Below are 485,487 nucleotides of genomic sequence, written 5' to 3'. Positions count from 1 at the left end.
GATTCAGATAGTTATAGCGAAAGACAGCCGAGAACCAGTCAAAAATATTTTTTCAATAAACCCTTCTCATCAACTACTAATAAGGAAAATATTTGTAAAGAGTTAGCTCTGTTAGTTCAATCTGCTTTAACGGGGTATAATGTCTGTATATTTATTGCTTTTGGTAAAACATATACTACCTCTATTTATCATCTATTGAAATAGAAGTCATGATACCTAGAACAGTATATATTGTTCAATGTATACATATATTATTTACTAATCACAATGTAAAACAATGTCTTTTTTAAAAAATGAAGGAATTTCAATTACTTGATTGGGAATATCGAATAGAAGATAAGCCAATTTTATTAGATATACAATGAGCACATTGTTGATTTGCTTAAATCTCAAATCAGAATGACTAATAATAAGGAACACAATTCGTACATCAGCAATCTCACAGAGGAAATTAACATTCCTGAAGAATTGCATAAATTCCTTTTGACAGTACCATGCAATAGAACAGTTACAGATATTCAGTTGAATAAACGGTACATACACACGCTAGTGCGCGTGAATATAAAAATACAATAGACTTAGAAATAAATGGAAAATTTAATTTTTTAGAAAATTTTTTAGAAAATTTAAATTTAAATTGCATTTAGTAACGAAAATAGCACTTATAAGAACGAATCATTCAAAAGAAGAGAATTCGTTAGGAAACCTAAATTTAACCGACTTAGTGGAAAACATTTCATGCAGCAACTCAAAATTCACTCATTTATTAATGCAGTCTTTAGGTGGCAATTCAAAAATTTTTATGTTATTGAACATATTTTCTTTAGATGAATATTATAACAAAACATTGGATTCATTGAGATTTGCTAGTAAAGTAAACCATTGCAGATCAGACAGTGCAAAGGAACGCGATTAGTGTTACAAAGCACAGCATAAAGTTTAAAAAAATAGTATTTTTATTATACGTCAAGATTTCAGTGTCATACCTTTTTATCATTATTTTATTCTTTTATAAATCGTACCAAAAACTGTGAATAGTTTAATATAAAATATATCCGCGTAATATTATCATATTGCACATATTCGTTCAGTTTTATTTCAATTTTCAAATTTTCAAGGATATTTTATATAATAAAAAAGTAATGCTTTTGAACTATGATCATATTCATTAGAAAAAATCTCTGCTGAAATTTGGACAAACCTCCTTCGGATCGACAAAACGAAACCGTATGCCCTTTTTTTAAATTGCGTTTTTTGCTAGCAATCGTTACATTATGTAAAAAAATAAGAAAAAATTGGTCTATATACTGCTGAACATAAATATTAGTATATCTATTTGTTATACGTATTAGATAATTATAACAAATTTTACTTTATTTAATGTCTTTTGTTACAATATATGATACAAATGGAATAATAGATGTATAATAAAATAACTAGAAAATAAAAGCAATGAAAAGCATGTAATTTTATTAAATATCAATAAGTGCCCTATACTTGCAATATTTACAATTCATGGGATTCGATGTGGGCCATTAAAACCCTGGCCACAGACGAGATCATTTTTTAGCGCGACCCTAAATACCAATCGCAAGGTATGAGCTAAACGGACGAAAAGAACAACACATCACTTCTCACGTTGCTTAATCGAAGCTAGTTTTCAAAAACACTATAAAGAGGACTGAGAATTGTAACTATCAGTCCATTAATCTAGACTGTTTCAATTGGATTAATCTGATTTTTACTTCTATATCTAAATTAACTTTTATTTTTTAAGTTTCTTGTATACCGTGATCTGTTCGTCGTTGAACAAGTGGTTAGTAGTACCTCGATAATTTGTCATTGTCCCTTTCGCTCGCTTATCTGGTATGCCCTGATTGGTATTTGCAGTCGCGCCATGGCACGATCTCATCTGTGGCCAGGATACAAAGGCTCAAGCCAATCGAGCGTCATCCTATGAATTACATATCTGAATAGCAAATTTTGTAAAGTTTAAGTTTACTTTTATAAAAATGTATATATGTCGGTGCTTTTTTCTGTACTCATGGAAAGGCTTTTAACCATGTTCGAATTGTATTAAAGAGTAATGAGTATTCCTTATTTTTTGCATTAAATAGTAACAAATGACACGAAAGATGACGGCAGATAAAAATATAAATGCATTTCAAAAATTTTGTAATAACTTTAACGGGACATTCAACGAGAGCCTTTAAAAGGCATTTCAAATGCAAATATAAAAAGTCCCAGAGTCGAAACTGAAGGCGTAGATACAGAATATTGAGGATATTTAAGCCCCGGCATGGACAAGCAACTTTTTAACGCTGCGTTCTCGCTCGTCATATGTCTTTCCTTGTTTTTTGCCAGTTAAAAGCAACTAGAACAGACATATGATGCAGCGTCAAGAGGCTACTCGTCTACACCGAACCTAAATGAATAGTAAATTCTCCGTGAACAATCTGGATCGTTTAAATCATTATAAGTGAAATTTCATTTTTTAATATCTTCGAAGGTAAAGAATGTTGGCAATCTGGTTCTATTCCCTAGTATGTAAAAAAGTAAGCACTAATGGACCTCTGGAGTCAACGGGAATTTCATGTAAATTGATTTGTTCCAGCACAGCAAGACCTAGGTTACTTACGATGTTAATATTTTCAGAAGTAAATTTTTATTCTTTTGATATTTTCTTAATATTTGGGAAGATTTTAGAGATTCGCCGGTCTCTGATCGGGTCCTGTAATATAAATAAAATCGTCCATATTCAAAACAGATATCCAAAAATCATCGAAATCGATGAGGTTGCCCTCTATCTGTACATTTACCATAACTTTTGCAATAAATATGGATAATATTGTTGATATGATTTATTGATTTTTATTTATCTTATAGAAATTACTAGATGTATAATACAGATAATTACTCTATGTGATAAATATAAATATAAAAATATCTGATTCTTCCTGCGTTATTGTTCCATTCATCTAAATTCAGGTTCCAAAAATTTTTGAAGCCGTCGCAAATTTTCTATATTTATATATTGTAAAAATATTTGTTTTTAAATAAGTTTCCATCTCCTTGCACTTTCTTCTGAATGTTTATTTTTGCTAATTAATCCATTAAACATTTAATTGAAGAAACTATTATATATTAAAGTAGTGGCTTTGATAAGTATATCAGAATTCTAAAAATTTTTTGAAAGCTGAGAACGGTAAAATTAGTCGTGGACATAAACGACCAACGTTGCCCACGGAAGGTACAGAAGATATGTCATGGTTAGTTGAGCACTTCAATTAGGCAATGTATATAGGCTTTCGACAGAAAGCAGCGTCGTAAACCCATTGTAGAGGGTATAAAGGAAGTAAGTGTAAAGAGGATCGTAACGTGATTTTAAAATGTTGATGCAAAAACGACCTTGATCTTGATATCAAGATCAAATTTTTTATTGCGAAAAAGTTCTAGCCATCACGAAGGACAAATATTTCAAAGTCACAAATGACATTCTTTCGTGGAAGAAAAATGTTAAAGTTACAATGGCTTTATTCACAACATCCTTATATTCTCCAATCAGATGTAAAATAAAGTAGCATCTATTGATACAGCTTAATAGCCCAAATCTATCATTATATATTGCATATCTTCCTCTTCTAGTTTCTTTTTTCTTTGTATTTTCTTTTCTCGGTATTTGAACAATCTTGAACTCGCATTTCATATTTCAGTCAAGTTTTTTACCAAAATTACGTATAATTCTTCACTTTGATAATAATAACTCTTTGGCTCCCTCTCCACCAATAATTATTCTATAGGTATTCGTAATCGTAACTGAAACACAATGAAATAGCACAAATTTTTATTTTTGATCATTATAAAATTGTAAGTTTTCTCTCTCGTATGATTGAATCGGCGATCTGTTCTATGTAAGTTCATTTGTAAATATGTATGAGGTAGAGCGATAATTAACCTGTTCCTTGTTATGAATGCGGCGCCAATTTGATCTTTGATATGGATTTAAATGTCGCAATATTAATTCTTGATCATCAAATTGTTAACTAAGTCGTTGAAAATCGTATTGTCGCGGAATCTTTTCTGTACACAAAAGTCTTCTATTATTCCTACATTCTTATATGTGTCTCTCTAATTTCTCTTACTAAATGTAAAATGTAGATATGAACACAAATGTAAGATATGAATATATAAATATAAATATATAAATATAAATATATCGTGAATAAAACCAGTTTAAGAATCATTAAAACTTTTTTACGAGAGAAGAGGTCATTGTGACATTTGAAACATTTGTTTTTCGTGATGAGTAGAATTCTTTCATAATAAAAAATTTTTATCTTGAATTTCAAGATCAAGGTCGTTTTTGCACTAACTCTTTTTTTTATAAATCTCTACCAATTTGAAGGTATAGAATCATACTATGATTCTCTTGACACTTATTTTATTTACACCTTGTATGTATATATGTCGATTTGATCTCCTTAGGATTCCTTTGACAATCCCTCCTATGCAATTCAATAACTTTGTTGCTAATAGGCTGATACATCAATTTATTATTGAACTACCCTAACTTCCTCAACTTCCAGCAAATTTTTTGTAAGTCTATATTACTATTATGTTTTTTCTTTGGTATAACGTACATATTTGAATCTTCTGTATTTGTAACCTCAAAAAAAGACTTGTAGGTTAACTTCCACGCATACGAAATTTTTCTTCCTTGGAAAATGAAACGAAACGTGTCGAATCATTCCCATCGTGATGAAAAGTTGAGATTATCACGCAATGGAAACTACGAGGCTGGTCTACGAAGAACAGAAGAAGAACGATTACGGCGTAGGCGCGAATGGATGATAGAACAACAAAGGCTACGAGAACATGAAAAGTTGAAGGAGAAGAAGATTTTAGAATATGAAATACGTCGTGCTATTGAGAAAGGTTTACCACTGCCCAGAGGAAGATTTTCACATCACAGCCGCAGTAAGAGTAAAAGCAAATCCACGGAAAATCGACATAGAACTGTTACATCAAATACATCTAATACATCTATATTATCTAAAAAGTAAGTATGACTAATTTAAGACACTTCATTTTAGACAATTAAACGATATTGTTTAAGAATAAATCAAAATTACTTTTAAAGCAAATGTTTAGAGGATATATTATAGCATATACATATAAAATATAAGCTTTTTTGCAGATTATAATAGCAATATTAGGTACATATTTATGTGATGTTGAAAGATATAATTTAGTCTTTAATTTATGAAAAGAAAATTAATGTTTAATGAAGTGAATTCTTTTGCATTATAGATTAGAACCATCAGATGGTACAACACCTTTATTTAAAGGACCAGAAGGCACACAGGTTAGCGCTGCAGAACTACGAAGAATTAAAGTAGATATTCACAGGAATGTACCAGGCAAAGCGACAACTGATGATCTCCAACGAGATATTATCAATCCTGAAGATGTTCTGGTCAAAAGAAGAGAGGGTAAAATGTTGTTTTTTTCTCTAATTACCTAAGAAATTTCAGTCATCCAATGAAGAAATACTAAAGGAGTATATGAATTCAAGTTTCTGCAGATTCTGTGCTTTATAAGGTAAAGTTGAAAACCATACGTTACATCTTTTTCTTTTTCTTCCATATGATTGAAATTTAATTAAACATAGCAAGCTTTTTACTTTACTAAATTCATCAGCTGAAGAATAATGGCATTATATAAAAGTTTCTACAGACATGAAGATGATAGTTATCGTATTATCTTTTACGACATTCAACAATTTATATAATTTTAAAGTTAATATGTAATGTGTTTTTGAATTACTAAGGACGAAGAAAATAGGAGAAGGGATCGAAACCTATATTTAAATGAGGAGAAATAAAAAGTACAACAGTCAAAAACTGTAGAAATTGTGGAATGTGATACAGTCGTTGCTATAAATAATGAAAATTTAGGTTTGTTAATTATTTAAAATTTTAACTTTCTGCCATTGATTTTGTTTAAATTGACAAAATGATCTTTCTGCTTATCATTAATATTTTTCATTGCAAAATATATTGCAACTTGATACAGTATACAATTAGTTATAATCAAATATATTTAAAAAAGATAATAGTCAAACTATGCAGGTATACATCAACAAAGTAAAGGACCAAAAGGTACATTAGTTTGTGCCGTAAAACTACGAAGAATCAAATGGTTATTGGCAGAAATGTGTCAAGAAAAGTGATAATTAATAATCTCCAACAAGGTATTATGTATCTAGAAGATGTAGCAGTCAGAAGAGGAAGGGGTAAAATGTTTTTTTTTCTACAATTATCTAACAACTTTCAGTCATCCAATGAAGAAATACTTAATATATGAATGAATATATGAATTCAACTTGAAAGATAATCCTTTTGGAATTTTTCGAAAATCATAATTTATAAGTTCAAGTTCCAGTGGATTGTATGCTTTTTAATGTAAAATTGAAAACCATATGTTATATTTTTTCCTGTTTTTTCTAATGTGATTAAAATTTGATTAAGAATAGCAAAATTTTCACTTTATTAAATTCATCAGCTGAAGAATGATGACATTATGTGGAAGTTTCTACAGACATGAAGATAATAGATTTATCATCATATTGTTTCCTAGAGCATTCAACACAATTTACACAACGCTGAAGTCAATAATGTGTTTTTGATTCACCAAGGATGAAGAAAATTTGGAATACAACGTTGGATTTGAATATTTGGGTATTAAACATATGTATGTGCAATATGTAAGCACAATATCTTTTATCTTGAGTGTTCTAAGAGTGCTTTTATTTCTTTTTGCTATTTTATATTTTCTTTTTCTGTTATGGAGTTTGCACAAAAAATAATTTTTTTAATTATTATATGACAGTAATTTTTTGTAAAAATATACTTTAAATTCTTGCTCCATTTTGTGCATCTGCCATATACTTTGCTATATGCTTGCATGTTTAAAAGCACGAAAGTTTAATTAGAACACCTACTATGGCGAGGTGTCAAATGTATTTTTAATTCAACAGTGGAAGAAGGAACATTAGTCTTGAAGATCAGGAACTTTTCGATTGAAAATTCATCACCAAAAGTTACAATTCTACAATTGAAAAATCAAAATTATATTCAATAATAACTACTTAAGATTAACTATTACATCTGAAAATTCTATAATGAAACAAAAATATTTTTTGCTGAATCTATTTGAATTCATTGGCTTCTTCTTAGATAAATAGACAATTTTATTTCTGCTTCATAGCCATGAAATAGGATTTGGTTTACAAATTTTATAAACATTTAATATTGCACATATTAGGAAATACTATGCAAACAACTGTAAACTAAAAAAATAATTAGTTTTGAAATGTTTAAGTAAAGATTGAGATTTACTTTTTTGATTGCAAAATGTAATATGTTACTGTTAAGGTATAGAGAGGATTTGGAAAAATAAAAAGTTTAAAATTTATTTACAAATTATTCAGCTCTACATGTATGTTACTCTCTGAAGGACTCGACAACATACTCGCTTGCTTATTTGTTTTCTTCTGATCGCTTTTAATAGCTTCTAACCGCTTTTAATCGCTTTTGATTGCTTTTGTCTCAATTGAGATCTGGATGTCCTCTGACGCTCATATACACTCTCACACATACAGTATAAATGTACCATCTATTTAACACGCCTCCTTACATTTATATGTATACTTAATCATATTTACATGCTTGTCGAATAAATTAACAGAAAATTTAAAACTTATTCTTACTTAAACTTATTAAAACATAGTTCGATTATTTTTGAATGGTAGGTTATGCATTTTACTTTCTATACACATCTTACATTTCAAAAATTCCCTTTCAAATTCATTCGATATACCTGTCACTAGCTGCTTTTTACCCAAAATATTCAAGTATCTGAAATTGACATGTCCTAGCATCCTATGCCATCTTTCCTTTTGACTTATACTGTTACGTTCGGCACTGTTTGCTAAGTGCTCCTTCCCTTTCAATATACTTTTCATTTTATATGTCCCCTTCTCTTTGAACGCTACAGCTGTAAGTTTATTGTTCTCATTTATTACTTTTGCAATATTTCCTTTTGAAATAACCGTATTCTTATTATCTGTTAGTTTACCTGAATTGATCAAATTTGCGGACATTTCTTTCGCGTAAAATACTTTATTTATATTTATTTTATTTTGTTTTCCAAATACTTCAAAGTAGCTTATAACGATTCCAACTTTTGTTGCTTTTACCGGTCTATTCTCGCTTAAATATATATTTACTGGTTTTCTAAGGTCGATACATTTATCAAAATAATTTACGTTATTAATTATGTGATCGGTACAACCACTATCTAATAGCCAAATTATTTCATTATTACTTAGTTCGTTCATCTCGCTGCTGTGTGCTGCGTGCGTCCTTGCCATTGTCACGTAAAATTGATACTTGGGTTGTAAGAGAAAAGAAAGTTGAGCTACTAAAGCTGAGTAACCCAACTATTAATTTTCTTTTAATTTAACTTTATTATAATTTTAGCACTTACAATAATAGAATAACACTGAACCGGAGAAAGGGGGTTGTACGAGAACAGCGACTAGAACAAGAACTCCCCGAGCTGGGTGAAGCCTCGGCTTATATACGTTTTGGTTTTAGGATGTTGAGGAGGCTCGGTGTAGGTTGTGATGTGGAAAAGTATCCGAAGGGCGGGGGTTGATATCCTATCTCTGATGTGGACTAAGGTGCGTCACAGCCTTGGTATAAGCTATGATGATAAGGTGGTAATGTGTCCAAAGGATTCCGAAGCTCGGGGGTTGATGTCTTATCTCTGATGTAGGTTGAGATGTGATTGATGTCACATCATCCATGTGCCTGCTCCTGAGTTGCCCTGCTCGCTCGTGCCCGTTGCTGATTTACGATGGAAGTTTCCACGTCCCCTGCTCGTATAGCCTCTGTTTTCTCTTCCTCTGCCGCGACCACGTGTTGACCCATGCCGACAACTGTTACTGCTTCCCGCTTGCTTCTTCTCGCAAAGTGTCCTACTTTTCCACATTTGAAGCATTCTCCTTTTTTTGCAGCGAAAGCGTTAGTTTTCATTTCTCCTTGATCAAATTTATTTTTCTTCTCCGCTATTTCTATTTTATTCTTCACATACGCTTCCGTTTGATCCTCTTCTTTCAATGTATTTATTAGATACCCTATGTAGCTATACTCTTCGGGTAACGTATTTAGCATGTAATTCAGCTTTTTCTTTTCTTTCACTTGTGCGCCCGCACTTTTTAATTCATTTATTAGTTTTTCAAAATCACTAAAGAACGATGCTGAATCAATGTACTTATCAAGCCTCATCTTCTTCAATCTCCTTCTGCACACGATCTGTAGTGCTGTAGACTCTTTCAAGTACATCTCGTCGAACTTTTTCATTATTGCATACGCTGTTCGTTCTTCACTAATAAATTCTAGTTGTCTATTCGTGATGGCACTGTAAATTACGTTTATTGCCTTCAGATCCTTTTTATCCCAGTCTGCATTATCTGTTTCAGTCTTCACTCTGGTTATAACGGTATCGCATTCTTCATATCTCAGAAACATCATAATTCTTTTCTCCCATACACCGTAATCCTCACTATCAAATACCATAAAATATCATAATTTCCGATCTCTCCATTTTGATTGATTTCTTATCCCTTTTCAAGCGTTTCTACGTGGTCGTAGTATTTCTATATCCTTTGAACATTTCTTCCTTTACTGAGATTCACTCAAACCAACTCGCAAAACTACTAACCACGCTCTGCTACCATGTTAAGGTATAGAGAGGATTTGGAGAAATAAAAAGTGTAAAAGTTATTTACAAATTATTCAGCTCTACATGTACGTTAGTCTCTAAAGGACTCGACAACCTACTCGCTTTCTTGTTTGTTTTCTTTTGATCGCTTCTAATAACTTCTAATCGCTTTTAATAACTCCTAACCGTTTTTCATCGCTTTTGATTATGTTTGCAGCTGAGACCTGGACGTCCTTCGATACTCAAATGTACTCTCACACGTGCAGTATAAATGTACCATCTATTTAACAGTTATACATATATCAATTAAGTGGAAGATCTTTTAATCATCATGGAAGATATGAAGCATCTCGGAAGATATCACCATAGGATTGTAATTTTGTTAAACATAAATTAGTCCAATTTTTCAAAGCTTTTTTAAAAGAAAATTCTTATTTTTTAACTAAAGTTTTAATAGAAAAAAGTTGAGGCTTTTGAAATATATAAAGTCTAAAGAAATTATTAATTCTTAGTAATTATTACTAATAAAAAATATATAATATTAAATATTAATTATTAAATCGTATATATAATAAAATCTATTCAGAATAACATAAAGTAAAGATTGCATTTCGTAACTTAATGTTTCTTATAATTATGGATTTGTGTATATAAAATTGTTTTTGTGATTTCTGGCACTGAAGAAAATTGTAAGCCATTTACGTTCATTTGTACATTTAATCTGAAGAATGACTTGTACACAAAAACGTTATATATATTTGTATAATAAGCAGTCAATTAATGTGATTTATATTTTTAATAACAAATATATATATACATTTTTCACATAATTGACATATGTAATACTAATACAGAAGTAGTAATATAAAATAAGAGAATGATATTTCTATCTTTTTTATAGCATGTTTACCATTTCATTCGCTTCATACATCTATTATAAAATGTCCTGGCTTACAATCGTTCAGAGGTAGTCAGTTTATTTACATATCAACCTTAAGATTTCTAAGGTCTGTCACAACTGCTAATACTGCTTAATTGTTTCTTTCATGTGCAAGTACGTTGGATGTTTTATTTATAAATAAATTTATTTAACCATAGGAGAAGGATCGAAACCTATATTTGAAAGAGAAGAAATAAAAGGTACAACAGTCAAAACAGATGAAATTGAGGAACGTCGTACAGTTGTTGTTTTAAATAATGAAAATTTAGGTTTGTTTATTATTTGAAATCTTTTACCATTATTTTAACTAGATAAGATACTTCTCTTCATAGTTGATATTTTCTATATACACTAAAATTTTATTTTTCTTTTGAAAAATAACATGTTTAATTTCCAGAAAGCAAGTCGAAAATGAATAAAAAATATACTACTTCTTCAAGAAATCGAAGCCCCAGCCCTCGACATAGATCATCCCGCCATGCCAGGTTTGTGTATTGGTTATTAGATGAACACGATATTTTCTCTTTTTTTATATAATCTTTCCTATTTCGTACCACTTTTCCATACAATTTCATATTATCATGTTGATCGCCACGTCACCCATATCTATGTGGGGCCCCCGTAAGTATGGGTGACATTCTTCTTGTTCGAGTTAATTAAATATAGGATATTATATATAGGATATACAACATAGAATATTAAAAACACATTATACCATACTTTTTATTAATTTATATTCTGGATAAAATATTATATTATGCTATATCACATGGTATTTGTTAAAACATCCCAAACACATTTGGGGTGATTTTGGGCACTTCGAACAATATGTTGTAGTTTTTTAAATGTTTTTTCTCGCTTCTTCGCGTGTGACAGTTTGCCTCTTCTTCTCGTAACATAGGGTGCACATCATTCTTATAGGTTTGCCCTCCTGATTCTTACAAATCTCCAAATGGTGGAACACCTTCGTTTTCTTCTGATGGTTGTCCGGCACATCGGACCATTCGGAAACGAGAATTTTCTGAAATTTTCTTATCTGTATTGTTTCGTTTGTGCTTGTTTGGTACACAATATGAGCATTTACTATAGTTGTTCCTAAGAGTAAATGTAGTCCTAATTTCCAATACCACTTGATGCTTTTCCGTATCGTACTGGCATATGAGACCATCTGGTCACTTCTGTCGATACCAGTTTTTCCATTATTGTAGAGTAGTAACTCTCCTCACTTTCAAATATATTTTCACGCTGTCTACTGAACATTTTGAGGATGAAAAAATCACTGATGTACGTCTCGCAAGAAGTATGCTTCTCGACTAAATGAAAGATCTGGGATATCTGCCATGAAATCTCTCGGAATACTCCAGCCGCAAAGCGTACCGACGGTCGGATTTGGGCTCCGCAGGAACTTAACCGAATTACGCTGGGCGACCAACGTGTTAAACATGGATATGATAATATTTTTCATTTTTCTTTCTTTTTTTTATAAAAGTATTGTTATACAGTGGATAAATAATTAATAATTATTTGATTATCTAAAATTTTTATATAAGATTATGTAAAATTTTATATATAATATTACAAACATTATATATGTCGGAGACGAGAGAACACCGAAGCCTCTGGAATTTTGGATAATCCCGCAGCATTGCAATCTAGATTTACGACAGCTGTAATTAAACGATTGTAGTTGTTCAATCCGATTGTAATTGTTCGAGATTAGTGATAATGAGCTTGGGCTCGAGGCGACAGCCAGTCGCCGAACGTAGCCGCGGTCACGGGATGAACGCTTTGTCTAACAAAGGTATGGAGTAATTCTATAGCTCTCCTTAAAAGAAATATTCGTGGTGACACGCGACAGTAAACATTCCAACGGTTTCTGTCCCGTGGCTCGCCACACGCAGACCCTATTCTTCGAGCAAGATGATTGCCAAATGTCGATGCGTCTCCGCAGTACATGTTCAGCTAGGATTTAGTTATAAATCTTAGGATTTAGTTGACTAAAGTCCTTCAAACAAACAGTCTTTGTCCCAGCTACGGGAAAATAGGAGAGACCTATTTTTCAACGAACGGCGTCTCCCACTAGCAACTTTCCCTCGAGGACGGCTAGCATCTTTTTCTAACCACCGATATGAAGATTGACCAATTAGCAGCAACGCCAAATTCCCTCACCTTCTGAACGAAGGCTATCCTCGACGAATCCGATGATCTCGTGTCCTCAGACACACCCCATATAGTTTTCCTCTGTGGCATCATCGGGACGGGAAATTCATTCTCTCTCGCGATCTCATTGACGAAAAGAGTAACCCCTTACGACCAGTGAATATTACGCGTCCGACTTAGATTTTGTGAGCACGTTCATCTATCATCCCGTCGACCGCGGATTCGTTGTTGAACCTAGGATCATTGTCATTGATTTCTCGAGTGTCTAATTACCACGGTTACTTGTCCAGTTCTATGATAATCGTATTTGCATTAGTCGAAGTCTTCTCTATTGCATAGCGACCCTGATTCTACTGTAAACCCGACATATATATTATATTATTATAATATTAACAAATTTAAATTAGTGCGTGATAACATAACATTTATAAACATTATTAAAATATTTACTTTCATAATGAACATGTTTTGCTGTAATATATATTCATTATCTTAACGTAACATAACTTAATTCTAAATACAATTGTGCTATTTGATTTCTATTTTAGGTATGTGTTTTGTGTTACTACATTCTCATTTGTTCCAGCTTACGCTTCTTTTTTTTTTATGTGTGAGAAGTGGAAAGTGCTAACTCGCTAAAAACCCCTCTTCCTTCATCTTCAGTAGATGAAAATATACCTATTTATATATCTTGGCATGGTTATTTCAAGGGAGCTATCTGTAAGCGTATGCTTGGTTATGTAACTATCAATGTTTATGGTTTTCTTTCTAATTTGATCATATACGCTTCTTTTTGTTTCCTCACGAAAAATGCAAAAATATAATGGTACACTTTTTATCATAGAATAGAGTGAATTAGAGCTAGGTACATAACAAGTATTCACTATATACTATAGACAACACTGGTATTCAAATTCATACTTACATTTTGCAGATATTATTCTCATATACTGTAATTAAAATTTCTTATAAATAATCAGTTATAAATAATCATTTTCATGCTAATGAATGCAAAATAATTATATCTTTATAAGTGCAATAACCACAAAAATTTTAATTTATTAAAAATTATTTCTAGTAAATATTAATTTGTAATGTAAATTTTTTGGTTAGTATGCTAATATAAATGTAATTTATTACTAGTATTTTTGGCATGTGCCAACATTAGTGTACCATATTCGATTTTTAAATGGTTTTTGTTCAGGTAATGTATTGTGGATATAATAATTAATAACAGTTATTAGAAGGTAAGCAATTGAAATCCTAAAAGTAAGTTTAATGTTTATGTATACCAATCATTTGTTTTATTTGTTATTTTTTATAATATTGCACAAATTTGTTTATTTTTTATATTTGTGTTTAATATTGGTCTGAGAATTATTCCACTTGCTTTTGCGTGCTTTTCCCTAATTTATAATGAAACTTAACAACTAATAATTTATAATAACTAAACAACTACTTATTGCATGTACTTGAATAATAAAGTAAAAAGCTAATGCTTTAAATACCTAAAAAAGATATTTCCTATTGATATCTATATAGAAATAAGAATTATAGTGATCTTTATTTATTATATAAATTTATTTACTGTGACTAAAACAGAAAACTGTAACTATTTAATTAGAGCTTAATGTAGTAATGCGATACAACTAAGGCAACTAAATTTGTTTAACTATTCAACTTACAACTTACACCTAACGACTCGACAACTCATAAGTAACGAGTAACCCGCAGCTAGTTGTAGCTTACTCGTAACTGCAACTAGTGGCAACTCAGTCGTAACTCCAATTACAACTATTGACCACTGATCAGTCTCTCCATCAAGACGTCCTTTTTATATCAGTTTTCGATACTCCTACAACGTACACGTGTTTTACAACCCAACGTGTTAATGACCCAAGTTGATCACGTACATTTTTTTCAATTACCCATTGTCTTAAAGGGTCACGGGCATATAGCCCACCGAATTTCCCATCCTTCTCGGTCCGTCAGCACTTTCGCTTTCTATCTGTAGTTCATCGGGATTTTTACAATGGTTTTTCTACGATACTGCATCTATGAATGCAAAATAGTATTATGCATTTAAATAATAATGATAATTTAATGTAATGTACGATTATCCATCAATATTTACTATTATTATTTTTTTGGTACACCCCATATTCAAATACTAAATATCGAATATTAATTATAATACAAAACCAAATGTTTAGAAATTAGGCTTTTGATATTTAAATATTCTTTTTTAGGTATGAGGATTCAAAATATGATAACAGGGACAGTTATAGAAGTGATAGGTACAAATTATTTCTTATAATCTTATATATTTTTGTTTAATACCTTTAACATATTTAATACGTTTATTATTCAGTTTTTCTACATTTTTGTATAATTTACTTAGAGGAAGAAATCACAGTAGAGGTAGAAGTAGAGAGTATAAAGAAACAGTCAGACGACATAGTCAATTAAACACTGCAGAGGAAGAGCATCTGCGTGAAAGAAAAGGTCATAGGGATCATTCACGTTCAAGGGAACGAGAACAAAGAGCATGGGTCAGAGATTCTCATCATAGGTATATAATAGGCATGTGAAATATATGTTTTTGGAAAACTACATTTTACAAATATTATTAAAACAATAGGTCATCTAAAGATGAAAGATCTTATCGAGAAAGATCAAGAGAACGGTCCCGAGAAAGAAGAGAAAGAGATAGGTCTAGAGAACATAGGATACCTCCATCGCATTATATCGAGCAGATTCCTGTTCCTGTTTATTATGGAGTAAGTATTCAAATTGTACACGGAATATAATTCTATCGATATTAAATTTCATTGGTCATTAGGATTTTCCTCCGAGACCAATAATGGTTGGACCCTTGGTTCCAATTCGAGGTCAGGTACCACCTTTAGGAGGAACTAGACATATGATTGGTCCATTAAGACCATTTCCACCACGATTTATTCCGCCAGATATGTATAGATTACGTCCGCCTCTAAATCCTAGTATGTATATTCATTAATTCATAATGACGTGCATGAAGAGTTACTGTTTTAATTATTTGTGTTTTATATAGGATTTAGGCCAATGTATTAGTAGACTGGACGAGGAACGAAGAGAGAATGGTCAGTCCCAGGGCCACCTCTCTTTCGGTAAGTGCGACCGGGGACCAATTAAAAGCGTTGGAGGGGGGTGGTGTCGATAGGACATTTGAGGAGACAAGAGTTTACCCACACTCTGGGAGAAGAGGCGTTAGAATAACCGATTCTCGTAAGAAGATAGGGCAGGCTGAGGAGAGAATGACGTCGTGGAAGGTAGAGCCTGGACGCAGAAGAGATCGGGAGGCGGAGGGAAGGGTCGTCCGCTGACAAGGGAAGAGGACCAATAATCGGACTTCGAGATGTGAGAAGGCTGATGAAGAGTCTCGAAATATTAACTCTTAATATGGATAGGATGGTAAGAAGAGTTACAGCATTGAGCAAGGGGGATTCCACGCTTAAGAAATTAAGCTGTGAGAGCGCGCAGGAGATCAAAAAACTGAGGGAGTGGATCGACTCCAACGCAGAAACGGATGGTGAACAGTAGAACGGTCGCGACGCAGATGACTCCAACGGAATTGAAAAATTTAGACCCGATAGCTACAAGGGAAGAACTAAATCCAGGATATAGCAACGGGATTAAGCATTAAGCAGGAGCAATGTATACAGGTAAAGTCCTTAAGGATGACGCCATGGGAAACGCAGCAGGCCGTAAGTGGAGCTGCCGGCGAGCACCGTACTCAAAGACAGGCGGATTAGAATTAAAACAGGATTGACAATAGCGACGGCTAGGATTCTGCCCAACATAGTGAGATGTTATAAATGTCACATGTTGGGATATAATCAACGAATCCCGACGGTAATCGAGATGAACGTCGAGGGATACCTTCTGACGACGAGACAGGAAGTAAGATACCTTGGGGTCCAGCTGGATTGCAGAAGGAGCAATGACGCTGAACATGCGCTTTTCCACTGCCCAGGATACGTGAGAGGACGGAACTAGAAAATTACGTCGGTACACCACTAACAACGGAGAATTTAATGGTGAAGAAGGAAGACGACTTGGCAAGGTTTGAGGCCTTGTGCAGAAAAATTATGCTAGCAAGAATGACGCAGGAGAAATTCGAAGAGAGGAGGAGAACTAGAGAAACAAGAAGAAGAAATGGGATTCAAGTATGAGGGAGCGGTGCGTAGTTAAGCCCAACCCTAAAGTAACGCCGTAAGTTGGTTTCGAGGTCGATGCTTGCACAGAAGAAGAGAGGAGAGAGGAGGGATTCTTAGATGGCAACGCCATCGGCCGAGTCCCACATAGTTCAGTCTGGGTATGCATAACAGCATTTCTCCCTCCTCGATTAAAAAAAAAAGACCAATGTATTAATGAAAGGTGTATGATGAATAGAGAATTAATGTTTTATTGCACAATACGTGAACGTACAGTACTTGCCGCGCCATCTATTAGACATTGTACAAAGATTAAACATTCTTCAAGATATCGTAGCGAAGTAGATTATGTTTAATTCAAGATACTGTTATGAATATATGAGATATACAAGTGTTATATATTTTTTTAATCACTATATTATATTATATGAATCTTTTATGATCTAAATTAGGAACTGTATGAATTCGTTCATTCAAACGCTATAACATATAAAACTTGATGCTTGATGGGTTTTACGATCTCGATACATTGTAAACACTATTACACTATTTATACAATCGCTTTTTAAGCTAAAGATCATAAAGACAAAGAATACTTATTTTTAATCATTGATTTCTCGAACATCGATTAGTATGTAATATTTATGTATTTTTAAATATATTTAATATTTTAATATAGTTTCTGAAATCTTATTAAAATGTTTTATGTTTGATGTATTTGTATGTGAAACTTGCTCATTATTAGGTGGTAATAATATTGTGTACAAATTGTATTAATTGAGAATAAATTGTGAATTATTAAATTTAAGTAATATGTTTATAAAGTTTGATGTTATTTTTAGTATTGAATATATATTATTATTTATAGTATATCAAATATTACGTCTAGTATTTCAAGGAGATTCTTTGGCGCAGTGGATTGGTTTCTTTAGTTTTTCTTTAATTTTTTTTTACGTTTTTCTTTACGTTTTCTTTATTTTTAGCATTTATAATAATAGCAAAATTTACTTAGGCAATGGACTTTACGTAAATCTGATATATCTTAATAAAATTTTAATAATATTACAAACTTTGTATTTTATAAATAAGTGTTTGCGGTGGATACGAGGTATTAACACTTTAATGGTCGGTGTATTTGTCCCTAAACAAATGTCAGTGGCTAGCGATTTTCGAAAAGTTGTCTATTTCCTTGATTCACATCCTCTAAATCAGAATTACATTCTGAAGAACTATTCTTTACTAAATCACTAATTTGGCACATATGTCGAACTGACAAGCAGATAAAGCATCTACACGAAACTCAGGGAAAAGTTCTTTTTTACTGAAAAATTCATGATGCTTTATTTTTTAAATGACGTAAGTCTGTGGACAACTAAAGCGTTATTATTGTTCTGGAGGCGTTGTAACATGATCACTCGAAGTATCCTAAAACTTGTGCATTCCTTATTGGTCTGTTCTCAGTTTACGAGTTGTATCTTATTTAAGTCTTATGCTTTTTCTCCTTTATAGGTAGATTTTTGTTTTTTCACAACGTATCTTTTCGTGGCAACATTAGCTTTGAACGATTGAACGAAAAAAGTGAAACATTACATTTCGTATATTTTTCAAAGTTACTTATATTTCAGTATAGTTGATTGTTATTGTTGTGCGGCTTATTATAATTATTTTAGTTTGCTCTATTCATAATTTAGCTTAAATCATATAATTTATTTACAGTACATATCAGTATATAATAGTTAAGCAAGTTGATTTCGATGATGTTTTAATACATAATGAGCGGCATGATTTCGAACAATTTTTCCTATACATACGTAAAATTCAACAGAACTTTTGTAGTAAAAATACAGGACATATATTCTGAAGTTAAAGACATCAAGGCAGGGACACCGCAAGGAAGCGGGTCTTCGGACCAATATTATATACACTATACACGGCCAACATATCAATAACTACCAACAGGAAAACACTGACATTCGCGGACGATGTACTAGTCAAGCAACTAATCCAGAAACAGCAGTTACAAGAGTATATCACAAAAATAGAAAAATGGTTGTAAGATAAAAAGAAACATTACGAAACATTACATTACGAAAACAGAAACTACCAAATATCCAATTGAATGGCACGCACATACTACAAACAAAGCAAGTTAAATACCTAGGACTCCACTTAGACTCATAACTTACATGGAAGGATCATATTAAATCAATAATAGACAAAGTACGGATAAAAAGAAGACAGATGTACTGTAATGTAATTCTAAACTCAGCGTAGAAAATAAACTAAAAATTTACAAAAGATCATAAAACAAATAGACAAACTGTAAGATGGTATCCCGCTGGGGATAGCTATCCGCGTATTATATAGTAATAAAGAGTTAGAAAAATTTACCAAATGTCCAGCTGGACAAATTGTAAGGCACAAATTAAAAAAAAAAAATGTAAAGCTGTCAGTACCACTACGATGAATTCTGCTCATAGTTGTGCGTCTGTGGTAACATATGCGTCAGTATTGATTGCCACTGATATTTGGTTTATAAACGAAAGTCGGAGAAGCTTAAGGTCCCATGCGCAACATGCATATGTAAGACTGTGAGGAATGTCTATTATAACTCAGTTAAAATGTATTGGGTTTGGCTTTGAGGCAGTATTTTCAAATCCGGCCGTCTCATGGCGACTGGTCACAGGTTTAGGTGTTTAGGTAATAAACAACAACATAATTCGTTATTATTTTACTGTCAGCTGAAAAGCGCGAGCGGCTAGAACTGCTGGAAAGTTTGCTTCGATGTGGTAGTTTTCTTGAATTCGCGTTACGTGTCTTACGGAGATTATTAAATAATCACGCGTGATTGCTGTGATATAAACAATCGGATTTTGTTGATACATATATAAGAATGTTATCTGCTTCCACTTCATCACAAGCTATAAGGAAATAAATCTTTTTCCCTTTTTTAATGGACAAGGTTACCCAACCAGAAATGTACCCAATAGCGTGTTTAGAAAATTCACTACTATTCGGCTATTGCGCCTATGCAAAATTTAAAAATTCACTAATTTCATCAAGATTATAATTTTCTTTTGGATGGTCAATAAAGACTTATTGACCATTTTTCAGCTACTAATGACTTGTGTATTATATTGTAAATGGTTAAGTTGTACCGATTTATATTTGCACGCTTTTTTCTTGATTTGGCTAACGAGACGTTTAACATTTTAATATTATCTATTGGCATTACATTTCCCGTATTGATAAAAATTTTATGTCGTGCCAACAATCGTTTATATGCAACAAACAAACTGAGTAGTTGTAGTATATTACCCACTTCTATCTCTTATCGTGCCAAAGGTAATTGTAAGTAGTCTTGGCTCATTTTATATGTGAGGAGGTTCATTTTTTATTTCGATGGTTTTACGTACAAATCAAAAGTCGACAAAGCCTATTTTCAGACTGGAAAGAAATATAGGCGCCCTATTCTTTTCATTAATGCTTGCTAAATATTTTTGCTAAAGTTGCTTGATAAAATTCTTTAAGTAATCTAGAACGTCAAATATCTTCATTATCGCGTTTTAACGGGCTTTTTAAACATGTCCCTCAGGAAATCGAATATGGAATCAGCGCACTGCAAGAAATGTGTAGTTGCCTCGCAGTCTTTAAATTCTGGAAGACGGAGAGCTTTCCAGCAAAATTTGCCTGAGTTGAGAGTTTCGGCATATAGATCGCCATTTTTTAATGCAAACGGTTGTCCAGGCGAAAACTCCCACTCTCTTGCAGCAATGCTAGAGTTCTTAGATATTTTGTTCTTCCCTGCATCAACGCAACTAAGTATTCTCCACAAGTTTTATTCTCTACAAAAAAGTATTAAAGTACTTGGACCGAAACATGATTGGTTTAGAAGATATTGTAACTTTAATCTTGTAAATACAGTTTTGTTATGTTTATGTATTTCTTGTTTTTCATACGGTAAGTTTTATAAGGTCACAGTTAAAATATCTTTCAAGCTAATCATTTTTCGACTTTCAGTATCTTAGTTTTTGTAAAGAATTAACAAATACGTGGTGCGGGGTATAAAAAATGTATATATTACATTTAGAGAAATTACATTAGCGCTGAAATCTCTTTAAATAAGGATGCAGAAAAGAATCGAAACATTTCATCATGTTTCTCCCATAGACTATAACGCTAAACATACGTAATGGGGCAGCAGAATTATCACAGTAAGAGGCAAAAATCTTTTGAAATACATAAATACCAAGAGACTTAATTAAGTCTCATTACCTCAGTATAAACGAACCCACTTACTGGCCCACTGACACTAACAAACTACCTGATTTCTCAGATTTTTTTATAACTAAAAACATCTCTCCAAAATATGTCTAAATCAACTCCTCTGTGGAACTCTCTTCAGATCATTCACCCGTTATAGTAACAATTAACTCAACAATTATTGAAAATCAACCTAATGACTTTATTCATAATCAACTCACAAACTGGCAGTTCTTTAGGGAAATCTTCAATCATTCAATATCAGCCTTAATATCCATAACAACAGATGAAGATATAGAAGCAGCCACGGAATATTTAAACACCAGCATAATAAACGCGATCCGTTCTTCCACTCCTACTAAGAATTTTGTTAATAAACATGAATACCACCATTAAATAATAAAAAAAATCGTAGAAAAACGCAGACATGTAAAAGTATGGCAAAGTCATAGAACACCTGACGACAAGCGTAAGCTAAATAATTCAACGAGAAAATTAACTAAAATCCTTAAAAATGATAAAAACGACTGTTTTCAAAAATATTTAGCTAACCTGTCTCTCACAGCTGACTCCAATTACTCACTATGGAAGGCATCCAGGAAACTCACTCGTCGTCCGCAAATAATCCCTCCAATTCACTGTCCGCAAGGTGGATGAGTGCGTAGCCCTATACAAAAAGCCAACTTGTTTGCAAGTCACCTAACTAATGTCTTCAAACCGTATTCCTTCACTATTGCCGCCGAAATAACGGAATACTTGCACTCATCCTTCCAGATATCTCCTCCTATTGAGCCTTTCTCATCTCTGGAAGTTAAAGAATTAATCCGTCGTCTAAATCCCAGGAAAGCATCGGGGCATGATTTGATAAGTAATAAAGTTATTAAGGAGCTTCCCATAAAAGGAATTGCACTCATCACTTTTATTTTTAATGCAATTCTTCGCCTTGAATACTATCCTAAGTCTTGGAAAATATCATTAATTACTCTTATTCCTAAACCTGGAAAACCAATACACGAAACTAGCTCTTATCGCCCAATTAGCCTTCTACCTACTTTGTCCAAACTATTTGAGAAAATGCTAACGAAATAACTCCTTCCACTCTTAGAGGATTTGAAAACAACGCCAGATCATCAATTCGCTTTTCGGAAGCAACATTCTAAATAGAGCAAATTCATCGTTTAACTCACAAAATCAGCCAAGATTTAGAAAGGAAAAAATATTGCTCTGCAGTATTTCTGGACATTCAGCAGGCGTTCGACAAAGTGTGGCATGAAGGACTTTTGTTCAAACTAAAGAAAATCCTACCACACATCTACTATTCCATTTTAAAATCATATCTAACCAATAGGCTGTTCATGATCAAATACTTAAACACTATAACCGCAACATTTCCAATATAAACTGGCATACCCCAAGGCAGTGTCCTCGGACCTCTGCTGTTCACCATCTACACTGCCGATTTACCAACTTTAGCAGAGATAACCACAGTGACATTTGCTGATGATACAGCTTTATTAGCATCGCACTCAGACCCGACAGTAGCCTCCTCAACTCACCAGGGAGGTCTTGATAATATGGAAAAGTGGTTCCACAAATGGCGCTTCAAAATAAATGAATATAAATCCAGTTATATAACCTGCACGCTGCGAAAACAATCTTGCCCACGGGTGACCATAAATAATATTCCAATTCCAAACAAAGATTCAGTCAGATATCTGGGCATGATTTTGGTCAGAAGAATGACATGGAAACGACACATCGTAGATAAATTCAAGCAACTTAAATTAAAATTAAAAAAATTCTAATGGCTCATTGACAGACGTTTCTACTTAAGCGTGCAAAGTAAAATAATGCTGTATAAAGCCATATTAAAACCTGTTTGGACCTATGGGATCCAACCATGGGGGAGTAATTCCAACATAGAAATTCTTCAACGATTCAAATCAAAAACACTAAGATGCTTAATAGATGCACCTTGGTATGTTACCAATGAAACAATACATCGTGACCTTAAGATACCTACAGTTAAAGAAGAAATATCCAAAATCAGTAATAGATATAACATAAGAATTAACAACCACCAAAACCCACTAGTTACTCAATTACTTGACACGACGGATCAGATCCGCAGGCTAAAAAGACATTACCCTCTAGATTTAAACATTAGATTCAGCTAGAACCAAACATACGATAATCGTTTATTATTCATGTTATAGTACCATGCCAGAATAATTTACTTATAATTCTCAATGAGAATTGATTGTAAACTACTCCAAATAAAAAAAAAGTGTTTCTCCCATGAAGTTCAATAACTTTTATCTGAAATATTTTTCGTAATTCTGATATTTACAGAAATAATCACGTGTGCAGCAAGGAGCATACTGTATTTAAAAATCTCTCCATATCCAGTCGTCTTTCTCATCGAGCGGAACGACAAATGAAAGCGGAATTATTTAATTTGTACTTTACAATTTGTCCAGCTGGACATTCGGTAAATTCTTTTAGCATAAGTCCATCCTGTAGTAAAATTATTTGGAGCCAGTGCTATATGAAACTCATTAGGAAGAACTGTGAGAAAACTGTTGTTTCCAAAAATCAATTAATTGCGAAAATCCGATATTACGATACAAATCGAATAAAATAGCGAGTGTTATGGGTGCTACACGATACGTCGATATTGAAGAGAAAGCCAAATATAAACCAGCCGCCTCTCTTGTACACAAGTCCCCGGCGCGGTAGAACGGAACGCATCAACACGTATAAGAAACGCATAAACCGTGGTCGATATGTGGTCGCAGCGGGCATTTTGCAAATGGATGCAAAACAAAAAATAGAAAAGAAATGAAAGAACCCGAGCAGCGTAAACGCGAGCAGAAATAGAACGATCGCGGATAAAAGCGGCTGTGGATCATATGAAACCGCAAATTATAAATCCAAGCAGTCGATTAGTAAATGACGGTAGGGTGAGGAAGCACAACGGAATTTTGCTTGGCGGAGAAGATAACAACGATGATCGACCTAAGGGTATGTGTCAGAGGCTCAGAAACAATAATAGAGTAGACAAAACATCCTGCATGCCACAGCCATCGAAACAATAACCAGATACTAACAGGATGGCCGCGTTTGATAAACACACGACCATAACCCCTCCAGAGATACCAAACCTTAGTATAAGAACCCTCCCAAATCAGTACTCAACACCTTTTTGTTATAACACTCCAACCTAACCTCACACGTGGCTAGGCCCGCTCAAGAGGTCGCATGCCGCCACAATCATACTTCTCGGAAAACCCATACAACCACTCCAGACCTCCGTTAGGCAAAACGCTTATCTCGTGACCGTGGCTACGTTCGGCGACCAATTGTCACCTCGAACCCAATCTCGCTATCACAAATTTTAAACAATTACAGCTATAATAAAATCTAGGCTAAAGTACTAGAGGATGTTCCCAAAATTTCCAAGGAAAGCTTCGGCTTTCCTTTCATCTCCGACATATATATACATAATTAGCTAGTAGATATATGGTTTTTTACATTATTGAAATACAAAATACTGTTACAGAATCAGTAACATAAAATGAAAGATAATAATATTTCTATCTCTCTTATAACATGTTTACCATTTCATTCACTTCATACATCTGTGGCGGATCGGTATCAACAGGACGCCGACAGGTCGAGGCATCAACGCGGCGCAACATCTCCCGGGCGATCCGCGGGTACCAACCGCCAACACCAGAGGGCTACGACGACAACGAGTCTGTCTATCTCGCTAGCGGTCGAATATACGAGCGAATGATACAAATACCGCACCTAGCGAGACTCCCTCTACGTCTAAGGCCTTACCGAGCATAGCCTTACTGACGAGTCCACCGGTAGTCCCGGGACGAAACGCAACCTCTCTTTTCATCTGGCAGCGACAACCTCCGCCACACATCTATTATAAAATATCTTGTCTTGCAATTGTTCAGAGGTAGTCACTTTATTTACATTTCAATCTTAAGATCTCTAAGGTCAGCTGTTAATACTGTTTAATTGCTTCTTTTTATATGCATCTACTTCTTTTTTATACGTAGGGAAATCCTCATGGACACTCCCCCCTCTCTTCTGGGAAGTGGCGGGGTAGTGTCGGACTTTACTGACTAAAACCCCACAATGGACCGCCTGACGCTCAGCTGGAATGACCCAAGACCTCTTTCGAATTATTGCCGGAACACTCCTGCGTCTTCTCCTATTTGCGGGAGTCGTTCCTTAGTTAGTTCGAGCATTGGGAGGGACCACCCCTCTCAACGACATCTCCTAGACCGTCATGCAAGTCTGAGGAGATCCAGATCTTCCTCGGCGTGTCGGCCCTATGACCACCTAGGACAGCGTAGAACTGTCCTTCTGCGCGGAACCCTGCAAGAGTGGGATGTTCTCATCCTCTCTCGCTCTGTTCGTTCCTTTACGAGCATTACGCCTTCGCAATATGAGCGGATTGCGAAGAACTCTTGTTGCCCCCCGCCCCCAGCATCACTTTCACAACTGACGAGGGGTCTAATCTCTCGCCAATCGCTAGCCGTAGAATACGACGTGGGGCCTCCACGACGGACAAAATTCCAACGTGTGCTGGGCCGTGTCCTCGCACACATCGCAATGGTGACAGGTGTTCGTCACCTCTCTCCCGATTTTCTGCAGGTATTCCCCGAATACTCCATGTCCTGTGAGCACCTGCGCCATCCGAAAGGACAGCGGAAGGCCTCTGTAGTCCTTCCAAGCCTCCCATTTGTCAGAACCGATCTAACGGCCCGGTGGCCACGGACCTGGTCTTCGACGAGTAGGTCGGAGCGTCACCGCTGCCACACTTCTCGTCTAGCTTCCCCCCGAACGTCTCGGGCCGCCTGCTCGGCGGGGAGAGAGCCCCTACCTGAGCTCAGGCCCCTCCGGTTTTCGTACACTCGTCGAAGCGCCAAGGCCTAGAGCTCGAACGGAAGAGACGCCGCCAGGACAGTCACCGACGCATATGATATCGTCCGGTATCCCCTTACGATCCCAATGGCGGTCATCCTATGAAGCCTCCTCAGCAAGTGTAGACTGCGACGACTTGTCATCAGATCTCCTGCCCAAACCGGAGCCCCATACAGAACCCGAGAACGGACGACTTCCTCATATAGTCGGCGCACTCCGACTTCTGCCCCACCGATATTCGGCAGCAAGCCACAAAAAGCGTTGGCTGCCGTCGTCACTTTGGGAACCAGGAGCTTGCAGTGCGGTCCGAACGTCCATTGTTGATGGTGAGGCCCAAATATTTCATCTGAAACCCTTGCTCAACCTCCTCCCCGCTTATGTCCAAACACAGGTCAGGCGGAGGAGTCCCCCTACGTTGGTAGTCGTAAAACCATATGGCTTCCGACTTGGCTGGGGATATCTCAGGTCCATCCTGCGTATAACCCGTATCATACAGGCGGCGGCAAGCTCTCCGTAGCGCAGCGTCTCGTGCCATCAGCATCTCCCAGTCAAGACCAACGTGTCATCCGCGTAACACACCATGCATGAATCTGGGGGCATAGAACAGTAAAGCACCGCGTTGTAGCCGATGATTCATAGAATCGGTTCCAAAACCGAACCCTGCGGAACCTAGCGCTCAACGGGCCACCGCTCTTCTCCATCCTTGCCAGTGTAGCCGACCCATCTGTCGCTCAGGTAGGCCCGTATGACACGAATAACGTAGGGAGGCACCTCGAAAAATTCAAGGGCCTCCAATATCCCGTCCCAGGGTATGGTGTTGAATGCATTGACTATATCTAAAGAGGCTACCAGCGCTACCCCACCCCGAGAAACCATGGCCCGTGACATCTCCCGCACCCGGTTCACAGCATCTACCGTCGAGCGATCGTGCCAACCGGGTACTCGCCCTGACATGTGGGCCTTCAGACGGGCAGCAATGACTCTTTCGACGAGCTTGCCCACTTCATCCAGTAGGCACACCGGATGATACGCGGACGGCGAGTCCGTCGGTCGCCCCTCCTTCCGAAGCAGGACCAGCCTCGCCATGCGCCATATCGGAGGGTAGACTACCTCCCTCAGACACCGTGTAAATAGGTGACATAGCCTGGGGGCCATGACTGCCATCGTCTCAGCCCATATCCGTCCTGGGATTCCGTCCGGGTCCTGCGCCACGTCGCGAGAGGCTATCCTGCTCGCCGCATCCAACATCTCCTCCTCCGCAATCCCTAGTTCCTCCCTCAACTCCATTGTCCAAGTCGAGGAAGTGCGCGGCTGCCCCGGGCTGTCCTCCTGTGGTGGGAACAGTATGCGAATGACCTCCTCCAGCAATGCTAGATTCATATCTGCCGTCAGCGGTGGGGCCCTTGGCCGCAGTTTCTTCATCACCATCCTGTACGGCCGCCCCCATGGGTCGGATTCGACTGACTGGCCGAGGTCCATCCAGGATCGGGCTTTAGCGATCTTGATCCTCCGCTGTAAGATGCGTCGCGTCCCTCTATATGCCTTGTAGCAGAGGGAGATCTCTTCCTCGTCATGAAGCCGCCGACGACGGAATCTCTGGAACCACCTGCGGACCCGAATGCACCTCGCCCGTAGCACTGCGGTCTCTGGGATCCACCCTGTACACAGTCCCATTCTGTCTAGTACCAGGCACGGAGCGCGGCATCGACGCATCACATGCCGCGTTCATGTCTCAGCGAAGATACTCCGCCTCCTCGTCCACGCTTGTCTCCTCTGTACGGGCGTCCCAGTTTCAGCCGCGGCAATGCCTGCTGGTCAAGCCTCTGTTAAGTAAGAGTAGCCGAGGCCTGCACCCTAGTCTGACAGCACCCGGCCACAAGTATCCGTCCTTGTGTTCCCCCATTGCAAGGAGTGAGCATTAAAGTCTCCCAGGACGAGGACCTAACGTGAAAGGTATCGTTTCACGCAATCACCAACCCCGTCCAAGAACTCCGCAAACGCAACCAGGCCACTGTTCGGGGAGACATATACGCCCACCACCTACTCGATAGCGGCATACCCCTTGCCCTGCTCGAGCGGGATCCCTGCGACGGGCGTGTCCGATGCTGACGTCCATGTCATAGCGACCAAACCATCCAGGTCTCCGACCTAGTTAGGAGTGTCTAATATACGATCTCGGCTACCACTGCCAGGGCTACCCTGCTCTCCCTTATCATCTGGAAAAGCAGGTCTTGTGCCCGTTTCGATCGCCTGAAGTTGGTCTGGAGCAGCCATACGAATCTACTTTACCAAGTCCATATTCATGGCCTCCCGCCGGCCATCTGCCACACTCGTTATTCTTTCCTCTCCCTGCGGTAGGTCTCTCACATTGTCACCCTGCATCCTGTCCGCAGGCTCCCGAATTCGACTCGTCCTTTTAGTTTTCGGCGAAACGCATGCGGCCCCTCCCATTCTATGGGTGGTGGGCGCACCGAGCGACTCACAGAGCCTGATAACCGGTGCCTCCGCACCTGTAGCATACCTGCCCCCGGTCTACCATAGATTCGCAGGTCGCTCTCACATGTCCCAGCTCTATAGCATTGTAAGGTCATCTTCAGGATGGCTTTGACCCTTGCCATTGTCCAGCCCTTTATATGCATCTACTCTAGATTTTCTATTTATAAATAAATTTATTTAACCATAGGGGGAGATTCAAACCTATATTTGAAAGAGAAGAAGTAAAATGTGCATCAGTTACAACAGAAAAAATTGTAGGACATCATACAATTGTTGCAATAAATAATGAAAATTTAGATGATTTGTTTAATATTAAAAATTTTTATTTTTTGTCGTCATTTTGTTTATAAATTATAAAGATGATCTTTTTTCTCGAAAGTGTCATTCATATTGTGAAAAAACAACATGTCCAATTTCTAGAAAGCAAGCGAATTCGAAAATGAATAAAAAATATACTACTTCTTCTAGAAGTCGAAGTCACAATCCTCGACATAGATCATTCCATCATCCAGACTTGTGTTTGGTTATCAGACATATATTGGTTAATACAGCATATTTTCTTTTTTTATAAATATGATCCTTTCTTTTTATTTTTAAGTATTGCGGTTAAACTTCGATTTATTAGAAATAAAATTATTGCCTTCTTTTATTGCTATTTAATAATTTTCAGTGCATAGAATAAAAATGCAAGTCTTAATTTAGGAATTCAGCTGTTTAAAAGTTATGCGTATGTAAAGCTAAGCATTTTTATCATATTTGACAGCTTGCTTTGATGCCATATTGCTTCCACACAAACGAACATTGAATGTTTCTCGTTTGAAGATATACTGCCTCCAAATTATCTCAATTATCAATTTCATGACATCGATTTTGTTTTTGCGACAAAACAGTGTCACAAAAATCGGACCTTTTTTCGGTCGTTAATTTGCTTTTATTTTTCGAGCATGGATATCGTCGCTGGCTGTAATTAAAGTATTGACGCGTAATATACATGGCCTTTAGCGAAAATTAATATATTAACATAGCCGGTTGCCTTACGGTCCCTGGAATTTTATAACTATTGCCAACCTAATTCAGTACTCGTAATTTCCATACTGTGATTTACTGTTTTATGACTACGTCTTTCGCAACAAGTTTACCATAACTGTTATTAGGCTAAAAGACAAATCATCTAAAAAAACATTTGACTAGAGAAAAAATATCTTCTTTAATTTGACTTATCCCGCCTAAGTGGCTGCCATCCACGTGTATTTATTATAGTCAGCGATTGCATTCATTGGACGAATCGTGGATAAAAGCCAACATGGCGTCAAAATAAATTGTCAAATACGATAAAAACCCTCAACTTTACATATGCATAACTTTGAAACCTCTGAATTTCTAAAGTTAATACTTGCATTTTTTGATTCTATACGTTGAAAACTATAGTAATTAGATTGCAATAAAAAAAAGGCAATAATTTTATTTTTATTAAACCGAAATTTAGCCGGTATTGCTATATAGTGGCCGCAAAATAAAGATAGATACAAAATTTGTACAACATTATGTTTATTATAGCATTTGTATACTAATTAACTTCAAGTATGTTAAGTATCATATCACTTGGCAGTACTTTAATGACGATAAAAACTTAGCACTTGATAATTATCTATTATATATTCATATGATTATTTATATTTAATTATTTATTTATATAAAATTACAGACATAACCTATACATGTACATATAAATAAATTTACCATTTGGTAAAATACAAAATGGATTCTAAATTATAATATTGTGTATTAAAACATTAAATACCAAATATTAATTGTAACATATAAACAAATATTTAAAAACTAGATTTTCTTAAGTATTCTTTTATTCAAAACATGATGACAGGAATAGTTACACAAATAATAGGTACAAATTATTTGTTACAGTCTTGTGTATTTGTTTAATATATTTATTTTTCAGTTTTATTAAATTGTTGTATAATTTATTTAGGGAAAGAGATTTCACTGAAGATAGAAGTAAACAGAATAAAGAAAAAGTTAGGTGACGCAGTCAATAACACAGTGCAAAGGAAGAGCATTTGCGAGAAAGGAAAGATCATTGGGTCATTCACATTTAAGAGAGTAAGGGTAAAGAGCATGGACCAGAGAGTCTAATCACATGTATATAACAAGACATGTGGAATGTCATGTTTCTTAAAAATTAAATGTTTCAGATACTATTGATACAACAGGTCATTCACAGGTGAAAGTCTGTATTGAGAAAGATTGAAAGAACAGTCCTAAAAAAGAAAAGAAAGAGATATGTCTAAAAAACAGAGGGTATCTTCATCATATTATATCAACCAGATTCCTGTTCCTGTTTATTATTAAGTATTCAAGTTATATGTGGAATATAACTTTTCTGACATTAAATTTTGTTCGTCATTAGCATTTTCTTCCTATAATTGGTTGGATTTCTCCTTGATTTCAATTAGAATGCAGATTTTGGAGAAACTAGGCATATGATGGGTCCATTAAGACCATTTTCACCACAATTTATTTTGCCAAATATGTATAGATTATGTCCACTTCCAAGTCCTAGTATGTATATTCATTGATTCATAACGATGTGCATGAAGAGCTACTGTGTTTATTATTTATGTTTTATATAGGATTTAGGCCAATATATTAATGGAAGATGTATGATGAATGGAGAATTAATGTTTTATTGTACAATACATGAACGTATAGTATTTGCTGCATCAAATATTAGACATTGTACAAAGATTAAACATTCTTCCAGATATCATAGTGAAGTAGATAATGTTTAATTCAAGATACTGTTATGAATATATGAGGTATACAAGTATTATATATTTTTTTAATCACTATATTATATTATAAGAATCTTCTATGATCGAAATTAGGAATTGTATGAATTTGTTCATTCAAACGCTATAACATATAAAACTTGATGCTTGATGGGTTTTACGATCTCGATACATTGTAAACACTATTAAACTATTTATACAATCGCTTTTTAAGCTAAAGATCATAAAGACAAAGAATACTTATTTTTAATCATTGATTTCTTGAACATCGATTAGTATATAATATTTATGTATTTTTAAATATATTTAATATTTTAATATAGTTTCTGAAATCTTATTAAAATGTTTTATGTTTGATGTATTTGTATGTGAAACTCGCACATATATTTTTTATTGATTTATTTTTGCTCCTATACAAATTGTATTAATTGATAATGAATTGTGAATTATCAAATTTAAGAAATATGTTTATGTGGTTCGATGTTATTTTTAATAATAATATAAAAATATATATAATTCATTGTATATCATACCTTATATCTATATATTTCAAAGAGGTTTTTTAGTATAGCAAATTAGTTAGTATTCTTAGTATTTGTCTCCTTTATTTTTAGCATTTAGGTAACAGACTTTAGGTAAATCTGATAGACTTTAATAAAATATTAAAAACTTTTTATTTTATAAATTAATTTTTGTTATAACACGAAGCTGATTAAGAAGCCTATTAAAAATCTTTCTTTTTGAATTATACTAATGACTAGATTACGGATATTTAATCATTTATGATAATTATAAATGCATAAGTTACAGAATACAGGTGATTTGCAAAAATATATAAAGTAAATTCACTTTTGTTATAAGATTTAAAAGATAAAATCAGTCTTTATTTAAGTTTATTTATAAATTATTTAAGTTTATTTATAAGTTTAAGTTTATTTATAAGTTATTTATAAGTTATTTAAGTTTATAAGTTATAATCAGTCTTTATTTATTTGTTTAATTGCCTTAGCAGTGTACTAATCATGTACTAAAATTATAAAAGTTTGTACCAAAAACGCAATTTTTTTTTTAAGAGAACACCGTTTATTTATATTGAATTTAATTTTGTTAACACAAAAATTCGACAAAATTAAAAACTTCGAAATCGCAAGTTCAAATTGAGAATATTTAAAGACATATCTGACAAGTTTCTGTTACTAATTTAATCATTCCTCATTCCTTTTTAGAGTTACTTAAAGTTATGTAGATTATAGAATATGTAGATATTTTAATTTAAATAAATACTTACAAATTAAAAAATATATAATAACCTCAATTAATGCTTTTTTGTGTTTCTCATTTGAGGATTCTGACCCCTTACCATATTCATGTCACATGCGACATTATCGATACCGATATAGTAGAGGCACAGACGTAGTAAATGGTAGAGATTTGAATCTTCAAATTGAAACGTTGTCACTGTTGTCAGTCAACCATCAACCATCGGTTCGTACGGTTTGTAAAAGTATGCATCGTTTTCTCTATCGCGGAAGTATTCGAAAATTTAGTGCCAACGAATTGTGAAACTTTACAGGAATCAATAGGTTGTATAAATTATAGAATAGATTCAAGTTTACATGATTCACTTACCATAAAGATTTCATATGTGTTTCAATGTTTCAATTCGATATCTCGATTGTGCGGTCTTAAGTTTTAGTTATTATTTATACATTTCTTTCTAAGAATGTGCTACTAAATTAGTTTTTAGCTTATTTTTCATTGATTGATCTATACAGAAACACAAAATATTAAGTCGTACAAAATATGGAAAATATATCGATACAGCATATGATGTTTTTTTACATAACATTTTATTGAACTTTCAATAATAAATATTTCAAATAAAATTGAGCTCCTCAGTAACACTTAAATATTTTTTAATTGTACGCTTCGTTCTTTCTTCTGAATATATACTTCTGCAACTTTTTTTATTTCTTCAATGACACGATTAACGTCTTTAATTGTAAGCATTTTTTCTGATACGTTGTAATTCAGTCTATACCTGTGTCTACTATTGAATGTGTTATTCAAGATAAAGTGTTATAATTGTCTTTTGATTATTCAAAGATATGTATTATTTTACGAAGCTGCGCACTATTTGTTTAAGTTGTTATGTAAAAATTGATTAACATTAACATTATAAGATTATGAATAACTATTAATTTTACGAATTTTATTTTATAAATTGTATTTTTGTGACATTAAAAAAATGTATTATTAAGGTATCATCAAATTGTGGAAAAACAAGATTGTGTTAACATTTTGCAATTAATCATTCATTGTATATTATTATATTGTGTCATAAAGATGTTAGAGAATTTCAAAACCATTTAAACAGCATTTGTCACGAAAGAAAGAATCTAAACGAAGTTATGATACATATACAGTTACGTATATAATATGTACGAAGCAGATTGTTGCATTCAAGTGCTACTTTTGTTCCGCTTTATCGTCGAATCTACTAATGTTATCGATTACAATGTACATGGGTTATTGTTTACTTGAGAAACGTTTCATCTTACCTTTCGTTTTAAAATTTCCTCTCTACTTTTTTATTTTTGTTTATTGTTTTCTTTAATTCTACGAATTAAAAGACCAATTTCTTGGACAGTAATAGTTTCGCGAAAGTCAAATTCATTTATCACTATGATTAATCACGATTGTCATTAAACACACAGTTAATGCTATACGTATTTACAAACGATAAATCTACTTGTAAATTACATGATTTATTATGATATAAATGCTCGCAAGGATACATTTGTAGTTCCAAATATCCCATCACTGCACTGTTTTTAAATTGATCTATTTATCGAGAAGAAATTAATTTTTTTGCATTTGTGTTATTCGATGGTTCAGTTTTACATTTTCATTGGATGAAGAAAGAAAAGTATTCTGTTATTTGAACTGATATACCTTCCGTTCAAAAAATCATTTATTATTCTTTACACAAGCTATTACATTTTAATCAAGATACTATAAATGTAAATTAGATAACTTGCCGAATAAGATTGTTCGAATAGATTTCTCTCTCTCTCTTTCTCTCAAGGGTAATATCGATCATGGCTTCATTCATTATCGATGTGATACGTATGTTGGTTGATATTGTAATGACACTTTTTGATATTTTATTTAAAAGGAAAGCAATTAATAATGTAAGCCTACTCTGGGACTGACCTTGCGTTACTATTCATAATACATATGCATATATACGTATCTACATGCATATATTAAAGCGTCGGGGTATTTCAATAGAGTGTGCCTTTAAAACATTTTCAGAAATTTCTTTATCATATATAATCCATTTTAGATGAATGCTTGTAATTTAATAAGTTTCTGTATAATTTAAATATGTATCTGGCAAGCTAAGGTCACTGTTATTAATCAAAGAATAGATTGCTTATTGCAACATGTATAATCAAATAAAAATCGTTGATGTACATTCATTATTTATCACAAATTATACATTTGATATCTAATATTTAGTTTGAAACCGTATATATGTTAATTTCGTTTCTGTTAAAGGATTGAAGCATTCTGTCATTCAAAGTTCGTTGCGTGTTTTCGAAATTATGGAGAACAGAATGACGGAATTTGAGGAAAACGTGTCCTTCGATATCGATGACCCGGACTTTGCACCGACGAATCCTCCTACTATTCCTCATAATGTTCTTCACAGCGTACAATTCACCGATATTACATTCGGCGTTAATAAATGTGAGTACATTCGCCTTTGGTTCTAGTTACTCTAGAATACTCTAGACTCTAAATCAATATATACGTCATAAAAAGCATAACCGAATAAAGAGACGAATATCTTTAGAAGAGATTTACACGGAGAGATTTGGGACGGAAAATGAAATTTTGAAATGATATTTTCTTTTCTTTTAAAATTTCATATTTTATTTATTTTTTGCATTAAACACGACGCTACTTAAGTAGGAAATGAGTATTCGTGACTTTCTTTAGTTTCGTTCTCGATGTTTGTTCAGTATTAATATGTATAATACGAATCTTTCAATCTCTCTTGCGAATAAACACTTTATTTGCCATTGTAACCAAATTTTTTTACTACAACAAATACAATAAAATATTTGGAGACAAAATTGTGTACAGTAATTGCTATTTTTGTTTTTCTTCATACGACTTCTTTTTCATTGTATTTACATATTTTTTATTGATTTTCAAAAATATATTTTGATAAATCCTATTCGTTATCTTCTATTAATGATAAGTAATTTTTTTTATTGTTCTATCAAACTTATTATCTTGTTGAAATGTGTATGGATGTATATACTTCGTCGAAGCTCTTCAATTCGCATGGTTTCCAGAATATCTGATAAAATCGCATACACTTGCGTACTAAATTGCACGATTACGCACGCACGATCACGTGCCGATTCTAAGGTATCGTTGTTGCCGCTGGACAATGCGGATACTCTATAATGGAGCGCAACATTTTTTGCGAAAATTCCAGCGTATCCTATGACCGGTGTTTAATGTCATCAGTGAAACAATAGCGCGAAACAATCGATGACTATTGCAATGCACTATCGAATACGTTACCATTACGTCTGATCTTAATTGGAAACATATAAGTTACGAATAATAACGTGACGTTAATGGTTTGTATGCAATCAATGTATAAAAACATTTCGGAAAAAAACTGAACAGACTGTTTCTTACGTATACGTATAATTTATATGATAATTTTAGATGTTTTGAAGATTTATAATGACAGAGTGAATGACGTACTTGCAGGTCGAGGTACAACCATCGAATTTAATATTAATATTTTGTTTACATCTTCTGGTATTTGCTGACTTTGTAGAATGATTCAAATGAATCGGGGTAGAATAAAATGTAATCACTAGAGTGTCAGAGTATGCAAATAAATTATATGAAATATGAAAACGCAATCTTAATAATTCGAAACTGGTTTCACCAATAATTAAATTTCCTGTCCGCTTCCAATTAAGTCACATTTCATTAAAATCGGTCCCTCTATTGAATCACTTAATCCGTTACACTAAAGCGCTACACGTGGAATGACGCGGTTATCTCGGTCTCTATCGCTCTATTATTATATTAGACGCGAAGCATGCATAGTTCGCGAGACGGGAACTCGATCTACGGACAAAATTGGATCCACGTGGATATCAGCTTTCTTCCTGAGAAATCAACCTCGAGTCGGTGCGGTTGTGCGGACAGCCGATTTTAGTTCGCGTCTGGCGCGCGTGCACTATTCATTTACTTAGATAATGATGCTCCTTTGTTCAACTAGCAGACAGGATCTTGTTGCACTATGCAATAACAGATACTTGTTGCATTCGAATATATGACTTTGCTCTTTTTTTATTGATTTATTTTGTTGAATTTAGAAAAAAAGTAAATCTAATCGTAGTTATTTATTTTTTAGTTGCAAAAGTATGTAAAGTATCCAGAATATAGTATTTATGATATTTAATGAGTGAAAATTATTGCATAAATTTTGTTTCTCTGTAGTTGTGTTCATGAAAATTTTCATAAATATTTGCAGATTATTAATCACATTATTATTATGGTTTGTTAATGTAAAGCTACATTCATTTATATATGTACTTTTTGTTCGTTATTAATTAGATTTTTTCATTTCATTTACTTTTTAGCGAGGCTAAATAATGACAATTCTATGACATTTTCATATTGAATTAATTAACCTTTTGTTTATATACTAATTTCGAAAAGTCGTTATATGTATTCTATCATTTGAATATTCGCGGCGCATTTTGCATTTTCTTATTAACTGTTATTCACATAGTAGCGCCCTTCATTATCAACAATTTTGTTCCCTATATTTCTAGCTAGGTGGAGCTCAAATAAATATCCATAAAATAAAATCAAATTACTGATGAACTCTTTCATTTTTATCTAAATCTTTCATTAAATTTATTGATTTATTTTGTTTTTTATACTACTTGTTTGAATCGTAAATTAAATTATATTTTCAAAATGCTACATGACACATATATCTTGAATAGAAAACTAAAATGCAAATCTTGCTTAAAACAAACAAAAAATTAATTTGCACATTTATGTTAATTATCAGATGAGTTCTTTTACTTTAACAAGTGTGCATATGTATGTCGCTAAATTATTCAAACTCGTTCCAGATCAACTTCATCAGTTATTTTAATTTCTTTTATTGATAAATCCGTAACAGTTTCGAAATTTTCCGCGATCAGAGGTCAGCAAGTTCATCAAGACCCCCTGCGTATAATAACACGAACTTTGAATGAAACTAGATTGGAACGAAAGCTCAGTCTACCCTCTTATGACAATAGTTTCTTTCTGATGTGAATTATTCACAATTGCCATTTATATTTAAATATAAATTATATTAAATATAAAATTTATATATAAAGGAAGATAGTTCAACTATCAACCTTGTTCAACCTTTTAAGGGTTATTGTCCTCTTTATACATTTTCCAGAGAAAATTACATTTTCATCGCATTCATTTTATACAATTGTATTCATAACAACAAACAATCTATTAAAAAATATACTAAGTAAATATTAACTCTTGAATTAAATTGTATTATCATAACATATTGCATAATTTTATAAATTTTTAATGTCGTTGCAAGGTACTCGTGATTTTCTAAAATTGCAATATCATTACTATATTTGTTTTCATTTTGACCATGCATATTTTGGACGAGAAAGTTGATAACTTTGCAAGTGTTATAAATAATTCAATGCTATCTCATTACTTTTTGATTGATTTTATGGTTCCGACATGTAAGAATAAGTTATTTCTTCTTTCATGTTTTAAGTTCATGTTTAATTCGATTACATCAAATTAATGGAGCGTTGGAACCAGAAACAAAGTATCGACATCAGTATCGACAAAGTATCCTAGAATGGTTAAAAATGATGTAGCTAAAACTATTTCATTCAAAGATCTGTGTGAATGCGTATGCGAACTCATCACATATGCATTTATTGACGAGCGTGAACATTCGGCGTTTCGTTTGATCGATCGTGTTTTATTAGTGACCGGTCTTCACCTCCCCTTTGTATTAAATTGAAATTAGCACGCACATTTATATGAAAATGGGTCATTTCCTTAAACGAAGGAAGTGAGCAAGTTGTATAACCTTTCCTCTGTCGAGGGTCACAACCTGAATGGTATTCGGCATACATTGGACGTATTCACGTGATTGACACGTGCTACTTCTTAAGTGAACTGATTTAGTTTTGGTCACAATAGATCAGCTCTCGAACTTCAAAGGCGCTTTTAATCATTTTCGACACGGCTGTCAGCCATGTTTGTCGTGACAAGATATTTCTGTGGACAATTTATGTTAAAATTCAATTAAGTATACGTTATTAAAAAAAAATAACAAGTATTTATATATAAGTATTATAATATAAGTATAATAAGTAATATAAGTAATATAAGTAATATAATAATATAAGTATAATAAGTATATTATATACAAGTAAATAATAAGTATTTATTAAATAAATTTTAAATCTGAATTAATAATATCTAAACTAAGGTAATATATCATTTTATGCGGCGTATCATGTTATGTCTATATAACTTTTAAAACAGTTTAATTTTAGTTCTTATAAATATCACAGTACATATGGATATTGTAGCTTTTATATTAAAAATCCTTTATGGTCTTGGTATCATTTAATTTTCTTTATATTATATTCTATCTGTTATAAAATTATGGTGTCTTTTTCGTAATGCTTGCTCATTAAACAATTTTTTGTTCACCACCGCAAGTAAAATCGATTTGTATCTGTAAATGCAAATAATTACACAGATATCGGTGCATCAGCATTAGACGATGTTGCTTTTGTTATAGGACATTATTATAGTGATTTAAAAAGTTGAAGGATTTATAAGTTTGTATTACTTACAAAAATAGATTAAACTTGTTTGGTTAACATAAGTGTGCAAATCAATCGCAACGAAGATAAAAGAAGATAAAACGAGCTTGTGTTTCAAATCAGATTCGCGCTCCAGGTTCCTCTAAAAATAGCTTTTCGCTTGCTTTATTGAATCTTATAATTTTCCTGGCACAGTAACCGTTTAACCATCATATTTAGGGAAGACAATCGGTTGTCATTTCGCACCTCCGTTGTACTTTTTACATAAAACATTTATGAGCTCATATTTATACACAACATTTCTCTTATTTTCACTCATAGAGTTTCGTTTTTGCTTGTTTCGTTTTTTCGAAAAGTCACTTTTGTTCATTTCCTAGAGGATGAACAACAGGATACCCTCGAAAAATCGATGGCAAAACATTATTCGAGACAAAGTGCAATAACAGCATGTATTAAGAACACAAAAGTGGTACGTATGCTTCGGTCTGTTTAAAGTAGAGCTTCGTTGTGCTTCCATATACAGACATTAATAACACGCCAATAAATTAAATTTATATTTAGCTACTAAACGGCTGTCGTGGTTATAAATAGACAAAACCGTCGGCTTATTTTCAGTTTGCCAAACTAATTATGTAGGTTATAACGAAGAGAGAGGCACAAAGTTGTTAAATCTTGTTCGAAAAGACCAATTCCTTCTTGCACTTTCGTTAAATATATTCTTTGCACAAAATCACAATTAAATACTCTTACAATTATTTTTATAAAGACCTATACGTCTAGAACCTTAATCATATTTTGTGATTTTTATATACTTACTTCTCCTCTCGCTTCTTCTCACCATCGAAAATAACGCGTTGATCGAGTATTCTCAATCGAATAAATTATCATAAACAATTGCATTGACGTCAGAGATGGTACCAAGCACAGTTCACTGAACTGAATTTTCACTATGCGCCGTAAATCGTAATACCGTGTCGCGACGGAATCTACCTTACGAAATCTCGATTCTCGTTAGCATTGCCTCCGCGTTTTCTTTTCTTTTGTGACCAAATAGGGGGGTTTAAATATAATTTTTAACTGCGGTGTACGTATGTTTATTAACCCAAGTTACTTAAAACGAAGTATCGGTCACTCTTGAATTCCCTAAACACGAATATTGCCTTAAAGGATACACACATCTGATGTCGTTCGATCTCGGAACAACACATCGATCGCATCTAGAACTCGTTACCCGGATGTGACGTTGTTTTCCGTGTGGCTGACGAGAGGTGAAGCCAAGTTGTACTTAAACATCTCGTTTAGGAAAAGAGAAGAGTGAAAGAGGTTCGATGTTTCTTGGAACTTAGAATCGTTCGTTATCGACCTTCGATAGAAGCTCTTTTTACTGTTTTTGCTGATTCAAATTTGAATTCTGTGTAATTTGGGCTGGAGATTGTTTCTTGATGGTTTAATCGATTCATTGAATACAGCTCGATAGAAAACGCAAAGTTTGCGTGGAAGAGGGTAATTTTAGTTGGAATGGGATGATCGAAGCTTTCTTCTCGCCGCAGGAAACTGTGAAAGTTACATTAAAAACTTTTCTTTTGATGTTTGTAAACATTGTGGTTGAGAAATAGAAAACAGTTGAATATAAATTTACACAAAAATCTCAACGCGGTTTTTATTATATTATCGCTTTTACTTTCAACACGTTGAATTTTGTATTATGTAGTTTTTGATTTGGTATCTTTATCTTCGAAACATTTATTTTTTACGAGTATAAAATTTGATGATTCCTTCGTTCGCTGATTAGTGGAGTGTGGATGTTTATGTATTTATAGGAATTTTGAATATTCAACTCATCATTAGCTTCTACATATTACAGTTTAGTAATATTCAAATAGAAAAATTTTTTGCACTGTTCATCTTTCTGTAGAAAGCCGATTAAAATTGCAAATATCGGGGCTACTTTCCATTTATGATCTACATGTTTTATTATTATTATTCGCTAATTAGAATTGCATTTAATTATCACTTAGCTATGCAGAATCTGATTCAAATAAGGTATGAATATTTTTCTGCTCGATCGAATAACTATCTCGTAGTGGCTTTGCTAATGTCAACAAGGATCACCATTGATCCATTATTGATTTAAGTTCCAACACAAATGTAGTTATGTTGTTATATACGATGTTAAAGGAAATTTGAATAACTATATAATTGCATTATTCGACGAAGCATAGAATTAATCGTGATATCCTATCAATAAAAAATTTATCTACTTTTTTGCGAGATATTAGTGAATCAAAGAGAATAGAACGTAATAACATACTATACTTTACTTGAAATTCCGAAAATTGCATTGCTAAATAATTCTAATAAAATAAATAACTGTGTAATTAGATATATGTGACTATATCTTTTTCTTATTGTTAATTAATCAGACATTTTTTCGATTGATTAATATAATTTTGGTTGCACGTGGTGTACCAGTTCAATGCAGTTTCATTCAGATAATGTCATAAGAGATATTCCGACAGACAGTTCGAATGAGCGACGATAAAATATGGTCTCACATGATTCCATAGTCCAGACAAACTTTTATTGTTCGTACATTGTTCGATGCATATTGTAGGAGAATATTGAAAGTAATTGAGCGTATAATGTATCAGAATGAACGAATAATTAGTCACATGTTACGTGTATTAGGAAAAATAGAAAAACATACTAATACCAAAAATGTACGCCTAAGTACATACCTCTACATATTTTCCGCAAAATAACAACATACACACGTATACATGTACCGTATACATGTACGATTCGTACTCATATCGTGTACGTAACTACCAGTAGCGCGTATCTCTCGATATCTGTTAATTAGAATAGCGAAAATCTTTAATTGCCCCGTACGTTATTGCGGCAATATTTCGATCTAATTGGCTCTACTGGCGTGTCGAGTGAATTTAATCAGAAGTCGCGATACTTTCGAGGCGATCGTGAAAGGAGGGCGAAACAACACGTTCCCATCGAGTTATCAAGCCATCTTGTTCTTCGACCTGGTTGATTCTGAAAGGACCGTGAAACCTTTTTACGACTGTCACATCGCGACCGTCAAGACGCTTCTCGCGCAGACAAGTCCGCGTGATCGCAACGTGTTCGTGAAATAATCGACTGACTCACGTGATTCTTGCACGATCTCTCGTTTCTTTCCTTTTGCAGCGATAAATATTGCCGCGTTTCACAGAACTACGTCGGAGAATCCTGTTGGCAGAATTATTAAATCTTGAGTTCGAAATTGTAATTGTATCGGATGTATGTTTGAGCACGTGCTTGTCATATAGAGAAAGTAGGCATATCGCATATTAGTCACTTTATTTAAATATAATAATACATTTTATATATTAATCTTTTAAATTACAATTTTAAAGTACTCTTCCTTCAGATCGTCCCAGTTTCACAACGAAATTAATTCTTTATAATTCTAACGCTGAAGCGGTTAGTGACATTACTCAAATATTCCTCTATTCCATTTTCTAATGGTTAACAAAGTCTTTTTCATCTTGTGACAATCGACAACATTCTATTATCTCATCGAATTGGCATTAAGTATATTTCAAGAATATTTTTTCTCGATTTTATAAAAAATTCAATAAATTCTTTGCAATATTGTTCGAGATATTTTGAGGTTATCTGTAGCGTAGATTGATTTTCTTACAGTTTCTTTAATAAAGTTAAAAATTTAAAAATTTTGGCTATGTTATTTAAAATCTTTCCTTGAAGAAAAATTTATTACTCACCTTACGTTTTCCGAGTAAAAGTAATGTAAAATATGTAATTGTATGTAAATATGTAATGTAATATCGGTAATTTCGGTGTCTAAGGCGCCATATAGTATAATGTGAATTCGCCGTTATGTCCCTTTTCGAACTGTTTGTAGCGTGCGCGTGTACCAAATATCAACAGCCAAGAAATTTCTTTCTAGAGGGAGGATCTCGGACATTTGTGAGGAATCTGACTCGAGTTTCAGGGTATTTTATTTTTAAGGGATATTATGGCGCTAGAAATACCTCAAAGAGGTAGGCGGAAGTTGGAGCGTTTCGTTTTGCTCCATGGTTTGCCGCAATAATAGAAATTTGTATGAGAAAATTGGTTTCTTCTTTCTCCTCGAATGATTGAGTTTTCTCAAGAAAAACACATTCTAGCATCGTTGACAAGAGAATCGATGATTTACACCCGCCCCTTTCTTCCCCTTTTTCCCTTTCTATTCCCCTTTCCTCAACTCTTCGTTGCTCATCGAAATTCTCCGTTGACTTTTTGTAATTCGTACAAATCCGTCGAGTTATCTGGGATCAGGCTCGTGGCTAGCTCGTGTCGACGTTCATTGGCAACTGAACATCGAACGAACGTTTTCTGTTTACACCGTATCATTGCTGAAGGCAATAATTGTTTATAATGTACCGACTTTTTGATAACAGAGTACGATGAATGTATTGATAATTTTATAAGAAACTACCGTGGGTAACTATTACTAACTTATCTAGATTGCACGTGAAAGTAAGGGAAACTTAGGACGACGGTAATGGAAAATTAAATGAAAAATATTGTGGTTTATGTAATTATATAGGGTGATTTTAGAAAATGCTCTAGTTTTGGCTTTTATTTTTATACTAAGACGAAGTAAAAGTTATCAGAAGGAGATATTATTTTTCGAATATTGTGCTGATCTTGCGCATAACGTCCGATATAAGCACGATTATTTTTTTAATTATTGTATTTATCATTAGGAGAAATGTTTCACGTAGAACGTAATTTGCTTCAAGGGGAACATTTTATAATTGATACAAATTTTGCCTATCCAGAGAAGTTTGATCGATATTTTAGAGTGATTTTCATTTTTTTTACGAAACTTTTTAATTCTACATTCAGTCAATTGCGAGACATTTTCATAGACCTGAACATATTGATGTTCAAAAAACATTTAATAATCGTCCAATGTCAGCTTCATTTTTATTTGTATACACAGTAGAGTACGCTAAAAATAATTAAAAAATAATATCAAATTTATTTATTTTATTTTATTTACCATCTCTTTAATTCTTATTCTACTTGCTCAAACACAACCGAACCTGTTTCCTATTAAAAATTCCAATTGTTTCTATTATTCGTTCTCAGATTTTCTTACGTCAGTTAGACGTTAACCAGGAGAAATCGAAGCGAATTGCGAACTATGTATCGCAAAGAAGTTTAATTTTGGATAACCTACTATCTTTCGGCGATTCGCCATTGCCAATTTGTATATTAGAGAGATGAAGAAGAGTATGACGAAATTCCGTCGAAGCGCCACGATTCGTGCGCCACGATAACACGATTTTTCTTTAAAGATAGGTCAAATGATGGTATTAGCCCAAAAGTGGAAATTTCCATCTGTCGCGAATCGATCGCCTCAGGGGCTTAGACCTCTTAACCTTCATACGATTGACCTCACCGTAAAGCGATTTTAGTCACGACGCTGCCTCACGGGCTTCCGCAACGATTTCTTTCTGTTTACTTCCGTTTCGCTTGTTGACACCGTACTAGACGTGTCTCGTCGTTTTATGACCATCAGTTTTCTAGGAAGAAAAGACTGGATTGTTGCGCATTAGGGGAACGTGTATAGATAACCAGTCCTCTCGTCGTTCACTTTATACAAAAAATATTAATACAGTAGAAGTATCTGTGTCTTATATAAAAAATAAATAACTTTTTACACATTATTTACACATTATTTCAGAATGAATACGAAATATCTTATCGGTATTAAAGAAAAATGTTGTATGACTGAAATGAAAACGAAAATTGGTATTAATGAAATAAGTAGATTGATCGGTCCCATAGAATCTACAGTTCATTGTTCACGAGATTATGTTAAAGCCTAGGTTTTATAAGTTAATTACTATATGAATATACGCAGTTGTTGCGACTTTTCAACTAGGTGACGATCAGTCAGGTTGCAACAGATCGTTTGATATCGCGAACCGTGAACACTATTAATGCTCAAGGTGAAGGTAGATTAAAGTTCCCGAGTAATGTTATGTATAACTGATTTATTTGCACTTTTTAGTATACACGAACAGAATCGTTAGCAAGTTAAGATGCGGAATAATGTTATGTTTAGTTAATTTATTTGCACTGTTTAGTATAACACGAAGAGTCTGACACTCTGATGAAGACTGTTTTAAAACTTCCTCAAGAAGCTTCGCCTGATCCTTATAAATACTAACTCTCCGTTCCCGGGTTTTCCTTCTTACCATGGTTTTTGTGGCATGGGAATTTATTCCTTCCAATCTTGTAATTGTGTACGCTCGTGGGCGCATATCCTTTGGTGTTGCTAATTGATACTGGATGTTTACTTTAGAGCGGACCCGTCGGACATTTAGGGTGTTAATTACCCTCTTGATCCGTATTGTAAGGTTTACAATTTGGCGGGTAGGAAATTTCGGACTTTGTCAAGAAAGGCAGAGATGTGCTGTCTGAGTCATCAACGGACGATCACTCCAAATCCCGAACGATAGTATCGAAAGAGATTTTCATCGAAGTATGCATGTACAAAGTACGAATAGATACTGCCTTGTGTACGTATTTTGCTGCTACAATTTTTTTTTCCTTATTGAAAACTACTAACCCCGATCCATTTTTTACTAACTACTGAATCGGTTTTAATGAAATGTCGATGAAGTATTTCATTATTAGTGTTGTTGAATAGTGTCATGATATAATCCTGATTTCCGGGAATTTCACTATCAGCATAGAAAAGCTTTTCCTCATCTAAACTAAACTATTAAACTCTGTTAATTGGATAGTGGAAACAAAAAGAAGCTTTTTTTTTACTTTATTGTCAAGCATAAATGTAATTATCGATGCATTATAAACCTAATATGTACTTTGTACCACTTCCTGCTGACAAGCATATGCTTACTTGAATTCTTCTTTTTACGCGTTGTTTGCTATGCAAATTTCTCTTCCGTCTCGTTGAACCATTAGCGTCATGAACCATGACACTGAAACACGCGTTTTTTTATGACGTGCGGTAAAATTAACACAAAAACACAAGGATGTTCGATACGTATTTGCAGTCTTACCCAGTTAAAAACAATTTGTACGAAACGAATGTATCACACATCTTAATAAAACGTGACCAAATAATAATCTCAAGAATGACGATAGGATATGAAAAAATCAATCATCATCTCTTCAAGAGAAAAATTAACATCGGAACACTATATTTAATTTTTTCATTCTTTTGTGTCGCTACTAACCCATACAAGTGATTAATGTAATTATAAATATCGCAAGTATGCATATATACACATGTATATAGTATCAATCTGATTGTATTGCATTTGATCGTATACTTTCGATACACTAATTACGGAATTACTCGGAGATAATTCTAGAGCGGTAATATTAAAATAACCCAGATAAACGATATAAAATAGATTTGTATGAAACTCATCGACGAAAGATGTAATTAAGCGTAGATCATACGAGTTTAGCAGAGTCGTCGGATGTAATGCCATCTTATCAAAAAGAACGGCGTAATAGCGTGTAGATCCATACATACATCGTGTCCCCGGTTATGTCATAGAACGCGAATCGCATTCTTTTACACGCGAGGTCGAAGGGAAATTCATTGGATTAAAATTTCAAGGTTAGATAGATATTCCACAGGGTTAATAATGAATTTCTGGCTATCTCATTATAGAAAACGGGGGGATAAGCTGAGTTGGAAATTCTAGAACCTTTTTAAATTCGACGTAGGTAACGAATTTTAGTTTCATTTGAGCTTAACGACATTCTGGGCTTTGTCACGAGTATGCTTTCTAATTCGTAATCAAAATTTCTTAATCTTTTAATTAATTAAATAAAAAGAAGATTAATATAAATATTTTATTCTCAATTTTATTCTCCCATTTGAGTTATCAGTAGAAAATCCTGTAACTACAATTTTATAGACAAATAACAAATATATGGAAAATTAGAATACATATTTTTACATTAAATTTTGCACATATGCTTTATGTTATATAGCAGAATAATTTCCAACCTTGTTTTTTATTCAGAAACAAAAGAAAATTTTCCTATTTTAAAATCCAATTGGTTAATGGACTTGAATGTGCTGAAACATACACATGACAGACAAGTTTCCCCTTGCTTTAGTTCTACGACTGTTCGTGTAACACGTAATTATTCTCAATTGCGACTACTCATGAATTGCACGTAATTCCAAAGGAACGCGATAATAAAAAGGGGCGCCAGATAAAATAGCCTAATGATATCTCAACCAACTCACTCTTTTGTCATTGAAACCATTTACAATATTAATAAATTCTTGTACAGATATTTAGCAAACGAATGGGAATTTTCGTAGCATTAATTTTTAAATATCGATATTTATACTGAAATAAATTATATTGAATTTTATTATGATACGATCATCGACAATGCACAGTGGTCTTATTTTTATGATGACCTCATAATAAAAATATTTATTAACACCAATATATCACATATATGTTAATGACAAAAAACGATATTATTTTTTGAAATATAGCTGATATGATATAAAGCATAGTTTTCTAAAATATGAAATCAAATTTCTTATTAAACGATAAATAGACATTGAACTGTGTCTATGCTATCAATTTATTTTTCGACAATTTCATTAATGCATATGTAGTAACTGTAACCCTAGTAATATGTAAACGTAAAAGTACAAAATTCACGATATTTGTGATGAAATCATGCTGGGAATACTAATTAGAATTCGTATGTTCATGAGATGGAAGTTAAAAACAAAAAAGCTTTATTAAAAAAGTGAACGTTCTGCTGTTAACTTGCAAATCAAGAACAAAAAAAGAACTAGAATATTAGAAAATCATATTAGAAAATCCTGTTGAAAAACAGGAAATAGAAAGAAGAGAGAAAACGAGAGATACACAATTCATTGTAGCATAGGGATAGTAATAGGGATAGTCTTCCTTTGTAAACAAATGAAAAAAGTGCATCGACACCGCGTATATCGCATTTCTGCGTTTGTCCGTGCTTATTGTAGTCGCTTGTTAATCCAATAATCTTTAATTGAGTTAACCGAGTTCTGGCTGGACAGGAAAATCGTTTCAAGGTTCTGTCTTATTGGCTCGATCACAGATAACTTAGACCCATTGCGTCGTATAAAAAAATGATACAACATACAAATGCGAACAGCAAACTATACGATTGCCAACTAGGTAATCACTCTTCGTGTCTCCTTTCACCACTCGACTTCCATTACGAAAGACGTATAATCGGTAGATGAAATATAGTGACGTCGTAAAAATTGCTCAATAGCTAAAGCTAATATGTAGACGATGTTTATGTTTTATTCATATTATATATATTCATAAATGAATGCATACAATATGTAAAAATACAGCATAATGTAATACAGTGGAGTCTCAGTTATACGAGTCTCGTTTAACCGAAGTTCCGTATTATCCGAGATGCTTTCAACTTTATCACAACTTCATCTTTTCCGAAATTTTAACACAAATAGTACGGAAGTGTAATTAGTCAGGCATTGTGAAAGAACTTAAACTTTCGACCGATTGAATACTTAATTAAACCTAAATACATGTACAGCATTGCACTATTAGAAGTTTTTTATGATTTTATTATATGTTTTATGAACACTGATAGACCTTTCCGTATTATTCGAGTTTTCAACTATCCGAGATAGACCCCGTTCTATTGTATCTTAACTAAACTTAACTTAACTTAACTTAACTAAAAGTTATATGAATTTTATTCAGAACTTTAAATCATTGCAACCAAGGTGTTGAGGTTTATCTCGGAATAGAATAGAAAAGACTGCCTGGATGAATATATAATAAAAATATATTTAAGTGTAAGTATAAGTACAATGTACGCTCCAAATCCGCACGCTGGTAGCGTTACTTTACAATAGAGCTCCGAAGTCATAGGCCTAATTACGTAAACTGGCCCGTCTATACCCCATCTGTGCATGGCATGTTCATAGAAAAGGGTATGAGATTGAGAAACCGTTCCTATTGATTTAGTGTTAAACAATACTCAATTGATTCGAGGATTAAGAAAAGGAAACACTAGAGAAGATGTAATTTTTCTAGAAGTGAGAATCGCTTCAACACTAGGAGACAGGGGTAAAGCATAAATTCCTTGAACTGCAGTTTTCGTGACGTTCCAGCAACATTATAAATCAATGCGACGAGATCCATTGTCCATTGGAAAATATTCCACTAGCTCTTTCTGTCTATTCTCGTCACAGATCGATGGCAAGGTATTACATGTAACGCATCTGCTGGCCGAAGAATTATACATGTCACAAAATACGGTAACTCGACATCGAAACAAGTTAAAGGTATAATCGAATAAACTTTCCAGAGATGTTTCTAACCATCTGTAAAGCTAACCATCTGTAAACTGTTCCATGCCTTTTTAAATTCAATGTTTGGACACTGCCGACCGTTCCAATGTAATTATTTGGTCTATCGCTTAATCAGGAATGGGGTTTTCTTTACATTTTTTGAAAAACATTACTTCTTATCTTATTTAGATCATCATATTTTTGTATTTAATTTTTCACATTCATCTATAATATCAGTTCATAATACTCGTAGCGCTTCTACGCAATCGTATATTTCGTGAGATTGATAGGAAATCATTTCTCAGCTGACTGCTGATGTCTGTACATTTAAAATATGTTAAAATATTGGAATATAAAATATGTGGAATCTGAAGATATAGAAATCCAAGAGAAACGAATCCTGTTTTTGAAAACATCTTCCAACTTAAATGCGTCAAAAGTACTTGAGGTTATACGTGGCAATACGTTCGCATATTGTCGTATACCATTTACATAAAATTAGTGGCTTTTATACAACTAGATATAGGTTATGTGTTATAATATTTAATTATACAAAAATAACGGTTATCCTTCATTCTTAATTCTTCTATCTTTTCCCACGCCCACGCTGCTTGTCCACTGAATCGAAGAATATCTTCCTTGCCTGATAGGACGTTTATCTCTACTATTATCATGGGTCATTGGTGACCCTTGTTTCGCATAACGTGTCAATCTCTCTTATATAAGATGAATTATTTAACTCGCACACTTGAATAATTTTTAAATCATGCGTTAGCTAAAACTTTATTGTTACATACCAAAGCTGCATGATTTTGAAAGGCATCATAACATTTAGCTATAAAGTATGTATTCTCTTCGTATGACAAGACATTTCAATAGTTCGTAGGTCAACTTTGTTTTTTATATAGCATATTGATCGTTTCTTTTTTATGGCAAAATTAAAAAATGAAGCAAAAGGATTTCGAATAAAAATGTATCGTTAATCAAACTCCATAATTAACGACATATTTTGTTCGCTTGTTAAACGCTTGCGTCACTAATAATGAATTTTTACCTTGATGATCTGAATCGATACTCTGCGCGCTAGACTTCTAGTTCCAATAAGTAAAATTTAGATAAATGGAGATCTATTCTTCATGGAATGGAGAACGATTCTCGGCATTGGCCCAGTTTTCCGTTTTCGTGCTCGTTCATATAAATCTTCGTTCGATCCTTGTGCATCAGTTTGTAAGGACTCACTGTAAAATGCATTCCATTTGTTGATTGTGAAGAAAGCCTTCGCGAAGTTTCAATGATCCGCGAGGATCTGATGCAGTTCACGCATTCGTTGCGAAATTAATGGTCGTAACCTTGTATCGGGATCTCCGTCTTTGTCGTTCCCTCCGGAAGGAGGCTTAAGGAGGGAGAAGTTGGAAGTTGGTGGACGTCCTTCGAGGGTCGTGCACTCGGTCGATGGTCCTGCCTCCACGTAGAAATAAGTTTCTCTCTGTTATATACATGTATAGTTTCTTCCAAGTTCTTGTTCCTTATAGAATCTATGTTTATTTCGCATTTTTTATTTGATTCTTGAATAGTTGGGTGATTTGATCCTAAAGTTAGTTTTACTTAATTTGAGTATAGCGATCTTCTTTCTGTTTGAACAATATACTTTTTTCCTTCTAACATTTGTTTCTAATTAATAAAGTAATTTTTTACCATTAAAATATATTATTATTTGATAATTTTTAACTACAAGCACCACCGTGTACAATTTTTGTATACATTACTGCAACATAATTACTTGAACATAATAGCTTGAATTAAACTGTTAATTATATCTAACAAAATATCCTTTTCGTTTTATTTAATACACTTTATTCTACTTATATACATATCTTCTTCAGTTCAACACCATTCGTGGAAAATTTTAAAACTTTTCTGTCTCGTTGTAAATGTATATTTTTCATTCGAAAAATACGATTTAAAAGTTCGCAGCACTTCTTTCTTATATCCGGATATTAAACCCTGAACAAAGGTACTACGAAATTTTCGAAGAAATATCACTTATCTGATTTTCGCTGAAACACTAAGTGTACGCAGTAATATCTCGTATTGTGTTTATTCATATAAATTCCGAGAATCGCACTCCCCCGCGACCTTGTAGTCACGGTAAATATTACATACCAAAAGAGCAAAAATCTTTGTGAAATTTCGTAGTAATACGTAGATTTTCGAAAAGTTAATAGGTTCTTGGTTTTTTAAGTTTCTACGGTAATTTTTCCCTTACTCCAACGTTAATATGATAGAAAGGTTGGCCAAGAAACTGCAAAACGTTGATGAGAATAGTCGTTTACATTATTTTACATTTAAGAATACTAGGTTGAACATCAGAAACGTAAATCTGAAAATATAAAAATAACAAGAAAAAGAATAACAATGGTCAGGATGATCACTTCCTGAATTTTAGCGTTAAAAGATAAGATAGTGTTACGGAACTTAGTTTTTACTGATCTTCCAGCTTTACGTCTCTTTTCATCTCCACGCGATTTAAATAAAGATATCCCTCCATTCTTATTATCTCCATGTTATTAAAAATGCTTCTGGTATCTTCTATCAACTAATCAACTTTCTCTACATTTTCCTCGTACAGTATCGCAATATTTTACTGCTTATTATTCATTCTGTACCGGTAAGTTTATAAAATTTCCATAAATAACACGCTCATCGACGTTGTTTTCGCACACTATGATAATGCCAGGGAATAACGTAATATAGACGGAAATTTAAATTATCGTTCCTTATTCTTACAACTACATTATCCTTTAGTAATCTCGCGATCGATGCTCTGCGGATTAATTTCACGGCCATATGTTCGTTTCCCGCAAGTAAGAACAGGTTCTAATCTTTGGAACCTTTCCAAGAACTTCCTTTTCTTCGTCTCTTTTTTGTTGCTCACTCAACATCTTCTGCTTTGGCGGGCCTTGGCTCCTCCGTTGCCATGGATGTAGCCCTATTTATTTACTTCTTGTTTTCTTCGACGGAATGCTTCTGCTGCACACCAGTGCTCTCTGTAAAATCCTTGCTTTTTCCTTCGCTTTGATCTTCCTCTCTCCAAGCCTACCATCTTCATTCTGGTTCGGTTTTTTCTAACGACATATTTGCATGTTTAAAAGCGACCACGCGTGCATTTAGATTTCTTTCTTAAATCTAGAAAGGTCTTTTTCGACTCGGCGGAATATTCCAGATTACGCAACCTTACAGTAACTCGTATTAGTCCTTGGATATTTTGAATATTTTCGTGATACGAAATTTGAACATTAATTAGTTTACCGTTCTTTATCTAAGAAGATATATATGAAATAAATAGTAACTACAAAAAGTATTTGCACTGCTATTCCATAGAAAATCCTTTCAAAAAATTTCAGTTATAATTTGTTGTATTACAATTTTTATTTTTCTTTGAAGAAATCTTTCTATCAAATATTATATAATATACGGTACATCATCAGATATTCCATTATGATGTACCGTAATTTAGGCAACTAATGCAGAGAAGGAGCAATAGTGAAATTCATTCGTTGTCGTCCTGCACCATCCGCGGACTATTCTACTTCGTCTTCTTTTTTTTATCTCTTGGAAAATTTTTAGCGATACGTGAGAATAAATTCAAATCCCGTCAAAAAAATGAAAAGGAAAAACGCACATTCCTATTGACTAACCTTATCTTTGTTTTTGGCGTCCCTGTGCGTTGCTGCATTTTCTGGTTTCTTCACCGTCGCATCAGCTCTCTGACTCTGCGTTACGAATGTGCTTCTGAGGTTGTTGGCTGCACCATGGAATGCAGGCGGGAAGACTCGTAAAACCACCATCCACTTATATTTCAGGCTGCAGTTCCGAATGGTCCCGGTGGCCGATCTACGTAAAATTTGAGGGGCGAGGGTGGACTCCAAATATAAAATTTTAGCTTGAGGTATTCATTTATATAACGTATAACATATAAGCGGCAATCGACCTTATTTCTCGAGCTATATGCAAAAATATCCCACTGCTCGCCTTAGTTTTTAAGCTAGGTTAGGTTAATGTTAGTAGTAGTACATATTAATTTGGCCGCCGCGCTGCGGTGTGAGGTGGCCGACCAGCATTTGATTGCGTAATTACTAGAGTAGTTAAACAGAGTATAAAACATCTTTTGGGCGACCAAAGTTACAATAATCTATTTTAAGTGAAACACCCTGTACATACCGATGCCGATGTCGTTGTTTTATCATCGATTATTCAACAATCAATGACAACAACTACTGCAGCGAAGGATTAAAGGCTGTTTATTAATATCTCGGAAATTAATATATACCCGAAGCTAAAAATTTATATTTGGGATACTACCCTCTTTCTTGCTTTCGCATTCATCGGTCATCGGGACTATTCGGAACTTTATCTATATCTCCTCCCTATTTTCTTCCTACACATCACAGAATTTCCTTGCAGATTTCTTGCTTGTAAGTTTATACTCCATGACCATTTATGCGTGTATTCGAGCTGGTTTTTGACACTTCCCCCAACTTTAATTCAGGTAATATTATCCGTGAAATCGTTTTGTCGCGTATTTCTTCTTTCTCTTGTCTGTTGTTTGATTTGAAGTCTCTGAAAATATTTGTACAATATTGCAATATTGCGTTGTTCAATTAGGCTGCAAGTAAAAATTTTTTAATATGTAAAGATATTCATCAGGTATTATTTAAACAAGATATATCAAAACTAATTATTTAGATTTCAGATGATATAGTATCTTATTTAGATACAAATGTCACGTTGAAATAATTATGCGTTAGTTGATTTGAGTAAGTAAGTACATTTTTCTCGAATTATTTTCCTTAATATTTTGTACTGTCTAGTTGTATCATGTGTAATTAAATTAGAAATCTTATGGTAAAATCGCGACAAAGTGAAGACGGAAACAAAGATTTATCAAGAGGAACTTGACGATGCCCGATTCGAGATGAATCTAATGATAAGCGAATGATAATGGTTCACGTACCCACGACCTAAATCCCTTTCATTCCGATATAATTTATTGAGCCGTCCCCCTGATAAGACTTTCTTATCGATCACAATACAAAGCGATATCTCGATATGTGTACGTTGGAACGATAACGGTAATGGAAATTTTTCAGCCGCGTTACGCCTCCGCTTTGGTACCACATGAGATTTTCTATTCTTCTTGTCTCGAAATATCATATCAAGAGTTATAGTCAACCTTTTGTTACGTCATGAGAAACAACGAAAATTCTGAAACAAAAATATTAATTCCTGAAACGCAATGATTAGATTACGAAAAGACATTCGACTCGTAAAAGATTCGTTTTGAAGCAGAAAACAGAAGTAAATCGTAACTTTGCTATGCCACGTATTTTGCCAGGGAATACTAATATACAATTTATTGAATGACGTTAAAACATCAGAGAGTCAGATGTATAATATGTATGTAATATGTAATTTCTAACAGTAGCCATCAGTTCATCAACATTCTGAGAGAAATTCTCTTGTTTCATATTCGTTTGGCCATATACGTGCGTTTTTCTGTTTTGCAAGATAAGTGACCGTTTTGGAGACTTGTTCGACTTGTATCTTTAACTTCAAACAGTAAGAATGATTATGATTATAAATTGCTATAGAAATGAAAAAAATACAACAGAATGATTGTATTCTCGACCAATCGCGGGGAGACGCGATCACAAGGAAACACGTCAATGGGAGTCGTAAATTCCTGTTACGATTATAATAATCGACGCCGCGAATAGATCGATCCCCTGATTTCCGTTAAGATAATTAATTAAATAATTCCGTTAAGGTTAAGATAATAAGTAGATGGTTGAGGTGGTATAACGCTGTGATTAACAGGGTTATAAAATTTATATTTCCAACACTTAAGAGTTACACTGAGGCGTATGTATAAGTTGAGTAAGTGATTGATTTAAGGATAGAAGCCCGGTAATGACATGTTGACTATTCTAACAATGAAGAAAGTGAAGTTCGTTTTTATGTGATTACGGGGGAAAGCTCGGGGTGGGTGTGTCTTTTGAACTAAGGACATGGGTTCGTTGTTCACACTTTTCGTTAGGACAGTGAGGGTAACGATCCGCGATGCCCATTGATTATAGCCAATTGTTTTTTCGACCATTCGCGGAGAGACACGATCGCGAGAGAGCACGTCAACGGGAGTCATAAATTCCCGTTACGATTAGATAATCGACGCCCCGACGAAATGATCGATCCCCTGATTTCTGTTACGATAATAAGGGTGGTTCAATTGAGGTTACACTGAATTAACAGGTATAAATTAATATTTATTCCAACAACTTTGTAAAGAAGATAATTACACTGATACGTATGTATAAATTAAGTAAGTGATTGATTTAAGGATAGGAGGCCGGTAATGACACGTTGACTATTCTAACGATGAAGAATAAGTAAGTTAAAGTGAGGATGCTGTGTTGGAGGAAAGCTAGTGATGGGTGTGTCTAACGCAAGAGACCATCGGATTTGTTGATAACAATTTTGGTTAGGAAAGTGAAGGCAGTAGACATTGCTTCTGATTGGATAAAAGAAGGTTGGTGGACTAGGAAGGGTCTTAGTCGCCCTCTATAGAAAGATGCTAGTGTGAAGTGTCATACGTGAGAAAAACTAACTCCCGTGTCTTCCCGTAGTAAACAATAAGCTTTAGAAACGATTCAGTAAAGAGATGTTTGTTCGGTCTGAAGGACCTTAGCTGGCAAATTCCTGAGATTCATGATGGGTCCTTAAGATTATTGAGGATACGCAGTAAGGATGAGCGGACATCCGGTTCCCATCTTGCCCGTGGTGTGTGGCCTGGTCTAGGTAGAGTATCGCCCGACGTAACACCAATATTAAGAAGTAAAGATTGGAGGAGGAAGCCTACCGACGTGGCTCGGGGGTGACTTGTGCATGGGAAAACCCGACTTTTCCGTTAGACACTCATCCGCTTTTTCCGTAATTTGTAAGAACGTGCAATAGACCTAAAGACTGTTTTAAATACCAGTTATAAACCGCAAATACTTGCAAGATTAAAGGTTTCTGCAAGCTAATAAGATTCGCTTTTTGGTGGGACCTTAGGTTTATCAAGGGTCTGTCGAATGGGGCTTGGGCTTTGACGGTCAGATACTGAAGGACGTAGCACGGACCATTTCACGTGACGTAACAATGATTTTATTCTAATTTAATACTAAAAGAATATCGGAGGTTTATACAGAACACGAAAAAATTGCCTTACAACTTGCCCCAATTGCCTAAAAATTTTTTTACAAGTTTTCTTCTTTTTTTCTCATACTCTAGAAACATTATTTGAATGATTTGTGAGCTAATGTAACATATTGTGCCTTCGCATAATATTCGTTTAAGCCATGGTTGATTCACTGCAACAGAAGGCACTTCAATTAAAACCAGTGTAAACTTGTTATAATGGAAACAGACGCAGAATCATGTAATTCAACATTATAAACTCACAAATTATACATTACCAGGCATACATTTCTATAAGGTAATTTGTAGCGAAGTGTAAATTGTTATTTAGATCCTACCACACGTATCCTAAAATATATTTTATATTTTAAAAGTTTATTTTGTTGTGGTGTAAAAGATGAAAAAAAATAAACGATAATATATAAAAATGAGCGGTTCTAGAATTGAAAAGTTTTTTATTTTTCTTGTTGTTTATCAAATTGAGTATTCGCAACAATATTTCCTCCAGATATGGTTATATTTTAATAAAACTATCATCACACGCATTACACGAAATGCATTGCAACGGCGATTGCAGCGGCAACAAAATGTTAACAATAAATTGTTATTAATATAACAATAAATTTTTATAATAAAATAACTATTAAAAATAAAAATCTACCGATAATGTTTGGCCATCAAACTGGCTGGGTTTACAATTATCCTCCTTTACGCACGGTTCCATCGAATTACATCAGTTTAAATTATTACCCTCGATATCCCTGTAAGCAAGCACATTCCTAAGCAAGTATGCTAATCGGCCAATTATCTTGTAAGAACGATTTTTTGTCTGTCGACTATCGATTTCCATTTTTCTTCTTGCAAGTTACTTCCCAAAATGACAGATATTGTTTGTATCATAATTTAGTCTTATGCTATCGTCTTTTAGGATAGGGGATAATATACAGTACATAATATATCTGCGATATAGGGGTTACTGTTAATCCTCCGTAGATAAATATATCTATCATCTATTAGGTATATGTTAAAAAGTATAAAACGTAGATTATTAAAGAAATTTATTAATATGAGCAATGTTACAGAAATTAAAGAAACAAACTTAAAATCTAAGAGATGAAATTATTAAGATTAGAACGCAATTCTATTTATTTTTAAATCAGTTTTCAGTTTCTTAATATAGCCCATGCCATTTAGGTTATCGGCAATATGTACCAGAAACAAAATTTTTCATTACGCGAATAAATTCCATCCTTCGATTCCATGTTTCCACTAGATAACCATAAAAAGGAAAAGGAGTCAAGAATTCAGCACTATTGAATGGAAGAAACAAGTTACATTTTTAAAACTGCGTTTCTATTTATCTTCTATTTGGCTTCAAATACTTGTTTCTTTCTTGCACCTTGTCAGTTTTTTTGATTTATTAGAAAAATGAGATACGAAGGGAAGACTAATCACATTTAATAGGAAAAGTAGGTGAATTAATTTCATAGTAACCATCGATACAGTTTCTCAATAACTCTCAATGTCATGTTAATGAATCGATAAGTAAAGAAACAATAATAAAACGTGTTGGAATCAATTCCATGCCCGTTTCACGCATTAACTCCTTATGAAAAACCGTTAACCTTGTTCCAGCGACAAGTACAAATACTCAGGGACAACTCATTTCTCGTACGACTTTGATGAATCATAATCATCGCGCGAATTTACCTGCAAATAGGCTAAAAAAATAGGTTACGTAAAATTGCTAATGTTTTGAAAGATAGTTGTATTGCGAAACGGTCGATTTTATGAACTTTATAAGCGTGTAAAGTAGTTGTGTTTACCGTGCTTTCACGAAACTGGCTTCTCTTTCGGTTGGAATTGTTTGGTCACGACTATTATCGTCTTGTCTGACAGATAAAAGAAAGAAAAAATGTTAATGGCAATAATGCAATCAACTATTAAGCTACAGATCGATATCACTATTGGTATTTAATATTATTTTTGTTATCTAAATTAAGAAGAATTGAATTACAGTTAACTTAATGATAATTAATAACACAAATATTTAGTAAATCCCATATTTGTGTTTTTAAAACAATCTCCAATAATCAGGTTTTTCTTTTTATTACAATACTATAATAATATAACCCATAATAATAAAACATTATTTTATAAATTGCTATATTCTTTGTATAACGCAATAATTAAAAAAGCTACTAATATAGCAAATTGATTTTACTGCACACATATAAAAAGAATTATGTACCTATAGGTGATGCAGTGAAGTGCAAATAAAATAGTGCATAAGGTATTGGTTAAAAACTTTAAAACTTTCTGTTCAAATATTGTTAGATTCACAGGAAATTTTGTCTCTTCCCTTCTTTAAACTAAATGCATCGTGCGACATTGATTTCATGCATATAAAAGTGTGAACCAACTTTAGAAGTGCAGTCTACAGATTTTCATCAGGTTAACATCGTGAACGCTGACGTCACACAATTAATCGGTTTTCAATTTTCACGGTGTTTCAAGCAAAAAGCTTGTGCACGTGCGTCGTGCTTTCGCAATTAATTTTTTTTGCGTCATGGTGCAGTGAGAACACGCCATTGATGTTGTAAAAACGGTCACAGGTAAACTTTCTTCTTCTCCTGTAAGTTTTCTCCTCCCTTCATCGAGGTCCATTCTCCGTTTATTTTTTCTTCATTCATCATCGATGTCTTTAATGAAATTTTATTTCTGTAAAAGATAGGTGCGAGATGAAGAGATATCGCTGTTGTGTTGTTAACGACGCATAGAGTTATTTGTTAAATTTAAAACCATACAGGGTGTTACAAAATAATATTGAACAGGGAATAGGTGTTTAATCAAATTTAAACAATTGATAAGCAGTCCTTAATGATAATTTTAAATTGTAAAACGCAAGTGTTTTCACAAACTCATTACAGGAATACTCGATATAAGTTACTTTTATAATCATAGTAGAAATAACTATAAACAGTATAATCGTATTATTTAGCAGATTTCTGCAATCATCACAAGGAAGTTTTTATCAAGTTGCGATAATTTGTAGCGATTCAATCGCCAATAATTTTTGTGAGTGGTTAGTTCTGTAATTTCTAGAACAACGTTGGTCATTCTTCTCCTCAGGTCCTCGAGCGATTGGTTCAAGACCTGGCCTAATCGATTAACGTCACTGGGAGGCAATTCGACATCTTGAAGACTGGCTCGAACCGGCTTCACTTAAGAACGGCGTTAAGAACACAGATCACGCGATATTTCGTCCGTATGCACGTGCAGTCAACAATCGTTTGCGACACTGTTTAATGAGGTAACCACGGAACCAGGAGAACATTCCTCCGAAGAATGGACCGCGACTTCGTGTTTACGATATTGATTGCGCGACGTTAGTACGGCCTGAGTTTTATTTAGATGTCGGGTTCTCATTATGATTAGGGCGTAAAGCGAATCTTCATTTGAATTACACATTGTTGTTACGCAATAGAGAAGACATTGATTGGTGCAAATATGATTATTAGTACGAGTGTGAATATTCTAGAATTGACAAGTAATCGTGGTGATTAGACACTAATGACAATGGTCTCAGGGCCAAAAACGAATCCGCGGTCAATGGGATAATAAATGTACTTTCTTCCAAAGTCCAAGTTGCACTTGATTTACTTGTCTACGATACAAGTATTACTAAACTAGCTCTTTGTTAAAACGTAAAATATTCACCGAGCGTACAGACACTAAGTAACTCGCTAATACGACCTCACGAGAGAATGACTTTCCGTCGCGATGATGCTGTAAAGGAAAACTATGATGGGATATGTCTGAAGACACGAGATCATCGGATTCGTGGAGAGATGCCTTTGTTCGGAAAGTGAGGGAAATTGACGTTGTTCATGATTTCTCCTATTTTCCCATAATTGGGACAAAGACTGCTTGTCCGTTTGAAGGACCTTAATTAACAAAATCCTAAGATTTATAACGGATCCTCAGGCTAGCTGAACTTGTACTGTGTAGATGCATCGATATCTAGTAATCATCTTGCCCGAAGGAATCGTTGGAATGTTTACTGTCGAGTATCTCTACAAATATTTCTTTTAATGAGAGCTATATTATTACTCCATACCTTTGTTAGACAAAGCGTTCGTCCCGTGATCGCGGCTACGTTCGGCGACTAATTGTCGCCTTGAGCCCAAGCTCATTGTCACAAATATCAAATAAATACAATTGGGTAGAATGACGGCGATTATTTAATTACGGCTATAAAATTTAAATTACAATTTTACGGATTTTCCCGAAGTTCCAAAGCGAATGCTCCGGTGTCCTTTCATCTCCGACATGGTTGGTAACTGGTGGTACAAGCGGAAAGGGGGTGATTCTACGCGAAAAAAGAAGTCGAAAATTCTCGAAAATTATAGAAATTCTCAACGCGAGAATTGATTGTAATTTTAATAAATAATAAAAAAAAGAAAATATAGAATAAAAATTTTTTTTTTAATTTTTTTAATTTTTCCATCGAGATAACGATCTACAGTAAGATCCGTTATAACGAGACGTGATAAAGTCACGCGTACCGAGCGAAAGTTCAAAGTCGATTTTCTCGAAAACAAAGCCTCAAACTAAAAATTTTTATTCTATATTTTCGACTTCTTTTTTCGCGTAGAATCATCCCCTTTCTGTTTGTACCACCAGTTACCAACCACCCCGTATATATTTTGAGATCTGTTGAGACAGCATAGATGATTTTAGTTGTAATTTATTCGTGGTATGGGTGTGACACGCTAAAATTGTGCGACACAATCTGAAAAAGAATCGAATTCATAAGTTTTTTTTACATTTTTCTTTTCAACATTTTTCTTTTTTCCTCCGAATTTAAAAAAAAATTTATTGGGTACATTTCTTTTCATATATTCGAATGCAACAAGAATTTTATCTTTGAGCATTTCTCTATTCGTATTCTTCACGTGGTACACGAGAGATTGGAAATGTTTCCATAAATATTCCATCCATTGCTATTACGTTTGTAAGTTCCCCCCCCCTCTTGTATAATATCCTTAATTACTCTTTATTAATTTAAACTAAATTGAGTAATGTGAGTTTCTTCTGCATTTTCCTGAGAGAAAAACGTAAGTATGGCGCTATAATACTTAGGAAAATATATTTTTTGACTGTTACAACAAATTTCTGTCGCATGATGAAATTTGTTTTAATCTGATGTTTCTATTTATATTCAGGCTAAGTATTACATAAGCGTGGACGTAGTAATTTATGAAGTAATTCATATTGATTTGTTAAATTTTATATACCTATATTTTTATATACTTATATTTGTAATTTGAAACATGATATTTACTGTTCGACGCGATAAAGAGTAAAAAGTAAGCATAATTTAATGATATCGATAATTTAATGAGTACAACAAAACAGAGAATTCAATTGCCAACAGATACTTTAGGATACTAGAACAAAATTCAAAGCAAGCTTTATCAATTGTACAGTATTTTAACATTTTATGTAAGAATTAAAAATAGTATAATGGGAAGAAAAACAAATTTTAGTTCTACATTGAGTAATATGAAACATATTTGTTTTTCAAATTCATCTTATTCCGAATTTTTAAAACATGTTGAATTAATTCATATTTTCATTAAATATACACGTTCTTGCTCATATCTGTGCATATATTAACGCTTATTCAATACATGGCTTAATAATGTTCGATTTCGAAAGTGACAGTATCTTGTTAGTAAGTTAATAAACCTAGCACAAAAGTACAAGTGTTCGCGTCACAAGTCACGAGACTATCTCCATCCACATGATATTATCACACGTTAATACGAATCGTGAATAATTACATCAAGTTATCTTGCTTAAATTTATTTGCATTCTATGCTTGAGTAGCAAGCATGTGATATTTGCGTTAGAGTTACGCAGGCCCTGGTGCATATGTAAGTCTGTCGAATAAGTTGTTCACCGAGAACTCGTGGAAATGCCAGTGCTTTCTACGAGTCGGTTTTAAAAGATTTACAACCGACGAAAATTAAGGAATATATTCCATTTCTTGTCTACAATTAGTTTATTTTTTACTTATTATCTAAATTTTTTTTTAGGAAAAAGAAGATTTCAAACCATTCTAACTTTTCAGAATGAATTCAGAATTCTTATTTGTCTTGCCATTGTCCATGTTTGTAGCATCGTATGTTTACTATTTGATATTTTGAGATCTAATTTAAAGTAAGACAGAAAACCATGCCCCGAATGCAATATCGGATCCTGAAATTACGTGCACTCGAACATTTTTATGTGTCAGGCAAACTTTCAGAATCCCATCCGACCAGACCACAGCCTCAGGTATCCGCACATCCCTACTATTTTCATATTAACGCATATCACAATAATTTTATATTTCGAACATTCAAATAATGAAACGTTCGAATAGTGGAACGTATAGCAAATGGACAGTAGATGCTCGGATATTGAAAGTTCTATGTTTATTTTCCTTAGTTTTATATTTACATATCTAATTAAATCATTTCTCACTCTGATCATCATGAAATTATTCAACAAACCCCGCGTGTTACTCAATCCTAAGTCGTTACACAAAGGTTTATCAATTGTCACAAGAATCTCGGTGTGTACATAGATTTTTCAACACGCAACTCTCACGTCATGCCCGTTAGTTTTATGGCACAATATGCGATTTCCGTGTGTCGTACGTAATTCATACGTACTACTGTTGAATTATCGAGAATAATTCGATACTGACGTCAGCAGCGCGTTTGCATTAAAAATTCCGAGGCTGCGTGATTCCTGGTTCGAACGATGTTGTTTAAACAATTGCTCGCCGTGAACGATAACGATAACGCGATCGACGCGACTGATTAACAACGTGTAAACTAATTATTCCTCGGAGAAATAAGGAAGCAGGTGTTGGCTGCGCTCGAAAATTGTGTTATTTTTGATATTATGATGAAACGATGACAGTTGCTTCGTACGCGTAGCATATCGTGTCAAACAGTGGAAAACACGTTTGTTATTGAAAATATTTCCTCTATTTAATCTGTTATATCAAGCGAATTTTTATGCACTGTCAATTCAAAATTTTTATTTGATAATTCTTACGATTGATCATAAGATCATCAATTCTTAATTTTTAATTTGTTCGTTTAACAACTAAATACTAAGGCTCTTCTCCTTGTTTTATCAAACATCCCAAGTATCTTAGAAACCTATCTTTCACTCACGTAAAAGATATCGAATAATATCTGATCTCTATCGTGTACGATTCACACCATAATGTTATTACTCTATTTAACTTTTAATTTTTACTATATTCGCGTTCACTTTGCCACAATTGCGAAACAAAAATAGCTTGCATCGCTAACTTCATTCACCTGATAGGACACAAAAGGAGACCAGTCATTGATAACGATTAAAACGTAACTATAGTATCATTAATAACGTGACTATGTTGACGATTTCTTGGAATATTCCCGGATTGCAACAACGCGACGTACCACTATTGGTAATCATTCGTTCATAAAAATCGATGCAAAATGCGGGTATTTATTAAACATTAAGGATAATTGCGTCGTCTTTATCGCAAACGAGCATAAACGATCGCCGTTAGCTGTGTATCTGTGACTGTTGCGTTATTCTTGAAATTTACATAAGTCAGTAACCTAGAGTTAGCGTGACGCAAGTGTTTTCCAAACATTTATAATTAAGTGTTCGAGTACGCGGTCGAATTATTTATTATTATTATCATTGTTATTATTATATTGTAGCCCGCTCTGGTACAGAGCATACACATTACGAAAAAACAAATTTATTTACTTAATTTTGCTATTGCACACCATTGATGTTATTCTATTATTTCTAGACAATTTCGTTGTAAATAGATTTATTTGTTTCTTTGTACATTTCCGTTGCATAACAAAATAAGATTCTTTTTCTGGATAAAATAAAGTGATTTCATTAGATCAAACACAATAATTTATTTGAACGAATGTTATGATATGGTGATATGATGATATGATGAAAGATTTTGACAGTTTTGCAAATGTTATTCTTCATACTCAAATGATATTTACGTTTGTTCATCAATTTAGACTTGTGCGTTGATTATTTAAATCTTATAAATTATTAAATTATTATCAGTGCAATAGTAGATTAATTTTCTTTGTGCACAATAGAATAACTCTCTCTCTCTTCCTCTCTCTCTCTCTCTCTCTCCACAATGATCATTTTACATATAAAGTAAATTCCATTATTCCAATGGAATAGGATAGACATTTCTTATACAATATAAAGTAGATTTAACACATTAAGCATGAATTTTTTTTCGTATTAACACATCTTTGCATGTCGTAGAAATAAATTTTAACTAATAGATAGTTCTGTAAAACGATGAGATTAATTGATGGAAATTTTAATGGAGCTGCTTATTTCGAAAGTGTTTGTATGTGTGTGTTCATTAAGTAATAGCGATATCAAGTGTAAATAAAAAATGGAAAATTAATCTGGCAAACAAATGTATTGGAAAATTCAAATAAACCATTTGATATGCGGTTATAAAAAGCTTTCGAACCAACACAATCTCTTGAAAACTCAAACTGACCAAAGCCTAACAGAGCAGTGAAACTGACTACTCAAACAGAAACAGCAGCACCGTGAGATTCAACTGGCGTCGGCGAAATCACACGTGGGCGTGATTTGGCAGCCATCATCAGCGTCGGTTGCGTCGGATTAAACCGGAGCGGCGCTTCATCCAATTAGGAAGCAAGATACAATTTTTCCGCGCTCTTCTCTCAACTAATCTGTAACTCGTGGATTCATATCTGTCAAAAGCGACACGTGCTAGCTAAGATATCGTACAGTCGTCTGATTCCACGTGTGCAAGATTTTTCTGGTGACCTTCAATCCTACAATCTCCGAAATGCGTGTGTGCTACGCAAATTGCTTATATACATGCGTCTGTTTTTTTACATCGAACTACCCCACTGTGTGACTAAATCATAATCACGGATACGTCCAGACGTCAAGAGATGTTTCAAACCACCTACAAGTCAGTCGAGGGTTGTCGAACGACGTTATTAGAAAGGTGAAATCTCTCAGGATAGCGCGTGATTGGATGCACGATTGGGTCGACGCGACGCAACAAGGAAACTTCTAACCTTTGCAGGACGTTTGTACGCATGGAATCTGTGCTGACGTGTACACGTAGGTGAAAAAGTCACGAATGCCAAAAACATCGACGACGAAAGCTCATTCATCCCTATGCTATTCCTAACCTAGACCTAAAAAATATATTTCACACGAATGGTTGGGGGCAACGCCAGCTACGAGTAAATACTAAAAATGTTACAGTTGGATCGTGAAAAGACGTAGATATCTATAAGTCAAAGCATAGACATGCAGAAAAGTGTATATACGTTTCAAGACTATTTTAGGGAAATCTGAATAAGAATACGATCTAATCGTTTGAAAGGGATTCTTAAAATATAGAGTTATTTTAGTGTAAGAGACTTCGTTTTCAATCCATTAAGGATAAAGAATGAAATAATGTGTATAAGTTGCATAAACGCAACATTATTGGAAAACAAGAAAGTACTTCATATACAATATATATATATATACGAAACTCTTTCCTAAGATAAGCATTTTACTAAAAGCAGTCCCATATGTCAATTATGTTAAATAAAGCATTAAAATCGGCATTATAAATTGTCATTATGCTTATTTATACCGTATCAATTCAATCTTTCTCACTTACATTCTACAAAGTGAACAGACCCACGTTGATCGAAAACGCCCACGATTTCCTTGGAATTGTTCATACATGCTAGATCCATGTAACTTTTGGCTTATGCATTTTTTTTATCAACCAACGCGAGAATGCATACACACCAAGACTTTCATTACATCCGATTACTCTAATATGATTCGGCATTCTTTGAATGATTCATGCATAAATCATAATGGCGTGGTCTCTCTTAAACAGTGTATAAATAAATCTTGTGTTTATTTTTAATATTTAAGTTCAACTGCTTGTATCATCCGGCTTCTTATATAGTCATTGTATTCTAACCAAATACAGATTTGTCTCATTTTCTAATATTATAACTTATGACAAATATTTTACTTTGAGTATTTTTGCATATAATTTTTGCATATTATGCACATTTTGTATATCTTTACACATTTAGATTTCCCATAAATGTATAATTATTGTTGATAAACTGCAACTGGATGATCGATATTCTTTACTAGAGGAGTTCGTAGAGGAGAGAGATTAAACGATTTTTATTTATATTGTAGTTTATATTATCGTATGTTCGTAACAATGTTTTCATCAAAACTGATGAGAATAAATTAAGAATCTTGAATTTAATAAAAATACACGTTTCTCGTAATACTAATTTAGCAAATCGAAAAGAAAAACAAAAATTGGGATCCGACATTTTAGGCTGAATGGAAAATGTCTCAAGATGTCAGTATTCGTAGTGGAAATAGTGCAGTTAATATAAATATAAGTAATTTCAATCTTTGTAACGAGCACGTGTGTACGAATGATTCGTGCGAAAAGGGGGAATTTATTCTTTTCTTTGACCTTTTAAATGCAGAGAACATGAAGATTATAGAAAGTCGATATAGATAACCAATAATGTAACGCTGAACTGAGAATCTCTGTCGCGTCTAATCTGCAAAGGTGGCTCAACGTACGCTCGCTTATAAATGCAACACCGAGGGCGGTGACATTTTAACGTTAAAGATAAACCTACGTTTCTCTTCTTCTCCACACAATTTGAAAGGGTGTATAAACACGTGACAAACGCCTTTCGTTCTCTAGAGTTCTTGCATCCAGCTGTATTCGGGATCTGTCGGTATTCGGTTGCATACTTCTGCTCTATACAGCTAAACCTACGCAAAATTGGAAATTCAGAATGCACAAAAAGATGATATTGTAAAACTCTAATAGTATAAAATATAATGTATTTTTAAATGAAATTTTAAAACTTTGTTTACGGAATGCGAAGATCAGTATTTTTACGCTATCTGCATGGACATTGGGTATTGGGCCTCTAGAATTCATCAGAGATAAGATTCGTTATCGTACTAACTGTTCATAATTTATTTATTAACATGTGCCCGTACACGCCGGCGCCACGCGCAGAGAATCGCTGCCCCTCTGTTGCTCGTCACAGCAAGCTTAAGCAGACACATATATATACATACACATAGTTGCATTATTGTTAGTTGCGCAGATGGGGGTTTCTGCCTCGGCTTTCCTCTCTCCCCTCTATTTCGCCGTCCAGCGATTGCCACGCTGCCCAACCCACACCGCAGTTATAAAAGGTCCCTGCGCGACCGTGGGTATCTTCAGTCAGACTTGAAACTTGACGTCGTGACGGTTTATTTTCTTCGCTAACTAGCTTCAATCTTTTAACTAAATTCGTAACCGTCTGTTTTCGTCGAGCTTCGATATTTTATATTTCTGACCATTGTATCGCATCAAAGTTCGAGAATCAAGTGAAAGACAGTGCGAATACCGTTATACTTCGTCTGCCGTCCAGTTTTCTCTGCGAAATGTAAGTTATACAGATTCTACACGTTACCATGCGTACGCTAATCCGCATTACAAGTGTCGCAGATCGCGTTGCAATTGTGTTAGAAAAACAGTGTGCATGAAAATCTGTGTGTAAGAAAGTTCGGACTGATGTTCGATGCGATGAAACACGAATGTCGAAACAAAGTGTGATGCGGCGTTTATAATAAAGTTCTTTGGTCTTCGCTTTCTTTGTGTTGGAAGATCGCACTCGACCATGCTTTCACCATGCCTTCCTTTTAAGAAAGCACGACAAGCAGCAAGATTTTCTTTTCACGTCGAACGTGTTCGTGATGTTCGTTTGCACAGAAAGTGGCAGAGTTTCGCTTTGAAAAGTAAGAATGTAATAAAAAGGGTGGTTTCACCGCGGAGAGGGGAGGCAGAAGCGACACATGCAAAGAAAGCGAAGAAAAGAACGTAGCGTGGGAATCAATACTCTGGACGTTGAGCTGCGTGACTAACTTCAGATTGGTTCTTCTGTCTAACGCCCAACAGTCGTGTATCGACGAAAGTTTTAACCGTTTCGTGTCGGCAATCTAACTACTATTGCCATACAAACTTTTTCAAATGCTATAATAGCAAAGATTCATCATCGAAATATCGGGATTTTGATATTTATAGTTATCGAAAAGAAAAGAAAAACGTATTAGTTCTTTAACGATTTTCGATTATAACGTTGGTACCGTTCCGAGAGTTTGAAATGTTTGCGTTGCGTGTTTCGGTCGACGAACGGACACTCGGGTGAGTGGTTAATTTTGCGAAGAATTGTCGATGGACGATGAACGAGGTCATACCTCCATGTTACTTAGTTCGTTTGTTTGTGCAAAGGCTCGCTGGAAACCCGTTACACCAGTGACGGCGAATTCCAGAGGTGGAATTTTAATTTCTCAATCCTGTTAACGCTTCGTTACATTCCTGACCATTTCGTTCATACAAAGTCGTTTCATACATTTCGTTGGCTGTTTTAAAAACGTAAAATGCGGTAATACAAGGAGGGCTAACTTTGCGTTTGGCAGTATTGTTCTTATTCTTTTAAAAAAAATTTCTAGTAAAATTTTCCGGGTTATTACAAGTCATATTTTTGATTTACTGAACATAGGGACAATTAAATTCGTGGTTCAAATTTATATATGTAGTTCAAAGTGACTTTTACTCATTATTTCTCATAAAATCTGCTCTACCTGGAATTTCACGAAGATCACATTGTCCGGTTTTCCTATCGTAAAATATCTTAAAATACAATTAAGTTTTCTGTTTTCACTTTAATAAATATTTGCAAAGGCTGTAACTTACATTTTTCTTATATTAATTCCTTGTTGGGAGCCATGATGTTTGTAATATGATCTCTTTTACCAGGGAAAATTTTGATTCCGTTACCGTATTTAGTGTTTAATTGAAGAAGGAAACTGTATCTTTCTATCTCTTTGTGCACTGCTCGAATATTATGCAACCGAAGGGTCCTTGCAATGTTGCCACTTTGCAACAATTCAAACGTTGCAATTATATAAAGTCAATGTAGTTTCAATTATTTTCTTGTCACGCGATCAACGTGGACACAACGTGTTTCATTTCACATAATTATTATCTGTATATAGCTATCCGTTCATCATCTGTTCTCATGATTACGAAAGTTTGATTGGTTAACTTATTCATTGTTAACAAACCATTTTAATTCAATGATCTTTGTATAATATAACATATATTTAGATACATGTTAAAGACTATTACATTAATATTTTTCCATTGATTAAACACGCGACATATGCAATCGATAAACAAAACTTTTTTGCCATGTTCTGTTTTCAAACAGAAAATCGTAAAATGAAGATATATCAATTAAACTTCGTGTATAAACATGTATTTCCGTTCTGTATATCGTAGTTGAAACGACCTGATTCCGCATTCGCTCCGTAGCCACGCATCCGCGTGGGAGTTTAGCCACAGTAGTCGACGAGGTCGATCGATATCTCGAATTCAGTCTCCCTCCCCTTGCATCCCGAGAGACAGTCACGACCTCGAGGGTTGTTGGCCTCGTTTCAACCCCTCGCCGGAACGCGAACGTGTAAGGTGTCTGGAGACAAGTGCTGTTCTAAATAAAACATCAATTAATGACAATAGGAGATAATGGCTTTTCCTCAATTAATTATGAATAATTTCACAAAAGCTGACGAATATTCACAAAATTGATGCTACGTCTCTTATAATTTGATAAATTTTGTTTACGTTTCATTCGATAGAGATAAAAAAGGCATATTTAGTATCGATACAGTACATCTATATTGTAATGATGCAAAATTGTGTAATCGTAAGATAAAGTCAATGAGAAAAGATTTGATCGAAGAGCAATTATTTCAATAATTTTTAATAATTGTTTTAATTAACTATTTTTTGTAGAATTATCAGGAAATACGCAAAAGAAAATAATTCTGACGACTTTGAAGTGTAGAAAGATCAAAACTAAACGGGAGATTCAAGTCAACATTTAACAAAGAATTTTGTTCGTTAAAAAATATTCAATAAGCAACTATACAACTATCGATTTGATGAATTTTATTTAAATAATGAGAGAATAAAATAAATTATTCTAAAGTAAATTAAACCAATAAAAATAAAGAAAAATTCCTTATATTGTTGCTCGACAGATCTTATCTTCGTTAGTTCGAGCGTTATTTCGAATGGAATCGTCTTGAGTCACTATATACACAGCCACGGATAACGAGGGTGAAAAGCCCTTCACGACTCACGCACTTAGGTTAGCCCTTTTCGCACTTGTGAAAGAAGTGAAGAACAGCAGCATACCACGTAAAACATACATCCGCTTCCGCCTCTGACGTACATGCATACTATGGGGTACGTGTTTCCTTCAAACAACGTAGGAGAAAGAAATATGAAGAATGAACGAAAGAACATTTTCGAAATGAAACAAATAAAACGTGAGAATGTGTAAAACGAGAAAAGCTTTTTATCCTTTTTGTTGAAATGAATAATCATGAGCATTATGCACCAAAACATTATGCATAACATTATAATATGTTAGAAAATTTAATTTAGCAGTTTGATGTTTTAATTACATAAAATAGCACAAAGGGTTAAACAGAATTGGCTTCGTACTCGAGGACGCATTCGAGTTCGAACGTAGCCAACGACCTCAGACTACTTTGGTAGCCGCATAGTATCCATACTGCCATTACTTGCACACCTCTTTCTTAAGGCTCTTCTATTCTGGTCTACCGATAGAATAAAAATACATGATCACATGGAATGGTGCCTCGGCTACATCTCGGGATACCTGGCAGCAGTTCGCAAACCCTGTTTTCCTCTAACATAACTCTAAAATAATGGCCTGAAAGAGGTGAAAGCAAAAACTAATCTTAGAGGCTCGTCACGTGAAAAGAGTAAAAGGCGGCAAAGTGGTTGGATTTTCATTCACGGCGATGTTTTAACTCATTTCGTCAGCCTGCCACCGTGACTTTTCGAAGTTTCCCTATGTCGAATAATCGAGAATTTATGGAAACCGCGTTGGGGTGCGTGGGTCACGCACGTGAAGTTTCCAAATCGTTTTAGATATTTATGTAAAGTTTTCCTAGAAATTTTAAGATAATCCTCTGCAATTTTTGCCAAGATACACGTACATATTAATATCTCTAGAACTGTATTTTAAACGTACGTTTTTAAGAACTTTTTCCATTGTTGTAACGATTGAAACTTCGTAAATATTTGCAATTTACTTATAGTCAACGTATAAAATGAATTTATGAAGAATTAAAAATCTCAAACGTAACGTCCGTACCCAAAGAAGTTGTATTTAATGCGTCATGATATTGTTGTAACAAAATACGTCATAAATAATTCGATTACATACTACGTCATTACTTTATCGCGTAACCGTTCGGTTCACGGGTATATTCCCTACTACGTCATATTTACGTTTCATTGGAAATTTAAGCCACGACGGAATTTTCTGCATGAAAGTACTTTGATCCAACACCACGTATCGAAAATAGGACCTTCAATATTCGAATTTTAATGAAGAAACCATTTGTATAAGTCACACGTATAAATTATATTTATTTATAGTAATTATCTTATATGTATTATGAAAAAACAATAATATCGGTGTTACTACTAATAGATATAACATCCTTTTATTTAACAATTATTTTTCTTAATAGCAGAGTTAAACACATGTTTTTGACTGATACACGTGAAAGTTTTTCATAATAAAACTCAAACAGTACGCATATGCCACGTGTGACGTGGTATTTTGCACAATCGAAAGGTTCAATTTGTAATTGTGAAATAGGTATCGTATAACGAAACGGATAATTAATTTTGAAACGACTTGTAATGACTTTCATTCAGATGTAAATACGTGTTTCCCGCGTGTGGTAAAAGTATTCATGACCAAGACAGTGAAATAATCATGTAATGAAGTCAACGTTTTATTTCGAGCGAGTTTTGAGTTGGACTTAAGAGTATTACCAAAGTAAAATATGTCAGAAATGATTATTTAAAGGGAAATCATCGGTTTTATTTTAGTGGCATCAAATAAGTTACCAATTTTCTTACCTTGCTTTTCTTTTCTAAGAATAAATCAAGGCACATGCGTGGCTGTTTGATAATGAAATCCACCACGCATTGTCAGTGTGTCAATGATAAAATCCTTGGCATTCCCTCATGACCTTGTATCCATACTGCGATCTTATTTTAGAATTATTGCCGTTATAAAGTCCTTCCTACATTGATTTTTTATCGCATAATATAACGACTTTTAACATGGTACATTCTGAAGCAAAGACAGAATGGCACAAAATATATCAAATTATTCTTTAAAGTATTTTAAATTTTCTTTACATTATTTTGACTTCTATTGTACCACCAAAATTATTCTCACGTTGCTATTTATTCATATATGCATATACTTAATTTCTCTATAGTTTTAAATTTTAGTTTCGTAAACCGTCAACATATCCTATACCGTATGCGATACCTTCACTGCTCTATTGACAAAGAAATTGTTTCCGTGTAAGGAAATATAGCTGTAAAACAAATTACATAATCTATTACGTCGTGGAAACTCGGATTGGTCAAAATAAAGGATTCAGAGCGTGTACTGCGATCGTTTGGCTTTCTTTTCTCACGGGGAAAGTAAAAGTGGCTATTTCGTGCCAAGGTGAAAGATCGACGGTGAAACTTATCGTGGATGTCCTTCGCAATTCGCGTTCGTGTGTTCCACATACTATATTCGTTCGTCAACTTGAAGACCTTTCCTTTCCTATCAACGGATTTCCAGCGAGCCTTGTTTACATATTGTGGAATTCTCTCGGGGATTCTTTTCTTTCACGTCCTTGATTACTCCCTTGAGTACATGCCAATTAATGCGGGTTCTCTTTCTATTGCAGTTGTAACGCATCAAAATAACAACATGTCTGTAACCACATCCGTGCAACCAGCTACTGAGAGTCTTTCTCGCCACGGGTGAGTTGCTTTACGATATTTTGTTCATCGTATTTTATGATAAACAGAATTGGGCAAAGTGTAGGAGAGACAAATATGTTTATATGCAATTCATTTATTTAGACAGAACAATTGCTGATAAGTTGAAAAAAATGGGGAATATAAGGTTTTTGTATTTGTTCGTCTGGTTCTAAATCTTTTCTAATTTAAGTTACGCATCGCGATATCGTAACCCATAGAAGCGGAAACCGATATTTTTAAAACGAATTTCTTTGTGGTCTCGTTTATTCAATCGATCTATTTTTTACCATTGTCAATTTTTTCGTGAATCAGCCATAGCGAAGCAACCAATAATGCTTCTGATTTCCACCGAATGATATGTGCCTATACAATACACATGCAGTTTAAATATATTCACATAATTCTTCCCTTATAAATATTTTTAACATCAATCTGTCGTTTTTGAATGAAACTACATACCTTTATCGATGTTAATTTATTGGGTATATATATATATCACGGTGCACTCGAAAATATTTGTGAAATATAAATTTGAATAATAATCTATTTATTCAAGGTTGAATATAAATACACAACGTATTTGAGGCATATGAATATATTTTTGCTTATTGAAAGCTTTTTCTTTTCTCGTAGTGATTTGAAAATAAAGGAAAGAGTTTATTCTTAACAAGTACCTCAGATATAATTATAGGGAATACGTAAGTTTATCAAGGCGAAATTCCTATGTGATAATATGATCGCTGTAAGAGGTATAGGATATTTACTATATCATAATGTAATTCACTATTAAAAAGAAAGTGAAATTCGTACAACTTCGAACAAGAAACATTTGTTGTGTCATAACTTCAGGACAAATTCGAAAAATGTCATTCGTGCTATACAAAACCGACAGGGATGACAATACCATATACAACTTCGTTTTACGTTTTTCACACGTATCTTCATAACTTTTTATAAATATGAATTTAATACAAATTTGAATATTCTACTAAATATCATATGCAAAATTTGTTTGTATTCTTAATATCTCAAAAAAAAGTAGCCAAAATGTATCTAAACCGAACATGCTGTATTTACACATACATTGCTACGTTAAAAACAGTAGAATCAGTAAGAGAATCGGTTTACGGAATTATTGTTGTTAGCGGTATGTTATTCGTAGAAATCGCGTCTCTCTCTGTCTCTCTCTGTCTCTCTCTCGTTTTTGCATAATGCGACGGCGTGCCCACGACATCTGTACCTGTTACGCTACTGTACTAGGAAACCACGAAGGACAACTTTAGCAAAGGAAATTGTCGGATCACTCGTAATAGACGCTAGATTTGAACCGATACTATTGTTCTACTGCGTTTTATTTCGAGGCTAGTAAAGTATTGCATAGTTTCGTACAAATCATTGTCGCAGTTTATCGTTTGGATGTCTAGAAGTAAAATATATTTTCTGACATTTAGCTTTCGTGCATGCCTTACGATAAGCTGCGGTAAACGTAAAAAGTCACGTGTGCTATGCATTGTTTTGTTATTTCTGAACGGTTTGAACAATCTTATGTCTGATTCTATAAAGATCTAATTCTTTTGTTCTCTATAACGGACTTTGCAAATTTAGTTATTTATCGTTTTGTTATATTGATCTTCTACCGTCGTGTAAATTTAATATCAAGGGATAGATTAGGTTCAGAAAATGAGACGTGGGAGGATTATATGCAACGACAGTTTGTAGAAGAAAGTAAGGAACCAAATTGAAAACTTTGTTACCAATAGTATCAGGAAACCTTGACTGGGTTATCTGGACAAGAAGAAGATCAAAATCAGTCCTCTATTGAAAAACATTTTATCGTGGGATTCCTATGAATGTTGATACAGATTATTTATATTAAGCAAGGAAAAATACTAGCAACTTATAAATATACCAGAAAATTTATGAATGTTAAAAGTGTTTCAAAGTAGAATTTTAAATGTTTAGGAAAAATTGATCGAACAGCGTGTCGATAAAATGAATGGTATTTTCTCTTCTCCTCTTTCTTTTTTATATTTACCATTTTTCTAAATTTTTTAATTTATTTTCATGTCCAAATTGCTGATTCAAATGCATGCTGTAGGAATTTCGAAAGACCGTTATTGACGGATTATTCGAGTATACGGAGTATACAGGGAGAGAAACCTCGACCGACATTCGGATCCGGATCTGATTTGCTTGTGAGACACGACTACTTTTTCAAGCAGCAATTAAATTATTTGGGTCGAATGTGAATTCTTTATGTTTTGGATCTCGCGTTGAAAATATGAATATTTTGGTGGGATTTCGATGATAGATTAAATAATGCCAAACGAAATGTAATTGGCAAACTGTTTTCCGAAAACATTTCAAAAGGTAGTAAGGTAAAGTAAATTAAAAGAAATGATATCTGCGCGTAAATGTTCCAACTCAAGAATTCTCTAACCAAGCACTCGGTTGCAACGTCCTTATAAATTCAATTTAAAATTTGTTAAGGTTACTACTATAACTATTTTAACTCATGACATTAAACGCTTTAACTTAACTTCGTGCATTGTTTTGTTCAGAAGTTCATAAGACTTGTATCCACATGGTATATACCATAAAGTACTTCACAGTGTATTACTTAGTTTCGTCGCAATTAATTAATACTTGGCGCCAGCCGGAAATTCTCGAAATTGCTGCGCAAGAGAGAGAGGGAGAGAGAGAGAGAGAGAGAGAGAGACGTTTGATCCATCAGCCTACACAGCCACGTTGATTCCCGTTTAACGAGTGAGCTGCATATGGAAGTTCGTTTCACGTTTTTGTACACTGTTCAAAGAACAGTCGATGATACGAGATGATTTTGTTTGTGTTGGTCTCTCTGAACGCAATAGCCTCGAAAGAAAAGTGAACAGAACGAAGTTTGCAGCGTAAGTCAATAGATTAATCTGACGTCTTAGATCGTCGCGCCAGTGCAAGGAAGATAAGAAAAAAAAATTTACGAGAAACCCCCGTCGATACATTAGCGTAATATTCAAGTTAATGAAGATATTTCATGATTGGGATGGAATCAAATGACTACATTTCCATAATTGCTTTGTATGTAAATTAACAAAAATTTGTTAGCCTAAGTACGTTTGAAATGTATACGTGATAAATTAAAATCTAATTTCGGTAGGAAAAATCTGAATCAGAACATTATAGCACAAAAATTATTATTGCTAAACGTAAATTAAGAAAGTAATAATTTCTAAATTATAGAACGTTTGTATCTCGTACATTTTTATCTTATATTCTTATCAATTCATCTTATTGATTATACTGGTTTATATTTACACGATTAGTGCCGTAAAATGACTACATATCTATTGTTTTAAGATTCGTATAAGTTGATAAAAAGATAAATGGTTCACACATTTTATAAAGAACATAAGAAAAAAATAATATTTGATCTTAACATACATTTTATTCTTTATATTTTACTGCATTTAAAAACGTATGAATATTTTTAGCATAAACCTTAGGTATACCAAAAACAATAATTTAAGTTTTTATTACATAGTTACTCTTTTTATTAAATGATAACGGGTATTTACATCATTTTCAAAATTAATTAAATTCATTTATTCTTGATCAACCATAATTTCATGCGAGTGACTCTTATACGTCACTTGACGCCAGAAACATGACCTATATTCAAACGAGTCATCCCAATATTGCAACCAATCTTTGCATAAAATGCAAACAACTGTTTTCTAGTTTTATCCAGTTCTCATCTTATTTTCTTCTCCTGGATTCCTTGAAAGATTCTGAAGTGTTAGAGCCCATATGAGTTCGTAGTAGAAAAGAAAAACAGTAGAGCTCGATTTACCGATTCCGAGATTTGCACGTCATTCTTTCTCATATGCGCATAAACTTACACGAACGTTTATTACGCGCTCGTCCACGTTACTATCACGTGAAAGGAACGTTTTTCTTCCTTATTTCCATGCTGCATATGTTAACATACATATATATATGCATCCATACTTAGTGAATTATCCTTCTTCCTACTTCTTTCCTGTTCCACCAATTTTCCATTTTCTCGAATGTTCAGAATTATCACATGATCATGATTTAGGTAGACGAACACTCAAAACACGATAAGCAGGATGGAAGATTTCAGCTGATACTTTTGTTCAATCGCCTACTGATCGATATATGAACCAATTTTCGTTATCTATTAATTCATTCTTTTTCTTTTACTAAATTGGATGATTAATTGTTTGAGTCCCAGGGATCTTTAAAATAACAGGGTCGAAGAAACCCGAACAGCGCGATAGCGCTTGTCTTAATCGATTGCGTAGAGAAACAAACGGCGCAATAGCGCTCGTCATATTTCTTATTTTTATGAAATACATCTATATTATTATATATGCGTACTATTAGTTTATAAATATTTCAAGTTTTGTTCAATAAAAATTATTGAGAAAAAGTCGTCCGTAACGTTCAATTGTACTGGGACTTTTCGACACAAAATCTAAACAGCGCGATCGCGCTGCTTGCGACTCAAACGGTTAAAGAACACTGTTCACAGAATCCTGTGAACAAGTTTGTACTTTAATTGACAAAATGTTAAGTGTAAAATCTTGCGAAGAAAAATTGAATTAGCCTTTATTTGGTATCCTAGTTTATAATTAATTGCTATATTCATTATAAGTAGTGGTCATATATTTCAACTGACAGCCAGAAAGGCAAACACTTTCGAACGAGGCTTATGTAAAGTATGCCGATTATCGATTGACGTGAGTAGTGAACATCCTAACGGTCGGTAAAAACTTGCAAGAAAAAATAACTTTAACGTGACACCTTCCAGGTTTAACGTACGAATATCTTCAAGGACAGCCTTTCGATCTAGTTGAATCATATTTGACAGTCTATTTTAGTTTAAAAAATCTGATTTGCCTATGGTCGTTTAATAAATTGTGCCATGTTGTAAATTCCGTGTATTTTTCAATAGGAAGAATATGGTATTGAAAATGCTTTTAACAGAAAAGATTTCCTTCTGCATATACTGTCTATTTTTCCTATTTAATAGTGCAAAAATTGGTTGAAATTCTTTCCTTCGTTATGTAAAGCCGTTTATTGGTACCAGGATAAAAGAGTGATTATATAATTGTGATTATCTAACTTATTTCGTGCGGATTGTTTAAAAGCGTAATTAAAATATAAAAATGGTCTGAAAGGAAATTACATATTTGAAAAAAGCAATAAACGTTCGATCATTTTGATAACTATATTTATAATAAATATAATAGCTATAGTTTAGATTAAATGAAGTATATACACATTAATAAGGAAACTGATGCACTCCATATTAAAGATCTGCATTTATTTTGTTTCTTTAGAAGCAATATCTCCTTATCCTGCCATAGTTCATGCGGGAGCGTCGACGATGGCCTCCAAGGATCTCATCCTCAGTATCAAGACACGATCCTTACTATTGAGGAACTTCGTGCTCAACTGAACTCCTGCTTCACGTAAGTTTCCATTCCGTTCTAAATTACAAATTTGTTGTGCAGAGTTGCATATTTAAACTAATTCTGCTCCAATTATAATTAATAAATAAGAAATAAGAAATTTTCGTTAAAAAAAATTATTTTCTTCTTTATTTTTATTATTTTTCTCGTTATATGCACGTTATAACAGAGTAATTAAAAAAAGTCTCGTCAAACTCCATCAGGACAGATTGATGTAGAGATAATTTAGAAGTTTTTATGAAATACAAATTAACTCAAAACTTTTTCATATCTACATTTGATGATAAATTTTCATCTAAAATTTAAGATTTCATTATAAAACTGTGATAGATTGAATTACTCAGAAATAGATTTTAATAGTAAATACTTCTCCATCATCAAAACTTGAAGCATAAGGATGTTCTAAATTTCTAAAGAATAGGTATTTCCAAAATACATTAAAATACAAAAATTTAAAGATATAAAAGGCAAACTGCTTTGTATCCAACTTAGATATATTGAAATTTTAGAAATCAAAATTTAATCCATAATTCATTAAAAGATACACTAAAAATACACTAAAATTGTAGGTTGCGTCAAGCGCACATGTCGACAATAGCACGAAAATGGTGTATGAAATTTGATAGTTACTTATCTGTTACGTCAAAAGTAATATATACAGTCGCACTGCACGTCTCCATGTTAAACGAGAGAAATTGATAAATGTTGTAGTTAGCTCAAGAGTAGAAGCTATCAGAAATAATGCACCTGACTGGGTTCTTCTTCGTATAATTTTTAATACAAGCTAGGAATTACACACTCTCGTTAGGCTATTGACTTCTGTAATCGTCTTAAAATCATTCTGTATGCGCTATTTCTGTTGTTTCGCTTGACGATCAAGTATTGAGAGTGACTAAGACCGCGCTTTATATGTACATTAACATATGCTTGTATGTATTAGCGCGAACAGCAAGGATCCTGAGAACGGTTTGTAATTGGCTAAGCAAAGTTGAACTCTTGTCTTGACGTCGAGTCGATAATAATAGGTCGGTAATAGAATCCGACATGATCCGGAGTCGCGATGATTAAATATGTTTTAGACGTTGGTCGCGTATTAGACGCATCAAATGCTATGAAGAAATCCGATTTAAACTCCGTCATTCTTGAAATCCATTGTTCCAATCTGATTATTACGTCACTGGTACTTTGGTGTGAATGATTCGAAATGATTGATTTGGTTGAAAATCTTGCTGCGACCTTGTAAAATTCTAGAAATTTTTCAATTTTATTGTCGTTTTTTTAAACTTTATTATTTTTAAAGATGTACCTGTCCTAAAAATTAGATATTCCTTAAAAAAATATATACAATCTTTTTAAATTTCACGTATATTCAAAGTGTCGTACATTTACCTTAAACGCATAATAAATATTAGGTTGTCCCAAAAGTTTCTTCTGTTTTATAAGGAAATACACACACAACATTTTTTATTTTATATTATTTTATCGAATTCTGTATGATTCATTTTGTTGCAATAGAACAAAAAATGTTGTGCATCTATTATTTCCTTATAAAACGAAAGAAACTTCTGGGACAATTTAATATCTAGTTTATGTACATTTAGAAATATATATGTAACTTACGTATCCTTATACGTACGTACTCAAGAGCTTGCGCGATGCAGTGCACTGAGATTGAACTTAAGACATTTTCATAACCTATTGGATTTACAATTACTTCCACCTTATGATTTTATAATTATAGAAATAAGATATCAAGAGACTATATTATCCAGTCGAGTTACTTTTTTTGATTAACAGAAAGAGGACAAGCAGATTATTTCTATTTTATGATATTATATTTTTCCACGTTATAGATACCAAAGAAATTGATCCTTCTTTCGTAAGTCTAAAGCATCATAAACTCTTTCATCAAAGACGTTTTTTATTTATAGATGTGGGGTTTCGTGGAGCGAAGAACATGTCTCTCTGGACTGCAGCGAATGCGGTGGCTATTCCCTTCAGCGGCCGTGTCCACTCTGTGACGGACGTTGTCGCACCTCGTGGAAACGCGACCTTACTATGGTATATATCTATTTCTTCTCTTAACTATAATATACCTTATAAACGCCGTAAAATGAGGACTCATTAGCGCAGAAATAAGAAATGCAAATCTGCTTTTAGAAAAATAAATAAACTTATTTTTAATCCAAGCACAATGAAATTAATGACAATTATATGCAATTTGTCATCAGCTTCAAAACTATATGCATATTTAATAATGTTAGGTGTGTCCCGACAAAGAATTAAAATAGAAAAAAGCAAAATATAGAATATTATAGAATAATAAAATCAATTTTTATGTTTTAATCAGATGTTCAATATTAGCTGTAAGACGAGTAGTTGTACTCTTATCGATTTTGCGCATGACATCTATAACAGCCTCGTGTTACCATGAAGGTCATATTAACGACTGCCTTGTTCGCGATAAGTTCTAAATGTTAGTTATACGAAGCAGTCGATAAATGCTGAGCTTAAGCAATAAAGCTTTTTTAGCCTCTTTTTTAATCAATAAATGAAGATCAAGAAATTGCATATAAGAATATAACGAAGAATGAACATGATGTAAATAGCTACATAAATAAAGAATATACAAAATTTTATAATAAATATATAATTTTCAGTACAAAAAATGAGTTTCTAAAGAAATAGATATTTTAAAAATAGAAGAACTGTGATATTTTTTATCAGGAAGTATACAGGTTCTATAAATTATATTGTAACTTTCTATGAACAATTAGGACTAATGAAATTGCAATTGATATCGGTATATTAAAAATGGCGTAACTGTCTGTCGTAAAAAGAATTATATAGGTATATATAGTTATAATTTATAACATATAGCTATAATTTATTATAATATATAGCTATAATTCGAAAAATACCATGCATGCAACGACGTAGCACATTTGTCTTTCTGCGACCAAGTAAAATGTTCATTTATTATAGATCATTATAGTATAATAAAATGATTGAATCAAGAATATAGAAAAATAAATTTTTTATTTTACAGTCGCACGCCAGTGGTAAAGCAAGATGGATTGGTGAATGTGGATTAAGTTGCGGTCCTTCCATCGAGGAGCCATTGGTGCCCGCGTTGGAAAAACTACGAGCCACATCGTGAACGATGTTCAGCAGCAAATGCATAGAAAGACGTCGTCGTGTACCGTCAACCATGCACAAGACTTAATCCATCACCATTCATATAGCGTCACCCCACCACCATTGTGCGAGTCGGAAATGTGTGAATGTGGATTTTGGATGTATAAATGATACATTATGTTCCTGAGGAGCGAGAACGGAACGGACAACATCGAACAATGAAACCCGTTCTTCTTCCATGGCTTCATGTTTGATGATGCATTACCATGAATGGTCGATTAGCGAAGAATCTTCTGAGAGCTTAAGCAAAGATCACCATCTTCATCGTCATCGTGAATTCAAGAGACATTTGGGTTTAAAAAGGCGAAGAACTACTGCGTGGAATTTTCGCTGCTGACGATTGCTTCTTGATAGATCAAGAAATATGATACAATACCACGTTCGATCTCTTTGTATTACTAGAAATTTTGAATCGCATTTCATTGGGAATATGTATTAGCCGCTGAAACTTTAATTGAATTAATAGTTAAAATGATTTCGCCTCTCAGAAACAATTGACCGACAAATTGATACAGCTGTGTGCTTTTAGAAGAATTAATCAGGGCTGTAATTACATTTCGTTGATAGCGGTCGGTTAGCGGATATCCTCGTTAATCGATAAATATTGGTGCAACGTTGTTTGAATTCAGTACATAAGTTTTTATATATCCTTCACTACAATGAAATGCTGCTATATTTTGGCAAAAGTAGCGAGAAAATACTTATCCAAAATGGTAGTAGAGCGTGAATATGTAGTTCCAAAATGCGCGCGCATGCGTGTGTATCACGGTTTTACGAATCTGCAATAAGTATTTTCACGCTTAGTTTGTGACGAAAAATTACACTTTAGACTTTTCTTTATTAGCTACTGTAAATTTGGTCTCGAAAACACAACTTTCGAGGTTTAAGTACCATTTTACGAGATTATAAAGCAAAATGAATTTCTGTTATTAGATCAATTTGTAAAAAGATAGTATCTTGGATCAGTGTAGTTTAAAAGATATGAAACGAGAAGATTAATATCTGAAAGAATGGCATATGTATTTATTATTAGATTTACGGAATCAAAATTAGGAGTTAAATTTTAATTGAAAGCTGGGTAAACTATATCTTTTTCGAAAACAACATACATTATATTCAAATAATTGCTTGATAATTAAGAGGAACTTGCAATATAACGCGCAAGAAGAGTTTAACTAAAATTTGAAGACGTATTAACTTCAGACAAAATTAATTAACCGAATGCATAACCTCACATCAATCTAACATCATAGACCTATACCATTAAATTATAAATGGAAGCTTTCTATTGTATACGATGGAAATACGTACAGAGTGGCAAAAGATTGATTTCATAGAGACATAGAAACTTCGGTATATTATACTAAATATAATACGTCTTCATTTGCGATTGCACTCTTAAATGTTGGTGCTAAGTGCCAAGAAACACAAAAATTAACCTAAGAAGCAGAACTGCGAAAAAATCAATCAATATAGAAAGCTAGTAAACGTGAATTAAACTTCTTTTTATGAGTTAAAAATATACCGCGTTTCCAATGGAAAAATTTCCAACTTTAAATAACCATATGTACAACAATTTTATTGTAAAATACGATTTTAGATTTGTCAAGTTAAAAGTAGCTAAATCATACGTCACTCTCTACTATTTTCCACGTAATAATATGTTTCTACTCCGTTTTAGCTAAATAATGTATAATTATATGAAAAAAACGATCAAAGAGAAGCATTTATGTTGGTGCCAATAATTTTATTGAATTTATACCATTTCATTCATTTCTTAAACCGTTCACCGAAATGTTTTTAATATTAGTTTTCGTGAAATAATTGTATAATTTATGCACGATTCATTTCTGAACATATCTGTATATTTCTTGACAGTGTAATATTTCGTATGTGAGAACATGTTCATCAAGTCCATGCTCATTTATATTAAACTATAACTCGTGAACATTTTCTGAAGTATTAGCCTAGCTGCAGGCTTTAGTTTAATGCTTTAGAAAAAACGTTTGGTAGCAATTTTTATTTAATCAATAAAATTCTTATTTATGACCAAAACATTAAAATTATTATTATGGGTTTAATAAACGATATTCGTCAAAAAAAGTTGGTGTTATTTATAAACACAAAATAACAATAAATAACACAAGACATATATATACAACACAATAATCATACATATGAAAAGTAAAATTTTACATATACAAGACACGCATAATTTACGCAGCAGAATAATTTTTAATCAAAATAATATAGTGAATAAAAAGGAGTATGCAAAGGTTTCTCTTTTATTGACAATTTTATGTACATTTTTATTATGCTGTGTAGCATATCCACTCATGTTGAATTATATCAAAGTACATTATTCTGTTTATGCACTTTCTTATTTCAAGATTACTTATTTGTATATTTCATGAAATATATAGTACGATAAAAATAATACACTACTGTAATAGCCAAAGTAGAAACAGATTGATCATCAAAGAAGATACAAACCATACTATATATTGAATGCTGAAATAAGTACTGAAATAAGCACTCCAAACTAGAAACACGGACAAAATTGTGCTATATCAGAAAAGAATGAATTTTACTATCAAATATCAAATACTGGGAAGTTTTGATCACAAACGCATTAAGTCTAGTTGTTACTCTTTAATTAAGACTGTTACTATATTGATCTGTGAACTTTAAGTATATAGCCGCATTGAAAGTGGCATACTTTTGCTGTACAATTTTTAGAGAAGATTAACTCATAAATTATCGTACAAAATATCTCCATTATATAGCTCTTAATATTATTGGGTACAATTTGCAAAACTGTTCGGTAGAAAAAGACATTATTCCGACTGAGAATTACACAAAGAGACAAATACTGAAAAGACTGCATATAGAGGTAAGGGCAACGTTGCTCCTTAAAAAATCTGTGCGTGAAATTATTTGCTGCCTAAATCACGCTAAAATATTTTACTATTTAGTTTACATAAACGCAGCACTGATTTGCTAAGAGATCGGTCAAACTCTTCTTTGAAATAATAAAGAGAATCTCAGCACCATTATCCTACAAGGACAACTAAACTTGCTTGCAACGCGTGCAAGTATTGACAAGAATTACACTTTGGTGTACGACATGGTTCACGTGCAGTAATAAATAAAGTTGCTGCATTGTAATGATAGGATATTGGTAACTTCTTCTTGTCGATCGTTCCGTCCTGTACAAAAATTAAACAATTGTACGGACAATTTTACAATACATGACCATGAACAAATTTCATTAAAAGACTAGGACAGGCTAAAATTATATTTAAAATTAAAATATAATTAAAATTATATTACTTCGAACAGAATTCTAGTAGGAACGAATTGCAGGTGGAACCGTCGCACATTCTTGTTTATCTAGAGTATTATCTATGACTGGTCTGAACTCAATAGATACCTGAAAAATTTAGTTTAATTTAGTAAGCTATTCAAAAAGAAAGTGAATATAATTCGTATATAATTCGATATTTACTTCGCCTGTTCGGGGGTTGATTTTTGTAAGTGTGTGTTTTCGCCAATGTTGATCCAGTGATTTGGGCTCCTGGTTCCCTATCGGTTTACTATAATCGTATTCATCGATTCTATCTCTAAAATCTTCACGTGCATGAGCCCCGCGACTTTCTTTCCTATTTTCCGCAGCTACTATTGTTTGCATAGCATTGATCATTAAGTTTTGTAATTCAAGAGACTCTACAAGATCAGAATTCCAGATCATAGATTTGTCCGACACCTTCAGATCGCTCAACTTGTTGTATAAAGCAGACATCTTCTGACAGCCTAATAGAATTAAAAAATATTTTAGCTTTAAATCGCTATTTACAATATTTCTACAACAATTCTAAATTAAATTTTCAATTGAATTTCTACCTTCTTGTAATGTTTCAGCTGTTCTGAACACGGCTGCATGGGTTTGCATAGTTTTCTGCATGCTTAATCTCAATTCTGCCGTAGAAATACTGCCATTTGCATTTCTAACCCAATCCAAATTTGCTACACTTTCTTCTCCAGCATTCTAAAATATATATTAATCACAATAATCGGTTTTTGCATTATACTAATCGATAATCATTGCAAAAACATGTTACTAACAGGTTTCAGAGGACCAATGGCTTCTCCTGGCTTATTTTCCGCTGCGATTGTTTTAGCACAAGCACGACCAAACACAACTAAATCTAATAATGAATTTGCACCAAGACGATTGGCACCATGAACAGATGCGCAAGCTGCTTCTCCACAGGCATATAGTCCAGGCACAACTGTATCCTCGTCATTTTTTCTTGTTAGAACCTGACCTCTGTAGTTTGTAGGTATTCCTCCTATATAATTAAATTTTTAATAGTATGAAATTGTTATCTAATAGGCTTACATTACTTTTAACATTTAATAATGTATCTTCCTTTTAGGATCGAAATTTTAAAAAAAACTGGGTACATACCCATATTATAGTGTACCGTAGGTATAACAGGAATAGGTTCTCTTGTTACATCAACTCCAGCAAATATCATTGCTGTTTCTGAAATACCAGGTAGCCTGGCTGCTAACTGTTCAGGAGGTAAATGATGGAGTTGCAAATAGATATGATCTTTCTCTGGACCAACGCCTCTAAATAAAATTAAGTCATATTGATAAATAAACCATCGTTAATCTCATATAACTCTTTTATAAGCTATCAAAAAATTATGCAGTTAGTGTATCTAAATTTTTAGCGATGAAATAAAATAAATCAATATAAATAAATATAAATTTTATGTTTATAATAAACTTTGACTAAAATCTAGTTTTTATCTATTTTTATCACAAGGATTTTTAAGATTGTATGATTACTTAGTAGAGAAATTACTTAAATGTTTAATATAAACAGTAATAAATCGTATAATGATATTCAGTGCAGATAGTAAAAGAATTTTCCATTTATTTCGCCTCAAAGAAATTATGTATTTCCACTTTTTGTATAATTTCAGAATAATCTATATATGTATGTGTATATTTATACGACTTACCTGCCTTCCCGGATTTCTATAGTCATAGACCTAGATACAACGTCCCTAGAGGCTAAATCTTTCGCGACTGGAGCATAACGTTCCATAAACCTTTCACCTTCACTATTAACGAGATAGCCTCCTTCACCGCGACTGCCTTCTGTAATGAGGCAACCAGCTCCATATATTCCTAAAATAAGAAATAATGTTATAAATATATCATAAACGAATGTAGAAATCAAATCAATGTTTACACATTATTTTGTACCAGTAGGATGGAATTGCACGAATTCCAAGTCCTGATTTGGCAAATTGGCTCTAGATATCATTGCAGTGCCATCACCAGTGCATGTATGAGCAGATGTGCAAGAAAAATATGCACGACCATAGCCTCCAGTTGCTAGTACCGTGTTTTTAGCATGAAAACGATGGAGTGTACCATCCTCCAAAGAAAGAGCAATCACACCTCTGCACTCTCCATCCTCCATTAGTAAATCCAGGGCGAAGTATTCGACAAAATAGTTGCACTCATAGCTTAATGATTGACCATATAATGTATGAAGTAGAGAATGACCTGTTCTGTCTGCTACGCAGCAACATCTGTGAGCTTGACCACCTTTCCCAAATTTCAGGGATTGTCCACCAAAAGCACGTTGATATATTTTGCCTAAAATAAGAATGATTATTTCAGAAAAATTTTTATTTTAATACTGCATATACATAATAAGGTCGCCTTTTTGTGATTAATAATTCTGATTATTCTATAAATTTATGGAATATTTTATCTATAAATTTATCTTTTATCATTACAAATATCACTTTGAAATTGAAACTATACAACAAATAAGCATATTCACATTACTAGTAAGAGTACAACAATACCTAGGTATCAGCTGAAAATGACATAATGAGGTCATAAATTGAGACATTTAAGGGGAGATAAGGAGCTCGAATTGTGGGTGACCCTTGTTCAGGGCTGTATAATAACAATTCAGAATTATTTCTTCCTTTCAAGTAGGTATGTTGGCGGTAGAGAATTCTCTGGCAACCCTCGTCACTGGATGCATACGGCCCTGAGTGCGGCTAGATCAATCGATATCACCGTTTAATGTTTTACGTTTTAATTTACGACCACACTATATCGCTTCCAACTATGATACATGGCAACCGTAAAATGTGATTTGTTATTTTTAAATGTCAATTATAAATTCTTATCAATACTGTTTTTGATAGTTATAAATTTTGGTAGTAATAATACCTACGTCTTCAGAATAACAGGTTCGTGAGTAAACAATGCTTAGGTATTATTATAAACATTGAAAAATTATGAATTATATGGATTTCAACTATGGATAAAAATATAAAACAGAAGCAAAATTATAATGGATGTGCTGAAAAGAATCGCAAAGACGAAGAGTATAAAACAGATAACCAGATTCAAAAAATAAAAGAATCTGAATCAAATTATAGACTGAAGTCAAATAAGTAATTTGTACACTTTTAGATATTTTTATGACTGATTTGTTATAAATTGATTAATTAATTATCATTATATAAACAATTACTGTCTATATTTAATATTTGTATAGTTCAAATCAAAGAACCCATTCTCGTTCTCGCTCACCATGTAAGAATTCTAAACAATGGATAAGTTCAAATGCTTTCATAAATTTTGTTCAGGACTTCAGACAAGTAATTAAGCATATAAAAAATCTATTTTTGCTTATCAATAAAAAAAAATTACATTTACAGAATCTTACTGGTGTCAGAAGTACAAAAGTATTCCAGATAGCTGGTGAAAGATGGAAAAAAATGCCTTTTGAAGAAAAACAACCATATATAAAGGCAGCTATGAATATTAAAAATAAAAAGCAAAATCAACAAAAGATTGAAAACATAAATAATGTCGTTAATACAAATACAGAACAACCAAAGAATGAAGATACACAAAAACAAGAAAAAACTGGCAAGAGAGAAAGAAAGAAAAAGGTTAATACTTTATTTGATTAAATTAACTAAAACCTTTTATCTCTTAGACATTATGAATAGTATAGGTCTTTAATTATAGGAACCAAAAAAATCTATTAAGAGTAAAAGTAATACTGAATCAGATAATGAATCGATCTCTTCTGGTACAACAGCCACAAATACAAGTGAAGATATGTCGGATATGAGTTCATAAATACAATACAATCAGTTATATAAATGTGATGGTATTTATAACCAATTGATGTTTTGATAACTTTTCTCATTGTGTAACTTATTATTAAGAAGACTCAAATTTTTCATATATAATAAAATTTTTCATTTGTATTAAAATATATTTATGATCCGTGCAAAATTTAAAATGATACATTTACTTTTTATATAAAACATACAATGCTGCCTATATTTTATAAACAATATTACCATCTGAAGTTCGACTGAAAGGCATGCCACAATTCTCCAATTCAATGACTGCCTTTGGTGCTTCACGTGTCATATAATGAATAGCATCCTGATCACCCAACCAGTCAGATCCCTTAACTGTGTCATACATGTGCCACTGCCAGTTATCTTCCTCCATATTACCCAAAGCAGCATTGATACCTCCTTGAGCAGCAACAGTATGTGACCTTGTAGGAAATAGTTTAGTAATGACTGCTGTCTTGAATCCTTCAGCGACCAAGCCATAAGCTGCACGCAATCCTGCTCCACCAGCACCCACAACAACAGCATCATAAGTATGATCTACTAATGGATAATGCTTAGAAACATTGTCTGAGATTTTTGCAGCCTTGCCATCTGGGGTATAATGAAGTTTGCGATTTGTAATGACCAGTAATCCAAATTTGTTCTGAAATAACATGAAAGCATGATAAAAAGATTGGTTAGGATAAATAGATATCACATGTGATAATTATACAAAATCATGACTGAATCTTATATCTATAGTGTCTGTACATAGCAAGTGTATGTATGCATAGACTTATACATATATATAGCATAATCACATTGCATTAATATTCTATTTATAAAACACGAAGTAGTTTTAGAAACTGAATTGAAAAAAGTAAGGTGACACTGTTTAAATCGTTACAAAACGCAATTCGATTTAATAAATGATTTAACCGTACTTTAATACGTAACATGTCACTCGTGATATACTGATTTTTAATGGCATTGCAACATCAACGATATCTGACCGAAGATTTAATCTCGAGTAATATTTTTCGTAATAAGACTACATTTTGACAAATGTTTTTAAAGATACATAAAAATAAACCTAATTTACAATAATTTTTAAAAATTTGTTGTGATAACAATAGTTTGTTAGTATTGCGATAGAAATATAATAATGATATGTAAAATTATGTAATTAATTAAGACGCGTGATTGTCCTGTATCATAAACAAGGTTAATTGCGTTTCGTGCAATTTTATCGAAATGTACTGAAATATATTAATGGGCTATTATTTATTGAATGTATCATATAAATGATTAAAAAGTTGTTATATACCGGAATGTAATTATCCTTATCGAATTGAAAATGTTTTCACAATGAGGCCATAGAATAGAACTATGTATTACTCGATGAACATCATTTACCATATGGAGACTAAGAGAAATGATATGTTGGCGATAAGTTTTTTGTCCTATACTAGATATACTGTATTTAAATTTCAATTTTATACACTTTTAATCATACTAAAGTCGTGTTGAAAAAATGGCTAGTGGTTATAAAATCGAATATTTAATACGAAACAAATTAATAGAATGAAAACCAAGTAATTATCTAAAACAGATTTATTACGCTTTTATTTCCGATTAATATAGTATGATGAATATAAAAAAAGAAATTCGAAGATGGTAAAGTTAATGAATTAACATATGAAATGATATTTAAAGAGTGTAATTTCGCGCTAATGTCAGTTTCCCGTGCCGGTAGTTTATCCGCAATTATAATTAAACTTCTAAAATAAGATACAGCAATTTTTTTCATTGTCACGTATTTAAGGTCAACATTAAAGTGAAGAATAGACAAAAAAATATTTGTTTAGTGAAGATAACGGAAATTAGAATCGTTGTTATCTACTTTGCAGTGAAAATCATGATTATTGAGTAGGCCGGCTATTGTGGGGTGGCGCGTACGAAATGAAAGAAGTGCGGTAAGAAAAGACATTCGACGTTAGAATTGTCTGCTAAACGTTCTCCTGTCTAGCCTGAATTTATTCAAATCACTATTACTTTAATCAGCGTGTTTCCAGTATTTATTTATTCATGACTTTTAGACAATTTTAAAAAACTGATGTTTATAACGAAAAATATTTTGCGAGAGAATCGATGCAGGTATTCGTTAAGACATGTTAGTAAACTTACGTAATTGATCAACGCCGAGTATTATATAGCAGGTATATCATTGTTAGATTAAAAATTACATAACTTAACGAAAATCGGCTTACCAACGTCGTTGTGGGAGGATTTCTCGCCAGTAAAGACGATAGCTTCAAAAGACCGCTCATCTCGGTATAATGTCACTTGCTCAGGTGAAAATGTTATTATTAACAATAACACGCGCACCTCTTTATCGAATGCGCGATTCGGATTCACCGTGCAAATGCTAATATTTGTTAACTTCACTCCCGCACTTCTCGCACGGCGACGTGAAGTGTACAAGTCGGTTGAGTACCGACTACTGGCGGAAGCTTCCTGACGAATATCAGTGCTGCCAATCCTATCGTCACGAGATAACCTCGTTTGTGAGGTGCTCGCTAATTTTTTGCTTCAATCTCATTGTTTTTCATTCATACACTTTGTCTGTTTTTAGCATTTTTAAAGTATAATTGTTTTAATATTAATCCTTCGTCCTTCGAAATTTCGAAGTTAACGTCACAAATAATAGTTAACCGTAGGCGGGAAAATTAAACGATACCGCGAAAGAAATCAAGCGGTTCTCATTTCACTTTACATACGATGGGGTGTTAACGGTATTTTGAATTATGTAGCTATACGAGTGCGTGGGTTCTAAAGGGAAAGTAACTCGATATAATCTGTGTAATGTACATCATTTACCTGTGCTCTAAGGAATGAATATTAAACTAAAAAATCTAAATAATTCAAACTCTATCGATAAATCATTACAAGTAGGCATCGATATAAATTAAAAATGCTAGTGAGAGTTACAGAACTTTAACAATAGGGAGGTAAATTTATTCATATTTGTATATAGTCGTTTTTTTAAATTTAAATTTGGCCATTCATTGCTTGGTGAAATATCGATCATACCAAGTTGGTTTCAAAATTAACACGTGTACTACGATGTTTCAGAAAACTTCAGAATCTATGATTGTTTGTGTTTCGAATTCCACAGCTATTGATTTCGCAAAAATTCTCACGCTTTATGAGGTTGTTAACACAGCTGCTAACGGTGCCTATGCTTAACCGAACTTTATTTCCTGTAGTACGGGGAGAAAGAAAAAAAAATGAGAAAGATTTGTCGTACTCCGGGGTTAGCGGTATGGCGCACGTTTCGTTTCCCTATTGGTTGATTCTTTGTAGGCTCGTCTCTATATACATAGGTAAATCTTATATCGTATGGTGGGGTGTCACATGGTGTCACACATACAGGTACCTTAGTCAGATGTTACTAATACAATAGCTGATCAAGTGTTGGTAAGTGTAGGAATGTAGGAGTACGGTTTACGAAACAAATTAGCTTGCACTGATTCATATATAGCTAGTGTAAGTATTCATTGTTCATGTTTAAATATATACGAGTTCTACAGATACGATCTATTTGTTAAATTTTTTAAATTTTCAATAGAAAACCTTATTATATAAATATGTTAAACATATAAAATGTTGTGTGTACGTGTAATAAAAAATGAATACTTTCTTTTATATTATTTTACTTTATTATTACATCTTATATCCGATACAATCAAACAATAAAATTATTTGATATGTTTTCGACTAAACTTTTGCATGCAGATAAGCTTTGTCCTTCGTTGTTTCTGATCAGTTATATTCTAGTTTTTCTAATTGTTCCGAACATTTTATCTTATATTTATTTATGAAAAAATAAGAATTTTAAACAACATACACTTTAGATTCATTGAACATTGTTTTCTAAATTCAGAGTCATTTGTATCGAACACAGCTTTTTATTTTGTAAATAGTCAAGAAATAAAACGTAATTACTTCCAGAACAAATCTGAAAAATATAATTTAAGGAGATGTTCTTTGAATATTAAATTCTGAATGAAAAATAGAATACATCGATTTAAGTAGCTATCCTTCACTCTGTTATTTACTTATCAAATAATCATCATCCGATTTTACGAATATCGATGTGAAATAATTTCTCTTTGCGAAAATATTCGAGGGCAACGGTAGCTAATTTTTAATCGTGTTACAATGTCCGATAGTGGTCGTAAACAGTGCGAAGAATGGCTTTCACTCTGCAGGATAAGTGATACGTTTCGTTAATTGACTATGTAAAATAAGGTGACAGACAGGTCCGTGCCTCCGGTTGGAATTAATTACAGTAATCGATTCGACACAGTGGACGAAAGTTGTATAAACAACAAAATTTGCAGGTTCGTTGTTTTAGCGGTTTCAAGATAGAAACATGGCTCATATCTGTATTATCAATCATGTCAATACAAAGAATGTTGATAATATTAGTAATATTATTAGCCATGTTAATTTAGAAAAAAAGAAAAAATCAGGCGAAAAAGGTGAAAGGGAAGAATCGTAATGGGATTTAATGATCGTATTAATATACTCGAATCGATGGAGGAACATGTCGGGCTTCTGTTTCGTCCAGTGTCGTGTCGATGACAGGACGATAAGAAATGCTGATCTGTAAAGGTGGAAATATTTCTGATATTTCAACTGATAAAAAGAATACACAATTAGAATACACATATTATTATTAAAGAATACACATATTATATAATCTCGCAAGTTTAAATATAATTGGCGATAAAGTTTCAAAATTCGGTTCAAATGCAGCTACACTTTTATATTTCATTTTTAATTTAGAAATAAAATTTCGAACATTTATTATTTAATTTTATTTAATCATGATCGAAAAATCATTGCGCCCCCGCTATAATATAATAATAAAAATATAATATTAATAATAAATCAATAATATAAAGTAAAAATGTTGACTATAAAAAGCTAAAGTTATCAATAAACAAAATAATTCTGTCGGAAAAAGTATACCATCGAGGCGCTTACATGCATTGATATGCCGTGAAATAAGTGATAAAGGAAAATAGGAAATCCCGATAACTTACCGATCCATCTGGTCGGGACCATGTGAGTGTGTGTTTGCGCCAATGCTCAGCATATGATCGTTTCTTCTGACCTTCAAGCGGTTTCGAGTAGTCGTATTCATCGATTCGTTCCTGCAAATATAATTTTCGTTCGATTTCGTCGTGAATATTAGCCAGCTGCAGATCGAATTAGATATTAGATTAAACAAAGATATAAATACTTTGAAATCATCCCGAGCATGAGACCCTCGAGACTCTTTTCTGTTTTCGGCCGCGTAAACGATGTGCATACAAACCAACATCATGTTTTGTAATTCTATGGCTTCTACCAGCTCTGTGTTCCAGATTAAAGATTGATCTTGAACCTAAAACAATTCGAACATGTTATAAGTTTCAATTCTTTCTAATTCTTAACACGTATTAATCATCAGAAAATTTCTTTTATTCCTGATATATATTAATTTATGTCTAGTAAATTTTGTTCTTTAATTTATTCCAAAAATACAGTTCAACTTATAATTTTGAGGGTCGAAAATTGATCCCATTTATCGTTGAAAACACTCAGCCATTAACACTTAACCATTGCTACGTTCGTAATGCATAATGCCTTATCTGTTCCTGACTCCTACTTACATCGTATCGAACACAAACCAAACCTATTCTTATTTTATATTTTCGATATAATGTCTTAATTAATTATTTATGAGGCTGTGTTTACACAACTCTATGTAGCAGATCGGCGAAGCTGCTTCGCACTATTTGTATATAGTTTAATATTTTGTTCTTTCTTCTGTTCATGTCGACATCGTCTGATGAGAAAAACTTGGGACAGTATATCGTATGACAGATAAAACAGATTAAATGTCGAAAAGATGAAGACCTTATAACTCAATCTTACATAAATGCATCATTTCGATCAATTCACCTACACATATATCCGGCAAGTCGCAGGTAAAGAGTCGCGTCATCTCACGACATCCTCGTTGTAATACATCGCAGGTTCTGAACACCGAGCAATACTTGTGCATAGTTTGCTGCATCTCTTCTCGCAGCTCGGCGATAGGAATACAACCTTTTGCATAACGAGTCGCGTCAAAGCGGCAAATAGACTCCTCGCCAACAATCTGTACACATACGTAAGTATGCAATTGAGTATAGTTATAAGAGACAAAATAACAATAGGATCTTAATAATAGCCGGTATTTTGTTTCATTATTTGATTCGAAGCTTCAATTGCGTTTGAGTTTTATTATTGAAAGATGAATGAGAGATTATAAATAAAAATTGGTTAAACCTGTCAGGATAAATGATTTTAATATAAACGTATATCGTTGCTATTTCAAACTTTTCAGTGACAACATTGAATATTAATGTTTAATTCAGATAGAGAATTATTATGTACGTAAAGACGTCACATACACGTAAATGAGAATAGCTGTGTATAACTAACAGAGGAAAAATCACAATAGGATATTAATAATAGACAGCATCTTACGTTCGATTGTTCAACTTGAATCCTCGATTCGAGTTTCACTATTCAGAGTCGAATGTTTTTATTGCAGGATGATAAATGAGAGGTTATGAATGAAAGTTAATTGAATTAAAATGTCCTAATGTGTTCTTTGTGTATTTAATATACAACTTGAAGATTCACAGTCGAATAATTTGAGATATTTCTGATCAGAATAAATAATTTTATTTATTTAATAGAATGAAATAAAAATATACAATATATATGTCACAAAATTAAAAAAAATTTTTGATATTTTAAATGTCATTGCTATTTCACAATTTATTGTAAATCCTTCTTAATATTCTGTCGTTAAAACATAATATACTAATAATATACTTCTAGTATAATTCTAATTGGACATTGAATTTCATTGCTTCATACGGTGAACGATGTATGTATAGGTTGTCGGTGAGACTACAAAATAAAATAAGATTACAAAGAAGAGCAGATTTAATTTCTCTTTTACCTCTAAAAGTAATAAATTATAATTGGAGTAATCTTTAGTACTTTATGTTTAAAAATTAATTATTATTACATAAACCAATCATCTGTGAAATATTTATGTTATTAGTGTTTCACTTTTGTCTGAGACAATAGATCTTAAAATCGAAGCATTTACGTATTTAACTAAGTTTACCGATGAGTATTTCATATACAGAGTGGATGTATTATAATACAGATAGCCATAGCATATTGTAGAATTTTTGTAAGTATCTTCTTCAATTATGGAAGCATAAATGGGTCCCACTAAAAAACTATGTGAATTTATAATACGCGAAGAAACATAATTTTGAGTTCCACAACTCATTAAGTATTCCGTGCCACGTATAACGAACCATCGAAAATAAATTGTGCACTTACGGATGGTAAGTCCTCGTGACGTTCTCCAGGCCTGGTCATGCAGTCGATTTGATCGGAGATTGCCTTGCCAAAAACGACTAACTCCAGAAGGCTATTGGCGCCTAACCGATTGGCCCCATGGACAGACACGCACGCGGTTTCACCTGCTGCCCAGAGTCCTTCGATCACGCTATCTTCCTCGTTTTCTCGCGTCAGAACCTTGGGCAGAGTTACCAACCAGTGATTCATGCTTCGTGCGTAGTTGGTTTAGCGAAGGGCGTTCTAACTACTCACCTGTGCTCGCCAGTTCGTGGGTATGCCGCCCATATTGTAGTGCACTGTGGGAATGATAGGTATCGGTTCTTTTTCTACATTCACGCCGCTGAAGACCCAGGCTAAGTGCGAAATTCCTGGTAGTCGCGTGCGTATTGTTTCTGTTGGCAAGTGATGTAGTTGCAAAAATACATGGTCTTTCTTCGGACCTACACCTCTGGAATGGAATAAATTTCATGGAAGTCACAAGGATGCAGTAGTTTCGTGCTAATAGAAGGAGATGATCTTTATGTGTTTAATTTTGCGACTTAGGTTCGTTTGGATAAATTAGGAGTAACTTTCATAGGATCGTTATTAAAGCACAAATGTGGAAAGTATAAATTGTATATATTGATATAAGTTATTTATATATTTATATAATATTATATAACTTATATCAAAGATATAATTATATAAATAAATAAAATAAATAAATAAATAAATATATGTATATAGACTTATATGTAAATTATGTCTACGTATGTTTCTTAAGATATTTAGATATATGAATATCATTGGATTTCTTACAAATCATCTTACATAATAAATATAAAGAGTGTTACAATTTCTTATCAAGAAAACTTGAGGTTAACTCAGAGATTACAAGTTTATTTCGCACTTATGATGTAATGAAACTTTTCCATCTTTTTCCATCTATGACCTGAAAATTATTTCATGTGCTAGTATATAAATATTATATAAATAGATAATTTAATGTACCTACAGAGTATTAGATAATTTAATATGTCTACAGTAGTAAGTCTTCTTTCTCGTTCAATAGTTTTACCAAAGGTCAATATAGAAATCTCTTTTAAATTCTGATAAATGAGAGGGAAGATATAAGAAAATAGACATAACGGGACCGGGTAAAAACAAATCTGTTTTCATAAAGTAACGGCGCCGGAGAGCACCGAAGAGTATGGTATGTTTCGTTATACGGTAGAACTCCATTTATCTTGACCAGCTCACCAAAAGTATATTTGTGAAAAATTAAGTTCATTTTAATATTCCAAAAGTTAAAACCTAAGATATAAGCGATAAAAGTCGGGGTAGTATTTCACATTATAATTGAATTTGACATTGCGTATTTCTATTAAATGTATCGTAATTATTGCATATTAAATTATTTTCTTTTATTCGTACAATCTTGAGACTTTTCACTTGTAGTATGTATTACTTTAAACATTTCACCTATAGCTAGAGTTTATATTAGGTCGTCCGGAAAGTTTCTTTCGTTTTATAAGGAAATAATGCATTTTCGTTTTATATTATTTTATCGAATTACGTATGATCCATTTTTTTATCAAAATAAAGATCACAACGTTCGACAGATTAAGTTTCATGTTTGTATAAAGATACGTTGTTGTAAAGGACGTGTCTGTAAAAGAAAGACACTTTTCGGACAACCTAATATAATCGGGGTTCACTGATTTTCCCCACTACCAGTGAATTCCAAGTAATAGGAGTTCACGCCCAGATAAAAGTTTAATTCCTAAGTTTAATCATAAGTTAATGTGTAATAAGTAAAATTCAAATAAATGGAGTTTTATTGTCGATTATGGCCGCGAAAGTGTTAAATATATTCATAGAATTTCCTATATGCTTACCTTCCTTCGAATATTTCCATTGTTATTGCTCTGGATACGATATCGCGAGAAGCGAGGTCTTTCGCGTTCGGCGCGTATCGTTCCATGAAGAATTCTCCTTCGGAATTGAGTAGCTTCCCGCCTTCTCCACGGCTACCTTCTGTTATCAAAATGCCGCTGCCGTATATTCCTGGCGGAAAAATCGACTGGTTAAACGGGGAAAGCTTTTGCCCTTGCGGATTCTCTTTTCCTTTTTGCTACGCAAATACCGGTTGGATGAAACTGGATGAACTCCATATCTTCAAGGGGCAATCCTGCTCTGGAGGCCATCGCCATACCATCTCCGGTGCATACATGTGCCGCGGTGCAGGACAGGTAACATCTTCCTGCTCCTCCTGTAGCTAATACCTGGAAAAGGTGTCAGCTTGTTTATCGGCTCGATATTTAATGCTCATGTTTAACGACCCGTCGCGCCGTTCCCTGGCTTCGTAGGATAATATGGTAACATGATGCTAAGGATACCGTGTCTGAAATTTTTCAAAAGCAAAAACCACGATGAAATGTGGCATGCATGGGACTTATACATATATTTAGTAAACAATTTGCAAAGTGTTTTCTTTCTTCGTTCCTTTTACTTATTTTGTCAAAAAATATAATTTCAATGCATACGATGTTATAAAATTAAAAGAACCGCTTTGTACATCGTCATGCAGCAAATATTTTAATTCTATTAATCAAAGATCAATGTTTACTGTATGATGAGCCCTGAAGCGATGCAGAAGTCCGGTTTCTAGTTCCCATGCTAAAACTCCCTTGCAGCATCGTCCGAACATAAGAAGATCGAGGGCAAAGTACTCGACGTAATAATGGACGTCGTAACGGAGGCTCTGCCCATATAAAGTGTGTAGTATTGCGTGACCGGTTCTATCCGCGGCGGCACAAGTTCTGTGAGCTTGACCACCTTTTCCAAACTTTAACGATTGTCCACCAAATGCACGTTGATAGATTTTTCCATCGTCCGTACGGCTAAAGGGACAACCTAAAATACGTAAATTTTGATACTGCTAATAGTTTAAAAATAAGACTTTGAAATTTCATATAATTGGTTAATTTTAATTCATTTTATTCATTTAATTAATTTTAATTTAATAAATTGGTAAATTTAATTCTCAAATATGAGAGACTTTTAAATATGATTCACTTATGTTAACTTTTTTTATTTTATTCCTCATTTATCTTACTTCATCAAAAAAGCTATATTTGGTACTTAAAAAATTACCATAATTTTCGAGTTCATAAACTGCTCGAGGTGCTTCTCTTGTTAGGAAATGTATCGCATCCTGATCTCCTAGCCAGTCAGACCCTTTAACGGTATCATACATATGGTAAAGCCAATTATCCTCCTTCTCATCAATAGCGGCATTTACTCCACCTTGAGCGGCGACAGTGTGAGATCTTGTAGGAAATAATTTTGTGACCACTGCCACGCGGTAACCCTTACTCCCTGTTCAATAAAAGCACGAAAACAAGATCGTTGAGAATTGATAATTAAAGAATAATGAATTTTCTAACTTTACGTGGTAGGTTAATGGCAGATAATAAACATAATAAATAATAAATTCGTTAAACTAATATGTACAATGTTTAACACGTTCAAACTGGTGTGATCCACTGGTGGGCCGTAACCAGCGCTTCTATTTGGCGGCGTGGATCACCGGTGGGTCACACCATATTTTTATCATCGCGCGGCATTTACGTTTCCAATTTTAATTTATAAAAATGTTATTTAACGAAAATATAAATATTATTGGAGAAGGTGCGTACGAAAAATTATGTCGGCTCAAACGTGTTACGTAAACAAACTTCTTGGGTTCGAAATAGAAATTTTATAAAATGGCTAACTATTTAATATGATCTGACTGACCGGCGGATCACGCCGCGTGATGGTAAAGCAAAGGTGTGACGCACCGGTGACCCGCGCTGCCAGATGGAAGTGCAGATTGTAGCCCACCGGTGAATTACACCAGTCAAATCTCGTTTACATGATTTATGAATTAAAAAATAGTTCATATTTTCAATTTTCATTTCAAGTTGACTATAGAATTATGCAATACATGTGCAACAAAATGCATAATTACTTTTTTAACCTGACTTAAAAGATAATAGCTTTTTTTACTGTAGATTATCAGATGGGTAATATATTATTTTAATTTAATTCTCGAGTTATATGGAACGTGTTTGTAATTAAATTACCTAAGCCAAAAGCCGCTCTCAACCCTGCACCACCCGCGCCCACGATCACAACATCGTAACAATGATCTATTAGGGGATAATCCTGCAAACAGTATTTGAAACATTAAAATGTCAATTATTCGTGGACATAGATTTTGAAAACGACAAATAACAAATTTTATTAGAAAATCTTTACGTTACTATTTTCCGTTCCACATTTGGCTTTTTCACCTGGACTGACATTTACGTGAAAATATCTACTAGTTTTTCTGTTCAAGTATTGAGATTGTGAACCAAACCGCTACAAAAAACCGAAACATAAAAATCAAGGCACTTTAAAAAATTAGTTTTCTAATAATTGTTACTGCTTACAAAAAATCGTGGCAAACAGTTCACAGATCGTAACATTATTTCTTGAAGTTTGTGTGCAGCATGAAGTATAATTACACATAAACAAGCTGCTATGTTTGTTCGTCATTTGATAAAAGAAGCAAAATATTTAATCATGACTATTTTCAGAATGTAAAACTCATAGATAGGTACAATACCAGATCTTGTACAAGCATAACTTTATTGCACTTGCAAAAATACAGTTCAAAACATAGATAATTTGTTATATTATTATTAGGACAATGTACATTTAGTTTGGTATGGATTTCTCTGTTAATATTTATGTTCATATATTTTGGTAGATTCTTTTTTAAATGTTCTTTTTCCTGTTTCAATGCTCTTTGAGTACGGATGATAACGACGAATCACTCTTAGTAGGATATTGGCGCTATTTCGGCAGATGTGTAACAACTACTCTCGTTTTTTTCATTTTTCCTTTCTATGAAGAAAGTTTTTCGACTTATTAAAGTTAAGTTTTTAGACTTATTAAAAGCGCTGCCCGTGCGTTTCGCTACCCACCCGTAATTTATTAATCTTAGTAACGATTAATCGTTGTTATTTAGGCGCGAAATTGTACCAGCAATTGAACTATTACTAATAAATACTCTTAAACTTACGCTACAATTATTTCGTTACACACATATATAAAATACATTATTTGAATAAATGTATGATTTATTTTTGTCCGCCTTGATTCGTTGTGCTCACTCTTATATAAAAAGTTCATAAAAAAATTACTAGGAGGTAAATTCAGGGAGAAGGTGGAAGAAGGCGGTTTTCGATATATCGCTTACTTACAAACGTAAAGTTGAAGAGTAAAAAGCAAAAACGATTAATGAGTATCAAACAACGAACAAGATAACCCAAAGTACAAAGAACAAAGTACATAATTGTTATACTATAAAATTATAATTTTCGTTCTGTCATGTACTTGCAGTTCAACAAAAAACAAATGCAAAGTTTCCTTTTAATAATGCGTATAAATGCTCGTCCATTTTTTTTATATGAAACAACAAAAATCATAATTTCACATATTTGTTACAAAGAATATAATCTGCGACGAAGCAATTGTATTATATGTAACTTTCATTTTATATTCTTATTTCATTTTCATACATATACGCGCGAATGTTTGAAATAGAACAAGTTCGAGTTTTACAATCGCAGCACGTTAAATCCAAATTAATTGACCTTTTAAAATCTAATTCTCGTGTTAACTAAGATAATAATGGCGAGTCCTTTAAGTTGATATTACTCGATGACAGAGATGCAATTACTGCCCAACAATTCTGCAATTATTTATATTCGGATCTATTTTCTGCAACTTATTTTCGTTTTTCTTGTGTGTTCGTTAATACTTGAAAATTTAACGTTTCTAGATTTTTTTCTGCAAATTTCACAATGACCGAAAACCAGTAACTAGAGCACATAAATATATAGGTCTAACCCTAAACTGCAAGAATAAAAAATCTTCTTTTCTCTAATGGTTTCACGAATATTTAAGATAGTTCTTCTTTCAATTCCTTTGTGCCGATACTTTATCCTTCGTGCTTCGAGTACCTGCTTATTACGATTGTTTATATATACGTTTGAATCGGTTTTTCGTCTGCAATTTTAAACTATACTTTCTTATAGACTATAGTCCCTTTCGTTTAAAAAGCTTTTGCAATCGATTCGAGGCTAGAACAATTTACTCAGAGTCGATTCCTTGTGCTTCAAAGTTGTTTTTATCGGTCGATCAGCCGAGTGCTTCAAAGCACGAGTCTTTTGATACCGCATTCGCAACAAAACTTGGCAGTTTCCGGGAATTTGAAACCACATCGGTGACAATATTTGGACATCTTGCATTTGGTCATGTTCGTGACTCCATCGCTGTCTTGACGATTGTTCCTCAACAAATCCTCGTCGAAGCATCCGACCACATCGTTAGTGCTGCGTCCATGATGCGAATATTTGCGATTTAAACTAGGAGGAAGAAATTGAATGGGGGTTTAGGCATGCAGGAGATTACATGGTACCGACGAAAATTACGGCAAATTACGGCAAATTACACACATAATCCAAAATATACTCTAGAATGTAATCTATCGTTCGTGTAAAAATTGACTTGAAAATATTTAGAGCTTTGAAATGTATTATCGTAATGCAGAGCAATCTTTATCGAAGCGGATAATTGTTAAGTAAAAAATATGCATACCTATAATATAAACCGATTTGAGTAATAACATCGATTGAAATATGAGTATGAACGAAGAACTAGGAGTCAAATATTTTAAATATCTCTAAAGAGACGCGGAATATACGTATACAAAATTGTACCGTATAGGACATACATATACGCGCGCGCGCGTGTATGTGTCATGTAGTAGAATAATAAGATAAGAATTTTCACTAATATTTTATACATACTATATCACTAAACAATCGCATATTAACCTGCTATAAGCGGAATCGGCGCTCATTTTATTGTAATCTTGTCTTTTGTAGCTCTCGGGCGAAGATAGTTCCTCATCGCTAATCTGTCCATTGCGTTGTCTGCCGTGAACAGGGCTAGATACGGATAAGGAATCACTTTTCATGAAGGATTTCAAGGAGGGGAAGGAACTATTTTCATTCTCGAACGAGGTCATCAATTCGTCGAACACAGAATTCGATCGTTTGATGTCCACATCCGAAGATATTATGGAGCTAAGGCTCAAATTACTGCTAGAAAGGTTCGTATAATTATTATTCCTGCTATTTAGACTGTTATTCGATGACTTGTAGGTATCGCTATTTTTATGAAACGATCTTTTTTCATGAGAATTATTCGAATTTTTTCGGTCCGGGGTAGTTTTAGATGCGGAGGACGACCGAACGGAAACGGAGCGATTAACGTTAGGCCGAATAACTTTTGTTGAGACTTTGTCAAGAATTTTATGAACTCTTTCCGAGTTACCAGCAAAACTTCTACTACCACAATTTGTAGCGTCGATTACTTCACCGCCTAAAGCTTTCGATTTATCGATAATTATTCGCCTACCTAACTCTCTAATGGGAGATTTCTTTTCTAGCTTCGTTTTACAAATCGAACCTTTGAATTCCTTGTTCTCTTTGAGATCTTTGAGAAAAGCTTCTTGTGATAACGAGTTAGTCTCGGTGGAATCGCTCGAGAAATCTGACACGAGATCGTCGAATTCCGATGGAGGAGCTATCAAGGACGATCGTTTTTCAGGACTCGAAAGAGATGGCTGGCAAGGATATTTGACGAAAGCCGAGGAATGAGAAAGAGGAAAAGAGGAATCTTGGTTTTGTTCAATCGGCTGACTGTCCGTCACGGATTGTTCGCTGGTGTCCGACAGCAGGTCATTCATCTGCTGCTCTGCTAGTAAGAAAGGATCGTAATCCCTGCCGCTGAAAGCACAATTAGCGGTTCAATGTCATCCCTATTGCGCTAGGAGACGTTTCTTTCGGGAACATATAGTTTTTTAAATTATTAATAGTTTTGTGATTGATGCATTGATTATCCAAATTGAAATATTAATATAATTTCGCAGGAAAATTTATGATACAGAAAATAATGAAATTTACATATAGAGCTTACATAAAACTACGTATTAAGATTTCAAAAAGTTATCCGTCGATTTTCATAGATAGACGTCTTCGTAAGTAATTAAAAAATGTGTAAATAAATAAAATAAAAAATTTGAGAAATCATAATCTATAGTCCACCTATAGTCAATAATAAGTTTAAATTCAATTCGTATACCAATAATATTAAGTAAAACATTACATAACATAAATTTATTTACAATGTTCGTATCGAAGTATATAACAGAACTATAACCATTCTTTTTAATATATATTTAGGAATTTTAAGATTATTTTTTGTAATGTATTTTATAGAACTCTACCAATACGTAAGATTAAAATGTTCAAGAAAACATTTACTGTACGAAAGATCTCAAAAAAGAAAGATGTCTTACGTAGTAGAATCAATGCAGAGTGAGTAATATAAAATCTTATTTCATAGAGGATATCGCGTATACGTACGTAAATATATACACGGAATAAATTGAAAATAGCTGCTTGAAATGTAGTAAATGTGCCATGATAAAATTTAAAACGAAGATATTAGCAGTAAACGGAAATTCATCGAAAAATCTGTCCCATGCTTACATTGATCTGTAGTGTATCGAATTTTTCAGATTTCCTATTTTAGAAAGCAATCAACGAATGCCAAGGTCGATAATGCGCCTGTGGAACGATAACGATATGTACACAAAATATCAGAGAAGCATTTCAGCCTGGGATAAACATGCAAAGCATGTTCTTTAACCAATTTTCGAAGTAAATCTTCGTATAATGTGATGATAGTTAAACTCGTGTGGAGTCACACATGCGATACAATATACATTAAAGAACGTGCCAAAATTAAATTTGCGATTCGAACAATTAACGATATCATAATAAGAATTGGCTTGAAGCTGTCGTTTCGACAAAATGAGCTAACTTGATGACAATTCTGCGAGAAGTGAGAAATTTGTCTTGACAATGTTTGTTTAGCCTGCTGGGACTTACGTTCTACCGCTAAGTACGAGATTAAAATCCGGTCTCCTGCGCACATAATTGCTCCATACGGGACGTAATGGCAGTTTTATATTCCTATAATATTGTACGTGCATTACGAAATCTAAATACAGTATAAAATTGATGTTTTCATTTCGTAACGGTGAATGAAAATTGATATTTTCAATTTGTAATAAATTACGTTACAAATGACAACATCGATAGCATATTATTAAATTGTTTATCTAGGAAATATAGATTTAGATAACATTTCCAATTCAACTTCATATTTATTTTAAAGTAAATTTATAAAATTACTTTACTAGGAGCGAAATTGATTACTATCGTCGTATTATAAAGATTTGTTCTATAAAGAACTAATAAATATCCTGAAAAATAATCTAACAAGCCTATTCCTACCTGTGACATATCAAGGAAGAGTTACTGGGAACAGATGGGAGAATGCGAAATTTTGGATTTCTCTTAAGAAACCTGCTCGCCTCCTGATGCGGTGGATCGAGATTGATCAATCTATTCTTCGAAGCTTTCGATGCCTTCTCCCAATACGTTTGATTATCGATTTTCTCCTTTTCGTTGCAGTTTTTTTTCATTATCATATGGCTTTTAATCTCCGGCAATATTCTAAATTTGATACTTCTATTTCTTGTACCAATTTCCTCAATCGTTTCCACTTCAACAGATTCGACTTGCTTCACATCCGTGAGATCTACTGCATCGACGGATGATGCTAAACTATCGCTGCTTTCATTCAAAATACTCATATTTTCTACCTCGATCGTTTTCGGTCGATGTGGTTTCAAGGCCGATCGATTTATTAACGAGTCATGCAATCGAACTCGTTGACTTAATTTGAAGCAAGATTCTGACAAAACTATCGATCGTAAACTGCGGGAATTCTGCTTGGTTCTATCGTTTTTGTCAGTGACAGATTTGAAGTTACTTATATTATCTTGTACACGACGTTCGATGCTGTTATCACTATCGCAATCGAAATCTTTGACCGAGCAATTTTTGTAGACTTCTTGCACTTCTTCGCTTATGCCATCTTTTTTCACGGCAGATTTCTCGGATATATTTGACGTATTCTTTGAATTATTATTATCTTCAATAACAGTATATTCTCTCTTATAACAACAATCATCTTTTTTCGGGTTTACACCGAAATGATTCGCTAAAGATTCAGTTAGATTGCAATTATAATTACTTTCGCTAAACTTTCTTTTACTTTGTGCTTCCGAAGACTCTTCCATAAGATTATTTGCTAGAACATTCGTATTTAACAATGTATCGCAAACTTGACTCTCAGAATGTAAGGAATTTTCATTAATATTAACAGATGCTTCGCCAACATTGTTCTCACATTTGAAATTTAGGGAAACTTCCGCCGGACAGTTACAAATATTTATTTGATTCGCAACTTCTTTTTTGTGCACTTCTGGAAATTCTATTTGCTCTTCTTTCTGCACTGGCGATGTAACGTTCAAGAAGCTTTCTCCTTTCTTTTTTAACAAGGAACACGTATCTCTTAACAAAACTTTTCTCTCTCTTTGTACTATCGGAGACGAAATTGTTGAGGAACCTTCTATATTCTTATTACATTCGTTATGTCTATTGTTAGAGGGACTAACTGCAAAATTAATCTTTTCCGATTCACCAATCTTACCACGAGACGAATGCCTGGAGTTTAAAGAATTTGAATGTCTGCTTTCAACCCGATATAACATCTCAGATCCTGTTTGCGTGTCAATTTCCACTTTCCATTCAGAATTTTCTGGTAGTAGGCATAATTCTTTCTTAAAATTTTCGTAATCCTCGCATTTGAATTCCGAATAATTCTCAATGTTCCTAAATGGTGTGCTTGATCTAGTTGGTTGTAACATAACGTCTGTATCAAATGGATTAGTTTCCATTTCTATCCAATTTGTTTCAGAATTATGAAACGCATCGTTATTAATATTCTCATTTCTCGTAGAATATTCACATTGACTTTGTACCGATTGAATCGAATTTTTTGTATCAATATCAAGTTCATCATTATCATTGTCGGCAGTTTTAATATATTTTCGTTTACTCCATTCATTATTTTGTTGATCATTATGTAACATTAATTGAGTTACCTCTTGATTTGCTTCCTGCATATTACTATTAGCAATTTTTTTATTTTTTTCGGGTTCACTTATCTTGCAGATGTCTGCAAATTGTCCATAGGAAATTGAAGACGGCAAATTTTCTTCAAGTAAAGGCAGTATGTTTCCTTTTATATTTCCTTCTATCGCGCCAACGCTTTCATTTGCATGTATAGTTTGTAAATTTTTGCGATCTAATAGTCCTGTTCCTTTTATTATAGGTACATTGGTATTCAATGCATGAATATCGCTATTTTCACACAAATTTTTTTGTGAATGCATAACTTTGAAATTATTACAAGAATTCTCCGCATTATCTTCAAAATTACCTTGTGCAAAAGAATCAGCAGAAGTGGTCGGTTTTAGTTGCTTCTTCTCTAAAATTCTATCCCTCGATGATTTAAAACTTTCAGAAGGCGATATTGCATCTGAGGTTTCAAAATAAAAATTATCTTCTTGAGATCGCATTTTATTTATCATTCTTTCGTCTTTTATTACGGAATGCTTCGACACATTTGTTTTAAGAGTTCCCAGTTTTAAATCCCTACAAGAATTTCTAGAATCGCTTGTTGTGTTCGCTTCTTCAGAGACAACGGAATTAATCGAAGAAGTATAAATGTGACTCATTTTATCCAAATCTCCTAAACAGAATTCCACACGAGGACTATGTCTTACTGGTTTCCATTTTTTACTCCTCGTAATATGCATGTCATCAGTTTTATCACTCATTAGCGAATCTTTAAACGAATACGTTTGATTCAACGTTGTTGACGTAGTCGACCGATTCGTGTTTTCCACATTCATACTTAATGCAAATTCGACATTTTCCATTTGCTTTTCGTTCAAAGATAAATCCTTAATGCTTTCTTTCACATCTTTCGCTTGATTTGTTTCCACAAGCTGTTTCCACGTTATCAACTGATTTTCTCTATATATGATGCATGACTTCACAGTGACACCCATAATGTCGTCGTTAATCGAAATATCGTTTAATGTTGGATTGCCTTGACTTCTAGCTGAAACGATGTTCGCTTTCAATGATCTAGCAGAATGTAATAGTTGATGCTTCTCGTCTTGTTTAGTTCTCTGGCTCGTGGTTTTATCTTGTCTCACTATTCCTTGCGTCTTTTTCGATTGTTTGCTGTACGATCTTGGCAAGGGGACGCTGTTGCACTCTTCGAAACTTTCTTTCTTATGTTTTAAGGGCGGAACAGGGAGGTGAGAGGTTCTTTTAACAGGGGAAGCAGGTCGAAAGGTAACCGGTCCGGCCTCGTCTTCCAGTGGTCTGAGGATGAGGAAACAGGATCAAGGATGTGTGCCTGACATCAGGAGAAGGTCATCAGGCTTTATCAATATCTGATGCATGCTGTCGCTTAAATATTTCTGACTAAAAACAACCTTGTCCCTTTTCCTTCTCCTCATGCACGCTACTAACATGTACTTAAATTAAGCTCCACGTATGTATTTCCTAAGACGCACATTGATTGTGGTTATGTATATTCAAAGGCAACATACCTATTTATACGATCTATCAATCGTGACTTCATCGGAACCGTAGGGCTGGAGGACTCTCTCGTTTGACTAAGACGTCTGCTGTAATTGTAAAAGTAATTAAAAATTAGAGTATATGTATGTATAGATATTTGAGAAGTTCGTGTTATTAAAAAAGTGAAGTTTTGATTTCTGAAAGATGTCATTGAATTTATAAGGCGAAAGATAGTTAAAGGGTAGATTTTATCACCGAAGTTATATGTACTCCGGTCACATGAACCAATTTATGATAGGGTAACTTCGTTTATGATAGGTTCGAGGCTCAAATAAATGAATTTCAGTCGTATGCCAAAAAGTATTCGCTTTTTCCTGGAAAAAGTCAAGCAACTTACACGACAGTCGATTTCTGTTTAACGGGGTTGTCTTTGGTCTTGTTGCAACTCGGTGCTGATGCGCTCTCTTTGGCTTTATTATTAGCTGCCAGTGTCGGCAACGTTTTGTTGCCGGAACTCAGGGTGATCGCTGAGCCTGTAGAATACTTCTCGCGGGTTGCTTGTCGACGACTCTTCAACACTGGAGCCCGATATTTCATCCTTGCTTCAAGACGTTCCTTGGCGATGTTCGTCGCAGGGCTGACCGGCGCTCGTGTAATTCTTTCCTTGCACCAGGCCACGTGTCTGTCGTATGCCTTGACACCAAAATGCCGGTTACAGGTAGGACACATGCCCTGTTCGTTAGCGCGTGTTGGTGCATTTGATATGATCGTTGTGCCACACTGTTTCTGCATCGTAGAATCTGCCTAAAAATATATTGCAGCACCGTATAAAGTCCTACGATATGCAAATACATTTTATATATTCAAATTTACAGCTTATATATCTTATATAATAATTATTACTACACAGCAATAGATACACAGATGAAAATTCAATCAGCAATAATTATATTACGATTTATCAACAAAGCAGCAAAGCAGATATAAGCAAACTATAATTTTATAAAGCACTTCGCGAAGAGAATTCATTGCATGCACGAACGCACTTGTATCATTCGTGATGCATCTGGGTTAATTCTACCTGCAATTCTCACCTCCCCCTGCCTGCCTCACTAGTTACCTTCTCATCTCAATTCAACCGTGCAATCTTATATTACCCAATTATTCCGTTTACATATTATGTATAAATTTGTCTCTCGAATCGAAGTCATAAATATATAAAATTATTTGTAACAATTGTGCCAATTATTTTTACTGATCGTTCCGTTTCATTAGGTTAATTACGAAATAGTTATTTACTAATTTAATAATTATTTCCTTTTAAAAACACAAGTAACAATTTTTCTTAAACATACGATACGTTTTACATAATACATAAATGTATGTATTTCAAGCTAATTTACTTATCTGATTTTAAAATTAAATTTAAAGCCTCTGACTTTTATTAATCTTGAGATTGAGTATACACCTGTAAAATTTGATTGGTTTACGTTAATATATCAGAGGATTCAAGACTTACGATCTCGTTGCGTGCTGCGCGGATAGCCCGCAGAAAATCATCATGCGTTTGTTTCCAAGTGGATTTGGTATTGGAGAATTTATCATCCAGTGAACGTCGTTTCTTCTCTTGCTTGGGCAGAAACTCTGCCAACTCGGTGCCCTGGATCCTCTGTTTGGCTGAGTCGAAGGGCTTCCTCTTCTTGTTCGCGGATCGCTCGCAAATCTTCGAGTGCTTGTCCAACGACTGCGGCATAAAGGTCCGTGCGCAGATCGCGCACGGCAGAAGGATGGGCGGCACATCTGTGTCCATTTACCAAGAATTAATTGGCTGCTGTGATCCTCCTGTTCGACAGGCACACGAGATGCGTCCGTATATCGAGCAGAATGAATCAGAACGATCGAAACGCGTCAGCCAGCATTAGTGAGCCGATATCAATGTATCTTCAACAGTTCAGCCTGATAATATTCTCATCTCTTTCAATCGAGGAATCCATGATTTCTGACTCAGACTGCGATAAATGGAAGTCATTCGAACGTGCACACATGAACGCGTCGAGAGATTAGTAATTTTAGTATTAATCGTTAAGTTAGAGCTTAAGTGAAGTCACTGAAATCTTACAAATTACAATGTTATTTTTAGCTTTAACGATTAAAGCTTTTTTAAAGATTTATTTATATTTACAAGCTTCAAATAAGGATTTATTTGAAAATCAGCAACGCCGTATCACAATTAATTCTAACTCAGTTAATATCACTCTGTACCAAAGGTCAATTCGTCAAACTTAAAGTCTCCGAAATTATTGTCCAAACTATTCGCTTCTCATAACTGATAATGTCCAAACTAATCACTTCAATACCCAGAGTTGCGACGAAACTATTAAGGCAAAAGACAGAAACACGTAGAGATCAAGCGCATGTAAAAGTATCGATTCGATATCGAGCAAGATCGAATTCCATGAATCGATAGGTAATTGACGATCGAACAGATCGATCGTTTGCAGTGCACGCGTAGATAGCAGCCACCTGTGTGGTTCTTCTTTTGAACGACGTACACGACAACAAAGACGAGGTGGAGGTGGATGAGGACGAGGTGTCGCCCTCGCAAGAACTACTCGCCCACGAACGATCAAGCTTCCTTTTTTGGCGTACCGAGTTACCGTTTGAGCATTATGAGTCTTGTGTTGCGCTATGGACGAGAGCTGCAACATGCTGCTCTCAGCGCGGCGATTCCTTCCTTCCCCGCTTTTTCGATGACTTCCATGAACACGTTAAATACCGTCCAACGTTTGCCTTTTCGAAGTGTCACCTTCACGGATGAATTCATAATCCTGCCGACGCGTTATTCATCGATGATTAGCGACAGATGGGTTTCGTTCTCTTTATGCGGATCACTGCGATTTTTTTACATTGTACACCGATGATAGATAGATTTATGAGCGTATTTTTCTAAATCTGAGTTTCAGGAGCCTGTTCCTTCGAGCAAGGAGCTCGATAAATTCCTAAATCGAGAAGATTTAAAAGGGCAATTTTATTCGCAATCATCGTCGATAAATCTAATAAAGTATCCTTTCACGTGTTTATTGCATCAGGAAAGATATTTCTATTATTTGATTTTAAAATTACTAAGAATTCCAGACATTCACATTGTTACTTCAGGAAGAAATTATGTCATCTTTCACTTGCAGATCACGTAACTAACAGTAAGACGTAGAGTAACGAGCGAGCCATAAAATACAAGATAACAATATTGGCATTCTCTTTCATTACCAACCGAGGAGATCCAATGAATTCCGCGTTATTTATAACACTATTTCCAGGAACATTCGATCCTATCGTTTGTGATATAAGCATCGAGAGGCAAGGATTATAATAAATTGCAAAAAACAAAAGAGATTACATAAACATGAAGAAATTAATATTAACTTCAACATATTCTAACTGGAATATCCTTTGTTTAACTAAACTATAAAAAAACCTTTGATTGCAACGTTCACCACATGAAATATGAACAAAGAAAAGAAACGATATTAACAATATTCAATAGAATCAATAAAAACGTAATTTAAAGTTAACAGAATCAAATTTGACTGTTAAGTTGTTAATTAGAAATGACACAATGATTAGACCAGAGTAATCAAAGGCGAACGAAAAGCACTCACGAAAATTTGAGAGAATCTCCACTTTTCATCACATAAATCTCACCTGATTCACGGGATTGTTCGACTTGGACTATTTCTGTTAAGTTGATAAGTTGCTCTATCGTCGAACAGTGATCATAGGGCGGCCCTTGGTCCGCCCCTGCGATAGCTCCTCTCGAAACACAGCACAACATTGAAGAGCATGGAGACGCACCGACTGAGTCTTTCCATCGGCACGAGGCTGTTCTTGTACGCAACGTGTATCCGTGATCTCGTTCTCTTCTCTTGTTAAATGGAGTTTATTTTAGGTGTCACTGCGAGAGAGTCAGGAACGTTTGCTCCTTCCTTTTAATAGCGATAGGATTGATACTTTCACTCTCACTTTACTCTCTCATTCTCACTCTATCAAGAAAATTAGTTCAGGTCAATTTCTAGATAACTTCTAGTTCTAAATTTTTTAATGTAGTAAGAGATAAGGACATATATGTGCATACGTATACGTTGTGTGCACTTATTTTCTCTTGAATTCAAATGTAATATTAAAAAATGCAAATATAATGCCTCCATATGTGGAAATTACCTTTTTTAAGCCTTTTAAAATATTTTCTAATATTATCTTAAGTATATTTCGAGCAAGTCAAAATATTAAAAAGAATTTAAAATAATATGAAATAAATAATTATAGAGGACAATCTTTTTTGGACTTAATAAATTCGTCTCTGAGGAGTTAAATAATTTTATGAAGTATCAAATACGACGCTTCGAATAAAGTGTAAATGTGATTTTAGATACACGATGCCTCTTTGTCACCTAAGCCGTCACGACAGATTGTTTTGAAACATATAGCGAATATCTATTCATTATGCAAGACGTATTATGTGGACCTTTTCCATTTCCATTAAAACCTACGAATAAGTTATGTATATATATATATATTTTTTTTTTTTCTTTTCTTTTTTATACTTAATCCCACTCTATTATATGAAAGCACTAATGATCTTTTAAGAACAAAATTCAAAGAGTAACAATGTAATTGGCATTAAGTTGCCGACGAAATCTTAAAAAGTTTCGAATGTGAAATTGCATTCATATTGTCGATAAAAGTTCAGCAACGTATGCAATCACTGCCTAGAGTTTACTTGCAAAGAAGTAGCGGTTACGCACAAGTTCATGTTCTTAATTCATTTTACGGGTTTCAATTCCGGTAAATATTGTGACCATGTAACATGGATCACTCTTAAATATAATGATTTAATATATCGATGTCATATATGTATACACGTAGATTTAATCAATACTGTTAGGAGTACATTAAAAACACATACAAGTCCATATATGTATACATTGGAATGAGTATTGATGTAAGAAACATTTCAATAATTGAATAACTTGAACAATTTATGTACGTTCAAACAATTAATTATATACGTATCTGATTCGGAGAATAATAACAATGATAATCATTACTTATCTAACAAATCCAAATTATTTCTATAATAATGACAAATGCAACTAAAAGCATTTCGAAGGTTAAAGCAAAATTTTCTTTTGATAGAAATAGCAATAGAATTATTTTCAAAATTTCAAATAAATTTTAAAATAAGATTTCAAGTAACCCAAAAATTAAAAATTCAAATTTTCATGTAAATTATTAAATAAAACCCAATGAATTAAACAATTTGCAGTAATTTTAATGAAAATAACTAGCAGATATATACAGTAATAAACATTATAGCAGTATTTCATGTCTATCATTTGTGACATAAATATCACATACGTTACGTTCGATCGCAATTGTATCAAGATTGTATGTCGATTATTCATTCGCCAGGCATCAATCCGATTTTGTGTAAAATTCAAAATATGACCTCACCTTTTGCCACTATTTTTCATTCGAAAGGAATCGATCTATTCGATCAAAGATCAGAGATCAATGCTAGCTCCTTTCTTTTCCGTTTATACGTATGTACATCCGAATACCTTCGCGTTCGCGTGGTTCTTGTATACATATATTATTAGAAAACGGCTCCGGCTACGAAACTGGAACCGGACGGAAGTATAACACGAAGAAAAACTCACGCGGCAATCGCTGGGATCTCTCGACGCGTTATTTGTATCAGGCGATTTGCCATGACTTCGTAAATACTAACAGAGACTGTTTGACATATGCAAACTTACCCTCAACCTCCGCCATGTTAGTTGATAGGGGAAACAATGATTGCCATGGTAACCGATGACAGATTCTCTGACAGTTGGAGAGTTCAGAGGTTTGATGAAATTATTATTGGATTGCATATAACATTGCTCCCCACTTCATCTGATTATTGATTTATCTGTTATCTAAATTTTATATATTACATTCTGTAAGATTATTGAATAAAAACTTTTTGTTTGTTTGATTTATTTTTGTAGAAATTTTATCGAGTTCTTTTATCCAGTTAATTTAATTTATCCAGTGTTCAAGTCTTAACAATATTTTTCTTATTATTATTATATATACGACTATTTTTTACTTTAAGAAATTCCTTTATAACGCTATTTATGCAGATATTTAATTAATTTGTATGATCTGTCCCCTATGTCTATAAAGTATGAGTTATGGACAAGGATTGCAACAATTTGCAACAATTATGTTATAACCAAAATTAAAGAAGTTACAGTGTAAGAATTAATAAAAATAAAAAAAAAAAAAGAATTCTGTTATCGATAATGGTCGCCAGTAGAGAACTTTGATTATTTATAATGGTTTTTGTACCCAAAACATTTAAAAGTATAGTTATTTGTAACAAAAACACTATTTAATGTACCGAATAATTGGTTAATGTACAAATGTAACCAAAATATTTTTTAAAAAATTTCTTTAAGATTTAGTTTGTTCATTATATTACATTTAAGCAAATATTGTGTTGTCAATGACTTTTTATACAAAACTTAGAAATATCTGTTACTTTTGATTCTAGTTATACTTGTTATTGTTCTGTAGTTCTGTATAAACTGATATAAATGATCATATTATTCACATTTATTTATGTATTAAAGAGAAAATAATTTTTTTCCAGTTGATTACTATTTAATATTTTATATTAATATAAAGAATGGCTTGCTATTTGTAAAATTGAGGATCGTCATTATCATTACTTTAGCCAAATCATGATTTACAATCAGTATATGTCACAAGTTACATTTGCTTTCGAAAAAGTAACAGAATTAATACTATTATTTTACAAAGAAATTAATATAAAAGGAATCAACCTAAAATGTTAAGATTTATAAAGAAAGATATTTTTATTTATTTTCAGGTATTTCATTTTCAAAATAAATTATATATATGTATAAGTACATATTACGTAAAGTATGTGTTACCGTACGTAATGAAGGTTATATAACCTAATTCTAATAAATTATTTTCCATTTGCAATTTTATTGATAAAGATTTTAGTTATGTGTACGTTTTGGAACATATATATTAATATAACACAATTAAAGATAATGTCCAAAATTTTGGTTCCAAATAGATACAAATATATATATGTAGAGGCATTGATACCTATGAAGATTTACGGGATTACACGATTAGAATCTAGCGAGAATTGTGAAATTGCTTCAAATTGTTCCTTCTATTGTATGTATATGGATATTGCAGGTGGGAAGATCTAGTACGAGGACTTTTTCTATAAATAGAATGTTGTTTTCAGAAGAAAAATATCTAGAAATCAAGGAAGATAATGGAGTAAGAATATATTACATCTGCAAAGATAGTACCAATAAATTTCCTATTTCCCATAGATATTAATTTTAAATCTACAGTAAAAAATATATTATTAACTATTAACATATTAATTTAATTATCATTTACTAACTATCAATAATATTATAAATATACTATTAAACTATCTTTTCCTTTTTTTACAATTAGGTAAAGACATTGATATTAAATCATCCAGAATCTCGCAATTCTTTATCTTTGAAAATGTTAAAGTCTTTATTAATAAACATAAAAAAGGATGAAGATAGTAAAAATCTTCGATCCATAGTTATTAAATCTGGATTGGAAAGAGTATTTTCTGCTGGACACAACTTAAAAGAATTGGTTTGTAGATGGATCATGAAATACTAGTAGTAGAAGTCTTTTTAATGTAAGAATTTACATTCATTGTAGAGAAATGATTGGCTTGCATTGTTTAGACTGGTAACAATGAGAAACTTCACAAGGAAATCTTTGAAACATGCTCAGAGTTGATGCGAACAATTACTCAAAGTCCTGTTCCTATAATTGTTGCTGTAGATGGTATAGCAACTGCAGCTGGTTGTCAATTGGTTACTGCATGTGATATTGCTATTTGCACTGAACAAAGTTCATTTGCTACACCAGGGTATATACATTCTGTATACTAGATATAAATTTAGATATAAATACAAATTTACTTTTACGTATAAATGTGTTATACATATTCCTTAATGAATTCTTACAGTTTAAATAATACTTATTTACCACTAAATTTTAGAGCCAATCTTGGAATATTTTGTTCTACACCAGGTATTCCCTTAGTTCGAAATGTACCCAAGAAGATGGCAATGTACATGCTATTTACAGGTTTTAGCATTACTGGCAAAGAAGCATACGAAGCAGGACTTGTGAGTAAAGTTGTACAAAATGATAAATTTGGTAAGTTGAAATTTCATTTAACAGAATAATTAATTGAAATGCTACTAACTCTAGAATATTTTATCTTGTGTCCTATTTAGAAGAAGAAATTGAAAAGATTACTACATCTATAAATATGAAAAGCCGTTCTATTATTCATGTTGGAAAAACATTTTTGTATGAACAATTGGATCTTGATATGTCAACTGCATATTTCTTAGGAACTGAAAAGATGATTAATAGTTTAAAAATGAAAGATGCTCAAGAAGGAATCAAAAGTTTCATTGAAAAGCGAAAACCTATTTGGAGTCATGATTATGAGAAAAATTAATATGGATTGGTGTATATATATATATGAAATATCTAATATAAATTCCTAATAATGGAAAAATTTTTATTATTTTTGTAGAAAATGTTATAAATATGATTACTTCTATTGTATTTCTATATTAAACCATCTGACATAATAAAATTTATTATGTTCTTTGTTAGTTTTTCACAGTTAATTATTAAAATTATGTTATTGTAATTAACTTAACTTTCTCCCACCGAAGAATTGGTTCTCCTTGTTGGAACTATTCAAAAGTGTCGTTTTTATAGCGATAAGATGAAGAACGAAACAAAAGGAATTTTTAACCTTACATGACAGTAAAATTCGCTTACAATGTATCATCGATTTATGTTCAAATTTAAAACAAATTTCATGCAAAAATTCATGTAAAAAATACGTGAATATAACTATTCAAATATATTTAAATAGATTTTTATATACTACAAAATATTTCTGCTTTCAAAATTGCACTAGAAATTTTGGATGGATGAAAAACCAGACTTATTTTATTGAGATATAAATGAACCTTTTATGAAAGAGATTTGTTTTTAACATTTTACAAATCTATGTCAGAAACTGAAATATTTAATTTTCTTCCATTTTCGTTATCAATTGCATAAGTCTTCTTCCTTTTAAGATTAAAAGTTTACATAATAACAGTATAAACTATACAAAATAAATCTAGAAATTGTAAAGATTATAGTGGGATCTCTCTATTTCAGTAATACACATGTAGATTACATATCACAGAATAAAAGTGCGTACTTTAAATACGAGAGGTCTTTGTAAAGATAAGAAAGTCGTGGTGGTCGGCGGCGTCATCAATCTCGAAGAACGCTGATATCTCGACTACTCGTTACAAAAATGCTTTTTTCCCGTGTTCATTTCCCATTTTGTCTCTCGTTAAATCTGTCTCTCCCCACTTGTTTGCGAGGCACGTTCATAAATCGAAACCAATATTGTTATATGAAGTTAGTACGACGTTGGGTCCTAACAAAGTTAGAGCGTCGAATGTTTTGTTTGCAAAATAATAGAAAGTGCGTTCGTTTTCATTGTATATATATCTTTTCTTTTCTTTTCTCTTCTTTTTACAAAAACTTTCTAATTAGTCGATGATTGTTTTGAGAAATTCTCGTCGAGACTGTATGAAGTTTAAAACATTGAAACAAGGTCGAGAGTTCCTGTGGGTCAAGGAATTTCAACATTTCAAAATCAAGATCCGTGAAGAAAGTGCAACAACGAGAAGTGTTAAAAGGAGTTTAGCGGATTTGCTTTTCGAAATTTGCAAAGGTTCGTTTTTTTTATATACTTAGTATTATTTTTTAGTGGTGTTGCGATAATTATCCCCAGAAAAGATTAGTAACATCATTTCTGATTAAGAACTAAAAATAGTACTGAATATTATAAGTGGTTTTTTTGCATTCTTTCTTTTATTGTAGATTGCGAGAGAATGGCCGCTATTCCGCAGGGTGCATTTGCAGCGTGCAAAGTCCGCCGCAATTTAGAACGCAATGCTATGATAACATCACCAATAGAGGAGAGGGAAAAAGTGGGTAAAGAAAACACATTCAATATGAGACCCCCTTCGGAAGGTACATATCAAATCCATGAAGTATCAATCATATATTATATTTTAGGTTGCTATGAAAATAACGAATTAAATAATGAATTTAGAATGTTATTAGAATAGTATTTTACGAGAAAGAATATTTTTGTCTTTTCATAGAATCACATTGCCATATATTGTGTTTTTATATACACATATTATATACATATATTAATTAATTTCGACGAAATATTTATAGGCCGAGAGCTTACACCGCTAAAATATAACAGCAAATTAATGAACAGCATCTGGGGACTTTATAACCGTTATTCGGTACATAATTTCAAGAAAAACAATTCTAATGATGGGGTGTTTGGTAAGTTCGCGGCGATTTGGGAGACTATTTCTCACAGCCATGCATATGCCGCGAACTCGGTAATTACAACTGCAGTTGCCAACAATAACTCTCAAATTATGCAAAAGAGATGAACAGTATCTGATGATTTGACGATCTGATATGTGTAATATCGATTGTTAATTCAACTGTAATAATTAAAGGAAATTTAAATACTATATATGACTTACGATTATAGAGAATTGCAACAGTATTGCATATTCTTTTTACAACATTTTTAATTGTACGTAGATAAATAAAATATTTTTCCTGGCAACTATGGTGCAATTTATCAAATTTTAATTTGGTACATAATGGTAAAGATTTCTACATGTAATTTTAAAAAGACTGTTGTAATATTTTGTCTAACTGTTAAAATATAGTGATATATGATAAATACAAAGTAAATAAAATATAGATTTTTATAAAAAATAGAAATATATCTATATATAGATTTTGTATATTATTACTTAAATATTATATTGTTTGTATATATAGATTTTATATATTATTACTTAAATATTATATTGTTTTGTATTGTTATCTAATAAATTGCAACACAAACGCGTATGAAACTATATCCTAGTTACAATTAATGTAATGAAGATTTACATATAATTTTACTTATAATTTTGAAACATTAGAATTTAAATAAAGTATAATCCCATCAATAAAAATAAATAACTACGAATACTTCCTTTAATTAAAAGGAACATTGTGATTAGAAAAACTATATGAAGAAAGGGTCAAATCGGAAGTATGTTCCACACAAACGACACTCTTCTCAAAATTATTCAACCAGTTATTTCGATTACATTCCTGTGTTGTTTGACGTATTATATAAGTTCTTGGTTTTCTACGTTCTGAAAATTCCTCGATGTTACTGGAATTATTAGAAATATTAATATCTAACTCCAATGAAAGTAACGAAGACGATAACTCTGGTTCTGTAACAGGCAGTAGATTTTCGAACATGTTTTTTATAGATAAGTTATTTTTTATTTTTTTTATATTTTTTTCGATGGGAAAATTTTGTCCACCCGTGTTTTCACCATTCAATTGGGTAAAATTGTTTCCTTTCTTTCTACACGAACATTGTTCAGAACGATTTTTCTTCAAATTTGGATAATTCTTCGTATTATTGACTTCTCGACGTATCGTAAACGTACGCTCATTCGAATTTCTTATAATTCTTTTTTCAATCACAGCATTCTTTATTTTAGAAAAGCAAAGATTAGGTCGTTTAGAATAAAAATTAAAATTTTTGGACTTTCGTCCCAGTTTTGCTATTCTTGTTTGCGTACATTTTGTTGCAGATTGCTTGTTATTACCATTTGACAAAACTACTTTTGTATTTTCTGGACAATTTTTTAAAGTATACGAATCTGAAAAAATATTCACATTGGATCCAGAGGAAAATATTGAGTTTTCAACTTGGAAATCTAATTCACAACTTATTTCGGAACAATGTGGAACAAGAGTTGTATTTTGTTTTGGAAATATTATTTTATTATATTGTTCATTTCCATGTTTTGTGAATAATGATCCGTGATAGTTTGTATTTTCAGTGTCCATAGATGCTGATGGACGTTTCGTTATATAGTGCCGACTTCCGATATTCTCGTTCGTTTGGTTGCCTTGACTTTTCAAATATTTAATCCTAGCTGGTATTTGTAACATATTTTCTTTTTTTCGGGTACGAATGATGCAGTTTAAAAACGTAGGTAATACAGGGTCCATATTCGTACAGGGATAATAAGACTGGTAACAAGATATATAGAATAAAATTGTAATTTTATAAAAAATAAAAATCATTTATACATAAAAACTACATTAATCTGCAAACTTTCAAGAAATAATGACTTTCGTAGTAATAGTGATGTACATATACGTAACTAAACATGAATTCTCTTTACTTTTAACATTTAATAACAAAAACAAATAGCATAAACTAATTGGTAAATATTTCAATATACACATGTTGTAAATAATATACCTCTCGAATTTTATCACGTTTTTGTCTTTTTCTCAATGTGTATATGTTTGTTACTTTCTTCATATATCTTCTTAATTTATGTAAAATATTAATTTCGCTACTCCTATTTCGTTTGAAATCATTTGCATGTGGAAGATCCTCTTCGTTTCGCAAGTAAGTATTTCTTAATGCATTAATTTCAGCACGTAACTCATCCAAATTACTGGCAAGTATTTTCATTTGATCGATCATTTGACCCATTCTTCGTTGATCGCGATAACATGCCGCCATACTGATTATAACTAAGCTCGGCTGTTTAAAGTACATATGTAATTTCTAAAGATCAATATAATCTTCATGTATATATCACGTATATCATTATCATGATTTACTGCAAAAATTGAAGGATCCTTAATGATGAAGAAGAAGATATATATAATAGAGTTTTTCCACCATAATTGAATATTAACATAAAGATATATTGAGTTGCATTTTTAAATGGGAACATCAGGTAGTATTGACGTTATCGTTATAAAATATAACCAAGACAGGAAACAAGAATTTGCTGACGCATACATACTGAATAAGAAAGAAAAATTGACTACCGGAAGGTTCAGACGTGCTGGAAAGCAATTAAAGGATTATGAGCTCGTATTAAATATCGTTTATTTGATTCGTCGTATGAGTCCTAGATACTTACATTAATTGTCAGTCGGTGTCGTATATCATAGTGGATCGATTATCGACGCGTGAAGTTTGGTTCAATACAAAATGAAAAAAAAAAGATGGTAGGGGGAAAGACAAAAAATGCTTCCACCTTCTCATATAAATCGACACGTAATACTATACTCGTATTTGATTTTATATGTACAATTGTTTGTTTTTTTTCTCCTATCTACAACATTGGCTTCTGTTTTAAAATAATTAATATTTTCTGAGGAACAGGACACGACCCTGGCTTTCCTGTATCCTATCCCTCAAAAGCATCTATATCATGACAGCTACCGCGTTAAGATGCAAATGTAACAAGAAAAAAAGGTAAAAATGATTAAAGTTTTCGCGCGTTACATGTACATCTAATTCCGTTTTCAACCGCAAAAAGATCAAATTGGTGGATTCCTGTTCCGTAATTCGTTGTCCGTAAATTGTATCATATTTTTCCCTAAATTCGAGCTGTAAAATGGCATCGTCATCGTACTTCAATAAATTAACCGTACAAAAAGGACTGTTGCATTTTATGTGATTATCACAATATGATTCGTAGTGGTTTCACCCATTCTATATTTATACATACATACATACATATATACATATATATATATATATGTATGTATGCATACTTTGTTTTTGTTTTGTTTTGCAAAGGCATGCACACGGACATTTCTGGAATGCTGTTGTCGATCGAATATTTTCATTTCGTATTTCGTTCACCCGTCAATTAAACGAATCGTAGGGTGAACCGTGTGTATTCTTTTGCTCTAGTAAGTTTCTAAAATCGAGGTAATCGGGTTGCGCGTTACGTCGTCCACGAATCTCATTTGAACAATACCTTGTTAGCGAGTCCCCGGACAAGAAGCAAAAACCGATGACTATTTAATTATAATTTTCATGTCTATGGTTTCTAAACGTTTTAGAAGTTCTAGTTTCCATTGCTATATTTACGAAAAGTTCTTAATCGATTGACGCAGACTGATAAATTAATAATAAACAGTAACAAGGTTTGCCGATTTTAAATAATATATCATTAGACTGCGGATGTTCATGCATAGAAAACTTAGATATGTACGTAAAAACGTGTAAAATATATATAATACGTAAAAATATACAAAATGTCCAATGTAAAGAACTCTTTATATAACACTTAGAATATTTAAGAGATACATTTAGAAGAAGTCTCTTTAGTTGTGTTCATAACATCCGCAGTCCATGAGGATGAATACATATTTCGATTTCGATTCTTCCCTTTGTTTTATAATACTGATAACCATTAATGAAAGAAAACGAAGTCGCTAACGAGTCTTAAAAGAATAACCGTGTCACTTCTTGCCGGAAGATGCATCTTACACAAGCTAACAATCGTTCCTCCAGCATTCGTCGTGCGCATCCAGCACATCGACGATTCTTTTAATACTTAACAACTAACATGTAATCTAACACGTCTAACGACGTTATAAATAACATAGAAGATGAAATATCAAGAGAGAAAGAAGAAGTAGAAGTGACTAATTGGATCTCTGGCTGTCGACTGATCGCTAATAGTAACAGACTAGTAAACCGTCTTCTTCCCTTACAATGGCTCTTGTCTGTTCATTTCTTGGTCCCTCTTCCTCTTCCGTTTTGTTTTTGTGGCACAGCCTTGTTCCTCCTGCTCCGTTCATCGATCACGTCCCTCCTTTCCGATCTTCTTTACGCGGACGAAAACGATCAACAATTTTTGTGCAACGACATTAACCAAAATTAAAGGAGGACACAGATCTGAAAAGGACGTGCGTTCTGATCCTGGAGGGGATCTCTCACCCGAATTCGTCTCATCTATCACCCACTTAAAAATGTTGGGTAACGTCTTCCATCTCTTCGTCCTGAGCTCGTTTTCGTGTCCCGGTCATCGGCTTGTTTCAGAACGAAACTCTTCGAATACTTTCGGGCGTGGATGTGCACAGATGTCGTGTGCTTTCCATGGATTAGCTCAGTTTAATCGGCCGTAGTACGGTCTGTCGGGAATTCGGGGAGGAATATTGGGTACAGGACGCCTATAACACAGACAGTGATTAAGTACTCGGTGCTTCTCACCAAAGTGTTTGAGACGCGACGATTGATTATTACTTTAAACAAGTAAAGCGGTGATGAACGTCGCGCGAACACGAAACATAATTTTGCCCTTCGAATGCGAAGATAATCGTATAATTTGTGAAAAATACTGTGCATTTCTTTTTAAATAAAATTTATTGAATTCTATAGTTTTCATATATTCTTAAATTGTATGTAAAATCAAAAATTTATTTGTATTGTAAGTGCTTGTCACATTTCATTTTTCTCGAAAAATCGAAGACATATTGTCTAACAAAATGATATTTTCTACTCTTTAAATATATTTTAATTCGCATTTGGAGAGACTGAGTAAAGCTATGCAATGACCAATTAAATTTACTTCACCTTAGAAATTATATACGTAACAAATCCAAGTGAATAAATCTAATTGGGCTTTGCTAATATTTACTTTATTAAGCTATGATATGAGAATGAGAGTATTTTATATGAGATAGAATATATTTTCCGTTATAAAATTGGGGTTAAGAGAAGTAATAATAATTGTCGAATATATAACAGAGAGTAAAGTGCAACAGACATATCGTCTCCTCCAATATGAATGTATGTACTTGTAAATAATAACGACAAAAATACACTACGAATTTGTTCTGTAAAGCGCACAAAGAAAGAAAGTACTTATAATAATAAACGAAAAAATGACGTCATTAAATACAACATGGGATGATGATCTGCAAAAAACAAAAAGGAAAAAAAAAGAAAAAATCCAATTGCACATGCTCAAGCAGTAGCAAAAACGCATGCAGAAATGAATGTATAAAAAGGACGTTCATTCTACAATTTTTCGCAACCGTTTTTACATTTACATACCTTTACACATTTTCAATGAAATCTTAACTTTAATTGCATCTTTTCAAACGTCCTTTGGATACAGATAAATACAATTGAATTGATTCGTATGTAAAATACTTCACGAGGTAAGATCCTGGATGCTTTTATGGGAAAAAATATTAAAAAGGTGGCAGACATTGGACAGTGATTTGATTACAAAAGAAGAGAAAGAAAACAAAAAATAACGCAGAACGCGAATACGCATCTCAGCGTGCGGGAACAATCAGGACAATCTCGCACATACTCTATTAAAAATATTACTTGTTATTTGCACGCAACGGTATATGGAATTAAGCGAGAATCAGAGAAGAATTAATGGAACATGTAAAAAACGTGGTCAACACATTAAACACAAGTGTTACAACACGATAAGAACACTATCCAGCCGCAGTAATCGAACGTTAATCTCATTGGATACTAATTTCCCCAGCGGAAATGCGTTTCCGGTCATCAGATAATAACACACGCTTCTCTCCCAATTTTCATTTTTGCACATATATGAATATATCTATATGTACGTACGTATGTATATATGTAGATATACATTTTGAATTTATAACATGTTATTTTTTTCTATATATACAATTATATTGCAGTAAAACGGTGTATGGAAATATCACGCGACCATCGCGCGATATTACAATATAGTGAATCGTGTAAGGTGCACAATCCACATAGAATAATTTGCTAAGTAACCCCCCTTGTCAATGTTCTCCTTGTTTTGAATTTACGAAATATTTTTTACAACAAATGTTCGCGGATGAATATCGGTGATCGAGTTCAACGAACAATCGCTTTCTCTTGTAGTGAGATGTAGAAAAAGATCATTTCTATCAAAAATCAGGGGTATAACAGGTATAAAAATTATGAAAAATTTACTAATGTAATTAAAAACTAGCAGTAAGCTCTATTGACATCTTCAGAAACGTTGAATACTTGTTTTTAATTTTTCGAATCATTTTTATCAAGGATCGATCCATTGATAACACGTGGGTTACTTAGAGATCTGTTGTCTACGATTCGTTCCGACGTCCATCTAAATTTTAACCACGTGAAAATAACGTCGGCGACGAATCCAGCCACGAATAGTATTTCCATCGATTTTTATTAATTACATATTCGTCTTTATCGCTCATTTACCATCATTCACTTCCATCGTTCGCACGTTCTTGTTACGTGAGATTGTATACGTTTACGCTTGGCCCGCGATATACAATAGAATCACGTTTATTACTCGATGATCCGTCTTACGCAAAGTAACCTTTTTAACTAGAATTTCTCTGCATTTAAGGCTTTTCGATGGAAGCATGTAACAATATAATCTGTCGCGTGAATAGGATGCGTGTTGCAGTCATGAAATCTCATTCATCGATCTGCTCTCTTCTGTTTTTCCTGCGCGATTTATTCTCTTCTCTTCCTCTCTCTGGAACGTGGGACGATCTGAACGTACTTATGTCAGCATAGGATGGTATTAAACAATCGAAATATACACGGTAAAGAAATAGTATTTTTAATTCAGATAAATGAATACTATACGTTTGAACCGAGCATTATATAATTATTAGGTAAAAAATTTGCACCTAATTTTGAAAAGTATTCAATTAATTTTATCGTAGATACGTTCAGGATCGCCTTTCGATTGGACGATTAAATGCTAAAGTGCGGCAACAATATTTGTATTTTATGTTCACAAAGGAGCTTATGATTTCTTTGCTTTTTTTGCATCCATAATCGGTCTCTAAATAGAGTAATCGCTAAACACGGTTAACGCTATTTTCATTGGATCTAGTCACAAAAGCCGAGCTTATTTTCAAAGATCTCATTTTAGGCCCAATACCCAAAATATGTATTTATCATAGATCGTACAACATGAAGTAAAAGTTAAAATGTACGGAGATTTCTCCTTTTTTCTTCTTTGGAAACAAAGCAATCGATTAATTGTTAATTGACGGTACGAACGTAAAGACGCATCAAGTAGGAAACCGTGAAGATTCTTTCCTTCACGATTCGCTGATGGCAACTTCACTTGTCGTTTTTCGTTGTAATACTTGAAATAAAGATTCCACCCAATCGAATATTGCCATTAGTAATCAAAATTTGTACGAATCACAAATTAAATGTCAATGTAAAAATCTTTTTCATCTAATTTTCACAAATAGTTTCAACGTACACGTATATTGGTACCAAAGGCCAAAAACGCATATTCGACGAATTAGACAAAAATTTTTGTAGTTGCAAAGGTACAAGAAGTGATGTAAAAAACTTGAAATATAATCTCGAAGGGTGGAACCGCAGAATACTGTTGATGAACATATAAGAACCTGCACGTACTGAAGAACAATTTTTCTTTTCACGTTTCTACTACTTGATATACCCAGTGTTATTGAAATGCAACGCCACGCACTTACGAGGCTTGTACATCTACTTGTATCTCTATCATCTTTTTAATACTCATAAGACTTGTGTCTAAAGGAACCATGCTAAAGTATGTAACTTTAGGAAAATAAAAATTCACGATCTATCGAGCAAGAAATCTGACACGCTACTGAAACGAATAACGTTATCTTTCTTATCCTGTACAATATACAATATAATGATATCGTTAATAATAACAATAATTATAATAATTATAATTATAATTGTATTCACAATTTGTGAATCGTAATCACAATCACTTCGGTAGTTTCAATGTATGATCTACTTAATTCTGGAATTACGGTGCATAAAATGATCAATAGACATATGTATATATGTATATGTATGTATATATATATATATATAAAACAACATAATATATATATACACACACACACACATATATATATATATATATCTGTACAATAACATTACAATAATACCACTTGTGATTGTTCGCTTTTCCGAGTTTCCTGTTCTTTTTGTGTATGTCTGTGTCTATCTTCCCGTAATTCTTTTCATTTCCTTGATAGAGAACAACGTACACGGTACAATTCAATCTATTAGTACTCAGCGAATAATCTAAATTACGGATTAAAGGTTGTGTCCAGTATCAACAGGCGTTAGATAATTCGATTTGCGAATGCGATGTGCTTTCACTCAGACTGTAAGTTTGATCCTCATCTAATCTTGTTTTCCAAAAGCCATTTTCTTTAACGCAAAATATCAATTTATATGTGTAGACATTATCTTTGGAAAAGAGAAGGTGGCGGCTCTTACGTAAATTTGACGTAAATAAATACATCTCTATATGTATGGTGGAACGACATCAATGAATATTATTAGGCCCTTTTAACACTGAAACGAACGAGTTAACAATGGATTTCATTCAATTTAGAATTGTACATCATCGAGATTGCCTCTTCTTTGATTCGATCGATCAGAACAAACACGAAAGATATAGTGACGCGGCAAATGCGAATCATTGTCCTCAACGCTCTTTCATAGTTACTATTTGCCCAAGATAAACCTTCGATATTTTGCTCTAATGGAAAGTAATACATATTCTCTTTTCTTCTTCCCTTCCTTTGTTTTTCTTTTTTCATAGTGGCACTTCGATCATTGTCCTCGATACTTCACGCGTCACTGGTAACAGACTTAATCCTTCTCTTTGCATGGTATCGTTCTTGCAATGACGAATAATTTGCTCATAAAAAAATGTTTATACATACATGTATGCAATATGTAAAAGTCACGTTGAAGTGGGACAAAGTTTACTCTAAGTCGAGTAATTATAACGCAAAATGTGATAGCGTTGTCGGTAAATGCGTCGAAACTTCTTAACAATTAATTACGATAATATTGATAACGAAACTTCTATTATTTATAACAAGTAAAAAAGTAAAAGATAAATTCGTGAAAATAATATATGAAATACATATGCCATTTTTGTAAAAAGCTAATATAATTTTTAATTTAAACATTTCTCTAGTAAACGATTCTGCAGCTATTTAAGAGTTAAGTATCATCAAATGTTTCATCTGTTTACCAATAAGTTTCCTTTTTGTATAATCTTATTCAAAAGTTTATACATAAATATTCCGAATATAGTACAGAGAGGAGCATTCTTGATCATCAAACATGTGTACTACATAAATCTGAAAGCACATCGCGCCCCGTGGATTTAATTACAAGAATGTAGTAGAATACATCATATTCCCTTTCCTTATATATGTACATGTATAATTGATTTAATTTGCTAAACACGGTCGAGGAGCATAAGAAACAACAAATACCTTTTCCAAATATAACGCAGCTCCTGAACGCATGCTGAATGATATACATTCATTATACATTATAACGACATACGATTAGTATTGTATTGTATATATATAATATATATTTATTATTCTCATTCGGTATCGTTAGTATTAATCTTCTTTTATTAAGACTATTCAGAGGGAGGGAGAGAGTTCGCGACTCAGGATTTTCATGCAAAATCCTTGAAGCACTCTACGCTATATCACATCCTATGTCTGAGCACATTTTTTTTTCATTAATACTTCATTAGGGATTAGCTATGTATGTATATATGTATAACTCTATATGACAGTTTTAATATTAATGGCTAAGAATGGAATAAAGTGTGGTGACATCTAAAGAGGTAGAGAAACAGTGTGTAATGTGTATCTGTGTGTGTATATATGTGACTGTGTTTGAGTCACGCAATTAATAATTACAGATACTAAAACTTATTTGTAACGCAGTTGTCGCCGATTAGAAATCGATCGAACAGATGCGATAAAACGAACATTCAATAATAATTGTCGACAACTTTTGCCCAACAGCATGACATTTTTTATTTTATTTTATGAAGATTCAGGGAATGAATTTTGACATCGCAATCGGAATCGGACTTTCGCCTAATCGAAACTACCTTTGATCACATCGTAGGGTTCTGGTAGACTTTCCAGGATATAGAGTCACTGGAGATATAAATATATCGGTCTAAAAAATTGAACTCCTTTCTTTAAATATCTCTAAGCAAGAAGATATGTATGTACAAGTATTCAATACTTGATATCAGCATCCAAAGCGAAACAGCAATAAATTATATGTTATATCAGGTCTTACAGCTTTTTATGCTTTCTGGGATTACACAATACACGTCATCATCCTACAGTTCATGAAAGAATATTTATTTCCTTTTAACAATAAACTACTTTACGAACAACATACATATGGAATGTAACGAAGCGAATTACATGTCTTACAAATATACAGAGGTATTCCCTTACACACGTATATTTTTTTCTATAGCGTGTGCACAGGGATGTTCACTCTCTTTTCTTTCAATATGTATATATAATGTCTATATCTCGCACACGTATGTATGTCGAATAACGATATATAACGTTGAAGGCAACATCATCGCTATTAATCCAATTTTTCGGATCATGCAAGAGAGAGAGAGAGAGAGAGAGAGAGAGAAAGAGAGAGCGAGGGAGATAAAAAAAAACATAGCTGGTTATAATTCGCAAAAATTGGTTATCGAAACACACTATCGGAAAACAGTGAGACATCAAATTAGTGTTCATTCTCAACCCTGAACAGTCTACCAATCTAGCGCAACTTAAATAAGATTGCCCATAATAATTCATTATCGTGGTTAAAAGAGCAAGATATCTCGCATATAAAAAAAGAGTTATGAGGCAGCAAGAGTATTTACTTGATCTTGAATGCTTCCATCAGCTCGTTCACGGCGGCATTAGCAGCGGCCTGCGTCGCAGCTTGCGTCACCCTCTGCTGAAGACCACCCCCACGACTAAACATACACCACGGACACTAAGCTTTTACTACAAATCTTATTTGTTTTCAATGCCTTATCAATAGTATGCTACTATATAAAGAGAGAATTCGACTAATATATGGTCATTTAAATTAATATCTGCATGATGCACTACATTTTAGACTGACATCGTGCATCCTCGAATGTCCTAAGAAGTATGTGTAATCTCTCGCGTGGTTCTACTAAGCGACAGACGCGGGAATTCGATAACGAGTAGTAGAGCGTTGACGATCAACTGCTTGATATTCGTTCAATAGAAAGAATGTTTTCAATGCAGGCACCGACACATTCATCCCCCATAATGACAAAATAGTTGACAATATTAAAATCAATTTTTCTCGCTTTTTCTGTGATTTTACCAATTGAATCAACGATGGCAAGAAAGCAGTAATATTAAGAGAGTTTCAGAAGCTGCCAAATGCAAATGCAACACGTTATGGCAAAACTTATTCCGTATATATTCATGTATCACATTCTCTCATACAGGTTTTTACATCGATTGAAATATCGCTCTGCGAATCGATTGAAAATGTATTTCATTTACGCGACAATTAAAATGTCATGCTGTTAGTAAAGCGAATGAATACTTATCCACCACCTGTGATAAGAACTCAAGATCATTTATTTTACAACGTTCTTAGTTGTATATACAGATATAATTTACAATTTCATTCAACTAATTTACAATGAAACAAATGTCATTCTACCTCATTTTTCTTTGTTCGTCGCGAATGAATCGTGATCTATTTATACATACTTTTTGTCATTAGTACCGATTAAATATATCGTAGACACTTAGATTGTTAATTAGAGGTGTGCAATTTTGTAACATTACATCGGCATTGTATAAATTTGTTTAGGATGATTACAAAAAGCGAGCAGCATATTTCTATAATATTTGTTAAATAATATGAAAACGACGAAACAATACGGATAATAATTCCTCGCTCGTTCTTACGAAGTAATTGGACCATGAAATAATTTGATATATTACTGATATAATGCGTAATACGTATAAGATAAATCGCCCGTCAAAGTTCTTGGAAGCTCTTTTTAATCTCTAACTAATACAAATATTCACAAGTTTATTAATTTTTATACAACTTACACACCCCTAATTAACAATAATAATTCATAATACTTGCAGACAAAACATATAGCATTAGGAAATTGTATCTCGTGTAAAATATACACTGACTAGATGCAATTGATATATGTATATATGTATATTAATTAGTAGTGAATAGGCGAGTTAGTGCGATGACTTATTGTCGGCGCCTGCAATAGAAAGTGAAGTTAGCACCAAAGCCCCAATTAGACAAAGCTATGGAGGACAAGCAACTGCAAATTTCTCTTTAAAACATTTCGTGACGTTTAAGAAAAAAAAGGACCTCTACTTTGTAATTAAGACACAAGACTACCTCAACACAAACTAACAGAACATTGTGCAAAATTTGTGAGAAACTCGACAATCGAAAGATACTCGATAGTACAGAGTGTTCCAAACGTTTTGTCTCTTTAAATTCTCTGTACTACTTCACAAGGTACAATTCCGTTAAATTGGATGAAAATTATATTAAATTCTTAGTACTTACGATGGTATAAGAGGAGGAGGTAGGCCAGGTGTGGCACGGGCTGGCGGAGGTCCACCAGGTCCAGGTCGGTTAGGAATAGCCGGTGCTGGTCGACCACCAGACGGAACCGGAGGTGGAGCTCGAGAACTAGAAAGAGGTGGTGGCTGTGTCACTCCGCGTCTTGGCCCACCAGGAGATGGTGGTGATAACCTGTAACACATAAAATGAACAATAGCTATTATATTTATTGCTCCTATGTAGAAAGCAAAAGATAAAAATAAGAGAACACGAAATATTCATGGTGTGTAGGGCATTAAAAAAAAGTTATATAGCCTCTTTTCTGTATGGTTTGTTAACTTATCACAGTTGAAATTTGCAATCAAGAGACGAATGAAATATAAATTTTCACTGATTTATTAAAGACTTTTCTATACATTGAACAGCTTATTTTCCATAAAGGCTGTATATTTATTATACTGTCGTAATTGAGATTAGAACACACAATCTTTTCTTATTTATAATTTACACTGTACTACAATTTAATATTAAAAACATTTTTAAATGCTTTCACTCTAACAGGTATTCAAATATATGTAATTTATGTGCAAATAAAAATATCATAGGAGATTCTTTCTAATTTTATGCAAAACATAAGAAACGTATAAACGATAAAATAATTTTTCAAAGTAAATATCGGTGGACCTACATACTTGAAATAAAACTACAAAGCAGAGAAATAAGTGTACATTTGAAAAAAGAGAACAAATTTTAGTTAGTATAATAAATGTACATAGTAACTCTTACCCAAGACTGTTTCAATGGTGTTCAAGTGTATGAGGCAAAAGCAGGCAGTACAAGATTGAAAGATAATAAATTAGTTAAATGCATAAGCGACAATGAAAATAATAACATAATTGTTACCTTGGATTTTCCCCAGATGCTAGCCAATCATTTTTCACAGGTGGTGGTACTGGAGTAGATACTGTCGCCATCGAAACATCTCCAATAATACGAAGTGCCTCCTTACATGCATGATACATGCGTAGCATTTCCTCTCGTTTTTGTGCTTCTTCGGGTGATTCTTCCATCATTGAAGCCTGTAATTCACGTCCACATACTTTTTTCTAAATTTGAAGTATACAATAAATTTGGCAGAAAAGACTAGAATACTGTAAGTATTTAGTGTATGTAAAGATTTTACAAAAAATTGTTGTTAATGGAAAAAAATAAAAAGTATTCCTTGAAATATTATTTCATTAGGAAATAAACAGTAAAATTTTAAATAATAAGCTTAGGAGAACATTGGAAATTTATTTGTGGATATAAAATTACAATATACTAAATTCATATGTATTTTACCTGATCACCACTTGCATATAGATGTGCCAGTAACTCTCCATTAATGAAATCCTTTGCATTGTTTATAATCAAATGCATAATTGTCTTTGGAACCAAATCACGAGTTGTTTTTGTGACAATTTTCATGTACGAATCCACCAGATTTCTAATGGTCTCCACTTGACGTTCAAGTTGAGGATCCATTGATGATTGAGCTTCCGATCCACCCTATAAATATGGAAATAATAAATTTCCTGCATTCTTTGTTGAAATGATGAAGTTAAAAGCAATACTTCAGATAACGTCACATACATAGTTAACATAAATAAAAACAAAAAATAATACATCATTTCAATAATTAATAAAGTGTTATTGATCTTGTGCTCAAATGGAAACTTTGCTTGCAGGGAAACATAAAGTATTTTTACAAACAATTCATACATGTTTTAATCGTATTCATTATCAGCAAAAAAGCAAAGCTAAGTGTAGTGGTATTTCATATCCATGTAAGTGTTGTGTGTTCTGTATAACTACAAAATTTCTACATTGTACGAACCTCATATCCTTCCTTTAGTTAATTAGAAGCAAAAAATGTAATAACTATTGTGAATGTAATATTGGAATCTAATTAATTTCTGAATAATATAAAACATATGCAAATTGCGCAATTCATACTTGTATTAAAAAGAAACGCTATTAAATTAAATATATTTTCAAAAGATGCAAAGAATCAATTTTTCTCAATATAATTATTGTATTTAATATAAAATGAAAGTTTATGAACATTGCGATGTTAAAATAGAACTTTAGTCATAAAATCTAATAAATAATTGAAATATTTTTAGAATGTGATATTTAACAATAGTCTTAAGAATAATTTACTATAATAATTTAAAATATTTCCAAACTAATGCATCACATCACCACACAGTTAAAAATATAAAATTCAAACAAAATATTTTAATTACATTTCTCGTACTAACTCACCCGCTGTATATCCTAAAATAAACCAAAATAATCTTTTCTAATAAACATAACAGAATATATTCCAATATAATAATAAATAATTCTTCCTTTAATCAAAACAAATAATTAAATAACTAATTTATAAATAAGAATTACATAATATATCAATATACTTTTATCGAAGTTGCGTTACAATCGGTGCGCACGAGTGACATACGTCATTTTTGCAATTGCGTTTCAGCAATATATATAAATTTATATAAATAAATTTACACGTGATACAATTTGTCATCTTGTTTGTATCTAAAAAAATAAACGCGAGTAGTGATTAGACGAATGGCACTCGAGTGTCCCAGGCCTAACATATTTGTTATAACATATAACATATTTGTTATATTTTCCACCATACAATATACTTAATTGTGTACATATATGAAAGAATATAAACAGCATAATTATATAATAAGAAACATACCTCTCCTTCACCATTTGCTTGCTCTGTTGATTTTTCGGGATATACACCAGCCCTGAGGAAAGAAGCTTTCCATGAATCAACATCATCTTGAGTTTCACAGCTCAGTTCAAGCTGTTTGTAATCCTTATAAACATTTCTGCCTTCTGGATTAAATAAAGCAAACAAATGACGTCGGGACATGAACCCTTGTTCCAAGTCACGCAATTTCAATCCATCTAAAGGTAGCATATACTTCTTCTCACGTTCCTAAGCAAGGAAATAATACATAAAACTTACATAATTAACGTGTTATTAACTACATTATAGCAAAAAAATACCTACTTCTTCATCTTTGAACCAAGAAATACTCTCTGACGTTAGGACAAACCAATAATCTCTTGAACCACCTTTCATTATACCGAGATTGTGGATACACATGTATCCTTTGCGTATTACTTGATTTCCTAATGTATGACGACCAGATTTAACAGCATTTTCTGAGGACTGTTGAGCACTGTAACATAACGTATAATTTATAATGAAATGTTAATAAAAAAATACGTTTGAGTACCCATGTACAAAATTCATTGTAATAAATTGCCACAAAAATTTGTTAGTTTACTGTGTAAAAAATCTAGCAGAATAAGACCTAGCAATAATTTTTGTATTAACGTACACAAACGTTTATATTCAAATTTAATCTTACATCGTAAAATATAAGTAATATATTAAATATAAGTAATTAATTTAATTTCTCAAAATATCTGTGTTTATAATACAAAATATTGAAAATGAGACATGATCACAAAATGACAATATAGAGAGGATAATTACATGGCTTCTATATCTTTGATTTATAACTAATTAATAATGAAATCTTTATGTGTTAAACAAAAATTTACCTTTTACATTGTTTTTAGTTACATATAAGAATTATAACAACAGCCACAACAACTCCATGCACATACTCTTTCATACAGCTTTAAATGTTGCAGTTGAATATTTTTGAATATGCAGTCAAACATTATTTGTAACATATAAATACACACAATATTATTTCTACTTAATTAACATTGTAATATCTTTGCAGATCATAACACATGGAAAATTGCAGAAGCAAATATTACATATATTGTGAAATCATGTGAAAAATGATGGAACTAAAATCTAATGCTGCTGTATGAAATATACGATTTGGAGTATTCATGAATGACTGTGGCAATGAATAATCTATTTAACTATATAGTTGAATTGTGCAACTATGTACAAAATATTCAGATCAAATTCTTAAAATTGTGATAGATTATGGCTGTATTCTACAATATATAAAACTAGATAAAAAAATATAGCCAATGAAAACTTAATAATAGCTTACTCATAATGGCATACAATGTTTCATGATGGTTAAGTTTATTTCTTTGTTTTCACAAACCACTCCCATTTTTTGTATATGAATAATTAAAAATGATATTTCAAGTGCTATTCTTATGATCTATAAAGTGTATACATGTACATATATGTATGAATAGTATTAACCTTTTATGATGTTATACACTAAACTAGTAATGAAATACTGAATAATAAAAACACATAAAATTTTATTTCATTCAAAAGAAAAAGACTTTAAAGTACACTAGAAAAATATAGTTTTCAATCTTTTGCTATATGGGAAATGAGTTCAATATTGCTTTTTAAGGATTCCGTTCTTTGTTATAAAACTGAAAGCTAGAAAAAGTTAAATAAAAAATAAGCATAACAAATTAAGAGCGTGATAATAGAAAAGGAAGAAAAATGTAGTGTAAATTTTTGTTCCAATGTACTTTATAATTCTTACCTTGCATTATGGCTACTGGCTGCCGCGCTGCCGATATAATTAAATAATTTTTTTAATTGTGAAATATAAAGTATTAATGAATGGAAAGAAATGTCACGAAATGTGTATATGCCATGTAGTTCAAGGAAAGACATACGTTCGTTAATGCAATAAGTATAAAAAAGGTGAAAAATATGTATACCAGTTGATATTCATAGATAATTTTTTATATTAAGTATGCCTTGCCTTTTAATGACATAAAAAATTGTACAGTAATTACAGTATTCTTATTCCCTAATTCAATTATTGCAAACTATATAATATAAAGGAAACCTATTATGTAAATTTTTCTATAATTTACATAATATGATTTAAAAAGTTAAAAACGGAAATAGAATGTTATTATTGAATATGAAACAAAAATTAAACTGAAATTGCTAATCATTTTAATATTTCTAATATTTTTTCTTTTTTAAACCCGTTTCTCGCGATATATTTGAGAACTACAATCTTTAAGATGTTAAAGTGTCAAATAAGCAAAATATAAAAATGAATAAAATTCATGTTTGCTATACAGAAAGAGAGAATTAAAATATTAAAAGTATGCGTATTGCAAAGAGAAAAAATTTAAGTGAGATATAATTTAATATGACAATATATATGACACAATGGGTCATATAGATGTACATGAAATAGAGAAAATAACAATAAATTCTACTATTTATTAATGATACTAAAAATGTGTGCCTTAGCTTTAAAGAACAAAGTAAACTAAGAATCGCTATTTTAAAGCTTGCAATGTGAACTGATTTTGGCATAGCATGCATTGATTATAAAATATACCGTATAAGTTTGATTGTGAAAGTCATATGAATATAGTCGAATGTATATTAAATGTCTTATGCTAAATATATTTCGAAATGTAAATTATTTTGAGTCATATTAGTTCAGGAACACACGGTATAAAATATATGTATTATATACATTGATATGTATTTTATATAGAATAAAATACAAATCAATATATATAATTCCTAATTTGCAAAAAAAAAGGTTGCAAGCAAACTAATATAACTAACAGTATATGTAATTGGTGAATTTTCTTATCATCTTTTCCTTTATTTCATAAAAAGCTTAAGTTATAACCATAATGAAACTAATGAAACTAGTTTTTACAAGTATTATATTAGTAAAGCACATTGTCATTATGTGAATTATATTATGTGTTGAATTTACATTAGTCATGCAAGATAGATAGAATTCATTACTGCAAATTCGAGTTTCTCAAAAGTATTAATTAAGCATGTACAGTAATCAGAAATAAAACATATTATTATGTGATTCATTGTTAAAGATATAAAGAAATGTTCAAGACATACACTTAATGATTTCATAAGGTTTGTAAGATTTATAAAAAAAACTTAAATTTGTCTATCATGTTTATCATGAATTGATGATTCAAGCATTTTATGGTGTATAGGTAAAAAAAAATTCATATATCAAAAATCTACATGATATAAAATGCATGATGCAAAATTTATTCAATATTAAAAATATAGATTATTATTATTATCATCATTATAAAGAAAGAGGAATTAGCAAAAATTATATTTATTCAAAGATAATATTTAATATTTGTTATGAAAATATTTGTATGTCTTTAATAATAAAAAACATAATTTATGTTATATTTCTAATTGATAATACTGTACAAGTTTAGAAAATTATTTTATTATGTTACGTTAAAATGTTCTATATAAACATGAATAATTTAATAGTAATAAAAATATTTATTATTATATTTATATTAAAATATTTATTTAGGAAATATTTTTAATATTTTGAAGATTTATTATTTAAGCATAGTGTAGTGAATTTTGTAGATATGTATAAGTACACTAAAATCTATAACTGCAGTTATGAATATAATAATAAGAGCAACATATAGCGCTAGATGTGCGATTATCAAAAATTAAATTCTTCTATCATATTATTTACTCTTTTGATTTGGCTGAGTAGCTACAAAAACACATAACAAAATGTAGGTAACTTACTTGGCAAAACCAATAAAATCTTCATGATTTGTGTTCATATATGCAAGTTCACAATCAACCAAAAGTATTAACTGTTCCTTGCACAATTGTTCTCGTTGTCTAACATAAGTGGTTATAATACGTTCCGTTTCTTCTCGCAGTCTAGGATAACGTGACATCTACCATGTAAAATAAAAATTATATTAAAAATATGTTATCGAAAGAGAACAAACCTTACAAATTTAATAAACTGTACCTACCCTGTCAGTACAAATGCGTACAACATTACTGAGTTCTTGTACAACTAAATCCACGCACTTCAGACTAGGTTCTTTGAGTCTATTTATTTGTTTTTTGACTATTGCCTCAAAGGCCATATCAGGAGTAAACAAACCTACCCTGATACCTATGACATTATACTATTGTTAATAATTTATTTTTGAAGTCACTTACTTATCTCAATATATACATGTAATGAAATTACAGTGATAAACTATTAAAACTGAAATAATCATTTACCATGAATATTCCTAATAGCAAAAGCAATTTCTCTTCTCAGTTCTTTTTCATCAAATTCCATTTTAACTATTTCAAATGGAAAACGTTCATGGAATAATCTGTTTATTTTAGCACCTCCACTGAGCTCATTTGTATTGATTTGTGCAGATCCTGAACCTTCTATAGTTCTTTCAAAATCTGACTGAAGCTGTTGTATCATCCTTAAAAATGTTTTTCTTTCAATCAATATAAAAACAAGCACTAAACCTCAACATTAGTTGTATGGGCAGAGAGTCATGATATTTAGTATTGCAAAGCCAAATAAATTCTACATAATTCATTAATACATCAAAATGTTTAATTTTAATGAAAATTTGTTGTTATTTTTCACTTTCTAGTTGGTTATACAAAGATGTATTAAAATTTTCATGCAAATGATACACACGGATGAAAAAAAAGTGTGATACCTACAGAAACATTTGAATTGATCTGAAAAATAAGAATAAAGGCTCTAAAATATCAACACCCTCCACCCATAATGCATTTTAAGGAAAGGAAAAGAGTTTATATAAGTAATACTTATGAATCTATTATAGAATAATATGTTTTATACATTATTTGTTATATATGTATCATTATTTTTTCATTAAGTTTATTTTATTTTCTAATATTATAAAAGTTACCAAAATTAAAGAAATTATAAATTCACATATAATAGCCTGTATGAAGGAAGAAATACTTACTGTAACATAGCTTTAGTTTTTATGGCAGGATCATCAGGTCTGAAATGTTTGTACTGTTCCACATCCTTTTCTAGTGCAAGCAACTGTTTTTGTAATCTGTCTCTTAATGCTGGTAAAGTATCCCTGATATGATTTGTTAATTGTTGATTTAAAACGCGTTGCAAATATGGTGTCCCTAACCTATCTGCCAAGTGTCGATAAGATGGGTGGCTAAATGTGTACAAAAAGAAATATTTTAGACATTCTGTTAAAAAATTGATTCATGGAATTATTCTTTATGATTGATCTATACCTCAAGAAAAATTTCCTCTCTGCTGCTAGAGCATTTTTTATATCTTTTCGACCTTCTATGTCTTTTTGACTTCTGTTAACGACACCTATATAACCACGTCTTAGGGGTAATAATTTATTTTCCAAAATATCTCTTGCATCAGTACCATCATCCATAAGATCTAATTTTGTAATAACGCCAATTGTACGAACACCTTAAACAATTTACAATGTAAATAATTCTCTGTATGTATTTGTTAACATTTATATAATATAATATATATATATATATATATATATATATATAATACATAATAATATATCTGTTAAGTTTAAAATATTTAAAAACATGTACCTTGAGGATCTACTTCTTTAGCAAGTTTAAGGGCATCACTATTTGCCAAATCAGTATTTGCTGGTGTTACTGCCAATATGAGACAATTTTCTCTTTTGATAAACTGAAAGATCATAGCTTTAATTTGAGACTCTATATCTACTGGTTGATCTCCAATTGGTACTTTCGTGAGGCCAGGCAAATCAATCAATGTCAAATTTAGAACTAATAATAATAAATATATTAATGAAATTATTAACATAAATCAACATATAATAAAAGACTGTATTTACCATTAGGTGAATATACTCTTAAATTTATTGGTATATTAGAAATACCCTTGTTACTGCCTGTAACTCTGTCTGTTTCTGCTTCGATTTCCTTCCGTACTTCATCAAAATCCACAAATTTTTTACCCTTACAATGCAAGAATTCGGCATTTTCTACAATAGAGAAATAATTTACTTGCTAATATGTAAAGTTTTCTAAGTAATATCTTACTGAAACAGTTTTCATTGCTTCACTTTATACTGAAAGTGATAATATTCTTGATTTCCTGCTTATCAAAAGCTCATTGTTACAGGAAATATGATAATTTTACGGACAACAATTACAGATAAATAGTACTAAATTTTATAAGAAATACCAAGCCATTAAAACTTGTATTAATTTTGTATTTAGTATATCTCAAAAGAAAATAATGAACAATGTATAAACAATTTAAAATATATAATAAAATAAACTGTTATTATATAATTTGACATAGTGTAATTTAAAGGTTTTATGTAATATTAAAACTCTTGAAAGCAATTATAATTTATAATGTATGTCAAACTTTTTTTTTCATTCATAATATAACAAATTTTATAATCTATTTATCTATGATGACTCACCAGTTGTACTATTAATCAGTTGCAAGATAAGTGGTCGTCTGGTTACAATACCAGATCCTCTAGGTAAGAAGTCCCTGAAAACAAAAAAATATTGTTCTTATCTAATAATTAATATAATAATAATATTGTAATTATCTCATAAAATTAGGGATATACTAGGATATGTCAAAGTATATATATAATATATTTAAATATAATAATATTCACTTTTTAAAGATTAAAACTTGAAAGATAAAAGAAAAATGTTAGAAATTAACATATCTTATAACTATTATACCTTTATATTTAGCAACATTTATGTTTTTTCTTAATTGAATAAGTTAAATGTGGTTACTGATACCATTCTAATAATGATTCTTTCAAAGCAAAATTATGCATAAGATACTTATGAAATTGATGCACTAAACAAATTTGCTAACATTTTTATCACATTAATATACATATTCATAGTTCCCGGAGAAAGCTAAGTTAATAAAATATAACATTAAGCGGTCTAGATCGAGAACAATTAAATTAATAATTTTCCTAGTTACACATGTATACTTTGAGTAATTTATCAGAAGGTTAAATATTATAGCAACGGGGAAAATAACCATTTGACAGGTCGCTGTGTAGGCGGCCTCAAATCATAAAGATATAGTTAATTTTGATGTCACGATCGATAGATTAAAATAGTTAACCTAAAGGGGCATAGAAAAGAGGAATAGTCGAATTTATATAACTAATGATAAATATTAGAATTAAAATGTGACGTAGTTCGCCACGCCTTTTAAACCAAACGTTCGATTATTCTTCTAATTCTTAAAACATATCAGAAAGTATTACACGCTGAATGAAATGAAAAACGCTAAAATGACAGGACATGAGATACTTACTTTCCAACAAAATTTTCAAGAACTGAACTTTTTCCTGCACTTTGACCACCTACCACTGCGATCTGTGGTAGATCAAGTTGCATATGCACTCCGAGTTGAGTGAATGCATCCTGGAGCTTGTTCACGATTGGAATTAATTGTTCCATACCCGTATTTCCTGCCATTTTGTTGAGGCTATTTTCTTACTAGCCCAAGACCACTATCGTTTTCAGTTTTACGGCTGTGTCCTGTGGTCGACACCGAGCTGCCACCACTTCCACGCACAACCGTCGAAGGTAGCTGCCAGAAACGATCTTATCCGTTTTCGTGAAACACGCACTATCAAAATGGCCGATTTCACGAAGGCACGTTGTTATACATTGAATTTCACCGCATTTTTCCAAAACTCGCGATCGCGCACGGACAACGAACTAGAGATGTCAGCCAACTGGCCTACTGTGAGGAACTCATTCCACGAACATCCACAGTCACTGTATTCACATAAATGAGATCCAACGTACGAACTCAAGAAACGTAACGTTTCAATCGATAATCGAAGCGTGCGCACAGGCGTTTTCGTTGTGACCCACTTTTCGTTGCAAGATAAAATCCATATCGTCCTCCTGCTGCTGACCTTTTTCCACGTCCCACACTGATTTGCTATCGAAGGAACCTGAAATTATACCTTTTGTCCTTTTCTGATCCAGTCATGATAAATTATCATTTTCTTCCTGAATCTAGCTATTCATTTAAAATATTGCGCGGTAAATACTTTTATTGGCGAGGAACATTTATAACCATTAAGAAAATAGACGGTGGCCAATAGGAATACTAGATTCTATTACATATATTGCAAAATCGATAATCAAATATTTAATCCATAAATATTCATTTCAAAAGGTCCAATAATTATATACAGTTATATGTAATATTAAAACTTTTTAATAGATTGTGTCATATTATCATTGTAATTATTAATTGAAGGCAATAATATATATCATAATTATTAATTTCTGATTATTAGCATTGCGCTGATGCATTGGCTAATTATTTTATGTAATTGTATAAAAAACATTTAAACAAAATCCATTTTTTATTCTGTTAAAATGTATACTTTCAATATTACTGATTATAGTTATTTTTCTGCAAATGTAATTTCATCAAATGTTTCATGACTAATACAATGTTCAGATAGTATATAATTTTGGAAAACATTGGAATTATATAAATTTAAATTTTCTACTGAGTAGTTTTGAGTTTGCGTAGTAAAATTATCAAATAGTCTTCCAAACTTTTTATTAAGCGTACAAGAGAAAAACTAAAATTACTAGGATTTAAATGACATTATTGGAAGATATATCATATATTCCTAAAAGTAACATCTACTTTAAAATCATTAAGTAGCAACTACATATATTGTGATATGACACGATTGTATATATTGGCATTATTAATAACGAGTAGAAAGATATTTCGATATATTTTTATTAAAATGGTTTCAGTTTCAAATATATTTTCTGTTTACAGTACGAAAATTTAGGACCAATAATATGAAAGGATTGAACAGAATGAAAATTGGTCTTTTTTAATCTTACTTCACAGTAGGTTAATTAATTTTGTGTTTAGCACGATGAAAAATAGTCATTTTTTGTTAAATAGAATGTCTAAAGTCTTATGAGTAAAATAAATAAAGATCGAAAGTTTAATTGAAATTAATCCGCTAAAACAATTCTTAAAAATATATAAATTAACTACAAATTCAGTGCACACATATGTAAGTGAGGGCGCGATCAGTATTTTTCTGCGATACGAGTCCAAAATGTCAGACATCGATAAATGGATGGAACTTGCAAAAGAGTGCAAGTATCTTCCTGAAAATGACCTTAAGGTAAATAATATGTGAAAGATATTAATAATAATACTACCAATTATGTTATATTTTGTTAACATATATAACAAGACCTTAAACATACACTCATAGGTTACTTGAATCTCCTATATGTCTCTTAACAATAAAATTAATTTTGTTCAGAAACTTTGTGACATGGTATGTGACATATTATTAGAGGAATCTAATATTCAACCAGTATCTACTCCGGTAACAGTATGTGGAGATATTCACGGCCAGGTAAACTTTACAGTTTTATTCTAACCTCAACATGATATCGATATCTTCAGAGATAACGATAACTATTTCAACGATAAAGGTATGATTCTTTTATATAAATCGGTTTTTATAATTGTTTATTTTCTTTTAGTTTTACGATCTAGAAGAATTATTTCGTAATGGAGGCGCTGTGCCAGAAACAAATTATATATTTATGGGAGATTTTGTAGATAGAGGGTATTATAGCGTAGAAACATTTACTCGCCTACTTACACTTAAAGCTAAATGGTCTGATAGAATAACATTACTTCGAGGAAATCACGAATCCAGACAAATCACTCATGTCTATGGTTTTTATGGTTAGTATATATTATGTTATAAAAATGTGATGTATTTATTGTAATATAACATTTAAAAGATTATTTGATAGTAACTCATTACTCTGCATGTTTGATAATTATGATAATTAGATCTATTATATTCTATGCAGATGAATGTCAAAACAAATATGGCAATGCGAATGCATGGAAATACTGTTGTAAGGTGTTCGACTTACTTGCAGTTGCTGCCGTTAGTATTTGTAAATAATAAATAAATTTAATATTGTGTTATGATGTTTAATAAAAACGTGGATATTTTTATTTAGTTAATTGATGAACAAGTACTTTGTGTACATGGTGGGTTGTCTCCAGCCATTAAGACATTAGATCAAATTAGAACGATTGAAAGAAATCAAGAAATTCCGCATAAAGGTATTTTTACTGTTTTTTAATATGTTACGTTATATTATACTTGAATACATTTCGATTTCTGTTTTAGGTGCTTTTTGTGATTTGGTTTGGTCCGATCCAGAAGATGTTGAATCATGGACTATTAGTCCACGTGGAGCAGGTTGGTTATTTGGAAGTAAAGTAACATATGAATTTATGGAAATCAACGATCTTAAACTTATTTGTAGAGCTCATCAATTGGTTCATGAAGGTATATATTGTTACACAAATTATACGTATTTATTTATGCGTAAAATGCACACAAAAGAATTTTATGATTATATTTCATATATTTCTGTCTTATTTACAGGTTATAGGTACATGTTTAATGATAAGCTTGTAACAGTATGGTCAGCTCCAAATTATTGTTATCGTTGTGGTAACGTAGCTAGTATTTTACAGTTTACAACTGTCGATCAAAGAAACCCAGTGCTATTTCAGGCAGTGCCTGATTCTGAAAGAGTAATTCCACCTTTAACTATTACACCATACTTTTTGTGATCTAATCTAGTGTTCCATTTGTTTGGATGCAGAAAGGTGGTATCTGCGTCTAGACGTTACGGAATTACATGACTGTTTCTTCATGTTGACGGATACAGGCTGATACTTTGACGGAGCATCAAATTTTGAAGTATTATTTAGAATTTTAATTAAAAAAATTTTGTTTATGTTTTTATACTTAAATGTTATTTGGAGAACAGGATTGTCGTGTGATTACTTATTCAAGGAATGATTTTACACAGTTTTTAGGAAATTTATCCATTTTTGTATATTAAGAAATTAACTTTTATATATAATTGCGCCTGCCATTGCATCAGCCTGATTCTCCTAGTTTGAAAAATGTTTCGCATTGAAATGTGAACACTATGGTCTAGACGCTTTTGCTGTCTACTGTGGACATTCTAGAGCATTCGTATCTCAGAGCAGTATTGTGAATGTACCGTTCTAAAGGCTAAGAGCTTTAAAATAAGTTATGAACACAAACAACAGCAGGTTCAGTAATGTATGAATGAATAAATGAGAAACCATTTAAACATTCCGAAGTGGGAGAGTCTCTGAGTATAGTGAATGCTTCATTGATATTATGATCGTTGTGCGTAGAATTCAGGTTTATTAAAGCGTGAGCATATATACTACTGTTAAGGTCTTCCTGAGTATGTAATTGATCTGTTTCTGATTTAGACATTGTGTACGCTGTGTGCAATTCTTTTTATTCTAGATGCGCAATCAGTGTTCTTAGCAACATAAAGTCGGCTGTTCTGCCGAGGTACAAATAGTATGTAGCAGTAGCCAAAGATTTCCTGCCCAGGTAAGGAAATTGAGTAGAAAAATTGTATTATATAATAGAAGTTTTCTTATTATTTTTATGCACATGACAATTTTATATTTCATTCTCTTTTTTCCTTTTACGGGATCAAAATACTATTTGAGAAATATCTTAAAAAGTACTGAAATTTTTTCATAATATCGGCCTTTTTAACTATGTTCTACTTTTATGTGTACAGAGCAATAGTTTGAATATTATTATATTCTCAGAATCTTTGTACAGTTTTCACATTATATGCCAAATCGCTGTCGTACTGAATAATTATAATAGCTAGACTGTCATAAGTTTATTAATGTAGGGAGCAACTTTTAAGAACCAAGACCCTTAGCAATGTGCCTCTAAATTAATAAGCGTTTGTGTAATATAATGATACGATATTGATACATAATCAATGGAACGCACCGGCCATTGCGTATCATAAGCCTGAATTCTGACCATCGATTTACTAGCTCATGATATTCCCTAACCGATCACAGACCCGACAATTATGGCATTGGCATTGGCACTGGTTGTCAAGTTGAAACTACTCTATTTTGAGTTTTGTGATATAGTTCAAGCGAGGCATGTGAAAATTGCATCGATGTTTGTAACGATTTTCCATGTCAGATCGTTTGAAAATGTTTTGAAGACTTGTTATTTCAAAAAAAAAATGAAAAAAAAAAATAAAAATAGTCAACTTTTGAACAGTGCCTTCAGAACTATAACACGACGGTCTACTAGAAGTAAATACTTTCTACTGACGGATAATCATAGACGAACTAGGACGGATCATATAAATAACAGAGAGCTTAACAAAGGCGTGTGTAAGGAATTCTCTTCACTTTTTTATATTCCAGAAAATATCATTAACAATTACTTTATCATATTTCGATCTTTATTATTATCTCGTGAGATATTTCGGCGTCCAATTCGATGATTGCTTTACACGATACTTTTTACATTTTACAATATTATCGATAAAAAATACGATTTATATATATATATATATATATAATATATCCAGATTGTTACAATATGCAATTATACGATTTTACATTAATCACTGCTTTGTATTTACATTATTGATATTATATTAGATAGATCATTACACAAGGCAAGACACGGAGTTTACGTTACAAACTCGATCTGTCGGTTTTGCAGCCTCTATTATTATCGTAAAACGGTGGTGATGCGTGAGAATGCCTACGTAGTACGGGGATATCCTAGGAATCATAAAAGTATTAGCTTCTGTGTCTATTTAGGTATTCACAGCAGTCACCTTTGAAATGCCTCTGTCTGTGATCGCTTTAATCTTATCGAAGTGTCCAAGCGCTTGCGGCGATTTACATCGGTAAGCTCACAGGAATAAAGACAATGACATTAAATAATGAGACTACTTTAGCTTAATAAACGTTTTGTGCAGGAGCTTGAACACTGCGCATAATTCTTAAAGATCTCACAGGTAGACAACATTTTAACGATCATGTACCTTGAAAGTATAGATTTTGTTATGTTAATGTAATGAAACGTCTGTAATAAAAATGCGCAAAAATTGCAACTGACATTATCAATAATACTCCCGTTATTATTGTGATAAGTAAAGTACAAATATATACATATAACACGCATACACATATACGTATACATACATATATATACCGTGAAATGATAAAGGGAGAAACTATCGTATGTAGGTATGGGTATAGAATAATAAAGATATCACCAAATTTGTTCATCTTTAATTAGTTTATTTACTTGTAATAATATTATTTTCATCGTATATATAATAATTCTATTTATTCCTTACTATTTATATATAATAATATAGTGTATTTATGTTCATTATGTATAATATATTATCTACATTTATATAATCCCTATGAAAGGCATCTCCAAACAGACTTCAGATTTACTTTTTTTTTTAAAATATCTTATTTATTCATAAAAATACAGGGGGTTTACGCGTCACCTGTGAAGTCTAGCCTGTTTTGCCCAGAACCGATAGCTTCCGATTTATTGGTCGGATGAACATCATTATATTATATCTTACAATACTTAATCCTTGCGGTAACAATGAATTTATTCTTATGATTATCAACTTCATCTATATACACATCTTTATGAAAACAAATGTGATAATTTTTTTGCCCGACTATAAATCTGCAAGCGCGTCCGTGTTATACTTCTCGTTGTACTTCGTCGTATTTCGTGTATAATCGCATGATTAATAATCATCATTTATCATTTGTTACTCAGTAAAATGATAACAGATTGAACGAATTTTAGAGCTCATTGCACGAAGGACGCAATGTAGTAAAAAAATGCAACGAATAAGCTAAGTTGGTATTTAATGAAATTGTTTGCTAACGGTAAAAAATAAAATATGTAAATTTTTGTATTAAACTTATTATACAAACATATTCTCTTTTACATCGACTAGAGTATTTAATTAAGTATTTGATTTTGACAAAAGATTATATGTAGATTTTCAGTCTGTTTAATTATGCATTATTCTTTAAGTATTTGCTTTTAAAAAGAAAAATTCCAACTACACATATAAATTCTATATTTGAGACAATAAGTAAAGTTCTTACCAAATTGTTAAATTGCATATTATAATAAAATGTCGATGTGCAACTATTTTGAACAATTCGTGCAAAAAATTGTAAAATGTAATGTGCATATAAAATACAAGAAATGCGTGAATGATATTTGAATCATTCCTAATAAAATAATATTCATTAAAAAAATACATTCATGCGCGATATAAAGCTCGAAATCGTTATCAAATCAGGTGTAAAAATTCGAAAAATGCTAGATGGAGCAATTTCGCGAATGTTTACGTTCATCAACGAGAAATTGTATTTCGCGCGCGAAAGTTGGTAAAAAAATGATTAGCAGCAGTATAGCATCCGGTTCCTGGCAAAGCAGCAATTCACACGGTGCCCAAATCTCAGTTACAAAAGGAATAGTCGAAGGTAAACGAGATGATAAAAATGTACTTCCTAAACGTAGGTAGAAATTGGTAACTTTGACTCACTCATTGAAAAAGTATTTCCTCTTGCCAGTCTGGCATTCGTGTTTTCTTTTTGCCCGTCGTTTTTGGGTTAACGTTTGCATTTCGCGCTTCTTTGCTTATACCGTGACAAGCAGCATACTTCAGTGTTAACCAATCCGTTCGAAGTAATGGTGCAGGTTTGAAAGTTTCGTCGTTTTAACAAGAAAATAACAAACTGACATTTTTAGGAGATCCAGAGATCAGTAAATTGAGGGCCAAGGGAAATATTTCGGTGAATGAAATATATAAGAACGTCTTAATCTGACAATATAAATATGAACGTTGTTTCAATATCACATCAATGCTTAACGATTTTGATGCCGTGGTTTGTAGCTCAAATGTACATTGTACATAGGCAAATTGTATCAGATGTTATATATATTTCCTCATACATATATATAGCAATATATATATAATGTAATTATCATATATATATATTACATTATATATATATGGGACAATATATGTAACATCTGAAAGAATTTGCCTATGACGATAATATATCGTAATATATATATTTATATATATATATTAGGGCGATGAATTATGATGATAATATATATTAATAATATATATATATATATATATATATATATATATATATATATTAGCGTCATGATTCATCGCCCCAAAAGAAATACAAGTTTTTATTACCATCCCGACATTTGTGAACAGAGCATAGACAACTCGGCAAAACTCGGTGTCGTATACATATCCTGCATAGCATAATTTTAATCAGGCTCAATCGTACGGCTGGCACAGGATTAGAAACGCTGTTGCACCGCTTGACACTATATAAGAGCAGGTATAACACGGAATTATACAAAGAGACAGGACTAGTACTTTCAACGTAGTTATTATTAAACCTTTCGTACAATATGTACAAAGTTAAACCCACAAACGAGAGGCATATGTATTTTTTATATTTTTAAATTTCATCTTTTTTTCTTTTACTTTTGCTCAATAGACTCTCACTCGCACTTAAATATTAAAGGTTGGGCATGATAATACTCGCGGGTAGTATAATGCCCTAAGTCTTGCTGATCCAACGTATAGCTCTCCCGTAAGCAGCTGCTGTACTCCCAGACATCGGTGCACATTTCTTTTTATACAATATACATATTTATATTTATATTTATATTCATATTTATATTTATATTTATAATTTATATTTATATTTATATTTATATTTATATACTTATATTTATATTTATATACTTATATTTATATTTATATACTTATATATAATGTAATATAATAGACAGTCCAACTCGGTGCTTTTTTCTCTTAACGCGGCGTTCTTTTTTCCTCGCCGTTCTTTAACATCTGTTTCGATGCTGTATGTACATGCTAACAATAAATAGGAGGCGACAAGAAAAGAGTTCTCCGCGGGAAGTACATTATCTTTACTAGCTAACGGGAATAAAAAAAGGAAACAGAATTGGTTGATGGGCAGGGTTATAGGAACATAAGGGTGAACAGTCGCGGTTTGGTGGATCAACTCGAGGGAACGGGCAGGGAAGAGGAAGGAACGAGGAGCGTAAAAAATGTCTACGAAGGTAGGAGACAAAAGAAAGAGAGCAAAAGGAACAAATGTATCGGTCTAAATGCTAACACGATTGCTTCCTTTCTTCGTATTGCACTATACTAAACGGTAACTTCAAAGTAAATTTTCGCGTGTAAACGTGAGGAAATTACGAGCGATTTATGTTTTCGAAGAAAAAGTAAAAGAAAAAAGAAATACGCGTTAGCCAATATCATGTCAAATATTCTCTTAACGTAATTTAGCGAGCTTGTTTTCTTTTTCTCTTCGTTCTTCTATCTTGCTTGTTTTTTTTCTTTCTATTACTCGCGGTTGCGACCTTATCGACCGTCCAATTGAACACAGAACAAGTGTACGATGATGTCCGGGGAATACAGGAACCGTTACCCCCAGTTCCTTAACCGCAAATAATATACATTGTTTACCGTATGAAGTATCCCATCATTAGTTAAGTCTTATAGTATGGACAAGTATCCCTAGGCTAGTAGGCCCAAGGTCTGTGTGTATAGTTCTCGTGTTGATTTTTTTTTTCGTACATGCGCTCGCGATCACGAGTCCGGCGAAATTGTCTCAAGATGTGGAAAAGGCATCAAGGTTGACGAAAGTAGAGAAAGTTCCCCGCGAAAGCTTCGGTGGAATTTGCTTTGAGCAGAATATTCGCTTTGTAATTTGTAGTGTAGGAAAATAAGAGGAAGAGAAAATTAAGGATCAGGGAATGAAGATAAATGCAACACGACCGAAGGCATCCAAAGACACGACAACGGACCTTCGGGATCAAAGAAAGGGGAATTCGATTTCATCGTACTCGTGATCGTGCGCGTAGCGGTAATTAGCGCGTGTTTACAATAACTTCTATGGAGGCAAGATGAAACAATCACGTTGTGATAGAACATGCGCTAATTAATCATTACATGCGTATACAAGGAGCATTATTCATCATTTTTTCTTTTTCTTTTCCAAGACACGAACAAGACGTTTCGACTGGCGTCAGCCACCGGTTTGTTTCCTACCGTTATTTCCATTTTCTACAACTGGTTTTGCTATCTTAAATAATTGAGCCAATCTGAAGAACCAGGTATTTCTGAGTCACAAGGAAACCGAATATCACACGTGTCCGCGACACATAAATATGTATTATACATATATATATGCATATGTATATCTACATTTGCCAAAGTGGGGAACAATTTTCCATAAATCCGATAAAAGCTCACGCGAGAAGAAAAAGGTATACTCGAACTTTTATTACTCTATTACCTTTTTTTGTTTGCTACGAATATAAGCTTCCTCGTAATAAAGAAATACCAAGTCTTTTGCTAGTCACATTTTCCATTCGTTTATGCATTTTACCTTCTCTTTTTCTCCTTTTTCTTTCTTGTATATAATACTATGAAATTATCGCAGTCATTTTAACGAGGAATTATAAAAAACAATCTTTTGTCACGAATCAATGGGGAACGCTTGGTAACAAGAAACGAAGCGCGCGCGCTCACGCGCACAGGTTCGAACGATCAGATCCTTGCAAGGATTTTCAATAGAAAAAATATCACTTCGATATACGGCAGGCTACGAATTCATTAGAACTATATAAAAAACGTTTAAAAAGTTTGTCTTACGTATCGAAAATCAGTATCAGTTCGAAGAACATCCGTTACAAAAATTTTGCAAAATATTTGCAAGTCATCGAATCGAACTTTATTTAAAAGTCGTCGAGAATCTCGCGGAAGCGTCTCGTTTGTGAGAAGAATTTCGTCTACGCGACACTTCCCTCTTTTCGTAAGCTCTAGAATCGCGTGATCTCGTGATCCGAGAAAAGTGGAGGATCGGATCGTTCGAAGGACGAGTCAAAAATCGACCGGTGAATGATGCATAATATTACACGCGTAAAGATTTACGTCGATGACGATAAAATGTAAATTAACAAAACTGTGAATATATATATATGTATATATGTATATATAATATAGTCTTCTGTGTTGCGCGCTTGGACCATGATTCGGAGCGGTGAATGACGACAAGAACGACAATAACAACGAGGACGATTTACGAGTCAATAAGTCTGTAGTCTAGAGTCTAGCCAGATTTCCATCCAAATGTGTTCAACGTCGGGAATATTTTCCTTCGTATAATTGAAGGGTACCATTGAGTAGACGTCAAATTGGTCTCTGCATCACTTTATGCAAATAACATCAGTTTTTCTGTTTTTCGATTCAACAGTTACGAAAAAATCGTCATCGTTTTTACAAACATCCATTCAGCCAGTCCTTCTAGTAATGACGACGGCCGTGTTTCCTGTATCTTCTCTTAATTAGAATGATAATTGAAATATCACACTTACGTCTGCAACGTCGTTTAGTTTAAGGGTAGGATCACATGGATACATAGACGAGAGTATTTAAGTATTTATAGGCGTTTAGAGTTATTTTGTTATCGAGAATGCGTACTCGTTTGGCTGTGATATTGTAATTATTATGCTCGCGTGTAAAGATACATAGATACGCGGCGATCGATTCGTTCACTGATCGATTGTTTTGCGTTTGTGCTGTTGCTGGTGACTTGTCGTCGATTATCATCATCACCATTATCATCGTCATCATCATCATCGTTATTGTTATGATCACCATTATCATCAACATCGGTCGATTGATCTTTCGGTTGTTTTAATGGTAGTCTGCTATTTAGTTTGATAGTGGTGGAGAGTAATAGTAACAGTAGCAGTAGTAGTAGCAGCAATAGTAGTAGGTGGTAGTAGGTGGCCTACAGTGAGCGTACGTAACGAGAGTTTTATTATCGATCGGATTATGCAACGTGAACACACAATGACGTAGTTGCGCGGTACTGCGTACAGAAATATATTATTATAGTCTTTCAGTTTCGATAAAAAAGTTCAGTTCCCTCCTCGATTGATTTCCCATCTCGAGGTGGCGCGCTTCCTCACTCTCCCTCTCTTTCTCTCCCGCTCTTTCGCTCTCTTTCGAACTCATTTTATTCTTTCATTAATTTGCTTTTTTATTTCTTATCTAAAACACTCTCTCTCTCTCCTCCTCCGTATCCTTTGCGTCTCTTTTTTTTCAAATCTTCTCGTTTTTCTGTAGTTTTTGTTCTTTCTTGTTTTTTTCCTTCTAACGCTTTTGTCTGTTTTATCACGCTTTTCGCAGGTTCCTCGTTCTCTTCTCGACTTTCTTCGTTTTGTACAACGCAACGAACACACAGATTTATATTATTTATATTATTTATATATATACTTTTTTTATATAATTATTATACACACGCAAACAAAGCCTTTCCCTTTTCCCTTTTCCTATAAGTCTCTCCCGTTTGCTTTTGTTTGTTTGTTCGATTCTATTTTCATATATATACATATATACATACAATATAATCTTTCGCGTGTATATATATGTATATATTTATATGTATAGTATGTATATAGGTATTCAGCTTCGTTTATCGTCAGTTTGTTTTTTATTTACTATCTTTGAATTGTTGAGTTCAATAGGAAAGGAACGTAGAACATTTTACTCTCAAGTAGAAGAGCTGCCGCTGATTGTACCTGGAATGCAGGAAGAAAACAGGATCGACTTAGATTGTAGGTACTGTTTTAACTCGTCTCTCACGAAAACATTTATAAATACGGTCGTACTATCATGGATACTCTATTGCTTGAATCTTTCTCTACCATCGATCATAAAAATTGTGCATATTTTCATATTTCTATTTATTTACTTCTTTTATCTACTTTATTCTATTTTTTTTTGTTCTTCTGTACTTTACGCTACACACCCATCTGGTCAAGTGAAAATCTAAACGATTCTAGGGGAAATTTTTTTATGGCTGACTTACTTCGGGCAATCTGACGAGAAGATCATGAAATCGATTCGGCTGTTGAGGCGCGCTGTGTTCGACAAAACTCCGTAGACAGCTCATGTACCGTTCTTGTAGATGTTCTAATTCCATAGTACCTCCACGTGCTAAGAGAGGACAAATACAAGAGAAATAATCGTGAACATGTGCTGATAGCAATTTATATAGGGTGATGAAAACAAAGGTTCAGAAGTCTAAGGATGGATAGATTTACTAAAAGTAAGGAAAGTTTTCGAAAGATTCTCAAAGATTGTATATTCACTTTTCGATTCGTTTGTTAAGATTTTCTTTCTTCATTTGTTGAGCACTATTATATTTTTATCTTTGAAGTCCTGAATTTTATTTTTCACTATAATTATAACTATTCGATCGTTAGTAAATTTTAATTCCTTCAGTAATTCGCGATGTCTTTCTAAAATTTATTCGACGATTATCAATCCTTCCTTGAGTATCATTTTGCTTTCAAATTTGTTGAGAATATATCAAGTAATATAAAGAATATAAATATATCGTTACTTATGTTCAGATGGTTGGTAAATGTATTCCGTATGGAGAATGCAGGTACTTTTCTTTCGATTTGAAACTGTTCGAATAATTACGAGCTGTACTCTATACATATGGCATGTAAAGCAAATGAAAAATATGCAAAAATTAGCATCCTATACCGGTGTTTACACGCAAACTTACATTTTGCTTCGCCAATTGCAGCATTAGCAAAAAGGATGCATTTCTTTATATCTTAATAAAATCTTTATATCTTTATATCTCGATAAAATAAAAAAGAAAAGAAGAAAAGAAAAAACAGGCATGTACGGTATTTGTGCATTTTTAAATGATTTATCTGATGAGAATACTTACCTTGCGAGAGCATGGTGATTACTTTCAGGCAGACGTATTCTTCCATTCGTAATCTCACCCTCCTGAACATTAATGTGACGTATGTAATTTTTTCCACCATGAGCCCTACGTCTTGCTGTAATTGGTCCATGGTTATCGGTCGGCCCATCATGTTCGTTAGGCACGTTTGCAACGTATACATGTTGTTTGAAACCTGTGCACGAATACATTTATTTAATCTAATTCAAACGATACACGTTTGATTAATACAGTGTCACAATTCCTTTTTATATTTTTCAAAGTAGAAAGTTTCTTCGTTTCTCAAATAAATCTTCCTATGATCTCCTCGTGTTTAAATATAGAAAGTACTGCTTGAATTCACGAATGTCCGTACAGAACCATATCTGTCTGGCTAAGATTTATGCAACCAATTACGATTCTATTAAGGATCGTATTTATCCGATACTATTTGCAATAAAAAGCGTACTCTACATTACTCTTTGAACAGAAATGCCCGACCCGTGGGCTACAGGTGTGTACTATCGGTTCACGTCATGAAATAAATCTGCTGTACTGTATTCGTTGGTTAAAGTGAAAGTTCTTTATCTGTGGATCTCTGCTAAATCGAGGAGTAGTAGATTTAAATGCAACGAAGGATAGAAAAGTAATTACTTCTTGCATAAAATCCGCTCCCATCACGTCGCTTCCGACGTTGGAGAACTTGTGCTGACCATGTATCGCTTGATAAGCGGAAGTGGTCAGCACCAGGATCTCATGCCACTTGTGGGTGAGCAACGTCGTGTGAACTTCGACCGGTAGCTCAAGGTAAAACGGTAACCTTTTGGTCCACTGCACCAACTTGTACACTATGCTGTCCCCTATCTGACACAGCTTGTCGCTTAAGTTTGATTTATGGTCCAGTAGCTCGTCCAAGTTCTGCAATATAAAAAAGGAGGTACACGCGCGAACAGAGACACACCGTTTGTGTTGAAATTTTATTCGTTCGAATAGGAAAAGTATAGAACCCTAGAGAATGTGCAGCACGAATGGTAATGGAACAGTTTAAAAACTATGAAGTAGATAAACGCACCCTTAACGTGGCAATGTCTTGGAACTCGTCGCAATCTATTAGAGACTGGATCATAGCAACGGTTGCATCGAAAGGAAAAGACCGATCCCTCGAACTGCTTACTGTGTTGTCTAACCTCTGCCTTAAGTGTACCACCTTAAACACAAAGAATTTTTCTCTTAAACTATTTGAATTTGTTAAAATTTATCGTTTCTGAGTGTTATACTGCTACTAACTCCGGCATGACGATTTATGGGAGGATTAAGGAATATAGGATTATCTAGGACTTATCACATAACTTGAAAACTAATTATATATGTACAAATCTGAAGATTATTAGATAGATGAAATTTAAAAAATACGATAATTTTCAATTTCTTAATGCAGTTTGTTAATCATTTATTTCGATGCTCGTACAAAAGATGCTAACGTTTAAAGCACTCTCGTATAAAAATTACAATTATTTTTACGCTGATTGCAAGAAATATATTTGTTACTGCGAGAAATTGAGCGAATGACTTAAAATTTTAGCAACTCCAATCATTAATGGATTGTTAATTGAACTAACGGCAAAAGATAATATAAAAAACCAAAAACAGATTTAGATATGAAATGTGCCGCTTTTGTATTGAATTTTTCAATTCCATATACATATGTATGTACTATCTTACATCGTACACATACTTTATTCCGAGCGTATCGGTTGGAACCAGTGGAAATAAAGTTGCTGAATATTCCGATATATCCAGTGTCGAGATGGCAGGATCTACGATGGTCGCACTTTGATAATTTCAATCTGTCAGTGGACGAATCGTGGGGTCGTGCTTTCTACGTAAATCTGATCTGGCCTTTCATTGACCTTTCGATTCTCGAGATCGGTATTTCTGAAGTATATACGGTTAGGGAGAGCAGTCTGAGGTCCCCGGTGACACTTTCGGAGAAAGCTGCGATCCCCGTTTTTGCTCGGCTTTATCTTTAAGTTACGTGCATATTGACGAACGTCACGCAGCCGTGGGACACGCGTTCTCGTTGCTGACGGCGATCTCGCGGCGGAGATGGAGGGACGAAGGTGTTGGAGGAGGAAGAGAAGGAGGTAGGGTGAGGTCAGTGTCCCTTGTGCAGACTTTCACGAGTTACGAAACCGGCGCGCGGCGGAGAACTGCCCGTCCTTGGCACCGGCTGTCGCTGATTTTCTATTGTCCCTACCTCCGAGTCGTCGTCATCTTGATGCGATGTCGATAACGACTGACGCCTCTCCTTCGATGTATACATATTATATACGCGCAATCCTTACCAAACATCGTGAATTCCGTTTTTTATTCGTTTCGCGACTATTTCGCAATCGCGCGTTAGCGATCTGACACGATCAAATAATTCTATCATTTGTTTATAGGTAAGTTTTGTGAAGTTGCGAGACTAATCAACTGTAACTGGTGATATTAAGGTGGGATCCTGTTGCAATTAAGGAACATGAATATTCGTCCGTTGACCATTTCAAAGAAGATATCCACCGTATCGCACAAATGATCATGACAGTATGTAGTGGCAATTTTCTAGGACGGTGAATTCATCCTTCTTACAAATTCTACTTCTCGCAATCAGAAGCTTCTAGAAAAAGCTCTGGTAAACTCCATGGACAATATCGTTCTCGCACTGTCGCATTTCTTGGCAAAGATCTGGAATCTTGTTTCTGGAGAAACACGTTAATCCGAATCTTTATGCATCTCGAAACTCTCCATTCTTCCAACGCGGGAGGAGAACTTTTGAAATTCATGAGAATCCATACGCTGCATCGTGGCGAGTGTGCAACGATTCGCCTGGAGATGGAAAGTGACCTCCTTAATCGTATTCCATCCACAAGGCAATATTTATCCGGTTCGGGAGTCATCGATTTCACTTTTGGCAATGGCCTCTACCGGACTTACTGTTCCCGGTAATTCTTCTCGTTGTTTGCATACCTCACCTGGTCTGTAAACGTAACACAGCGTCATTCGAATATTCTCGATAGTTGATTGCGCACCAAGCTACGTTACGTATGTATGTATTATACTCTTGTCGCATAAATGGTCCCCGACAACGTTCGTCAACGCGTGAGCTTTCACGCGACGAATTAAAACGATCTGATTATCACGGTTCGTTTCGATGCTGTATATTACGCGAACGGCACAGAATATTGATAAGCATCCACGATCCACCGTTACAATCGCGTCATTTCAATGAAGTTCGATCATTACTGACCAACGATGAGTCGCGCAGTTCTACTTCGAACGAGCGTTCATCATCTAGAGGATTAATTTCGGTTGCGAAGGTTTAGCTCGTCGAACCACGCGAAATGGTTGGTGCAGCTCGAACCTCTAATAGGAAACACTTTCACGACGTAAAAGATAGTACTATGTTTAGACGAGCACGAAAAGGCATGTGAGACGGCGACGACCAACCAAGTACTCGGCTTGCTGGTATCTATCGGCTTTCGTAATGTGGGAAACCTTGAGGCTTGCGCAAGCAAAGTCGTAAGAAAGTGAAATTGCAATATGGAGTTCATTCATTTCAGGATCGTTCTCGAAAATGGTCGAAATCCGTCGAAATCCGTCGAATTGATTAATTTTTCCCACTTACTTGTTCCTCTGCTTATTTTATTATTCGTGCTTTCCAGCGTTCTTTTTTACATTTTTTCATATCTTTTATCGTTAACTTGACGTATCGAGATGTCAGCTCTTGATTATTTCATATGTTTAAGGTTTCTTAACCAGATACATTTTTATAAGATTGATCATTTTTAATCAATTCCCGACAATTTCAAAGATCAGGAAAATAGAATGATCGTCACGCAAACGTAAAACATGCAACATAATCTATATTTTTTAGCGTTTCTTTGTAACTTGTTACTATTTTCTCAATTTTTTCTTCGAAACAGCAAAACACTATTTCAATTTCTCGCAATAATAAATATATTTCTTTGCGTAAAATTGATCAATTGATCGGAAAATGGACACACCTCACGTATATTATACACCGATTTCTGGGTTTTTGTATTATTAACTAGCTCACTTGTTCTAACGTCTTCCCATTACCTTTTAGACTGTATCATATAGTCTTGTAAACAGAAAAATTGTAAATGGCGCATATCGTACCTATTTAATTTCCTTTGAAAATTTGTTACAAGATTGTTAATGGTTTTTTTCGATCATTGAAATATGGTGAAAGCGAAGAGGAACAAATATTTAACCATACTATTCGCGATAATTCTGTAATCGTTCACATATTTATTTCCTGTATGACTTCAGCCTCAATCCAGGAGCCGTGTAGTCATTGCGCAGAATTCATCGACTGACTAACGTTCCTCAAATGATTGTTTTAAACGCGCACATAGCCGCCTCCTCGCGATCTCGAAACCAAAGTTACTGATGCCGTAACCTAGCCAATACCATTTTTGCGCGATCTCGTGATTCATTCCTGGATTCATTTCTGGAGGAAAGGTCGCGAGGATTTGAAATTTCACCGTTGTTTCCGATATGTGGAAGATCGAGTTGATCCGATTAATACGATATCATCGTGTTTTCCTGGTGTTTAATCGCGTTGAAACCGATCGAGAACGTGCTGAATTGGATGAAAGAAATCCCCATGAGCGAGAAAGATCGCGTTGGCGCATGTGATCCGATCGCGTGCAGCTGCTTCGAAAGTGAAAGTGAAGATACCTTCAGGACGTTCTCATCAACGGTGCATTCTCTCGACGAAGATCAACTTTTGTCGACCCGTGCTCGATTTCTAACGAGCCGTCTCGAATAAATCATTCGAAATCGTGTTACGGTTGCACGGACGACGTTGATCTATACGCGTTCGCGGAGTGTTCGTTAAGACGCGAACAGAGGAAAAAACATTTCACACGTATATGTTGGTTGGTTTGTTAGATAATCGATCTAATGGAGAGCTGATAGAGAAATCCCATGGAATCTTTCTTAGACGTTATACCTAGCGCGCTTCCATGAGTTATCATGCAGAAAGATCGCGTGGAATCGAATACGTTGCGTCACGTTGCTTACGAAGAGATGTTCAAAGGAACCGGGAAAGAAGTGGAAGTTACCGTGCTGGATGGACGCTTAACCTTTTTCGCTGCCTTCCTGTTGTTAACAAAATTTCTCAGCTTTGGTGAAAACACGAGAGAGTGAAAAAGAAGAACATTATGCTTATGTATTAATCAATATTTCTCAATATTTTTCAATTTCATAAGATTAATGGATAACTTTTAAGTTGAATTTTACGACAGAGCTTTTCTTAAAACATTAATAGCCTTCTGATTTATTAAAACGAGAACAGTTGGGTCATAAAAATTCAAATATTACAGTAGAGAATTCTGTTTTCTCGTGCTTTCGCTCATTGTTGCCGATTTAATCCTACCGTATCTAGAGTCTACAAAACATTATCTGCCAATGGAATGTCGTTCATGCGTCATTGGACAAGATAGCTACTACATATCTCTTCGCTAGATCGTGAGGACCTTCGTTTAAAAGTTAGGGATTATAGTAAAAAATCAAGGCAGAAGAAGAACGGTGTAAAAGTGCAGAACATGACGTGAACTCACTTCGGAGGGGTTGGTGAGCGCTGTCTTCAGGATCGTCCCATTAACAAGGTGTCCCGAATGCGCGGGGTGACTTGAGTGACTGGTGGTAGATTGCGAGTTGAGCGGGTCGCCCGACGAAATCTTGTGATGATGAAGAAAACCACCAGCTAGCTGGACATGTTGCTGTTGGCTGTGGTGAGCGACTGCGGCTACAGCCATGTGTTTGTCAAGCATCGTCGAACCCATGGTGCTTTTGCTACCACCAAGGGATCCCGACCCGTTAACACCGCCAACATTACCGCCGCTACTTATGCCACCCATGCTTCCGCCCACTCCACTTGTTTTGTTACTTTTCTTGTGCTTTTTGTACTTCACCTATGGAAGGAAAGAGGGCGGAATAAAATTAATCATTTACCTTGGGAAACAATACAACGATCGACATGTAGTTGTTGAGTGCGTGAATATATCTTAGATTAAGGATCAGTTTCTCATTCTTGTATTCACATGTACATTGTCAACAAAAAGTTAGGGAGCATTAGTGTTTTTAAAAACTTTTCGTATGCTTTTCGCTCTTGAAAAGATAATTTTATTGAATAATATTTTAATTATTTGATATCTTTATTTTATGGTGTTAATAATTATCGAAGATATCAAGTTAATACTAACCTTGTAAAGGTTATATACAGCACCAGAATTTCTTCCTCCAGGCATTCGATCTTCTCGAACGGCCTGAAGGACCATACCCTGTTCAATGCACTTTTTGAAACGACAGTACTGACACCTGTTTCTTTGGGCCTTCGTAATTTCGCAACCACCTTCTGCCACGCACGTGTACACTCGCCTATTTTGTACAGTTCTTTTGAAGAAACCCTTACACCTGCACACACATAATTTCATGCTCTTTCACATTGCACATTCATAAGAAGATTTCATAAGAACTTTCCAGAGATTTCAGCATAAGAACTTATGTTCACTATAACAAAGTATTGTTATCCGTGGTTCAGTACATTGTAAACGAATTAGACGATAGAAATCTGCTCTATTTTCAAGATGTAGATTATATCGTGATTATCTCCAGTGAAACATTATGTACAACTTCATAAAACAAGGCTGACATTACAGTATTGAATTCATTTTTGGCGATACAGGTTCGTTTATTTCAAATCTTTTTACGTAGCTTATTATTGAAAATAAATACTTGTCCTGTTCCAAACAGTCATATTCTTTTTTGAAACACGGATCTTTTAGTTAGCGTGAAGTGTAGAGCAGACAGAGTGGAAGGCATTTTACAATTAGTCATCAAGAATTTTCTATCCAACGAATAAAGTTTCAAAGTTTTCCTTGCTCCTCAGGGGAGGATCTCGATTCTAGAAACCGATTAAAGATTCATACTTGGAGAATTATAGCTACACTGGGATGCGCAGAGAAATTGGTCGTCGACTTTTCTCAACTAATTTGTCGGATTTGTCGGATATGGCGATAGACATTGAGTGCACAGGCATGAAAGCAAGTAACGATACCCTGTACTACCTTAGGGATTAATCAACCGCGTTGCAGGATATATTAGAATGGGTAGTACCTTGAAGCCTTGAGGTGCACTTGAAGAGACCGAGTGTCGTCGTATCACGAAAGGGGAAATAATGAAAAACTTGGTGATATAATATCTACAGGAGGATATCTATCTATATACATTATTGAAGCGTAACATGGTAACCTCGCAGATTCTGGAAACAATATATTTCTCTGTTCTCAACGTTGAAACATAGGTAGTATTTAGCACCATCTAAAGGTCAGAGTTCGCCGCGAGGTATCGTGACTAGTGTAGTCTTAACTTTCCGTATATAGCTTCGTTTGATTATCTGTAATTAAGCGGATCGTCCGAATCTTTGACTCGTAACGCGTCGCCGCTATGGCATTCCAGACCAAGCTGTTCGAGATATACAACGGGATCAGTTTTGCAAATAACTAATTTGATTATCACACTTCGACCTCATCGTGCTTGAGTGCATCGCCAGCGATATCTCGAAGAATTTACTCGTTGTTTCTAGTCTCTTTCACGAGACTATCTTTGTTCTCTATTTACGAAATAGCGAAACAAAGATATTTTTGGAACTTTTTGGTATTAATACATGTACAAGTAATACAAGTTGTTCTTAATATTTTTAACAACGAGAGAAGATATATTTGCATTTTAAATTCTGTTTTATAATTTACTGTTCGTTGATGCATTTGACAGATTTTATAAGCAACTTTTTTTTCAATTAATAACTTATTCGAGTTTCCAATAAATTGAACGAGTAAAAGAACTTTATCTCTGTACATCATCTCCACATACTATGAATACAATTCTACTGAATTTGATTTCATTCCTCGTATTTGCAAGTTGCTTTATTTTCCATTAAGATAACCATGTTTAGATAATTGCCACTTGTCAAAAGATTCTCTAAGTCGTAACTAATCAATTTCCATCGATATTTTCAAATCGATTCGAGTTTTCTAAATGATCTCGAAAAAAAACTAACATGTGTCAAGCAAACAAGTATCATCGTCCAGAAACCATTAAACGCTAATTGTCTGCTACGAATAGTTGTTACTCTATTATCTAATGCATCGTTAAAAGAGAGAAGAACGTTACACCACTCACCCTTCACACGTGATGATGCCATAGTGCAAACCAGTAGCCTTGTCCTCGCAAATCATACATATCATAGGTGTTTCGTCTTCCTCGTGTTCTTGAGGTGGCATCGGTGGTGCAGGTGGAGCGACTGATATCGACTGCGATGCCGTCTCGGACTTGACGACTCCTCCGTTTCTCTCCCACGTTTGACCGGACCCGGAAGCCGTCAAGTTGAGCGCTTGCATCTGTTGCGCGGCCGGTAATTGTGTCATATCGCCAGCCCATAACCTCTCCATATTGAGTGGTGGACCGGAAGAATAGGAAACGGAGGATGGTTTGCCCCTGGACTCCTGTCCGAGATTTAAAAGTAGCTGGGCAGCCGACTCTTCCGAGGAGGAACAGGATGCCGCCGCGGCCGTTGCCGTCCACGAAGCCGCTGGCGGTGGTACGGGGTCCAATGGTGGCGCGGACCATATCATCGTCCGAACGCCACCGATTTCACCCATGATCACAGTGGGAGGTGGTCTTGGGGGCGCTGGCGTGGGCCTTTGTGCCGGTGGTTTCATCGTTTCGCCTGAAATAAAATATGTCGTATTACGATTAAAATCTTATTCTGAATTTCTACTCCATCAACTGAGCAAGATTGAATGAGGTGCTACGTTAATAGAACGTGCTTAATGTATTAGACTCGGATTAAATGACAAGTAAGAATATCTATCGTTATGACTGACTTCTGACTTACACGAGGAAGCTGTACTAGTTGCCCCCGTGCTCGTGGAAGTTGCCCCATTCCCGCTACTCCCAGTACTGCTGCTCAAACTTGTACTGCTACTAGTGGATGCAACTGCAGCGTTCTGTCCATAGTTAACAGCGCTACTGATGACCCCGTTCAATAGCCTTTGCGTAGCGAACCCCTGTATACCGTTGTTTTGTGACCAAAATTGATGGTGAGCTAGAAGGTGAGGTGGCACCGAGGGCACTCGGGGTCTCAGCGGTGTTGGCTGTGTTTGCGGTTGCTGTTGTTGAGTAGCGTGTGTCGCGCTCGCGCTAGGACTCATACTCTGGCTAGGGCTGTATTGAGAAGACGGGCTGCTCCGGTGACTAGGTTGACTGGAAGTCTCCGAACGACCACCACCGCCGCTACCACCGCCACCTCCTCCGTCAAAAACCGAGTTATCGGACTCCTCCTTGGTCTGCGCCGACGATAAGTCACCCTTGTCGGGGCTGTCGCTCCTTGAAGTCGCTTCTTGAGGCATGGGAGTCGTGGAGACCGCTTGCATCGGCGAATAAGGCGACAACCTGGTTGGTACGGGTGTACCGGAACGTTGTTGTTGATGCTGTTGCTGTTGTTGTTGCTGTTGTTGCTGCTGTTGCTGGTGATAGTGCTGCTGCTGCTGTTGCTGCTGTTCCTCGACGACTCTGTAGCCCACCATCGAAGTGGCATCAGGGAAGACTGAATCGGGTGACGCACGGTCCGAACAGGTTGTATCACGAGCTTCCAAGCCAGTTGCCGCCCCGCTTCCACGAAGAGGATCTCGCGGTGTCCCCGGACTCGGGATGCCTAGCAGATACTCGCTTTTGACTTTGACCACGGGGCAGCCCGGCGAGCTCGGCATGTTAGCCTCCGGCGACAGGGTCGAGGTGTCTGCCATGCTCTCCCCTGGAGCAGGAAAGTTTATGGGTGAAGGAGCGTCCGCCGGCTGGATCCCGAGCGGCGAGCCTGCTGATCCAAGGGATACCGGGGAGTCTGAGAAATAAGGCGTTGGTCTCACGTTTATACTCGATGGAACATTTGGCACACGTTTACCTTGGGAAGGCCGCGATTACGGACGTGGATGAAGCGTGATTAGTCTTGACACGTGTACGCATGATTATGGACTGCCATTTCGGTCGTGATGATCATGGCGATGATGGCGATGAAGGACGATTTTCTGACCGAAATTTCATTAACGAACGAATTTTACGATCTTTGAACGAATTAACTGGAAACGCATCAATGACGGCGATGCAATTTAAGAAAATCGAAATTGAACATTGAGATTCTTGGATGGAGTTATATTAACGGTAATCGTGCGAAATATTTTGCGATAATGTGAAAAGAAATATTTGCCTGTTAACAGGATGAAAATCGACGATGCTTGGCTATGCAAACTTAATTTGCAAGTGTTCTAAGCGCAAATCGTTGAACGAGAGATTCAGCTCCATCGCTGCAAGTAATCTCTATATCTATCTGATGTTGGCCTAATAGAGATGAACACGTTGCTGCATTCTGTTTTGACACTTCGTAACGTAACGCGTAACGTATTGATCATTACTATTCTTGCATGGTTAAGCAACCGCGTTTCACCGAGCATTAATAACAATTATTGCAGTTAGACGATTCCATCGCTTTCACGCGCGATTCGCACGAGATTATAAAAGTTATGCGAGACGCGGTTCTTCTTTGTTCATTGGTTAAACTATGTGGTTCAACGATCGCGTAACCGTCTCGAACTCCGATGTTTCGCGTTAATAGGTTTGGTTTCTGGTGTTCTAGGAGATATGAAAATGTTATTAATCATCGCGCATAAGCATGCCTGGTGGTCTATTACGAAGATTAATAGCACTTATCACGATAGCCTGCCAATCCGAGGTTTTATAACGTTGACAGACGAGTTTCAAAAGAACCATGTCATAGTTTGTTGCTCGTACCCATCTGTTTAAAAATCAAACCGAACACCTTCAACTTTTATCGTGCTTGCTCTTTCCGATGTCGATGTTTGACATATTAACTGACCGAATTACGGTCGAATGACGGAATTACGGTATTATATTGGCAGAAAAGGAATACCATGCTTTACAATGAAACAAATATTTGTATTTTACTATTGTAGGGGCACATGAGCGTAGTAAAAGTCAAGTTGAAATGGAAAATTCAAATTTGGGAGAGACTCATATTATCGTACCTTTGAATGCTAACGTTGTTTTGGTTTACAAGGTCTAGAGGCCAATGAACTCTGAACAAAATGTTATCGCCGTTTCTTGTAATTTTCAGCCAGAGTTACATAAAAAGGTTAACTTTTTGTGGTATCGTCCGTTGATACAAACGTATAAACGTGCTTCCTAAGACAGAGTATTAGTATCCTTTCTTCGATCGGCATAGGAGTATGGAGTGACCGACGATTACAACCGGCATACACTATCTCAGTACTTCCCATGGCAACTTTGCATTTATTAAAAATTATTAGAATCTAATTTAAATTTTGATAGCAGAATGAATACTACAAAACTATCGATTAACGATGAAAAAAGTAAACTTTTCACATAAAATAATTTCCATTTTAAAACTGCTAATAGATTAAGATTAAGACTAATAGAATAAAAGGTTTCTTTTTGAATATTATATATATATATATATATATATATATATATAATATATATATATAATAATATATAATAAAAACTTTTACTTTCATTCTAATTATATTTGTATTAAAATAGGAAAATGTGGCTATCTTAAAATCAACTTGGATATTCATAAACGGAATGATCAAAATATATCCGTCGTTTTAATTCTATGAGAAACTTAGCGAGAGCAGTAACATTGTGGCATGTAGTACTAGTTTGAAATTGTTCAGTCGTGGAATGGTTTTCCCTTTATACCGTGCCCTAGGGTGCGGGAAGTGTTCGAGATTGCACGTGCAGCTGCAAGGATATTTTGCAGCGAGAGCAATTTACGCGACCAACACGAAAGTGTAATACCCGTTCGGAGTGCTTAGATCGTGAAAAGGATGTGGGGACTACGGTTGTTCGTGTAGGTCAAGGAAGGAATGCAGTTGACAAGGTCGGGTTGTGATTGTAGGTACCTAGGTACTAGTTCTCACAGCTATTAATAGACCGATCAGCGTGAAAATCGGTTCCCGTGGATTATTCATTTACCGCCTTTCATTGTCTTCCTCTCGTTTAGATATCCCCCCTCTCCCTTAGGAACGGTTGGAATCGATTCCTTCCGCCGGTTATTCAATCCTGCTTTCAAACCTTTCGATTCTGATCACGTGTCGCGTAACTGTAGGAGACGACGAGAACTTCATTCATCATCAGCGAATGAGTCGATGATCAACGCGACAATCACAGTGAACAATTAATAATGTCGATGTTACGAAGATGATCGTATGTCTGTCCTTGCATGATTAATACTTAGCGCTCAGAGTACCGACGTGCTATGGTTTGGCGTTATTGTGGGGGCCCATAATGGATCAGTATAAACTCACGTTTGCGTCCTTTATTCTTCTTTGTCATTTAAAACTGTGCTGGTTTACTTATAAGAACTGATATAATTGTAAATATAATTCCGGCTGTAAAAATTGAATTGTCGAAAAATATAAATAAACAACAAAATATTTAGCTAAAATAGTTCGCAGAACTAGTTTTCCACTGCTGTTTGAACAGCGCGGAATAAAAATCATATGAATAAAAAAAGAAGATAGAAACTGAAGTTTGTTTTAGGTATATGTAATAAAATAGAAATTAAGTCTAAATTTGTAATATGAGCGAGAGTATGCTTTTTCCTCGAGGTACAGAATTGAAAACCGACAAAAGAATTTACATAAACTGAACGATCTAACAAAGTTCTTAAGAACGTGGGTTTAAGCTGTTCCAGGCACGAATTTCCGAAACTTAAAATAGTTTGTTTACCGAATATCGATGAACAACGGTTGTTTGAACCGTAGCAGCAGTATCGATGATCTAGCATCGTATACGGGGCCATTATCAGGTGAGATCTGAAGTAACGACGGAAGTCGAAATAATTTTGATAGGGTAACATTGAGAAAGCGTTGTACGGATGATACAAATAGGAATACGATGGAAAATTATTCAACGGTGTTCTTAGCGGTTGAAGTGTTCTTAGATTTATGTTCAATGAGTTCCAGTTCTCCATACGGTGAAGATCAGACGTGAAAAACAAACTATTTTTCAATGTAAAGTCCATTGTTTCGTCATCGTAGATATTCAACTTCTCCATTACGTTTTCTATGTATGTATCGTTGATATTGAACGATTGCTCAAGCTTCGTAGAATGTACATATGTAAGTACTTGTTGCATAGGGTATCACAGTTCTTTGTTAAACTCAATTCTCTTCATCGATTGTCTCCGGTAACTTTGATATCCTTGCACCTCTTCAAAATGATCATGTTTGATTGGTATATGGCCCGTACGTTATTACGGGCTTATTACTTTTAGTATTCTTGTTAAAAAATATCCTTCCATGTTGGCACGTATTATGGATAAATATTAGATTTAATTTTAATGCAAAATTTTTGTGTACTTCGGTTGATACAAAAGCGTGCTATTGATCTCACTTATTTGCTTGTCACGAATAAAAACCTTGTATCAAATTAAATATGTAAATCTTTAATATATATTAAATAGTATATAGATATATTATTTTGATAACAACGATCACGTACTTTTTGAAAGTTTATAAAAAATTATATTTACGTAAGGTTTATGCAAGAAGCAGCTTTCAGTAGAATAGCATATCATGGGTCAGACGCACCGAAAAGCATCGATCCCCTCCTTCATGCGGTACCAGTCGACTAATATCATCGGCTCTAAACTAGAGTTTCAATAAGCATCCAGTAATTGATGTCGCCGTTTGTCTTCTATTCTCTTTATCATATATTTTTCATTTTCAATCATAATGCGAAGCAAAGTACAAAATAATAAATTTAATAAAAAATAGAATCAATACGGAATGAAACAGAACGAAAAGGAATAGGAACAACACGTCGTGTTAACATTATTTAACCAGATCGTAACAAGTTAGCCGCAGCACATTCACGAACATAATGAGAAACTAATCAACTAACGTATCCTATTGTGACGTTAAACACGATCCGATCGATCTTTTATTTCCAGAATACGAAGAAAATATCACTTTCCTCGGTTACTATGTTGAAATACCAAGAGCGATTGGTACTCGTCCAAGTATTTTTCCATATTGTTACATTCATAAAACACTATACCGTTCCGGCCGGCACACGTCACCGTGTAATTGCGTCGCACGTTCCTCCGCATATGACGTTGCTCGCGCGTGGCCCCGGAGCGAAAGATCAATGATTCTCCAAGATGTAGCTCGCTTGGAATACTCGTCCCTCGGAAAACTGGCTCATTCATGTGCCATCTCGCGAACGAACCGTCCGTCTTCGGTAAAGGAAGAAGAAGAACCGTCAACTTTATCGTATGAAACTCGATCCCGCATACGCCCTTCCAAATCGACGTTATTTCTGGCATAACAAAAATCCAGGTTCACCGTCGTTACCATCGATTCGGCTTCCGGCCAACGACAGTCTCTGACCTCTAATCGCCGGTAGATCGAGGGTCATTGGTATCGGTTACATTTGCGAATGATGTTCGAGCAATCAATGCAGCTTAATTAACGCACAGCAGGTCATAGATTTCTTTCACCACAGATAATTAGCTCCTCTGTTTTGTTCGTCCAATGGTTAACTATATTCGTTAGATTTTCGATAGCTTGTGCGTGGAGGGCACGATAGAAAGTGGTTTATCGCGTGCTGGCGCGAGTTCAGACGAAGCCGAACTAGCACCGGTGCACGTCCGGGAAACCGCGTGGGTTGATATTCAACCCTGCAGCACCGCTAGCAACCAGCACCCCCTCCCTTTCTGAACTTACTACCTTCCCTCTTCGCGCTACTCACTACACAGACGCGATCGCGATGCCTCAACTAGCCCCACGGCAACCAGTCCTTCATAACCGACCACTCGAAATCTTGTTTAGGAGACACAATAATAGAGGCGTTTATAGCGTTTCTCTGAAGTCACCGATGACTGAATCTGGTCGAGCATAAAGATTTTCAAGAAAGGGAACTGCGTAAAACATACAATTTTATAGTGACGGACGTTATAGGTGTTAAAGATTGAGAGTGTCAATGATTGGAGGGGGATAAGAAGTTGACACTCTTGGCACGATATTAGAGCAGCTTATTATCTCACGCCTGTCTATCATTTTGTCAAGTTATTAATTTTTTGTCGTTGCTTACTTTAGATGATAGATATCTAGGTACATATCAGGTCAGTCTATAAGCTCATGTGTATTTTTGTCCTATTATTAATGTAACGTAATGTAAATAAAAAATAATGTACTTTATTATTTCTTGCCTTTAGTAGATCCACGAGGGCTTTCTCATTGCATCGTCACGTTTGTCTCCCTTTGCAAATAGTAACGTTTTATCGCCTTTTGTGCAATTTATTATCTCGAGTAACTTCGCGGATTTTACGATTCCCCGATTTGAGATTATTTTATTAAATTAGTCATTTTAGTGGAATCAATTGTATTTGGAAACGAATATGCGCGTATTTCTTCAACGTTCTTCAAACAAAGGATGCATGGTAAAATTATGTAGCTCGACCGATGCACGATGACAATGCGACTACACGCGTAACTAAAATGCGAGTCAACTTTGTTGACACCATTACTTGAATAACTCGCGTTTATATTGTTGCAAAACCACTAGGCAGCATTGGAGGTGATCCAGAAACTTTATTTCGATAAATGTTCGCTGAGTGGAAAGATATAATAAATTCGTAGCGCAGACCACCAGTCTAGGTTCTAGAAGTTTGTACTCTCGTATGTAATGTAATGTAATGATACAGTTACTCGTTTATGGTTTTCAAAGCGGAACAGATGAAGCATGATTGATGTTACACACGCGTTTTATACGACATATGTAGTGTAATGTACGCATGTTATGAAAATCGGAGCAATAAGGGTATCAAATATGGCATTATGGGCGGCAACTAATCATTACAGTTGCGCTGATCACTTTCATGGCTCGTTCTAGGTATTCTCAACAAGAAAAGATTGTTCGCTCGCTAAGCTTTGGTCGGACAATGATATACGATTCCTCTCAAAGACACGATTACGACAGCTGTTGAAATCTCGATACGATATTGTTTTGCTCGTTTTACAATTAACGATTACTGCTCAACAATTAGAGATTTACGAGTGTTCCAACTTCTCTAGTTCTGACAACGTCATTCAGCTCGGTAATCACACGTTTTACCATTGTTGAACGCACAGTTGAATTATACCTTGTCACCCATGTAATTCCCTTCACAAGCAAAGATACCTAGTGCAACGCGCGATAATGCGCCGATAACAATTCAGGAAAACTTGAACTCTCATGATAACGATTTCCTGACAAGGATGAACGATCGCTGAGCGAGATGTGAGTGTTCTATTCTATCGTTCGTCGTGTGACTTATCGATGAAACTATTTGATGCTATATATAATTAAAATGGAACTAAACCGAAGTTTTCGTATATTAATCGTTGAAAAATGAAAGGGGAATGTTACTAAGATTAAGTCGATAAAATATAAAGAGACGTTTTGTGATCCGTCGATGAGGGGTAACATTTTTTACACACGATGTATGTTCGAAATAGACGTCATTAAACGAAAAGGAAAGAGAAAATGATTTCTTACCGTCGCTACTACATCGGGAGTCGACCTTCCTCCTTTTCAACTTGAGGTCTTGAAACAAGCTCATGTTGTCTAGCTCACACGGGCTGCTCGTAAGGGTCATAATTCCTGCAAATAAAACGATAGGAAAAGGATTAGGTTTATCGGTTGATCGTTGGTACACCAGTTTGACACGTATTATCTTGTTATAGTAAATATATAAATGTAATATATGAAGGTAGGTTCAAAGGATCGTAGAAATTAAAGTCGCGATAGATGCCTCGGCCGTGTCTGTCACGAAAAACATCTTCATTAATCATGAACCGTCTAGTCACGTTCCTCTTTCATTATACAGCAGTGATATATAAATGAATGGCACGGTGAAGCTTTCGCGTGGATCAAGTTTCAGCACAGAATTCATGAATAAAGAGCAATTCACACGGCAGTGATTGCTCGGACATTCTACGTATTGTTACGTAAATCATTACATTGTTAAAATATAAAGCGCATTTAGTACATCTTTTACGAACTCTGTTGAAAAGCAGAATGTTGTTTATGTTATTTTTATGTTAAAAATAATACTGGCTAACAAAAGTTGCATATTTAAAAAACTATCTAAAGCTTGAATTTCCAAGCTGTGGTTCGCGATGTCTAAGAGGTTCGTAAAGTGTTTTTCGGAGGATCACGACCAGAATTTATTCTGAAATTAATAATAGCTGTTAAAACTAGCTTCGTTTCGCTACTAAAAATTCCTTTTTATGGATCTACACTGGGGATAGACTCGCCAGTTATTTGACTACTATGAACAAAGGTTGTGAGTCGGAAAATTTTGGGAATGTTGTTTTAAATAAACTTGTATCTGCTTCTGTAAATTTCTATTGATAAAGATACCAAAAACGACGATAAAGGGGTTATGTCACGCGTGACTCATTACTAAAGAGCAACTTTCTCACAAGTCGTTTCACGCTTCTCAATACGAGATTACGGCTTTCCCTTCCTGTGGTTCGTTCGAGAGCGCAGGCTGGTGGGTCCACAACATAAGACGCTTCTTGACTATTAGTGATGGAAACCATCTCGCTTGGCCGAGGATATCGGCTATCGCAAAGAGAACGGATTGAATGTGAAAGTAGATACGTGTGTCGGACGCACGCGTTTGCGATTACGGCGAACACATAGCGTTCGCCATTAACCCCTCTTTAGCCAATAGCATACAATTGGATCGTTGGATGGGAGTATCTTTGAGCGGCACTACACGCAACGATATGATTTGATGCCGATCCATCGTAGAATCGACAAATGAATCATAGAATCGCGATAAGCTTATAAAAATTTCACGAAATCGTATAACTTCAACCAATAATGAACAATAGAAGTTGTAGAGTTTTACTGACAAACGATGTAGGTAAGTATCAGGAAATTAAGCAGTTACTCTTTTGGCGGGAAATGATATAAATTTCATACTGTAAAATTTGCAATAATTTACTTTAGCATAACAATAGTCGACAATCTAAAAAAGAAATCGAATTTTACCTAGTTTGCTCTTGAATAATCTCGAATAATAAGTATTTGAGATCGATATTCAAAATACATATACATATGTATATTTCAGCGTCATCGCTCAGATATCATAGATAAACGAATAAGTTGATGAATAAGTGTCGATTTGTGCACCAGGTCAGTTTAACAATGCTCGTTCACTCGTACAAAGTGTTCTGATAATGATGAATCGCGTCTTATCGTTGTTTGCCTGCTGTTTGTAATTAATGGTCTACAGAGACGAGAGGCAGTTTTACGGTTGTACGCGAGAGAAATGGTCTATGACACACCATGGGTCGTTTTAATAAACGCGATGTTGCGGATAATACGGGCCAATCGTATGCGAACGCTCGATTCATGCAACCACGTTCGCGTGTAGTGCGTTTGGTATGGTTCTGGCGGCCGTTTCGAATCACCTATCGTATAGAGCGATACTGGGTAATTGATGTTGGCCGATATTAACGTTGGCAGGTGATTTTTCTTGGGAAGGGAGAAGGAAAGCATTAATTCATAAAAAAATGTTTAATCTCATTGATGTAGGTACTCGTATTTAGAGCTGCAATCCATTTTTACGAACATCTCTGACATTTGGAATAGGAGATCTGCCAGATAGGAATTAGAAATTAGTGTAAATACGTATACCAACCGAAGATTGCACAACAGTCTTGTTAAAAATTTTTATAACGTTGCTCTAATGACGTCCACTAGACGCAAGTATATCATTTAAGAAATACGTTTATCCTGCATATGTCTTGTCTGTGGAGTCTTGAATTTCCATTTATCTTTAACAGTGTTTATTTCATCTTCAACTTTGTGGAAGTTTAAATTTACAAACATTTGATAACGATCATCCACGCCCCCTGGTTTGCAACCAAGTCAAGTTTTCTACGCTCAGGCTTAAGCAAATAATCGCGTATCGTAAAATCACGGAACAACTTTCTCTCTCATGTCAAGTACTCTTACAGATCGAACAATTTCTCTTACATACGACTGCTCCATGTTAAGCAACAGTCTTTTTCTGTACGATCTTGTCGGAAGTTTTATACAGGGTGGCGTACGCAATTCGAACAAACTGTGTTTTTAAAATAGTTGGACATACGTAAAATGGCACAAAATTAATTCCATACTAAATATAATTCTACAACATTCCATTTTGCCTTATGTTACTCTTTTCCATGTCTAACTACATCTTCCATTTTTAGTTGCATAGATTGCCTGTATTTAAAAATATTTCCCCTTCGCGTTCTGTCTCGTATGTCTACGCGTTTCGCTGCCCACATGATCGATGGGACGATCTATTCGAATTTATTGGAAGAAAACAAAAAGAACGAAACAATTCGATTATGAGCAAACATGCGAAGACGTGCAAGTGCACCTAATTGCGTTTCGCGCGGATAGAGCGGTCCATGTTCAAGAGCGCGGTAATTTAACGCAAACTATCGATTCCCCCATACATTCTATCTTATATTTATCTCTGAAACACCGCTTTCCGTTTCGCAGTATCCAACTCGATTACAAGCAATACACCAAGTATTTCCGATAAACACGACGCCACTCGAACGCGTAGCCGTTGGAGCGTCACGTACTGTGGTTGTGCGCGAGCAAAGGCTAACAGCTCTAGCAGGAAGCTGAGAGAACGAGCCCCTTGGCCGCAATCGAAAATACCAGTAGCATCGGAAAACCAATGGATTCGTCGCGAATCGCTGCAATGTACCAATACCCGGTCAAGTGCAGCATAAGTGTAGCGAAGTTACAGAAACGAGCTAAGTGCCACAGATGTAAACTGTGGAGTAGCTTAAGCTAACTCCAGAGCCACGTGGGCGGGTATATGCGTAGTAGGTTTGTGCGGCACCAGATGGCGTTTACGTGTACCATTACATGGACGAAGCGCATCCACGATCCACGGCCACAGCAACGTTGGTGCGCCTGCGCGCTCACATACGGCAAGCGGCACTAAACGGGTGTGCGTGGTGGTGCAGCGGGGTCCTTGCTCCCTGGCGTATGTGGGTCAGCAGTCTCACACACGCTACTATTCTTGCGTAACCAATGCATGCATACGACCGACAGCTGCCGCCACTGCGGTGTGCACATGCACACACCGAGACGGAAAGTGCAGCCAATGCACTAACCTACGGTCTCTTCTTGCGAGGCCGCTGGCGCGGCGCAGCGATCTTGTTGTGTATACGCGAGAATGTGCATGTGCACGCGCCTCTGTGTCGGGCTCAAAGCCACGCAAGCTCTCGCTATCTCGGCCAAGCTTTTTCGAGGTTCGCGCTTTACCCCGATACTCTTGGTATTTGCTTCATTAAACGTGGCGCTGTCGCAAAGAAGGAGGGCGACCGCTAGGGCTTTTCAGATATATCGTGCCCTTTCTCTTCTTTTTATCTCGGTGCTCTTCGTCGACCGCTTCGCCGAGGCTTTTAATTGAACATCGGAAGTCGCTCGATAATTGGAAAGTTGTGTAACACGTTATTATCACATGTTAGGCGTATTCCTCTGTTGAATGGGATTTTCGCGAGACTTAGAATCGATTGCTCAACTTTGTACGCTTATTCCTGTAACTACATACATTGGACTTAAAGTCGAGCGTGTTATATTTCCTTTATCAAAATATTTAAAAAATGTGTTCGGTTCGGTAATAGTTCTTGACAAAATTGTTTACTTTATATCTTATACATTTATATTTTACTTAAATGTTGCATCTTTTTCAAAATATTATATTTACGTAAGTTGTCAGACATCTTCCTTCTTGTGTTCTTTTTGTTCAGAGTTTATCTTGTTTAAAATGTTTCTCTTTTGATTAGAATATAAAGGATCGTACACAACAATATTTATGCTTGCAACGTTTAGTATACCCATGGTTTAGCAACGCTTATGTAATCGAATGAAAGGTTAGAGATTTTGTTTTACATAACAGGAAAGTAAAAATATTTTTTAATCGATCGCGACTTCGAGGTAATCGCATGTTACATTTTCCTTCGTATCGATATTTTCTCCTGTGTCGTGTAAACCGGTATAATTATTTTCGTAAATCCATTTCCTGGATTTCCGGTCGTAATAGGAACGTAACCGTAACAGGAAGTACCTAAGCTGCATAATCCATCGCGTGATGATTGAATGAAAAGCATTAATATTAAAGAGTAGATTTAAACATTCAAAATCATTCTGTCTACATAAATGTTTCACTGCAAAAGATTTTTTTTCACACCTATAGCCTCTGTTATTTTATTTCTGTTTTTCAATTAACTGTTACTCCGAAACTGATCGTAACAACGGTTTCACCGTAAAGATAAGAATGCCGTCAAACTGTTTTCTATATACAAATAAAAAACCTTAGGATTCTTCTATACCATATTTCTATCCAGTTAACAACATCACGAATCTAGTGAAACAGTGCCGCGTAATTTTATGTACCACGGGTAGATTTTAACGCTATAGGGGCCACTGATGGTGAAAGTGACTCTCCCACGCCATGACATCCTAGATCTACAACTCCCCACTCGAATCTGTCCGACTCTAGGCTCTCTGTTTCTCGTGTTTGGAGGCTCTGCTACTCATTTTTTTCTCGGCTAACTCCCGTTCAAGTATCCTGGCCACGCGATTGGCTCTCGCGTCATGCTACAAGCAAACGAATTCCTGACAATGGTAATGAGTCGCGGATAAAATAATGCCGCTTTGAACGATCAGGAAATCTCTCGGGGCGTGATTTAGGACGTATCGTGGAATTGATTACTTCGTGTGGAAAACACTGCTTTTGCAGAATCAAAATTCTAAAGCTTGTAGGAAGTTCAATGGACAAGATCAACCCATCGCTTAGAATCTTTACTATTATTCGAAGTAATCTGCTCAGAATACAAATAGAATGTCTTTTCTAAAAATCATAGTATTTTCGATGCATCAATGTGCAGGAATATTTATAGAATCGCTTAAGGCTTATACACATATAAAGTAGTCGGTGGTCGACCACAAGAGAAATCGAACGTGTGAAAAGTCGAATGCCAAGCTTTGCGCGTACTTTATCGCCATGTGTAGTACCGTTATTTGAAATAGCGAGTTATCGCTTATCAGGCCAGGTCCTCACGGATGTGAAACCTCGTTTTCAACCGTGTCCACCTTTCAACCGACTTATCGGAGGAAGGAAAACGACGCTGCTAGCGTAACGATACACCCTGCGGGAATACCAATTTAACCTTTAAATCAGTTAGAAAAAAGCGCTATAGTTTTTACACCGATGAAATTTTCTTTCTGAAAACGTATCTCCGTAGAATGTCAAAAAATGAATCCCGGTCTCGCTTCGAAGCAGTTGGATCGAGTCTGCGTTCCTTCCTAGTGGCGCAAAAAGAGGATTCTCGATTGAACTACGTTCACCGAACTTTCTTTTTCACATGGAGAGACGAAGGAAGACAGGAAAGAGAACAAATAGGGACACACGAGGAACTCTGCTTCCTCGTGTGTATTTCGTGTTATCTCAGACAGGTTGGATCGCTCGCGGGACTAAGGAAACGGCATTGTCGTGTAAGAAAGTTCTTCGTACACGTATCACCGACAATAGGTCTGCAATAATGTCCGCCACAAACGTTCTTCCAAAGCATTGTTTCAAAGATTTGTCGTTTATTCATACACTGAGATCCATCGGGGAATGTCCTTCGGCGCTCGTACGACAATGGAGCGACATTATAAATATTCCGTTTTAATTTTTCTTACGAGGGAGAAGAAGGAAAGGGGAAGCGTTGAGGCAGGAGGCACAGGAATCGTGTCTCTCGGATACTCGTGAGTCGGGCAAGCAGTGAGAACGGCCAGTGAGAGTCAGAGCTCCGTACGTTGAACCTCCGCAGTGAAAGTTTCTATTATACCACTGGCCTTACCTTACTTTTCCTACGGCAAGTTCTGCCGTGTTGTGTCATAAGGCGACGAGCGGCGTGGAAACGTCGAAATTCGTTCCATCGTCTCCGTCGTGTTCCATTACTTTCAGACCGAGCCAGAATTTTTACACGTAAGCTAGACTACTAACGATACGGTTCCTCGGAACGTTGTCGAATCGTCGGAAGCAATCCTCGTGATTTAACAATTTTGTTGTTCCGCAGAGAAAACGAGAAGTCTGGTTTCGTTGAACTTTAATCGACGTTCGATCATTTCAGAAGGAAAGAACGATTTACTGCGTGATCAATTTTCGTTTCATATAATTTCATGAGTATTTCTCCGCTCTTCACGCGGAATCAACAAACATGCTACCTTAACGAGATTCTTATGGATCGTTAGATTATTTATGAAGCATAACATGTTCTTCGTTGCTCTTGATCGATTTTTTGAACGTACGAATCGTCGGATCAGCGCATAATTGCTTTTAAACATTGCAACACATTGGCACAACGGTGTTTCGAAACAGCAGGAAGCCCGTAGAAATATTTCGTTCACGAAAAATCCTGATAGCTCGGTGTAAGGCAATACGAGTGAAGTTCACTTGTTACGCCACGACAGTGCAACGAAGTTTACCGATGGAGGCTCGAACTGTTGCAATCTGGAGCAAAAGTCGGTGTTGCGAAGCTACAAAGAACCCCGTGGTTCCAGGTTTCTATCGTTTACGCAATCGATCGTACTAGAACTCTGACTATCGCTTAGGACTTTGCGGTAAGCAAAATATTCTATTCGTAGCTTCCGCTCTCCAATAGCGACAAATTTGAAATCTTTCAAAGAATTTCCAATCGAAAAATTGTAATATGTGGAGATATATAATCAAAGAATCACATATAGAGATATATAACAAATCAAAAAAAGTAATTTAAAATCTTGCAATAATTTTCCAATTTAAAAATTATAAATAAGCTATATAACCCGAGATTAAATCGTGTATTGCCGAGAAAGAGGATCAACTTTGATTTCTACAAACGATTCGTGTTTCGTGTTTCCAATGACGGTCGAGAAGAGAATAAATCTGGCAGCATTCTGTATCGTTGGTATACATATGGTCGGAACTGTGATTCAAAATTAGCGAAACGTACAATTGTGAAATTGCGTTGCAGTGTTATTGACCTGGAGGACGCTGACAAACTGACACCTCGTTGTACCTCGGAAATTAATTCCACAAAACTTCGCCCCACGATTATCATTAGAATCGGTTTATAAAAAAAACCACTAGAAACTTTGTCAAACGATAATTCAATCCTTGTGAATTCCTATCATTCCTCGAAGAACGGATAGTTCTCCGTTAGAACGACAATCGCGTAATTTTAACTATTCGACTATTCGCGTAAATTTAATCAGATTTATCCGTGATATTAATCGATCACTATTTTATTAATTACCATCTTCGTCAGCTTCGAAACGACGTAAAGGTAGTAGTACATCGTTAAACAAAATTTTATACTACCAGTTTAAAATAATAGTCCTACCTATGTGACGACCTTGTAGAACACTCATCTTCGCGCACATGATATGCCACAGTACGAAACGAAGCCTTCTATCGAAGTATGATATCCAACCGTCTTTCACGCTCGTCACTCGTCTCGATATCGTTCGATCATCGATCGTTCGTCCACACGATACTACGTACAGAGTCGCGATTGGGTCACTTCGTCCGCAATTAAACACACGTAACAGTCCTTTCGAGAATCGGATCACGTAAATTCGTTTTTTCCTTCAAAATCCACATATTCATTTTAGTCCAAGTCTCGACAATCGTTGTCCAGAATCGAGATCTCGATGTCACTGCATTCGTCGCAACAACAAGTGTCTAACGGGAAATAGAGTCATCGAGAAACATGGGAAATCGGCGAAGATTTCGGTACGATTCGTTTCTACGATTATTCGACGAGTCGAAGGGGGAACTCACGGCCACGATAAACTTTCCTGAGAGTCCGGAAGAGACGACGAAGCAGTCGCAGCGCGCAGGAGCCCGAAGTGAACGCCTCGCACAGCCCAAAGTTTTTGGGGCAGCCAGTTGTGCGGGCCACGCGATCCACCGAAGTCATGGATCCACGGTGTTGGGTGGTGGTGGCACCAGTGACCTCGATACCAACCGAGGCCCTCCAATCCAAACGCCCAATGCCAAAAACTCGACACGCGTATACGCGAGAACTTTCACTCTCTCAAAGTTCTTCGTGATAGCTGGCTCAAGTGGCGGAGCATCGTAAGATGGGAATAACAAGTCGAAATGATTCTTGAACGTGACCTGTCGAATACACGATCTTTTCTTAAGTTACGCGATTCAAATTAGATAAGTCAGTCCCTAATGGAGTGTTACACGAGAGGTTCGTTTCTTTCTTGGAGCAGAAAAAATTGATGCTACTTTTATCGATTAAAGACTTTCACCGAAGGAGCACTCGATAGTAGAAAGACCAATGAAGGGGAACGAACAATTCGTCGGACAGCTCAAAGTGACGTTCGAAGACGATCGCCGAAGCGAAAAGTCGTACTAGAGATCAAGTAAGAGGAGCCGAGAAAAGAAAGCGATATCGAGACGACCAACCATCGTGCTCGATCGGAAAATTTAATTAGTTCATTGGCGAGAAGCGGATTGTGAAAAATTGCACGAATGACGGTTACAAAATATATCAACGCGGAAGAGTCCGTGTAAATCGTCGACTAACCCCGACGCGTTATATAAACATGCTCGAGCGCATTTAGACGCGCGTATGCTCGAAACGCGGGGGAAAATCAATCTCCAAATAAAGAATCGCAAGAAAGCGATGTTCTTCTCGCGTCAGCTTTTCTTCTTCTTGTGATTTCACTTTCGATCGATACGCGTACGATGTATACCTGATAATTGTGCGTGCGACCAGCGATCGTTGTTGCGCATCTTCGAACTAGAAAGGGCACCATAGGTCGATGATATACAATACCGTCTATAAATATCCGAGCTTTTATGGATTTAGGTATATGATAATAAGATAGAAATTTTATCAAAATATATAAATTAATGACAGATCAATAATTAAAAGTAGCATATACTTACTGTGCTGTTATGAAGTCAACAGACTGTAAATTTGGATTATATGTTAAAAAACTTGACAGTAGTTTTAGTAATTTGTCGATATAATGTTCTAAGTATTACTGTTTGAAATAATGTCAGTTTAAATGAATTCCCTCTACCTGACTCGTAGTTTAGAATTGAAAGAATTGTTTTTAAACAAGACAAAATAATTCTACGAACTTTAAAAATCAGTGTCATCGCATCATCATATACTACTGTATATAGGTAGTTGTAATGATTATAAGGAATAAAGATACCGCATTTCATTTGCGATGTTAGGATTAAATTTCATCCTGTTAAAAGCAAACAAGAATTCAGGTACTTTTGAGCGGTAATGTACTTAGATTGGTCAGTGTTTCATTCGTAACCGATAAGAAAGTAAGGAAAGTCTTTGGATGAAAGTTTCGACGCTGATCTCGTGCGGTGGCCGTTCGATTTCGGGGAAGTAGTCTCTTCTTCTTCTTGTTCATCTTTTACTTCTTCTTTTTCTTCTTCTCCTTCTTCCTCTCCTTAGTCTTCTTTTTCTCTGTGCCAGCGTATTTATTCGACGAAAGTAAAAGTAGCAGAGGACCTTGTGGTAGAACGTCGTCATCGTATATGACATCGAATCCTCTTTCTGCGTCTTCCTTCTCCCCTGGTCCCTCGTTACGGGCGTCCTCGCTGTTTTGGGATACCGGTTTTTGGGCGAAACGATACCATCTTACAGGAAGATTGAACCTGGTGAAAACCGCGTCCTTCGTGGAACAGGGTTATATTACGTCACGCATGTCACGTTATTGCTGTCCGCGTTTCACTGCACACCGCTGATATTTCGTCCCGGGTCGATTTTTTTGCGATATAATCTAGACATGACGCGTATAATCGAAAGCGGCGAGAATCAACGGTCACTACGCCATGGACCAAGAACCTTTTCGATTAGCGCGTCATTATTGTGAATTAACGGATCTGTACACCGACCAAGTTACGCAATAACCACGTGAATGATGAACTTTTACATTTAACTACGGTGTAGTAACTTTGTGCGTAGGAATGTCGGCTAGGTAAACCGGCTTACGATCACGACGAACGTAAAGGAATTTAAATTTCTTACAATATTGCAGTAGACTTTATACGAAGTGAATGGCGCGTAGCAGACTTTATATCGATATCGAACACACTTCTGTGAAGTGCGGCTTTTTTCTGCAGGAATATATTATTACATACTGCTAATCCTTACACGTATCTATACTCTCGCTATCGGGATGCTCATTTACTAACTTTGGAAAGGTTTCGGAAAGGAGATATCGGTAAATGACGAAATTAAATACCCTAGTTTAAAGCTATTGCCTATTCTGCCATTTACTCGATTATTATCCACTAATAACTTCACTATATTATTCACTCTCCTTTCCAAATCTTGCTGCTCTATTTCTTCACCAGTCTAAGATCTTCAACAACTAGCGAACGTCTAATCCGAAAATAACCGTTCTCCGAGTACAATGTTATTTTCCAGGACTCTTCCTCCAGATAAACTACAAATAAACTACACATTTCTCGTGTCTACACGATCCCAGTGCCTATCACCTGTTATGCCCCTTTATCGGTTGCATAACCAGACCTGGTTGATCCATCGTAGTTCGTTCTACCGAAGTCCAGACGAAAAATAGACAGTCCTTCGAAAATGTCGCGTGGTTCGCCTTTCACAAAGAGAAGCGAGACGCGACAGTCGACGAGATTGGCCCATTCGAAAAATCGCGAAGATCGTTCTAAGGTCGGAAACGCGTTGGTAGCAGGATTTTCTCAACTAGTTTTTCTAAGCAGCCTAGACGGATGGTGCTGTTACTGGCCGCGGTCGATGTATTCGTACGTGGCAGTGTGGGCAGTGCTGCAGTCGTTCGTACCAGCACGTTGTGAGCGGTCGGCCATGGCATACTTACTGATGTCAATCACACCGGCAGGCATGCACTGCTTTATTCGTATTGGAATACACGCATGCGTGCGGATACACGCGCAGAAGACGCTTCGCTCGCTATCGAATCTCGTAACCTTTTGCCCCTTAACCCGTGCAATTTCCTCGACCATTGATATCAGGTCGCAGCTGTGCCGACGTGCCGCGCCGCGGTGATCTAAGTCTGAACTTGGGCGACCCTTATACGCAACTTTGTTTCTGGAGCGGACGAAAAATTTAAAAGGGCGCCTCTGGACCGTGACCATCGACCGGCACACGAATAATCGTCAGATAAGTCCCCTCGCCTCGCGATTCCCGTTGCGCGCAAGAAACACCGCGAAACATGGCGTGCTAGTATGCTTGTTATCGTTCACTGACAACGAGAATACTGCGTATCATCAAACGCCGATTGTTCTTTTTTGATCTAGGACGACTGAAATGTGAAGTCACTACCGCATGGATACGATATCATGCCGTTTGTAACATACTTATTTTGTGGTTTATCGTATACATATAATTGAACACGAACCCCGCGTTGTTTTTTTCTTTTTTTATTAATTTTTTCAGATATTCGGGCAAATTATCGATGTAGTAGCAACGAACTATTATTGATCGAAGAATTTCTAAACGAAGATTGCTATAATTCTCTAGGATTGTGAAACGTTCCTTTTCAACCTGATTTTTATAGTCGTTGATTTATAGTCGCACTTTATAGTCGTTATCATTATACATGTATAAATAGCAGGTTAGTTTGTATACTGGTCGCACGTTCCTCAACCGCTTTGTTTCCTGGCAGACCTTATTCCTTCCAGGAGAGTCGGTTAATATCAAGTGCTTAGTCACGTTTCCCACTGATACTTGGCGCCATAATCGCTGCAAGTTGGCAAAACCGTATGTAAACAAGACCGGTACGTTTCAGTAAATAATTACTGAATTAGTCTACTTTCCGTTTTCTTGGATGGAGCCTGTGCTAAATACAGTACGCCACATTACGCTCCTAATAATACGTTGCCTTTTGTATTTGGAAGTCAGTCAAAGAGGAGTTTTGTGCGTTTTTCTCCGTTTCTTAAAAACGCTTGATCACGCTTTGCTAATGTTAAAGATATTTCTCGACGGTCTAAGGGGAATTTCAAGTACTCGCCATGAAGTATTTATATGCTGCAAATTCATGCAACGATTCGTATTTTATTGCTAATTAGATGTATCGATACTCGAACATATATTCTTATTCTCACAGATGTTCATTCATTATCTGGTAAAGAATAATATTCCTTTCTTGTATCAACGTCTCAGTTTGTGTTTGCAGATATCTTGAGTGATATTTCTTAGATCAGTACGTCACGTCGCGCCGTTCTCACTCTCATTCTCACAGAAGCATTAAACGAGTGTCATTGAAAGTCTTTCGTTAATCAACGATCGAGAGTCCGTGATCTTGATGGACTTTCCTTCGATCGAAGACGATCCATCTTGCTCAGTCGTGGCGTGTATCACGAGATATCGGTACGATAACTTCTCGCGAGGTATAACGAGTTTGAAGCTATAAGGCCAACTAACGTCCGTGAGAATCGACCTCAGAATGGTCACAACATTGCGTGTCATCATGTTCATTCTGAAGTGTTGAAGACGATCTTGTTCGAATAATAATTACTTTATAATCTTCTATATCAAGCCTATAAAAATATTTATATAAAAGTTATTAATACTTTCTTTGGTTTTATAACGGTATTCCCTGAAAATTTCACAAACAAATTCAAATTATTTTTCAATATCGAAAATTTGGGAAGAAGGTATAATTAATCTGGATGTCGAAATGAAAGCCCAACTCTGTAATACTTGTAATACAAAAAAAAAAAAAGAAAAACAAAAAAAGAAGAACAAAAAATACACGTATAAGCAACTATACACGTATATCGTACTTGTTCAATGAAAACGATTCATTTATCCAAAAGTGACGAAGGAGGTGTAAGAACATCTTTCGGTCGAATTCTCTCCATATAGGTACATAAGGTACTAGTAGATATAATCTGTGACGCACGAATCAGTGGTTCGAACCTTTTTCGCGGATGACCGTAACTGATATCGGGCCATTCAAAATAAGGACTTGGACCTTCTCGATACCCTGGCGCGTTTCTAATATCTAGTCACGAACGTGCTGTGTCATGCACCTTTCGGGAACGCGTTTCTCTCACGACGAATGGCGTCTAGGTATTCCCATTCGAATACCGGTACTTGCTGACTGCACGTGTCAGGGTCAAATGACATCATTCCGACGCAAGGATCTTCGTGATGGTGTGCCGACGTTTGTGTCGTCGTAATTCATCCCGTCGATCGTTCATGGTTCTGGTAGTGCCGGGATAGCAGTCGACAGAATCGCAAGATCCTCTTTGACTGACCGCCGTTTCGACCAACTATTCTTAATTTTTGTTCGTCTCGATATTTTTTCGACACCATAAAGATCTTTAGTTCTTTATTTTTTCCCAAATACTTATCTACATCATTGACTGCACTTGCTACAGAAACAAATGATCCAGCAAGAGTTTATAATTTGCTAAAGAGACGTTTCACAATTTTCATGGCTGTGGCGAGTTATAGCAGTTTAAGTGGTGTTTTTTAAGTTGATGTAACTGTTCGGTTGTTTGTTTATTGGATAAAAATTCGATTGGAATTCTAGAATTGAAAGACATTAATAAAATCGGAAAATTAGAAACTTGTTTTTTGCAATTGAGAAAAAGGAAGATGGCTGTAAGAAGTGTTTGTATCAAGACGAATTGAATTTACAATAGTAGTAACTATGGCGATTTATGTTACAATATTATAGAAATAATGTTTTCTCTTAACGAGTGATGATTCTGATATTATATGACATATGATGGTAAAATCAATTTTAGTGAAATCTGAAGAGACAAAAACTACTTACAGTTTGAATAAAATCCTACGATGCTTAATTTAATTAATATTGTGATATTAATTAATATAATGATAATATTAATAATAGTGGCAATCAATTAAAAATTATTAATAGTTTACTAGGAATTTCGTAGACGAATCTCTCTTTAACCTTTATTTTATCGTAAAAGTATACATTTTTCACTTTAATTATAAAAGGCACACAAGTATTTCAAAATTCTCGTAGTGTGTTGAGAAATCATTATGGGAAAATACCCTATTGGAGATCAGATTGAGTCTGAAAAGCAAATCTCAGTCATAATTTCCCTCCAGACCTAATAACGTACTCTTTTAATTTATAATTTCTGTAATAGTTTAAATTACTTTCTGTATCCCGACGTTATTTTCGTTCCTATGTCAGATGGTATTATAGTCATCGTAACAGTAACATAGCAAAGTTCGCACTTCTATTTCATTGGTTAATGAGTCCGGTCGACCAATCGTTCGTTAAGTTATTTTTCTTCTATGTGTAAAAGCGACATTACCATAGGCATCGATAATATCGGACATACCAGACAAATGCATTATTCACAAAGTTCATTTTTTTCTTACAATGCATCAATCCTGCGTCAATCGTTTGTTATGAATTGCAACTCTATCTCTCTTTTCTTTGTCGGAAAACTCGAAACCGCGGTAAGTTACTTCGCGAACGTAGTTTCTCGCGACAGGCGGATCGCTTAGGCTTAGATGATGAAACACAGTTGGTGTTCTTCGTAAGCTCATTTTCTCGCAAAAAACGCGTGCAAACGCTCGTTAGTATAAGCTTTTTAACAACGAGCGAAATGGGAGCAGATATAAGATGATTCGTGTTCGAAAAGTAATTTTCATGCTCGAAGGTTAACTTTTCTAACTGTTATCAATCGCGAAACAGAACGTTCGTTTGATGCTAGGTCACGATACTATCCGGCTTCAGCTTGGGTTTTAGCTCGTCGAAGCGATCGTCCAACGACATCGCACCACGTCAGATCGTGATAAAACAGCGTCTGAGATACGAAAGGCATGGCGGAGTTGGCGGATGTAACGCCGCAATTACTGGCCGGTATATTTAGTTTGAGATTGGCATAGGTGGCGAAGAGTCTGCTAGTTGTTATCTATTTTCTACGCACGTGGCCTCTATAGACCGAGATCTAGCCGGTTATAATCGGTGACACACTATGAGAAGACAGAATCGCCTTGGTGACGTTTTCGGGATTAGGTTTCTTTCCAGCCACCCTGACATCAGGTTCTCCGAGATCTGTTAACGGATAAACCCTTTATTCGTTGATCGAGTTAATCTTTCTTCTCATTGTCAGAGAGATTGTTTACGAGTTGACGGTGTTTGAAAACTAGTGACACGCATAGCTAAATCAGTTTTGAGTCGAACATGTTTCGTTTAACGAGATCAACATAATTTAAAAAAACACTTATCTCTATTGATGATGAAAACAGCGGATCGATTAATCTCCTTTACGTAACAAATTGCATTCTCACAAAAATACAAACTCAACCCAGTATCTTGACATGAAAACTTTCGATGTAATGGATAAATAATTTTCGGTAATACAAGTTTCAATTCTTCTTAAATCAGTCTCACTCAAATTCTTCTTTCCTTGTTTAAACTTTGAACGATTATGTAAATTTATATTTTTACGAATATAAATATATAAATATGTCCAGTTTATTGATAATCGATATAACCAATGATCAATATATCGTACTATTCAACAAAATATAATTCATCATAATTATCGATCAGTGACAGACGAATAATTAAACGTAAGAGTTATCGTTGATAATTCAATAGAGAAAAAGGTCATGGTATCGTGTCTGAAAAGTGCGACGGACACTGCTGTCGTTTGCCGCGGATCGTAGTACGCATGATTCGACTATAGTGGAGCAGGCTGGCTGCACGTAACGTGCATTCGTACGGACGTTTGTGTCCGACCTATCTCAAGCTCCGTCATCGAGAGAGGGCGCGCGTCGAATGGCGAGGTTAGGTTAGGTTAGGGACGTCACCAGCTACTGCGCTCATCCGCCAGAATAACTTTAAGCGGGGTTGCACAACTCTAGTTCCCGCCATGTGCCGCGTGCTCCTTACTTAGCGTGTCTTTAACCGCTTTGCATAAATGCGTTGCGCTGCTTATTTTTGGCTTATCGTCTGAAAAGAACGACACCTACTAGAAGCACTAGTACCAGGCTATTACCACGACCTATTAGTCAACATTTTTTGTCCACCGTGAATGCAATTATTTGATTCGATGCACAAGTTAACGCATCGGTTGCCGAATTTTTTTATATATTTTGCTTCATAACAATCTGTAGTAGCATCACTTATTTGGAGCATGTCAAGCTTTAAATTTTTATTCCAACATACTGAAAAATCATTGAAAATTTTACTAATATCATTCTTTATTTTATTTTAGTACTTTTACTAATTCAGCTGTTACAGGATGCTGTTAATAAACGTGTCATTCGATGTGTTATAACTGTAGATATATTAAAGATTGATTATAGCTTAACCAAATATACATCTATTATTAGTCTTCATAGAAACTTTTAATGAATTTTCGCATGTTGTTGAAATATAAAGCTTTCGATCTCAGACAATTTGTCGTAATGGAAAAATTTAGAAGTGAGCAAAGTAGAATCGTCTTTCTGCTAGATTCAACATCTCGGAATGCTCGAGTTCGTGTCATGTATAACGAAAACTTTATTATTTCGCTTTAATCAATGGAAATAGCGTAAGTCGATAAAGCTACGACTAGTTAGCTATATGATAGTAATGTTTATCCCCACTTAGTTGGTCGACTCGTTTAATATCTGTATAAAAAATGACGTTTACGTTTAGTAATTTGTCATACGTCTTTGCTCGTCACCGAGTGAATCTAACCGGAGATGGAAACGTCATCAACTACTGTCTTCGACCGATTAACTTCTGATGCGTTTACACGTGCCAGACTGTGTTAACTTTGGCTTCGTATCGCGCGGATTATCAAGGCAACCGAAGTGGGGCAATTGGATTTCGCGTGAACCGTAGCAGACACGAATTTCGATAGAGTTTCATGTTCGCTTGAGAATTCTGTGACTTTTCTACGCATGATTTTCTCGCGTTCGCATCGAAATATACATTGTATAAAATTCTACTAAACAGTGTCACGATTGGACGCTGAAAAGTATTTCATCGAAGGGCACGGAAAGTCTCGCGTTTATTCGGCTGACGCAATCAGAAAGCTGGTAAATCTTTACGTAATTAGTGGAACAGGTCTGACCACGACGTTCCCGAACTACTAATAAACGATCCGTATGTACGTAGATTTGCCTAACAATCGACTGGTGTATTGCCTCGTCTCACGTATTTATAGATTACAGAGAAACCATTCTGTCCTACCATGAACGAACGATCGCGCAAATTGATCTACGATGATCCTGAGAATAGATAGCGGCCAATTAAACAGAAACAATAGCCTTAGGCAACTTGAACGCGATACTCGTGAATCAATGAAATCGGACGGAAACGATCACTACGTATGTCGACGTTTCGTTTCTTTTAATCTTGAAGCATAACCGTTGCATCAAGAAAAAAAGGCGTTCAGGATTTAACCAGATTATAAATGATCCTGCGTGGTAGTTCTTTCATGAATAAATTTCGATTCAACGTGATTAAGTATCTGGATAATTATGCTCGGAAGAACACCGTATACCTGGAGGTTTCAACTATTCGTACTGCATAAACCTTCCTAGCTTTAATGGTTTCCTCAAGGTTACCAGAATTCATTAAAAAATTATTTTCGTATCTTTAACGCTTGCATCAGCGTCCGCTGTTCTATGGAAGACACGGTGTATTTTATGTTCATCTTCGAAACTGCGCTTCCTGGTCTGACGAACGTATATATGACGTATTTGGGGAGAGGGGATTAGGATCCTTCGATGAAGTTTGCTCAACAGATTCTTACGAATTTTCGGGCGGTCGGCATCTGTCACCTGCCGAACGACCTAGACCTTTCGACTTGATCGAAACCTGTCCGATATTCATTCCTGATTATTATCGTTTCGTTTCTTGCTTCTCCTATTCGTTGACTTCGCTTTCAAGTATCCAGGTACGGATGCCTATTAATTATCATATAACGTAACTAACGACACTTTTCGCGAGGAACAAGTCATTTGGTAAACATCTTTTTTCTATAAATATTTAAAACGAGAAAGTTTAGACAGGGACCAGAAAACCAATTGCTGACTTACATTTTTTCCGTTTAAAACATCCAAAATACGAAAAATGCTGGCAGAGGCGAAGTCTTGTCGAAATCCCTGCCGACGATACCGTCGCGTCGGGACGGTATTACAAAAGATCATCGACCTACCGACGATGTAGATTGTCGATCAGGTATGGAGGAAAGATACGTCGTATTACGTTAGCGTTTATACACCAACTGTTTGAGCGCGCGCACTTCCACTCACGTGTATCTACGTACTTTTGTACATATATCCACACAAAGCCACACATACACGTATACACGGTTCACCAATGTTATTCGCACCTTTCTCTAGCCAAAAATTCGTTTTGCACGATGAACGATGTGTTTCTCATGTTTCGTCCGTTTTCTCAAGTATTTGCACGTGCGCTTGTTCCTCATTCGTTCGTCTCCTGCGATAGAATTCGATCCATCGAGTCGCACGAGGACGAAAGTTCGACGGCGTCAAACTATATCGATGCTCCGGCAATGTTTACCGATCAAGTTGTCGGCGAACATCAGGTCCATGTGTGAGTCGATTCAAATTTATTTACTATCAACTGTCAAGATAGTGACCGTGTGGACGATTCGGTACAAAGTGGCAGGGTAGCAAGTTGAACAGAAATCTCGAGCAAACCAATCGGTTTCAACGTCGATTGGTTTTTAAGTATATATACCTAAGCCTCGCAGTGTCCAAAACAGCGATAGAGCAAAGACTCGCGACCCATTTGCACGTGCGAGCTTGCCCACGAAACTGGGTTATCCTTTGTCCTAACAGAAAACGCTTAGTTTTACATTCCTGCTTTTCCGGTTCCTCCGCGTCCTGACCAATGACGTTTAACCAGCAACGCTGCGTTGATCCATTTATTTCTTCGTTTGTCACGCAAAATCCTTTTTGTGCCTTCGATACAACCAACGTGGACAACGTTGTAGTCTTTTCTTCGAGTTTTCGTCACGTTACTCTCCTTTCAGTCCCGGTTTGATTAAGTATTTCGACGTGATACGATCGGTTCGAATACAACGTCAGTCTATATGTCCAGCGCGCATGATCGTGTAAAAAAGATATGAACATGTATGGAAATAATAAAACAGCGATAGTCTCATAGATCGAACGTGGTATGCAGAGCTCGAAAATAACGGACGTTGATGGATTTTAGATGCTCTATAGACAATCGATTTTCGAGCATCGTTATTGCTCAATAAGCGAATCGTTGAAAATCAATAGAGTTTATCGTCGAGATATGGAATCATGCGCGGCAGTTTGGTAATCCAAAGGATCTGGGCCTGAACACGTTCTTCGTGAAATGCACTAAATGCAGGTAATTCGTAACGCTAAACCGCCAAAAAAAAAAAAGATGATATTTTCTTCTCTGTAACGAGGCTTTGATATTTAGATATCAATTATTTTAATCGAGCCTCATACACAACGAGTCCAATGTAATTCCTTTCCCGCAATTTCTCTTTGACAGACCGTAGGTGGCTAGAAAAAAGGTTCTCGAGCCTGTTCTCTCATTCGATTCGTTTCATACTCGACGAGCCATTCTTCGTTCCGTGGTATGCATTTTCGAAAATAGCTGATCAGGGTCCACCGTGTCGTTGGTCGATCACTACTACACGAAATTCCCCTAGGGTTCGTTGCACCTTGGGTTGTGCGCGAGATGTAAACTTTGGAAGTAGCGCCGCGCGTGTAGTATTTACGTGTAAGCACGGGCCGAGTTTATTCGGGACTGGCGGTAGCCCTGTTCTGTTGCAACAACATTATCAAACAGACTGGTTCTTATCGCGTTGCACGCTACGCGAGCCGCATCACCATTCATACGTCAGTTTTGCACGGAGACGCGCGAAACAGCATCACTCGCATCTCATTCGCGCGCGTGCAACCACTTACGCATACGTGTGTGTGGACCAAAATGGCAGCCATGCAGCAGTTGCATAACGACTTACGCTTTTTTCTCTATCTCTCTATGACCATTACACGGCTCAGTTTCTGTAGGAAGCCGTAATATTTTCTTAATTAAATGGCGCGTGTTCTATCTATACGCGAAGATCGGTAAAGTAGCGCGTGGATTTCGCAGAAAACGATTGATCAACGCGTGACTATGGGGCCACGACTCGTTGCGTTACTCCGTGGAACGTGGACGACGATGATTCGACGAGAACGCGTTTCTAATTGACAACGAGCGTATACACGAAGCAGACGTAAATTCGACGTTGGATAAAGGGACGATAAAAATCGGCGATTAAAGAAACGTCGTTGTCGTGTTGGGGCTGCGGGCATGGATTTATAAACGTGCTTGTTTCCCGCGTTTACCGAAAATGATATTATCGATCAGGCAGTTTCAAGTTGCAATATCGAATCGTTAGAGTAATGTACGAAGAGCGGTGGCTCTTCCAATTTTGGCTGACCTCGTCACGTGATCGGCGGATTTTCCTCCGGGTTACTGGCAGTGTGCGACTCCCGATCGAGCGGCCGATTGTAAAGGTCTCGACACTCTCGAGAGTGATGGCAGTGTTCAGAATGAAAACGAAGTCGATCGATTGGCGGTCGTGCGATCCTTTCCACCAGTCTTCAAGGGTCGCGCCTTTCAAACGGCTGTTGCGGGCTCCTTTGATCGGCGCATGCTCCGCGGATTGGCACACACGGACGAGAGGATGTACGGTGACTTTGGCCGTGACGACAGCAGTAGATTAAGAAAGAGACGGAGAGTGAAAAAAGGGAGAAGAAATAAAATCACAGGCAGTAGGGTAAGGTGTAAGTAATCGCCGATCTGGCGACGATTAGTCGCAATTGGCAGTGTTTTCGAGATCAGACAAACGAGGAAGAGGTTCATCAGTCGTTAAAGTTTCGTTAATCGTTTCGGCGCCACTCGCGTGCTGTAGGCATCCTTCTTGCGACGATTACTGGTAATAGTGAGAAGGAACACTTTCCTTCGAAAATTTCTTCCAACGGAGCACGAGAGAGAAGCACACGCGTGTTCACGTTCGAAATTCGTGAAATCATCGATGCGAATATTTCACACCGGGAAACGAGGAACAGAGAGGTGGCGTGCATAGAACACAGAAGAGAGAGAAAGGGACAGAACGATGGTGCTGAATATTCTTGCTCGATGGCACTTCCGGTTCGAGAGCCCGTGCACTTTCTCCTGAACAGCGCGAATAGCGATCGTTTCCCTGCTAGAAGCTTTCCAGTGATCCTAGTCGATTTCTCGTGCCGCGCATATCCCCGGGTCACGAAGCATCCAATTTGAAATTCGTCCTCTAGTTCTTGCTTGCTCGCTCCTTCGCACGTTCGTCCAAAATACACGGTGACGATCGTCTCGCGATAAACGTCGACAACGACAGAGTGCAAGTCGGTAGTAGCGATCCGTTCCGTTCGATTTGTGGATGAACGGTCCGACAACAAAGAAACTCTAAGTCGATTCAGCGATACGCTGCATCGGAGGGCAATGTCTGACACTGATAATTCTAGAAATTGCAACTAGCGCCACGTTCAACCAACACGTTCTAGAGGAGTTAGCCGGGCTAATCTTTCTCGCGTCGATCACTGTTCGAAACCATCGTGGTGACTGGATAGGCGAACGGAGCTGTCACGACGAGATTGCACTGGAGTCAGAGCGAGGCACACGTAGCAGGTTGTCGTAGGTCACAGAACGGTCTGTTTCGTTCCTTCGAACTGGCACTTCCGGTCGAGGCACGTGGTTCCACGCGTCGAACCGTGCAAACAGAGGGACAGTTCGAGTTTTCGCGCGGGACACTTCCGGATTGTGGCAAAACAACGACGTCCATCACTATCACCATCACAGCCACCACCATCGGCACCACCTCCACCGTTTCTCACGTTCCTTCTTGCCCGAGTTCGTCGTAATACGTACGTGTGTGGCCTACGTACGTACGTCGCGTGTATGCGTGGCCCGTCCCTGTACGCGTGCACGTGTGCGCGCGTGTGCGTGGACGTGTTTCTCTCTCGTCGTACCGAGGTGTAAACCGAGTGTCGAGCTGAGTTGGCTTCGACAAAGTAGGGCGACGACTGGGACAGCGGCCACGGGCACCAGCGCTCACCGACGAGGAACCCGTGCGCCGTGCGGTGGAGGAACTGTGGAAGTGGAAGAGAGAACCCTCCTCGTAAAACGGCAGCGTTGCTGTACTACGTTCTCCAGTAGGGGAACCTCTAATACCGCTGCAACAAGCCTAGCCCGATTGCTTAGCGTTACGCACGCCGCTCGCGGAAAAACTCTATCCGCATGCTATCTACCGAGCACTGCCGTGTTACCAGATCGAAAACTGCCTCGCTTTTCGCTCTTATTCCCGTGTCTCGACTATGCACCTAGTTGCATGACATTTCCTTCGCTCCTTCTTTTCTTTTCTCCTATCTTTCTTTTTTTCATTTCGACACCTCTACTCGGCCGACGAGTTGCACTTTTTCTCAGTGATCGATTTCTACCGTTTCAACTTGCCACGAATTTCATTCTTATCAATTTTCAACATCGAGTCGTTCGTTAAACAGAATTAGTCTCGCAGGCTAAGAAACATGGTAATACGTGGTCAACATTAACACGCGTAGCGTTGTAATTAAGCGAGTAACACGCTTGTCTTATCGTTCGTAAATGAAAACTTTGTTACGTAACCGAACCGCGTTGTTGATAGAAACGTCGTTACTGTGCCGTTACGGCACAAATGGAGGGAAACGCAGAAATGCAAGAGCTGCCTTCGCTCTATTCGCCGAAATTCGCCGCAACTATTAGCGTATCGCAGAATTCCGAGGACACAGCCTCCGTCGATATCTAGATGGAAACACCGATTTTAAGCGCTGAACGTGCGAATTTCACGTGATTGCGTGACACGCGCGTTACGAAATATCGTCGCCACGAACTGGGCTGTTGTCTTAAGTAGAATGCATCGCTGTAAAATTTCTTCGTGGATTTCGACCACAATACCGTTCGAAGATTAAACGTCGTGTCGGTGCATTTTATTCTTTCAATAATGGTTTAGACGAGACATCCGAGTCGGTTGCGGCAACAGATTGATATTTTTAGAAATAAAATCGATCGATCGATTTTCCGCGCCCTGACTTTTGCCGAGTGTTCAAGAAAGTTGTAGCCAATTCTCTATCTTAACGTATCTATTATATTATATCAATCTCTTATATTCTGTACGTTATTTGAGTGCCGAAATATTTACTCCGTTTATTATGTCTGTTTGTATACTTTGTATAAGGAGATTTTAATTAGATTAATCTTATGAATGTAATTACCCCCGACAAAAGAAACGAAGATAATGCATTTATCGATTTTAACATGAGCGCACACATAGAAAGGAAGGACGAACTGTTCAAGATTGGAGACGAAAGCAGACTAAGAAAACAATTTGGAGGGAAGTATTTAGAATGAAAAGAGAAAGCAGCGAGGCATAAACTGCCTACGACTACGAGAACTCTCGTCAGCCTGTATACTGTATACTATGTGTTCTTGTTATTCTTTTACGGTCTAGGCCACGATGTTCGATAACCGAAAAACTTTCACCTTCCGAACCACGTTACACTCGCGAGCCCATGACCAAGGATCGCACCGTGCGTTTTAGCACAGCTGCGACCGAGCTCGATCTCGACGACACAGACTCTCTTGATCTTGATCTTTCGATCAGGTCGTTATATAAAAACGTGTCCAAAATATCTCGAGCAGCAGAGCCAATGAAAAGATTGCAAAAAACATACGCAATCAAAATAGTCATTGTAGTATATCATATTCACGGTAAAATTATCTTTTACGTGTAACAAACGTAGTTCTGTTTGTTACTGCAAATCAATTGGCGATTTTTCCATTTTAATCGTTTATATCAAATATACCTGTTAGATTATCGCAACTAAACGTTCAAATTTAAATCTCTCAATTAAAATTAATAAAAACAGGGGACAATTGATACTGGAATAGTCGATACTGGAAGGTTTATATTCCAAAGGAGAGAACTTCGTCTCAATTCTTGGAAATCAAAGGGAATTCGTTTGAAGCTGTTGGACAATATCGCGACAGGAAGAACAGTGCTGCGAAAAGGAGGAGGCTGAGTGGGGGATCGTTCAGGTGGAAGGCTAACCGGAGCGCTCCTTGGAACAGTGTACGTCACAAAGATCCTCCACGTCGCGTCGCGTCGTTGCCCTGACCTCAAAACTAGCTGACTCTCGCTATCGCCGCTACAATTACGATCTCCCTGCACTCGACTAGAATAAGCTTCTAAACGACGGCAGTCAACTATCCAATTGCCTTTCGATAACCCTACGAAAGAATTTTCCAACATTCAACCGATAATTTCAATATTTTTGGTGGAAACAGCCCTTAGAATATTTCGTGTAATCGATTTTCTAGAAGGAATTTAACAAATTCTGTTGAATATTCATATGCTTCGTTTCTATAAATCTCTTTACGTTCATGTCGTATTATGTTATCTATGCAAACCCGTCACAGTCATAGGTAGAACATCTGGATATTAAGGAGTTTCTCTAAATTCTAGCTTCCAAAAGGCTTGGCTTCTCACTTTCAGCGGGATCGTCAAACAGCCAGCGATTCGCCAGTCGCATACAAGCATCCCATCATAAATTACCACTGGCTGGAGGTTGCGTTCAACATGATGTAAAGCCCAGATGCGAGGAGCGATGCGACGCGACGCTTCCTGTTCCGAACAATATCCCCGTTCTGTCGATCGTTTCAGCGGCAAATTATTCACGTAAGCGACACGTTGTTGAGGGCCCATTAAGGATCACTGGCACGCAGTGTGTTCTCCGTGATTTCTGACTGGGAATATTTAAGGCAGTAGGAACGCTAGATTCACGACGGTCGGTAATCGGCCGCGGTTAATGACCTTTCAGCGTGCAATTGTTCGTAACGAGCAGCTTTCGTCTCATCAGGGTCGAGACTCGTTCGTCATTTCAGCCTGCATATTCGGGTCAACTATTGTTTGTCGCGGTATTAAGCGACCGCTTCACCAACGAACAATCTATTTCCGGTGACGGATAGTCAGGCTCTCTACTCGCTCGTTGCTCTATCGCGCGCGTTTCTAGGAAGCCCCGGTCTGCCGCGCGCCGCGTTCTTTCGTTCTTTCCTTCTTTCCTTCTTTCGTTCCCTCGTTCCTCGGCAAGTGTGTCACTCGTCGCTCCACTATTACCCCGTGCCGGTCCTCGGGAGAAAGCAAAAATTACACGCTCCCGGGAGCGCCTAACGAATTCCTTTTCAACGAAGCGAACGCTATCGTTCGTGGTTTAGAATGTACCTCTGCGCGTCGTGGATTTCGAGCTGTCCGGAGAGAGGATGCATCAGCTTGCGAAACGAAGGTGGACGTTCTAATTAAGTAGCCTCATGAATGGACATTACAGAAGTATTCCTTTCGAGTGACCAAGCTTGAGCTTTTTAATTATTGTTTTCTTACTTTGTAATGTTTCTTTGTATTAATCCATTAAGAAACGTATTAATGGTTCAATTTACATTTTCGACTTCTTCGTATATTTGGGAATATAAAAAGACGGTGGAGATTAAAAACGTGCATGCGGCATGAATAGAGTACACAAGAGGGAGCAATAAAATATTGCACACACCTAGGACAGATATAAATGTCTTGATTTCTTTTTGTCGTGACTTAAAAAGTGATTAACCATTGTCGTTAATAATAAGCGTGCTTGTTTTTTCCCGTAAACAATTAGTCTTGTGGTATTTTCATAGCACGATCATAAGTTATAAAAAGTTAGCGATGTTAGAGAAAGTTAAGAAATTTAATACAAGTTTCTGTGAAGAGTAATAAATACTTTTGTAATAAGAAAAGTGTTTGTTATTTCTTTGGGCCTTAATTTTCTCGAAGATGGAATTTCTTAATCGTCGTTGAATAATATATCATATTACAACATAGAATCGTAAATTAATTAATTGTCGCTATGAAAAATATTAGAAGAAATGCAGAACCGACGCGTTTAAAGTGCACCGCGAAATGCCAAAAATTCCTAAAAAGTCAATAAAATTCTCCTCGTGAAAAATACTAATTTAAGATCGATCATATCCTTCTAAAGACGTCACAATGTTCACGCATTTGCAACAAAAATACCAAAGCATTGAAATTACTAGCCGCAAAATACGCAAACGTACTTCAGCGTGTAAAATGAAATGTGCAAGCTAGAGCATTCGAATCGTTAGAGACGTTAGAAGAATACAAATGGTATGAACGCAAAGTAGTACGCCAAAAAAAAGTTGTAGGCATCGAATACAGTGGAATAAAGTTCCCGAAGAAGACGAACGTTTCCACAAGGATAAATAATACAGCTCATCTGGATTACCGTTTCCCGTTCCGAAGCTTGAGGCTGCTTAACCGTTGAACGTCGTGGGGTACCGCAAGCCCCACTGACTCACAGAACTACTTTCCCTTCTTTCTCGACGAGGTACTACCTACTACATACCTCCGCCGCGCCGCACCGTGAACAGAGCCCCGTTATCCAGCCAGCTCGTCGAGAGTGAAACGTTTGTATACTAACTCTGCCTTCCCACGGAGCAACGCGACTGTTCGTTCAGCCCACGTAAAAATTTCTCTTCGCGTGTAAAATAATTATTAAAATATATCATCCCCTTTTCATACAAAATTCATGCAATAATGGAATTTGATCGAGTCTATGAATTTCACTTTGCTATTTCAGTTCGTTTCAAAATTGCTTGTACATACAGTAAAAGAAGTTGAAAGCAACATTTTCTAAATATTTTAAATTTATGTACCTGATAGAGTACAACCTCATACTTTAATTAAATAATAACAAATCCTCCATCTTTTCTATAGATACTTTTTTTTAAATAAATTATCTAGAGTATTTTTCAAGTACATTATTATAGTGTATCATTTCATAATTTTAATTTTGGTATAAAATTCAACCACTTATCTTTCTTCACCCGAAGAATTTATTACGCGCTAAAGTATACAAAAAATAATTAATATATTCCTTTTCGTAGAAAACTCGTTGAACTCATTGTTAGAGTTACTAAACTTCACTTTATTCGAATAGAGCGCCAAAAAACTAACAAAGGACGTATATAAACAGCATTTTCTATTCATTCTACAATAATTGCAATATTTATTACGTCAAGAATAAATTGTTGCTTTATTAATATCACCGATGGTTAAGTACGAATTACAAATGCTGCACCAAAATAGTTCTATTTAAAACATTCGATTCCATAGTTACCTTTTCTTCAGATAAAGAATCCTAAACTTAATGATCAACTTTTCTAATGTAACATTCTTAAATCTGGAGTAGCTTCTTAATAATATATATATATACAATCTCTTAATAATACTTATTTAAATATATCCAAGTAATAAAAAATTTTAATATAACCAATCAATCAATTTTGTATAAATACCTATATATAAATCTTATATGCTACATACCGGTATTTGATGACAATCAATGAAGATATATGGAACAATTACGAACAATTCAGTATTTCATTTATATTTCGATTTACACGATATTTACACGATTATTAGAAGCCGATGCGTGAATCCGTATTACTTTTTCGTCCCTTATATATTATATAACACACGCACTTGCGGAACTATTACGAGGTACTGAAAGCGCAAAACGATAGTTATAACGCAACGATAACAGGAAAATGAAACTGTCGTACGTGACGGGAAAATGTGTAACGATCGCTACCTGGACACTCGTAATCTTTTCTTCCCGACTCCGGAGTTTGACGATAGGCGTTTTTCAATTAGACAGCACGTGATATTTTAAAGGTTATCACGCGGTATCGTAACTGTGATTGGCATCGAGATCTTTTTCCACACGATACTTTAGGAAATATATGTAATATAATACTTTAAAAAAAGGTCCGTGCATGATCGGAACGTGGTTCCAGTATTCAAACTCGTTCACGCACGGCTCGTACGTTCTGCCCTCTAATTAAAATCGGGCAACCCTCGACTCGATGTAATGACTCTCCGTACAGTCCGTAATGATTCGTATACATAATCAGGGAGATAACTTTCGCGCGTGATAGTACGCTTTAATGAAACTAGAAATCGCATTGATCACTCGTTCGTTTGCACAAACAAAATCAACGGAACTTTGAAAATCAGCGTTGTTTCGTGAAAGAAGGTCGCGATTACCGCATGTTTAAGATTTTGTTATTTGATGCATTGAAACTTAACAACAAGTGCATCTTCGGCGTTTTGTTTAGCAACGAAACAGAGTTAGATTTAATTGATAAAGATTAATTGATTTTGATTTCTCGAAATATGCGAAAATACTAAGAAAAATAGAAAAATTCAATAATAAATTGTTTAGGAACGTAAGGGTATTCATATCGGAGAAATAACGACACGATTGGAAACGTGTACTCAGTAAACCTAGCCTAAGTATTATTTTATTAGTTGGCATAAAAATAACGACAAAATTTTCAAACACAAATAATTCTTTAGTACGATAATTCTTTATTGTCTATCATATGCCGGTTGTCAAAACATTCTTATTAGGTTGCGCTTCTATCACACTTTAAGTTATGCGTTAAAAAGTTTTTTAAATTTATAGTAGGCGTGTCTTTAAAACTCTTTTCTTTCTTAAATTAATATCAAAAGACTTACGCGAGAAACGCACCATAGAAAAGATTCCTCCGTGGAAAAGATAACAGATACAACAGACTCTATACACAAATAACTTCTTTGGTCGGACCATTCAAAGTCCTACACTACTCGCAGAAAAATCTCGTGTTTAATTAAGACAATTACTCTTCCGTGCCAGTGTATACTGCCCGAGTGACCGAACACATTGTAGCGGAATATGAGCGTAGAAAAAGTTCAAGTGGAAACGGAAAATTCAAGTCTAGGAGAGATCCACGTTATTGTGCCTTTGAATACTAACGTTGTTTCAGGTTACAGGGTCTAGAGGTAAAAGAACTTTGAACAGATTGTTATTGCCGTTTCTTGTAACCTTCGGCCAGAGTTACACCACAAGATCAACTTTTTTGATGGTAACGTCCGTTGATATAAATGTATAAACGTACTCCCCATGTCATTGGTATTATTATCCTTTCTTCGATTGCTATAGTAGCATTGAACGAGCGACGATTACAACCGGTATACACTATCTCTGGACTTGTACTTATTTTAATACGTCTGACTATTACGAATTCATTCGCTCATTGCGTTATTAAATACACCTACACGTTATAACCACCTCTACATCCATTTTTCCTTTCAGTGCTATTTGCCAAAGTCAAAGCTTCTCGTCATACAGAATCGGTAGCCCATTAGTGACGAACGACTGTGATTCGTTAGCGTGGATCGTCGATACCAAATCGATTCCCCTCACAGGAAGCACGATGCGCTCTCACTCGTTCTTTTACTCCTATACGTGTACATCGTTTCATCCGCTTATGACCTATTAATCATCGCGGATATAGAGTAGATCCTTGTCTCTGATGTACGTCGTGGGAAAAGGACAGCGTTGTCCGCAGAAACGTAAGATACGTTATATAGCTCGATCTATCGAATAAATGTCTTCGCAAAATAAGAGTAATAATCGTATATGTGATATGTCGATAAATTATTATATAAACTGTGTACCGATTATGAGACACGGAAACTTGGTGACTTGCAGCATGCGTTGAATGTCGTTGACTGTGGATTTGAACGATGGTCAGATAAATCCAGTAGCTAGACTATTATGTAAGATGCTGATTATAAGTATTTGGATACACGGTTGATCTGTAGCATACGTTGTTGCATAAATGCTATTAATAGTTTTTTTCGCGTAAAGTATAGAACTCAAATTCAAATGAAGTAATCTATAATTAAATAACGCAACTTTTTTGTGTTTCGGGTCATCTACGATCAAACGATACCAATTCAGGGTTGAACATTTTTTTATTCTCCTTATTCTTCGTAATTAGTATAAACGGCGAAAAATCTTGTAAACACCTTGCATATAACTACGATAATAACAATTAAATAAGAAAATCGTTGTAAATCCTTCTATCTGTGATTTAATTTACATGGTGTTAAAAACAAACAAGCGTTCAAACAGGTATGGACAATAGTGTACGTCTTTCAGAAATAAATTTGAGAGAAGAAACGGCGAAGACCGGATAAAGGAAACTCGAAGACGTTCCGATCTTATCCAACGGCCAGTACTTACCTCTCTACGAATGGCTGGTCGGACAAGGCGAGACGAACATACGCGCGACGCAGCTCGCGGAATAAGTGGATGCGTGCGGACGAAGGTGCACCAGAGGTTTCACTGCCAGCCAGCAATAGCGTGGGTCGAATGCCGTTGCCATTGTACATTGCGCGGAGAAACGCTCGCTTAGCTTAGCATCGACGCGTTTAGACCTAGCCTAGGAGAGTACGTAATTACGCAGATCGTCGCGGAGTGGAACAGCAAGGGAGAGAGAAATAGACCTCCTCGAAATCGTGTGCCCCGATACTGAGGTTACCGACGCCACGCGTCCCACATACGAGAGCTTTTGAGAAAGCCCGCGAACTCGCTTAGTTAAGCGCAGACTAAGAGACGCAACGGACTAAAGAATTTTTCTGTCGGATAGGAATAGAATCTTGCTGGTAGGAAGTTCGCGACGCGACGCTTCCTTTAAATGGATTTCACTGATATATATTAGAATATCTTATATTAGAAATATTAGAACATTAGAAATTTTGGAAAATCGAAAACAACAAGACATATATATATATAATATATATATATATATTAGGATATATTTATCATTTTATTATTATTTATTAATATATATACATTATTATATAGGATATATATATCCTAATATATATATATATATATTAGGAAACAAAATCCTAAAGTTACTTTTTTTTCGATTCCTAGATATCACGGAGTCTGATGATTTTAAACTTTCGAAAAAAAAGCAATAGGACGACTGACTGAGAATTTTATTTTCCGTAGCGCGAAATGCATTTCGACACGCTTTCGTTTGCTCGGTCATCGGGCGCAAGAAGTGTGAACCGCGAATGCGCCGCGCCCGCATTAGTTTCTTGGAAACACGAATCTACGCTTAACGCAGCACCGCGTCACGTTCCATTTAGGAGGCTGCAGAAGACCTCTTCTCAACGAAGTAGAAAGTATTCCTTCGTTTATTATCGCGTTTTGCTCGGCCACTTCCTCGTTGGTCTGACCTTTCCCTCCGCTTCTACTTTTCTTCGAGGCTCGTGAAAGGAGGGCCTCGAGCAGCGCGATCGCATCTCAAGATCGTTAAGTTCGCCTCCTACTCAAGCCGGCCACGATTCTTCGATTCCTGTCGTGTTGGAATCGATGCGATTCGCTCTAGACTTAGGGACACCGACGAGTACCGGAGAAAGTCGGCTGAATCCACGTCGAAAGATCGACCTTCGACTTTGTTTATTCGCAACTGGCCTCTGTGTTGCGACATGCGAATGCGGGCTAGCGGGTATATCGCCTCTGCTTGGCGTATGTCGCTTACGGATTGCGAATACTATGCGGTGATTTTGTCGAGGAATCGAAAAAAGTGGGAGCTTAACAAATATCAGGTGGTTGCATATGATATAGCCGATTTCACAGACGTGTAAAATCACTCGGTATTCGACAAACGTATCGTCGTATAATATTCATTATATTGGATATCAACGCTAAAATTTCGTAATTTTTAAACGCCGCTACACAATCAGCCACATCATTTCTTATCTGTAATTTCTATCGACGGATCACGTCGAAATTCGTGTAGACCTATCGGATCGATGACTTCGAACAGTCGCAAACGCGCGGTAAAGTTGAACGACCTGTTTAAAACGCGCTTGTTCGAATCGGTTGAACGACCTCAAGGGACGGTCGCGGTTTTATTTTTTAAACAATGGGGAAAGTCTTGCGAAAGCAACGGCGCCGGCTGTAACAGTGTGATCACGTGCGAACGCACCGCTATCAGGGACGTGGTGTTCCTGGAGAATCCTTTCGTTTTCGCTTGTCATCGGTCGCTTTCAAGCTTGTCGCACGAAAATATTTTTAAGCCTTTCACCGGGCCTCTGACTACCTCGAAACCGTATCTCGTTACGAAACGAGTCCTCGACGATACGATCGGCTGGAATTCGGCCGAAGGAAGGTCAAGGGCTGGTGAACAGCAGCTTTCACCAGAAATTCGAGCGCACGAGCGCAGATTTGCTACTCGGATTATCTGAACGAACTTCTAATTAACGATAAATTCATTCAGAACTGGCAAACATTACATGACCGTTTTTATATGCTCCAAAAATTGTCTGTAGCTGTATGCATCTACAATGTTGTTACTGCTACCTTGACCATTATCAGTTATTTTTATAAATATATATTTAATTTATTGTTTATTATATCAGAAATTCGTACTTCCGTCAAATGGTGAACGATATGTTTCAACATAACACACGACCATTAGTGTAATAAGAAACTATATTAATTGAAATATGACGAGTTGTATAGAGAGCAACGACGACTAAAGTAACATAGTATTCAAATATGAAACTTTTCGTTTGGCGTTTTTCCGCCACGTAGTGTCACTTGACGTCCGCAAGCGAGAGGCATAGATTGCCTAGCCTATCGAATACTTGATTTTAGGCCTCGTATTCGACGGCTGTCAACTTTGGAGAATGGGTTAATGAGCAAGAAAATCCGGATGCCCGGACTAACTGGCAGCAACTTCGAAGAGAATGTAACTATCACATGTGCTTCTGTTTGAATGAAATTTATTTTCTAATTAATGAAACTTCTGTCAAGAGGCTGTATATCATAATTGAAGGAAGTAAAATTTAATTGAAAATTTGGATAGAAAGTAGCTTTAATCGGACAATTGTTCAGAAATCCATAACGTACCAAAGTCCGAGACCAATTTTACTAAACACAAAAACATTTAACGTTCAATTAATTGACAACTCGACCATAGTGATACAATATCGCCCGTACGCGATATACGAGCGTGAAAGGATTAACCATCAAATGGTAGCAAGTCGCGACTCGGATCAAACCGTTCCTTCATTCACGCTTATTGTCTGTGACCGTCTGAATGAGACCTGGATGCGTTTCGCGAATCCGTGAGAAACGATTATTTTCACGTTAGTGTTCACGCGATATCGCGGGACTTGTGCACACGTGTACGTAAGATGGTGAACGTGTTGATTCCAATGTGCGGACCGTAGTTCGAGGAATCGATTGCGTAAATGTAGGAAGCGCGGATGCATTCACCTTTTGCGCTCACAGTGTAGCCTTGCCCGAGCAGCGGTTCTCATCATCGTGATTTGTCGTACCGTCGAAAAGCCACAGCCTCGTACGTTCAACGAACGATTCGAAAATTAATTTCCCGGCGAGGTTCGCCCGATTTGGTATATCGAGCTGGAATATCCGCGTTGTTTGCTTTACGAACGAGGTTTTGGAGATGCGAATTTGCAGCTCCTCTTTTTCGCTCGAGATCAGTCCGAAGTTATATCGCAATAGCCTGGAAGCGATTTTCGAACGAGGTCTCGTTTTGTTTGAGATTGCGCGCGAGCGCGATCAGCTAGCACTTTTCACCACGTGTTCCGGAAGCTTTTCATTCTGTACGATGGAATTTACGAATGTGAGTGGTAAATGCTTTATTTGAAAGCAATGCTGTCATATGAATGTCTGTTATCTTTGCTTTAAATAAATGTCTTTTCGTTTTTCATTAGAGCAGATTTATCACTTCGAGTGTTATCGTTGAAATCGACATACTTTTGCTATCGCGGTGCAACGTTTCTAATACCATATTCGCAAAGTATCGTCCTGGATTTTTATACAATTTTTGCAGATCCATTTAGCTTTCTACTTCTGAGGCTGGAGTTGTTTGAAGAAAATTTAAGCCATCGAAAACTATAAAAAGTTCTTTAAAAACCATATTAATATTATATGCCACGTTAAACATTACCTTTTTGAGACATATTTAAAAATTATTTCTTCAATTTCACTATCAATTGTTATTATTATTTTGCAGTCTGTTAACTATTTTTTTATGAAAATATCGTATGGTCGCAGGACCAAATAAACTTGCTTTGAAACCAAAATTTGCGCCAAGATCGTGTTCGATAAAATTCTGCATACATATAATCTCTTGTAATTTCTTTCAAAGAGAACAGTAAAGTTTGATAATAACGAATCGAGTCACTGGACCGATCGGTTCACGCAGAAACTTGAAACAAACAGCGAATTACTGGAACACGATCCGTCGCGGAAGCGATGGCAATCGATTTTCGAAATCGCAACACAATATCGTCAACGGTCGATGGTATTAATTCGCGAACTGGTGTCGGATTAACTATGCACTCTATCCTGGGCCGAATCACAGACTTTCCTGCATCTAGATAGAATTTCTCACGGTGTGATCGCCGCCGATCCGAACGTACTTTTTCAATCACACGGCGTACATAGGCACATCTCGTGCACTATGCTCCTTTAACTTTCTCTTCCCGTCTCCGTTGCTAACCAACGACATACGCCTTCGTCTATGGTAGGTAATAGTCAATCTACCCACCGCTTATGAGTCAACCGATCGTCGATAGTTAGACGACTAGACGATTGTTCGACAATTACGCTTATCGTATTCGAGAAAATTGTATTTGAAAATTTGTCGAGGGCGTGTACTCCGTTCGCTTTAGAATAAAATAAGCAAAGACAAGTGGAAAATGTAAAATAAAAGTTTTTCCTTCTAAGCGGCATCTTCGACGAGATCAAATTCGATCGATTTGATTTTAATTGCTACTATGTCGTGTTTCACGTACGAAAAGTCTCGATTTGAATAGAGAGAAACGCTGAAAGTAACGATGCGCGATTTCACGAAGAGTCACGCGACTCGATTAGGCCTCGGCTGCTATTTTACGTTCAAGTTTGCTTATTGATTGGAATTACCTGCCCCGGTGTACGTTCCGCAAACATACGCGTGCTTACGTAAGCGAGTGAGCTAACTAAATTTCCAGTAATTCCTTTTCCCTCGCGAGGAACCAGCGCGACGACGAGTCTGTTACGTCACGGTCGTCTAGCATTTCCCGAATATACACTCGATATATATTCTTTCGCGATTACTTTTTTTGCGGTGGGAAAAAAGTTTTCCAGCCAGTTTTGGAAGGGACGATGTAACGCGTAAGAGTGAAACTGATAAGAGGAGGACAAGAGCAGGAAAGTTACGAGAAATCGGGAGAAAGGAGCCGCCGTTGTTGGAGTTGAAAGGAGTCTCGTTGGCTTTGCTTATTAGCATAATCGAATGATAATGAGGCAAAAATTGTATACCTTACCCTGGAGCAGGCACGCTATTTCCGTGAGTGTATCTACCTAGCGTAGGACAGCGAAATAGTCGCGGAAAGCTGACGTTCACGCTCGGCGAAACAGGTGGCACTGAAATTTATGCGGTAATTAAGGAATCGAAAGTCGAAAAGCAAGGATTACGATTTTTAAGAGGTACGTCTGGTTAGTGAAATTCGACGACTTTTCGAATGCTTTCACGGTTTACTCGATTTGCTGGATTATTGTACCGTGAAGTCTCGTTTAATGAATCTGTGGAGTAGTCTGTATAAATCGTGTCGTCTTAAATGAGATAGAAGTCGTCGACTTTGATTTATCGATCTATTTTGTTGAGAATGTTAAGAATATTGTGAAAGCAGTACAGAAGTAGGAAGTTAATATTTAACCTTTTCGAGACTAACGGTACGACACAATCCAAGATAACTTTTGGAAACATCGCTACGCAAATTTTTCAATAAACCAACTTCAAAATTGTGAAACGCGAACAACTCTTCTCTCAATATCCTCGTTTCTCTATTCTCAACGATATTTAAACGACAGAAACTATTTATAATGTACTGTAAATCTGCGTTTGCGTTCGCGCGAATTTATCTAAAGGAAAGTATAAAATTAATCCCGGCAATCTTACACGAACAACCTACCGTTCGAGATCCGAACTGATAATTATTCGTTCAGCGCGCAACAAAAGTATTATGTCTCACCTTCGATTCGTACATCTGTATACAAGATCGCTGGCACGCTCCTGCCCTTATCGATGAGTGAATTTTTAAATTCGATGCACCCCCTCGGTCTACGCCACTGTCGATGTTCTCTCTTCGTCGAACCATTCCCCCAGCCCCTCTGAACGAGCAGCACTACCATTCTCCATGTCCTCGGTGTATCACAGAGGGAGGCTTCGCCCCGTTCGGTGGGGACCATCTCAATGACGTCACCGAGCTGGTATGGAGGTGGAAGCGAAGCAGCGATAGAGGGGTATCGGTTGTGTGCAAAGGGTGGAAGGGGATCGTGGGTGGGGAGTTGTCAGTAGGGGTTGCCGGGTAATATCGGGGATGGTGACGGGGTGAATGACCGACCTAGACTCGAAGTCAGGGGTGTGCAATGTATGAAACCATCCGTAATAGCAACCCTCCTTCAAAGCAATCTACAAGGGTAGGCTTTACACCCTCTTTCTTCGTGTTTGTGTTCTTCTCGCTGCCTATGTCCGTTAAACGCGAGATGCTGGCGCATAACTCGTCAGAGTTGAAGTGTTTTAACGAACGGAACAGTATGCCGAAGACACATTTTTCTTTTTATTAACAACGTTCTGTCGTCATTAACTTTATCAACTCTTTCGTTTCTACGATAAATCATTGACGCAAATATTTGCCTATAATTTTTCTACATATCGCGTGACGAATGGACGATTCCTACAAATAATTAGATGTTTAATAGCGTATAAGAAATTTTTTTAAGATAAGATAAATTTGATGTTATTTTATGTGATTAACTTCTGGCGAAATTAATATTTTACTTTGCGATTCTAGATGTTTAACTGCGCAATTGCCATGGAAATTAGTAGGTCCGTTTACGTATTGGTCAATTGGATATCGTGATTCGAGTAATTAATCGTGATTTTCTACGCTAATTATAGTCGAAATAGATAACGATCGTTTGGGGAAAAAAGATGCACAGTTCCAAAATGTTTTTGGATCGATACCTATAATTCTACGTTGAATCGATTAATAAAATAACATCAATCACCTTTAAGTCTTAACTGTTTTCGCCTGGAAGGATCGTGAAGCGATAGAAGAGACAGCTAGTTGATGCGATCTTATCAATCAGTAGACGATCTATTATTTTATTTGTCGTTGCTATTTTATCGCTCGTTTTTCCGTGTATTCGTCGAATACGCACGAATATGCACGAATCGTCGTTACCTCCTCCCGTTTGTTTTACGATATCGCATTCCGTTTACACATTTCGTCATCTACGTACGCTATTCCAGGTTAGAAGTTTATTTATAAACAGACAGGTTAGCTTCTTTATTTAGACGACGGCGACGACGACAACGACGACGACGACGACGACTAAGACTACGCGACAGCGACGGCCACGGGCGTAAACGTTGGCGCTTGGGAAAGTCGAAAATCGCGATTAAACTGAGAGCTTGAAGCCGATCAGTGATCTCGAAATTCAACGAGCTAGTCCCGTGACTATGGTGTTCGAGGTCAGAAGATCATCGATGCAGATCGGTGCTTCTGTGCACCGATGACTTCGTGTCCCAGAAAGATAAAGGCCGTTCCCTGGTCGGTAAACTGACGTGGGTTTAAGCCCGGGGTGAATCGAGTGCACGAATAGGGTAACGCGATCGATAGCTGACCAAAAATAGGATCTGCCGCGGACTCGTAAAAGCTTTATTAGAAAATGCTTTCTCGATGCAGCGCTCTCGTTACATCCAATGAGACGATCGAAACACCGCTATGGAATACGCACACAATGCAGTGTCGTAAATTACCAAGGCTAGTCTAGAGTCGAAGGAAGTCTAAAGTCTATGGTATATAGCGTAGAATTGCTTCGGGTAGGTATATCGCCAAACGATGTCTGTTCAATTTCGATTAAATTGCCTAATTTGAGGCGTAATCTCGATCACTTGCGTTTAAGAAAGATGAACAGGTAGATGCGCGCGTATATTAGAGATGTACACGTAGAATGGTTCGAATTTGGAAAAATACGTAAGAATTAGTAAGAGGAAAAATGAGAGCATGAAATCGTTACTCTTTAGTTAACGCTTTCGCGATATCTTACGATAAATTTCGGTATTCCCACGATATCTTAACGAGTAAAACGAACAAATTTCCGTCAGATTTACTCTAATCGTTATAGGAGCAACTTATAAGTGCAACAAAAACAAGGATGATTACATAACGATCAAATCTACGAGGGATTGTACGTTCGAGAGTCGACATCGACTATCGTCTTGCCTTGACAAGAACGTAGGCTCCCGAGGGCCTCGAGAAAAAGTCAAAAAACGTTGCCAGGAAAAATGTCAGCCCAGGGTCAAACGGTGTTCTGGTCCCCGTGGTATTGGTCGGTTTTGGTTTTAGGTTGTTGCATGCACGAGGGTTAGGTTGGTCGTTCTCTGTGGCGTTGCTGTTACACCACGTGGTTCGTATTGATCCTCTTCGGTGGGCACGGTAAAGGAGAGCAAGCGAAAGAGAAACAGAGAAAGAGCGGCAAACGGGGTGAGAGAGGAGGTCGACCGACGTGTTCTCTCTATCGAAAGCTTCCCTCGTCCGTTCTTCCTCTCTCGCCCACGGTTCCCGATATAGTCACCTCTTTCTGAACCACGTGTAACCCCTATATACCTTTCTCTCTCGTCGAAGAGGGTAGCAGCCTAGTGCCCCTGCCTTTCGGTCGTTCACCCTTCGTACACACTCGATTCCGATTCTCTGTTCTTCTCCCGTTCGTGTCCCTGCCTTCCGCTCCTCTTTTCTGCTTCCGATGCGCGCCCGATCTAAGAACTTCTACAGTCTGTACTTGACCCCACGGGTACACGTCAGGCATTAAGAAGGGGGAAGCGAGATAAAGCAAGTTATGAAAAAGATCCAACTAGTCGGATCATCCGCGTTATTTTTCGTTGAGATAATATCCTTCTCCGATTTGGATCGAGTACTGGTTGAGAGATTGCTTTGGAATGCAAATGTTTCTCTTCAACTTCGTTTCTCAAACCACGGAGAATTTTGTTTGTTGAAAGATTATATACAAAAGGCAAGTGCTCCTAGTTTCTTTAACCCGTTGTAACGTTATGTGACTTAGAAGTTAAATATTCATACGAACCTCTTAGACAGAAGCCAAATTCACCATCTCCATTCTTTATTAATTTACCTATTTTCATATGTTTGTTCGCAAGATATTCGCATAAATGATAGTGAATTTCAACGATCTCTCATACTTACGATCAAATGGCAAATTGGCCGGATGAAAAATTATATGTATGTAGAATTAAGATTCAAATCCAAAAGTATGATACAGGCTTACCTGAAACAACAAAAGAAAATATCTCATGAAACTCTTGGATCGATCTCTTCTCGCAATATGACAATTATGTTGTTTTGTTTCGATCTGTATAGCAACCTCGCCCTCCAAAAAGGTTAAGGTCATCGAAGAACCGTCGGAAAATGTTACGACAGGCAAAGAAACGCGCACGTATACGCACGCATCTTTGCTAAGTGCGTGCATATCGCAAAATAATATCGGCCAGGAAATGATTTTCATCGAATTGTAAGATTTGTTTGTTTAGGATTTGATATCACACCATACAATTATGTAGAGTTTTCCGTTACTTCCATTTCGATATAGTATGTTCAAACTGGACGAGTATTCAAATATTTACATAAATCAATTCAGAAGATTACCAGATTATCGTATTTGTTATCGCTATATTAAATCGAAAGATTTTTTATTGGAATTCCTTTAGTCGTAAAATTAAGGGTTAACAGAGATGAATCGTGAATCGTTTTTCTTTTTCAAAATTTCATTAAAATTTTATCCAAATAATTTAACAAAACATAACGTTTTAAAATAAATAAATGTTAGCCTCGTTTAGTCACGATTGCCAGAACAATTTTCACATTTTTTTCATTTTATAGTACGTGACGTGCACAAAGTGCGACTTTAAACGTTGTGTCGGTATAACCGAAGCATTTCCTGTACGTTTCGTTGTGTTTGGTGTAAGTTTAATCGAGACCTCTAGTTGGGAAAGCTTAAACGCATAGAGAACTTGAAACGTTTCACTATACCTCTATTAGTACTTTTGGCAAGATACGAAGATGCGACGGAATAATAGAAGTACAAGTTGCCTCAAGTTCGAAACAAGTTCACAACCGTCTCCGCACCCATAGTTTAAAAAACGCACGTTTAAAAAACGATCTTTTCGCCTATTTTTCCATTTTATTCCAATTTCGAGAATCTTATAAAACTTGTGAAACTTGTAAATAGAATCTTCATAGATTCTAATTCGTTTTGAATACGGATCTATATAAACTCTGTATCGTGAAGAATATATTGCAATGGGCTTGATAATTCCTGTATCGATTAATCGATGTGCGGTTTTTAGTAAAGCCAGATATCAACGAATCGACCCTAAAGAGCATCCTGATTCATAGTTTACGGACGAAGAAGGGCTTCGATCCCGGCGGGAGAACCGATCAAGGTCATTGATCTTCGAAGGGGATAACTTTTCGCCGTTGCCAAGGCCGTCGTGCTCGATGTGGTTTTAAGTCACTCTATTCTGCAATTTATATTGTACTTTTTATTTAAATACAGCTTATTCTATCTATTCTTAACTATTATCTTATGCTTGGTGACCGATTATATCTACAATTGTTACGTAAATTGTACGAAAATTAATCGTTTCTAATTTCATCTTACTATAATATCATCGAGTAAAGGCTTTAGCTCTGAAAATACAAATTCTATGTAAAAACCATTTAAAATACTATATTACCTATAAATATAATATGATATAATATGATAAATATCGATATAAATAAATAAATATATATATATATACATGATAGGTTCACATAATAATTTGAAATGAATGAATTTAATATCTGATAATTTACATAGGTAGTTACGTTGATTGCGTGAAAATCATTCGAATGATTCTCATTAAGCATCGGAAATTCGCAATTAGGCCACGCCTAGCCTACTTTCGTCGAGTGCGTTCACCTCAACCGGCGGAAGGGTGTATTCGCCCCCACGGAGAGTTTTCCTGGGTCGGCACCTGCGCAGAATACGCGCGTGACCCACGTGGTCGCCACGTGGTCGCCAAAGAAGATCACCCAACGTTGCCAGAGGGTAGCGTTCACTTCGGAAAAAGACAGCCTTCAAGGGGATGAGTATCGACCAAGGGCAAGGGCGAGGGCATGCGTGTATGACACATTCCTTCCAAACTTCGTACAAATATGTTTGAATATACAGCAGCAAATTTTCCACGCTCGCAGAAATACAGAAAAATATGTATGTTTATACACATATTATATACATTTATGTTCGTATACTGAATACCAACATGTATACTGATTTATCATACGACGGCTATTTTTGTCGGCAAATTTTGCAATATGTCTGTTTGAAAATATTTATATTTACCAAAAATAATTATAAAAATATTTTATTCGACAGATCAAATCAGTCATGATCAATTCAACCTAACTCCAATCAAATCAATTTTATTAGCTTTCGCAGGCTAACGTACGTACATAGAAATCGTTAAACTTAACACCATAAAGTTCATGCTTTCGCTTCTTATTGTATATTTTGCAATTCATCGAGACCTAAAGGAGCGTGTACAGCTAAAATACACGCTTGCACGTACGAGGAACCTTGAACGAACCTGAAAAATGATCAATGACCGTAGCCTTTCCTCCCTTCGGAAATTTGGCGAGAAAAATATGACATGGCCCCGTGGCCGGCGGAAACTACGATCGTGCGGCCTGCTACAGAAACGGAAATTGATGTTCCCCTTTCTGCTCGGTTTCCGGCGGCTGTTCGAGCGCACCGTTAAATCGCTGCGGCACCGTTTTGGACAGCCCTGACTATTCGTATCGAGCGGCAATGCCAAGGGCAAGGGCGTCCTTCCCCCACCCTTCCCTACCGCGGCCCTCCACATCCCCGTTTCTCTTCCTCGTTCTCTTCCTCTTCCGTGAAGCACACGCACCGCAAGAGCGTCGGGCCCACGCACAACTGCTTTCCTGAGTTGCGCAGCCGACCGTGGAAATTCGGACTCGATAGACATATAGACCGTCAAGAGTATACTACCGAAGGGATTATTGGTAAATCGCCCATTATTAGTAAAATAACACAAGAATGTTGCGTTAAAAATTATTAAAACATACGAATTGTGTAAAGAATAATAAATGTGCACCTAAGATCTTTCTCTAAGAACTAGACATTTTTAATTTACGACTTTTTTATATGGAAATAAAATCTTTTATCTAAATTTTCTTATAATCACACCGATTTACTATAACATAATACACACAACTAAACAATTCCCCTTATAAAATTGCCATTATAAAAAGTCACAACGTGTCACAAACTTACATACGCATCATCAAGCTTAAAATTCAATCTGAAGCAACTGATTCGGTGCAACATTCCCAGTTCGTCCTAATAAATTACCAAGCGTTCCCGCATATATTCGACGAGTATCCCTTTCTTTTCCGAGTATCCCTCCAAAAGTCTGGATACACGTTGCACAGACATACAAATGTACAAAAGGTGCGAATAGATATCCGCGGACGGGAAAATAACTGGAAGAAGACGAAAAAAGAAAAGGAAATAGCAGAAACAAGCAGAGACAATGAATACACTGGTAGGAAGAAGGTTAGAGGAAGGGGTTAGGGGGAAGGTGAATTTAATCGAGCGCAGCCGGGAGGAAAGGGGAAAGTGTTGAACGACGAAGGCAGTCGAAGGAGGGAGGAACGGAGGAACACTCGCCAGGCGGAGAAAGCTGTGTTCGGCTTCACGGGGTTAACGCACCCGACGTTATACTGTCTTGCGACTAACGATGATGTTTCTACCATTACGTAAACCGAGCGGGCGCAAGACTCGCTTCTCTGTGCGCACGACCGGGATTGGAAAAGCTGTTCCTAGTATCGAGGAGAGAGTTAGCTTTGAGCGAACACCGTGTCTTGCTGCGATTTCGTAGGCGTCGCCGAAAATAGTGACGTTTTTCCTGCGTTATCTCGCTGGAAGCACACCTTCCTTCGTACATCTTTGTTTCTATGGCAAACGGCTGTTCTTTCTACGTGTTTCTTTTCTTTCTTTCCTTATTGTTTTCTGCTCTTTTTCATACCATAGAAATGGCTGCTTTATAGTGTTCCAAAGAGATGGAATGACGTTAAGAGGAGAACAAATGACTTCTATACAGTAGCTTTCAGAGCAATCGAGCGAAGGCCTGGTCTGTTCGATTGGATCGAGGATAGTTAGATAATTACCTCTTTGTTTCGATCAGTAGATCACGTACTTTTGCATACGAACAACTCAGCAGTCATACTTTTCCATTGCTCAACTCTATAAATTGAAAAGTGAGAAAAATGTACAATTTTACAAATTTTTTTTTTAATTTTTTAAATTCACCTCGAATTATTTATTTCGACAACGGTTTATCTCTTCGTAATAAATAAACTTATAAAAATAAATTACTTGTTCTCCAAGAGTGTACGAATTATTTAAGGATAAAGTCCCACTTTATCAAAGCAACAAAGACGAATCAAGCAAAGAAGAATATACAAAGATATAAAAAGAAGAAAAGAAGAGAAAAGAGTAAAGACAAAAAAAAGCTGAAAATTCAATCTGAAGATTTTAACGCGGCATCGTAACAGCATCGAACTTACGCAATGGTTCGAAACGTGCCGCAACGCGAGAAAAGTTTCCCAAAGGCACCTCTCTGTTCCGCGTTGTCGCCTTCTTTCCAGACGTGAATGCACGGTGGTCGCTCCGCCAAAAGCAGGAAGTGTGTCTGAGAACCGCTGCACGAAGAGAAAGTTGCGACCGACATATTTTGCGTTCGCGCAACCATGCGATGTATACGTTAGGCAGCCCATTAGCGTAAAAGACGCGACGCAAAGCGATAACGAGGAAACAAGATGAATAGAGAAGAAAGGGAAAAAGAAGAAACGAATCGGCGACGCTAATAGCTTCATTTGCTCCTGTGCAAAGCAGTTTTCCTATGGCATCGATTAAGATGTTACGATCGGCCACATTCGCGCCATTTACTACAATCGAGTGGGATTTCTTTTTATGTGACCACGCTAGCCACACTAGACGCCTCGAAGGACGTTTCTTTCGGATTTCGTACAAGGGATCGAATAGATTGGGACCGAAGAAAAAATCGTCGTCGATTTCTCTTATCGATCTAGGCCGAGATTCCTGTGAAAATGGAGATTTTATTTTTGTAGACGTTTGGGGTCGTCGCGAATAGCGAGGGAAAGTATATACATTAATCGACTTAGAGATCAAGTTAGAGTATATGCGTGAAATATTCTACTATTGCAATAATAAATCATTTTATCGTAATTATCGATTTTGGAAAGAATCGTTAAATTTCTATTTGACTAACTGTATCATTACGAATAATATATAGCTATCGTCACAATCTCTTCACTTCGATTCTATCAGTAATACATATACATAATCAGCAAAGGAAATCAATAGTTCGATAAAGAAGCATCATTTGAACTTGTACTTTGTTACGATACGCATCTCCAATGTCATGTCGCTATATTTAGAGGGTGAAACAAATCTCTATTTAAATTTTATTTTTTTAGCTATGCCTCTAAAAATATGAATTTGTCTGAACATATGTAAACTAATTCTCTTCCGAGATGAATATAAATCCTTATTTTCCAATTACTCTATAATATATTCAGTGAAGATGGTGAAATTTAATTTTCCTTTTGCTACGATCGGAAAAAAATTCTACATTGAAATGAAAGAAAAATAAAATTAGCAACAAATGCTAGGGTTCACGATGGTTACGTCAGTGCTTAAAGTAAAATATGTTTATTATGTTTCAAGGTTTGCAGTTCGAAGCTGGAAATTTCAGTGGCTAAATTGGAATTCCATTTATTCGAGGAACGTTTCACAGAAATGTCCGAGGAGTCGTGTAAGGTTCGTACATATACTTATTCGACTTGCAAACAGTTCGAAGGCAGGAAGAGGAAACTAGCGATGTATGTTCGTAGCTAGGCGAGCAAAGCGATGCATCGTGACGCATGGCGATCTTTGCAGTCACTTTCGCTTCGATTGACATCCTTTGACAAATAACAAATGTTTCGTATAGAGTGCATGTCGGATATAAATATAAAGACTAATTTTTGCAAATATTCTCGTTGTCATTTGAAAAGTATGTTGTTCAAATTTAATTTTTAACTCGAGTATCCGTATTTTATGAGAAGTGCAATCATTTTTCGGTTAACGAAACATCAATCATGTCGTATTCACCGAATTGCAAGTTTTAGATTGATGTGATATGATAGATAATTTAAAGGTTTTAGACGTTTACAAGATTGGACATTTCATATGTAACTACTTAGTACTACAAATACGAGTAACTTGACAGAAAAATGTGATAACGAGCACAGCTTACGAATAGACGAAATAAAAGAGCGAATAAACAAGACGTAGCCTGCAAACGTGGAAAAGTTATCAAACTCGGGCGAAGGCGAGTAAATCGGTCGATAAGAGCAGGAAATTCGCGATTTCTAGCCGCGCGAGCGCGAACGGTCGTGACGTGCACCGGTAGCGAGTCTGGCTGCCCTCACTTTCGCTGCGCTTCACAGATCGCCATTCTCGTCGCACGACCGTGCGTACCTACATACATGCTGAAACACGTGACGCGCATACGGGGTCGTCATTAAACGCCGTCGAAGAAATAATTCGCTTTGCGCATATATGGAGCACGTGTGTTTTATGTTTTACCACGTGCCGCGTGAGAATATGAAATTCTCGTCTGTAATTAAAAAGTAGGAAAAATCTAATTCTTTCGCACTCCTCCTGTTTTTCATATAACCACAAGTGGTTTGATTTCATCATATCGGTTCTACCAACTTCTATAATATTCTCTGAGAAATCATTTTTCAAGGAGATCTGCAAATTTGGCAAAGTTCGATGCTTCGGGCATTGCTTTATGCAATGGGAACTCCTTGTACCACAACCGGTGACCCATTGTCTCAGTTACGATGAAACCTAGGCTCGTCTTTAAACGTTTCAACTTCTAAGCGACTTCATAGTCCGTTGACAGCCTAAAATCACAATGATGGAAGATGGTTCCGTGTCATTATCAATCGGCGTCGTTAACAAGCGCTGGCCCTGACTCGTTCGCGTGAATTACCGAGTCATGGACTCGATTGCACGGTGCATATCTCGGCGTGCACTCTTATTCGTGCGTTGCATAGCGGCGAATGCAAGTGCAAGGTAGTGCGACGGCTGCTAGCCGGTAGAGGTGAGCGAAAGTTTCTTACGTCACACAACACGCGTGCGAGCGGCACGCACGGTCCCCGGTTGCGTACCTGCCTTTGCTTCCAACAACAGGATATACAGGGTGCATCAAAATGATCGAGCACTTGATGCAATATATAATACGCGGACATATTTCGATTCTGGAATGAAACAAATTTTTTCGTATATTTTTCTACGAAATGAAAATATATTATAGTTATAATATATAAACCATTCAAGATAGAGTATTCGTCTGAATACAAGTACAAGTGGAAGCAGAAGGAACTTCTACAAAGTACCTATGGGTCACCCGATTTTTCCAAAAGTTCAGGTTTATGTTATGTATCATGATTGCAGGAACATGTGTTGAATGCGTCCCTGTATATTTCCACAAATCTCTCAAGAGGTCAATTTATAAACAATTCGCGTGTGAATCTACGAAATACGATAAAAACGGAGATTCCCGGGCATGGCGGTAGCGGAAACGTTGTGAATCGCGCTTAAAATGACCCGTCACGAAGCAACGACCCGGAAGCGATAACCGCGCGCGAGGTCGAAACTACGATCGATAAAGAGGTCGGTCGCACACCAGCTCGTCACTTTTTCAGGGTGGGATCTGTCCGTGTGGACACGGCTAATCGAAAGCAATCTGAGACAACACCGATGCGTTCCTGACATATTGCCATCGCCACACGCCAATGGATTTGACGTATTATTATTTTTCACGCAATAATGCGGAAGCGCGGCTACTATTCGGTTCGTTTGAATATTTCATCTCGTGGCGATTTCGATGCACGACTCTCGTGTTTTTTACAGCTTCAAGCAAAAGTAATCGCCAGTTAGGTAAAATTTGTTTTGCGATCGTGATCAAGGCACATATACACGTATTTATCTATGTATATATCTACCTGTAGTTAAAGTTCGTTTTTAAGAGCGAACTACGAGCTTGATGCGGAGCTGTCGAAGTTTGCTCGCGTGTACGAATAAAATTATGAAATACACTAGTTTTTACGATTGCTGCGATTGTAATAAAAGTGGCTTGTACAGCATTTTTTTACTGAATTCAGTGTCAGTTATCTTTGTCTAATTTTATTTTATCGCTAAGAGCTTAATAGGCTTTTATTATGATTTCGAGATTTCAAACACGATATCATTTGGAACTTGTTTTCAAATCGGAATATCCGGGGCAGTGTTGACATGTAGGATAATACCGGTAATAATAAATTTAAGTTTAATGGTGCGATAAATATTGAAAATTTATTTTCTTCTTACTTCAGTATGAAGATCCACTCTTGATTAAGAATATCAACATTCGTTCAAACAATTATAATCGCACGACACACGCTGTTTCTTTGTGTTTAAAGCCACGAGAGAACAGTTTTTTCAATTTAGAGTTAAAGAATCTGGTAAATTTCAACTGCAACGAATTCAATGAGCCAGAAAATGCGAAGAGGACATCGAGTATAGTTCAATTTTCCGATCGATGTCGATTTTCAAGCGCGTGCAAACTGCTCCCGACCGCGCAGTGGATTCGAAACAGAGTTGTCCCCGTTTCCTCGTTGGCTCCGCGGATTTATTCGAACGAATCAGAGAATCTTTTTACATTTTTTCCTCCTCTTCTATTTTTTAATTCTTTCCATACTTCGGTAGACAAAATTGTAGTCGACTGAAAATTTGCGTGCGACACTAAGCGAGAACATTGCGACATAGCTATATGAATATCATTTAACAGGTATCCGTGATACGTTGCAACAGCCTAGAAGCGGTGCCTAGTTGGAGGGTGAGAAACATCGAACAATGTAATATATACGTCCCTACATCCTTGAAAATGTCGCAATACGTCCATTAAAAGGAACGAGCGAGGAACCAGCAAAACAATTCGCTCTTTTTTCCTTCATAGCCTTTTTTCTCCCTTCCGCTCTTCTCTTCGTCTCCTATCTTTTTCTCTTTTTTGTTTCTCTGTCCGGTTGTACTTCTTTTTTTGTGTCAATGAGCGTTTAGAGCGAAGATTATTCGGTCGTTTGTGATGTACCGGCTGACGTGAAAGTAAACTCTCCGCAGTTCGTTGAACAAAAAAGGAAATTATCGAGAGCAGAATACGCCTTATTCTGTCGTAAAAAGAACGAAGAATACATCGTAATAATTTGTTGCGGAGAGAACAATTCTCTACAGGTGGAACTGTCTGGCATAGCCTATAGATCGCCACAATCGATCGCCGTCGGTTATTGTTGGAATTTTTCGTGATTCGAAGAATTATAGAAGCGTTTTGTCGATTTATTACTATTACTCGTTATCTCGCAAAGGTTTCGGAATTGAAGGAGCATACTAATTCTTCAAACAATTGTGAAATTATGAAAAATCTATCTCCGATAGTACAGCTCCGACAGACAGATCTGACGCTCTAATAAAATGTCACAATCTTGCTACATTTGCTTAGAAGACTGTTTAAAAAGTGGCAAAGTAATTCGATCGGAACCAACCATCTAAGCGTATGATTCACCACGCGACTTTCAAACTCTATTAAACTACCAAAGATTTAAGCTTCGGTCGATCTACGGGCCACCAGTTAAGTACACATATATGGTCATCGCATCTCCACCTGCTTCGTGCTATAGGCCACGAGTCGCGAACAAGCTCCGACCGCCTCGTCTTCAACTTCGCGTTCCGGTGTCGTTTGTCAATCTTGCGAATGAACAAACCAACCAACCTACCGTCCCTGTCCGACTTGAGCATTCTTACAAAGCTCGCGACATCTTTATACCGGTCGGTACGGCGGGCGCGTTGTGAACGCGGCTTAACGAGCATGAGTGTCGTGTTGCAATGGCCTAGAAGCGGTAGCTAGGCGAAGGGTCAAAAACACCGAGCGGCACGTTTCTAGGCCATGCGCTGCTATCTATAAACCCCTACGAGCTTCTTCTGTCCCTCCCTCCCGTTCACTCCCCGCTCTACCCTTCTGTGCTTCACAGTCTCACCGTTCTTCACCTCCTGCTTTCCCGGGTTGCTCGATCCTCTCTAACTACACTCTACATCACACGGAGTTGCACCTATATACACTTCCATACCTAGGTCATCTTCTCTCGCGATATCTGTCTCTTTTTCACTCTTTCCGTCAAGCCCGCGTCGAGTTTCGCTTTCGCCCCGTCCATCTGTAGGCTGAACCATCCGAGGCCATATATAAGTACGTTTCGATCTTCGAGTCGTACAGAAGGAAAGCGCGACCGCGACACGACTCGAAATAGAGGCAGTTGTGCGAAATTTCCAATTCCACGGAACGCCGCGCCGACTAAGATGGTCGATTCGACAGCTGGTGCTGGCTGTCGCTTCAGTGGTGAATTATGAAAAATCTGTCCAGGGAATAATTCGCTTAACAAGTGGGCGAATGGCTGCTTCTGCGGAACCGATCGCCCCATGATGAATGCTTTTACGGCAATTTTTGTTTGTACGCTTGAATTGATCAATATGTAGAAGAATTAAGAGGTATCCAGGAAAGTTGTACGTAACGACATGTAATTCGACAAATTTGTGCTTCCAATAATACGATCATCTTAAATGTCGAGAGAGATACCATCTATGGAAGTATAACTATTTAGAAAGGTAGGAAATGAGCAAGGGCTGTGACGATTAAGGCCCGGAATAGACAACAGATGTGACAAGTGTTTTCACAGTGTTATATTCCCAATATAACAGTATACTGTCGCATGTTAATATATACTGCTTGATTAGAAATATACAGCTGAATATCACAATATTACCAGTGCTACATTTTGACGATATTTTGATCATATCGTTGGTATTAGATCTTGCAATTCTAATAGCACCATTTCACACTAACATGCATTATATCATTAGAAGAATACAGCTGTTAAATCGAACAGTATGTTAGCTTCTCGTGTTTGTAGAGGTAACGGCACGTGTCAAGGCCTTTCAAGAGTCATCAGGTTACCGAATCTGTAGGTTTAGCGGCAAATTCTAGACTCACGGATCTAATGTTTGTAGTTTCAGGTGTCGATAAGCCCGATATTCTTCCAATTAATTGTTAAAAAATACGCACAAGAATCTGACTATGGAGCGAGGAAGGTGATGAACTTTCTGAGAAGAGGACTGACAATGAGTCGAATAGCTCAGCATTCAGTACTCTTTCCCCAGAACGTCGAAAGAGCAAAGCCGTCCAGGCAAAATCTTATAACAGGTATCGCCATTGTTGTGCCGTCGAATTATTCGTCTGTACAGGACTTTAACTTTTCGATCGCAGAAAATTATGAGGGAAAAGATTGTTCGTTAGCGTGTACGATAGAGTAGATGCTAAAATTAGGATTAAAACCTGTTACTTTCACCAAGAGTTGATTACGAGGCACGTATCGATGTGATTGAGAAAATTAACCGAGTAATTGTTTCCAATTTTCGAGCGTGCATGGCGTAAGATGCATCGTGCAAATCAGACGATTTTAACTCGTCGCGAAAGGAGATTTCGTCCGTTTTCGTTATTTACTTCGTAAAGAAAATTCAATATAAAGTTTGAAAGAATAATCGGATATGAAGCATTATTAGCGCGCTGCAAATGCGAAAAAGATGAAACGAAGAAATGGATCTGCAAATTTTGAGGAACGATCTTAACACTTTAATTTTTCTAATGTATTTCTTTTCTTTATTAAGTACAATTCTTGCGCCCTTATTTTCTAAATCAAAATCTTTTTACACATGTAGGAATAAGGATAAAAATTGAAATGTTATTATATTGCCATCAAATTAATATAGGTATTTCACTGTAGAGGCTATTTAAACGTAAAATTCTACTGAAAAATAACTTTTAAATCTATAGTCCATGATTTTTGATTCTACAAATATCCATGATTATATTATATCATAGTCAATTTAGGAGTTTACGCAACCAATAATTAATACTAATAAGTGTAAATAAATGTATTTTATCTCTCAGGGAATGATTTCAATCTTAAGAATTAAAAAAAGAACAAGAAACACGAATTATGTAATATTTTCATGATATTTGCTAGCGATTGACTAAATCGATGAATAATCAACGTACTCGATCTTTTACAGTAGATAACACAATGTTACTAAACTTCTTGCTACTGTTTTCAAAATTCTACATTTCCGCTCTATAAATGTCCCCATCGGAAAAATAATTTTCTTTCTTTTTTTTCCCCCCATATCATACGATGCTAATACTTTTGTGACGACGCTAGATCGCGGAAGTACTTTACAATATTGGGCTAACCACGTATACTACAAAGCACGATTTCGATATCGAACTGGCAATCGGCCGCGAGTAATTTGGCACTTAAACTTGACAATGGCCAGTCGAACGGCTGGACTTGAACGGAGCAAATAATGCGATACACGTATACGCACCATTATCGGTGCTTCTTATGCGGTTATGTTATACAACCGATCCGCATATCTGCGTATGCAGGTTCGCACGAAAGTGCCGCACCGCGGAGACCATCGACCGATCGCTCTCTCTTCTAGTCTTTTGCAGTGGTTCTCATCGCTTTCGCGAGAGTGGATCTCAATATCGTTCATCATAGTTGGACGGGGAGGAAATTTATATGCATATTGTTACGTAATTTGAAATTATTCGCTTCGTCCGTTTGCCTTGACAGCTGAAATTAGTACCTTTTTATTTTTAGGTTTTGTTATATTACTTGGAGAAAGCGCAAATAGTGAAAGGTGCAAAAGTAATGCTCGCGTAAACTATTAATTTTGTGTTTTTCAATTTTAATTAAATTTAATTCTTTCAGGGTAAAATGTTGTTTGCATTAATTCATCGAAACGTTTCTCGTTTCACACTTTATCAAATACTTTATCTGATAATTAAGTCATTAAATAAATAAAATAAAGAATATTTCGTTGGATGTCGCGTGTAACACATGTAACTGATAGTATACCACAATACCGTATCAGAGTCGAACCGTTGACTATTCTACAATATCACTGTAGTAACGATCCATCCGCGATCCAACAAAAACGTTAACTCCTTACGCGATACTTGGCGAACGAGACGCTGTCAGCCCACGTTGCAATATCAATTTCCGTAGCTCACACTACTTGTTAACTGATTAACAACTAGTATTGTAATTATGTATCCGTTGAAACGGATGATGCAAGAATTACAAAACAGTACGTGTTTTGCGCGTTTCTTATAACACGATCGCGTAAAAATGAATCATGATGGAAAATCAATCATTATGTCTTTAACCTCTCCCATTTGAGACTCGAGCATTAAAAAGATCAAATAACCATATTCGTAGTAGAGATCACGGGCATTTTGAACCTGTATTAATATTAATAGGTATGTAGTCGGCGTCCCAAATTTGCACGTTGCTCAAGAGTCTGCTGTATATCAATGAATCATTCTTACTTGGCTGTACTAATTACATCGTTCTGACCTTTTTTAATTGACTTGTAGCGAGCATATCAAAAGTTCGCACAAGTAATAAGGATAATGACTCGAAGTTAATTGAAAAAAAAGTTGGCTACTTCGGTACAGAGTCGACTGCGTCTAGGAATTAAATTTATTTTGCTTTTTCTAAACGTTTGTTATTCCTTCCTGGTGAAAATATGTAAAATATATATACTTTTATGTTATATTGGCTACTCTCAAGAACTTTTTTTATAATGATAAATGGCGTTTATCGTGGCGAGTTTTATCCGTTTGAAAAAAGGTCACCAGGAACTCTGTGTAAATCGGGGGATCGGTGTATTTTGTCAAATATGGTAAATTTATAGGATTCGTTTGTTTTTCCAGTAGAGTGAAAAACTGTAAGCGTTTGTAACATTTTCTTGACACGAGTAAAGAAATCACATTACAGAGAATTAAGGCAAAATTGTAGGAATTTTTTCTTCTTTTTGTTTTGAAAATCAGTCGATCGATTCGTAGTATGTAGAATTCGACTGGAGTGTGTACGCGTCTGCCCTTCTCCATCGCCTTCACTGTCGTTCACGCCACGAACTAACGACTTTCACTTAAACGGCAGACTCACTTCCTGAATGCATAGACCAGTCGCGATTCCACGATCGAACTAGGAAACGGAGAACTGCCAGTTACATAAAGTCGAATCGATCGGTGTCGGGGTTTTTCGATTGCGCAGTTTGAACCCGTACTCTGTTCAAGGACGATCGTAGGCTGTTACCGCGTCAGGTTTGGTATATTCATAAAAGTGAAATTTTGTGGTTTCAAACTGAAATAGAGCAATGACCGACTAGGGTAAAAATTAGGAAATCGAGAAACATCATGTTCAGGTAGAAGCTCGAGAAATTTAATTTCCTATCTTTCGTGCTGATTTTTCAGATGAAGCATCTTGCGAATGATGCGATTTTGTATTTATACGTAATTATGTACGTGTTACATAATTTGTACGTATATACACATAAGTGTGAAAACAATATTTACGGCGAGAAGTCTGCATGCGTCATATTAGTAACATGTATGTCTTTTAAAACTGAATTGAAATATAAATTATCTTCGACCACAAAAATGTATACACAGTCGTCACCATGCTCACAAATTAATCGATTACCGGTCTTTGATCGCCATCATTTTCTTGCAACCATCTTACAGCAAATTAACTTACAATTTGATCGATTTCGGTAATCTCAAAAAAAAAAAAAAAAAAATGTTGGAAACAAAATAATCGCGTTTCGTTTGTAATGCCATGGCACAAAAGATTACACAAGACGGTAATCGAGAAGGAAAGGTAATGCACGGCAATATCGTAGTCCTATTTTGGTAGCGCGCCTCGAGCTCTTTGTGCCATATTTCGTACGGTGCGGTGGCACGATGCGATGATTCAAACGGAATAGAGTAGGCGTAACCCGTAGGAGTGGAGGTGACGAGAGAGCGCGTTGCCTATCTGCTCGGAAGCGAACGAAACCGAGGGTGAAAACACATCGGAAATTATGCAGCCGTGTATCGGCCTGGTTTCCTTCGCTTCCTCTAATTTTACGATTCGGTTGCGGGACAATCAAGAAAACGGGCTATCGTCGTCGGCTGAGAACGCGACTACGTTTCGTTGAAACGATCGTGTCATTTCACTTCCTACTGCGTAACCCAATTAGCCGCTTATTTAATACTGTTCCGACGACCGCAAACCATAGTAATAGAAGCATACAACTAGTGGTTTCGAGAGGAAAGAAGGGTGGAAAATAAAGGCGAAAGCCCGCTACTAGAAAGCCCGCACGGCTCGTATTATCTGTACGAAACGATCGCACTATGCGGGAATAAACTTTGATTGCAATAAACATTTTCTGTTTCCTGATGTGACGAGTAACGAGATCGAAAATGATCCATGACGATTCCAGAAAATTGGCCCAAATTCGATAGAAAAATCTACGTACCAAGCTATGCAGATTATACAAACTTTCCAATAATTTCGATTCAATTGCTATAAACTAAAGCAACAAGGTATACGTTCGCACGCTTCGGAAATCTAACGAAACTGCGTATACGAAATGGCGACAATTGAGAACCACTGTTTGGATCAAATAAATTCCCGTCTGCGTCATTAGGGTAGATGGAGCGATCGAACGGAAGAGGCAAAAACGCGAAGAGGAGGGCGGCGTTATTCAGTAGCCAGAAAACCGATGTTATGGCCGGCAGTCGAGAATCGAGAGAAGAGTAGCTGACGCACGCGGTGGCGGCGGACGTAGGCAAGGCAACAGAAGGTCTCGAGCCGCGAGGTTCAACCTCTCCTATAGGTCACTTCCTCGTGCATAACCCAATTAAACCGATTATTTAACGCTCTGCCCGCGCTCTTTCTCTCTGTCTCCTATCGTGCTTCGCCGCGATCACATTCTCGCTTACTTTCCCACCTACTTTCGAATAAGTCACGACTTCGAAGGTGGTGCGATATTAGATAGACGGGGTAGGCAAGGCCAGAGTGCACGACACCTATTTTTATCAACTATGTAACGATATACGTACATATGTATGTAATAATACATATATGTAATACCATACCTATATTATTGTATACATCGCGTACCTACATGTAACAATGAATGGGCAAAGACAGAAAACTGCGTTATTTTTTATGGCGCCGTCTTTCGTGAATTGTGAAAGTAATCCTAAAGTTTTCCGCGTTAAAAATGCTACAAGTACCATATCGTTCGTCATAGCGTTCACCATACCAACTACACCGTACTTTACCGTACTTCACCATACCGTTCACACGTGCCGCGATCTTTTGGATATCGGCACGCCGGGTTACGCAATCGATTCTTGGCGTGTCTTTGCACCACGCGAGGGGAGGGGGAGGGGGCAATAAATCAAGCCTTCCCGCGAGAAAACCAAGAAGAAAAGACGAGGTGCTAACCGAACCGAGAGCACAAGCTAGCGGTGCAGTAGAAAGGGAGGGGAAAGACACATAAAAGCTGAAGAAAGGGGGACGAGAGGGTAACCCTGGGATCCAGATTACGGCGTTTCGTGTATGCACGGCGAAAGGCTCGCAACGCGAGTGCGCGATGGCCTATTCCCCGTGTCCAGGGTTACCCGCGGTCGTTGTGTCCGAAAACTTTGGCAATAAACTTACGTTCGAGGAAGAAAGAAAAGGAGAGAGAGGGTGGGAGGGAGGGAAAGAGAGAGAGAGAGAAGGGAGCGAGAGAGAGAGAGAGACAGACAGAAAGGAGAAAGAGAAAAAATCGGCGGAACCGATAGAACGACACCGCGATGGAACGGACTGACCGACACTACACTGCTGCCGGGATAGTTTCACTAGTTGCGTAATCCTAATAGATTGTGCTGCTCGTTGCTGCCTGCGACCGACTTACAACTGCGAGACGCCCCTGGATCGTAAAGACACTTCTTTTCTTGGTCTTCTAGGAACATTGTACTTCGCTGAAGCTCGGATGCTTAACAAAATTTAAAAAATCATCTTGTATCGTGTCATTGCTTCTAAGAATACAATTACGCTTTGAAAATAAAAACGGTTTGAAAATAAAACGCAATCGATCGTTAGCACTTTTTCGACTTCTTCTTATCGCACAATTAATTTACAAACAACTGATCCCACAGAACCACCGTGAAAATTAAATAAGGAAGAAATTGCAATCTTTTGAACAGAAGCAGATTAGAAGTGCTCAAAGCGACACGGCTCTGCAAAGTTCTATAATTTTCTCGTTTCGCTTTAACAATTATTTCCGACGTCTCCGTGTTCGGCGCTAGATATGGAAAACGTAAATCGGTCTAAGAAGATTTATTTTTCGTGAACGTTCGCCGCTGGGTAGTTTCACTAGTTGCGTAACCGCAATAGGTTGTCTAACTGCCGTCGCTACTGTCGCTGCGACCAACTTGCAATCGAGACAGCCAAGATCGCTGGCAGTTAATTCGAGAAAGTTGCAACGGGCCGTAGATCCTTGCTCGAGAGAAGAAAAGTAAACTCGCCGCGTGACACCTTCTCCCTTCCTTTTCGCTTCTGCTATTTTTCTTCTTTTTTATACAACTATTTATCGCTTATTGACGGCGGTGCTCATCGCGTTGACGTTAACGTTGACGTTGACATTGGCGCGTTTTAGCGCTAGTTTATCTATACTTTCGAAGAAATCTCATACATGAAATCTTTTGAATCTTTCATGTTCGATACCGATCCTTTCCTTGGCAATGCTATAGTTTGACATTGGCTTAGTAGAACTTTTAATCGCGTATTCGAAAAAGAAAAGGGAATAAATATAAGACAGTCGAATATAAAATGTCGAGGATTAAGAAGCAATAAGTTTCTCGATATCTGTCCCAATCGAAAGTTTATCGATAATTTCCTCGTCTACCTAAATCCTCCGCGTGTTACCTGTAATCCAAATCCTGCGACCAGCTGCGTCCAAACGGTATAACATGGATTTACATTTCAATTTTGCAGAACGATCGAAGAAACGACGAATGGGCAATAATAGCAGGCGAGAGTACTGGTTGATTGATTATCTTGAGCGTTCTTCGTGCATTCGCGATCGACGCGGCGCGACGAGCAACCGATAGTTTCACTAGTTGCATAACGAACAGCCGCGATACACGTTGTCGAACGAACAGATCGTGTTGTAATACGACAAAAACTTCCCATACCATTGCTGTTTAAAGCGTTTAAACGAGCTGAAGCGTTTGATTTGTCCGGGAATCTTGAAGTAACCCCGCGCGATCCGTATAACGAGCACCTTAAAGTTCATTTACCTCTTCCCAAGTTTTCGATTTCTTTACCGACTATCTTCTTATCCTTCCTTTTTCTGTTCTTCTCTTTTGTTTTGTCTTGCTGTGTTGCATTTCCTACCCCCACTGTTACAGAAACGCGTCTAAGTTCTCGCAAAACGAATTTTCGGGAAGAGCAGAGTTTCCGTTTACATTTAGGGGGAAATAAACTTTGCTAAGGTATTTCCTATACCTATGAAATAATATCGATGATTTTTTTCTTCCGAAAAATTGGCGAGATGTTCCCAATATTTTCAATCACTGCGAGATCGTTTCCAGACGATTTCGAATCTATTCGCAATATACTTCTACATATCTCTAATTATTTAAATTACTGTAAATGAGTCGTGATGCTTTATACTCGTATATGTAATTAGAAGTATTTATTGCTTGTTAACGAGAGAAAGAATATTCATGAAACGATGTTTGACTCGCCTTGAAATTTCGAATTCTGTCGCAGTAAATACAAAGTACTAATCAAAGTCTTATTAATCAGTTTAAGCGTTGCATAAATATTAATCAGAATAAGTAGTAAGTAAGATACGCAATAAATTATTGAATCGCGGTGATTTGAAAATGTGAGATGTGGGAGCGCCGGAAAGTTAAGCGATCAATCGATTACACGTTGATGATCAGATTTGAAATTATGTTAAAAAAGATACGGGACATAATAAAGATTTCTTGTCGTGCAGATATCTTTCACGCGTTATTTCCAATGAAAATAACGAAGCTTCGTTCATAAATATTGTACGTCTTTTGCAAGTTACCTAAACAATTTTATCGCGTATGCAGTCCTCTTTGTAATCTTTATCTTCGTAATATACCACTTTATTATATTACCAGTCGATTTTACAGAATTCGTCAAATATACACATCTTCCGTATCGCGTTTTATTTCTATCGATTTTCGTTGAATATTTCACAAATATGGGAAAAATACGTGAAACAAGTCTTGTGCACATATATTGCAACAACATTTATTTCATATATTTGCACAAAAAAATAATAATTCAGTTATCGCTGTCGGTATTGTACTCGACAGGAGGTAACCTATTCTTTTCTCAGCATGTCAACCAAAAACGGTCAGAATGATGTAATAAGCGCTATCAGATAAGAATTCTTGACTCTGATATACAGGTTTGTCCACGAAACTGGAACAAGCCATACTTCTTTTCCAATTGCAATAAGAGAAGAATGTTACGGAGAAAATGTTGACGGTAACAAAAGTATTTTTGTATGTGTATTCTGTTTATACGAATGCATTTTAGGATTGGATTGTTTCTTGTTACAGAAACGATCCCTTTTTCTTTACACAGGTTAAGTTACATCGTCATTAAGCGTGAAAACGTTATTAACATGAAATAATACTTCGTAAAGTACTCATACTTAGAATAAACATCCGTTAATTATAGAATTCTTCCAATGATCATTGTGATCATATATAATTTTCTCGATGTTATGCATGTCTCTAGTAAAAATACTAAATATTGTTTTGTTCAGTTCATATTCAATGATGTTTCTTGTGCTAGCTTTATAATCAATGAATTATTTTTCATCGAAAGATGTTTCACGTGATATAGAAATGTAAAAAATTAATAAGCAATCACTCTATACACCATCTTCGAAGTTTCTCAATAACGAACCGCATCGAATTATTTCTTTCTACTTACAAAGAGTTTACCGACGAACGTGTCGTGCATTGACCACATACACACAGAAACACAAGATGCCTAGATAGAGTGCAAGGAACAATCAGCGATGTTCCGCTGGCTCGTATGGTTGAGAACCTCGGTGACATGGCGGCAACAGCGACGCGGCGGCGGAACGGAGACGGCAACAGGAGCTTGTTATCTCGCTCACGAAGACGCATGTATACGCGACTGAAACGAATGCAGAAGTGCATTGCAAGCGGTACGACCGTGCACGCTTAGTTTGTGCTCGCCGGCTGATAGTGTTGCGCAAACGTCATCGAAAAGTTCATGATACAAAGTCACGTTACGAAAACGGCGAATGACGCGAGCGCCCCGTTATACATCGAGAGCGAGAGCGAGAGCGAGAGCGAGAAGAACGGCGAGGGAGTGCATCGGTGAATGTTAATGCCAATTCGAACACGGCTGTAATAATAATACCGGCGCCATGACGATCGAACGCCAGCTCAACAACCGCTCGTCTACTTTTCCGTTTCTATTCGAAACAATAATCGCCTTCGATCTATCTTTTGGCCTAAAAAGGACGAATTTGATCGATGCATTTGCTCCACGGATACTATACATAATAGAATTATATAATACAGCGCGTATTATAAATCTTGGAAAATTGATTAAAAAGTTGTAAAAAAAAAAGTGACATTTGCATGAACGCGATATTTCTCAATCTGCAAAAGAAGGTACTCGATCAAAGATACTTTTTTCAGAAAATTAATGAATGATAATTTATAACGTTTTTTTATTAACAATTAATCTTATTCAAGTATACAAAGTATTTCAAAGCGTTACAGGCATAATGAAATAACGTAACTACCATGCTATTTTAGCATCGTAAAAAGAGTTGTTTTCTAAAGAAAATTCTCTATGCAAGTAACGCAATCCATGCCCACTTCGAACGCACGTTCCTCGATTTTAGATGTCATTTTTTGTTACAGAGATATCAAATATATCGCATACAGAACAGGATTTTTCAAATTGTCGATATTTCTATTCGTTCGTGTAATTGATTATATTTATGGCATGTACCGATTTCTGTTGATTATTTTATACGTGACTTTATACACTTCAAATTCATATAAATTTATTCCAATGAAATATAATCAAAAATATTGTATAATTCTACTTCGATAAAAATGACCAGAGAAAATAACTTTACGGTTATCGTTCATAGCTGCATTTAGAATGAATGTTGCTTGCAACGATTGATAATTCGATTCCAGAGAAAACTAAGAGGAAAGTTGCTTCATATCTATAAAAGAACACGTCGCGAATGACACGTAATTTTTGCCAAGAATTATCTCAGCAATCATGTTACTGAAATATACGCGAATATAAAAAATATTACGTTCGTTTTATCGAATTGTTGTTTACTTTATACCGCATTCTCACTATTTCGATTTCGTTCAACCAACGATCATCTTGCATTCCCTCTGTACAATATTCTCCATAGTATTCATTTCACTGTGTGATTTGAGCGAACTAGAACATTGCATTCTTGACCGAGCAAAAAAACGTCAAGGATTCTCTTTTGCACGCACACGATGCCTTGTCATGAAAGAGCACATTCTGTGTACATTGAGTCGAGCATATTAGTCCGTGGATTAATGAAAATGAAACTTTCTTACAAATATTGATTTTACATACAAATTATTTTATAACGAGCTTCAACGTCTATAAAAAAAAAAAAAAAAAAAGACAAGAAAAACAAGTAAAGATTAAGTTTAAAGATCGAATTAAAACTTCGGTGTTATTCAATCTTGTTAATCCTTTTGGTACGACGCGACGCTCGTCCGTCACTTGACGGCTGCGAACAAGAGCGATTGCGCGTAGCCGTAGCGTATGTTGACTTCAGTCGACGCGCAACCTCAGCCGTGGGGACGCATTTAGCAGCTATCACTAATACTAATCACTATCACTAATAAATATGACTTTAATAATAAATAATTTATAATAAATATAACTACTAATTGATGCTGATACCGACATATGTATATATATATTTTATATGATTAGAACTAAACCTCGTTACAAATTCTTTTTTCAGCTTTCGTAAATCAGTATTTTCATGGCAACAGTTGCTTCCTTCTCGTCTTATTGTTAAAGCCTGATATTTCACACTTTCTTCATTTATTAGCTCCAATAAATATTCAAAAAGTAGCCAACGTGTTAAACGACAAATAAAATTACCTTAAACTAATTAATATTAGTATAAGAAACAACTCTGTTTAATTTTGTAAAAGAAATTCCTCTCTAGTGCAAGATTAAAATAATCTTCAGAAACAAATAAAATCGCCGAGATATCTGTGACCAAATAAAGAAGAATAAGTTATTTCACAATTTTGTTATGCGTATAAACAAGTGATTTATACTAAAGTTGCTCGATACCATGTTCTTCTATTTTTCCAGACATTTCCTGCATAGTCTACTTGGAAAATTGCGTCAAAAGAAACCAGACAAACGCTTAAATAGTGAGTAACGTTCATATTCAACGTAGAAAATAAATTTTCTCTTACAAAATTGACTTCGACATTTCAAAGCTACAAAGTCCTAAATTCTGAGTTGCAGCATTTGTATAATTTTGAAGTTGGAAAGTATCGCTACTTAATTTGCGAATGTTTTTACGTTTACTTTACGATTACCTTCGAACAAAATTTCAAGTTCAAGAGTGCTGAGTTTTTGCAATTAAGCAGCTAAACGATCTTGAACAGTTGAACGAGCTTAAACAGTTTAAAAAGTTCAGCTAGAATGCTGCAAAATGAGCCCTCCTTTGATAGCCGTTTAAAAATATTCTTCAATTTCGAAAATTGCGAGCCACTTCAAGAAGTTCTAAAAAATTTCGAAAGATCGCGTGCTAATTACACTCTACTTACACTTGTGCATCAATCTCCTATAAAACATACATCTTTTACATTTAAATCGATAGAAATTCTCCGACTCCTAGATAGAAAAATGAATTTGTAATAGTGTTCGTTAGATATCTATATTTTTGTAATATTAAAAAATACAGTAGCAAGTTTTTAACGTTTTAAACGATTCGATTGAATATTTTCGAAAATTAGATGCAAAACTCGATGAATATTTTTGGGTTCTGGATTATACAAGGTACCATTCGCCATTCCTAAAAGCGAAATATGTAAACCTTTCGCCTACATTTCGTTTTATCTCTCACATTTCGTGAATATAACGCGTTTAAAAAAATATTCAACGCCGATAAGAATATCCGTTCGCTATTAGTTAACAACCACAATTTCACAAAAGTTTTGCCGTGATTACAGAAACGCAACCTGTTGGGAACGTTACCGCGTTGTCAGAACGATACTCGTTCGTTCTTTTATGTTTATGTACGTTATGGCTGCGGTCGTATTTCATGCCTCGAATATATACAATAGTAACGGCAAACTATTGTCAAACGTGCAAGAGAAGCAAGGTGCAACACGTTTGGTTAACATGTTTCCTTTTTACTTCGATATATCATTAGAAACATAGAGGTCAGATGTTATCAGAGTTTCACGAAAAACCAAAGTCTTAATTTATACAATGTATTTTTAGATTCACGATAAACAAATGTGCGATTGAAGTATGCTTATGAGAAGTATGAAAACGATTATTAACCTTTCGTATGCAAACACATTTTTCCACGCTCTGACAGTAGAGAAACGGACTCGTTTATATCGAAGTTCAGCTTTTTACTGTTCTAAGCGTTCGGAAACGGTGTAGGAAAATTCCGGAATGCTTATCATTGTTCCTATTTCGTCGTATAGCTATTCATTCGTTCGGGCAACATTCGAAAATTGAACGCGTTGGCAACTTTTTTCGATAAAAATAAAAATTCGTGGAGAAGAAATTTAAGTATAAAATTTCGCTTGCAGAAGATCCGCCAAAAGAAGGTTATTTTTATGCCTTTTAAATAAGGTTATTTTTAAGATCACAAGTTAATGTGTCATTCAGATATGCGTAAGTTTGTCTTTGGCTGAACGATATAAAAGAAAAACTATTGGTGGCCCTTTGATCTTGGCTAAACGACGATAATGCAACAGTAGGGATCCATTATCGTCTCCAAGGTACTGCGTTTTTCGCCGGCCTCCGTTTGCTACTGTACGTACGTTTCTGCATGCCAGTTTCGACCGAGCGATTCACCTCGGTTGGCCTAAATAAACAACCGAGAATACATCGACCCGACAAGCTAGCTGCTACACTTTAGGCGCACGATTCTGCGTTGTTTATACGATGGTCAGAGATGGCTCGATCGTTACGGTAAACCGGAAACCACATCGATGAGAACCGATCGCGCCTTCCGACATCGATAGAAAAGCTATTCGAAGAAGAACTGACGATCAAACGTAACAGGATTCCTACAGTCGTCCTTAGTCCATTTATATCCTTTACCTATATCGTTTACAACTTTTTTGATTAATTATTTTAGTTATTCGTTGTTTCGTCTCGTTCTTTCGCGACCCGTCCTTTTTCTCTTATTATCGTTTCCATCTTATTGTACATTGAAGGATTCTAGATTTGGTAGGAGAGCGAAATCGATAAAAAGTTCGCGTTACAAGTTGTTCTTTGTATCGTAATTATACCTCTCGTATTAAGGACTACGATATGAATACTATTTAGCGTTTCTTCCTTTATTTTCTAGCTAAGTAAATTTACAATGTAGTAAACGATGAAAGTTGATATCATCCGAGTGACAAATGATGTATGTAAGTGCCAAAATGAACAAACACGTGTTTTTTGTTTACACGGAAAATCATCACCGTCGACACTTATCCAGATCGTTTATCACCTCGACGTTTCAATCGTTAACAGTACGTATCATCGAACCTCGTTAAGACTATAATCGTTTTTAGAATCTCAGAAACATTGGACAGCGTACTGAATTTTAAAATTGCTTTCCTGCAAAAATATGAAAGATGCGACTTATCGCGTTCTTCCGATATAGTTCAAATTAAATACCAGTAGCATTTTTTTTAATATTTTGACTTTTGTAGCATACATTTCGACTCATTTGAAAAAATTCGTACGATTTCATGATTAATTGAATAGCGTTCCTTATCAGAGACTGTATTTCGGTCTGGTGGATGCTATAGGACCGCAAGTAACGCGATTCAACCAAGCGTGGTTCGCGTCTTTGCATCGGAAGGTCGGCTGTGCCCTGCACCGCGCGTGACGGAAATATCCCTGGCGATTATGGCGAGAAAGAGATAGCATAAAGGCGCGCGCGCGTTCTTCCAACGCGACGCGGCGTTCGGTTACATAAGCTGGCCCTACTGGTTCGACTCTATCTGCCGCTGGCCTGAGGCGTGCGCTATCTCACCGCCATTTTTCCACCTAGTTTCCGAGGTATCGGCGAATTTTTAAACGACCTACTTCTGTTTATCGCGTCGGAGGCTTAACGCAAACGAGTTGGGCAGCGATTTCGCGGAACGCGAACCAGAGGCAACGCGATGTCTCGCCTCTTGTCATTGAAAGTGCTCAAGATCTAGTGCAGCCCGTGTGGGATTGTTATCGTCGAATATACGCGGGCAGTATACTTGCGTAAGGAAATCTTTCGGTCGTAATGAATGAACAACGGTCTCCGACAATCGGATGAATGAATTCTTTCGAAAATGGAATGATTTCATTGAAAATGAATTACAAAGTAAAGTTAGGATATAAAAAAGCAAGGGAGAAAAATTTCGGCAAATGTTTTAACGATATCGGTAGACTTGACTGTTTCGGTTGAGAGCTATATTATTACGATATATCCATCAGAAAACTGGTACCACTGATTTATCTATTGGCGTTCCGAAGCAGCAAGTCTTCATAGGTGATAAGTCGATATTTTAATCTTTTTACGCCTTTTTACAATTCTGTTTATCTTCGATCGTTTCAAAACTCCATCCAATTGCCTAGTCATGTTACGCTATATAGGAAACTCTATCGCACAATTTTCTTTCCGCCGAAGAGAGCGACTGCCGTTCGGCAGCTTACAAAGCGCTTATCAAACTTCGAAACGGAGTGATTGGGAACGCCATCGAATTGCGAATACTACGATCGCGACTATTGCTGTTCCCTTTTTGTTCTCCGCTGTTTCCATCCGGTGCTCGTGATAGGAAAGAGTAAAGTACATCTTGACTGTGGTCTACAGCCGGGGGAGCAAGTTGCAGCCACGCGAGAAATTCTTATTCTGCGTTCTCCGGCTAAAACGCATCCGAAAAGGATCCGTGTATCAGAGTCCGTTGTGGATGTTCTGTATTCTGTAACCGAGCTCGGTTAACGCGCGCGCATACCGAGGTCGCCGTAACTCTTTGCCTATGAAGCGGCTCTCTTATTTTTCTAGGTGAACGTTTTTTCCTTGCTGGCTGCTCGTTCTCTCGAGATTCAAGGATTCCAAACATCACTTGACCCAGATCTTCGTTAAACTTCGACCGCGCGTCTGGCGTAAACAGACCGGTAGTTGCTAGACGCCTCCTCGTGGCTCCGCGAGCACGACTTCCAGCTTTTCATGGAAGAGAACCTAACCGAAATCTTGACAACTTCCTGACACATTACGTCCGTGAGATTTTTAAAATTATTATTATTATTGTTGTTGTTGTTGTTGTTGTTGTTATTGTTGTTGTTGTTGTTGTTATTTTCTTTTCGTTGTTTTCCTTTTTTATTTGTACCTATTTATTTATTTGTTAACTCAAGCGATATTTCTTTGTGGAAATTACAAATAATTTTGCGCTGCTTTCGAATAATAGAAGAAAAAACGATAGTAATAGATAATAACCGTTTATCCGATTGAAGATAGTTCGCAGTTCAATATGTATTAGCAGTTACCTTATTGGTTATTGGTACCGATACACGATACGCGTATGTATATGGTTAAGGATCGCGCGGTGGTCTCGTTGTACGAAACAGGAGAATAAAAATGCCTAGGTGGATTCCGTTGTCGCTCTAACTACTCGCGTTATTTTCTAGTCGAGGCTCTGCTTTTTACACGGCTGAACGAAGCTGGTTCTATACAGTGCACGAGCAATGACTTTTTTCCTTGCATGAGATTATGAATCACTGCATAATATCCTCTCGACGGCCTTAACCGACAGAAGGAAAACGAAAGGCCGCGAACGCCACGACTTTGTCTATTTATTCTTCCAGTCTATGCGTTTATTTCGTAACGAGCGCAACGAGCTTGAAACCGAAGGGATGGTAAGAATGAAAATTATGAATGAATCAATGAAAAATATAAACAACGTTTTCGTAGCAATTCTTCGTTCTAAGAAAAAAATTATTCGATTCTATCGCTATTAACGTTAGTTAAAATATTCTAATCTTATGTACGTTATATATACGAAAAAATTAACGTTGTATCCTAAATATATTCTATACTTCATATCATTGCAAACATTTGCCATAGAGAAATGTCGAACGAATGAGAAATTCATTCATACCTTGCATACAAAAAGTTCATTGATTACAACAGTATATTTATAAGACCGTACGATCATATAATACGAGACATTCTGACAAGGATATAATAGTAGATGTATCATTTACAGTAATACATATATTTCGCGAAACACGTATTTGCATCAACCGATACTTTCGTAATCCCAAACATTAGCCAAAGTATAAAAAAGATAAGTAAATATTTGTTTTCGACTACGCATGTTTCCTACTATAATGATTTTATTTTTCACGAAAATTGTGACGATGATACTTTACATTTAACGAGAGAAAGAGAAACGAAAATCATTTAGCAAAACGTAAAAGGTCTCCTTGCGTATAAGTATAATAAATGGAATAATAATAATCGTTGTTAATTATTGTCTCCTTAGTAAATGAAATACTGGCGATTCGACCTTATTACATCTAACAACACCGGACAAACATTCCATTGATATCCATCGTATATTATACCGGAACAGCACGAGACCAGTTATTCAACGAATGATAGCTGCAGGCAGATCGAGCTTCGACAAAAACGAAAGCGATCTTGGAGGAGAAATTTCTTGCATGACAGGGAATACAGAGAGAAAAAGAAAGAGAGTGTGCGAAGCATAGAGTTCCCGTCATCCGCATCATCGCGTTTCTCCATCGGGCCACGAAGAGAGGAGAGCCCTCCGTCAATCGGCTCGCAAGTAGAGCGTGCACATCGTGTGTACGAGAACGGACCCTTTTGCGCTGAACCGCGCGCCGCGCCGTGTTGTGCCGCGCCGTTTGGAAAGCGAGGAGGGTTCGATGGCGTGAACTCTACGCTCTGAAGCCTCGAGTTTTGCACTTGTGCACGCTCGCGAGCTGCGAATACGTTGCCCCGTAACCGAGTACCTCTCTTTATCATAGCACAGTGTGTTTCCTTTCTTTTCCCTGTTTTCATGTTATGTCCCCTTTTTATCTTTTATTCAATGCCTCGTTTTCACATAGAAATAGCGCACGAGTTTCGAATATAAAAGAACGCAGGAAACACGATTAAAAGTTGCCGCAAGAAAGGTGTAAGCGTGAAATCTTGACACGTATTTAACATGTATTTAACATAATTGTACAAGATTATAATATGTTATAAAGCACTTGTACGCGCTGAAACGTCGTACAACAGCGATAAAAAAAGTCGAAACATCTGAACTCTAAACCCAATCAGTTCCGCGTATCTTCCTTCTTCCATATCTTAAATCGTTTAGACGATATGGACCGACTTTCGTGAAACGTCCTGTAGGAAGAGACGCCACGCAAGAGATACGTAAACTTACAAAGAGGAATCAAACAGTCAGTTGTTCGTGATAACCCAAACGGAAAGAGCTGATTAAACGGGAAGAGCGATGTTCAAGGAGGAACGTAAACGCGACAAAAGCGAAGCATGTACGAGCGCGCGTTATTACTCGTTATCACGAACTTTTAATGCAACAGTCGACGTGTTTACAAGCGTGGAACGAACGAGCCATGTCAACAAGATAATGCACCGGGTTTCTTCTCTTTTGCACGTCCCACCTATTACATAGATTAATACACGTCGATCGAGCCGCGAATAGAAAAAAAGACCTACCGAACGAGCATGCGTCTAGTTAGCTTGAAAAATAAACGGCTCGCGCGAATAGAGAATGAACGCGAACGCCATACCGCCGCGAACGTTTCTGAAAGCGAAGGAAAATGCATTGCGTAACATAATAAAAACTTCAATAACTTCGTCCTATATTCCGAAGTATGTAATTGGCCTTCCTCTAATATGCACGACACCTTCTTGTCGTAGTGGTAATTCATGCTACCGCGTTACATATTCTTAAAAATCCCGCTCCCCTCGCCGATGGAACGCTATGTTGCGCACGAGCGTTGCGCCAAACATCACGATATCCTTAGTTTTCTCGTCGTCTCGCATCGCGTAGCGCCCAACTCAATCTTTTCTTCCGCTAATATTTTCCAGATTTTTATACTTCGTATATTTGCATATTTCTGACAATCGTCGTTTTTCTTGAATTCTTGGCAAACTGGGCTATAAATAATTTGGATTTTATTTCGAATTACAGTTTTATAAACAGATTTTTTCCTGTATTTGTCTTATATATAGCTCTTTGGGAAGTTCGATTCTATCTATAGTTGTCTAAGCATGGATACTTTAGGCAGATCTTTATATAAATATATCTTTCTTCCCTTCACAAGAGCAGATCGAAAAGTCTCCGGAATGACAATAACTTTATCGCAAGATAAATTCCATCCGATCAGATTCCATATTAAAAACAGAATCATTAGCTGCAGTACTGAATATTTTATAAAAACACGATATATATATATTCAATAAAAGTCGCGTATTAATTAATTAGAAAAACGTCAAAACTAGGACTTCCTAAGGATAATAAGAATTTATTTTCCAAGGCCTTACACAAACAAGGTAATTAATTGATTGAAAACTATTAGTATCATTAATTATTACTATAATTCCAATCCGACGTAACGATAAAACTCCCTATAACCTGCATTCAACGTATCCTTCATATTCGGCTGTCGAGCGTACACTTAAACTTTGTTCCAAGTTCAAGCTCTCCGTACACAACCCCATGATCGAGCGACCTAAATCGAAGGGGCCGTCGTCAGCGTCCCGAAACCAATCGCACGTCGCCCGCTGCTCCATGAGACATTCGTCGGGCAAATTTCGACCTCCAAAACAGACCTTTTTATCGACCTCGAGAAAATCCCTCGTAAACACAGGTCTACAACATGCAATGAAAAATTGTTAAGCTCTCTAAACATCCCTTCTCGCGCCAATCAAATTTTCTGCCCCAGATACACCTATATAAATTTACATTCGTAGACAGATATACTCTCCCATATAGATCTCAAGTCACAGGGATTTTCATCTCAGCTAGAGCGACCGTCTTCCAAAGCATCCCCGGGACACGATTAGGAAAATCAGGGCGACTAGGCGAGCGAATCCATCCCTGAACCTATCCTGACCCGTGGAGAGTTGCATGCGGCAGGCACGCAGACACGCACAGGCTGCGGCTCGATGCACCGAGAACGAGTCGTGTATGTACGTGCAGTCGAGCGGGGCGGGGAAGGGTTGGAGCGTGCGACGGGGCGGAAGGGAGGAGGGTTAGGTGTAGTATCGGTCATTACCTTCGCCGAGTAACTGGGTCAGTCGTCACAGCGCCACGGTTCGCTCACTGGCTGTCCGTTTTCCAGCGTTCTCCCACCCTCTCTCTCTCTCTCTCTCTCTCTCTCTTTCGCGCGCGCGCGCACCTATCTTCTATCTCCGTTCCTTCCTTGTTCGCTTTGTCTCTGTCGATTAGACTGGTTCTCTTCGTTTATTCGCCGTTCCTCTGTCCCTCCGATTTGACAGTATCCCCGCTTCGAAACCTTCCACACGATTCTCGAAGCGGCCACAGGAGGTTAGACCTTGGATTGGAAGCGCGACGCTGCGCTGCGTGGAAAACATCCGCCTTTTTTTCCCGGTTTCGCAGCGGGAGAGACGTCGTTTCACGGCTACTCTCTCGCTTGTTTTTCACTGACAATGAGAACGCAACAGCCATCGTTGTTTCCGATCAGGGTGGATCGAGTTCACGGTGCTACTCGAGGAGCTTGTTCCTGACAGTTGAACGAAGCTGCTCCTACAGGATTATTAACTCCCTTGTTAACCACGAGTATCTATGAAACGATCGGTTGGACAGAGAGCAAATCGTTCCTGCCAAATAGAGCCAACTTGCAAGTGGGATTGTTCGTCCGTTTGACATTTGTTACTTCTGCATTTGGATCATTTTGATCAATTTTGAGAGACATTGTCGGAGATATCGACGACATAGAGGTTATTGAAGCTTTCGATTTTACGTCTTACTCAACACGCTGTGCGTTGCGCGCGTCATTGATGACCTACGACGTTCAAACGGAACTAAACTTTCATCTGGAGGACACGATCCTCGATTTGCTATTAAATCAGAGTCGATAGAATTGTAATAAGTCGTATAAATATACACACGAGGAAAATCTTGCGCTTGCCGTAATTGTATATTTTGATGATACACGTTGTTCAGCACGCAAAGATAGATAAAACTCGTTGATCCACCGCAAATAGCCTGAAACTAAAAGTATCCCCGTATCCGATTCTAAAAATACCCACGATAAATCCTTCCACTATTTTTATCATTTTTCTCCATCGACTTTCAACCGTATCAGCCTTTCCTGCGAACTGAACCATATATTTTCATCGCCGTTTGTTTCTTCGCCACCTCCTCTATCCTTTCTAGCAAGAGAGAGCGGAGAAAAGAAGAAAGCGAAAAGCGAATGCTACCTGTTGGGAGTGGTCACGTGAAACCTTTGGCGCCCATGTGATGCGCATTCGACGAAGCAGAGAAAAGAAAAGAAAAGATGCGATCGAGCTTGCACGCATTTCGTTATGCAAGTATGTATAGATCAAAGGACGCGCCATGTGCACTGACAATTACATGCTACGAACGGAAGAACAGCAGGCCGATGAAGAGAATCGAGATAAAGAGGCGGAAGAGGGGAGAGGTAAGCGGAAAGGTAGGGTGGCATGGATAAATTCAGGATGACATTAGCATTTCGCCCTGCGAATAATGACTATTGAGTGTAATAATTGCAGCGATAAATTACCCTTTCCACGTTGCACCAAGGAGAATTAACACTTTCGCGTGCGCAGCCCACCCGGGGTAAGATATCTTGCGGCATTTTGTCATTCGTACGATCTATTTACTTCGCTAAATATTTTTTGTATTATACAATGTATAATTATGTTCGATTTCCCATACTTGCGATCAAACGTAGTTTTACGCGTAACATTTCCGAGTATAAAGCATCGTCCAGTCTAGTCTGATTATCGAATATCGAGATCAACCAACTTGGAATTGTTTTATCAATGGGTACGTCGATGACATCTATGCTTACCAGTATTACTAGTACTAAGCGAATTGAAAATTTTTCCAATCGTTGCCTTTTTTTGCAAAGAGAACCACAGTTACTACTGTATATAGGTAATGCTATTTCTAATTTCGTCCTTTCAAGGTGCACTACAATTCTAACAAAAACATAGGTAAACATAATTAATTCGAATACGTTATTCTCAAGAGTAATAGTCTTTTATAAAACGATAAAATCAGAGTCATATGATTTTATTCAAATTTTCTTTGTCGCTCGAGATACAATTATGCGACCCCTCGAGGATTTATCTAGACGATATTTCGGTAGACGTTGAAGAAAACGAGGCAACCTCCGCGGCATCTGATAAACACAGTCCACGGAATGATCGTGCCACGAAGACGAAGCTGCTGTCGCACGTGTTGACAGCAACCAGAGGATAGTTTCCAGTAACCTATTCCACGGTACGTTTTTGGGTCACACTCGATCGAAGATAACCGACCAACCAAGCACGTTACGTTTTATCTGCTTGCACCGGCGTATTTGCCACGCGCGGCGGTTTCACGTCGCAGCCATGGACTAGCCTGGCGACTGTTCAAACTTGCCGATCAAGTACGAATGTATCTAGCTCCGATTGACTTTCACCCTGGATACGGTTGCGTTACGTTTTTCGAAAGATCCCTGAACATCATCTGTTAATTGCCTATCCGATAGTTTATTGTTAGAAATATCCATCAACCGTCTGTTTTCAGCGAACCTCAGAGAGGTGCAAACAACTGTTACGTTTCTACAATATGTTGAAAAATATCACAAGCGTGTTACTTTCTTTGCAAAGTGTCATAGATAATCTATAAATGCATGTGTAAGTATGCATGTGTATCTTTCTGATACAGTATCGTTGGTCTCACCCAAACGAACGAAAGTCTGTTCAACCTCTTAAATCAGTTTTCTCGCAACGAAGCGAGCATTCCGGAAGACCCTGGAGACTTCGGGGATCAGTCTCTAGCGGCGAGCGGAAGTCGTCGTTAGTTGATGGCGAATTTAACCGGCGCTTGTTTCGGGGCATAAATATTCGTGGAACGAAGTAAATTACAGTGGCACCGCGGCCACTCGCTCGGATCGTCGTGTACGGTCACGTCGAGACTACGAACGATGCACGATTAACGGATTCGAAGCGTTGCATATCAGTATTATGAGGGGCATTCTGGGGCAAAGGTTGAAGAACGCTGACTCCCCTCAAGCTCCAACCCTCCGCCGAGGTATCCCAGTGCCTACCTCTCTTCCTCCATCCTCCTTCGACTCCCTCGAAATGCCAACTACCTCCCTCTTTCCTTCTCTTCGCTTCACACTGCTTCTCCTCCGTTTCTGTCGTGTTCCACCTCCTGTTCCACCACCTCGTTGCACGCCAACCTCCTCCCATACTCCCCACCCGTACGACCATCAGGCAATGCTCTCTCGGTACTTTCGTCCGACACTCCGACCTACCCCAATATCCCTCCTACCTTGTCTGCCCCTTTTCTCTCTTCCGTTTGACTCACTCTCACTCTCTTCTTCTTTCCCCCTCCGTCATGTGTCTCACTGCTTCTCCACCAGCCCTCCACACTGTTCACGTCCACACGTTTTCCCTCCCTTTCCCTTCACCCACGGATGTATCCGATGAATCTCTCCTTCCGCCTCGTTTTCTTTCTTCTTTACTGACGTTCATCGATGCTCCGTGCGCGCGTAAACTGTTCCGGAGTATGTCGTTCGCTCCCCGTTTTTCAACCGAGTGTTCTCTGTACTCTCTGTTCTTTTAGCTTACTTTCTTGAACGAGTCAAAAAAGAATCCCGTATAACCTAAGTGCCTTCGGTTTATCATTTACAATGGCAACTAGAACGTCAGAAGCTAGGTTCGCGCTGCGCGAAATTCGTATTGCGCGCTTCTAAAACCACTCTATGGATAGGACGAGTTACTGGTTTTAGGAAATTCGATCTGCATATACCGGAGATTTTACCTGGGAAATCACCTGTGAAACGAACAGGACGGCTCGATCCGTGTAAAGGAAAAACAGAAAGGTTTCACAGAGAATTTACAGAAATTTTACATCACAGATACTGTTTCGAAATTGCGAAATGTTAAATAAAGCAACGAGCGCTCTAGAATACGATAGAATAATATCAGTAATTGACGATTAGCGATAGTAAATAGTTAGAAGTTATTATTATTCGAAAACGGTACAAAAAAAAAAATTGAAACGAATTTTGAAATATTATCACCTTTCCGTTGAACGTTACACGGAGCAGCGTGTAGAAAATTAAATTTCAATTCAATCGGCGATAGTGATCGGTAAGGGATCAAGAGATTCACGCGAAGTGTAATCTTCGCATCGATAAATAACCTGTTTATCAACGGTGACGTACGGTTCAGTGGAATTTCGAATCGATAAAACTCGAGAGTACGGCGAGCACACGTAAAAATAGACCGCGACCTACCCTAACTGACTATGGACGCGCTTACCCACCCCCAGAGTTCGAGTCTTTTATCGAAAATCTCTTGGAGGAGCTCTTTCTTTTGCGCTTTCTCTGTCCTTTCGCTACGCGAGTCCTTCCTTCGAATACAACTACCCTTCCCTTCCCTTTATCCTTTCTGTTCCTATATCTCCGCTTCGAATACCAGGACTTTACTTCTTTCACGACTACAGCGAATTTTCTGCGATGGCAAAAGTGTGTCGCGGATTCGTCGAAGCGAGGACGAAACGTATCTCTTTGAACTTTCCACAGGATAAAAACGGGATGTCGTTGATAATTTATGAACGGCAAGTACATTTACAGGTTTAAGGTTAAACCAATTAAATTCGGCAAATTTTTGACGAACGTCTGTTTTCTTCTTCGATCTAACTGATTTCGGTGATCAAGAGACAGGTTAATCCATTACAGATTACACAAATCACTCCATACTATTTTTTACTTTTGCCTATCAATTTGGACACTCGACTTCATCGTGAATATAAATATCGTGGATATCAAAAAGAATCTAAAGGCGTATCATCTCTGTTATCCCTTTGTTTCGTGCATTCTTAATCTTGGTAGTACAATTGATTGAAATTGAAAGCGTACAGATTTATAGATTATCTAAATATCAAAACATACATAATATTGCTAATCTTTCTAATCATAGCGTTTAGATGGCAGGAAGTTTGAAATATTTTCTGGTTGTATAATTTTTAACTCGCGAAACATATACAAGGTACAAAGCATGGTTGTCAAAGAGCTTCCCGGTACGATTGCTGTTTCGTTGATAACGTCGAACGAGATAGTTATATGCGATAAACGCGAGGATCGAAATCGAATAACTCTACCGGGTAATAGAATATTTTGCGGCCTACTTCGATCGGAGCATACGTTCCACAGACATGCATTTTCGGTTGCCTCGTCTTTTCATTCCTTGACAATGTCAATCCTCTTTCATTCCACCTTCTTTCTCTTTCCTCTTCTTCTTTGCCCGCGTTTCACTCGGTACGTCGCGACTTTTAAAGAGTCTTTAGTACGTGAAAATGCATGCGATTCGCTACATGAGAAGCTTCCTCTGATCAAACGAACGCAACGAGAAATAGCAGTCTGAGAATCTGTCGTTGTTTGCGAACCAAGTTCTTCAATTTTCACTTCGCTTTATCATTTTCTGACATAGCGATTTTCGATCCATTTAACGTAATAATTGGAAAAATGTGACAGACGTATTTACACGAAATGGCATTCAGTATTCGTTATATATCTTATTCATATATCACAAGTAAAAGCCTTTATTGGGTTCCTAGTTATAATGCTTCACAAAAATGTAAATTGTTACCGAGCAGCTAATATTTACGCGATTGAAAATTGGTAGTAAAATGTACTTTGCAATAAAAACTTAAATCGTAGTAACGGTAATTTACAAGAAAACTGCAAATTTTATAAAATTTTAGCAGATATAATTTTAACGTGGGCGTATTGCCGTTCCATTCCTATAAGGGAAACTCAAGAAGAGAAAAGAAAAAAAAAAGAAAGAGAAACGAAGACAGTGGAAAAATGTGTACAAACTGCGTGACACAGTCGGGAAACGAGAAAGGCCATTTGAGTAACGAGCCGCGATTTCAGACAATCGCGCGATCGTCGCGCGATGCGCCGAGCCGCCTAGAAAGAGAGAGAATCTGACAAAGCGTCTATTTTTGCGAGCGTAAAAGCCGCTTGTGCGCGCTGCAGCGGCGCTCTGCGTGAAGAGGGTCGCGCCACAATGCATGCTGACCCATATTCGGGTCGTTGCTATTTCAGATCCATCCTTTCCATAGAGGAAGGTCGTCGGACTACGTGGCGAGCGCGGCGGTTATGTAACGCTGGCTTGTTTTTAACGCCCGCCTCGGAAACACGCGATCCACCATCTACAAGTCGAAAAAATCGCGCAAACACGTTTCAAATTGAAATTGCAATTTAGATTCAAAAGAATTATAAATTCTACAAAGTTACGGTACAGTTTCGCTAAACTATTAAAATTAGTGCGGATTCTTTTTTCCTCTATATCTAGCAATGTCGTTCCTAGTTCTCCGGTTGTTAACATCGATTTCCTAACTCGAATTGACTTTAAGTAATATGCTAATTACATATGTCACTACATATTCGCTTGAAATCTGGCTACTTGAATGTAAATGGCTTCCAGTCACTTTGACTCGTGTAAATAGAAATTTGAAGTCAAGTTAATTCGACTCAAATGACTTGACCAACGATAGGTTTGGGAAAAATAAATAAATGTAACAATAACGATCCGTACTACTGGCCGTGAAATCGTTCCTGGACAGCCACGAAACTTTAGATTTAGAAATTTGTACCATACTCGTACATTGTATCGAAATTTCTTTGGTTTCAGATTTCATGGATTGCGAATGATAGTCCGAAGGGTCGAACGAACATGACGAGCGTGGTAAAAGTTTTCTGTTGTTCCCTCTGTTCTTCCTTTTATGATAGCTTTGGTGCACACCTGACGGCAGACGGCGATGAAGCCACTGATCACACGGTGTTAAGTGTCGTGCATCTACGTGACAGAATTTCGATGTGGTCTTTTTCGAAGAGAAATCTGTAAATAGAGCTTTACAGTAACATTTCTTCCGAGAAGCTAACTTCTTATTCCTTGTGATACTATTTACATTCCATGTGCTTTTATAGATAAGAATTAGAATAATTTTGTGATAATACAGAGTTCAAGATGGAGATGGGACGATAAAATAAAGGAATTTTTAAAATGTCACGATTATCTATAGTACAATAGTAAATATGTACATGTCGAAATACCGGTACAATTGATATTACCCGTATTACAAGAAATATCTAATACATATAAATATATCTTTGAAGTTATTCAGCTACACATATGTATATTTATACTCAAGCAATTTTCAAGTAGATATTGTTCACTTCAGTGGTCGGTAAAGTCATTCCATCAAACGATCCTTTAATTGTCCCGAATAGTACAATTACAAAACGATTAGATGGAGTGTTAAATGTCGTAAAGACGAATCTCGTAGTGCACGAGTCTGCTGCAGATGCGTTCAACTATACATACTAATGTACATCCGCATACCGTGATGTAAAAATCACGAAAATTTGTTTAATTCTGGTATGGGAAAAAAGCGATCCTTTCGTAATCCTTTTTTTCAACATTTCAAATATTAGATAATGTTTCAAGGAAATATAAGGACTATACAGGCATTACACTTTCATACAAAACATATTCGCGCGTCAATGAACGTACAACAACGGTTCTTCGTTTCCCTTCGCAGTTTTCGCCTTCCCTCGGTTCACTTTCACCGTCGTGCCAGTCGTATTAGTCGATTCGGCCGCGTAAACGCAGCCGTTGAACGTCGATCGACACCATATCGTGCTTTCGTCGACAATTTCACGGCTCGTCGAACAACCAAGCCGCGCGCTATGCCGATGCATGACTACGATAAGATACGCCCAGTTCTCTCACCTTGAACGCGGGAAACCTTAAAGACCGTAAAGCTCGCTCGACCAGGCTAGGCGGTGTGGAAAAACGTTAAGACGTATATCTTCGAAGACGGCCGATCGGTCGCGGTTAACCCCGGCGACATCCTTCACACTCTTAACCCCGGCATACGAAATGTCGTTTGCCTTTTTACTCGTTAACTATGCATCTGAGGAAAAACTAACCCAGTTACATTTTAATACCTTCGTTACCTGCGCTACTATACCAGCAGATACTTTTTATATTTTAGTTCTATATTGTAGAACCAATTTCTACATACATCGAATATTTTTATACATGGCGTGTTCGTTACTAGTGTATTTATGATGTACGATGTTTGAGTAATGAGAAATGGAAATACAGGATCGGCGAATCCCAAAATACCAACACCAGATAACCACGTTAGTTTGACGTCAGTTTGATTTAGATGTGTATCGATTTACGTGTGTTCGAATTTACTTTAAAACATACTTGTCCTTTGCGAAGTACTCGCTGAAACGAGATACTTACTGATTTCCATTGCTAATGTTCGTAAACCGTGCGATACTCTTCTTTCTTACCTTCGAAACAAAAAAAATGAAGAGAAAAACAAGAGAACGTCTAAACTATCGACGATATGCTTGCAGCAATAATACATTCGCATTTAGTTTTAATTCCTAAAGCTACATACATTACGCATCCTAATCTCATCCAAATCCACCACCAAATCGTCGACACCAGGCCTATCTAAAGAAAGCGATCCTTCGTGATCCCACGTAGGAACAGAAAGTGGAAGTAGGAAGGACAACGTCACCAGCAGGAACGTCGAAGGGAGAAGTTGCGGGGAGAAGAACGATCATTAATCGTTCGACCCTCGCGGGGGTCCAGTGTCGTCGCATCCGCTGCACTTTCTCTCCCGCCGCTGCACCGTTGCACTCACGGTAGGCAGACAGGCAGGCAGGGTGTAGGTTACGTGGCATAAAGCGTCGCCGGGGAATTCCCCACCTGGAATGCACCTCGCCGTCAAATGCACCGTCCAGCCCCACCACGTGGCCACTCACTCGGCCGTCCCCACCTCGAGAGAACACGGTGGTTGCACCTCTCCTCTATGACCCCGCTACCACGCTACCATTTCCCCGTTTTCTCCTATATATCTTCCCCATGCCCCCACCTACTGGGCCGCGAGCGTACGCTCGTATGCGTCATCCCTGCCACCGGTCCGGACCCACCACCAACATCCACCATCTCCATTCGACCTCCACCTCCATCCGACCCGTTGTCACGCGTACGCATGAATCAGGGGGTGGCCGCAGTATTGCGCACGCGCGAAAATAGTAAACACTCCCTAGCTGCGCAATGCGACTCGCGTTGAGGCAGGTCCGGTACATACATACAGTGAGCGACAGCATCAGCAGCGGCTGCTGCTGCCAGCAGCAACAGCGGCGCACCGATTCGATGCTGTTATATACGTGCAAGTTGGATGATGTGTAGGTGTGACTACAGAAAAAAGAGGGTGGGAGAAATATATATATATATATATATATAGAGAGAGAGAGAGAGAGAGAGAAAGAGAGAGTGGGAGGAGGCCGGGGTAGAGAGAAAGGGGTGGATGGGTGGGCAGCTCGATACCGGTCTGGGTTCAATGCACACCGCTCACCCAACCCCGGCTCCTACCTGCTCCCCTCTCGTCCTACTACTCTTTCAACCCCTTCAACTATCCCGCGGATCATGCACTCCTCCGCATCGTTGAGTCTTGTTTCTCCGTTCTCCTGCTCCGGGCCCGGTTACCACGGCCAGTTCGAGGGCTTTCTTTCTTTTTTTATACGCAAACCGTCCTTGCTTATGTCGTCTTCCTTAACCGCTTCCGTCTTGCTTCTTCGACCTTGTCTGACGACGAATTTCGCCAACGAATGGAAAGGAGGCAGTTGAGACAGAGAGTAGTAGATAGAGGGGTAGATGGGTTGGCTGTTCGTTGTGGGAAGATGCTTTCTTTCGAAGAGAAAAGAGGACAGCTTGCGGATGGTCAGGGTACGATAGATAGCTTGGCTTCAGGGGTTGGGATGCTGAGATAGATTCGTGCTTTCTGCAAGTTAGGAGTCGCGGGCAATGGCGAACAGTTGACGATTGGAAACGATGGATTTAAAGAACTCGTTTCTGTATTGTGATAGAAGTTCGAGACAAAACATCGTACGGATGGTTTGTCGAGTAAAAGTACACGTGTACGTAGAGGAGTTATGTTTTAGGAATTTTTCTCGTTGCTACTGTTATACACGTCTGAGTTGTTGTTGTTCGGACGTGTTCTGAAATTGAAACGTTTGTTAAAATTAATCGTAGAAAGCTCTTTACCCACCAAGCAAGGGACCTTTGAATAAAGAAATTGTTCTCAAAATACTCTATAACCCCCCTTCTTCCAACCTCCGAATTTGATTTAAACAAGTTGAAATGCGGAGAACGGTTTGATTGTTCCCAATCATAATCGTCGGTGTGGAACCAAGAAAAACGATCTTTCCGGTGACTAAGAAGTTATACCGCAATTTTTCGCGGAAACGACATGATCCAACAGGGAAGACCATCGAAAGGAAGTACGGGACTGAGAAGAACAACGATTTTCTCTAGCTACGAAAGGTATTACGCATACAGCCTACAGCCGCGTTTTTCAAGCGTTTCGTCTTCGAAGTCTTCCTCGTACTCGCGATCATAAGTTGGAGAGACATAAAAAAAGAAAGAGCGAGTTTGCAATTGCGACAGAAATCCGATAACGTTGCATTTTGACGTTTTGTCGGCTGAAGAGACACACAAGCCATCTATCGGCTCCTAACTCCGTGAAATCTTGTTTCATGACTTTTTATGGAAATAAAGCTGTTTTATGCCCTGCGAATAAGCGAATAGAAAGTAAGTAAGGGTGGCACGAATAACGCGATGCCAAGAAAGCTAAGGGATCGGCGATCGTTGTAATTAGACCGGATGTCGTTGATCTGTCGTTGGAATCCTGTCATACAATATTCACGGGGAAAATAGATGGATTTGAGTTAGAAGCTGTACGAAAGAGAAAATGATTGACTTGCTTTATTTCGATTTAGGAAAATTTCGTGAAAATTTTGGAAATCGATTATAACATGTTCTAAGAAATTCGTGTCAGAAATCGTACGAAACGGAAGGTAATTATGATATCTGCTTCGTTTTAATGTAGAAAAAATTTGTAGAAACCTTATTACTTTTTATAATTGAAAGAACTTTCAATTACAGAGAATTACATCCAGCTCCGTTAACCTTAATCGTAACATAGATCTGCGAAAGCCGCTGTTCCAGGAACATCTTGAAACCTTTTATCCACGATACGTGTTCGTGACTCTCTGCTAGCTTTCCTCCTTGTTCGTATTAAGTTACATGCGATATTAGAATCCTATGAGCGTAGCTACTTGGTTTCGTTATCAATATCTGGTCGGCGAACAATTCAACAGCTCTTCACCTTATCAGTTGACAAAAGCATGTCGGTATTGCGACCTAGCCGCAAGTATTACAGAAGATATGCAGGTTAATGACCCGATCCTATAATGAACTGTCCTCGAAGAATGTTAACAACTTGTTCCACAACTTTATCAGTTTCTTTATAGCGAAACAAAGAAATATAAATTATCTTTGCTAATGTCGGCATTGTTTTCTGCAAGTTTATATATTTGATATATTTAATGACTTCTTACAACTATGTTAAAACGCATAGAGAATAATTCGAAATTTCATTCATGCTCTCTCATCCAATCTCTACTCATCTTTTTCCTGTCACATAGAAAATCATCCTCGACCTTCAAATACATGCCTTTCGTTTTTACGAATTTTGTTAATCCTTCTCGTATGACCATGGCCTACGGACGAACGAATAATTCATCGAAGATAGCGGATTGTTGTGTGGATTGGATCGGTGTTTCGATCACGGCTCGAGCAAACGGTTGAACGCAAAGAAAGAAGAGAAAACTAGCGGCGGAGGTGAGCTCACGAAGGAAGACATCGAAATCGACATGTCCTCCGGGGATACCTTTCCTGGCATCAATCGAGCTTTTCTAACGTAGTCGACTCGACCGCCCTTAGCCACTGTATTTCGATCTCGAGAAACACAGTCGAGAAAAGAGTCGCATAAAAGGAACCGAGAAACGCGAATGACATCGAGAAAGAAGGGACGGAGAAAGAAAATGGTTCGTCAGCGACTTGTGCGTTTTGATGAACAGCCGTATTTGCGATTTTGATCACCCGCTATTGAGTTTCGACCAGGGAAACGAATAAACACTTTTGAGAAATTGACGTCGGTCTGCAGACTCGAATCTTTAACTAGGGACCGTAACCCTGCGGACGCCTTATTTTTCACCGGTTTTCGAAGGTCTTCCTTCTCCTTCTCCTTTGTTTCGACAATTTAAAGCGCGCAATAGGCAGAACTCTTTTGGGTCTATTTCCTTTGTTAGTTCTCGTTTGCTTTATTCAGAGATCATTGAATTGCGAGCCATAGTGATTGGAAAACGTATCCATGAATCATACGCAAGTCAAATTGATCGATTCCACCGACGATAATAATCATTTAAGTTTTCTAATATATTACAATTAAGAAACGTTGAAAAAGTGGACTGCGTGATCACACGCCGTTATTATCAAATAATCATTACCTACTTTTGAAGAAGAAATGATCAAACGTGTCAATTCGCATGTTATAACAATTTTTTAAGAAATTCATCAAACAATAATTTTATGAAACACATTGATATACAACTTATATAATAAAACAAACGTTTTTATTTATAGCGAAACAGTTTTTAGCATTATCTTCGAGTTTGGAGGATACTGAAAATTTCTCTTCAACTTATACAAATACCGTCATATTTTTGAAACTCAAGTAGATTTCAAGTCAATTTTGTGAGATTTCTTTTCGAAATACTAACAAACAAGAAACGTTTCAAATGACAATGATTCTGGAAAACAGACATCACTTACGGTGACGAATGTATAATAAAAATTAAATAAAAATTGCATTTCGTTAATAGCTTCTTTAGCAAGCAAGTTCAGTTGCGTAACAACTCAATTTCACTAAATGCAAAACGGCAACACGTGAAAGCGTAGACTTACAAAGGCTAAACGAACAAAAAGGAAAGAAACTTCGCCTTTTACATGAAACTTTAATATTCTTACGAAGTTGTCCTTTCCAAGTTAAAAGCTTATTATTTCCAAAGATATCGTGAAAAAGTACACGAAAGATATTTTCCAAAGTCATTAACTAAATACGTATCTTTTGTATCTTAGCAAATGAAGGGTAATATTCATTCTAGAAATCCAGAAAGCCTTAATAAGAATACATTTCACTTTTTAATTACAAAGAAGATCTAACCATCGTGGTTATCGTGTATCGACACGTTTCTGCCGAAGTGAAATAATAATCATGAATAAATGGACAAACTTCGTTACACACGCGCAAGTATTATATAAACCACAGTGATGGAATCTTTCCCAGCGCATATATCTACGCCTTCATAGACCAAGAGAATAGATTTTACTTAATGTACATAGACGTCCATAGAGTCGAAAGGGTTAATAAACTACTGTAATGCCTATTGACACAAATCATCGAGAGAAGAGCAGCTTGCCATCAGCACCGCATGCAGCGTTATCTATTCAAGCCCTATTGCGCCGTCTCTACCAGTTCTTTTTCGCGATATCTCGACGGAAAAGCAATTAATCCCTACGATCGGAATAGCTTCTCACCATACCTCGACGACGTAAGGATCCAAAATGCAACGTGCGAGCTTCTCTGTCGGAACTTCAACGACGCAGGCTGCCGAATTAGAACTTTAAGGAGCAACGCATTGTCCCTGGCGGCCGGTAGATCCAACCTCGTTCTGCTTCCGTTCCTTCACCGTCCCCTTCCCGAGAATGCCGACGCGATCGTCGATTCCCTTACTGTGGTCGTCGCGACGGTTGGAAGTCGCAGACTGCGAGGTGGCACTGGTAATGATTAGTCAAATCGGGGTCGAATCACCCTCTCTTTGTCATTCAACGTCAACGAAGAAGATCGCGATGGCAATCGCGCTCGTCGTCGTCATGATCGTTGTCGTGGCTCGTGATTTGCGTACGCGAATTCCAGTGACGGGACGCAAGAATCGATCGCGATTAAAAGTCCTGCACCGATGTAAACAAACTGCAGAGCGCCGAAAGGAACAGAACGAAGAGCGGAGCCGGGAGGGAGGATGGCTCGGAGGCGGAGCGAGAAAGAGGCAGCGAGGGCTGGAGAGAGAAAGAGGACGCGAGAGAATGGGAATCGTTGGTGCGTTACCTCGCGGAGGTCATTGACCGAGGGTGGCGGAGAGAATGGAGGGGTAACGCGCGCGCGCGAGAGAGGGAGGAAGGGAGCGAGAGAGAGAGAGAGAGGGAGGGGGGAGAGAGAGAGGAGGAACCGTAGGTTGGGGGTTTCGAGGATCGAACGAAGAGGAGAAGAGAATGTGAGAGAGCAAAAGACGGGGATGCGAGAGCGAATCGGCTCTGTGTGTTTGTGTGTATATATCGGAGGGGTTCGCGTGCAGTTGCATCGACCGGCGGCTCAGCTGTGCATCTCCACCCCTTCGCCTCCACCCTGCCCGTCGCCAAACCGTTGCTTTTGCAGTTCGTTCTCCTCTGGCCTGGCAGCTCGCCTCTCCCGACCACCTCGCCAACCCTCTGGCCTAGAGGATCGCGCCAGCAAGTTCGCCAGTCCCTCACACCCCTTACGGCCCGGACCTCGCGCAACCACCGAATCGGCGACGCCGTCACGGGGGATGCTGCGCTGTGAACGTGACCCTCAAAACGGTACGCCGTGTACACACCCCGCCCACCAGTGCCGCGCTACTGCCAGAGACACGTATGAACGTGGTCGCCGTTAATGAATCGGGACTATGCTCTCAAGAAGCTTCGTGAACTTCGGCCCTCCCTTAAGACCCCATTGCTCCTGGGTTCAACGAACCCCGACCAACTCCAACTACCAAACGCCTTTCGGTCTCCTGGTGCAACGTATCGCGCAGGCTATCGACTGGTTACTTGCTTGCTTCTTCTTCGTCTGCGTCTTGTTCCTCCTTTTTGCTATTTTCAAATATATTGGCTTCTTTAGCTTTTAGGTTTTCCATACGGGAAATACAGTCGGTGTAAGGAAGCCAATATAGGAATTTTGTTGACAAGGTTATTCGACAAGTATTTTGTACTATATCTGATTTATTATTTACAATTAACGGCTTTGTTCGTTCTTTTTTATTTTGTTTTCATGCACGGATCTAGTGTTACGCTGGATTTCAGTATAGGTTGTGAAAAAAAAAATGATAAATTCCGAGGAAAATTCACATTGTCGATGAAGCACATTTTACATTAAATTCGTTTCAGAATTATACATACCTATACAAAATGAATTATTGTGTAATCTATGTAAAATAAGATGCGACAAATATAATAAATCGTTTTTTAAACGTTTGGTTTGGACACATGATTAAAATGTTGAAGGGAGAAAGGCTTTCTTTGTCTCGATAGATAGAAATCATCGCGAATAAATTGAATTTCAAACCGAGGGAATAGGTTGCCGGCAAAAAACCGCTAAAGAAATTAGTATTCGCAATTAACGTCTGTCCTTTGGTGGTTGCAGACGTTCCTTCTCCATAGATTGCAATCAGCATGTGAAATACACAACAAGTCGATATATCGTGAAAGCATGTGATAATGTTGTAATATTGTTTCGTACAATTAGACGATCGTGTTGCTATATTGACGGCGCAAATGAAACATAATCCATGAGTTTACCATCTCTAAAAATCATATTTGTTAGACTAATCTAGAAGGAGTTAATTAGAGAAAATAATATTCTTTGAATGTTTCTCTTTAAGATAACCAAATATCGAAAAATCAACTCATCTGCATTCCTGACTCAAGTCGTTCGCGAACCATTCGTAGAAGAAAAGAGGAAGGAAAAATATCAATCTGCTGATAAACGAGGGAATAAGTCGATTCACACCGTAAGCGAATTCGCAAAACAGAGCGCAACTTCTGACCCGTAGGTCAGACAATGTCAAAACGACCGACACCTTCTTCTCGTTCCGCGGCACCTTATGCCAGAACGAAAACAGCCGACAGTAGCGGCATTATACAATATACGAGCAGAGTTACATATATTCACGTGTTTGACTGGATGGAGCTACCCCTACAACGAGGGTAATTGCAGGTCGAAAAACTCGAAAAGAGTTCGAAAACTCGGACAATGAACGGTTTCTCCACGAGGGGATTGAATTAAGAAAAATTAAATCTGCCGGAAAATTCCCCTTTACGCGTAATTAATTCAGGACTGATTTGCCTCGGATGACATGCTATCCATTTTCATTTGATATCGAGGTAGTATCGTGATTCTTCAACGTTCAATGAGTAGCCGTTGACAGTGGAACAATGAGGAAATGGTACAAGTGAAGATCTCTATATGTATTGAGAATTACAAATTAGTTCATCTCAGACCTTGCATCCTCACAGTACCAATTTATCAATCGAACTACGAAACTAAGCCACTCTTATTTCTCGTAAAATCCAATCTTCATCCTCGTAGAGTATCGTTTCTCATCTCGACGCTGGCGCAACGGAGACGCGCCGCCTAGAAAACTATACGGCTGGTTCTGTTCAAAAACGCTGATACTTCTTCGTTTTGCCAACATTTAAAAACACTCGTCGACCATCTCCATATCGAAGAAGATGATTTCCAGTTATGGGGCTACGCAGTATCCATGACAACGTGTGCCAGGCTGATGTACACGTTACACTCGGCCCCGAACGATGGGGTAGGTCAACGTACGGTTTGTCGCTTGGCAACCTAACAACCTACCCTGCGACCAACTGCATTCAAGGACTAGACCCTCCTTCTTTTTTTTTTTTTTAATCAGTGCCATTGTTCCGCAGTTCGATTGTCACTCTCCGTTCGAACCGCTCGAGAACACGCCGGAGAAGAGGAAAAAGAGGAAGAAGGGTATGGAAGTTTTGATAGACGCCGAGGGTCAGCGCGTCTTTCGTACTTTCAAAATATGCCTCGATGACGAGCTTATCCGAAAATCGACCCCTTAAAAGCACAACCTATATTCGAGACGACTCGAGTCGTAAGTCGAAACGTAAGTCGACGAATTAACCTCCGGACACCAAAAATTTGAATGTACTTTACCACTTCAAACTCTTCAAGTTGAAGAATTACATGAAAGTAATGCACCAAAAATGATAAACATGCATTAAAGAAGAAGCTTGATCCTAAAAATTGTTCGTTTCAGCTTTATAACAGAGAAAACGCCAAAGTAGTAAGCACAATTTAGTATCTCAATACCTTACAAATTTATCAACGTCAGGAATCATTTATGAATTTAATTAAAAACAAGATTTATTTATAACAATAAAATATAATTTGGAACATTCAAAGGCCTTCGCGTTTTGCATCCTAATCGATAAACACATCTATTTCAAACGACCACTAGCCAAGTGTACAGACGACGTTGAAGGGGTTAAAGGAAGGGTTCGAAGTTCGTTGAGAAATCTGCCGGTCGGTAGGTAGTCGCGTAGGTCGTCTGGTAGGAATTAGGTTAAACTACGAGCAATTATGACAGGATATGATTTAGCCTGGCTTTCTTAACCGTCAATTTCTGCTATGTGCACGCCAACGATTGTCCGCACGCCACTGTGCTACCGGTCAGGGCCGGCCTTTGACACGTATTCCTCGATAGCTCTTACACTATCTCGCGTTCGTAAACGACAGAATAGTTCAGAGTAATTGTTTCATCCGTGACCGTAATCATTTTACTTTGATAGCAATTCAAACGCACGAGATTAAGTCATAATAAGAAAATTTCTATTATTTTTCTTTCTCCAATTTTTGATAAATTTATTGGAATATAGCCAAAATATTGAATAACGAAAATTGCGATAAAGTTAATAACCAGCCAATTTTATGTGAGTGTACAAGTGTAGGTAGGGATACATTCCGTAATTAGTTTGCATGTAGATACGATGGTTCTGAAAGTTGTTTATTAAATACTCAAAAATATTTAAAAGTCAAATCATCTAATGCATTAGAAAGATTTTTTATGAATCTAATTTTCTAATATCTTTCCATTCGTTTGTTAAATTTATACATGCAAAATTGTAAATTTATACAAAAAATTAAATTTCAAGAACTTCTCGTAATGATCGCCGTCAATATTATAGAATTTCTAAGAAACAAAGTGTCAAGACAGAAAAACAAACGATACCAATTTCAACGTATTCCCGCTTCGTTGCAGTAAAACGCTGACTTGATTGCGTACCTGCAGCAATAAGGGAATAAATCATTTTTGATAATCTTTTTTTTCATATCGATCAGACGGTATGATGTTTCTCAGTTTCTCCTCGTTGTCGATATGCAAATTAATTGTACGGAAATCTCACAATAAGCTCACGAAAACCCTACATTGTACAGAAAGCAAGAGAAAGTCTTGCCCATCGGTGAAAAGCACGATAAACCTAGCATTAAAGCACGATGGTTACATCTGTCTTCAGCATCAGTTTGCCCGGCATACATAACTCGTTATCGAGTCGAGGCCGATGTCACGGTGAAAATTGAAATGCAGCCGCTTTCATCCAACGCGACAGGACTTATCTTTTCTCCAGCGTAGTTTTGGCGCGTCGATGAGTTCTATTAATAACGGTGTCTCAAGGAATTTCTGGTTCCACGGTCACACGAATTTTTACACTTCCCGGCATTGTCCCGTTACTAATGACTCGTGACTTTGCGCGAAATTAGAACTCTATTTTTGCACGGATAATATCCGAGACAGTGTGGGTGAAACGAATTCGCCTCGTCTTCGATTCTTCTTCGTAAATTTAACTTGGTCGTTATGTCGGTTGTCTCTCTATTGTTATTGCTGTGCACTGTATTTTTGAAACGCTTTATTGTCTCATTATGTTGTCGTTATGTGGTTGAGTATTATTCTATCACAGAACTTTTGTTTCATAGCGAGCTTAGTCCTCGATATTTTAATTTCGCTGTTTGACATTCGATGAATCTTCCTAAAAGTGACTATAAAGATTAAGGGAAAGGAAATTATTTTAAAGGCAACCACGCACATTATAATATAAAATTTAATATAAAACATATGATTATTATATCTTCGTAATGTATAAAATTATGTTTGATGGGAAACTCGTGTATGTACATCGTTTGAAAATCATGTATATCATTCACTCGACGATAGCCACCTTTATCAATTAAAGGATTGAAAAGGGACGATGGTTTAATCGAATATCGGTCAAACACGGATTTACGTGTTATCGAAAGAACGACACGTCGAAAGGGGTGACGAAAACGTAACGTTTGTGTCGCTTAATCAGATACGAGATAAGAAACTGACACGCGTGTCTCGTAGTTCGAACGGTTTTAGGATTAATTATAGAAAGCGAGCGTCAGTGGCCTCTGCCGTATGAAACTGTCGTGCGCGAGCCAGAGAAAGTCACGTGCGACTGATTAGTACCTAAATGCTCTCATTTCCGTGTCTACGTATACAGGGCAGAGGACTTGAAACCACCGTCACGATTTGATGAAAAAGAGACAGGTTAGATAATTTTAAAGAAAAATATACCTTATGGAAAGAAATGTTTTTAGTGAAAAGACTTTGTAAATTGTTTCTTCAAACATTACTCAAATTTTTTAAGTATCTGTTTCACATACAAATATTGAACTCGTAAACATTCAACTATCACCCTTCTTTGTAGCAATATTTGCTAGTGCATAAAATACGACGAAACAATACGTACCGGAATATTTCATTTGCTTCGGTGTCGATTGGTTCGCATTTCACCAGTGTTAAATTGAGCATCTCTCTCATTTATCGTTTCTCTAATCTATTTCCCATATCTCCAACGAACTTGTGGTTACTAAATGTCAAAATTAACTGGATATCAGCATATATTTCCTTTTCTTCATTCCATTCCGAACACTTTTATCTATTAAGTATTTATTAGGTGGCAAATACTCATAAATTCTAAATAGGTACATATTTGAACGTATTAATTGACTAACAAGACAACAAAAATTAATTACCTATTTAGTAACAGTATGTACCCAGTTAAAAGTGCAGAGCTGGTAAGGTGATTAAGAACAAGAGAGGTATACTTTACTGTATTGTTGGCCGTCACGCGTTGCTATTTTGTCTTATTTATATACGTAATACTTTCGGCCAATAGGAGTGATTATCTTTGCCTACCGTGTTGGATCCGTACAAAATAGCCAATCAGAACCGCATTCCTTACGCCAGTCTTCTTTCCAGTTCCGCGCTATACTTATGTATGCAATTGTTTTAAAACACTTACGACATCAGATTCGACTTATCTCTTATCTCTTTTACTTATCATTGGATTCGTTATGTCCTTTGTAAACGAATTTCTCGTTACTGTTATAAATTGCCAAACAACAAAGAGGAATTGAAACTAGTTAGTGTCTTATATGTAACACAATTGCAATAAGACGTCGATATTCGTCACCCCACTATGATCGTGTCCTCTCGCTAATCGGTACCGCGCAGCATGTAAAGGGAAAATAGTTAATGTCTATTCTCCGATCGGGAAACCGGCGAACGAATCCACGAATTGGCCTGCGTGAGATACGACTTGGAACCATTCCGTACCCGAGAGTCAAGAGCCAATCCCACTATCTTACGGTCGCTTTGTAACCGATCGATCGTCTCTCTCGCCCCTCGCGTCTTAAATCTCTCATCTTTTTTTCCTTCTTTCTCTCAGTCCTATCTCTCTCTCCTCTTCCCTTAGACACCGCTAGACAAGCATGCTTCTCCGTGGCGACCACGCGATTGCGCATGCACACCGCACTAGCGTCAGATTAAATTCGAAACGGTCTGTAAAGCGTTACCGAGACACGTTGTGTTTTGTATAGTTTGGAATACGTGTAGCGCAGAGTACGCCATGGGGTCAACGACCCGTCTACGCTGTGGAACGCACGTACACCGACATACGGACTCGTGTGCACATTGGCACACACCCATGCCGATCCGTGTACGTATACACGGTGAGCCAATATCGCCATGCACCTCCACCAGATGGAGCTGAATCTCTCTCCCTCCCCACTGCTTCTGCGCTAGCTATCTCTGTTGCAGTCACGGTTTGTGGCGCGGTTCTCTCGCTTTGCTCTACGCAAGAATCTAGCCTAGACCGCGTAGTGTGGCGTAGACCATAGAGTGCATGGAAGAAACGATAGACTGGCAAGTACAATATTCGTAACGAATTCTCAAATGGCGATAAGACACGCAACACGTGCACACGTGTGCATCACGATGCAAGTCGTATACATTATCTGTTGTCCATATGTTTCTATGCAGACTTTTCTCAGTTACTAGTGGACCATTTTTGGGCTTTGGGACGACCACAGCTTTTTCGGGTTTCAGGGATGATATCATTTTTACGTGAAAATACTATGAGGTGCACACGTCATCTTGCTGTGAGATGATCAGAGTTTCCTTTCGCTCGATAAAAACTATTTGGAATCCCAAGTCTGTCAAATGGCGTCGTCGGTCTGGGGCGCAGTTAAAGAGCTTTTGAATAGATTTCGTTATGGCATATGACCCTATTACGGACGACGAAATTAAATTAGTTTATAAATACGTACGGCAAATCGATACTTATTAAAACATCTGTAGAAGGTTGTACATTATTTCCTCGGCGTGGAGATATATTCTAAGCTATGTACAGAGAATTCAAGGTAGAACCACGATGCTGCCTTGGGAGGTATGCATTGCACTGTCTGCATATAGCTGGAACTGCGAGACACCTTTGATCTTGCCAAAAAACCGACAATCGGCTCACCCTGAGACAGCCTCGCTGGTTTATCTCGCATTGTCGGTATCGTAGTTTCAGAATTTTGGTGTGATATTGCCAAAATGTTTGCAAAATTTTATTAGAAACCTTGGTCATACTGCCTCAATGAAGCTTTCTACACAGCAAACACAAAAAGTATATTTACATGAAAAAACTGACGTTACGCACAACGGAATAAAAGAAATTGGCAATACGGTAACGTACGACGTACATTTAAAATGCGCAAAAAAGTATGTGATGCGAGAGAATCGCTAGATGTTGTGATGCATTGATTGCATTGATTGCATCGCGGATGTATAGAGAACAATAATTATATTGGTGGTTACGAGATACATACTTCTGAAGATCGTGGCAGGCTGATAAAGAGTCACTATGTATTGTATAAAACCCCCTCAAACGGGCTTCCCCTTTTAACCCTGACAAAAATTATTGGAGTCAAGCGGCTACACAATCGGGCAATTATAAGCATTATTCGAATTGTGCTGCCCTAACCTGACACGGAAACGATTCTTGCATTAACTGGTAAGATCTGGTACATAATATATAATAGTATCAAATATGGAACAATCAAATGCAAAACAAAAGATAACGAACTTGGTTAATTCATTTTCTATCGAATATACGATGACCGTTTAAAACGCATGGGACATAATGCATGTCCCACGACGAACTAACGAATATTACGTGGTATGCGTTCAAATTGACAAGAAATGCTTGACGATGATACATGATCGGTAACGCAATAAATTATTTTTATTGGACATACGATAACACTGATAAAGGGAGATCGGGTAATTCATTCCTTTTTATTGTTACTCGATATAAAATAGCTCTGCTTCAGGATTATACATACGTATATATATTGAGAATTATACATTAGCAGCTTCGCAATGTAACTTTTCACTGTACGCCTACTCTTTGGCATATCTCGACAGTGTCATTATAGATTCGTGTAAGAAACAACCCTTTTGAGCAAACGTCAATGACACGATGAAACGCCATTCCTGTCTACAACTCATTAGAGTGTAAGATTTGCTCTTGTATCGTTGCAGTCCAGGTCCTTGACCTGTCCCAGTCCACCTCGTTGCCTGCCGCGTCCGTCAACACACTCCCTATATATACACGAATTGGCTGGTTCAATCGCCTGTTTCTTTCCCTTGATTCACGTCGATTGATAATATTCAAGAATCAGTTTGGCTATCCAATAGCAACGGTAATTTTCGTTGAAAAGTGATAATGAAGAAAAAAATTCAATTGACACTCGCGAAACCACGTTGCAGCGACGTTACACCGCCTGCACAGCCAAAAAGCGACGAGAATCACCGGAGATGGCCGAACGGCTGTCAGTTGTCGGCGAAAGCCGGCGCACAGCGCACGTGCGAGTAAAACAGTGACAGATAGACGGAAAACGAGGAGGCTAAAGAGAGAACGAGTGAACAAGAAGGTTAGAAACGTGGCGTGCGCAAGTGGGAGCGAGAACGAGGAAGGGCGGTGTAGGAAGAGGGGGGTCTGAGAATCGACTGGACGTCGCGTCGTCGTGCACATTCGTCGCGTTTTCACGGTCAGGCTTTATCGATCGTAGAAGGAGGGCGAAGGAGCGGAAGGAAAGGAGTTTCGGAGTGCATCGAAAGGCCGTTGAACCCGGCCTTTCGGTAGTCGCGGCGTCCATAATGCAACGATTGTTGTACCCACCCGCTCCAGCAGCTGCCGAACTCGTAACGCTCTTTTAACGAGTGCACCAAACCTGACCAAGTGAAATATTTCTGTCTACGTAAGTTAAGAGCCAACTATCATTTCTCTTTTTTTATTTTTTTTTTTTGCCGTTTGTACCGTAGACACGTTGCGTTTTGTTGGCGTAGGTCCGAAATGTCGTGTTCCTTGCTTCCCAGGAACGAAGACTACCGCGTGTTTCGTAACTGACAGGCACAAAGTGAACGTGAAACGTCATCGTGTCACAAGCGTTCCGGTCATTTTCACGCTGGCAACGTGTTTACATGGCGCGAAACTCGAGTCACCCTGACCGCTATTACGAGAAACCTTTCGCGACGATCCTTGTCCGCCGGGGAGAGAAGTATTCGCGTTCCGTTTTATATTTTCACTGGCCGAAATGTTTGTGGGCGCTAAAAATAGTCATAGCCGGAATGGTGAAACAAGTGTACACCGACTCCGCTTACGAAGGACCCAGACACGTCACTATTATTATTACTATTATTATTATTATTATTATTATTATTATTATTATTATTAGGAATTCGGTTTCGACTTGTTCACGCCCTTCGTGGTTTTTCCATGTATCCCTAGAGAGAGCGAAAGGGAGACGAAGCACGGGGTGGTAGAAAGAAGGAACGCGAGAGAGGCGGTGTACCATATACACACTATACACTATATACATGGCTGCGAGCGACAGAGTAAAACGAGTGAGAAAGAGAGACAGAGATAGAGCGAGAAGTCGAGAGAGGCGACGCATGTGCGAGCAACAACGATGTATTTCGGTGCAGCGCTCCATACACCGCGTGGAGGTCAATGCCCGTCCTTACTCCGGCCCAAGGAAGGAGCGGGAGGTTACGGTAGAAGGGATAGAGGGGCTAGAGGTCGGAGAAGGGAGACACAGGGAGCAAGCACTGAGCGGAAAAAATGAACAAACATTCAGAAAGACCAGAAAAGGGATGCATGGAGTGCTCGTGCACTACTCCTCTCTACCCTTTCTTTGCTTCGTGTTAACTTTCATTAATTGACGAGCTAAAATTTATGCTTGATTTGAACGGTCCCGTTTTAAAACGGCGTCGCCCTTTCTCCATTTAGTGTTCGCGTTCAGAAAACAAGTACGATTTAACGTTTGTTATTTACGATTCCTTAAAATATAATCACTAAGTAGATTATTCGTTATTTAGGCAATATATTATATAAGCAATATTCGTTATTTCTATCTTTCGAATATTATTGATCATTTTGTGTAATCACTCGTAGCTTGTGTTTCGTATTTTTCTTTCATTTTCTCCTTGGAACTTCTCCTTTTAAATAAATAAAATTTTCCTACATTTTCCTATCTGTTCCAAATTGCTTCCATGAAAATTATCTCGTTTTATATGAGACAACACGCCTGTTTCGACTTATTTACAACCAAGGTTTGCCTCGATTCATCTTGAACGCACCTCGATAATGATAATATTTATTTAAAAAGCTAACGGTATGTTTAGCAGGCGCGCTACTAATTTCATGTAAACGCGTTTCCGCGTCCCGGCGCTTATCTAGCCGCGTGTCGTTCATTTATTCTCGGTACTGATTATGCAAACTTTTGACACACTGCCAATCGGCCGCGATGATTCACTGGCCACCAAAATTGATCCCATCGAGTCGGAATTCTGTTCGATGCACGCTGCAATTTACGCGGTAGACCTACTCCGTTTTACTAAACTGTTCTACTGTAAACTACTGTTCACAACAATTCCAGTTTAGTATTTCCACAGTTATCTTGAACCGTAACATTATGAATTATGATTTCTTTATCAGGTACTTAATTTTAGGTACTTATTTTTACTTATTCTTCGATACAGACCATTTGTCGCCAAGGGAAGTAAAAGGATCCTGAATTTTTACTTAATTACCGCAACCCAGCAGAGAATTTCAGGGATTCCGATATTTCAGTATCTCCAATTATCGGCAAACTTAGGAAAGTATAATGTACATCATTAAATGAATTTATATTAGATTAATTTTTATAGCATGATATATGTAAATATGTAACATAATACATAATATAATACATACAATACAAAAAATTAGTCGCGTCCTAATGACAATAGGAAATTGGTAATTAACCTCGCGCAACAAATTTTTATTTTACAGCATTTAACTTCAGTATAAAGCACCGAGACTCAAGTTAAAATTCAGACTAAGCTATGCCATGGATATAACCTATCTTTGTTAAATTGCAGCTATGTATAATCTGTGTCACGAATATGGCTCATTGTTAGCGTTGTAAGGTAAGAGATTAACAAGAGGTTGTCGAAAAAGTTTGAAATATTCGATCGATCATTCTGGAAACGATTTTTGTACTATGGCGAAACGTAGTAACTTCTTGCGAGAACGCTCGATCCTTATACCAAGGAGAACGAGGAACACGTAGCAGACTGGCTGCCCGTGCAACATTGATGAGACATTACGACCGATGTCGGTGGGCCGGGATATATGATTGCAGACACACCAAATGTATGTACTCTTACATCGAGTGTAATCGTACATGTGGTGCACTTGTGCGACGTTCCTTGATTTACGAGTGCCAAGACACTTGAATATTGGGGCATACGTTGCCTCTACTGGAGTTCTGTATAAAGTAATTGTGATATTAATGTAGATAATCGTTTAACGATCATTGTTACTTCGGTATATTATTTGTTTAAGTTTATTATTTGTGATGAATTCGGTATATTACCTATTCGTTTTACCTACTTGTATTAACAAAAACTCAGAAGACAAAATATATTTAACACATCATTGGAAGTCTTAAACGGATCTTGCTCAGTCAGAGAATAAGAACTTCTCTTCTGAAAAATTATTTGTTTATCATAATACTCTGTGTTTAAGTTAAACTAACTTGAATAAAGAAAGAAGAAAGAAGGATTTATTAAAATTATTGAAATCGCTTTAATGCCGTTTTTAGTTATCAGGCATATCCATATAGACTCTTCAAAATACGAAATTATTATTGCATTAGAGAGCTTTCTAGCAGTTTGAGAATTATTTCTCTTTGTCCTGGCATTACGCTCATTTGAATTAATGAAAACATGAATTAAACATGAATGCGAGAAAAAATTTATGAAAGTTTAAACGTGCAAAAGTCGATTTAATATTTTAATTCTTCCTTGTTGCTTTTTAATATTATACATAAGAAAATAACTTTTGTTTCATCGTTCGAGGAAAAAAAAGAACTTTTAATTTCACAGTCGGATGATTATCGTTTTCATATTATAAAATGTTACGATATTTTGCGATTTCTCTTAAAAAAAAAAAGAAAAGGATACTTTTATTTTATTAAATTTTAAATTACATTCGACTTCCAAAAACTCAATCAATTAAAAGACCTAGAAATTCATTTCCTATTATATGCTAAATAAGATACGTTACCTCTACGAAACAATCGAAATAAGAAAAGGAACGAAGAATCAAAAAAGTTAATTGCTATCGTTATACATTGTGATACTTCAACATTGCGAGAATTAGATTCAAAATCCATGTGTCTATTAAAAAGAAAAACAGGAAGAAAATAGTATAGTGGATCAAAAAGAAATCAGAAACGATCGAATATTATCGGTAATATCAGTTGGGCGTATGAATGGAAATAGAAATGAACATACTTAAGCAGTTAGTTACACGTATGACATCACGTACACCTATCGACAGTGCTCTCATTTGTCGTCTCCATTAACCTAGTAACATGGTGAATGACCGTATCGTGCAATCTTTCCTACGCTTCCTTTCCATTTGTTTGCTACACGCCAGTCACGTTGTCTTCTGAAGTTAGATTCTTTGTAATTACAAACTTCCTCTATCGCGATCACTGTTTCCATTTCCCAGTGGCAATTCGAAGAACGTTTCAAGCACAGAAGCGCTTTGATAATGAACATTATTTTTGCATCGGCTTGTTATTCGAACGTTTTAATACAATGGTGTTAGACGGTAATGTAACTTGTGTCGGGAATGCTATTTTCTGTGTTATTTGTAATTCTGGAATTCGTTAGTTGCTCGCAACATGTTATTAAATGTTGATTGGGGTGTCGAGAGGAGTAAAATTTGCGATGTAAAAAGATTTCATTTTATTGATTCTAGCTTGAAGTTAACATAATATTAAGGTTGGTGGTACCTGGAATCTGAAATAATTGTTCTAACATTCTTATTATAAGTTACTATAACGCCAATTGATTGACAGGTATTATAATAATCTTAAAGCATAACGTAATTAGATCTTTCACAAGTTAGAGGCAGTGGTAAATCAAGATCCTCCATCGTCAATATTCCACGGGAATTACAACTTCCTGCGGTCCGCCGAACGCCGAACATAATAGTTTACTTGGATCGGTCGGTGAATTTCAAAGTTCCTCCTAAAGCCATCGACGAGCATAGTTACACATATTCATAGTCAGGTTACGTTTATCCGGCAAAGCAAATAGAAGATCGATACGATTACACGCAAATGTTTGAGGAATCGGTATCGGACCGTGGTCATAGCTGACAGACGATAAGCTACTAAATAATTCCGTCCACCATCGTGTACACGTGAAAAAATCGCAGAGTTGACCGCATTATTCTATAAATTGTATAAATTGACTTGGTGAATCGATAATAAACTATTATCCATTTTATATTTCCTATTACTAATACCTAATTTTATCCAAATGCATTACGTGTATCTTGATTTAAAAAGAATTCCCTACTGAAGGTAAAGATCACATTTGACGTTATGTTTATACAAATTTCTTTGTATTAATACGATCCTGAAATGAGAACTGTGGCAGGTAATGACTTGTTTGCCATTGAAAATTGACCTTTCAATCTCAAAAGATTATCTATTATTTAGTCACTCTTTGTCACACTTTTAGACAACACTAAAAACTGAAAAATTTTAAAGTCAGTCCATGTCCCGGTATCTAAAATACGCCTGCGTCTCAGCTATCCGCGACTCTCATCGAAGATTGAGCAAAGTTACCTATGTGGAAAGCCAACCACAAATTCGGAGGAGAAACCAGTCGTTTAAAAAAGAGAAAAGAATTCATACTACGAAGAAGGTTCCTTTCTATATCGTTTCTCTTCTGCCGTTGAGACTATTTTTCGAACTAGTTCCCGGTGGAACCGAGGATTGGGAAGCCTTAGGTGAGAATGAATTATGAAGCCGCACGTACAGAACGAAGAAACATCTGTCCATGGTATCCTCGAATCGTATACACTGTTCTTCGGTGACCACTGTTCGCTTAAGCACACTGCTCTGTGTACTTACATTCTTCATTAGATTTGTCATCGGTCACGAGCTCCTATAGTTGGGCGCGGCATGATTAACGATCCGAGAATTGACTTTGTACTTTCTTCTTATTTACGCACTCGCGCCCATACACACGACCGTGTGGATGAATAAAACGCTTAGATTTATAATTTACGGCGCAGCTCGTTGCGACCTCTTTTTAACAGTAATAGTTTCTCGTTCTTAACGATTCGACAGCCGATTGATATGTTTCTGCGTAGCAGGTTGAATAGGTTAACCCTCGCATGCCGACGTCCAGGCCATCAAAGATCAGATGCTCGAGAACACTTCGGGTCTTCTTACTATAATAAATACCGCAGGTAATTTCAGCTTTCGACTTACATTAAAAGAATTGTCAGTATCCTCAGTAGCTAATAATATTGCAATAATATCGAAAGTAAATTATATAACTTGGTATAAAAATGAACACTAAAGATAAATAAACAAGTACACGATAGTACGTGATTCGAAACTTGCAAAAGCATATCCTAGCAAATTATAATCCGTGAAAAGTGGAACTCGTAGAGAACGTTCAATAACCCGGGTCGGAAAGGCAGAGCGTCGGAAGGAGCGTTTAGAAAGCAATTTCCCGGACAAAGAATCGGCGATTATCCGAGAGTAATCGCGACATGCCGGTAGTCGGTTGACACCAGGAAGCGTGCCGCTAAACTCCCCCGGTTGCGGTGCAATTGCAATCATCTCGCTGCCTAGCCACTTTCACTGCTGACCTACTGTTACGACGCGACGTCCTGGCTCGTCGGTGACGTGACACGGCACCTTCTACACTCTACACTCTACACTCTACACTCTACACGCTACACGCTACACTCTACACTCTACACTCTACACTCTACAAGGTGTCTGCTCGCGCGCGCGCCCGCGCCAGCGCCTATGCACGAGTATAGACGTACGCGCGGCGCACGCACTCATCCTGTGCGTGCGAGAGCGTATGCAATTGCACACTAAGACCTATTCACGATTTGTCCGCGTGCACGCACAACCGTTAAGCAAAGCGAACCAACAGGAGAGAAGATCACAGTACTTCATTTTACGTAACTGATCTTCTTGACGATTGATGAAATTTGAGAAATTTTGAATAATATCCTAATGAACATAGGTCTAAATATCATTAGTTTCAGAGTATTATTACCATTTCTATCCACTCACTATCTGCTCATTATTATATAAAAAAAAGCAAAGTTACACTGATAATGTATTTACTAAAGTAAATCAACATACATGCATACATGTATATAAAGATGAAAATGGAGAGAGTCTGAAAGAGACATCTCGTGGTTTGCTAATCTTCTTTTATACTTTGCCTTCCATGTCACGAATCACGAATGTCATGATCCTCATCGTAGCTGCCAGATCACGAAACATTTTGACAAGGAAGATCGATCCTCTGTTCTGCAATATTCTTTACATAAACATCAGAGACAAGATGGGACAAAGATAGAGATCACCGGTAAATAAATCAATGATTTTCAGAAGAATCGGAGGGATAAAAACATAGATTTCTATCCTATTGCGAAGTGTGTAATAATAGTACTTTTCAATTCCAAAATGGCTGAAACCATACTTTCGACATTTCCTGTTTGCAAATCTTTTAATATCAATTCCGTCCTTGATGTTTTCTTCCAGATTGATTAAAAGAGCAATAAAGATCAACCTCGGTCATTAATAAATAACTCTAATAGCCATATTTTTTTTAATTTGCCTTAACAATAGAGTTATTTATTATTATTATTAGAGTTATTAATAGAGTTATTTGCCTTAACAATAGGTATTTTCTGTAATATTAGTTTGAAATGTTCGTCAATATGAAGTGTCTCATAAAATCTTGTCTCTTAGGACCTTTTTAAATAGAATCTTGACAGGATCGAAGAAAAATTGAGGAAATTAAAATGAAGATACAGAAACGCTCTCCTTGCGGAGAGAGTTATTCGTGAACGATGTATTCGTTCATATGAACTACTTGATACTGCATTCTTGAACATTGGTAGTCCGCTCTGGATCGCATATCCAAACCATGAAAACGCCCCAAGCAATTAGCAGTATCTTCCCGTGGGTTTTTAGGAGAAAGGGAAAGAATAAAATTGCTAATGCCGATACAGGGACCTTCGTGGATCTCTTGGGGCTGGACTGTAAAACGTAATCTGTTGGCATTTTAGTGAACAACCAAACTCTTGCTGTTTTTATTACATTGTTATCTTTTACCTGATAAATCTTTTTTTTGTTCTAGTTTTGCGCTACATGCCCTCGACTAACGTTTTACACACTCGAGCTAGCAGGAAAACGCGGAAGAAGAACGTTGAAGAAGCGGCAGGCCGTTGCCTCGACAGGGCAAGGTGCATGAACCATAGATGGTTACGCAAACCGCAAAGTCGTCATGTATCAGACCATACAGGCAGCTCTCGTTCCTGGTGATACCATGATCGCACGCGCAAAATGCATAACTTATTGTGGGTCCTACGGCGGTGAAAGTTGCCCGAAGTTAACCCGCTAGCAACGATTCATTACGCGTCATGAAAATGCAACAGAACATTTAATATAGCTATCGATGTAACATTGTGTTATCTGCTTCGAACGACGACGTACAATTATCGTCGTGAAAGATCGTGTTGACGTTCTTTCTTTCTGTACACCTTGTAAAGATGGCACGTAACGGGTAATGGTCTTTCCGCTGGTAATTTGCTATATAATTATAAAATTAGGTATCTTAAAGCATTAGCTATTTTTCCTTTCTTCTTCCTTATTATTTCGATATTTCGACAAGATTGGAACATGTTACAAATCACTGACATCTGAATTGACTGATCCTTCCGAGCGATTTTTCTTTCTGTGCATGCTGTTCGTAGCATATGCTTACGCACTTCGTTTAATTTAGTCCTCCAAGCTCATGTATATATTTTAAGAGTTACCTATCTAAATAACAATGCAAAATACAATACGGATTCAGAGAAATTTCGTGCCGTATAAAGAAAAGAAGGAGGTCGCGGTGACTGGCAACGTAGTGTCGTTGCACTTCAGAAGCCCTGCAAAGCTTCCAAGCTCGTAAAGCATCGATGGACGCGTGTAATTTGCGTCGAGGTTTTGGAATTTTTAGAGCACCTTACGCTTGTTTCAATCGAGGAAGAAAGAGTGACTAGTGATTTTCGTCATGCATAAACGTTATGGTATCGCAAACATAATCATATATTTTTAAAAGATTAATCTTTCTGAAAGCGCGTGAAAGTAAATATGATACGGGGCGCGAGTGAAAATGTTTAATCGGATACCATCCAATTGGAATAAAATTCATTGTCTAGAAACAGGCAAGCGAAGCTACCCTCTTATCGCCGCTGCGGTAGGACTATTTTTTTTTTTATTTTTATTTTTAATGGAACAGTCAGCTGACCGCAACAGCGAGGTCTATTGTCAAGTGCCTCTCTCTCTTTCTTTCTCTACCGAGTCTGTTATCCGACAGGAAGGAAAGCGTGGTCGAGATTAAATTCCCTCCATTGGCAAGGTTGTTGCACTACATTCCCGACATTCATAGTCGTTCCATTTAAAGGTTAAGGTTTGCCCAATTTCACGATCAAAGAGAGAGTGAATTAACGCATTCATTGCGTATATCTCGGATCCGAGTCGGACACCAGCTCTGGACAAATTTTATTTGATATACAAATAAAAAGTAACAATTTGAATAAATAATGTTTTTTAGTTTAATCACCAGTTGTAAATAACATAGGAAATAATCTAAAATACTAAATATAAAAAACGCCTCGATCATTTTTTGAACAACCTGAGGCCTGCTTCGGACGAACGGTTTGCGGCAAATCGGCGACGTTGGAAGAACAGAGAAATAAAGTTTTTCTATTTCACAAAGAAGGGATACATATGTATATGCATGTATTGCTTTGTCCTTCCAACCCGCTGTCGCTGCGACGATTTGTCGCAAACCGCTCGTCTGCATCGGGTCTAATACGCCTCGATTATCGCACAGCGACCGAGCTACATGATTGGCAAACCAACGCCAAGCTTTAACTTCCTCGAAACAATGTTCCAATTATTCTCTCTTCGTTCGCAGGAGGAATCGCCCGGCGCGACACGGCAGCTACCACCGAAGCATAAGAGACGCGGTCCCTTTTTCCTTTCAGGTAGGGTCCGTGAGTTTCAGAGCGAAGAGCCCTGACACTCGGCAGAAAGACGGTAACGTTCGGCTCCTTTTTTAAGCCGGTTGCTTTTTCTCGCCATTTGCTTCGGCTTTTAATAACTCCCACGAGTAAAAACGGCCCCTCCAGTGTGACCGCGTGGATACACGAGGTGGATACGTCTGTATGTATAACCACCGCCACCAGTCAATGACCCTGCTTTTAATGCCGAATACTCATTTGCTCCTCGCATCGAGACGAAGCGCAGCCTGTTACCATTGCGATGCTTGCTGCTCATCGCGCGATTCTTTCCCGTGAATTTTCGTACGTATCAACGTGGTTCGATGTTAGACAGCAATAAACGTCTCCGGGATTTGAGACTACAAGTTATTATGAGTTTTAGAGATGAAAACAATATAACAAAGCAATTTGAATGTTCAATGGATATAAGAATTCTTAACTGTCCGTAAAGCGATAAAGCAAGCAAAATCTATTCGCCACGTTTTCCTAAATCCTGTCACGTGTAAAGTCAGGTCGACGATACATAAACACATGATAAGGTTTATAACATAAATATATAGCATGAATTTACAAACAGGAATAAAAATATGAACAAAATGGAAGTTAACATGAGTGCCCAATATGTTAATAGGTTAATATACCTACCATTGTCATTGTCAAACTTCCCGGTAACCATATTTCACGTGCAATACAATTTCCTAATATTCACAAAATCATTTCTAACCTCCTAAAGCCTACATCGTTTACCTGCCAACATCAGCCACGATCACCGATGGTCCCTTTATCACCAAGTTGTCCATGAAATGCACGGTGTCGGTTCGTATCGAACGACCCTACGGAAATTTCCGTTTTCCCCGATCGGTAGCCACGCAGTTGGCCCGCAGTCGGTTCCTCGACTCGTAAATTCTATTACGTCTGATTCAGGCAGCGCGTGCGTTTCGCGTGCGTCGCCGCGCGTTTTCGCGCGTCGAGATTTCGCCCTGTCTCGAGATGCGCGCACGAATACGCGCGGACCAGAGTTGCATTTCGATGTATTTTTATGCCCGAGTCATCGCTCCCACGGTGTAATTTTATCCGGCGTGAGTGATATGCAACGTTCCGCAGTGCGATCGCGGACACGAGAGAACACGTCGATCGAGGAAGAGACGAAAGTGACGAGCGTAACAGCGATTTCTTCAGGCTCGCGAGTTTATACGACGGTTTAGCGTTTCATCGATGGCAAACGTTTAAGTTGGCTCTAGTAGTATGTAATAGTAGATAATACAATACGGCATGCTAGAACCTACATATATAATTAGTATTGGAATTTTGTTTGCTGTAAAACCTCTCCGTTCTGACATACATTAACCTCTGTACATGCTCCACTATAGCGCTGCAACGGCGACCATGAAGAAGGAACGAAGAAGGAATGTATTAACATTTACGTTCATTTAGTTTAATATTTACGCTGTAACATTTAGTAAAAACTAATGCCAGAAATGACATTATCTTACTCTATTCGACTTTGTTATCTCTATAATGATGCAAAAACATGCACGTAATGCCATTTTGCTCTTGTAGATCACATCAGAAGTTTCCAAAATTACATCCGTATATTTAAAATGTCTACGCCTACACATTCTATAATAAGGAAGAAGGAGATAGAGATAACAAATGCCTTATCACGCTGACTGTCTTTCGTTTGTCAAACGATACGAATATTTATCTGTATTTATGACAGATAACTCCTCGTTGGAGAAAGTGTATCAGGGTCAGTGACCTCGTGGTTATATAAGGTTTGAACGTCACCCGTCTCATTCATCGCATCTTTATTATTAATGAAATATAAATCGATATACGTGAACGTTTGCCGCGTAAATAGACCGACAGCGGCGTGGATTTGAAAAGAAAATAGAAATTTACGAATTACAGAAACCCTAAGATCGCAGTGCCTGATGCTTCCTCCAAAAGATCAAACGTCTCATAAAGAAAGTGTAACAGATGAAGAAGAAAATCGCAATTAAAAAATTAATTATATGTACAAGACCAACGAGAAAATATTAACGCTCTATGGTCGATATCGCGAATATTAGTTAATTGGACGAGACTAACATTTTTCCTTCTTCTCCAATATCTTCATAACATTAAGGAAAATTGTTATTTGATATTTATTAACGTTTGTGGCCAAGTTCCGGAGACCGAGTTCGAAGAAACGAATCGCAGGTGACAGACTAGTAGTATACGGCGACCGCACATTTCGAACGGCTAGCACGCTTTTATCCTCCATTTCGAACGGATCCCCCTCTTCTCTCTTTTTTTATTTCGCTTTCCTACGCTCACATAAAACTAATTTAGCTACCGAGACGATGACTGCGAAAAAAGAACTGCCGCGATTGGTTCTCTTCCTGAGCCGAAATTGCGGCGGTAAACCTCGTGTTCTAATGCGGTGAACTTCGCATCGAATTTTTCAACATCACACAGATGACATTCCCGGAGCCGAAATTGACACCAATGAAACAAAGGATAGTTGTATTTTTCGACTGTTTTATTCTTCTGTCTCTTCTCCTTGTAATAGTATATCAATTGTACCTTATAAATACAGTTATTAACTATGAAAACTCAAAGGTTCCTCTTAAATCGCGGTTTTCTATAATTTAGGATCCGTTAGGACTGAATTTTCCATATTTCTTGATCTCCATATTATTTTGCAAGACTGTCAGAAAAAAAGGACAAGAAGAAGAAGTAATTCCTTTCCCTAAACGCCAAACATTGAGAACTTCATAAGTTCAAAACAAAGCTTGCACGGTGGAAAGTTAACGAACTTGGAAAAAACCTGTGCTCCTCGTTAACTATTGCGTCGCCAAACTTCACATCTCAGCCACGTTTCGTGTCGGACATCATATTCGAGTCATTTCGGAGAGTCGTTTTACAGAAAATTATTTCGACGCTGGTGTTAGAACAATTCAAGACCTCGATATTTCCGCCAAAGCCACTTAACGCAGCTCGTTGACTTCATTAATCGTTACATTAAAGCGTGCGACGAAAATAGAAGTCTGAAGAAAAGAGTTTGTCTTCGGCGTTCTATGATCTGGACTTTAGAATCGTCATATGTACTTCAAACGTTACAACAGCGCATGCAAGTAAACTGTCATAAACAACGCTACAATCTTGACTTACTCAATGTTAAACATCGTCTGTTAAACTTAAGTATGTAAACCATCGTCTTTTCGATCCAGATGCGTACCTCGAATTTTTATAAACAAAAGATCATACATATCAACGATTGTTTCATACTTTTCTTAAATTTGGGCAATCCATATGCAAAGGATTAAAAAAATGTAACGACACAAATGATAATTGCCCGATGAAAAGAAAGGAAGAAAGGACCTTCTACTTTGAAGCGAACGATTCTATTGGACGATGCACGTAGAATTCAGACTAGTAAGGTGTCCTCCGACTAGTAAATGCATCGTCCTCGGGGAGAAAGTTTATTGCAGTGGCGGTATTAACTTACACGATCTAGCCAACAAACAGACGATGGAACCAGCTAGGTTCCGAGCCTAGGATAAAATTAGCCAGGATTGGATCTCGCTCGAAGTTATGCTCGACCGGTTATGAGAACGGTTGTGCAACGTAGTTAGAACCGCGCTTCAAGAACGGAGAACTCTTCCGAGATACGAAAGATGAAATGAGATCTATCGGCCACGCGCGGCCACCGATGCGATGCGACGTTCTCCTTCCTTCGATCATTCGATATTTCTGCGGTGTCAATAATGCATTCCACGATGTTCATGGCTGATCTTGCCGCAAGAAAAATCTTCAAGAGAGGAACGGTGAAGATCGAAGAGTAGGAAAACGCGATAAATCTGATATAAATAACAGATAAATCAAGTATTTAATACGCTTTAATCGAAAGATCTGAAATAGCTGTTTGATAAAAGAAACGGAGGGACGAGGCACATAAAATATTCTGTTAAATCGAAAGTGACAAGAAAAAACTGTTCATTGATGTTTATTTAATATTCCACGTGAGTATAAAAAGTATTTAATTTGGAACATCTACGAACACGTTTTCATCATTTATGTTCAAAATAACCCGTCGGAGTAGGTACTAATAGCCGTCAATAATAAATTAAAAGCGGCGGACAACGTTGAACGCGATTTCCGTGTTAATTAGCGATGGAAATGATGCCCAGTCAAGTGGTGTCAATAGTTTCGATGAAAGTATTCATATTTTGCAAATATCCAGGAATCCGGCGATATCGATCCGGCGTTCGATTACATGATCAATTGCGTTAGGTATTTTGAAAATTATATCAAATATTTGTTATCTTTTACATCGTTAATTATTTTTTTGATAAGGAATCGTCTCCTACTCGCTTACAGAATAGTTCCATGTACTATAAAACTGCTTAGATGTTCGTTTCTCGATACCCTGTGCGTTCTCAATCGTCAGACGGAAATGCAAACGCAAGAAACACCACTCGGATATCGCACCTGTTAACCCAGTTAATTGCTTTAGCTCGCGTAGCTTGCGTAAGCATTGTTATACGGAGAGATTCGACGCAATGATACCACGCGATTTTTAGTAGTAGATGCAAGGAATCGCGGACCGATGATTATAATGCGGGAATATTCTTAGATCGTTCGAAGGTGATCAACGTCGTAGATAAATCGTAGAGAGTGATTTCGTTGCGGTTATACGGATCCGTGACTAATGTCACGGTCGATGAGACTGCGCCCTTTCGTTTGCCGCGCCAACAATTGTTTAAAGATCATGGTTCAGAGAAATCATGTTTTACGGATCAGCCATAATTTCATTCGATAAACAGCTAGATAATGAACCATTTAGGGACAGATGCTCAGACTAACATCCGTTCTTTATACGCAAGCAATATGCAGGATGTGCCAAAATCGTAATACAATCGGAAAGGAGGAGCACGCGTTCTTAACAAATATTTAAATAACATATAAACTCGATCTTTCCGAAAACGGGGTTCTATAACAATAGAACTATTATTTATTCTACATTTGCGACTTCTACATCAGGAATCACCTTTCGATTGTACCTACAACGATTTAAAAAACACTCTGTATAGAACAGAATGCTATTTATACGAACCTGTTGAAAGACAAGACGGTTGATCGACAATTTATGATCTCATATCGATCAGTTCTCAGCCCGATGGCCACGATCAAAGTGTAATCACAGTCCTTCAACGAACGTGGAATTTCATACAAAGAGGTGACAGCACCGAAATATCTTGAACGATGAAACGAAATTGAGCCGTGGAAGAAAACGCGTCTAATGAACGTCTTCGAGGCAGAGAAAAATTCTCGTCGACATGAACAGGACGAATATCCAGTGACAGAAGCAAGACGAGCGAGTGAGTTATGGCTTGCTTTTAGATCGTGAGGATCTCTCCGGAGAGATCGGAACCGAGGTTTAGAAAGTGAGACGAGCTCGAGTCGTCTGATTCTTACCGATCCCGAGGTTTGTAATCGCTATGAAAAGCGAATGCATTATTCGTGAATCGTATATTGCGTATTTTGTACGTGTAATGTGTATGGTAGGAGGAAAATTTAAAAAATATATGGCAAACTTGAAAATTTATAATTAAGGATTATAATCGCGACGCTGAACTACTCGAAAACCCTTTCTGTTATACCGAAAACTCACTAGAGAATCATCCTAAAACCTACAATTATTATTTCAGATACCACGCGTAAAAAAAGGAGTATCTGAAACAAGTAGTATTTGAAAAAGAAAGGAAAGGAAGAGAAAGGGAGAAAGAAATATCTCTGAGGAAACAATCATTGTTTAGGCTACGTGCAGAGCGTTTGAAACATTAGCATCGAGCGTTCGACGCTCCATTCAGCAAGGCTTGTCCGTGGTCGTCCGCAACCAATAGCGAAATGGAAGCGAGAGTCGCGGTGAGGAGTTGCTCGAAAGAGGTGAAAGTCCATAGGCACACCATGAGCGACGTGTACCGCCATTCAGCCCGTGGCCCAGTCGTTGACTAGTGGACGGCCTGTGAACGAGTCGATGAGTCCAGTCGCAACTGGACTCGCTACACTGGCTCTCGAAGCGGCGCGTCGTAGACGAGGATTCCGCTAACTTACTCATCGTACCGCTAGTCCACGCTTATTCCGCGTCTGTGCGCGCCACGTCTGCGCTGTCAGACCACCATGCTGACCGTTGCCGCTCCGTGACTTGCTACGTGACTTCCGGGTTTTCCCTTTCCGCCTCGTGACTCATTCGCGTCAAGATCGGAATAACCTGGGTCCAATATATACAAATTGGCATACGCGTTCATGAGTTCAAATTTCTATTTTTTAGCGAGACAAAGCGAGAAAAGATGAGCAGATAGAAGAAGATTGCTTATCGATGTTAATTTCGATATCATATTTCTAAACCGTAATTTCTAAATCATCTAATCATAATCTAATTCATAATTAGATTATTTTCAAATCAAATTAGAGATTGGCTTTTTGTTGTAGACGAAGATAGCATACTTTAATGTTATCGCTGCAACCGTTAACGACACATTATTCTAACTATGCTTATGATCCGTGCGGAAAATGGAAACGTCTGTATATATATTAATATGTGTGTGTGTGTGTGAATTCAATCAAAAAGCGTGCGTGCAGAACAATGAGTTAGTCAGCTCGGTCTGTTAACATCAGTCGCCGAAGCCATTCTAAGAAATTATACTTTGTTATATCCAAAATCTGATTTTTGTTCACCCACTACTCCCGCATAGTTAATATTGAAATGTCTAAAAGTTAAGAAATTATAAGTTATTACAGAAATAAACAAATTACCGATGATAATGATAAATTATTACAATATTGACGGCTAATAAAAATATTATTGACTTTACTTTGACAAATTTAAACTTTAATTCCTATCTGATAGTTGAGATAAAACTTCAATTTCTAAACATTCGATCATTTTTCACAACACGAAGGAAATACAACACTTAACAAATGATAACTCTACAGCGCCATAATAGTTCAAGGAACTCAAAGATCGCAAGGCAATCCGATCCAACCGCAGATACCGCTATAGTTACTCACAGTACCGCTAGTCCAAGGTTATTCGTATCCCGCGTGGAGCAAGCTGGATCATTATGGTGTCCCATGTTCCGCAAGAACCCCGTTTTCCCTTTTACCATCCTCCCCTCGCTCGTGGGATCCCACGAGGGTGAAAGTGAGATCGACGCCTTATTGAAACCGGGAAAGTGACACGCTGTTTTAGTCTTCTCTCTTCTCTTCACCTTGTTTCCTTTTTTTTTCTTTTTTCCAACTTACGAACTTACATACGTCACGTTTAATAGCTCATGTTGCGAATGGGTAACTAACTATTGGATTAACGAAGGTCGAAAATCGATATAATAGCCCTTAGACTGTTGTAAAACAAAGAGAAGGAAAACATTTTATCTGCGATCACCCAAAAATTCGTTGCGTATTTGTTAATTTTCTGTTCGACACTGTTGAATAATCGGTAGGATTTGTTTATGTTATGTGGAATGAATGTGTTTAAACAAAAACCTTAATGTTAGACGCAGTTTCTTAAACGCAGTGGAATAGACATATGTAGGACAACTTTGTAGAACAACAATCGAGATATCGAGGCCACCAGAAACAATCAGAATGATCTAAATATTTCTGTATTTCAAATATTTTATAAATATTTAAATAGTCCATCTCACCTAATTACTGTATATAATCGTATATAATGAATTCTAAAGTCTCGAGAAACTTCGAAATGAAAACATAAACAGAACGATCTGAAAGAGTTCTGCAGTAATAGTAATTCGCAGTAATAGTAAGCTTCATCAACTTCCATGTCGAAATTAACAGGTGAGCCTAAACTAGACTAGAATTTTATCCAATAACTTTCTCTTAAGGTTCGACATTCCTAAGAAAAGAAAATGAAATACTCGGATGCACTTGATACAGCCCCGAGGATACGACTCCTCGTTACATAGCGTTTAGAGTGCTTTCGAAGTTCTTAATTGCAAAAAAGAGGGATTTATTGGAAAGAGAAATGGTAAGAAAGAGAGGAGAAATGAAAGAAGAGACCTATAACATACAAATCGTTTCTGCGTGCTGTGTGGACTAAAAGGAAGGCTAAAGAGTGGGCGATGAACCACTGATGATACCACGTAATCAAAAGTTACGAATTATGGAGCATGCATAATGCACGATCGGGTCTACTGTAACATTCATGCAAACCCGCATAAGGCTCCTCTGCGCTTATATATATCCATTTCGCGTATTCGATTAAATTTTCACGATTGTAAATTTCAATATAAACGTAACAATACACCGGTTCAACTAAATCGCTAAAACACGAGGATGTGGTTTGTTTCGAATTTTGTCTCTAAAGTCAGCTAATCCCATTACACACTTTGAGTCAATTTCGAAGCAATCGAATCTTAAAAGATAACCATTTGCTCTCAATATAATTTAAAGATGATCCTGTGGATAATTAATATATCCGAAGTATGCATTACGCAAAACGAAATATTTGAAATAACTGACCGTATTATTCTTCAAATTAAAAGACATCTTTTCCTTAACATATATATATTCTTCACTTCTAATATTCTTTAAATATATATTATATCTAATCGTATTTCATATATTATATGTGTAGTATTTTGATTTTATCGTTTCAAACGTTATTTGTTTCTAAGTAATGCAGAAACTATTACAAGCAAGTTTAATATCGTACCGCTTTCAACAGTTCATAGAATGAACAACAGCATGTCTGCCTATTAAATGCGAACGATTTTTTTCTTTATACAGATTTCTTTTAAAGACATGAAGTTTACCTTGAGCTTTTCAAACCATACCCCGCGTTTCCGTCTCGATCATTAAATGATATCTCTGATCAAGAGATACGTAATTGCGTGAATATTTGCATCGTTCGCACAAGGTAAACTATCAGTTGTGTTCTAGAGTGTTTTTAAACCAGATTTGCTTCTAACATAAAGTGTTGCAAATGCAACGATTAAGAACGTAGATATCAATAATACCAATATCTATTTCTTTTCTAATAAAAGTCTATTAACAAAATTATAACTCAAAGTATAACTAGAAGAGGACCGTATGTCATCTTCATCTCCTTAAAAAAGAATGCACTCTTGTGTCCGCTAACTTGTAAAAGTTTCACGAAACACGTGTCAATTATTTCTTATTCTCCTTTCTTCCACATTTCAATTCCTCGATTCATATTATCGATTTTGTCCTTGTACATCTATATATCCACAATAGCGATCAATCGCGAAACAAAGGGAACTTGGTAACATTTTATTGAGAAATCCATTTCGTCGTGGTAAAAGTTGAATAAACGAAATCTGGTTCCAGCGCCACTGATTCCTCGTCACACTATCGTGCATGTTGGTCAACGAAATTGCGCGACGATAGATCGAGTACTATAGTGAGGGCGTGGAAAGGTCCTAAGTGCGGCATATCGACGCCCCGTGAGGGTGAAGTCCTTGAAGGGTTCTCGGAGACGAATCGACGGATAGGGACGATGGTTTCGTGCATTCCTGCAGGCAATTCCACAGCAGATGGAGTCGGCAGCAGGAAAAGCGGGCGAACACGAAACACCATGGGGTAGGAAGCCGGACGAAAGTGTTTTCACACGCGGGAGGTCCTAAGAGCTTAAAAAAGAATGGCCGAACTCAACCACAGAAATACGTATTCTCGATTTCCATCAGACGTTTTCTAGATTTATAATAATTTGTGTAATGGAAAAGTGAGACTTGTATTCAATTTTATATATTAAAGTTTGAAATACATGAATTAAATTTAATCGAGTAAATTAGAATTTGATAATTTAGTACACATTTTGATACTGGAGTGGTGTATGAAAAGTAGCAAAACAGAAATTGGAAAGTTTCGTGTAGAAAATCTTTGGAGATCGAATATTAAAAGTTTTATGACTGGAAATATAATATTATTATCTGTAAAAAAAACAACAATTTTTAAATCTAGTATTTATTATATTTTCTTTGAAAAATAAGTTATACTTCATCGTTTAATATTAACCTTTCGTATTGAACTGGCTTGAAACAAATCATTCATTTCGCATAACTTTCAAATTTAGTTACCTTATATACGTTAATAATGTCTTACATGTAATAATTACACTGAGGATTTTTATGCAAAGTCGTACATTTGTACGAATGTAATTAAAAATATGGAACCTAGATAGAAAATTGCTTTACCTGCTAAACATTGGAGAGAACACCATTCCCTGAATATTGCATATATCTTTACAAGTACTTTGCACTCTACGCATTTTTGCACTTTCAAAATTCTCATAAATCCACAAAAGTTTTCGATCTAACAATACCTCATCTATACAGACGTTTCTTGTATTGCTCGCATTTCCTGTATCATTAAATTTATATTAAACGTACGTTACTATATCTATATTTACAAGGATCAAGCAAATCCACCTTCATTAACGTTCAATAGACGTTAAGAAAGAATCTTTGATTGTTTAACGTCCTAATTAATGAATTAATTTTTCACACAATATTAGCCTTAACAATAAGACATATCTCGATGAAAGTAAAAAGAAGCCACATGTTTCAAGAGTTTTTTCAATGAAGCGAAACATCATTTGCCTTTCGAATACGAACTAACAGGAACCAACAATCATGAACGCGAATTCGCACAACAATAACGCAATTAATGGACGAAATAATCATCCTTAATTCGAATATTGATTCCGGGAAGTTGTTTCTCACGATTGGCAGACGTCGATAGCGAGCGTAGCAAATCGCCTATTACTGCCTCGCTGTGTTCCAATCGCGATAATGGCCAACGGAATAAGACCACCGTCCTGCGCTTTTGATTCCTTCGAGATGGGCCTGGATTCGATTAACGGGAAGATATAATTGGTAGAATAAAGAGTCTGATCCGGCAAGAACGAAACAACGAATTACAACAAAATTTAAAGAACGATTCGATCGAAGTGTGATGATTTTACGTTGAAAAGCAATTATAAAATGGTAGAATTAAAGTGTTCGGGCTTTCAATTTTTGTCTGTTCAAATTAAATGTCTATTGACATATGATATATTTGAAAGGGGAAAAGAAAACATAAACATAAAATGTGTAAAACTTTTAGTGCTGAAAGTGCAATGTTCATAAAATTAAAAGTATTTGCGTTTCGTAAATATAAAGATATTTCAAACTCGACTACTTATAAATCCCTCAACTATTATTTTAAAAGCTTTTAAATAGATAAACGATGTTACAGATCTTCAAAATGTCGAATGATTCGATTATAATAATAAAATATATATTTATACTATTTACAACTCTGGAATGTCGAACATTTACAACAATAATAATTAAATAAAAATCAAAAAATGTTATCGTTATAATAAAGATTTGTTAGATGTAGTTCATTGTTTAATATATGCTTCAATAAATATTTAAAATTGTATAATTTGCAGAACTTCAAAAATGGATTTGGTGCATTACGAGTTACATAACATACAGAAATCACTATTTTCTAACAATATCCTCTTTCATTCTGAAACACAAAGCACATTTTATGTGTTACTCTTTTATGAATTAAAATGAGTTTCACATAGTGGTATTATTTTGAATTAGATGCACAAATATATCTTTCACTCAAAGAAGCTTCGTTTCATAATTCTTCTAAAAACTGATAGTAACTGATACTTTATTTTCTTCTCAAATATAGTACGTATTTGCTTATTCATAAAAAGTTTCTGAATTACTTAGGTTAATTACAACCACGTTCCATTGATATTTTCGAAATTAGTATCTAAATATATTAAACTGTAAAATTTTGTTTGCCCTGAAGAAATCAGCAACTTGTAAATTAATTGATAAATTAGCGTTAGTTTTATTTCATATAGGGAATGCTACAAACATCTATACAAAAATGTCAACATTTCAATGTCAAAATGCTGTTACTTAAATGTCATAGTTTAACGACAAATATATACATACTATCGCTTCAAAGGAATTCAATCACGATCCGAACACTATGTTCCGCGGTTAAACATCCAGATTTACAACGATTCTGTTCATCAAAACGTTTCGAGCTCTTCCTGGTGTCGCAAGCTTCATCTACATTTCATTTTATACGACCTATTGGCCAACCGGCCGATGCTCAAACGGTACTTCTGATATTTAGTCTGCACGAGTTTCGCAACGCCGTGCCATGCCGAAGCATCGGTATACACGGTTGCCTAGTACCGAATCGAATTAATTGCCAGCGAACCGATTCTTTTCGGCCGCGAACAACCCCTCTGGGACGATTCATCGTTCGATCAGAAATTCGTTTAATAAATGAAACGCGTTCAATCTCTATGAGAATAACAAGCACGAATTCTTCCATGGTAAAAGAAACGTTACAAATCTCTAGTTTTAATTAGACAATTTGTTTTGCATTGGCAAAAGATTGTGCGATTAATACGACTATCGTTGGAACTCACATCCTGTCAAATCCATAGGTCCGTATTGTTCTTCGAAGTATTTATACGCGAGATAATGATTCGAAAAAAAGAAGAACTAACTTATTTTAGGTCAGAGAAAAAAGATAAACTTGCTTTTTTTGAATTGTCACGATAGCCATGTTTTTTCGTCCTAAACGAAAATTATGAATTAAATCATGACAGAACGAAACGAATTGGGAAATGTAATATGTAACATATTAACATGTTCCCTGTTACAGCGCTTTATCTGACGGCAGCGATCCATTCACTCGATTAAAATTAATTGTAGCAATAATGGTGACCTTGTAGGCGACGAATCTGCATACCGTTCGAAATAAACGGCCTTTCATTAAAAGGGTGATCGGAGGGAAGGAAACGTATCACTCGATGACGAGCAACTTTCTTTCACGAACCTGCGTGATATGCCGTTTTTTACGGGAATTTTTTACCATTTTAAGAGAAAATAGTTAGAATAGACATTAGTGCGGAATATTATATTCATACTACAAATAAAATACGTTTCTTCCCTACAAAATATTTATTACACAGATAAAGGAACGTACCCATGTACTTCGCTTAATCAAGAGCTAAAAGAGAGTTTGCAATTTGAAATTATCTTCTATAAAATTAATTCGGAAAGTCGCTACACAAAAACCCACCCCTAAAACCTATTTTCTCTCATTACCTAACCCCAATATCCATTACTCAAAACAAACTTTCTCTATCCCTTTCAATATACCATCCATCCACCTCTACCCACATTCGACAAAGCAAGCCAAGTAACAGCCCACTTTGATTGATAAAATCAACCGGTATCGTATCCTGTGACGCTATTCGCCACCCCTTGAAAGCTCGAAATAACAAGCTCGTCATCATTGTCAACAATCCATGCTGTTCCATCATCCTTTTCCTGCAGCAAACGAGTCATCGTGATTTCCCTTGGAAATCGGAAGATGAGCCGAACCGCTATGTAGTAGCACGCTGTGCGAGGGTTTGTTTTCGTCGAGGCACGAAGGCAATGGCGTAGCCGTGTGCAAGTAAGCCGATTACATATGCGGTTTTGATCAGAGAGAGGACGAGAGGCGCGTCGCAAGAACACTGTCAGTGCGGGGGCGCTACTCGCGCGGTCGTGTCGACCGCGGGTGTTCGGCGAGGAATAGTCCACCAGAGCAGGAAGGGATAACGAGCGCGTGGTCGAGGTGGGAGAGCGCCAGGCGGTAAAGTGGGGGTTGTTCGGTGGCACTGGTGGCAGTGGTGGCAGCAACGGCGTGCTCGGTGTCATTGCCTCGACGCTCGGGGCGGCCAGTGACTCCATCACTGACCTAGTGCCGAGGATGGCCGATCGGAGGCGGAAACGGCCGAGCCAGAGGCCGTCGACCTCGGCCGGCCTCCAGCGCGACACACACCGATCCTATGAGTAGCGCCCCGCGACCGTACACATTGCGCCTTGTCCTTCTCTTTCTGTGTCCCCTCCCTATTCCCTACGGCTCGTCTGCACATCTCAACGCTCTATCGTTCTCCGCGTTTTCTCTTTCTCTGTCTCCAACGTGGCCGTCTACCCCACTCGATCCGCTTCGATCTCCGTTTCGCCGCGTCTCTTTCTCCAAGCTTCTCCGGGAGCTTTCCATCTCTTGTGCTAGCCGCCCATTATGTATACAGCGTACACAGGCCGGCTGCTGCTGTCCGGTCGCTCCTGAAAACCGCGGAAATGCGCGAGTTACGGTTATGCGTGAGTTTTGTAACTGCGCGAGGAGGAAGAGAGGAGGAGTGGCGTGGCGTGGCGTGGCGTGGCGTGGCGTGGTGCGGCGTGGCGTGGCGTGGCGTGGCGTGGTGTGGCGTGGTGTGGCGTGGTGTGCATGCCGCATGCCGCGCCGCGACACAGGGGTGAAGGAGGCAGAAGGGCGGTCTTTTTCCATTGCAGGCTCACGCACGCGGGCCTAGAAAAACGATCCCTCGCGTCGACGTGAAAACGTAATCCAGACGTGTTGGTTTCGAGCCTGTTCTCCTCGACGCACATTGACGAACGACCGGTAGACGTATCGGTTTTATGACGGGGAATCTGGCAATTTCACCGTAGCAGAGGGCTCACTGTTTTCGATGATGGAATTTCAAAGGCAGTTTAGCACAGTATAGTACGCTCAATGGATCGACAAGGGGAATGCGGGACGGACGGGCGGTCGGTTCGTGTTCGATGGATAGGGCACAGCTCACGAAGTATCGTTACTTATTTCGATAGCCGTGCAAGCGTCGTGACTATGGCTATGGATGTCCTATTCTCGACAATCGTCCGCTGCACAATCGTTCGTTCATTCGTTCCATCGATCGATCGACTTCGACATCTTTCGCTTCAATTTTTGGTTGCATCATCGTTGCTGCGAGATTCTGTTCCATGTGAACGTTTCAGTTAATTGCTTATGTATGTCAATATCTTTTATTCCTTAACGCATTAACAGATGAATAATACATTTGTTAATATAATTTAATGGAAAGATTTAACTCCCTACAAGTACATATTGCACGAAAAATTGATTACGATCTTTACCTTAATTTGAAATCCATAGACTACTGTAATAAGTAGTTACTATAAATTACAAACAGATTATTTGTCGATGTAGAGCTGTACTAATTTATTAAGAGGCTACAGTGGTCAGTAAGCGATATATAAAAATTATAGTCGCATAGGCATATAACTTACAAGTCACAAACGATTAATAAAACCTTAGAGAACCTATGTAGACACATAATAACTCATCATGCATGTCAAGAACAACCTTTCGATTACATCTTCGGCTCATTCCATTTTTCTCTGACGAAATACACGAGTAGAAGATGCCTCTATGAGCCAACACATCCGGAACACCTTGCATGCACGAGCGAGACAGATGTACCCGTGGTCCGTCCGTGACAAATACAATGAGATTGTAAATCAAGTTGGGTAGCCGACCAACTATCGAAGGAAATATCGCTGTCGCGCGCATGAATCATTACGAGTACGACCAGGTATATTATCAAATAATCATGCATGAAAAGAAAGAAAAAAGCGGAAACGCTAAAAAAAGGGGTCGAATAATCGTTGCGATATGTCTGTTCTGAAGTTCCCAGTGAAATAACCGAAAGAAATCTATTCCATTGGCTGACGAATGAAAGCACAAGCCACCCGAACTAATTGTTGTCACAATGAACAACGCGAGCTAAGGAAGTTGTATACAAACTGGCCGTAGCTGTTGTATGTGTATGAAATACGGTGACGCCCAACAATTTGACAGTTTCTATCGATAGCCCAATGAAACAATGTGGGGAAAAACACGTTTATTAAAAATACGCGTGACTGTCGCTTTCGGGTCGCTATTGTGAAGAGAATCCAAAGAGAAACGGGCGTGAAAAGAAGCTCTGTCGTAAGAATTTGTCAAAAGAAAGTAATTTGTCGTTAATTTTTAGTTGCGATTTATCACGATTTAGTTGGCTTTTCGGAAGTTATTCAGAATTTACGTTCAAGTACATATCTTTATCTTCTAGTTAAAATACCGAGGTAACTACGCTATCAACCACGTTTACCGTTGTATTTATATATATCGTTATATCACGAACACGATGTGAAATTACGTAATCTTAAAATGTATCGTACAAAGTCACCGATCTCCACACAAATGATTCTTATAGTACTCTGTACCTTCAGCTGTCTCTATAAGATTTAATCGAATTCAAACATGTTGTTCGGATCAATTCAAGGAAACAAAATTCCGATCCTACGAGGTTAATTAATTCCATCTATCCATCTTTATCCATTCCTACTTCGTAATTGTAAGTCGTCTAACTCTTCTTCTGGTACAAGCTTCATATATCCCATGACGTCAAATTCGACGCTTGCATTCAGCGAATCTTTAAGCATTCAAACCGCGAGATGTTGCCTCAACTTTTCACTGCTCTTGCATTCTGGCCCGTGATCATTGTCGATCGTCGTGACGGAGGACAATTATGATAAAGATATGCGGGATGCATCTGTTTAGTATACTGAAATACTCGTGGTGAGACCGGAAACGAGATAAATGGTCCTCGCTGTTACCATTCACCGACGAACAAACGTGGAGAGACACATTCCAATATTAGTCGATATCAAAGACAAGAACGGTCCGTACTGATGGCCTGTAAACATTACAATCACAAAATATCGCGAATGAACATAACCACGAGTTAACTCTATCGTGGCGCTTTTTACAACCATGAGTGTTTTCTTGAGTTGAGGGTGAATAAAATAGGAGACGTTTCGGGGCGTTTAGATTGTAAAATGGTTTTTTAAAGTCAGTTGTCGAGTGGGTTCGTGCTATATCGTTCGACGTAGTGGATTTTGAAACTCGCTCTCTTGGAATTTAACGTTTTTATTGAATGTAAGGCATGGGACTTTGGATTTAAGTAAAGTAATTGAAAGAATACCTTGAGACTGTAAATTGTGAATTATACTCTGCAGCTGGTTAACTGTTATTGAAACTTACTTAAACTTTACTTTTGTTTTTACTATAAATGCTACTAAGATTATAAAATAAGCGAAATATTTTTTGGCAATAATGGTAATCGATGAAGGAATTAATTCAGACACTAGAAGTTTCAGCATAACTTGGAGTTTAAATTTAGTTTTAAAATGTGAGTTTAACGTTATTTTAGCACTATTTAAAATGAACATGGCTTAAATATCGAAAATTTATATTTTCTTTATTCTTCGTACAGTTTCAAGGCAAAAGAAATATCATTCCGCTGGTGGAAATAACGAACACGCGAATTCAGTGAAAATTAAACTGGATTTCAAAGGCGATGGAATCCTTTTCATTGATCGAAATAATTTTATCCGTTCGATTCGAGTGCGTTCGCAAACTATTTCTAGTATTTCCCGGTAATTAAAATTATTAACATACGTTCATGGACAAGCGTGAATAATTTTACGGATATATGAAAACGAATGTTTCGTGGGAACAATTTAAATGTTATTATGTACACTATATACGTATATATACATATATATATATATATAATTTAAATGTTTTAATCGACTTATTTAGTAGAAACTTGAATTTCTAATGGTCACCAATTCTCTCAACAGAATTTAATTCACCGATGCGTCTATTGTTGCCGAAAAAGTATTTCATTTTTCTTGCGAAAATTTGAATTTTTGTATTAGAAATATTCGAAGAAAAATTAAGGAGAAGTTTACAATCTGTCTACGAGAAAAAACACATTTATTTTATGCTAAACGCAGGTTTACAGATAAATGTTTGCTATAGCAAGTGAAGTGTAATAGCTAAAAATGGGAGATACCATTGACCGTTGATCATGATCATGAAATGTATATTTTGGCAACATTAAAATACCAGAGGATTTATTAAAGAATTAAAAATATCTTTTCCAGATAAATTAGAATTGTTAATATTTTAGATTAATATTCATTTGAGATCGCCTTTTCTGATTCATGATATGCGGTTATATACGCGTATTTTTCACTTGAAAATTAATAATTATATTTCTTAGTTTTTAAAGAGAGCAGGAATATCGTAGCTGATCTTGCATATATGTAGAACTATAAAATACATAGAACTGTACGTACGTGCTTTATTTATAGATTGTTAAAAAAATGTTTCCAAATTCCCGTGACTTTTTATTTGCTTGCCATATTTATATTTCACAAGTATGTATATTTTCACATTAATTTTAAGTGTTAGTGTATAAAATATTTAATGTATAAAATATACTGAATCAGTAAAGAAATATTTAAATTATAGGATGAAAGTATTCCTTGTTTTATTAATAGAATAATTGATCGTTTTTGCCTATAAGGTGAAAAAGAGCGAAGTGTATGGGGAAAAGAAAACGAAAGAAAGAGAGACGAAGAGAGAAAAACGGGACAGGTACGGATATGGCGCGCCACGTGCACCGAGATTCGCACGTTCCTAACCTACCCCATTCGTTAACCTGACCCATGTTGCGATTCCTCCGTAGGTCGATTCCCATCGAGCGCGAATTAACCTACATAGGCATAGGCATTTCTGCGGGCTCAAACCATAGGTTTCTGTCGATACAAAATTAACCAGCGCTCACCCTTCCGATGCAACGAACGTTTCCACTCGATACGCAATCTCTCTTTCCCTATTGATATCGTCGTTTCTTTCTCTCCTTCCTTCCCTTCTCACCATCCTCTCTCTTTCACGGAATTTCTCTTCTCGTAATTCTTTTCCTTCTTTGAGAATTTCTCTCCCCATAACCCTCTCTTTTGGAAGAAGAAAGTGATCATTCTAGTCCAAAGCATTTACGCCTGAAGTATTTTCTCAAGCAATTTAAAAGGAAGTGGTTAATACTAATCACCGGGTAGTCCATTGAGTTTCAGACATTCGGTTGGAACTAACAAATGAAAATAGATTCATAATTTGATACGGAATTTGGAACATCTGTGAAGCTAAATGAAAACATTTGAATGTAATGTATAGTCTTGCAAAAAGAAAAATCTCTCTGCCTGAGAAGCAGAGGTGTCATTTTGCTTGGAAAATGAATAACGCTTGATGAACATTCCACTTCGCGACATCCTTTCGTTCCATTTCGCGCGCGACGCCCTTTTCGAGACGAAACGGGAGTCGCATAGAAATGTAACCAGATGAATGTCTGCGACGTTTTACCGAAGAATTTCGGCCAAGCATATATTTTACCTTCCAATCCGGTCAAGTCCACTCGCTTTTGTACTCGTTGCACCGGATTTCGGAGGGGATCAGCCGAATTTCGGACGAGTGGAATTTCGTTTTCCCTCGTCGGCCTACATTTTCGAATTCCGATGCGCGCACATCAAAATTTATAGATTGCAGCACTTGAGAGTTATTTCGAGTCGAATACGCGATTATTCAATTTTTTGAATAAATGCTACTAATTTTTTGATTACTTACAAATAATTATTATTAGTCAAGTAACAGTTATTATTGGTCAATAATAATTATTAGTAATAATAATTATAATTATTACTCCGAACTAAATTAGTTCGTTAAGGCGTTCACAATCCGCGCGTTAAACTTACTATAAAATTATGTATCAAGGACCGGAGTAAACTGTATAAAATTGAAAAGATACAGGTTAAGATCTTAAGAAGAATGTTAAGACCTTCCCAATGTATAAAATTATCTCTGCTGACTCGTAGATATATTTATCAGAAATCCTAGAATGTGTATTTTAATATGCCGTGAATGAAACTAGCGGTAGTCGATGAGAACAAATTGCCGGAGGAATCTACTCGCGCGCAGACAATGACTTCACGTAGAGTAAATCGCGGATTCCTTTTCTTTCACGGAGGAAGGGAAACGCTCTCGAGCACGCGAAAATGAGAACGAGTCGCGGTAAGAGACAGTGAAGCAGTGAAACTCGATCCGCAAGCTTAGAGGTCGTTTCTATCTGTTTCCTTTCCTTTCTACCGCAAGAGTAAAGTTCCATTCTGTGACTAGCAACGGTACATTAGACTCGCGAACACTCTTTCTTCGCGTTTCTCAGATAATGATATTGTCGGTATCGAACGAACGAATTTTTACACGTATCAATCCCTGTTAAGTTTCAAATATATTGAAGCGTTTTACTCTGGATACTTGGAAATTATGTGTTTGCAGATTTTGTTAGACTATGATTTACCAGATAATCTAATCCATACATAATCCATAGAATAATATCGATAGATAGATCATATAACTTTTGACGTAACAGTCCAACTAGTATTGCTAACGAAATCTGATAAAGTTACCAATAGGTACTGATAAATTGTTCCTATTAATGATTGTCCCAATTCCTAACAATATACGAAATAACACAATAATAGACAAATAAAAAGTTTCAAAGAACATAGACATATAGCTATGTATGTAAGTAATCTGCAATTCGGAAGGCATTACAGAGAGTTAATAAAAAACGACGATCGATCCCACAAACGCCTGATTGCTTTTGATGCAGGGTACCGATTTTTTTACTCGATGGATCGAGAACGTTCTGAAAAATCGAAGGGATCGATACCGAGAATCAATATTAACGGCATATGGCGTACATGGTGCAACTTACATTTTTGGCTCGTCGATGATCGGCCATCAACGTGAGCGGCAGGTGTTAGCGTAGCCTCTTTTCCCCAACTGTGCGGTGTTCCGGAAGTAGGAGCGTGGACGACACCGGGCCGGTCGCGATCGCGGCCGCCTTCAGCTACTCCCCAACTCGTCGCACCTGCGTGTCATTCTCCGTCACGGATTATCTGCCTTGTAGTATCGGACCTGTCGTCGAGTAAGCCAAGCCCAGGGGGTTCGCTAGCCAGGAAAATCGTAATGTCGATCACTTTCACTGCGCGCCGCGCGTTCCCTTCCGTGTCACAATCATGAGACGACCAGGGGCGGACAGGAAGGGGGCCGAGACACGAAGAGAAGAGGAACACAGAAACGGGCGGCGAAACGACGAGGAATACAAGTGAAAGAGAGAGAGAGAGAGAGAGAGAGAGAGAGAGAGAAGCGGAGAAAAGAAAGATAGTCGCGCGTTGGTCAAAGAACGGAAGATGAGAAGGGAACGGAAGATGAAGCAGACAGTGAGAAATAGGGACGGAGCAAATAGGAGAAAGGAGAAACGCCGCGCTGGAGTGCCGGTGGATCGTCACAGTTTCACTTTTAAATTGCTCGAGGCGCTCGCTCGCTAGCCACTCTCCACTTGCTTTATTCCGCGCTGCTGCGTTGCGACTAGGTCGCGTGCGTGTTGTGTACGAGGATTACCGTTACCGTTAACGTGACGTAGACAGTCACCGGTAACGTCATAGACCGCTCACTCTCCGGGTGTGCTCACCTCTTCCTGTTGGTATTCCCCGCCCAGCTAGTCGCTTTACTTCGCGCTAACGAACTCTCGGATTGACTTTCGATATATACGTGTACGTGAACGATACGTGCTTCACACCTTGTTGGAACCTGGCTGCGGGGTTCCGATACCACCGAGTCGTTCGACTGGTTCTGCAGGAGCGTCGCTCTGTTACATATCGGTTATCGTCCACTCTTCTCTATTAGCGTTGACCGCCAGGCTGTTGTTGGTCCATTTACCGGATTCTTTCGATCGGTCGACCACGTCAACGAACTTGAGTTCGATCCTCGTGATCCATTGTTCTACTTCTACAGGAAACAAACGATCCTGCGCTGTGAATCAACGCTCGACATCATTGCACGATCGTTAACTATCTTCCAGCTTGCGCTTCATACCTCTCTGTGGGTTAATGATTCGGCTGGAAAGTGCGTGCTGTTTGCGACGAGGCAGCTCACGAGATAAAAACTCAAGACAATGGACAACTGTCTAGCGAAACTGTTTCTTCTTCTCGATCGTCTTTCCTCGATTACTGCTATCAGTCCGGTTTGTGCACCGGCACGCCAACACACGACAGAATCACGACGCTTTCGAGTACTTTCCGCCAGCGATTCGCGGTCATCACAGTTCAACATCAAGCCTGCCGTCTTCGGCCACCGAGCTACTATTCTCGTGCGTACGTTTACGCGACGAGTTTGCCGATTATTTGTTCCAAGAACTTATGCTGCAACTGCTGGAACCGTGCACGATTCTTCCTCGTTTACGTTCGCTGCAGGGAAGTAAAATGGCTCATGGCACGTGTCCCTTGACGGCGAAAGCGACGCGAACGTGAGCCTTTTCAACGATTTACTCTGTCACGATGACTAGTGGTATCTACTCGATACTTTGCATTTCGTTGGTTACAATCGACATTTTAAGGGACAAAAAAGCTGCAGAAATAAATTTTCCTTCGTCTGAAATTTTATTTGTTTTTTACTTTTACTGCTGGCTACGATTTGCCTTGCGTACAGCTTATTGTATTTAATAATTCATTAGACTATTATATAAAATTCTCTTTGATCGCGAAAATCGATACTAAATTTCCTTTCTCTTCTAAAACTGACATGATCTCTGGCGAATAGCTGGAGAAACAAATTATGCAGTATAAAAACTGAAATTATTCGATAGTAATTTTCTGGTGACATCGTTCCAATGCTTTCCCTCTTGTAATTTGGAATTCCGATTTACGCGTGGCTCAGTCGCGTGCACCATTCGCCAACGGGCCTGTTTTATAATAAAAGCATAGACAGCTGGCCTGATATTCGCGGTGGCAACGAACCGCGGCAACGTCCCGCGGCAACGTCCCGCGGCAACGTCCCGCGGCAACGTCCCGCGGCAACGTCCGACGCCAACGTCCCGCGGCAACGTCCCGCACCAACGTCCCACGACACGGAAAGGGCAAAGGGGGTGCGCGAGATCTCCTCTCCTAAGCGAACACCAGTCGCGATCGATCGCGATGATCGTTCCGATCAATTAACTGAACGAATTTGTCGCAGTCGGAATATGCGAGGATCTATGCGAACGCACAACGACCTATGAAAAATCCAATGAGGTTTGAAAAAGAAATTCTATACGATACAAACCCCTTTCTATCGATCTATCGGATCCTTTTTAAAGGCTATCATCGAGATCGATATGATTCTTTAAAAGATACGTTAGAATGTTAATAGAAATTAACTTTTCTGAGATGATAAAATTTCGTAGAAGAATCTCGTATAGATGAATTTGTATCTTCTTGGAAATCTGAAAATTAACGGCAGCTATACATTCTTCGGCATACTCATCGAGTATCAGCGAGCTTTGGTTACGATAAGGTTCGATCGATAATTGACTCGTTATCGGGTACAGTCGGTGTAGCGCGAGACAAGACCGCCAACCGTGCACGATAGCCTCGAATTATTGCTAGATAACGAGATCAATTCGGTTAATCGCCGTTAGGTGAGCAAGTATATATATCTGACTGCAAAGCTCGAGTCCGTTGGTTCTATTTGTTGGAAATCTTTGAGTAAGTGTATATAGACAAAAGTCAACCGAAAATTTCAGGAAATTATGGAAAATTTAGGAAACAGAGAATTAACAAAGCGTATAAATGGGTAAAAATAAAACGAGATCTGTTTTATCGTTCAACATTTTGTTCTTTAATATAACTCGCAAATATTACTATGAATCAGACACTATGAGTCATTGATAAAATCTACCTACTTTTAAAATATTGTATAGTTTCCATTTTAAGCATTAATAAATCATGTAACTGATGATTTTTAAGTACCAAGTACGAGATCAATTCAAATAGAGAATAAAATGTGTAAACGATTAAAAGATAATATAAACAAGTTGACGAGTTTTATCTTCTTAAGTCACTTGGTATATGTGTGCAAAACTTGAAACAGGCGATCGAACTGGTTAACGATATGTTGCATAGTCAAAATTCACACGCTAGGAAATTCCAATAATTAAAGCGCTTACGATGTCGCACTTAACGCGATTACCGAACGATCGATCTGATTAGCGCAATTACAAACCGTATATTTCGTTGGACAATAGGAAAAGAATTGACGTTCGATGTTCGATCGTTGATGGACTTTTCAAACTTTACATTACATTATTACGGGCCCAAAATTTTAAGTGAAATTTGAACGTTTAAAAATACGTTTGCAGCGAATCATGATAAGAGTACTAAAAGAAAATATTGAATTAATTATCAAACCAATGATTACTTTCTGATAGTTTGTTTAAATATTGAAAATGTTAAACAATTCAAGTTTCAAATCCAATCCAGATAATCAAAGTCATAATGATATATATAATTCATCATTAACTAGAATAAAACATTAACTTGTTTCAGTAGCTCTATCACTTCTACCTTTTATCAAATCAATTTAAATTATCAAAATTTTATTATCAAACATCTGTAGTTTCAATTATATAATAATAATTCTAAATCGGTTGCCAAATAGTCAATTAACCTAGAACCAACATGTCCCGTTTAATTTCCTTTATTTCCCTATGAACCAAAACTCTAGACACTATCATGCGCTAAACATGTTTTTCGACGTCACGGCGCGTCGATGTGAAAGGGGTGTACGTATTCGTGCAACGAGCTCGATTTCCACACGGAGGTAGACAGGCTGTCTCTATTTTCATTGACACGTTGTTATACCGACACGAAAGAGGCCCGAGCGTAATGCGGTGCCGCGGTCACGACGCGCGTTTTATTTATAACCGCGTCTCGGTCAGAAACGGGCTGCGTTGCGTCGTGACGCGCGTGTCGAATATTACGCACGCGTACTGCGTCCTTTCGCGTGCATATGCGGCACCGTTCGCAAAGTGTTACAGAATCAAAAAAGATCATGAACGCGAAAATCGACGCGCGGAAACAAGATCAAGAGAAAGGAAAGAAGAAGAAGAAGAAACAGTTATTAGTCCGACCTGCTATTCTAATCCAGCGATTCCACCCGAACGCGTCGCCTTTGAAACGGGAAGAGAATTGCCTGATACACCGAACGACCCGATGATGTTTCTTAAAATAACGAAACGCCGTGGCTTATATTTAGCGGCAGCGGTACGTTTGGAAGTTCTTCGGGTTTTTCTGGATCGAGCCACTCGAGTCGAACCTTTGGTCGATATCCGATTGTCATGAAAGAGAAGAGAATCGATTTAGATCAGAAGAATTTAATTCTGAAACACACGACCATCTAAGCCGATAAGATTTGTCGAATTTCGTCAAAATGGTCAGGAAACGATTATCAAACAATTCGTCGATTAGGTACCACGGCTTTTAGGTGAGGTATTCTATAATTTCAAAGTTGCTAATATCTTTCTATAAAATTTTAAGAAATGGTTCACCACGGTTCGACTACGAAAGACAGTCCACTTTATTTTCGTCGTGGAAATCGATAAATCCCCACTGAGGAAGCCCGAAGAATCTGAGCAACTTGGTATAGCCAGCGTCAGACAGCTAAACAGACGTCCGGCAGCTATCTAAAACTGTCGTTAGGCACATTCGTCAATCAGCCAGAGGAAAATTCAGTAAGAACCAGTTACATACCGAGCATCTAATCCGTTGATCGTTCACGCGTTACCCGATAAAAGTGCTCGATCTGGTTATCAATCACGATTCGATAGATCTTCGCCAATCCAGTCTTAAAGACGACAATCCCACGTTATGGACTATTTCGCGTTTCGTTTGGCGGTGGCAGGCAGATTTCTAAAAAGAAATCGCGTTCGGCGCACGAATCGAAAAACAACGGCGGTTACGAGTGTTTTCCCCGTTCTTTCGATCGAAGGTGCTAGAAACTCGAATACGAGATTCCCTCGATGTGTCACTTATGAATTTGGAACGTGCGTTCCAGGCGCGAACACGCACCACATGTGTTCCCAAAGCGTATAAAAGAGGAAACGGTAGGCGTTTGCAACTCGAATACCACGAAACAAAAATTAAACGAAGGTTAAACCAAAACTTTCTGCCGTCATGGAATCGATCGTTCTTAGAGATACTTAAATCTCGTAGGGATCCCAGGAGATTCCGGTACTGCGAGGCCGACGAGAGACGAAGGCAAGACAGGAGGTTCGCAACGATGATCTTCTGGGACGAATCGACGTCACTGGATCAAGAATGAAAGAGAGGAGAAGAAGCGAAAGAGTGTAAGTTGTTCGAGCAGAGAGGGTGAAACACGGGCAAGAGAAGCGAAGAAGTGTGCAGAAGGAACGAAGAAAGAGAGAGAAAGAATAAGGAGCTATTCGAAACAACACAACGAATGCGCACGGTCGCGCACGTGCAGTGGATGAAACACGTGTACCGTTGATGAGGGAATAAAGATCGGCTTATTGTTGGAAAGAAGCGGATGAGGCGAAGAAGCGTGCGTTGTTGTGGTGGACCGAAACGCGCTCGCTCGCTCGCCTGCGAGAGAGAGAGAGAGAGAGAGAGAGAGAGAGAGAAAGAGAGGCAAAAAGAGAGTGAGAGTAACGCTCTCAATAAGGGATGAATCGAGGATGAAATATCGCGAAAAATTCGCGATGAGCAACGAAGCAATAGACTATCTCGCGAGAAATTGCGTTTGTCATCGAGTATTCATCTACCGATTGACTATGGGTACTTTGAGTCCGAGGTGTGTGGCGCGAGATCGATGTATCGACACTGGGATAAACGAATCGAGATCGATGTCAAATGATGAATAGAAATTCGGAATTCAACGAAGAAGAATGGAGGAACGAAAAATGAAACAAATAAAAATGAACGAGACGAGGAAGATGAAGATCGGAACTGAATAACACGTCGACGGATGCGTATCGCGACGAACGTCATACGTATATATGCATCTATTTATATGTAATGCGTGTGTATGCGTGTATATGCATGATGAATATATCCGGGAGTCTCTCTCGCTCTCCGGCTGATCACGACGTGACAGATTTCTCTTCCTGTTCCTTTATCTTTTCTTTCGGTCTATTCTCTACTTTCATCTCGATCCGAAACGCATGTATTTTCTCGTTCGTCCCTCGCGCGTTCTCTATATAGGCTTTATACGTATACACACACACACACACACACGCGCACGCACGCACACACACACATGTGTGTGTGTATATATATATATATGTATAATGAATGTGTATATATATATATATATAATCAATATATATCGTCTCTCCGTGTTTTCCCCTCTCCCGTTTACTGCATATCACCACAGGTGATTCACTGGGTTCCTCTCCACTGTTCCTCTCGGTCTGGCCCTCCACCCGCGACTTCCGCAACGACGGCCAGAGAAGTAGACTATTTTTAAGAATACGTGCGTATTATTACATCGAGGGACTATAGGAAAACAAGTAGCAGAAAAAAACTAGCACTACACTGACGATACTCATACACTCGCGCTAATATATAACTCTCTACTGTGATTGTATCCACTCGAAGGGTTCACCGCATGTATATCCCTTCCTGTGACTCGTGCTCCGATTTGCCGCTTCTCTCTCGAGCTGACACGCTGACGAGCTTAAATTGCGTGGATTCACGAAAACGCAAACTGCAAACCGAAAACTGGCCAACGAAACAACAAACGACGCACACTATTGTGGCTCGGTCGTCGCACTCGCGGCTCTCTTCCTCCTTCTCCACCTCCTACTCTTTCTGTTCCTTTCCGTTCTTTTTCTTTCTCCACCACCTTCTCCTTCCTCTTCTTCTCCTTCTTCTTCTGTTTCTGTTTGTTCTTCTTCAGTATCGAGTAATCCTTGCCGGCTGTCACATCGAAATGTCACGAGGTGGAAATCGACTTAACCCAACAATGTTCACGTATGGGATACAATGACTATTCCCGTGGTAAATGCACGTTCACGATTTTAGCCGATCATTTACTCTCGAGACACGATCATCAGAGACGAAACGAAAGACGCGAGACACGAGACACCGACACCAAAATATATCGACAACACCGCGAATACTGTCCCCGTACGTGGACACACCATTTTCAGTCGCCGTCAGTCGCCGAGGCGCTGCTCTAGTCGAACACGCAATAGGAGGATGCAGAGAGAACTCCGTAGAAAGCGTTGGGTACGCTCGTCCGCGATAAGCCGACTCTCCGCGCGTGCACGCGTGTAGCCTCGAAGCGCGACAGACGTCTCTCCTCCCTCGTGGAGAAGGGAACGAACGCGCGCGGTCAGAAAAGCCGGGGAAAAAGACACGCGGAGAGAGAGAAGCGGCGAGTGGATGACAGAGATGGAAACAAGGACTCGGAGGGACAAAGAGGGAAGAAGAAAGAAGAAGGAGCGAGTAAGCGAGACGATAACGGGGACGGGTGGTATGGCACTAACGAGGGAGAGAATTCTTCGCGAGCAAACGGGGGACGAAAACCGATCGGACGAAACGCGGGTGCCGAAAACGTGCGGCGTACGACGCGCGATAAGTCGTTCTCTCGCGGCACCGGAAAGCAAGCCACGACGCGAGGAGCGTGCGACAGACCGTGTGCTCTCTGCTGTTCACCGGGGGTACACGCACGAAAGAAGAAAACAGAGTAGGTAGAGAGAGTAGGTATGGAGCGGCCATGTGTAACGCGGAACACGCGCTCTCTTCGCGCAGTCGGCGCGATCTCTCGCTCGTAACGCAACGTCGTCGTAGGGAAACGCGCGCACACTCTCTCTCTGTTTCTCGCGTTGCTTGCGCCCTGCCGGAATCGCGGCGACGAACAGAGGCGAGAGAAGGTACACGGTATAGGGACACGACGGGTCGGAGTGGCGAGAGAGACAAGTTTGAAAAAGAAAGAGACAGAATATGCCAGTGTGAACGACGGATCAAGGGAGCGAAGCAGAGAGACACGTGTGTAATAGATAGAGACAGAGGAGACCGCAGAGAGAGACGGCTGAAGTGTACGGGTCTCTTTCTCTCTCTGTCACGCGCGCACAGCACACACGAGGTTACGAACAAACGCGGAACAGACGAGGAGAGGCCAGGGCAGCGCGCGAGCGACGTAGCTCTCTAGCAGCCGGCAGCCTGCCGCTAGGGTCAATGACCTCTCCTTGCCGTCGTCGAGCTCTCCTCTGCTTGCGTTTACTTCCCACCACCCGTGCTTCTTCACCCCACTCGGCGTACACTCGCGTTCCCCCACCGTTCAACCGTTACCCCACCCTGTCTACTCGATCCCCTCCACTTACCGATTGCCCCACCGTTGCACAGTTCTCGTACGTCGTACATTCAAGTCAGCACGTCGACGTATGTAGAAAACGACGTCAGTTGGAAGCGTAACGACGACGTTTCGCCGACGCGTTTTCACGGCACGGAGGGATGAATTTTAAAAGGGTTAGAGGGGCGACAGCGCACAAGCAGAAGGAAGGAGAATCGATGCGATGGTGGGGAACACCGTTTTATACCCCGCCTGTGGTGAATGAGTATATTGGTGGGGAGACGCGGGAGTGGGGCGAAGGGGTAGAAGCTCCGTTACTCTTGTGTTGCTTTCGTCCTTCCTCGTTCTCCTTCCTTCGCCTCGTTATCCCCATCTCATTCTCGACGCCGAAGCACCCCTGTCTTCGTATTCTCTTTCTCTCTGCTTCTCTTCTGCTTCTCGTCTACTTCTCTTCTGCTTCTCTTCTGCTTCCCCTGTACTCCCTAATTAGGGGTGGGGACGCGCACCTCCACTCGCGACAACCACATACCGGGTTCACTAGTACAGTGTACCCTCTCGAGCGGTGCAACGCTCTCTCTTCCTGATTCCGTTTCTAACCCGAACTCTCTCCCCCCTCCACTCTCAAACCGCTTCGAGGAGATCGACGCGTATTGCGGCCGAACGGCCTGCAAGAGAGAGAGAGAGATAGAGCGACAAGGTGAAGAAAAGAGAAAGAGTACGATCGAAGAAGGAGGAGGGTCAGTGATGACCGATTCCGGCGGTAATGGGATACGATCCAGGGTCAGATTCGGTGTGCGTGAAAATGAAGGGGTGGCATCTCGCACTTGTCTCCGCGCTCGTAAAATAGGTGTCACGCTTGTCAATGCTCCGCCAGTTTGATTTGTAAAACGTGCGCTTTCATGGCAGCCTTCATCGTGTAGTCTGGCTTCGTAGCTTAAATGATATAAAAAATCGTGATGACAAATTTGAACATCTTTCTCTGGAAAAGATAAAGTTGTTCATCGATGTTTTCGCGTATTTCTTTATAATGCGGAGATATTTTGAATCATTTTATTCGGATGTCTAAAATTTTGTTTATTGAAACATGATACATTTTCTAGAAGAAGAATTAGCTTAGTGCGTCAAACTATTAAAACTGATCGATATAATACGTCAACTAGTAATCATCCCAAATAATCTAATGATTCCCCAAAATCTTATCTTATAATTTTAGCTTAGGAATCAACGTAATCAACTTTTACTCGATTACAGTCCAATAATTTTGACCATCGATAATGTCACTTAATACGATATTATAGAAACTTCGATCTTCTTATAGTTCAAACTAAATCCATAAATACATACCTTTGTTCGTATCTTTGTTAGGTTTATCAAATTCCATTAAAAATCCATCAAAGCGGCTCTACTAAATGCCAATTAAAACAAAAGAATGGAAACTCTCGAAAAATGATTTCCATACTTTTAAACCTCTTGATCGATGCTTTATCGCTTCGCAATAGCTAGTTCTTCTGTGATTCCTAACAAACATTACCTTTTGAAAAGACAGTAATTGAAATTTAATGGTTCCATTTCTAATATTTTTAAATATTCACAAACAGCGTTTACAGTCTTAGCGTCTAGTACTACAAGAATGGACGTAAGTAGTACACGTATTCCGCCAACGATACTCCATTATGGATATAATAAACCCGTCAGGGTTCCAGTGAACGGTATTGCCTTTTCAAGGCCAAATTTTCACTGTCGAGCGTCCTTGATAGATTAGCCTGTTGTTAGTTGCCGTTATCGACGGTTGGAACTCGCTCGATAGACCTTTGCTCGTGACATTGTAGATTGTAGCCGGCCCGTAAGTTTCCTATGATGGCTGGATAGATTGTGCTGTTTCGATCGGAGATTGAAGATTAGATCGGAGAGAAGTATGGCCGATGAAGAGTCAACGGCCTCGCTGTTTATTCGATCGACCAAATATCATCGACACCATGCATGCTCATCGAGCAGAGAAACTGCAGAATGATAAATTATCTGTTCAAAGTTTCGATCGTCCTAGCCTACATTCTCGAAAACCTTTTTCGAAATTCTTCCGTCGAGAGAGATTCACAGATCGCATGACGCAATGTACTTCAAGTGGCTGTTTTTCCTATCGAGCAATATCGTAGACGGAAGTTGTAGGTAGGTGTAGTTTGATGATAAGAATTTCTTTATTGATCGCTGGATTGATTTCTAATTAATACGTATCCAATATCTGATTGTTACGTGTGATAGCAATCATGTGTACGTAAATTAATCTGTTTTATTCCTAAGAAAATCGCTATAGTAATTTGTAAAAATTATTGCTAATTACATTTGTTAACTAATTTTATCGTTAAAACGTATTGTAATTATTATTTAGTAGTTATGCCAATAATATATAATAGATTTCTAGAGAACATACTATAAAATGTTACGATATATAATTATAAACTTAAGGAAAAACCTTTTCAATAAGAAATTTAGTTACACCAAGTTTTACGATTACCTAGATTTATTAAACTGAAAAGATGAATGTAATTTCTTAGAATTACCTATTAAATACCATATGTATCGTACAAATCTTATAAAACAACATTTTCGTAAAACTTATTTCAAGCACTTGTGAGTCTGGTCGTGAGTTGAAAAAAATTGCGAAGGTGACTGAACTTGATTCATAAATTTTATAAAACTCGCAAACATGTAAATTTACACTGGCGTTTTCATCGTTATCGCATATAGAACTTTGAGTATTCGAAGAAAAAGAGTTGACATTACCTAATCCGTATAGAGACATATTTTTAGGCCAAAACGGTTTTATCTCTGTAAGTATATTCTTGATATTTAACGGCTGTGTTTGTTTTATAATGCTGCGAATTACTAAGAACATTGCCATCGACTGACGATTGTGTAATTAGTCCATCGAGATATACGTATTTAGCTAAAACTTGTTTTCAAAGATTACATTTCATTAGATACAGTGTAATGAAAAATAAACTCTTCGCTTTATAATGATATAACTGTTACTAACAAGACAAACAATTTATCACAAGTTACAAGAACAAATTTTATTAATTGTAAAAGTTCTCCGAAATCTATGAAAATACGGTACTCTCCCCCCCCCTCTCTCTCTCTCTCTCTCTCTCTCTCTCTCTCTCCCTTCCTCTGTCTAGTCAATTAGAAAAAGAATGTTTTAAAAAAGTGTAAACGTTGATAAAACAATCATAAAATTTATTGGTTATTATTGTTTTATACACATACGTATATGGAGATTCCACAGAAGTGGGCATTTCTTTCTCTCTCTTCCAATCTCTCACTTTTTAACACTTTAAAAACATTAAATCGTATTATATTTACATATCAGAGATAGATAATAACTGTAACTTCATGGACAAATTATGAAGAATTATCAATTTAATTTATCTATATCAAAGAATTACCATTTTTACATGAAATTCTCAGTGTCCTGGCATGTTACAACTACAAAATTTAATCTACCATTCTCATGTTCAGCGCGTAAATTTGAAAGTATTCGCTAATTTTTCCTTTTTACGTATAGGCTGAACTTCGGTTTAACGGACACAAAATTGTGACCTTTCCTAATTTCTATTTAATGGTTTTCTATGCGTAGAATCGAAAAATGTAAGTTTTAAAACTTCAGGAATCCCGTAGTTTAAAAATGACAAGTATGTAAAGTTAAGCGATTTCAGCGTTGACAGCTTCAACTTTGACACCCTGTTGGTTTTTATTCACGATTCGTTCAATGAGTAGAGTCACTGGCTCTAACGAATGCACGTGGATGTTGGCCATTTTACGACGGGATTTTGAATCATGAGTACTGAATTAGTTTTGGCTAAAGGTTGCCGGTTACGCTTATATAAATGAATATTCAGCGAAGATAGTAGTTCAACGCTCATTTGTGCGGATCAGTCGAATTACGAATAGAAGCAATATGGCGTCATACTAACCTGTAAAATACGATAAAAATGCTCAGTTTTACACACGCATAATCCTTGAACCGCTAGATTCCTAAACTGAACAATTGCATTTTTGGATTCTACGTATTAAAATCTATTAAATTCAGATAAAAAAAAAACTAAAAAAATATATTATACAATAGTCATATTTATCATTCACATTTATTTTTACTTTAATCGACTTCATTCTATCGACGAAGAACACTTACAATCTTTGTCACCACTTTTACATTTCAGTCCCCTGTCCGTGAAATTATTTGCAAAAAAAGAAAAAAAACAACGATATCTATGGTATTAAAAAAGAAATCACGCGAATTAAGTAAAAAATAATCAAGCGAAGTTAATGCACCTCTTACGTTTTGCAATTACAGAGATCTAACGATAGAGTGCGTGAGCGAGCTGAAAAAGCGATATAAGAATCGAAAGCGAACGTTAGCGAATAGAGGTCCCTTCTATCCTTGTCTAATAACGCATGCACATCCGTACAGTAAATATGGAATTGTAACGCCGATCAACGAGCGGCGTCAGTATGCATGGCTGATTAGACAAGGACAGAAGGGTCCCCTATGTCGCTTTCACTTACACGGTAACATATGACCCATGTACCCTATCTTTATATCCCTCTCTTTTTTATTACTATTACAGGTGGCCATTTTTGGTTAGCTAAAATTGTGGATTCGTTGACAATCATCTGTCGCAGGAAGTCTGATATTTAGTCCCCTGGTTCGTATTCTATCCCAATTCTGTTACTTTTATTAAATTTTATTTGATGTAACGTAAATATAACGTTGGCATTGGACTCTCCCCTTCAGAATTGAATAATAATTCGCTTGAACATTTTTGCAACAAAAAAGTTTACAATAAAGAACGTGAGGTTGATCACTAGTTTGTTTATACAAGGAATAAATATTCGTTAGTTTCAAACACGCAATGATCTTTGTTCTCATGTTTAGCCGACAGTTGTCAGGAATCATAGTTGATTTTATATTTTATTTAGTATTTTTCAGCATTTAGCATTCATAGCTAGTTCGTTTACGATTAGCAAATGTTACTTTTCTTTAAAATTTAATTATTTTTGTTTTCACGCTTAAGTTTAACTGACAATTACGAAAAATGGTAGTCAGTTCATTTATAATCTCAATAACTACAAATTACTATTGATGTATGCTGTTGGATGTTCAAGTTTTGTAAATAATTCTTGAGAGAACTGTCTTTTAACCAATTCTTTCTGATAAATGGCGTGAGCAACAATTTGTCTTTTTCAGGTAAAGAGTTGAAATACAGTCGATTACGTGTGACTTTTATTGAAATGTCAGTCCCGTGTAGAGATAGTTTTTAAAAAAATACCGATAAAATTACATATATTATATAGTTATTCATTTGTCTAGCAGTAGCTACAAAGTATATAGCAATATTAGCATGTCGTCTTCCATATCTAAAGCTTGTTACATAATACATAAATTAAATGAAAAAGTGTACGGACTATATCACTGTCGAATAATACTACGCACTTTTGTACAATCCACCACCCATATACATATTTTATTTTCTAGTAACTACGTTATTAGTTATTATATGAAAAAGCAAGAAGCGACGAATGACGTTTGAAGTTTATATTTTCAACGCTGTTTGTGTCAATTATATCATGCGTGAAAGTCTGCAAGTAGAAAGAAACGAAATATCGGAGACTTATCGTGCATCGCTCGAGTACTTGAAAGTTTGTCATTAGAACGAATATGTATATCTTTTGTACGTATATCTATAGATCAAATATCTGAGATAAAGATAATTAATCCTTTACGTAAAAGTGATTGTTTTGTGAAGACAACAGTGTCTGTGGAAATAGTTGATAAATATTACATATTCTTGTTGCGAAACGTGAATTTTCATATAATTTTATTCTGAAATCTCTTGATCTTATACGACTGGCTTGGCATATTATCTAACGAATCGATGAAAATACAAAGAATAAAATAATCACGATGATCCTCTTTCCAAGTTCCATTCGCCGCGCCGCCTGAAGTTTAAGGTCAGCGTCAGGTTTCGTTGTTCTTATCGTGATTCTAGATACGACGTTTTGTTTTTTATCATAGCGAGTTTCGTATTAACGTAAGCACCGCGTAAAATTTGTCGAAAGCCACGTTTGCGGAATGAAAGTATTTTATGACGACATCTGCATATTTGTCTAAGAAACATGAATCAACCAAGAATCCGCAAATCAATCCCCTTTAATAGGCCAAAGTAACAAAAAGGCAGATTCCACGGTCCTAAACAAGCGCGTTGGGGCAAGAGATTCGGCAAGTATACAAAATAGAGACAGATCAGCGCGAATAAGAAGCAGAGACGGAGAAACATGCGTCGGAACGGGAGGAAGGAGGAAGGAGGAAGGAGAATGCAGCGACTGGCAGCGACTGGCAGCGACGGGCAGCGACGGGCAGCGACGGGCAGCGACGGGCAGCGACACACGTGGCCGTAATGCCTGTAATCAGAGAAGAGTATGTAGTATATATACGGTGGTTTGTCGGATCGGAACGTAGCAGCAGTCCTTCATAGGACATTGACTTTGAGATATCGTCGGCTGGCTGCGACGACGCTATCTCGTTTCGGCTTATCGCACTTGTTTCGCTGTACCTTATCTCTCAGCTGCCTCCTCAAGTCACTTTCTCGCAGTCTATGCCTCATTAAATCATCATCCCGTGTAGCGAAACGAAAAGCCGTGAAAAAATGACGTGAACGCTTATGGGTGGCTATGCGACCACCACGATGATTATTCTTTAGACCTAATAATACTGTTTCCTCTATTAACAAATTTCTTCGGTTTAGGGTTTATGGAAAGTACGAAAGAATAGTTCTCGGTACGCATGATCTCTCCGTCTCGGTATATGCTACAGTTTTTCTTAAAACAATAAAAATCTTTTTGCTCGTTAAAAGGAAAGAGTGAGGTCGAGGCTAAAAAATTCGAAGATCATACGCGAGGATCGTTAAATCTTGAATGGAACATTCTATCCAAAGCACTTCGATAACTTCGCGATAATTCTACAAAACCATCTTACCAAACCAATACTCCTCATACGTTGTCACGCTGACCAAATGTACATCAACCTCAGAGATAACATCGAAACATAACAAATTCAGTCCCATTGGCAAAAAATATTCTACGGATTGGAAGTTTTTATCAATTTTATCTATGTTTAATCGCCATCGATCGTATCTGGTAGATTCAACTATTCTACTCGCTGCAAATATGATTATTCACGCAAAGCAGACTACTTTAAATGGTGGCCGATGACTATCGAAGCGACGGTTAATTTAATTGACTAAATTGACTAAAATGAAATTATCGCATGTCGAACGATCGTTGGCCGCGAAACAGTCACAACGCTCTTAATTATAAATCAAACTTCAATAAGCTTATCAACAGCGAGGCAAATGGCCCTTATAAGAAATATTATTAATAAGTAGTATGGTTGAACGCTGATAGAGTTCCTTTTAAATGATCAAACTCGTTTCTTCGCGGTTCCTTGCCGCATTCGCCATTCGTTGCCAATGAAAACGGCGAGCACGGTCACGCAAGAGGATTCGCTGCTGTCTAGAAAAATGGATAAAGAGAGCAGCGAGGATGAGTGACCGACAGGATTTATCCGACGAACGGGCAGGCTGACTCGTGAACGTAGGGATGGAGAGAGCAGTCTCGTGCTCATAAATCTGCCAGAACTCTAAGTGTTCATGATAGCTGTCTCGGAGGTTTTCTTTTTTTCTCCCACATCCTCTCTCTCTCTCTCTCTTTCGTGTTACACGTTAGTTCAGACATCATTCTCTCCCTTCGTCTTCAGTTTCCTTTTTCCCGCCAGATTTTACCATTTTCCTTCCATTTTCTCTCGCGGTCCGTCCTTATTCTGCTCTCTTTTCGTTCTTCTCGACCGCGACTGCACTTTCTCCGTCGTTTCAACCTCGACGACCCTCACTGGGGAATATTATCGACACTGCCAAGTTCACTTCTGTTTACATTCACCATGGCCAACTGCTCAACGACTCCAGGCATGAGAAACCATGCGGTTTCTCACGAGTACAGATCAATCGATAGATGAGTTATTATTGTACATCGCATACTATGCACTTTCTATAGTTGCGGGGGATCACTACGATAATTATAAGAAATTTTTCGGTCATAACCGTACGGAGATCTTTATCCCTCTTTTCTAAATAGAATTTGATTGTACTCCACGGTTCATCGTCGTTTCCGAAAAGTTGTAATTCAGCTGTGCAATAAGTATAACAATTTTATGTACTTGCAATTAACGTTAAGTTATTATGGCAATAACTATAATTTTTTATCTCTGCCTTTAACATTTACAACGACAAATTCATACAGCCTGTATTTATATTTACATAGCAGCGCCTTGAAGCACATCTTTCATAAATATTGACACCCGAAGATTATATCTGTTTGTTAATATTCTAAAATTAATGAGTCAATGAAAATTATTTTAATCGATTATTAGGATATCACAAATTTATTCGTCTAACAAGACCATGCTATTTAAATACAGAAATTATCTCAATTGCTCCAGCAATCAATTGAAAATTAGTATCCTCTATTTTGCAGTTATCCTTGCAACTGCAACCTGCTGTAGTACCAATATTTACCATGTTACTTATAATACGATACAATGAATAATTGTGAGCTCGATAAATTAAATGATATTCATTGAACGCATGCAATTAGCTGAAATTGTCTTCGAAAACATGCTTATCAGTGTTTCCGATTATTTAAAAGCGGTCGCGCTACACGACTGCGTGTATACCTTCGATGTGCGCTCGCGCGTCCGTCTTCGCGTATTATTGATTTTTCCATCTCCGTGATCGAGGCACATCTCGATTAAATTGATTACTCGACGATGATCTCGATTAAACTTGTATTTACACGAGCAATACCTAACCGACGGACGATAAGCGCGCTGAAATTACGGCTAACACGATTAACTCGTTCATGATTCGCGCAATTTTCCGGACCACCACCAAGATTGGCGCGCGCGCGTCCCATGGAAATCGCCTTATTCTATGCTTAACCGGGGAAGTTCAATGCACCTGCGCGACTCGCGTCAATTTCCTCTGCCGAATCCCTGCTACCACGGCGGTCTTGACTCGACTATATTACTCATCACTTTCGTTAATATTTTCTACGTAACAGTGATAGATTCTTATTGCTTTTCCTTTATTTCTTTGGTTCTTTTCTATTCCTCAGTGAATTATGCGATTTAGATATGGGTATATGTTACCAAAACATATTATAGAGATATATTTGAACTCTTTCAGAGACCAACAGCGACATCTGTATATCTCATCTAAAGACGTAATGCTTATACATATTGTAATTAGCGTTATCGACAGATGATAATTTCCAGATACTTTTCACAACTATTGTTTGTAATACCACAAACCAATACACAGAATAGATCTTACATCTGAAATATCGATCGTGAAGGAAAATAGAGTATCTCTTACGTCCTCTGCGATTTATAGCGGTAAGTCCAGAAATTATACTCAATCCAACTAATAAGGTTGGTAAAGTCACAAACGATGTAGTACACATACAGATGTGGTAAAGTTAATAGGAGTAAAAGTCTGTGGTAAAAATACCCTTCGGGTTGTACATTACACGTAGTTACGCGATTACGCAAGAAGTGATATACAGGGTTATCTACTTAATTTGGAACCCGCGCTCTGTGAATGGCAACGTTGTAACATGTACGCTTACTACGGCAGTCAAATGCCGTTCGCCATCTATGAGCTGTTGCTAGAAGTACAAATAGGCAAGAACGGAGAGCGGTTTGGTAGTCGTCGAAGGATTTTAAATTTGCCATCACAATAAGGAGAAGACGATCGCTTCGTTTCATGTCTCGAGTCTATTCCCACATGTAACTTAATATCTTTTTCTTTAATAACTAATCTCTTGAGTTATACTTATCTAAAGTGCAATAACAATGTAATTTTTTTTATTTAAAATTGCCTTTGCCAGAGTTATTTGCGGATTACAATGAAATTATCCAGATTCTTACAAACATCGAGACCATTTTTCTATTTCGTCCGGTAATCTTTAAAAATTAAAAAAATAGAAATTAATTTAATCCTCGTAATACTGCAGTGTTGAAATCCGTTCGGACTATTTAAACAACACACGTTGCAGTGCCAGAGATATTTCACGCGAACTTTTATTCAACTGTCTCGAAGTGCAACTTAATGCAATCGAGTTCCTTTAAAGTTTAAGGACATTCCGGAAAAAGCTAGGGAAAAGCGTATACTTGATACAAGAAACGGAAAGAAGAAGCAATTGGTGAGTGTATATTTCAAAGAAGGAGAAACTCCAACTCCTACATAATGGTCACATCGGGTTAGCGACAGGCCCTGAAGTGACCGCTTGCGACGTTCGAGTGTCGGACCAACGGTTCACAGGGAATAAAGGAATACAGCGCGCAAAATTCAAGGGATGAAAAAAAATATGCTAATGCCAAAAAGTTCCGCGTCACTGGCTTGTCCTTGATTACAAATAGCTGTCGTTTCCTTAAACTACTTCTAAGGATTCGAAGGGTTTACAATCGCACTGTTGCGCTGCAACAACACATTTTGAAGAGTTATGTCACCTATATACATGCAGAAAATTTTATCGAGGTCGGTTGAAACAACCAACAACCAACACACATCAACAAGAAACAACCAACAGGCATCGAAAGATGAACGAACATGTAGATTTATTATAGGTATAGGCCGAAATGTAAGAAAATATTAAAAACGAATTCAAGCCAGTCATATTTATAGCACTCCTGCTATAGCATTTATAGTATTTTTGTAAATTCGGAAATGCCGAGCTCGTGTGGTTTTACTTCGACGTTGACGATTCGTCCACGTTAACGATTGTACAACGAATACTCAAAAAACCAGACGTTGCAGTTGCAAAACGTCGAGTCCTTTGGCCCACATACTTACTATACGGGGCAGGACTTAATTTATGGTACCCTCAAATGTCGACACTTTCTCTTTCCACAGCCAAGCGTTCGAACTTCACATTTTCTTACAGAAAATCGTAGAAAACTGCGATTTTCATCATTTTTTAACATTTAAATATGTATATAATAGACAGATTCTTCAAAACGTGTTGTTTGAATGTTCATTACAGGCCCAAATAAAAAGGTTGTAAAAAGTGATTTTTATTATTTTCTTCCGAACAACTGCAATTCTTTCAAAATTTTCTTGACATATTATCTAATAAATTAAACCTTGTAATTCTTCAAAAATATGCAAATTGTTTTAAAAATGTTATTCTTCTTTAAAGCGCGATCGAATACTTTCATGAGTCACTGTATGTATAAGAAAATGTTGGGCGAGCTTAGGTATTCCGTTTATCCTTTGGATGAAAGTCCCGTGCACAAGTGCATATGCAAGACTGTAAGAAAGTCTGTAATAATCTATCTTTATAACTCAGTTACAAATGAATATCATCAATGTATTGAGTTCGGGTTAACTTTTCCAATGCAACCGGCAACGCTTGCATGTTATGAATTACTTTTCGTTCAATTAGAAACTACATCAACTGATCGTAATTATATACATGATATACATCAGAAATTCATATAATTTCATTATGATTCCATTTCTTAACTCTTTAGTAACTTTAATACAGATAGAGGATAAGTAAGATTCTCATTCGGAAATGCAAACATACAGAGAGTCAAATCCTTTATGTTATATATTGAAGTAAATTTTTTGAAGGCATTTCTTACATGTCATGAGTGTCATTACATCTGCAGTTGTAAATGGGATTTCCATAGCTGTTTATTTAAATTCGTGAAGTATGATACAAAGATAAAGATATCTATGGCTGATGGCTATACGGTAAACAGATTGCCAAGCGGCGAACGTATCGGATATACTTGCGACTATGTCACAGGTACACATATATGGGCAAAGTAATGTCCAATAACGATAATTTTCACAGTGTTTACGAATATCTCGGAAATATCTAAGGCTGAACGGGGCGGTTACATGCATGTATAGGAAAAAGTTGTTGAGAATCATGCAATCATGCCCCCAAACAACATAAATTCATGATGAGGACAAACTTCTAGATATTTACCAAAAATTAATCACGTTAAATTAGGTTCCCCTTGAAACAACTCAACTTTTATCTGAAATATTTTTCATTAAAATCATTATTTATATAATAATCGAAGTGGTTTTTTATTTATTTATGGGTATCTCACAGTGTATATATACTTGCGTCTTTTCTTTTCATTATATCTTCATAAAACCATCAATTTTTTATAGATTATATTACACAAATAATTATTATGATAATATAAATAGATAAAAGTCGTTTTAGTGAGATCATTTTTAAATAAAGTACTAAAATAGTCTCAGAAATTGATAACATTTTCGTTATTTTCTAGTAGAAAATATAAGTTGATTAATACATTTTTAGTTGATGTACAATTGAACTTATGTCATATGAAAATTTAACTGCTGTCGTCAAATCATTAAATATTATAAAACGCAATGTAATGCATACGTATACATATGTCGTTTCTAATGTAAGCGCGTAATCACATGTAACGTACAACTAGAGGGGTAATTTTACCACAGATTTTACTTTTATTGACTTTATCACACTTGTCTGTGACTTTACTAACTTTATTAGTTGGATCGAATATAATTCCTACACTCACCGTTATAAATCGCTGAGGGCGAGAGAAACACTGATTTTTTACACGATCGATGTTTCAGAACATGGGACACGAAGACTCGTGAGATACAAGGTTTATGCTGTATACATTCTTGTCTGTGATGGAGCCAAACAGGGCAAATCCCTAACTTTATAAGTTCTTGTATATGCTAGCGTGGAATACCTTTAATATTTGGTCACATAGGACATCGCATATCGTGGAACAACTAGAAGAATGGACGCGAGATCCTCATTTTCTCTCTAGTATAAGACTAGACTACGAACATATAAGACAAATCTCGACACTTATATACCGAATCCTAGGGAAAATCGTTCGAAAATTGACTCTCGATACTTGCTGCAAAATTGCTGCAAATTAAGTGGAAAATCAATATGGAAGACAAGATTCTCGTTCTTACGAGACAAACGGAGATGAGTAGCATTTTCTACTCTGTCGCAGCATAACATGTTACGCATACACAGAATGGGAACTTTTTGTTTTCCATGTTGATTTTTCACAATTCAGTATTCAAACGGTTTTTGCTAACGGATCTCAAGATCTGTTTAGGATGCACATGCGTACATAGCGATCTGTGTATATATAAATAAAAATAATGTATCAAAATTTTATATTAATATCATATTCATATAATGAAATAATCTTGGGAAACACTTTCTAGATATAAGATAATATTTTTAAAGTAGAAGACATATAGGTTATTTAACTTCTATATTGATATAATATAATGTTTTTAAGCTAGAAGATAATAGCAACTAAAAATAAATAACTACGTTTCATGTATTCCTAATTTCATAGATTATCGTAATATATTCTGATAATATTAATTTTGAATAAAAGTTTTTGTTTTTGGAGTTTATACAATTTTGTGAATATTTAATAGATATTAATTTTTGAAATGATTAGAATGTTTCAACAAATATTGTTTAAGAAAATACCTCCTTATGTTCCAAAATGTTCCCAGTTAGTTCGAGTTAGTCAAATTTCAAATGATTCCATGAAAGATGAAAGTAGTAATTCTGAAGCATCGAATACAGATCAATTCCACGAAGACTCTTCACAATGTTCATATAAGACGCGAGAAGTATTGCATCTGCTTGAAAAAGCTGCGACATTTGATGGTGTCATGGATAAAAATTGGATGACAACCCCATATCCTAAGGATATTCCGCTCAATTATAAAGAGGAAACAAAACCAAGTGTTAATCCAGAAAATACTTCTGTTTTGTTATTTCCTGGCCAAGGTATTATTAAAGTTGGGATGATTAAAAAGTATATGGATTATCCTGCTGCTAAGGAACTTTTTGAAATAACCAATGAAATAATTAATTACAATTTACTAAAGCTTTGTTTGAATGGCCCACAAAAGGAATTAAATCGAACTGAATTTAATCAAGCTGCTACAGTAGTATCATCGTTGGTTGCATTAGAAAAAATACGAGCAGAGACTCCTAAAGTATTTGAAACTTGTGTTGCTACAGCAGGATATAGCGTAGGAGAGATAACTGCTTTGATTCTTTCTGGCATTATAACTTTTGAAGATGGAATTCGATTAGCATGGTCTAGAGGAAAAGCTATGCAATATGCGTCAGACATGGTGCCTCAAGGAATGTTATCTGTATTTGGTACATCAAAAGCACAAATTTCCAAAGCTTGTATCGAAGCAGAAAATTGGATAAGGGATATGGGTATTGAAAATCCAACATGCAGGTAATATCTTAATATTTAATATTTGATAAATAATAGAAAAAGATGTTATATAATTCATATATGATGTTAATTATATAATCAATTATTTTTAGAACCGCTATTTTTCTATGTACAGAAAGAAAAATAATAGCAGGAAATATAGAAGCATTGGAATATATCGAAAAACATAAAGCACAATTTGGTTTAACTAACACATCTAGATTACCTGTATCAGGAGCATTTCACACACCATTGATGGAACCTGCTTTAAAGCCAGTTTCTAAAATATTAAATTCGATAGAAATAAATGAACCTAGATGTATAGTATATTCCAATTATAAAGCTGTACCATACACTAATTTACGATATGTAAAAAAATACATATTAAAACAAATCGTGTCACCAGTTAGATGGGAACAATGTTTACAACATATATATAACAGACCTGATGGAATACCATTTCCACAAACATATGATATAGGATCAAATGGAAGAATGAAAACTATCTTAAATTTAGTCAATTCAAAAGCAAGCAGGTCATGTATTGTAATTTAAAATACATCTAAAATTACTGTATTATTATGTACAATTTTTCTTAAACTTTTGCTTCACTCTTTCATTTACCGATATGTACTTAACATTAGAAGAAATATAAATAAATTTAAAAGAATAACAAATTTTAATATTATATCTATACATATATTTAAACAACAGTAGTGTTTATAGGTAATATAATCATACAACAACACACTATAATAAAGAGATACATTTTTGTCCTATACAACTGCATTATATCTATTTATTTGTATTATATTCTATGTATTCTTTTTCTACGACTTACATCGCGTCAACTGCAAAATCATTAGCGACAATACTGTGTCTAGATGACTTATATTTTAGAGTAATGTTTGTTTATCTTAGTTTATTGTATTTGCTATGTGATTCTATAATGTTGCAAATGTACCTGGTTTTATGCTGTAGTTCTGTTCTGTAGATCTGTTCTTATGTTTTTAGTGAGTAGAATATAACTGATGACTACATATACATTTACGTTTTATTATGAATTTAGTATATATATAAAATATGGGTGATCACTATTATAATTTGGATTATTGTTACTTACTTTTGTTATTGATCAACTAATTATATGTAAATTAAAGCAAAAAAATGCTTATATATTAAATAATTAATTAGAAAGATACAAATTAACACTAAGCATTAAATATAAATATTATGTGCATGATATTATAAATATATAATATTTGTAAAATACTTCATAAATAAGTTTGATATATATATGTGAAATAACTTAATTTATTTTGAACTGCTCTTATTACATTTTCTCTCATGCCTCTAGTTTTCAAAATAAGTTAGAGAATGTAAGCAAAAGGTATTGTGTTTTAGGAGTTCCTTTTATTTTGATCATTATGTAAACATATGTAAATGTTTATAACATAATAAGAATTCATATTCTATTCGAAAGAACCCACAGGACTTTTTCATCCAACAGCAACTTAATATCTGCTATTGTGAAAGCACAAAACATCTTCCAAGTTGAAAGTTTGTAATATTTTTCAAAATTAACTATTTCGGAATCTGTGGGTACTGAAAAAAACGGCTTGCAGATTCGCATTCAGCTCGCAAAAATCTGCAGGAATCCTATGCAAGGAATCCCTTTTGAAGGTTGCAAAGTTGGAAAAAGATTAAAATTCGTTGAACATTGTAATTTGAAATTCATTATTTCATTAAATTATTAAAAACTGATCTCTTCTATTTGAGTTTGTCAATTGATATTACTAATGTAAAATGATAATGTAAAAAGATATATTGCTTTTAAATATACAATAATATTTAAGAACATCAAATGCGCATTTTAGTTTTATTTCATAAATTATATTTATAAATTGTATTTATTATTGTTGTGTATCACAATTTTTTAATTATTTTGTTACTAATAATTTTATACGAAATATATAAATGACTATGATATAGGTTTTTATAAGTTTTGCACATACTCTATGGTTATAGGTATGAGTATGAGCAGGAGACAGTTAGGGGCACAGCTAGGACGTGGTTGGAACTTCGAGTAGATTGAACAGATATGAAGAGTTTTTGGAACACAAGAAATACAGTATTCTGTATGGTGTAGGTAAGAAAATACGGTATGAAATTGAGGTTGTAATCTTTTATTGTAAGATAAACATAACATCAAACATCATCATGAAACTAGTAAGGTACGTATATTAATTTGTAATAATTCGGTAAGAAGTAATAAAATATTTATCAAACAAAAAGTTTAAGATCAAGTAGAAATATTAAGATTAACACTATATATGTGAATAATTAATTGGATTTGTAAAGATTATTGCTATGTTTTATCACATCTGATATTTTTGAATCTTCTAAATTGTATTTATAATATAATTGTTCTAACTGTTTCAGATTTTTAATGAAACTCAGTCATGAGACTGTAACAATAGAATTGAAGAATGGTACTCAAGTACACGGTACTATTACCGGTATGTCATCATAACCTATAAAAAATCTTCATGTTTATATTTCCATTAAAATTTAATAATATTTGTTGAATGTTTACTTATAGGAGTAGATGTGGCAATGAATACGCATTTAAAGACTGTAAAAATGACAATAAAGAATAGGGATCCTGTACAATTAGATACATTAAGTTTACGAGGCAATAATATAAGGTATTATATATTACCAGATTCATTACCACTTGAGACTTTGCTCATAGACGACACACCAAAAGCAAAAGCAAAAAAGAAGGAGGCTGCACGAGGTTTGTAAATATAACAATATTAGTTACTATTACTAATTTACAAGTATGAGAAAGTATATACATGCTTTTTATATTACAAATAATATAAATATTGAAAATGCTTTTTGTAAAAGAATATAAAAATTTATTAATGACATGTATGCTATTTTAAATTTAGTACTAATTCTAAACAGAAAGGCCCATCTTACTAAAAGTCTCAACAGATATTGTTAATGTATTGTTGACTGTTTATTTTATTAAGAAACAAATAACATGACTAACATAAACACCTTTGTTTGTTTATTAAGATAAGAATTTGATGTGATTATATGTATAATTAACTAATCAAACATTCTTTCCAAAAAATGTTATTCAAATGAAATTTGTAAATAACGTCGATAGACTTTAAAAACTAGTCAATTATATTACTTATTACATTCATAATATATTGATTTCTCTCTCTCTCTCTCTCTCTCTCTCTCTCATATGTGTATTTACACATTGTTCCTTAATAAAGTTTTATACTTTTCAGATATATTTCATATAACAATTACTTTAATTTTTTAAAATGCTATATTACACACGCTACTGAATTTTTTTTATATTTGTATATTTGTAATTAAAGTAGCTTTTATAATTAATTCAAGATACGATAATTTAACTACAAACATTCAAATTCAATAGGGATAAAACAGTGTAGTATGTCGAAATACATTTATTAATCAAAATGTGTAAACATATTTTTATATCATCAATGACAATAGACATTCTATTTTATATATATATATATATTTTGTTTCTATATTTATATTACTTTTAGGAGCAGTACGTGGTCGAGGGCGTGGTGGACGTGGTACGAGAGGAGGTCGAGGTGGACGAGGACGAGGACGGGGTAGACGATAGTTATGTACATTATTATATGTTTCATTGAAATAATTAATTCAACCTTTTGCACCTTAAAAAATACTGACGCAATGTATTATATAATACGAAAATAAATTGTAATGTTTTCGGGACTTATCAGAACTTTTAATTGTTATATTACACTTTTATTGGTAGAAATGGTTACCATTTACTTATTAAATCTAGAAATACAACTGCAGGAAGAGTGCAAAATGAGCACAAGAGTTTGTAGCGATTGTGATTACTGCATAGGAAATCTTACAGATTAATGATAGTGGGTTCTATATTTAGTATTTCTGATATTTTTTGCGCTCAGCTCTTACTGAGCGGCTTCATCTGAGAGAAAGCAAAATTGCATACATTTCATTTTGCACTTTCTTGTAGTAAGAATTCTGGTAATTATTTAGAAGTATGGTTTCTTCCTCAATGCTCTTGAAATATATTGCCAAAGTTATCATTCTGAACAACTTTTTCTTATACAAGTAATCGCTGCTCGGCTGTAGTTTTTCAAGTTATAAAGCAATTTATATTTAATACTAAATATACGTATATATATGTATTATTCGACTATTTATTTTATACATTTTTGTTCTGTAAACAATTAAATTTATCAATGATAATAGGTATATTTGTTACATTTTTGATCAACTAAATATCAGAATAAAATACAACATTTCATATATCAATCTATTCATCAAAAATTATTTCACGCCAGCGTTACTAGCCATCGAATGACGGCCAGAGAGAATTTATAATTCATTGATGTATTTTGTTATTTATAGAGTAAGAGTAAGTTTAGAATAAGTGTAAGTTCAGATTGGGCTATATAAAAATGTAGCTGTTTATTCTAGAATGAAGTGAATTCTAGAACCGTAACCTAAATTTATAATTTTTTGCGAATATGTTTTGGAAGCTATATACACCGAGTAACGATTGTACATTTATATGTATAGGAAGAAGTTACTCAGAATAATAACTGCGACAACATATTTCAAGGACATTGAAATTGGCAAGCAGATCAAACTTCTACATAATTACCAAAAATCGTCTTGTTGCATTCTTATTGTTAATATCTATACATATTTTTGTATTCAAATTTATACCTATCGTTTATTCTACCACTATTTTTGTGGAGAGGAAATTTCTCAAAATTTCATATATTAATGCACATTTGTGCTGTTACTGATAATAAATAATACTTACAATAATAATAATTACTTAATAATAATTACTTAACTTACTTAATAATAATTACAAGCCATGTCTTCAATAGTTCTTTATGTCTTCTAAAAGATAACAAAGATATACCTAATAACAACAGTAGCACATTATTTAATGCTTTTGTCACTAATTGTTTGCAGATTTACAATGAATGTATGTTACTGATAGAATTTCAGATAGAATTTCTGTTTCAATAGATTTGCTCATAATTAAGCATAACTATGCTTAATATAACGATTAAGTTGCAATCCATGGTTTCTTTGAGACTTTTGTTTCTCATGATGAATAAACTGCTCATGATGCAATAAAAAAATTTGACCCTAAACTTCAAGATTAAGATTAATTTTTTGCGGCTACATTTCTTTTTGTAAATCTCTATCGGACTAGAGGTGTAGAATTACCTGTTACAGCCATGTAAAATAATTTTGTACATTCTGCATATGTATAAAGTATATACTTTATTATCCTTTACAAAGATATTATAATAATATTATACTTTATAAAGAAAATAATGTCACTAATTCAAGAAAATAAAGGACAAAACAGCTTTGAGTACTTACAAAAGTTTAAATTTTAATGAACATTTTTATAAAACCGTCGTTGCAACTACGCAAGTTTAAAAAAAGAATTGGATATGTTTTCTTAGTCATGTTAAATTAAAATCAAGTCAGATTGAAACAAATTGTATTAAAACACATCAAATTAAGCAAGAATAATTTTATTCATTTAAAATGCGGCGATATTCAAATCAAGAATACAAGAAATAACGTGGTCAGCAAAATTGAAATGACTCTGACACCTGATACCACGTAGGAATGCTCTTGTCATCGGTGTCAGTTGTCACGATTTGATCTTGTCTTCAGTGTTCGTAATCGTTATGTATTACTCTCGATGTCGAGTCTTAGATTTTTCAAATTATAATTAAACCAAAACAGTAGTTGCTGTCATCAGAAATAGTCGTTAAACTATTTCGATTAGTTTGATTCTCGTTCGTTATTTTCGAAACAAGGCGAACAGCTGAATGGAATAGATTCAGAAACTTGTCGCACCTTTCTAAAGCGCGGCACTATTTTGAATTTCCAAACTGTTGTATCCTTGATATTCTAATTCATAACCGTATGAGTAGCATTAACTAGCGTATCAACGCGACTGGTAAATAAATTCCACATTTCGGCTTACCCGTATGTGCAGGAGTACTAGCACGGGAAGGATTGAAGTCTTCTTGAAATAAATAAATATTATTAATATCTCCTTGGTTGGTGATTTATTCGATTTTATTTAGTTATATTTTATTGACAAATTTCTAATCTTAGCTCTCTACTTGGTTTATAAATGAGAATAATTGTCGTTATCGTAAGCTATTGGCGATGCAGCCCTAGATCGCGTTCAGGTATAGGTGAGTTTGATGGTGAGAACTAATTTCTGTTTTGTTCTGTAGTTAATTCTAATTCTTTTTGATTTTTCTCTTCTTTTTTAATTTCGGCAGTTAACAAACGTAAACCAACATTCTGCTCGTTTCTACTTCTTGCTTTGGGTTTCTAACATGAACTAAGATTGTTTGTAACAATAATACTTTCCGTGACAACCAATGTGGCTTCGCAATTCTTGCCAAAAGAGAAACAGATATTTCTGCTAATAATGGGAGAAGTGCGAAAACCCGTAAGTGTCTTCAATTGTTGAAGGCACCGTAACCAGCGCCGCTTTTCAACTGTGTCAGGTCACAGGTTAGCACAGCGAATTGTCCTTTTAAATATTTAATATTCTTGAAGAAAACACGATTAAATATACAAAGATAATTCTTGATTGTTGACAATAATAGTCAATGAATAATTTTATTCGAGTAGTACACATATGGTACAAGTCCGAAATGATTGAAGAAGAGAATGTTACAATGTTTAGATTCTCACCTTGCTTATATGAATAGTCGATCGCATTCTTGGAATATCGTACTAAGTAGTTTCGATCTATCCTCGCGATCGCGGGGAGACGCGATCGCGAGGAATCGCGTGAACGGGAGTCGTAAATTCTCATTACGATTATAAGGATCGACACCACGAACAGATCGATCCCCTTATTTCTTGTGGGATAATAGGGGTAATTGATGTGATATAACAGTGCGATTAACAGGGTTATAATATTTATATTTCCAATAACTTAATACACTAAATAGTTACACCGTTACGTATGATATAAATATCGCAGACGATACTTTGACGTATGAAACTCCGATAGATGAACACAATGTTCTTTCGAACATAAGACGGAGGTGACTTTCTTGATGTAGCAGAAGTAGCAATTGAGTAGACTAAGTATACATATGAAGTGACTGCTCTGTAGTCTAGAGCACAAGTCTAGAGGGATGAAGTGACTGTTCTGTCGTGATGAGAACAAGTGAAGTTCGTTCTTGTGTGATTACGGAGGAAAGCTCGGTGTGGGTGTGTCCTTTGAACTAAGGACATGGATTCGTTGTTCACACTTTTCGTTGGAAAAATGAGTGTAACGATCCGCGATGCCGATTGGTTATAGCCAACGTTAATAAATGAAGATTGGCAGAGGGAGCCTCCTCTACTAACATGACTCGGGAGCGAGCTTGTTCATGGGAAAAGCCGGTTTTTCCGTGAGACAAATATCCACCTTCTCCGCTAGGTAACTACCCGCTTTCTCCGTAATTTGTAAGAACGTGCAATAAACCTAAGGACTGTTTTAAGTACCAGCTATAAATCGAAAATATTTGCAGGATTAAAGGTTCCTGCAAACTAATACGATTCAGTTTATGGTAGGGCCTTAGGTTTATTGAGGGTCTGTATAATGGTGCTTGGGCCTTGACGGTCAGACAATGAAAGAAGTCGAAAGAATAATCACAGAAGGAGGTGACCGCCCTTCTACCTCTTTAGCCCGACAGAAAGGTGTTCTAAGCACCGCCGGCGACGAGAGATTCACTCTATTTCCGCGATGAGAGTGTGACGTAGCACTGCTCCAGCGTGTGTTGCGCCGAGTCCACTCCCTCATTGCAAAAGTGGCATCGGTGAGTATCTGCGTGCACGGTGAATATCTGCGTAATCCTGTACGTCAAGGAAAGCCCGCCGCCGCCCAACCAAATGTTCCTGTTTGCCTGGACGCACATTTTGCGAAAATGCTATTACGCATACCCAGTGATGGGTTACTAGGTTATGTGGGACTTGGCAGATGGTGTAAACCATACCCACCAAAAACGTCTCCTCTATCCGCTTCTTTAACTGTACAAGCACCAACCCTGGAACCGCCTCACGGCATTACTTCAGGGTTGGTCTTGTGTTAGTACCGCAATCTCCTTCTAGCGCCTTCTTCTTCTTTCCTCTATCTTTTCTTGCGCCAGCCGTGACTTCATTATTATATTACACAAGGCCTGGAACTCAGTCCGGTTGTCCCCTTTTTGCACCACTAGCCCGATTAAGTCGTCAATTGTCAATGATTTGCCGAGGTGATTCTCCAACTCGGTCCTTTCCCTTATCCACCTGGGGCAGTGGAACAGCGCATGTTCGGCGTCGTCATCATCACCATCGCAGTCCCAGCAGCGGGCGTGTACTTCCTTCCTGATCATCCTTCGGCACAAGTAGTCTCGTCTTACCGCATATAGTTCCGTTTCTCCGTCGCTTATCTGCACACATATAGTGTGTTGTGTAGAGCCCGGCGACTTCGAGTGGCGTTACGTGTTCCGATTTTAACCCCACAGCTGCCATTGGTGGATCGTTTTTCGATCCTCGACAGGCGATCGCAACTCCTGTACCGAGTCCAGGTATCTTGCCGTTGATGCTGTATGGCTCTTGCATCAGCAAGATTCTGCATCAGCTTTCATCTGCGTCCTGATCTCATAGGGGACAGTCTTGGATCGCTGCATGTTATGTTGCAGGATCCGTATTCCCCTTTTCCTCCCATGTCCTAGTCTATTCGTGTTTGTGCTTCTACTCATAATCAGTTCTTGCTAAAATCGCTTCCAGGGCCTTTTTATACATAGGGCAGTTCCCATCGGAGGCGGCGTGGTCGCCTTTCTTGCCGGCTTTTCTGCAGTTTACGCAGCTGGCGTTTTCTCCTTACTAGTGCACTCTTTCGTGCTGTGCCCGCTTTCCGCGCAGTGCGAGCAGATATCGTAGTCGACGCGGCAGTATTTTGCTACGTGTCCATAACCTTGGCATTTATAGCAGCGGCTGACGGCAATAAAATCACGGACCTTGCATGCGTTCCACGATATATAGACCTTCCCCTTTAATAACTTTTCTCTTACCTGGGGGGGAGGAGGGTGCTTCTATCACCCAGTTGGTCTCCTCGGAGTCCTTGCGGCCCGTCCTGAAGCAGAATTTGATCGCTGCCACGTTCTCCTCCTTGAGTCTGTCCTCATTCTGTTTCCTGATACAGGCTCTTATCTCCTTTTCAGGAATTTCTCTGGGGACGTCGAACAAGATCATTCGGGGCTGCCTCCTCTGCGGTGTGCTGGTCTTTAGGCCTGCCTCCTTCAGCTTCGCGTTCTCTGTGAATGCTTTTAAGCCTTCCGGTTTCGTCGTTTCGACTGCAAGTCCATTTCCACCGATTTTCCTTATGGCGGTGACTTGTATTCCCTTCTTTCGGGGGTTCACGAGTGTAAACACCGCTTCCCGAACTTCCTCGCTCGTCTTTATTGTGTCGTCTGTTTGTTCCGGGCGGATAATTACCACGTTTTTCGTTGGCTTGACGGTTATCTGCTCGACTTTGCTACTGGTCATTTTGACCTTTTCTGCGTACGAGGGCTGTTTTGGCTCGGCCCTCGCGGTTTTCTTGACCGCTGTTTCAAGTCGCTTGCTGACTTGCAGCGACATGTTCACCACAGATAGTATTTCTGTATTCTTGCTCTGGGCCGTCCCTGTGATTTGTTCTAGCCTCCCAGTCAGGTAGCTATTGTGGAGCAAGAGCTCCTCCACAATTCCCCTCATATCTCTGAAATGCCTCATGATTGTCGCGGTCTGGTCCTTATTTATCTTTTTGTTCGGGTCGAGACAGAAGGCAAGATCTTTTGTTCGACCTCGCTTGCCTTTTCTTTTATGTCCGATATCGGCCTTGGTGTTTCGGGTGCTGGCCGAGATTCCTGCTTGGCCTCTTTTCCCTCCTCCTCGGCCTTTTTCATTTTCTGTATTTCTGGGCTCTGTTTTTCGGGTGTTGTACCCTCTGTTTTTTGCGACCTTAGGGGTCGCAGGACCACTCGCGCCTTCGTGGTTGGCGGTGTCTGCCCCCGTGATGCCATTCTCCTGTTCGGTTTCAGACTGTTTTAGATGCAGATGCTGAGTCCCAGCGGCGTATCGCTTTACGCGTGCAGACGCTAAGACCTAGCGTCGTATGGTTTTGAGCGCACAGACGTTAAGTCCGACGGCGTAATGGCGGCACTGAGCTTGCACTTACTCTTCTGTGTGTTCTTCAAATGGCTGCTTTCGCAACGTTCAGCGACGTATCGCTTTGCGAACGTGGGCACTGAGTCCGCGGCGTGTTGCTTTGCGGACGCTGATACTAAGTCCCGCAGCGAGCTGCTTTACGAACGCCAGCACTGAGTCCCCCGGCGTATCGCTTTACGAATGCGGACGCTAGTCCCGCGACGTGTTGCTTTACGAACGTTGGCGCTCAGTTCCCAAGTAGCCCGTACGGCGGCGCTGCAGTCGCGCGTTCCAAAATGGCTTTCCCTCTGCCCTAACCTCACCCACGTTTTTCTATGTCCTCTCACGCGTTTATTAATGCGAACTCCACTATTTCTTATATCCACCATTGCTTCAAAGCACTATCACTTCACTTTCTCACAATTTTCTCGTCCGATTTCTTTGATTTTCCTCGAGAATTCGGACATTGAGTCCGAAGTATGCTGCCATCTTGTGGACTAGTCACATCCTTCGGTACACGTTAAAAATACCATGCCCCGTCAGGATGTGCATAATAAAGTGGTCAATGTACCTCCTATGCCTCCTGAACGTGCTGACTTCTGCCACCAGCCTCTTCGTCCATTTGTCCTCCATACGCTCCTCCACTGTCTTGATCCTTACAGAAAAGACCGAGGCCGGATCTTCTCTTGAACGGGTTTTATATCGTGACTGCAGATATTCTTTTTTAATTCGATATTTCTCGGTCCGGAACACTGTGCGGTACGCCGTAGATGATCTTATCAACGCGACCCTTTGCGCCCTTTTAAGAGTATTCCTATTCTTTTTCTTTTCCACCGTATTTGCTCATACAAGTGCCGCTTAGGGCACCGCCGACTCCCAAACTCCATGATAGAGCTTCCTGGTAAGCCGGTGGGACCGTTCACATTGGGCAGCAGCGATCTCGATGGTTCCATGAGAGTATCGGCCTTACCGCACAAATTACCTTCTCCAAATGAGTCTCGAACCTTCTGCAGTTATCTAGCTGCACCCCAAGGTATCTAATCTCCTGCGTCGTAGTCAGAATGTGCCCCTCCACGTTCATCTCAATTACCTTGAGGATCCGCTTGCCCGTCAGCAGTATCACCTCGGTCTTCTCCTGTGCGATTTTCAATCCTTTATCGGCACACCACCGCACGATCACACCCAACGCCGTTCTTAATTTATTATCCGCTTCTTCCTGCTCGGACGTTGACGAAATCGACGACATTCATTTTCATTCAATTCATTCAATTCCTTTAGTAGACCCATTGTATACCAGATTCCAAAGCAGTGGTCCAAGTATTGATCCCTGAGGGACACCCGCGTACACATTCCTCCTTAACGCTCCTCTTGTCCTTACTATAATCTTCCCGTGCTCAAGACAATTCTCGAGAAGCGTTACCAATTTCCTGGGCATTCCTTTAGATTCTGTTTCTTCCAAGATCTTATTCCAGCTGAGAGTGTTGAACGCGTTCTTCACGTTTTCCGCTACCAACACAGAAATCCTATTTCTTCTCTTGGACCAGTCAGCAAGATCTATTACTCGGCGCAGGACGTCCACTGTATTCACTCTCCTCCTGAACCCATACTGGTCATCGTGAAATGGGTCCAGTCCCAAGCTTTCCTCGATCAGGTTCTTAAACGTGTACTCGCAGATTTTACTAAGTGCTGGAAGCACGCTGATCGGTCAGAAACGATGTTAACGTGTGATCTCTTCCCGGTTTAAAGTTTAGATTTTGCCTGGACGACCGTAAGCCCGGGCGCGGCCGCTCTTTTATCGAGGCTGGTCTGCCAACTATCGAACATGTTCGGTCGCGCCTGGACCTTGACGTCGGCACCTGCAGGCCAATCCCACCCAACAGACCCCGGGTGCGGAAGTATATCTCACGACGCCTGTAGTTCGAACGGAGGAAACGCCGCGACCACCCCCGCTGCCGTCGTCGAGATGGTGCGGAATCCTCTCACCGCCTTGATGGCCACCGTCCCATAGAACCTCTTGACCAGCAGGAGGTTGCGACAAGTATTCTTGTCTTTGGTAACGGTAACGGGTTCTTTCCTTAGCGCAAATTTATCGCCATACAGTACCTGGGCACCCCATAGGGCCATAGGGGTTTGGGTTACGCCCAACCAGCGCGCAAGGCACGTAGTGCCTTGTTACTTTGATTAGTTAAGCCTGGCAGGGGCTATCGCTCGTCTCAGGTCGAATGGGGCGTTTTGTAAGCCCTAGCGTTTCTCCAGGACGGTTCCGGAGCAGGTGGGACGCTGCTCACCCGCCGAAGGCCATTCGGGGCAAGCCAATACCCCTTAAATCGGCCCTCTTGCCAGCGTCTTGGCCATCAACCACTGCCACCACGAGTCCAAACCCATAATTAGTCGAGCAGGGTGGTCGCTACTCCCTCCGGGTTTACACTCGACTCTCGTGGTACCATCCGCCAGTTCCGGTCTTCGGCTCTTCATGTTCGCCGCCGTTCCCATCGCATATCCAGGCGATCCTCCGTTACGATCGCTTCCCCAATGTGGTTGCATTGACAGAGTAAGCCGACGATATATCGTCGTAGGTATATCGATAACATATCATCATAGGACTTCCCGCCTTTCTGCCACAAAGAAAGCTCATCCTAGAAGAATCCCGGGTCGCTCCCTCTCGATGCCCCCGATATGTCGGAGTTCCTTCTACTAATTTCTTTCTGTACATTCTACCTAGACGTAGAAACACTTTCGAGTTGGTACGAGTACTAAGGCCTCCCTCCCCTGCACCGTAAACGTTACTCTTCTTGTTGTCCATGTCCATGATTTCTTTGTTTTCGCCCAGTCGTCACCAGTAACTCCCGTTCGCATGCCACTCAGAGGCGGTGCAGGGTGACAGGGAGCCCCACCCTAAGGTGGGTGGTCTTGACCGGTATGGGCCCACCAACTTCTTCGAAATTCTTCGCACCGGATCGGCAAACCAAAAAGTACACGAAGGCAACGATCGGCAGCGACCCGACAGGAGAATATCAAATTCATTAGGGTTCCCTACGGCGTAGTCTTACTACGCAAGAACCCATACTCGCCTCGCGCTCACCATAAGATGACTCTAGGAAGAGATAGCGAAGACATTTGAGGGTAGCGTACATTAATGCTGTCCCATATGGCATCGTGGTCTAGTGGGCACCAACGTTTAACGATTGCTATTCGGGCTATTGGCGTATTCGGCCATTCTTTGTAGAATCGTAAACACGGGCGAGCGGAACAGGCTATCCTGCACGTGTTTTACCATCCTCGTTAAACGAGGCGTTTCAAATAAATCAGAACGCGTTTATAATAATATGTGCATATATTCCCTTGAAATTCGTTTACATATGTTACGTCGGGCGACACTCTACCCAGACCAGGCCACACACCGCGGGCCAGACGGAAACCAGATGTCCGCTCATCCTTGCTGCGTACCCTCAATAGTCTTAAGGACCCATCGTAAATCTAAGGAATTTACTAGCTAAGGTCCTTCAGACCCAACAAACATCTTTTTCTAAATCGCTTCTTTTAAGAGTATTGTCTACTACGGCTTGACACAGGAAAGTTAGTTTTCTCACTTATGAGGCCTCCCACTAACCACTTTCTATCGAGGGCGGCTAAGGCCCTTCCTAGTCCACCAACCTTCGTTTAACCAATTAACAACGAAGTCTATTTCCCTCATTCTCTTAGCCAAAATCGCCACCAACAATTCCGATGGTCCCGTGTGCTAGACACACCCATCCTTAGCTTTCCTCCGCCACAGCATCGACTTCGAACACGACTGATTTTCCATCCTTCGTACAGTCAACAACCTTTGACCGGGTATACACCCGTAGATCAGTCACTCACTCATCTTGTACATACGCACCAGCGTACTATCCTTACGCTTTAAAAAGTCTCGATTGCATGAAGTTACATTTCGAGGCAGTCAAGTAAAATTTCGCGTGCAATCGCACTGTAATATATATCATACATATGGGCCGGATTCAATGAGGTAGTACAGACAGTTTTTTGCGAATACTTCGGAAAGTAGGACTGTGCAGAGGTTACATATATAAGACAAATACGTTCAGAGTCATGGTCCCGACAGTATATTCAAAAAGCATAAAAGTCGGTGATGAGGGCAAACTTCTAAATAATTATAAGCTTTATTCAGTAATGAAAGTAAGATGGATAAAAATCGTGGATCACAAATTAATCATGACGTGAAATATTGTCTGCAGTTAATTTGTTCCTCTTTTTTTATCGTTTTTATAAATAAACACGCATACAGAACAGTTACAACATCAACAGAAACATTATTTGCAATCTGTCAGCTACTATATTAAAATGAAATTTAGGTTTTATTATAACAAAAACGTTATTGCGAGGAAAATAAATTTCATGTCAAATATATATATATAAAAAAAAAATCATTGATCATCATTGAGCATCTTTTCATTGATCCATTATCATTTAAAAGGAAAGATTTTCTTTTTTCCCCTAAAAAATAATATAATAAACAATTAATTTCTCTTTCTGAGGCAACTAAATTTAATTATTGCGCGATTTTATTATTCTTATACTTGTCTATTTCAGATAAAAAAGTATGAAAATTTTCCGTAGAACTGTGCAATGAAATAGACTCTTGTAGCGTAGAACCACAGCGAGTATATCTCGTTTGTTATGAAACGAAATAAGTTCTTGCATAGGCTAGCGTGGAGCACCTTTAGCATTTGGTCGCGTGGTGCAGTATGTACCGTGGAACAACTAGAACAATGGGCGTTTTTCTCTCTGTTAATACCACAGACATGAATTTTTTAGAAATATTTTCACAGACGGGGGATTGAAAAGAGTCTAAATGTTTTTTGTCAATAAAACAAAGTCGATTAAAGTGAAAATAAATGTGAATGATAAATATGCCTATTGTAAAATATATATAAAGTAGAAAAATTAGTAAATAACTTCAAATTCCTTCATTGAGCATGGGTTGTAAACTAAATTTTGTAATTTTGATTAGCGGGAGGCTGAGAATTTCATCTATAAAAAGTAGTTTACGGATATAAATAAATTAAATTAATAGTTCTTTATAATTTGCCTATGAAGTTACAGTTTTTATCTTTCTCTATCATGTTAACAATATAATTTAAGATTTTTGAGAATGTTAAAAAATGAGAGCCACAAAAAATTTCCGTTTCTTTAGAATAACTCTGTTATGTCGCGTGAGATGGTCCGTGCGACGTCCTTCATTGCCTGGCAATCTACGGTCCACATACCGTCATTCCGACCCTCAATAAACCTAAGGACCCACCATAAACTTCAACTTTTTAACTTAATTGTTTTAACACATGTTTTTTTTTCTAACATTGGATAAATACAGCTTGTCAGAAAAGGAGACACCAGCCAGGGAGAGAGAAATGGAGGTAATGATAGAAAAAATAGAGAAAATGGAAAGAGGATTCGGGGCAATGATAAAGGAAATAAAAGGGATATTCGAAAAGCAAGTGGAGGAGATGAAGAAGGAAATGAAAGAGGAAGGGGCAAGTAGTGAGACAGAGAGAGCCAGAGGGAGAGAAGGGTGGGAAAGGGAAATGAAGGAACTATTGGGCAGAATTAGAAGAATCGAGGAGGAGAAGGACAGAGCAGAAGGAGAGAAAAGAAGAAGGAACATAGTAATCAAAGGAGTAGACTGGAACGAAGGAAGCAATGAAGGGACAGTAAAGGAGTTCATAAGAGAAAAAATGAAAATAGGGGCAGAAATAGAAAGAACACATAGGATAAGAGTGGGGGACAAAAACACAATAATAGTGGCGATGATGAAATCAATGGAGGAAAAAATAAGGGTAATGAAGGAGAAAAGCAAATTGGAAAAGAGAAGATACATAGATGACGATCTGATAAGAAAAGAAAGGGAGGTACAGCAACAAATAAAAAGAATAGCCAGTTTTCTTTTTTCTTATTATTTATTTATTTACATTTTACAATTTGTCCAGTAGGACATTTGGTAAAATATTATAGCTTAGTGATATAGCAATATAGCATGTGGATGGCTACCCCCAGTGGGATACCATCTTCGAATTTGATTGATTTATTTCTTTAGTGTGGTGAGTGTTTGTATGTTAGGTTATGTCCTTTGTGAGATCTGTTGGGTGCTTCCTTTTTAGTCTGTAGCGGCACGCGAGCAGGATAAATTCAAATCTTATTGTTGTTTTGTTTCGGAGTATCATGACCGTTAGGTCACAGGTATTGCAAGGTGTAATAAACTCCGAGCAAAACAATGTCGCTGCTAATGTGACTGCTGTTACAGGGTTAGTGTGGCTGACTAGTACCGCTGTGTCGCGCGCGAATGTCAGTATTTTGCTATTGGTAGTTGTTGGTATGTTGGCCGTGTATAATGCGTATAAAATTGGTCCTAGGACGCTTCCTTGCGGAACTCCTGCCTTGATTTCTTTAGCTTCCGAGTGTGTGTTTTTGATTTTTACTATGAAGCTTCTGCTGCTTAGGTATGATTTGATTAGTTGGTATATCTGCCCCGGGAATTGTTTCCTGATTGATTGTAGTAGGCTTTCGTGGTTTATTTTGTCAAATGCTTTCTCTATGTCCATAAAGAGGGCTGTACAGTATTGTTTTGTTTCCAGCGCCTGTAGGATTTCATTGACGAGTCTGTGCGTTTGTTCTATTGTGGAGTGTTTGTTTCTGAATACGAATTGGTGATCCGGTATTAACTGGTTCTTCTCTATTATTGGTTTTATCCGGTCATAGATTATTTTCTCTAGTATCTTGGAGAACACCGGAAGTAGTGAGATTGGTCGGTAGGATTTGGTTTCGTGTGGGTCCTTGCCTGGGTTGGGTATCATTATGATTTGTGCCAGTTTCCAAGCTTTTGGAAAGTATTGTATTCTTAGTATCGCGTTTACTATTATTGTGATTTGTCTTATCGCTTTTGGCGGAAGGTTTTTCAAGATTTTGCCGTTAATTAGGTCGATTCCTGGTGCTTTATTGTTTTTTGTTTCCTCGATTATGTTTCTGATTTCTTGTGTTGTTGCTTTGGGTATGGTATAGTGATTGTCAGTTGGTGTACTAGTAGTTAGCGCGTCCTCGTCCGTATGACTATTGTGGTTGCTGTTGTTGATGTTGTGTGGGGTGAATGTGTTGCATAGGTGGTTGGAAAATTCTTCAGCTTGCTCTTCGTTGCTTCTTGCCCATGTGTTGTCTGTTCTTCTGATTGCTAGTACCATTTTTGTTGTCTTCTTTATTCTTTTTGTGGCTTTCCATAGGGAGTAGTTGTAGTTCTCGTGAGCAGATAGTGACTCGATGAACTTTGTGAACTCGTTGTTGTTGTGCTCTTCTATTTTGTTTTTTGTTTCTTTTGTGAGTTTGTTTAGGTGTTTTTTGTTTTCTTTTGTTCTGTGTTTTTGCCATTTTGCTTTCGCTTTTCTTTTTTCTCTAATTTTTTCGAGGATGTCTAGTGGAACTGTTTTTGTTTGTCTGTTGGTTGTTTCAGGTATAGTGGTTGCCCTTGCTGCTTCTTGGATAGTTTCTGTGAGTGTTGTTACTGCTTGATCGATGTGTTCAGGTGTTTTCAGTGGGATGTTGCAGCTGATTTTGCTCTCTATTATTTCTTTGAATGTTTGCCATTTGGTGGTTTTATTGCATAGCTTCTCTGTGCTGCTGTAAAATATTGGTTTGTTTCTGTATGTAATTATTATGGGCGTATGGTCGGAGCTAAGCTCGAGGCTGGGTGCTATGTTTAGTTTATTTGCGTTTAGTCCCTTTGTAACTGCAAAGTCTAGCAGGTCAGGTATTTTGCTCAGGTCTGTCGGCCAGTATGTCGGTCTTCCTGTGGATAATATATTGAGGTTATAATTTCTGATGTATTTTTCCAAGCTTCTGCCTCGAGGTATGGTGATTCTTGATCCCCATAGTGTGTGCTTTGAGTTATAGTCTCCCGCTGCAATATGCTTGTCACCTAAGTGTCGGAAGTAGTCTTCCCACATTTGCGTTGTGATTTTGTGTCGCGGCGGTACGTATACTGCTGACAACTGCAGTTGGTTGCTGTTAGTCTGTACGGTAACGGTGGTTGCTTGTTTACTGTTCTTACTGTTCTTACTGTTCCTTACTGTTCTGGCTGTGTAGGTGATGTTTAATGTCGTTTTTTATTACTACTGCCGTCTCTCCGTGTGCTTTCCCTGAGGGATGCTTGGTGTCGTATATGGTGTAGTGTGGTATTTTTATGTAGCTTTTTATTGTGAGGTGTGTTTCTGAGACGAGTAGTATGTCGATTTTATTGCTGTACAGGAATGTTTTAGTTTCTAGGGCCCTTTGTTGTAGGCCGTTAGAGTTCCAAGCTGCTATTTTAAGCGTGTCTATTTTTATTTTTTGCTCATCATGTTAGTAAGTAATTGTAGCATGACTGTTATTTGCTGTGTTTGCTGTCTGAGGAGTTCGTTTTGTTCGCTTATCATTTTTGTGAATATTTCGGTGTTTTTTATGGAATGTTTTATTAACTCTTTGATTTCTGTAGTGTCGTTGCTGTGGTTGTTCTTTTCTTGATTGTCTAAGGGTGACGACCGGTTGACTACTTGCGCGTAGCTTCGGCTTCTAACGGTGTTGGTGTTAGTGTGGTTATTGTTCATTACATGCTGTGTGTTTGGTGTTGACATAGATTCTGTGTTGTCCTGTTGCGTATGGAAATTGTTGTGTGTCCTGTTTCGAATCGGCGGGAAACGTTTGTTTTGTAGTTGTTTTCTGACTACGCAGCCTTTGTAGCTGGCTGGATGATTTCCACCGCAATTGTGACATTTTACGTCGTTTATTTTTCCCGTGTGTGGGCAGTTCACTGTTAGGTGCTTCCTGCGCATTTGACACACGCCGGGTTTCTGTTGCAGTAGTTTTTTGTGTGTCCATATTGTTGACACCGCATGTATTAAGATTTTTTTAATTTCAAATATTTCTTTGTTGTTACTTTTTGGTTCAAGCTCTATTACAAATAACGGTAGTGTTTGCTTAGTATCAAATCTGGTTATATTGTTGATCGTTCTTACCTGGTGTCCGATCTTGGTCAATTCTTCGCATATTTTGTTTGTATTTGTTTTAGGGTGTATACCTCTGATTACTGCTTTGTAGCTTTTGTCAGATTTGGGTTGGTAAGTATGATACCCAGCGTTTTTTTCCTTTAGCGCTTTTGTCACTTTCCTATAGGTTTCTGGGGTATTAGTTTGTACTTTTACCTGATCCAGTTTGAGCTGTTTAATGGTGTAATTTTTTTTCCTGCCGTGCTGTTTAGCAGTTCAATGAAGGGGTCTATTATTTTAGCGTCTATGTAGATTGGTGGTGGCTTGGGGGTGTGTGTTCTTGGTTTTTCTGTAGGGTCTGAGTCTATCTCTTCTGTCAGTGAGCTGAAGGAGTTTTGTGTAGGAATTTCTTGTAGCCTTTGTTGTCTTTCTGTTTCTGTAGTCCTCCTATCATTTGTGTTTGTATTTATTTTTCTTTTTTTGCTGGGAGTTACAGTCTTCCAGTTTTCGTTATGTTGTAGTAGATCCTTGTTGGTATTGCTCTTTTTGTTGTCTTTTTGTATTATTTCCATCTCTATTTCGTTTGTATTTGAGCAATCCTGTACTTCACTTGTTGGTTTATTTGGGCTCTGTTGGTCTACTGCCCTGTTTATAGCGTATGTTTCTCCTTTGTTTAGTATTCTTATTGTTGGTATCTTTTGAGTGTTTACCATCCTCGATTGGTTCTGTTGCTCGTCCCTTCTTTCACTCTTGTCGCACTTACGGAGGCATTAGTTTTCACGTCCGCATAGCTCGACTGCTCGGGCGGAACTGTGAAGCGGATAGTTGTCTAACGAAAAAGCTGGGTTTTCCCATAAATAATGTCGCCCATAAGCCACATTGATAGGAGGCATCTTCCTCCTATCTTCATTTCTAATGTTGGTCATAACCAATGGGCATCGCAGATCGTTACCCTTACTCTCCTAACGAAAAATGTGAGCAACAAATCCGCCTTCTTCATACAACAAAGACGCCCACTCCGAGCTTTCCTCAGTAATCACACAAGAACGAACTTCACTTGTTCTCATAACTACAGAGCAGTCATTTCAATTTCTACTTATTCTACACCAGGAGAGTTCTACTTGTTCTACTACATTACTACATTCAACTGTAAGGGCCTTGCTCTACTACGACAAAACATTCAGTGTATCTCTATCGGATCTTCATCCGTCAAATAATCGTCTATGACATTTATATCACACGTAACGGTGTAAGTCTTCATTGTAATAAGTTGTTGGAAATATAAAATTTATAACCTGTTAATCGCAGTATTATACCACATCAATCACTCCTGTTATCCCAAAAGAAATAAGGGAATCAATCTGTTCGTGGTGTCGATTGTTATAATCGTAACGGGAATTTACGACTCCCGTTGACGCGCTTCTTCGCGATCGCGTCTCCCCGCGATTGGTCAAAAGTACAAACTCATTTCGCATGTTACAATCTCGTCGGAAGTCATTTTTTGCTTTATCCGAACGCGTACCTATACAAGATTCAAGAATCAAATAAAGAAAAAAAAGAATCTTATAGTAAAATAAGAGAAGCTGACAGATCTGCGAAGAAATTTAAATTTTTTACTCAACAAAAATTATTAACACATTTGTTAAATAAACTGTTTTGTTTTTGATAAATACGTGAAAATATATCATTCATAAACTACATTATATTATTTAATTTAAAATAATATCTTATCTAAAATTTATATTAATTAATATTTTTCGTTTAATGGATATGTCATTGTCATTAAAGATTTTCTTGTACATAATTTTTTCGAATTTCAACATTAAACATTTTCATTGCATGATACTTTGCAAATCCCATTACTTACGTGAGATATGATTAGTGGACAAAGCACCGTGCCCATTATATGGAAAGGTACGCAATTGGCTGGCAAATGGGTTAAGCAAAAGCACACCTTACCTACCTTCCTTCGTTGCCTCCTTCCTTTTATTACTTTATCAGTTTGTCATGTTAGTTTAACACGTTTAAGCCGGCGCGCTTTTTCATTCGCGTCTTCTCCAATAACATTTGCATTTTATTCCAGTTTTCGTTAAATTATATTCTTATAAATTAAGATTGGAAACATAAATAATGTGAATCATGATGAATCGTGCTCTACCGATCACGCCGCCTGATGCCTAAACAAAAGATGTGACCCAATGGTGACCCACTCTGCCAGATAGAAGTGCAGATTGCCGGATCACGCCGATTTGAATATGTTAAATTGTACATTGTTGTAATATTTAGCCTATAAGAATAGCACTGGAAATATAAATTTATAAGATTATAAAATACGTCGCGATATGTAGAATATAAATTGTAAATTAAACTATAACGTAGTGCTATATAACATATTTATTTATAATTGGCATTTTCTTATTTTTTAATTATCTCATTCTCTTATAAAATTTGAGCGCTTCCTTTTTTGAGATCATCAGATCTTTTCAGATACTGCAGATCATTTTCACTGCTTTGAAGTACATTGTGCATTGGGTTTTTTTTTAGGAACATGAGTTGATCACTCGCTTATATCACATGTTCTTTTTCTGTAAGTAATAAGTCTATGTAAGTAATAACATGTTATAGATATCAGTAGATATCAATAAGTGGATGACCCTGTGTAAAGCCAAGTACACAGTATATCGTAACTTTAAGTTTTCAATCCTGTCCATATTATAGTTTTGATAGTTTGCAATTGTGTGATTGGATATTTCGAAAGTACAATAGTGGTACTAGTGGCGGTGTTAGTGATACAGTATATGATCCTATAAACAGCTTTTTTCGGTCGCTAGGGAAAACCGCCTGAAAATTGAGTCGTGTCTAGTCGTAAAAAATCAACATGGTAGGTCAATAAAATCTGCATTTTTACGAGACAGACAGATATGAATAGAGTATCTCTGTCTCTGTCTGAGACGTTTATAACATGTTACGCATGCGTAGAACGAGAACCTTCTTGCCTTCCATGTTGATTTTTCACAATTAATCATGACTCAATTTTCGGACGGTTTTCCCTAGGCCTTAATATACGAGTGTCGAGACCTGTTTATATGGTCGTAGTAGAGTACACGCACAGTATATGGATTGTGCAAGCATAGTGATTGTTACGGTAATATTTTGTTTTACTGCTTGTATTTAGTTTGTTTTGAATAATTAGCATAACATTTCGTGAATTTAAACAAATTATTCCACGATTTAATATAAGATACAATAACGCATAACGTTTATATGTTAGGAATTGTTTGGGTTATCGTATACATTTTCTAGAATAACTAGTCTAACCAAATTCCCACATGCTTTTTTGTTTACTAAATTGCTGAGTGGCAAAAATTAAAAGTTCTAACAATTATATTCGTTTCAGTTTGAAAATACATCGAGATGAGTAAAAAACGTAATCGACAACCAGATGCAAATGGAGAGTTATATGAATGTTCAACTGATTCGTGTAACGAATCTAATAATACAGGTTAGAATTCATTTTTTAAGAAACTTTTGTTGCAAAACCCTTATTTGTTTTTATAATAAGGAAATATTCATTTTCAAAAAGTTAGATTATATTAACTTGTTTTGTTAATAGAATTAAGTCCTAAAGAATTAATTAGCAAATATTTAGTTATTTGGTATAGTATATTTAGTATAATTAAAGTATAATTAAATTATGTAGTTATTTGGCATAATGACTACATAATAATACATATCGAAAAATGTATAATTTAAACATTGATAAATTATGTAGTAGTTTTGTATAATGATTGTGCAATATCCATTCTTATGGTATCTATATTCGTACTTATTAATTATATATTAATTATATAATTATTAATTATATATTAATTATATAATTATATTCATCCTTATATTGTTCTTACTAATTAAATTATTCATTTATTATGTATTTGAATAAATTGTGATAATATTAGGTTATTGCACAAACTCTGTCTACTTCTTTGTTTTTAGAAACTATGTTTCAATGTTAAAATAAATATAACACTGATACATAGTAGATCAAATAAATTTGGTATATCTTGTTCGAATTTTTATTCAAATTTATTTGAGTATTTTTGATAGTGACATATTGAAAATCAATATAATAAAAATAAAGAAGAATTTGTGACTTTTATTAACACCAGAGTAAGATATAAGTGATAACTGAACAAAAGTTAAATGAAGAAAACCTTTGCGTACATACATGAACTTAAATTAAATGAAAAGTTTACTTTTCTTTATGCTAGTTAATGATCCACATGTTCGATTTTGAATACGCCTCTCCCTTTCTTTTTTACATAGAAGTAACTGATTTTGCTATCGTTACAGGTTTACGATTATTATATTTTTTTATTAACATTTGTTTTGATTGTTCTTTGCTGCTGTATTACGATTTCTGATGTATTTGCCTAATTCATCCCACAAATGTCCAATTGGGCTCAAATCAGATGATTAAAGGATATAAATTTGATTAAATATATTACAGGACAATTCCTTTTTAACTTTCTTCATAATTTATATAAAGTTGCTATCTTGGTGGAAGATAGACGATCTATCAAGATTTAATTTTTGTGCTCTGCCATGCAGATAATGTTTCAAAATGTAAAAAAGATATTGCATTTAATAAGTTGATGATTATACTATTTCAACCTCACTCATATTACCAGCGTTGTGGTTTATGATTAAATAAAGATTTTTTTTCTATTTGATTATTTACTTATATTTAATAATTTGTCCATATGAACTTTTGTAAAATCTATTCATTTCGTTTTATTTAATTTATTAATAGAAGAGTTTCTTCACTTCTATATTCATTTATTATAATCTGCTTTTCAAATGATACTACAAATAATTTGAGATACAACTTTGTTACTATATTTAGTTTCAATCATATTAATTAATTTTAGTTTTTGATTCAATTTTGTAATCAGTTTTAAAATTGTTTGTCTATAGAGAGGTTTCAATTGATGTGTGCTGTTCACTATGTTTTCATTCTTTGAAAGGTTTAGTTTTATCTTAATATATATCTATATTGATATATATTTATATTAACGTATTAGCAACATCTTGAAGTATCTTCATTTCTGTTCTGTATTCCATTAGTAGTTCATGTAGAGGGATCGAAGTTTACATTTTTAGAATTAATTTTATACTTAGTTAATTTCAGATCTATTTCCTTTGTTTAGGAAAATGATATTGACTTAATATTGTTTAGTGTAGTAGCATTGTTACATTGTTCTTATATATTGTCTTATGTGCTCATAAGTATGTACGGAAAGCTTTTTGATCCCGATTCTACTCTTTCATATTAAAAATACATTTTTGACTCAAGTATTAATTAAAAGTTTTTTATGTCATTCATAAGTAAGCATACACCAGTGCAAATCATCTGAACAAGTGTTTATAACTCTTATTGGTTGTATGTCATATTTGATGTGATCTGGAAACTTTATTATATTAGTCATATCGCTAAGTGGAAGCCGACATAATAGGTGACTTGAGCACAAAATTTATCAAATAAAACTCTGATCTAGTGGTATGTACAAAGTATTGACATCTGATAAGGCCTAACTATCATTTTTAAATAATATAACTTCAAAATTTATAAACCACAAAAATATTTATTCGACCCACTTATATGGTAATACAAATTGTGCTTAAAATGAAATATTTTCATTAATCTCTTTTATAGGCTAAATTTTATTTATTTTATAAGTTTTATAGAGATAATTAGATATTTAGAAAGAGTCTATAAGCATTTGAAACATCTAATAGTATAGTCCCTATAATCCAACATCTACATACATAGATGAGGAACTATCATAGATAATAATGGAAAATACATAATTTGAAATAAATATATAAGATGTTTTCAAAAATTGAATTTGTAAAAAATAAGCAGTAACAGACAGGAGCTATGCAGGAACCTATTAATAAACTTAATAATCATATATAATAATGACATAATAAGTTAAATTCTTATGTGTAGTATATTTAGTTAATAGTTCTACAAAAATATTAATTAATATATACATTAATGTTCATAGATAATAAATGTCCACATATACCAAAGGCAGTAAATTTTAATAAAATTAAGAAATGTGTCAATAAAGTAGGAATTAGTATGGAATGTTCAATATGTAAAAAGTGCAAAAATGATTCATCAAAACTCAATGAAAAGGTATAAATTCAAAAACTTAAAACCTTTTTTCTTTTTAATATTATTTCTAAAGTGAATATATATAAAACTTCAGGAATGTGTAACAAATTCAGCTGTACTGATTTGTTTACAATGTGGATATCAAGGTTGTGGAAGAGAAGAATGTGGTCATGCTTTGGAACATTATAAGAAGCCACATAGTGATTGTCATGTTATGGTAGTTGAGAGTCTTTATTGGAGTGTTTGGTGTTTTCAATGTGAAACAAAGATTAATATTGGCTGTAGGTATGTATGAAAATAAATGTACAACTTTATATATGTACATAAAACAAAACGCACAAAAAATCCAAAAAATTGAATATACTATATATATTACTTCGTTTAACTGGAATAACTATACTGGAATATCTCACGAGGGATCGAAATCATCAGAAAGTCAATATAATATAAGACAAAAACATACAAATATCAGAGTCAAGTTAATTTTTTTTAATGGAACTCTGTATTTTTTTATTCATAACATAGTGGAATATCATAAATTAGATCCGAAGGCGTTAGATCAACGCAAATCGTTAGCTGGCGCGATTGCATCGAATAACGACATCGAACATCGCTAATTAGATTATGCGCTATAGGTAAAGATCGCGCTCTTTATTTTCCCTTATGTATCTCATTGTTAGATTTATACCTCAGCACTATAAATAAAACATATAAACTAAAAATGTTAAAAACATGTGGTTTTTATTTCAGAATGTACTAAACGGAAGAAAATAATTTTTTATTAATCAAATATCATTAAATAATTGAATGTAATAATAATATACAGAGAAATTTCTAACGAAGGCAAGGAAAATGATTCTCTAACGATTACGAGATAAAAATGATAGAATATTTGGCTCAATTCGTGAATCTGAGATAATCAAATATGGAAACTCTGGAACTATTAAAATTCTGAAAACTGTAGAACTATTAGTTAATATGAGCCCTGACTACTGATAATTGATTAAGAAAATCATTTTCTTTTTTCTAGTACATTTTTTTAAGAAGCGATCTTTTTTAATTCTTTTTAACTTATATATTTTATTTTTACTTTTTAGTCTTAAAAATTTCAGTTTTCTATCTTTTTGAAGAGTGAGTGAAGTTTCACTTACAAAATTTTACCCAGGCAGACAAAAAAGTAAACTAAATAAAAATCATTAACAGAGATCGAACTTCTTATTTCTTCTTATACATATTAGATTTATATTTTTAGCTTCTAGCAGTCAGTTGCTCTTAGTAAGCCAAAAGTCGAAAGAGCTCTTATGTTAAAGGCGGCAAAGAAACCGACGTTATAAATGGTTAAAGGAATGTTTAAACTTTCCATTCGACTTTCTGACTCACTGAAGGACTTTTGAACTGACTCCTAGTTATAAACTAAAGGTATAAATTTAAAGCGGATGAGAAGAAATAAGAAGTTCCATTTTTATTTATAGTATATATAACCTGATGAGGGTTACTCAATGCAGTTACGTCAGCTATGGAGTTGAGTTGATCTGACGTCTTTGGATTTAATTTTTGACATTTCACTGCATAGATAGATATCAGGCAGTTGTATTCAACAAACGTTACTATATTGCAGTAAACAAATACAGAGTTTCATTTAAAAAAATTACCTTGGCTTTGATATATCCCCATTACTATATTTACAGAAAAATTATCTATACCACCTAATGTTCTACCAAATTACTAAACAACATTTACAATAATATTTTTTTGACCTATATGTATTAATATATATATATAACCTTTATATAACATATATATACTAATTAAGAAATTAAATATGTATTCTAATAGTTTCTAGTATTCAATTAGAATCATAAAGTTTAGAGAAATGCTTTGAAAGAAAAGAAATTATATTACAAGTAGTTTTTAAATATTTCCTGACCATATAACCATAATAAACTTAATAATGAAATTAGATTATGAAATAAATTTAAAGAAATTTTGTTTGCAACGTCTATGGTATAGGTAATTAAGTAATAAAAACATTTGTTATAATTTCAAAATTGCGCTGTAATATACCTTTTTCAACTTTTTAGATTTAAACCTACAGGCTAAGTAATAATTTTTAATTTTTAGAAAAAAGCTTCAAGAAACAGTGGAGTTTATAAAAAGATCTAGTACAGTAAAAAATTCATTACAAACTAAGACATTAATAACACAATATCAAAATGAAACTGTAGATATAAGTAAAGTAGATAAAGAAAAAGGTTTATACAATTTGCCTAAAGTAGGGGTATGTATTTTGGTAATTTCAGTTATTATTTTAATGAATTTCAATAAATTAAAAGTCATTTGCAATGTAATTTGTTGACAAACATAAAAAAATTATGTAAGAATAATATTTAGATATGTACTTGATAAAAGTAGATGCAACTCATAATATGTGTATGTGATTAAAATATCCAATTCTATATTATTTTAGGGTTTAATGAATTTGGGAAACACCTGCTTTTTTAATGCAGTTCTGCAATGTTTAGCACAAACACCTTTCTTAGTCAAAGTTCTTGATGATTTGCGTCTTCCTGGACAAAAATTCATTTTACCAGGAGGCAAACATAAGTTTGCCAATAACTCAGAAGAAGTTGATCTAGTAAGTTGTTTTTAAATGTATACCATTAATATACACTAAATAACACGTAACGAGACATAAAAATGAAAATTGAATTAAATGTTTTTTAATGAATTTTTTAATCAAAGTTAACATATAAACGTGATTGTATCATATACAATATTTCTTTTTTAATTTTTTTGAAAAATAGAATTACTCTAAACAAGTCATGTACAAAATAAGTTAAATTCCATTCTTTTAATGTGTTGAAATAAATCTGAGCTATATCGAATAATATTTGTAGAAATAATATTTGCATACACTTTATGTATTTAAATTAATAGTATCTAATACCTTTGCAGTAAATGCATCTTTCTTTAATTTATAATTAGTTGCTACCAGCATAAAAAATTAGTTTCCTGAGCAATAATCATTTGCAATTCTATGTTTATTCTATATTATCCTATATAGTTATTTATATTATTCCATATAATTATTGTATTTATATTAACATTATATAGGATGTCCCATTTAAATCGATCCTTATGAATATCTCCGAAACTATTCATGATTAGACTGCGGATTTCCATGCATTTGTAGGAAATTTGAAAGTTTAAAATTGCATACAACGCGTATAATATGAAGAAATGTATAAAATACCCAAAGTATAGTGTTTGTTATGATGTTTGGTACGTAAAACAATCTTCTATTGAAATTTCTCCACCCAATTCTCTATTTTTTGAATTATATTCTGAAAAATATGAATTTGCATAAAAATTCGCACTCTATTCATGATAGTGGAAAATACTTCGAACAAAAGTTAAACTGTTTCGAGGAGAGTACTATTTGATATTAATGATTTTTTGTAGATAGAAATGTATAGAACATATGGAGGACAATCTTATTTTTTTAGTGGAACCATATATATATTTTTTAAATGCATTATTTCTATCTTGGTATTTTATACACAAAAGTATTATTAGCACTAATTTGTCGTTCTTTCTTGTATCAATTAAAAGTTTAATTTTTTCTTCTTCTTCTAATAACAAAAATCGTCTTACAGTCGCGTAGTCAAATACGCACATGTCCATATAAACTTATAAACCAATGCGATAAATTGTTGTTAGTGCGTGCATAGCCTCAGTTTAGTAGATATTTTAATTCTGATCTTTTAAAACTTGTCGTGCGAAGGACGGAGAAAACAAATCTGAAAACAGTGAAACCTCATAGAATATATAGTTACTGATTTCATTCCTTTCTGTTTCTGTAAGATTTTGTTGTCTTTTTTTATTCAATCGTATAGCTATTTGTTTGCGTAAAATAGTTTATTTCTTTTTGCCTAACTCTTGACTCATCTTCTTCGTCTTTATTTTTCACTTGCTTAATTTCCAGAACTAGATGCAGTTTATTTCATAATGTTTACTGTTCTCTACATTTATTTTTTAGTTTTTAAATAATAAAAAATAAGTAAATAAAATAATATATAATTTTCCACAAGGATATATTGTCATTAATCTGTTCCTGAAGGACGAACAAATATTAAATTGGATAAATGTAGAATTAACTTTTTGTATTATAAAAATTAACAAAAAAGAGAATAATTAGTTCTCAGTGTCGAATCGAATTAATAAATAGTCTTAATTGTTAAACTTATCTCGTATGATCTTTTTGCTGCTGCACTTGGTATTCAGTGTTAGCTTAAATTCATTTGTTACTTTAGTTATTTCAATCTAACTGCATTTTGTGACAATAAATTCAAGTGTTTTGTTTATCTCTCCTCTCGTCTTTCGTCCGTGTTCATTTCGCATTGTTCTCTTTTATTCTTACTCCTTCTTGAAGTATTGTTCTTTGGATCACCAACGTTGGCAACGATACGTTCTTAACAGTCTTCTTTTGTACGAATATTGGAACTCTTGAGAAGATGCTAGCAACAGCCGAATGAGAAACAAGTGTCTATTTGAAGTATACTATTTAGATTATTAAGATATTAAAAAAATTATAAAACCAATATATGTATAGCTAAGGCCAAGAAAATATATTAAAAAATGTGTATTTGCTTAAGGCAAACAGTACGGGTCTAGAGTAATCTAGACCTAGACTTTAATCTAATCTAGACTTTAGTAATGAATACTGGATTTTTGGATGAATACATTTTCTTGCCGAAAGTATGTGACGAATGTAGAGGTTTCGCTGAACGAAAGTTAAAATATTTACTAAACTAATGGTTTCTCGACATAAATAAGTTAATAACTCTTTGCAGAAAATAGCTAAGGTGAAACAATTAATGTATTAAAAAATACATGGTTTCATTAATGAGTTTCATTAAAGTTGAAAGTTATGAAGATGACCTTCATATGTCCTCTATGTGTCCAGCTACAAAAACCTGATGTCATCACATTATGTTCCCCTCAAAACCACTTACTTCTTGTTTGAAATATTTTTCAGTATCATGATGAGTTTCGGAAATATTCGCAGGGATCGATTTAAATCCTGATTAATCTACATACTCTGTATACTAAGTAACAAAATTAAAGGATCAATAAATTTTGAAAAGAGATCTTTAATTTTAAGCTGTTATCAATTATACAAAAATAGCTGCGGAGTAAATGGTCTAAGTTTCATTTCATCTACTTGCATCGCGTTAGCAAGAGAAATCCGGTGACTCGAAAATTCAGAAAAATTTGAAAGTTTATAGAAATTACGCTAATAATGAAACCATTCTTAGTTCCAGCAAGCAAACATTTAATAAAGATGAAACCATTCTTCAAAACAAATACAAGTTTTTGTGTAGTTTTGAATATTTACAAAACTGCGCGTGATATAAAAAGCAGCTAAATTAAAAGTTTTATAATCTTTTGATACTTAATTTTTTATAGTTATAGGCTAGATTCTAGTTGCACATTGCACAGTTAACAAATCGACTGATCAACCAATACGACACGAAACAGACACATTTTAACACTAGATTTACGGGACGCGTCATTTCGACGCATTTCGAATTTCGTGAGGTAAATTACACGAGACGTTTATATTTTTCTTCTATCATTTATACTGACTCTTATCCATTTAACGAGACAAATATATATCGAAAATCATTTTCTTCAAGGTTTTCTAGTTTTTAAGTTTTCTATGTGGTATACCTATCTCTACGGATGCGCGTCATTTTGACCCAATCGAAATGTTCGTAAAACCTAGTGTTAAATGGGAGCCTTCTACATGGCATTCGTGCGATAATAGCTGTCATATTTATCACTGGAATTGTATGAAATTTCATCTTTATCGCATCACATGGATACTACCATTGACTTGAGAGGGTCGCACAGTTTCAGCTTTGTAGCGGCAAATCCAATACTAATGCAACAGTGAAAATTCTTTATTTTTAATGTTCTGTTCATAAAAGTTTCATTAACATATTGGTGTGGTTTTCCTGATTAAAATGAGACCAAACACGATATTGTTATAAAATTGGGTAATGTAATTTACTATAAAATTTTATAACAATATGAAGTTTGATCTCACTTTAATTAGAAAAATCTCAATTCAATGTATTAATGAAATTTTTATTAAGAAAAAATATAAAATAAAAATGTTGCCTCTGGATTAGTGTTGTTTCACCGATACGAAGGTGAAAGTGGCCTTTTGGAGGGCCCTAACTCTAGTTAATATTTGATACGATCGCCAGGCAGCACTTCCATTACTGCGCAAGTAATGATTTTAATGAAATATGTTTTAAATGAAAGTTGGATGGTTTAGAGGGGGGACATAATTTGACGCGATTAGCTTTTATAGAAGGATGTGTGGGGGATATATAAACCAATTTTTTTAAAAATGAAACTATGAACATAAAAAGTCGGCACCCTGAAAGTTTAACAGCTGTGCTGAATAATATATTGTCCATTGAATAATATATATATAATTTTTTAATCTTTTGATTAGTTTTTATTATTTTGTGTAGCTTTTTTAAATTAAATTACGTATATATAGTTTCTATATATATGTAATATAGTATATATAGTTATATATAGTTACTAAGTATCTAAATCTTGTCGAATTAATTGTTAATTTTTGTTGTAAAATGTTATTTCATTGAATATTCATAAACTTCAAACAATTCTACAAAATATAGATAAATTGGAATTTGGATTTTCGGTATTATAGTAAAACTTTTCTTATTGTCAGTTTTATATGTATAAATGAAGTCCTTCAGTATGTATGGTTACAAAAATTGTAAAAATTCGAGTAGATCGTAATCTCTTGTGATCTTACGTAATTATAATACGCTATGTTTCTTTCGTTTTCCTTCGAGTAATCAAAATTAATATCCGGCATATAGCAGCTCTATGAGTGAGAAGCAAACGACCGGCAGTACAGACGGTTTCAGACTACCATTTACGATTTCTATTCAGGAATGTTTGGAAAAGTTGTTTTCACTTTTAAAAATTCTCTTCACTAGCATAAACGTTGGAAAGGGCTGTCTTTTTATAGAATTGAATGTCATTGATCATGTTGTCTTTTTTAAATATAAGAAATTTGTAAGATTAAAGAAAAACACAATTTTCGTACTAATAAAAGAGGCCATTTTTTAACGAACCATTTTCTGACGATCATTAGGATCAAAGGGAACATTATTTACATTCGGATGTTATGGTGTACGAGATATTAATTTTTATCACATACTTATACAGAGTGTCCACGGTAACTCCGGACAGTTCTTTACATATTTTCTAATGTATTGCAGCTACAAAAAGTTTTTCATATGAAGATTATATGGCATAAGACAGATACATTTTTTAATGAAGGCGAATATTTTTTACGTAGTTATTTTTCGAGCGAAGATGATCAAGTTCGTTTTTCTACGTGGAACATATTTTTCAGATTATTTGATTGTGTTTCTTAAAAAGAATTCACTAACTCTCCATATATACGACTAACTTTAATTAGTTCTTGAGATATTGAGTTTACAAATTTACTGATTTTTGCGGAAAGAACTTCACAGAAGTAGGAAGCACGGACTGGTGATATTTGCGCGGTGACATGTGCTAAGCATTGCTTCTTGAAACAGATACGAATAAACAAATACGTATATACAGTAATATAATTCATATTATATTATTATATAATATAAATTATTATTAATATTAATATTATTATATAATATAAATTATATTACTGTATATACATATTTGTTTATTAATACAGTAAGTAATATAATTTTCCTGCCTATTTTTTAATCTCTTAATGAGGCATCATAAGCTAGAAATCTGAAGAGTTAATTTTTGACGTGATTCAATTGGTATCGGATACCGTGCTTGGGATCTAGTTGCTTCTACTGTGTGTAGCGTCGGTTAGGATTGAGATTCCGAAAATCAACCGGTGGGGCGCTGTTCTTAATCATTTTTAAGAAATGTTAGGAAGAGCGATGACTCTATGATACGGCCAAACGTCGCGTATTTTCAGTTCGGTTAAATCTTCATTCAGCAATTTAACATTTAAAATAATAATAATATTGTCCTTTGACACTATTTGACGTAGAATGCTTCAAAGAATGAATGTATGTAAAAAATATATGTAATTTCATCTAGAAAAACGAAGTTGACCTTTATGCGTTCTTTACACATCCTCCTATAAAAACGCTGATCACGTTAAGTTATGCCCTACCCTATATACGATTGGTTCGCACGTATCTCATTATCGTAAACAATACGATAACAATGTCGTGTTTGGTTTCACTTCAATCATTCATTAACAAAAAATAAAAAATAAAAAAGTTTCATTATTGCAATAGTGTTCTCTGACTGATACGAAAATGAAGCGGACCCCACTGTGGGGTGGGCACGCTGTACGACCCTCTCAAATGTTTATTTCCGCATGACACGGCGCTGGTGAACCTTTTCTATTTCGCGACGTGCTGCTGACGTACACACATACATATGTATATATATATATATATATATGGACACCGTCGCATAGTTATGTGATTTTAACTGTTCGGTTGGTTGGTTTGTCGGCTGTATAATGCGTAGCTAGAACCTAGAACCTTTTTCCACTTGCGGCTAGTCGCGCGCGATGCCAAATACAGGTCAGCTTAATTTTTTTTAGTGAAACCATACATTTTTTAACATATTAATCAATTCATTAAATCATTCGTCATAAAAAGCTAGTAACCTAGTTATGTCGAGAAACTGTTAGTACTAAACAAAAAATTTTTTTGGAAAAACTAAAGAATATAAATAAGATAATTAACTTTGGAGTTTCTGTCGAATGTTAACAACCAAACATATGTGTAGTATCACGGTAGAAAATCTCTCATCATTATAATATTAATTATTTATGTTAAAGGTATTATAAATTATAATATTATATATTATTATAATATGATATTATATGTTATTATTATATAATAATGCATAGCAATATAAGGTAATACTATTATATATTAAAACGCCTTGAAAAGACGTAAAATAACATTCAGTCACATGTAGTTGTTCTGGATGTGGGTATGACATATATGTATTTCATATACTTTGTAGTCGCGTACAATTGATCTTGACTTCGCACAATTTCGCGTCCGCGACATCGCATCCTTAGGCGTGGCAGCGCGTATAGGAATTGTACCATATTCAACAATGGATTTTGTATGACTGAGAGTCGCGCGCGACTAATCACAAGTGGAAAAGGGGATTATAGTTTTGACATTTTCTATGCTCTATACTGTGTAAAGAATTTTTGAGAAAAGCTTTTCTTCCTTAATTTTTTGTAGTTTTAATTTTTGATGACACTCAAATAGATAGTTTATTATATGTATATACTTGTATTATATACTATTATAAGTATATGCTATATGACAGAGACACTGAAATTTCGACTATGAATTCATTAAGACTGCTAATTTGCAAGCGTTATAAGTGTAGTTATGGTTATACTTTTATGATAGTAGAATAAAATATATGTACATATTTCGCACGGTTGTGCTTACTGTGGTGGTTACGTAAGTTACAATAATGATACTCTTTTTAAAACAGAAATATCTTTCGCATAACGCACAATGTATAATTGCGATTTTACTATACACTCCATGTACGTAGCGGAATAGTTCTTGCTTCTTTAAAAGAATGAAAGTCTATCGGATTATCAAAATTCATATAAATAGATGAGTACACAGTAGTACATATGTTTATACAAAACTATCTAGGAGACGAAAATATACACACAAGTAGAATTTTATTATATTATTACACGCATGAAGATTTCTATCATACTTGTGCAGTGTGACAGTTTCAGAAAAACTTCGTACTTTCGTTGGTACCACCTGAGCTATTTTTTTTGCAGAGCTCCAAATTTTTCTAAATTTTTGAACTATCAAACTTCCGTTATAAGTTTATTTCCTTCAAACATGCTTGTTAACATAAATCTGATTAAAGCCTCCTCTTTACAATGTCTTCCTGGAAGTAGTTGGTATATTATTTTTTGTCACCATTTTTTTATCGGAGTAATTTAAGTCATGAAAAAAATTTATCAATGATTGCACTATCAATTATACACACGTTTTGAGAAAAAATCTAATCTCGAAAATCTATTTTTCCGCATCGCTTTTGTAAGTAAAAATTTTAGGAATTGTAGGTGTCAGGCCACCGTTAGTAGTGTTTATAAATATGTACATATGATCGTAACAAAAATTAATGTAAATTAGTATACACAGTACAGTCAAATGTTTGTATGTATTCTCGATGAATCTTCAACATCTATTTATTCCAAAATGAAGCTTATGAAAAAATGTCACTAAATTTTCAACTTATTTTTTTATGTAAATTCATTCCCTTTAATATTACACCAACAATTGAGATGATCTGAGAAATTTTTAAAGACATAATTATATCTTAGATTAGACAATGTATGCATGTAAATTATAGAATAATTATTAAAAATATAAGAGCTCCAGATAAACAGATTTGAAAACAGATTTAATTGTAGTCATAAGATTATAAGTATAATTATAAGAAAAGCACATAATGTTTTTGCAAGTACTGAAACATTCCTTTCTTTAATGAATAAGTGTTTCGTCATTTGTTATATTTCTATAAAGTACTAATATCGCAGATTATGTTCCATTTAAAATTAAGTAAGATTTTCTCGATATGTTTTTTATATCGTTAAGAGCAAGCAGCTTATTCAAATGGTTCTATGTATAATTTTGTAATAATTGTCAATTGGATTAAGTCCTTTTTATATTACAAGATGTGCATTATAATATTTATACATTTAGTGATATTATATGCTTATAGTAATATTATGCCATAAATAACTTGCCATTACATAAATTATTTAAATATTATTAACAAAATATTTTTTAGCCACCAATAGAGGGTATTTTAGAAGGTTGGGGCAGTTTTACCTCAATTTTATGCAAAACACTTACAGAAATGCAAAATACTGATGAACGTCAATCTTATCGTCCATCAGAGTTGTTAAACTCGTTTAAAAAGAAAACAACGCAATGTATGGATGGAGGGCAACATGATTCGCATGAACTTCTCAGACATCTTCTAGAAATAGTACGAAATGAAGATCTCAGGGTGAGTATATATTTATTTTATTTCATTTTATATATAGTAATGTTTTCAGCAGTGAATTATGTTAAGAACGGAATAAGAGAAAAAGAATTAAAAGTATTAAAATTGTGTTAAAAAATATTATTACATGAAAAAATAATATTGTTACGAATTCTTTATTCATTCTTAAATATTATTACAGTAATGCAATGAAATAGATTCTTCATTAAGATTTTCAATTTTCTTGTAAATACTGTGCTATTTTTTGTATAGCACACCCTAAGAGGTATTTTTGCAATGTTGTAGAAGTCAATATTTGATAGTTATAATACACAAGAATAACATGGTATCTTATTTATGATATTATCATATTTTTCGGAATCATCATGTGACATTGTTAAACAACCAACGAAATTATTTAAAATTATAATTAAGATAACTAGATAGTTAATTTGCAACTCTCGTCACTACGGATCGAACGCTATCTCTTACGTGGGCCACACTCTCTTGACAACGCTAGTGTCACGTAGAAGACATAAAGTCACGAAAATAATAGATCGCCCGTGATCTCCTCGTGTCGCAGTTCGAACATTTCACAAATAAGGTGAAGAAATTGAACTTTGTATATGGTAATAGAATTTATTATGAAGATCCAACAGAGTGACGGTTCAAAATGTTACAACAGACTGATTCAAAATGTTACAACAGACTGAGACTTTAGTCCCTCTGGAGGGGTTGTTATCTGGTGTATCTCAGAGGCGGCTATTCCGTTACTATTTGGTTATTGTTTCGATGGCTGTGTAGATAAATGGACGTTAGATTTGCTTTGCTCCGTTGAAGTGTATGGCTCTGGTGGGTCGCCTGATTTGAATGATCCCGTTATCTTCATTTTCGGTAATGTTTTGGAAAGTGACCGTCCCATGGGCTGATGGATGAATTTTTGATGCATATTGTTTACGTGAGCGCTTTGGTAGGCTTACGGTAGGGATTTGATACATACATTTTTAGGAAGTAATCGATGTAGACATTTGAAAAGTTTACATTTGTACATTTTTCGTAGGAATAATAATATAATGGTTTTCCGTTTGTAAAGATACGAACGTCAATTCTTCCAGCTTGGAGACAGCAGTCGGGCAAGTTTTGACGGTTTGTTGGTTATTAATTAATTCTATTCTACGTTCAGGTGAATTGATTCTATTGAGTTGAGTTCTTTTACAAATGTGGATGATTAACGTTCGTTTACAATATTTGTTTAAGTAGTGGCTATCGACGAAGGTGTATTGTTCTGAGTTGGTTAGTATTAAGTCAGTTTCTACTACGGGTGCGATAAATACTTGAAAGGTATCGGATAAATTTGTGTTATTTTCCATTCATTGTTTTCCTGATATGATAGTATTGATAATTTTGTCGATATGTTCTAAGAAAACGTTGGCATAATTTAGTGGTCTTACTACTAGATTGCTTTAGATGTATTCGAGGGCTAAAATTATCCATGTTATGGTCTCCTTCCTGAAAAATAAGGCTTTAATCTTTTACCGTGGATTCTTTGCGTTTGGCCATTGGAATATCCAATAAGATAAGTGGGATGGGATGAGAGGATTTCTGCCGGTCCTAGCCATTCGTGGTCTAATTTGTTGGTTTTGTGATCGTTATGTACCCATACTTTATCTTTTACTTGGAATATCGTTTGTGTTTTGATAATTTTTCGAATTTGATGTAGATTAGCGTTATGTAGATTTTTCCGGAGGTTAAATAATTGATCTTTAGTTAGGGTGGGGTTGTTTGATATTGAGAATGGCATGTTAGCTTGTCTTCCGAATGTTAATTCAAATGGGGTATGTCCGGTCGTTTCGTGTACTGAAGTATTATATCCCATGCATATTAGTTTTAAATTTTCGTCCCAATCGTTTTGTCGGTCGGTTGTACAAGTTCGAATAAGATCTTTTACTACAGCATGTGTTCGTTCGAGAGATCCGTTAGATTGCGGGTGGAAAGAAGTAATTTTTATGTGTCGAATTTTGAAAGCCTTTGCAATTGTATCCATCAGTTTACATATAAAGTTTCGTCCCATGTTCGTGAGGATACTTTTCGGTGCGGAAAATATGTACACATAGTGATCCAAAAGTTCGTTAATGATCGAATTGGCTGTTAGATCTTTTAAAGGTATGAGAACGAGATATTTGTTTAATTGATCTTGGATAGATAGGATAAATTGGTTGCCTTGTTTAGTTTTGGTGAGAGGTCCGAATATATCCATTGCGATTTTATCACTAGGGTTAACGGATGTGTCAGTTATTATGGGTTGCTCTTGGGTCCTGATACGGTTTAATTTTTCTCGTTGGCAGGTTTCGCAGTTCTGTATAAATTCTGTGACGTCTTGCTCTAGGTTTGTCCAGTGATGGTATTCTTGTATTCGTTTCACGGTGCGGTGTATACCTAAGTGTCCTACTATTTCGTTATGATTTTCGCGTAGTATCGTTTGTTTTTGTTCGTTATCGTAGTGTACTGGCGGATCTTGTCCAAATATTAGTTTAATTTGAGGGAATCTGGCTGTTAGATACCTTAGCATGAGTTGAATGTTTACCTTTTCTAATGTGCTGAAGCTATTGTCGTTTATTCCTATATGCAAGTGTCCAGTTTGGTGTTTAATAAAATGTTTAGTTAATTGATGCAACCGATGCTGTTCGTTAAAGTCTCCTAGTTCGGTCTTTGTAATTTGTTTAAAGTGTGGTTTGTTAGGTTTTTGAGTTGTTGGAGCTGGGGTGATATATTGGTTTTCCAGTCGATATATTCGTCATAATAGTTCGGGTTTTTTTTAGATCGGATTGGATTTCTTCATTGGTGATAGGATACAATCTGGATAGAGCGTCTGCAACTGTATTTTCTTTTCCTTTTTTGTATTCAATTTCATAATCGTACTCCTCGAGTCTGAAGCGCCATCGCATGAGTCTCGATGAGGGATCCTTAACATTTTTTAACCACTTTAAAGCTTGATGATCACTTTGAATCTTAAATTTTCTACCAAGTAGGTATTGCCTTAGTCTTTTGATTGGCCATACTATTGCTAGTAACTCTTTGTCGGTTGTGGAATAGTTTTTCTCAGGCGGGTTCAAGGTTCGGGATATGTAGGCATTGCTCTTAATCCTTCGTTACTTGCGTCTGTTATTAATGTAAATGTTTTTTTAAGTCTGGGTATTGTCGTACAGGAGCTTCACAGAGTTTTTGTTTCAGTGTGTCAAATGCAAGCTATTGTTTATCAGTTCAGTGGAATGGAGTATCTCTCTTTGTGAGATCTGTCAGTGGTTTCGCGATTTTAGAAAATTTGCTTATAAATTTTCTGTAGTACACAACGAGTCCTAAGAATGATTTTATGTGAGTCGCGGTTTTTGGTATTTTAAAATCTTTCACGGCCTGAATCTTTTTAGGGTTGGGTTTTACTCCTTCTTTTATAGTAATAAAAGAATGTCCTAGATATTCTAATTCTAGTTTCACAAATTCACATTTGTCCGGTTGTATCTTTAATCTTAAATTTTGTAATCTGTCTAATACAATGGCTAGATTTCGGTTGTGCTCTTGGATGGTGCTTCCGAATATTATGATATCGTCTAAGTATATGAAACAGATATTTCTTACTAATCACCATAAGGCGGTATACATCATGCGTTGGAACGTTGCCGATGCGTTTTTGAGGCCAAAAGACATACGATTATAGTAGAAATGACCTTGTGGAGTTGAAAATTTTTTGGATTTTTGTTCCATAGGTATCTGGTGAAATCCTGACGAGAGGTCTAGAACTGAGAAAAATTTAGCTTTGCTTAGTGATAGAGTATTTCGTCCGAATTTGGCAAAGGATACGCGTCTTGATCTGTTTGCTCGTTTAATTTTCTCCATATTTAATTTTCTCCATATTTGTTTACCTGATACATCTAATTTCTTTTGAACTACCCAAATTGGTGCGTTATATGGACTATCCGATGGTTCTATGATACGTTTGCTTAGCATGTCGTTGATTTGAGTCTCAATTTCTTTTTTATGACATTCGGACAGTCTATAAGATTTGATGTTTATAGGTTTGTCTGTCTTGAGTGTGATTGTATGTTCGGTTAAGTTAGTGTATGGTAGTGAGTCTGTTTCCATGTTAAAAACGTCTAGGTAATCGATAAGGAATTTCTCAAGGGGTTCTCGAAGTTCTGGATCAATATGTTTGGTACGTATTATTTATGCAAATTTATTAATTTGTCTTAGCTTATGGGGTTTTCTATTTCGTTTATAATATGACAGATTTGCTTACCAGTGTTGATAAAGCATTTTGTTGTGGGCTTTCCTTCGATGTATTGGGTTGAAGTTAAAGTTTCACCTGGTCCTATCTCGTTATCGGTGTTCTGGAATGGTAGTATAATCTCGTCCCAGGTTAGTTTATCGTTAGTAACGTTGTATTGGTACTTTGTAAGGAATGGGAGTCCAGTTATTCTATCTTCTATTAGGGGAAAGTTGTCAGGGACTACGTGAAATTGGTGATTCTTCTTGAGCATGTTTAGATTACAAGTTTTGTCGGTGGTGTGTTTGTCATTTTCCATTAGGAAAGTCTTTAGGCTAGAGGTTTGAACGTTCTCCTTTATTAGGTTTATTCCTGCTGCGGTATCAATGAGAAATCTGACATTCGACAACGCAATTCGCACTCTCTGACTTCTCAACTAACACTCTGACTGTTAATTCATCTTTCTCCCTTAGCATTCCTTTGTCTTTTGTCTTAGCCCCACCAAGCACGTGTTCCGCAACCGCTCGTGACCAGGGTCACGCAGGCCTTTTCCGCGAAACTATTCGATTGAAGGATCGACGATACATTGTTGGGCCTATCGGTACTTCGGCTTTCTCGCGACATTGTTTATAGTTCGCCCGATATCTCTTAGGCCTTTCGTCCACGATACTACAATAGCGCTGAGCAATTTATTATCACTCGCATCAATTTCTGTTACATCCTGTTTATCTTCCTTTATATGTTTGTTTGAGTATACATTCAGCTATATCATAATTTTTAGTAATGACCTTGAAAGATTCCTTCTGCCGCATTTTTCATTAGGGCTATGCATAGCTCTTTTCGATTTAATCAGGTTTATAACTGCCTTCAGCTCTGCTCACATATCTAGCTTTAAGGTTTCAAAAAATACTTTCCACTTTGTTTCTTTGCTTTTCATAATGAATAGTGTTGTAAGTTATAGTTTATGACATTGTATTCTTTGGTTCTAGTCCATTGGAACTTTCTTCTATGATATAACAATATTTGCCTTCTTTCTAACCTTTGTTAAAAATATCTAATTATCTTCCAACACTACTGTATGTATTAGAGAAAAAGATATTTGGCAATCACCTGAAGACTCTGTAGTATAATGATTGATGATATACAAGATGCTAGGTAACCGGTGATACAACCTGGAAGGCGATGTTTTACATAAAAAAAAGACCAAAATGTAGAATGCAATTTTTTTTTCATATAAGACTTTGTTGTCGAGAAAATTAACTTCGACAATTTGTCAAATACATGTATAAGTACTGGGTCAAGTCTCGACGGATTTTATACTGTTATCTTTATTCGTAAACATTGTTGATATGTCTATACGATCTATTACCTATTATCTAAACTATTACATATTACCTATTACATAAAAATGTTTACCTCACAGATATGTTTTTAATTTAAAAATTATTGAAATTAATCCTTTTTGTAATGGAAATTAATTTAAAAAACTTCTGTAAAGAAATATTTTAAAATAAATTAATTTTTTAATGAATTAAACATTCATAACAACATTCAAACAACACATAAACATAATGAATTAATGAATGAAACAAAGCATTATATGAAAAAATTTTATTCTATATTTCCGTCTTACTTTTTTTTTATGTGAAATCAGTCCATTTTCGGTTTGATTATTGAATTAGTTACCTGATACCTTGTGTAACCTTCAGATCTTAAAAGTGGATATTCTGTATCGATGTCACGTTCCATACGTTGAAACCTGCATCAGTATCAGGTTTGCTTACCAATTAGAACAATACATATACTGATTCTTATATCTATGTGAGCTGCAACCGATGTCAATATATCAATATTAAATAACATCAAACAAAATCAAACAAAATCATCCATTTGTTTCTATCCATTGTAAACATCGGTATATAGAACTGTGCAGGCCGGCCTGAGTGTCTTGATCCTCAGCTTCAGGACGGGTCGAAAGTTGGAAAAAGTTAGGACTCTGAAACTAAATTTTGGATATTAGTCATAGATTTATTGTATGTGTCAGTATGAGCAGGTAGTCTTTAGGTAACTTCGTGTCAGCTCTGTCAGGATAACTTGAGACACGGCAGCCCGAGATCCATCTATTTTAAGAAGAGGCAAGAAAGAAATGATGATAACAATATGAATAAATACTATATTTAAAATTTTGAAGAAAAATTAGTTCTCCCGGATTTCGATGATTCTTGAATATGTTATAGAAATCAACATTTTGAACAATTTTTCCCATATATATAATCGTTGATTTCGCTTAGTTTCTGCAATATCGCAAAAAGCTGCAAATACTACAACAATGTGTTTCTACCCATAGTTGCGGTCGTTTATCTCCTATTTATAACCGCGGGTCGGGCGAACTTAAGGACTCGTGCACAATGTGCATATGCGAGGCTGTAAGAAACGTCTGTTATAACTTATATTTAATTCAATTAAAAGTGAATATCTTTAAGGCATTGAGTTTAGGTTTGGAGTAGATTTTTCAATTCGGCTACCGCGTGGCGGCTGGCAAAGCCTGCGCGAGATAGTAGCAAATTAATTGTGAAAGTAATAGGCGAATGAATAATTGAGATATTATTTTATGAAAAGAATAATTGTTCTTATTTTACGGAAACATTACTGGCCGCCTCATGGCAGGCGAATTGAGGACACGAATCCAAATCCAAACCCAAATCCAATATATTAATGATATTCACTTTTAATTGAGTTATAACAGATATTTTTTGCAGTTTCATGTATGCACGTTTTACACGAGGTCTTTATTTAGCTCCCTCGTCCTTTGTTTACAAACAGAAGACAAGCGGCTGTCGGTGTGGCTCGCTTTCTCAGCGACCGTCTTCTCCTTATTGTGATGTCACATTTAAAGCCTTTAGGCGACTAGCAAACCGCTCTGTGTTTTCGTCCAATTACACTTCTAAAATAGCCCATAGATGGTGAGCAACATTTGACTGTAATAATAAGTATGCATGTTATACTCTTGCCTTTTTCATATGTTTTCGCGAGCGCGAGTTCCAAGCTAAGTGGATAAGTCTGTATGTAGGTCAATGACTGATATCTGAATCGAATTTCAGGATTCCGAAACTTTCGGTATCCATTTGGTGCTGCGCAGTATTATAGAGGGCGCTTAAAAGATATATTTTAAACAAATAATTTCAAACGGATCAAACATACACACAGACGCGGGATCTGCTTTTGATATCGGAACAATAGAACATCGGAATAGTCTGGTCCGACTGATCGGGTGCTTTTCCCTTGGGATCTCTCGCGGAATAATTGTCTTGTATAAAGTATCAATGCTCAATGCTTGCTTGATAGTTTGTAAAGATACTGATACTAATACTATACAGTGTCTTTATTTCAATGCGACACACGATTTTCCATCCATTTACAGTCATTTATAAAAAAAAAACAACGATTGGTAGCGAATCAAAAGAATCATATTTTTTAAAGGGATCTTATTTATTTTTTTAATTGTGTTGTAGAAAATATTAAGGTAAAAAGCATATTATACAGCATTTCCGTTTTCACAATATCAAGATTGTAATGGTGAAAATGGTGAAAAACTTAGTACAATTTATAAGTTACGTCTATTTATCATTGACTAATTTACTGAAATTAATTTTTTTGAATTCAGTTGAGTCAGATATGTTTAATTCTACTTGTTAATATATAGTTCTAATTTCAATTTATAATATCAAATGCTTAAAATACCCTACACTTCGATTTATTCTTTTATTCGAATTAGTTATATTCGAACTGTTTTTAATAACACGACCTTATTTTATTATTAAATATGTATCTGTAACCGCCAAAAAAGTAATTTTCTTGTATGACTTTATTCAATATACCAATTACATCTCTCTCCCCCTTTCTTTTTCTCTCAATGACTAGATATTAATATAGAAATGTGATATCTTATCAATATACAAGTTTCTGTAGTATGATCGTAATTCAGAATTGAAATTTGGTTGCCTTGTCTATCTGAAGACGTAAATGTTATCGATGTGTATTTTGTAATTATGTTTACTTTCTTTTAGCATATGTGTGAGACAATAATTTTCTTAACTTCTTTACAATGGAGCCATATTCGTCGACATAATATTAAAACTTTTTAACTTACTACAATCCATTTTACTATGACTTATTTTTAACTGACTATAATCCATCATTCCAGAAGTATAGTACAAGTCGGTAATTATTGATAAATAACGACTGTCGCTATTTTAAATTTCAATGATCTTTTTTAATGTGTTGTAGATATCAACATTTGGAACAACTGTTTCCTTTGCGTGTTTCCGATGAAATTTTAGTTTTTGAGATATTTACAGAAAACTGTCGGTACTACTACAGTGAATTCTGCCCATATGTGTGTATTTATGACATTTATGACACAATCGCCTCTTAGCAATCTGTGTATATCCGTTAACCATTCATCTCTTTATATTTATAGCATGTTTTTTTTCAAATTTAAATAATCATTCATAACTTTCCCTGTAAGGCTGCAAGAAACGTCTTCGGAAATCTGTTTCGACGATAGCCCGATTTTGACAGTCGAATAACTAAATTCTGATATCATGGCTAAAATGTTTCCAATTTGCAAATAATAGCAATATAATGTTACTGGTAGTTATGTTATTATTTATTACTCAAACCTATGGGTGACCGTCCTCTGTGGCTAAATTTGTAAGATTAATCCAAACCTGACCAAGAACATTAATGATAATAATTTTTAATATCCCATTGTGCACGGGGCTGTAATCCGAAAGATCCATGGAATAATCAAGCTCGTCAATCCTTCGTTCATATTGTTACGACGGTGTATGAGATTGTTATTTGTCGCACTAAAGATGTTCCCGGAAGCGAGATATATCGTTTGTTCGAACCGATAGTAGTTTCGGCAATGACCGCGAATATTGAAAAGAGAGCGTTCGCTTCTCGACTTTTGAGAGGAGTGCGGATGTGTGAACTTGTGTTGTAATATAGAAACGTGTATAATTGTTTATGGAGTTCATTACTGTATCTTTATCAAAGTTATACAAAAAGTCTGTAAATATATAATGTGTAAAAGCTAAGCTTGCCTTAGCTTTTTAAGTTCGGCCGCGAGGCAATCGGCAACCAATTCTAACGCACACGTTGCTAGAGATGCACAATTAAGTATAGGTAGAATTCACTGTAGTGGTACCGACGGATTTTTGCGAATATTTCAAGAACTAAGATGGAGTGGCAGTTACATGTATAGAAAAAAGAGTAATTGTTTACGAAGAAGCTCACTTCGTCGATTTCAATGATTTTTGAATATGCTGCGGAAATCAACATCTGAAACAATATTTTCCTATACATATAACCACCGCTCAGCCATAGTTTCTGACATTTTTTGACATTTTTACTTTGATGTGTATTAGATGCCGCTTAGGCTTGGGTTAGACTAGTTTACGGACATGATTATATTACATGCTCTGACTGCGATGAGTTTATAATCTCACGTTTCAATCTGTAAACATAGGGAGAGAGAAGATAAGATTTTTAGTTGTATATGATAAAAAATTTAACCTACGCTTAACCCAATATAGGTCATCAAACTTTTTGGCACGAATTTGCCATAAATTGGCTGAAATAAGATCAGAACTTATTTAATTTCTAGCAAGTATGATTTGTATTGATTTAGGCTTGGATACGTTAAACTACTTTTCGTGAGATGGCCGGCCAACAATAACTGCAATAATGAATTTAAGGACTGTCCTACTAAAAATCGTTTTTTAGATTCTACAAAATCATCGCGGGTCAAGTATGTAAATGTGATGCAGAAGAAAGTTTGTCATTTACTGAATGCTCTCGAATAGCTAAGCTTGATTACATTTTTTCTCATCTCCTTGTGTTTAAATATTGAAATGTGAGATATATAAACCCATAGTGGTCAGGGCATATAATATAATCATGTCCGTAGATAAGTTTAACTCAAATCTAAGCGGCATCCAACGTACATCAAAGTAAAAAATGTTAAAAATATTTTCATAAATATCCTGGAAACTAAGGCCAAGCAGGGATTATATGTATAGGAAAAAGTTGTTCATAATATTGATTTCAACAACATATTAAAAAATCATCGAAATCGGAGAGTCCCTCCGATTCATGTGCCTGATAACATTAAAAAATCATCGAATCTAGGATAGTGACAGATTTACATATAATTACTAATAAGTTTCTCAAATTTGATTCAACATGTCAACCAAGTTATTATATACAACAACGATAAATGCAATGAAAGTCAAGGTAATCATCGATATCTTACCCATCTCATAGATTTCGATAATTTTTGGATATGTTATAGAAATAAATATTTTGAACAACTTCTTCCTATACATATAACCGCCGCTCGGTCTTTGCGAGATATTCGCAAAAAGATGTCGGTAAATATAGGCAGAATTCTTTCTGCCTATAATTGTGCATGCGTGACAACGTATTTTTTTTTTTTTATTTAAAATTTCACATTCACAATTTGTCCAATTTGGACATTTGGTAGAATTTTTTATCTGTTTGATTATCATGTGGGTGGCTACCCCCAATGGGGTACCATCTTCGTGCTTGTTAAGATATATCCTTTGTGAGATCTGCTGGGTGTTTCCTTTTTAGTCTTGTTTCTATGGTTGTGTTGAACGTTTCCGCTGCCAGCCGGTTCGGGTGCGTTGCTATTCTTTCTCTGTACCTTCTTGCGAATCTGCTAATCTCTTCCTTGACCGTTGGTATTCCAAGGTCTTTCCGTATGTCCTCGTTTCTAACGTACCATGGGGCGTTTACAATTGATCTAAGAATTTTAGCTTGGATTGTCTCTATTTTGCTTATATGGCTCATTGCTGCTGTTCCCCAAAGTGGTATTCCGTACGTCCAAATTGGTTTTATGATCGTTTTGTATATTTTTAGTTTGTTTTCTATGCTTAGTTTGGATTTTCGACTTGTTAACCAATACATTTGTCTCCTTGCTAATTGCATTTTGTCTATTATAGATTTAATATGCTGTTTTCATGTGAATCGTGTATCTAAGTGGAGTCCTAGGTATTTGACTTGCATTGTTTGTATTATGTGCGTGCCGTTCAGTATAATGTTTGGAGGTATCTGTTTTCGCAGTGTGAATGTAATGTGGTTGCATTTATCGGGGTTTGCTTTAATTTGTTTAACTTGAAGCCACTTTTCTATTTTTGTGATATGTTCTTGTAGTGATGTGACTGCTGTTGCAGGGTCAATGTGCCTGACTAGTACCGCTGTGTCGTCTACGAATGTCAGTATCTTGCTATTAGTAGTTGTTGGTATGTTGTAGTGGTTGGTATGTTCAGAGTATGTGTCTTTAATTTTTACTACGAAGGTTCTGCTGCTTAAGTAAGATTTAATTAAATGGTATATCTGCTTCGGGAATTGTTTTCTGATTGATTGAAGTAGACTTTCGTGGTTTATTTTGTCAAATTCTATGTCCATACAGAGGACTGTACAGTATTGTTTGTTTCCTAATGCTAGTATTATTTCGTTGATGAGCCTGCGCATTTCCTCTATAGTGGAATGTTTGTTTCTGAATCCAAATTGGTGATCTGGTATTAATTTTTCCTTCTCTATTATTGGTTTTAAGCGGGCGTAAATTATTTTTTCTAGTATTTTGGAAAACACGGGAAGTAGTGATATTGGTCTATAAGATGTTGTTTGGTGTTGGTCTTTGCCTGGTTTAGGTAACATTATGATCTGTGCTAGTTTCCATAGTTTAGGATAGTATTGGATTCTTAATATTGCGTTGTAAATTATTGTGATTAGTCGTATCGCTTTTGGAGGAAGGTTTTTCAAAATTTTACCATTGATTAGGTCGATCCCTGGTGCTTTATTGTTTTTTGTCTTCTCGATTATGTTTCTAATTTCTTGTGCTGTTGTTTTAGGTATGATATAGTGTTTGTCAGTTGGGATACTAGTGGTTAACGCATCCTCATCGGTATGACAATTGTGGTTGCTATTAAGTGTGACAACGTATGAACCATTAATAGTTGCCGACTGCCTTGAACGAGACTTCTTCATATAATTGCGATCAAATTAGGATGATCTGTATGTATTTAGTGTACCAAATGATCCTTTCCGTCTAAAACTTACGGTCTCCTCCAGTAAAAAGCAAGGCTATTCTTTCTAGAAAATTGCCAGTAATGCCATAGGACTGACCTGTACTGTCTCATGGTAGTTTCCTCTAGATAAACAAAATGTTAGTAAAATGCTGATTTCTTCTGAGTGTATTCTTCCTTGGCAAAGCTTCTTTGATACTGTAATTGCAATCAAGCACAGTTGACTCGGCTGTGGATACACCATTCTCCCGCATAGAGTTAGAAGTAAATAAATGTCAGGCTCGAGAATTATTGGGTCTCCTACCGCCAGTTCTAAAAATAAATACTACGGTTGGTTTGGCCAATCCGGGACGGCAATAATGTCCGCTGTTCTATTTTGCTTTATTTTTAGAAGCATTCTGAGAATCTGTTTGAAGGGCAGAATACATAAAATTTAAGATTCGACTAATTTACTGTAAATACGCCGATTTGTAATGCGTCTGGTTTCTAAGAAAGGAAAAATTCGCGTTTAGCATTCATTCTATACGCAAATAAGTCATCCGTGGTTCACCTAATCTTTTAGTGATAATATCAAAGGCTCGTTGTGTTCTCACTCGGTATACTCATTCATAGTTCTCAGCAGTCCGTCTGCTTATTACCTTCCGATGCTATGTGCGATGCAAGAAAGACGATGTACTTGTCCTTTGCCCATTGCCAGATGTCCCTCGCTAATTTTATTTATGCCGGAAGCGTACACCCTTTATTCTGTTTACATACACTGTTGCAGTTGTATTATCAATCTTTAAGAGTATCTGACTTTCTCTTACATGATCTATCAATTTTCCTAAAACTATCTTCATCGCTAAAGTTTGCTTGTAATTTATTAATGTGTAATTTCTTTTCATTTTCTGTCCAGAATCCGAAGACGTTGATGGAGCTGTTTGTTGCTTCTCATAACGTATTTGATGCGCTTGCATATTTCCATTCTGAACTTATCTGTTTTAATACTTTTTCTTACCCCCGGCAATTGATTAATCCACCAAGTTAATGTTAATATAGGGTTAGGTAGATCAAACGTCCAATCGGTTTGAATTGTTCTTGGGAGAGTTGCTTTTCCTATAATTGAAGTTATTAACATCAATGTCTTTTCCTTTTCCAACGATTTAATGTGCATTAAGCCGTATACAACTGCTAGGCACGCCTTTTCTGCCGTCTCAAGTCTTTTTTCCCTGTTCCAACTCGATAAAACATTCTCTCGAGTCAATCATCAGCCCGCAAAATTTTTACCTAGTATCCGGGACAATGCTACTTTTTCCTTAGTCCTAAGACCTAAAAACCGGAATAATTTTGCCGTTTCTGTGATGTTTTTATTACATGCCACGTAATCGGCCCCAATGCACAAGATATCATTTAGGAGAGCTACCAAGATTAGTTCTCGTGATTGCAAGTAGGTTTCAATATTTTGGTAAAAATAATATTGGAAGAATCGTCCTAATTACTCGTACCGAAGGCATTTTGGGCTCTTTTTATGTATGGATATTGCGTAGCACGTGTCCTCGAGACCTACTGTTCTGATGTAACAGCCTAGTGAAATTAGCTTCTTCTTCGCCGTTCTTATGTCGTCTATTTTGAAATGCTAGGTCTGGATGAAGTTGTTCAATTTTTTTAGGTTCGGAATAAAACGTGATGATCCATCTGGTTTTTTTTGACTAGGAAATAGTTGGTTGGTGTTTGCTTACTCTATAAGATTCTATTACTGCTTTTTCTAGTAATCTGTCACTTATTGAGCCCTCTCGTGCTTTAACCTATCTGTCATATTTTGGGGTGGCTTTCCCTAGCTAATCTCTCTATCGAACTGTATTCTGTATCCTACAATGCAACTTGAGACGAAATTGTCCGGTGTTATCTTTTGCTAATTGTTTACAAGTGAGTTAATCTACCTGCCATTTTACTTACATTTATCTCGGATTGTTCTACTTTCTCATTTTGTTGTAACTCTGATCGTATATCGATGATAACGGCATGTAAAGGGTGTTATTATTTGATCTCTTTATCGAACTTGCTACTCTGTGTCTCTTTTATCAGAGAGATTTCTACCAAAAAGATATTCTTTCTTCAGGACACTTCTCAACTTCTTATTCATTTCAGCAATTCTCGACTTCATCTGCAAAAGATAGGAAATGAATTGTTTGTAGCTAGCATATACGTCATGCGAGTGTATATCATCTTGATTTATCTGCATCATATAGTATTATTTTGTTTTCGCATCAGATATTTTGCGAACGCCTGCGTGTTTGCCCCTGCAAGTTGGGGAAACAAAAAAGAGATCTCTGTTCTATTCTATACGCATGTCATTCGAATATCTGTGGTAGAGGTCTCTGTGTGTGTGAGCGAGTTCAGCATGGCGTTCCCGCAGTTAAAGCACGCAGCTTGATATTCCTCTTCTCCAGTATATATTATGAAAAATGTTCGATTATATCTAATACTTACTTTTAGATCTCCTCAACTTCGCTGCGTCCCACGAGGTAACATCAGACTGCTATGCCCGAACCTGTCTTTGATCACTTCTAAGTTGTTACTCCTCTGTTATGCACATTTTCCATTTGCTCCTGCAGTTTTTTAAGTTCCTTTGATAACTATTCTAATTAAACCTTCCTCTTTTCCTTTTGCCCATTCCTTTGGTAATGATTATGATTAAACCTTCCTCCTTTCTTTTTCTCCATGATGATCACCGTGAAGCTCATATGAAACTAGGGCGTGTGCTCTGTTTCAAAGTCTGAACATTGTAACACATCTATCGTTGCTTGTCTTTCATGATGTTATCAGGAGCGCATACTACATACTACATTCATAATTTCGAGAACGCGGTGTACGAAGTATAATAGCAATTTCCTCTACATCTATTCTGTTCGCCGGTCCCTGTGATACTGATAACCTTTGAGTTGACGGGTTTGGTCGCTTAGTTTTTGATATTTCATCGGCGATTGGTTAATAGTCCGTAATGGTTCTAATACAATTATCATATTTAGAAATCAAAAGGTAATTATTTAGAATTTGTCCTCATTACCGATTTTGATGATTTTTTAATATGTTGTTAGGAGTATGGTTCTGAACAACCTTTTCCTATACATGTAACAGCCGTTTGGTTCTAGTTTCTGAAATATTCACAAAAACTGTCTTTAATAGCACATTGAATCCTGTCTAAATGTGCGTTTCTGTAACACAGTCGCAAGTATAGTCGGTACGTTCGCTGCTTCGTTCACGTTTACCTCTATCACTTATCGTTTCTTCATCATTATATCTTACTTCACAAATCTAAAGCTCCTACGAAAACTTGATTTAGTAGTAGTATACAGGGTGTTCGGTTATAGGCGTAAAAGAATTTAAGGGGTGATTCTTCAAGCTAAAATAAGATGAAAATAAAGAATGAGAACTTGCGTTTTCGGCTTTGTTTCTTAGTTATTGACAATTAAAACTTAGTCGAAATATCTCTGTGCGCGAGCAAACCTCTGTACATGAACGAAGGTAGGATGTCAGCTTAAACTGCGGGATGCGTAGGGATCCTCATATCGAACGATACATGGACAGCAGCTTATCGTGCAAGTCATAGAGAAGAGGATTGTGGAATTCGGAGACGTAAGCTATCCTTTTTCTCTTTTTTTTTATATGTGGGAAAATCCTCATGGACACCTCGTCGCTTCCCAGGAACGGCGGGGTAGTGTCGGACTTTACCGACTAAAACCCCACAATGGTCCGCCTGACGCTCAACAGGGATGCTCCGGGACCTCCTTCGAATTACTACCTGCGTTTTCTCCCATTCTGAGGAAGTCGTTCTTAAGTTAGTTCGGGCATTGGGAGGGACCACCCCTCTCAACGTTATCCCCTGGGCCCCCGTCCCCCGTTATCCCCGTCGTGCAAGTCTGAGGAGATGCCAGATCCTTCTCGGCCTGTCGGCCTCTATGACCACCTAGGGTGGCGCAACACCCATAGACTAAATATTAATTCCCCCTATTCATTAAAATCTGTAACAGTGTATCGAAGATCACCCCATGAAATTTTCGAGTAGATAAAATTATTTCCTTTAACCCTTTGCCTCTATAAATAATGAATGGCGCGGATTTCTTATCCGAAGGATCGGTAGAATATTCAAGGTCGCCTATCCGCCGTTTATATATGCTATAAACAAAAGATAAGAGTTAGGTTTGGGTTAGGTCCGTAGAAATATAAAATAGAATACGCGAGTACATGTACCGCGTAAGTGAATGCAATATAGAAATCGAAAGGGAATGCTACATGGAAGTTCTTTCTGTCCTTGTCTGATCAAACATCTACACTGATGTCGTTCATTGTTGTTATATTTTTATTTACTGTATGAATATGCATGTGTGATTAGATTAGAAGACAAGGTGCTTGTTTGCAACGTTCTCTTTTCATTCCTGTGTTTTTCAGCTCGTTTATTCACTCTATTTATATATTTCCATAGGTCATTGTATTAACTAATACTAACACACACGCTGTCACGCTCGTACAATTATTAAAAAATAATTAAACAGAATTCACTATAGTGGTATTGTCACCTTTTTGAAAATACCTCGGGAAATATGGCCGACAGTTACACGTAGAATAAAAAGTTCTTCAAAATCATATCTGTCACAACATATTCAAAAATCATCGAAATCGGAGAGGACGATTCTAAAGTTTCATTCAATATTATAATATCATTATATCAATAATATCATTCAATATCTTATCTTGGTACATACATAATAGCCTTTATGTTATGTAAATTAAACGATATGTAGCATTTTATGTAAAGAATTATGATTGTTTTTGCTTTTTCAAGAAATATTGTAGATATAGAAAATTGATATATTTTATTGTATTGATCATAAAATAACGCAAAACAGTTTCCTCTTTCATTTTTTCTCTATATTTGGCATTTACAAGGAAAACGTCGGTTTGTAACAATGCAATAATTCTGCAAGTGGTGGATTATCAAAAATTGGCAATTAGTTTATACACATTTAGTTCTCGCAACTGTTGCGTAATAGAATAGTTAGTGATATATGTATTCGTAACAATATTATTATATTATTAATAATTACGTATCATTTTTTATAAATATTTTTATAAATGTTATCTTACTGCACTTACTTGAACTATATTTTATTCAATTTAATATTAATTTTAATCATTTATTTGTCAAAGATTTATAATGATTGCTGTTTTTAGCAATATGTATTAGTGAATGCGTTTATGTTTATCTTTTTAGAGGTACCAGAGTATAATTCTGAAAGAAGTTGGTTTGAACGAAAAAACTAATCCAGAGGGTGTAGAAGAAAACCTCAAATCACGTGTAAAATTTTATGGAAATCAGGCTAGCTCAAGATTACTTGGACCAGAACTTGTTTTTCGTGGAGTTTTAGTTTCAACATTAGAATGCTTGGACTGTCATCATTCTTCACAGAGTACAGAACCCTTCTTAGATCTCAGTTTGCCGGTTATGGCAGATAAACCACAACCACCAGTTTTGAAGTAAGAATAATTTTCTGAAATATGTGACAGTAGAGAAAGACGTGAATGTCTCATTTAATCTTATTGACTAAAATATTTTGTACAGAGATGTTGTATGTATTTTAGAAGTTAAAATGTAAAAGTTATCAGGAGAACATTACGTGATTCTTAGGCAATATTTCTGCGATGGAAATATAGACCAATACGCACATAAAAAGGTGTTAAAATTTCGGAAGTATACCCTTCATTTTATTTGGGAAAGAAATAATTTCATCCAAGATACGTTAGTGCATTCTTAAAAGTAGTAACGCTATTAGAGGTTGTAGGGATAAAGCACTCATCCTGTATATTGAAAGGATTCGTCAGTTTCCTCTTTGTATATGTCATATATATTATGATATGCGATTAAATGAGACATTCTATCCAAAAATAGTAACAGTGTACTTGATAACATTATTAAAAATAACAATAGGAACAGTAATAAAAATATATTACTATATCCGTCATAACCTTGTAGTAGTTAATATTTTATAAATTATTAAGGATATTCATTTAAATCAACACATACATATATTTTTATTATATTAGTCTATAAATATATTCTTAATATTATATTGAAAATGGTAGAAGCGAATTTGCTTGCACACCTTTTGCATGTCTTGCTATAATTAATGAAGTAATAATGATTCTAATAGAATAACTTTATTACGTATATATTTATTTAAGAAGAAAAAACAATGGCTTTGAAGATACATTTGATATAATGGGAAATAATATTTCACATGTACCTTCAAAATATCAATCAAAAAAAGAAAAGAAGGCTGCTCGGAAAAAACGAAAAAATAAAAAGCAAGACATTCGTGATTATGGTGATAGTTCTGTCCCGGATAAAAGTAATACTGTTGGAGAAAATAATAGTGTACTTGAATCAGGTAAAATATTTTAAATTTTGTAAGCATTATTTTGCATTAATTTTTGAAAACTATAACATTTAGTTTAACTAATTTTTTGAATTCAGATAAATGATTGAATTGAAGAAAATATTTGCATGAAAAATCGTTTTTTCTTTTTCTTTTTTCTTTTTTTTACATCATAGTAATTTGAACGCATAAGCATAGTAACAAATTTTTGTAGAAGAAAGCGATGCAGATGTGGAAGATAATGCAGAAATAGAAGGCATTCTTCCAGAAGTTGCTGAATCAGGTTATAGTTCAGAAAAACCGTCTACGTTAACAAGTCCTGCCTCTCCATCGACCGATACGATGAAAGCAAGGGAAGCTACTAACGAAATACCATTGGATAATGACCTACAATTTGGTGCAACAAATAATATTTCCTTAATACAACTTTTAAATCGTTTTGATGCAAATTCGTTGCCCAGGTATTATCAATCATAATAGGGTAGATTAATTTGCTATTTTTATTAAATAAGACGTTTAATTCAATACTATATTTGCTTCACAGTTCGAGTTCGAATGCATGTACACCAAATTTATCGCAAACAAAAGCTTTAGATGCTCTAGATAGTTCTGAAAGCTTGGAAACTGAAAGTGGAATCCAAACTAGATTTTCTATATCTACTTCTTTAGCAATGACTTCGGATTTAACGAGTCCAGAAGATCCAACTGTTAGTTTCAACCCGATTATGTCAAAAGAAAGTTCAAGTTCTATGATTACTTTAGCAAATGATGAAACTGTGGAAAGTATTAAATTATCAACACCTAGCCTGAATTTAAAGGATTCTGTTAACCACATCGAACAAGAAGCATCTACGTGTAATCAATGGTATTGTAGAAATTTGTTTTATTTTTTAAATTTCATGCTTTTATATTTCATGTTTATGTTAAATATTACATTTCACAATCTTTTAGTTTTATTATTATTGAATATTGATTTTTATAGTTATATACATCAAAGGTAAACGTTAATGTTGTCTCTCCTCATTCACATACATCATCCATTTTTATATCATTATATTAATTTCCGAACATTGCGTTTAATAATAGTAAAGATTTATTATACATACTTACATAGGGATTTCTATCTTTCAAATGTATAATTTCTCAAAACTTAGATTTTATATTTGGAGTCCGTTCACATCCCTTACATTATCCACCAAGTTTCATTTTGATTGGCTACTGTCGCCATCCGAAACAATATTCACAATTATTTCTGTAATATAAAAATACTTGTGGGGTTAATGAATCTGCAGATGAGCATAAATGCGCAGATTAAATGCTCTTTTTACATAAGTAGATTTAACTGTGTTTTAGGTTTAAAAAATTCTAACAAAATTATAGTTCTTAATTTTATAATTCCCGGGTGGGTGTAAGCTTCCTCGAACTTACAATTCAAAATATAATAAAAATAGAACTATTTCTATTTTATAAACAATCATGTATTGTTATATACATGTTTAAGTTTTGATTATTATATGTGAAAAATACTGCACATAAGAAAAAGAAGACGGAATAGGTGTCACTACGTGTTGCGATCGTGATATTAATCGGCCCCTAGTTCTTCCTATCTCCAATGATAATCACAGAATGAAGAATCCAGCAATCAAACAAAACAGTCCAAAAGCGAAAATTCAGCCCATTATAAACGTATTGATGGCCAAAAACAAAAGAACTAAATATAGTAGTTTGTCAAACAATCAAACAAATTTGTTTTAAATGCAAAAATTATGCTGAAAACACAGTAAATATTTTACTTTGCCATTTTTACTTAACACCGAAGGAATCAGTAGAATTAGATTCAAGGTAATTTCATATCATTATACTATTTTACAGTGCCATTCCATTGTACAAATATATATAAAAATAAATTCGGAGCAAAACGTATCATCTTCGCGATGTATAATACATTCAAAAATTATAAAACTTTCATCAAAAATGGAGTTTTCCAAGACAAATACCTATATTAGAATAGTAAGCGTAGCTTGGTGGAGCCCCTCCTCGCCCCTCCCCCTCCCCGCCCCCTCGCCCCCTCCCCTCCTCGTCCCTCCCCCTCCTCGCCCCCTCCTCGCCCCTACTAGCCCCCTCCCCCCTCCTCGACCCCTCCCCGCCCCCCTCGCCCCCTCGCCCCCTCCCCCTTTCTCGCCCCCTGCCCCTCCCCTTTCTCGCCCCCTGCCCCTCCCCTTTCTCGCCCCCTCCCCCTCCCCTTTCTCGCCCCCGTGAAAACTTACGTGACAACTTAAAGCTCAAGAGTACCAGAGCCAAATTCTGAATTTATACAATAAATAACGAATAGGTGAATAATGATTTGATGATTACTGCAATAATACCTGTCTGCATTGTGCATATGTATTGGGTTGGAACAAATGATCGTAATATTTTTCAGTAGCAACATTTAGACATGTGAAAAGCCAACATTTGAAAATGAAACTTCAATATTTTAAAACTAGACATATTCTGAAAGGTGATATTTTTACGCGTATTTCTCTGCAATTTGTTGGTTTATGAATTTTAAGTGCATTTACATTAAAAGTAAAGATGGAGAAAATAAGGTGCATTTTTACCATTTGATATTCTTTTAATAAAGGAGGGAAACATCACTTTATAAACAACAAAAGAGATATATATGTGCTGTTCATAGAGCTGGTGCTGTGGGTGAGGATACCGTTCCGAAGTAGCTAGTTCGGTCCACACAATATGTCACATGACACATATATTGTTGAATAAATCTATGTACAAAGAAATCTATGCATCGAAACATTGTCTTTGAATTCCACTTAAAAAAGGCTACAAATTTTTGTTCTAACCCAATATTATGTACTTTATCACAATGAATATCGAAAATGATTTTCCACGATTACCATAGCGCTATTCGATACTTATATAAATACATCGGTGAATATCTGTAATAAACATTTGCCGCAGAAATAACCTTGATCTTCAATTTCGAGTTTCGAATTCCTTTTTTAATGCATTATAAACTCAAAGGAACCATGGGTAGCAACTCAGTTGTTCTCTTGGAAAAAGTGTTAAAATACTGTTAGTTGCAGGGAAATGCAGGGAAATGCAGGGAAAATAGTATCTATTGCCGCTCGTTAATAGCCCGGATCCGTTGTCACGTCGGAGACACAAGAAATCACGTGAAAAATAGTAACAACTTGCATATCCCATATCTCCTTTTCCTTTCTTCTTTCTCAGTATCATGTGTTTCTCCTTCTTCCTTTCTCTTTTTATTTGTATTTGAAGGACATGTAACTCAAACAACTAGCCGTTATCTTTAACGGATCACTTTCATACGTAAATACATACGTAGTGCTGAGTTTATGTTTGTTTTAATTCGATAATTGAACAAAAAATTATGATACAATTAAAATTTTCCCAAAAATTCACTAATAATAGGGCTACGAATTTATCATCAATAATAGTTTATTTGAGAAATTGTAAAGGTATATTTATATAGGAGCTGTCAAACTCAAGATTTTTAAGTGTAGAGTCTTGTAGAAAATATATTTTGACGTTTAGCCAGAACTATACCTGTTTTTTTTAGGTGTGCTATTTAAAGAGAGTGCAGATATACTCATGTCCAGATCATTACTTACATGAAATGAAATTGATCAGTTAAGCAAGTAGAATATCTAATTATCAGTAACAATCAGTAAACCACTTTTTTTTAAATTTTGTTTCTGTAAATCTAAAGATTTGTTCTGTAAATTAACGTAGAAAAATATTTTTGAACATATCGATAATGGCCCTTTTTCGTCGATTAAGACATTGTATGGCTTCATTTATTAACGAAGTAATAATACTTTGTTATTTATATCGTAACATTGCAAAGAATAATTCAGCTGTTTATTATACATGCCATAAGATATAGTACATAATATTATTTAATTGTGTTCATAGGAATTGTATAAGTTTACATAGAAATTTGCGCTTTATTTGTAACATTTTGTTTTTTAATGAGAAATGTATTATTGCACAAATAGTCCTAGCTTCCTAGGCAAAGATAAGCGCAATATGTGACTATTTTACCAGACTATATCAGTTCGATATTTCACGACAACTTTTGCCATGTATTTTTACACTTTTTTATTTGCTATATTTTACTATAATTGAATATTACGCCAGTTATATTATTCAACTATATCATCTGTGTTCAATTTTTGATTGCAAAAAATAATATTACTGCCGTTAATGCTAATTATATTATATTACTTTAGTTTAAATGATTTTAGAATTTTATACATTTATTTTCATAATAGGAAAACAAGGAGAAAAACAGAAGAATGTTCTAATGACGTTAATAATAGAATTGATAACATCACTTCTGGTATTTCAAAAATAGGAATTAATGGTAGTCTTCAGCAATCGCCTACTAGATATACAACTAAGGAAGGAGAATGTTCCATACAATCGTGTTTAAATCAGTTTACAGCTTTAGAATTGATGAGTGGGAGCAATAAAGTTAGTTGTGAAGCTTGTACTGCCAGAGAAAGAAAGGTATAGTTTAACAATGCAATTTAACAGTTATATTAATTAATAATAATTGAAATAATTCATAATAATTAATAATAACTAATGATAATTAATAATAATGTATATTTGATTGAAAAATTCCTTACTTGAAAATTGCAGTTTTTAATGCAATAGGATCTAAAATGAAATAAATTTTTCATAATGTCAGGTGAGACCGAATTGTAAGATGATCTGCACTCCAAGTACGAAACAATACCTGATCTCTCGAGTACCCGCTGTTCTAATCCTCCATTTAAAACGATTTCAAGCACAACGAGTCGATTTTCGAAAAGTAACAAGGCATGTTTCATTTCCAATATTACTTGATCTAGCACCTATCTGTAAAAATCATAAAAAAGCTAGAATTTATGCACTGTATGGTGTTGTTGAACATAGTGGAACTATTCACGGTGGACATTACGTGGCTTACGTAAAGGTAATTATTTAAATGTTAAGAATTTAATTATAAATTATTACAAATCTATTTAATGCACTGTTAAAATGATATAATGTTATAAATATTATCAAATTATGATATTAAATTATGTGTCAAGTATAAATATTGGGTCACCCCATAAGTAATGCCGTTGTAACGTGCGGTATTTGGTAGCGAGCACGTCACACAATTGAATGAGAAGCGCCTAAGCTTTATCTTTATTTCTAATGTGGATCCGACCTTTATTGGTGTAAAAAGGGGATAGTGTGGAAGAAAGAGAGAAATGTATTGAATCCGATGAATAATAATATGCTTTTATTTATGATACTAAAAGAAAGAAAGGAGAAATATAATAGTTGATACGACTCATTCTAGATGCTTGTTTGTTCTTCGTTACTGTGCTATATACTCACACTCGTTTGAGTGTTTCTCCTCTCAATCTCGTAGTACCGCTGTCCCAGTCTACGTTTGTATATCAGCGTTCTACAAATGTTACAACAAGTTATGTTACAAAAGATTATGTCATTGTTTCAATGTGCAAACTAGATTTACACACAATCATTTGGGCAACGCTGGACATATACCGGACAAAGCTCTACACTATCCCACAGATTTAAGCCTATTGCCTTTTTACGGATATCTGCGGTACACGTACGAGACTTACTCAAAACGTGTACAAGTCGGGGCAAGAGACTTGTGAATTCGCGGTACTGACTACTCGTCTGAAGTCCTTTTAAAATTGGGGTTCCCCGTAACAACGTTGCAGTGCTCGTGGTCGCTGAGACTTTTTTTTTTGTACGTGGAGAAATTCTCATGGACACTCCGCTGCTGCAGTAGACGCGTAGCAGCAGAGTAGTGTCAGACTCCTACCGACTAAAACTCCACGATGACCATCCTACGCGTGCGACGGGGGTGCTCCAGGAACAAGGGTGGCCGCTGAGACTGCACATTCTTGGACGGTGTGGCGCTCCGAGTATGGGACAGTATATACTCATTGCATCCCGTCTGTACACTCGAAGCGCGCGTGCAAGAATGCGCTTACTTCCATCTATAGGAGCCTCCGAAATCGTAAAGATGTGGCTGCAATTATTACCATTCCATATTAGGTCATCAAATTATATAGACGGGACGTAACACCATTCTTATGAAAGTTAAATTTAAAATAATGGATGTTGTTACTATCAAAGTTTTACAAAATTTGAAAAGAATATTTAATAGATAAAGGTAAAGAATTATAAAAAATGCAAGAAAATCCATCATTAATTGATTGCCAACAGGTAATCTCTTATTTTTGTTTAGCATAAGGAAACCGACAACTGTATCATTACTTATGGGATATCCTAATACATAATAAAATACTGTTCGTTCGAGTAAAAGTGGAGCTTTTAGAAATCGTTAGAACCAGAAAATGACACAGACGGACCTATAAGAAATTTTTAACTGACGACCGACTTAATACGAGACCTGTACAATTACAATCAACTAGATCAATGACAGGTAACAGAAGAAAGCGTTTAGGATAAAATTTTATATGGAGGACTACAGAACAATGAGAACCAATGCACCGCTTCCTTTTTATTCGGCTATGTGTCGTGAGACTTCACTTTTTCTCGTTTAACCTATATACATTATTTTTTGTCCTCTTATACAGTTCTTTTTTATTTAGTATGCTCTTCACACACATATTTGATTATTTGTAATTAATTACTGTATATTAAAAGGATGTATCTATTATTTGACATTAAAAATTTTGCACATTAAGTATTAAAATATACAGCTTTCAAGAAATTATGAATGTTTTTCAGTCACGATTAGCACTAACATCAGATGATCCTCGATGGTCATTTTTGCCACCAAAAGATGTTAGAGATTTACAAGAAAGTTCATATTCTTCGAGTTCTGAGTCTGAAACTGAAGAAGCAGCTGCAGCTCCCTCATCGACAGTAAGACCGCCACCCGGTAAATGGTATCATGTTTCGGATTCCAGGTATGTAATTTTTTAATGTATGTATAACACGATACATCCTATGTAATTAAATGAAATAATGTATAGTATGTGAAACGTTATAAAGATTATACTCGTACATATGACATATTATTAACAGTCTATTGAATATTTCTAATTGAATATTTATGCATTTTTTGGAAGTCGAGAAAATATACAGGACATGAATGATATACAAAATTACAGAATATTTTGTTGTGTGTGTTTAAAACCTAGATATGGAAAATAAAATAAAATTCACCAGATCAACACAAAAAATTCAAATTATATATTTTATTTTTAATTATATCTTTATTAAAATATTTACATATCGGCTTACAAAGATAAATCTTCCTCAGTTTCGATATGGGAGACATAGCTGGGGCAGATTCAGAATACTAAAATAAGAAAAAATGTTCATATTATATAAACATATGTATAAACATATATGTCTGATATCATCTTGCTTTCGAGTAAAAGCTTGTTTTGTCTTGTAATGGTTGCTTGCCTACCTTCAGGATAATTGCTCAAAATGATTACAGCTTTAATAGAGGCTTGAATACGTTACATCGTAGACTGTCAAACTTTTTTGAACAGGCTACATGGATTTGCCTGCAACTTTAATCATCATATTGATGAAGAGTTCAACATTGTTAACTAACGTTTCATGAACAACAGATTTTAAATGTCCCCATAACTAATAATCTAAAAATTAGTGTGCTCAATTTATTCCATCTATTTCTCACATACAACGGAATATCCCATATGTAAATAAGTCAAGTATAGTTATTGATGGATCAAACAAATCTTTACTTAGGTTCCATCTCTCCCATTGCGTTCATAAAAAATATGGATTTGCAGATGTTTCAATTAAATCTTAATATGCCTTTTAAATATTTACCTTAAATACTTACCTTATCATTTCCAGCCTGTTTTATACTTCCCAGCCTCATATCTTTGCTCTATGCAGCATAATACTTTTAATTAATGAGTCAAATTATTTAGATATATTTTAGATATTTAAATCCTTTTATTGACTCCACTTTTCTCCTTTCCAACCCTTCACCTTCCCAAAATTATTTTTCTATTTTCCACTTTCCTCTCGCGTTTCTGAAAACCATTATTTTGGAGTTTTCTCATTTCCTCCATTTATTCTGATGTTTTTGCCTTTCTATTGTCAGTCCTCCACCCTGTCCCTTAGTCCCTAGTTTCCTTTATTTTTTATTATGCTCTGGTCTATAATAGGATCTTCCTTTCCTTTTTTCACTCTTTTAATGTCCTTTTCTTTCATTTTCATCTGTTTTCTTTGAGTTGTCACTCCAATCTGTTCGTATCTGACCATGTATTACGTCCTTCACACTGTAGTGTTACGAGAGAAATGTTATTATTAAAAGAAACGTTTCTTAAGAATTGTTTCTTTGTAGTTTCCTAATTTTCTCAAATCAAATCAAATCGAATCGAATCGAATCGAATCGAATCGAATCGAATCGAATCGAATCGAATCGAATCGAATCGAATCAAATCAAGTCAAATTTGTAATTTCTACCAAAAAAAGAAAAAAATAGTATTATTAAAATTTGTTCACAGATCGCTTAATACATACAGTTTTATATAACTTATAAAAGCTTACAAATAAGGTTTATGAAACATTTATTAAAAATTGATATGAAATCAAGTTTGAAAAATGTTTTTATGTGTTGTTTTTAACATACTTGGTAGTAAAAGGAATATTAAGAAATTAAGTACAGTTTTACTACCACAATTCTGCTACTAATTGTTATATATTTAAAAAAACTGAACAAATTTAATTTTCGTTTGATATAAATAGAAGTAAATCTAGATTGTATTCATAATTTCATTTTATGTTTTAGAGTAACAGAAGTCGACGAAACAACTGTGTTACAAAGGCAAGCCTACCTCCTATTTTATGAAAGAATTCTTTGAGCATTTTGATAAGTCTCAACCTGAGATCAGCGAAATCTGGATTTTGCAACAGTAAAATGCAAGTCAAATGAAAAATAATAGAGCTAATCTTAAAATATTATAAACGACGACCATTTAGACTAATCAAGAACAATACTAAAATTTATTTCTGGAGATTTAGATTTTAATTTAAAATTGACTGATATGTCAGTCAATTGCAATCGATATCAAATGGAAATTTTTATTTAAAATAGTTTTTCATTCAAATTAATCACGTTGAGAATACATTATATAATATTCTTTTAAATTAATTAAAAATGATTTTACTATACTTACTAGAACATAATTATAAAATATTTATTTTATCAAATATTCAATATATTTATATGCACAACCATCTGCTATCAGATTGTGAGGAAGATTTCAGAAGGTCAACATTCTGATAAAGTATTAAAATACTGCGAGTAAAGATGAAATTTAAGTTTAGAATAAATACATAATTAGTAAATTGAATTGGGGATTAATATTTTAATCGTTAATTAAGTAAAATAATACATTGACTTTTTAACAAAATTGTTCTATGTACTGTTACTAATGATAAAATAAGTGTAAAGATACACATTTCATGCTTACAAATTTGATGTCTTATTTTTTAAATGTTCAGCTAATTGATACCGTTTTGTATTTTTAAAAATTTGTTTCTGAACCAGTCAAAGTAATATTTAAAAATATAATAAATTTTAAACACACAAGTTACGGAATAAAGAAGCTATTTGTAAAAGTAATACATATTTTGCAAATAAGGATAAAACTATAAATTACTACTTATTTTCTTTTACATGAATATAACTTAAATTTTGTGCTGCTAGTATGGATATGATATTATCATGATTTACTTTAAATGTAGTCAAATTCTAGATTGAACTTAATTATTCAAATACATGTATTTATGTGTTTCAATTGCATTTATAAGAATAAATTACTATTAAGTCCAATTATCATAAATTTCCTGTTGATTTATTTCATTGATTCATTAACCACATTACGTTAAAGATTACCGAGTGTATTCACGTGTATCATTGACGCATTTGTTTTTAATCTGCAAATAGTTATATATTAATCACTCTGCAGAAATGAATATTTGTATTAATAAGTATTGTAGCACAACAACTTTCTGTAAATGATAAACATAGCGAAAATCGTAGACTGATGATAATAGTGTAAGCTACGGCCATGTGCGCGGATCATAGCGAAACAATTCCTTTGCGCTCGATCATACGTGTCGTTGATTGGCTCATATTAAAGAGGTATTTTCAAGAGTCGATATTCGTCCGAATACGCCGACTATAACGAATGACCAAGGTCATAAAATTTTTGGCCTTGAACATACGCCTCGCTGATTGGTGCGGAGATGTCTCGATGAATTAGTATAAATATCAAAAGATAGTCGAACTTGATGAATCTTCCAAATATACTCAAGTATATTCCGATAATCCCTGAGATTTATTATCTATTATTAATTGAATGATTTTCAGAATCTCTGAACGTATTTAATAATAGACATTATATTTCCATAACACATGTAATATACCTTAACAGCAGATATTAGTTAATGTTAAGGTTTTATCTCGTAATAGAGAGAGAGGAAATGCGTAGATGAATGTATAATAGAAATATATTTATGTATAAGTACAATGTGTATCCTAGTCTAGATCCGCATGCTAACAGCGTTATTTTACGAAAAAGCTTCGAATCCATGGGCCTATGGGTATTTATATAATTACAAAAAGCTGGCCTGTCTGTACCCCGCTGCATCATCTGTGCAAGGCATGTTCCCAGAAAAGGCTGTGAGGCTGAGAGGCCCTTCAAACTGATTTAGTGCTAAACAATACTCAATGGCTTCGAGGGCTAAAAAAACTAAACATTAGAGAAGATGTGAAGTTTTCCTTCAACAGTTAATAAATTTTAAACTTCGTACACTATGCAGAGAGGGGGCTGTTGGATTCCAAACGTGGCATTCAATACCAGTTGAATCATGTTAAAAACTGATCTCCCGGATTTATGATTTATGATGCGGCATTAAAGGATTTGATAACCATGAATGAAAATCCAGAAACATTACCTGTAAAGACTAATTACCGTTATAATTACGATATGAAACCAACAAAGGAGGAACTGTATTTTTTTCCAAAATCTCTTGCTTCAAACGTTTCTGCAAAACGCTCCAATTAAAACCCAGTAATATACAATGACTCGCATTAATATTCAGCACCATGGTACGCGAAATGTTGTATTATGTTACTTGATATATATGTCGGGTTTACATTAGAATTAGGGTTAGGGGCGTGAAACGAATCTTCGTTTGGGTTACACGTTGTCGTTATGCAATGGAGAAGACATTGACTAGTGCAAATACGATTATTATAGAACCGGACAAGTAACCGCGGTAGTTAGGTGCTCGAGAAACTAATGACAATGATCCTAGGTTCAATAACGAATCCGCGGTCGACGGGATGATAGATGAACGTACTCACAAAATCTAAGTCGGACGCGTAATATTCACTGGTCGTAAAGAGTTACTCCTTTCATCAATGAGATCGCGAGAAAGAATGTCTTTCCTGTCCCGATCATGCCACAGAGGAAAACTATAATGGGGTGTGTCTAAGGACACGAGATCATCGGATTCGTCGAGAAAAGCCTTCGTTCAGAAAGTAAGGGAAATTGGCGTTGCTAATTGGTCAATCTCCATATCGGTGGTTAGAAAAAGATGCTAGCCGCCCTCGAGGGAAAGTTGCTAGTGGGAGACGCCGCTCGTTGAAAAATATGTCTCCCCTATCTTCCCGTAGTTGGGACAAAGACTGTTTGTCTGTTTGAAGGACTTTAGTTAACTAAACCTTAAGATTTATAACGGGCCCTCGAGCTAGCCGAACATGTACTGCGGAGACGCATCGACATCTGGCAATTATCTTACTCCAGGAATAGGGTCTGCGTGTGGCGAGCCACAGGACAGAAACCGTTGGAATGTTTACTGTCGCGTGTCGCCACGAATATTTCTTTTAAGGAGAGCTATAGAATTACTCCATACCTTTGTTAGACAAAGCGTTCATCCCGTGACCGCGGCTACGTTCGGCGACTGACTGTCGCCTCGAGCCCAAGCTCATTATCACGACTTTCGAACAATTACAATCGGGTTGAATAACTACAATTGTTCAATTACAGCTATAGTAGACTCTAGGTTACAATGTTGCGGGATTATCCAAAATTCCAAAGGCTCCGGTGTTCTTTCATCTCCGACATATATATATTTATTCATTCGTATCTGTTTCAAGAAGCAGTGTTTAAACATTTGACACTTGCCCCGCGAACATGATTCATCCTATTCATATTCCGTGCTTCCTATTCCAGTGCACTTTTTTCCGTAAAAATCAGTAAATTTGCAAACGTTGTATCTTAAAAGCTAATTGAAATTGGTCGTATAGATGAAAAATTAATGAATTCGTTTTGAAAAGCACTATGAAATGGTCTGCAGAAGAGTATATAATAGTTACTTCTAGAAAAACTAATTTAATCTTTATATCCTGCAAAATAATTACGTAAAAACAATTTTCGTATATAACACTTTTTGTATCTGCAATACAAAGAGATATATATTATATATATGTTAAGCCGTGTCTAGAATTACCACGGACATCCTATATAAGTATGTGATAAGTAATAATATCTTGTATATCGTAACGTTCGAATATAAGTAATTTTCTCTTTTATAATTATCGAAATATTCGTCAGGAAATGATTTGTTAAAAAATGGTCTTTTATTATTATGAAATTACGACTCTTCTATTTTATTCTATTCAATTTTCGAGATCTTTAAGTTTGAGGGTATAATTGTTTGTAATATAGATATTATAGAATGTGAATTTTTTGTGGGAAGGATATTGCGATTTCTACCGTTTCTAGATTCGTAGATAGTGGAATCTCGATGGAACGGTGCTTATTTGATATTGCTGTTTGCATTTATTGCATTTTCCGCTTTCTCTATTCTTTACGGTGTTATAGTGTTTTAATGTAAAATGATGGTTATTCTTGAAGTTTGTTTCTTGCAGGCATAATAAATCTGGGTTGTGTAGTTTCGGATTATTTGGAGTTCTTCGTAGAGTCTGTAGTATCCATCTAAGTTCAATTGTATAATCGTTTTCACAATTGTGCAATTTGTTTTATTTATTGTGATATATTTGTTAGCTGGCAACCTATGCGAAGACAGTATCGATTTCTGACGTCCAAGTACTCATGTGACTATCTTTTGGTGATTTTTTATCTTTTGGTAAGTTTTTCCGCAGATTCGCTCAATTCTATTCTTCATTAAGTTAGAAAAATTTACCAAATGTCCAGCTGGACAAATTATAAAGTACAAATTAAATAATAAAAAAATTCTATTCTTGATGTTTTCTGTATAATCATTTACTACCTGTAATGGATGGGCAGCTTCATGGCAATTTTCAAGGAATCTTCTTAATCGGATCTCGCTGGCTGTTTAAATGATTATGGCTTATTCTTTGATAGGGCATTAGCGTAAGGTTTATTGCATATAGTTAGGTTCGATTCCATTATATTTGAAGTTGAAGTATTCTATCTTCTTGAATCTCGATTAATTGTGATTCCACAATTAATTGTGATAAACTTGATTTCATCGTTGTTGGTTTAGATCCATGCAAGTATGTGCAATATCAACATTGTTGTCATTAATACTTTCATTGACACTGCTTCTGCGTCTGTGGCTCTCGTGAGAGATACCGTTATCGTTAGACGTCAGGTATTTTATGACGGTTCACAGCCGATTGTATATTGATTCACAGTGTTTAGTTTTGCAATACTTCATTTCTACACTGAAATGTCAATGCTCCATACTTATCGGAGACTCTACGCTATTTGCCTTGCTTCCCACTTTTACTGTTCGTGAAAATTTTTTGGAAGTATTCTTAATTGGCTAAAACTAAAGGAGGAGTTAGCCAATCGGTATTTGTCCATGATCACGGCGGGAGTTGGCAATGTAACGAGATTTCCTTCTGGCCCAAGGCCAGAATGTTATCGACTATGGACATCCGGTCTGGGATTGATATCCCTCGGGAAAAACCTCGACTTATGACACCAATAATTTGCTATTGAGGCCATCGAAAAATACTGTAACGAAATCATGTACTACAGAAAGCTATTTATTAAAAGCTAACGATTTTTTAAAAAAATAGCTTTGGTGCTTTCGTGTCATAAACCGTACTAGTTGTTTGCATAAGAAATTCCTCTTTTGCTTGTGCAGCTAATCGCTACAGATACTGTTGGAATACAACGATATCAGTCGCATGCGGATAGAGTGTTTGATCGTACAGATTCTTCCATTCGTTGCCCAGCGCCATCCCCACTAGCGTGCGTTCGTTAGATGTACCGCGGCGGCTGGCGCGTGCATGCTCTTCCGAGAACTCGGCGGAAGAAACGTAAGGATATGGATGGAACATTGGGCACGTCGGTGTCGCGCCTTGACAGCGTAGCGCTTTGTATCGAGAAGCTGCTAGAAGGTTCCGTGGCACGTGACGTTACACAGACATCTACTCAGGTCACACTCATTATAGAGAGTGGGGGTTCAAAATCTTTACAAGCGCCACAGGTCACTAAGGCAGTTAGTCTGTGAATAACTAGCCAACTGTCTACATTCCAGAACGCACATTTATAACTCTCGAAATAATTGTTTAATAAATATCACATTATATTATTTCAACATAAACATTGTGTCTTCCACAGAATATTAATCCTAATTCCAAGATTAAATTCTAACAGATACTTAAAAAGATTTCGATAATAACGTAACTTTTCTAGGTAGAAGTACATTCCTTTATTGTTATCAATTTATCATTTCAAGCGATGTAATGCGGGAGATGTGATGTCATTTTCAACAAGATTATATTTGTAATAAGTAATAACATAATGCATTTAAATTACAATCCTTCATTTACACCAATAGAGCGCTAACGGCCGAAACTTGTATTCGTATTTAAAATACACTTTTCCTCATGCATTTTTTATACTTTAACTGCATGTAGTTACGATTCGTCTTAGAAAAAGTTAGATGAACTAGTCGAAAAGCTACTTCTTCGTGGATTTGTACGGAACTTCATAAAATCACTTTGTTATGACAAATTTATAACATATAACGAAAAAAATTGTTAATTTTGAGTTTAAAAGTGTTTAAGCTATGATGTCGAAAGTCTGTACGACTTTCATTCAAAGTACATGCACTTGCTTCTATAGTAGCGATTAAAATGAGATAGGTACTGAGTTTGTGATTTACCATTTACGTCCACATATCGGAAAAATGAATCTCTTCAAGATTTTTGAAAAACGGTTGAATTTAGTTCAGAAATCCTCACGGCTATTGGTTCAAACGCAGTTCTATTTCCTGTATCGCTTTAAATAAAGGATGTCTGAGCTAAAAGGCGCTTCTGTTTTCTGAGTGTCTTTTGAAGAAGTTTCAAAGAAAGCGGGTGGACAATGATATTCTCAATTCGTAACATTTGAGTAAAACTTTTACTAATGTACAATTAAAAACAAGACACGATATAACTTGGAGTACTATTTATTTAATAACATTTACTTATTTTTTTCAGTTATGAAATATGTATGTAAGTGTGATTTGAAGTATATTGCCTTTGATCTCATTTTAATTAGAAGAATCTCATAAACACGTTAGTAAAAGTTTAATTTGAAAAAAATTGTAAATAAAAAAGTTTCATCATTGAATTAAGGTAATAGTGAGCAATTTGGTTAGCCACATTTTTCATGCTTTAATATGTTAAAAAGGGCTATTTAAATGGCATTTTTCTCAATTCGATGAGTATATTGTATTTTTTTCTTTCTTTTTTATGTATATCCGCCGATTTTTTCGGAACGGTTAGATCAATTGAGATGATTCTTTTTGCATCTTGTAGGGCATGTTTTCTTGTTGGTTCCACTAAAAAACTGATTCATTTTCTTCATTCTTAACTATTGTTGTTGCAAATTACCCATTATTCACTGATATCATTTCGTTATGTCTGATCGTTGTCACTGGAAGCGATGAAACTGGGCCATTTCCTTGTAAAATTTTTTATGGAAGCTTACTTCGTCCATTTCTGCACATAGGTTTGTCGCTCAAAGGTAATTTGATCCGTGTTTTTTTTTTATTACTAATTCTTCGTTTTAAATATGCTTACATTTCATCTTGTAATGTGTAAAGACATTGTTCATATGAAATAGACCAGAACTCTTTCTTTACGAAAGAAGTCTTTGCATTTCTACAAATGCTCTTTCGTCATGCGTTTTATTGAGAATTTTGTTTGGTACTAAATTAGATACGGATAGGCCGTTTAAACTTATCACATGACTAAGAGTGACGTAGACTTGGCTATTTCCAAAATTTTCTTTAGGAAGATCAATTACATCTCTATTTAGTGTAGTCCCTTGTAATTTATGTATGATTACTACCCAGCTTAGAGTAAACGATAACATTCTTCGTTCAGTGTCTTCATTAGCTTTCGTCATCTAAAATGTTATTTCTACTGGAGATATCGGAATCTAGCTATCGATATCTTTGAATCTGCTTCCAATGGATTCATCGTAAAATTTTATAAGTACTGAGTCCGACAATTTTCCCTCTTCCAGCTGATCTCTTCGAAGAGTTGGTTATGTAAATTTCTTTACAATTTCTATTGCGTCCTTTATTAAACCATACAAAAATTGGCATGTTTTGTCGCTCTATGACCGCTCAATTTACGTTATTATATACAAGAATCCTCTACTGTTATTTATATTTTTAGCAATAACGTTTTCTAGTGGTCTTTCTCCATATGTAGTTACTTCCTAAGATTTGTGTAATGAATTAATAATGTACATATAAATTAATTTCGTTAATTTATCAATGATTTTTATGTTATATTCGTCCATTAATTTTACTGTCGGTAATATTCTTACTGCTGCGCCCTGTTACGCCGGGCCTCTCTGCCTGGCCCAGGTCACATACCGCGGGCCAGACGGACACCAGATGTCCGCTTTTCCGTACGGCGTACCCTCAATATCCTTAAGCACCCGTCATAAACCCGAGTCACTTGCCTGCTAAGGTCCTTCAAAACAAACAAACATCTGTGTTCGAAGTATTTCTAAAGACTATTGTCTACCACGGCGGGACAAGGGAAAGTTGGTTTTTCTCACGCACGCTGCAACTTTCCTCCCACTAACCACTTTCTCTCGAGGGCAGTTAAGACCCTTCGTTTAACCAATTAAAAACGAAGCCTATTCCCTCACTCTCCTAAATAACATCGGCACCAACAAATCCGATGGTCCCGTGCGCTAGACACACCCATCCTTAGCTTTCCTCGGACACAGCATCGTCACTCAACTTCACTTCTTCTACATCGTTGGAAAAGTCAACTACTAAGTATACGCTAATGCCCAACGGGGCAGTCTAATCATAACGCGAGAGTCGGTCTCGGTATTGTCGAGCATACACTTCGTCTCTTAAATATCTCATAGTGCTACGTCCACTAATACATTGAATCCAATTATAAGAGCCCTGCTCTAACGCACATATCTATCTTAGCTTCGTGCGACAAGTTGTTAATTACTTATTTCTCTCTGTCAGTGTAATCTAAGTGCTGGAAATATATAATTTATAATTCTGTGAATCACAGTGTTATACAAACTCAATCACCCCTATTATCTCAACGGAAATCAGGGGATCGATCAATTCGTGGTGTCGATTGTTATAATCGTAACGGGGATTTACGACTCCCGTTGACGTCTCTCCTTGCGATTACGTCTCCCCGCGATTGGTCGAATAAACATGGTCCTTCGAGCCGGATTTCGTGTCGCCAAAAAGTGCACTGACCAGTGACTATACAGTGTCGCGTGAAATCCAAGTTCCAACCACTTAGTCAACTGATCAAGGGAACCGCCGTCGGAGAGGAGCACCTCCGTCGCTCAGCATCTACACGAGCCAACGCCGCATCGTAACGATCATCAACCGAGGCCCAGATCAACGTCCATTTGATCAAGCAAGATCGTTCCGGTTATTAAAATCAAATATGGCCCAAGCTGAACTAATCAGCACGTTACGGCGGAGACGAGGCGCCGTAGCCCGTCGACTTGCAACCATAAGGCGCGAACTCGATGAATACGAAGCGTCTGGGAAGGCAAACAGACTCTTCCTAATATCTTGCCGCAACTCGTTCGATGAAATTTGGAGGACGATACTCGCGGTTCAAGACGAGCTAGATGGGTTAGATGAGGGGGAAGCTGAGGGTTTAGATTCGTTATCGCAAGAGCATCGGGAGCTTGACGTGCGGTTCCTAGGCCTCTTTGAACAAACATCAGCAACAACCCCGTCGACAACAAAAACACGCGATTCATGCGTGAAACCCGAGCCGACGGAGAATATCGCATTGACTCGGACGCCGATCTTGTCGCATGACATGCGGACCTCATCGCGTGACACTCACAACGTGTCACCCACCCGAGACCCAACGACAACCTCGCTCACATCATCAGCATCGCAACAATCTGATTCCACGCCATCAGACGCTTTGAATCAGACAGCCGCTCAAGAGTCTCTGGATCAACAGACGGATGAAACCTTACCAGCCGACATGCCGTCTCCTACTACATTATCGCCGAAATGGAGCACACCGACGAATGGGCTGAAACAAAACACCACACTCGTCGATGTCAGTGCAGCCTACAAGGTGGACCACTTGCTCTCAACGCAACAACCCTTAGGCCTGGCCATCCATTTTCCCTGGCAGCTACGGCACCTACGGACGGCAATGACTCATACGGAGCCGAGCATCTTGGACCGAGATGCAATATCTTCCCGCTCCAGATCCAAACCTAACCAAACGGAAGGTAAGATGTCTCTAATTCTGTCTTTCGCAGTAAACTGGACCACGCCGGTCCAACCACCAAGCATCATCAAGAAGGCGCGATACGAATGGATCAGCGGGGGGAACCCTGTCCCCCAATCCACCGTAGACCTCCTTCACGTCTTCATTGTGCAACCACACACGGATTTCACGTGCCTTTGTGAAATCGGCGAGTTGTACAACGACACCTCCTGGGACGAGATGTCTCACGATACTTCATGGGCCGAGCTGTTTCACGACACTTCCTGGTTCGTGAACCGCAATAGAAAGTCGTCAGACAATGCAGATGACCACAGCGATCCAGAACGCAAGGAAGACAACATATCCTCAACGCACCGGACTTTCGACCGTATCTGCGAAGTCACCCTGGCGACAACGGCCTCATCCAGACTACCACAAGTCATACGGCAACGAGCATCTTGGAACGACGTGCCACACAGCTCGTCCTACCAACGAGCCAACCCGATCAAGCAGAATAAGGACAATCAGCAATCAACAAGGAGTCGGGCGGCTGCTCCAATTAACTCCACCTTTAATGAAATTTTGATCGGTACCCTCTCAACGGGGGGAGGATGTTACGCCGGGCCTCTCTGCCTGGCCCAGGTCACATACCGCGGGCCAGACGGACACCAGATGTCCGCTTTTCCGTACGGCGTACCCTCAATATCCTTAAGCACCCGTCATAAACCCGAGTCACTTGCCTGCTAAGGTCCTTCAAAACAAACAAACATCTGTGTTCGAAGTATTTCTAAAGACTATTGTCTACCACGGCGGGACAAGGGAAAGTTGGTTTTTCTCACGCACGCTGCAACTTTCCTCCCACTAACCACTTTCTCTCGAGGGCAGTTAAGACCCTTCGTTTAACCAATTAATCTAAGTGCTGGAAATATATAATTTATAATTCTGTGAATCACAGTGTTATACAAACTCAATCACCCCTATTATCTCAACGGAAATCAGGGGATCGATCAATTCGTGGTGTCGATTGTTATAATCGTAACGGGGATTTACGTCTCCCCGCGATTGGTCGAATAAACACGCCCTTCTCAAACTCTCCAGCTAGAGTAGTATTTCTATTAGAAGAATTGTTACTACAGCAAACCGTAAGTTATTTAATAGGCCAATAAACTATGTATCATCTTCTTGTCTCATATTAATGATGAATTTGCAGAATTGAAACTGGCGCCATAAATTAATCTCTGTAGTACACATTGTGGTTGTACAAAACACCAACTTCCTTTTAGGGTAGTTACATGATGACACCAGAGAGAAGTATTATACATCTATGCTACGAAATAGTTTTCCATTGGTCTTGAGCACTTGCAGCCTTAAATGGATTATTCACAAATTCTCGTAAGAGACAATTGATATCTGATGATCTTATCAATAATCAACTACCTTATATGATGCCACTTTCGTCTCTCCTGTTTAAGTCTTTGTCTTGTCATTGACTGATAGGTTGTAGCAGTGCCTTCCTCCCTTCCTCAATGGGCAAGCAGAAAACGGAATGCAAATATTTTCCGAATATTTAACGGCTGACAACGTTTCCTTAATGAACGACAGTTTTATTGTTGTAGCTACTGTAGGATTAGTAATGTTAAGTATTTTCAATGAGCAATATCAAAATAAACGACTTGCCATTGCTCTAGTCCACCTATAGTAAGAAACGATGTCTTTCCCGTATTGTCATCATTTTTTATATTTTTTTCAATTACTGCGGAACTTGATTTAAGTTGATCTTTCTGTTGAATATTAAAACTTTGAATGCTATTAAGGATTATATTTTTCGTCATTGCAACCGCCTTTTGCTATTGGTCTTCACATATATCTACTTGGTCATTGTAATTTCTTCCATCGGCATAAATTATTATTAGTTCTTTCTTTGTGTACTGTATTCAAAGTAGTAGCATGGGCGAGATCTGCTTCAATAATTTGTATTTGTAATTTCAGTATATGAATTTATCGGTATTATTTTAAAAACTACCTATTGGAGACTGAGAAGGTATCTAGGGGATTTCAGTAAAAGTCTTATGTAATAAACTGCATTTAAAACTTGTTACTTGAAAAAACAGATATTTTTTTACACTTTCTATCAGAGAGAATTAGTTAAAATATAAACAGTTTTCTCAAGCAATATTTACAAAATTTGCACATCCAACATCATACATCAATAGTAATTTGTAATCATTCAAATTATTATGGTGTCAACAATATGGACACACAAAAAACAACTGCAACAGAAACCCGGCGTGTGTCAAATGTGCAGAAAACCACCTAACAGCAAACTGCTCATACACAGAAAAGATAAACGAAGTAAAATGAAATAACTGTAATGGAAACCACCTAGCAAGCTATAAAGACTGCGTAGTTAGAAAACAACTACAACGAAACCTGTTTCCATCGCTTCGAAGCAGAACATACAGCAGCTATCCTTCACAACAAAAAATTGCAGAACCAGAGCCAACACCAAATGTACAAATCATATCGAACACTAACCATAGAAACAACAACACCTTTGGCAGCCGAAGTTGTGCACAAGTAACTAACCAACACCAACCATAAAAAACCACAATCAAAACAACAACAGTAACGACGCTACAGAAGTCAAGGAACTGCACAAGTAATACATCAAAAACACTGAAATGCTAACAAAAATGATAAGTGAGCAAAATGCAATACTCAAACAAAAAACACAACAAATTACAGTCACACTGCAACTACTTACAAACATGTTAAGTAAAAAATGGAAATGGACACAGTGAAAATAGCAGCTTGGAGCTCCAATGATCTACAACAACGGGCCCTCGAAACTAAAACAATTCTGTATAACAATAATATTACTTGTTTCAGAAACACATTTCACACCAAAAAGCTACATGAAAATACCATATTACACCATCTATGATACCAAACATCCCTCAGGAAAAGCACACGGAGGGACTGCAGCGATAATAAGAAACGATATCAAACACCATTTACATAGTGAAACTAGTGTGGGACGCGTTCAAGCAACTACCGTTAAAATACAAACTAACAGCAATTACTTCCAGATGTCAGCAGTATATACACCACCGCGACATAAAATGGCATTTCAAAAATGAGAACAGTATTTTCAATCCTTAGGTGACAAATACATCGCTACGGGAGACTTCAATACAAAACACACGCTATGAGGCTTAAGAATTAATACACCTTAAGGTAGAGGTAGAACACTAGAAAAATATATTAGAACTAGTAATCTCAACATATTATCCACAGGAAGGCCAACATACTGGCTGACAGATCTAAACAAAATTGCTTTCTTGTTTGATTTTGCAGTTATAAAAGGACTATATACGCAAATAAATTAAAAATAACACCTAGTTCTGAGCTTATCTCCGATCATACATCGATAATAATAGAATACACAAGCAGACCAATACTTTGCAGCAATCCAGAGTCGCTTTGCAATATAACCACCAAATGGCAAACGTTTAAAGAACTAATTGAGAGCAAAATCAACTGCAATGTTCCAACAAAAACATTCGACAACATCGAACAGGTAGTAGCAATATTGACAGAAATTATATAAGAAGCAGCGTGGGCAACTACTATTTATGAACCAAACAACAGGCAAACAAAAATAATTCCAACAGACATCTTTGACAAAACCAGAGGAAAAAGAAAAGCAAAAGCAAAATGGCAAAAACATAGGACAGATGAAAACAAAAAATACCTCAACAAACTCGCAAAGGAAATAAAAAGTAAAATAAAAGATCATAATAATAACGAATTCTCAAAACTCTACCAACTACCCTATATGGAAAGTCACGAACAAAAGAAAGAAGCCAATAAAACGAATCCCAGCAATCAGAAAAGCAGACAACACATGGGCCAGAAGCAACTGACAAACACTACACCATACCTAAAACAACAGCACAAGAAATTAGAAACTTAATCGAGAAAACAAAAAATAATAAAGCACCAGGAATCGACCTAATCAATGGTAAAATCTTGAAAAAACCTTCCGCCAAAAGCGATAAGACTAATAATATTCAATGCAATACTAAGAATTCAATACTTTCCTAAACTATCTAAATTGGCACAGGTCATAATGTTACCTAAACCAGGCAAAGACCCACACGAAACTACATTTTACAGACCAATAGCACTACTTCCCGTATTTTCCAAAATACTAGAGAAAATAATATACGACCGCATAAAACCAATAATGGAGTAGGAAAAATTAATACCAGATCACCAATTCGGATTCAGAAACAAACATTCCACTATAGAGGAAATGTACAGGCTCATCAACGAAATAATACTAGCATTAGAAAACAAACAATACTGTACAGCCCTCTGTATGGACATAGCATTTGACAAAATAAACCACGAAAGCCTACTGCAAACAATCAGGAAACAATTCCCGGAGCAAATATACCAATTAATAAAATCTTACTTAAGCAGCAGAACCTTCGTAATAAAAATCAAGGACACATACTCTGAAGTCAAAGACATCAAGGCAGGGGTTCCGCAAGGAAGCGTCTTAGGACCAATACTATTCACGCTATACACGGCCAACATACCAACAATTACCAATAGCAAAATACTGACATTCGCGGACGACACAGCCGTACTAGTCAGGCACACTAACCTAGAAACAGCAGTCAAATCACTACAAGAACATATCACAAAAATAGAAAAGTGGCTGCAAGATAAACAAATAAAAGCAAACCCCGATAAATGCAACCATACTACATTCACACTGCGAAAACAGACACCACCAAACATCCTACTGAACGGCACGCATATATCGCAAAGAAGGCAAGTCAAATACCTAGGGGTTTGCTTTTATTTGTTTATCTTGCAGCCACTTTTCTATTTTTGTGATATGTTCTTGTAGTGATTTGACTGCCGTTTCTAGGTTAGTGTGTCTGACTAGTACGGCTGTATCGTCCGCGAATGTCAGTATCTTGCTGTTGATAGTTGTTGGTAATGTCGACCGTGTAGAGTGTGCATAACATTGGTCATAAGACGCTTCCTTGCGGTACCCGTGCCTTGATGTCTTTTACTTGAGAATATACATCTTTTATTTTTATTACAAAGGTTCTGTTGTTTAAGTATGATTTGAGTAAGTGATGGATTTGTTCCGGGAAATGTTTTTTGATTGTTTGTAAGGGGCTTTCATGGTTCACTTTGTCAAAACCTTCAAGTGTTGACGTTTTCTCTTTCTACAGTGAAGGATGACGAAAGTCAGGCGGTTATCCCAGACATTCGAAATTCACATTTTCATACATCTGACAAGAACTACATTTTCATTAACTTTCAACTTCGCATTCTCAATTTCAATAGTTGGTAATTGAAATAGTGCGATTTTGGACTGTTTTTATTATTTATGAGTCGACGAATTTACCAATCTTAACATGTGACATCTTATTTGATAGGTATTTTTAACATCTACAATTTTTATTCGTCTAAAGTATGTCAACTAAAGTCAGTTTTCATGATTCAGTAATATTTGGTAATTTGAGAAGTTGGTTTCGATATTTGTTTACAGCATTTACTGCAATCTAATAGCCAGTAGCTAGTGAGTCTGGCTCACTTAATTCCTTATGAACTGATTAATTTATAACATTTTACAACAATAAATGAGCTCATATACAATGTCGTTGAATTTTCCTTAACAAACACCATCGTACATACTAAGGAAAACGGTATAGGATATAGTTCCATGCTACAATGAAAAAATATTCATGCCAGTACAATTGACATGCCAAGTGCTGAGGATTAATGTTAAATTTAAATGGTGTTCGGAAAAATATAAAAATTATTGTATCACTCTACTGATCGTTTGAAAAAGAATTTTCTCTTTTCTCCTCTACAAAAATATAGTAAACAATTAATTTCTCCTTCTTAGGCAACTTACAATTAGTTTCATTATTCCGCAATTTTGTCATTAGGATATACGAAAAGACTTAAAAATACCAACGGTCAAAGAAGAAATTGGCAGGTACCCAGAGAAATACAAGGAAAAAACGGCAGCACATCCAAACTAGCTGGCTGCTGAAGCGAGCAAAACTCTCATGAAAGGAGGATTAAAAAGAAAACACCCCATTGACCTCACTATGGAAATAAAATAGTCAAACTGGAATATGGTATCCCGCTGGAGTAGCACATGTTATTTAGCAATTAAGCTAGAAAAATTTACCGAATGTTCAGCTGGGCAAATTGTAAAATACAAATTAAATAATGATAATAAAAAAAATTTTGTCATTTTCCTATTTGTTTATCTCGGATAGAAAAGTAGATATGCACTTTTCCGTAGAACCGTGCAATTGTCCATCGTGTGAGAGACGTGGTTCGTTGATGTTATTGATTTACTATTTACTTCAAGATAATAAATCTTTCTTATTCAATGACCAATTGGTAGTAATTACTTATTAAACATTTTGCAAAATAAAATTAGCTGTACCTTACACATGCATTTACATATCAAAAGACATGTACGATTTGCACAACTCCAAACGCTCAGCCAAACCGTGAAATGGCTTGATGTGTGACCGATCTTCTTGCTGTTTAGGTTAGCGCTATTGGAACTTAAATTGCAAGGCAAGGTTAAACAGTTTCTTGTAGCGTGGAACTCAGTAGGTTCTTGTCTATGGTATTGTATAACCAAGCAGGGAAGATCCCTAACTTTAAGCTAAAGTACATAGGTTCTTGTATATGCTAAATTATAACCAAACAGGGCAGATCCCTAATTTTATATGTTCTTGTATACGTTAATTTTATCTGAATTGAGCACTTGGCCGCATGGTGCAGCACCTGTACTCTGAAACAACCAGAACTACGAGCGTGAGCACTCTCATTTCCTCTCTGATATTACTTACTTATCACAGCTCCTCGATATTGCTTTTAATTAAAGTTATAAACGATTTATGGAAAAAGGATTTCTTGGCACTTTTTACTAATTTGTAACACAAATTGGACTTATTGTAATGTAATAGGTCTCATTTTACGGATAATTCTATGATCTACATAACTTTCCATTTAAACCCTTTTGTTGGATGACAAATGCTTTTTAACATACAAAGCGAAATATAAGAAAAGTCATATATTTTTCGTTTAATCAATATGTTATTTATGAAGTACCGGAGGAAAATTGTTTCAAAGTCGTTTATTTTGTTTTAAATATCGTTCCGAACCATATCATCCAAAAATATTTCTATTGTCAATTTGTTTATGGATTCACTTTTGTTAGGCTTAATTTGACTGGATTATTTTCGTGACGAGCGACTTCAGTTGCCTGTGGTATCTAAACAAAGGTATCGTGGCGAGCGACTTTAGTCGTCCGTGGTAGCGAGAGTGTTTTAAACAGTTCCATTTTCATTATCTTAACGAAATTTTCGTAATTTTCCCAATTGTCACGTGCTTTTAATATTTATTCAAATGCAATATAGTAGCACTTACAAAACTAAGATTATCAGAAGTTAACATATAATCGGAGTTAAAGATATTAATCAATTTTAATACGTTTCATAGATATTATTATACGTTAATAAATATATAAACATAAAGAAAAATTACATAAGTCGTTGCAAGCTAGTATGTGTGACGTTCGAGTATCAATGAGATTCATTAAGAAATGGTGTAGTTTCACTATACACAAAGTGTAAAGAAATACTCGATGTTATCTAATTGCATTTCGCTTAACTGGTTAACATTCATGATAAATACATATGTGTTATTTTGAATACAGACAAGCGATATTTTATCGCGCGATCCCGCTGCGATCATATGCTTTTCTTTGTTTTCCTGTTAAATACGACAAAGTCAGATATACGATCGCAGTGGAATCGCACGGTAAAGTGTAGCTCGTGTATATTCAGGGTTATTGGTGTCTTTATTGCGATTTCAACGTGTGCGATAACTCTTGACCTCGGAGTGAAGATTAATCTTGAATGTTCTTCGTTCACAGTACGCAGAAGAACGATTTCGTGAACAGCTACGTTTACTTCAGTGTGTATCCTACGAAAATTTTATTCAGAACTATGAAGAGTTTAGTTAACGAAGTTAATAATGCCGTCACGGAATCTCTTTTTGGATTATCGTTTGCATTTCCGCAATTGGAGTATCAAGAATCTCATAAAGTCGTTTTGATGCCAAACGTACGTACATAACCTTGAATATTCTGTATGAAACAAATTAATACGAATAACACCTAATGTTGTCATGATTTTACTATATATGTTGGCGTTTCCATGAACAATCTTACTAACAATTTGCTGTATTTTAGCTTCAAGAACGGAAACATAAGGTATCCCTGATATGCGGCGGTGGAAGTGGACACGAACCTTTCGCGGCTGGTATGCGCTTATTTTATTTTTTAAAAAATCGGAACACTATATGCATGTTATTATGTATTATGAATACAATTTTATTTTGAGTCATATCATACTTCTTAAATGCTAGCAAGCATAAAAATAAACATCCTACTTGGATTTATTAATTTCATTTAAATACATTAAATCTATAACTTAATGTATTTTATGTAAGATATAAGTAAATAAAACTGTAATTCATTCAAGGGAAGAAACAGTAAACATAATTTATTTGCAGTTCGGTATAAAAGTATATGCGTATATAAATTTTCGAAGCGTTTAGGGACTATTAATTATGTAATATAAAAAACAAAATTTTTTAAGGATTTGGGAATTCCTTAATTTTCTAAGAAACTTTCCTACATTATGTAGTTACAAGACTAACGAAACTTAAATACTTAAAGACTATATTGGATACATATTTTTAATATATGGAACATGTTAATTGAATGTTATCTTAAATACAGGGTAGGACATATAAATCGGAAATAATTACAAACGCCTAAATATCTCCGTTATTAATGGTTATGTGAAAAAGCTTCACAGGATAAAGTTATACTATTTGGGGGAGCACATGCAATGATAGATAATGTTTTCTTTGGAAGTCATTTTTTTATGAGATTTCAGGGTCATCACTATTTTATTTATAGGACCACATTTTTTAATACATTAGTCAATCCACCTCTGTGTAACCTATAAAAAGTATTAACATATTTATATCGAGGATCTATTAGTTTAATAAATATTTTAACTTTAATTTGTCAAATTTAACGTATAAGAAACAAAAAGACTCTTCTATATTAAATTTGATAAATTAGAGTTAAAATATTTGCTAAATTAATAGTTTGTTGACATACATATGTTAATGCTTTTTTTATAGATAATGCCGAAGTAGATTTAATAATATATAAAGGATATGGCCCTGTCCAAAAAAATGGTGATGTCCTTTGAAATCTCATTAAAAAAGTAACTTTCGGAAAAAACATTATGTACCAATTGCATGTGCCTTTTAAAATAGTATAATTTAATTCTGTGAATTTTTTTCATATTTTGGTGTTCCGATTTATGTGTCCTATCCTGTATATATAATTTCAAATTTGGTGACAAGATTTTTATATTCCTGTTTCATTTTTATTTTTGCTATAATTTTGTACTAAAATTAAGAACTGTTTGTTATACCAAATATATAAAAAGTATAGAATATCAATTATAAACTGTATATGCTAAAAAACAACATATTTATATGTTTATAAATAGATAGTATTTACATAATAATTAAATAATGGAACCAATTCTGTTCTTAGATAGATTTCTTTTCACAGGATTGTTTCTTTTTATAACTTTAATGTGATGTTAAAAAGAATCAAATTTTCTTTCCATAGGATTTAATGTAATCTAGTACCATTAAAATGACGCCTGCTTAAACATTTTTATTTGAATTCAATCCTTTTCACTTTATGCTTTCCTTGATATGTCTTGATTAAATTTGTACCCTGATTTTAATTCATGCTTTTTCCGGTATTTAATTAGCGATTGTCGGCTGTTTTTTAATGTTATTCTCTATTTTGTAGAAAAATGACACCCAATCTATTCGGAATAAACTGGCATTAAATGTAATTATAAGTATAATTATTATTAAACTTCTTGTTGCTTACGGGCCTTTTGTTATGTAAAGTTAATTATTATTGATTATAGTATATTGAGTTTTGAAACAGACGCTACAATTATCACTTCAATTTTTCCAATAAAAGGTTTAAATTATTTCCACTTTTTCAAATAGTTCATAATCAGTAATATCATTAAATTGTTTCCTTTTTGTTAAACACTTCCTTAAAAAATTGCTATAAATTATAATAAGGGTTTTTATTAATGCCTAAATGAAACATTAATGTAATTCAATGGCACTTTGTAACTACATAAACATAAATGGTTAACGTACTTGGTATAGATTACATTTTTTGTTTGTGATATATAATTGTATTATACTCAAACAAATAACATACCGATAATATTCATATACTTTGAATATGTCCATAGTGTTCTAAATATGAATATGTTAAAAATTATTGTATGACATTAACAAGTAAACATAGAAAAAGAAAACAATTATTCGTGCTTCATAACATAATATTATTATCTATAATATGTATATTAGAAACAACACTGGTATGAAAAATAAAGTCAAATGTGTGAACACCTTATACGGAACAAAACTCGAAGAAAATCTGCACAGAGTTATCGACGATGGCGAAATTTAACATTTTCTAACAAATAAAATTTAATTGTACAATTTAGATGACCCAGGTGGCTTTGGTTATTATTTTTATGGCATTAGAACAGTTAGGATGGGCCAAAATTGCTTATAAAGTACGAGGAGATACACAATTTAGTTATTGCAAATTTCCTTATATATACAGGGTGGTTAGTAACTGGTGGTACAAGCGAAAAGGGGGCGATTCTACGCGAAAAAAGAAGTCGAAAATATACAATAAAAATTTTTCGTTTGAGGCTTTGTTTTCGAGAAAATCGACTTTGAATTTTCGCTCGGTACGCGTGCGGTACGTTATAACGGATCTCACTCTAGATCGTTGTCTCGATGGAAAAATTAAAAAAAAAAAATAAAAAAAAAATTTTTATTCTATATTTTCGATTTCTTCTTTCGCGCAGAATCACCCCCTTTCCGCTTGTACCACCAGTTATCATCCAGCCTGTATATAAATGAATGCAGTAAAATGCTCATAATTTCTATTTAATGTTAATAGTTTGTAATGTTAATAGGATTTTAATGAGTTGATTAAATTCTAAGTTCCGAACAGAAACGAAAATATTATGATTATTGTCTGTATTTCGTCTATTATTGATTTAGTATGCTGTTTCCATGTGAGTTGTGTTTCTAGGTGGAGTCCTAGGTATTTGACTTGCCACTACGTTTTTGTCATTTTGCTTTCGCTTTTCTTCTTTCTCTAATTTTTTCGAGGATGTCTAATGGAATTATTTTTGTTTGTCTGTTGGTTTATTCAGTGGTTATAGTGGATATAGTGGTTGCTCTTGCTGCTTCTTGAATAGTTTCTGTAAATGTTGTTACTGCTTGATCGATGTGTTCAGGTGTTTTCAATGGGATGTTGCAGTTGATTTTGCTCTCAATTATTTCTTTAAATGTTTGCCATTTGGTAGTTTTATTGCATAGCGTCTCTGAATTGCTGTAAAGTATTGGTTTGTTTCTGTATGTAATTATTATGGGTGTATGGTCGGAGGTAAAAGCTCGAGACTGGGTGCTGTGTTTAGTTTATTTGCGTTTAGTCCCTTTGTAACTGCAAAATCAAGTAGGTCAGGTATTTTACTCAAGTCTGTCGGTCAGTATGTCGGTCTTCCCGTGGATAATATTTTGAGGTTATTGTTTCTAGTGTAGTTTTCCAAGGTTCTATCTCGAGGTGTAGTGATTCTTGATCCCCATAGTGTGTGCTTTGAATTATAGTCTCCCGCTGCAATATACTTGTCACCTAAATGTTGAAAGTACTCTTCCCACATTTGTGATGTAATTTTGTGTCGCAGCGGTACATATACTGCTGCAGCTGTAATTGGTTGCTACCAGTTCGTACAGTAACGGTGATTGCTTGTATATGTTCCTTACTAACCTGGCTGCGTAAATGATGTTTAATGTCGTTTTTTATTACTACTGCGGTCCCTCCGTGTGCTTTTCCTGAGGGATGCTTGGTATCATATATGGTGTAGTACGGTATTTTTATGTAACTTTTTGTAGTGAAGTGTGTTTCTGATACGAGTGGTATGTCAATATTATTGTTGTATAGGAATGTTTTAGTTTCTAGGGCCCTTTGTTGTAGGCCGTTAGAGTTCCAGGCTGCTATTTTAAGCATGTCCATTTTTATTTTTTGCTCAGCATGTTAGTAAGTAGTTGTAGCATGACTGTTATTTGTTGTGTTTGCTGTCTGAGGACTGCGTTTTGTTCGCTTATCATTTTTGTAAGTACTTCGGTGTTTTTGATTGATTGTTTTAGTAGTTCTTTGATTTCTGTAGCGTCTTCGGTGTTGTTGCTTTGACTCTGATTGTTCATGGGTGTTGCTTGTCTAATGTTTTGGGTTGCTTGCGCGTAGCTTCGGTTTCCTTGGGATCTGTGTTTCTGCTTATAGCTTTTATTTCCTTTTGTGCTTTCAATGTTGCTTCGTTATCCGTTGTACTTTGTTGCTGTCGGTAGTTATCGACTGATCTATTGTGAATTGGTGGAAACAGTTTACGTTGAAGTTGCTTCCTGATTACACATCCTTTACAGCTAGCTGGATGGTTTCCGTTACAATTATAACATCTAACTTTTTCCATTTTTCCTGTGCATGGGCAGTGTATTGTTAAGTGATTTTTTGCACATTTAACACATGCCGGGATACTACTACAATAATTTTTTGTGTAACCGTATCGTTGGCGCCGCATGCATTGTGGTATATCTTTTTTGTAGCGTGGTGGTTCCACTGTTACTATTGTGTTTAGAATTTGTTTGATTTCATAAATTTCCTTGCTATTCATTCTGGGTTCCAGTTTTATTAAGAATAGTGGTAATGGTTGCTTCGTATCGTACCTTGTTATATTATTTATTGTTCTTGTTTGATGGCCAATTTTTGCTAGTTCGTGACTTAATTTTTCTGTGTTAATTTTTGGATGTAATCCTCTTATAACTATTTTGTAGCTCCTTTCCGTTTTGAGCTGGTACGTGTGGTATATAGCATTCTTTTTCCTTAATTCTTTTATCACTTCCCTATAATTTTCTGGGGTGTTTGTTTGGATTTTTACCTGTTCTAATTTTGTTTGTTTTATTGTGTAATTATCCTTTCCAACTATATTGTTTAGTTGATCAATAAGCGGGTCTATTATTTGCGCCTCAACAAATATTGGTGGTGGTTTTGTAATGTTGTGTTGGTTGAATTGTGGTATTGCTTGTTGGGTCATCGTCTAATTCTTCCGTTAGCGAGCTGAAGGAGTTTCTTACTGGTAATTCTTGCAGCCATCGCTGCTTTTCCGTATCTAGATTACCTGTTATTTTTCGTTTTTTATTGTAGCTGGCCACCTTCCAGCTTTCATCCTGTTGAGTTGTTTCTTTATTGGTTTCCATATCAACTTCAATTGTAACTGAGCAGTCCTGTTCTTGGTTTATTTGTTGACTTGTTTTTGATGTGTTTGTTGTTTTATTTATGTAGTATTGTTCGTCCTTGTTAATAATTTTTATCGGTGAGATTTGTTTTTTCATGGTAGGTTTGCTTGTAGTCTTCTTAATAGAAGACACGGGTTTCCACCATTTAGCTATGGGCGTAGCCGTTCGTAACTTTCTCTTCCCCACTCGCCGCACTTTTCTGAAGCACTGTTTTTCACGTCCGCTTAGCTCGGCTGCTCGGGCAGAACTGATCATTTTAATGAAATCCCGTTTATATAAATTTGTATAAAAATGATCCTGGGAATTAAAATATTTTCATTATTCCGTAGCAGAAAATATAAGTTGATTAAGTTCTTAGCTACTGCAAAATAAAATTTGTCTTGTGCGAAAATCTAATTGCTGTCGTCGGGTCGTTAAATATTCTAAAATATAATGTTATATATATGTTTACATACAAGGTGAGTTACCCAAGATGAAAGCTAAAATATTTTCAATACTGTCAATTATATCAAAAAATGTTTCAAATAAAAATTGAATGATTCCGAGGAGGACAATGATCGACGTAATTAGTACTTTTGTTTGTTTGTTTTTTGAAAGGAATCATATATTCCTTTATACATTAAACAACGCCAAGTCTAACATTTTCTATAAAAAAATTATCAACTTACATCGAAGTTCATTAGATGTTCTAATTTTTATTTTGCAAAATATGAGTTACAGTATCTTCAAAACAACTTTGCAACATACATGGCTGAACATCTTTTTATAGAGAATATTGAAATGGGTAATTCCATTTAAGAAAACAAATTTGAGTTTCAAAGATCCTCTACGCGCCCACCTATGAAAATGCTAATTACATCGATTAATGTCCATCTAATAGAAGCTATTCAACTTTTGATTGAAACATTTCTCGGCATAATTAACAGTATCTTTTTGCATTTTTGTATACATTGGTTAACGCAACTCTTTATTCCACACAAGAAACTACTAAAGTTGGTTATGTTAAAAAAGTAATTGGTTCAGGAAATATTTTAATAAATTGTGCCTTTGAAACAAGGTAACAAAGATAATGAATACCTTCTGAGCTGGCTTTTTGGCATAATTACCAATTTGATAGTTTCCTATGTGGAATAACGAGTTGTACTGATCAACGCATAAAGAAATGTGATTCTATTTACAAGAAACATAGTGGATCTTCATATGTCCTTCAAGTATCTACCTGAGGAAAAATGAAGTCCTGATGCAGACAAGCGACTTTTATCCGCGCGATATTACTGTCATCATATGTTTATCTTCATTGTTCTTAATTGACAAAATGAATAAAGACATATATGATTGCAGCGATATCGCACGGACAAAAATCACTCATCTGGATCGGACCTAATAACACCTAATCGTGGTTATCTAATTTTTGCTAGGATGGTTATTTTCATACAAAACGTAATCTTGCAATATTTAGAAATCATGAAGATAGGTGTTTCGTTCTATTTAAAAACAGAAAATAATTTTCTATTCCTGCATTAATATCCTGTTATTTACTTCCTATTTGATTGTTAAATATGAACATATTACAAATTATGTGAATGCAATAGACAATAGAACTTTAACATCGGTTAAGTTGCGACTTAACAAAGTTGCAAAGTTGATTCTCGCGATGAGTAAGATATGATGCAAAAAAATTTGTTCTTACGATTTTGATTTTCAAGCTTAAAAGACAAGCTTAGGCTCTTTCAGTTAAATTTTCACCGAATCTGATGTGTAGAATTACGTTGTGATAATTTTTATCAATAATATCTTTAAATTCTGTACACTGTACATGTGTAGATATACTATATCCGGTATAAATGTTACGCACTACTATTTTTGTAACTATTAAAAATACGAAGGCGTCTTTTATTATATATATGTAGATGTAATATATATGTACATATGTACATATAATATAATTTTAAATGAATATATAATAGTATGAGTAAAATTAAACAATATAAAATTAGTTTCAAATATTCTTTTAGGTTATGTTGGAAATGGTATGTTAGCTGCGGCTGTAGCAGGCTCAATATACGCAGCACCACCGTCAAAACATATCTCTTATGCCATCGACCGTGTTTCTCAATATAATAATAGTAAGTTGTAAGATTTATAATTTCGTTGGATTTAGACAGAACAAGATGGAATAAATCCAAAATTGAGCATTTCGTGTTATTTACGTTAAATAAGTTACTTTTGTACTGAATATCTGATATTTGTTTCAAGTTGGAATATGTTATAACTAATACGAAAAAAATGTTTAAGTCATCATTTTCCTCTTATCTAAAATATTTGAAAAATACAGATCTTCAAAATGACTAGTTTTTTTACGATTTTTACGAAACTTACCTTCACAATATAGTATTAGATATAATAGACTATTTTGACTTGATTTCTGATATGATTGGTGAAAATGGTACAGTGAGATCGTAAAATAAAAAATGGTGCCAATTTGGTCTGTATTTACAGTCGTATGCGCCCCATACGCACGTAGTCACTTATATCAAATTTTAAAAATCAATTTGTATAATGATTGGTAGTGTAACGATGTATCATAGATCCGGAACACCCAGGATACAAGTAAAGAATGAATTAATATAACTCTTTTACTTCCCAGAAAAATTCTTTTAGATATATTGTAGAGGAACAGCTGGTTCTGAAATCATATCGTTCTCCTCTGAGCTGACTCTTAAATCATGTGTACGAGTTTTCAAACATGTGAACTCTACTCATTGGAGTTTGGTGGATTTTACTATTTCACTATGTCACCTTTGTTTCTCTTACAATTTTTCTTTTTCTTTATTTCATATGTAATTACTAGAGAGAGGACATTGGAAATTTCGAAACACCTCGTATTGTGACGATACATATAAATTTATTTTTACTTGACTGATAATAATTCAATTGCATCTCTGCTTAGATTTTAATTGGTACCATTTCACCATTAAATACTTTGATTATTCCAAAAAAATTTGTCAAAATTTTAGTTCTTGATGAATTAGATATCTCTAGAAAAAAAGGAAAGGAAATAATAATTTCTGGTTTTATTTCGAAAATTTTTATCCCAATTTCGGAAATTTCGAGACTTCACAAAATGTCTGATTTAGTTCCGCAAAGTTAAACAGATTTTGTACTATCTTTATTATCTATACAGAGTGTCCAGTAACAGATGATAAAAAATTTCATGCTGCTTCCGTAAGCTTTGAAATATAAAAAAAATATTAGAAAATTTAACTAAAAGTTTAGGCGTTAAGTCATTTCCTTGATTTCAATTTAAACAATTTAGCATACATGATCAGAAGTGTATTATTAATATTATTATCATAAATCTTAAATGGAGTTATATAATGTAACGCATTAAATTATAAAATGTTTTATGTGTATAATATGTTTCTAGCTGGTATTTTGATGGTTGTTCCGAATTATACTGGAGATTGCCTTAATTTTGGAATAGCAATTGAAAAAGCGAGACAAAAGGGTCTGAAGGTAAGAAAAAGGAAAACGAATTTATAAACTGAATTTTTTGATTAATTTTAGCTTCTATATTTTATATGGATAGGATTAATACATCAACGTTTATGTACGTATGTAACACATCGTCGGTTTTTATGGTTCATTTAAGGAGAGGTTTCTTATGTGCATCTAACGCGCGCGTTAGGTCAGAAACATTTTAAAACCCGAATCACGTAAGTGACACTGTCTCGTTGCGAGATCACTGATTTTTACCGTTACAATAGAGAAGCATTCTCTCGTTTTTGCTAGGATATTGTGTGATTCGAGCTTATCCAGGATTTTTAGGCGATATCCTTAATTTGACGATAATATAACATCACATTACCCTCACTCTACAGCTATGTCACATGTGTTATATAACATGAATTTCGTCTTACATCTCCACGCGTTGTATCTACAATACTGTTCCTGCATCTCCATTTGTTTGTAGTATGAGTTACGACGTCACTAGTTTAGCAACTATACTATATCCCTTACTATCAAAGGATTTTTATTCTCTCAATCTAGTAATGTTGGGTTTTTGACCGTTCTTAATGCAGCGTGTGCGTTGGACGCATCTAGAAAATCCGACCTTTAGATTTGCTTTAGACAGAGCGACTAATCGATCTCCCCCATTTTAGTAAAATAAAAAATAAGATGGTAACCGAACATTCATTTGCTGTTCGGTGAAACATTCAAATATCTGAATGCTCTAACAAAGGAATTTTCATACCTAGTTCTTACAGATTTAAATGAAATTTGATATGTATGTAAAATATAACAAATCTGTCATTTCAGCCTTAGATGATCAATCAATTTTGAGAAAAATGTATTTACAATTTGAAAAAATCCTTAGACATAGTCCATACCTTTAACATCATACCCTAAGATGGGATAGTGGAGGCCTTTGAATTCTTCGAGGTGCCTCCTTACCTTATTCGTGTTATCCTGTCCTACCTGAGCAACAGGTGGGTCGGTACACCGGTAGGGATGAAGACGGATGGCGACCCGTCGAGCGCGGTGTTCCGCAGGGTTCTGTTTTGGGAGCGATTCTGTGGATCATCAGCTACGACGCGATGCTTCGCTGTCTCATGACTCCGGACACAGGCATGGTGTCTAACGCTGACGACACGTTGTTCCTGGCCGGGGGACGTTGGTGATACGAGACATTGCGTCACGACAAGCTCATCGTCGTTTGCGCGGTACGTACCATACGCAGGCTGGGCTTGAGGGTGTCCGCAGCCAAGTCGGAGGCTATCTGGTTTTATGACTGGCGGCGTAGGGGGGCTACTCTGCCCGACCTGTGTTTGGATATAAACGGGGAGGACATCGAGGTAGGGCTTCAGATGAAATACCTGGGCCTCACCTCACGCATTTCAGACACTTGGTCCTCAAAGAGACGACGCCAGCCAACGCCTTATGTAGTTTGCTACCAAATATCGGTGGGGCTGGGGTCGGAGTGTGCCGACTATATGTGAGTTGTCTGTTCTCGGGTACTGTACGGGGCTCCGGTGTGGGCAGAAGATCTGATGGCGAGTCGTCGCAGTCTGATTTTACTGAGGAGGCTGCATAGGACGACCGACATCAGGATCATAAGGGGATACTGAACGGTATCTTACGCGTTGACGTATTCACCGTTCCAGCTCCAGGCCTTGGCGCTCCGAGGGGTGTACAAAAACCTGAGAGGCCTGGTCAAACCAGAGAAGGTCAGATTCAGAGCCACCGGGCCGTTAGATCGGTCCTTCCGAACTGGGAAGTTTGAACGAACCGCGAAGGGCTCCCGTTATCCTTCCGGATGACACAGGTGTTCGCTGGGCATGGAGTATTCGGTGAGTCCCTGCAGAAAATTGGAAGAGAGGTGACGAGCATCTGTCACCACTGCGGAGAGGGTGAGGACACGGCTGAGCACACGCTGGAGTTTTGTCCAGCATGGGAGGCCCCCCGCAGTGTTCTACGACAAGCGATTGGCGAAAGTGTGGATCCCTCGGCAGTGGTAGAAGGTGGTGCTGAGAAGGAAACAGAAGTTCCTCACAGTCCGCTCCTATTGCGAAGAAGTAATACTCGCAAAGGAGCGGGCAGAGTGGGAGAGGGTGAGAACATCCCACCCTTGTAGGGTTCTGCACCGAAGAGCGGCCCCGCACTACCCTAGGTGGTCATAGTGGCCAACGAGCAGGCGGCTCCAAATGACATAGGAACCGCTGAGGAGGACACGTGGGACCGGTGGCGATCCCAGCTGATCAACGAGGGAGGCGAACATCGGGGCGCGGAGGCGGTCCTCCCAAACTGGGAGGCATGGAAAAGCCGCCACGACCTCTCGCTCACATTCAGAATGACCCAGGTGCTCACCGGACACGGCGTGTTCGGCGAGTTTCTGAAGAGAATCGGACGAGAGACGACAGACATCTGCCACCACTGCGGAGAAGGCAGGGACACGGCGCAGCACACCCTGGAGCTCTGTCCGGCGTGGGAACTGCCCTGCTATACTCTGCGACACGCCATAGGAGGAACATTGACCCCCCAGCGGTTGTAGAGGCGATGTTGAGAGTGCCACAGGAATACGAGGCCGTCCGCCTCTGCTGCGAGCGAGTTATGCTCGCGAGAGAGCGAGCGGAAAGGGAGAGAAAGAAAAACTCTCACCCTTGCAGGATAAGACGATGGAGAAGGATGGCAGTCAGACGACCTAGAGCCGCTCCACCGCCGTCCAAACGGACCACGCCTGGAAGGAGCGACAGCGCTAGGGACAATGACCCCCCCCCCCCTAACGCCAATTCAATAGTCAGGAGGTACTAGGATTGGCTCGAACAAGAGGACGCGAGAAGGGGGTGCAACAGAAGTTAATTCATAAGAGGTTCCTGGATCACCCCTGTCACATGCGTAGGATGGTCATCGTGGAGCTTTAGTCGTTAGGAGTCCGACACTACTCTGCTGTTACGCGATTGCTGCAGCAGCGAAGTGTCCATGAGCATTTCTCCACGTACAAAAAAAAAAAAAAAGGTGGTCATAGTGGCCGACACGCCGAGGAGGATCTGGGATGTCCTCAGACTTGCACGACGGCCCAGAGGATAGCGTTGAGAGTGGTAGTCCCTCTGAATGCCCAAACTAGTCCTGAGGAACAGCTCCTTCAGGATGGGAGAGGACGCAGGAGTGGTCCGGCAGCAATTCGAAATCTTTTCTGTAAAACTGTTTATTAATAATAAATAAAAAATAATTGATAACAAAATATGCATAAGATAATTCAATGAATTATTTTATTATTATTATTCATGAATAATTATTATGAAAAGAAGTTCTCACAACTGGATTCGGTCCGGGTACAAGAAATTAGATGATCTATAAGCCTACCATTTTTTAAATAATATCTATTATTTTATTGGATTTCAAAATTGAATTACATCATTACATATTTTATATTTATAGTCTTAATAACTAAAATCGTTCTTGTAGACTAGTTTCATATTTTGGAGATTTGATATATATCTTGGGTTATTTTTCATTTTTTTGTTCACCTATATTTCATTTTTATCTTTATTTCTAGATGGGTTATTGGCGATAAGAATGACGATTGTCTTGTATGACTTATCAAACAACTTATATACTATTTCAAGCCTAAGGTTTGTGAGCGGTATATCTGTAGTATCGTGGAACAAAGGCCTAAGAGATATCGGGCGAACTATAAACAATGTCGCGAGAAAGTCAAAGTACCGACAGGCCCAACGATGTATCGTCGGTCCTTCGGTCGAATAGTTACGCAAAAAAAAGGCCTACGTGACTCTGGCCACGAGCGGTTGCGGAGCACGTGCGTGGTGGGGCTAAGAAAATAGACAAAGGGACGCTAAGGAAAAAGGACGCATGAACGATGAGTCAGTCGAGAAACAGAGTGTGAGTCGAGGAGCCGAGTGCGAGTTGAGCGGAGACAGAGTTTTGCGAGTGGCGTTGCCGAGAGAGTGTTGAATGCATTTTGTGAAAGTCGAGTCGTTAGCTAATTATTTAGTTGTGCTGTTTTCTGTACGTTTGGTATGAATAGTTCAGGTTAAACAACAATCGTCTTTTTCTGTCCGATTAACATCTGTATCATCCATTCCTTGTAAATACATTATATCACGATATTACATTTTTGGGGGCTCGTCCGGGATTGGACAAGACAGAAAACGAAACGGTTTAACAGAGCTATTCGAGCTAGTTGTGAATTTACCGGTACGCGGTGCGATAAAAGACGATATCGTTGACTGTTTAAGTTTGTGTAGTGTGAAAAATGGCAAACGTTGGGGACGAACGATTGTAGGGTGAAGAGGGTTCGACGCTGGAGGAGCTGAGGAGTAAGCTCGCGCGAATGAACCTCCCTATATCTGGTGCGAGGTCAGTACTGATGGCAAGGCTGAATCGGGCGTGTAGGGCTGGACAATCGTATCCTAAGGGATCGACGGGCGGTGAAGAGCTAACCGGTCAACGAGATTTAGGAAATGTACAGAGAGCTGAGCGTGATTGTAACGAAGATGAAAATTTTGAGAAAATGAATACGAAGGAGTTGAAGGAGCGCCTCGCTAGTTTGGGTTTAAAAACGACGGGAAGAAAAGTAGAATTACGCGCACGGCTACAAGCGGCCATGGATGGTAATGACATATCGTCGGAAGAAGAAAGCGACGACGAAAGTGAGGATGAAGATGACAAAAAAACGCAAGAGGATACAAGAGAGATACGCGAGGGGTGTATCAGGACCGTGATGAATATTGTCGAAGGGCATGTGTTGGTTCGACTCTGAGTTTTAGAGACGTCGAAGATGCATTAGAGTCGTTTAGTGGCGACAAAGGTGAAAATGTCGAACGATGGTTCGAGTCGTTCGAGGAAGTCGCTGATACGTGCATGTGGTCGGATGGGCAGAAGGCAGTCTACGCGAGGAAGCTGCTGAAGGGATTAGCGAAAATATTTGCGAGCTTCGAGTGTCATGCCAGGACTTGGCATGAGTTGAAGAGGGGGCTAGTGAAAGAATTTTCGAGGAAAGCCAACAGTAGGCAAGTACATCAGAAACTTGAAGAAACAAAAAAGGAGAGTGATGAAGCATGTTTGGCCTACATGTATCGCATGCTCGAAATAGCCAGCCATGTGGACATAGAGGAGGAAGCAAAAGTGGAATACATAGTGGATGGAATAATAGACGACGAGAACAATAAGGCTATATTGTACGGCGCTACGTCAATCAAAGAGTTGAGGGAGAGGTTAGTGATGTACGAAGAGCAGAAGAGTCGCAGAGCAAAGTCGATTGTGAAGCCGGCTAAAACCCAGAAGAACGGGAAGCCCAGTCAATCTGTAGATGCAATGAAGAAAAGAAGATGCTTCATTTGCGGTAGTAAGGATCATCTAAGTGTTAAGTGTCCGGAGAGGGGAGAAGGCGTTAGGTGTTTCAAGTGCAGCGGATTTGGACATATTGCAGCGAGGTGTACGGCACGACCGAAGGAGACTTGCGTAATGTCAAGATCCGGAAAGAGGAAGTATGTGAAGGAAGTGGCGATAGATGATTGTAGGTTTGTGGCACTAGTGGATACGGGTAGTGATCTCACGTTCATTCGATCAGACGAGTATGCGAGGTTAGGGTCACCACCGCTAGGTAAATGCAAGCTTAAGTTCGACGGTTTTGGTTCCGCTGGCAATGAGACCTGGAGTGAATTCACCAAGGTAATGACGGTTGATGGGTGTAAACTGCCAATCACTTTGCACGTTGTTTCAAACAAAATATTGACGAAGCACGGCCTGTTGTTAGGCACTGATTTTCTGGATCAGGTAGAGTTACGGGTTAAACGAGGCGAAGTGACTTTCTTGCGGCTTGACGAACAGACTAACAAAGACGTGCTGGATGTGTTTAGAGTTAACGTGGTAGAACAGACTGACGAAACAGACCTAACACACGTACAGGAACCGCATTATCGTGAAGCGATTCGCGATATCGTTAGGGGGTATAGGCCGGAGAAGAAGCGAGACGTCGGAATAACCGCAAAAGTAGTTTTGGAAAGCGACGAGCCGGTAGCGCGAAGACCGCGAAGACTGGCGGCATCGGAAAGAAAGGAAGAAGATGATCTGATGGAAGCGTGGACAAACGAGGGTGTCATCAAATCGTCAGACTCGGAGTATGCGAGTCCGATAGTTGTAGTTAGAAAGAAAGATTTGTGTGTGCGTGTGGATAGATGGGCCTTGTTACTAGGCGAGTTTAAGTATCAGGCGTGTCATCGGCCGGGGAAAAGTATGCAGCATGTAGATGCTCCGAGTAGGAACCCCCTGCCGAGCACTATGTATGTAACGGAGAGTGAAGACGGGCTGATTGCACGGTTGAGAAGGGTACAGAACAAGGACATTGAAGTCCGTAGGATTTTGGACGCCGCAACGTGCAGTCAGGCCGATGGGCATGTAATAAGAAACAATATTTTGTATAAGGAGTGTAAGGACGATGTGCTAATAGTAACACCGAAGGCGATGCGGGCTCAAGTAGTCAGGCAAGCGCACGAGCGTGGGCATTTCGAGGTTACCAAAACAGAAGCTATGGTCAAGAAGGACTTCTGGTTCAAAGGGTTACGCGAAAAGATCGAACACGTGGTATCCAACTGCCTTGACTGTAGCCTAACTGAACGAAACATAGGTAAGCTAGAAGGGAACCTGCGAAATTACAAGAAATGAAGAAAGCGTGCGAAGCAGTACCGAAGGAAGGACCCGCGCACACCTCGATCTCACGAAACCTTGAGTTATAAACGCCGAAAGTGACGTATCTGATGACAGCGAGATAGAAGGCAACATCTGAGGGCAGATGTTATTGCAGGATGGCCGAATGTAGTATCGTGGAACAAAGGCCTAAGAGATATCGGGCGAACTATAAACAATGTCGCGAGAAAGTCGAAGTACCGACAGGCCCAACGATGTATCGTCGGTCCTTCGGTCGAATAGTTACGCAAAAAAAAAGGCCTACGTGACTCTGGCCACGAGCGGTTGCGGAGCACGTGCGTGGTGGGGCTAAGAAAATAGACAAAGGGACGCTAAGGAAAAAGGACGAATGAACGATGAGTCAGTCGAGAAACAGAGTGTGAGTCGAGGAGCCGAGTGCGAGTTGAGCGGAGACAGAGTTTTGCGAGTGGCGTTGCCGAGAGAGTGTTGAATGCATTTTGTGAAAGTCGAGTCGTTAGCTAATTATTTAGTTGTGCTGTTTTCTGTACGTTTGGTATGAATAGTTCAGGTTGAACAACAATCGTCTTTTTCTGTCCGATTAACATCTGTATCATCCATTCCTTGTAAATACATTATATCACGATATTACATATCTATATGTCGGATTTACATTAGAATTAGGGTTAGGGGCGTGAAACGAATCTTCGTTTGGATTACACATTGTCGTTATGAAATAGAGAAGACATTGACTAGTGCAAATACGATTATTATAGTATTGGACAAGTAACTGTGGTAATTAGATACCCGAGAAACTAATGACAGTGATCCTAGGTTCAATCACGAATCCGCGGTCAACGGAATGATAGATGTACGTGCTCACAAAAATCTAAGTCGGACTTTTTGTTAAAACGTGGAATATCCACCGAGCGTACAGACACTAAGTAACTCGCTAATACGACCTCACGAGAGAATGACTTTCCGTCGCGATGATGCTGCAGAGGAAAACTATGGTGGGGTGTGTCTAAGGACACGAGATCATCGGATTCGTCGAGGATAGCTTTCGTTTTGAAAGTGAGGGAAATTGACGTTGCTGTTAATTGGTCAATTTCCATGTTGGTGGCTAAAAAATGATACTAGCCGTCCTTGAGGGAAGGTTGCTAGTGGGAAACGTCGTTCGTTGAAAAATAGATCTCCCCTATCTTCCCGTAGTTGGGACAAAGACTGTTTGTCTGAAGGCTTAGGAAACTTGATCTTAATGTTTATAACGACCCTCAGGCTAGCTGAACATGTACTGTGGAGATGCATCTGGTAATCGTCGGCATCATACCCGAAGAATAGGGTCTGCGTATGGCGAGCAACAGGACAGAAATCCTTGGAATGTTTACTGTCTCGTGCCGCTACAAATATTTCTTTTAAAGAGAGCTATAGAATTACTCCATACCTTTGTTAGACAAAGCGTTAATCCCGTGACCGCGGCTACGTTCGGCGACTGGCTGTCGCCTTGAGCCCAAGTTCATTATCACAAGTCTCGAACAAGTACAATCGAAGTGAATAACTACAATTGTTTAATTACAGCTATGGTAGACTCTAGATTACAATGTTGCGGGATTATCCAAAATTCCAAAGGCTCCGGTGTTCTTTCATCTCCGACATACGTATAGGACGAAGTTATTCAGAATGTTGACCTTGAGAACATACTTTAAGCTCATTGAAAGGGATGAAGTGTTTCCTTTTCTATAAAACTACCGTTCTTTTATACCGTGCCATGTAGGAGTATCCACGTGGCTGTGTTGAAAATTGAAATTTTCTATTCTGTTTGGTGCGTTTTTCGGTTTCACTTTTACTTATAATTTATACTATAACTTATACTATAATGCTATATAAGGCCATATTAAAACCTGTTTGGACCTATGGGATCCAATTATGGGAAACAGCAAGTTTCCAATTCCAACCTAGAAATTTTTCAACGATTTCAATCGAAAACTCTAAGATCCTTAATAGTGTAATATCGGAAAATCAAGATAGAAATTTTTTCCCGATTGCTTACAATTTATTAATATTAAATTGAATATACAAATATAAATTGGACAGAAAACGATATTTATTTAACGGAAACTAAATGCAATACTCGTATCTATATCAAATAACTTTACAGTTATTTAGCCACTCTCCTCACAACGAATCTAACACTCTCTCTCTCTCTCTCTCCCTCCTCTCCCCCCTCTCTCTCTAACAACTCTATCAATTCTCTCGACTCTACTCTTCGGTGTCTCGATTAACTCTAACGACTCTACTCTTCGACGACTCGATTAGCTCTGACTCTCGCAATACGCACACTTTTCGACTCGCACACTCTGACCTTTCGGTCGTCCCGCCTTGAAAAACGAAACCGTCCTTCTCGTCTAACGTTGTCTATTGTTTTCCTCATACCTATGTAAGAACTAGGTGACTTTAGTCACGTAGGCACTCTTAAATGTAAACGAACCACAGAAAGACGACGTACACGGTTTTTTCTATTTTCAACCGATCTCTACCTACCAACCTTTCAACCGATCAGTTCAAACTACCTTACGATATTACAATAGATGCACTTTGGTATGTTACCAGCGAAACAATACATCGTGACCTTAAGATACCCACAGTTAAAGAAGAAATATCCAAATTCAGTAATAGATATGTGGTATCATGAATGAGGGGTCTGGGGTGTGTCGTGTGAATTATAAACGAGCGATTGCTGAGCATGTACGTAGTGAGGCTAAGACAAAAGACAAGGGGTTGCTAGGGGACAATAAACGAATTAACAGTAGTATGAGTTGAGATGTCAGAGAGTGCGGATTGCGTTGATGAGAGTCGTTAATTAATTATTCAGTTGTGTTAATTATTATGTGTTTGCTGCGATCAGTTCATGTTTAACAAACATTATTCTCTGTTCAATTAACACCTGTTCAATTTACTTATCACTAATAAACTAATTAAAGTAGTTTCGTTATTACAGATATAACATAAGAGTTAACAACCACCAAAACCCATTGGTTACTCAATTACGTGACACGACGGATCAGATCAGCAGAATAAAAAGACATTACCCTCTAGATTTAAACATTAGATTCAGCCAGAATCAAACAGACGATAAACACCTATTATACACGATATAGTACCACGCCAGAATAATTTACTTATAATTCTCAATGAGAACTGATTGTAAAAATTCTTCCAAATAAAAAAAAAAGGACTTGCCGGCCTTAACGGTAAATAAAAAAACCTTGTTTTATGACAGTTCCTTAGGATTATTGCTTAATTCTATGTGCACCGTGTAAGAGTCACCGGACGTAGTAGAAAATATGCAGCTTTGCAAGCCGACAGTGATACACAAAATCAAGCTCGCTGTCCTGCTTAGTGTAATAGACAATCGTAATTGTTTCTATTTAATATATGTAATTTATTGTATTTTTATTGTATTGAACTGTATTTTATTTGTATTTTATTGTATTGTATTTGTAATTTAGTGTAACTTATTCTATTTAACATTTTAGATTTCGGAAGTAATTGTAAATGAAGACTGTAGTATACCGAAGGAGGAGCAAGGTGTCGCTGGCAAGCGTGGTTTAACGGGAATAATATTTGTTATGAAAATAGCTGGTGCGTTAGCAGAACAAGGGCTATCACTTGAAGAAGTGACTAAAACTGCACATGATGTTTTGCAAAATATAGCCACATATTCGGTTGGGTTAACAGCATGTGCAATACCCGGTTAGTATCCAGATATTACTTACACAAGATGTAATTGGAACAAATTGTTTTGTTATATTCTCAATCATAAATGTTATATACTTATTTACTTTAAATCATACCCATCTTACCATTATTAGTAACTACATCATAATTACTCTATGGATGTTCATAAAAATGCATATTTTTATATAAGAGACGTAAAGTAATGTAACCTAGGTAGGCTGGAGGATGATATCGGATGAACCATACATAATGATGAGAGAAAGCCTATGTGCAGACAGACTGAAAGGGTTGGAAAACTTCAATATGCCAAACGGTCAGTTCTTTAGCCGAATAGTTACGCGGAAGAAGGCGTACGTTTTTCCTTTTTAATATTTCATTCGTACTTTACAATTTGTCCAGCTGAACATTTGGTAAATTTTTCTAGCTTAATTGCTATATAACATGTGCTACCCCAGCGGGATACCATATCCCAGTTTGACTATTTTATTTCCATAGTGAGGTCAATGGGGTGTTTTCTTTTTAATCCTCTTTTCATGAGAGTTTTGCTCGCTTCAGCAGCCGGCTTGTTTGAATGTGTTGCCGTTCTTTCCTTGTATTTTTTGCGTATCTACCGATTCCTTCTTTGACCGTTGGTATTTTTAAGTCCTAGAATATATCCTCATTTCTGACATACTACGGGGCGTTGACTATTCTCGTCAGTATCTTCGATTGTAGCGACTCTAGTTTACTTGTGACTCACTGCTGCTGTTCCCCATAGCGGTATTCCGTACGACCAAATCGGATTTATTATCGTTTTGTAGATTTTTAGTTTATTTTCTATGCTGAGTTTAGAGTTTCGACTATTTAGCCAGTACATCTGTCTTCTTTTTATTCTTTTTCTGTCCATAATTGATTTAGTATGTTGTTTCCACCTAGATTTGTGTGTCTAAGTGTAGTATTTAACTTGCCTTGTTTGTGTTAAATGCGTGCCATTCACTTGGATATTTGATGGTTTCCGTTTTCCTAGCGTAAATGTAATATGGTTGCATTTACTGGGGTTTGCTTTTATTTATTTATCTTATAGCCATTTTTATATTTTTACGATGTACTCTTGTAGTAACTTGACTATTGTTTCTGAATTAGTATGCCTGACTAGTATAGCCGTGTCGTTCGCGAATGTCAGTAGTTCTCTCTTGGTAATGGTTGATATGTTGGCCGTGTATAGTGTGTGAGGTGGAGATAGTTGTGATGATAGTGCTACTGCTGATATAGAGGCCGAGATAGGTTCTGCTGCGGGTGTAAATGTCGCTGCTAGAGTACTGTTACTTTTCTTCTAATTTAGACGTCGTGGAAAGAAAAATCGGACTCCGCTAATCGGGATTTAAACCCGGGTCCCGAACGTTCGTAACCTAAGGCGCTAACCACAGTGCTGCCGTCGTCCGATGCTAGTTGCTGTCGAGTGCCGCTACATGTGTATAATATTGGCCCCAAGACGCTTCCTTGCGGTACCCCTGCCTTGATGTCTTTTATTTCAGAATATACATCTTTTATTTTTATTACAAAGGTACTGTTGTGTAGGTATGACTTGAGTAAGTGATGGATTTGTTCCGGGAAATGTTTTTCGATCGTTTGTAAGAGGTTTTCGTGGTTCACTTTGTCAAATGCTTTCTCAATGTCCATGAAGAGGACATTTTTTGTTTTCATCTGTTCTATGTTTTTGCCATTTTGCTCTCGCTTTTCTTTTTCTCTGGTTTTGTCAAAGATGTCTGTTGGAATTATTTTTGTTTGCCTGTTGTTTGGTTCATAAATAGTAGTTGTCCATGCTGCTTCTTATATAATTTCTGTCAATGTTGCTACTACCTGTTCGATGTAGTCGGGTGTTTTTGGTGGAACATTGCAGTTGATTTTGCTCTCAATTAGTTCTTTAAACGTTTGCCATTTGGTAGTTATATTGCAAAGCGACTCTGGATTGCTGTAAAGTATTGGTCTGCTTGTGTATTCCATTATTATCGATGTATGATCGGAGCTAAGCTCAAGACTGGGTGTTATTTTTAATTTATTTGCGTATAGTCCCTTTATAACTGCAAAATCAAGCAAGAAAGGAATTTCCTTTAGATCTGTCAGCCAGTATGTTGGCTTTCCTGTGGGTAATATGTTGAGATTACTAGTTCTAATATATTTTTTCTAGTGTTCTACCTCGAGGTGTGTTAATTCTTGAGCCTTATAGCGTGTGTTTTGCATTGAAGTCTCCCGTAGCGATGTATTTGTCACCTAAGGATTGAAAATACTGTTCTCATTTTTGAAATGCCATTTTATGTCGCGGTGGTGTATATACTGCTGACATCTGGAAGTAAGTATCGTTTCTTATTATCGCTGCAGTCCCTCCGTGTGCTTTTCCTGAGGGGTGTTTGGTATCATAGATGGGGTAATATGGTATTTTCATGTAGCTTTTTGGTGTGAAATGCGTTTCTGAAATAAGTAATATTATTGTTATACAGAATTGTTTTAGTTTCGAGGGCCCGTTGTTGTAGGCCATTGGAGCTCCAAGCTGATATTTTCACTGTGTCCGTTTCCATCTTTTACTTAACATGTTTGTAAATAGTTGCAGCGTGACTGTAATTTATTGTGCTTTTTGTCTGAGTATTGCATTTTGCTCACTTATCATTTTTGTTAGCATTTCAGTGTTTTTGATGTATTGCTTGTGCAGTTCCTTGATTTCTGTAGCGTCGTTACTGTTGTTGTTTTGGTTTTGGTTGTTTATGGGTGGTGTTGGTTAATTACTTGTGCATAACTTCGGCTGCCAAAGATGTTGTTGTTTCTATGGTTATTGTTCGATACGATTTGTACGTTTGATGTTGGCCCTGGTTCTGCAATCTCTTGTTGTGAGGGATAGCTGCCGTATGTTCTGCTTCGAAGCGATGGGAACAGTTTTCGCAGTCTTTATAGCTTGCTGGGTGGTTTCCATTACAGTTGTAGCTTATACAGCATTTTGCTTCATCTATCTAACATCGCTAAAGGAATTTCTTTTTCTCAAGAGGGTACGAGACTTATAGAATATATGATGTGATTTTCGTTATAAAGCATATGTCTAAGGAGTATGTTTATCAGGTGGATAATGATCCAAAACAGAGTTTCCATGTTTTTAAACAGTATTTAAAGAACTATAAAATGAATGTTATGAAGTGACCTGTCTAGTCTCTGGATCTGAATCTGAATAGAGATGATTTGGATAATGTGCACAGTTCAAGATCATTGAAAAGGTATGGGTTTATGACACTGCTATGTAGACCCTAAGGTTTAGGCCCCGAAATTCTTGAAGATCCAACAGTATCATAAGCTACTCGGTAAAAGAAGCAAACTTTTATCCTTCGCTCCCATCTTGAGAGATCAATAGTCGGGCAGATGGGAGAAATGACCATTAGCTGTTGTCTTTTATTTGACGAAAACCAAGGGTCATGGTCTAATCGGCGCTCACGACGGACAGATTCGAAGAATCAATCCTGAAGAGCTGTTGTCTTCTATCTGATGAAACTAGAAGGTCGTGGTCTATACACGAGGAGCAGAGGTGCGAAAGAGCAGTCATCAAAACCAGTGTTGTCCCCTGTTTTATGACAACCCTTGGCCGTGATCCAACCGTCGGACACGACAGTCAGTTATGCACAATCAGTGGTAAAGAACGCTTGTCCCCCGTCTTACAAAGTACAAGGGTCGTGATCTGACTGTCGGACACGACATAACAGCCGATATTTTGTATCATATCTAGCAATTCTCTAATAGCCAAGCATCTAATAAATTTTATTTCCATTGGTCCGATTGGACAGTTGCGTCGCATTGATGCGGTAATTATATGAGTATCGTCGTTCGTTGCCTAGTTTGGAAGATTTCGGTATAAGTTTCATGTGCCCGTCTTCATGGTGCAATAGTATTTTGAAAGAGTTTTGAAGAATTTCATTCACTTGAAAGTGAAGTGGATTAACCCTTAACGTTCCAAGTGTGCCTCTCAAGCACCACCAATGTGCAGTGCTCTACTCCAAGCGTGTCTCTCAAGCACTGTAGATAAAGCCGATCAATATGCATCAACATATTGTTTCCTGTGAAAATCGTTGAAATGGTGGAAGAATACGGTTCTTTTGGGGACTAGAAACGAGTATAATAAATGCTTATATACTTTACAAGATTTCTCAGGAAAGGAAAGGAGAAAGCGCTTTGTCACAGTATAAGTTTGTGAAATTATTAGTAAGTCAGCTCGTAAGTAACTTTCGGAATAACAATGTGTAATATCGTGATATAATATATTTACAAGGAATGGATGATACAGATGTTAATCGGACAGAAAAAGACGATTGTTGTTCAACCTGAACTATTCACACCAAACGTACAGAAAACAGCACAACTAAATAATTAGATAACGACTCGACTTTCACAAAATGCAATCAACACTCTCTCGGCAACGCCACTCGCAAACTCTCGTTTGTTGATTCCTTTTTTCCCGTCCCTTGGCAACCGCTCGTGGCCAAGATCACGTAGGCCTCCTCTTTCCAAAACTACGCGATCGAAAACAAACGCCTATCGAAAACAAACGCCTCGGCTCTCGCGACATTCCACGCGATTCACCCGCCAACTCCCAGGCCTCTCACTCACGATACTACACAATGTGTATGACAGGCTTTCCGGAACAGATAAGGAACAAGGTTTAGATGGGAAACTCCATATAATAAATCAGTTGCTGAAAGGGAGAAAGAAAAAGTGTTTTGTTTGTTTACCAAAAGGAAGTAATGCGGTAAAAGAACAAACAGTTTTCTACTGTGAGGACCTGTGAACGCAACCTCGGTTTGCATCCCAATGAATGTTTTAAAAAATTCCACACAATAGTCAATCATAATTAATATAAATGTTATAGGATTTTTTTATTTATTTAGAATGGATTAAACAGAAAACAATGGTTATTTAACGTGAACTAAATATAGTAATGTGCTATAACTAAGACAACTAAATAGTTAATTTACAACTCTTGTCGCCACGGTTTCAACCTTCTTCGCGGACCACCTTCTTCGACAACACTGACAACTTTTTCCGACAATGCTGACTATACTCTGACTTCTTATCTCACGACTGCCTGTTAATTCTTCTTTCTCCCTTAAGCATCCCTTTGTCTTTTTTCATAGCCCCAGCATGTACGTGTTCCGCAACCGTCTGTGGCCATGATCACGTAGGTCTTTTTCCCGCATAACTATTCGACTGAAGGATCGACGACATATTGATGGACCTGTAGGCACTTAGGCTTTTTCGTGACATTGTTTATGGTTCACTCGATATTTCTTAGGCCATTTGTTCACGATACTACAATATTGTAATCAAAGTTATATTACTTCTGAGACGAATAAAGATTGTTTTGAATGACTTTAATATTGTTATTTACATGTCATTGTAGTATTTAAAATCTGACACTTAAAAACTTGCAAGTTGCCGGTCGATATTCACAATTAAAAGTCGGAGCGTTAAAGGTTAAACGTGTAGGTTCGTTTGATAAAGAAACGAGTGGACAAATTCGTAATAGCCAGTTGTATTAAAATCAGTACAAGTACAAGTACAGATACAGAGATACTGTGTAGTCGTTGCTCGCTCAATGATATTATGCCGATCGAATAAAAGATAATAATACTTTGTCCTAGGCACGTTCATACATTTATATCGACGGGCGTTACCACAAAAAATTAACTTTTTTATTTAACTCCGGCTGAAGATTACAAGAAACGGCAATAACAATCTGTCCAGAGTTCATTTGCCTCTAGACCTTGTAAACCAAAACAATCGCTAGTATTCAAAGGCACAATAATATGGGTCTCTCCCAGATTCGAATTTTCCATTCCTACTTGAACTTTTTTACGCTCATGTGCCGCTACAGTTGAGTTGCAATCTATGGTTTCTTTGAGGTTTTTCATCTTCATCATCAATCATCAATCATCATCAATCATTTCATCATCAATAGAATACGGTTCAGTCAGAATATTTGACTTTGAATTTGAAATTCTGTATAAACATTCGTAGTTTGACGTAAATCCATAATTTAAATAGCAATTCAATCTGAGTCTTAAAACTGTATTGGTATAACTCTGGATACATCACGGTATAATTTGTATCTCGTGTATTTAGTATTTAGTGTGCTTGAAAGGTATTTAGTATATTATCTTTCCATTGTCTTATGACTTCTTTGCGTCGTTCATGCATGCTCTTGTTCCCACGTATTAATTTTTATTCTTGGAGGCCGACTACAAAATCAGAGAAAACATATTGTGATACTTTGGGAGATGTACTTTGAGGGCTGTGGACAGATATTCCTTAAGAATTAATCTAGCGAATCATTAATATGAAGGAGCAATGTCAAGAAGGTATAATGCAATGACTAGGTAATACTCACTTGTAAACACACTCACGTACACACAGACTGCACGTGCACTAAACACACACATTATACGTGCATCGTACACACTATTTAGTGCAATACACACACATTAAACACACACATATTACCTTCCTTCCACATTACCTCGTGGTGTACTTTGAATTATTTGAATGATGGCGCAGCTCACTTTTCATTTAAAATGCCATGAAACGGTGAAAACATGGTGCGTCAATTTTTTAAAAGTCATTGTAAAGGGGATTCTTTTTACAAAATCTTTCTTTTTACAAAATCATCTTAAAACGAATCTGGAATAAGATGTTGCAAATTGCATAGAGTTGTTCGAATTTATAAAATTGTTGAAGAAAAAAAGCATATCTACTTTCACATACTTGTATTCATTACACGAGGTAAAAACATCTCTGAAAAATATAGAATTGTGAAAGAGGAAGTCTTGTGTTTCAAATTGCCGAAGAGCAAGTTTACAAGCCGAAATGGATTGTAGTATGATTTTTCTCATGAAATTACAATAACTTGAATATAGACAATTTTTATTATCGAAAATTTAGCGATCCTTTAATTTTCCACGCCGGTGTATATTAACTTTTTTAGGCCAATCTCCAATGTTCGAGCTCGGAGACGATGAAATCGAAGTTGGTCAGGGAATTCATGGAGAGGCTGGATATGAAAAAATGAAATTGAAACCCTGCAGTGAAATAGTTGCATTCATGCTCAAACGCTTACGCGAGGCATTATCTTTAAAGAGTGGAGACTCAGTTGCAGTTATCATTAATAACTTCGGAGCGTTAAGTCAACTGGAACAAGGAATTGTAGTTTATGATGTTGTGAAACATCTTCGTAAGTAACAATCAAATATTTATACATAAATTTTGTATGCAAAGACATATATTGCATATTTCATACTTACCTGACGTATTTATCCCGGCCAATTTAATTAGTTCGTTATAATTCCGCACACCAATAAAAATAATAATATGTCACTGATCAACCGTTCGCGGAGAGACGTGTTCGCGATAGATCGTGTGACATCAATCACATCTCAACCTACATCAGTGATAAGACATCGACCGCTGACTTCGGACTCCTTTGGACACATCACCACCTTATCATCATAGCATACACCAAGGCTGTGACGCACCTTAGTTCACATCAGAGATAGGATATCGACCCCCGACCTTCGGACACTTTTCCACATCATAACCTACACCTAGCCCCTCAACATCCTAAAACCAAAACGTATATAAACCGAGACTTCACCCAGCTCGGGCAGTTCTTGCTCTTGTTCTAGTTGCTGTTCTCATACAACCCCTTTCCTCCGGTTCAGTGTTATTCTTGTAAGTGTTAAAATTTATAATAAAGTTTTATAAAGGAAAATTAGTAGTTGGGTTACGACTCAGCCTTCTTACTACAATCCAAGCATCAACTTTACGTGACAATCGCGTCGACGGGAGTCGTGAATTCCCGTTACGATTAGATCATCGACGTCACGAAATGATCAATCCCCCATTTCGTTTAGGATAATAGAGGTGGTTGAACTGATTATAACACTGATGTAACAAGTTACAATATATACTTTATTCCAACAAATTAATGGATGTAACATTCAATATAACAGTTGATATGTCGACAGACGGTATACAAGTTAAGACAGAGTACGAGATACACATGAGTACGGTGACTGATCAGAGAACAAATAGAGAACTAAAAAACTCCTGTTCTGTGATGGCGGTATTTATACTGAACCGGGGATGGTCGCTGATCTCCCCACCATCGGTTATTTACGAGTGGAAATCCCGGGAAAAGTAGAAAAACCCACGTCCCCAATTTTTATTGGCTGGAACAATAGCCCTAAGGAATGTGTAGCGGCACCTAACACTAATGTTTCCAACGGTTCCTGTCCCGTGGTTCGCTACACAAAGACCCTATCCTTCGGACAAGATGATTGCCAGAAGTCGGCACATCCTCACGGAATATTTTCAGCTCGCCCAAGGACCCGCTACAAAACTTACGATTTCTTTAGCTAAGATTCTCCAAAGGAGCAAATAGTCTTTGTCCTTCACATACCACGGAAAATACGGAAAGTCTGTTTTCCGTACGTACGATGCTTTCCGCTAGCAACTTTCCACTATCCACCTCAAACTGGTGACCCCGACGTGATCGACATCGAAAAGAGTTGTGATCGTGATAGCGCTACCCGAGACTTCGATCATCGCGAATCTAAGACTGTGGCAATCTAGATCTACCGCACACGGATCGGCTCTTCCTTCAACAAAACTCGACGCTTCACCGCCGACCCACGCAAGCAGGTGACAGGATACGAGACGATGACCAAGCCAGAAGTGATGTAGCCATTGCAAAGTTCACGGGCATCACCACCAGCACGTCATACTAAAAAGTAGTCATACTACGCGGAACGCTCCGCACTGTACCGACAAGTATCCACTGCCACATCGAAGACAACGCGCAACATCTACACGGGCTTGACAACAATCGGCTAAGCTAAGAACCTAACCACGCTAAGAAGAAATGTTATCACTGGTAAGGAGCTACTGTGGTGACACTTGACATCAAATACCACTACTCGACACTAACTAGTGTCGGACGACTGCAGCGCAGTGGTTAGTGCCTTAGGTTACGAACGTTCGGGACCAGGGTTCAAATCCCGGCGACCGGAGTCCGATTTTTCTTCCACACATAAAAAGCAGAAGAAAAATGGCAGTACCCCAGCAGCGACATCTTCAGCCAGCAGCTACAATTATCACGGACAATACATTCGCCACAAATGTCTCGATTTGACCTGTATGTTGCAGCAATTGAGGGCCTTGACGTTAAAGTAAAAAAAGATATTTATTTTTATGACTATGCCTCAGGATATTGCGGTGCCTTAGGATTATTGCGGTCCGATCTATGATGTTCGCACCGCTAGTGGCTGTCCCGACCGAGGGATGGACTTCAGCCGGTACCAGATAACGGGACGTAACAGTTGTAACGTCAATCTACATTAGAGGCCAGATGTGTGCGGGTCCTCACCGCGTACCCTCAATAACCTCAAGGACCCACCATAAACTTAAACTTTTAGTTTATTGCCCCTGTAAGTTTTATCGGTTTATGGATGGTCCTTGGAACAGTCCTTAGGTTTATTGCACGTTCTTACAAATTACGGAGAAAGCGGGTAGTTACCTAATGGGAAAACCGAATATTTGGCTAACGAATATTTGGAAAAGCTGGTTTTTCTCATAAACAATGTCACCTACGTTGTCAGCCACGTTGGTAGGAGGCTTCTTCCTCCTATCTTCATTTATTAACGTCGGCTATAACCAGTTGGAATCGCGGATCGTTACCCTCACTTTTGCTAACGGAAAGTGTGAACAACGAATCCGCGTTGTTAGTTCAAAGGGACACGCCCACACCGAGCTTTCCTCCGTAATAATATGAGAACACCTCGGCACTGAAATTACAAATTCTCATCAGTCAACATCTCTCAGATCAGTCGCGTAAACTGTGCTTATAAACTTGTGTTATTTAATAAAGTTCAATAGAAAAGAAACATGAAGTTGAGTTACGGCTCAACCTTCTTGTCTTTAAAACCTAAGCCTTAATTTTACGTGACACAGTCATTGCTAGACCGTTCATCCACGATTGTTTATCCTGCCGACTCAAGATGAAGGAGTCGGAGCTTTAAAATTCCCGATGATAAATCCAACGAGGAAATAACAGCGATGATCGGGAGTCGGACTGATTTAAGATAAATCAAACGGAAAAAAGGGGGATATAGCGTGGTGAAATAACAAGAGTTTTTATTTAGTGAAATCGAAAATAAATTATATTAATTCTGACGAAATACAACAGTGTTTGTGCAATAAAGTATAGTTCACATCCGTGAGTACTTCCTGTTAAAACAATACTCTCAAATGTGATTAAGTTTCGGGCAAAGTATTACGATATTCGAGAATGCGAAATAACTGTTTTTTGAACTCTCCCGACTTATCATTGCCGCAGCCACAGCGATTTCAAACTGCGTGACGCTGTTGTCACAAAGTAGTATTTTTTTTCTCTTTTATAGCAGGCTGTCTTGCCTCGACAAACACCGTACATTATGCAATATTTTCCCACAAAGTCAGACCCTATTTAGAATACTCGATGATTTGCTTGTCCTTCCTCTTGTATGAGGATTGAGGAGCTAAATTTAGTGAACTTTTTTAACATTAAACGGTATATACTGGGTATATTACCGAAACTGGCGACGATCTACCCTGTGGTTTCTAATAGTCATCAATGTCGAATATAAGACCACATTAACTCTTATATTTGCAAATGATATATTTTGAATGATTGTTTACGCGCAAGATACAATGGTAGATGCTTTCAAATTAAGATAATTCATCTTGATAGAGTTCATCACATCATTATTTGTAACGTGCATTGTATGATAAACAGGCAGCAAACATACTAGAAAATTTTTTACATTTTTTTTTAAATAAATATCTGAGATAGTAAAGAAGCATTATGCCAGAGTTGGCTGATAAGTAATGTTGTACACTCGTCTGTATCCCGAGAACAAAAGGCAATTATCAAAAGGAAATAAAAATTTTTTAAATGTAATCACCGTTAACTTCGATTTTTGCCAACATGTGACAAGTTTTTTCATTTCCACAATGAAGAATTTTGCTAGCTTACTTTTGATAAAGGATTTCACTGATGTCTTGATTTCATTGTCTAACTTGAAATGAATACTCTTCAAAGTCCTCCTTAATTGTGGAAAGGAGTGGAAATCCGAAGGAACCGGGTCTGGATTATAAGGCGGGTGCGGAACGACTTCAAATTTTAAACTCGCAGGACTACCAAGTATTGAGTGTGCGATGTCTGGTCGAGCGTTGTCATTCTGCAATAATATTGTACTAGCGATATTTCAATAGTTTCAATGAATGTTGCAAGTTGAAATTAGGACTTAGCCCAAAAAAAGAAACGCGTTGTTAATCGAGAAAAATAGGGAAAGGAAAAGAGGACTTAGAAAAAAAGTTTATTTCTTTGCATTCCGAAAAGGTATACGACTTCGATATAATTGCAGTATTTCTACAAATGCAAGAAGATGAAGGACTTCGATGTGAGTAGCTAGATGAGAAGACAAGTTTGCGACTCAAAGACAATGCATTAATTTGCTTTCGTTCGACGGTTCGAACTCCAGTGGTAAAAATTCGGAAAGCAACGGTCGCGTGGCCTTGTTCTTACCCTTCAAACTCCCCTCGCGTCGCAATTCATTTCCGCTGCCATTCGATCCACCTTGAGTCTGGCACGCGATCATGCGGGGAAGGGAGAAAGAGAAAGAGAAAGAGAGAGAGAGTGAGAGAGAGAGAGAGAGAGTGAGAGTGAGAGTGAGAGAGAGAGAGAGAGTGAGAGTGAGAGAGAGAGAGAGAGAGAGAGCGAGGACAAGGGACTGCTCGGATTTTCGCTTACGTAGTTTACATAGTTTATTCTTAGATTCCCAAATCATACGATCTAGCGTGGCTCACGAGTAAGATACAAATGCTTCACGACAATTGTGAAAAATGTGGTCTCCGATGAATTCCGAACCCGACATACACATCTTCGCAAATGTAATCTTGATGTCGTTGTGTACACTATCAATAAGCGACGATAAATTGCCATAGGTGTAACTGTTTCTGCAGTTGCAATCATGATCACTGCATGTTGTTTAAATCTCATTGATGTTGCATCCATATTCAACCTTACTCTAAATGATACTGTTCGTGATTGCGTCAAACAAACTTATTGCCATATTTATAAAAGAGGGATGTAGTTATAAAATGAGCACTCACACAGAGTTTTAACCCTTTCCGTTCTAGTGATACAGATGAGTGTATATTAGTTATTACCGGGCTCTCGAATTTTACATACATGAGCAGGTAAAAATTGTAGATTCGAACAAAGGGCTCGTAATTTATTATGAAATAAACTACTATACAGGGCGTTGGAAAAAAAGATATTTAAAGAGCTCATAGTACTGATCGGGATGGTTAAAAAATATCTAGTCAACATAGATCCTAATAACAGTCTATTCAATGTGAAATCAACTTTTATTATTTATTACTTTTTGATGTCATAAGTGAGTCTTTTCGCAACACATTAAATGTATATATTGATGGCCGCGAAATAGTGTTATCGCAGATTCGGTCGTAATTCTAATGTAGAAATAGCAATTATGCGTTTTATGTATGGTTTTTCCAATGGGGACACCAATTTTGTGCTTTATATGCATATAAATATTTCAATATCTTAAAATGATATGGGGAAGATAGTTACTATTAAGGCCGACTGTGAAAATATCCGGGAGCACAGTTTCCCAGAAGGAATTAATTGGTAAATGGTAAAGACAGGTTCTATTTTACCATGGAATTTTTGTATTGTCTTGGTATATCACCAGCCGAGAAATTATTTTCCCCGGACAAAACATCGCGAAAGTCTGTGCATAACATCGCGTCGCGTTTTTTAAGAGGTAGTATAGTGAGATCAGACTAATGATTCTCTCCGAATAAATCGTTAATTCTGCAGAATCCACAAGCACCTAAATTCTATTCGGCATTTTTTCAACACCACTCTTAATCTTCACATTGTCATTTTTATCCGCGACAGAAAAACTTATAACAGTCTTTCGATTACAATATACATATTTCCGTTTCCCGCATAGATTCGAATGTAATTATTGTAAGCTTTAACATTCAAGCCCACAATCCAAAGCCCGTACAACCTAGCTAAACGTTCTCACGCAACACAATTTTATCGCTCGAATCATGTCAACTTTTACTAGTTATGTGGCCTGTAATAACATCTCCTGCGACTCCCTAATTTCTAATCAGGTTCGTTCGCATGCCTCAAAGTCCAGAAGAAACCATTCCAACCTAGTATGTTCGAATCAGGTTTGTCCACGAAAATTAAACTCATCTTGCTGCTTTCTGATTTCGCATCAAGTTCATTAGCATCCAACAATTCCCTTATTTCACATCAGAATCCTCTGTATTTTCTCCAATCTCCTAACATTTGGTGGATTTCGAATCGGGTTCGTTCATGAAGTTTCACTCTCCTAGGATAACTTCCCGATTTAGCGACAGGTCAACCTCCGTATGTCTCCATCCGAAAGGCTCTCTGATTTCCATCTGTTTCATCTTTGTAAACTTATTCTTTATTAATTATTCCTAGTGGCTCCCTGACTTAGCGTTAGATGCGATCACATATCTGCTAATACACTGTAACTATATGTTATAAAATACCTTCGCCGGCCTTTCGTGCAACTCGCAAAGCCTCGACTCGTAATACAGCAAATAATTTACGAGCTATTTGATGCTATCATGTTACGAGACTCACCTATACATAACTGCAAAAGTATTATTAAATATCTATTACTAAATATTCTATCATACATCATGTTTAACACGTTAAACCGATAACATATTACTGATATATCTTGTTTTATATGTCAATTGTTACTTCATTTGTATTTACTGTTTGAATATGGTCAGATGAAATTTTTAGGAAACTTGCTAATCAGTTCTGCCTCAGCAGCCGAGCTAGACAGACACGAGAAACTGTGCTTGTGTGAAAATGCGACAAGCAGTGAATTTAGGTGAACAAAAAGAACAAACATTGATAAATGGTAAAGCTACAAAGTGCAACAGCAAATACCACCAATCAAAATAACAAACAAAGGTGAAATATATTACATAAGTAAAGCTACAAAAGCAATGGAAGCGATGCAAAACTAAGAAGAAAACAGCTACGATGACGAACTATCACATGAAGATGAACACTGGAAGATAGCAACAGCGCACAAAAAGCGTAAAATAATACCAGTCAGAAGCGTCGTGAAAACTTCAGATACGGAAAAGCAACGATGGCTACAAAATATCCCACTCCAAAATTCATTCGGTTCACCAATAGAAGAAATAGATACGGACCCAAAAGGAAATGTCACAACTCATATCGTTAACCCCTTCGCTTCGGGTGCCGCTTATAGGTGGAGCCGGCTAGATGACCTGTGGGTACGGGTGCCCAGAAAACCACCTAACAACAAACTGTGCATATACAGGAAAGATAAACGAAGTAAACTGTAACTGCAAATGAACTGTAATAGAAACCACCCAGCAAGCTATAAAGACTGCGATGTCAGAAAACAACTACAACGAAAACTGTTTCCATCGCTTCGAGGCAGAACATACGGCAGTTATCCCTCACAACAAGAGATTGCAGAACCAGAGCCAACATCAAACGTACAAATCGTATCGAACACTAACCATAGAAACAACAACATCTTTGGCAGCCGAAGTTATGCACAAGTAATTAACCAACACCACCCATAAACAACCAAAATCAAAACAACAACAGTAACGACGCTACAGAAATCAAGGAACTGCACAAGCAATACATCAAAAACACTGAAATGCTAACAAAAATGATAAGTGAGCAAAATGCAATACTCAGACAAAAAGCACAATAAATTACAGTCACGCTGCAACTATTTACAAACATGTTAAGTAAAAGATGGAAACGGACACAGTGAAAATATCAGCTTGGAGCTCCAATGGCCTACAACAACGGGCCCTCGAAACTAAAACAATTCTGTATAACAATAATATTACTTATTTCAGAAACGCATTTCACACCAAAAAGCTACATGAAAATACCATATTACCCCATCTATGATACCAAACACCCCTCAGGAAAAGCACACGGAGGGACTGCAGCGATAATAAGAAACGATACTTACTTCCAGATGTCAGCAGTATATACACCACCGCGACATAAAATGGCATTTCAAAAATGAGAACAGTATTTTCAATCCTTAGGTGACAAATACATCGCTACGGGAGACTTCAATGCAAAACACACGCTATAAGGCTCAAGAATTAACACACCTCGAGGTAGAACACTAGAAAAAATATATTAGAACTAGTAATCTCAACATATTACCCACAGGAAAGCCAACATACTGGCTGACAGATCTAAAGGAAATTCCTTTCTTGCTTGATTTTGCAGTTATAAAGGGACTATACGCAAATAAATTAAAAATAACACCCAGTCTTGAGCTTAGCTCCGATCATACATCGATAATAATGGAATACACAAGCAGACCAATACTTTACAGCAATCCAGAGTCGCTTTGCAATATAACTACCAAATGGCAAACGTTTAAAGAACTAATTGAGAGCAAAATCAACTGCAATGTTCCACCAAAAACACCCGACTACATCGAACAGGTAGTAGCAACATTGACAGAAATTATATAAGAAGCAGCATGGACAACTACTATTTATGAACCAAACAACAGGCAAACAAAAATAATTCCAACAGACATCTTTGACAAAACCAGAGAAAAAGAAAAGCGAGAGCAAAATGGCAAAAACATAGAACAGATGAAAACAAAAAATGTCCTCTTCATGGACATTGAGAAAGCATTTGACAAAGTGAACCACGAAAACCTCTTACAAACGATCGAAAAACATTTCCCGGAACAAATCCATCACTTACTCAAGTCATACCTACACAACAGTACCTTTGTAATAAAAATAAAAGATGTATATTCTGAAATAAAAGACATCAAGGCAGGGGTACCGCAAGGAAGCGTCTTGGGGCCAATATTATACACATGTAGCGGCACTCGACAGCAACTAGCATCGGACGACGGCAGCACTGTGGTTAGCGCCTTAGGTTACGAACGTTCGGGACCCGGGTTTAAATCCCGATTAGCGGAGTCCGATTTTTCTTTCCACGACGTCTAAATTAGAAGAAAAGTAACAGTACTCTAGCAGCGACATTTACACCCGCAGCAGAACCTATCTCGGCCTCTATATCAGCAGTAGCACTATCATCACAACTATCTCCACCTCACACACTATACACGGCCAACATATCAACCATTACCAAGAGAAAACTACTGACATTCGCGAACGACACGGCTATACTAGTCAGGCATACTAATTCAGAAACAATAGTCACATTACTACAAGAGTACATCGTAAAAATATAAAAATGGCTATAAGATAAATAAAGCAAACCCCAGTAAATGCAACCATATTACATTTACGCTAGGAAAACGGAAACCATCAAATATCCAAGTGAATGGCACGCATTTAACACAAACAAGGCAAGTTAAATACTACACTTAGACACACAAATCTAGGTGGAAACAACATACTAAATCAATTATGGACAGAAAAAGAATAAAAAGAAGACAGATGTACTGGCTAAATAGTCGAAACTCTAAACTCAGCATAGAAAATAAACTAAAAATCTACAAAACGATAATAAATCCGATTTGGTCGTACGGAATACCGCTATGGGGAACAGCAGCAGTGAGTCACAAGTAAACTAGAGTCGCTACAATCGAAGATACTGACGAGAATAGTCAACGCCCCGTAGTATGTCAGAAACGAGGATATATTCTAGGACTTAAAAATACCAACGGTCAAAGAAGAAATCGGTAGATACGCAAAAAATACAAGGAAAGAACGGCAACACATTCAAACAAGCCGGCTGCTGAAGCGAGAAAAACTCTCATAGATAGAAGACTAAAAAGAAAGCACTCCACTGACCTCTCATACAAATTAAATGAAAAAAAAAAAGATAGAAACTTGCTAATCGTCTATAATTCCTTACAATTTCACTGAAATTTGTTAGGAAAACTTAACGGAATATATTTTTATTATTCGTCTACTAGTTATAAAAAGACCGATTCATTCAAATATTGGATTTATTATAAGTAGACTTTCGGAAGTTGCGAATACTCGTTTTAATGTTAAGAACTTGACGTAGTCTTTGTTGTTTTCACATGGAGGAAATCTTCATTAATACTCCGCACAGTCTAGAGAAGAATGCGGAGTAGCGCTGGATTCTTATCGACTAATATCTCCATGATGTATATTAGAGGATCTCTCGAAATTACAGTTAGAATCAGCGGTGTTATCCTCCACTTTCCTTAGTAGCATTCTTAGGGAGGTGTACACTGCTTTAAGGTATACATTTGTCCCGCAGCGCTATGGGAACAATCGACAGCGTTGCGCTGAAAAATTATGGGATATTTTCGTATAACTGTTGAAGCACACAAAATGTCGGAATGAAGCTTTATTTAAAAAGTGTTGTAAAATAATCCTTATTGAATTAAATACGATGTACATAGTATATTTTATATTTAACAATTCTTCTTCTAACTTTTGCATTAAATAGCTTTAAGCAAATTTGAAGAATCTGATTATTTCATATTGTGAAAGAAAAATATTAAATAGTACTACAAATTTTGGCAATTTTTATTTGAAACGTATTGTCCATTTGAAAAGTAATACTAACATTGTATCTAATATTATACATATATATACAAAATAAAATAAAATAATACAAAATAATATAATAATAATGGTAATATACAATAATAATACACAACAATATGTAGTATCGTGGACGAAAGGCCTGGGAAATATCGGGCGAACTATGAACAATGTCGCGAGAGCCGAGGCGCCGTCGGGCCCATCAATGTGTCATCGGTCTTTTCAAGTGCATAGTTTCGTGGAAAAGACCTACGTGACCCTGGCCACGAGCGTCTGCAGAACACGTGTGCGGTGGGCCTAGGAAAAGGGCAATGGAATGCGACAACAGTTAGTCGAGAAACAGAAAGGGTCAGTCGAGAAACAGAGTGCGAGTCGAGAACCAGGGTGCGAGTCGAGGAGCCGAGTGCGAGTCGAGCGGAGACGGAGGTTGCGAGTGGCGTTGCCGAGAGAGTGTGGATTGCGCTGTGTTCTGTACGTTTGGTATGAATAGTTCAGGTTAAACAACAATCGTCTTTTCTGTCTGATTAACATCTCTATTGTCCACTCTTTGTAAACATATTATATCACGATATTACATATTTTTGGGGGCTCGTCCGGGATTGGACAAGACAGAAAACGAAACGGTTTAACAGAGCTTTTCGAGCTAGTTGTGAATTTACCGGTACGCGGTGCGGTAAAAGACGATATCGTTGACTGTTTAAGTTTGTGTAGTGTGAAAAATGGCAAACGTCGGGGACGAACGATTGTCGGGTGAAGAGGGTTCGACGCTGGAGGAGCTGAGGAGTAAGCTCGCGCGAATGAACCTCCCTATATCGGGTGCGAGGTCAGTGCTGATTGCAAGGCTGAATCGGGCGTGTAGGGCTGGACAATCGTATCGTAAGGGATCGACGGGCGGTGAAGAGCTAACCGGTCAACGAGGTTTAGAAAATGTACAGAGAGCTGAGCGTGATTGCAACGAAGGTGAGGATGTTGAGAAAATGAATACGAAGGAGTTGAAGGAGCGCCTCGCTAGTTTAGGTTTAAAAACGACGGGAAGAAAAGTAGAATTACGCGCACGGCTACAAGCGGCCATGGATGGTAACGACATATCGTCGGAAGAAGAAAGCGACGACGAAAGTGAGGACGAAGATGACAAGAAAAACGCAAGAGGATACAAGAGAGATACGCGAAGGGTGTATCAGGACCGTGACGAATGTTGTCGAAGGGCATGTGTTGGTTCGACACTGAGTTTTAGATACGTCGAAGATGCATTAGAGTCGTTTAGTGGCGACAAAGGTGAAAATGTCGAACGATGGTTCGAGTCGTTCGAGGAAGTCGCTGATACGTGCATGTGGTCGGATGGGCAGAAGGCAGTCTACGCAAGGAAGCTGCTGAAGGGATCAGCGAAAATATTTGCGAGCTTCGAGTGTCATGCCAGGACTTGGCATGAGTTGAAGAGGGGGCTAGTGAAAGAATTTTCGAGGAAAGTCAACAGTAGGCAAGTTCATCAGAAACTTGAAGAAACAAAAAAGGAGAGTGATGAAGCATGTCTGGCTTACATGTACCGTATGCTCGAAATAGCCAGCCATGTGGACATGGAGGAGGAAGCAAAGGTGGAATACATAGTGGATGGAATAATAGACGACGAGAACAATAAGGCTATATTGTACGGCGCGACGTCAATCAAAGAGTTGAGGAAGAGGTTAGTGATGTACGAAGAGCAGAAGAGTCGCAGAGCAAAGTCGATTGTGAAGTCGGCTAAAACCCAGAAGAACGGGAAGCCCAGTCAATCTGTAGATGCAATGAAGAAAAGAAGATGCTTCATTTGCGGTAGTGAGGATCATCTAAGTGTTAAGTGTCCGGAGAGGGGAGAAGGTGTTAGGTGTTTCAAGTGCAGCGGATTTGGACGTATTGCAGCGAGGTGTACGGCACGACCGAAAGAGACTTGCGTAGTGTCAAGATCCGAAAAGGGGAAGTATGTGAAGGAAGTGGCGATAGATGATTGTAGGTTTGTGGCACTAGTGGATACAGGTAGTGACCTTACGTTCATACGAGCGGATGAGTATGTGAGGTTAGGATCACCACCTCTGGGAAACTGCAAACTTAAGTTCGACGGTTTTGGTTCCGCTGGCAATGAGACCTGGGGTGAATTCACTAAGGTAATGACGGTTGATGGGTGTAAACTGCCAATCACTTTGCACGTTGTCTCAAACAAAATATTGACGAAGCACGGCCTGTTGTTAGGCACTGATTTTCTGGATCAGGTAGAGTTACGGGTTAAACGGGGCGAAGTGACTTTCTTGCGGCTTGACGAACAGACTAACAAAGACGTGTCGGATATGTTTAGAATTAACGTAGTAGAACAGAGACCAGACCTGACACACGTACGGGAACCGCATTATCGTGAAGCGATTCGCGATATCGTTAGGGGGTATAGGCCGGAGAAGAAGCGAGACGTCGGAATAACCGAAAAGGTAGTTTTGGAAAGCGACAAGCCGATAGCGCGAAGACCGCGAAGACTGGCGCCGTCGGAAAGAAAGGAAGAAGATGATTTGATGGAAGCGTGGACTAACGAGGGTGTCATCAAATCGTCAGACTCGGAGTATGCGAGTCCGATAGGTGTAGTTAGAAAGAAAGATTTCTGTGTGCGTGTGGCTGGATGGGCCTTGTTACTAGGCGAGATTAAGTATCAGGTGTGTCATCGGCCGGGGAAAAGTATGCAGCATGTAGATGCTCCGAGTAGGAACCCCCTGCCGAGCACTATGTATGTAACGGAGAGTGAAGACGGGCTGATTGCACGGTTAAGAAGGGCACAGAACAAGGACATCGAAGTCCGTAGGATTTTGGACGCCGCAACGTGCAGTCAGGCCGATGGGCAGGTAGTAAGAAACAATATTTTGTATAAGGAGTGTGAGGACGATGTGCTAATAGTAGTATCGAAAGCGATGCGGGCTCAGGTAGTCAGGCAAGCGCACGAGCGTGGGCATTTCGAGGTTACCAAAACAGAAGCTATGGTCAAGAAGGACTTCTGGTTCAAGGGGTTGCGCGAGAAGGGCGAACACATGGTATCCAACTGTCTTGACTGTAGCCTAACCGAACGAAACATAGGTAAGCTAGAAGGGAACCTGCGAAATTACAAGAAAAGAAGAAAGCGTGCGAAGCAGTACCTAAGGAAGGACCCGTGCACACCTCGATTTTATGAAGCCTTGGGTCCTAAACGCCGAAAGTGACGCATCTGATGACAGCGAGATAAAAGGCAACATCTGAGGGCAACATCTGAGGACAGATGTTATTGCAGGATGGCCGAATGTAGTATCGTGGACGAAAGGCCTGGGAAATATCGGGCGAACTATGAACAATGTCGCGAGAGCCGAGGCGCCGTCGGGCCCATCAATGTGTCATCGGTCTTTTCAAGTGCATAGTTTCGTGGAAAAGACCTACGTGACCCTGGCCACGAGCGTCTGCAGAACACGTGTGCGGTGGGCCTAGGAAAAGGGCAATGGAATGCGACAACAGTTAGTCGAGAAACAGAGTGCGAGTCGAGAACCAGGGTGCGAGTCGAGGAGCCGAGTGCGAGTCGAGCGGAGACGGAGGTTGCGAGTGGCGTTGCCGAGAGAGTGTGGATTGCGCTGTGTTCTGTACGTTTGGTTTGAATAGTTCAAGTTAAGCCACAATCGTCTTTTCTGTCTGATTAACATCTCTATTGTCCACTCTTTGTGAACATATTACATCACGATATTACAAATATAATATGTAATTATCTTACGAAATACGAGGAAAGAAAAAGAGTATAAGAAATAGTAGAAATCTTATACAATATGAACTTGCTTACATATATGGGAACTGATAAATGGTTAGTTTCCGTCATTATATTTGTTTATGTGCTCTATAGCTCGAGGATCTAGTATTTTATGGTTCTTGATAGATGATCTTAGTCTTAATGATGGCATTTGATACGCACATTTTCAAGGAAAGCTTCATTGTATTTATTATTCCGCAGCTTTCAGAAGGGGAGGGCAACCCTCGACTGCAGCGGGGAAGAATAGGGGTTTATATTGCAGAGAAGGATGAAGCGGCGTTTCTGTTGCGGATCGGTGTGTTACCGATATCGCTCCGTGCTCTTCTTCTGCAGTATTACGTACTTGCGGAACATGGTTACCGCCTGCTATGATCTCTTACTGTCTAGCATTGCGCGGATGGTTTTAGACTAGCGAGATGCCCTATTTACACACTACACTACTCCGAAGCAACTATGCCCGATGATACCTGCCTCATGCTGTAGGTCGGACTACCCTTCCCTCTGTCCAACCAAGTTTCAAAGCTTGATAGGACTACCTTGACCGGCCTCCGATTAGCATCGCCAGATTGAACGCTCTGACGACGCTACGATGTAGAAGAACTCATCAGGCTCGGACGCAATTCTTTCTCTCTTCTTTCCTTTTATGTGCTGGAAATATCCAAAAACACTCCATAGCCCCTAGAGAGAGGATGCAGGTAGTGCGGGATTCTTACTTCTCTTTACTTCAATTCTTTCGGTATCCATCTTCGAACGTGATAAGAGGGGCACAGTGAATACTGAGGTACATCACCAGTATCGCCCGCGTCCTTGCCTTTGTTTTTACAAAAGTCTTGGAGCTGGATGGACTACCCCTCTTCATGCACATCCGGTGCAACCATCCTTGGGGGCTCGTTTGTGTGCTATAACAAAACGGACCCCTATTCGAGTTGTGTGCAGCCACGGCGGCTACGGAAGCCACTATTTTCCTGAGCTGCTGTTTTTTTCAGAGTACTCCCGCACGGTCAGGGTGACTCGCCACAGTCTACGACTAGTTCTCGACCGCACGCATGTCGCTTAACCACAGCTACTGCCAGTCTTCTTGGTCCTCTTCGCTCGGAGTTTTTTCTTTCAGTGTGTTCAGTTCCGTTCCATTGTTGCGCTACCTTTTTCATCCGGTCGTACATCACCGTTATTTCTTCGTGTACAGTTGGGCGCCCCTAAGCCATGGCGATGGGCAGACTGGCGGAAGTCGGTGTCCTTTTCGCCACAGTGCTTCTTCTTCGCACTGGAAAATTCCCTTTTTGATTCGCAGATTGTTTTGCATTTACGAACTTTCTCCTGAAGTTTGGTGGCAGAAAAAATACTTTTTCCACTTTTGTGGAAATCGAACCTGGATTCTCGGAGTGACTCTACTAGTGAGGCCTATTTTTTTTTCTTTTCTTTTCACGTAGTATGGTATTTTTACGGACTAAAACTCTCACAATGACTTTCATCGAGCGCGATGGGTTAACCGCATGATCTCAACGGATATCATCCCCGCGCCACTGTTCTCCTCAGAGAGGTGTTCTTCCTCTAAAAAGACGATTTTATTCCTCCTTCCCACCTCCGGAGGTAACTAACGTCTACACCCACTTTGACGCCTGAGCCCTCGCCCGAATCGCTGCCACTCCGACCGCCCTGCATGGGAAGGAGTATTTAGGACTCCTATATTACCCACTTCGTAGTCAGATCAGCCGGTCGGAGTACTCAGTTCCAACGACGACTAGAAGGTTCCTTTGTGACGCTTTTTCGCCTTTCACGCGCGCCCGCGTGAATTACTCGGTTTCGTCGGCTCGTCATACTCAATGGGCTTACGCACGCTGGGCTCAACCGCATAACTGCGACTCGTTCTCGGGCGAAATCCCGCTGTCCCTCTGCGGAGCCCCGCAGGGGTCCAAACCTAACCCAACCTAATTCAAATCGACTTATGAAGATCGAATTCTTGAAAGATGTAATGGACAAATCTTTATATCCTACAGGTAGTACTCAAACGATGTGAAGTGAATTTTGGGTATTGAATTTGGGGTTAAATTCATATGTATTAATCTTTATTTTTGCTCATAATGCTTTTCTGTAATTTTACGCCAAACTTTTAAAATGAGAGAAAAAGTAAAAAAAAAAAAAAAAAGAAAAAAAATGACAAAACTTAAGAAACGGTTTGATACCATATATAATAAATTTAACAATAAAATAAATTTAGTTGAATACATAATCTCAATAATAAAGTTAATTAATCACTGTAATGTTTTACAAAGAATGTTTGTTAATATAGGAAGTATGAATATAGAGCCTCTTCGTGTGTATGCGGGACTACTGATGACGTCATTGAACAGTGCTGGAGTACATATCACTCTTTTAAAATTATCTGGAGATGATAAAAGTTTCTTCCTTGGTTGCCTAGATGCACCTACTGTTGCACCAAAGTGGCCAGGTTGCGTATATAGTATTTCTACAGAAAATGCACGAAAGGTTGTTCAAGATCCAGTAGTACGGACAGTGGAAACAATTGGAATGGAAATTACTCTCGAACTACAGAACTTATTAAAGCAATGTTTGAAAAGTGCTTGTGAAAGTATCATTCAGAAAGAAACTCATCTTAATGATCTAGATAGAGGATGTGGAGACGGTGACACAGGATCGACGCTTAACAGACTTGCTACTGGTATGTATGCCACATCATGCCTAAGAATAAATACAAAATTTCCTGTATTATTTAATGATGATCGTTGAACCCTTCTACCAAGATTCAACATTATTGTTCTGCATTTTATCGGTATATATCGGTATATATCGGTACTTTTTACGTATTAAGGTCTTATGTATGTCCTAAACTCCTAAGACTAATAACTCCTAATCTTAAGTATGCCTGAAAAATTGTTAACAATTTATCCAAATATTTAAGTACCTATTTGATCCTATTTGAAACATTGAATTATAGAGAATTCATATATTGAACGTTCAATTTGATATAATAAAATCTAATTTTTGTTCTCTTCATCTATCTTCCGATCACTTTGATCAATTTCAACATATATGTTGTTAGATCTTCGCACAACTACTCGGGTTTATGTCACGGATGCTATTTTGCTGAAATGTTCTAAATCCTTTGGTTTTCGTTTAATTTTTCCTGTTTGGAATCGAAGATTGAGATTTAGAAATTACTTTATGGTTGCGGAATTACATATCTACGAACCAGACGAGTTATTAAACCCTTGCATTTACACATGCACAGCAATGGCGCAGCGTAAACCCGTAATTCACACATAGAAAATCAGTGCATGAAATTCTTACCTGTCGTACCTAATTCACATCTTTCTGATTTTGGAATACCTTGGTGACTTCGGGTATTAAACGAATTGCCTAAGTGGCAAGACAGCCACTGATTTAATTAAGTAATCATCTAACGTTATATTCAGTAGGACGAACACGTCCAGATATGAAGGTTTATTCTAATAATAGATTGTAATCTTTTTTCAAATACAAGTTTGTAAAATATCTTCAATTAACAGTCAATAAGATATATTTTCCAATAAATAATATTTATTGGAAATATTTTTTATTTTCCAATTTCCTAGCTAAAACATTTTTGAAATTTTCAAAAATATTATTTTCATTTAAAAATATTATTATCAAGTTTTGAAGATTAATATCAAAATGAACTACAGATATACTAAATACTACACTATATGTTAATCCATTTCGTAAGTTTCTAATAATGCCTCGTGATTATTTTCTTTTTCTTGTATGAATCAATTACGATACGATAATTATTTCTAAACAAAACACATAACAAATTTACATATCATAAATTAACTACAATTTGAAGAAATATGATGACATTTCTTTAGATTTTTAAATACAACATGTTAGATAAAAAAGTGCGAAGTGAAACTAGTTATCATATACAAGGTGATTTGAGCAATCGTAAAAGCAATCAAATTTGAGCAATCATATTTTTCTTTTGGTTAGCCAGAAAAAATGATATTAAAAAAAAGAGATGAATAATTCAAAGTGGACTACATATTCACGACCATATCTTTTTTTTTGCAAAAATGTACGTGCATAATTAGAAAAAATGTTTTAATTAAAGGAGATACACAAATGTCTCTCCATTAGTTTTAAACAGTTCATATAATGCTTTTTAGTCGTTTTTATGAACGACTTCAGTTGATCTCTGATTATTGCTTTACAATTTACTCTCTTTTGTTCATTTACATTTTCTATAAAATTTAAAGGTTATGACTATACCTTATCTTTAATTAAACCCATAGAAAAAATCTGAATTAAATTCCCAATATTTCCAACAAATGATGCTCCAGTGCATTCAGGATGGTTACGCAATTATTTGCACGTACATATTGCAATAGGTACTTTGGATAGGCTCATTCAACTTGAACCCTGTAGTTATAAAGCACTTACTGCAAATATATATTTTCTAAAAAAATGAGTATAGAAATTCATATTTCAATAATTTCCTCAATTTGCCGTAATTTTTATTAAAGGCAATGTAGTATAGAAATATGTGTATAACATACAGATTTTGTATTAACATTGTTGGATTTATAATGAGATAAGAAATTGGAGTTTAAATAACAAGGGAGACTTGATCTAATAAATAATATTTTAATACAAAAAAGGTATCTTTTCATAAATCTTATATATCTGTAATGATTCTCATAATATTACTGCTTCTTCTTGCTTACAAAACATGCACATGACATATGCGGTGACCCCGTTCTGATAAAATCTACTGAATAATTGCCTGACGCATGTGCGCTCGCACACTCTTAAACAAAACAGAAACAAATATCATTCCTGACTTATGCATATATTACAAGAAGAAAAAGCCGAGAAAAGTTATATCAAAACTTAAACATTAATAGTAAAGGAGATATTTACGTGTTCGGTTTTGGCAACGTAAACACGCCCTGTATATAATTAATTACCAGACTGTGGATTTTTCTGTATTTATAAAAAATTTTAATATGCAGAAGTATACAAAATGAGTATAGTATGCAGAAATGTATTAAATATCCGAGATAAAATACACATTTTGTAATATCTCTGTGATAAAATGAAGTAAATTTTTATTGAAATTTTATTTTTTACTTATATTCGTACAAATATGAATTTGAATAAAAGTCTGCAGTTTATTAATTAATATCATTTTTTTTGATACAGAAAATACGATCGAATTTAACTAAATTTCTTTGATAAATATTTATTTCCAGGAATTTTAGGAAATTTAGACAAGTTTCAATTCTCACACCCATCATCAGTTTTTACTGAACTAGCTCATATAGCCGAAGAAGAAATGGGTGGCACTTCTGGAGCATTGTACTGCTTATTTTTTACTAGTATTACCACAGAATTAGTTTCAATTTCTGAAAAAGAAGGTTGGCTGCAAATTTGGGCACGTACATTTCGCAGTGGTCTAAATTGCTTAATAAAATATGGAAAAGCGAAACCGGGTGATAGATCCATGGTAAGTTTTTAGAAATATTTATTATATAACATTACAATAAACTTTCGATAATTTTCCAAGCATATTCGGGATTTGAATAGTTGGTGTTTAACATTGTAAATAATTAAATCTGCATATTATGTTACTTAAATTTTGCTACGCCACCTGTGACATGATCGATAATCTTTTTTGCTTCAATGATATTTTCGTTAGTTGTCACGAGGACGACGAATCAAATACATGTGTATATTACGCTGCACAATAACAAAACTGTACTGTACTGTAATCCGGATTTATCGATACACTTTCTACACTTTCTAAATGGAAAAAAGAAAAAAATATTTATTTAAAAAAAATAAGAAATAAGAAATTAAATCATATTATTTCTGGTGAAATTCTTTAAAATGGTCAATACAATAAACTGATATAGGCGAGATGCTGACAAACGGGTCAAACGTAAACTCTCATATCTGAAGAATGCTTAGCAACTGAAATAAAAAGCAGTCACAGTGAGCGTAATAATCCGCGCTTGGTGATAGAAGACAGTCGCAGCGTGCGGATTAATCCGCGCTTGGGTGCAAATGAGTTAAGGCAATAAAGAAACTTTGTGTACGGAAATGTTGTTTATTTTTTCAAATTTTATATAATCTCATTGTACACTAGGAATATGTTAGCAGCTGCCGTAGGTTAATTAATTGACTCATAAACTTTTCTGTCTATTTCATTCACACTTCATTTCCTCACTTTACTTTATTTACTTTACTCACTTTACTTTACATTTACTTGCATTACGGGCACTCTGTATATTTTCTCCTTTACTATTTGTACGAGGTAAGTTGCTGTCTATGTATCGTTCAATTGGATTCTTGCGCACCCCGCTGGTTAGCCTGACCTACTTTCGTTCTTGTAAGGAGGATTGCTCGCGCACAGGGATATTTCGGCTAATTCTTAATTGTTAATAACTAAAAAACAAAGCTGAAGATGCAATTTTTAATTCTTGATTTTTATATCTTATTTTAGCTTTAAGAAACACCCCTTACATTTTTTACACCTATAGCAGAACAGCCTGTATATAAATTGTCGAATTCTGATGTGAAATCTGTCGTTTAGAGACCGTTGGGCTTCTTATCGTTCAAACATACATCCGCTGTTCGTCAACTAGTCCAAATGAGCCCAGGTATTGCAGTACGAAAGTTAAATTAATTTTTATTTTTTTTTAACTGATTTATTTAAATCTGAGTCGTGTGAGGTGTTTTGTTGTTTCTCAATTTGTTCCTTATTTTTACATTCGATGTATTCACAGCAGAACGATACAAAACGAGGTAATAAAGATCAATTCGTAGAAAGTAATCGTTAACAAATTTTAAAGTAAGATGTAGAAGAAAATGTTTAATAAAAATAAAAAATAAAAAAAGGTTTGTAAAAATTGGAACAATATTATTGTAGTTCATTAATAATTCTGGTAGTTGAATGCGATTTTAAATAAAAAAAATTGCAGTTATATATCAGATAAACCAAATCCAAATAATACAATATAATAAAAAAAAAAGAGCTATATGTGGGTATAGAATCGGATGCACTTGCTTGTTTGGAAGGACGGCTTCAGAAGCGTGCAAGGACATGAAATCGTTGCGCGAAAATCCGCGAGGCATGTTTTCTTCTTGCCTCATTTCGTTTCGCTTGTCTTCTCCTTATTGCAACACCAACTTTAAGAGCTTTTAACGACAACCACACTGCCTAATTATACTTCTAATAACAGCTCACAGGTGGCTCGCGACGTTTGATTGTAGCAGTAAGCGTATATATTAAACTGTTGCAGTTTTCAATATTGTTGCGACCGCTAGTTTCGAGTTAAGTGGATAACTCTGTATATCAATGTGTGATTAGGAATCATAATTCCTACTTAAGAATTAACCGTTGCATTAAACGAATTAGCGTTTTTGGCGTTTCTATGCCAGGCATATTTTTATTTCAATATAAAATATTGCTAATTATTTACAAATCGGACGACTTCACAGATTTATGTGAGCTTGAAATATGTTGTCAAGATTAAGATATCAAATAACTTTTTCCTATAGTGACGGTAACATATACAGGGAAAAGACTTTCAGAATGTTGATCATGATAACATATTTCAAGATCATTGAAATCGGTAAGGTCATCTGATTTGTAAATAATTAGCAAAATATTTTATCGATGTCATTGAAATCACAATTCAATATGTTTATTGAACTATTTAAATATGAAATTAAATTTAATATAATTAAAGCGACGCTTTTAGCGTTTCTGTGCTAGATTGCGTCATACCGCGTATCTCGTTTCGCGTACCATCGCTTTCGTGAGAGATCGTTAGCAATCAATTTGTCACGCATTTCGAGTACAGCTCGTCGTTCATATCAGAATCAAGCACTTCGTTTGCCACACCATCTAATCTGTGTTACAGTTCTTGTTTTAATGTGTTTATTACTATTTCAGTTACAGAAATATGCATGTAGAAATTATACGAAACGCCACATATAGGTATACAGTAGATACAATATATTGAGATCTGAAGATGGCGGCAGGGAGAAGACGCGTTCAGGTTGCTCTATACTCTGCAACCGAAACTATTAGGAAAATAAGGAAATCCGAAAAAAAGAAGTTGACTAGAGTGTTGTGCCAGTGTGTGTGTACGAAAGTGCGCAAGAAAACTGGTAAGGGATGGATGGGGTAGGGAAGTACAGAAAATTCAGCCCTGTCGATGAGGCAATAAGGAAGTCATATTGGGACGCGCGCCGACATAGCCGCCGCACGGGCAACTTCGGAAACAACCCGAGAGTACGTGCGCGTAGGACCCCACTGTGTCGGCATCCCATGATCACGACTGTTCGGGAGTTGACCGCCAGGCCACCAGATGAGCTCCTGTATCTGGAGAATATTAGCAGGAGACAGGAGATGGAGGGAGGAGTGGAGCTTGCGTTAAAGGTGACCAGGAGATTCAAGAGAATTGCAGACAGGATGGACAGACCAGAGAGTTCGGGCATGGACCGGGTCATGGCGCCAGCGCCGGATAACACACCGGAACAACCACTGCAGGAATCTCGCAGGGAAGTGCGAGTTTGCACATCGAAGAGGCGTTGGCCTATGGGGTTTCGTCCTCATCAACTATGTCCAGGGTACGAAAAAGGAAGCTGACATCCACAATCCCAGATGTATCTGTGGAGCTGGTCTTGGAGATAAGAACGTCCTCGATAGTTGACATAAGGACTGAGCTAATTCGGTGGCTCGAGGAGATAATATAGGTGGCGACGACATCGTGGAATCTGAAAATCATCTACATCAAGACCTTAAAGGAGGCGGCAAGCACCATCGCTGCTGGTACGATGGTAGTTGACAAGGAGGACGGGGTTCGCTTGCGGTATTGGAGCTACTAGGCTGGCGGAGATACGTGTGACGGTGCTGGAGAAGGAGATCGAAGTCCGTCGGAAAGAGCAAACCGGAAAGGCCGTTTACGGTCGTCAGAAGAGTGCACGGTGCAACGTTTCCACTTCAGAGCTGGGCCTCCCAAGAAAGATGATGGGAGCGGGGGGGGGGGCCGAGAAGGAGTGTCTTTCCGTCCTCGAGAAAAGATTTGAGAAGCTCGGGCCTTCGCTAATGAACGCCTGCAACGCCTAGAAGAATGTCTACAAGACGGCCGACATAGCTGAGAAACACGGCCGAGGAAGGCAACTACGGCTGCAGGTAATGCCACCCAATTATCATCGCCCCCGAGGGGACAGGAGGGTGGTGAATGCAAGATGGTCGTGCTGAGGAAGAAAAAGAACAGTATGAAGAGACCAGGTGCTGCCAAGGCGCCGGAGACATTACAATTGCCTCCAGAAGGAAGGCCGGTACAATTAGTGTCTACCTCCGTAGCAGCATTAGATAACAGGTCCGTACCTCGCGAAGTAGCCATACCAGACCCAAGCACCCCTAGAGTCATAGGGGTTGGGTTCACTCGGTATCCAGATCTTGCTACCCTTATTAGTTAGGTCTGCAGGGGCTTTCACTCGTCTCAGGTCGAACGGGGCTTCTTTCCTAGCCCTATCGTCTTTCCAGGATGGCTCCGGAAAAGTTGAACAGTTAGGACACTGCTCACCCAGGGACGACCATTCGGGAAAGCCAATACCTCTTAAATCGGTCGTCTTGCCAGTATTTGGCCATCAACCATTACCCCCACGAGTCCAACCCAATTTGGTCGAGCTGAAAGGTCGCAAATCTCTCTAGGCTTCACTCAACCCCCGTGGTCTCAACTTTAGTCATTCGTCGGACTATCGTGTGGATGTATGGCCACGTCACTGCCGGCCGGCGACCTGCTAACCGTGCTCGGCAGTTCCAGATCGGACTCACGTAAGCGGGGGCCTCAAGGTACAAAGTACCCGGGAACTTATCCCGACGGTCCCATTCTTGGCATCAGGATCGTGGGTGCGCTACTACCCAAGGCCACGTAGAGAAGGTGTAACCGTACTTAAACGCCTTACACTCCCGGCGACCTTCCCTGCGGAGTACATAGAGGACTCACGTAAGCGGGACGCTTGTCCCGACGGTCCTCCCTGGTTGCGGGAACGTGGGTTTGCCAGCCCCCATAGACTTACATAAGCAAGTCCTCCTTGCGGGAAGGAAGGCCGGTACAGACGAATAGTAAGGTGGTGCTCAACGCCTTCCGCAATCATGTGCGGTGACCTTAACATTTAGGGAGTGGAAGAAGGCTTCTTACGCCGAAGTGCTGGCGACAGCTGGACAGAAAGTCTCGCTAGCCGAAGTCGGAATTGTAAGAGTTAAAATTAGGAAGGCGATGACTGGATGCCTCATTCTGGATGTTCCCTGGGATAAAGAAAGAGACAAGACAACCGCGTTTACAAGACGTCTGGCAGAACAGGACCTGTTCACGGTAAGAATCGTGGCTGCAACTAGAACGTCAGAGCTTCGAGTGACTGGGATCAACATCTCGGTCGGGAAGGAGGAACTTCGGGATGCCCTGGCTGGGACCAGGGGATGCAGGTCACTGGAGGTTCGAGTAGGAGACATCAGGATCTTCAGAGGCGGACTTGGTTCACCCTGGATAAGCTGTCCGACGGTAGCAGCGCGGATACTAATCCGAGCAGGAAGAGTTGCTCTGGGCTGGTCAACGGCAAGGGTCGGAGCCATCCTGAAGAGGCTCCTACAATGCTACAGATGTTTAGAGCTGGGACCCGTGAGAGCGATTTGTAGCTCAGTAGTAAACCGGAGGCATCTATGCTACAGGTGCGGAGGCACCGGTTACCGGGCTGAGATTTGCCCTACCTCCATGATCGGATGCCCGGTCTGTGAGTCGCTCGGTGCGCTTGCCGACCACAGAATTTGCCTTATCAGTAGTAGCCGAGCCCTGTCATGTACTAGACACCTCTGACTGAGTCAGAAACCTGGATAACTTGGTCGCCGTGAGGAGAACGTCAGCGCCGGGCACGTCTGCCGCCGGAGTCCTGCCCGAGTAGAGCAAGGTGTATGTAGTCATCGAGTGGGCTGGTATAGTAGTGGTAGACGTATATGTCTCTCCGAACAGTGGCCTGGTCGCATTTGGGAAGTTCCTGGACGGGGTTGGCGATTACGTGAGACGATACTTTCCCCGTCAGGTTCTCGTTCGGGGGGGGGGGGCTTTAATGCCCATTTCCCGTAATGGAGGAACACAGGACTGACGCTCGTGGCCGGGTACTGACAGATCAGGCTACGGGCCTCGGGCTCCTATTACTTAATAGGGGCTCGACCAGCACATGCGTGGCGTAGAGGGGGTGTTCAGTCGTCGATATTATATGGAGCATTCCCAACGCGTTTCGACGAGTCTCAGGCTGGAGACTATCTGAGGGGGTTAAGATTTTCTTAGACCACCCCTATATATTCATGGAGGTGGGGCCGGAGATAATGCCCGCTGGAGAGGCCCGCGGCATCCGGGGAGTAGAACGCTCCTGCCTGTCACCAGGATGGTCCATCAAAGATGACAATGAAATGCTCCAGGCAGCAGCCATTGTGGCGGCCTGGAACTGGGACGCTTGTACAGAGGAGACAAGCGTGGACGAGGAGGTGGAGAGCCTTCGCCGAGACATGAGCGCGGCATGTGATGCGACGGTACGCGCTCCGTGTCTGGTGCTAGACAGAACCGGACTGTGTACTGGTGGACCGCGGAGATTGCAGAGCTGTAAATCTTGCCCGCACACACCTGCGTTCGGGCTACCTTGTCGTCAATTTCATGACGAGGAAAAGATCTCGCTCTGCTACGAGGCATATAGAGAGACAGGGCACATCTTACGGGGGAGTATCAAGATCACTAAAGTCCGATCCTGGATGGACCTCTTCCAGTCGATCGAATGGGATCCGTGGAGCAGTTATGGACCCAGCATTGAAAAGGTGGACAGGCCGGGGCAGCCCTGAACATTCTCGATTTGGACAGTGGAGTGGTGGGAGGAACTGGGGGTTGCGAAGGAGGAGATGCTGGATGCGGCGAGGAGGATGGCCACCCGCGACGTGGTGCGCGGCCCAGACGCGGTCCCGGGGCGGGTATGGGTGGAAACGATGGCGTTCATGACTTTCAGACTACGACACCTATTTACACGGTGTCTGAGGGAGGGAGCCTATCCTCGGATATGGCGCCTGGCGAGGTTGGTCCTGCTTCAGAAGGAGGGACGACCGACGGACTCGCCATTCGCGTATCGTCCGGTGTACCTACTAGATGAGATGGGCAAGCTCTTCGAAGGAGTCATTGCCGCCTGCCTGGAGGTCCACATATCGGGACGAGTGCTAGGTTTGCACGAAAGCCAGGACGGCTTTCGGTGGGGACGCTCGACGGTGGATGCGGTGAACCGGGTACGGCAGATGGGGAGACGGGGCCATGGTTTTTCGGGGTGGAGTAGCGCTGGCAGTCTCTTTAAACATAGCCAATGCGTTCAACACCATACCCTGAGATAGGATAGTGGAGGCCTCTGAATTCTTCGATGTGTCTCTCTAAGGACACGGCCGGGCACACGCTGGAGTGTTGTCCGGCGCGGGAGGCCCACCGACGTGTTCTGCGACTAACTATTGGCGAAAGTTTGGACCCCCGTCAGTCGTGGAAGGTGATGCTGAGAGGCCAACAAGAGTTCCTCGCAGTTTGCTCCTATTGCGAAGGAGCAATGTTCGTGAAGGAGCGCACAGAGCGGGTTCTCATATCCCACCCTTGTAGGGTTCCGCGCCGCCCTAGGTAGTCATTGGGGCCTACATGCCGAGGAGGATCTGGGATCTCCTCAGACTTGCTCGACGGCCCAGGGGATAGTGTTCAGAGGGGTGGTTCCTCCCAATGCCCGAACTAACCTAGGAACGACTCCCCCAGAATGCGAGAAGACCAAGGAGTGCTCTTGTAGTAATTCGAAAGAGATCCCGGGGCATCCCTGTTGAGCGTCAGGCGGACCACCGTGGGGTTTTAGTCGGTTAAGCCCGATACTACCCCGCCGCTTCCCAGGAGTGGCAGGGTGTCGATGGGGATTTCCCCACTTATAAAAAAAAAAGATACACTAAATCTGTATGGCTGTAGTAACAGCTCTCGCAGATTAATATCACAGAATTAATGAAAAATGCCACAGTTTTACTTATAAATAGTTACAGTAAGTATTCGCATAATTTATATACTTCGTCACGGCATGTAATTTTTAATACAAATATGGATAAAAAATAGATAAAATAACATTAGACAAAAATACATGTGCAAAAAACAAATGCAAGGTCCAAACACGATTGCTTACCCGGAAAAACTAACGTGAAAAGATAAAATAAAGAATAAAATAATAATAATAATAACAATGCGATAGAATTAAGTGATACCACAGAATAACAGAATATTTACATAGGAACTTATTTGTGGCAGGTATTAATTTTATCTAACATACGCAATTCTAGCTAATACATGTACATGTATATACTTAATAATAACTATATTATACTGTTATTAAATTGGTCCATGGATATCAGGAGTTTAAGTGGGGTTTCAAATTAGGTGTAGAATATGGTAGTGAATATTTCAAATTCGTCTAGAAGTTCTTAAGAATATATGTTATCTCCTTATTGTACGGATTTCTTCCAACATAGTAGATGAGTGAGATGCTATCCTCAGTCCGGATCCGATAATTTTTATTTACTCGATATCCGATTTTCGTAGCCTTTTGAAAATAAAGAGAATTTGAGAACGCGCGGTATTTAATTCAGTCATTATTTGAGATATCTTTAATTTTCACCCAATAACTCCTTATTTGCTTCAACTCAAATAAATAAATTCTCATAATATTCATATAGCTATACAATTCCAAGTTACTATTTCAGTTTTTGAATTGGAACTAAGAGAGTTGAATCATCCTGGGCATTGTTTTAGATATTTCCTCTCGGCGAGCCTGCTTCTCTTCATCGTGCTAGTGAAGATATTGAATCATATAAGCATTTCATATACAGGGTGGTTGGTAACTGGTGGTACAAGCGGAAAGGGGGTGATTCTACGTGAAAAAAGAAGTCGAAAATATAGAATAAAAATTTTTCGTTTGAGGCTTTGTTTTCGAGAAAATCAACTTTGAATTTTCGCTCGGTACGCGTGCACTTTCTCACGTCTCGTTATAACGGATCTCACTGTAGATCGTTGTTTCGATGGAAAAATTAAAAAAAAAATTAAAAAGAAATTTTTATCCTATGCTTTCGACTTCTTTTTTCGCGTAGAATCACCCCCTTTCCGCTTGTATTACCAGTTACCAACAACCCTGTATAATTATAGACCTAACTAATAATTTATAATGCAGAATATATGCACTGTTGTTTGAAAATTTGAATAAAATAATTTTTTGTTACGACAACATGGTTATTTGAGCTATGGAGAGTTCCAATCTTAAATTATTTAGAAATCTTAATTTTTTAAAATGATTAAGACCCAAAAATTTTGCGACTTTAAAAAGATTTAAATTTAAATATTTAATCGAGGATTTATGTTTAATTGGTTTAGGGCTGCTAAATGATTTTTCCAGAATGCTAAATATGCTAGAGTATTTGGCCACATAATAGTTGACTTGAATATTTTGGGAGATTTTGTTAATTTGGGAAAATTTCCTGTAGGAAGCACATAATAATAAATTATTTGCAAAAGCGGTTGCAGATTTCTCATCCTAATTGTTTAGGTCAAAGAGAACAGTAAATCGCCGAACTAAATATCGAAATGCAAGGGTAAATTTACCGTGTCCTATTGCACACCATTATTAAGTGAGAAAATTGTTGACGAGCTCAAATAACTTGAAGATTTTTTAGAATAGCTTGTAGAACAACGTATTCAACCACACCGTGCCCAAGGGCTTTTCAAGGTCGATTAGCGGTACTCCTACAAATTTATCAGTGTTCGTTGCCCAGCAAATATCAAATACAAACTTACTGATAGCATGAATGGTGTTGTATTTTGAATGAAAAGCGAATTGATCGTTAGGAATAATATGATTGAGAATGCAGTGAGACTTTATTGACTTATTAGCTACTTTGTCAAATGTCTTACTGATATTAGGGAGAAGATCTCTAACTAAACAGATTTGATAAAGTCTACTACCTTTCGAGAAGAGCAGGACTGACGAAATGACGATTCACGGGCCAGAGTTGGTTACTCTATAGATTTTCCTACCACAAATGAGTTAGTCATCACTCTATGTCTTTTTCTTCAGCAGCTAGAGCTAAATATCAATTCATATCACTACGGTCAAGTACGAATACATCATAATTTATAATTTTTGGCTTATTACAGCCTGTTATTTTTATTTTACGCAGCTTAAAAGGCCTGTTGAGAAAAAATGATCCAACATTTCATTGTACTTTGCATCGAGAGCCGTTATGTGGAAAGATTATAATATTAAATTCCACGATGAAAACTGTAATGAAAGTTACTAATTTGATTAGAAGTACAAATAATGCATTCACGCGTAAAAAATTTAAAAACTTCTTACAAGAAATTAGTGCCACGTATGAAGGCCCATCCTTGCATACAGATATACGCTGGTTGAGTTCAGCTTATCCCGATTCTTTTCATTAAGAAATGAAATAGCCGAATTTTTAAAAAATGAAATAAAAGAAGTGAGAATTTATTGCTGTTAGGTAGATGATACATTTACACTGTACATGTGAATGTGTGTGTAAGCATCAGAGGGCGTCCAGGTCTGAGTTGAAACAAAAGGCGGTTGGAAGCCGTTAGAAGAATCTGGTGGAGTCGGTTGACAACAAGCGTGCATGCAAGAAGGTTATCGAGGTCTTCAGAGTGTTATATAAAGTAAACTATTTGTATTTCCGAATCCTCTCTATACCTTAACAATTGCATTAATTTGAAGATACTTCGTTTTTAAGTGAATTAGCATTCTTGATAGACTTATATATCACCTCAACCGTTTAGATCTAAATTTACAAAAGCAGGACCAAACGATATCAGAATTAATTGAACACATTAACGGCTTCCAGAAACAAATCTACTTATTTATATTAAAAACAGAAACCTCCCAATTTTATCATTTTCCGTCTCGTAAAGAGATAACAAATGAACACGCAAATGCAAATTTTCAAAAATTCACAGCACCGTTAACAGAAATTACGGAACAATTCCAAACTAAATTTAAAGATTTTGATACATTAAAAATGATATTTTCAACAATTCAAGAAGTTGTAGGATCGAACAACGAAATATTTTATAGAGACTGAAATTATGCAACCTGTAAGGGGATCTGTTCCTACCTAGTAGCAATGAGTATGGATATAAATTTTTCTAATTATTGTCTGTTAATAAATAATTATGTCCTGCGTTTGGATCCATCTATAAGTGAAAGCACTTTTCCTATTATGATACGCATAAAATCAAGGTATCGGTCGGCGCTAGTAGACTACTCACCTTCCTTACTAAAGTTCCAGTCGATGTACCATCACTTGTTGACGAAATATCGCAACAACAATGTTCATATTAGGTATGTACTTCGTTTGCTTTGGAATAAAAACAATAGATTACAATAGGGCAACAGTTATAAATTATAACTATAACGCATTCTTATCTGATCGTAATAGGGTGAGCAGACATTTAACTACTGTCTAAAGGAAGATCTATAGACTAAGGACTAACTTGCTCATAGTGGGTTATCGGTTATCTATATGTGTATTTTCGACCAATCGCGGGGAGACGCAATCGCGAAGAGAGACGTCAACGGGAGTCGTAAATTCCCGTTACGATTATAATAATCGACACTACGAGCTAATCGATCCCCTGATTTCCGTTAAGATAATAGGGGTGGGTAAGTTAATATAACACTGTGATTCACAGGGTTATAAGGTTTTTATTTCCAACACTTATGAGGTACACTGTTAAATAGGTATAAATCGTAGATGACAATTTGTCGCACAAAGATAAGATAGATATGCACAGTTGAATTTAGTATGCGTAGCACTAGAGGATACTTAATACAGGAAGTGAATGTTCGGTAATCCCGAGAACCGACTTAGATAGATGATGTATGTTAGACTTTGCGAGCGTTGTCGAATAAGTAAAGTTGACTTTTCTAGCGGTGTAGAAGAAGTAAAGTTGAGTGCCGATGCTGTGTCGGAGGAAAGCTAGCGATGGATGTGTCTAGCGCACGGGACCATCGGATTTGTTCATGATATTTTTGGTCAGGAAAGTGAGGGCACTATACATTGCTTCTGATTGGTTGAAGGTTGGTGGACTAGGAAGCGTCTTTGCCGCCCTCGATAAAAAGTTGCTAGTGGGAAGCATCGTACGTGAGAAAAACTAACTTTCCCGTGTCAAGCCGTAGTAGACAATACTCTTTAGAAAGCGATTTAGAAAAAGGATATTTGTTCTGTCTGAAGGACCTTAGCTAGCAAATTACTGGGATTTATGATGGATCCTTAAGACTATTGAGCGTACGCAGTAAGGATGAGTGGACATCTGGTTCCCGTCTGGCCCGTGGTGTATGACCTGGTTTAGGTAAAGTAGAATATGAGTAGTAATGTTATCTGGGCAGAGAAAAAAGTTCGATAGCTCTGAATTAGAGGGTTGGCTATTTTCCATGCGAATGGAAAATATTTCAAGTTAAATGCATTACTAGGTAATATGGTATAATAAATAATGTAACTATAGGGCAGATGTTTCAAAACTTAATTCGGGATGTTATTATAATCTAAAGACTTTTTATTGTTTAATTTGGAAAAAATAATTTTCATTTTCTCAAATGATGTGAAATAATTGGCCAACATAACATGTAAATTAGGGTTGTTGACAGAATTGTACTTCGAAAAAGCACAAACTTTAATTCACGCTAGCAAGTACTAGAAAGTTTCTAGTACTAGAAACTTTCTCTTTTAAAACTTGTACTTTTTTATTGACTAGTTAACTGAATTTAGGATTGACAATTTTTACAGTTTTGATGTGAATTTTTTTGAAAGAGTCACCTGCAACATTTAGTTTGTTTGTAGGGTTTGATATTACTAATCTCTCGTCGGAATCCCAAGCTAGAAAACCGAGATCCAACTTTGCATTATTAAATATGTCCGAATATGAAGAATAAAAAATTATTTTCCTTATACTACTGTTATTTTTAGAACTAAGTACACTTCTAATTCCTGGGGACATTTGTTGGGGCAATATATGCTAATTTGACTGCCGTTATTTATATCCCGCTTGTTTTCGTTGCTCAGGAATATCTTGAATTGAAAGCTCCAGTCTTGTGTTACACCAATTATCGATTTTAATAATTTCATATTTAATAGGACAGCGTACCAGTATAACAGTACTATCTCCAAATTTAGAACCGGGTCTGTCATTCTTATCTAAACTATAATTTTTATATCGACTTCAATAAACAAAAAAGATATTTTAATTTGATGAATATTTCTTTTTTTGCATGTATGTTCATCGATTTCTCCGAAACAACTTGATCAATCACAATGATCATTTTTGTATTTTGTAAGACATGTATTCCGATTGGTCCCGTTAAGGCAATTCTTTTTTATTAGTTTTTATAAACTACTCTTCTCATAAAAATCCAATTTTTATGTTTGATGAACCTTTGCACCGTGCAAGGGTAGTTCAGCGATTGATTCCATTTGCAAAATTTTCTGGATGTATCCATCGTTAACTATTGTTACTGCAAGGAATTTGCTGTTCATCAATTTCATTTATGTGCGTTCAGTGACTGTTCTGCAATTGTTGGACTGATATTGAGATGATTGTTTTTATTATTTAGGGTATGTTCTACCGTTGATCCCGTTAAAGAATTTTCTCACATTTATTTATTGTCAACTACTGATTACTGTAAAAAATTAATTTTTATGTATGTTCATCAAATGTTTTGAATTGGGTTAAGTTATTGGGATGAAGGTTTCTATATCTTGCAGGGGTAGTGCATCGAGCAGTTTCGTCAGCAAAGTCCTTTCTATTTCTTTATTCTTACCTATTTTTATTGCAAATCACCTATTATTATTCATCGATTTCATTTTATTGTGTTTAGTTGTTTTTTCATAAACTCGTTGCTGAAAAAATTCGGTAGTTTTTTACAAAATTGTCTCTGCAAACATACATCGTCCATTTCTGTAGGTAGGCTGGTCGCTCAAAACCGACTTGACTCGTACCTTTTATTATTAACTCCTCGTTTCAAGCATACTTGGATCGTTTTTTTACACATTGCTTGTAGGAAGTAGATCTCAGCTATTTCCTTCCTGAAGAAGTCCCCCTAAACTTCGCACTTCTGCAAGCGGGTTTACATCATGCAGTTTCAGAATTTTGTATGGTACTACATCAGATATTCATATTGTGCTGTTTATCAAACCATTGAGAAATTGATGTTTCTTCAGCTAATGTTATTATATGCAACAATTCTCCACAATTGTTAGCTGCTTCTCGAGACGCGTCTGTTAAAATAATAATGTAGTATCGTAAATATAATAATTAATTTATTAATAATAAATGGATCAAACAGAAAACAATAGTAATTTAACATGAACTGATCGTAACAATGTATTATAATTACTTAACAACTCTCGTCAACACAAATTCAACTCTCTCTCAACAACGCTAACAACACTATCTCGACAACGCAATCCGCACTCTCTGGCTTCTCAACTCATACTGCCGTTAATTCGTTTATGTCCCTTAGCAACCCTTTGTCTTTTGTCTTAGCCTCATATCTTTTGTTTAAGCCTCATCATGCTCAGCAACCGCTTATTTGTAATTCGCACGACACCCCCCAGGCCCCTCGTCCACGATACTACAATAATATACATACGACGTGATTCCATCAACTTATTAGTAACTTTTGTGTTATATTTGTCCACTAATTTTACTGTCAGAAGTATTCTTACTGCTATAGCATCCTCACACTCTCCGGTTAAAGGAAGTCTCCTTTGCACGTATTTCTTACTGCCACAGTTCTGCCCGAGCAGTCGAGCTATGCGGACGTGAGAACCAGTGCCTCCGTAAGTGCCACAAGTGGGAAAGAAAAGTGACGTGCAACAGAACCAATCGCTAAATGATGGAAAACATCCAAAAAATACCACCAATAAAAATCCTAAATAAAGGGGAAACATATGCCATAAACAGAGCTGTAGACAAATTAAGCCCAAATAAACCAACAAGCGAAGTACAGGATTGCTCAGCTACAAACGAAATAGTGATGGAAATTACACAAAAAGATGACAAAAAGAATAATATCAACAATGATCTACCACATCATAACGAAAGCTGGAAGACTGTAACTTGTAGCAAAAAACGAAAAATAAATACAGACACCAATGCTAGGAGGACTATAAAATCAGAAAGACAACAATGGCTAAGGAAATTCCTATACAAAACTGCTTCAGCACACTGCCAGAAGAGATGGATTCAGATCCAGCTGAAAAACCAATAACACACACTCCCAAACCACCACCAATCTACATAGATGCTAAAATAATAGACCTCCTCATTGATCTGCTAAACAGGACGGCAGGAAAAGAAAATTACACCATTAAACAACTTAAATTGAATCAGGTAAAAGTACAAACTAATACCCCAGACATCTATAGGAAAGTGACAAAAGCACTAAAAGAAAAAAACGCTGGGTATCATACTTACCAACCCAAAACTGATAAAAGCTACAAAGCAGTAATCAGAGGTTTACACCCGAAGACAAATACAAGTAACATATGCGAGGAATTAGCCAAAATCGGACGTCAGGTAAGAACAGTAAATAATATAACCAGATTTGATATTAAATAACCATTACCGCTATTTTTAATAGAGCTTGATCCTAAAAATAATAACAAGGAAATTTTCGAAATTAAAAAAGTTTTAAATACAATAATTACAGTCGAGCCACCCAGACACAAAAAAGACATACCACAATGTATGCGGTGTCAACAATATGGACGCACAAAAAATTGCTGCAACAGAAACCTGGCGTGTGTCAAATGCGCAGGAAAGCACCTAACAATGAACTGTCCACACGCGGGAAAAATAAATGATGTAAAATATTACAATTTCGGTGGAAACCACCCAGCTAGCTACAAAGGCTGTTTAGTCAGAAAACAACTTCACAGTAAACTTTTTCCGCCGCTTCGTAACGGAATATACAATAACTCTCACACACAACAGGATAGCACAGTAACTGAGACATCAACAAACATACAGCATGTAATGAACATCAACCATAATAATACCAACACCTTTGGTAGCCGAAGCTACGCGCAAGTAGCCAACCGGTCGTCACCCTTAGACAAATAAAAAACAAAATAAAAGAGCACAACAACAACGAGTTCACAAAGTTCATCAAGTCACTATCTGCACACGAGAACTACAACTACTCCCTATGGAAAGCCACAAAAAAAATAAAGAAGATAATAAAAATGGTACCAGCAATCAGAAGAGCAAGTAACACGTGGGCAAGAAGCAATGAAGGGCAAGCTGAAGAATTTTCAAACCACCTACGCAACACATTCATCCCACACAACATCAACAACAGCAACCACAATAGTCATACGGACGAGAATGCGCTAACTACTAGTACACCAACTGACAATCACTACACCATACCCAAAGCAACAGCACAAGAAATCAGGAACATAATTGAGAAAACAAAAAATAATAAAGCACAAGGAATCGACCTAATTAACGGCAAAATCTTGAAAAACCTTCCGCCAAAAGCGATAAGACAAATCACAATAATAGTTAACGCAATACGAAGAATACAATACTTTCCAAAAACTTGGAAACTGGCACAAACCATAATGACACCCAAACCAGGCAAGGACCCACACGAAACCAAATCCTACCGACCAATCTCACTACTTCCGGTGTTCTCTAAGATACTAGAGAAAGTAATTTACGACCGAATAAAACCCATAATAGAGAAGAATCAACTAATACCGGATCACCAATTCGGATTCAGAAACAAACACTCCACAATAGAACAAACGCACAGACTCGTCAATGAAATCTTACAGGCGCTGGAAACAAAACAATACTGCACGGCACTCTTTATGGACATCGAAAAAGCATTCGATAAAATAAACCACACTAACCTACTTCAATCAATCAGGAAACAGTTCCCGGAGCAGATATACCAACTAATCAAATCATACCTAAGCAGCAGAACCTTCATAGTAAAAATTAAAGACACATACTCTGAAGTTAAAGAAATCAAGGCAGGAGTTCCGCAAGGAAGCGTCCTAGGACCAATTTTATACACATTATACACGGCCAACATACCAACAACTAACAATAGCAAAATACTGACATTCGCGGATGACACAGCTGTACTAGTCAGGCACACTAACCCTGCAACAGCAGTTACATTACTACAAGAACATATCACAAAAATAGAAAAGTGGCTTCAAGTAAAACAAATTAAATCAAACCCCGATAAATGCAAACACATTACATTCACACTGCGAAAACAGAAACCACCAAACATTATACTAAACGGCACACACATAATACAAACAAGGTAAGTCAAATACGTAGGACTCCGCTTAGATACACGATTCACATGGAAACAGCATATTAAAGCAACAATAGACAAAATACAGACAGCAAGGAGACAAATGTACTGGCTAACAAGTCGAAAATCCAAACTAAGTATAGAAAACAAACTAAAAATATATAAAATGATCATAAAACCAATCTGGACATACGGAATACCACTATGGGGAACAGCAGCAATGAGCGATATAACCAAAGTAGAGGTAATGCAATCTAAAATACTCAGAACAATAGTACGTTAGAAACGAGGACATTCGGAAAGACCTGGGAATACCAACGGTCAAGGAGGAGATTAACAGATGTGCAAGAAGGTGCAGAGAAAGGACAGCAACGCACCCAAACCGGCTGGCAGTGGAAACGGTCGGTACATCAAGCATAAAAGGAAGATTAAAAAGGAAACACCCAACAGATTTCACAGGGGACATAATCTAACAAACAAACACTCACCTCACTAAAGAAATAAATCAATCAAATTCGAAGATGGTATCTCACTAGGGGTAGCCATCCACATGTTACCAATTAAGTTAGAAAAATTTACCAAATGTCCAGCTGGACAAATTGTAAAGTTTAAATTAAATAATAAAAAAAAATTTCTTACTGAAAAGTTATTACTTCATCATACAGTAAATTATAATATTTAATAGGTCGATAAACTCTGTACCATCCGTTAGCATGATGCAAGGTTTACGCATCTTCATATTAATGATAGAATGAAAATTGGTATCATAAATTAATCTCTAGCACGCCACTATTGTTGTACAAAACACAAAGTAAGTTGTATATTGTCAACAAAGCCATCAAATAGTTTTTCATTGACCTTGAATTCCTACAGTCTTAAATGAATTAGTCGCAAGTTTTCGCAATATACAATTAATATCTCATCAATAATCAACTATCTTGTATGACACCACTTTTGTCTCTCCTATTCAAACCTTTGTTCTGTTATTCGTTGATGGGTTTTAGCAGTGCTTTTCTCAATAGGCAAGGAGAAAACGGAATGCAAAGTTTTCCCGAATATTTGACGGGCGACGTCAGTCCATACATAAATCTATTTGATCATTTTATATTCTTTTACTGTCACAAATAATGACTGGGTTTCTTGAACATTCATTATTTAATTTCTTAGTTGTGTGTTGCATTTAATGCAGCAACCTAGACGAGCGTTCATTCAATCATTTTTTCTGCATAAGCAAATTGCCCGACGGCGAACGTTATACTTATATATCGGAGATGAAAGAAAAACCGGAGCCTTCCCTTCGCAATTTTGAGAAAGCCCTTTAATGCTGTAGCCTAAATTTTATCATAGCTGTAATTAAGCAATTGTCGTCATTCGATCCGATTGTATTTGTTCGAGATTTGTGATAATGAGCTCGGGCTCGAGACGACAACCTGTCGCAGAACGTAGCTGAAGTCGCGGGATGAACGCTTTGTCTGGCAGAGGCATGGAGTAATTATATAGCTCTCCTTAAAAAGGAAATAGTTGTAACACTCGACAGTAAACATTCCAACGGTCTCTGTTCCGTAGCTTGCCACTTGCAGACCCTATTCTTCAAGTAAGATGATTGCCAGATGTCGATGCGTTTCCACAGTACACGTGCAGCTTTCCCTCGAGGGCGGCTAGCATCTTTTTCTAACCACCAACATGGAAATTGTCCAATTAACGGTAACGTCAATTTTCCTCACCTTCTGAACGAAAGCTATCCTCGACGAATTCGATGATCTCGTGTCCTTAGACACACCCTAATCATCATAGTTTCCTCTGCAGCATCATCGCGACGGAAAGTCATTCTCTCGTGAGGTCGTATTAGCGAGTTACTTAGCGTCTTTACGCTCGGATATTCCACGTTTTAACAAAGAATCAGTTGAGCTATACTTCCACCGTAGCCAAGGAAGTCGAGTACGATTTGGCCTCTGGAAGAAAGAGCATCCTGCTATCCCATTGACCGCGGATTCGCTATTGAACCTAGGATCATTGTCATTAGCTTTTCGAGTATCTAATTACTACGGTTACTTGTCAAATTCTGTAATAATCGTATTTGCACTAGTGAGTGTCTTCTCTATTGCATAACGACAATGTGTAATCCAAATGAAGATTCGTTTCACGCCCCTAACCCTAATTCTAATGTAAATCCGACATATATATATGTCGGAGATGAAAGGAAAGCCGGAGCCTTCCCTTTGCAATTTTGGCAAACTCCTCTAATGCTTTAGCCTAGATTTTATCATAGCTATAATTAAGGAACTGTTGTCATTCAATCTGATTGCAATTGTTCGGGATTTGTGATAACGAAATTGGGCTCGAGGAGACAACTGGTCGCCGAACATAGCCACGGTCACGGGATGAACGTTTTGCCTGACGGAGGTGTGGAGTGGTTGTATGGTTCTCCCTAGAAATGTGGTTGTGGCGGCATACGGCCTCAAGAACGGGCCTGGTCACGTGGGATTGTATCTTGGAGGTGTCAATATAATGGGACACACGTTGTATTAACAATCAAACTCCAGGCAGAAACTGTCTAGCAACGGCGATTGGAACCTTGTCGATGCTTCCAACGAGCATATAACAAACAAATGCAATCGTACAGCGAGAAAAATTTCCATCAGATTATTATTCGTGTGATCGCCTTGGAGAGTGATACATCGAGCAGTTTATACCGAGCGTCTCAGCAATCGTATCTTGTGCCTAAAATTATTCTACGCATAGTAAAGAGTTATCCCGTTGACCGTGGATTCGTTTGAACCCAAGAACATTGTTAATAGCGTTCATTAAACTCATTATTCGTTAAACTTATTATTCGTCAAACTTATTATTCGTTAAACTCAATATTCATTATACTTTGTAAAAGTTATACGTGTAAATATAATCTCTGCTTCGTAAAACGATGGCTAATCCAACCGAAGAGTCGTTATGCGCCCTAAATTTTAATGTTAACCCGACATATATAATATAAATACAAACAAAACATTTTTCCAAAAAGATATTACCGACTTCGAAATGCGCCCAAGAGTGAAAAATAATTTTCATCGCATTTATATAAATTAGATACACTAAAAAGTATGAAATAATAATTATTTTATTTACATTTTATTTACTCATATAACAAGCTCATATGACAGGCCCATTTCCCTCATTAGGAAATTCCGAATTACCGGTCCTCCCAGGGCTGCAATTCGAAATTTGAGTGGCCGTCCGTTAATGACACGGACAGGCACATTCCTCTCGTTAGGAAGTTCCGAATTACATGTCCTCCCAGGACGGTAAACGTAATGACTCGAGGCCAGGAAAAACCCAGGAAAGGACCAGCCGGAAGGGCACGGCAGAGAGAAGAAGTCCAACGGCGGGAGAGAATCAGGAACGGGGGAATTGAGTTCATCTCCAACCATTGGACAGGACAGACTCAGGACGACAGTAGTTCTCGCTTAGTTCGGTTAAGTGCTACAACTAGTACAAATAAAGTGCCGTCTAAATCTAACACTCGAGTTATTTCATCTCTTCCACCTTGAACGTTAAGTCATTCGAGGTACGCGATATCGACCGATCGGTTTGACCTGACCGGTTGCTCTTTAGTCGATAATACGCAACACTATGGTTCGCAAATGACCTATTCTCTTGGAAAAAAATGTTTAAAGTTTCATTAGTTCTTATTGATTGATTTCAATTATTATACTGGTTGATACTAATTTCATTTATTATATTACGATAACATATTACAAGTAAATGACAATATAATCACCAAAATAAAGAAACTAAAACTAAAATAACATTAAACTAAGCAAGAAAAATAATAATATGATATAATAATAACAATGAATGTAATACTAAGTATTAAAATTTTGGAAGCGTGTTATTGATGAAGCCAATGGGAATTATTCTATGCTCCATGGTATATATCGATAATCAGCACAAACTAATGATAGATCTCAGTTTCGAAGAGAAGTTTCTTTCTACATAATCGTCATTTTTTGTACACTATCAATACATTGAGCGTAATTTGTATCAGTACGGATACAAGCGGCATTTTTCAATTTAGTCACTATTAAAACATATTCCTGGTAACTTTGTGATATAATGCATTGCGATGTAATGCAATCACATATAAATTTGTTGAAATTTGAATAAGATAAATATAAATGAATTGAAATTTTGTAGTATGGCGTCCAAGCATTGCCAGACTAGTAGCATTTTACGGTATTTTGCTCCGTCTTCCAAAAGGTTGCAATATTTTAATGTGCTGTTTAGTAGATAAATGAGTAATAATCTTTATCGTCTTTGGATATGTATGTGTGTACATAAAATAGAAATTATCTCATATTTCTTAGCACCAAATTTGCACAAATACAATGAAAGCCATTTTTTACTTTTCAGCGCATTTGTAAGTCGGTTATATCATTTTGGAAAAAGCTTTTAATTTCATTTTAGTTTATGTTTTGGCATTGACTTTGTTACGGACAGGACGGAAAACCGAAGCTTTTTATATATTTTACATATTTTTTTATAATACTTTATTAATTGATGTGAATTTGGGGTTGATAATTAATCGATGCACACAGATTCGATTTTCTCCATATATTTCTCCGCCTCGTACAACACGTCTTAACACACAGAATACACTTGGCCAATTAACACGTGGTCGACTTCTAAGACAAAAGAGCGTCGTTAGAAGTCGTACCAACTTAGCTTGTAGTAACTAGCGATCATACCAACCTAACATTTCTTAACATACTTTGGGGTGTAGGTGGAGTAGTTGCTGCCAGATAAAAAGAGAATTCTCGTTTCGTCCCGGGACTACCGGTGGACTCGTCAATAAGGCTATACCCGGTGGTCCCTGTCTTAGACATAGAGGGAGTCTTGCTAGGTGCGGTATTTGTATCGTGACACTGTATATTCGACCGCTAGCGAGACAGACAGACTCGTTGTCGTCGTAGTAGTCCTCTGGTGTTGGCGGTTGATACCCGCGGATCGTCCGGGAGGTGTTACGACTGCGTTGATGCCTCGACTTGTCGACGTCCTGTTGGCACCGATCCGCCACAATACCTTATACACGATGCCTACAAGATTCAGAAAGGACATGTTCGATAGTGATAGTAGTGATGACGAATATTATTTTGAACCTGACAAGATAGAAGACAACGCCAGTGCTTCAGACAGTGGAAACAAACTCCGTTCAACAAGGAATCGGCTCAGATGTTTCAATATTTCTAGTGATAGTAACAGTGATGATGAACTAAATATTGAAGAAAATAATACAAGCGCCAACAAAATAACGCAAACATTCAACGTGTATATTTTCTCAACCATGCGCGCCAATACCTCTCGTCCACAGCGACGTTCGCTCGTCGAGCGGCCCCGTCCGTAAAGAGTTAGATTGGGGAACAACATCCGGAGTTGCATTAAGAGGGGAGAAATCCCTATAAAAGTGTTGAAATTAATGTTAATAATTGATAAATGAACTAGTTTAAAACACTTCTAGATGAAAAATAAATTAAAATAACTGAAAAAAACTGAATAAAATAATACAAAGTAATAAACTACATCGTATACTACAGTGAGGATACGGGCCGCTTTCGAATACTCAGACAAAGCAGAATTGCTGTAAAAGAGTTCCTTAAGTCAGGACATATTACTCTTAGTACATGTTACTCATATCACTACTCGTCACTCTTGATACAATGATAAGGATAAGCTCACACATTGCCGAAAAATGACATATACAAATGAGATCGTATTGCTATAGATAATGTCAGTGGCAGCGGGGGTAGGATTAAGGGAATCGTCTGGTAATCCTGGAGCGAATTGAATGTATGGCTGAATGTATGAGCGATCAGTCATTCTTCTGCCAAGTCCCGATCCAACATACAGTGATCTCACATTGTAATAAATGATCATCGCAGCGGCTTTCGTTTTTGTATTACAATGTAGAATAGTGCAGCTATCGGAGTTTTTACAAAATTTTATAATCCGCGCATGCCTATCTCGAACAATGTGTACACTATAAGATTGACTGAATGTATTTCTATTATTCATCTGTCTAAATTATATTATTAAAGGTGCACTTTTAAAGAAATTTAATTTCCTTGATTGTTTCCATTTATTATTCTTTCTTTATATTTCTTTCATATAAGACATACATGTTAGAAATTAATTTTGTGAATACTTCGTGCCTCTCAGCTTCTGGAGTAAATGCCGTGCGGTCCCTCACAGTCCGCTTACCAAAAAGCATCATTGCCTTTGCCACTCCGTGGTCAGATCCTTTAAACAAAGTCTCCTATTATCTATTTCTTTATTCTTTGGTAATGCAACATCGGGTCGCTTGCCATCAGTCTATCTGTGTATCAACTTATCCTTCGTCAAACTGTTTCACACATTCTCTAAACAGTGGACACCTCAGATAGCATCGACACCTCATAGTTTGGTGACTTCAAGTCGCCAGCTATCGGATTTCTAAACATTTGCTCAAGCAATCTGCAGAGGTTCTTACTGAGCACTCGACCCAGTCATAAATTATTGTAAGGCTAAATAACGGCAGGCTATCACCCATTATATCGGCATGAAGGTGTGTTGCTGCTACATAATGTTTATAACATAAGTAATCTTTTAACATAGTATATTTTAAGGAAATGTAATAAAAGGCAACGCTTAACTAAGTAAGTATGGAGGAAACTGTTACATACATATCTTTACATAATTTGCAACTAATATACGCAGCTGCACACAACAGTTTTGATAAATATATGTAGGAATTGAATAGAATCGCGGCGAAAGTGTAAAGCATGTTGGAAGTACCGATGCCGATGTCGCGATACGACGATTGAGTTGAATTGATTACAGAAGGCGACTGTGTGTATGCGAGTGTGACCAAAGAGAAAATGAAAGACAGTCTTCGAGTATCGCGTTGAGGTGGATTAAACGTGTAAGTTTGTTTGATGCCGAAACGAGTGGATGAATTTGTAATAGTCAGTTGTATTAAAATCGGTATAAATACAAGTACAGATACAGAGATAGTGTATGCCAGTTGTAATCGTTGCTCGCTCAATGCAATTATGCCGATCGAAGAAAGGATACCAATACTCTGTCCTAGGGAACACGTTCATACATTTATATCGACGGACGTTACCACAAAAAGTTAACCTTCATATGTAACTCTGATTGAAGATTACAAGGAACGGCAATAACAATCTGTCCAGAGTTCATTTGCCTCTAGACCTTGTAAACCAAACCGGGGGTCGTCCAGTACGTGCGTGGCGTGGCGGGGAGAGTCCATAGTGGACCTCACATGGGCAAACCCTGCCGCATCCCGCCGTGTTTCCGGTTGGGAGGTTTCCCCGGAGGAGACACTCTCGGACCACCTCTACATCTTCATGGAGGTGGCGGTTGGCGGCGCGATGGGTGACCGTTCGTTGGGTGCGCGCGGGCCCATGGGCCCACCGGGAAGGAGAAGAAGATTCCTGCCGTGGGCGTTGCTTGGTTAGAAGAATCCAGGACCGACGAGGACGCGGAAGCGGGAGAGACTCGGCTGAGGCGCGACATGCACGCGATCTGCGATTCGTGTATGCCGCGGTCTGGAGCCCCGCACCGCGCCGGCGCTGTGTACTGGTGGTCCGAGGAGATAACTCGTCTCCATGAGACATGCATCCGCGCCCGGCGCCGGTACAACAGATCCCGCCGTAGGCGGCGGGTGGACGAAAACACGGTGGCTCGTCTGTACGAGGCCTACAGCGAAGCGCGAAGGCTCCTGCAACGAGTCATCAAGGAGGCGAAGAGGCGGGCCTGGGACGAGCTTCTGGCCAGCCTCGACTCTGACCCCTGGGGGCGCCCTTACAAAATCGTATTGAACGAACTCCGTCCATGGGCGCCTCCCTTAACGGAGAGCATGGACCCTCGATTCCTGGACGAGGTCATCGGCACCTTGTTCCCAGGAGCAGCGAACGAGGGAGATGGCAGCCCTATCGAAGAGGAGGAGCAGGAGCCTCAACCGCCAGAAGTAGAACCACGTGTCTCCGCGGGAAGGTGGAGCCCGGAATTGAGGATCACCGAGGAAGAACTGGCCGGGGCCGTCGGGAGGATCGGAGCGCGGAAAGCACCGGGTCCCGATGGAGTCCCGGCCCGCCTGTGGGAGGACGTCGCCGGCGTCTTGGCCCCGAGACTTATGCGTCTGTTCGACGGATGCCTGTCTCGGGGTGAATTCCTCACGTCGTGGAAGGAGGGGCGGATGGTCCTGCTGCCGAAGCCGGGGCGCTCCCCGGACTCGCCTTCCGCCTTTCGGCCAGTGTGCCTTTTGGACGAGGCGGGCAAGCTGCTGGAGAGAGTGGCGGCTGCCCACCTGGAGTCGCATCTGTCCCGGAGTGTGCCCGGACTGCACGACGGCCTGTTCGGTTTTCGGACAGGGCGGTCTACGACCGACGCTGTCGCCCGCGTCCGCTCCTTTTTCGAGGGGGCCGAGCGGCATGGTTACGTGGCGCTGGCCGTGTCGCTGGACGTGGTCAACGCCTTTAACAGCATCCCCTGGGACAGGATATGCCGGGCGTACCTGCGGGGTGTGGTCCGGGCGTTCCTCCGGGACCGGAGTATCGTCTATACCGTCCGGGGCGGAGGGGTGACCGGGAGGGCTGTACACCGCGGGGTCCCGCAAGGTTCGGTGTTGAGTCCGTTGCTGTGGAACATCGCGTACGACGCAGTGCTTCGGACACCGATGCCTCCGAACTCGACACTGACGACGACACGTTGGTGCTGGTCTGGGGCACGGCATGGGGTAGAACCGTTCGCCTGGCGGAGTTGGCGATGACCTGCGTGGTCGCCGAGATCAAGGAATTGGGACTGAGGGTGGCCCCAGAGAAGTCTGAGGCAATGTGGTTTTGCTGCAAGGCCGATCACGGGACGCCTCCAGCGGGTTATCGCCTGAGGTTGGAGGGGGCTGAGATCGGTGTCGGAACCAGCATGAAGTATCTGGGCCTAACCCTCGACAGCCACTGGACCTTCAGCGCTCACTTCGAGCGCCTGGCGCCGTCTGTTGAGGCGACGGCGAACGCCTTAGGACGTTTGCTGCCTCGGCTGGGCGGGCCCGACGTCGGAGTGCGCCGGCTGTACGTCGGCGTGGTGCGATCGAAGCTCCTCTACGGAGCTCCGATCTGGGCAGAGTACCTGATGACCAACCGTCGCAAGCTCCTAGCGATCAGGAGGCTGCATAGGACGGTGGCCATCAGGGTAGTGAGGGGCTTCAGCACCATTTCGGCGGCGGCAGCGGCGGTGCTCGCCGGGTTTCCCCCGTTCGAATTGCAGGCCCTGAGGTGTCGCGAGATTTACCTCCACATTCGGGGTGTGTCGGGCGGGGTGGGCCCGGCGGGCGCCAACGTCACGGTTCGAGCTCAGCGAGCTTTGCTCGACAGATGGCGCGCCAGCCTCGACACTAGAGCGGGTGCACCGGGGATAAGGGACCTCGGGGCCGTCCTTCCAAACTGGGACGTTTGGTTGAACGGCGGCGGACCTCCTCTGACCTACAGGGTGACGCAAGTGCTCACCGGACACGGCTGCTTCAGTGAATATCTGCACCGAATCGGGAAAGAGGCGACCGCGCGCTGCCATCACTACGATGCGAGTGTGGATTCGGCGCAGCACACACTGGAATACTGCCCGCGCCACGACCTCATCGCGGAAATCGGATGGGACCTCTCGCCGCCAACGATCCTCGAGGCATTGTTGGTAAGCGAGAGGAGGAGGAGGGCCGCGACCTCCTTCTGTGAGCAAGTTATGCTTCGAAAAGAGGCCGCGGAGAGGGTGAGGGTGCGGTACTCTCACCCTGAGAGGATTGACCGGCGAGGGCACGGCAGAGGCCATGGACGCGCTTCAGTGAGGCGCGCTAAGTCCGCCGCGCCCCCCGGTGGGGTGCAAACTTAGGCGCTGGCAATAGCTCAGCGCCCCGGGGCCGCAAAGCAGTCCGGTAGGGGAACCGGGCTGCCTGGCATGGCGGCTCCGGCGACGAGGCGTGGTGTGACAATGGCCACACACCGCTTCATCAAGCGCTGGTATTAGGCGCGCAAGGGGGGGGGCGGTGTATCGCTCACACCGGTTCCCGGGCCCCTTTGTAAACCAAAACAATCGTTAGTATTCAAAGGCACAATAATATGGGTCTCTCCCAGATTCTAATTTTCCGTAGACTGTTTTTACTCTCACGTGCCACTACAGCGTGAAAAGAACAGCCTTATGTTGAAATATTCTTTTTTATTATTATATTAATTTGAAATTTTCTTGGCTTACTTCTTTCAAGCAAAACTTTCAATCATTCGTACATATATAAGAGATATTTTATTTACATAACATATGGTGCTGTAAATTAACGTATATTTACTTTACATGTTAATAAAAATAACCTTTTTATAGGATGTATGAATACTTTTATAATAATTAAATGTCGCGACTAACTAATGATATCTCCTTAAGATATGTCTAAAGTTGAAAAATAAAATGTTGTATATATGTGAAAAGATCGTTTATACATTTTAATATCAATTTGCTATAATACTATTTAAATACTTTTTGTGTTTTATTAGGTTGATGCTCTCAATGCATTTTGTGATACTTTTGAAAACCTGTTGCACAAGCCATTAGTAGACATTTGTGATGCATTAAAGATAGCAACTTGGAAAGCATGTGAATCCACGAAGAATATGAAAGCTAAGTAAGTGCAGAACAGTTTTGTATATTTTTTGTAGAAAGCCTCAAAATTTTTCAGCGATAATTGTTTTATATTATTTCTACATAATGATGATTGTTTTGTGTGTTATGTCGAGTCGGAAGGTTTTGATAACAAGTTTGGATCGCGGGTTGCTATAAGCCTGAACACTCTTGAAAATGTGCATTACTATAATTGCTTATAAACAAGTTTACTTCAAACTGAACGTATGTGTTCTAGATTTTATTTCATAACAATTAATTTTACAAACCTTATTTCTTCAAAAGTTATAATGATCAACACTATAAATTGAGAAGTGGAAAAAAAATGATGAGAATTGGAGTGTTTTTTAAATTTTCATATATTTTTTAATTTACATTATTATTTGTAATTATTAATACTATCGTTTACTTTGTTATAAATAAATTTGTAGAGGTAAGTCAATTGTTTTCTCAGAAGTTGTATATAGGATGTCCTTAAAATCGTGGTATAATCGGTCGGACGGTGATCTATATGCGAAACCTAACCCTAATCTAGAAAAATGAATCACATTTTTTAATTTAAGGCTGCATTCCCGAAAAAGATGAGTTGAAAAATCTGCCAGTACCTATATATTAACTCCAAGTTAGTGAAAATATTATGAAACAAAAGTGAGGAAATGTTATCCTTTTTCCTGATTTATTTTTGCATGTAGTACCCGCCACCCAATTGTACCACGATCTCATATAATCATGTACCTGTATAACAAAATTGAGAGAACAAAGCATATGTATCTGGCTACAACACTGCTTTCTGTTTTCCGTGTTTGATAGATTTGAGAAAACAAATATAATATTCTAAATAATACAGAAAATAATCTCTTGAGTTGTATGTTTTTATCGATATCTAATTCTGATAAATATCAGAATTATGTAATACATATATAAAAATATGTAAATACATATGAGGTGTATAAGTCGTGTCCGTGATGATTGTGGCTGGTGGCTGTAGATGTCGCAGCTGGGGGTACTGCTATATTTTCTTTCTATTTAGAATCGTGGAATAAAAATCGGACTTCGGTCGCTGGGATTCGATCCCGCGTTCCGAACGTTCGTAACCTAATGCGCTAATCACTGCGCTACCGTCATCCGTTAGTTGTTTATGTCGAGTGGCGGCATTTGTGCTGTCGAGTGCCGCCACACATGTATCTGTCGGAGATGAAAGGAAAACCGGAGCCTTCCCTTTGCAATTTTGGAAAAGTCTTCTAATGCTTTAGCCTAGATTTTATCATAGCTGTAATTAAGCTATTGTCATTTGTAATTATTTGATATTTGTGATAGCGAAAGTGGGTTCGAGGTGGCAACTGGTCGCCGAACGTAGCCACGGTCACGGGATAAACGTTTTGCCTGACGAAGGTGTGGATCGGTTGTATTGTTCTCCCTAGAAATCACATAGAATTGTACTTTGGAGATGTCGATATAATGGGACACACGTTGTATTAGGAATCAAACTCCAGACAGAAACCGCCTAGCAACGGCGTTTGGATCTTTCTCGATGCTTCCAAAGAGTATACAACAAACTTTTGACAGAAACTGCCTAGCAACGACGATTGGAACCTTCTCGATGCCTCCAACGAGCATATAACAAACAAATGCAGTCGTATAGCGAAAAAGATTTTCATCAGAGATTCATTCGTGTGATCGCCTTGGAAAGTGATACATCGAGCAATTTACCGAGTGTCTCAGCAATCGTATTTTTTTGTGTTTAAAATTATTCTACGCATAGTAAAGAGTTATCCCGTTGACCGTGGATTCGTTTGAACCCAGGAACATTGTTAATAGCGTTAATTAAATTCATTATTCGTAAAACCTATTAATCGCTAATCTCATTATTCGTTAAATTTATTATTCGTAAGACATATTATTCGTTCCTCTTATTATTCGTTAAACTTATTATTCTTTAATCTAATCATTAGTTAAACTTATCGTTTGTTAATCTTATCATTCATTAAACTCATTATTCATAATATTTTGTAAAATCTTGTATATTCGCGTAAATATAATCTTTGTTTCGTAAAACAATGGCTAATTCAAACTAAGAATCGTTACGCGTCTTAAATTCTAATGTTAACCCGACATATCTAATACGTGGAACGTATCATGACACATATTAATAACTGTAAGCATTCAATCATTTAAACAGGTAACATAAAACATTAAACAAAGGAAACTGAAATCTTTCCTTAAAATAACTTTGAGCATTTGTACATTGGCAATTACAAAACGCCACCTGAAGATTCGATGTAGCGATAGGTTGAAGGACACTGTGATGGTGCCGCAAGTCGCGATCCGCGTTCCGTTGGCCGCAAACAAGTCGTAATCGCTTTTATTCGCGGGTTCGCGTATCCTGTTGCGCGGATACACACATGTGTTGATACCGGTATCCACTAAGAATGAAATTTTCGTCCTCTTGTCCATGACAAAGATGCGGCGGGTTCCCAAGCCGTCATCATATGCCGTATTTACGGACGGCTGGTCCCGTTTCCCTGCTTCCATTTGCAAGGGGACCAACATTTTCGTGCGCGGTCCCGGAATGTCCGATGATAGTAACATAGGTCGGAGTCACACGATCGTTCTCGCGACCTTGATCTACTCCGACTCCTCAATCTCGATCGCCGACGAGGACGATGATTGAAACTCAGCCCAATCACCGGGGCCCTCAGTTGGTTCATTTGGTCACTCAACGCGTTAAAGGGGGCGATACAAGTTTCGTTTTTTCCAACGTTTTGAGCTGGTGGATCAATTACCGTCGTTATTCGGGCAGTACGCTGGCACTCCTCTTCAAATTCCTCTGGTATCGGTTCCGCTGACTGCATTAATTGTTCTGGGTTCGTGTCGTCGACCGCGGTCAGGATACGTCTGATGCGGACGGATAGTTGATTCCTCCATAGCATAGGATGAAATCATCAGGTGTAGAGGGGCTAGAAAGTTTTTTAAGGTGCTGATAAAACTCAGATGGCTTCCTATCGCCCATCTCTTCGCTTTCCACCAAGTTCTTTATCCGAACACTGTCTGTATCGGTTAGTATGTGAATGAGTTCCCCTTTTAGCTTCGCATATCGTTCTGGGGCTGGGGGATTCGTCAATATGCCTTCAATTTGTTGTAGTAGCTGACCGTCGAGACATTTGGCGACGGTTGCGAATTTTAACTTGTCGGTCGTGATGTCCGCCGCGTCGAGCGGCGTTTCCAATAAGGCGAACCACACCGTGATGTTCGAGGGTTGCAATGGAGGCATACGATCGTTATATTAGCTGTGGACTTGCTATCCGCAGCTTCGTTAGTACTTGCCATCATCTTTATTCACTTACCACGTCGGGGTCACCAATGTAGAGAACTTGTAGATGATTGGTAATTAGAATAACGAGAACTTGCTGTTGAAACCCGTCAAATATATTTAAATTAAATAAATAAGTAAATATAAATAATGTCGTTGAGGCGCCCGTACAGTGTATACGTCGCAAAATAAGATCGCTGATAAATACTCGATAAATGCTCGTTAGATTCTCGTCGATAACTCGTTGGATATTCGATAGAAAACAGAGCTGATTCGGTTGCGTCTGTTTATTTATACTGATCGGAGGACAATCGGAAAATTCAAATTCGTCTTTGTTCGACGGTTGCACGTAGCGTCGACATTGTTTTGCCCGGAGTTTATTTATGTAGTAACTGGTGGATTCTTAGAGTAAGGACAAGTGATGATGGTAGAGTTTAAAGGTTAAGGTATTTTAATGAGTGATATTCGATAACAAAAGGACAGACTACGATATCTTCGCACGCCGACTCACACTCCGTGTCCGCTCAACTCGCACTCTGCTTCTCGACTCACACTCTGGCCGTTGTAGCACTCTATTCTATTGCTGGGCCCACCGCACACGTGTTCTACAGACGCTCGTAGCCAGGGTCACGTAGGTCTTTTTGGCAAAGCTATTTACCTGAAGGACCCGGTAATGCATTGATGGAGCCGACAACGCCTCGGCTCTCGCGACATTGTCTGTAGTTAGCTCGACGTTTCTTGGGCCCTTCTCCCCGATACTACATTTATTATTACATTACGTGTATCCTAACGATCTTGATACTCCAAGCCAAAACAACAACATGATTTGAATTGTCTTCCAACTCATATTATATATGCTACATATTATATATATCGGAGATGAAAGGACACCGGCGCTTTATGATTTAACCTGATTATAATTGTCCGAGATTTGTGATAATGAGCTGGCCTCGAAGTGATAACTAGTCGCTGAACGTAGCCGTGGTCGCGGGATGAACGTTGTTTCCTAATAGAGGTGTAGAGTAATTGTAGAGCTCTCCTTAAAAGAAATAGTTGTAGCGGCGCGCGACGGTAAACATTCCAACGGCTCCTGTGCCGTGGCTCGCCACACGCAGACCATATTCTTTGGGTAAGATGATTACCACATGTCGACGCATCTCCACAGTACATGTTCAGCTAGCCTGGGGATCCGCTATAAATCTTAGGATTTTGTTAACTAAGATCCTTCAAACGGACAAATAGTCCTTATCCTAACAGTCCCTAAATGTGTCACCTACTACGGGTAGATACGGGAAATCTGCGTTTCTCACAAACGGTGCTTCCCGCTATCAATTTTCTCTCAAGGGCGGTTAGCATCCTTCTTCAACCACCAACATAGAAATTTTTTTTTATTTAGTTGTTTACATTCACAATTTGTCCGATTTGGACATTTGGTAGAATTTTTTGCCTGTTTGATTATCATGTGGGTGGTTACCCCCAGCGGGCTACCATGGTCGTGTTTGTTAGGTTATATCTTTTATGAGATCTGTTGGGTGTTTCCTTTTTAGTCTTCTTTCTGTGCTTGATGTGTTGATCGTTTCCGCTACCAGCCGGTTCGAGTGCGTTGCAATTCTTTCTCTGTTCTTGCACATCTGCTAATCTCCTCCTTAACCGCTGGTATTCCAAAGTCTTTCCGAATGTCCTCGTTTCTAACGTACCATGGGGCGTTTACTATTTTATGATCGTTTTGTATATTTTTAATTTATTTTCTATACTTAGTTTGGACTCTCGACTTGTTAGCCAGTGCATTTGTCTCCTTGCTGTCTGTATTTTGTCTTTTATTGATTTGATATGCTGTTTCCATGTGAGTTGAGTATCTATGTGGAATCCTAGGTATCTGACTTGCCTTGTTTGTATTATGTGCGTGCCGTTCAGAAAGATGTTTGGTGTTATCTATTTCGCAGTGTGAATGTAATATGGTTGCATTTATTGGGGTTTGCTTTAATTTGTTTAACTTGTAACCACTTTTCTATTTTTGTGATATGTTCTTGTAGTAATGTGACTGCTGTTACAGGGTTAGTGTGGCTGACTAGTACCGCTGTGTCGCGCGCGAATGTCAGTATTTTGTTATTGGTAGTTGTTGGTATGTTGGCCGTGTATAGTGTGTATAGTATTGGTTCTAAGACGCTTCCTTGCGGAACCCCTGCCTTGATATCTTTGACTTCGGAGTATGTGTCCTTGATTTTTATTACGAAGGTTCTGCTGCTTAAGTAAGATTTTATTAATTGGTATATTTGCTCCGGGAATTGTTTCCTGATCGTTTGTAGTAGGCTTTCGTGATTTATTTTGTCAAATGCTTTCTCTATGTCCATAAAGAGGGCTGTACAGTATTGCTTGTTTTCTAATGCTAGTATTATTTCGTTAATGAGCCTGTGTATTTGCTCTATAGTGGAGTGTTTGTTTCTAAATCCGAATTGGTGATCCGGTATTAATTTTTCCTTCTCTATTATTGGTTTTATGCGGCCGTAAATTATTTTCTCTAGTATTTTAGAGAACTCAAGAAGTAATGATATTGGTCTGTATGATGTAGTTTGATGTGGGCCTTTGCTTGGTTTAGGTAACATTATGATCTGTGCCAGTTTCCATAGTTTAGGAATGTATCGAATTCTTAGTATTGCGTTAAATATTATTGTGATTTGTCTTATCGCTTTTGGCGGAAGGCTTTTCAAGATTTTGCCATTGATTAGGTCGATTCCTGGTGCTTTATTATTTTTTGTTTTCTCGATTATGTTTCTAATTTTTTGTGCTGTTGTGTTGGGTATGGTGTAGTGTTTGTCAGTTGATGTACTAGTGGTTAGCGCATCCTCGTCGGTATGACTATTGAGGTTGCTTTTGTTGATATTATGTGGTGTAAATGTGTTGCATAGATGGTTGGAAAATTCTTCAGCTTGCTCTTCGGTGCTCCTTGCCCATGCGTTATCTGCTCTTCTGATTGCTGGGACCAGTTTTATTGTCTGCTTCATTCTTTTGTGGCTTTCCATAGGGAGTAGTTGTACCCCTATAGTATAGTTATGTAGTTGCATATTTCCCTTAATCCAGAGCGATTGGCTCTGTCTTGAGTCACTTTGTTTTCCCCATTTGTCGCACGGAGGCACTGATTCACACGTCCACATAGCTCGACTGCTCGGGCAGAACTGAACATAGAAATTGCCCAATTAACAGGAACGTTCAGTTCCCTCATATTCCGAACGAAAGCTTTCCTCGACGAAACAGATGATCTCGTGTCCTTAGACACACCCCATCATAGTCTTCCTCCGCAGCATCAGCGCGACGGAATGTCATTCTCTCGTGAGGTTGTATTACTGAGTTACTCAGCGTCTTTACGCTCGGCGAATGTCTTACATTTTAACAAAAATCTAGTTTAGTAATACTTGTATCGTAGACAAGTAAGTCGAGTACGATTTGGGCTTTGGAAGAAAGAGTATCTAATTACTACGGTTACTTGTCAAATTCTGTAATAATCGTATTTGCACTAGGCAATGTCTTCTCTATTGCATAACAATGTGTAATCCAAATGAAGATTCGTTTCACGCCCCTAACCCTAATTCTAATGTAAACCCGACATATATATTACATGTATATATATAACCGTGGTAATTAGATACTAGAGAAGCTAATGACAATGATCCTAGGTTCAATACCGAATCCGCGGTCAATGGGATAACAGGATGCTCTTTCTTCCAGAGGCCAAATCGTACTCTACTTCCTTGGCTACGGTGGAAGTATAACTCAACTGATTCTTTGTTAAAACGTGGAATATCCACCGAGCGTAAAGACGCTAAGTAATTCACTAATACGACCTCACGAGAGAATGACTTTCCGTCGCGATGATGCTGCAGAGGAAGACTGTGATGGGGTGTGTCTAAGGACACGAGATCATCGGATTCGTCGAGAAAAGCCTTCGTTTAGGAAGTAAGGGAAATTGACGTTGCTGCTAATTGGTCAATCTCCATATCGGTGGTTAGACAAAGATGCTAGCCGCCCTCGAGGGAAAGTTACTAGTGGGAGACGCTGCTCGTTGAAAATGGATCTCTCTTATTTTCCCGTAGTTGGGACAAAGACTGTTTGTCTATTTGAAGGACTTTCGCTAGCTAAGTCTTAAGATTTATAACGGGCCCTCGGGCTAGCTGAACGTGTACTGCGGAGACGCATCGACATCTGGCAACCATCTTACTCGAAGAATAGAGTCTGCGTGTGGCGAGCTACGGGACAGAATGGAATGTTTACTGTCGAGTGTTACAACTATTTCCTTTTTAAGGAGAGCTATAGAATTACTCCATGCCTTTGTTAGACAAGGCGTTCATTCCTTGACCGCGGCTACGTCGGGCGACAGACTGTCGCCTCGAGCCAAAGCTCACCGTCACTAATCTCGAACAATTACAATTGGATTGAATAACTACAATAGTTTAGTTACAGTTATAGTAGACTTTAGATTGCAATGTTGCGGGGCTATCCGAAGGTTCCGGTGTCCTTTCGTCTCCGACATATATAACACATGACTTTTATTTACTTGCATTGAATTCAATTGATTTGTTTATTTAACTTATGTTACAGGGTAGGACGAGCTAGTTATGTAAAACAAACACAATATTTCCAGAAGGTAGATGCTGGTGCATATGCTGTTGCGACTTGTGTTGAAGCCATTACAAATGTGCTTAAAAATTTCAATTAATGTTACTTATTAAGTCATTAAGAAACATATTATTGTAATTTCTGTAATTATTAATTACAGTACTGTAATGAACAGTAATAATAATTTTTATTAAATACATAATTATACATTAACGCATTACGACATGTTACTAAAAATTATGTAAATGGTAAAAACATGTCAAGAACTTTCAACAATTTCACAATGAAAAATAAATGTATTATTTGCTTCAATTTATAAAGAAAACTAATATTTAAAAAATATAATAAAGTATAAAATATAAGGTTAATGATAGTTGTTTCTACAATCATCATACATTGATCTGTTGATCTTGCATAATTATTGTATTCTTTTCCTTTAAATCTAAGAATGGCGTGCCACATCATATCAACCTGTACACTTTTACAGCTTGTATTTAAAAATAAATGTCTTCGAACTGTGAAACCTAACTTTCAGATACACCATAGCATCTAACATAAAATTGGTAATTAGGATGAAATTTTCCAACACTCTATGAACACAATGAAGATACAGAATAAGTAATTGCACACTGGCCGC

At 36.8% G+C, this 485,487-nt stretch overlaps 16 protein-coding genes and 8 long non-coding RNA genes across 55 annotated transcripts; 13 read left to right on the top strand and 11 right to left on the bottom strand.

Moving 5' to 3' along the window:
- Nucleotides 1-4,145: 4,145 nt before the first annotated feature.
- Fem (feminizer) lies at nucleotides 4,146-17,893 on the top strand. The gene is made up of 10 exons (XM_076617575.1): nucleotides 4,146-4,172; nucleotides 4,686-5,059; nucleotides 5,311-5,492; nucleotides 10,888-10,998; nucleotides 11,127-11,214; nucleotides 15,139-15,186; nucleotides 15,291-15,461; nucleotides 15,531-15,669; nucleotides 15,732-15,891; nucleotides 15,963-17,893. The coding sequence occupies exons 1-10, from the start codon at nucleotides 4,161-4,163 to the stop codon at nucleotides 15,980-15,982; spliced, it is 1,305 nt and encodes a 434-aa protein (XP_076473690.1). The 5' UTR covers nucleotides 4,146-4,160; the 3' UTR covers nucleotides 15,983-17,893.
- Nucleotides 17,894-30,127: 12,234 nt separating this feature from the next.
- On the top strand, nucleotides 30,128-32,245 carry LOC117164101 (uncharacterized). 5 transcript variants are annotated; one of them, XR_013058034.1, is made up of 5 exons: nucleotides 30,128-30,372; nucleotides 30,497-30,694; nucleotides 30,779-30,915; nucleotides 31,002-31,107; nucleotides 31,217-32,245. It is a non-coding gene; the product is annotated as an uncharacterized LOC117164101 (long non-coding RNA). The 5 variants fall into 5 exon arrangements; XR_013058033.1 differs by having other exon boundaries at nucleotides 31,002-31,368; nucleotides 31,440-32,235; XR_013058032.1 differs by having other exon boundaries at nucleotides 31,002-32,238.
- Nucleotides 32,246-33,010: 765 nt separating this feature from the next.
- Nucleotides 33,011-85,040, top strand: Pino (protein pinocchio). Of its 2 annotated transcripts, none has more exons than XM_076617403.1 (6): nucleotides 33,011-33,102; nucleotides 35,163-35,354; nucleotides 74,169-74,244; nucleotides 79,608-79,739; nucleotides 81,671-81,800; nucleotides 82,789-85,040. In XM_076617403.1, exons 2-6 carry the CDS (start codon nucleotides 35,210-35,212, stop codon nucleotides 82,897-82,899), a joined length of 594 nt encoding a protein of 197 aa, XP_076473518.1. In that variant the 5' UTR covers nucleotides 33,011-33,102; nucleotides 35,163-35,209; the 3' UTR covers nucleotides 82,900-85,040. The 2 variants fall into 2 exon arrangements, with proteins under 2 accessions (XP_076473518.1, XP_076473517.1); XM_076617402.1 differs by having other exon boundaries at nucleotides 33,081-33,181.
- Nucleotides 48,897-54,365, bottom strand: LOC143302472 (uncharacterized). Its single transcript, XR_013058015.1, has 3 exons — nucleotides 54,150-54,365; nucleotides 53,627-53,822; nucleotides 48,897-53,053 (listed from the first exon to the last, which is right to left on the bottom strand). It is a non-coding gene; the product is annotated as an uncharacterized LOC143302472 (long non-coding RNA).
- Nucleotides 79,481-81,674, bottom strand: LOC143302496 (uncharacterized). Its single transcript, XR_013058068.1, has 2 exons — nucleotides 81,360-81,674; nucleotides 79,481-81,050 (listed from the first exon to the last, which is right to left on the bottom strand). It is a non-coding gene; the product is annotated as an uncharacterized LOC143302496 (long non-coding RNA).
- A 164-nt stretch (nucleotides 85,041-85,204) lies between the features above and the next one.
- On the bottom strand, nucleotides 85,205-92,630 carry SdhA (succinate dehydrogenase, subunit A (flavoprotein)). Of its 2 annotated transcripts, none has more exons than XM_033346906.2 (10): nucleotides 92,395-92,630; nucleotides 90,362-90,788; nucleotides 88,221-88,619; nucleotides 87,974-88,142; nucleotides 87,409-87,575; nucleotides 87,063-87,289; nucleotides 86,841-86,985; nucleotides 86,446-86,750; nucleotides 86,271-86,370; nucleotides 85,205-86,146 (listed from the first exon to the last, which is right to left on the bottom strand). In XM_033346906.2, exons 1-9 carry the CDS (start codon nucleotides 92,452-92,454, stop codon nucleotides 86,284-86,286), a joined length of 1,986 nt encoding a protein of 661 aa, XP_033202797.1. In that variant the 5' UTR covers nucleotides 92,455-92,630; the 3' UTR covers nucleotides 85,205-86,146; nucleotides 86,271-86,283. The 2 variants fall into 2 exon arrangements, with proteins under 2 accessions (XP_033202797.1, XP_076473516.1); XM_076617401.1 differs by lacking the exon at nucleotides 92,395-92,630 and adding an exon at nucleotides 91,452-91,522.
- LOC117164100 (uncharacterized) lies at nucleotides 88,765-90,363 on the top strand. Its single transcript, XM_033346919.2, has 4 exons — nucleotides 88,765-89,437; nucleotides 89,542-89,644; nucleotides 89,705-89,941; nucleotides 90,021-90,363. Exons 1-4 carry the CDS (start codon nucleotides 89,301-89,303, stop codon nucleotides 90,132-90,134), a joined length of 591 nt encoding a protein of 196 aa, XP_033202810.1. The 5' UTR covers nucleotides 88,765-89,300; the 3' UTR covers nucleotides 90,135-90,363.
- Nucleotides 92,631-93,823: 1,193 nt separating the features above from the next.
- On the bottom strand, nucleotides 93,824-101,803 carry LOC117164092 (succinate dehydrogenase [ubiquinone] flavoprotein subunit, mitochondrial). Its single transcript, XM_033346908.2, has 11 exons — nucleotides 101,722-101,803; nucleotides 100,748-100,972; nucleotides 100,221-100,507; nucleotides 99,738-99,876; nucleotides 99,490-99,658; nucleotides 97,865-98,060; nucleotides 97,592-97,789; nucleotides 96,147-96,341; nucleotides 95,439-95,582; nucleotides 95,239-95,349; nucleotides 93,824-94,796 (listed from the first exon to the last, which is right to left on the bottom strand). Exons 2-11 carry the CDS (start codon nucleotides 100,848-100,850, stop codon nucleotides 94,710-94,712), a joined length of 1,629 nt encoding a protein of 542 aa, XP_033202799.1. The 5' UTR covers nucleotides 100,851-100,972; nucleotides 101,722-101,803; the 3' UTR covers nucleotides 93,824-94,709.
- On the top strand, nucleotides 96,217-105,428 carry LOC117164102 (uncharacterized). Its single transcript, XR_004465581.2, has 3 exons — nucleotides 96,217-96,353; nucleotides 104,578-104,804; nucleotides 105,305-105,428. It is a non-coding gene; the product is annotated as an uncharacterized LOC117164102 (long non-coding RNA).
- LOC117164099 (uncharacterized) lies at nucleotides 102,253-114,332 on the bottom strand. The gene is made up of 8 exons (XM_033346918.2): nucleotides 113,974-114,332; nucleotides 111,791-112,071; nucleotides 110,669-111,075; nucleotides 110,301-110,378; nucleotides 107,059-110,070; nucleotides 106,651-106,734; nucleotides 104,527-105,483; nucleotides 102,253-104,055 (listed from the first exon to the last, which is right to left on the bottom strand). Exons 1-8 carry the CDS (start codon nucleotides 114,101-114,103, stop codon nucleotides 103,842-103,844), a joined length of 5,163 nt encoding a protein of 1,720 aa, XP_033202809.2. The 5' UTR covers nucleotides 114,104-114,332; the 3' UTR covers nucleotides 102,253-103,841.
- A 2,728-nt stretch (nucleotides 114,333-117,060) lies between these two features.
- On the top strand, nucleotides 117,061-119,179 carry LOC117164095 (enoyl-CoA hydratase domain-containing protein 3, mitochondrial). Of its 2 annotated transcripts, none has more exons than XM_033346912.2 (6): nucleotides 117,061-117,208; nucleotides 117,553-117,639; nucleotides 117,826-117,999; nucleotides 118,095-118,282; nucleotides 118,415-118,575; nucleotides 118,656-119,179. In XM_033346912.2, exons 1-6 carry the CDS (start codon nucleotides 117,167-117,169, stop codon nucleotides 118,883-118,885), a joined length of 882 nt encoding a protein of 293 aa, XP_033202803.1. In that variant the 5' UTR covers nucleotides 117,061-117,166; the 3' UTR covers nucleotides 118,886-119,179. The 2 variants fall into 2 exon arrangements, with proteins under 2 accessions (XP_033202803.1, XP_076473646.1); XM_076617531.1 differs by having other exon boundaries at nucleotides 117,082-117,208; nucleotides 117,425-117,639.
- A 221-nt stretch (nucleotides 119,180-119,400) lies between these two features.
- LOC117164098 (uncharacterized) lies at nucleotides 119,401-121,102 on the top strand. Of its 2 annotated transcripts, XM_076617532.1 has the most exons (4): nucleotides 119,401-119,922; nucleotides 119,995-120,175; nucleotides 120,325-120,477; nucleotides 120,691-121,102. In XM_076617532.1, exons 2-4 carry the CDS (start codon nucleotides 119,998-120,000, stop codon nucleotides 120,918-120,920), a joined length of 561 nt encoding a protein of 186 aa, XP_076473647.1. In that variant the 5' UTR covers nucleotides 119,401-119,922; nucleotides 119,995-119,997; the 3' UTR covers nucleotides 120,921-121,102. The 2 variants fall into 2 exon arrangements, with proteins under 2 accessions (XP_076473647.1, XP_033202808.2); XM_033346917.2 differs by having other exon boundaries at nucleotides 119,402-120,175.
- On the bottom strand, nucleotides 120,496-123,298 carry LOC117164093 (uncharacterized). Its single transcript, XM_033346909.2, has 2 exons — nucleotides 122,822-123,298; nucleotides 120,496-122,586 (listed from the first exon to the last, which is right to left on the bottom strand). The coding sequence occupies exons 1-2, from the start codon at nucleotides 123,125-123,127 to the stop codon at nucleotides 121,525-121,527; spliced, it is 1,368 nt and encodes a 455-aa protein (XP_033202800.2). The 5' UTR covers nucleotides 123,128-123,298; the 3' UTR covers nucleotides 120,496-121,524.
- A 151-nt stretch (nucleotides 123,299-123,449) lies between these two features.
- Nucleotides 123,450-144,613, bottom strand: shi (dynamin-1 shibire). Of its 7 annotated transcripts, none has more exons than XM_076617527.1 (18): nucleotides 144,013-144,613; nucleotides 143,138-143,211; nucleotides 142,538-142,687; nucleotides 142,266-142,469; nucleotides 141,933-142,125; nucleotides 141,641-141,850; nucleotides 140,919-141,118; nucleotides 140,660-140,805; nucleotides 140,421-140,578; nucleotides 138,388-138,414; nucleotides 136,896-137,067; nucleotides 136,575-136,820; nucleotides 136,121-136,132; nucleotides 135,155-135,361; nucleotides 134,717-134,892; nucleotides 133,817-134,005; nucleotides 132,102-132,197; nucleotides 123,450-125,550 (listed from the first exon to the last, which is right to left on the bottom strand). In XM_076617527.1, exons 1-18 carry the CDS (start codon nucleotides 144,174-144,176, stop codon nucleotides 125,487-125,489), a joined length of 2,688 nt encoding a protein of 895 aa, XP_076473642.1. In that variant the 5' UTR covers nucleotides 144,177-144,613; the 3' UTR covers nucleotides 123,450-125,486. The 7 variants fall into 7 exon arrangements, with proteins under 7 accessions (XP_076473642.1, XP_033202786.1, XP_076473644.1 ...); XM_033346895.2 differs by lacking the exon at nucleotides 136,121-136,132 and adding an exon at nucleotides 135,690-135,701; XM_076617529.1 differs by lacking the exons at nucleotides 132,102-132,197; nucleotides 136,121-136,132 and adding an exon at nucleotides 135,690-135,701 and having other exon boundaries at nucleotides 144,013-144,611.
- An 864-nt stretch (nucleotides 144,614-145,477) lies between these two features.
- Nucleotides 145,478-149,732, top strand: PpV (Protein phosphatase V). The gene is made up of 7 exons (XM_033346910.2): nucleotides 145,478-145,879; nucleotides 146,024-146,119; nucleotides 146,250-146,457; nucleotides 146,589-146,668; nucleotides 146,745-146,850; nucleotides 146,918-147,079; nucleotides 147,179-149,732. Exons 1-7 carry the CDS (start codon nucleotides 145,811-145,813, stop codon nucleotides 147,367-147,369), a joined length of 912 nt encoding a protein of 303 aa, XP_033202801.1. The 5' UTR covers nucleotides 145,478-145,810; the 3' UTR covers nucleotides 147,370-149,732.
- Nucleotides 149,733-149,901: 169 nt separating this feature from the next.
- On the bottom strand, nucleotides 149,902-300,742 carry Hr4 (nuclear hormone receptor 4). 7 transcript variants are annotated; one of them, XM_076627978.1, is made up of 12 exons: nucleotides 298,965-300,742; nucleotides 297,802-298,877; nucleotides 174,205-174,309; nucleotides 166,460-167,464; nucleotides 165,745-166,291; nucleotides 163,767-163,977; nucleotides 163,122-163,475; nucleotides 158,564-158,698; nucleotides 158,146-158,409; nucleotides 157,495-157,687; nucleotides 156,616-156,743; nucleotides 149,902-156,325 (listed from the first exon to the last, which is right to left on the bottom strand). In XM_076627978.1, the coding sequence occupies exons 3-12, from the start codon at nucleotides 174,302-174,304 to the stop codon at nucleotides 156,245-156,247; spliced, it is 3,018 nt and encodes a 1,005-aa protein (XP_076484093.1). In that variant the 5' UTR covers nucleotides 174,305-174,309; nucleotides 297,802-298,877; nucleotides 298,965-300,742; the 3' UTR covers nucleotides 149,902-156,244. The 7 variants fall into 7 exon arrangements, with proteins under 7 accessions (XP_076484093.1, XP_076484091.1, XP_076484094.1 ...); XM_076627976.1 differs by having other exon boundaries at nucleotides 297,802-300,742; XM_076627979.1 differs by lacking the exons at nucleotides 297,802-298,877; nucleotides 298,965-300,742 and adding an exon at nucleotides 213,980-214,061.
- On the bottom strand, nucleotides 202,170-205,288 carry LOC143302429 (uncharacterized). The gene is made up of 3 exons (XR_013057928.1): nucleotides 204,924-205,288; nucleotides 204,353-204,406; nucleotides 202,170-204,271 (listed from the first exon to the last, which is right to left on the bottom strand). It is a non-coding gene; the product is annotated as an uncharacterized LOC143302429 (long non-coding RNA).
- LOC143302455 (uncharacterized) lies at nucleotides 278,302-287,073 on the top strand. Of its 2 annotated transcripts, none has more exons than XR_013057979.1 (2): nucleotides 278,302-278,499; nucleotides 286,614-287,073. It is a non-coding gene; the product is annotated as an uncharacterized LOC143302455 (long non-coding RNA). The 2 variants fall into 2 exon arrangements; XR_013057978.1 differs by lacking the exon at nucleotides 278,302-278,499 and adding an exon at nucleotides 286,201-286,265.
- An 8,722-nt stretch (nucleotides 300,743-309,464) lies between the features above and the next one.
- Nucleotides 309,465-319,483, bottom strand: LOC117164154 (uncharacterized). Its single transcript, XR_013061938.1, has 3 exons — nucleotides 319,099-319,483; nucleotides 310,408-312,677; nucleotides 309,465-310,189 (listed from the first exon to the last, which is right to left on the bottom strand). It is a non-coding gene; the product is annotated as an uncharacterized LOC117164154 (long non-coding RNA).
- Nucleotides 319,484-319,665: 182 nt separating this feature from the next.
- On the top strand, nucleotides 319,666-321,406 carry beg (malonyl-CoA-acyl carrier protein transacylase beg). 2 transcript variants are annotated; one of them, XM_076628086.1, is made up of 3 exons: nucleotides 319,666-319,896; nucleotides 319,971-320,643; nucleotides 320,736-321,406. In XM_076628086.1, the coding sequence occupies exons 1-3, from the start codon at nucleotides 319,878-319,880 to the stop codon at nucleotides 321,175-321,177; spliced, it is 1,134 nt and encodes a 377-aa protein (XP_076484201.1). In that variant the 5' UTR covers nucleotides 319,666-319,877; the 3' UTR covers nucleotides 321,178-321,406. The 2 variants fall into 2 exon arrangements, with proteins under 2 accessions (XP_076484201.1, XP_033202904.1); XM_033347013.2 differs by having other exon boundaries at nucleotides 319,666-320,643.
- A 1,244-nt stretch (nucleotides 321,407-322,650) lies between these two features.
- On the top strand, nucleotides 322,651-324,417 carry SmD1 (small ribonucleoprotein particle protein SmD1). 2 transcript variants are annotated; one of them, XM_033347033.2, is made up of 4 exons: nucleotides 322,651-322,771; nucleotides 323,065-323,141; nucleotides 323,225-323,422; nucleotides 324,222-324,417. In XM_033347033.2, the coding sequence occupies exons 2-4, from the start codon at nucleotides 323,072-323,074 to the stop codon at nucleotides 324,302-324,304; spliced, it is 351 nt and encodes a 116-aa protein (XP_033202924.1). In that variant the 5' UTR covers nucleotides 322,651-322,771; nucleotides 323,065-323,071; the 3' UTR covers nucleotides 324,305-324,417. The 2 variants fall into 2 exon arrangements, with proteins under 2 accessions (XP_033202924.1, XP_033202922.1); XM_033347031.2 differs by having other exon boundaries at nucleotides 322,658-322,856.
- Nucleotides 324,418-342,893: 18,476 nt separating this feature from the next.
- Usp16-45 (ubiquitin specific protease 16/45) lies at nucleotides 342,894-385,915 on the top strand. Of its 2 annotated transcripts, none has more exons than XM_033346935.2 (15): nucleotides 342,894-343,050; nucleotides 343,303-343,407; nucleotides 345,974-346,107; nucleotides 346,181-346,371; nucleotides 348,208-348,364; nucleotides 348,554-348,721; nucleotides 357,031-357,252; nucleotides 374,855-375,117; nucleotides 375,826-376,028; nucleotides 376,231-376,477; nucleotides 376,561-376,881; nucleotides 380,315-380,552; nucleotides 380,737-381,003; nucleotides 382,809-382,990; nucleotides 384,859-385,915. In XM_033346935.2, the coding sequence occupies exons 2-15, from the start codon at nucleotides 343,320-343,322 to the stop codon at nucleotides 384,929-384,931; spliced, it is 2,754 nt and encodes a 917-aa protein (XP_033202826.1). In that variant the 5' UTR covers nucleotides 342,894-343,050; nucleotides 343,303-343,319; the 3' UTR covers nucleotides 384,932-385,915. The 2 variants fall into 2 exon arrangements, with proteins under 2 accessions (XP_033202826.1, XP_033202824.1); XM_033346933.2 differs by having other exon boundaries at nucleotides 342,895-343,050; nucleotides 375,823-376,028.
- LOC143305187 (uncharacterized) lies at nucleotides 357,731-362,541 on the bottom strand. The gene is made up of 2 exons (XR_013061936.1): nucleotides 361,520-362,541; nucleotides 357,731-358,737 (listed from the first exon to the last, which is right to left on the bottom strand). It is a non-coding gene; the product is annotated as an uncharacterized LOC143305187 (long non-coding RNA).
- A 16,248-nt stretch (nucleotides 385,916-402,163) lies between the features above and the next one.
- Nucleotides 402,164-485,227, top strand: LOC117164121 (triokinase/FMN cyclase). Of its 8 annotated transcripts, none has more exons than XM_076628045.1 (11): nucleotides 402,164-402,235; nucleotides 402,806-402,995; nucleotides 403,124-403,193; nucleotides 410,382-410,492; nucleotides 411,794-411,882; nucleotides 422,067-422,283; nucleotides 429,260-429,505; nucleotides 446,049-446,438; nucleotides 449,008-449,261; nucleotides 476,806-476,933; nucleotides 484,833-485,221. In XM_076628045.1, exons 2-11 carry the CDS (start codon nucleotides 402,879-402,881, stop codon nucleotides 484,948-484,950), a joined length of 1,740 nt encoding a protein of 579 aa, XP_076484160.1. In that variant the 5' UTR covers nucleotides 402,164-402,235; nucleotides 402,806-402,878; the 3' UTR covers nucleotides 484,951-485,221. The 8 variants fall into 8 exon arrangements, with proteins under 8 accessions (XP_076484160.1, XP_076484161.1, XP_076484163.1 ...); XM_076628046.1 differs by lacking the exons at nucleotides 402,164-402,235; nucleotides 429,260-429,505 and adding exons at nucleotides 402,385-402,499; nucleotides 422,486-422,581 and having other exon boundaries at nucleotides 484,833-485,227; XM_076628042.1 differs by lacking the exon at nucleotides 402,164-402,235 and adding an exon at nucleotides 402,395-402,499.
- Nucleotides 485,228-485,487: the final 260 nt, after the last annotated feature.

Source organism: Bombus vancouverensis, chromosome 3, assembly GCF_051014615.1.
Source record: "Bombus vancouverensis nearcticus chromosome 3, iyBomVanc1_principal, whole genome shotgun sequence".
Taxonomy (NCBI): domain Eukaryota; kingdom Metazoa; phylum Arthropoda; class Insecta; order Hymenoptera; family Apidae; genus Bombus; species Bombus vancouverensis.
This window is presented reverse-complemented; position numbering and strand designations above follow the sequence as displayed.

What these genes read in the sequence shown, in the direction of transcription:
- Fem (XM_076617575.1), top strand. An exon ending in GACAGTTATAGAAGTGATAG is followed by an intron (nt 15,187 to 15,290) that starts GTACAAATTATT and finishes TAATTTACTTAG; the next exon opens with AGGAAGAAATCACAGTAGAG. An exon ending in GTCAGAGATTCTCATCATAG is followed by an intron (nt 15,462 to 15,530) that starts GTATATAATAGG and finishes TTAAAACAATAG; the next exon opens with GTCATCTAAAGATGAAAGAT.
- Pino (XM_076617403.1), top strand. Translation starts at nt 35,210, where the DNA reads ATGGAGAACAGAATGACGGAATTTGAGGAAAACGTGTCCTTCGATATC. An exon ending in CAACTGAACTCCTGCTTCAC is followed by an intron (nt 79,740 to 81,670) that starts GTAAGTTTCCAT and finishes TTTTATTTATAG; the next exon opens with ATGTGGGGTTTCGTGGAGCG. An exon ending in GGAAACGCGACCTTACTATG is followed by an intron (nt 81,801 to 82,788) that starts GTATATATCTAT and finishes TTTATTTTACAG; the next exon opens with TCGCACGCCAGTGGTAAAGC.
- LOC117164100 (XM_033346919.2), top strand. Translation starts at nt 89,301, where the DNA reads ATGGATAAAAATATAAAACAGAAGCAAAATTATAATGGATGTGCTGAA. An exon ending in TATAGACTGAAGTCAAATAA is followed by an intron (nt 89,438 to 89,541) that starts GTAATTTGTACA and finishes ATATTTGTATAG; the next exon opens with TTCAAATCAAAGAACCCATT. An exon ending in AGAGAGAAAGAAAGAAAAAG is followed by an intron (nt 89,942 to 90,020) that starts GTTAATACTTTA and finishes CTTTAATTATAG; the next exon opens with GAACCAAAAAAATCTATTAA.
- SdhA (XM_033346906.2), bottom strand. Translation starts at nt 92,454, where the DNA reads ATGAGCGGTCTTTTGAAGCTATCGTCTTTACTGGCGAGAAATCCTCCC. An exon ending in TTTCAGTCGAACTTCAGATG is followed by an intron (nt 88,620 to 90,361) that starts GTAATATTGTTT and finishes TTCTTATTTTAG; the next exon opens with GCAAAATATATCAACGTGCT. An exon ending in TCAACCCCCGAACAGGCGAA is followed by an intron (nt 86,371 to 86,445) that starts GTAAATATCGAA and finishes TAAATTTTTCAG; the next exon opens with GTATCTATTGAGTTCAGACC.
- LOC117164092 (XM_033346908.2), bottom strand. Translation starts at nt 100,850, where the DNA reads ATGTATGATACCGTTAAAGGGTCTGACTGGCTAGGAGATCAGGATGCG. An exon ending in TTATGAACTCGAAAATTATG is followed by an intron (nt 100,508 to 100,747) that starts GTAATTTTTTAA and finishes TACGTATTTTAG; the next exon opens with GTTGTCCCTTTAGCCGTACG. An exon ending in CATCCAGTTTCATCCAACCG is followed by an intron (nt 99,659 to 99,737) that starts GTATTTGCGTAG and finishes TTTTTCCGCCAG; the next exon opens with GAATATACGGCAGCGGCATT.
- LOC117164099 (XM_033346918.2), bottom strand. Translation starts at nt 114,103, where the DNA reads ATGTTGTGCTGTGTTTCGAGAGGAGCTATCGCAGGGGCGGACCAAGGG. An exon ending in GCGCAGCACGCAACGAGATC is followed by an intron (nt 111,076 to 111,790) that starts GTAAGTCTTGAA and finishes ATATATTTTTAG; the next exon opens with GCAGATTCTACGATGCAGAA. An exon ending in TCTTCCTTGATATGTCACAG is followed by an intron (nt 106,735 to 107,058) that starts GTAGGAATAGGC and finishes ACAATATTATAG; the next exon opens with GAATATAAAACTGCCATTAC.
- LOC117164095 (XM_033346912.2), top strand. Translation starts at nt 117,167, where the DNA reads ATGTTAAGATTTATAAAGAAAGATATTTTTATTTATTTTCAG. An exon ending in AAATCAAGGAAGATAATGGA is followed by an intron (nt 117,640 to 117,825) that starts GTAAGAATATAT and finishes TTTTACAATTAG; the next exon opens with GTAAAGACATTGATATTAAA. An exon ending in AGTTCATTTGCTACACCAGG is followed by an intron (nt 118,283 to 118,414) that starts GTATATACATTC and finishes ACTAAATTTTAG; the next exon opens with AGCCAATCTTGGAATATTTT.
- LOC117164098 (XM_076617532.1), top strand. Translation starts at nt 119,998, where the DNA reads ATGATTGTTTTGAGAAATTCTCGTCGAGACTGTATGAAGTTTAAAACA. An exon ending in GCTTTTCGAAATTTGCAAAG is followed by an intron (nt 120,176 to 120,324) that starts GTTCGTTTTTTT and finishes CTTTTATTGTAG; the next exon opens with ATTGCGAGAGAATGGCCGCT. An exon ending in TATGAGACCCCCTTCGGAAG is followed by an intron (nt 120,478 to 120,690) that starts GTACATATCAAA and finishes AAATATTTATAG; the next exon opens with GCCGAGAGCTTACACCGCTA.
- LOC117164093 (XM_033346909.2), bottom strand. Translation starts at nt 123,127, where the DNA reads ATGTACTTTAAACAGCCGAGCTTAGTTATAATCAGTATGGCGGCATGT. An exon ending in AACGTGATAAAATTCGAGAG is followed by an intron (nt 122,587 to 122,821) that starts GTATATTATTTA and finishes TCTTGTTACCAG; the next exon opens with TCTTATTATCCCTGTACGAA.
- shi (XM_076617527.1), bottom strand. Translation starts at nt 144,176, where the DNA reads ATGGCAGGAAATACGGGTATGGAACAATTAATTCCAATCGTGAACAAG. An exon ending in TACGCATTTGTACTGACAGG is followed by an intron (nt 140,579 to 140,659) that starts GTAGGTACAGTT and finishes TTTACATGGTAG; the next exon opens with ATGTCACGTTATCCTAGACT. An exon ending in CTTGGTTCAAAGATGAAGAA is followed by an intron (nt 136,821 to 136,895) that starts GTAGGTATTTTT and finishes TTCCTTGCTTAG; the next exon opens with GAACGTGAGAAGAAGTATAT.
- PpV (XM_033346910.2), top strand. Translation starts at nt 145,811, where the DNA reads ATGTCAGACATCGATAAATGGATGGAACTTGCAAAAGAGTGCAAGTAT. An exon ending in TCATGTCTATGGTTTTTATG is followed by an intron (nt 146,458 to 146,588) that starts GTTAGTATATAT and finishes TATTCTATGCAG; the next exon opens with ATGAATGTCAAAACAAATAT. An exon ending in TCAAGAAATTCCGCATAAAG is followed by an intron (nt 146,851 to 146,917) that starts GTATTTTTACTG and finishes TTTCTGTTTTAG; the next exon opens with GTGCTTTTTGTGATTTGGTT.
- Hr4 (XM_076627975.1), bottom strand. Translation starts at nt 182,145, where the DNA reads ATGTGCGCGAAGATGAGTGTTCTACAAGGTCGTCACATAG. An exon ending in AACTAGTACAGCTTCCTCGT is followed by an intron (nt 166,292 to 166,459) that starts GTAAGTCAGAAG and finishes ATTTTATTTCAG; the next exon opens with GCGAAACGATGAAACCACCG. An exon ending in GGCATCATCACGTGTGAAGG is followed by an intron (nt 163,978 to 165,744) that starts GTGAGTGGTGTA and finishes ATGTGTGTGCAG; the next exon opens with GTGTAAGGGTTTCTTCAAAA.
- beg (XM_033347013.2), top strand. Translation starts at nt 319,832, where the DNA reads ATGATTAGAATGTTTCAACAAATATTGTTTAAGAAAATACCTCCTTAT. An exon ending in ATTGAAAATCCAACATGCAG is followed by an intron (nt 320,644 to 320,735) that starts GTAATATCTTAA and finishes AATTATTTTTAG; the next exon opens with AACCGCTATTTTTCTATGTA.
- SmD1 (XM_033347031.2), top strand. An exon ending in AGTACACGGTACTATTACCG is followed by an intron (nt 323,142 to 323,224) that starts GTATGTCATCAT and finishes GTTTACTTATAG; the next exon opens with GAGTAGATGTGGCAATGAAT. An exon ending in AAAGAAGGAGGCTGCACGAG is followed by an intron (nt 323,423 to 324,221) that starts GTTTGTAAATAT and finishes TATTACTTTTAG; the next exon opens with GAGCAGTACGTGGTCGAGGG.
- Usp16-45 (XM_033346933.2), top strand. Translation starts at nt 343,320, where the DNA reads ATGAGTAAAAAACGTAATCGACAACCAGATGCAAATGGAGAGTTATAT. An exon ending in TACGAAATGAAGATCTCAGG is followed by an intron (nt 357,253 to 374,854) that starts GTGAGTATATAT and finishes TTATCTTTTTAG; the next exon opens with AGGTACCAGAGTATAATTCT. An exon ending in TATCATGTTTCGGATTCCAG is followed by an intron (nt 382,991 to 384,858) that starts GTATGTAATTTT and finishes TTTATGTTTTAG; the next exon opens with AGTAACAGAAGTCGACGAAA.
- LOC117164121 (XM_076628042.1), top strand. Translation starts at nt 402,435, where the DNA reads ATGTGTGACGTTCGAGTATCAATGAGATTCATTAAGAAATGGTGTAGT. An exon ending in AAGTCGTTTTGATGCCAAAC is followed by an intron (nt 402,996 to 403,123) that starts GTACGTACATAA and finishes GCTGTATTTTAG; the next exon opens with CTTCAAGAACGGAAACATAA. An exon ending in ACACGAACCTTTCGCGGCTG is followed by an intron (nt 403,194 to 410,381) that starts GTATGCGCTTAT and finishes ATATTCTTTTAG; the next exon opens with GTTATGTTGGAAATGGTATG.